This window comes from Agelaius tricolor, unplaced genomic scaffold (genome assembly GCF_023055355.1).
Source record: "Agelaius tricolor isolate 1412-34295 unplaced genomic scaffold, bAgeTri1.0.p SCAF_43, whole genome shotgun sequence".
Taxonomy (NCBI): Eukaryota; Metazoa; Chordata; class Aves; order Passeriformes; family Icteridae; genus Agelaius; species Agelaius tricolor.
Genome location: NW_027269303.1, coordinates 2,779,387 through 3,290,716, shown reverse-complemented (window position 1 = coordinate 3,290,716; position 511,330 = coordinate 2,779,387). Strand labels below are relative to the sequence as shown.

General features: G+C 52.8%; 17 protein-coding genes, 3 long non-coding RNA genes and 3 pseudogenes across 20 annotated transcripts; 12 read left to right on the top strand and 11 right to left on the bottom strand.

The window, feature by feature from the left end:
* The first annotated feature begins 6,834 nt into the window (after positions 1 to 6,834).
* On the top strand, positions 6,835 to 7,730 carry LOC139604080 (zinc finger protein 239-like; annotated as a pseudogene).
* Positions 7,731 to 20,576: 12,846 nt separating this feature from the next.
* On the top strand, positions 20,577 to 21,843 carry LOC139604004 (olfactory receptor 14A16-like). The gene has a single exon (XM_071455005.1). It carries the CDS (start codon positions 20,577 to 20,579, stop codon positions 21,507 to 21,509), a length of 933 nt encoding a protein of 310 aa, XP_071311106.1. The 3' UTR covers positions 21,510 to 21,843.
* An 11,246-nt stretch (positions 21,844 to 33,089) lies between these two features.
* LOC139603955 (olfactory receptor 14I1-like) lies at positions 33,090 to 34,079 on the bottom strand. The gene has a single exon (XM_071454952.1). It carries the CDS (start codon positions 34,062 to 34,064, stop codon positions 33,090 to 33,092), a length of 975 nt encoding a protein of 324 aa, XP_071311053.1. The 5' UTR covers positions 34,065 to 34,079.
* Positions 34,080 to 40,069: 5,990 nt separating this feature from the next.
* LOC139604079 (zinc finger protein 850-like) lies at positions 40,070 to 220,701 on the bottom strand (annotated as a pseudogene).
* Positions 93,285 to 94,267, bottom strand: LOC139604067 (olfactory receptor 14C36-like). The gene has a single exon (XM_071455055.1). The coding sequence runs from the start codon at positions 94,257 to 94,259 to the stop codon at positions 93,285 to 93,287; it is 975 nt and encodes a 324-aa protein (XP_071311156.1). The 5' UTR covers positions 94,260 to 94,267.
* Positions 118,583 to 147,058, top strand: LOC139604066 (TOG array regulator of axonemal microtubules protein 2-like). The gene is made up of 18 exons (XM_071455054.1): positions 118,583 to 118,638; positions 123,571 to 123,617; positions 123,820 to 124,022; positions 125,571 to 125,731; positions 126,196 to 126,239; positions 130,070 to 130,158; positions 131,095 to 131,272; positions 132,383 to 132,544; positions 133,167 to 133,299; positions 134,963 to 135,068; positions 135,807 to 136,042; positions 137,551 to 137,703; positions 138,896 to 139,013; positions 139,986 to 140,089; positions 141,895 to 142,099; positions 143,275 to 143,491; positions 144,571 to 144,657; positions 146,823 to 147,058. The coding sequence occupies exons 1-18, from the start codon at positions 118,583 to 118,585 to the stop codon at positions 147,056 to 147,058; spliced, it is 2,535 nt and encodes an 844-aa protein (XP_071311155.1).
* LOC139603961 (olfactory receptor 14J1-like) lies at positions 157,835 to 158,812 on the top strand. The gene has a single exon (XM_071454957.1). The coding sequence runs from the start codon at positions 157,835 to 157,837 to the stop codon at positions 158,801 to 158,803; it is 969 nt and encodes a 322-aa protein (XP_071311058.1). The 3' UTR covers positions 158,804 to 158,812.
* On the bottom strand, positions 168,743 to 171,238 carry LOC139604065 (serine/threonine-protein kinase pim-1-like; the record flags this gene model as incomplete). The annotated part of the gene is made up of 5 exons (XM_071455053.1): positions 168,743 to 168,849; positions 169,099 to 169,275; positions 169,904 to 170,270; positions 170,474 to 170,524; positions 170,642 to 171,238. Coding segments are annotated over 5 exons (1,299 nt in total), but the record flags the coding sequence as incomplete, so codon positions are not given.
* Positions 180,024 to 180,956, bottom strand: LOC139603974 (olfactory receptor 14J1-like). Its single transcript, XM_071454972.1, has one exon. The coding sequence runs from the start codon at positions 180,954 to 180,956 to the stop codon at positions 180,024 to 180,026; it is 933 nt and encodes a 310-aa protein (XP_071311073.1).
* Positions 206,937 to 207,869, top strand: LOC139604064 (olfactory receptor 14I1-like). Its single transcript, XM_071455052.1, has one exon. The coding sequence runs from the start codon at positions 206,937 to 206,939 to the stop codon at positions 207,867 to 207,869; it is 933 nt and encodes a 310-aa protein (XP_071311153.1).
* Positions 220,702 to 230,123: 9,422 nt separating the features above from the next.
* Positions 230,124 to 231,056, top strand: LOC139604078 (olfactory receptor 14A16-like). The gene has a single exon (XM_071455065.1). The coding sequence runs from the start codon at positions 230,124 to 230,126 to the stop codon at positions 231,054 to 231,056; it is 933 nt and encodes a 310-aa protein (XP_071311166.1).
* A 26,853-nt stretch (positions 231,057 to 257,909) lies between these two features.
* Positions 257,910 to 506,981, bottom strand: LOC139604077 (zinc finger protein 420-like). The gene is made up of 4 exons (XM_071455064.1): positions 506,552 to 506,981; positions 449,424 to 449,838; positions 448,779 to 449,348; positions 257,910 to 258,180 (listed from the first exon to the last, which is right to left on the bottom strand). The coding sequence occupies exons 1-4, from the start codon at positions 506,979 to 506,981 to the stop codon at positions 257,916 to 257,918; spliced, it is 1,680 nt and encodes a 559-aa protein (XP_071311165.1). The 3' UTR covers positions 257,910 to 257,915.
* Positions 295,028 to 295,699, top strand: LOC139604063 (olfactory receptor 14J1-like; the record flags this gene model as incomplete). Its single annotated transcript, XM_071455051.1, has 2 exons — positions 295,028 to 295,480; positions 295,676 to 295,699. Coding segments are annotated over 2 exons (477 nt in total), but the record flags the coding sequence as incomplete, so codon positions are not given.
* LOC139604062 (olfactory receptor 14A16-like) lies at positions 315,153 to 316,085 on the bottom strand. Its single transcript, XM_071455049.1, has one exon. It carries the CDS (start codon positions 316,083 to 316,085, stop codon positions 315,153 to 315,155), a length of 933 nt encoding a protein of 310 aa, XP_071311150.1.
* On the bottom strand, positions 339,171 to 340,034 carry LOC139604061 (olfactory receptor 14J1-like). The gene has a single exon (XM_071455048.1). The coding sequence runs from the start codon at positions 340,032 to 340,034 to the stop codon at positions 339,171 to 339,173; it is 864 nt and encodes a 287-aa protein (XP_071311149.1).
* Positions 347,548 to 351,045, top strand: LOC139604060 (serine/threonine-protein kinase pim-1-like). The gene is made up of 6 exons (XM_071455047.1): positions 347,548 to 347,623; positions 348,398 to 349,140; positions 349,248 to 349,298; positions 349,502 to 349,868; positions 350,514 to 350,690; positions 350,939 to 351,045. Exons 1-6 carry the CDS (start codon positions 347,548 to 347,550, stop codon positions 351,043 to 351,045), a joined length of 1,521 nt encoding a protein of 506 aa, XP_071311148.1.
* Positions 361,189 to 362,436, bottom strand: LOC139604008 (uncharacterized). Its single transcript, XR_011683872.1, has 2 exons — positions 362,295 to 362,436; positions 361,189 to 361,890 (listed from the first exon to the last, which is right to left on the bottom strand). It is a non-coding gene; the product is annotated as an uncharacterized lncRNA (long non-coding RNA).
* LOC139604009 (uncharacterized) lies at positions 366,073 to 367,979 on the top strand. The gene is made up of 2 exons (XR_011683873.1): positions 366,073 to 366,982; positions 367,476 to 367,979. It is a non-coding gene; the product is annotated as an uncharacterized lncRNA (long non-coding RNA).
* Positions 376,191 to 379,830, bottom strand: LOC139604059 (serine/threonine-protein kinase pim-1-like). Its single transcript, XM_071455046.1, has 6 exons — positions 379,790 to 379,830; positions 378,283 to 379,039; positions 378,100 to 378,150; positions 377,529 to 377,895; positions 376,739 to 376,915; positions 376,191 to 376,496 (listed from the first exon to the last, which is right to left on the bottom strand). The coding sequence occupies exons 1-6, from the start codon at positions 379,828 to 379,830 to the stop codon at positions 376,390 to 376,392; spliced, it is 1,500 nt and encodes a 499-aa protein (XP_071311147.1). The 3' UTR covers positions 376,191 to 376,389.
* Positions 388,154 to 389,086, top strand: LOC139604058 (olfactory receptor 14J1-like). Its single transcript, XM_071455045.1, has one exon. The coding sequence runs from the start codon at positions 388,154 to 388,156 to the stop codon at positions 389,084 to 389,086; it is 933 nt and encodes a 310-aa protein (XP_071311146.1).
* LOC139604010 (uncharacterized) lies at positions 462,460 to 463,170 on the top strand. The gene is made up of 2 exons (XR_011683874.1): positions 462,460 to 462,868; positions 463,096 to 463,170. It is a non-coding gene; the product is annotated as an uncharacterized lncRNA (long non-coding RNA).
* Positions 479,791 to 483,083, top strand: LOC139604057 (serine/threonine-protein kinase pim-1-like; annotated as a pseudogene).
* LOC139604056 (olfactory receptor 14A16-like) lies at positions 498,905 to 499,837 on the bottom strand. The gene has a single exon (XM_071455043.1). It carries the CDS (start codon positions 499,835 to 499,837, stop codon positions 498,905 to 498,907), a length of 933 nt encoding a protein of 310 aa, XP_071311144.1.
* Positions 506,982 to 511,330: the final 4,349 nt, after the last annotated feature.

Here is a 511,330-nt window from a genome sequence, read left to right as displayed (position 1 = left end):
TGTCCATCTCAGCCTGGCTGAGCGTGCAGGGACAGGGCTCAGGCCAGGCCTTGTGGGGCAGGGCCAGCGCCTGTGCAAGGCATTGCAAACAGGCAAGTGGCCCAGAGAGGAGGCTGCTCTGTGCCCTTGGTGGCATGGACAGAGCAGGGAGGGGGCCCAGGACATTTGTCAGCGCCAGCCTCTGTGCCCATGCGTTGGCAGCCCTGGCTGCTGAGCCCAGCTTTGGCCTGGGCTGAGTTTGGCTGTAGCCCAGCTCCATCCTCCTGCGGGGCTCAGGGCCTGTTCCCGGCCATGGCCAGCCCTGGCTGCCTCTCTGCTGGCCCAGAGGCCGGCAGAGCCTGGGGCAGGGCTGTCTGTGCAGCCCCACAGGTGCCAGGGGCTCTGCAGGAGCTGGCAGAGGCTGCCCAGCAGGGAGGCCATGGGGCACAGAGCCCCAAGGCTGCTGTGGGCACCACGGCACAGGGGCCGTTCCCAGCCGCAATGCTCCTGGCCTGGGCTGGGCCTGCACAGGGGCTGGGCCAGCACAGGGCCACAAAGGGGCCACGCAGCCGCTGCCAGGGCTGACAGCAAGGCCAGGCACACACAAGCAATTGCTGAGCATGGCCTGCGCTGGCCAGGCCTGACTGTGCCAAAGGCAGAGCTCAGCTGACCTTGGGGGCTGCAGCAACACTCCAGAGACCAAAGAGCCTCCATGGCTGGGCTGGAGACCAAGGCTGCAGGAGGGAAATGCAGGGCTGCTGCAGGATGGGGAGGCCATTGAATTCCAGCACACGCCTCAGCTCTCTGATGGTCCCAGTACCATGCTGGTCCCTGTTTCAGACTGGAGCAGAGCAGATGTTGATGGGACAGGAGCCCTGCGGGCCTGGCAGGGACCTGCAGCTTGCAAGGTGCTCTGCTTTCCCTCAGGTGCTCTGGAAGAGATCCAATCCCAGCTGGGCACCTCAGGGCACAAGTGGCACTGCCTGTTCATGGGGACACAATTGATGTCTGCCTGGAAAGGGGCACAGGTTTTAATACCTGTTAGTTTCATAATTATACAAGCAAATCTTTTTTATATGGGTCACTTGTGTACCCTTGTGATATGGCAATATTTTCCCACCAGGAACACGAATTTCCTGGATCTACTGGATTCTTCTGCTGATGGCAGGACAAGAAAAACTGATCTTCTCCTCTACCTTTCCCACCAACATTTAGTCTAATATTTCATGACCCTCTTCCTTCATGTGTTTTCAGCTGTCCTGTTTAAATGGCCGGTGTCTAGGGACATCTCTGCATTTAGAGCTGCTGGATCTTTGTCCTTTCCTTTGCTCCCAGACTTCCTCCAGCAGCTCTTCTCAGGTCCTTCCAATGCATCTCCCTTGACTGGCTTCATGCTTTGAGCTTCAGGGAGTTTTCCAATCTTTCAGAAGTTAAAATAATACCTTAATCAGCATCTTAGTTGTATTTTTATCTTTTAGAACACCTCTTCTTATGTCTCTGTCTAAAATCTTTTCTGTATGGCAATCCCTTGAGGGTGGTGAACATGTCAGATGTTGCTGTGATATCACAGGGAGCTGAGGGAAGGGTTTTGAGGTTTCTTAAATGTTATCATGTTCACATTTTTTATGCTGGCCATGAAGAGAAAACTTTCTGTGCCTCTGAGTCTCACCAGTTCCTGCTCCCTCAAAGGACACAAACCTGATGAGTTGTGGTTCCCACTCCAGTGGTGGCACTTGCACCTCCCTCCATAGCCAGAAAGTCCCTGGAAATGCAGGGACAAAGGAAACAGAACAGGCTGTGGGGATCAGGTGCAGGGCAGAGCCAGGGAGAAGGATGACTTTGGCAATTGATGGAGCTGTGCCTTCCCTTGGCTTTGTTGGCTGACAAGAAATGAACATCCCTCTGTGTCTCGGGCAGCTCCTTCTCCAAGGAAAGCAGGTGGGAGTTGGAGCCAAGGAGCTGAAAGCTGCAGGTGCAGCCTGGGCTGGAGGGAGCTCAGATTTGCACAAGGCTGCTCTGAGTGCCAGGGCTTGGATGGGGGAAATGGTGGGCTGGGGGTAGGGACAGAGTCTGATTGATTGTCAGCCGTGAAGGGTCTTGATTTTCATATCTATTCAAACTGCATGAGGAGGTACTTGGATTCAGTGTCAATTGGAGATCGCACATGTCAATGAATTCACAGGAATAAAAAGTTAAACAGGACCAAAAAATGTTTTCTTATTGTCTTTTTAAAAAGAACATATTTAGTTTGAACACACTACTGAAATCTGTCTAATGAATCACAAAAGATTTGAAAATTAAAATCAAATGATTCCCAGAGACTTGGCTTGTTAAGGATTTCTGAATGTTCATGAGCCCTGGGACACTGAATTCTTCCTGCACTGAAGAGCTGAAGGCTGAACAAGCCTCTGGAGCAGGGAAATTCAGCAGCAGCCTCCAAGTTGCTGAGGATGTCAGCAGCCCCCAGTGAAGCCATCCCTGCCCAGAGACCGTGGGGGAATGGGCAGACAAGGAGAGCATCCCTGGGGCTGGGGCAGCACAACTCAGAGGCACCAGCGGCTCCAGCTGGGCAATGGAGTGTGGAATGTGGCTGGGAAAGCCCTGCCTGGGCTGGGCCAAGCAGGACACACAAGCCCTGACTCCCATCCCTCAAACAATTCTCTCAAGGAGACATTTAAAAGGAATTACAATTGTTTCTGTACCGTGAGTTGGACACACTGGGGAAATACTGACAAGAAATCCTCAGGAGCTCAAAACAACAAAACAGCCTTTACTGGCAACTTTAGAAAATTAGAGAAACTTTGGCAAATGGTTTAATGTCACATTCAATCAACAAAAACACTTCTCAAAGCATTACCTTGGCCCATTCAACTACATGAACTCTGAAGCCTGTTCAATTTTATGTTACTCAAAATTTGCACGAGGACAGAAATAGAAGAAGACCCAGGAAGAGAGCTAAAGACAAAAAAGATTCAGAGAAGCACACACACAGCTTCCAACTCCTGGATTCCAGCACTGTTCAGATGGAAATTCCAAGAGGAGGTAGGGCCAAGATGAGTGCTTGCCTTGTGGTCAGCCTTCAATACCCCTTGGTCTTCCTGGGCCTTTCCCCAGGTGGGGCTTGGGCTCATTTGGTCCCTCAGGAGCTGGGCTGGGGGCTGCAGAGGTGGCTGTGGAGCATTTCCTGTGCCGTGCCAGGGACTGGCAGCCACTGCTGGGCTGGGATAGAGGCTCTGGGGGGATTGGGGTTCCAGGGCAGGGCAGGGCTGGGCTTCCAGGGCAGGGCAAGGCTGGACCTTCCTCCCCCACACACAAAATCCTTTGAGCCACAATCTCCTTCTGTCTGTCACAACAGGCAGTGTTGGAGGTGAAATTCGAATTCTGCCATGGGCACCTGGCCAAGAAGGGCAGTTCTTTTCCACAGGAAGGAAAGCACAGAGCCCCAGTGTTTCAATAGCAGATGAGAAGAGACCCTCAACATTCCAGGGCCATTTGGACCAGTCAGGCAGTCAACGGGAGGCCAGACCAGCCAGACCTGTTCCGTGTTCCCTTGCTTTTGTGAGGTCCTGCAGTATCACCATGGTCCCCTTGGTTACATGGGGCCCCTCAGTGTCCCAGTGGTGCTTTGATTCAATGGGGTCCAGCAGTGTCACACTGGACCCTTGGTTCAATGGGGTCCCAGAGTGTCACAATGACTCCTAGGTTCCAGAAGGCCCTGCAGTGTCACAGCGGTCCCAAGGATTCCATGAGGCCTTGCAGTGTCACAATGGCCTCCGTGGTTCCATAGGACCCACAATGTCACGGGACTCCTCTGTTCCATGAGCCCTGCAATGTCACAATGGACCTTTGGACCCTGCGGGTTTGCAGTGTCACAAGGTCTCCTCTGGCTCCACAGTGTCACAATGGACCATCGATGACAGGAGGCCCCTCTGTATCTCCCTGGAGCTTTGGTTCCATGCAGCCCTGCAGTGTCACAATGAACCTTTTGTTGAATGGGGTTCCAAAATGTCACCATGGCCCCTCGGTTCTATGCAGCCCTGCAGTATCACAATGGCCTCCTTTGGCTCCACAGTGTCACAATGGACCACTGATGACATGAGGCCCTGCAATGTCACCCTGGAGCTTTGGTTCCATGAGGCCCTGCAGTGTCACAAAGGCCTCTTGGTTTCACCAGACCCCACAGTATCACAATGATCCTCTTGGTTGTGTGGGGACCCCAGGGTCACAATGGTCTCACTGGTTTCATGAGGCCTCACAGTGTCACAATGGTCTCGTTGGTTCCATGTGGCTGTAAATTGTCCTGATGGTGTCTCCATGGTCCCATGAGGCGTTGCAATGTCACAATAGACCTTTGGCACCATTGTGAGACCATGGGGTCTCACAGTGTCACAATGGCCCCTTGGTTCCATGACCCCCAAAGTGTCACAATTGTCTCCACTGTTCCATGAGGCCCCACGGTGTCACAATGGACTCTTGGTTTGATGGGGCCTCTCAGTGTCATAATGATCCCTACAATTCCATGGAGCCCTACAGCATCAGTATGGCCCCCTTGGTTCCATGAGGCCCAGCAATGTCACAGTGCTCTCCATGATTCCATGAGGCCCCTCAGTGTCACAATGGTCCCTTGGTCTCACAGGGCCCCACAGTGTCACAATGCTCCCTTGGTTCCATGGGCCCTGTGCTGCTGCATTCCCCCCTCCCCTTCTCAGGCCACCCTGCCAGATGAGAAATGCTCCTTGGGGCTCAGCCTTGGCCAACAGCCGCTGGGCTCAGCTCCTCTGCAGCTCATCACAAACACTGTCTGCTCCAGGCACTGCTGCTGCCCAACCAGCTCCTGCTTTCTGGAGGAGCAGCCCTGGGAACTGCTTTTGTTCCCTCAGTGGCACAACATCCCTGTTCTCACCCTGCCAAAGAAAGCTGTTGGTGCCAAGTGCGGCCAGGATGAACCATTGCTGGGACTGAAGCCCCTCTCTTGGGGCCCTGCAAACAGCGCTCCAAAAGGAGCCCTTGGAGCTCTCCTGGGCCAGCGACTCCCTCTGAGTGGGGCCTCTCCCAGCCGGGAACTCTCCCGTTTGCTGCACTCGGGGATCCCTAACAGCGACGGAGCCTGGGCCGATCCCCCCACTCCTCCAGGCTCAACCCTTCACCCGCTGGGGAGATGCCAAAGGATCCACAGGGAGCATTTCCTGCCCTCAGGGGAATTTCTCCCAGGTGCCTTGCACTGACTCTTTGTGTCGGTGTGCACACAGGAGTGCCTGTGCTGGGGAAATGTGGCAGAAATGCTGCTCTCTGAGGGCTTTGAGTGCCTTGAATAGCTGAGACAGTCAGGCCTGTAAGTGAGGTTAAGTCATGAGGTCTAAGTGAGGTTAAATGATGCTAAGAGTTGTTCTTTTGCTAAGTTATTTAATATAAGTTATAAGCGGAGTTAAATACAGTTAAATGTTATTCCTCTGTTAAAGTGCAAATTCATAGGTTAAAAGTTAGTTTAAATACTGTTAAGTGCTGTTCTTTTGCTAAATTGTCAAGTTGAAGGTATCAGTTAAGGTTATGTTAAGTCCTATTAGGTTTGAGCTCTGTTAAGCTTTTGGGCCAGATTTCTTTTACGCTCACTGTCCTTGTGTCTCACACGTACACACAGGGACAGCTCTAGGTTCATTTCTGGTTTCACTGCCTGGATTTTGATTGGTTTTGTTGTTGCTTTGTTTCCTTGGTGTGCCTGAAGTGTCCAGTCAGGAGCAGAATGACTCTTGCCCAGGAATTTTGTGCTGCTGTTGCTTAATATTCAATCTGGTTTTTGCTGCTCCCTTGCTGGGGATTTTTTCAGCGCTCTCAAGGCCTCGTTGGTAGCAGGGTGAAGGAGCCCTGGCCCAGGCTCTGGCCCTGGGGGACACGGGGACACTGCCGGGGGTCCCTGTCCCCCTGTGCCACCCCCAGGGCCCCGGCCGCCCGTCCCCGTGTCAGGCTCTGGGGTTGATCTCGTGGAACATCCTCTGGGGGAGGCTGCGGGGCCGGGGGCGGGGGGACCCAGGGGGACAGGGGACCCCGCTGTGCACGAGCAGGGTTGGACTGCTCTGGGGGGAACTGTGAGAGGGGCCGGGGCAGAGTGACCTCCCCAGTGACGTCACACAGCCCCTGTGATGTCACACAGCCCCTGTGATGTCACACAGCCAACTCTAAGATGTCACACAGCCTCTTGTGATGTCACAGAGCCAATTCTATGTCACCCTGTTATGTCATACAGCAGTGCTGTGATGTCACAAAGTCACCATGTGATGTCACTGTGTGTTCTGTGACATCACAGCCTGCTCTATGATGTTACACAGCCACCCAGTGATGTCACAACCCACTCTGATGTCACAGAGCACCCCTCTATGATGGCAGGATCTGCTCTATGGCCTCCCACCCTACTCTATGATGTCACAGCCAGATCTTTGATGTCACAACCCACTCTCTGATGTCACAAAACCCTCTCTGTGATGTCATACTGCCACTCTGTAATGTCACAGCACACACTTTGACCTCACAGCCCCCTCCATGATGTCATACAACCATGCCATGATGTCACAGCCTACTACTCTGTGATATCATAGCTGTCTAGGTTTGGAAAGGCAGGTGTCTGATAAGGAAGGCAGGAGCCTCCCCTGAAATGGAAAATGTAAAACCCCCCTATCAAATTGCTCTACATTTTAAATTCAGGGGCTCTCAGGCAAAAAAATATGGGAGCAGGGAATAACAGTTCTTTAATAGGGAAGAAAATATAAAATAAACTATGCAGTAAAGTAAATCGACACTGACAGAGTCAGAACACAACCTGACACCCTGTTGGTCAGGCTGTTGGTAGCAGTCTAATTGGAAATGTGGCTGCAGTCCTCCTGGAGCATCAGGTGTGTTTCTGCTGGAGCAGGGATCCTGTAGAAAAGGGTGTGGTCTTCCTTTGAAGATCCAATGGAAGAAGAGAGCAGCTGTTCCTCTGGGAAATCCAGTGGAGAAGCCGTGCTGATGTTCCAGAATTTCCAGATTATATATGGGTAGAATGCTTGGCTCTTCCCTCTGGGCGGAGCATCTCCCAATGGGATGCCGTAGTTCTTATCAATCATGCAGTGACATTCAATAGCCTGTTATCAGCAGATGTCTCCCAGGAGGGAGGAGTGGTTGTGGAAGAGGTAAGGAAAACTGCCCACTTAACAGAAGACAACTGCCATACAGATGGCAAATAGAATACAATTTGCTTGACAATCCAGACAGGAGGAGAGACCCACCCTGTGCCAGGAAGGTGGGCAGAGCTTCAGCCAGAACTCAGAGCTGTTCATCCATGAGCAGTTTCATGATGGGGAGAAGCCCTATAAGTGCTTGGAGAGTGTGAAGAGCTTCGGCTGCAGCAGTACCCTGATGTGCTACAGATGATCCACACTGGGGAATGGCCCTATGAGTGTGGGGAGTGTGGGAAGGGCTTCAGCAGCAGATCCACCCTCTTTACCCATCAACGCATCCACACTGGGGAGAGGTCCCACGAGTGTCCTGAGTGTCAGAGGAGGTTTCAGACCAGCTCTGATCTCCTCCAACACCAGCAGATTCACACGGATGAGAGGCCCTTCCACTGCCCCGACTGCGAGAAGAGCTTCAAGCAAAACTTCAGTCTTGTCAGGCACAAGCACATCCACACTGGAGAGAGGCCCTACAAGTGTCCCCAGTGTGGCAAGAGCTTCACCCAGAGCTCTCACTTGACCAGACACCAATGGAGGCACCGGTAAGGGAAGCCCTGTGAGTGCCCCAACTGTAGGAAAAGCTTAGTGCACTGCCCCAGCTCCATCCCTATGGGAGGACCCATGTTGGTCAGAGCCCTGGTGATCCATGTTCCCAGTGATCCCTGCTGAGGAGACACCTGGCTGCCTATCCATGTCCTCCTGGATCCCTTGGATGAACACAGGAGCAGGAACATCCCTCAGGACTCTGATCTAAACTGGAAATTGATTGGGAAGAAGTGATTTGTTGAATTTACACCCCAAAAAATCTCACCTGCTCTGTTCAATTGTTTCTTCTGGTGGCATCAAGCAGTGCTGCATGATCTTGGAGGTCTTTTCCATGGAAATAATTTCCATTTTCACCCTCTCGAAACAACCAAATCTGGGGTGAAAATAAAGAAATTAAACAAAGAGATCTAAAGCTGCACCATTTACTGGGATTTGGAGGTGAATTTGGGCTTGGTTCAATGGAATATTTGAGAGGATTTGGGTGTTCTGAGGCTGTCAAAACCAGGGGACATAGCCACAACCTCATAGGTGTGTCGGCAGAATGTGTTCACCTGACTCCATCTGTTCTCCAGGAATTCTGGTTGTCTGTCCCAGTTCCTGGCCTGGGTCCCCCCATTTGGGGTGTTCCCTCAAAGTGCCCAAATCACTGCCGAAGTGCCAAGCTGCTCCTGGCTGGGGATGTTCCTGTCCACCAACCTCTCCTGCTCAGTGCCATGGGAGGTGGGAGGGGTTTTAGGGACTCCTGTGGGGACTGAGAGAGGCTCTTGTGGCTCTTGGGAGAATTTGTCTTGCTGGGAGCGGGTTTGGGGGCCTTCTGGGAGGGTTGTGGGGATTTGTGTGTGTTGGCAGGGCTGTGTGTTATGGAGAGAATTTGGGTGGGACTTAGGGGAGATGGGAAGGGGTTTTGTGGTTTTTGGGGACATTTATGTTGCAGGGAGTGGTTGGGGGTGTCCTGGCCAGGAGCTGTGGGGTGGTGCGAGTGGACTGGGAGTAGCTGTAGGGTTGGGAGGGGGTTTTTGGGTGGTCGTGACCCCCCAGACCCCCAAAGCAGCCACCAGACCCCACCCCATGAGATACTGCCAGGGGTCAGGGGCTCCATGTTGGGGTTCATCCTCCTGGTGCTGCAGGAGAGGTGAGGGGGGGTCCTCAGGGACTGTGTGTGACTCCCCCTAGAGCATGTGTGACCCTCCAATCCTGGTGTCACCTCCTTGTTCCTCCCCACAGGGCTCCTGCCCCAGCTCCTGCTCCCCCAGAGGGAATTTGGGGAGGGGGCAGAGGGGGTGCACAGCTCCCACTGGGGGATGACCCCAGCCCAGCCCCTTTGTTCAGCATCAAGCTGGGCTCGGGGCTGCAGGAGGAAGAGCCGATGGGAAGCAGATCCTGCAGCTGGGACAGTGCTTGGGATCAGGGCAAGGTCCTGCCCTGCACACCTGGCTCAGGTGTGACCCTGCCCCGGCAAGGGAGCGGGACATTCCCATGCCCACGGATCAGGGCTGGGAGCAGCACTTGGAGCACGGACATGGAAATACTGGGAGCAACTGGGAGCACACTGAGGGCTACTGGGAGCAACTGGGAATGATGGGTGCGTGCTGGGGGCAACTTGGATATACTGGGAATGAGTGAGATCGGCCTGTGGGCAACTGGAACCATGCTGGGGCAACTGGGGTGGCTGGGAATGAGCATGCTGGGGGCAACTGGGATATACTGGGAGTGTCTGGACCCATACTGGAGGGGACAACACTGGGAACAATTGGGACTGTGTTGAGAGGAACCTGGGAGCAACTGGGAGTGACAGTGTTTATACCTGGGGCCAGTGAGATCATACTGGCAGTGACTGGGACTGTATTGGGGCAAATGGGTGCAACTGGGATCATACTGGGAGGAATTTGGGAGCAACTGGAACCATGTGGAAGCAACTGGAACAATACAGATGGGGACTGGGATCCCACTGGGAGCGACCAGGAGCATGCTGAGGGCAGTTTAGACCATGTTGGGGATTCCTGGGATACACTGGGAGCAACTGGAACCGCACTGAGGCTGACTGGCAATCATGCTGGAATCAACTGGGAGGAAGTGGGAGTGACTGGGAGCATGCAGGGATCAACTGGGATATACTGGGAGAGACTGGGGGTCACTGGGATCATACTGGGAGTCACTGGAACCAGGGCAATGGCCTGGGCTGGGTGATGTGAGGCCTCAGGGAGCACAGGGAGCACTGTGACACTGCAGGGCCTGATGGAACCAGGGGGACATTGTGACACTCTGGGCCCGCCCTGGCCATGGGGTGTTTCAGGAGCCCCGGGGTGCCCAGGGCAGCAGAGCAGAGCCCCTGCCTCAGGGGCAGCAGCTCCCTGGGACACCCTGGGCGGGCAGCAGGGGATGCCCAGGGAGAAGAGGAAGCCAAGGCCCAGCGCCCCAAGGGCAGCACTGCCTGAGGGACAGGGCAGGAGGGAGATGCCAAGGCTGGGACAGTGCCGGGGCTGCCCAGCACTGAGCCAAGGTTGTGTGACATCACAGGGGGCTGTGTGACATCAAAGTGTTGGCTTGTGAAATCACAGGGGTTGTGTGACATGATAGAGTTGGCTGTGTGACAAGCCACAGCTGGCTGTGCGACATCACAGACTAGGCAGAGACATCAACTGGGCTGTGTGTCATCATAGAGTTAGTTGTGTGACATCACAGGGAGCCTGTGTGACATCACAGGGGTGTGTGGCTGTTTTGAGAGGCTCCATGGCACAGGAATCCAAGGGAGAAGAAAAGCTACAGAGATCCCACAGGAGGAGGGGCTGCAAACCCAGCCCAGGGTGCTCTGAGGAGGAAAGACCCACCCTGAGCCAGGAAGGTGGACAGAGCTTCAGCCAGAGCTCAGAGCTGGTGGTCCATGAGCAGCTGCACAATGGGGAGAAGCCCCACAAGTGCTTGGAGTGTGGGCAGAGCTTCAAGCAGAGCAGCACCCTGATCAGCCACCAGATGATCCACACTGGGGAATGGCCCTGTGAGTGTGGGGAGTGTGGGAAGGGCTTCAGCTGCAGCTCAGAGCTCATCAGGCACCAGCGCGTCCACACTGGGGAGAGGCACTACGAGTGTCTCCAGTGTGGGAAGAGCTTCACCAGCAGCTCTCACTTAACAGGACACCAATGGAGGCACCGGTAAGAGAAACGCTGCAAATGCCCCAAATGCATGGAAGAGCTTCATGCACCGCTCCATCTTCATTCCCCATTGGAGACCCCACGTTGGGAAGAGCCCTGGGGATCCATTTTCCCTGTGATCCTTGCTGGGAAGACACCTGTACCTTTTGTTGCCCCTGCCAATGACAAGATGTGGGAATGGAGAACATGAGGGTCTGGCCATGGCCCTGTCATTACATTCACTCCCACCTCAGGTCATTGCCAGGGCAGGGAAGGGACTCTCTCTCTCTCTCTCTCACCAGGGAGAAGGGTGTCCTTTCCAGACAGGATGAAATACGTTGCCAGGAAGAGCCAGTTGTTGATGTTGTAGTTTTCTCTGTAAATAGTTTTATTTATCCCTTCTGTTATCAATATTGTTTCTGTTCCTGTTTGTTCCTTATCCCGTTGCTGTTCCAAATAAATTGTTCTTATCCCAGCCCAGGATCTTTGCCTTTTGTATTTTCCATGGGAGGCGGGAGGGCAGCGAGGGCAGCGCGATTTTAGTGGGAGCAGGAAATTGGGGAATCCCATTCCTTAAACCCGGCCCGTGGAAACCGAGCATCCCAGCTGGTGGCAGCCCTGGTGGCCATGGCAGCAGCCTTGGGAGCGGGTCCCTGGCTGGGGCTGTGGGAACCTCTTCCCTCTGGTGCCCAGGGACAGGAGTGGAGGGAGCGGCTGCAGCTGAGTTGGAGCAGGCTCAGGTTGGATGTCAGGAAAAGGTTTTTGGCCAGAGGCTGCTGGGGCCCTGGCCAGGCTCCCCAGGGCAGGGTCCCAGTTCCAGGGCTCTCTGAGCTGCAGCAGCGTTTGGCCAGCGCTGCCAGGCCCAGGCTGGCATTGTTGGGGTGTCCTGTGCAGGGCCAGCAGTTGGACTGGAGGATCCTGATGGGTCCCTCCCAGCTCAGCCAATTCTGTGCTTCTGGGATCCCATCAGCCTGGGGATGGGGCTGCCAATGGTTGCCATGGCAACGGGCTCTGGCTGCAGGCCAGAGCTGGTGTCCATGGCAACCACCCCATCATGGGGTCTCCATGGAGCTTCCAAGGGACTGAGCATAGCAACAGGGGGCTGGTGATGGTTGCCATGGAAACTGACCATAGCAACAGGGGTCTGGTGATGGTTGCCATGGAAACTGACCATAGCAACAGGGTCCTGGTGATGGTTGCCTGCTAAGGATCAGATTTGTCACAGGCCCTCAGAGGGGCTCCATGGGGATTTCCAAGAGTCTCCAGGCTATTCCAGAGCTGGAATGTCACACACAGAGACAGGGGCTCCACAGAGACCTCCCAGGGGTTTCTGGGATGGTAAAGAGCCCTGTGGTCAGAGGCAGTCACAGCCATTCCATGGTGACATCCCAGGGCACCTTGGGCTGCAAAGGCACAGATCTGTCACAGGCACTCACGGGGGCTCCACGGTGACATCCCAGGAGTGCCCAGGCTGCCAAAGAGCCGGGATGTCCCAGACACTCACAGGGGTTCCTGTCATGGCCACAGTGGGAGCTTCAGGCAAAGTTTATTAGAGAAGCTCCTGTTGGGTCACGAGGTGCAGAAAGGATCCCCAGCAGCCCCCACAGATCCCGAAATGTCACCGTTGAATCAGAGATTACACAGACTCAGATCAGAAAGCTAAGGGCTAAAAGCCACCTGTTTTCTCAATCCTCTTCTTTTATATCTTGGTTTGCTACAGGTGGACCTCATTGGTCATTTAATCAACACATTTCACATGATTGGCTGATTAAGAAAACACCCTTCAGTAAACAACTTAATGGAAAAAAGCCAACTTATTTCAAACAGCCTTGGGGCACCAGTTATTGACGTTTAAGTTGGGCCTTCCTGGGGGCTCCCTGGGTGGGACAAACCCTCCTGCAGCAGTTCTGTGCCAGGTAAAAGGAGATGCATAGGACTTTTTTGGTCTTCAGCTTCTTGTTTATTGATCTCTTATCTAAAGTTTTGCACACTGTTCACACCAGGCTCAGCACACTGGAAAAGCACTGCAAAACATCTCTGAAATGGACAGTTTCAAGGTCTTGTAAAGTTTTTCTCATCCAATTAACTCTTAAAACATACATTATTTCTATTTATCTACCAATAACTCTGCACTGTGCTTGCCTTGACCAATCACCCTGTGCCACCAACACTGCAAAAAATGGAGTAGATGACGTAGACAGGGACTACACCCAAATTCCTGCAACTTGCTTCCTATCTACACCATACTAAAAGTCCCAAAACCTAGATTTCTCACCCTAGTGACATAGTATACTACCCTCTCATCTATTTCAAAGTTTGGTAAATTCTAATCTGTCTCAAAGTTCTGGAAGTCCTCTCCATGGGTGAAGTTTAAATGCAGTGTTTCTCTGGGGCTCAGGATGCCTCAGAGCAGACAGAGAAATATTCCCTGTGCCCTGGATTTCCACACATTTAACCTAAAATCCTTTAACCTTTAAGATTTTAAATTACCCAGAAATGATCCAGGTAAGTAGAATAAGAAGGAGAAGAAATAGAGAACAACAGAAAGACTGAAGATCCATAGAAACACACACACATGGGTACCAACTGCTGGGGTTCCAGCATCACCAACAGAGGAACCCCAGCAGACAGCAGGATCCAGACCCTGGGTGGGCCTCGTGCTCCGGCTTTTAACCCCCTGGGCCTTCTTGGCCCCGCCCCTGGGGTGGGACTGCCAGTTGCTTGTCCAATCAGAGCCAGGGTAGCACCAGCTGCTGCTGTGTGATTGATTGACAGCTGGGCCAATCAGAGCTGGGTTAGCACTGCCCCTGCTGTGTGATTGACAGCTCTGCCAGGCCAGGGCTGGGGGCGGGGCTCTGTCCCACCACAAACCAAGGCCTGACCCGGCCCTGGCCCCACACGGGCATTCCGAGCATCCCAAGGTGTCTCGGGACATGGATCTCATCCAGCCTCTGACAGCGACCACGGTGACACTACGGAACCTCATGGAGCCATGGCTCAGTTGTGACAATGGAGATCCACGGAAACAATGGTGAGACTGTGCAATCCAGGAATCATGGAATCAAGGAGACCATTGTGCAAATCATGGGCCCTATGGAAGCAAGGATCAATGATCAAACTGTGGTTTGATTGTGATTGATTTAAAATAGAAACAAGGAGCCATTGTTTGACAGCGGGGCTGCGTGGGGCCAATGGACCCTTGTGACTCTGTTGGGGCTCATGAAACCAAGAAGCCATTGTGACATTGCCAGACCTCATGGAATCAAGGAGACCATTGTGACAGTGTTAGGACCCATGAAATTCATGGAACATGGAACAGGTCTGCCTGGTTTGGCCTCCTGGGGGCTGTGTGACAGGTCCCACTGAATTTGGCATGTCAAGGGCCACTTCCCATCTGACCGTGAAGCACTGGGGCTCCGTGCTTTCATTCCTATGGGAAAGAACTGTCTTTCTTGTCTAGGCACCCATGGCCAAAATTGGGATTCTGCATCTAAAATTCCCTATATCCAAGGGTTAGTCTGAGACAAAATCTGCCAATACAGTCAAGTCTGGCCAGCCTTGGCCTCTGGTGGCTGCCTCTCATTGCCCCTGCACCACTGGGGCTCACTTGTTTCCTTCCTATGGAGACCATTGTGACACTGCGGGGCATTGTGGAACCAATGGGCCATGGTGACCCTGCAGACCCCTGTGGAACCTGTTACACTGTAGGAACTTGTGGAACCAAGGGGATCATTGTGATCCTGCAGGGCACCATGGATCCATGGAGAGCATTGTGGCATTGCAAGGCCCCATGGAATCATGGAGACCATTGTGACCCTGCAGGGCCTCATGGAAGGGAGGGGCCATTGTGACACTATGGGAACTTGTGGAACCAAGGGAATTATTGTTGCACTACTGGACCCCAATGGAACCAAGGGGCCATTGGACACAGCCAGGCTTCATGGAACCAATAGACCATTAGGACACTGTGGGGCCTTGTGGAACCATGGAGACCATTAGGATCCTTAAGGACTTGTGTAACCAAGGGGCCATTATGACACTTGAGGGCATCATGGGAGCAAGGAGCCATTGTGACACTGCAGGGCCCTGTGGAACCAAGGGAACATGAAATAGGTGTTGCTGCCTTGGCCTCCCAGGGGTCACCTGACAGGCCTGGCTGACCTTGGAATGTGGAAGGCCACTCTCATCTGCCCCTGAAACACTGGGGCTCTGGGCTCTTCTTTTTATCGAAAAGAACTGTCCATTTTTTCCAGGCATCCATGGCCAAAATTAGGATTCCACCTCCAAATTTTTGTGTGCTAAAGGATCGCTCCCAGACAAAAGTTGCCAGGACTGACAAGTCTAGCTGGTCTTTGACTCCTGAGGAGCAGCACTCACCTGTTTTCCAAACACTGGAAATGGCTCTGTGCTTTTCTTTTTGTGGAAAAAATGATCGTTCTCCAGGCACAAATGTCTTAAATTAGGACTCCGCATTCATAATTTCAAATATCCAAGGGTTGCTCCAAGCAAACCTGCCAGGACAGACAGGTCAGGCTTGCCTTGGCCTCTGGTGCCTGCCATTCATCAGCTCCTGAAACATGGGAGCTCCGTGGTTTCCTTCCTATGGAGACCAATGTGACACTTGGGAGCCTTGTGAAATGAAGGGGCCATTGTGACACTGCAGAGCACCATGGATCCAAGGGACCATTGTGACACTGTGGGGCCTCATGGAACCAAGGACATCATTGTGGCTCTGTTGGGCCACCTGGTCTGAAGGGGCCAGTGCAAAGCAGCGGTGTGGGAGTTAGCCCAGCTATAACTCAGAGTCAACCAGATTTTACCCCAAAAGAGCTGGGCATGAGTTTCAAGCCCTGGGAATCATTTGTTTAACTTAGGGTGAGTTTGAGAGTTCCCCCATAAGCCTTTAGTGTTGTTATGCTAAGTTGTCCAAGTTCTCCTCCCCTATTGGTTACTTGTTTCCCCTATAGGGTTATTGTTCTAGAGTGTTCTACCCTCAAGTGTATATATTGTTGCTTTGCCTTTATCTCAGGTCTTTGAATCCTACCCCTTGTACTGTGCTCGACTTCTCCCTGTTTATTGTTTTTCACCCTGTTACTAAAGTTCTTTTTGGCAACTCCATTGATCCTGCTTGTAGGAGTGTCGGGGGGTAGGATGGTTGGGACGGATGGAGACGAGAGATCTCTGAATTCAAGTCTTGGAACTTGTGGTTTATTGCAAAGGGTGTGGGTGCAGGGGCCTTGTTTGGAGCTGCCAGCCACAGCTCGGAGCAGGCCCGAGAGAGGAGCTCGAAAGAGGCACCCAAAATGGATGCTGGAAAGAGGAGGGGAGTTCCCATTACAGTACAATAAATCTTCTTCTGTGCTGCATATTCTAATTTTCACTGACCAATCTAGTACAAGATACAAATATTATAGCATTTACATACAGCCTATAAGAATCATTACTATACCATACTGTGTTACATTTTAAACCCTAAAAACTACTCTTTGGACCCCTTCTGCCAAGCTACTAGGGTCTGCTCTGACCCTTGGACCTGTCTGCAAGCAGAGGGTTTTGTTTCATCAAAAGATTACCTTCAGCCGGCCATATCATTGTTTTCCAGTTGTTCAGTAACTAAGGCTTGGTATCTCAAAGCTTGCTTTCATTTAAATCTCACTTATAGTTTCCATATTCTCAAAATCTTTTGCCAAGCAATCATATTTATAAGGCTTTCCTGTTTCATCTTCCCAAGCATCTGCTCCTTTTCATTTTCACCACCCTTGCTCTGAAGTTGCGGAACCAGAAAGGTTTGTCACAGCCACCCTCATTGCGACCTTTGGTGCCCGAACAGGGACCCTGACATTCAGTCACGTCAGCTGGGGTTAGCTGATGGATAGGCCAGCGCTCCCCGGGATTGTGGATTGTGCCGGGCCGACAGATTCATCATTGCTTCGAGGGACCTCGGCCAGGATCCACAGGGACAACGACAGTTTCACCTGCATAGGATTGCAGGTGGGTTTGGGGAAACACAGGACAATTATTGCCCATTTTGCCACTGTGTTTTTACAATATGCATCCACATCCCATAACTGATTTGGGGTGTTCCAGTGGCTGTTCCACCTAAGGCGGAGAAAGAGAAAAATGGGCAGCCGGATGTCCAAAGTAGAAAGGTGTGTATATGGATGCTTTAAGTAAATTCTCACTGATCATGACCAAATATCTTCAAAGAACAAATTAAAATCAGTCATGAAGTAGATCATTAAAAATTTTCCAGACGCCCCTGAGCCTGACCATCCTCCCTCCATCTTGGCTCCTCTACTTCCTGCTACCACAGCCTTCTCTTCCACCCTGAATGAACCTCCAGACTCCACCCCCACAACTGCGAGTCACACCCCCACTGTCAATCATTCCACCTCCACCCTGGGCCATGCCCCAGAAGGCCAGCCTGGAAGTCCGTCATCCTAAATCAAGGCCCTTCCTCCCCAACACCTGACAAAATGGCTGTGCCCTTTGCCTCACCCTCCAGCAACAATTTAACCCTATGGTCAAAGATACTAAGCCCAACTGTCACACTATTTCTAATCCAAATGTTTCTCCCCCAAGTTATGTGTCCTCCCCAGAAGACAGTTTGGGTTCCCCAGAGCAACCTCGCCCCTCAGCCCCAGAAGATCCCTAGGAAAGGATCTGGAAAGAAGCAGTTAAGGAAGGAGACTGGCAAACAGTCTCGAAACTCCTCATTGCCCCTGTATGTTATGAAAGAAGGGGGCAGAATCCCAGGTGTCAGCCCCTGGTTTACGGGGAAATCAAGGATCTGTGTAGGGCAGCTAAAGAACATAGGAAGGACTTACCTTGTTTTAATGGCCTAATGAGGGCCATGTTTACAGCACATGTCTTAACCCCCTATGATTTAAAATATATTATGACCATGTTGTTGTCACCTACAGAATACACCCTGTGGGAAGGGGGATGGAAGTGTTTACTAAATCAATTAATAGCAGACTATGCTAATAATGAGGCAAGGGCGGAATTGACAATCAACCATCGAGCTGGAGAAGGACAACACAGCCTACCAGATGATCAAGCAGCAGGTATCCCCAGAGAAGGATTGGATGATATCAAAGAGATGGCTTTGAAAGCTTTAATCCAGGTATTGGATGGTAGCACCCCCAATTTGGACTACCTTGGGTGGCTGCAGCTAAAGCTTTAGGGCAATCAGACCATCCTGGGTGCCTGTTAAGTAAGCAAACCAATGCTGCCTCCCTCACACTGAGTGGCTGCTCTCAGACACAGAGAACATGAGACACGCCACCCTGCAGAACAGCGATAGAGTTTTGACTCTGGGCACATGGGCATGGCTGTGTAGACTCTGAGGGCATGTGCTGCATGAACCTCTCCAGCCACAGCGAGTCAATCCACAAGAGCATTCAGGTACTGAAGGAAGGGTTCAAGAAGCTTCAAGTGGAAAACAAAGACTGGGTCAATAAACTCTTCCAATCCAACGTGACTAAAGGGTTGGATGATGTCGAGCTGAAACAGAACTTATAATTCTCTTATTAGTTGTTGTTGTATTGTTAATTGTATCATGTTTGTTTGCATGCTTTTAGAAAGTCTTACAAAATTCTTTCAGTTCCATCTTTGTTGTAAAACAGAAAGGGGGAAGATACCCAACACAGGATCCTCATGGACTCCTTGGAGGAGAGAATTGGAGGCCAGGATGGCCCAAAAACCTCCCAGAGACTCAGGGTGGGAAGGAAAATCCTTAAAAGTACCTAAAAGTATTCTTAAATCCATAAAGTACCTTAAAAACCTTGAGTATCTCAAGGCATTAATGAGCACCACTGAGTGTCAGTACAAAGCTCTCCAGGGACTCATTAAAGCAGATAATTGGGGCCATGATTGCACAAACCTCTCACAGAGTCTGTATCAAAAGGGAAACACCAAGTACCTTCAAATAACTGAAGGACCCTGAAGCATTAATGAGCCCCACTGAGTGTTGTTACTGACAAAGCCTCTCCAGGGACTAATTACAGCAGATAATTGGAGGCCATGATTGCACAAACCTCTCAGAGCCTCCAAGGCAAAAGCCAAAGCCAAAGTCCTTTGAAAAACCTGCAGTCCCTGCAGGGAGCATTCAGGAGCCCCCAGGGCCATTGCTGAGCAAGGCTCCCCAGGGACTCCTTGCAGCAGATCCTTGAGGCCACTGGGATGTGGGCTTGGGGGGGATGCTGAGGGCAGCACAAGGGGCTGACAGTGCCCAGCCTGGCTGGGGCTGTGCCAGGAGGCCCCAGGGCCTCAGGACAAGGTGTCTCCTCCCAGCCCTTGCTGGCACAGACCCTGCTGAGCCCCAGGGCACCAAGACTTGGCTTCTCTTTGTCCCCACCTGTCATCACTGCCTGCAGTTCTCTGCTCTGCCTGGGGCCTGGGGACACTTGCTCAGTCGTGTCCCTCTCTGGGACCCATTAGAAGTCCAAGAAACTTTGGAGTTGGATTCTGACATGGAGTTCTGGAGAGGTTTCTTCAGCTCCCTCTCAGGGCCTGATGTTCAGGGCCTGAGCACAAAGGCCCAGAGGCTGATTAAAGTCCTTGTGCTGTGTCTGTGCTGCTGAGCTGGGCTGGGCTCCTGGCACAGAGGCAGCTCCTGGTCACCAAGAAGAGCTTCAAAAGCACATTTCTCTGGATGAGCAGCTCTTGTGCCAGCCCAGCAGGGCTGGGGCACTGCCTGCAGCCAGCCCGGGCACAGCCCAGAGGCACAGAGAGCTTCAATCAGTCAGGGCTGGGAAGGGGCTGAGAAGTGCCTGGGGCACAATCACTGCCAGCCCTTGGTACAGGAACCTCTGGCTGCAGGACAATGCAGCTGCAGCTCCTGGAGCCATCTCCTCAAGCTGGAACATGCCAATGCCTGCAGAGCCTGTGAGTGCATTCTCTGCTTGTCTCTTGTGCAGAGCAGCCAGGGGTGCCCAGGGCTGTCCTGCAGAGCAGGGTCCTGCAGCCCAGGGCGCTGTGCTGGGGCAGGGACTCTGCTGCCTGCCAGGGACAGCTCTCAGCCAGCCCTGGCAGCTGCTCCCAGCACTGGGGGACAAGATCTGGCTGGGAGGAGACAGCTGGTGAGGCTTGGGAGTGTTCTCCTTGTGTGGGGAGGATGCTGCATTGTTCAGGACTGCTCCCAGCATGGCATTGAACTGCAGAACATTTCCAAATAGATCATTCAGGGAGCACAGCAAGACAGGGGTTGCATAGAAGGGAAAATCTGCTTTTTAAATGTACTGCTCTGAGTTGCCTGGATGGGAAATTGCACATAAATATTAATCTCTCATTTCAGGCTGAGAAAAATGAAAAATTTTCTCTCAGATCTAAATAAAAAAGGCAGTGACAGAAATCAGCAGAGGGCCCCTTACAGGGGGCCTCAGTGTCGCTTTTCCAGCCTCCTCAGGGTTGCTCTGAAGTTGCCATCAGAGCCTGCAGAGGCAGAGCTGCCCCTGGGCAGTGCCTGAGCTGGGAGGGCTCTGCAGGGCAGAGCTGAGCCCCCAGGGCTGGGCTGGGCTCTGGCAGCACTGGCAGGGCCCAGCCCTGGGCACAGGGAAGCAGCTGCTGGCAGGGACAGCTCCAGGCAGCAGAGCCCTGGGCAGGCAGTGGGGGGAAAGTGCCCCCAGGCTGTGCTGGGATATTTCAAGTCCTCTCCAAACCCAACTATTCCATGATTACTTTTCTTACAGATCCCCATGCCAAGGCACCACAGCAAATGTCCAACAGCAGCTGCATCAGGCACTTCCTCCTGCTGGCATTGGCAGACACGCGGCAGCTGCAGCTCCTGCACTTCTGCCTCTTGCTGGGCATCTCCCTGGCTGCCCTCCTGGGCAACGGCCTCATCATCAGCGCCGTAGCCTGCGGCCACCACCTGCACACGCCCATGTTCTTCTTCCTGCTCAACCTGGCCCTCGCTGACCTGGGCTCCATCTGCACCACTGTCCCCAAAGCCATGCACAATTCCCTCTGGGACACCAGCAACATCTCCTACACTGGATGTGCTGCACAAGTCTTTTTCTTTCTCTTCTTTATTGCAAGAGAGTATTTCCTCCTGACCATCATGTGCTACGACCGCTACGTGTCCATCTGCAAACCCCTGCACTATGGGACCCTCCTGGGCAGCAGAGCTTGTGCCCACATGGCAGCAGCTGCCTGGGCCTGTGCCTTTCTCAATGCTCTCATGCACACGGCCAATACATTTTCCCTGCCCCTGTGCCATGGCAATGCCCTGGGCCAGTTCTTCTGTGAAATTCCACAGATCCTCAAGCTCTCCTGCTCAGACTCAAACCTCAGGGAACATGGGCTAGTTGCAATTAGTTCCTTCTTGCTATTTGGCTGTTTTGTGTTCATTGTTTTCTCCTATGTGCAGATCTTCAGGGCTGTGCTGAGGATCCCCTCTGAGCAGGGACGGCACAAAGCCTTTTCCACCTGCCTCCCTCACCTGGCTGTGGTCTCTCTGTTTGTCACCACAGGCACATTTGCCTACCTGAAGCCACCCTCCATCTCCTCCCCATCCCTGGATCTGGCCCTGTCAGTTCTGTACTCCGTGGTGCCTCCAGCCCTGAACACTCTCATCTACAGCCTGAGGAACCAGGAGCTCAAGGCTGCAGTGTGGAGACTGATGACTGGATGCTTTCAGGGACATTAAACTGCTGGCCAATTTACGCCAATTAATTGTTATATAGGGAATCTTTGATACTTCCTGTTGGTTTGGTTGTGGGTTTTTTTTCTTTTCTTTTACTTTTTTCATATTTTCCACAAATAAATGCCAGTGTTTGTGCCATTTCTCATTTTGTTTCTCTCCATCTTCCCCGTGCCCACAGACTGTCTCAATGAGGGGCTGCACTCTTGGTGGCTTTAAAGGAACTAAAGGATCTCCCAGCAGAGTTTTCTGCAGAGATGCCCTTTTGTTGCCTTCTCTGGAGCTGCAGCAGCAATGTCTGTGTGCAGAGCTGGGGCCGATCAGTGCTGGGCCAGCAGCTGTGCCCAGCAGCAGCAGCAGCAGCAGCACTTGGTGTTGCCAGTGCTGCTGCCGTGGCCCTGCCCCGCTGCCCTGGTGGCCCTGGTGTTGCTGCAGGGCCTGAGTGCTCTCGGGGCCGGGCACAGCCCTGGGGGTGGCAGTGCCGGGGCTGCAGCAGGGAAAGGCCATGAAATATAAATCACTTCTGATAATTCTTTTGGGTTTGGTTGTGGGTTTGTTCTTTTTTTCCATGTTTCAGTTTTTCAATATTGTCCTAAAGAAAAGCCATTGGTTTTGCCATTTATCATTTTGTTTCTCTCCACCTTCCCTGTGGCCACAGATTGTGTTGGTGAGGGGCTGCACTCCATGTGGCTTTAAAGAAACTAAAGGATCTCCCAGCAAAGTTTTTTCCAGAGATGCCCTTGTGTTCCCTTCTCTGGAGCTTCAGCAGCAATGTCTGTGTGCAGAGCTGGGGGCAGATCAGTGCTGGCACACCAGCCCTGCTCCTGCTGGCCACACCATTCCTGATCCAGGCCAGGAGCCATTGGCCTTCTTGGCCACCAGGGCACATTGCTGCCTCATGTCCAGCCTGCTTTCCATCAGTCCCTGCAGGTCCCTTTCTGCCTGGCTGCTCTCCAGCCACTCTGTCCCCAGCCTGTAGCACTGGGGCCAAATATGAGGGTCTGGCCCTTGGATTTGTTAAACCTCGCCTTGTTGGATTTGGGCCCTGGATCCAGCCCGTCCAAGTCACTGTGCAGAGCCCTCCTACCCTCCAGCAGATCAACACTCACACCCAGCTTGGTGACATTTGCGACAATGTCCATGGGGTTCCATTGGTTCCATGGGGCCCCTCAGTGTCACAATGGCCTCTTGGTTACACCAGGCCCTGCACTGTCACACTGGTCTCCTTGGTTCCATGGGGCCTCAAAATGTGACAATGGTCCCCTTGGTTCCATGGGGCCCAGAGTGTCACAATGGCCTCATGGCCACATGAGGTCCCACACTGTCACCATGGTCTCTGTGGTTCCACAAGTCCCCTCAGTGTCACAATGGACTCCTTGTTTCCACAAGGCCACACAGTGTCACAGCGTTCTTCCAGATCCCTTGAGGCCCCGTCGTGTCACAGTGGCCCCTTGGTTACACAGGATCCTGCAGTGTCACAATGTCCCCTTGGTGCCATGAGGCCCTGCAGTGTCAGAACGGCCCCTTGGTTCCACTGGGCCCTGCAGTCTTCAAATGGTCTCCTTGGTTTTGCAGTGTCAAAATGGTGAAACCCCTTGGTTACAAGAGGCCCTGCAGTGTCACAATGGCCTCTGTGGTTCCATGAGGACCCAGAGTGTCACGGGGCACTCCCTGGGTCCATTTGGCCCCACAGCACCACAATGGACCCCTGGTTCTATGGGGCTGCACGGTGTCACCATGGTCCTCTTAGTTCCAGGAGGCCCTGCAGTGTCACAATGGCCCCAGAGTGACCCAATCATCACAGAATGACAGAATCAAATAGGCTGGAAAAGACCTTTGAGATCATCAATTCCAACCATTGCCCTAATACTGCCTTGTCACCCAGACCATGCCACTGAGCGCCACTGGAGAGGGACAGTGACTCTGCCACCTCCCCCCTGGCCAGCCCATTCCAGTTCCCACTCACCCTTTCTGTGAAGAACTCCTTCCTATTGTCCAGCCTGAACCTCCCTTGGTGCAGCTTAAGGCTGGGTCTTCTTGTCCTGCCCTCCAGCAGATCCACACTCACACCCAGCTTGGTGGCATCTGCAATTTGTGAATGCTGGACTCGATCCCCTCACCCAGACCATCAGCGAAGATATTAAACAGGACTGGGCCCAGCACAGATCCCTGGGGACAGCACCAGTGCCTGGACACCAGCTGGGTGCAGCACCATCCCCACCACTCTCTGGGCCCAGCCTCCAGCCAGCTCTTAAATCTCCCAGCCAGGAGGGAACCTGCCCAAGCCGTGGGCTGCAGCTTTTCCAGGGAATGCTGTCAGAGACAGAGTCAAAGGCTCTGCTGGAATTCCAGGCACACAACATCCACAGCCTTTCCCCCATCCACAGGTGGGTCACCTGGGCATAAAAGGAGACCAGGTTGGTCAGGCAGGACCTGCCAGCCCTGAATCCACGCTGGCTGGCTCTGATCCCTGGGCCATCCTGTGGGTGCCCTGTGATGGCACTCAAGGTGATCTGTTCCATAACCTTGCCGGGCACCCAGGTCAGGCTGACAGGCCTGGAGTTCCCCAGCTCCTCCTTCCAGCCCTTCCTGGGGATGGGCTCACACTGGCACCTCCAGTGCTCTGGGCCCTCCCTGCTGAGCCAGGACTGATGGTAAATGATGGAGAGCAGCTTGGGGCGCTCATCCACAGCTCCCTCATCCCCCTAGGATGGATCCCATCTGATCCCACACACCTGTGAGCATCTGAGTGACTCAGCACGTCCCCAGCTGCTTCCTCCTGGATTCCAGGGGGCTGTTCTGCTCCCTGTGCCCATCCAGCAGCTCAGGAGAACACTTGTCCTTAGGACAACCTGTCCTAATATTGAAAATTGAGACAAACAAGGTGTTAAGTAGCTCAGCCTTTTCCTTATTTTTACTTACTATATTCTCTACTGCATCCAATAAATAGTAGAGGTTCTTCTTCTCCCTACTTTTTGCTATAATTTTTTTTATAAAACCCTTTTTTTTTTCAGATGCCACCAGGTTAAGTTCTAATTGAGCTTTCACATCTCAACTTTTCATTCTGAATAACCCATCAAAATCCTTAAATGCTTCCTGAGTTGCCAGTCCTTTTATCCCCCGAGTTCCCACAAAAGCTCCATGTGCAGCAAGGCCAATCATTTTCCTCACCAGCTCATCTTTTGCCACACTGGGACAGGCTGCTCCTTCCCCCTTAAATTACCATCTTGAAATGTGTGTCTTTCATGGACCCCTTTGTTTTTAAGGGCTGTTTCCCTTAAAATAAATCAGGACCTGATTCAGTACTCCCCAAATCAGCATCCTCAATAGACCAAAGTCTGCCCTTCCTAATTCCAGTGTGGAAGTTTTATTGCTGCCCCTCCTCCTTTCACAGAACATTGAAAACTTGATTATTTCATGGTCACTGTGTCCCAGGCAGCCTCTGAGACCCACATCTGCCACCAGGATTTTCTGTTTGCGAACAGCAGCAGACAGAGCTTTCCTTGGCATTTGGAGTGATACCAAAAATTCAGTGAAACAGAAAACTCTTTACCCCCAGTGTAGCATTAAGAAGCAGCATTCTTTATTCAGCTGGATGCATGGGGGAGAGCTCCTCTCAAAGCTGTGCATTCTGAGTACTGGAAAGTTTGTGTTTATATTCTGTATTTTGCACACATATTCATTGATTGTCCTGGACTAAACATACATATGATAATCATTTCCCCAAAATCATTAGCATATTTCCCCTCCCCTTTACCCATGTGTTCTTCTGTCCTGGGGGTCTCTCTGGTGGTCCCTGGTGGTCGTGGACCCCAATGTTCCAGTGGGCCTGGCTGAGCTGGCAGGACCCTGAGGCTGCTGAACTTCCAGTTCCCCTTCTCACACAATGGGCCTTGTGTGGTTTCCACAGGCCTGGGGTTGTGGAGAACAAGCTCCAGGTGTCAGCTCACCTGGTGTAGACAATTGATCATCTGGTAACATGAGGTCACAGAGTGGGCTATGACATCACAGAGTTGGTCATGTGAGGTCATTGATCAGCTATGACATCACAGACTGCCTCTGTGATATCCCAGAGCCAGCTGTGACATCACAGGGCAGATGTTTGACATCACAGAGCAGACTATGACATCACTGAGTTGGCTGTGACATCAGAGACCAGCTGTGTGACATTAGAGAATGGGCTGTGACATCACAGAGCAGGCTATGACATCCCAGAGGGGCTGTGTGACATCCCAGAGGGGCTGTGTGACATCCCAGCAGGGCTGTGTCAGGTCACTGGGTTGGTCACTCTGCCCCAGCTCCCCCTCACAGTTTCTCCCAACAAGTCCAATGCTGTCCATGCCCAGCGGGGTCCCTGTCCCCCGGGATCCCCCCGGCCCACCTGGAGCCACAGCCTCCACCAAAGGATGTTCCACAGGATCCACCCCAGAGCCTGACATGGGGACAAGGGGCCAGGGCTGTGTGACCAGGATATCAAGGAAATGGATTATCCAGGTCACTGTGGCCTGGGTTGGGTTGCCCAGGGCAGGAAAGATGTCTGGCAGCTGGAGCAGGGTCTGGGAAGGGCCTCCAAGGTGGGGCTGGAGCCCCTGGGCTGTGAGCAGAGGCTGAGGGAGCTGGGCTTGTCCAGCCCAGAGCAGGGAAGGCTGAGGGGCTCCTCATCCCAGCCTGGCAGTGCCAGCGAGGAGGGGATGGAGAACACAGAGCCAGGCTCTTCACCGGGGGCCTGGTGGGAGACAAAAGCCAATGGGTGGAAGGGGAAAGAGGGGAGATCAGCCAGGACAGGAGGAGATGAAATGAGTCAGGCTGGTTTCAGCATTTCCTCAGCACCAAGAGCAGCCTGATCTCCCTTCTCCATCCACCACTGACAGCTTTGCAAATCAGGAATTGTTAGAGCTGTTTTGCACCAACTCTAGGATGAGTATCCTGATACAAGAACTTAATTGTGTTTATATCGATCACAGAACCACATTTGTGTGATGTGACTGTGGTCACAAGGGTTTTCAGGATGAAGAAGAGATGAGAATGTTGACTCCATGATCAGAAGGCTTGATTTATTATTTTATGATATATGTTACATTAAGACTATACTAAAAAGCAATAGAAAGGAAAGGTTTCTTGAGAAGCTAGCTAAGCTAAGAATAGACAAGAATGAATAACAAAGATCTGTGTCTCAGACAGAGAGCAAGAGCCAGCTATGCCATGAGTGGTCAAGAAATCCAAACATCCTCAGGAGACCAATCACGGGTCTACCTGTTGCATTCCACAGCAGCAGATAACAATTGTTTACTTTAGTTGCTGAAAACTGCAGCTTCTCACAAGGAAAAATCCTAAGAAAGGATTTTTCATGAAAGATGTCTGCGACATGTCACCTTTTTTTATTTAGTTAAATTAAAAGGAAAAAGTGTTTGTAATTTTCTCTGCTGTACTCATGCCAAAGAAAAAGACAAACACTTGACAGGTTATCTGTTGCCAATCAAACTCCACTCAAGTGCTCCTGTGGAATGCACTGGGAATTTCTTCACCTGTAGAACATAAAATTCTATCATATCACTAAAACAATTTTACAATATAAGAAAATGCTAAAACAATGCAAAGAAAATTCAAGTCCAAGCAGCTGAGTTTCAGGAAAAGTCCATGGTCTGAAGATGTTCCTCTTTGCCATATCTGAAATTTCTTTTGGTCCTGAAACAGGCTTGCTATAGAAAAGTCCATCAATAGTTATCAAATGTCCATTGACAGTCTTCAAAGAATTTCGAGAAAATTTCTGAAATGTCTAAATGTCTTGCCACAGCCCTTTATTGAACAACTTGGGCTGAAGCCAATCCCTGGCTCCTCAATGCCTCTGAGCTCTTTCACCCTTTTTTATTCAATTTAATTTTTTTTTTTTTTTTTTTTTGTCTTGTTGGAAAGAGCAGCAGCAGCAGAGGAGCCAGAGAGAGGCCCTGGGGGGCCCTGGCCCATGTGGAAGGATCAGGAACCCCAGACCTGGCCCACAGAAAGGTGGCCCAGGACCAGAAGGGGGAAGCAAAGCCCCCAAACCCAGCAGGAGGCCGGGAGGTGGCCCTGGCCCAAGCAACCAAGCCAGACAGCCCAGGCCCAGCCCCCGAGGCAGGCTCTGCATTGGCACAGACCTGCACCCTGCTGCCAGTACAATGGCAGAAGGGGTGACCAAACGCTTCCTTTCCCCAAAATCACCGAGGCATGCCGGCAATGGGAAGACAGAAGCTGTCCCGAGAAACTTCGTCTCGGGTCTGGGGATGTCCTTTCCCCACAGCAGACAAGCGATGCTCGCTTCCTGCTGTGCCCTCTGCCTCTGCGATGCAAATTCACCAGGTGTTCCCCCCATCTGCCTCACGGCACCACCTCCACCCCCTCTGGGCTGGGGACCAGGGGCAGAACTTTCGGGACCCAGCTCCCCCTCGCTGCTGGGGCGCGCGAGGGGCGGCAGAGAGATTCGCATCCCCCAGGGGGAAACCCCGGACCAAACACCTCCCAACCTGCCAAAAATGCTGATCTTGAAAACAGGCAGCTGGGCTGCACCCACAGCCAGCTGTCGGGCCATGCCTCCTCCACGGAAGGACAGGCTGACGCCCTCTTCCCCTGTCCCAGCTCCCCCTGTAGGGGCAGCCCCGGGCCAACCCGAAAAACTCGGGGAGGAAGTCACGCTGGATGCAGGAGACGCCGCTGCAGCTGCCGCCGGCTCCAGGGCAGCCTCTGACGCAGACACGGAGGACGAAGTCCCCGCAGGCGGCAGAACTGCCGGGGCGGGGAGCGGAGCCGCCTGGGGAGGAGGCGGGGGCGGCACGGGGTCGGCAGCATCTGCTGCACCGGACATCGGCCGCGGAAGCGCAGCCACAGAAGGCAGCGGGACGGCCGGGGGGAGCGGTGGATCACTGGTGCCCAGCAACATCGGCGCAGCCGCGGGAAGCGGTGTCTCTGAGGCCTCAGACACAGGCAGGGAAGCCGGCGGAACCGCGGCCGGAGCGCCTACAGGCTCCCCCGGAGGGGCGGCCGCGAGAGGGGCCGCGTGGGGAACCGCCCGCACCCGCGGGGCGGGCTGGGGCGGCGCTCGCGGCGCTGGCCGGGGCGGTGCTCCTGGCGCTGGCCGGGGTGGCACCGCCCACTCCCATCCCTCCTAAAAGCAACGGGAGGGGGGAAAAAACGGCTCCGTCTGAGCATTCTCCGAAGACGCAGTAAAAAAAACTTCGGCTGCGGGCGAAATTTTGCCCCCCCACTGCGGTTCAGGGGGGCTGGAAAGCAGCAGAGCGTCCCCCTCCAAAGGGTCTTCCCCCGGAATTGGGAGGAACGGGGCTTTGCCCTTGCAGTTAGCAATCCAGTGAAAAACAGCTGCTCTCCGTTTCAAGACTAGAAAGAGCTTCAAAAAGGTTGGATAAATTGAGGGGCATCCGAACCCATGGTATAAAAAGAATTGGAAAATGGAGTCTATACACTCCCAGACGAACACGTCGAGGACATATAGCACATTCGTAAAAAACCCAAAGAGCTTTGCCCATTGAAAAAACTCATAGAAATCTGTCTCCAACAGGAGAATTCCGTCCTCTTCACCCCATTTTTGCCAGAGGGCAATAAGTTTCTCCTCTGAAGGGGAGAATGGAACCTAATCCTCTAGGGGAGAAGTCCTCCAGATGAGCAGCCACAAACTGCGAATGGCCTCATCTTTAGGAGGAGAAAAACCAACAGTACCTTGTGACAGTGTCCAGGACTCTGGCTATCTGCACAGTGCTGCTGAGCTTTCTGAACATCTTCCTGGAGGCTTTTCAGAAGGTTCTCTTTGTGGTCAGCCTTGCTGTGAACTCTGTCCAAATTTGGATCTTCAGTTCTTCAGCTCCTGGCTAGAATCCACTTCTGTGGTCACTTGTGAAGCAACCATCAATGCCACACATTCGGGGATTACCCAGTGCAGCAATGCTCCTCTGGGGGTCTCACCAAGTGATGATTGTCCTCCTCAGTCGAGGGTCACCAATTGTGACTGTGGTCACAAGGGTTTTCAGGATGAAGAAGAGACGAGAATGTTGACTCCATGATCAGAAGGCTTAATTTATTATTTTATGGTATATGTTACATTAGACTATACTAAAAAGCAATAGAAAGGAAAAGGTTTCTTCAGCAGCTAGCTAAGCTAAGAATAGAAAAGAATCAATAACAAGGATCTGTGTCTCAGACAGAGCAAGAGCCAGCTCTGCCATGAGTGGTCAAGAAATCCAAACATCCTCAGGAGACCAATCACGGGTCTACCTGTTGCATTCCACAGCAGCAGATAACCATTGTTTACTTTGGTTGCTGAAACTGCAACTTCTCACAAGGAAATATCCTAAGAAAGGATTTTTCATGAAAGATGTCTCCGACAGTGAGCTGACACCTGGAGCTTGTTCTCCACATCCCCAGGCCTATGGAAACCACACAAGGCCCATTTTGTGAGAAGGGGAACTGGAAGTTCAGCAGCCTCACGGTCCTGCCAGCTCAGCCAGGCCCACTGGAACATTGGGGTCCACGACCACCAGGGACCACCAGAGAGACCCCAGGAGAGAAGAACACATGGGTAAAGGGGAGGGGAAATATGCTAATGATTTTGGGGAAATGATTATCATATATATGTTTAGTCCAGGACAATCAATGAATATGTGTGCAAAATACAGAAAATAAACAGAAACTTTCCTGTACTCAGCAAAAAAAACTTCTACACAAGAATTAGGAAGGGGAGACTTTGGCCTGTTCTGGATACAGATTTGGGGAGTACCAAATCAGGTACTGATTTTTTTAAGGGAAACAGCCCTTAAAAACAAATGGAGTCCAGGAAGGATGGACACATTTCAAGAAAGTAATCTTAAGGGGGAAGGAGCAGCCTGTCCCAGTGTGGCAAAAGATGAGCTGGTGAGGAAAATGACTGGCCTGGCTGCCCATGGAGCTTTTGTGGGAACTCAAGGAAAAAGGGCCAGCAACTCAGGAAGTGTTTAAGGATGTTGTTAGGTTATGCAGAAAGAAAAGTTGAGAGGTGAAAGCTCAATTAGAACTTAACCTGGCGGTTTCTGTAAAAAGAATAAAACATGTTTTTATAAAAAAGTTTATAGCAAAAGGAGGGAGAAGGAGAACCTCTACTCTTTTTTATTGATTGCAGTTGAGAATAGAGTAACTGAAGATAAGTAAAGGACTAAGCTACTTAAAATCTTGTTGTCAATTTTCAGTACTAGGACAGGTTGTCCTCAGGACAAGTGTTCTCCTGAGCTGGTAGATGGGAACAGGGAGCAGAACAGCCCCCTGGAATCCAGGAGGATGCAGCTGGAGATGTGCTGAGCCACTCAGATGCTCACAGGTGTGTGGGATCAGATGGGATCCATCCTAGGGGGATGAGGGAGCTGTGGATGAGCTCCCCAAGCTGCTCTCCATCATTTACCATCAGTCCTGGCTCAGCAGGGAGGGCCCAGAGCACTGGAGGTGCCAGTGTGAGCCCATCCCCAGGAAGGGCTGGAAGGAGGAGCTGGGGAACTCCAGGCCTGTCAGCCTGACCTGGGTGCCCGGCAAGGTTATGGAACAGATCACCTTGAGTGCCATCACAGGGCACCCACAGGATGGCCCAGGGATCAGAGCCAGCCAGCGTGGATTCAGGGCTGGCAGGTCCTGCCTCACCAACCTGGTCTCTTTTTATGCCCAGGTGACCCACCTGTGGATGGGGGAAAGGCTGTGGATGTTGTGTGCCTGGAATTCCAGCAGAGCCTTTGACTCTGTCTCTGACAGCATTCCCTGGAAAAGCTGCAGCCCACGGCTTGGGCAGGTTCCCTCCTGGCTGGGAGATTTAAGAGCTGGCTGGAGGCTGGGCCCAGAGAGTGGTGGGGATGGTGCTGCACCCAGCTGGTGTCCAGGCACTGGTGCTGTCCCCAGGGATCTGTGCTGGGCCCAGTCCTGTTTAATATCTTCGCTGATGGTCTGGGTGAGGGGATCGAGTCCAGCATTCACAAACTGCAGATGCCACCAAGCTGGGTGTGAGTGTGGATCTGCTGGAGGGCAGGACAAGAAGACCCAGCCTTAAGCTGCACCAAGGGAGGTTCAGGCTGGACAATAGGAAGGAGTTCTTCACAGAAAGGGTGAGTGGGAACTGGAATGGGCTGGCCAGGGGGGAGGTGGCAGAGTCACTGTCCCTCTCCAGTGGCGCTCAGTGGCATGGTCTGGGTGACAAGGCAGTATTAGGGCATTGGTTGGACTTGATGATCCCAAAGGTCTTTTCCAGCCTATTTGATTCTGTCATTCTGTGATGATTGGGACACTCTGGGGCCATTGTGACACTGCAGGGCCTCATGGAACTAAGAGGACCATGGTGACACCGTGTAGCCCCACAGAACCAGGGGTCCATTGTGGTGCTGTGGGGCCAAATGGACCCAGGGAGTGCCCCGTGACTCTCTGGGCACTCGTGGATCCACAGAGGCCATTGTGACACTGCAGGGCCTCTTGTAACCAAGGGGTTTCACCATTTTGACACTGCAAAACCAAGGAGACCATTGGGAGACTGCAGGGCCCAGTGGAACCAAGGGGCCGTTCTGACACTGCGGGGCCTCATGGCACCAAGGGGACATTGTGACACTGCAGGATCCTGTGTAACCAAGGGGCCACTGTGACACAACGGGGCCTCAAGGGATCTGGAAGAACGTTGTGACACTGTGTGGCCTTGTGGAAACAAGGAGTCCATTGTGACACTGAGGGGACTTGTGGAACCACAGAGACCATGGTGACAGTGTGGGACCTCATGTGGCCATGGGGACATTGTGACACCCTGGGCCCCATGGAACCAAGGGGACCATTGTCACATTTTGAGACCCCATGGAACCAAGGAGACCAGTGTGACAGTGCAGGGCCTGGTGTAACCAAGAGGCCATTGTGAGACTGAGGGGCCCCATGGAACCAATGGAACCCCATGGACATTGTCGCAAATGTCACCAAGCTGGGTGTGAGTGTTGATCTGCTGGAGGGTAGGAGGGCTCTGCACAGTGACTTGGACGGGCTGGATCCAGGGCCCAAATCCAACAAGGCGAGGTTTAACAAATCCAAGGGCCAGACCCTCATATTTGGCCCCAGTGCTACAGGCTGGGGACAGAGTGGCTGGAGAGCAGCCAGGCAGAAAGGGACCTGCAGGGACTGATGGACAGCAGGCTGGACATGAGGCAGCAGTGTGCCCAGTTGGCCAAGAAGGCCAATGGCTCCTGGCCTGGATCAGGAATGGTGTGGCCAGCAGGAGCAGAGCTGCTGTGCCAGCATTGATCTGCCCCAGCTCTGCACACAGACATTGCTGCTGAAGCTCCAGAGAAGGGAACACAAGGGCATCTCTGCAGAAAACTCTGCTGGGACATCCTTTAGTTCCTTTAACGCTACCAAAAGCACAGCCCCTCATTGGCACAGTCTGTGGCCACAGGGAAGGTGGAGAAAAACAAAATGAGAAATGGCTCAAACAATGACATTTATTTGTGGGCAGTAGTAAAAAACCATTAAACAAAAGAAAAAGACCCACAACCAAACCAACAAGAAGTATCAAAGATTCCCTATATAACAAGTAATTGGCGTAAATTGGCCAGCAGTTTAATGTTTCTGAAAGCATCTGGTCATCAGTCTCCACACTGCAGCCTTGAGCTCCTGGTTCCTCAGGCTGTAGATGAGGGGGTTCAGGGCTGGAGGCACCACCGAGTACAGAACTGACAGGGCCAGATCCAGGGATGGGGAGGATATGGAGGAGGGCTTCAGGTGAGCAAACACTGCAGTGCTGATAAACAGAGAGACCACAGCCAGGTGAGGGAGGCAGGTGGAAAAGGCTTTGTGCCGTCCCTGCTCAGAGGGGATCCTCAGCACAGCCCTGAAGATCTGCACATAGGAGAAAACAATGAACACAAAACATCCAAGTCCTAAACATGAACCCACACCAAGAAGCCCAAGTTCCTTGAGGTAGGATTTGGAGCAGGAGAGCTTGAGGATCTGTGGGATTTCACAGAAGAATTGGCCCAGGGCATTGCCATGGCACAGGGGCAGGGAAAATGTATTGGCCATGTGCATGAGAGCACTGAGAAAGGCACAGGCCCAGGCAGCTGCTGCCATGTGGGCACAAGCTCTGCTGCCCAGGAGGGTCCCATAGTGCAGGGGTTTGCAGATGGACACGTAGCGGTCGTAGCACATGATGGTCAGGAGGAAAAACTCTGCAGAGATGAAGAACATAAAGAAAAAGAGCTGAGCAGCACATCCAGTGTAGGAGATGTTGCTGGTGTCCCAGAGGGAATTGTGCATGGCTTTGGGGACAGTGGTGCAGATGGAGCCCAGGTCGCTGAGGGCCAGGTTGAGCAGGAAGAAGAACATGGGCGTGTGCAGGTGGTGGCCGCAGGCTACGGCGCTGATGATGAGGCCGTTGCCCAGGAGGGCAGCCAGGGAGATGCCCAGCAAGAGGCAGAAGTGCAGGAGCTGCAGCTGCCGCGTGTCTGCCAATGCCAGCAGGAGGAAGTACCTGATGGAGCTGCTGTTGGACATTTGCTGTGCCTTGGCATGGGGATCTGTAAGAAAAGTAATCATGGAATAGTTGGGTTTGGAGAGGACTTGAAATATCCCAGCACAGCCTGGGGGCGCTTTCCCCCCACTGCCTGCCCAGGGCTCTGCTGCCTGGAGCTGTCCCTGCCAGCAGCTGCTTCCCTGTGCCCAGGGCTGGGCCCTGCCAGTGCTGCCAGAGCCCAGCCCAGCCCTGGGGGCTCAGCTCTGCCCTGCAGAGCCCTCCCAGCTCAGGCACTGCCCAGGGGCAGCTCTGCCTCTGCAGGCTCTGATGGCAACGTCAGAGCAACCCTGAGGAGGCTGGAAAAGTGACACTGATGCTGCATGTGAGGGGTTCTGTGCTGAATTCTGCACTGCCTGGTTAATTCGAATCTGGGTCATTTTGTTTGTTTGGGTTTTTTTAATACCATCCTGAACAAAGATATGAATATTTATGTGCAATTTCCCATCAAGGCAACCCAGAGCAATAGGCTAAAAAAGCAGGATTTTCCCTTTTCTCTGGCCTGGGCGTTGCTGTGCACCCTGTATAACCTATTTGGAAATGTTCTGCAGTGAAATGCCATGCTGGGAGCAGTCCTGAACAATGCAGCATCCTCCCCACACAAGGAGAACACTCCCAAGCCTCACCAGCTGTCTCCTCCCAGCCAGATCTTGTCCCCCAGTGCTGGGAGCAGCTGCCAGGGCTGGCTGAGAGCTGTCCCTGGCAGGCAGCAGAGTCCCTGCCCCAGCACAGCGCCCTGGGCTGCAGGACCCTGCTCTGCAGGACAGCCCTGGGCACCCCTGGCTGCTCTGCACAAGAGACAAGCAGAGAATGTACTCACAGGCCCTGCAGGCATTGGCATGTTCCAGCTTGAGGAGATGGCTCCAGGGGCTGCAGCTGCATTGTCCTGCAGCCAGAGATTCCTGTGCCAAGGGCTGGCAGTGATTGTGCCCCAGGCACTTCTCAGCCCCTTCCCAGCCCTGACTGATTGAAGCTCTCTGTGCCTCTGGGCTGTGCCCGGGCTGGCTGCAGGCAGTGCCCCAGCCCTGCTGGGCTGGCACAAGAGCTGCTCATCCAGAGAAATGTGCTTTTGAAGCTCTTCTTGGTGACCAGGAGCTGCCTCTGGGCCAGGAGCCCAGCCCAGCTCAGCAGCACAGACACAGCACAAGGACTTTAATCAGCCTCTGGGCCTTTGTGCTCAGGCCCTGAACATCAGGCCCTGAGAGGGAGCTGAAGAAACCTCTCCAGAACTCCATGTCAGAATCCAACTCCAAACTTTCTTGGACTTCTAATGGGTCCCAGAGAGGGACACGACTGAGCAAGTGTCCCCAGGCCCCAGGCAGAGCAGAGAACTGCAGGCAGTGATGACAGGTGGGGACAAAGAGAAGCCAAGTCTTGGTGCCCTGGGGCTCAGCAGGGTCTGTGCCAGCAAGGGCTGGGAGGAGACACCTTGTCCTGAGGCCCTGGGGCCTCCTGGCACAGCCCCAGCCAGGCTGGGCACTGTCAGCCCCTTGTGCTGCCCTCAGCATCCCCCCCTAGCCCACATCCCAGTGGCCTCAAGGATCTGCTGCAAGGAGTCCCTGGGGAGCCTTGCTCAGCAATGGCCCTGGGGGCTCCTGAATGCTCCCTGCAGGGACTGCAGGTTTTTCAAAGGACTTTGGCTTTGGCTTTTGCCTTGGAGGCTCTGAGAGGTTTGTGCAATCATGGCCTCCAATTATCTGCTGTAATTAGTCCCTGGAGAGGCTTTGTCAGTAACAACACTCAGTGGGGCTCATTAATACTTCAGGGTCCTTCAGTTATTTGAAGGTACTTGGTGTTTCCCTTTTGATACAGACTCTGTGAGAGGTTTGTGCAATCATGGCCCCAATTATCTGCTTTAATGAGTCCCTGGAGAGCTTTGTACTGACACTCAGTGGTGCTCAGTAATGCTTAGAGCTTCTCAAAATTTTTAAGGTAGTTTGGAATTTCCTTTCCACACTGAGACTCTGAGAAGTTTTTGGTCAATCCTGGCCTCCAGTTTTCTCCTCCAAGGAGTCCATGAGGAGCCTGTGTTGGGGATGAACCTCACTGAGACCCATTCATGCTTTGAGACACTTTGGGGTTTTCCTCTGGCTTTGACTCCTGGAAAGGTTTGTGCAACCTCCTCTCTGGCCCTGAGCTTCAAGGGCTCAGCTCCAAATGCACCACAGGGCTCATCAGGATGCAGCAAGTCCTGACAAACCATGGCTCTGCCTTGATTTCCCTCTGCTCTAATGCAGTTTATCAGGAATGTATCTGGAGTGATTTTGGTTTGCTAATTTGAGATTTCTCAGCCAATGCATCTATTAGTGCAGTGGGATCAGTGTTGGCTAATTACCATTGCACTCCCTGGAATATATTTACTCATTTCCTGCTGTGAGATAGGATTAGGAGAAAGGCAAAGTAGGCTCAAAATTTTAAAAGGGTCTATGGAAAAGTTTATTACCAGTAAATAGAAGAAAGAGTAATAAGAACCTGAACACTTCTCCTGTCCCTACAACCTTTTCTTTCTTACTGACAATGCATGGAGACAAAACCTGAAAGTTTCAGTCAGTTTACACCATCTAGAACAGTCTTTCTTCAGTTCACTTAGGGAGAGGAGTCTCGCTTTCATGCTATGGAGACTTCTCCATAAGAAAAAAGTTTGCTCATCGCTCTCAATTCCCATGAATAGTAGGTGCCCAGAAAATCTGCAATCGTGAAGTCCCTCCCAGTTTTTCATAGCTTTTCCCACAGATGTCAACTTATGGGGTATGAGTTTAAAGATGAGCTGTTCTAGAGCAAAGATTCTCTTCATCTATTTCTGAAATCATCTTCATCTCTGAAAACAAAGATCTTCTTCCTCTCTCCCTGAGGCCACAGGATCTCACCACTCTTCTCTTTTTCTCTGTACAAACTTCTCATGGGATCACAGCTACTTCAACATTTGCTTACTTTAGCATGGAGGCCTTTGCTGAAAAAGTCATCTCCCCATACTTTTCAATGATTTATCAGGAAAAAGAGAGTCTGATATATCAATTACATCCTTCTCCATAGCTTTATGAGAGTATTTTAGCCCCAAGATCAAGGCATCTCCTCATCCCTAACCTCAACTTCCTCTTCACTGACCTCAGTGTCTTCATGTTGCTCCTCTGTGTGCCTGCACTCTGTCCTTTTCTCTCACTGGAGGGAGGATGGAAGCACTGAAAGAGTTCATATCTCACCCGGGGCCTGCAGATGGTTCCGTGCCCCCGGCCAGGCTCGGTGCTTGCGGCCGGAGCTGTTTTACGATGGAGGTTTCTGCAGCGGCTGCGCTGGGGCTGTGCCAGGATGGGCCGCGCTGGGGCAGGGCCAGGATCTCAGCAGCCAGGCCAGAGCACAGCAGCAGCACGGCCGGGGGCCGATGGCTTCTCCTGCCCCTGCCCGGGGCTTGCAGCTGAAGCCCAAGGGTGGCAGAATCTTGGCAGAGCCGGCCCGGCCCGGGGCTGCTCCTGGGGCCCGGCGGATCCTGGCTGGGCCCGGGCTGGCGGCGGGGCAGGGCTCAGCAGGGCCCAGATGTTCCCAACTGCAGCCATGGCCCGGCCCGGCCTCGGCCCCGCGGCCTCCCCGGCCCTGCCCGGCAGCCGATGGGGCCTGGCGGGGTCCCTGGGAAGGGGCCCGGCCCCACGGCAGGAGCCGCCCGGCCCGGCCTGGCTGAGACGGGGCCGGGTCAGCCTTGTTACCTCTGTGCCAGCCAGAAGGGAAAGAGACCCTCCCAGGCTTTCCCATCTTTAACATGTGTCTTCACAGAGACGTGTACAGTTTCCTTAGCGGTTTAACAGATTGTCAATTCTCAAAGCTGATTACTGATTGGTTTTTTAGTCAGACACGGAGGAAACTGCTAGGAGCTTCTCTTAGAACATCACTTCCATGATGCCATACCCTCACAACAGCACAGAGCACAGAGTTCCTTTGTCCATATGTAGTAGTCATGTGCCCAAGTCCTCAAAAGCTCTTCTTGGGAGATGTCTCGGCCCTTTCCAAGGTTTTTTCAACTGAAAGCATTCAGCTCAGAGTCTAAGAAAATCACGAGAAGACATGGCCAGCCTGACCTGTCTGTCCTTGCTACTTTTGTCTGGGAGCAATCTTTGGATATATGGAATTTGGGAGGACAAATTCTAATTTTGGCCCTGGACCTTGGACATGAAGGTTGGTTCTTTTCCGTAGGAAGGAAGGAACAGAGCCCCAGTGTTTGCCAGGCAGATGAGAGTGACCACCAGAGGACAAGGCCAGCCAGAAGTGGCAGGTTTTTTTCTGAGAGAAACCCTTGCATATAGGAAAATTTTTAGAGAGAATACCAATTTTGGCAATGGACATTTACAAAGAGGGAGGGTTCTTTTCTATAGCAAGGAAAGCACAGAGCCCCAGTGCTCCAGGAGCTGATGAGAGGCAGCCCTTGACATCCCCACATCAGCCAGACCTGTCAGGTGGCCCTGGGAGGCCAAACTAGCCAGGCCTGTTCCATGTTCCCTAAGTTCCATGGGGCCCCACAGTGTCCCAATGGTCCCTTCCTTCCCTGAGCCCCTGAGGTGCCATAATGCCCCCTTGGTGACACCCAGCCCTGAAGGGTCCCAATGGTCTCCATGGTTCCATCAGGCCCCACAGAGCCAGAATGGTCTCTGGGTTCCATGAAGCCCCACTGTGTCACCATGGCCCCTTGGTTCCATGGGCTCCAGTGGTGCCACAAGGATCCCCTTGGTTCCATGAGGTTCCCACAGTGTCCCAGTGATCTCCATGGGAAGGGAAGGACCCAGCCCCAGTGTTGCAGGGGCAGCCACCAGAGGCCAAGGCCAGCCAGGCTTGATGTACTGGCAGATTGTGCCTGGGAGTAACCTTTGGATATCCAGAAATTTGGAGGTGGAATCCCAATTTCAGACATGGACACCTGGAGGATAAGGATGCTTGTTTTCCATTGGAAAGAAACCATGGAACACTGATTCAACAGTGACATTTGGGGACCTATGGGGAGCATTGGGGATCGTTTCTGGACCTTGTGACCCAACAGGAGCTCCTCTAATAAATGTTGCCTGAAGCTCCCACTGTGCCCATGCCAGGAACCCATGTGAGTGTCTGGGACATCCCAGCTCTCTGGAAGCCTGGGGACTCCTGGGATGTCACCATGGAATGGCTGTGACTGCCTCTGACCCCAGGGCTCTTTACCATCCTAGAAACCCCTCGGAGGTCTCCATGGAGCCCCTGTCTCTGCGTGTGACATTCCAGCTCTGGAACAGCCTGGAGATTCTTGGAAAGTCCCCATGGAACCCTTCTGAGGGCCTGTGACAAATCTGATCCTTAGTAGGCAACCATCACCAGTCCACTGTTGCTATGGGCAGTTTCCATAGCAACCATCACCAGCCCCCTGTTGCTATGCTCAGTCCCTTGGCAGCTCCATGGAGACCCCATGCCAGGGGTGGTTGCCATGGCCACCAGGGCTGGCACCAGCTGGGATGCTCGGTTTCCACGGGCTGGGCTTCAGCAATGGGATTCCCCAATTTCCTGCTTCCGCTAAAACTGCGCTGCCCTCGCTGCCCTCCCGCCCCCCTGTGGAAAGCACAAAAGGCAAAGATCCCGGGCTGGGATAAGAACAATTTATTGGGAACTGCAATGAGATAAAGAACAAACAGGAACAAAAACAATATTGATAACAGAAGGGATAAGTAAAACTATTTACAGAGAAAACTACAACATCAACAACTAGTTCTTCCTGGCAATGTATTTCCTCCTGTCTGGAAAGGACACCCTTCTCCTCAGGGAGAGAGAGAGTCCCTTTCCTGCCCCTGGCAATGACCTGAGGTGGGAGTGAATGTAATGACAGGGCCATGGCCAGACCCTCATGTTCTCCAATCCCACATCATGTCATTGGCAGGGGCAGGAAAAGGGACAGGTGTCTTCCCAGCATGGATCACAGGGAAGATGGATCACCAGGGCTCTTCCCAACGTGGGGTCTCCAATGGGGGATAAAGCTGGAGCAGTGCATTAAACTCTTCCTGCAGTTGGGGCATGTGCAGGGCTTCTTTTACTGGTGCCTCCGTTGGTGTTTTGTCAAGTGAGAGCTGCTGGTGAAGCTCTTCCCACACTGGGGACACTCGTAGGGCCTCTCCCCAGTGTGGATGCGCTGGTGGGTGACGAGGGTGGAGTTGTGCTTGAAGCCCTTCCCGCAGTCAGGGCAGAGGAAGGGCCTCTCATCCGTGTGAATGCGCTGGTGCTGGAGGAGCTGAGAGCTGGTGTGAAACCGCTTCCCACACTGGGGGAACTGGTAGGGCCTCTCCCCTGTGTGGATCATTTGGTGGATGATCATTTGGGTCTTCCTACTAAAGGTCATCCCACATTCCCCGCAGTTGTATGGCCTTTCCCCAGTGTGGATCCTCTGGTGGCAGATCAAGAGAGACTTCTGCCTAAAGCTCTTCCCACATTCCCCACACTCATAGGGCAATTCCCTGGTGTGGGTCTTCTGGTGGGAGATCAGGTTAGAGTTCTGGCTGAAGCTCATCCCACATTCCCCACACTCGTAGGGCTTCTCCCCGGTGTGGATCCGCTGGTGCCTGATGAGGTGGGAGTTGCGCTTGAAGCCCATCCCACAGTCAGGGCAGCGGAAGGGCCTCTCATCCGTGTGAATCTGCTCATGCAGGAGGAGATCAGAGCTGGTGTAAAACCTCTTCTGACACTGGGGACACTCATAGGGCCTCTCCCTCTCCCCAGCGTGGATGCGCTGGTGTGTGATGAGGGTGGAGTTGCGCTTGAAGCCCTTCCCACAGTCAGGGCAGCGGAAGGGCCTCTCCTCAGTGTGAATCTGCTGGTGCTGGAGGAGACTGAAGCTGGTGTGAAACCTCTTCTGACACTGGGACACTCATAGGGCCTCTCCCCAGTGTGGATGCGTTGGTGGATGATGAGGGCAGAGCTGCAGCTGAAGCCCTTCCCACACTCCCCACACTCGTAGGGCCATTCCCCAGTGTGGATCATCTGGTGGCTGATCAGGGTGCTGCTCTGCCTGAAGCTCTTCCCACACTCCAAGCACTTGTGGGCCTTCTCCCCATCATGAAGTTGCCCATGGACCACCAGCTCTGAGCTCTGGCTGAAGCTCTGTCCACCTTCCTGGCTCAGGGTGGGTCTTTCCTCCTCAGAGCACCCTGGGCTGGGTTTGGAGCCCCTCCTCCTGTGGGATCTCTGGGGATTTTCCTCCCCATTGGATTCCTGTGCCCTGGAGTCACTCAAAATGGCCTCATCCATGAGTTTCTGCTGTGGGGATTTCTCCTCTCTGGTCTCCATGCTCAGATCCTTCCCGGGGGGAGGAAGGACAAGGGGAGGATGGGATTTGCCTCCGTGCCAGAGGGAAGGGGAAGGAGATCCCCCCAGTGCATCCCCAGCAGGACGGGGTTGGCAGCAGGGTTGTCCTGCAGCCGGGGGGTGTGCTGGGCTGGGAGATGGAGCAGGAGAGAGGGAGAAAGGGGCATTGACTTCCTCCTCACCTTCCTGCATGTCCCGGGGCTCCTTCCTCTTCCTTGCAGCCTCTTCCTCCATCTGGCAAAGGTTTGGGGATGTGAAATCCTGTTCTGGGAGGAAAGCAAGGGATGAGCGCATTGAATTTTTTACTGGTTTCAAGGCAAACCTGGGGGAGAGTCTAAACCAGAATTACAATTTCATAAGAAAAGAAGATCAAGGCAATGCTACAGAAACACTGCCTTAAACTGACAGAGTCAGGATATAACCTGACACCCTGTTGCTGGTCAGGGTGGTGGCAGCAGTCCCATTAAATGGTGGCTGCAGTCCTGTTGCAGTGATGAATGTGATTCTGTCCAAGCAGTGATCCTGTAGAAGGGTCTGGTCTTCCTCTGAAGGTCCAGTGGTGGTTCTGGAGCTCTTGTTCTCTGGGAATCCAGTAGGCAAGCTGCTCCTGGTGTTGCAAGGCTCAGCTTACATCCAGGTAGGAATGCTTGGATCCTCCCCCTGGGCGGAGCATCCCACAATGGGATGATGGAATTTTATCAGTCCTGCAGTGACACTCAATGGCCCATTCACAGAAGATATCTCCCCTGGAGGGCGTTATCAGGGCTGAGTCATGGAAGAGATCAAGAACACTGCCCCACCTGTTGATAGCAGTTGATGAAGATGGGGATTGAAAACATGCATTTGGTTCCATCTTACACTGCAGCCTGAAACAGTGGGGGAATCCCTGCTCAGGGGGTGAACACCACCCCCCTTACCCAAACTGGCTCAGGTGTAAAACCCCCACCCTGGGAAGGCCACACACACAGGGGACAATGTCACACTTGCCCTGCTCCAAGGCAAATGGCATCTCTCTAATATTTTCTTAACCAGATTGCAAAATTATTTTGGCACAGTGAGTTCAGGGCACTGTTCTTTGACCCCAGTTGCCTTTGACTACAGCATGGTTCCTTCCTCTGAGGAGGTTGTGGTTCTGTCTGGAGGAACTCTTGGAAACCCTGATGCAGCTTCGTCTGAGCGACCTATGGGAGAACTGATGAGGAAAATGGCTGTTGTGGGACTGGAGTGTAAAGAAAATATTTTGTTGTCCCTCCTTGAAAAGTTTGTTAAAATCGCTGGAGGAAATGGAGCAAATGATACCAGCAAGACTGACAAGGTTCATTCACCACATGGTGAGGAACATAAGGCTGCTAAAAGTCCCACAAGAAGCCCAGCTCAAGTAGCTAAATTCCCAAATAACTACTGGATTCCCAGGCTTGGGTTTTTTCCAAATGTGAGAATCATTATTCTCTTCATCCCTGTCACCTTTGTGACAGCTACACAGAGCTTTCCCTTCCTTTTAATAATATCTGTATTGGGCCAAATTTGCACTTTTCTTTAATTGTAACCTGCCAGCAGCTGAGCTGGAGCTGTGCAGGAACCAAGGAAACTTGGAATTGCCACAGAATTGCTTCTATTGTCAGCTGGTGCTGCGGCGGCCGTGGGGCAGAGGGGTGGGAAAGGGGGCTCCGGGGTGGCAGTGGAGGAAATGCCGGGCCCGGGGGCTGAGCACAGGGCTGAGCACGCAGAGATGGTTTTGTTCTTGCTGAGCTCGCACTGAACCAAGGCCTGTCCTGCCCCTCATTCGGCCACGCTGGGGAGGGGCTGAGGGTGTGGGGGAGCTTGGGAGGGGACACAGCCAGGACAGGAGATCCCAGCTGACACCAGGGATAGCCCAGACCATAGGACATCATGATCAGTGCATGAAGTGTGGGGAACAAGGAGGAAGGGGGCACATTTGCAGTGAGGGTTTTGTCTCCCCAGGTAACACTTAGGCAGGATTGGGCCCTGTTTCACCAGTGGGCAGAGCCCGCACCAAAGACACAGACACCAACTTAACTTAAGGAACAGTGTAATTTAGATAATGCAAATTTGCAAAAAATTACAAAAATATTAGGTAGGCAAAGCAAATAATCATTAGTAAATAATTCCAAAAGAGAAGATGTTGAAATGAGTATCACACAACTGTCCATTTCTGGCTGCAGGCTCTGGAGATTCTATCTCTGCCTTCAATCAGGGTTGCATTCCCTAAAGAATCCTGGTACCAAATCCTGCTTTCCAAGGCTGGAACAGTGTCTCAGGTTTAGCTGGGTGTGTATTCAATTACCCTCTGTCAAAGTTGGGGCAATTATCATCTGTTAATTGAGCAGTTTACTTTATCTCTTCCACATGAATCCTCCCTCCAGGGAGATATCTTCTGTTAATGGGCCATTGAGTGTCACTGATAAAAATTCCATCATCCCATTGTGAGAAGATCTGCCCAGAGGGAGGAGCCAAGCATTCCTACCTGGATATAATCTGAGAATGTGAACAACAGAGTCAGCCTTCTCCCACAAGATTCCCAGAAGAGCAGCTTTCAGCTCCACTGGATCCCAGAGGAAGACCAGGCCAATCAACACCACAACTGGACCTTCAGAGGAAAACTCCACCCTTCTACAGGATCACTGCTCCAACAGAACCACACCTGTCCCTGCAGGAGCACTGCAGCCACCATTTAACAGGAGTGCTACCAACACTCTGACCCACAGGGTGTCAGGTCATATTCTTACTCTGTAAGTGGTTTTTAGTACTACTGCATGTGTATTTTTAATTTTCCTTCTGAAGAATTGTTATTCCTATTCCCATAGACTTTGCTTGACAGCCTCTTGTTTTGAAAATTATAATTCCAAGTGAAGGGATTAACATTTTCCATTTCAAGGGAGTCTTCTGCCTTCCTTAGCAGACACCTATCTTTTCAAACTGACACAATGCCCTGGGACATGCAGGCAGTTGAGGAGGAAGTCAGTGCCCCTTTCCCCCTCTCTCCTGCTCCATCTCCCAGCCCAGCACAGCCCCCGGCTCCAGGACAACCCTGCTGCCAACCCCATCCTGCTGGGGATGCACTGGGGGGATCTCCTTCCCCTTCCCTCTGGCATGGAGGCAAATCCCATCCTCTCCTTGGCCTTCCTCCCCCAGGGAAGAAGCTGAGGATGGAGATCAGGGAGGACAAATCCCCACAGCAGAACCTCATGGAGGAGGCCATTTTGAATGGCTCCACGGTGCAGAATTCCAATGTAGAGGAAAATCCCCAGAGATCTCACAGGAGGAGCGGCTGCAAACCCAGCCCAGGGTGCTCTGAGGAGGAAAGACCCACCCTGAGCCAGGAAGGTGGACAGAGCTCAGAGCTGGTGGCCCTTGAGCAGCTTCACAATGGGGAGAAGGCCCACAAGTGCTTGGAGTGTGGGAAGAGCTTCAGGCAGAGCAGCACCCTGATCAGCCACCAGATGATCCACACTGGGGAATGGCCCTACGAGTGTGGGGAGTGTGGGAAGGGCTTCAGCTGCAGCTCCGCCCTTATCATCCACCAACGCATCCACACTGGGGAGAGGCCCTACGAGTGTCCCAGTGTCAGAAGAGGTTTCGGAGAAGCTCCCATCTCCTCAAGCCCATTCAGCAAATTCACTCAGAGGAGAGGCCCTTCTGCTGTCCTGACTGTGGGAAGGGCTTCAAGTGGAAATCCCACCTCATCAGGCACCAGCGGCGCATCCACACTGGGGAGAGGCCCTACGAGTGTCCCCAGTGTGGGAAGAGCTTCACCAGCAGCTCTCACTTGACCAGACACAAACAGAGTCATGGGTAAGAGAAGCCCTGCAAATGCCCCAGTTTAACGAGGAGCTTCGTTCACTGCTCCAAATTCATCCTCCATTGGAGGTCCCACATTGGGAAGAGCCCTGGTGATCCATCTTCCCTGTGATCCATGCTGGGAAGACACCTGTCCCTTTTCCTGCCCCTCCCAGTGACATGATGTGGCATTGAAACACATGAGGGTCTGGCCATGGTCCTGTCATTACATTCACTCCCACCTCAGGTCATTGCCAGGAGTAGGAAAGGAACTCTCTCTCTCTCTCACCCCTGAGGAGAAGGGTGTCCTTTCCAGGAGGGGGAAATTGTGGCCAGGCAGACCCAGTGAGTTGTGTTTTAATTTTCCCTGTAAACAGTTATATTTATCTCTTCTGTTATCAGTATTGTTTCTCTTCCATTTGTTCCTTATCTTGTTGCTGTTCCCAATAAATTGTTCTTATCCCAGCCTGGGATCTTTGCCTTTTGTGCCTTCCATGGGAGGCGAGAGGGCAGCGAGGGCAGCGCGGTTTTAGCGGGAGCAGGAAATTGGGGAATCCCATTCCTGAAGCCCGGCCCATGGAAACCAAGCATCCCAGCTGGTGCCAGCCCTGGTGGCCATGGCAGCAGCCTTGGGAGCGGGTCCCTGGCTGGGGCTGTGGGAACCTCTTCCCTCTGGTGCCCAGGGACAGGAGAGGAGGGAGCGGCTGCAGCTGAGTCGGGGCAGGCTCAGGTTGGATGTCAGGAAAAGGTTTTTGGCCAGAGGCTGCTGGGGCCCTGGCCAGGCTCCCCAGGGAAGGGTCCCAGCTCCAGGGCTCTCTGAGCTGCAGCAGCGTTTGGCCAGCGCTGCCAGGCCCAGGCTGGCATTGTTGGGGTGTCCTGTGCAGGGCCAGCAGTTGGACTGGAGGATCCTGATGGGTCCCTCCCAGCTCAGCCAATTCTGTGCTTCTGGGATCCCATCAGCCTGGGGATGGGGCTGTCAATGGTTGCCATGGCAACGGGCTCTGGCTGCAGGCCTGAGCTGGTGTCCATGGCAACCACCCCTGGCATGGGGTCTCCATGGAGCTGCCGAGGGACTGAGCATAGCAACAGGGGGCTGGTGATGGTTGCCATGGAAACTGACCATAGCAACAGGGGGCTGGTGATGGTTGCCATGGAAACTGACCATAGCAACAGGGGGCTGGTGATGGTTGCCTGCTAAGGATCAGATCTGTCACAGGCCCTCAGAGGGGCTCGATGGAGATTTCCAAGAGTCTCCAGGCTGTTCCAGAGCTGGAAAGTCACAGGCACAGACAGGGGCTCCATGGAGACCTCCCAGGGGTTTCTGGGATGGTAAAGAGCCCTGTGGTCAGAGGCAGTCACAGCCATTCCATGGTGACATCCCAGGGCACCTTGGGCTGCAAAGGCACCGATCTGTCACAGGCACTCACGGGGGCTCCACGGTGACATCCCAGGAGTGCCCAGGCTGCCAAAGAACCGGGATGTCCCAGACACTCACAGGGGTTCCTGTGATGGGCACAGTGGGAGCTTCAGGCAAAGTTTATTAGAGAAGCTCCTGTTGGGTCACAAGGTGCAGAAAGGATTCCCAATAGCACCCACTGATCCCCAAATGTCCCCGTTGAATCAGAGATGACACAGACCCAGATCAGAAGGCTAAGGGCTAAAAGTCACCCATTTTTTTCAATCCTCTTCTTTTATGTCTTGGTTTTCTACAGGTGGACCTCATTGGTCATTTAATCAACACATTTCACATGATTGGCCAAGTAAGACAACACCCTTCTGTAAACAACTTAATGGAAAAAAGCCAACCTATTACAAACATTGTTGGGGCACCAGTCGTTGAGGTTTGTTTTATGTTGGGCCTTTCTGGGGGCTCCATGGATGAGGGAAACCCTCCAGTAGCAGTTCTGTGCCAGATATAAGGACACGCACGGGACTTTTTCAGACTTCAGCTTCTTGTTTATGGTTATCTTATCAAAAGTTCCTCATTGCTGTCCACACCAGGCTCAGCACGCTGGGGAAACACCTCAAAATGGCCCTAAAATGTACAGTTTCAAGATCTTTTAAAGTTTTCTCATCCAATTAATTCTTAAAACCTACATTATTTCTACTTATCGACCAATAACTCATCCCTTGACTGTCCACATAACCTCTGCACTGTGCTTTCCTTGACCAATGACCCTGTCCCACCAACACTGCAAAAAATGGAGTAGGTCAAGAAGACAGGGACTACACCCCAATTCCTGCATCTTGCTTCCTATCTAGACCATACTAAAATATCGAAAACCTAAATTTCTCACCCAAGGGACATAGTATAGTACTCTGTATTACCTATTTTACACTTTGGTAAATTCTAATCTGTCTCAAAGTCCAGGAAGTCCTCTCCATGGGTGAAGGTTAAAGGCATTGTTTCTCTGGGGGTCAAGATGCCTGAGAGCAGACAGAGAAATATTCCTGTGCCCTGGATTCCCACACATTTAACCTAAAATCCTTTAACCCTTAACATGTCAAGTTACCCAAAAATGTTCCAGGTAATTAGGATTAGAAGGAGAAGAAATAGGGAACAAGAGAAAGACAGAAGATCCATAGAAAGACACACACAGGGGTACCAACTGCTGGGGCTCCAGCATCACCAACAGAGGAACCCCAGCAGAAGGCAGGATCCAGACCCTGGGCTGGCCTCGTGCTCCGGCTTTTAACCCCCTGGGCCTTCATGGCCCCGCCCCTGGGGTGGGACTGCCAGTTGCCTGTCCAATCAGAGACAGGGTTAGCACCAGCTGCTGGTGTGTGATTGATTGATTGACAGCTGGGCCAATCAGAGCTGGGTCAGCACCGCCCCTGCTGTGTGATTGGCAGCTCTTCTGGGCCAGGGCTGGGGACGGGGCTCTGTCCCACCACAAACCAAGGCCTGACCCGGCCCTGGCCCCACACGGGCATTCCGAGCATCCCAAGGTGTCTCGGGACATGGATCTCATCCAGCCTCTGACGGTGACCACGGTGACACTGCGGAACCTCATGGAGCCATGGCTCAGTTGTGACAATGGAGGTCCAAGGAAATGATGGTGAGACTGTGGAATCCAGGAATCATGGAATCAAGGAGACCATTGTGCAAATCATGGGCCCTATGGAAGCAAGGATCAATGATCAAACTGTGGTTTGATTGTGATTGATTTAAAATAGAAACAAGGAGCCATTGTTTCACAGCGGGGCTGCGTGGGGCCAATGGACCCTTGTGACTCTGTTGGGGCTCATGAAACCAAGAAGCCATTGTGACATTGCCAGACCTCATGGAATCAAGGAGACCATTGTGACAGTGTGGGCACCCATGAAGTGAATGAAACATGGAACAGGTGTGCATGTTTTGGCCTCCTGGGGGCTGTCTGACAGGTCCCACTGAATTTGACATGTCAAGGGCCACTTCCCATCTGGCCGTGAAGCACTGGGGCTCTGTGCTTTTATTCCTATGGGAAAGAACTGTCTTTCTTGTCTCGGCTCACGTGGCCAAAATTGGGATTCTGTGTCTAAAATTCCCTATATCCAAGGGTTATTCCCAGAAAGAATCTGCCAATACAGTCAAGTCTGGCCAGGCTTGGCCTCTGGTGACTGCCTCTCATCTGCCCCTGCACCACTGGGGCTCACTTGTTTCCTTCCTATGGAGACCATTGTGACACTGCGGAGCATTGTGGAACCAAAGGGCCATGGTGACACTGCAGGCCCTTGTGGAACCAAGGGGAACATTGTGACCCTGCAGGGTACCATGGATCCAAGGGACCACTGTGACACTTTGGGGCCTCGTGGAACCAAGGACATCACTGTGGCTCTGTTGGGCCGCATGGTCCCAAGGGGCCAGTGTGAAGCAGCAGGGCTTTGTGGAACCAAGAGGCCATTGCTGCATTTCAGGGCCTCGTGGAGCCAAAGGGCCGCTGTGATCCTGAAGGGCACCGTGGATCCATGGAGAGCATTGTGACACTGTGGGGCCTCCTGGAAGGAAGGGGCCATTGTGACACTATGGGAACTTGTGGAACCAAGGGAATCATTGTTCCACTACTGGGCCCCAATCGAATCAAGGGGCCATTGGACACAGCGAGGCTTCATGGAACCAATAGACCATCATGACACTGTGGGGCCTTGTGGAACCATGGAGACCATTAAGATCCTTAAGGACTTGTGTAACCAAGGGGCCATTATGACCCCTGAGGGCATCATGGAAGAAAGGAGCCATTGTGACACTGCAGGGCCCTGTGGAACCAAGGGACCATTGTGACACTGTGGAGCCTCATGGAACCAAGGACAACATTGTGGCTCTGCTGGGCCACATGGTCCCAAGGGGCCAGAGCAAAGCAGTGTGGGAGTTAGCCCAGCTGTAACTCAGAGTCAGACAGATTTTACCCCAGAAGTACTGGGCATGAGTTTCAAGCCCTGGGAATCATTTGTTTAACTTAGGGTGAGCTTGAGAGTTCCCCCATAAGCCTTTAGTGTTGCTATGCTAACTTGTCCAAGTTCTACTCCCCTATTGGTTACTTGTTTCCCCTCTATGGCTATTGTTCTAGAGTGTTCTACCCCCAAGTGTACATATTGTTGCTTCCCCTTTGTCTCGGTTCTTTGGATCCTGTCCCTCATACTGTTCTCGACTTCTCCATGTTTATTGCTTTTCACCCTGTTTTTAAAGTTCCTTTTAAACAACTCCCTTGATCCTGCTCCTTTTCATTTTTGCCACTCTTGCCCTGAAGTCAGGGAACCAGAGAGGTTTGTCACAGCCACCCTCATTGTGACATTTGGCACCCAAAAAGGGACCATGTCACTCAGGGCTCCCTGTGTCAGTCACGTCAGCTGGGGTTAGCTGATGGATAGGCCAGGGCTCCCCGGGATTTTGGATTGTGCCGGGCCCAGTGGATTCATCGTTGCTTTGAGGGACCTTGCCCAGGATCAGCAGGGACAACGAAGGTTTCACCTGCATAGGATTGCAGGTGGGTTTGGGGAAATGCAAGACATTTATTGCCCATTTTGCCACTGTGTTTGTACAATAAGCACCCATGTCCCATAATTGATTTGGGGTGTTCCGTAGGATCTTCCCCATAAGGCAGAGAAAGAGAAAAATGGGCAGCCAGATGTCCAAAGTAGAAAGAAGTGTATATGGATGCTTTAAGTAATTCTCACTGATCATGACAAAATATTTTCAAAGAAGAAATTAAAATCAATCATGAGGTGGATCATTAAAAATTTTCCAGAGGCCTTTCCTGATGAAATCCATACCACTGAATTTTGGGACTCATGAGAGTTAAACTGTGCAACTTTCAATCAAAAGGGACCCCATTGCACCCTGCATGCTCCTCATCTTCCACACCATCCTCGACCAGCAAGCAGTGTCTCAAAAACTCAGTCCATTGGTCACTCCCAACCTGGGACCACCCCTCAAACCTGCCTTTCTCAGACCTTCCACGATGGTCCAAGATGGCAATGGCCACGCAGTCTTGGAGCATCATGCCCTGGAGACTCAAGACGGAAGGAGCCCGAATGTGGCTCGGGAGCCTGACCATCCTCCCTCCATCTTGGCTCCTCCACTTCCTGCTACCACAGCCTTCTCTTCTGCCCTGAACGAACCTCCAGACTCCACCACAACAACTGCAGGTGACGCCCCCACTGTCAATCATTCCACCTCCACCCTGGGCCATGCCTCCAGTTAAGGAAGGAGACTGGCAAATAGCCTCGAAACTCCTCATTGCCCCGGTATGTTATGAAAGAAGGGGGCAGAATCCCAGGTATCAGCCATTGGTTTATGGGGAAATCAAGGATCTGTGTAGGGCAGCTAAAGACCATTGGAAGGACTTAGCTTGTTTTAATGGCCTAATGAGAGCCATGTTTACAGCACATGTCTTAAAACCCTATGATTTAAAATATATTATGACCATGTTGTTGTCACCTACAGAATACACCCTGTGGGAAGGAGAATGGAAGTGTTTATTAAATCAATCAATAGCAGACTATGCTAATAATGAGGCAAGGGTGGAATTGACAATCAACCATCTAGCTGAAGAAGGACAACACAGCCTGCCAGATGATCAAGCAGCAGGTACCCCCAGAGAAGTATTGGATGATATCAAAGAGATGGCTTTGCAAGCTTTAATCCAGGTATTGGATGGTAGCACCCCCAATTTGGACTACCTTGGGTGGCTGCAGCTAAAGCTTTAGGACAATCAGACCATCCTGGGTTCCTGTTAAGTAAGCAAACCAATGCTGCCTCCCTCACATTGAGTGGCTGCTCTCAGAAACAGAGACCATCAGACACGCCACCTTGCAGAACAGCGATAGAGTTTTGACTCTGGGCACATGGGCATGGCTGTGTAGACTCTGAGGGCATGTGCTGCATGAACCTCTCCAGCCACAGCGAGTCAATCCACAAGAGCATTCAGGTACTGAAGGAAGGGTTCAAGAAGCTTCAAGTGGAAAACAAAGACTGGGTCAATAAACTCTTCCAATCCAATGCGACTAAAGGGTTGGATGATGTCGAGCTGAAACAGAACTTATAATTCTCTTATTGGTTGTTGTTGTATTGTTAATTGTATCATGTTTGTTTGCATGCTTTTAGAAAGTCTTAAAAAATTCTTTCAGTTCCATCTTTGTTGTAAAACAGAAAGGGGGAAGATACCCAACACAGGATCCTCATGGACTCCTTGGAGGAGAGAATTGGAGGCCAGGATGGCCCAAAAACCTCCCAGAGACTCAGGGTGGGAAGGAAAATCCTTAAAAGTACCTAAAAGTATTCTTAAATCCATAAAGTACCTTAAAAACCTTGAGTATCTCAAGGCATTAATGAGCCCCACTGAGTGTCAGTACAAAGCTCTCCAGGGACTCGTTAAAGCAGATAATTGGGGCCATGATTGCACAAACCTCTCACAGAGTCTGGATCAAAAGGGAAACACCAAGTACCTTCAAATAACTGAAGGACCCTGAAGTATTAATGAGCCCCACTGAGTGTTGTTCCTGACAAAGCCTCTCCAGGGACTAATTACAGCAGATAATTGGAGGCCATGATTGCACAAACCACTCAGAGACTCCAAGGCAAAAGCCAAAGCCAAAGTCCTTTGAAAAACCTGCAGTCCCTGCAGGGAGCATTCAGGAGCCCCCAGGGCCATTGCTGAGCAAGGCTCCCCAGGGACTCCTTGCAGCAGATCCTTGAGGCCACTGGGATGTGGGCTAGGGGGGGATGCTGAGGGCAGCACAAGGGGCTGACAGTGCCCAGCCTGGCTGGGGCTGTGCCAGGAGGCCCCAGGGCCTCAGGACAAGGTGTCTCCTCCCAGCCCTTGCTGGCACAGACCCTGCTGAGCCCCAGGGCACCAAGACTTGGCTTCTCTTTGTCCCCACCTGTCATCACTGCCTGCAGTTCTCTGCTCTGCCTGGGGCCTGGGGACACTTGCACAGTCGTGTCCCTCTCTGGGACCCATTAGAAGTCCAAGAAACTTTGGAGTTGGATTCTGACGTGGAGTTCTGGAGAGGTTTCTTCAGCTCCCTCTCAGGGCCTGATGTTCAGGGCCTGAGCACAAAGGCCCAGAGGCTGATTAAAGTCCTTGTGCTGTGTCTGTGCTGCTGAGCTGGGCTGGGCTCCTGGCACAGAGGCAGCTCCTGGTCACCAAGAAGAGCTTCAAAAGCACATTTCTCTTGATGAGCAGCTCTTCTGCCAGCCCAGCAGGGCTGGGGCACTGCCTGCAGCCAGCGCGGGCACAGCCCAGAGGCACAGAGAGTTTCAATCAGTCAGGGCTGGGAAGGGGCTGAGAAGTGCCTGGGGCACAATCACTGCCAGCCCTTGGCACAGGAATCTCTGGCTGCAGGACAATGCAGCTGCAGCTCCTGGAGCCATCTCCTGCAGCTGGAACATGCCAATGCCTGCAGAGCCTGTGAGTAGATTCTCTGCTTGTCTCTTGTGCAGAGCAGCCAGGGGTGCCCAGGGCTGTCCTGCAGAGCAGGGTCCTGCAGCCCAGGGCGCTGTGCTGGGGCAGGGACTCTGCTGCCTGCCAGGGACAGCTCTCAGCCAGCCCTGGCAGCTGCTCCCAGCGCTGGGGGACAAGATCTGGCTGGGAGGAGACAGCTGGTGAGGCTTGGGAGTGTTCTCCTTGTGTGGGGAGGATGCTGCATTGTTCAGGACTGCTCCCAGCATGGCATTTCACTGCAGAACATTTCCAAATAGATTATACAGTGAGCACAGCAAAGCAGAGGCTGTATAAAAGGGAAAATCCTGCTTTATTTATCTACTGCTCCGGGTTGCCTGGATGGGAAATTGCACACAGATATTCATTCCTCACTTCAGGTGGAAAAAAAAAAAATTCTCTCAGATGTGAATAAACCAGGCAGTGACAGAAATCAGCAGAGGGCCCCTTTAGAGGCTGCATCAGTGTCGCTTTTCCAGCCTCCTCAGGGTTGCTCTGACGTTGCCATCAGAGCCTGCAGAGGCAGAGCTGCCCCTGGGCAGTGCCTGAGCTGGGAGGGCTCTGCAGGGCAGAGCTGAGCCCCCAGGGCTGGGCTGGGCTCTGGCAGCACTGGCAGGGCCCAGCCCTGGGCACAGGGAAGCAGCTGCTGGCAGGGACAGCTCCAGGCAGCAGAGCCCTGGGCAGGCAGTGGGGGGAAAGCGCCCCCAGGCTGTGCTGGGATATTTCAAGTCCTCTCCAAACCCAACTATTCCATGATTACTTTTCTTACAGATCCCCATGTGCAGCCCCAGCAAATGTCCAACAGCAGCTCCATCAGGCACTTGCTGCTGCTGGCTTTGGCAGACACGCGGCAGCTGCAGCTCCTGCACTTCTGCCTCTTGCTGGGCATCTCCCTGGCTGCCCTCCTGGGCAACGGCCTCATCATCAGCGCCGTAGCCTGCGGCCACCACCTGCACACGCCCATGTTCTTCTTCCTGCTCAACCTGGCCCTCGCTGACCTGGGCTCCATCTGCACCACTGTCCCCAAAGCCATGCACAATTCCCTCTGGGACACCAGCAACATCTCCTACACTGGATGTGCTGCACAGCTCTTTGGTTTTGTGCTGCAACAGAGTTTTCCCTCCTGACCATCATGTGCTACGACTGCTACGTGTCCATCTGCAAACCCCTGCACTACGGGACCCTCCTGGGCAGCAGAGCTTGTGCCCACATGGCAGCAGCTGCCTGGGCCAGTGCCTTTCTCACTGCTCTCATGCACATGGCCAATACATTTTCCCTGCCCCTGTGCCACGGCAATGCCCTGGGCCAGTTCTTCTGTGAAATCCCACAGATCCTCAAGCTCTCATGCTCCAAATCCTATCTCAGGGAACTGGGGCTCATTGCTGTTACTATCTGTTTAGCACTTGGCTGTTTTGTGTTCATTGTTTTCTCCTATGTGCAGATCTTCAGGGTTGTGCTGAGGATCCCCTCTGAGCAGGGACGGCACAAAGCCTTTTCCACCTGTCTCCCTCACCTGGCCGTGCTCTCTCTGTTCCTCAGCACTGGTATATTTTCCGACTTTAAACCCCTCTCCATGTTCTCCCCATCCCTGGATCTGGCCCTGTCAGTTCTGTACTCGGTGGTGCCTCCAGCCCTGAACCCCCTCATCTACAGCCTGAGGAACCAGGAGCTCAAGGCTGCAGTGTGGAGACTGATGACCAGATGCTTTCAGAAACATTAATCTGCTGGCCAATTTCTGCAAATTACTTTTAATAAAATACATCTTTGATACTTCTTGTTGATTTCATTTTGCAGGCTCTTTTTCTTTGTTTTACTTTTTTCATATTGTCCAAAAATAAATGTCATTGTTTGTGCCATTTCTCATTTTGTTTCCCTCCACTTACCCTGTGGCCACAGACTGTGTCAATGAGGGGCTGTGCTCTCAGTGGCTTTAAGTGAACTAAAGGAGCTCCCAGAAAAGTTTACCCTTTCCTCTCTGGCCCCACTCCCCATTGCAGTTCCTGACTTGGCCCCAAGGGAACGTCCCTTGGGCAGCAGGATCATCCTACAAGTGCTGCAGGAATTGTCTGCAGGCTCCTGCAGTGCCTGCTGCTGCTCCCTTGCCAGAGGCACCCCAGGCCAGGGGGGCACATCTGGGCTGCTGTGTCTGCCTCTGGGGCTCCCTGTTCTGGGCAATGAGGAGGAGCTGCAGAGGCTCTGCAGGACTGACAGGATGGGCTTTGGTGCTGCCAGGAGAAGCTGAGGGACCTGGGCTGCTGGAGCTGCTGAAGAGGAGGCCCAGGGCTCATCCTGCAACTGCTCCAAGGGTGGTTCCAGAGAATCCCAGAATCAGCAAGGTTGGAAAAGGCCTTGGAGATCATCAAGTCCAACCTGTGCCCTGACACTGCCTTGTCTCCCCTGAGCCTCCTCTTCTCCAGGATAAACAACCCCAGCAGCTCCCTCAGCCGCTCTTCACAGGACTTGTGCTCCAGACGCCTCCCCAGCCTTGTTGCCCTTCTCTGGACACGCTCCAGCCCCTCTATGTCCTTCCTGAATTGGAGGGCCCAGAACTGGACACAGCACTCGAGGTGCTGCCCAAGTGCTGAGCACAGGGGAAGAATCCCTGCCCTGCTCCTGCTGGCCACACCATTCCTGATCCAGGCCAGGAGCCATTGGCCTTCTTGGCCACCTGGGCACACTGCTGCCTCGTGTCCAGCCTGCTGTCCATCAGTCCCTGCAGGTCCCTTTCTGCCTGGCTGCTCTCCAGCCACTCTGTCCCCAGCCTGTAGAGCTGCAGGGGTTGTTGTGGCCAAAGTGCAGGACCCGGCACTGGGACTTGTTAAACCTCACCTTGTTGGATTTGGGCCCTGGATCCAGCCTGTCCAGGTTCCTCTGCAGAGCCCTCCTACCCTCCAGGAGATCCACTCTCACACCCAGCTTGGTGTCATCTGCAAATTTGCTGATGATGGACTCAATCCCCTCACCCAGACCATCAATGCAGATATTGAAATCCACGCAGGCTGGCTCTGATCCCTGGGCCATCCTGTGGGTCCCCTGTGATGGCACTCAAGGTGATCTGTTCCATAACCTTGCCAGGCACCCAGGTCAGGCTGACAGGCCTGGAGTTCCCCAGCTCCTCCTTCCAGCCCTTCCTGGGGATGGGCTCACACTGGCACCTCCAGTGCTCTGGGACCTCCCTGCTTAGCCAGGACTGATGGTAAATGATGGAGAGCAGCTTGGGGAGCTCATCCCCCTGGGATGGATCCCATCTGATCCCACACACCTGTGAGCATCTGAGTGGCTCAGCAGGTCCCCAGCTGCTTCCTCCTGGATTCCAGGGGGCTGTTCTGCTCCCTGTGCCCATCCAGCAGCTCAGGAGAACACTTGTCCTGAGGACAGCCTGTCCTAATATTGACAATTGAGAAAAACAAGGTCTTAAGTAGCTCAGCCTTTTCCTTTTCTTAAGTTACAGTTTTCCCCACTTTATCCAATAAAGAGTAGAGGTTCTCCTTCTCCCTACTTTTTGCTATTAAATTTTATATAAAAACTACTTAACATTTTTTTTACAGACGCTGCCAGGTTAATTTCTAACTCAGCTTTCACCTCTCAACTTTTTTTTCTTTATAACCTAACAACATCCTTAAACACTTGCTGAGTTGCTGGCCCTTTTTCCCTGAGTTCCCACAAAAGCTCCATGGGCAGCCAGGCCAGTCATTTTCCTCACCAGCTCATCTTTTGCCACACTGGGACAGGCTGCTCCTTCCCCCTTAAGATTACTTTCTTGAAATGTGTCCATCCTTCCTGGACTCCATTTGTTTTTAAGGGCTGTTTCCCTTAAAAAAATCAGTACCTGATTTGGTACTCCCCAAATCTGCATCCTGAACAGGCCAAAGTCTGCCCTTCCTAATTCCAGTAGAAGTTTTGTTACTGCCACACTTTCTTACCCAGAATATTGAAAACTTGAAAACCCCAATGTTCCAGTGGGCCTGGCTGAGCTGGCAGGACACTAAGGCTGCTGAACCTCCAGTTCCCCCTTCTCACACAATGGGCCTTATGTGGTTTCCATAGGCCTGGGGTTGTGGAGAACAAGCTCCAGGTGTGAGCTCACCTGGTAGAGACAATTGATCATCTGGTAACATGAGGTCACAGAGTGGGCTATGACATCGCAGAATGGGTAATGTGAGGGCATAGAGAAGCTATGACATCACAGACTGCCTCTGTGACATCACAGAGCCAGCTGTGACACCACAGGGCAGAGGTCTGACATCACAGAGCAGACTATGACATCACAGAGTTGGCTGTGACATCAGAGACCAGCTGTGTGACATTAGAGAAGGGGCTGTGAGCTCACAGAGCAGGCTGTGACATCCCAGAGGGGCTGTGTGACATCCCAGCAGGGCTGTGTCAGGTCACTGGGTTGGTCACTCGGCCCCAGCTCCCCCTCACAGTTTCTCCCAACAAGTCCAATGCTGTCCATGCCCAGCGGGGTCCCTGTCCCCCGGGATCCCCCCGGCCCACCTGGAGCCACAGCCTCCACCAAAGGATGTTCCACAGGATCCACCCCAGAGCCTGACATGGGGACAAGGGGCCAGGCCTGTGTGACCAGGACATCAAGGACGGGGATTATCCAGGTCACTGTGGCCTGGGTTGGGTTGCCCAGGGCAGGAAAGATGTCTGGCAGCTGGATCAGGAACTGGGAAGGGCCTCCAAGGTGGGGCTGGAGCCCCTGGGCTGTGAGCAAAGGCTGAGGGAGCTGGGCTTGTCCAGCCCGGAGCAGGGAAGGCTGAGGGGCTCCTCATCCCAGCCTGGCAGTGCCAGCAAGGAGGGGATGGAGAACACAGAGCCAGGCTCTTCACTGGGGGCCTGGTGGGAGACAAAAGCCAATGGGTGGAAGGGGAAAGAGGGGAGATCAGCCAGGACAGGAGGAGATGAAATGAGTCAGGCTGGTTTCAGCATTTCCTCAACACCAAGAGCAGCCTGACCTCCCTTCTCCATCCACCACTGACAGCTTTGCAAATCAGGAATTGTTGGAGCTGTTTTGTCCCCACTCCAGGATGAGCATCCTGATACAAGAACTTAATTGTGTTTATATCTGTCACAGAACCACATTTGTGTGAAATTAATGTTAGACTGGAAATGTGGATGGTGGACTCATCAGACGCTGCTGGGACTTTGCACATAGCTCAGGGAAGAGTGAGATTGTTATTAAATTGTGTCCTGTTCAACCATGGTCCGTGTGCCATGAGGAGAAACTTTCTGTGCTTCTGAGTCTCACCAGTTCCTGCTCACCAAAGGACACAAACCTGATGAGTTGTGGTTCCCACTCCAGTGGCTGCACTTGCACCTCCCTCAATCTCCAGAGCAGAGCTCCCTTGTCCCAGAGAGTCCCTGGCAATGCAGGGATGAAGGAAATAGGACAGGCTGTGGGGATCAGGGCCAGGGCATGGCCAGGGATTTGGGGTGGTTGTGAGCCCAGGGCAGGACCTGGCCCTTGGCCTTGGTGAATCTCATCCAGTTGTCCAGGGCCCTTGGCTCCAGCCTGTCCAGATCCCTCTGCAGAGCTTCCTGCCCTCCAGCACAGCCACAGTCCCGCCCAGCTTGGGCTCACCTGGGAACTGACTGAGGGTGCCCTTGATGGCCTCGTCCAGATCAGTAATAAAGAGATTGAACTGACCTAGCCCCAATCCTGAGCCCTGAGGACACCCCTGGATGTGATTCCATTCCTCAGCTTCTCTGAGTGCCAGGGGTTGGATGAGGGAAGTGGTGGAGTGTGGGTAGGGACAAAGTGTGATTGTCTGCCATGACGGGTCTTGATTTTCAAATCTGTTGAAACTACATTAGGAGGTGCTGGTGGTCACTATCAAGTGGACATTGCGGATATCTATCTATAAACAGGAAAAGAAAACTTAAACGGGCAAAACAATTCTCCCTGCATTGTTTTCAGTATAGTATATTCACTTTTAATACACTTCCGAAATATGTCTAATTAACCAGAGAAGAATTGAAAACTTAGATTATTCCCATGGGATTTTCTTGTTTGAGGTTTTTGAACAAATGTTTATGAGCTTTCCTCACTGAATTCCTGAATTGAAGAATTCAAGAAAGAGGAGGCCTCTGGAGTAGCAAAATTCATCAGCAGCCTCCAAGTGGCTGAGGATCCATCCCCATCAGAGCAGCAATGAACAGAAATGGGCACAGCTTTGTGGCTGCCCCAGCTTTGGCATGGGCCCTGGGCCTGGAGCAGGAGCAGCTCTTGAGGGCCCCAAGGCTGGGGCTCTTGTGCTGCCCTGGGTAGATGGGATGGCAGCAGGGGCTGCAGAGCTCTATGCACCTCAGCCCGGGGGGAGCAGGGCAGCCAGGGGGCCTCCTTTGGCCTTGGCCAAGCACCTTCCCCCATGGCTGGGGCTGAGTCCTGTGGCAGCTGCAGCTGCTGCTGTGGCCTTGGCAGGGGCTGAGGCCGTGGGCCCAGTGCCCAGAGCAGCCTGGCCTGAGCAGAGCTGTGGGGCCAGAGCCGGCTGGGCTGGGTTGGGCTCAGAGAGGCCCTTGGTGCTGCCCAGAGCTCAGGGCAGCTGGCAGAGCTTGCAGGGAGCTGGGCTGGGCTCAGAGAGCCTGGCCCAGAAACCATCAGTGTCCATCTCAGCCTGGCTGAGCGTGCAGGGACAGGGCTCAGGCCAGGCCTTGTGGGGCAGGGCCAGCGCCTGTGCAAGGCATTGCAAACAGGCAAGTGGCCCAGAGAGGAGGCTGCTCTGTGCCCTTGGTGGCATGGACAGAGCAGGGAGGGGGCCCAGGACATTTGTCAGCGCCAGCCTCTGTGCCCATGTGTTGGCAGCCCTGGCTGCTGAGCCCAGCTTTGGCCTGGGCTGAGTTTGGCTGTGGCCCAGCTCCATCCTCCTGTGGGGCTCAGGGCCTGTTCCCGGCCATGGCCAGCCCTGGCTGCCTCTCTGCTGGCCCAGAGGCCGGCAGAGCCCGGGGCAGGGCTGTCTGTGCAGCCCCACAGGTGCCAGGGGCTCTGCAGGAGCTGGCAGAGGCTGCCCAGCAGGGAGGCCATGGGGCACAGAGCCCCAAGGCTGCTGTGGGCACCACGGCACAGGGGCCGTTCCCAGCCGCAATGCTCCTGGCCTGGGCTGGGCCTGCACAGGGGCTGGGCCACCATGGCTGGGCCAGCACAGGGCCACAAAGGGGCCACGCAGCTGCTGCCGGGACTGACAGGAAGGCCAGGCACACACAAGCAATTGCTGAGCATGGCCTGCGCTGGCCAGGCCTGACTGTGCCAAAGGCAGAGCTCAGCTGCCCTTGGCGGCTTCAGCAACACTCCAGAGCCCAAAGAGCCTCCATGGCTGGGCTGGAGACCAAGGCTGCAGGAGGGAAATGCAGGGCTGCTGCGGGATAGGGAGGCCATTGAATTCCAGCACACACCTCAGCTCTCTGATGATCCCGGCACCATGCTGGGCCCTGCTTCAGACTGGAGCAGAGCAGATGTTGATGAGACAGGAGCCCTGCGGGCCTGGCAGGGCCCTGCAGCTTGCAAGGTGCTCTGCTCTCCCTCAGGTGCTCTGGGAGAGATCCAATCCCAGCTGGGCACCTCAGGGCACAAGTGGCACTGCCTGTTCATGGGCACACAGCTGATGTCTTCCTGGAAAGGGGCACAGGTTTTAATAAGTGTTAATTTCATAATATACAAGCAAATCATTATTATCTGGGTCACTTGAGTACTTTTAAGAAATGACAAACTTTTCCCAGCAGGAACAGGAATTTCCTGGATCTACTGGATTTTTCTACTGATGGCAGGAGAAGAAATACTCATCTTCCCCTCTACCTTTGCCACTGACATTCACTCTAGTATTTAATGACCCCACCTACTTCATGTGTTTCTTTCTCTCCTGTTTAAATGTCCATGTCTAAGAATATCTCTTCATTTAGAGCAACTATGTTCTTTCCATCGCTCCCAGATTTTCTCATCCAGTTGCTCTCTGGTCATTCAAGTGCCTCTCAAATGACTGGTTTCATGCTTTGAGCTTCAGCTAGTTGCCAATCTTTCTGAAGTTCAAATATATACCACTAATGTGGTATATTACATATTACACATATTACACATATTACATATACAACTCCACATTACATATAAACATCCTAATTGTGTTTATATATATCACAGAATTACCTTTGCTTATGTCTCTGTCTAAAACTGTTCCTGGAAGAAATCCCTTGGGGATGGTGGACATGTCAGAAGCTGCTGGGACATCCCAGAGAGCTGAGAGAAGAGCTGTGATGGTTATTAAACTGTTCAAATGTTCAACTTGTGTTTGTTGGCAAGAAACCTTTCTGTGCCTCTGAGTGTCACCAGGCCCTGAGCCCAAAGGACACAAACCTGATGAGTTGTGGCTCCCACTGCAGGGGCCGCACTTGGACCTTGGCTCTGCACAGGAGAGCTCTTCATCCCCTTTCTCTCTTTTCCTCCCTCTGGACATGGAGGGAGCTCCTGACTTCAGCCTGTGACTCGTGTGTGCAAAGAGCAAATCTGGGCAGAATCGCGGCAGGGAGGGTTTGGGGGACCTTGGGATCTGTGCTGGGCACAGAAGGTGTTTTCCATTGCTCTGAGACTGTCTGCTGTGGAAAGTGGATTTAATATCCAGCAGAGGAATGACTTTTGCATTTGATGGAGCTGTGCCCTCCCTTGGCTTTGTTGGCTGACAAGAAATGAACATCCCTCTGTGTCTCGGGCAGCTCCTTCTGCAAGGAAAGCAGGTGGGAGTGGGAGCCAAGGAGCTGAAAGCTGCAGGTGCAGCTTGGGCTGGAGGGAGCTCAGATTTGCACAAGGCTGCTCTGAGTGCCAGGGCTTGGATGGGGGAAATGGTGGGCTGGGGGTAGGGACAGAGTCTGATTGATTGTCAGCCATGAAGGGTCTTGATTTGCATATCCATTCAAACTGCATGAGGAGGTACTTGGATTCAGTATCAATTGGAGATTGCACATATCGATTTATGAATAGGAAATAATCCTTAACAGGACCTAAAAAATGTTTTCTCACTGTCTTTTTAAATATAATGCATTCACTTTGAACACGCAACTGAAGTCTGTCAAATTAACCACAAAAGATTTGAACACTTAAATTATTCCCAGAGGCTTGGCTTGTTAAGATGTTCTGAATGTTCATGAGCCCTGGGACACTGAATTCCTGCACTGAAGAGCTGAAGGCTGAACAAGCCTCTGGAGCAGGGAAATTCAGCAGCAGCCTCCAAGTTGCTGAGGATGTCAGCAGCCCCCAGTGAGGCCATCCCTGCCCAGAGACCGTGGGGGAATGGGCAGACAAGGAGAGCATCCCTGGGGCTGGGGCAGCACAACTCAGAGGCACCAGCGGCTCCAGCTGGGCAATGGAGTGTGGAATGTGGCTGGGAAAGCCCTGCCTGGGCTGTGCCAAGCAGGACACACAAGCCCTCATCCAAATCCACTAAAAAACTCTCTCAATGAGACATTTAAGAGGAATTACAATCGTTTGTGTCCTCTGAATTGGACTCCCTGGAGAAATACCAACAAGAGATTCTCAGGAGCTCAAAAGAACTAAACAGCCTTTACTGGTGACTTTAGAAAATCAGAGAAATTTTGGCAAAAGGTTTTTTATGACATTGTAGTGGTTTTGGTTTGTTAATTTAAGATTTTTCTAATGTTGAGATTTCTTAATTAATGTATTGATGCATGTGGTGGGTTTTAGTGTCGGTTAAGTATTTATGTATTTTTTTGTGTCATGAGATAGGATTAGCAGAAAGGTAAAGTAGGCTTAAAAGTCCAAAAGGGTATAAAGAAAATTTTATTAAAAGTAACTTAAATAAAAAAACGTAGTAAGAATTAAAATAAACTCTTTAGAACACTTTATTTTTCTTTACAACTTTTTCTTTTTATGACAATGTAAAGAAACTAAATCTAAAATTTCTAGTTAGTTTACAATTTCTAGAATTGTCTTTTTTTAGTTGATTTAGGGAGAGAAGTTTTTCTTGTTAAGGTTATGGAGATTTTTTTACAAGAGGAAAAAATAGGAATTTTTGGTTCTTAATTTTGTCATGGATCACAGTTGTCTGGGGAACTTTGTTCTTCTGAAGTTGGTTTTTGTGCTACAAGCTGTTTTACAGCTTGTTGATGGGCCATGTCGACTTATGGGGTATTGTTTTAAAGATGAATTCTTTAAAGGTAAAAGTTTTTATTATTTACTTTACAAATTATTTTTATCTCTGGGAATAGAGATCTTCTCTAGGGGGTAGTGGATTACTTTTTTTTTTAATGGTCAAACTTTTGATGAAAGTACAGTTTTTTAAAATTTGTTTATTTTAGTATGCAGGTTTTTGTTTGATATTATTTTGAATATTTTTATTTTTTTATAGTTTTATGTGTTATAAAGAAAAAGAGTTTTTTCTTTATAGTTTATAAGAGGATTTTATTTTTAAAATTAAGATATTTTCCTTCTTTTTAAATTAGGATTTAGATTCTTCTTTACTGACGTTGATGGTTTTATGGGTATTTATATGCTTATATTTTGGTTTTTTCTTTTACTCGAGGGAGGATTGAAGTATTGCAAGGGTTAACACCTGACCCGCTGGTAGCCTGTGGTGGAATTTGTGGTCGGGTTGTGTAAAATTGGTTTTATGGCTGGTTTGGGGGGTTTTGTGTTTAATTTTATTTGTAGGGTTATTTTGTGTGTGGTGTAGGTTGTAGGGGATTTTGGTTTGATTTGTGTTGGGGGCGGGGACTTGATGGTGAGATTTTAATAGCTGTACCTGGCTTTGTTCTGGTTGGGGTTTTGTAGCCTCTTTTGTTTTCCTGTTTGGGAGTTGTTGGGGTTTGGTTTGGTCAGAATGGGGCCGATGGGGGTGGGGGGGGGCAGCCTGGGGAGGGGGGAAGGGGCTCAGCCCATGGCAGGGTTGCTTGGTTTGGTTTGGTTTGGTTGAGATGGGGGCCGGGGCCAGGGCCTGCTGCTTCTTTGTTGACTGGAAAAGAAAGAGGAGGTTTCTGGGTTTTTTCATCTTTAACATATGTGGTTCACAGAGGCGTGTTCAGAATCTAAGTGGTTTAACAGATTGTCAGTTACACAAAAAGTTTTACATTACTTTTAAAAATTCTTGTCATGTATTACGACAGATATTCAATCAACAAAAAACACTTCTGAAAGCATTGACTTGGCCCATTCAACTTCACAAACTCGTAGTTTGTTCAATTTTCAGTTAATCAAAATTTGCAAGAGGACAGAAATAGAAGAAGACCCAGGAAGAGAGAAAAATGTGTTTTAGAGAAGCACAAACACAGCTACCAACTCCTGGATTCCAGCAGTGTTCAGATGGAAATTCCAAGAGGATGCAGGATCAAGATGTGTGCTTGCCTTGTGGTCAGCCTTCAATGCCCCTTGGTCTCCCTGGGCCCTTCCCCCAGGTGGGGCTTGGGCTCATTTGGTCCCTCAGGAGCTGGGCTGGGGCTGCAGAGGTGGCTGTGGAGCATTGCCTGTGCTGTGCCAGGGACTGGCAGCCACTTCTGGGCTGGGATAGAGGCTCTGGGGGGATTGGGGTTCCAGGGCAGGGCAGGGCAAGGCTGGACCTGCCCCTTCCTCCCCCACACACAAAATGTTTTGAGCCAACAATCTTCTCCAGTTTTTCACAACAGGGAATGTTGCAGGTGAAATCCCAATTCTGGCCGTGGGTGCCTAGAGGAGAAGGACAGTTCTTTTCCATAGGAAAGAAAGCAGAGAACCCAATGTTTGAAAGGCAGGTGAGAGCCTCAGTAGGCCAAGGCCAGCCAGACTTGTCAGGAATGGCAGATTTTGTCTGGGAGCAGTCTTTGGATATAGGGAATTTTGGAGGTGGAAGCCAAATCTTGGCCATAGGCTCCTGGAGAAGCAGCACAGTTCTTTTCCATAGGAAGGAAAGCATGGAGCCTTCCCCAGTGGTTTGGGGACATATGGGAAGTGACCCTTGTAAAATCACTGCAAGACAGACTTGTCCTGGCAATATTCCTATGGGAACAATCACTGGATATAAGGAAATTTGGAGGTGAAATCCCAGTTCTGGCCATGGGTACCTGGAAATGAAAATCTTTCCCATAGGAAGGAAAGTACAGAGCCCCATTGTTTTATTAGCAAAAGAGAAGAGACCCTCAACATGATAAGGTAAGCTGGACCAATCAGGTGGCCCCTGGGAGGCCAAGCCAGACCTATTCTGAGTTTTCTTGCTTTTATGGGGCTCTGCAGTGTCACAATGGCCCCTAGGTTCCATAAGGCCCCACAGTGTCACAATGGTCCCAAGAATTCCATGAGGCCTTGCAGTGTCACAATGGTCTCCGTGGTTCCCCAGGCACCACAATGTCATGTAACTTCTCTGTTCCATGAGCCCTGCAATGTCACAATGGACCTTTGGACCCTGCGGGTTTGCAGTGTCACAATGGTCTCCTTTGGCTCCACAGTGTCACAATGGACCAATGATGACAGGAGGCCCCTCTGTGTCACCCCGGAGCTTTGCTTCCATGCAACCCTGCAGTCTCAAAATGAACCCTTGGTTCTATGGGGTTCCACAATGTCACCATTGCCCCTAGGTTCCATGCAGCCCTGCAGTGTCACAATGGTCTCCTTTGGCTCCACAGTGTCACTGTGTTCCACTGATGACATGAGACCCCACAATGTCACCCTCAACCTTTGGTTCCATGCAGCCCTGCAGTGTCACAAAGGCTTCTTGTTTTCATGAGGCCCCACAGTATCACAATGGTCCTCTTGGTTGTGTGGGGACCCCAGGGTCACAATGGTCTCACTGGTTCCATGAGGGCTCAGAGTGTTAAAATGCTTTGCTTATTCCATTGGGCCTCACAGTGTCACAATGGTCTCCTTGGTTCATGGTGCCCCACAGTGTCCCTATGGCCCCTTGGTTGTTCCGTGAGGCTGTGAAGTATCTTAATGGTCTCTCTATGGTTCCATGAGGCCTTGCAATGTCACAATGGACCTTTGGCTCCATGAGGCCCCGTTGTGTAGCAATTGACCCTTGGTTTGATGCGGCCTCTCAGTATCTCAATGATCCCTGCATTCTATGGAGCCACACAGCGTCAGTAACGTGCCCTTGGTTCCATGAGGTCCAGACATGTCACAGTGCTCTCCATGATTCAATTAGGCCCCACAGTGTCCCATGGAGCCACACAGCGTCAGTAACGTGCCCTTGGTTCCATGAGGTCCAGACATGTCACAGTGCTCTCCATGATTCAATTAGGCCCCACAGTGTCACAATGGTCCCTTGGTGTCACAGGGCCCCGCAGTGTCACAATGGTCCCTTGGTCTCACAGGGCCCCACAGTGTCACCATGGTCCCGTGGTCTCACAGGGCCCCACAGTGTCACAATGGTCCCTTGGTTCCATGGGCCCTGTGCTGCTGCATTCCCCCCTCTCCATCTCAGGCCGTCCTGCCAGCTGAGAAATGCTCCTTGGGGCTCGGCCTTGGCCAACAGCCGCTGGGCTCAGCTCCTCTGCAGCTCATCACAAACACTGTCTGCTCCAGGCACTGCTGCTGCCCAACCAGCTCCTGCTTTCTGGAGGAGCAGCCCTGGGAACTGCTTTTGTTCCCTCAGTGGCACAACATCCCTGTTCTCACCCTGCCAAAGAAAGCTGTTGGTGCCAAGTGCGGCCAGGATGAACCATTGCTGGGACTGAAGCCCCTCTCTTGGGGCCCTGCAAACAGCGCTCCAAAAGGAGCCCTTGGAGCTCTCCTGGGCCAGCGACTCCCTCTGAGTGGGGCCTCTCCCAGCCGGGAACTCTCCCGTTTGCTGCACTCGGGGATCCCTAACAGCGACGGAGCCTGGGCCGATCCCCCCACTCCTCCAGGCTCAACCCTTCACCCGCTGGGGAGATGCCAAAGGATCCACAGGGACATTTCTTGCCCTGAGGGGAATTTCTCCCAGGTGCCTTGCACTGACTCTTTGTGTCGGTGTGCACACAGGAGTGCCTGTGCTGGGGAAATGTGGCAGAAATGCTGCTCTCTGAGGGGTTTGAGAGCCTTGGATAGCTGAGTCAGTCAGGCCTGTAAGAGATGTTCAGTCATGAGGTCTAAGCTAAGTTAAATGCTGGTAAGAGTTGTTCTTTTGCTAAGTTGTTATTTTAATGTAAGTTATTAGGCTGAGTTAAATACTGTTAAGTGTTATTCCTCTGTTAAATTGCAAAGTCATAGGTTATAAGTTAGGTTAAATACTGTTAGCTGCTCTTTTTGCCTAAATTGTGACATTTAAGCTATCAGTTATGGTTAAGTCCTGTTAAGTTTGAGCTCTGTTAAACCTTTGGGCTGTATTCCTTTTATCCTTACCCTCACTGTCCTTTTGTCACACACACACACACAGGGACAGTTCTCGGTTCATTTCTGGTTTGATTGCCTGGATTTTCTTTGGTTTAGTTGTTGCTTTGTTTCCTTGCTGGGCTTGAAGTGTCCAGTCAGGAGCAGAGTGACTCTTGCCAAGGAATTTTGTGCTGCTGTCCCTTAATATTCAATCTGGTTTTTGCTGCTGCCTTGCTGGGGATTTTTTCAGCGCTCTCAAGGCCTCGTTGGTAGCAGGGTGAAGGAGCCCTGGCCCAGGCTCTGGCCCTGGGGGACACGGGGACGCTGCCGGGGGGTCCCTGTCCCCCTGTGCCACCCCCAGGGCCCCGGCCCCCCGTCCCCGTGTCAGGCTCTGGGGTTGATCTCGTGGAACATCCTCTGGGGGAGGCTGCGGGGCCGGGGGCGGGGGGACCCGGGGGGACAGGGGACCCCGCTGTGCACGAGCAGGGTTGGACTGCTCTGGGGGGAACTGTGAGGGGGCCGGGGCAGAGTGACCTCCCCAGTGACGTCACACAGCCCCTGTGATGTCACACAGACTTCCTGTGTTGTCACACATCGCCTGTGATGTCACAGCTCACTCTGGGACATCACACAGCACCCTTGTGATGTCACGGAGCAAACTCTGGTATTTCACCCTGGAATGTCATGCAGCTGCACTGTTCTCGCAAAAGACCCAGGGATGTCAGAAAGCCACCATTTGATGTCAGAATCTGCTCTGTGATGTTTCACAGCCACCTGGTGATGTCACAACCCACTCCCTCATGTCACAGAGCCACCCTCTATGATGGCAAGGTCTGCTCTATGGCCACACACCCTACTCTATGATGTCACAGACAGCTCTGTGATGTCACAACCCCCCCAGTGATGCCACAAAACCCTCTCTGTGATGTCATACTGCCACTCTGGAATGTCACAGCACACACTTTGACCTCACAGCCTGCTCTATGATGTCATACAGCCATGCCTTGATGTAACAATCTGCTCTGAGATGTCACGCAGTCCCCTCTATGATGCTCAGTCACCACAATGACCTCACAAAACAAACACAGTGATGTCACAGCCCAATCTGTGACCTCACACAGCCTACTCTGTGCTGCCATACAGCCCCTTGCAGACATCACAGCTTCTCTGTGCCTCCATGACACAGCCACAGAGGAGCTGCTGTGACACAACCCCCTCTGGGATATACCACAGTCCCTGCCAGTGCTGAGCCCCTGGGAGCTCTGTCTGTGCCCTGCTGGTGTCCCTGAAGGGCCCTGGCAGTGCCCCAGCCCTGCTGGGCTGTGCACAGGAGCTGCTCCTGGCCAGAGCTGTCTCTCTGCAGCTCTGCTGCCCTTGCCAGGAGCTGCCTCTGGGGCCAGGAGCCCGGCCCAACTCAGCAGCACAGACACAGCACAAGGACTGTAATGACCCTCTGGGGCTTTGGTGCTCTTTGTGCATCAGACTCAGTCCCTCACAGTGGGCTCAAAGAACTCCTCAGGGACTCAAAAATAGGGTGAAACAATGAAGTTTCTCATACTTTAAATAGATCCTTCTGAGGGACAGGACTGAGAAAGTGTCCCCAGGTTCCAGGCAGAGCAGAACACTGGTGGCAGTGATGACAGGTGGGGACAAGCAAGGCAAAGGTGTCTCTGGTGCTGAGCAAACCTGCGCCTCTGTCCCTGCAGGCTGTGGACATCCCCCGGCTGCCCCACCTGGCTGGCCCCTTCCTTTGCTGACAGCTCAGCCTCCTGCCTGCCTCTGCCTGCCCACACAAAGCCTTGGGCTGCTCCAGGCTCCTGCTGGGGGATGGGCACCACAGCCCTGCCCTGGCAGGGAAATTCCTTTCTCCTGGTGTGCACTCTGGGCCTCCCCAGCTGCCCTTGGTGCTATTATGGCTTCTTCAGGCTCATTCCCACTAGGAAGAAAAGCTCCAGCCTCTCAGAAACCACCCTTCCATCCCTCCAAGGCTATTCCTGTTCTGTCCTAATTCTCCACATCACGGAGCCCAGAGCCCTCAGCCTCTACCTGCTGGTTTTGTGATGAGGCCTCCAAACCCCATCTTGGGAGATTTCTGGGTCCTCTCCAAGGTCTGTGAAAATGGAAAAATAGCGATCAAAGTTATTTTCTCCTAAATCTTGCAGTGACAGAACAAGGGTCAGTATCTCTAAACTGAATGAGGGTGGATTTACATTTGTTAGAAAAGGAAATATTTTGCAATTATGAAAGTGACATGAAACTGCAACTGATTTTCCAGAGAATTGGATGCCCCATCCCAGGAACTGTCCAAGAGCAGGAGCATTGTGCAACCTGACCCAGTTAAACCCCCTGCCCTCCCCCAGTGACAGAATTCCTGTAGTGTGGGTTCTCTGATGTGCTGGATGCCCTCATAACGCTTCTGGTCAGAATGTCTGCTGAGGGCAGCCAGGCTGCTGCAGGGGCAGTGCCCTGACAGCCATCACCATGGCAGCCCTGTCCTTTCCTCTGCCCCTGCCTTGGCTCTGCTGGCATGAAGAGTTTTGTCATTGATATCTTGTCCCCGAGGTGCTGGGGCCAATGGCTTCCCAGTCAGGCTCCTGGAGCAGAAGTGGCTTTTCAGAGCCCAGCCAGGAATGAGCCCTGAGGCAGCAGCTCTGCAGTGGTGGCCACCAGGCCGCGCTGCCAAGGGAGGCTTCTGGCCATGGCCTGCAAGCAGCTGCTGCTGCCAAGGTGCCTTTGGTGCCTCAGGCTCTCCCTGGCACAGCTCCCAGCATGGCACTCCCCCCTTGTGCCCGAGGCCTTCCCTGTGCTGGGGCTGGCCTGGGGCTTTTCCTGCAGCGGGACCTGCCCTGCTGATGGCAGGAAAGGCAGTTCCTGCTGGAGCAGGAGGCTCTGCCTGCAATGGCCTCCAACAACTCCAGCAAGGCCCTGTTTGCAAAGGCCCCAGTAGGAAATGAAGGAGAGGGGGGTCACGCTGATTTTGGGGTGAATATTGCAGAAACAAGTCTGACTCATCCATCCCAAAGTTCAACATCCTCAGCAGGAGCTGAAGCTGTGACAGCACTGGAAAATCCCCAGAGAAAGGAACAACCAAGTGACGCCACTGAGAGCTTCTGCACAGCTGCTGAGCTGGCCCAGCCTGGGCACACCTGACTGACAGAGCAGCACCTCAGACTAGAAAAGCCCCATCCCAAATTTTAATGGCAGCATCTCCTGATATTTTCTTTCTTGGGCATGCAGAGATTCCTCCCTGCAGTGGGGACACCCCTTAAGGTCACTGCTTCAGGCTGAGACAAAGGGATATGCCCACGGTCATTGGTCTGCGGGAGTGACATCAATCTCTACTCAATTATAGATTTGGCTTTAATACAGTTGCTTGGAAATAATTTCCTAGTGCTCTATATAATATATTTTACATCTCTTACATCATGGCGCAAATATTTCTGATTTAGGCAATTTTGTTTAATCATTACCATAATAGATAATAGATATTTATATACATATATCTGGTTTGCCATCCCCAATCCCGTGGGTCAAAAAATATAAAGGTTTATTTCTAACTTTATAATTCTTTACACACAAACTCTTGAAAAGTCTGGAGCTAGGATTGGAATCAGCTGCTCCAAGGCTCCTCTACCAGGAGGAGTTTTGAAAGCCTGGAGGTCCTTGGGGGTATTTTGGTATCTGTGGGAGCTATTGCGGATCCTTTCTGTACCTTGTGATCCAACAGGAACTTAACTAATAAACTTAGCCTGAAGCTCCCACTGTGCCCATGACAGGAGCCCCTGTGAGTGCCTGTGACAGATCGGTGCCTTTGCAGCCCAAGGTGCCCTGGGATGTCACCATGGAATGGCTGTGACTGCCTCTGACCACAGGGCTCTTTACCATCCCCAGAAAGCCCTGGGAGGTCTCCATGGAGCCCCTGTCTGTGAGTGTGACATTCCAGCTCTGGAACAGCCTGGAGACTCTTGGAAAGTCCCCATGGAACCCCTCTGAGGGCCTGTGACAAATCTGATCCTTAGCAGGCAACCATCACCAGCCCCCTGTTGCTATGGTCAGTTTCCATGGCAACCATCACCAGCCCCCTGTTGCTATGCTCAGTCCCTCGGCAGCTCCATGGAGACCCCATGCCAGGGGTGGTTGCCATGGACACCAGCTCAGGCCTGCAGCCAGGGCCCGTTGCCATGGCAACCATATCCAGTCCCATCCCCAGGCTGATGGGATCCCAGAAGCACAGAATTGGCTGAGCTGGGAGGGACCCATCAGGATCCTCCAGTCCAACTGCTGGCCCTGCACAGGACACCCCAACAATGCCAGCCTGGGCCTGGCAGCGCTGGCCAAACGCTGCTGCAGCTCAGAGAGCCCTGGAACTGGGACCCTGCCCTGGGGAGCCTGGCCAGGGCCCCAGCAGCCTCTGGGCAAAAACCTTTTCCTGACATCCAACCTGAGCCTGCCCCGACTCAGCTGCAGCCGCTCCCTCCACTCCTGTCCCTGGGCACCAGAGGGAAGAGGTTCCCACAGCCCCAGCCAGGGACCCGCTCCCAAGGCTGCTGCCATGGCCACCAGGGCTGGCACCAGCTGGGATGCTCGGTTTCCACAGGCCAGGCTTCAGCAATGGGATTCCCCAATTTCCTGCTCCCGCTAAAACCGCGCTGCCCTCGCTGCCCTCCCGCCCATGGAAAGCACAAAAGGCAAAGATCCCGGGCTGGGATAGGAACAATTTATTGGGAACAGCAACGGGATAAGGAACAAACAGAACAAAAACAATATTGATAAGAGAAGGGATAAATAAAACTGTTGACAGGGAAAACTACAACACAACTTACTGGGTCTGCCTGGCCACAATTTCTCCGGTCTGGAAACGACACCGTTCTCCTCAGGGAGAGAGAAAGAGAGAGACACAGACAGTCCCTTTCTTGCCCCTGGCAGTGTTCTGAGGTGGGAGTGAATGTAATGACAGGGCCATGGCCAGACCCTCATGTTCTTCCATCCTACATCATGTCACTGGGAGGGGCAGGAAAAGGGACAGGTGTCTTCCCCACATGGATCACAAGAAACATGGATAACCGAGGCTCTTCCCAACGTGGGACCTCCAATAGAGGATGAATTTGGAGCAGTGAACGAAGCTCCTCCTGAAATTGGGGCATTTGCAGGGCTTCTTTTACCGGTGCCTCCGTTGGTGTCTGGTCAAGTGAGAGCTGCTGGTGAAGCTCTTCTGACACTGGGGACGCTCGTAGGGCCTCTCCCCAGTGTGGATGCGCTGGTGCCTGATGAGGTGGGATTTGTGCTTGATGCCCTTCCCGCAGTCAGGGCAGTGGAAGGGCCTCTCTTCTGAGTGAATTAGCTCATGCAGGTGGAGATTGGAGCTGGTCTGAAACCTCTTCTGGCACTGGGGACACTCATAGGGCCTCTCCCCAGTGTGGATGCGTTGGTGGATGATGAGGGCAGAGCTGCAGCTGAAGCCCTTCCCACACTCCCCACACTCGTAGGGCCATTCCCCAGTGTGGATCATCTGGTGGCTGATCAGGTAGTTGCTCTTGCTGAAGCTCTTCCCACACTCCAAGCACTTGTGGGGCTTCTCCCCATTGTGAAGCTGCCCATGGACCACCAGCTCTGAGCTCTGGCTGAAGCTCTGTCCACCTCCCTGGCTCAGGGTGGGTCTTTCCTCCTCAGAGCACCCTGGGCTGGGTTTGGAGCCCCTCCTTCTGTGGGATCTCTGCAGCTTTTCCTCCACGTTGGAATTCTGCACCATGGAGCCACTTAAAACAGCCTCTTCCACGAGATTCTGCTGTGGGGATTTCTCCTCCCTGGTCTCCATCCTCAGCTTCTTCTCTGGGGGTGGAAGGACAAGGATAGGATGGGATTTGCCTCCGTGCCATAGGGAAGGGGAAGGAGATCCCCCCAGTGCATCCCCGGCAGGATGGGGTTGGCAGCAGGGTTGTCCTGCAGCCGGGGGCTGTGCTGGGCTGGGAGATGGAGCAGGAGAGAGGGGGAAAGGGGCACTGACTTCCTCCTCACCTGCCTGGGGATCCTGGGCCATCGTCCTCTTCCTCGCAGTCTCCTGCTCCATCTGGCCAAGGTGTGGGAAATCCGGGTTTGGGGAAAAACAAGGGATCAGCATGTTGGGTTTAATGGTCCCGCTGCCCAAGTGCAGCTGGAGAAGTCACTGTTCCCTCCAGCCTCGGGGGGCCCGGACCCTGCTCATCCCCAGCCTCCCCCATCCCTCGGATCTGGGATCCCCCGGCTCTGGGACCGCCCTCTGCGCTCTCCCCACTCCAGGGCTCCCACGTTCCCCCCAGCTCTCCCGGGGATCCCCATACCCAACATCACTCCTCTTCCTGCCGGTACCAGGCATTTGCCACGTGGGACACCCCAAGATCCCTCCAGGGCCATTTCCGGGCTGGCTTTGGGGTCCTGCAAGATCCCTGCCCTGCCAAACCACCCTGCCGGAGACCGCCCGATGGATCTGGGGCGAGCTCCCCGCTCACCTGCGGTTCCGGGGGGGCGATGCCGGGGGAGCCCGGCCCGAGCGGGGGAACCGCGTGGGGTTGGTGCTGCTCCTCCTCCTGCTCCTCCTCTGTCCCTTCTCTTCCTACTCCTCCTCCTCCTGCTCCTCCTTTCCTCTCGATCCTCCCTTTCCCTTTCCTTTTCCCCCTCCTCTCTCCCTCCTCTCCCTCCCGCTCTACCTCCGCTCCCAGCCCGGCCCGGGCAGTGCCGGCACCCAAAAGCAGCCGCGCTCTGCCCTGGGGGGGTTCCAAAGCGGCCCCGCCATGCCCGGCACTGGGAGCGATACTGGGAGCACTGGAAACGATGGTGGGAGCACCGGGAAGGAATTAGGAGCGCTCTCCCTGCCGGTGATGCTCTTACTGGGAGCGCTGGGAACGATGGTGAGAGCACCGGGCAGGAACTGGGAGCGCTCTCCCTGCCAGTACCGCTCTTACTGGGAACGCTGGGAATGATGGTGAGAGCACCGGGAAGGAATTGGGAGCGCTCTCCCTGCCGGTCCCGCTCTTACTGGGAGCATTGGGAGGGAACTGGGAGCAAACAGCGCCCGGACGCGGCTGCAGCCGGCGGGGGGGCGGGGCCAGGCCAAAGGGCGTGGTTATGCAAATACGGGAGCGATCGCGCGCTGGGATTGGTGGGTGGGAGCAGCGCGGGGTTTCCTCAGTCACGTGAGGGCCGGGGGGGCCGGAGCGATGTTGGCGGCGTCCGATGAGAGGGGACCGGGAATGGGGACAGGGAATGGGAATGGGGACCGGGAATGGGAATGGGGATGGGAATGGGGACAGGGACCGGGAATGGGGATAGGGAATGGGGATCGGGAATGGGGACAGCGGATGGGAATGGGGACCTGGAATGGGGAATGGGGACAGGGACCGGGAATGGGAACAGGGAATGAGGACAGGGAATGGGAATGGGGACAGGGATCCGGAATGGGAACAGGGAATGGGGACAGGGACCGGGATTGCAGACAGGGTCTGGGAATGGGGACAGGGCCAGGGACCTGGAATGGCACTGGAAATACGGTACAGGGATCAGGAATACAGGACAGGGACAGGGAATGGGATCCGGACTGGGATGGGAGCAGGACGGGAACGGGAGAGGGGGGACATGGGAACGGGCTGGGGAAAGGGGAGTGACTGTGGGAATGAGGCAGCCGCTACAGGGGACGCGAGGCGTTGGGATGGGGGCACATGGGGACAGTTCCGGGGCAGGGGGTCCTTGATCAGCTGTCCCAGAACCTCCTCCAGGGTCTCCCAGTGCAACCAGAGCCACTCAGCCTGGTGTCCCCAAAGCCCTGAGCAAGCCCCAAGTCTCTCCCAGGAACCCTCAAATCCCTCACACCCAGCATCCCCCACATCCCCTGCAAGACCCCCCGTGTCCCCATCCTTGTCTTAGCTCAATGTCTTTATTTTTACCCTGCTTTTCAGTGGTTTGGAAGGGCAAAGAGAAATGAAAAGAAAATCCAGGCCATGGGGTGGGAAGCCAGGAGGATATGGAGCCCCCAGCCAGGTGTCTTCTCAACAGGGATCACCAGCACCACAGATCACCAGGGCTCTGCCCACCGGGGTCAGTGGGGATCATCCAGCGCGGATCCTCCCGTGGGGGATGGAGCTGGAGCAGCGCATGGAGCTCTTCCCACACTGGGGGCACTCCCGGGGCTGCCCTTGGTGGTGCCTCCGTTGGTGTTGGGTCAAGGCTGAGCCATTTGAGGAGTTCGTCCCACACCTGGGACGCTCATAGGGCCCAGGACATCCCCAGCAGCAGGGCTGGGATGGGCTCTGGTGCCTGGGACATCACCAGGAGCAGGGCTGGGATGGGCTCTGGTGCCTGGGACATGCCCAGCAGCAGCAGGGCTGGCTGTGATGCTCTCCAGTGCCTGGGCCATGCCCAGGGGTGCTGCTGGCTGGGGTTGGGTTGGTGCCTGTGCAGTGCCCAGGGCAGGGTCACAGCAGGGCAGCTCTCAGTGTCCCCAGCAGGTCACGCTGTCCAGGGCAGCCGTGCCAGCGCTCACTGCGCACTCGGGGCAGGCTGGGCTGGACGGGGCTCGGGGCACAAACGCCGCCCCCGGGGCTGGGCTCTGCCCCTGCCTCTGGGGCCAAGCCCCTGCTGGCAGCGCCTTGGGCAGGGCACGGGGCTGCTGCTGGCCCAGAGGGACAGGCCTTGCCCCCTGCCAGCTGCTCGGGCCCCTCGGGTGCCCGTGCCACAGCCCTGTGCCTCCTGTCACCACTACTCCCCGCCACCTCCACTCCCTCCATCAAAGCCCCATTCAACCTCTGCACTGTGACCTCTGGAAGGAAAGAAAGAATGAAGGAAAGGAAGTGTTGTCTCTTCACCCTGCCTGGATGCCAGGCACCCACCATGGCTGCTCTCTCATTCCTCTCCAGAGATGGGCAGGAGAGAGAAAAATAGAAAATAGAATGAAGGCTTCATGGCTTAAGGACTGGGACAGATCACTCAGCAAATGCCATCATGGGCAAAACATTTTTGAAATTGCAGATATTAATTGAATTTATTTCTATCCAGATCAGGGCAGGATAGTGAGAAGTAAAATAAAGCTTCAAAAACACCTTCTGCCCATCCCTGCCTCCTCCCCCAGTGGTGCAGGGAGACAGGCACTGGGGGCTCTGCTCAGTTCATCACCCCTTGTTTCTCCTGCTGCTCAGGGAGAGGAGTCGTTCCCCTGCTGCACCATGGGGTCCCTCCCCGAAACACTTCTCCATGAACTTCTCCAGGGTGAGTTCATCTCATGGACAGCAGCTCTTCACAAACTGCTGCAGCTGCCTCACTCTCCCATGGGCTCACAAGTCCTGCCAGGACCCTGCTCCAGCGTGGGCTCCTCTCTCCACGGGTTTGCAGGTCCCTGCCAGGTCCCTGCTCCAGCACAGGTTTCTCATGGGGTCCCAGCCCCTGCTCAGGCACCCCCTGCTCCAGCACGGGCTCCTCCAGACGCTGCAGGTGCGTCTCTGCTCTCCGGGCCCTCCATGGGCTGCAGGGGCCCAGCTGCCTCCCCAGGGGCTGCCCCAGGGAATCTCAGGGCAATCAGCTCCAGCCCCTGGAGCAGCTCCTGCCCCTCGTCCTGCCTTGCCCTGCCCTGCCCTGGGGTGTGCAGAGTTGTTCCTCTCATGTGTTCTCACCCTGCTCTTCCCTGCCTCACAGTTACAACTACACAATCACCCATTTTCTTAAATCTCTTTTCCCAAAGGTGTTACCACCATTTCTAACTGGGCCAGCCTTGGCCGGCAGCTGGTCCATCCTGGAGCTGGCTGGATTTGACTCTGTGGGACATAGAGGAGCAGCTGCTTCCAGCAGCCTCTCACAGAAGGTGCTCCTAAAGCCCCTCACCAAAACCTGGCCATGCAAACCTAGTATAAGTATGGCAGGGATTTTATTAATTCTTATTATTTCCACTATCTCTTTTTTTTTTTTTTGCTATTAATAGTACAGTTCTTATTATTACTAGTATTTTTAGTCTTTTTGACTCTATATTAATAGTGGCTAGAGTAGAACTGGACACAAAGGTTCTTCATTGCAAGTAGAAGTTATAATTTTGGCAGCCTCTAGCCTTGCCCTGTTCTGTGTCCCTGCTGTGTGTGAAGCTGCTGCTGCCAGGGCTCCCTGTTTCCCTGGTTTGGGAAATTCCATGGCATTGCTCACATGTCAGAAAGAGAGGGCTCCTTCCATTCAAATGGATTGCCTGAGCTCTTCTAGTCCCAGTGCTGGAAGCTTGTTTTCTATCGTTGACTTTCTCAGCTTCTGTTAACATTTGGGATTTTATAACAAAATGTTCTCGGATGTGACTTTGCACGATTCTCTAATCAGATTTCAGCTTTGCTCTTGGATTTCTTAATGGTGTGTGAGAGCTGAAGGCAGCATTTTGGGTGGGAAGCCTTCAGTGGGAGCTAGGATTGCCTCAGCAGCAGCTGGCTGTGCCCATGTGAGCAGAGACACCAGAGATGCCATGAGTGGAATGTTGTGCCCGGCTGGAGGGAGCTGCGCTGGGAGCTGGGTTGTGCCGGGTCCGGGCAGTGGCCTGTGGGAACTCAGCACATCAGTCCGGATGTCCAGAGTTGCCGAGAGAACCCTTGGGGGTCTCGGAAATCCTGGAATGTTGCCAAGAGTGTTTGGTGGCTTGATTTTGATCCATCCACAGAAGTGACAGCAGTTTGAGGACATGAGAATCACTTTAGAGTGAAGGGTGTAAAAGGGACACATTTATAGGGTGGAATATAAACTATAAGGTTTTTGGTACAGGGGGGTTATGGAGACAAGATGGAGGGATCAGGGCATGTCTTGTCCTTCTTCTTTCTTCTTCTTGTCTTCCATCTCCTGTGGTGATGTTGGCACTTGGGGATTGGTTTATGGTGAAGGTGTACTTGCCAACATGGGTGAAAAGTATTGGAAAATAAAAGTAAATATCATGTATGTAGATTTTAGTATAAAAAGACACGACCGCCCCGTGGTCTGCCTTGCAGATCAGACCTCTGTTGGGCAGACAGAAAATTTTGTAGATAAGAAACAATAAACAATCTGAAGATCGAAAAGCTGAAGAGTCCAGACTCGTCCTTTGAATTGCATGCCACCCAAGAACCACCCTACCCGTGTCGGGGCAGAGACAGACAGCTGAACCCGACATTTGGCGTCCCTGGGTGGGCACCCGGTGGGCAACCTGAGGGGCTACCCGGCGGCGACCAACGACCCAGCAGCATCCGGCGAGCACTTGCTGAGCCACGGTGAGCTCTGGTGTGCACCTCTTGCACAGGGGCAGCCTTGAAGTGCCGAGTGGGCAGCTCCCGAGCTGGACTCATTCCCAGGAGAGCACTGATAACTCCTTGAGAAAACAGCCAGAACGCAGCCAGGAGAATCTGAAGACACAGCAGCCACAGAGAACATTGCGCCGCACTTCGGCCGAAGAAAGTTCGTAGCAGGACAGCCCAAATCGGAATCGGAAAGGCGCCTCCGGATCCATCTCCTGTGACCTGTGGGCCAGAGACCAGGACCCTTCGGACTGCTCTGACGACAAAATTCGGTGAGAAGGTCAAGAATTAAGAACATGGGGGGTACACTTTCCCAGGAACAAATAGAGATTCTGTCCGACCTACAGGGCGTGGCAGACACACACACTAAGGGGATCCCAAAGAAAAAACTTAGAGAGTTATTGTTGTGGGTGTGGTGTAATTACCTGTACTCAGAGACACGTTTGTTATTTGAAGTAGGTTTTTGGCAAGAAGTTAATAGACACCTATATTTTTTAGCCACCAATGATGATAAGATAGCCTTGAAATTGCTGTCTTCAGCAAGAATTATGTTAGAGGGGACCTCGACTCAATTTAGAGGGTCAGCCAGGCAACAACTTGTTGCGAGTCCCACAGGGGCAGAGGGAGCAGAGCAAGGCTCGAAACAGAGATTGGCTCTGATCCCGATTGGCCCAGGGGAAAAAGTGCCCGAGAAAGGGGAACAAGGAAAAATGTCATTGCCTTCAGTCCCACCATCCCGAAGACCCAAGGCAACCCTAATGCGTTCTGAGACCCCAGAGAGTGCAGGGGCTTCAGACTCTGACTCAGACACAGATGATACCATTCCACTCCCTGATGAAATGAGGTTTACTCCCAGCGATATCGAGGAGGCAGGTCACTCTTTAGGAGCGTACCGCCCCGATTCGCAGGAGTCAGCGGGACAGGAGGTGGAAAAAGTGGCGGAGTCGGGGAGGGGGGTTCAAAGGGAACAAGTGGGGAGGGGGGATGCACTCTCTCGCGGCAGGCGCGGCGGTGGCAGCGGCTGGCAGGGGGGCCGTGGAGGTGATGGGAGACATGGGTTCTGGTGCGGCTTTTGCGAGCGCAACGCCGAGAGTGGCGGCAGCCTCGGCTGGCGCGGTGCCAAAAGTGCGCGCGAGGGGCAAGGCTCCCGGGACAGCCGGGGAGGGCTTTCAAACCAACGTGGCAGCGTCAGACATGGGCAGCAAGGGTGGAGCAGCTGCAGGGCTCCAGTAGGCTACCAAGGGGGGACGCAGGGGACGTGCGGTGGTGATGTCAGACCCGGAGGTCTGGATGCGGAGATCGCCTTGGATCGCGGTGCGAAAGGGGATACTGCCAGGGGGAGGGCCGCATTCTTCGGCGGGGGGTGTGGATACAGTGTCAGAGGAGGAGGAGAGAGGGACAGGAACAGACAATAGGGAGGAGATTTCGGAGGTGGAGCAGGACGGAGACAGTGATGTCAGTACAGGGGAGGCAGGGGGCATTCCTGAAGGCGCGCGTCCGCGGGAGGTGCAGACAGAGCGTGGACGGGGGTGCGTCCGATCCCCTGTGACGTCTCGGGCAAAGAGGAGGGGCCACGTTCGGGGTTCGACATCCCGGGGCTCCACCCCCTCTCCGGTCCCGATGCCTTTAGCCTCAATCCCTATGGTTCGAACCTCTTCCACTCTAAAGAAACATTCAAGTATTCAACCCTCAATGCCAGCTCAGTTAACAGCCATGCAAACTCGGTCTCAAACACGATTGCAAGCGTTGCAGTCTGCTAAGCAGGAACCGATCGAGTTCGTGTCGGCATCACAGTTGTCCAGGCAGGCGACAGCGCCACCTCGTGGAGGGACGACTGCACTGCAGGACATGTTGGACCTGCTCGACAGCGCCACCACATCACCTGCTGGCCAAACTGCAACAATGCAACAATTTTTTCCAACGATTACAAAAAGAAAACCACATTAAAGAAAACAAAAACAACAACAACAACACAACAAAAGGATAATTTTCCATCAACTTCAGGATCATATGAAGTTGAAGACAGTTCAGATGAAGCACAGCCTCAAGGAGAAGAAATGATACACATTACAGCAAGAGAGGGAATTCCAGCATGGATGCTTTCAGCAGCAGAAGCAGCAAGAAATCTTCTGCAGTCTTTTGATGCAGCAAAAAGAACGCGTTCAAGAGAACCTCAAGATTCTTTTTCAGATTTAGGAGCAAGACCGAAGACCTCAAGTCAAAGAACATGGAGTGAAGGATCACCAAGAGCCTCCACGATTCCATTGTGCAGGCAATGGCCAATGGAGTTTCCAGAGGAGGAAGAAACTCAAGTTGTGAGCAACGACTCAGAAGAGGGACAAAAAGAATAAAAACTTTGGGGGTTTTTCCTTTGTGGCTTTTAGTGAGAGCATGACAATGATTTTTCATAAGGATGAAGTCATGGGCTTCATGATGCTCATGCTTTCATCTGTTGCTTTAAGCAATGGAGCAAATCTACCCATCAATCAACGAAAACAAAATGTTTGGGAAACTTTAGCCCAGGCAGCAAATTTAGAAAGTATCTCCCTGACACATTCGAAACCAGGGAAACCATTCACAGCATGCATGGTTGGGTTGCCAGTGAACGAATGGCCAATTCCAGGGCATTCTCCAATGGAGATTTTGCAGGTCATCAAAGATCCTGTGAATGAATGGTGTGCTTGGACACATCTTTTACCTGTGGCTTCTACCGAACCGCAGGAATTGGAAATTTTCGGGTCCACAACAATGGAACTATGCATGAAATTCGAAATTTCGAATGTGTCAAGGACAAACAAAAGCGTTGATGTCACTCCAAATCACGAGTTTTATAGAAACGCATCAGCTTGGTGCAATCACACCGAGACGACAGCCAAAGGATCAATCCAGGTCCCAGTGCAATTGCCACATGGGTTGTTTTTAATTTGTGGGGACAGAATTTGGCACGGCATTCCTGCAAATGCCAAGGGAGGTCCAGCATTGGGAGGATTTCAATGTTATCACCAGATTTGAACGTATTGAGAGAGCAAAAACATAAAGAGAAAAGGTCCTTGCAACATTACAGTGCAAACTGTGATGATGAAGTATACACCTGGGACAAGGCAAGGAGAATTGCGGCAGCAATTTTCTCACCTCAGACAGTGTCGGGGGTGGCCTTGACTCAACTGGACCACATGGGTTGTTGGTTGAGCAAGCATGCTCAATCAGTCTCTCTCGCTTTGAGTGAGATGTTAAAAGACATAAGTAGTGTGAGAGAGGCAACTCTTCAAAATAGAGCAGCGATCGATTATCTATTGCTCGCTCATGGACATGGGTGTGAAGAGTTTGAGGGAATGTGCTGCATGAATCTCTCGGATCATTCAAGATTAATTCATGAAAGTATTCAAAAAATGAAAGACAGTATAAAAAAACTCGGCGAAATCACTGGATCATGGATTGATGATGTGGCGGGATTTTTTGATCTTTCTACCTTATGAAGAGGGTTTTTAAAAATGGGATTTTATATTCTAATAATACTCTTAGTCCTCATGCTCATCGTCCCATGCATCTTTTTATGTGTGTGACGTGTCATGAGTCAAGTTGCCAAAGAAGTATTCTTGGTGCAAACAGAATGGGGAGATGTGGGAACTCAGCACATCACTCCCGATGTCCAGAGTTACCGAGAGAACCCTTGGGGGTCTCGGAAATCCTGGAATGTTGCCAAGAGTGTTTGGTGGCTTGATTTTGATCCATCCACAGAAGTGACAGCAGTTTGAGGACATGAGAATCACTTTAGAGTGAAGGGTGTAAAAGGGACACATTTAGAGGGTGAAATATAAACTATAAGGTTTTTGGTACAGGGGGGTTATGGAGACAAGATGGAGGGATCAGGGCATGTCTCGTCCTTCTTCTTTCTTCTTCTTGTCTTCCATCTCCTGTGGTGATGTTGGCACTTGGGGATTGGTTTATGGTGAAGGTGTACTTGCCAACATGGGTGAAAAGTATTGGAAAATAAAAGTAAATATCATGTATGTAGATTTTAGTATAAAAAGACATGACTGCCTCGTGGGTGGTAAGAGTGCCCTTAGCTGCCTTGCAGATCAGACCTCTGTTGAGCAGACAGAAAATTTTGTAGATAAGAAACAATAAACAATCTGAAGATCGAAAAGCTGAAGAGTCCAGACTCGTCCTTTGAAACGCGGGCCACCCAAGAACCACCCTACCCGTGTCGGGGCAGAGACAGACAGCCGAACCGGACAGGGGATCCCTGAGTGCAGCAAACGGGAGAGTTCCCGGCTGGGAGAGGCCCCACTCAGAGGGAGTCGCTGGCCCAGGAGAGCTCCAAGGGCTCCTTTTGGAGCGCTGTTTGCAGGGCCCCAAGAGAGGGGCTTCAGTCCCAGCAATGGTTCATCCTGGCCGCACTTGGCACCAACAGCTTTCTCTGGCAGGGTGAGAACAGGGATGTTGTGCCACGGAGGGAACAAAACCAGCTCCCAGGGCTGCTCCTCCAGAAAGCAGGAGCTGGTTGGGCAGCAGCAGTGCCTGGAGCAGACAGTGTTTGTGATGAGCTACAGAGGAGCTGAGCCCAGGGGCTGTTGGCCAAGGCCGAGCCCCAAGGAGCATTTCTCAGCTGGCAGGGCGGCCTGAGAAGGGGAGGGGGGAATGCAGCAGCACAGGGCCCATGGAACCAAGGGACCATTGTGACACTGTGGGGCCTTGTGAGACTAAGGGACCATTGTGACACTGTGGGGCCCTGTGAGACCAAGGGACCATTGTGACACTGTGGGGCCTCATGGAACCAGTGAGACCATTGTGACCCTGGGGGTCCCCACAGAACCAAGAGGACCATTGTGATTGTGTGGGTCCTCATGAAACCAAAATGCCTTTGTGACACTGCAGGGCTGCATGGAACCAAAGCTCCAGGGAGACACAGAGGGGCCTCCTGGCATCAGTGGTCCATTGTGACACTGTGGAGCCAAAGGAAACCATTGTGACATTGCAAACCTCCAGGGTCAAATGTCCATTTTGACCTTGCAGGGCTCATGAAACGGAGGAGTCATGTGACACTGTGGGGCCTGGGGAACCATGGAGACCATTGTGACACTGCTGGACCACATGGAATCAAGGCACCATTATGATACTGCAGGGCCCCATAAAACCAAGAGAACATGGAAATGGTCTGTCTTGGCCTCCCAGAGGCCACCTGACTGGTCCAGCTGACCTTGGCTTGTTGAGGGTCTCTTCTGCTAATGAAACACTGTGGCTCTGTACTTTCCTTCCTATGGAAAAGAACTCTCCTTCTCCTCCAGGCACCCATGACCAGAATTAGGATTTCTCCTCCAAATTTCCTTATATCCAGGGATTGTTCCCACAGGAATATTTCCAGGACAAGGCTGTCTTGCAGTGGTTTTACAAGGGTCACCTGTCAGCTATCCCCAAAACACTGGGAAAGGCTCTGTGCTTTCCTTCCTATGGGAAAGAATTGTCCTGCTTCTCCTGGTGCCCATGGCTGAGTTTGGGCTTCCACCTAAAAAATTCCCTAAATCCAAGGACTGCTCCCAGACAAAATATGCCATTCCTGACAAGTCTGGCTGGCCTTGGCCTGGTGAGGCTCTCCAAACATTGGGGGTCCATACTTTCCTTCCTATGGAAAAGAACTGCCCTTCTCAGCCAAGTGCCCATGGCCAGAAATGGGATTCCCACCTCCAACATTCCCTGTTGTGACAGACTGGAGGAGATTGTTGGCTCAAAATATTTCATGCGTGGGGGAGGAAGGGTCAGGTCCTGTCGTGAACGGCGGGAGAAATGCGACACACCATATGCGATGAATAGCAAATCCCGAAGTTTATTGAAAACCCACACATATTTATATTGGTGTTAATGAAGCTTATACATATTGCAAAAGCTGAGCTCATTATTGGTTAAAGCACACTTAGATCAACCACACCTACTTCTATCTTCTAACAATTATTTTGCTTCTATGTTTGCATTCTTCTAACTTTTCTACCTAAGATAACTACATTTTCTGGCAAGCAATTTTCTCCCCCGTCTTCCCGTTTCAGAGAAGGTCACTGTGACCTTTGTCAGTAATTGGACACTGGTTGCTCAGTTCCCAGCTTGTTTCCCCTATCCTTATCCATTGGTATCACATCGAAATGTCCTTTCTCAGCTAACCAATTATCCAAAAAGCTCTCTACAAGGTCCAGCCTTGCCCTGCCCTGGAACCCCAATCCCCCCAGAGCCTCTATCCCAGCCCAGCAGTGGCTGCCAGTCCCTGGCACAGCACAGGCAATGCTCCACAGCCACCTCTGCAGCCCCCAGCCCAGCTCCTGAGGGACCAAATGAGCCCAAGCCCCACCTGGGGGAAGGGCCCAGGGAGACCAAGGGGTATTGAAGGCTGACCACAAGGCAAGCACACATCTTGACCCTGCATCCTCTTGGAATTTCCATCTGAACAGTGCTGGAATGCAGGAGTTGGTAGCTGTGTGTGTGCTTCTCTGTATCTTTTTTGTCTTTCTCTCTTTCTGTGTATTCTTATTCTGTTTCTGTGCTCCTGCAAATTTTGATTAATATTAAATTGAACAAGCTTAGAGTTTGTGAAGTTGAATGGGCCAAGTCAATGCTTTGAGAAATGTTTTTTGTTGATTGAATGTCTGTCGTAGTTTGACATGAGAAGAATTTTTGAAAAGTAATAGAATATTTTTGTGTAACTGACAATCTGTTAAACCACTTAGATTCTGAATATGCCTCTGTGAAACACATATGTTAAATATGAAAAAACCCAGGAGCCTCCTCTTTCTTTCCCAGTCAACAAAGAAGCAGCAGGCCCTGGCCCTGGCCCCCATCTCAACCAAACCAAACCAAACCAAACCAAACCAAACCAAACCAAACCAAACCAAGCAACCCTGCCATGGGCTGAGCCCCTTCCCCCCTCCCCAGGCCGTGCCCCTCCCACCCCCATTGGCCCCATTCTGACCAAACCAAACCCCAACAACTCCCAAACAGGAAAACAAAAGAGGCTACAAAACCCCAACCAGAACAAAGCCAGCCACAACTATTAAAATCTCACCATCAAGTCCCCTCCCCCCAACACAACTAAAACCAAAACCCCCTAAAACTTACAACCCATAGAAAATAACCCTACTACTAAAATTAAACAAAAAGCCCCCAAAAATGAACCATAAAACCAATCCTAACACAACCCAACCATAACTTCCACCACAAGTTACTGGCAAGTCAGGTGCCAACCCTTTCAATACTTCAATCAATCCTCCCTCAAAAAAAAAGGGAAAAACAAAATACAAACATAAAAGAATTATAAAACCATCAAAGTCAGTAAAGAAGACATGAAATCCCAAACAAAAAAAAGGAAAAGTACCTAAATCTTAAAAATAAAATCCTCTTGTAAACTATAAAGAAAAAAACTCTTTTTTATAGCACATAAAATTATAAAAAATAAAAATATTCAAATTATTATCAAACAAAACACCTGCATACTAAAACAAACCAAATGTTAAAATAACTGTAATTTCATAAAAAGTTTAAACAGGAAAAGATAAAAACATAATCCAGTACCCCCAAGAGAAGATCTCTATTCCCAGAGATAAAAATAATTTCAAAAGTAAATAATAAAAGCTTTTACCTTTAAATGAGTCATCTTTAAAACAATACCCCATAAGTTGGCAAGGCCCATCAAAAAGCTGTGGAAAAGCTTCTGGCAATAAAAACAACTTAACAATACCAAAGTTCCACAGAACTGATATCCATGACAAAATTAAGAACACAAAAACCTTATTTTTTCATTTTGTAGAAAAATCTCCATAACCTTAACAATAAAAACTTCTCTCCCTAAGTAAAATAAAAAAGACTATTCTAGAAATAGTAACCTAACTAGAAATTAAAATTTTACTTTCTTTAAATTGTCAGTAAAAAGAAAAAGTTGTAAAGAAAAATAAAGTGTCCAAAGAATTTAATTCTTACTCCTTTTTTCTTTCTTAATTTACTTTTAATAAAAATTTCTTTATACACTTTTGAAATTTTAAGCCCACTTTACCTTTCTCGTAATCCAATCTCACAACAAAATAAATACATAAATAATTAACCAACACTAAAACCCACCATACTCATCAAATCGTTAGTTAAGAAATCTCAAGATTAGAAAAATCTTAAATTAACAAACCAAAACCACTACAATGTCATAATAAACCTTTTGCCAAAGTTTCCCTGATTTTCTAAAGTTCCCAGTAAAGGCTGATTTATAGTTTGGAGCTCCTGAGAACCTCTTGTTGGCATTTCTCCAGGGAGTCCAACTCAGAGGACAGAAACAACTGTAAATTCCTTTTAAATGTCTCTTTGAGAGAGTTATTTTAGGGATGGGAGTCAGGGCTTGTCTGTGCTGCTTGGCCCAGCCCAGGCAGGGCTTTCCCAGCCACATTCCACACTCCATTGCCCAGCTGGAGCCACTGGTGCCTCTGAGTTGTGCTGCCCCAGCCCCAGGGATGCTCTCCTTGTCTGCCCATTCCCCCACGGTCTCTGGGCAGGGATGGCTTCAGTGGGGGCTGCTGACATCCTCAGCAACTTGGAGGCTGCTGCTGAATTTCCCTGCTCCAGAGGCTTGTTCAGCCTTCAGCTCTTCAGTGCAGGAATTCAGTGTCCCAGGGCTCATTAACATTCAGAACACCTGAACAAGTCAAGCCTCAGGGAATCATTTGATTTTAATTTTCAAATCATTTGTGGTTAATTAGACAGATCTCAGTAGTATATCTGCAGTGAATGCAATATATTTAAAAAGACAGTGAGGAAAGATTTTTCAGGTCCTGTTTAGCTTTTTTCCCCCTGTTAATTCATTGACACGTGATATCTCCAACTGACACTGAATCCAAGTACCTCCTCCTGTTTGAATAGATATGCAAATCAAGACCCTTCATGGCTGACAATCAATCAGACTCTGTCCCTACCCCCACCCCACCATTTCCCCCATCCAAGCCCTGGCACTCAGAGCAGCCTTGTGCAAATCTGAGCTCCCTCCAGCCCAGGCTGCACCTGCAGCTTTCAGCTCCTTGGCTCCAACTCCCACCTGCTTTCCTTGGAGAAGGAGCTGCCTGGGACACAGAGGGATGTTCATTTCTTGCTAGCCAGCAAAGCCAAGGGAAGGCACAGCTCCATCAAATGCAAAAGTCATTCCTCTGCTGGATATTAAATCCACTTTGCACAGCAGACAGTCTCAGAGCAATGGAAAACACCTTCTGTACCCAGCACAGATCCCAAGGTCCCCCCAAACCCTCCCTGCCCCAATTCTGCCCAGATTTGCTCTTTGCACACATGAGTCACACACTGAAGTCAGGAGTTCCCTCCATGCCCAGAGGGAGGAAAAGAGAGAAAGGGGATGAAGAGCTTTCCTATGCCAAGGTCCAAGTGCAGCCCCTGCGGTGGGAACCACAACTCATCAGGTTTGTGTCCTTTGGGCTCAGGGCCTGGTGACACTCAGAGGCACAGAAAGGTTTCTTTCCAGCAGACAGAACCTGATCATTTGAACAGTTTAATAACATCACAGCTCTTCCCTCAGCTCTCTGTGATGTCCCAGCAGCATCTGACATGTCTCCCATCCCCAAGAGATGTCCATACAGGAACAACTTCAGACAAAGACATAGGAAAAAGTAATTCTGTATAAGATGGAAACGTAAATAGGATATTGACTAATATAATTTTTTTGAACATCAGAAAGACTGGGCAATTTCCTGTTGCTCAAAGCATGAAACCAGTTGGTTGAGAAGCATATGAATTACCACAGAGCACCTGGAGAAGGAAATCAGAGAGCAGTAGGAAGCACATAGATCCACCTACTCTAAATGAAGAGATGTCCTTTGAAATGATCATTTAAACAAGAGAGCTGTAAATACCTGAAGGAAGAGGGAAACAATGAATAGAATATTGGTGACACCAGTAGAAGGCAAGATCAGTATTTCTCCTCTTGCCATCAGTAACCTCCAGGAAATTCCTGTTCCTTGTGGGAAAACATTGCCATTTCTTAAAAAGCCATGAAATGATCCAGATAATAAAGATTTGCTTGTATATTATCAAACCAACAATTATTAACACCTGTGCCCCTTTCCAGGAAGACATCAGCTGTGTGCCCATGAACAGGCAGTGCCTCTTGTGCCCTGAGGTGCCCAGCTGGGATTGGATCTCTCCCAGAGCACCTGAGGGCACCTTGCAAGCTGCAGATCCCTGACAGCCCCGCAGGGCTCCTGTGCCATCAACATCTGCTCTGCTCCAGTCTGAAACAGGGCCCAGTATGGTGCTGGGATCATCAGAGAGCTGAGGTGTGTGCTGGAATTCAATGGCCTCCCCATCCCGCAGCAGCCCTGCATTTCCCTGCTGCAGCCTTGGTCTCCAGCCCAGCCATGGAGGCTCTTTGGGCTCTGGAGTGTTGCTGCAGCCGCCAAGGGCAGCTGAGCTCTGCCTTTGGCCCAGTCAGGCCTGGGCAGCGCAGGCCATGCTCAGCAATTGCTTGTGTGTGCCTGGCCTTGCTGTCAGCCCCGGCAGCGGCTGCGTGGCCCCTTTGTGGCCCTGTGCTGGCCCAGCCATGGTGGCCCAGCCCCTGTGCAGGCCCAGCCCAGGCCAGGAGCATTGCGGCTGGGAACGGCCCCTGTGCCGTGGTGCCCACAGCAGCCTTGGGGCTCTGTGCCCCATGGCCTCCCTGCTGGGCAGCCTCTGCCAGCTCCTGCAGAGCCCCTGGCACCTGTGGGGCTGCACAGACAGCCCTGCCTCGGGCTCTGCCGGCCTCTGGGCCAGCAGAGAGGCAGCCAGGGCTGACCATGGCCGGGAACAGGCCCTGAGCCCCACAGGAGGATGGAGCTGGGCCACAGCCAAACTCAGCCCAGGCCAAAGCTGGGCTCAGCAGCCAGGGCTGCCAACGCTTGGGCACAGAGGCTGGACACAGATAAATGTCCTGGGCCCGCTCCCTGCTCTGTCCATGCCACCAAGGGCACAGAGCAGCCTCCTCTCTGGGCCACTTGCCTGTTTGCAATGCCTTGCACAGGTGCTGGCCCTGCCCAACAAGGCCTGGCCTGAGTCCTGCCCCTGCACACTCAGCCAGGCTGAGATGGACACTGATGGTTTCTGGGCCGGCTCTTGGAGCCCAGCCCAGCTCCTTGCAAGCTCGGCCAGCTGCCCTGAGCTCTGGGCTGCACCAAGGGCCTCTCTGAGCCCAGCCCAGCCCAGCCGGCTCTGGCCCCACAGCTCTGCTCAGGCCAGGCTGCTCTGGGCACTGGGCCCACGGCCTCAGCCCCTGCCAAGGCCACAGCAGCAGCTGCAGCTGCCACAGGACTCAGCCCCAGCCATGGGGGAAGGTGCTTGGCCAAGGCCAAAGGAGGCCCCCTGGCTGCCCTGCTCCCCCCGGGCTGAGGTGCATAGAGCTCTGCAGCCCCTGCTGCCATCCCATCTACCCAGGGCAGCACAAGAGCCCCAGCCTTGGGGCCCTCAAGAGCTGCTCCTGCTCCAGGCCCAGGGCCCATGCCAAAGCTGGGGCAGCCACAAAGCTGTGCCCATTTCTGTTCATTGCTACTCTCATGGGGATGGATCCTCAGCCACTTGGAGGTTGCTGATGAATTGTATTACTCCAGAGGCCTCTTCTTTCTTGAGCTCCTCAGTTCAGGAATTCAGTTAGAAGAGCTCATAAACATTTGCTCAAAACACCTGAGAAAAAAAGTATTTCGGATTAAATTAAGTTTTCAATTCTTCTGTGGTTAAATAGACAGATTTCAATAATTTGTTGAAAGTGAATATAATGTGATGAAAACATTTCAAAGAGGACTGTTTTGTCCAGTTTTCTTTTCCTTTTTATAGATTGATATCATCAATCCAATATATAAACATCCAATTGATATTGACCCCTAGCAACTTCTAATGCAGTGTGGAGAGATATGAAAATCAAGACCCTTTATGGCTGACAATCAATCACAGTTTGTCCCCACCCCCTCCCCACCATTTCCCTCATCCAACCCCTGGCACTCCTATGGATCAGGAATGGTTTGACCCGCAGAACCAGGGCAGTGATTCTTCCCCTGTGCTCAGCACTGGTTGGGCAGCACCTCAAGTGCTGTGTCCAGTTCTGGGCCCCCCAATTTAGGAAGGACACAGAGGGCTGGAGTGTGTCCACAGAAGGGAAACAAGGCTTGTCAGGGGTCTGGAACACAAGTCCTGTGAGGAGCAGCTGAGGGAGCTGGGGTTGTTTATCCTGGAGAAGAGGAGGCTCAGGGGAGACCTCATCACTCTCTACAACTCCCTGACAGGAGGGTGCAGCCAGGTGGGGGTCGGGCTCTTTTCCCAGGGAACAGCGACAGGACAAGAGGACACAGCCTTCAGCTGCACCAGGGGACATTTAGGCTGGACATTGGAAATATTCTTCACACAAAGGGTGATTGGGCATTGGAATGGGCTGCCCAGGGAGGTGGGTGAGTCACCATCCCTGGAAGTGTTTAAGGAAAGACTGGATGTGGCACTCATTGCCATTGTCTGGGTGACAAGGTGGTGTTGGGTCCCAGGTTGGACTTGATGCTCTCCAAGGTCTTTTCCAGCCCGGTTGATTCTCTGATGATTGTGACCCTGAAGAGCCCTGGGGAAGCAAGGGGCCATTGTGACACTGCGGGGCCTGGTGGCACTAAGAGGACCATGGTGACACTGTGTATGACATGGCAGCACAGAGCCATGGGGCCATTGTGACACTGTGGGGCTGAATGGAAGCAAGGAGTCCATGGTGACAGTCTGGGTCCTGGTGGCACCACAGAGGCCACTGTGACCCTGCAGGGCCTTGTGGAACCATGCAGAGCATTGTGACAGAGCAGGACCTGGTTTCATGATGGGGCCATTGTGACACTGCAGGACCCCATGGAACCAAGGGGCCAGGGCTGCTCCTCAGGGACTCCTGGAATGAAGGAAACATGTTTGACACTGTGGTGGCCCTTGGGACCAGGAGGCCATTGTGACACTGTGGAACCAAGGAGAGCATGGCTGCAGTGCCAGACCTCATGGAACCCAGGATCCATTGTGACACTGCAGGGCCCAAGGATCCAAGGGACTTTCTGACACCAAGGTTTCCCATGGAACCAAAGGGACATTGTGACACTGGGAGGCCCCATGGAGTCATGGAGACCATTGAAACACTCAGGGGCCTCATTGAACCATGGTGACACCAAGTTGTCTGGGAGTGTGGTTCTTCTGGAGGGTAGGAGGGCTCTGCACAGGGCCCTGGACAGGCTGGATCCAGGGCTCAAATACAACAAGGTGAGGTTTAACAAGTCCAAGTACCGGGTCCTGCATTTTGGCCACAAGAACCCCTGAAGCACTACAGGCTGGGGACAGTGGCTGCAGAGCAGCCAGGCAGAAAGGGACCTGCAGGGACTGATGGACAGCAGGCTGGACATGAGGCAGCAGTGTGCCCAGGTGGCCAAGAAGGCCAATGGCTCCTGGCCTGGATCAGGAATGGTGTAGCCAGCAGAAGAAGGGAAGAGATGGGCTGTTTGCAGTGAAGGGAACAGGGGTGGGCAATGGGAAGAAATTTGTAGCAGGAAGAGTAAAGAAAGCAAAGGTGAAGCCAAGGAAATGCTCAGGGCAGTTTGGGGGTGGCTGCCAGGCAGCCCTGGCTCTGAGCAACAGCGTCTGCAGTGGCACAGGAAACTCCCAGCTGATGGGAACAAACTTTCTGGCTGAGTGCAGAGGCCAGGACAAAGCTGAGTGGTTTCCCTGGTGTCCCCCAGGCCTTGCTGGCCCCAGGGGCTGATGGCATTTGTGCTCCCTCAGGTTCATGTCCCCATAGCAACAGCATGGGCGTGCTCCTGCCTGCTGTGTGCAATGCAAACAGGGGCTGCTGAGGCAGTGCTGCCGTGTCTGTGCCTGCAAGGATGGGGCACCTGTGTGAGCTGGGGGAGAGGCCAGGGCTGCAGAGGGGGGATGTTGTTAGCAGCTGCATGAGGACGCTCTGGGACACTGCCCTGGGCTGTGCAGCACACTGGGCATGGATCAGCCCCTGCTCTGCTGCTCCTTCCCGTCTGCCCCAGGGCCCTTGCAGAGCCCCAGCCATGCTGTTTGTCCCTAGCCTGCCCACGGCCAGCCTGGGGCTGCTCACGGGGGTTTCTGTGCTGAGCATTGGCCTAGCCGTGTTCTTGAGAGAGCCTGGGCAAGGAGCCTGGAGCCCCCAGGGCCTGGCCTGAGGCGTCAGCGCTGCCCCAGCAGTGCCCATGGCCTGTCCCTGCTGCAGCCCCGGCACTGCCACCCCCAGGGCTGTGCCCGGCCCCGAGAGCACTCAGGCCCTGCAGCAACACCAGGGCCACCAGGGCAGCGGGGCAGGGCCACGGCAGCAGCACTGGCAACACCAAGTGCTGCTGCTGCTGCTGCTGGGCACAGCTGCTGGGCCAGCACTGATCTGCCCCAGCTCTGCACACAGACATTGCTGCTGCAGCTCCAGAGAAGGCAACAGAAGGGCATCTCTGCAGAAAACTCTGCTGGCAGATCCTTTAGTTCCTTTAAAGCCACAGAGAACACAGCCCCTCATTGACACAGTCTGTAGCCACAGGGAAGGTGGAAAGAAACAAAATGAGAAATGGCATAAGGAATGGCTTTTCGTTGTGGACCATATGAAAAAAATAAAACAAAGGAAAGAAATCTCCAAAATGAAAGCAACAAGAAGTATCAAAAATGAGTATTATTATAAGTGATTTGCAGAAATTCTCCAGCAGATTAATGTTTCTGAAAGCATCCAGTCATCAGTCTCCACACTGCAACCTTGAGCTCCTGGTTCCTCAGGCTGTAGATGAGGGGGTTCAGGTCTGGAGGCACCACGGAGTACAGAACTGACAGGGACAGATCCAGGGATGGGGAGGACATGGAGGGGGGCTTCAGGTAGGCAAATGAGGCGGGAAAGAAGAACAGAGAGACTACGGCCAGGTGAGGGAGGCAGGTGGAAAAGGCTTTGTGCCGTCCCTGCTCAGAGGGGATCCTCAGCACAGCCCTGAAGATCTGCACATAGGAGAAAACAATGAACACAAAACAGCCAAATGCTAAACACACACTAACAGCCATAAGCCCGATTTCCCTGAGGTAGGATTTGGAGCAGGAGAGCTTGAGGACTGGGGGGATTTCACAGAAGAACTGGCCCAGGGCATTGCCATGGCACAGGGGCAGGGAAAATGTATTGGCCGTGTGCAGCAGTGAATAGAGAAAGGCACAGGCCCAGGCAGCTGCTGCCATGTGGGCACAAGCTCTGCTGCCCAGGAGGGTCCCGTAGTGCAGGGGTTTGCAGATGGACACGTAGCGGTCGTAGCACATGATGGTCAGCAGGGAAAATTCTGCTGAGATGAAGAACATAAGGAAAAAGAGCTGAGCAGCACATCCAGTGTAGGAGATGATCCTGGTGTCCCAGAGGGAATTGTGCATGGCTTTGGGGACAGTGGTGCAGATGGAGCCCAGGTCAGCGAGGGCCAGGTTGAGCAGGAAGAAGAACATGGGCGTGTGCAGGTGGTGGCCGCAGGCTACGGCGCTGATGATGAGGCCGTTGCCCAGGAGGGCAGCCAGGGAGATGCCCAGCAAGAGGCAGAAGTGCAGGAGCTGCAGCTGCCGCGTGTCTGCCAATGCCAGCAGGAGGAAGTGCCTGATGGAGCTGCTGTTGGACATTTGCTGTGCCTTGGCATGGGGATCTGTAAGAAAAGTAATCATGGAATAGTTGGGTTTGGAGAGGACTTGAAATATCCCAGCACAGCCTGGGGGCACTTTCCCCCCACTGCCTGCCCAGGGCTCTGCTGCCTGGAGCTGTCCCTGCCAGCAGCTGCTTCCCTGTGCCCAGGGCTGGGCCCTGCCAGTGCTGCCAGAGCCCAGCCCAGCCCTGGGGGCTCAGCTCTGCCCTGCAGAGCCCTCCCAGCTCAGGCACTGCCCAGGGGCAGCTCTGCCTCTGCAGGCTCTGATGGCAACGTCAGAGCAACCCTGAGGAGGCTGGAAAAGCGACACTGATGCTGCCTCAAAGGACTGATTTCTTTCACTGCATGGTTTATTCAGATCTCAGATAATTTATTATCTTTCCTCAGCCTTACCTGAGGGATGAATATCTATGTACAATTTCCCATCCAGGCAACACAGAGAAGTAGAATGAAAAGCAGGATTTCCCCTTTTATGCAGCCCCTGCCTTGCTGTGCTCACTGTATAATCTAAATTCTGCAGTTCAATGACATGCTGGGAGCAGTCCTGAACAATGCAGCATCCTCCCCACACAAGGAGAACACTCCCAAGCCTCACCAGCTGTCTCCTCCCAGCCAGATCTTGTCCCCCAGTGCTGGGAGCAGCTGCCAGGGCTGGCTGAGAGCTGTCCCTGGCAGGCAGCAGAGTCCCTGCCCCAGCACAGCGCCCTGGGCTGCAGGACCCTGCTCTGCAGGACAGCCCTGGGCACCCCTGGCTGCTCTGCACAAGAGACAAGCAGAGAATGTACTCACAGGCTCTGCAGGCATTGGCATGTTCCAGCTTGAGGAGATGGCTCCAGGAGCTGCAGCTGCATTGTCCTGCAGCCAGAGGTTCCTGTGCCAAGGGCTGGCAGTGATTGTGCCCCAGGCACTTCTCAGCCCCTTCCCAGCCCTGACTGATTGAAGCTCTCTGTGCCTCTGGGCTGTGCCCGGGCTGGCTGCAGGCAGTGCCCCAGCCCTGCTGGGCTGGCACAAGAGATGCTCATCCAGAGAAATGTGCTTTTGAAGCTCTTCTTGGTGACCAGGAGCTGCCTCTGTGCCAGGAGCCCAGCCCAGCTCAGCAGCACAGACACAGCACAAGGACTTTAATCAGCCTCTGGGCCTTTGTGCTCAGGCCCTGGACATCAGTTCCCTGAGAGGCAGCTGAAGAAACCTCTCCAGAACTCCACGTCAGAATCCAACTCCAAACTTTCTTGGACTTTTAATGGGTCCCAGAGAGGGACACGACTGAGAAAGTGTCCCCAGGCCCCAGGCAGAGCAGAGAACTGCAGGCAGTGATGACAGGTGGGGACAAAGAGAAGCCAAGTCTTGGTGCCCTGGGGCTCAGCAGGGTCTGTGCCAGCAAGGGCTGGGAGGAGACACTTTGTCCTGAGGCCCTGGGGCCTCCTGGCACAGCCCCAGCCAGGCTGGGCACTGTCAGCCCCTTGTGCTGCCCTCAGCATCCCCCCCTTGCCCACATCCCAGTGGCCTCAAGGATCTGCTGCAAGGAGTCCCTGGGGAGCCTTGCTCAGCAATGGCCCTGGGGGCTCCTGAATGCTCCCTGCAGGGACTGCAGGCTTTTCAAAGGACTTTGGCTTTTGCCTTGGAGTCTCTGAGAGGTTTCTGCAATCATGGCCTCCAATTATCTGCTGTAATTAGTCCCTGGAGAGGCTTTGTCAGTAACAACACTCAGTGGGGCTCATTAATACTTCAGGGTACTTCAATTTTTTAAGCTACTTGGTGCTTACCTTTTGCCACAGACTCTATGAGAAAGATTGTGCAGTCACAGCATCCAATTATCTGCTTTAATGAGTCACTTGAGAGCCTTAATCAGTAATGACAATCATTGAGGTCATTAATGCTTCAAGATACTTCAGTTATTTTAAGGTATTTGGTTTTTTCCTTTTGATCCAGACTCTGTGAGAGGTTTGTGCAATCATGGCCCCAATTATCTGCTTTAACGAGTCCCTTGAGAGCTTTGTACTGACACTCAGTGGGGCTCATTAATGCCTTGAGATACTCAAGGTTTTTAAGGTACTCTGGATGTTCCTTTCCACTCTGAGTCTTTGAGAGGTTTTTGTGCCATCCTGGCCTCCAATTCTCTCCTCCAAGGAGTCCATGAGGAGCCTGTGTTGACCTCAGTTTGACCCATTCATGCTTTGAGACACTTTGGGTTTTTCGACTGACTTTGACTCCTGGAAAGGTTTCTGCAATCTCCTCTCAGGCCCTGAGGTTCAAGGGCTCAGCTCCAAATGCACCACGGGGCTCATTAGGATCAAGCAAGTCCTGACAAACCATGGCTCTGCCTTGATTTCCCTCTGCTCTGGAGCAGTTCATCAGGAAGATTTCCTTTTACAGTTATGGAAAAATATTTCAAAGAGCTTCTAGGAAATATGTATTCCTTTCTTAAATGGTGCCTTTATTGCTGTTTTTATTATACAAGAGGTGATTGCAGCATTCTGTGATTGATCTTGATCCAGGGTCTCTCCCGAGGAGGTCTGGCCAGGTCAGTGAAGTTGTACCTTGAGAGCTGACCCAGTGTGGACAACCTTGCCTCACATTCCCCAACCCCAAGTGAGAAACAATTTTCACTTTCAAAAGTTTAAATGCTTTATTAAGACCTTATCAAAATACAACAGAAGACTGAATTAAGAAAAGAATACAGCACCAGGAGCAAAGGATTCAGTCACTGTGTGCTCATCTACAAAATGGATGTTCTGTCTTTTACACCTCCAGCCCCTCCCAATGTCTTGTCAATCGACTCCTTCTTCACTGTCCAGTGGTGGAGATCACTGTCTCACACCTTGATTGGAGGTCAGGTGCTGCCATAGTAACAAGCCAACCCTCCCAAATGCCCCAACTACTGAGGCCATCCTGTGATAGCAATGCAAGGGAGAGGGGAAGGATAACTATACATCTACAAAACTTCTCCAAACATATATTTAATATTCACCCCTTAATTGTGAGAGCCAACTGTAGGATTACACATCCATTATAAGCCCCTCTTTTCTTTTTCTAGAAGTCACTTTGTTGGATCGGCGGAAGAAATGCAGCATTCAATATGAGTGATCAGCAAGTCTCAAACTTTATTGATAGTTCACACATATTTATATTGGTGTTAATGAAGCTTATACATATTGCAAAGCAGAGCTCATTATTGGCTAATTACTTATCAGTCAACCACACCTACTTCTATATTCTTATAATTATCTTGTTACTACTTCTACATTCTTGCGGTTATTCTGCTGAAACTATCCGCATATTTTTGGCAAAAGATGCTCTCCTCTATCCTGTTGTTGCACCAAGGGCACAATGTCCTTGTCAGTGGTTGGACACTGACTGCTGAATCCTAGACTTGCCTTCCTTTAACTTAACCAACAGTATCATGTCGACGTGACCTTTCTCAGCTAGCCAACTGTCCACAAAGCTCTCCACATCACTTGTTTGAAAAATTAAGTAAAAAAATTTTCCTGTCTCTTGAATGAGTCATACCAGCATCTGTTGATGTGGGCAAGGACAGTGGGAACAGGAGAAAAAATCTCAGGTTTTCCTTAGACACACTCATTTGGAATGGACAAAAGGGCATCCCAGAGGTCCAGTGTGGCTTTGACTCCCATCTACTGTGCCTATGTGGCTGCTGCCCATAGTTGGTGTATCTTAGGGGTGAGTACAGAGGCCAACTCAGTCCTGCCCTCCAGTCCCTGTTGAATTAAAAGACAACTGAGGAATTACAGAGGTCTGGTCTGGCCTTTTGTCCCTACCTTACCATGCCTACAGGGATGCTACCCACAGCAGGGCCATGGAGCCTTCTTGGTAGCGAACAAAGGGGTCAACCCGGCCTTGCCCTCCTTCCTTTGTCTTATTTTCTTGAAGAAGCTGCCCCATTACCTTTTACAGTCCCTTGTGCACTTCTCCTCAACAGATGCTGGTAATTATCACCCATGAAAACAGGAAGACAGTTGTTGAGCTGGTTGGTGGAAACTTGGCTCCACTTTTTTAGCATCTAGGTGTTTTTCTGGCTGTCTTTCAATCTCTGCTTGAGAATAAATCTTTTTTCACCCAGCCTGGATGTTATAGTCCACTCTTTGGGTTCTTCTCCTGGGCCTTTGACTCTGTTGCCATGAGTCCATCCCCGCTCTGCAGCTTGCACGGCCGATTCGGTGGTGAGCAGTGCCTGAAAGGGACCTTCCCACTGAGGAGTTAGAGGCTGATCTCTCCATGGCTTAATCATCACCCAATCCCCAGGATTAATATTATGGATTCTGAAATCCAGAGTGGTAGTTTGAGGAATTGCCCCTTTATGTCTTAGCCCTTTTAAAGTTTGTGCTGTAGACATCACTTATTTCTTGGCATTGGCTTCCCCTTCCTCATAGGTGGCAGCCTTCTGGGGCAAGGTCAGGAAGGGAAACCCAAACATCATTTCATAGGGTGACACCCCCAGATCTGACTGGGGTTGGGTTCTCATTCTTAATAAATCCAAAAGGGAGACATTTTATCCATGACCTTTGGGTTTCAAACATTAGCTTAACTAGAGCTCTTTTAAGAGTTTCATTTATTCTCTCAACCCAACCAGAACTCTGTGGATGCCATGGAGTGTGTAATTCCCATTTTACTCCCAGGGCCTGAACAATTTTCTGCAATATCTTTGATGTGAAATGAGTTCCCCAGTCGGAATCAATCCTGTTTACCATCCCATATCAGGGAATGAATGATTCTAGAAGTGTTTTACTCACAACACTGGCATTGGCTTTCACAGTGGGCACCATCTCTACCCAATGAGTCACATGATCTATCACTGGCAAAAACTTCCACCATTGTACCTGGGGAAGCTCAGTAAAGTCTACTTGGATGTTTTTGAAGGGCCTTAAGGCCAGTTCTCGCCCTCCTCATGGGTGTTTTCCTCATGATTTTCTTATTCACTTGTTGACATATCACACACCATTCAGTTCGTTGCTTAGCTATTCTGAAAATTCCTGTGCATCCCCAATCCCTTAGAAACTGATCACTTAACAACTGTGTACCCCAATGTGTTGTCCCATGTATGTGTTCTAGCATTTTCTTGGCAAGGGGTTTATTCAACATTTGCCTCCCCTCTGCTAATCTCCACTTCAGTTCATTATCTTTCTTGGTTCCTATTTTAAGGAGTTCTTCCTCTTCTGTCCCACTGAACACAGGGACTTTTTGCATTTCTCTCATGGATGTTGATACTATTATTAGTTTTTCTGTCCCTGATTCAGTTGCATTTTTAGCTTCTAAATTGGCTAAATTGTTCCCTCGCACCTCCTGAGTCAGCCCTTTTTGATGTCCTTCAACATACACCACTGCTACTTCCTCTGGTAATTGTAAGGTTTCTAACTCTTCTAAAAGAAATTTTTCATGAATCAGTCACTTTCCTTTTGAATTGAATAGCCCCCTCTCTTCCCAAATTTTTCCAAAAGCATGCACTACTCCAAAAGCATATTTTCAGTCTGTATATGTTGTTCCCCTTTTCTGTGCTAATATTCCAGAGCTCACTTTAGGGCATACAACTCACACCTTGGGCTGACCAGTTGGAAGGTAACTTTCTCTTTTCTATGGCCACCAACCCTTCATGCACTATAGCGTACCCCGATACTCTGTGCCCCTTTATTACCCATGAAGATCCATCGATGTACAATCGTTTTCCACCTTGGAGTGGTTGATCTGTTAGGTCCTCTCTTCCTTTAGTTTGATAGTTTATAACCTCTAGGGAATTATGTATTAGTTCCTCATGTGGTTCTCCATATAAAAACTGGGCAGGGTTGAGTTGGTTGCTCAGAATTAGCTCTAAATCATTAGCTATTAAGATCGCTTCATAATTTAACATACAGGAATCAGTGAGCCATTTCTCAGCCTTTTGGCTTAGGATACTTCTAACTGAGTGTGGGGTATATATTTTCAATTTTCCCGTAAAAGTTAATGTCTTGGTTTGAAAAGACAAGTGTCCACTAAGGAAGGCAGGAGCTTCCCTTGAAATGGAAAATGTAAACCCCCTCCCTCTGAATTATTATAATTTTGAAATTAAGAGGCTCTCAGGCAAAGATATTGGCATAGGAATAACAGTTCTTTACTAGGAAAACTAAAAATACAAATGTAATAGTACAAACAAAAAAATAACAACCTACTGACAGAGTCAGAATACGTGTTGCTCGGGTGTTGGCAGCAGTCCCATTCAATGGTGGCTGCAGTGCTCCTGCAGTGACAGGTGTGGTTCTGTTGGAGCAGGGATCCTGCAGAAGGGTGGAGTTTTCCTCTGAAGGTCGAGTGGTGGTGTAGATGAGCCTGATCTTCCTCTGGGAATCCAGTGGGGAAGAAAGCTGCTCCTCTGGGAATCCGGTGGGGAAAAGGCTGTACTGGTGTCCCAAAATCTCAGATTATATCCAGGTAGGAATGCTTGGCTCCTCCCTCTGGGTGGAGCATCTCACAATGTGATGATGTAATTTTTATCAGTCATGCAGTGACACTCAATGGCCCATTAACAGAAGATGTCTCCCCAGAGGGAGGATTGGTTGAGGGAAAGATAAACTGCCCAATTAACAGAAGATAACTGCCTCACCTCTTACAGACAGGAATTGAATACAACCCCAGCTACGTCTTTCAACTTAAGACATTTACAAAAGTTGCCATTTTAAGTTCTAACTGAGTTTGGCCTCCCTATTTTTTTTTCCTACATACTCTAGCCACCCCCTTAAATACTTCCTGAGAGACCTGACCCTCCTTCCAAAGATGATACATCCTCTTTTTATTCTTAAGTTCCTCCAAAACTTCCTTGCCCATCTAGGCTGGGCATTTGCCTCATCGACTTGTCTTTCAGCACACAGGGACAGTCTGTTCCTGTATCCTCAAGGTCTCTGTTTTGAAGCACACCCACCCTTCCTGAACTCCTTTGTTTTTAAGGAACTCTCTGAATAAGTCTCCTAAACAGGCCAAAGTCTGTCCTCTGGAAATCCAATGTAAAAGTCTTATTGATGTTCCTCCTGACTTCACTGAATATTGAGAACTATAATTTCACGATCACTGTTCCCCAAGTGGCCTCCAACCACCACATCTCCCACCAGCCCATCTCTACTTGCAAACAACAGATCTAACACAGTCCCTCCCCTGATGGGCTTACCCATCTGCTGCCACAAAAAGTTGTCCTCCACACACTCTAAAAATTTCCTGGACTGCCTTTTTTCAGCTGTTTTAACTTCCCAGCAAATGTCTGGCAGGTTGAAATCACCAACAAGAACAAGAACTGATGATCCAGAAACATTCTCTAGCTGTTTATAGAATGAATTGTCCATCTCTTCTTCCTGGTTGGGTGGACAATAACAGACTCCCAGTAGGATGTCAGCCTTGTTGGCCTTCCCCCTAATTCTCACCCACAGGCATTCAACTTCATCATCATTAGTTTCAATACCTATGGTGTCCAAAGCCTCCCTAATCTAAAGGGCCACCCCTCCACCTCTTCTCCCTTTCCTGTCTCTCCTGAAGAGCTTGTAGCCATCCAGTGCAGCGCTCCAGCCATGTGAGTCATCCCACCACGTTTTCCTGATGCCAATTACATCACAGCTTTGCTGCTGCACCATGGCCTCCAGCACTTCTTGTTTGTTACCCATGCTGCATGCACTGGTATACATGCACCTCAGCTGATTTCAGCCCTAACTCAAGCTTGCCACCCTTGGGCCTGCTTCCAGACAGCCAGATGCATCCCCTTCCCCCTTCAAACCTAATTTAAAGCCCTCTCAATGAGTTCTGCCAGTTCATGAGCAAAAAATCTTCTGCCCTTAACAGAGAGATGTATCCCATCTGGTTCCAGTAGAGCAGGTGCTGGAAAAGTTGCCCCGTGATCAATGAATCCAAAATTCTGCTGACGACACCAACCATTGAGCCACTTGTTAATAATGTGAGCTCTCCTATTCCTTTCACCGTTTTTCTCAGCCACCAAAGGGCCTGAGGAAAAGGCTACCTGTGTCCCTGTCCTATCAACCACTTGTCCCAGTGCCCTAAAGTCCCTTTTAATTGTCCTCACATTCCTCTTTTCAATCTCATGACTGCCAGCCTGGAATATCAGCAGTGGGTAATAATCAGAGGGCTGAATCACCCCAGGCAGTCTCTCAGTAATATCCCATAACCAGGCCCCAGGGAGGCAGCAGACCTCTCTGTGGGGTGGGTCTGGTCAACATATGGGGCCCTCTGTTCCCCTCAGAAGGGAGTCACCCACCATGATTACCCTTCTTTCCTTTTGGATGTTAGAGGTGGCAATCCCTCTCACAGAGCAATCATAATTGGGATGCTCACTGGGCAGATAATTTTCTTCTAAATCATTTGGCTGATGCTCCAGATCCAGGGCTCGTACCTATTCTGAAGTGGACATGGCTAGGGGATGGGGGTTTGGAGGAGTTTTTATTAATACTTATTGATAAAAGAGTTTTTTGTTAATACTATAATTATTAAGGGCCCCTTTCCTCATGCAGGGACCCAGTTCCAGTCCCCTTCATCTACCAAGCATTCTTCTATTGCCTGACAGTGGAAGGCAGAGGAGTCCTCTGACCCTTGCTGGGCCTCCCTCAAGGCTGGAAGGGCAATCCACTGATCTATTTCCCTTTCACTTTCCCTGATACTCCTTATTCTTTCAACTTCCTCTCTACGGTCAGCCACCAATGTGAGAAGATCATCCACCTATTCACACCTCAGGCAAGTTCCATCCTCAGCCCCCCTGAAACCACAGAGAAGCTCAAACACTCCGCACAGGAATGAGTCTGTGCAGACACATCCTTTTTGGAGGGTTCCATTTGGTTACACAGATTTGCACTAACTAGGGGTTTTGATCATGTGAGGACCATTACTAACAGAAACCCTGGAACCAAACAACAAAAACACCAACAGCAACACACAGCAAACCTTTTGAACAGGGGACTCCTGGAAACCTGCAACCCTGCCGGTGTGAACTGCTGCGCAAATACCATGCCACGCCATCAGAGCTGTGCCACGCCCCTGTTTGCCCACAAACTGCTGTGCCACACCCTCAGAGCCGTGCCAGGCCCCTGTTTGCCCACAAACTGCCCTACCACGCCCCTGTTTGCCCACTCTGGGTCACCCTGCTCTCCAGAGGCCTCTTTTAAAGGCCCCATCTCATGCTGCAGCCAAGAAAAACCCCTCTGAGCACCTGTGTGGACTAACAAGCACAACACAACCCACCTGCTAAGTGACACTATGGGGGTGCAGCCCCATCCTGCCTCCAGGGAGGGGGGTTTAGGAGCTTAGAAATGCTCCTTGGGCCTCAGCATTGCAGGTAAGTGAGGGCAAACCCATTCCCTCTTCACATGGCAAAGAGGAAAACGGTTCCCTGGATACCCACAACATGGACCAGAGAAAGATGTTAACCCCAGGTGAATGACCTTGTTTCCCCACCTCCACAAGAACCACGGGGACCCCATTGCAGAGAAGCCCAGGGTCACCAAGGGCAGATGGGACACTGCTAGAGCCAAGAGTCTTGTACTCTGTTTGATCTCTTCCCCACCCCAGTCCTGATCTTCCCCACACCTGTGCACCCCTACTCTTTCCTTCCCTACCCCATCCTCCATCTTCCCCTTTTTCCTTCTCACTCTCCTGTTTCCTATCCCTTTCTGTCTACTGCCCATTTATTGTTCAGTAAATTCCTCGTTGTTGACCTTTTACATGATCTCCTGGATTGCTCATTGTTCTCAAAGGAGAACCCAAAATACACATCGACCACAGCTTGAATCACATGCTGAAGAGCCTCACTTTATTTATGCCAACTGATAAGCATAAATCATAATAAATAGAACTTTAGTTAAATTCTACACCATGCACCACATGTCCTCCTCAGATGTGGTTGCAATCTGCTGTAATAGCAATTAAAAGGAAAGGCAATGAGGGCACCTTGACCATTGATAAACAAAAGGTAATTTGGGATTATGACACTCTCTTTGAAAGTGTTTCCAATCTTGGTGACATCTTGTTAATGACACTTATTATCCCATTGATGGTAAAGCCACAGCTTTTCTTTTAACAATACTCTATGCCTTATACGCAATTATAGTGCTGATTAAATCCCAATGGAACTGTCCTCTATCTGTTAGAACATACAAGTGTGAGCCCCAAATGGGAGCAAATGGCCAACTGTGGATGTTGATGCCTGATGGACAGGAACAGCATGGATTTAGTTGTGAAAATAATACTATTAACAATTAAGACATTTGCCTTGACTTTTAAGAAAATGCCAATATCCTGTTGAAACCCTAGTGACTGTACTTTCATATGCTGGAAATGGATGTATCTGTATGAGAACTTGGTGTGATTCTATGTTTACAGAAAACACCACCTGAGAGACATCTGATCGCTCTAATAGCGATATCTGTAGTTTTAGCAAAATGATGGGATGCAGCTTGAACAATTCAGCTCCCTTGCAACTCACCAGTTGCTACAATCCAAGTGCACACTGTGTAAAGTTTCATTGCCTGTCACTGCTGGAGTGAATCTGGCATTGGCAAGAAACTGTTGCAATGTGATGATCTGAGTCCATGCTGAAATGGACAAGAGCACAAGATACAAAGAACCCGCATTACCACCCATCGTCAGGCAGAGAAGATGCACCATGTCCTGGAAAGAGGGAAGAAAGATAGAGAGCATTGCTGGTGGGAAACTATTTTTGGATGGCCACCTAGAGCAACTGGAATTTTGAACTTAATGTTGTATCCAATTTTAGTTTTGTTAGTATTGGCTTTATTGTGTTCACTGCTTATAATCATCCTGTATACCCTGACAGAAGATAAACCAAATTATATCCATCAAACATGTAAACCACCTACAATGAACTTGGTGCATGAAATGTTAAATAATTTCACTATTTCTGACCCATAAATAAGAAAACCTATCAATTGTACCCTTACCTCTTATCTGCAATATGCCATATAGTTATGACAAAGACACAAGAGTTTCTTACCACTCAAGGAGATGGTAATGTTTATTAAATGTAGGCACAGGGTAAAGAGACTCAAAGCTGGGCACAGGATATGAGGCGTGACTTCACCACTGCCCAGCACAGAGGGACAATCAGAGCCCTGGTCCTGCTGGCCACACCATGGCTGACACAGAACACCAGGATGCCCCTGGCATATGCCTGACCATAATTCCATCCTTCCCCACCCACCCTATGAAATAATGAATGGACATTTTCCTTGGCCCTCCTTTGTTATTAATATTTTTTTAAAAACCACACTTTCTATAGTCTTTTCTTCTATAGTACCATCCAGTTTCCTTTCCTTTCCATAGTACCCTCCAGATTAAGTTCAAATGGAGCTTTTGCCTTCCTGATGGTCTTTCTACAGGATGTCAGGGCTGAGGGCTGGGACCCAGGCTGGGACCCAGGGCTGGGACCCAGGGTGGGAAAAGCCCTTTGGCACTTTGGCTCAGGGCTTCCTTGGGGATGTTTAGGGGAGGAACACAAGGTGGAACAAGAGAGAGCTGCAGAAAATTGAGAGAGGAACAAGAGCAGGCAAAGTTGAGGGGCAAAGGCATTAAAAAGGCCTTTGTGCCCAGGGGCATCAGCATGGAAACCGCCAGGCCTCTGGGAGAAAGGGCGGCCATGCCCACCAGGCCTTTGTGACCTGCGGTGACATCGGGCCCAGAGGCCATTGTGACCCGGGTGCATGTCATGGGCCTTGGGGCTGCCAATCCCTGCAGTGGCCACTCCCAGGAGAGCAGCTCTCTGAGGAGGCAGCAGCTTCTCTGGAGGCAGCAGCTCCCCTGGGCGGTTGTGGCCAGTGTTCACCACAATGTGGAAGAAGGAGGAGGTGAATGCCCACGGCCAGCCCCGTGAGGGGCAGCCACTGCTGTACCGGCGGCGACAGGTGAGGGACAGGGATGGAGGGACAGCCTGCAGTGGGACCTGGGGGAAGCCCTGGGGCAGAGACAGCCAGGCCTGGCACCAGGCCATGCTCTGCGGAGGGGACAGCACTGGGATGGCCCAGGCACAGCAATGCCCAGAGGCAGCGAGCCCAGCTGGGAACCCGGCCCGGCCTGGCTGCTGTGGCCAGCACCTGCCTTGGGGCCAGGCCTGGGCTTGATGAGGGACACTGTGCCCACACAGCCAGCTCCATCCTGTGCCTCCTCCTGCTTCCCACAGGTGACCCACAGGCAGCCACAGGCGGCACCTCAGGTCACCTGGATGACCATCACGCCCATCTCGGGGGACAGGCCCACTCTGTTCCCCAAACCCATCCGGTCACTGAGCCCCACCTGGTCCTGCACACGCAGGGGCAGCCAGGAGGGCGGGCACTCAGTGCCCCACAGCCGTGTCACAGGGCCACAGAGATTGTCCGTGTCGGACTTGCCACCTCTCCATGGCCCTAAGGTGACACTGGCACCTCCAGGCCAGCTCAGTGGTCAAATGTCCAGCGTGTCCACTGACAGTGCCAAGCTGCCCCCTCTGCCAGCAGCACCTGCAGCAGCAGCCTCTGGATCCTCTCCCATAGGCACAGCCCATGCTGTGGGCCCCATGGCCCGGGCCCAGCCAGAGCATGTGCCACCTTCTCCATGGGGCACTCTGGCTGCAGGCAGAGCCCAGGGAACGCCTTCCCTGGGGAGCAGAATGGAAGGGCTCTGGCAGGGGTCAGCGGCAAGGCAGGGCCACCGCCTGCCCCCCGTGACACCTGCACGTGGCGCGCCGCTCCGCACTGGGGCCCGGCCGGCCTGGAAGCACCTGGGGCGCTCTGGGCAAGAGGGGGGCATTGAGGTGCAGGAAGGGCATGGTGGCCACACCTACAAAGACTTTTTTGGAGGCCTCAGCCCACACCTGTCAGAAGACAAGTCCATCATGTCCACCTGCAGTCACAAACAGTCAAGCGCCCACCAAGAGGTGGATGCAGAGCCCCAGGAGCTGCCCAGTGCTTCCAGCTCAACCAAAGGCTCCACAGAAGAGGCAGCAAAGTGCTCTGAGCTCCCTTCCTCTGCCCAGTTGGCAGAGCAGAGCTCTGTCTCTGGAAACTCACAGCCCTGGGACACTCCTGTGAAGGGGCTGGAGGAAAAGCGAGAGGAGGAAGAGCTCCCAGAAGCACAGGCAGCAGGACAGTGGGACAGCGACCTGCAGAGTTTGTGGCTGGCCCTGTTCTTGAAGGAGAATGAGGTAGAGGCAGAAGCTTCTGCCCTGGCTGGAGATCCCTGTGACAAGGGCCACAGCAAGCTCTTCCTCACATCAGAGCCTGAGGAAAGCTCAGGCTTCTCAGCTTCTCCTTTCTCTGGAGACCCCTGTGAGCAAAGGGCAACTGGTCGGCCAGCCAAGCATGCTGCACTTCACAAGCAGCTGTGCATGGGGCCTGAGGATTTGCTACAACTTAGAGAAAAGAGAGAGGAGCTGGAGAAGCTGGAGGAAGAGAAAATGCATGCAGAGCTCTTTGGAGACATCTCCTCCTCCATGAGCAATGAAGAAAGCCCCATGACGTCCAGCTATGACCTCAGGGATCCATCAGGTGCCACCCTGGAACCAGCTGCAGACCCCTTGGTGCCACTCAGCTCTTGCTGTGTGACCAGAGATGTCACAGCAGAGACACAAAACTCAGAGCTTGTGTCTCCTGAGCTGTTTGCAGACTTGGGCTCTGACTCTGAGGACTCACCGTGCCTGGAAATTCTGCTGAACGAGCTCCTGGAGAAGGGGGAGCAAGAAGTGGCAAGAGAGAGGGCCAGAGAGGTAGAGAGCCCATTGTCACTCCCACCGCGAGACCGAGAGTTAGAGCCAGTGCCTACATCTCCAGACAGTGACCTCAGCGACCAGGGGCACGGCGAGCCTCTCCGCAGGCTTTGCTCAAAGACCCAAATGTGTCTGTGGGTTGTGCCCTGCCTGCTGACCCTGCGGACGAGGCAGAAGCAGCAGGCATGGAGGCTGGCCGTGCCCAGGCCGCCCCTCCCCAGGCAAAGCCCTGCGGGCAGGAGCCGCTGGCAGGAGCTTGCCCGGAGCCTGCCCAGCCCCTGGCACGCAGCGTTCCTGCCCGCCCCGCTGGCAGCGCAGCCGCCCCGCAGCCCCCGGCCCCGCGGCCACGGCGCTCCATGGCCAGGACGGCCCGGCGGGCGCTGCGCCGCCTTTTCTCCTTCAGCTGCCTCAGGGGGCAGCCAGAGCAGTGAGCCCGGGGCCCGCACCAGGACCATGCCCAGAGACGCCGGCTCCCCTGAGCACGCCCAGTTCCCGGGGGCAGCGGCCGGTCCCAGAGCCGCCGGCAGCAGGGACAGACCAACCCCGGGCACACACCCATGGATGGGTGGGTGGTGGCCAAGGCAAACACTTGCCAGAGGTAGGTCCTGCTGCCGGCCCCAGCCCCTCAGCCCCAAGCCAACAGCAAGGCAGCCTGGTCAGGCAGAGCCGGCTGAGGAAGGATGACAGCGCTGCCTCGTGCACTCCACAGAAGCTGACTTTAGGCCCGGGCTGCATTGTGGGGGTGCATCCCCACCCTGCCCCCAGGGAGGGGGGTTTGGGAGCTGAGAAATGCTCCTTGGGCCTCAGCATTGCAGGTAAATGAAGGCAAATCCATTCTCCTTTCACAGGGCAACTAGGAAAGTGCATCTCTGGATGCCCTTAAAATAGAGTGGAGAAAGGTGTAAAGCCTGGATGGATGGCCTGGGGTCCTCACCTCCACAAGAACCACCAGGACCCCAGTGCAGAGAAGCACAGGGCGAGGAGGGACTGATGGGACACTGCTGGAGACAAGTCTTGTACTGCCCACTGTTTGATCTCTTCCCCAATCCACCCCACCCTCACTTTTCCCTCTCACTCTCCTGTTTCCAATCTGCTTCAATTTCTCTACCTAACATTTATTGTTAAATAAAATCCCTGTTGCTGACTTTGGTAGATGATCTCCTTGGCACCTTAATTCAATCAGAGCTGTCTCTCCATAAGCACATCTTCAATGCTGGTGCAGAGTGGAAGAGTCTGGACTTTAGGCTGAACCTGGAATGCAGTCTGATCTAGTGTGTGTGGATTTATATTTTGTGCTGCATGTCATGACAGATTTTAGTTCCTTAGGGAAACGCCCCTACCTAAAATATTCCCTCTTGGAGCCATGCTCAAAGCCATTTGGAAGACAGCTGGAGATAGAATTGTCTTTAGAGATCATGTGGCAACCCCCAAATGTGAGAGGATCTGCTCTTCCTGTGCTCCACTCTCCTCATTAGGCAGTTTCTCCTGGAGGTGCACAGCTGCATTTTTGGTGTCTGTGGCTCCTGCCAATTCTCCTCCAGAAGATGGCAGGCGGCTGGATTTGCTCTGCAATGTCTTTTGGCACTGACAGCAAGCTGGGGATGGTATTTACAGAGGTTTATTGTGGCAGTGCAGGGAGGGCTGAGGGACATTTGCCTGTGAATAGCAGCAAAATTTAAGACTCTGCTGTGTTTTATTTATGGCGTGTTTCCAGATGCTGGGCACAGAAATAATTTGCTTAATAAATAATACAAATAAACAGACATCCAACGCCTCGTGCTTGCAGCCCAGACAGCCACACACAGAGCCACAGCCTGCCAGGGAGCTGGAGGCTTTGCAGCAGTTCTGCTTTCATGGAACCCTTCAGGTTGGAAAAGACCTTCAAGATCATCAGGTCCAATTTTTGAATGAATCCCACCACATCCACCAACCCAAGTGCAATGCCTACTCATTTTTGAGCACTTGAGGGATGATATGTCCACCATTTCCCTGGGCAGTCCATTCCAATGCTTAACCATCCTTTCAGTGAAGAATTCTTTCATACTATCCAACCTGGACCTGCTGTGTCACAGCTTGAGGCCCTTTCTCCATGTGCTTTTCTTTCCTGGGAGAAGAAACCAACCCTGACCTCACTCACCTCCTTTCAGTGGTTGTAGAGAGCAATAAGGTCTCCCCTGAGCCTCATTTTCTCCTTTTTAAGGTCTTCCTCAAGCCATTACTGTAATGAGTGACCAAGGGCTGGACAATTCCTTTTCCAGCTGTTTTCCTCTCTTTCCAGAGCCCCATCAAGTATCCCAGGGCACAGTGAACAGCTCATGACCCCCAGTGCTGGATGATGTGATTTCAGTATCTTTAGGCACCAGAGTTACCTTGGGAAAATTATTCTGAGCACTAAAATCTGGGAATTTAAATTTACATTATCAGGCATTGGAACAGGCTTCCCAGAGTAGTGGTGGAGTCACCATCCCTGGAAGTGTTCAGAGGGGGTGTGGATGAGGACAGGGTTTAATGGTGTTGACAGTTGGACTGGATGAACTTGGAGCCCTTTTCCAACCTTTGCAATTCTGCAATTCCATGATTTGGGTGATCTCCCAGGTCCCTCCGCCCCGGCTGCAGAAGTGATGTGTGGAGTCACCTCGTTGGCCTGGTCTTTGGTTCCTATTTTAGGTGTCCCAAAGTGTCCAATGGGCTGTAGGAGGGAATGGGGCTCCTCTTGGCTCCCTGTCCTGTTGACCAGCAATATGTAAATGCATAGATTGGTTGACTAAAATTTCAATAAATTCAATGCCAAGGCAGCGGGATCACACTCGGGCTGTAGAGAACTGGATGATCTTGAAGGGTTTTTCCAACCCAACCCATTCTGTGATTTATTTCACCCTAAACCAGACATGCACTTTGTCAAGTGATTCACACTCTAAACTCTATTCAGTTTGTTGATTAGATTGTCTTTAATTGATGATAATTAAATCAAGATGAATAAATTACAGACACCCCAAATTATGCAGATAAATCCCAGCCTTCTCCTGTGCCTCAGTTTCTCCACAGGAAGAATTTAATTAATTTTTATCTTGTAAGGCTAAATAAAAATATCAGCATATCCAACAGTAGAGAAAATGAGGTCAATATTCCTCTCTTATGTCTTCATGGTTTGAAATGACTGGTTGGGAGAAGACACCAGGCCTGGCTAAGATTGGACAGATAAAAAACATATTTCAGGCATTTTTTCCTCCTCATAGGCACATTCTGGCTGGAGTTCCAGAGCAGTTTTTATTCCCTCCTATCCCTTGGAGAGAGCACATTTTCTCCATCCATAAGGATGAAGAAAGAATCGTGTCAAGAGCAGAGTGACAGTGGTAAATGGATTATAAATATTTTTACATGAACTGTTCCAGCTATGGCTAGGGTGAAATCATTCCAGGAGACAGCAGGAACAGCACAAAGTAATTTGGAATCTTCAGGAGTGCATGTCCTGGGATACCCAAACCCAAAACACATGTTACACCAGGACAGGAAACTTCAAATGCTGCTGTTTAAAGTTTAAAGGCATGTTGGATAGAAAAATGAGACAGAGGGTGCTGAGAAATTCCTAGGAAAATGAAGAATAGTAAAGAGAAAGTATGGAGACTGGAGAAACAGAGAAAAAGAGAATTATTCCTTTTTTAAACATTTGGTGTCTATTCTGGAGCCTTTCTTCTTCTATTTGAGGTAAATATTTAAAAAGATCTAAAAAATGGAGGAATATTCAGCATTGCCACGGGCTGGCACAGGAGGGAGAGATTTCCCCCTGGAGAGAGGCTCCTATTGCAGGCAGCTGCAGATCCCTCAGCTTTGGCTGCCCAGCAGCTGGAAATGCAAATCCAGGAACTCTGTCCATGGCCAGCCCCAGCAGGTGACAGCAAGGACAGGGCCCTGGCAGCTCCAGGACATTTGCAGGGAGCGCCTTCAGCAAGTGCTGGGGGCTGGGACTGGGTGCAGAAAAGGCCCTGGGGGTCTCTGCAGCCAGGCTAAAGGAACAAAGTTTTGTTATGAATAAGAAGCTTGACTAGCCCAATGTTCGAGCAGCAATCAATTTATTATTTAATATGGTAAAGTATGAGCAATACAGCGCTGGGTACAGTGGGGGAAGTTTTCCCTCCAACTGCACACCGATAATTGAGGGTTACAGGTATTTATAGGGGTACTCATCAGCTTTTTTCAGCAGTTTCTATTTCCAATTTTTTTACTCATCAGTAATTTTTATTCCAAATTGTTACATCACAATTCTATACACCATTGTGATCTTAGTTTCTCAGGATGTATCTCAAAAGGAGGATCCCAGATGGTGGCAGTCCAGTTTCCGAAAGAAGAAAGAGAATCCCATCTGGTGGAGTCCAGCTCCCCAGATGTGGGTCCACCTTTTAATTGCAGAGACTATAAATCTAACAACAGTGATGTCCAGCTTCCCTTTGGTTGAAACCGTAAATCCTTGAGGTGATGGTCATCTTCCTTTCTCAAGCTGTTTTTCTCTGCTTCAATAAGGTGTGTGATAAGCATATTTCCTTTATATATATTCCAAAGCTATAGTTTCAAGGATACAAGTAATATTCTAAAATTATACTTCAAAAGGTTATTATTGCAGAGTTCTTTATGGATTAAATGCAAGCAAAAAGCAACATCCTTAACACCTTAATTCCAATGCTCCTAAATCAACCAGGGTTAATTGCAAACAAAAGATAGGTTCAAAGGCCTTTTTCCATGCTTTATTTTCATCAGCTATTATTAGAATTCACAACTATCCCATTGTCGATGTCCACACATTTCGCATTCACAAGTACACACTTCGCCTGTTTGTACCTGACACGAAACACAGCTTTGCATCTCACAATGGTAGCAGCCAAAGAGGATCCACTCTGCTGGGCTGTACTCCAGTGTTCCTATGGGACACGGGTGCAGCTCATCAGGCCCATGCTGCTCCCTCCCTCCCAGCCAGCTCCCGTTGCACAACAGCCAGCCCCTGCCCTGCCAAAAAGCAACTTGGCTGCAGCTGGCTGAAGAAGGATTCCCCCTCCCTCCTTCCCTCCCTCTTGCCCCTCTGCCAGCCAAAAGGGGAACCTCTGCTGCCTGTCTGGGTGCCAGCTTCGGGCTCACCTGACATCCGGGTGTAGAATGTGTCCTGGAGGATCGTGCCGCACCCGAAGTCGATGAGCTTCGCCTCGCCTGTGGCCAGGTTGACGAGGACGTTCTTGGCCTTGATGTAGCTGTGCAGGACGCCGCGGCTGCTGCAGTGCCACACGGCCTCCAGCACCTGGCGGAACAGCCCCCGCGCCACGGGCTCCGTCAGGAACCGCCACTCGTGCAGGAAGTACCAGAGGTCCTGACAGCGCTGCGGATGCTCCGTGACCAGCACGAAGCTCTCGGGCACTGCGAACCAGTCCAGGAGCTGCACGACGCCGCAGAAGCCAGGCCGTGACACCATCCACAGCAGCGCCAGCTCCAGGGGCACAAGGGCGCCGTTGCGCTGCAGAGGGACTGCGATGCCGTCAGTGGGGCCGATGTTGCGCCATGCCTCGGGCAGCCCCTGCCCGGCCCTGCCATGGCTCGCCATGGCCCAGGGTGCTGCGCGGCCCCCGCTCACTCCACGCTCGCTCCCCTCGCAGCGTTCCGGCTGCCGCCCTGCCAGGCCTTGCCTCAGTCCTGCCTGGCATGCCCCGCCAGCTCCTCCCGCTGGCCCACTCACTCACCAGCCACGCCCACTCCGAGATGCGCTCCCGGGATACTCGCTTGCTGGCTGCCTGCAAGCCAAGGCCAGCGGCGGGCTGAGCTCGTCGCCCACCGCCCGCCGCCACTCTCTGACCCGGCCCCGTCTCTTACCGGGGTGCCATCGGCGAGCCGAGTCCCGGAGTAAATGCTGCCCAGCAGCGGGCCCTCCTGGTAGAGCTGCTCTAGGGGAGGCCTCTCTGCCCATGCAGGTGGCACCGCGCTGCTGCTCTTCTGCCCGGGGCACCTGCCCGCCCGGCGCGCTGCTGCTTGCTGAGCTGCCCCGGGCTGCGGTGGCTCGGGGCCGGCGGCTGAGCTGGCGAGCGGCAGAGCTCGGAGCAGGGAAGCTGCCGGCCACGCTGTCAGCCACGGGGCAGGAGCTGGGCGGCAGAGGGGAGGCTGCGGGCAGAACCGCAGCAGGGGCTTCGTTCGGGGCCAGGGCCTCGGCCGGGGCTGGGCCAGAGCCCACGCCAGGCCCAGCCAAAAGACCGCGCTGCTCCACCAGCACCAGAGCGAGCGGCTCTTCCAGCAGCGCCACAGCCAGGACGGGGAGACCCCAGCTGAGGCGGAACCACAGCGGCCCGGGCAGGGGCAGGCACGGGGCAGCCCCACTGAGGGGTGCCTTGCAGGACGCGGCATCAGCCGGGCTGGGAGAGGCAGAACACGGGATGGCCCGGGACAGGAGTAGAGTGAGTGTGAGAGGGAGAAGGGGATGGGGAGCGATTGAAAAGTCGAGAGGAAAATCGATCGAGAGAAGCACTGCTGCTGCTGCTGCTGCTGAGGAGCTGCCGGAGCTCGCGGCTGTTCCTCCGTTGCCCCCACAAACCCGACGGAGGAGCCGCCACGCACCCCGAGGAACAAGAGAGAGAAACAAACAAATCACACCCCAAAGTCATTCCTATTAGAAAGGTAACCAAATAAAACAATGTAGCAATAAAGAAGAGTGTTGGCTTGTGGCTTCTTTCTTCTTTGCATGAGACGAAGCATTTCATGGGGAAGAATTTCCTCTTCTGACAATTTTGCCAGAGTGGACAGGAGCAGAGCATTTAATTTTCAAGTAGAAAAGGGAAATCGTGTCAGTAATGTCATCTCTTTTCATCCTCTGTTGACACAGTTGCAGGCTGCCAAAAGACATGGTCTGCAGTGTGGAACTTGGGGCCAAGTTTCTTTTTCTGCCAGAGGATGAGGAGGGGAAGAATTCCAGAATCAGGGAGTTGTGGCATGGTTTGGCTTGGAAGGGATCTGAAAAATCCCATGGCTGCAACCCTCCTGCTGTGGCTGGGGACCCCTTGCACTAGACCGACTTGTCTAGAGCTCCATGCAGCCTGGCCTTGAACACTGTCAGGGACAGGACACGCACACCTTCTCTGGGCAACCTGTTCCAGGAGAGTCTTTTTTCTGAATCCCTTACCTGAACCTAATCTCTCTCCATTTGAGTCCATTCTCCCTTGTCCTGTCTTTGCCTGCCCTCGTACAAAGTCCCTGTCCAGCTTTCTTGTAGGTTGCCCTCAGGTACTGGAAGGCCACAGCTTGATCAAGTCTAAATCTCTTTCCCAGGCTGAAGAAGCCAAGCTGTGTCAGCCTTTCCTTGCAGGAGAGGAGCTGCAGCCCCGGCACCATCTGGGTGTCCCTGCTGGGCCCCTGCTGCAGCGTGTCCACGTCCTTGCTGTCCGTGCCGGGGAGCCCGGCAGAGGCGGAGGCAGCGCTGCAGGTGCAGGGTCAGCGGCGGGGAGGAGACCCGGCCCTGGCAGCGGCTCCGGGAGCAGCGATGGGCGCTGGGCCGCCCGCACTGCAGAGAGCCGGGGCCCTTGTGCCTGCCCTTGTGCCCAGGGCGCCTTTCCCCGCCGCCCGCCCGCCCGCCCGCTCGGGGGAAATGCCCCCCGTGCCGCCCCTCAGGGTCGCCCCTCGCCGCTGCCCCGGGCGCTCCCGGCGCCGCCTGGAGGGGCCCAGGCCTCAGCCTCACCCTGCTCAGCCCAAGGCCTGGAAAAGCAGATTCAAACACCCACCCAGAAAGTGCCCCAGGATGCCAAGGTCAATCTTTTCTCTACAGCACGGGTTTGCTATCAGAGTCTGCACGGGATTATAAAATCACCAGGAGAAAAGAGCATGAACGAGTTCTGTTTTGGCAGTACCTCAGGGCTTTGAGGGAGAGGGTTTGTGGTGCTTACTCACTCACAGGGACACACAGAAAGTATGAAATGGTAAAAATAGTCCAAATCCCTTAGAACTTGGAAGGAAAACCTGAGGCACTGGCAGCTAGCACCTCAGAAACACCTGGCTTTTGCTCCTCTCTTGCACCTGAGATCTTCCTGGGCAGGGGCAATTCTTCCAATTGCATCAGCATAGCCATGGCTAGAAAAGGCAGCGAGCAGATGGATTTAGCTTCTCCTGCCAGCCCTGGAATGCCAGTTGTCATTTGTGTGCACTGAGGATTCCGTTTCAGACTCTGAACTGGCGCAGCTGCTCCTTGGGCACTGCTCGCACGCAGGCACAGCGGTGCTGCAGCAGCTGTCCTGCACAAAGGGAGGGCTCTGGAGCCTCCCCGGGGCCACCAAGGAGCGCAGGAGGGAACGTGCCCGGGATCTGGTGCAGAACCGTGGGGTTGGGGGGATCCTTCGGTCTCTTTGATGGGGGAGGGAGCGGGGCAGATGGAATCAAGAAGAGACAGGGATCAGACAACCCAACACCAGGCGGCGTTTTCTCCTCTGACAGCCCCTCTGAGCTGAGCGAGCTGGTGAAGCCTGTGGAGCAAATGAGATCGGGAGTGAGGGAAAGGCTGGCTGGGAAGGAATCAGATAAAGCCTGTGTGGGCATTTCTCTTTCCTAGGGGCTCCTGGGGAGACAAAGGAGACAAGAAGGATGTCCCATCCCACAACATTTCCTGGGATATGCTTTGGTGGTGACCTTGGCAGTGTTAATGTTCTCAGGTTACTGGGAGGACTCTATGATATTGAAGGTCTTTTCCAGTGGAAACAGTTCTGCAATTCTAAACTTCCATTCCTGCTTTTGAAGGATGCACTCCCAAATAGACCCACATTTGTGTTTTTAAGGAATTTAGCATCTACCTTTCCTTGAAAGTAATAGGAATCAGGCTTTAAATGCTCTTGAAACGCTTGAATTCCTTATCTTAAGCTCTGTGTTTGAATTGAGGTGCTTTTGTACAGAAAGGTCTGATCATGGGATAAATGCAGGCAATTCAGCCACAATGGCACTTGTTTTATCTGCTTTTCTTCTTCCTTTCCCCATGGGTGGCCGATTTGGGAGTATTTGTCTTGTACTTTGAGTTCCTGCTCAGACTTGCTCCTGCATGTGCTGTAAAGTCTTATCTACCCCTTTCTGCTGAAACATGCTTGCAGACTGGTGGAATTGCTAGAGACAAAGTATTGGAATATTATCCCAATATTACCAGGTGGAATGTGCCTGGGCTCGTCTGACCCTGGCTGCTGGGCCAAAGGTGGCAGCTGTGGTATTTCACCTCAGAGACACCTTTGGCTGGCTGCAAGTTGCAGTCAGGCACTCAGAACAAGTCCAGGCATGGTAGAAACTCAGTTTACCTCTGATGGAAAGGCTCCAGGCTAGGTGAAGAGGAAAAGGAGATGGATTCTGCAGAGGTTTTAATCCAGAGTTTTATTCCAGGATCACAGATGTCTGAATCTTGGTAACAGCTCTACAGAATCCCGACCGCATGGTCCTGTCTCTTTTTAAGCCTGGGGAAAGGGGGAGGGGAAGGGGTAGGTGAGCCACCAACCAGGCAGGAGGGGGGGAAGGCTCAGGGGACAATGACACTTGGACGAGCCAATGACCCAGGGCTGAGGGGCATCTTTTGAACTGCACCAACCAGACAACGGCCTTGCTGGAATGTTAAGATCGACTGACAGCACTTAGCAAGGAGGCAAGGGGGAGGGGAAGGGAGAAGGTATTGCCACACCTGGGAGCTGAAACAGGAAATGGCATCACACTGCAACAACAAAGCTTACAAACCAGGCCCCAGTATGATTAGCCCAGTGTCCCTGCCTAAATCCAGGTATGCTTGTATTAAAAAGGAGCAAACTATTCTAACTCACTTGCCTCCTCACTTGCGCTGCCATGGGGGAGCAAAGGGAGTGAGGGGCTCTTTGCAGATGAGGGTCTCCTCCATGTGCTCCTCTTTTTTTTTTTTTTTTGGTAACTCATGGGGAATCCTGTGTGCCATTCCAACTCTTTGTTATCAAATGTGTGAAGGCATGGTGCTGCTGTAGCAGCAGCCTGAGTTCAGTGGGAACATGTCCAAAGCACTGGGTCCCACAGCAGTGGGCACAGTGAGAGACTTGCCTCTGCTGCCATGGCCATCCAGCCTGGGGAGAGCAGCTGCTGGGGCTTCCCCCATTCTGCCAACAGCAGTCTGCCTCCAGCATGTGGCCTGTATGGCCACGATTTTGCCAGAGTGTGGAAAATGCGTTGTTTGAATGTGTTTTGATGGTGTCTGACAACACCTGACTGGAGCAGTTTGGTGGGCAGGACGCCCTGAGGGCAGGGCCATGGCAGGGATGGGTGGCTGGCACTGGCACTGGCACTGGCAGTGTTATTTTCCCAGGCAGGCTCCTGGTACAGCTGTGGGGGAGGGCAGCAGCAGCTGTATCAGCCCAGCGAGCAGCAGCACATGGAGGAGACCCTCATCTGCAAAGAGCCCCTCACCCCCTTTGCTCCCCCATGGCAGCGCAAGATGATTCCCCACAGGGGAAGGGCTGCTGCAGGCTGGAGACTCCTGCAGCCAGGCCTTGTTGCAATCTCCTTGCTGCAGCTGTGCCTGGAGGATGTTGGCCTGCAGCAGCTCTGCTGATGCCCGGGAATGCTGCTGGGCTCAGAGAGGCAGAGTGTGTACAAAAGCTGCATTCAAAGCGCTGATGGCGAGACCCCGGAGCCACTGGCAAGGGCAGCAGCTCTTCTTCATTCCGTGCAGGTGAGAGCCCAGCCTTGGAGCCTGTCCCTGGGGACAGGGAAACGCTCTGAGCGTAGGTTTGAATTTTCAGGGACAGTCCAAATGAGAATTGCTTTGAGGCAGGTGTTGTAATGTTGGTTTTGGGTCTGTCTGCAGGAAAGAAAGCAGGAAAAAAACCCTTGAGCAACAAAGGAGAACTTTTCATGGCAAATTTACATCCTACAGATACACTGATCATATCAGCCCACTGAATACTGGGGGCATCTAATGCAGAGTGCAAAGCTTCTTTGAATAGATAGGAGAGATAAGACTTGAAGAAATGATTTTGCAGATGCAGAAAAGGGGATCAGACCCACGGGTCCCATGGCTCAGGCTTAGTTCTGCCAAATCAAGCATGATTAGTTTTATCTTTTCTGTTGGAGTGTATTTCAGAATGACCTGCCTATTGTGATATTACTGCTAAGAAATTTGGAATTGTCAGGAACCGCCAAGATCAGAAATATTTTGAAGCAGATCATGTCTATGTTGGGCTTGGGTGTCTCTGCAATAAAGAAAGCAGGGAATAAAGCCATGGAACAATGAAGCAGAGCAAAAGTGGAACGTTTGGATGGTCAATTTGTTCCCTACAGCTATTGGCCAGCTGAATTACGGGGTCATCTACTGGGAAGTGCAAAGCTTCTTTAACTTCCACCTCCTGGTGCCATTGTTTGTGTCCCAGCACTTGGTTTGATGTGAAGACAAATAAACAAAATCCCACACCAACAAGCTGCAACCCAGAACTGAGTGGGAATTACAGAAATAAAGGCCTTGAAAAGTAGCTTTGGAAAGGGTCTATATCCTAGACAGTGTGAAAGCCTCAGGCCTGGCCAGGCTGGGCTTAGGGCTGGCTGCCCTTGGCAAGGGAATGGAAGGGGATGGAGTCGGGGTGGGGTTTTGCAGCCATGGAAACGAGAGAACCATGGTGAGCGTGTCACAAAGGGGCAGCCCCAGGCTGGGCTGGTGCAGGTTGTGCTTGGCACGGCCCCAGTGGCAGCAGACGCGTCTGGCTCTGCCTCTCTGTGCCGAGCGCTGGCGATTGGAGTCACCCGGCCTTGTTCAAAGGCTGGGCCCAAGCTCCTGGCGCTGACTGCTCTGAGAGCGTTCCCAAATTCCAACCCAGGCACTTCTGCCAGGCAGAGGCACGGGTTCAAACATGGATTTCACTGGAAAAGGAAAGACCCCTGAAGGAAAAGGTGAGGATAGAAAGGAGCTGAAAGGCTGAAGCCAAATGGAAAACAAATCCCACCAGATTTCAGAGAAAACTGGTCTGTGGTGGTCAGTGCTGTCTCTGTGTTAGAGTAGGTGGCTGACAGCTACAGATGATCCTGCAAGGATGCCCTGAGGCATCACAACATTCTGTCATTAGTTTACTCTGCTTTCTCCTTTTTGACAGTGGCCAAATCACTCATACTGTCAGCCAGGACAGGGATTGTGGCCACAGCTGACCACAGATTGGACAAGGTCATGAGATGCAAGTCCTGTTGCTTTCTTTGCCATCAACGTTAGGTCTCACTACAGATAAATTTCCTGTTCTTCCTCTGCTTGCTAGTTGGGCCCAACCCTGAGGATGGTATTATGGTGCACTAGAAACACCAATAAGGCCTGCCTGCTTGTGGGAAGGTTTTTCTGGTTTGCAGAACTAGCAGTCACAGCTAGTGTGGGTTTTTCCAGTGGATTCACAGGCCAGCCTTAAGAAAGAATCTTTTTTCCCCTCTTATCATTGGAGCCTTCCACCTTTACCTTCAGACTTGCTAACTCAATACTCTTCAGAAAAATTAAATGCAGGCCAGTTCCATGAGAAATAAAACCAAATAAATTTTCTCAATAATTAGAAAGTATTCCCGTTGAGTGCCACACCCATTAGATTTGCTGATGATAAAGGTGGGAGTTCACCTAACTCACTTCTTCCCTTGTGAGTATGGCTCAGCCTCACACAGAGGGGAGGGGGGAGCTGGGCCACTCTCTGTTGGGAGGAAGGGTCTTGTGGCAGTGCAGAGAGGCTGTGCACATTGCCAGGGAATAGCTGTGCCCTGCATGTGCCCCTGCAAGGAGCTGTGCTGCTGCCAGTGCCCCTGGAGCTGCAGGGCTGCTGAGCTGTGGGGCAGGCAGAGGAGCAGGAGGGTGCAGGTGCAGCTGAGCCATTCCTGGAGAGCTCTGGGCTCCCTGCTGTCCCAGGGCAGCCCAGAGGCCAGGCTGTGCCTGTGCTAGCTCTGGGCAAGTGGCTCAGGGTTTTGCCCTGGCCTGCCTCAAGTGTCTGCCAGCAGGAGCATGTTTCCCTGTGCAGCTGTTTAGAAGTTTGCAGGAAATGTGTCCCATGAAATATGGAGCTTCAGCTGCTTTAGGTTTGCATGGTGGCCTCTGTTCTATTTTGTGTGTCCATTTTGCAGGCCTGACTGGTTACCCTCTTGCCAAGAGGTTTTCCCTGGCAAGTCCCTCCATGCTCCTTCCCTCCAAGCCATTGCCTCCCATCCAGAAGAGCTCTCCTTCTACCAAGCCAGGCCCAACATGCAGCGGAGAGCAGGAGAATGGGGAAAATGGCACTGGCTGGGATGAGTCCAGGGTAAAAAAACAGGAGCTGATTTCAGAGGGAAAAGGATGTAAGGTAAGGAGACCAAAGTAAGTGCAGTGTGGTAAATGTTCAGGTGATGTGCTGTGGGCAGAGCTCTGAGACCTTTTCCCTGACAGGAACTGACCCCCTCACTGAAGTTTGAACAGGTCCTGCTTTGGCTCTTTAGCTGGGCCAGAAATGATGGGATATGAAGGAAGGGTGTGCACCTGCCCCTGCTGCCCCCAGCCCCATTCCTGGCCATGGCATGGGGGCCCTGGAGCAATGTGGGCAGGCAGAGAGCTTGCAGAGAGCAGCAGGGCAGGGAGCTCTGCTGAACTTCCTCAGTGCCAGGGAGCCTGAGATGATGGATGTGTGGGAGCTGGAGAGCAGCCAGCATCCCGAGAGCTCAGCAGCATCTGGGCTCAAAGGCTGCTGGGGAAGTGTAGGAGGGAAGGGCAGCAGCAGGAGAAATGAGGGGCTTGAGAAAACCAGGTTTTGGCATCCTGCAGAATGGTTTTGTGGGGACGTGGCTGGAGATCAGCAGTGGCTGTGAGACACCTCAGGGGCAGGGAGAGAACAGTGATCTAAAGCCACTGCCATGCCATCCAAAAGGGCAGTGGAGGCAGGGGCACCTCAGAGCATCTTGATGTCAAACATGTGAATGCCAGCTGGGAATGTAGCCACACTTGGAGAAACCTGAGCAGAAGGGGAGAGGTGGCAAATGTGTGACATGGGCTGACCCTCACCTCCTCCCTTTACTAGGTCACCTTTCCCCATCCTGGGCCAAGCTGCTTCATAAGTTTGACTTTTCCTGCCAGGTCCCATCTAAATATCTTGAGGCATAAATGTGGGCAAGGCTGGATGCTTGACCTGAGCACTGTGTTCTACTCTTTCCAGGCTTCCTTGCTCTATTCCAGTGGTGGGGATATGAAGAAGGGGTCACTGGCACCACCTTTGATCCCCCCCATAGGCAAGGCAGTGAGTCCCCCTGTGGGCAGCACTGCAGGGTCTCTGCCAAGCTCTCCCCAGCTGGAATTCCAGGAGTCCCAGGAGATGAGGTGAGCCAAGGTGTCTGCTGCTGCAGTGTGCTGTTCAGCTCTCTCTTCCCATCTCGTGTGGTTATTTTGCCCAGTCAGGTATCCCATGTACTTAGGCAAACATCTGTGTATTCACCCTTATGCCCATCTATGATGATCCAGCACAATGTCAAAGGCAACAGCAATGTCCCAAGAGCAGAGGTGGTGGTGGGGGAAGAGGAGGCAGGGCTTCAAAGCACCTCCTGATGGGTCCTCTGCTGGACTTGGCTATTGATTCCCTCTGCAATGTTTGTGGTGTCATTTGGGAACTGAATTGCATGGGTCTGGATCCTGCAGATCATTGAACACTGTGATCCTTGACTGTCAACTTCTGCACCCATGAGATTATCTATAGGCAAATATTGGCTACTGGAGAGGTGTCTGCAAATTCAGGTGCTGCTTCTGGAAACGTCAGTTGTAACTTCACTGTGCCTGGGCCTCTGCTGTGAAATGAGATTCCGGATATGTTTTGGGGTATAATTGTATAATCCAATCGATGTTTATTATTTTGATCGGGGCTTAAGATCAAAGAGGGCAAGGTGCTAGAGAAGAAGCATAGGACTGTACCTGATGGAAAAATATTGGCTTGGATATGCGTAAGAAAATGTAGCTGTCAAGCTTATCTGAGTGATAACAATAAGGAAGGAGATACAGAAGTATCATTCCAATTGAAAATCTTCGGTGGGGCTTTTAAAGTGCAATCTGAATATCCTCCCCTAGCAGCTGAGTTGGAAACAGCCTCTTTGTTCTTGAAAGAGCCAGCAGGTGTAATATCATTCTCAGGAGACAGCAGTGCTCTGATCCCATGTAGCACGAGGCTGTCACCAGGGTAAGGCACAAGCAGGCCAAGTCAAGCTTTGGCAGCTGTACAAAAGTAGCTGCCCTCCATACGGACTCGTGTCTCAGCTCAGCAGCTCTTGCTGCTTCAGAGAGGCTGTAGGAGCCTCTTGGCTCCAAAAGGAGAGACAGCAGAACTGGGGAGTTCTGATGCATGTTGAAGAATGACTGCTGGTGGTGGGGAAGAGGAGGAGGGCTTCAAAGCACCTCCAGATGGGTCCTCTGCTGGACTTGGCCATTATTTCATCCAGAGCTTGGCCAGCTCTCTGTGACTCCAGAAATGGAAAGCTTAAGGACAGTGAATTAGCTTTGCATCCTATTGGTTTATGGGTTGCATTTCCTCCTTCATCAGAGTGACCATGCTAAGAAGGTTTGCCTCCTTTCATGGTACACCCATTCCCTCCCTTCTCTTTCTACCTCCTCACATGTTCTTTTGTCCTCCATTTTCTCCAGGCCAGGATCCAGCAGCATAAACAAAGAGAAGAACTCTGAACTTTCAGGTAGGTACAGGGCATGTCTGTCCTAAAATGACCATTGTAGTCTTGACTCAGAGGTGACAGTTGGAAAGCTTGGGTAAATCTTATTCTTTTAAAAAATTCTTTAAATTCATTTTAATTCTTTGATGGGCTCAGTGGACTCTCCCAGAGCCCAGTCCCTGGGAGTGTTCTCTGGTGGTGCAGTGAGAATTCCTCCACTTTGCAGGTGTGACTAGGTTCATTTTCTCCAAGTCTTTCCGGCCTTGGCTCCTTCCCTCAAAGCCGTTGCCGCCCATCCGGATCAGCTCTCCTTCTTCTAACAATAATAAAATGGACAGCGTGGAAGGAGAGAACAAGGAAGCAGGCACTGGCTATGATAATGACAGTAGAGAATACCAGGAGCAGAGTTCAGAAGGAAAAAATTCTAAGGTAAGGAGACCAAACTAAGTTCTGTGTGGTAGATTTTCAGTTTATGTGCTGGAGGCAGAGCTTGGAGAGCTTTTCCTGTGCTGTGAGCCCAGGGAAGCAGCTGAGCCAAAGAAGAGCTCAGCTGGACACTGTGCTTCAGGCTGTCTCTGCAATGGGTGTGTAGTGCAGCCTTCACGTCCTCAGTGTGTATCAATAACAGGAGAGGTCCTACAATGGTTTCTGGGCTCTGCCGTGGTTCTTCCTCTGTCTTATGGCTGAGAAAACACCAACAAGCAGTCAGAGCAGCTAAAGTTGTCCACTCTGGACAGGCTGTTCTCCTAGATTTAGTAAACAATGGGTTTCTTTGAACCGTCTCTGTGTCTTGGTGGTGGTTTCTGTCAGCTGTGTCTGTTTAGGATGGAAAAAGGTGTTTGCTGGAACAGGCAGTCCTGCAAAGGCAGTTCGAGGTTGTCTCAGCTTTTGACTTGTACAGCCATGCCCTCTGCACAGTTGTCCCTGCTGCTATTTCAGGACTTCATCAGCTTCTGGGCAGCTGTGTGCTCTGGCATGGCTTTGTGCAGAGGGAAGGGATGGGAGGTGGCCATGGGGAGAGCAGCCCAGAGCCCAGCCCCACAATTGCCTTTGCAGCAGGGCCAGGACCTGCAGTTGTTTTGGGTTTGCCATGGGGTGCAGCAGGAGGCAGATGAACAACAGCTTTGGCAGACAGAATGTGCAATCAAGGACTCTGGTAGTTGATTTCAGCCTTGCAGAGAAAGGGCCCAGTGTATCCCTGACAGGAACTGACCCTCTCACTGAAGTTTGAACAGTTCCTGGTTTGGCTCTTTAGCTGGGCCAGAAATGATGGGATATGAAGGAAGGGTGTGCACCTGCCCCTGCTGCCCCCAGCCCCATTCCTGGCCATGGCATGGGGGCCCTGGAGCAATGTGGGCAGGCAGAGAGCTTGCAGAGAGCAGCAGGGCAGGGAGCTCTGCTGAACTTCCTCAGTGCCAGGGAGCCTGAGATGATGGATGTGTGGGAGCTGGAGAGCAGCCAGCATCCCGAGAGCTCAGCAGCATCTGGGCTCAAAGGCTGCTGGGGAAGTGTAGGAGGGAAGGGCAGCAGCAGGAGAAATGAGGGGCTTGAGAAAACCAGGTTTTGGCATCCTGCAGAATGGTTTTGTGGGGACGTGGCTGGAGATCAGCAGTGGCTGTGAGACACCTCAGGGGCAGGGAGAGAACAGTGATCTAAAGCCACTGCCATGCCATCCAAAAGGGCAGTGGAGGCAGGGGCACCTCAGAGCATCTTGATGTCAAACATGTGAATGCCAGCTGGGAATGTAGCCACACTTGGAGAAACCTGAGCAGAAGGGGAGAGGTGGCAAATGTGTGACATGGGCTGACCCTCACCTCCTCCCTTTACTAGGTCACCCTTCCTCATCCTGGGCCAAGCTGCTTCATCAGTTTGGCTTTTCCTGCCAGGTCCCAGTTAAATGCATGGCTAAATGTCTTGAAGCATGAATGTGGGCAAGGCTGGATGCTTGACCTGAGCACTGTGTTCTACTCTTTCCAGGCTTCCTTGCTCTATTCCAGTGGTGGGGATATGAAGAAGGGGTCACTGGCACCACCTTTGATCCCCCCCATAGGCAAGGCAGTGAGTCCCCCTGTGGGCAATGCTGCAGGGTCTCTGCCAAGCTCTCCCCAGCTGGAATTCCAGGAGTCCCAGGAGATGAGGTGAGCCAAGGTGTCTGCTGCTGCAGTGTGCTGTTCAGCTCTCTCTTCCCATCTCGTGTGGTTATTTTGCCCAGTCAGGTATCCCATGTACTTAGGCAAACATCTGTGTATTCACCCTTATGCCCATCTATGATGATCCAGCACAATGTCAAAGGCAACAGCAATGTCCCAAGAGCAGAGGTGGTGGTGGGGGAAGAGGAGGCAGGGCTTCAAAGCACCTCCTGATGGGTCCTCTGCTGGACTTGGCTATTGTTTCACACAGAACGTGGTCAACTCTGTGTGACTTCAGCATTTGAAAGCTTAAGGACAATGAATCAGCTCTGCATCCTGTTGGTTTATGGGTTGCATTTCCTCCTTCATCAGAGTGACCATGCTAAGAAGGTTTGCCTCCTTTCATGGTACCCACATTCCCTCCCTTCTCTTTCTAACTCCTCACATGTTCTTTTGTCCTCCATTTTCTCCAGGCCAAGACCCAGCAGCATAAACAAAGAGAACTTTGAACTTTCAGGTAGGTACAGGGCATGTCTGTCCTAAAATGACCATTGTAGTCTTGACTCAGAGGTGATATTTGGAAAGCTTGGTTAAAACCCATTGTTTTAAAAATTTCTTTAAATTCATTTCAATTCCTTGATGGGCTCAGTGGACTCTCCCAGAGCCCAGTCCCTGGGACTGTGCTCCAGTGGTGCAGTGAAAATTCCTCCAGTTTGAAGTGTTGAGTGGCAGGAGCTGGAGTGGTGCCTTGGGGCCCTGGAGATGCAGTGCAGGGCAAGGAAACATTCCTTTCCATCCTGCACATGCCTTTTATCTCCTGCAGCCTTTCTAGTGTCACAATTAGGGAAAAAGAAGGCATTTATCATGAAATGAGAGATGTTCCCACTCCTTCCTCCTGCTTTTGAAGAAGAAAACCTTTCCTTGGGGCAGTTTCTGAGCCGAACCCTTTGAGATCTGAAGAGGATTCATGGACATTGTCTGGTTTTGCACTGGCAGAAATCTGGAAATTTCCTATGATAGAAAGTCCTGTTGAATTTTCCAATGAAGGAGAAGGTGGCTTCCAAATGGATGCAGCCTAGGCAGGGTGTGAGTTTGTCATGCTGTGACAGCACAAGCCCACAGCCACCCATGGCAGGTTCACAGTGACAAATCTCTTGCCCAGCTCTCTCTGCCTGTGTCAGTGTTGCAGGCTGAGGCTGGGGCAGGAGATGCCTTCTGCCTTGTCCCTGTCCCTGCCTTGCCTGATCCCTGACAAGTGGAATTGTGCCAGACAAAATGCAGTCCCTGCTGCATCTGGGTCAGGCAATGCTTTCAAGTTGAAAGCCCCAATGACACTGTTGTTGTTCCTGTGTCATCTCTGGGTGTGTAATGATAGGAGAGATGAGACTTGGAGAAATAATTCTGCTGATGCAGAAAAAGGGATGAGATCCCCTGGTCCCTTTGGGGATCAGGGTTAGTTCTGCCAAATCCTGGCTGTGGCCCCTTTGGAATGACTCTTTACTCACTCATATGCAGCTGGAATGCTTAATGCTCAGTAAGTAAGGTGACATTTTTGCTGGATCAATTTTGAACTAGAAATGACCTCTCATTAAACCTTACCTGTCTCACTTTTATTACTGACCACAGCATTCTACAGGTTGAAAGAATCCTGGTTTAAGACACTCATCCTCCTTGGCTGCCATATGATTTTATTCTCTGTGCAGCCATGTAAAGAACTAGTTCTCTTAATTCTAACTGCTCTGTTGGAGAGTATTTCAAAATGACCTACCCTCTGCTATTTCCATTAGGAATATTTTGAATTGAAAGTATTAGCCAAGATCAGAAATGTTTTGAGGCAGGTCATGTTTATGTTGTGTTTGGGTGTCTCTGCTGAAAAGACAGCAGGGGATAATAAATGCCTGGAACAAGTAAGTAGAGCAAAAATGGAACTTTGGGATGAACACTTTGTTCCCTACAAAGCCAGGCTCACAGAATACTGGGCACATCTAATGGAGAAAGCAAAGCTTCTTTTGCATTTAAAACGTGGTGCCATTGTGTGTGTCCCAGCACTTCTTTTGTTGTAAAGAGTAATATAAAATCCCAAAAATGCAAAACCCAACCTGGAATTGAGTGGGACCTTTTGAAAACAATTACTTCCTTGCCAGTGTCAGACTCTAGAGAGCACTGTGAATTTCCAACTGTTTGGAAGGAAAGGGATCCTGTAGTAGTGGGGAGGCAAGGGGCACCACATGAACTAGTAGAGCCCTTCTCTCTTGGCTTGCCAACTCCATATTGTTCAGAGAAATTAAACTAATGCTCATTTCACGAAAAATAAAAAAAACAAGCAATCTTTTCAGTAACCAAAATATGCTTTGAATTCCTCACCCATTAGATGGGTTGATTGTAAAGGCATGAGTTCAATTAACTCACTTCTTCTCTTGTACCTGAATGTCAGCTTCTTCTGAGCCTACAGCAAACACCCAGAGGAAGAAGGGAAAGAGCTCTTGGTGCAAGATAGGAGCTGGGATGGCTCTGTTCCCAAGGGAACTGGCTGACCTGTTGGGCTTGGAGCCTCCTGTGCCGGAGCCCAGCCTTGGGAATGGAGGTTGGGGCTCCGGGGCGGCTCAGGGGCCTGGGCCCAGGAGCCCCGGCAGAGGCCGCGGAGCAGCGCAGGCCCCAGGGGCACTGCCAGGGAGGACAAGGACAGAGGGGAGGGGGGAGCTGGGCTGCTTGCTGGCAGCAGGAAGGGTCTTGTGGCAGCGCAGAGAGGCTGTGCACATTGCCAGGGAATAGCTGTGCCCTGCATGTGCCCCTGCAAGGAGCTGTGCTGCTGCCAGTGCCCCTGGAGCTGCAGGGCTGCTGAGCTGTGGGGCAGGCAGAGGAGCAGGAGGGTGCAGGTGCAGCTGAGCCATTCCTGGAGAGCACAGGGCTCTGGGCTCCCTGCTGTCCCAGGGCAGCCCAGAGGCCAGGCTGTGCCTGTGCTAGCTCTGGGCAAGTGGCTCAGGGTTTTGCCCTGGCCTGCCTCAAGTGTCTGCCAGCAGGAGCATGTTTCCCTGTGCAGCTGTTTAGAAGTTTGCAGGAAATGTGTCCCATGAAATATGGAGCTTCAAATGCTTTAGATTGCATTGTCGCCTCTGTTATATTTTGTGTGTCCATTTTGCTGGCCTGACTGACAGCAGTGGTCCCAAGGAGGTTACCTTGGGATCTGTAGTTTCCCTGCCAATATTCCAAATGCTTTTACCTTCCAAGGCCCTCCTTTTAAAGAGCTGCTATCTAAGTCTCCTTTTTTTTTGTTATGCTGACCATTCTGCAGGGGCAAAAAGTCCTGATTTAAGACAATGCTTTTTTTCTACTGCGTTGCCACTTAATTTATCCTCTGTGAAGCTGTTGTATAGAATTGCAACTAGAAAATTATGACAGTGTTCACAGGGGACTCAGGTTGAGGGAAGAGACGAGGATTTGACTCCATATTTCAGAAGGCTTGATTTATTATTTAATGATATATATTACATTAAAACTATACTAAAAGAATAGAAGAAAAACTATACTAAAAGAATAGAAGAAAGGATTTCCTCAGAAGGATTTCCTCTGTGTCCGAGCCAGCTGACTGTGATTGGCCATTAATTAGAAACAACCAACATGGACCCATCACAGATCCACCTGTTGCATTCCACAGCAGCAGATAACCATTGTTTACATTTTGTTCCTGAGGCCTCTCAGCTTCTCAGGAGGAAAAATCCTAAGGAAAGGATTTTTCATAAAAGATGTCTGTGACAGAAAATCAGCCTTTAGTCAGGCTGGCCCAAAAGTGGCCCAAGCTCATACAGTTTAGAATGAAAATCCTTGGGGAAAATGAAATATCTAGTGTCAAGAACACAGTTCACATTTGGGTAACACTCCTGCAATGCTCAGATTTTCTTTGAATGTCCTCTAAAATATTCCAACAAAAAGAAGACAATGTTGATCTAAATGCATGCAGGTATTAGAACCTGGGGCTCCTTTCAGGAACAGGAAAGATGATGTTTACTAAAATCAGTGTGAAAAAGGGCAGAAAAGAATCTCTGTCAAGAGCAATCTCCGTCTCTCCCCTTCTCTATCAGACACAGAGGCTCTCCAGCATGCAGGGGCTGAGACCTTCATCATGCAGCAGGTTTCAGTCTGCTGGCCAACAGAGCCATGTCATGTCTGCTGCCAGTAGCCCTTCCCTTGGGAGAGGGTCCAGGCATTGTACCTTGCTGCTCTCAGTCACAATCTCTGTGTCTTGAGAGCTCTGCACTCTGGAACCTGTCTTGCCTGTTGCCCAGCATTGCATTTTTGGGGGCTTGAAGTCTGCTAGAGATTGACACAAAGCTTTGCTTCCATTCCCAGGCCTCCCACTGAGCCAGGCCAAGGAGACAGATCATCCCACCAGTCCTGGTCTAACGAGGGACAATGAGCTGAGGGATGGCTTTGGAAAGGTAAGAGATAAGGACAGGGATGAGCAGACTTCCTTTCCAGTGGCTGTTTGGTGCTTGGCCCAAAATGTCACTGAAAATCATCATCTGCCACTCTTGGGGGATGGGGATTCCCTTGGGAATATATTGGACAGCTACAGAACCATTGCTTGGCTATTTCCAGTGGTGCCAAGGTCCCTGGTTTGGAGATGGTGCTAAGGTCATGCCTGAAGCATTCTTTATGTGCAAAGGCTGTTTTAGAGAAGTTCTGAATGGCAGAACAAGCTACACATCAGTGCACATGGGCAAAGTGCACCCTTGGAAGCAGAGAAGCAAAGATTCTAATGTTGGGTGTAAGCAAGGCTGCAAAAGAAAATGGGAGAGATTGATTTTTCCTGGTTACCTTTGTGGCTGTATCTCACAGCCCTCTCATTCTCAAGTTTTCTGCTCATTATCATCAGTGTTTCTGCAACTTCTTTTCACATGACTCCTCCTTTTGGTCTCCTGGTCTGAGAGACCAAGTCCTTCAGAGCCCTTCAGAGCTGACTTGTTCAGAAGCCAGGAAGTGAGAAACAGCTGCAATTCCTGGCCATGAGTGTTAAGCAACAGCTCATTAGCCCTCCTTGCTGGGTATTGCACATGGTTTTTATTCTCCTGCCATGGCCTGTAGGAACTGAACTGCCTGCTCACTGGCCATGTCAGCTCTTCCTCTGTCTTGGAGCACTCCTATGACTTTGATGCTTCAAGCAGGGCTTCCTGACATAGGTTGCAGTTGCAGCAGTGGAAGGTTGTGGCACTGAAGTGTTCCCCCTCACTGTGTGTAATTGCCAAGGTGAGGACAGGAGACATTCCTCTGAAACTATTGGAATGTGGCTGGAGCTGCATTGAAGCCTATGGCACTGTGTGGACTCTGTGCTCCTGATGAGATGTTGTGTGTGGTTTGTGTGTCTCTGCTTGCAGCCTATGATGTATTTCCATTGCACCCAGATCCGTGCTGCTTTGTGCATGTTGGCTCAAAAGAACTTGGAGCAGAAGGATGCAGAGCTTTTCAAGAGAGAGATGAAGAATAGGAGACAAAGGAAAACATCCTTGCAGCCTATTCCTGAGACAGTCGAGCCTGGGGATGCAGCTAAAGCAAGTAAGTGGTGGCTACACTTGTGGTGGTCCTTTTTGACCCTTTGCACAGTGTTGCAATCAGACTGGGGAGCTGTTCTGCTTGCATCTGAGTGGAAGCTTGCTTGGGATTGAATTCTGTTTCTCAAAGAAAAATACAGAGGCATGAAGTGTCTTGCCCATGGCCTCACTGAGTCAGTAACAGAATATCAGCTTCCTCCCTTGACCTCTGAAGTCTTTTAGAGTAGAGAAAACTGTCTTGCAAAGTACACTGGGGCTTCAGACTCTCTCCTGGAGAGCAGCCTCCAGGGAAGGGGAGTCCAAAAGAATGCTTTTCAACCGGGGTGCAGCCTGGAAGAAACAAAATTCAGCTCCTTGTAATGAAGGCACCAGAGTTCCTTCTCCTGCCACTCCCTGCTGAGGAGCTGGCGCTGTAGAGCTGTGCTGAAGCCCCAGCCAGGGCTTCTGCTGTAGCCCCAGGAGGCAGCAGCGTTCCCGACTGAATCCCGGCTGAGGGGCTCTGCCTGCAGGGCTGTGAGCGCTGCCCGAGGGCGGCAGCGGGGCCCTGAGGAGGCAGCACTCAGCCCCAGGCCAGCACCCAAGGTTATCTGCACGTTGCTTTGGCAACTGCCCCTGCCAGCCTCTGCAACAGGAGAACAAAGGCAAAGCCATGCTGGGTTTCCTTGTTTCTTAGGGAAAGCATCACTGCAGTTTGGCTTTAAGCTAGAATAGGGTAGATTTAGATTAGACATAAGGGAGAATTTTTTTTATAATGAAGGGAATGAAAAGCTGGAAGGGTTTTCCCAGAGAAGCTGTTGTTGGTCCATACTTGAAGGTGTTCTAGGCCATTTTACATGGGGCTCTGAGGAACCAGCTCAGGATGAAGATGTCCCTGCTCACAGGGGTTGGACTAGATAGTGCTTAAAGGTGCCTTCCAACCCAAAATCTTCTAGGACTCTGTGCTCATTGTCCCATGTTAGTGTTATACTTGGTATAAAGTGGTATTTCATTGTTATACTTGAAGTTCTTTGGGATAACAAAGAGATGTTACGCAGCTCCGGCAAGTTTTCTGGCCCTTTCCATCATCACCCCGTGCAGCACTATCCACTTACAAGCTCCTCTTTGGTCCCTGCAGCCTTTAGCCTACCACCTGTTGATGGCACAGCTTCTAGAGTGCAGAGAACACACCCTGGTGGTGCCTTGAAGAAGGAGGTCGTGAGGAAGCAGGACAACATTCCCTTACTGCCCAATACACCCATCATCCATGGGGATGGCAGCTTCCCACACAGCTCCTCAGGTAAGCCTGCTCCGTGGCAGCTTTTTCCACACGGGTTTTTCCTTGCACAAGGAGCACAAACTGCCTCCTGCCTCAGCCAGCACTGCTGGGATCTTGGCTCCATAGTCTGTCCTGAGAGTGAACAGCAAATCTACTTTTGAGTGACTCCAGCTTGGAAGTACTGGAGCAGTTGGTTCTTAGAGATCCATTGGAAAGTTGAGCTGAATAAAGTAGTGGTAAAGGCCTAAGCTCTGGCTTTTGCCCATCCTGACAGTCCAAACTACAGCACTGGTGCCAGGAGGCAGCTGGGACTGCAGGGATGAGCTGCAGGGCAGTCTGCCAGGCTGTGCTCACTGTGCTTGTATGAGAACCACCACGATCAGTTGTTCACTCACCATCTGGGCACCTGTGGCACTTGGGAGCTGGTGCTGCGGGGGCAATTGTCAGCTTCAGCCTGGAGCTGGGCCCAGCTAGGGGAGGCTGGGAGCAAGCAAGGAGCCCCAGGAGCCAGACAGCAGGGAAGCCTCTGAGCCAGCGCCAGTTTGTAGCACACGGAGCCCTGGCTGGGAGATGGGGCTGAGGCCGCTCCATGGCGGGGCCTTGCCCGGGGCTGCAGCGCCCATGGCCGACCCTCTCCTCACAGTGACCTCGCAGACGGCCCCTGGTGCCAAGCGCCGAGAGGAGCCGCTCCGTGGGCGTGGGCAGAAGGACAGAGCCTCTTCAGACCCACAGCAGTCCTTGCAGGAGGCACTCTCCTTGCTGGGCAGCGATGTCTGGTAAGAAAGGCCCCGTTCCCTCTGTGTCCCTCTCGGCGTTAAGGTTGGTCAGAAGCGTGTCTTGCTTGTGCCTCGGAGCCCCGAGAGCCCAGAGGGCCAAAGGGCACTGGTGAAACCCCTGCAGAGCAGGGAGAGGATGAAGATTGGAGAGCAGCCTTTTCTTGGCCTTGCTCTGCAGCAGTGCTGCAGCTGCAGCAGGCCCGTGCTGTTTCCTCACTTTGCCTGCTGCTCCATGGAGCTGCAAAGGAAACCTTGAGGGAAGAGAGAAAGCTCTGGAAGGAGATGATTTGCTGGCTGAAGGCAGAAGCAGGATGGCAGCAGTTTTGAGTGTAAAGATTTCGGTGCCTTGGGCCACTGGCCCAGTGGGACTGAGTAAGATTCCTCTCTGCTCCCACTGCTGACAGCAATGGCAGGTGACAGGGTCTCCCTGTGACCTTCTGCATGGGAGTCCCAGAAGCAGCTCCAGGGAGTTCCTTTTTCTGAGAAATGGACTGAGTTGTGCTTTCAAGTCCCTCAGCCTGCCATTACTCCTGAAGGTCTCATGGCAGAAGAGAAGGAAAAAGAAAGAAAACCCTCTAGGAATCTTGCACTTTTGGAATTCAACTTTTTCCCTCTTACTGCTTCATATGGACCTGAGATGTTTTGCCAATACTCCCAATGTGTCCCAAAATTATACACAGGCAGAAGGAGGCCCAGAGGTGATAACCCTACAAATTTTAGCTGATACTGGTTTTCTTTTTGATGTCTTTTTGATCACTCCCTGGCAGATGTTTCATTCACACAGGGGTAAGGACTCCATTCACACCGGGATAAGCATGAAAAATCTGCCATGATGCATCTCCTTGTGGAGTCACCATTGTTTTGCCCTTTCACTTCTGCTTTCTCTTCCCCATTTCTCTTTGGTGCCCTGTGAGGTGCAGAGAGCTTCTGCAGGTGTGGGGGGTCTGGATGACACTCAGGGGTGCCTGTGGGATCGGTCACCAGCCCTGGGCTGCAGCCCTGATGCCTCACAGACCTTTCTGTAGCTGAGGGCCTGCATAAAGCAAGTGCTCAGAGACAGAGTTGTTTGCACCTTTTAAATAACTTGTTGCTGTTGTGGGGGTTGTTTTAGGTAGAGGGTTTTGGGAAAAGCCAGAGTTTCAACAGTTCTTGCCCAGGGGTGGAATCTCCTGGGTCATCCTGCTGCTTTTTTGGGGAATGTGTGAGGTGGAGTGGAGGGGGTGACAGAGAGGCCTAGATTGTAGAGTGGAAACTGAGCTCCAGAGTGGCAGTGCAGACTCTCCTTGCTGAATGCCTGCTGGGGCTGACAAAGAAGGAAAATGCCCCAATAACAGCCCGGTGGCCTCAGGGACAGGTACAGGGAGGTGACAAGAAACAGCAGCATGGCCCGGTCTCACAGCTTCTAGGAAGCAGTGACAGAGGGGCCTCATGTGCCAGAGATTTCAGAAAGGCTGTCTTCTTAAATGGCCACTCTGAAACCCCTCTCTTTGCCTCTTGGGTTTGTGAATGCTTTTGACACCCACAGCATCCTGGGGCAACGCGTTCCACAATTTCATTAAGCATTCCTTGAAAAGCACCTCCCATTGTTCAACTGAGCTGCCAGCCTGGTCATTTCAGAGGGTGCTGCCTTGGTGGAGAGAAAAATCAATCTTCTGCCTTTCAGGGAGCTGAAGGAGAAGGGACTCTTCACCATCAAACACCTGGCTGGGTCCCATTCAGAGGTCCTGCTTTGTAGACTTCGTGACATTTGCTTGGCAGTTACCAGAGAGGTGAGAACATTGTTCTGAATTGTCCCCCATACTTCATACACAGTGTGTAGAGTAGGTATGTGCTTGCTCATCTCCATGTGTGCTCAGGGTCTGCCTTCATTTCTGGTTTTAGACCTGATATTTCTAATGTCTGTCAGCTATCTGTAGGATCCGTGGGTACATGCAGCTGTATCTACTGGCAGGTCAGGTATCTGACACTCATCTTTGATTGTGGTGCCTTTATAATGCAATGTGCAAAGGCAGAAACTGAGACACTAATGACATTATTTTCCAGAGTCCCAATCCCTGCCCAAGCTGTAATTCAACACTGCAAATCATTCTGTAGACCAGAGCCTGTGTTTTCTGTTTCCTGGCTGAGTGCTTCAGCTGCTGGTGTTGCTTTTTTGAACAGGAGCACCTGACTCTTTTATCTTTATCACTTGTGCCTTTATGATTTGAAAGCAGCACTTGCTTTAATTTTCTAATAAAAGCACCTAAAATCAAAGCTGTGGACATTTTAGAAGGGTTAAGTAGAACACTTTGGTGAAATTTTGTTTTTAGGCCTGCAGTGAGCAGGTCTGAGGCCAGAAATTGGTGCCAGGGTAAGTGCCTTTCTGTGCTTGTGCTCTCCTGCTCTTCTTGTACTTTTATGTTCCTCTGGACACAGTGGGATGTGTTGTCATTTCCTGGGACTTCTGTTGAAGGCAACTGGTTTTCTTTTCAAGGTGATTCTTATACTTCCCCTCATGACTTTCCCAGGTGACCAACCTCCGTTCCAAGGTGTCCTACTCTGCCATTGTCACTCTGGGAGAGCTCTTTGTGACCTTGAAGAAGGACATGGACTCTGAGGTGGATGAGGTTGCTCGGGTCCTTCTCCAGATGGTGTCCAACTCGCCAGAATTTGTCCAGAAAGCAGCCAGTCAGACCCTGGGGATCATGGTGGAGAATGTGACTCCTGCACGAGCAATGGCTGCTCTCATGGACGTGGGAGTCAAGTAGGTTCTTCTTATTTTAGTGATGATCTTCACCTTCGTGTGTGTGGGAGAGAGAAGGGATGAGACAGAGATGGGAATGGTGGGAGGGAAAGGTCCTGTATCCTGCATCTTCTGTGGACTCAGTGACTTGATTCTCCGACCACCCTCACTTCTTTCCTCTTGTCACCTATTTCTGCCCTCCTGCAGCCTATTATTAGTTCTCAGAATCACAGAACTGTAGAATATGGGGAGTTGGAAGGGGCCCATCAGGACCATCAAGTCCAGCTCCTGGCCTTGCACAGAACAGCCCAAGGGTCACACCAAGTGCCTGAGATTGTTGTCCAAATGCTTCTTCAACCCTGTCACCACTGTGACCACTGCCCTGGGGAGCCTGTTCCAGTGCCCAACCACCCTCTGGTGAAAAACCCTTTTTCCTGATATCCAAACTAAAGCTCCTCTGACTCAGCTTCCTGCTGCTTCCTGGAGTTCTCCCAGTCTGTCAGATTTTCCTAGATATGGTGACTGGTGGGGAAGGGAAAGTGCCTGCAAGGGCCAAGGATAGAGCCTTGTGCTTTTGTGGGAAGAGGGACAATTGCAATTGCAGCTGTGAGCAGTGTTTGGTATTTCACAGCACTAACCACAGAGGCCCTGGGGAAAACCACGCATCCTCATGATGCCATTAACTTGAGAAATGAGGAGGGTCCTTGCTGGGGCATGGAGCACATGGGGGACAATCTGCTGGGTGTGGCACAGCCTGCACAGCAGGGGCAGCTCCTGCCAAAGGAGTCTTGTATGACTGTCCTGGCCTCAGAGCTCTACTTTCTATTCAAACTGATGTTTCGTGTTAGCCTTGAGATGATGAATCACTCTAAAGGCACCTTCACAGGCCGAGTGCCATGGGACAGTTGAAGCAAATGCTGCCTTAAATGTTGGTACTAGTTCCCAAGAGACACTCTCTAGAACAGGACAGCCTGGCTAAACTGCCTGCCACCCTTTCCCCAGCTTTGGAATAGGGTAAAACATTCAGGTGGATCCATTGCCAAGCCTCACAGAAGAAACAGGCTGCATTGCTGGATATTCTGCAACTTCACAGCCCACAATGTGTTTTCCCTGCATTTGTTGTTTTCCGAAGTTCTGCAGATTTGGGGATAAATGGGTGGAAAGAGCCTCAATCCTGCTGCAGCTCTGTGTACTGGGTGCCCTTTGATGGGTCAGCATCAATTGTCCTTAATTTCTAAATTATTCATACATCATCTATTTCTTTAATCTTTCTCAGAATAAATACTGAGAAAGAATTGAGTATCAGACAGTGCAGGGAGACTGAATTCCTCCCTCTTCCATGCAGGCAGGCCTTGTGTGCAATGCTAACTTTGTGTTTACCTGAGGACAGAACCTTCTGCAGGTGTCTGAAGGTGCAGGGAGAGCCCAGGCTCCTTCCCCCAGCAAGGGCAGGGAGCAGGCTCTGGCCAAGGCCTGTGCTGCTGCTGCTCCTGGTCCCTGTGGCCCAGGGTTTGCTCTCTCCTCCCCAGCAGCCGCCACGCCCCGGTGCGGAAGCGTGCGGCCCAACTCCTCCTGTCCCTGATGCAGAGAATTGGAGCCACCAAGCTCGCAGGCACCCCCAGGGCTGAGAGGCTGGCACACGTGGCAGGGAAGCTTGCTCAGGACTGTCACAAGGACACAAGGTAATGATCTTCATTTCACCTCCTAAAACAGCAAAACCGTTTTGTGTCTGGCTATAAAGGTGAAACCACACAAGAGTGGAAACTACAGGGATTATGAAGTTACCTCATGATGTGAATCATGGAATATGCTGAGTTGGAAGGGACCCTGATGGGGTCAAGTCCAGCTCCTGGCCATGTGCAATGACCCCAAGAGTCACTCCATGTGCTTGAGAGCATTGTCCAAACACTTCTTGAGCTCTGTCAGCCTTGGCACTGTGACCACTGCTCTGGGTTGCCTGGGCAAATGGCTGTACTGGGAAACCTGAGGTTGGCCAGCAAAAAGGAGCATTGCCAACTTTTTCCTGTGGCTTGAAGGATTCTTTACTGAGATCAAAAGAGCTCAGATCAGCCAGTCCAACAGTTTTGTTTGGCCTTAGGTGCACAACACAAAGCCAAACTGTTGGCTAATGTTCATCACTGAAGGATCGCAAACATCCATTTCTCATTAACTTCAGACTTTCCTAGAAATATTTCAGAGGTCTTCAGCCAACATATTCAGTCTTTCTAAACCTGTTCTGCAGATTTCTAGAATGCTGTTATCTGTGGCTCAGTGAACTCCACATTTCTTCTTGAAGAAAACTGTGGCAAAATCAACCCAAACCACCAAAATCCCCTTCCTTTGATGATGAAATTCCCATGAATAGCTGCCAAGAACACCAGAGCAACTAGCTGCCCCTGTGCAAACACATAGTATAGAATAATGGATAGGATGCATGAGGTGTTTTGTTCTGGCTTCCCTGCCAGTTAAAGAAAGGCAAAATATTGTGCAATGGCAGCAAGACACTGCTAATAGGCTCTGACAACAAAGCAGATGTGTTTTGCTTGTTCTCTGAGATCCTTTGATGCCACAGAAGCACACCCACAGTTTCAGAGTGAAATGGTATTTTTCTGTTGCCCCACATTCTTCTCTTGCCTCTTGTGTTCAGCTGACAGCACTGTGCAGTGTCAAGTGAGGTAAATCTCCCTCTTTGCTGAGCAGGTAATGCCTTCTTGTGCAAGGATTGCACCTGATGAGTTTAAGGTATCAGCCTTTTCTGTTAACACTCTTCCTGTGTTTGTTCACTTTTCTTTTGTTTCCTTTCTTCCTTCATGCCTTCCTGCCTTCCTTTTTGCCTCCTTCCTTCCTTTCTTCTTTCCTTCCTTCCTTCCTTAGGCATTATGGACAGGAGATGGTGAAGATGTTGCTCAATCATCAACAATTTAAAAAGCTTTTGGAACAATCTCTTTCCACCCGTGACCTGGAAGATATTCTGACAAGAATTAAGAAGAAAGTAAGTGCTTGGCAGGAGAAATGTCTCCTTTGTGCAAGTATCGCCACTGCTAATATGAGATCAAAACATACCCAATCTGTCTTTAGCTCATTCCTCTTCTGCTGAATCATTTTGCTCCTGGGAATGAGCTGTTAATCCTCAGCCTGTTCATCTGCAGATCACAAAGGAATTGATATTATTAGGGAAAAAGTGGGGTTTTGAATATTTTCAATATCGGTCACAAAGAGGAAAGGGAAAGAGGAGAAAATGGGTTTACATTTAAGCGTAAGCCCCCACCATGCTCTCCCTACTCTGCCCCTGTAAAGGAATTAAGTGAGAATTGTGCTTCTGAACATAACAGAGTCTTTGCAAAGGACACTGGAAGTAGTAGTACCAAGAAAATTTGCAAATATACAAAAGATGTCCAAGTCAATCCTAGCTACTACAATGACTGTCTGTCTTTTGGGAATGCTGCCCTGCTGTCAAGCCCTGTGGAGCTGGAAGAAGCTTGGTGAATTCAGCAGCATCCAGTGGAAAATCCTTTGTTTGTTTGAGGGGGGGGATTTTATTTTTCTATCGACATTATAGAAGGGAGCCTGCCTTTGTGCAGGCACAGGGAGAGTGAGTGTTGAACCAAATTGACTTCCAACACAATGGGCCAACCCCCAAAGAGTCCAGTTTGTTCTGCTGCTTCCTTCACCAACACTCATTGCCTGCCAGTTTGCATTATTCCCATTTATTCCCATTTATGCTCAAGACTAAAGAATTTGGGATTTTATATTGCTGCTCAGTGTGGTAGCACCCATAACCTGCCTTGGGCTACTGAAAACAAAGAGTTGGCATCACTGAATCTCTGGTCTGTTTCCATCTGTAAGTTAGGAAATGTTTCCCTAAGCCTTGGTAGCAGTGATCCTGGTTCTAACTTGTGTTTTCAACAGGGAATTTCCAATTTTATACTCCAAAGATGGATGGGGTTTCTCTATGTCTTTGTAGGGGATGGCAAACCAGAAGGCTGAAGGCCCATCTGTCAAGGAGCCGGTGAAGGAGAGGAACGGTGGCTCAAAGAAGCCCCAGGCCACATTGTCTTCTAGCAAACGGTACTGAGCACTTTTGTCAGATGAGACAAAGCACATGACAAGCTTTACATGTCTCTTCCTCAGGAAAAACTTTCTGGCAGAGATGACCAATGCCACAGATTGTTACCTTTCCCTACAAATGCTCTAGGATAAAAAATGTCTACTTCTGCATTGTGCTGAACACAACTTCTCTGGAGGGGTTTCTGCAAAAATGGAGAGACAAAAAGACACCCATTGGTTGCAGCTCACATGATGCAGTGCAGTGGCAAGGGCAGTGTTGTGGAGGCTGGGAGAGGGCCAAGTTTCTGCTGCCTGACTTGGGACAAGTACATTCCAACAGGGCTTTTTTTTTCATCTGAGTGGAGTCTTTTTCAGATGGGTGTTTTGATGAGAAATCTCAGTCTGGAAGCAAGATGCCATTCCACAAAGATGCAGTTCTCATCCATGTGGTTTGGCCTGGCTGAATCATGGTTTTCTTACCCTCAAACAGTATCAAGTTTGAGTAGTAAGGAGCAAGGCAATTCCTGAACAACTTCAGTCAACAGGTGTCTCAATGTGGACTTTTTGTCTTGATATTCCTGTCCTTCATGTAATTTGCTTGATGGACAGCATGTTTGGTTTATTTCCCCCTGTGCTGCAATCAGCATTTAAGACAGGAATTGCTCCTTGCTGTCTCTTCATGCCACTGGCAGAGCTGCTTGTACCTGTTCTCCTCTGAAAACAGAATTTAGCTTTGTCTTGCTCAGCAGTGGCAGGAAAGTGACCACATGCCTCAGTAGCACAGCTAGCATCTTCCCGTGCTCATGGAAGAGACAGGTTGATCCAGGAGAATTGTTCCCAGTGGGTTTGTTAACCTGTGCATCTAGGCTCTAGGGAAGCAAATGAAATGTGAGCATAGTTCTGGGATGTCTGGCTTCCATTTTTATCTCTCTTACTGATTTTCTGAATCCTTCAAATATAGCCCTGTTTATTGGTTCAGATGCATCTGAGCTACTTTTCCAGATTGTCATGCCTGGTGTAGAGACACTTCTCCAGAGTGATGAGTTTCCTTATTCTAAGACACACACGTCCTTTATGAGGAGGCATTTAGACTTGGAAGCAGTGTCTCTCTTTCTCCACAAAGCAATGTGACCTGTGTGCCCTGGCAGCCATCTGAAGATAGATCAGATGCATCTCATCCTTGGTTTTCCTCAGTGAGCTCTGGCAAGAATGTCACTTGCAGATTGTCTCCGGTAATCATTGTCATGAGGTCCACATTGTTCTTCAGACCCTCATGACTTCCCAGCTTGAAATCATATAATAGGAAAGCTGCTCAAGATGTTTTGCTCACAATTAACTGAAGGTATTGTCTGTGGCTGCAGCTCTCTCCATAGAGAGCAGCAGGCACAACTTTCCCAGGCATTGTCCTGGGGAAGGCTGTGAGAAGATCAGAGAAAAGAATCAGAAACAATTCTTATCTGCCCTTGCTGCGCCTGTTGTTGTGAACATGTGGAATGTGTTATAGAGATTTGTTTACTAAAGGGTAATTTCTTAATTGGCTACTGGTGATGGTGTTTTGGATTCAATTGACTAATCTGGTCTGTCTGTGTCTGACTGTCTGTAAGGGTGATGAGTTTCTGTATAGTATAGTATAGTATAGTATAGTATAGTATAGTATAGTATAGTGTAGTGTAGTGTAGTGTAGTGTAGTGTAGTGTAGTGTAATAAAGTGATTGATCAGCCTCAGCTTTCTGGAATCATGGAGTCAATGCTAATTATTTCCTTGACGGGGATGCCATGCTACAATAATTATCACCAACAGGTCCTCATTTGGTTTTATTTTCCAGGGTGAAATCTACCTCTGATGGACACCTCCTACACTGTGCAAAAGCCCAGGTCACGTCACCTCCAGCTGTGGAAGAAACGGAGCTGCTGCAGAAGCTTTACCATCTCCTGGAAGCCAAGGGGTTTCAGACAAGGATGGAAGGAGTGGAGCTCCTCCAAGACCTGTGCAAAACCAGCCCCCAGCTCATCTCCACTAACATTGTCCAAGTATGTAGGGTATCTTCACTGCTCCTTTCCTTTAGCTCCTTTCCTAAGCCTGTAGCAGTAAAGTTAATTCAGTGTGTCTTGGCACTCCATCCTGGCTGTTTGGGACACGCTGGTCCCTCTTACCCAGACAAATGTAATTCAGGTCCAGTCTTCAGGACAAGTTATTTCAGTCCAGCTGTATTTGTCTGGCAGGTGCCTATTGATGCTGTTCATCAGATGATGGCAGAATTTTCTGCTGGTGTAATTGCTGCTGTCTCCTACTCCCAGTTGGGTTAAGTGAAGGAAATCCAGCCCCTGAAAGCATGGCAATTGTTCTCTAGACCAAAAATGGGTTTGCATAGGGAAGAGAAGTATCAGGCTGGGTTGGTTTAAACCCATTTGGTTTTTCAAAAACAACACTTCTATATACTCCATCTTGTCTTACACAGGCACAACTCTGGCTACTCATTTCCATCCTTGTTCCTATTCCTCTTGGTAAAGACAGTGCTCACCCTTCTTGGGGGGTCTTTTTTTCTCTTTGGAAAAGGACGGAAACAGCTAAGGACTCATCTCTGCCTTCTCCTCCCAGTAGCTGCTTTTTCCCTTTTTCCAGGAAAAGGTGCCTGATAATGTGGCTGTCAAGGGACTGAACGTGCTCTAATGAGAGCGGTACAGCACATTCCATTTCAGAAGTCTACCTGTTACTTAGAGAAATGGTCTGGATCCTGGAAGAGTTGATCAGAGCCCTGCACTTCTCCAGACACTGGCTCTGAGACAAACAAAATAAAACTTAGATCTTCTCCAGCCATAGTTTTGGCAAAATCATAACTGCCCTCAGTACTTGAGGCAACTGTATAGAAAACCAGGCATTGTACACATCTGCTTCCATTCAAAGCAAAGGTACTCTTTAGCATTAATAAATGGAATTGATTTAATGATTTATAGATGGAGAGAAATACCATAGGGGCTACTCTGTCCCCAGCCCAACCTCTTAAAAACAGAAGAAAATCTTTCAACCATCATGAGGTTGCGCCACTATTCCAGTGAGTGGCCCACAGGAAAACAGTGAAATTGTGCAAGCAAGTGCTGACCTGACAGAAAGGATCACTTTCATCTTTGACATTGCTGACTGCTACAGCCACTCTTCAGACAAGGACATTTGAATCCACCTTTCATGTTGCTTGTTCTCTTCACAGATTTTTGATTATTTTGTCCTGAGGATATCTGACAGCCACAAGAAAGTGAAGCAGAGGGCGCTGGACGTGCTGGCTGAAATCACAGGAGTCCTGAAAGATGCCTTGAACCCAGTGATCATTAGTTTGGTGGAAGGAATAACAAAGAACCTGAACTCAAAGGATCCCAGGGTTCGTGCTGCAGCTGTGAAAGCACTGGAAGAATCCATTGCTCATTTGGGTAAGGCTGAGCCCTGGCAGGGACTCTCCTCAACTGCATCTCTGTCTCTCCTGCACAAGAGAGCGCTGAGTGCCATGACAGCTGCTCTTGTCTGTGGAACACTCCAGCTGACACCCACCAGAAGCTGTGCATCTGCAGTCCTTATGCACCATCCCCAACAGGCTGGAGTGTGCAGCAGCATTTCCCAACAGTCCCAGGAGCCCTTGGCTCTCTGCTGCTTGTCTGAAGAGCAAGTCCTGGGCTACACTTTGCTACAGTTCAGAGGCAAAGGGGGTTTGGAGTGTGCTTGGGCCCTGTCTGACTTCCCAAATGAACAGCTTTGCTGTTGGCATGAAGGGACACTGGCCCATCAGAGCTTCTGCAGAGCAGCCACCTGCAAGGCTCTACATTAGAGGCATCAGCTGCCTATTTTCCACTTTTCTTCTTTGTCTTCCATGTTCAAAGGGGAACTTATGATTCACCAAGTTCATTTCTTTAGAACAAACAGGTATAAACCCAGCTGTCAATGATGCCTTGTTCCACAGGTTGTTTTGCATGGGGCAAGATGGCCACAGCAATTAACTACATAGGCAAGGGCTGCTCTAAATTCCTCTGCCACACACATTTATGTCAGCTCTGAGAATGTTCACTGGGGGAATATGCCTGGAAAAAGGAGTGTTGAAGAGGCAGGTCTTCAAGGGGAGTTTGCACTTTCTCCTCCCCAGTTGCTCTGTGAACTCAGGAACTGCCTGACTCAGTGCCTTCCTGTGACCCAAGTATGGGCTTCTTCCTTTTTGCTCTGGGATGCAAAACCTTTTCACTGCTTCCATGTCACTGAACTCTTGAGGTCCCTGATGTGAAGTGTTTTAACATAGCTCCTGCTACAGCAGACAAGTTTGGATTTACAAATGTGAAAGGAGAGCTTTTCTTTTGGAATTTTAAACCCTGCCAAGCAGGCTGGAGGAAAGAAGAAAAGGATTCAAAAATCCACAGAAATGTACTTTATTTTATAAATGGGGTTGGCCCTGCCCTTTCCCTCCTCACTGTCCTTTCTCCTATGACCTGAGAAAAGTGAGCAGAACCATGTGTTTCCCTTGTAGATCAAGTGTCACTGCTGAAAGAGTTCAGCTACCAATGGAATCACCTGAGTGGCCAAGCTCTGCTGGATGTCACCGAGCGTATCACAGGTATGGCCTCCCCTTCTGAGCCAAGAGCTCTGCCCAGGGAGTATTGACAGGGAATGCCTGTGAACAGACAGCAGAGCAGCTCCTCCTCATCAGGAGGTGCTGAGCTTGTTGTCCCTGCTGCCCAATAGCCCAGGCAGGTGGATTTGGCAGGATTTCCCTGGCTGCTGCAGAGCTGGGCAGCATCTGAGATGAGGGCAGCGCTCAGCCTGGGGGCTGAGCTCTCACTGGGGCATCTCAGAACCACCTCCAGCAAAGGGAGGGGCTGAAAATACCCCAGCTGGCTCCTCTCTGGGAAGCTCAGGGACATCTGTGATCTTTGAGGGGAAATGGTGGCAAATGCTGTTTCAGGGCATCAGTTTGTTTTGTCCTCACAGAATTCTTGTTTTTCTTTTGGAAAATTTTGAGGCTGAACCGTGCAGAGCCTGGGGGTCACAGCTCAGGTCAAAACTCAACAGAGGCATCAGAGGCACAGGTTCAGTGCAAGGCAGCCCCTGGGGCACAGGGACAGAAGCAGAGGGCTGAGGCTCCCTGCCTGTGCTGTCAAAGTGGCTTGGACTGAGCCTTTCAGGGTGTGCAAACAGTGTCTGCCTGTGCCAGCGCTGTCCAAAATGCTACAAATGCAGCTGATAATTGATTCCTCAGAGGAGCTTGCTATGTCAGCAAGAGCCAAGGAATGGAAAAAGGATGATCTTGATATATGGTAGAGAAGATGATTGATTGCCTTGCTTTAACTGGGGCTAAATCCACTGCTAATTATGCCAGCATCTTTGAATGCAAGGTTTAATACACTTTGTGTCTCCATTAGGAATCTCAAAAGGGCACGTTCGGCGATTGGGAATGTCAAAGGCCCTTTAAAGAGCAATTGAATAAAGTAGATCTCCAGCAATAGGGAATTTAGTTTAGCAGTTCTTTTGATCTCTTTTTCAAATAAAGGAATTAACCATAAATTAGGATTGCTTTAGAAAGAGCAGATGTTGTCTCTGAGATTTAGTAGGAACAGAGCTGTTCCTCACGTTCAGTAGTCACCGATGTCTTTAACTGCATTTAAACTCAAATTAATTCCCATTTTAAAATGGGTACCATAACCCTTTCCTGCTTAGCAGAATTGGTTTTGGGTACTTGCAGGAGCTCTTTCAATGTTGATGACTGCTGGTGGATTAACAGCACAGAGAAAATGAAGTCTCTTCCACCACAGAATATTAAATAGCTGCCAGATAACATTTTGTCTGATCAGAAAATAAGAATGGTCTCCAGAGCATTTCAGGTTTTGGTCTCTCAGCCAAATCTGCCATGCAAGAAGCCTGTTGGTAGTAAATTTTTGTCTGTGTTTGATATAGTTCGGTTCAGAAAATGGGCAGAGAGCACATTTCAGAGACAAAATGAGAAAACATTCGTGTTTTGGTTACATTTCAGTCCCCTGTGTAGCATTTTTCTTTCTCTATGCCCCTATTTCAGTGGACATTAAAAGAAAAAATGCCATTAACATTGGGAGGGGAAGTGGCAATAAAATGTGGAGATGCTCAAATGCCACACCAATGGGGTCTGGGTAATTATCTAAGACACCCTGAGGTTTGAAACAGCTGTTTCTTGGAAGCCCCAAAAGCATTCTGCCAAAGACACCAGCTGGTCACTGATGTTTCCAATCCAGCTGTCAAGGAGCAGCCATCTCTGCTGGGCTGGAGTTTTGAGGTGTGTTCTAATCCTGCCCTTTGCTGTGTGCCACTGAGCACAGGGAAGAGCCAGATTAGACATTTGGAACTTGACATCAAAGTTACAAAAATGGAATCATCCCTTTATTAGAAATCTCTCCATTTCCTCTCTATGGTGCATTTCCAAATCTTCAGTGTGGATTTAGACAAGTTCTTAATGGAAATAAAAGGCAGTTGGACATTTCGTTCATTGTTCATGCAGAAAGAGATTGTGAAATAATTTAATAAATGTGCGAAGTCTGCCACAGGGACAAGGCTCTGGTTGGAGCAATTAGTCCTGAGGGGTTGATGGCTCTGTTTCCAGGATGATCAGCTGCTTTGCCCGTTTCTGGATCAAGGGGCTCTGTGTGCCATTTTGCTGACCTTGGCCAGAGAGGCTTGCCAGAAGCAAAAGCAGAGGTAGATGCTTGTTTGCATTGAGGTTGTGGCTAAGGAGCTGTGTCTCTGTCCCGGCAGTGCTTGTGCAGTGGGTCCATGCCAGGAGCCCTGCAGTCGTCCAGCGCGACGCCCTGCCCGTGCTCTGGTCCTTCCTGGAGAACAAGGCGCTGCCCGTGCGGAGCGCCAATGTCCGCACCGTGGCCACCAAGCTCGCCTCTGCCCTCTACAAGGTGATGGGCACCCAGCTGAAGAAATGTGCTGCCAGCAAGCCTCCACACGTGCGGGAAAACCTCTCCAAAATGCTGGGCTGGTGAGGCGAGATGTTCTCCAGAAGGCTGAGGAAGCGCTGAGTTGGACACCCTGGATTTGCCTTTTTAGCTGTGCCAAAAAAGATGAAATCCAAAGGAAGGGTTTGCATCTGCCCCTGCTCTCTCCATTGCCCTTCCTGGTCATGGCATGGGGGGCCTGAAGCAGCTCCAGATGGAGGACAAGGTGAAGGGAATCATGGCTCAGCCTCACACAGAGGGGAGGGGGGAGCTGGGCCACTCTCTGTTGGGAGGAAGGGTCTTGTGGCAGCGCAGAGAGGCTGTGCACATTGCCAGGGAACAGCTGTGCCCTGCATGTGCCCCTGCAAGGAGCTGTGCTGCTGCCAGTGCCCCTGGAGCTGCAGGGCTGCTGAGCTGTGGGGCAGGCAGAGGAGCAGGAGGGTGCAGGTGCAGCTGAGCCATCCCTGGAGAGCACAGGGCTCTGGGCTCCCTGCTGTCCCAGGGCAGCCCAGAGGCCAGGCTGTGCCTGTGCTAGCTCTGGGCAAGTGGCTCAGGGTTTTGCCCTGGCCTGCCTCAAGTGTCTGCCAGCAGGAGCATGTTTCCCTGTACAGCTGTTTAGAAGTTTGCAGGAAATGTGTCCCATGAAATATGGAGCTTCAGCTGCTTTAGGTTTGCATGGTGGCCACTGTTAAACTTTGTGTCTCCATTTTGCAGATCTGGCTGGTTACAGTCTTACCGAGAAATTTTCTCCAGACACTTCCGATGTTCCCTCACCCACAAAGTCCTTGCCTCCCGTCCAGAAGAGCTCTCTTTCCTCCAAGCTCAGGAAGAAGCTGCTGCCTGCATGAAGAGTCTTTGAAGAATAGGATTGATGCATTAGGCTTCATAGTTACAGCTGTACATATGTTCTGATCTTTAGATGTAGTTTTGAATTAATGTGTTTTGATTGTATCTTTAGAATTTTTGATGTATTTTAAACTATATATAGTTTTGATGATGATGTATTTTTAACTATATATATTTTTGATGATGAAAAAAGTAAATAAACAAATAAAACTTAAATAAACCAAGAGGAGAATGTGAGACCAGGACCTGCTAGCCTAGAGATTATGGGAGTGCAGCTCAATGTGCCAATGTCTCACCACATCCTTTCCTCCTCGGGCCTCTCCTCTTCCTCTTTGGCCGTGTTTTCTTTGTGTCATTTGTGCTGCTCTTTGTTACTTGGCATTACAACGGGGCCACCATTGACCTGTTTGGGGGACAATGGATCCAAAAGATCCTGTCTAGTCAAAGGTTTTCTACCTAGGTGTGTTCTGTGCTCACCAAAGGCCTGAGCAAAGAAACAAAGAGAAGTGTGCCCAAATCCCAAAGCTTTGCTCCTTTGCAACCTCCCACAGATCTGGCTCACAGGGAAGTCACCTGTATGTATATTTACCCGGGACAGCAGTCCAGCTGTGTTGTTTGCACCTTGTTTGCAGAAGGATGAGTGCACTGGGAGGCCAATAACAAGTGACAAGGGTTCCTCCAATCTGTACTGCAGCCTGGGTGCCATTGAGCCCAGAGCTAGGGCATCATTTGTTCCCATGGACCAGTGCTTGCCAGTGTAATGAATTCCTGCACAGCTGGAAGAAGCAATTCTGGATTCAGCTCCAGCTCTTGGTGGGCTGCATGATCATTGACAATGCTGCCCTTCCAGAAATTATTCTGCAGTTTCCTTTCATAATCATTTGAAGTTTGAAACTTCACATTTCAATTTGCTTTGTCTTAGGGAAAAACACTTCTGGCCCCAGTGCAAACTGTACTCTTTTGACAGCAAAGTCCTCATGGTTGCCAGCTTCTGATGTCACACAATGTCACCTGGCTGCATGTGTTTGCTGAGCTCTGGGTCTAGTCCTGGCCTAGTAAAGCCCAGGCAGGGTGGCACATTGCAGGGAAAACGGGTCCATGAGCTTATGGCGTTGCCATCAGCAGCAGAGTGAATGTGCCCTTTGGGGATTTCTCTGGAGACAAAATTAGGGACCTACTCCATGCCACAATATTCTCTTAGATCTTTCTGAAATATCCTAGAAAACGCTGTGAAACTTCACATCTCCTTGCACACCCACTGTTTGAGGAGGGGCATTTTTGTCCCTCCTCAAAGCCATTGCTCTTGCACATCAGAAACATGACCATCCACCAACAGGAATGATGCATGGTCCTCCTGCTGCTGCTTCAGAGGACTGGGAAGTGCAGACCTGGGTATTACCAATATGAGCACTTAATTAGCATTTCATGCTCCTTCGAGCTGTCCAGATCTCAGGGCTTTCTGCTTCAAAGCAGCCACTGCACCATCTCTAGGGAAAAACAGGAAATGGGAAACTGACTGCCAGCCCTGCAGGGGTGTGGGGGAAAACCTGAAGTGTCTGCATCAAAAGATGAATGGGAAGAGTGTAATTGCCAAAGCCATCCTTCATTAGGATAGCAGGACCAGTTCTTTACTGCATGCTTGCATGAAAATCCTTTGGGATCTCCTTTGTGTATCTCATGCAGAAAAGGAGCTCTTAATAATACCACGCTACTTAAACCAGATTGGGATGTGGCTCTGTAGTGGTTCACAATGAAGCAGACTGCCTGCTTTGTCACTCTCAGCCCTGGGAGCCTGCGAGGGACTGTAGTGTATCCCATGCCTGTTTTGCCTCCAAGCAAAGCTTGGTTTTCCTTATTAGTGTAGAGTAAATACAAGAATAATAAAATGGACAATTAAACTGGCCACTTTGGAGGATATGCTCATGCTTTCACATGTCAGTCCTGTACCTCATGCTCCCAAGGCTTGTTACTCATCATGAAATATTTTAACAAAAAACCTCAGCTCTCATGTTACATCTGAATTAAATTGCACAAGATCATCAAGAATTCTGCTGTCAGGAGCAAGACAAGAGCCTTCCGACACTCACTTGCAGCTGTCCTGGATTTCTGCAGCCCTTTGTGAAAAGCTGCTGCAGACAGAGTGTTTGGAGTTGGTTTGGGCCTTTATGAGGGAACAGTGGAGCAGTGTGCAGGGCTCTCCTGGCAGAAAACTGTTTGTCCAAGCCCAGGGACATGGTGCCAGCAGAAGCGGAGCGGCCCCGCTCCCAGCCCGAGAGTCTGTGAGCTGAGCCATGCCAGGGAGGAAAGACAGCGAGGGGCTCCAGCCCAGCTGCTTCCCCTGCCCTGACCGTTCCATGGAGCTCTGCCATGGGAGAAAGCCGACGCCGGACGAGCCACCGAGCTTCCATCAGCTGCTGGAACTGCTCCGTGACAGCTCCTGTTCTTCCCGAGAGAGAACCCGGCACCTTCTTGGAACGCGTGTCATGGGGGGATTCTGTTTGTTAATAAACTGTTGGGGTTTTTCCACTTTCATCTATTTGTAATAATTTTCTATTGCTGGAAAGGGATTGTTGGAACACTATTGCGGAGATGACTTATTGCACAATATCCTGTTTTAAGTTGTCTCAAACTGTGTGAGACAGATGGCTTCACATAGGAGCATCCCCAAGGCTGCTGAGGGGAAGGCACAGAGGAAGACAAACCCAGTATTTCTGAGGGAAACTCCTTGACACCAAACCAACCTGAGCTGTCAAACACCAGACCTGATGTTTCAAGGCACAGGCCAAAGGGGAAAACTTTCAGTGTGTTTGGTGCAGGCTGGGTTATGCTCAAGGCAAAGGTGTGTCAGTGTGTTGGATAATACTCTTTTCAGGACCTAGAAATGGGACAACTGAGAGGTGTTTTAAAAACTTTTATTCCATTTTCAGTCTCATGAGAAGGGTGAGACAATACAGATCTTATAATTCACACCATCACAATCAGAAGCTGACTATTTCCTAATTATAATACCTTTTAAGTGTTTCTTGGTCTATCTGCTTTTTTTCCACACCATGTTGTAGATGCCTTAAAGCCAATTATTTCAAACTACCCCTTGTGGGTCCCACTACAATGCATCTTTCATAGCTTTATTTTTCCAAAGTCTTATTTGCAAGGCCATCTTTCGAAATTTTTTTCTAGCTCCATTTCTCTCTCAACAATATCTGTCCTATTCCATGGCATTTTTAAGTCAGCATTTCTTGTCTCAAGATTTATATACAGATTCATACTGTGTGGGCCTTCTATTAGGCTCTAAAAACTTTTTACATATCCTTTTTCCACATCAGTGCACTTGGCTCCTTCTCTCCTCATTGTGCATGGCAAGCACAGGGGCCCAAAGCTCCTGCAGAACCCATCACAGCACTCAGTGGGAGCAAACTTGTGTCCAGTCCTCACCTGGAGCTGTGGTGCCCAGCATTCCACCACGTTGGAATGAGGAACTGTTCCTGCTCTTTCAGAAGGAGCTAAGGAGATTTGGCCATCAGATCAGCTCCTTCCCAGCTCTTGATTTGCTGCCCTGGGGGAGCTGCTGCTTGTGGCAGCACTTGTTTCACAGCTGACAGCCCTGCTCTGCTGGCCAGCAGCCATTGCAGGAGCTTTTGCTGGTGACATTGAACGTTTCAGATCTTCTTAAGGAAAGCTCAGGGCAGAACTTGTCAAAAGAGCATTGTCTGGATGATGCTTTTAACATTGGATCTTTCCTCCACCAGTGTTCATGTCCAGGGGCCTGTGACCCCGAGTGGGTGCTGCCTCCTGAAATCCCGAACAGCGCAGGGTGTCTCCCAGAGGCAACCTGCCACCACCTCCAACTCAGGCTGCCCTGGCAGTGCCAAGTGCCTCCTGCAAACTGACATCAGGAAACTGGATTGGTGAGTTTTGATTCCCATGAAAAGGGTTGGCATTCGTGTCCAGGGGCCCGTGGCCCCAACTGCGCTGCCGCCTCCTGAAATTCCGAATGGCGCACAGCATCTCCCAGACTCAAGCTGCCAGCACCTCCAACTTGGGCTGCCCTGGCAGTGCCAAGCTCCTTCTGCAAAATGACATCAGGAAACTGGGGTGGTGAGTTTTGTTTCCAATGGAGAAAGGCCTGCATTCAGCCCAGGGGCCTGTGGCCCCAGTTGGGCTGCCGCCTCCTGAAATCCCAAACGGCAAAGGGTGTCTCCCAGATCCAACCTGCCACCACCTCCAACTCGGGCTGCCCTGGCAGTGCCAAGCGCCTCCTGCAAACTGACATCAGGAAACTGGAGCGATGAGTTTTGTTTCCAATGGAGAAAGGCCTGTGTTCAGCCCAGGGGCCTGTGGTGTAACAACTCCCCCAGGCCCCGGAGTCTCAGACTTCATGCAGCCACCGGTGACCAACAGGGACAGGAAGGCAACAGGACGGGTCTGGGTTTAGCAAAACCCAGGATCCTTTATTGTGCCAGGGACCAAGACAAGAAACGGGCGGAGCGTCATGGATTTTACATGACAGGGTAGGGGTGGAGTTTAGGGTTGGGGTCCAATAGCAGGAGGAGCAGGGGACTGCAAAGGGGTGGATCAAAGAAAAAACGAAGGAAAAAAAATCAATGGAAAAAACTAAGGTGGGGACATTGCAGTAGAATTTGAACTAATGGGAGTACAGGAAAAGAAGAACATTCTGGGGCCATTCCTTATTTGACAAAATGGAGTGGAGTGTTTCTTCCTGGGCTTCCGGGGTCACAGCCCACAGGATGGAGGGGTGGAATCTTCTTTAAATCACACCCCTCGCCTGATGCTCTCTGTCTGGGTAGAATCCCCACCTCCTGGGGCGGGGGAACCCCACACCTCCCCCTTTACTTTCTTTTAGAAACAGGGGAATAATTTAAGTTATGGCCCTTAAATTAGTTAATACTTATGGGGTAACTTACAGAGGGATTATGACAACTCATAAAGGGATTCCCAGGGACATAATAATGAACAGTAAAACACTATTAACATGACAATAACAATTATAAAACTGATAATTTTAGCTAAACTTGAGACAATAAACAATCTTAATGAAAAGACTAAAAGACTAAACATGAAGGGGGTATACACGAGAAGATTAAAAGGTATAGGTAAGAAAGTAAGTTTAATGTAATAATTAAAGTAACACTTAACTAAAGCCTTTTCTTTCATTTCTTTGCTCTCAACTTAATACCCTTATTCTTAGTAAATTAGTCCTTCTCTTTTTTGCTCACTCTCTTACTTTCTCTTTTTCCTTTTTTCCTCTTTCCCCTTTTTCTCTTCCCTTTAAACATCTTTCAAGTATTCTATACTATCACTTCTTGACTTACAATCAAACAGCTTACGCACACCTTCTTTTCACTTGCTTTTCACTCTAATTAAAACTTCTGTTACTTTTCTGCTAACAAAAATTGTCATTTGCAACATCAAGTACGAAAGTAAAACACATAATTTATAAAAACACAAAATGAAACTCATCATTTGTAAAAAAACTTTTTAAACCAGTGAAAAATCAAGCATCAATTAGACTTACACATTTATCATGAGATATTGTTTTTCTGGGGGTTCCTTGCATAAAGGATAATAGGGTATAAAGAGTCTATTCTGGAAACTTGATTTTTCCAATTGACTAAAATAAAGGGATTTAAAAACTTAACATGAGTAATGGGAGTTAGGACTGTTTGTGTCATATTAACTTCTTGTAATATTAGTTGAGAACTATTTACATTTATGTATATATTAAAATGAAAAGAGATAATAATAGTCTGTAAAAACTAAATTAACATTAACAAATGAAATAATAATTCTGGTATTTAATAGCTTACATCACTTAAATTAGTACTATTAAATCAAGCTACTCCTTTTTAATGAAGACTGGGGGGTTGGAAAAGGTTAATCAAACAAACATATCTTTTGTGATATAAACATGATCTAGAACTCGCTTAAAATTAAAATGATCTAAATACAACTGAAAATATATTTACCAGGAAAGGGGAATAAAAAGGGAAGTGTTAGGGTTTCTACAGAAAACTTGCGCAGTTACATTAATTTGCTGTCTGGAGCAGGCTTGGTGATGATTTCTCCTCCTCCACCAGCTGTGCTTGGGAGCTCTGGGTGTCAAACTTTGTTGAGTGCAGTTTGCCATGGCGTGCTGGAGGTGCCTGCTGCTGCAATCCATGGCGGTGGGCACTGGCACAGGCACAATTTGGTTGAACACAAAGTTTCTCTGGGGAGTCCGGATGGCAGTGGCCGCATTCAAAGGAGGCTCTCGATGCTGAAACACAGGTCCCAAACTGATGGACTGGCCTGGCTTTGGAGGGGCCCTATGGTGCCAGCAGAGGCAACGAAGTGGGAGATCCTCTGGGGAGAAGGCGTGGAAGCCCTGATGTTTGTGCTGCGTAACTGCAGCAAGTTGTCTGGGGCTCTGCTAGGAGGGTTATGGGCATCACCATTTTGGGGGAGTAAACAAAAGGAGGTTTCTGCAGTGGGGTTTCTGGTTCCATCTTCCCTGGAATAGATGTGTACTGTGATGGAGTGGTCACAGCCTCCAGAGGTGGAGCCAGAGGCGAGATCAGGGCCGGGAAGAGAAGGTGAAGAGCGGGAGAACAGGTTCCAAGTGGCACGGCCATCACCATCTTGGAAAGGAGGGTCCAGGGTGGCACGGCCAATGCTACTCCAGAGCAGGGCCTGGGGAGGGTGTGGGAAAATCAGAGGGGAAGAGAATAAGGTGTGGAGGAATGGCTACGTGACAACTGCCACATTCTGGACCAAGAATCGGGAGGATGCAGCTAATCTGGGTCCCTGCACCTGCAAAACACTGTGTCCTTGAGCATGGCTGTAGTACAGTAACAAGCAGTGAGAGAGACATGAGAAAAGAAAGATGTAACCCCTAAGGTATGAGGAAGAGCTGATATCGTATTATAGCCAATAGATTGCTTAGCTTGCAGAATATGTATGAGCTTATTGCTTGTTGTGCATAAAAGTCTGATGCTCTCTTCAATAAACGAAGCTTGCTAAACACTCATATTGAGTGTCCAAGTTTCCCTCACCACGACAAAACCCAAAGTATCTCAAGGCATGAATGGGTCCCACTGAGGTCCATCCCCAACACAGGATCCTCATGGACTCCTTGGAGGAGAGAATTGGAGGCCAGGATGACCCAAAACCTCTCAGAGACTCGGTGTGGAAAGAAAAATCCAAAGTACCTTAAAAACCTTGAGTATCTCAAGGCATTAATGAGCCCCACTGAGTGTCAGTACAAAGCTCTCAAGGGACTCATTAAAGCAGATAATTGGAGGCCATGATTGCACAAACCTCTCAGAGACTCCAAGGCAAAAGCCAAACCCAAAGTCCTTTGAAAAACCTGCAGAGAGGCTGCTGGCACAGAGGCAGCTCCTGGCAAGGGCAGCAGAGCTGCAGAGAGACAGCTCTGGGCAGGAGCAGCTCCTGTGCACAGCCCAGCAGGGCTGGGGCACTGCCTGCAGCCACCCCGGGCACAGCACAGAGGCACAGAGGGGTTAAACTCAGCCTGGGCTGGGAGCACAGGGCAGAGCTCACTCAGGGCTCACTAGAGCAGAAATCAGCCCAGGTTTGAAACAGTCATTCCCTGGCTGTGGGAAGAGAAGCCGCAGTTCCTGCAGGGATCCCCTGGAGCTCGCACATCCCAGAGCTTCTAGGACCTTTCAGGAGGACTCTCAGGGCTGCTCCAGGGCAGGGCTGTGGCCCTAGGGCAGGGCTGGCTTTCCCTGCTGCCCCAGCCCAGGCACAGCCCAAGGCAGCTCCTGTTGCCAGGCTCTGCTGCAGGGCTGAGCAGCCAGGGCTGCAGCCAGGGGTGCCCAGGGCTGTCCTGCAGAGCAGGGTCCTGCAGCCCAGGGCGCTGTGCTGGGGCAGGGACTCTGCTGCCTGCCAGAGACAGCTCTCAGCCAGCCCTGGCAGCTGCTCCCAGCGCTGGGGAGAAGCTCTGGGGGGAAGGAGCCGCCCTGAGCAGGGCAGGGGCTGCTGCTGAGAGGGGCTGGGTGGGGCAGGGCTGCTCCCAGCTCCAGACCAGCCTGGGCACAGCTGCGGAGGGCACTTCCCAAAGAAGGTAAGTCTGGGATTGCTGGAAAGATCAGGAGCTTTCCTGAGAGTGTTTTCCATTTCCTGCTTGAAGAAGGATGGGGAAGTTGGGGTGATGACGAAAAGATTTTTGCATTTTACACATTTTTCATATATTCATAGCTCTGTAACTTACTATTATATAGTTATAAATCTACAATCCTTACTTAACACTATAAATTCCTAATTAACTATAATAAACTAATATTACATACTTATATAATTATAATAATTAACTCTAGTACATTTCCTAAACTTTCTCTTAGATTTTAGAACAATAAGCTCACTGTCTAAATACCTTCCTGAAATACTGTCTTATTATCAGGAAGAGAACCTACAAAACCATTTTTTTAATTGACCAGAATGTGAGCAGTCATAACAAAAAATTTTGGCAAAGAAGCCTTTGGACCTATTCCAACAGGTTGAGCAGGGGGTGTGTAACACAATGGCCCTGTAACCAGGGCAACTGAATCTCCTATTGGATGTTCCTGTTAAATATCCTAATTAATCAACCTTAATAAATTGTTGAAATCAGGGACCGAGTGTGCCCCATCCCCATTGGGACACCTGGAAGCTTCCAATTAATATCTGGTTTTTACTTTACTGTTCTAACACTGTTGCAAGGGGTTTTTTTCTCTTTGGATTATAGACAGCAGGGGGATAAGAGAAGCAGAACAGGAATTGTAATCCCAGAATCCCAGAACATTCTAAATTGAAAGGGACACAGAGGATCACCAAAGGAATGTTTGAACATTTACAGAGATTCCAGAACTGTAACTTTGGGTGGTCAGTGTCTCTGCTGGGAGCCTCCCAAAGGGCCCTCAGCCACTCCTCAGCCCTGCACAGCAGCAGCATCACCTTTGCAGGGCCCAGCAGGGCTCTCCTGAGCTGCCCTTGCCCAGCTGCACACAGAGCCTGCCCCAGCCAGGGCCCTGCACACAGGCAGGTTTCTGTAGGGCCCCAGCCAGGGCACACAGGCTGGCATGGGCTCTGTGAGCGCTGGCAGGGACAAGGCTCCTCTCAGGAGGGAATGTCCAGGCCCAGGGAGATGCTCAGGGAAGGAGAGGGGGCTGAAGAGAGCAGGGCTGGGGCAGGAGGGCACTGTTGGTGTGTGGGAGGTGCCGGGCACAGCTGGGCACGGGAACACTGTCCTGAGTGCCCGGCTGTCTCTGCCCTGCCCTCTCAGGCACAGCACCACAACATCTGCTCTTGCTTCTGCCCTGCCCTGACATTGGCACTGTAATCTGCTGCTCTCAGGGAGGCTCTGGCATCTGCAGCAGCTGAGTCAGGCACTGCCCTTGGCATTCCTGCCAGGCAGGGCTGTCCATGGGAATGGGGTGTCCAAGCTTCCCTGGCACCTGTGGGGCTGTGGGCAAAGCAGTCCATGGCAAAGGGGAATGAGCTGAGCCCCCTCCCTGAGATCCCATCATGGGCACAGCCAGGGATCTCCTTGCTGTGCCCTGCCAGGCTCTGAGCTGCCCTCCTGGGTGCAGATCTGTGCCCGAGCCTCTGGGAGTTCCCCGAATGTCCCACGGGGAAGGGCAGAGCTGCCACAGCTGAGGAAATGCTGCTGGGTTTGCCCAGGGAGCCGTGAGTGTCCTTGGCACAAGGGGGTGCTGAGACCTTGCCCAGAGACCTTGAGAGAGGGTGAGACCTTCAGGGATCCCTCTGCTCTGGGCAGGGTCTGGTTTATCCCAGGGTACCCGGGGAGTGTGATTGGGCTCTGATTGCAGCCAAAGGCTTTCCCACAGAAGCTAGAAGGGCGGTGTGTCCCAAATGTAGGGACAGTCTACAGGGAATGGCCCAGGTTTGGCTCCAAGCAGCCTCTCCTGACTTGTCACTGTCCTTTCTCCATGAACAGGTGCCCATGTGCAGCCCCAGCAAATGTCCAACAGCAGCTCCATCAGGCACTTCCTCCTGCTGGCATTGGCAGACACGCGGCAGCTGCAGCTCCTGCACTTCTGCCTCTTGCTGGGCATCTCCCTGGCTGCCCTCCTGGGCAACGGCCTCATCATCAGCGCCGTAGCCTGCGGCCACCACCTGCACACGCCCATGTTCTTCTTCCTGCTCAACCTGGCCCTTGCTGACCTGGGCTCCATCTGCACCACTGTCCCCAAAGCCATGCACAATTCCCTCTGGGACACCAGCAACATCTCCTACACTGCATGTGCTGCACAGCTCTTTTTCTTTGTTTTTTTTATTTCAGCAGAGCTTTCCCTCCTGACCATCACGTGCTACGACTGCTACGTGTCCATCTGCAAACCCCTGCACTACGGGACCCTCCTGGGCAGCAGAGCTTGTGCCCACATGGCAGCAGCTGCCTGGGCCAGTGCCTTTCTCAATGTTCTCATGCACACGGCCAATACATTTTCCCTGCCCCTGTGCCATGGCAATGCCGTGGGCCAGTTCTTCTGTGAAATCCCACAGATCCTCAAGCTCTCCGGCTCAGACACATACCTGAGGGAATTTGGGCTTCTTGCTTTTAGTGTTTTTCTTTTTTTGGGTTGTTTTGTGTTCATTGTTTTCTCCTATATGCAGATCTTCAGGGCTGTGCTGAGGATCCCCTCTGAGCAGGGACGGCACAAAGCCTTTTCCACCTGCCTCCCTCACCTGGCCGTGGTCACCCTGTTCCTCAGCACTGGCATGTTTGCCTACCTGAAGCCCTCCTCCATCTCGTCCCCATCCCTGGATCTGTCCCTGTCAGTTCTGTACTCGGTGGTGCCTCCAGCCCTGAACCCCCTCATCTACAGCCTGAGGAACCAGGAGCTCAAGGATGCCCTGAGGAAAATGATTACTTTATCTTTAAGAAACAATAAACTCTCTCTTTTCTGCTTCAGAACCTTCAGAATGTAACTCTTTACAATCTCTCGGCCATTTTTTCCTATTTGTCCATTTTTTCATTGGGACTTTTTCTTATTATTTTTCCAGTGTTATAATGTTTTTTATAAAATGCTGTAATACTACACTGAGCATTTCTACATGAACATCTACTTTTTTTTTGAAACAGAAGGACTTTCTGGAGTCTTGTTCCCTGTTCATTTCAATAAAATCCAGTGTCTGCCCTGCCTTGTGTGTCCAAGGCATTTCCTCAGCCTTTCTCTGGCTCTGCAGGGGCAGTGCCTGTGAGCAGAGGCTGAGGGAAGGGGCTCCCAGCACAGCAGCACGGCCAGGGACAATGGCCCTGCCTCTTTGCACATCTGCTCCCCCCAGCTCCACACTCCCCTCCCCAGCCCTGCTGTGGGTGCAAGGCCAGAGTGCTCTGGCAGCTTGGTCCCTGTCCTGCTGCGTGTCCCTGCTGTGACCCCAGGCAGGGACAGGCCATGGGCACTGCTGGGACACAGCTGGGCTCCAGCACAGCAGCTCCATCAGCAAAGGGCATCTCCTGAGGGCAGGGCAGGGAGGCTTTGCTCCCCTCCAGAGTCACTCTCAGGCCTCTCAAGAGGCTCCTTGTGTTCCTTGCTCTCCCAGGGCTCGGTGGGATGAGATCAGGGTCTCACTGGGGCCTTCAGGGGACTCAGGTCTGGGTCAGGTTTTGCTGGTTGGTGGCCAGTGCCCATCAGATGCTGAATGGTCTGTGCTGAACCTTCCTGGGGCTCTGCAGCTTGTGCCAGGGATGATGGCAGGGGAATGTTTGTCTGGAGGGCCTTGGGAGCTGCAGGAGAGCACAGGGGACCTGCAGGGACAGAGTGTGCCAGGGACCAGCAGGGAGTGGAGCTCACTGGGCACAGGCCTGGCCAGGGTGGGGTCACCCTGAGATCAGGGCCTGAATGTCTGCTGTGAGCCAGGAGAGCTCTGCAGCCCAGGGACACAGCAGGCACAGGGAAAGGAGTCCGGGCACTGACTCCTCTGCCCCTCAGGGATCTCCCCCGGGAGGATCCAGGCAGCCCCGAGCCCCTCTGGCAGCCCTGGAACAAGGCAGGCACCTCTGAGCCCCTCCATGGCCCCGCAGAGCCCGTGTGGGAGGGGGTCAGGGCAGGAGCACCCTCAGCTGCCTCTGTGTCCCAGGCTGAGCAGCAGAGCCCAGCAGAGGCAGCCCAGGGCCCCGGGCAGCACAGCCCCCGTGCTCTGCAGAGCAGCAGCCCCAGCTCGGGGCTCTGGGCAGCAGGGCAGGGCTGCAGCAATGGCTGCTCGGGCCAGCACAGACGTGTTCCCCTGGGAAAGGCTCTGGGGGCAGCTGGCATGGGCCAGGAGCAGGGCAGGAGCCCGTGGGGGTGCAGAGGAGCCTGGCAAGAGGCTGCCCTGTTCCTGGGCCAGCAGGAGCTGCCTGAGGAGCCCCGGGGCCAACTCTGCTGCTGGGCTGGGCAGCGGGGCTGGCCCTGGGGCTGCAGGAGCTGCCCGAGCTGAGCATCTGCTGAGCATCCCAGACACAGAGTGGCTGTCCCTGACCTCCAGGGCCTCCAGTTCCTGCTGCAGGGCCTGACCTGACTCTGCTGCTCTGCTGGGCTGGGGCAGGGGCACGGAGGGGAAAACAACGGAGCCTTGTCCCCATGAGTCCCCACAGAGTCAGAATGGTATCTGTGGTTTCATGAGCCCCACGGTATCACAATGGCCCCTTGGTTCCATTAGGCCCCATAGGGTCACCACGGTCCCCTGGTTACAAGAGGCCCTTCAGTGTCACAAGGGCCCCCTTGGTTCTGTGGAGCCCACAGGGTCAGTTTTGCCAGTGGGCAGGGTCAGAACCAAAGACACAGACACCAACTGAAGGAATTGTGTAATTTATATAATGTATGTCTGCAAAAAATTACAAAAGCATAAGCTCAGCAAAACACATACTAATTAGAAAATAAGTACAAAAGCAGAAGCTCAGCAATGCACCCAACCATCCCCAGGAAAGATTGCCTGCAGTGATTGAGAAAGATCCAGCCCCAGTTACCCTCAGCCTTTACCATCCCCCAGACCCACACAGCAGCTGGGGAAGCTGTCACAGCCAAGGGCTGCAGAGCCACTCCTGGGCACTGGCAATTCCTGCAGGTGCCTCCAGCCCCAGGTGAGGCTCCAACCCCGCTGGGAGAGGGCCCAGCTCTGACAGTGCTGAATGGACAAACTGACAGCACTGCTAGTGTGGCAACATCTGGTTTCATCCTCCTCTTGGCTCGCTCCCAAAGCCTGGCCAGGGCCCCAGAAGGAACCAAGGGAGGTGACTTTGACCATTCAGCCCCAAACAAGGCTAGATGGGGCCTTGTCTGGCTTCCAAATACAGAAAAGTAAATCCATATTTCACCAATGAACATGTACAGAGCTTATATTGCTAATAATGATTCATTAATGAGTGGATACAAAAATTTCATTTGGTTGGAAGGTTCATCTGGAGCTCAGCTTTGCCTCAGGGCCTGTTGTTCAGGCCTCAGTCAGGGCCTGGTGAGGCCTCAGTGCTTCAATCAGTGCTTTGACCTACAGATGAACTGCAACTTTCATAACAACTCTTTCAATAACACAGTTTAGATTTAGGTATTAGGCATAAAGGCATCTCCTCTTGTTCTTCAATTAAGTGCTGTTCAAGTTCATAATCGAGAGCTTTAATTCACATTCCTTTTAAAATAGGTCTAATTAGTTGCTATTCTCTGTTATTTTATCAAATGTTCCTTTTTTCTTGAGACTGTGTCTCATTTTAGACAAGTCTCAATACTCCATTTCCAGCACAAAGTGTCACAGCAACTCTAACATGGAATCATAACACACCAAGTGCTCACACTGCAATGATGACAGACACTGCCATGAATGCATTTCACAGCAGCTCCAATTTGGCAGCCATGAAGCCAATCCCACCAAGAAGAATTTTCTTCTTGCTGCCACTCCTGTACTGCTTTTTCTGTCAAGGTGATTCCTGACTGTTGGACCTCTAACCCAGCACTGATCGACATTCCTGCAACATTCCTGTCCTGGAATAGCCCAGGTTCCTCCCTGGCCAGCAAGCAGACAATCCAAGGCCATGTGGGTCTGTGGAGTCCCCATTCCATCCCATTGGAGCTCCTGGCATGTGCTATTGGATATTATAACAGGATCATTTGCTATTTCTTCTAATAATCAATTTATCTCATTACTGTAAGCTCCACAGGACGAGGCAGTGCCCATGGGGCACAGGGTGAACCAGAATCTTTGGCTTTCTGAAACCCAAGGCACTCCTTGAGGGGAAAATGTTCTCTGGGCCCCAACTCTTCCTTGTGGTTGTTGCTGAAGGACCCGAAATGGTGGTCCTGCAGCCAAGAGTGCTGTGACACTGACACTGACCAGCTCCAGCACCCCAAATTCTACTGACATTGGCAGTGATGGTGAAGCACAGAAATCCTCTCACACTGTGGCCTCTGGAACTAGAACAGGGTTTGGTTTCTCCTGAAGGCAAATCTTAGTGAAGCCTGTCCAACTGATCATTGCATTACTGTGTTCCACAGCACAGTTTTCTGTACCTGTCCCTGCACTGACAGTGACGAGGCAGAACCCATGGACAGAGTTCTGGCCACCCCACAGGGTGGGCCCTCCAAGGGAGCCCCATTCCTCCCAAGTCCAGCTGAGAACACACCCAGCAATTGGTGACATGCAGTACTTTGCCTACCCTGATCTTTACATTTTCATAACTAATCATTATATTTTGATGACTAACCCCTTGGTGAAACTCTAGAGGTGTTTGTGGCAGACAAAGATTCTGGCTGACTATCAAGGTACACCTTACAGACACCAGTAGTACTTTAGTGACACCGTTCTTCATTCATTTTTCTCAACCTCATTTGGGATAAGAACAACAATCCTGTTGTCCATGGAGCTGGCACCATGTTAATTCCAGAATAATGCCCCCAGGCCCTTTGCTGTTCAGCTTTACCATGCTGTCTGTGGCTAACAAGGCCTGGGGGGGCCCTTTCCCCTCTGGCTGGAAGGGGCCGGGTCCCAGTCCCTGAGGGGCACCCGGGCTCCTGGATGCAATTCCTGTGCAAGTCCCTCAGTGTCACAGCAGCCTTCACATGGAGCCCTGTGGATCAGAGCATTTCCCAAAGGGGCCCTTGGGGCAAACAGGGAGATTTGGTCTGGCAGGATGTGTAAAACAATATCCTGTCAGATCTACTTGTTCTCACACAGAACACTTGGCTGCAGGGACACATTCCCATTGTTCCTGCCCAGGTTTCAGGACTCAGAGTTGTCTTTCCCAGGAGCTGCTCCTTCAGCTGCCTCGGGAGGGCCATTTGGCCTCTGGACCCACACTCTGGCTCCATTATTAGGGTTGCTGGATCCAAACCCTTTATCTCCACAAACGGTGGTGATTGCAGGTGGATCTCCTTTTTTCACAATCCTTCTTAAAATTGCAATATTGATAATTGTGCTACCCTGTCACGGGGTTGAATAATCCCATCTTGTTCACTATTGTTTAACACAATTCCTTTAATTTCTCCTTGATATTCTGCATCAGTTCCTCTTCCCATGACATGAACACTTTGCAAGGCCAAGCTCCAAGGGAGCAGTTACCAAACCAAAGTGTCCTGGAGGAATCTGAATTCCTGTTTCAGTATTGATAGCTCTCATTTGCTTTGAATTTATCCAAACTAATTCCAGTGCATGAAGGCCCAGCCTGGCAGCCACTGGGCTGGCCCTGCCAGGGGCCATCACAGCCAGAACAATTTCCCAGGCAGCCCAAGTCTCACTGCCCATGGTTGGATTTGCAAATTGGGGGCAGCCGTGCACAGCCAGGGGGTTTCCATTTCCCCAGTGGGCCATTGTTAAGGGCATGGAGCACATCTGGGAGATGGGTTCTCCATGGGCAAAGGTTCCCATCTCCTCATTTTTTCAACTGCTCTTTTAACAACCCCTTCGCCCGTGCAACCAATCCTGCAGCTTGTGCATAGTCTGGTACATGAAAAACCCTGCAGGCTTAATCACTGAATTTTTCACAGCAACAGACAAAGTACTCTGCATCACAGTATCAGCAAACCCTGGGAAAACAGCCAATTTCCTCCCTTCCTCCTTTTTTCATTGTATACAATCTCACATAGTTGACCACTGACAGTAGGGCCCTGGCCAGTCCTGTTCTGTAGGGTATTTAGTGTTACATCCCTGAGCAGCCAAAGCTACCAAATTAGTATTGTCAGCAATATTTCACATTATTATTATTTCATATGTAGATATACATATTGATATACATATAGACAGATAGATACAGACATATATATAATATATATATATATAAATATACAAATATATATCTATATATTAAGGTCTTATTATACAATAAATACATATAGTTATTTAGTATATTGATATTTCACTGGCACAAATGCAGCTGAGCTCAAGATTAAAACCTTCTTCTCTTGCTCCATGTGGGAGCATTCCAACAATAATTGTTCCTTCTGAAGCTGCTGTTTCCAATGGACTCTTAACAAATTCATCTTTGTCTGCCCAGACCCACAAGGTCTTTTCCTTTTCCATGTGCAATTTTTGGATGCAATTAAAGCCATCCAGGGGTTCAGCCTCTTTTACCCGACTGCCCCACTGCTCCAACGGGGCTCCAACCTCAGCCCACTCCAGAGCCAGGGAACTCCAGGGAAGGGCTTCCCATCTGGGAATTTCTGATGGCACTGATTCCTCACAGTTACATTGAACAAGTGACATTTTGTTGGGATCTGGCCAGACTGGGCCAGTTTTGTTTTGCCAGTGGGCAGGGTCAGCACCAAAGACACAGACTCCAACTGGAGGAATCAGTGTCATTTCCTGCAGCTCAAAGCAGCAAAGAATCACAACAGGAGCAGCTCAGCAATGCACCCAACCATTACCACCAAAGATTGCCTGCAGTGATTGAGAAAGATCCAGCCCCAGTTACCCTCAGCCTTTCCCATCCCCCAGACCCACACAGCAGCTGGGGAAGCTGTCACAGCCAAGGGCTGCAGAGCCACTCCTGGGCACTGGCAATTCCTGCAGGTGCCTCCAGCCCCAGGTGAGGCTCCAACCCCGCTGGGAGAGGGCCCAGCTCTGACAGTGCTGAATGGACAAACTGACAGCACTGCTAGTGTGGCAACATCTGGTTTCATCCTCTCTTGGGTCCCTCCCAAAGCCTGGCCAGGGCCCCAGAAGGAACCAAGGGAGCTGACTTTGACCATTCAGCCCCAAACAAGGCCAGATGTCAGATTTCATGGCCTGGTCTGGCTTCTAAATACATAAAGGTCAATACATGTTTCACTAATGAGTGGCTACATCTATCACAGTGCTAATGACCATGCATATTTCATCAGGGAGCAGATACAAAGATAACCTTTGGTTGGAAGGTTCATCCAGAGGCCACCTTGGGCTCAGGGCCTGCTGTTCAGGCCTCACTCAGGGATGGTGTCCAGGCCTTGGCACTTCAGGGACTTCAGGCACTTCAGTGCTTTATTGCTGGGCTTGGCACTGCTGGGTGACCGGCTGCACTGGGTGAGCTCAGAGGGCTTTTCCAACAGAAAGGATTCTGTGATTCCATGATTCTATCCACTGCATTCAGCTGGGTCCATGTTAGCAGCATTAATTGCTCAGAAAGTCTCCTCTTGCCCAGCTCCTGTGGCCTGAGGCTTCAGCTCCTTCAGCTCCTGGTGCTGAGCTGCTCATGCTGAACGAGACGACTCGGAGAGAAGAGCACAGTCCATGCAATTCCTTCTGGGACACGGAGAGGGGAGGCTGTGCAAACAGGAGCATTGTTTGCTGTGGCCTCCTCTCTGCCCTTCACGCCTTTCAGCGCTTGGAACCAGCCAAGAGCTTTCTCCAAGAGTGCAATGGAGCAGCTGTTCCTGCTCCTGGCTCTGGCTCTCTCCAGTCTCTGCCCTTGCCTGCTTCTGTCCCTCGTGCTGTGCCCTCTGTTCCCCCAGGGCTGGCTGGCTGCTGCCCAGGACTGTGGCACTGGCACAGATCCAGTGCTCCAGAGCCTCCTTTCTGTGCCCTTGGAGCTGCCTGGGCACAGCAGCCTTTTCCATCTTGCAGCTCCCCATGGACAGGGAGTGCCCAGCTCCGTTCCTTGCACAGCCTCCAGGAGCCCAGGGCTGCCATCTCAAGTCCCTGCTGGCTCTGGGGGCTCCCAGGTGCCTCAGGCTGCTGTGACACCGCTGCACACGGGAGGGAACAGGGGCAGGGGCTGTGCTGAAAGTCAGCTCCATCTGCTGCTGCTGCTGCTGCTGCTGCTGCTGTGGGGTCATTTGTGCAGCCCTGGCCCAGAGTCAGGGATCAGATCCTGCCAGTCTCTTCCAGCCCTGGCTGCTCAGAGGTTGGGCCTTGGAGCCTCAGGTGGCCAAAGGCAGCTGCTGCTGGTCCCTCTGTGTGCCCGTGTTCAGCAGTGCTGCTCCATCAGTCTGTGCCCAGCAACAGGGAAAAGCCTCAGCCCTGCAGGGCCAGGAGCTGCCGGGCTCTGCCTGAGCAGCTCAGCCAGCAGGAAGGGAGCTGCTCCACACAGGAACCAGGAGCAGAGGACATTCCTTTTATAGGACATGTTTTCTATTTAAAGGAAAAAAAAGGAAAAAGGAAAAAAATAGGTAAATTGTAAAAGATAAAGAATAAAGTCCAAGTGTTAGTGAAAAAACATAACATAATGTTAGTGAAAAAAAACAAAACATAAATGCAAAGTTACATTCTTTGCATTAAGAGCTAAATGATCTTTTTAAAAAGAGAAATCAGTTATTTACATTGTAAATGTACTGATGGCATGGATCCATCTTACTGACCTCAGCAGCCTTTTAAAAGATTTTGGGCTTTTTTTCCAACATTGGTATTTGAAATAGTGGTTGAAGCAAGAGGAAATTGCTTTGCGTTCTGCTTCCAGCTCCAAGCAGGACTGGGAATGAAAACTCTGTCAAAGCCCAAATCCTTTAGAAGATGCCCTTCCTTCTCAGCCTGCAAATGAGCTGCACATTCCCTTTGAAACTGTCAGGGATTTCTTAAAGACACAAAGTCCCACTTGCAGCTTTTTGCTCTGGTTTGGCAGTGCAGAAGGGCAATTCTCCATCCACCAGCTCCAGACTGCACTGCCTCAGGAGCACGGCCCACTCGCCAGCTTTGGCCCACTCGTGGCACTGCTAGAGGAGGAAGAAAGTGCAACTGCACAATTCCAGCCAATCAAGAAGGAAGAATGGGACAGACAAACAGCCTGTGCAGATGCAGGTGTTCAGCTGGGACTGTGGAGAGTTTGGGTCCTTGCCAATTGGATGTGTGTCCCCAGCTGCAATCTCTGGGCCTGCAGCAGAGTCTCACTCACCTGCCAAAGCAGAAAGCTCAGGCGCTGTGCTCGCAACGGGCTCGTCTGATGCAGAGCTGTCAGAGCAATGTGAGGGCAGAGCCAGCCCAGCTGGGCCCAGGGCTGAGCCCAGCAGAGCCCTGGCAGAGCCCAGAGCAGCCTCAGCAGCCGCAGAGCCCGGCTGCAAGGAGAGAAAGCAGAAACCGCCCGTCAGCTGAGGGCTCCTGTGCCCTTGTGCCAAGGCCTGCGGTGCCCAGGCCATGCTGGCTGTGCCCAGAGCTGTGCCCAGAGCTGCCCAGCCCTGCTGCCTTTGGCAGCAGAGCAGGAGGACAGGACATGTGCCCAGCCTGCAGCCAGCCACGGCACATCCAGCCCTCAGCAGCTGCCCAGAGCAGGATGCTCCTGTGCTCGCTGCCATCTCCCAAAAGCTCTGATCCCACCCTGCCAAGCACACAGGGACCCACCTCACGCCAGCCACGGCTGCAAGAAAAGCTGCTCCCAAACCATGGCCTCAGCCTTCTCCAAGGGCACGGCCCATCCACGCCACAGCTGCTCCCAAGCACTTCCCCATCCACACTGGACCACCTAGAACGCTTCCTCTGGAAAAACAAACAACACATCATTGAAAAGAGATTAGATGCAAAAAGGGAAAACAAGAAAAACGGTAAAAACTCTTATCTCTGTCAGGGCCTTGAGGGAGGCCCAACTCCTACATGGTAGGGAAAAACCCAGCCATGGCTGAGGGAAGCCCACACTTTCTCTCTTCCCCCCTGCACTGCCCCCCAAAATCACAGTGATCCCAAAGCAAACAAGGGCAGTGAGGCAGCCCAAGCCCTTCCTTGCCTGCACAGCAAAGCAGTCCCTGCACAGGTTCTGGAGTCCCACCTCTGCTTCCACCATGGGGCTTTGTTTGTGTCGGGCTGGCTGCCCCAGCCCCAGCCCCAGCCCCAGCCCGGGGCACGGTGGCTGCTGGGGGCTGTTGGCAGGGCCAGGAGCCCACTCCCATTTCGTACCCAGCCCAGCCCATCCCCCCAGCCCTGCCAAAAAGCAGCTGGGCAGCGACTGAAGGATGAGTTGCATCTGCCCCAGCAAAGGGGAAACCTTTGCTTCCCAGCCAGGCTGGGCCATGCCCAAATCTGGCAGCATTTCCCTGGGTGTGGACTCATCTGCAAATTCCCTGTGGAGTTTGGCTTTGAAGAAGGTGCCAGAATCAAAGTCCATTACCTTCAGCCTCCAGTGGCCAGGCTGAGGAAGAGCTTGTCACCCTTGATGTCATCCTGGCTGTCTCCAGCAGCAGCAGCAGCACCCCCACCCGGCACAGCTTCTCCAGGGGCTCCTGCTCCTTCCCTGGGGGGAGACCAGGCTCTCAGGGCTCTGCCCAGGGCCCCAGCTGTCAGGGAACCAGCACAAGCAAAACCAGCTTGGATGGCGGCCACCAGTGCTGGGCAGAGCAGCTCAGCTCCAGCACAAGGGCTGCGTGTGCCCATCCCATGACCCCGGTGCAGTGACACAGGCAGCACAAAAAGGTCTGGGTTCCTTTGCTTCTGATTGCCACGGCATGTGTGGAGCTGCAACTTACCAGGGCCCTGGATCAAAGTGTGCCTGTGGCTCTCTCCCTTCTTCTATGGCAAAGGAATATCCTGCACCCAAGGATCACAGAACAGGTCTTCTAATGTGGGTCTGTCCAAGGAGTTCACGGATAAACACCACCTGATCAGATCTTTGCACTCTGGCGAGAGAAAGCAGAAACTGCCGGTCAGCCAGAGAAGGCTCCTGTCTGCTTTGCCCCACTATTCCCATGGCCAGGCCATTCTGGATGCGCTCAGGCTTGGGCCTAAACTTTCCCATCAATTCCCTGTTTTGGAGGAGAGCAGGACCTGTGCCACCTCCTCAGCAGCTGCTAGAGTGGGATGCTCACGAGCCCACTGCTGGCTCCCAGCACTGGGATTCCCCCCCGTGCCCAGAGAAGAGGATCCACCTTGAGAGAGCCCTTGTGGCAGCGGGAGCTGGCCCCAGCTGAGGTTCCGGCCCCTCCTGAACGGGTGCTCCCCGCAGACCATCTGGTGCAGCAGGATGCCCAGGGACCAGATCGTTGCTGCCTCGCCATGGTACCAGCCAAAGTCGTTCCATTCCGGGGGGCTGTAGGACAGTGTTCCTATGGAATACAGATGGAGTTCAGCAGGGGGATGCTGCTGCTCCCAGAGCCTGGCCCCAGCATCCCTGGGCCTGCGGGGGCTGCATCAGTGGCACACAGGGTGACCACTGCCCTCTCGCCAGCACCCGGGACTTGTGCACAAACTTAGGCTTGGAAAAGAAGCCACTGGTGTCAGAAGAGGGCAGAGGAAGCCCTGGCTAAGCCTGACCATGACCTGCAAAAGAAAAACCCTCTCCATGCTGGGGAAAACATGCCCTTATCCTCCCTGCCTGCATTGCCCCAAAAATATTAGGGAGAGTGGAGCGGTCCAAGCCCTTCCTCTCACCTGCACACCAAACTGGCTGGGGCACAGGTTCCGCCCCCATCTCTGCTACCCCCACCCATGGGGGTTTTGGTCGGGCTGGCTGCCCCAGCCCAGCCCCAGTCCTGGGCAGAGTGGCTGGCAAAGGCTGCCAGCAGGGCTGGAAGATGGCTCCCCACCCAGCCCCGGTCTAAGGCAACTCAGCTGAACACTCAGTCCCCTGACTGGCAGCAAAAGGGAGAATCCCCTCTGCCACAGCCAGCTTGGGCTGGGAGATGTTGGGCCATGAGATCCCGGGACCAGGAGTACACCCTTACGTGGGCTCACCTGCAAAGTGGGTGTAGGCTGTCTCTTGCAGGTAGGTGCCACAGCCAAAGTCGATCAGTTTGGCCTTCCCACTGGCCAGGTCAAGCAGGATGTTCTCTGGCTTGATGTCGCGGTGCAGGACCCCGCAGCTGGTGCAGTGCCGCACGGCCTCCAGCACCTGGCGGAACAGCGCCCGCGCCACCTCCTCGGGCAGGAACCGCCGTGCCCCAATGAAACGCTGCAGGTCCTGACACCGCTCTGGCCGCTCCAGCACCATCACGATGTGGTTGGGCAGCTCAAGCCACTCCAGCAGCTGCACCACACCAGGGAAGCCAGTGGACACCTTGGCCTGCAGCACGACCTCCAGAGGGGCCCTGCTGCCGTCGGGCTGCGGGAGGAGCACGATGCCCTCAGTGGGGCCGATGCCGTGCCGGGGCTCGGGGAGCCCTCAGCCAGCCCGGGATGCTCTGCGCCCTGCGCTGCACCCACGCCCGCTCTCCCTCGAGGCGTCCTGGCGGCTTCCACCGTGCCGGGCCTCGGCTCATCCCCGCCCGGCAGCCCCGGCTGCTGCCGCTGGCCCCGCTCACTCACCAGCTCGCCCCAGTGCCGGACGCGGTTCCGTGGCACTCTTTTGATGGCCACCTGCAAGCCAAGGACAGCAGCGGGCTCAGCTCGCCGCCCGCCCTGCCCAGCCCCATCCTCCCTCCTCCTCCTCCTCCGCCCCCTCCTCCTGCGCCCGCCGCCGGCCCCGCCGCTCACCGGGGCGCCGTCCGAGAGCCGCGTGGCCGCGAAGACGCTGCCGAATCCTCCGCGCCCCAGCAGCGAACCCACTCGGTAGCGCTCCTGCAGGGCGTCGTGCGCCTTCCCTGCGGGCGGGACGCGGCTGTCAGAGCTCGGCCCGGGGCCAGCAACGGCCCCCGAGCGCCCCTCAGCCGCCCCGGGCCGGCCATGCCCAGGCGTTCTCTCCTCGGAACGCGGCACGGGAGGCTCGGGGCCGGCGGCCGCGCTGCCGAGCGGCGGAGCTCGGGCCGGGGAAGCCGCAGCGGAGGCGGCGGGAGCGGCCGCGCCGCCTGTGTCCTCCGCGGGCCCCGGGAGGAGCCGGGGCCGGGGCCGGGGCCGGGGCCGGGGCCGGGACTGAACCCTGCGTCGGGTCCGGGGCCGGGCTCGGCCCAGGCGGAGCCGAAGGGCGGCGAGGCCGCCCCCGCACCAGGTACTGATGCCCGCCCAGCAGCGCCACCGCCAGCACGGCCAGAGCCGGGCGGAGGCGAGAGCGCGGCGGGACGGCCGGGGCCGGGCACGGGGCAGCCCCGCCCGGGGCCGGGGGCGGGCCGGGGGCATGGCCCGGCCCGGCAGGGGAGAGGGAGGCGGGGAGAGGAGAGGGACGCCGGGCAAGGGACCCCGAGAGAAGGGTGCCCGACCGAGGGAAAGGGAGAAAAAGAAAAACAGAAGGAAAAACAGAGAAGGAAAAAGAAAGAGAAAGAAAGAAAGAATGCTCTAAAATATCTGTTTTGCTGCTGCTGTCGCTGCTGCTGCCGCCGCTGCCGCCGCTGCCGCCGCTGCAACTGAAGCACCGGGGCCGTTCGTCCCCGTGTCCGTTCCCCGCTCGCCCCACGAGCCCCACGTTCGAGCCCCGCGCGCCCCGGGCACAGCCCCTGAGTCTGTCCAAACACGGGAACTTTGCAGCGGTGAGCCCAGATGCAGAGCCCTGACTCCTGCACACTGGCACAGCAATCCCCTCGCTTGCTGCTCTGCATTGGCCTGGCTGAGGCTCAAACACTGTCGGGCCACCTTCCCTTGCTGTAGGATTCCTACCTGACCCAAGCACTGCACTTACATCTCCAGTGTTGCTTTCCAGTAAAACCAGGGGAAGGAAAACTCTGTGTGGCTCATGGTATTTTTGAGTGTCTAAAAATCACTGAGTCACCGATCTTAGAAGTGAGGTGCATCTGGAATTCCTGGGATGGAGAAGTAGTGCAACATGGAAAAGGGGAGCATAGAAATAAATAGAGGAAAAGATCTTGGATTGTTTCTTTCATTTTCATTTCCCTTCTGGAAGGCTGTTTCATTTTTCCAGGAATCTTCTTCTCCTGTCTCTCTTCCCAGGAATGTCTCATGGAGAACAAGGTCAAGCTTCTGTCACAAGATTTGCCAGCAGGAAATTATGCCACTGGTGAAATTTTCATTGTGACTGTTTGTGCTGGCTTAGGGCAAATTTGGGGAGGAAATCTCCAAAAGTGATCCTTCTAGAAAGCACGTTCAAGCAGCCCCTCCCCCTACTAGTTCAGGAAAAGACTTCCCTCGAGAAAAGTGAAAAAACCCCAGTTTATTTAACAAGTAAAGTATTCACAAGCATGAAAAATGAATAATATTGAATAAAACCTCTGACAGTGCTGAAGAGATGGCAAATTCAGAAAGTCCTTTTTGTGGGGTGTAGTTGGCTCACTCGGTCTCTTCTAAGTCCCTCTGGTGCTGGAATGCAGCGTCCCAGAGCTCAGTGGGCCACAGGTGTGAGCTGCCGGTGTTTTTCTGGGTTTTCAGTCCAGAGCAGGTTTAAACAGTTCCAAGAAAAAGGAAAGTCACAGTCACAGGAACTTCTCTGCCTAAGCTAGCTAAAACCAAATTGCTGGACCTGGGCTGTGAAGGCATTGGGAAATTTCCAAATCTGGGCACTGGCGGTCCCAGCAAACACCAGATCTGGATGGTGCTGGAGCCAGAACCTGGTAAATGTCCAAATTTTGGCTTTCTGTGCCAGCAAATCACTGGACTTGGGCTGTGCCAGCACCAGGAAATTTTCAGATCTGGCGCTGGCACTGCCAGCAAACACCAGATCTGGGTGGTGTCGTTGCCAGTGACAGAAATCTGCTGGATTTGGGCTCTGCTGGCACCGGGAAATTTCCAAATCTGGGCACTGGCGCAGCAAACACAAGATGTGGGCGGTGCCAGAGCCAGTAGCAGAAAGTTGCCCGGTTTTGGATTTCTGTGCCAGCAAATTGCTGCTGCACTTGGGCTGTGTCAGAATAGGGAAATTTCCAGCTCTGGGCACTGGCAGTGCCAGCAAACACCAGTGAAATCTTCTGGCCCTCGTCCGGACCGTTGACCAGTGGTTTCCCTGAGAACCAGCTCTGGCCACTTTACAGACAGAGACTGCTTTCATCTGGTGCTCTGGAAACAGAACTTTAATGAAGGCAAACACAACAAACAGGACGGTGTGCACAGTAGAGAGAGCAAAGCAGAAAAAAGCCTGGGTCCAGGGTCTAGCAGGGATATTTATCCATTTATTTATGGGGAGGGGTTAAGGTGGGATCTGAGGGAAAGATCCAAGGGGAAGGAAGGATTAAGAATATTACAATTTTTGCAGTATAAAGTAACCAAGGGTAGCAAAGAGAACTCAGAACTTTCTAGTAACAATCTGCAAACCTGAACAAGAGGATTATGGGCGGGAGCTCCTGCTGACCCTGACTAAAGAGGGTTTTCTCACAGCCTTAAGCCAAGGTCTCCCTCTTCTTTTAAACTAACCCCAACACACCAGATCTGGGCAGTGCCGTGTTGTGGCTTTCTTTGCCAGAAAATTGCTGGACTTGGCTCTGCCAGAACAGGGAAATATCCAGATCTGGGCACTGGCAGTGGCAGAAAACACCAGGTGTGGGCGCCTGTATTGGCATCAGGAAATTGCCGGATTTTGGCTTTCTGTGCCAGGAAGTTGCTGGACTTGGGCTGTGCCAGCCCTGGGAAATTTCCGGATCGGGGCACTTGCGCAGCAAACAGATCTGGGTGGTGTGTTGTAGTGTGTTTTTATACTTTGTAATACTTTGTAATAGTTTTGTTTTTGAATCCCCGTATTTTTCCCAAATGGTTCATCCCAGATGGTACCCCCCTCCCTTTACCTGTGTAATCCCTTTCCCTTGCTGAGATCATCCCCAAATCCCCACCCTGGCTCTCTGTCAATCACTCAGCATCCCATCCCCTCCATCCAGAAGCTTCGGTCCAGGATGTCGAGTGATGAGACAGAGGCCAGGGGTCAGCCCCCCAAGCCCTGCCCCATATGCTGTCCTAAATGTCCATCCCCCAGTACCCATCCCTTAGGGTCACTTCTTGGTTAGTCAAATGTTATCTACTTTGGGTTTCCACCTCCCTTTAAATGTAACCTTGGCACATCTCCCGGGGCTGTGGGCAGGAGGCCCCTGAAGTGTAGGGGCTCCTTTGGGACTCCTAGAATAAAACCTTGGATTAACCCCTGCTAAGAGTCGGCCCTTTATCTTCTACCGATGTCTCTGGTGTCTCTTGTGCTGCACAGGCGCCCAGCCCAGGTGCCCTCAGTACCCTCGGGGCACAGAGAGTGTCTCCCCGCTGTCGGCCGTGTCGGGGCTGCCCCCGGTGTCTGCCGACTCGGGACTGGCCGAGGGTTCCTGAGAGGCTCCCAGAGGGACAGAGACAGCGCCCGTATAGGTAAACTGGATCGCCCTGGGATTTTGGAGGTAATTACAAATGGGCCCGAAGGTGAGAATTTTGGTGTCACAGATGAAGAACAAGAACCAGTGACACGGGCTGAAGAGGCTCCTCCATATAACCAACTGCCCCCAGAGGAAACACGCTACTCTCTTTTCACTGACGGTTCCTGTCACATTGTAGGGATGAACCAGAAGTGGAAAGCAGCCGTATGGAGCCCCACACGACAGGTCGCTGAGGCCACTGAAGAAGGTGGATCAAGCCAACTTGCTGAACTCAAAGCCGTTCAGCTGGCCCTGGACATTGCAGAAAGAGAGAAGTGGCCAAAGCTCTACCTCTACACTGATTCATGGATGGTAGCCAATGCTCTGTGGGGATGGCTGGAGAGGTGGAATGAGTCCAACTGGCAGCATAGAGGAAAACCAATTTGGGCTGCTGATGAGTGGAAAGACATTGCTACCAGGGTAGGGAGGCTACCTGTGAAGGTCCGCCATGTAGATGCTCATGACCCCAAGAGTTGGGCTAATGAGGAACACCAAAACAACAAACAGGTAGATCAGGTAGCAAAAATAGAGGTGTTGAAGATAGACTTAGATTGGCAACAGAAGGGGGAGTTGTTCCTAGCTTGATGGGCCCATGATGCCTCAGGCCATCAGGGCAGAGATGCCACCTATAAGTGGGCATGAGACTGAGGGGTGGATTTAACCATGGACAGTATTTCTCAGGTTATCCATGACTGTGAGACGTGTGCTGCCATCAAGCAGGCCAAGCGAGTGAAGCCCCTATGGCAATGGTGGGCAGGGGTTCAAGTACAAGTATGGGGAGGCCTGGCAGATTGACTCCATCACACTGCCCCAGACACGCCAGGGCAAGCACCATGTGCTGACCATGGTGGAAGCCACCGCTGGACGGTTGGAAACTTACCCTGTGCCTCATGCTATTGCCCAGAACACCACCCTGGGCCTTGAAAAGCAAATCCTGTGGAGACATGGAACCCCTGAGAGGATTGAGTCAGACAATGGGACTCATTTCAAGGAGAGCCTTATCAACACCTGGGCTAGGGAACATGGCATTGAGTGGGTGTACCATATCCCCTACCATGCACCAGCTGCAGGCAAAGTGGAGAGGTACAATGGACTACTAAAAACCCAGCTGAAAGCTTTGGGTGGGGGATCTTTCAAAAATTGGGAGCAGCATTTAGCAAAGGCCACCTGTTAGTTAACACCTGAGGTTCCACCAACCATACAGGTCCTGCCCAGTCTGAGCCCCTGAATATAACAGATGGAGATAAAGTCCCAGTGGTGCATGTCAGAGGTTTGTTGGGGAAGAATGTGTGGATCAATTCTGCCTCGAGTACAGACAAACCCATTTGTGGGGTTGTCTTTGCTCAGGGACCAGGTTGCACATGGTGGATAATGCAAAGAGATGGAACAACACGATGTGTACCTCAGGGAGATCTGATTGTGGGGTGAGAATGATATGCAATATCACTGTTCATTGGATGTTACTGCCATTGTCGTTACATTACACCATACAGACATAAGACAGAAGGAAATGTGTAAGTGCTGAAGGTCTGGGCAAGTGAAAGATTGAGAAGGAAACATGCAAGTGTCAAAGGTCTGAGCAAGTGAAAGATGGAGCTTTGAGTGAGTAAAGTGAAAGGGGGGAATCCTGCAGCTCTGTAGTATAGGGCCTGGATTCAGTGGTCCAGTGTGGGGATGTGATGAGGGCATGATGGGTATTGCTTGTAAATTTTGGGGGAGCAGATGGAAATTTTGTGTGAATTAATGCATGATGTGTGGTAGTATGTTGATGATATGGGGAAAAGGGGTGGAATGTCCCAGGGTGACGTTATGATGCTTGTATCCCCATTCATGTGTTCTGTTAATGTTGGATATTATGTTCTGTACCTTTAAGACCGGCTCTGAAGAGGGAAAGTTTTGGTTTGGTTTTCTTATCAGCCTGGTGGGACACAGAGACTGCAGCTTTTGTTTTTTCTGCTTTTGCTTTGCTTTGCTCTCTCGCTCTTGCTTGCTTCGCTTCTGCTTGATTTTGCTCATTAGCTAGTTCAGCTAAACTGTCCAATTTCTTCCTGGACTATTTCTCCTTTCCTTTTTCTGACCATTTTGAACCTGCTGCGGACTGGGACCTGGGAAACACCAAGATCCTGCACCTTGTGGCCTGCAGCAGCTGCCCCAGCACCGGAGGGACTGAGAACAGAGTGACCACCCCCCAAGAGAGACTTTCTGAATTTGTCATCTTTTTTCAGAGCGGTGTCATCCAGAATTGTTCATTTTGTGTGCTGGGGGTGCTGTGCCTATTAAATAAACAGGTTCTTTCCACTCCTCTCCGAGGAATCCTTCCCAAACCGGTTGGGGAGAGGGGCCGTGTGGGTTTGCTTACTGGAGGGGCCCTAATTTGGAAATTCTCCTCCAAATTTGCCCTAAACCATGACATCTGCCCATTCCCCCAAAGTCTCTGGGCAGGGATGGCCTCAATGGGGGCTGCTGACATCCTCAGCAACTTGGAGGCCGTTGCTGAATTTTCCTGCTCCAGAGGCTTGTTCAGCCTTCAGCTCTTCAGTGCAGGAATTCAGTGTCCCAGGCCCTTAACAAGCCAAGACTCTGGGAATCATTTGATTTTAATTTTCAAATCCTTTGTGGTTAATTTGACAGATTTCAGTAGTGTATTCAAACTGAATAAATTCTATTTAAAAAGACACCGAGAAAAGAATTTTTAGGTCCTATTTAGGTTTTCTTTTCCTGTTGATATATTAATATGTGCAATCTCCAGTTGGCATTGAATCCAGGAACCTCCTTGTGCAGTTTGAATAGATAGGAAAATCAAGACCCTTCATGGCTGACAATCAATCAGACTCTGTCTCTACGCCCTCCCCACCATTTCCCTCGTCCAACCCCTGGCACTCCTATGGATCAGGAATGGTGTGGCCAGCAGGAGCAGGGCAGGGATTCTTCCCCTGTGCTCAGCACTGGTTGGGCAGCACCTCGAGTGCTGTGTCCAGTTCTGGGCCCCCCAATTTAGGAAGGACATGGAGGGGCTGGAGCGTGTCCACAGAAGGGCAACAAGGCTGGGGAGGGGTCTGGAACACAAGTCCTGTGAGGAGCAGCTGAGGGAGCTGGGGTTGTTTATCCTGGAGAAGAGGAGGCTCAGGGGAGACCTCATCACTCTCTACAACTCCCTGACAGGAGGGTGCAGCCAGGTGGGGGTCGGGCTCTTCTCCCAGGGAACAGTGACAGGACAAGAGAACACAGCCTTCAGCTGCACCAGGGGAAGTTTAGGCTGGACAATAGGGAATATTCTTAAAACAAAGGGTGATTGGGCATTGCAATGGGCTGCCCAGGAAGGTGGGTGAGTCACCATCCCTGGAAGTGTTTATAAGGAAAGACTGGATGTGGCACTCAGTGCCATGGTCTGGGTGACAAGGTGTTGTTGGGTGCCAGGTTGGACTTGATGCTCTCCATATCATTTCCAGCCTGATGATTGTGACACTGCAGGGTCCTGGGGAAGCAAGGGGCCATTGTGACACTGCGGGGCCTGGTGGCACTAAGAGGACCATGGTGACACTGTGTACGACATGGCAGCCCAGAGCCAAGGGGCCATGGTGACACTTGTGTCACCAGGGCTCTATTGTGACACTGCAGCACCAAGGAATTCATTGTGGCACTCTGAGGCCTAATGGAGCCAAGAGGCCACTGTGATACTGCAGAGCCTTGTGGAACCATGCAGAGCATTGTGACAGAGCAGGACCTGGTTTCATGATGGGGCCATTGTGACACTGCAGGACCCCATGGAACCAAGGGGCCAGGGCTGCTCCTCAGGGACTCCTGGAGTGAAGGAAAGATGTTTGACACCGTGGTGGCCCTTGGGATCAGGAGGCCATTGTGACACTGTGGAACCAAGGAGAGCATTGCTGCACTGCCAGACCTCATGGAACCAAGGATCCACTGTGACACTGCAGGGCCTGAGGGGACCACGGTGCCATTGTGACACTGCAGGGCCCAAGGATCCAAAGGACTTTGTGACACCAAGGGATCCCATGGAATCAAAGGGACATTGTGACACTGGGAGGCCTCGTGGAGTCATGGAGACCATTATGACACTCTGGGGTCTCATGGAACCATGGTGACACCAAGTTGTCTGGGAGTGTGGATCTGCTGGAGGGTAGGAGGGCTCTGAACAGGGCCCTGGACAGGCTGGATCCAGGGCTCAAATACAACAAGGTGAGGTTTAACAAGTCCAAGTACCAGGTCCTGCATTTTGGCCACAAGAACCCCTGAAGCACTACAGGCTGGGGACAGAGTGGCTGGAGAGCAGCCAGGCAGAAAGGGACCTGCAGGGACTGATGGACAGCAGGCTGGACATGAGGCAGCAGCGTGCCCAGGTGGCCAAGAAGGCCAATGGCTCCTGGCCTGGCTCAGGAATGGTGTGGCCAGCAGGAGCAGGAGAGAGATGGGCTGATTGCAGGGGAGGGAGCAGGGGTGGGCAATGGGAAGAAATTTGTACCAGGGAAGAGTAAAGAAAGCAAAGGTGGCACACAGGAAATGCTCAGGGCAGTTTGGGGGTGGCTGCCAGGCAGCCCTGGCTCTGAGCAACAGCGTCTGCAGTGGCACAGGAAACTCCCAGCTGATGGGAACAAACTTTCTGGCTGAGTGCAGAGGCCAGGACAAAGCTGAGTGGTTTCCCTGGTGTCCCGCAGCCCTTGCTGGCCCCAGGGGCTGATGGCATTTGTGCTCCCTCAGGTTCATGTCCCCACAGCAACAGCATGGGGATGCTGGCCCTGCTGTGTGCAATGCAAACAGGGGCTGCTGAGGCAGTGCTGCCGTGTCTGTGCCTGCAAGGATGGGGCACCTGTGTGAGCTGGGGGAGAGGCCAGGGCTGCAGAGGGGGGATGTTGTTGGCAGCTGCATGAGGACGCTCTGGGACGCTGCCCTGGGCTGTGCAGCGCACTGGGCATGGATCAGCCCCTGCTCTGCTGCTCCTTCCCGTCTGCCCCAGGGCCCTTGCAGAGCCCCAGCCATGCTGTTTACCCCCAGCCTGCCCACGGCCAGCCTGGGGCTGCTCACGGGGGTTTCTGTGCTGAGCATTGGCCTGGCCATGTTCTTGAGAGAGCCTGGGCAAGGAGCCTGCAGCCCCCAGGGCCTGGCCTGAGGCGTCAGCGCTGCCCCAGCAGTGCCCATGGCCTGTCCCTGCTGCAGCCCCGGCACTGCCACCCCCAGGGCTGTGCCCGGCCCCGAGAGCACTCAGGCCCTGCAGCAACACCAGGGCCACCAGGGCAGCGGGGCAGGGCCACGGCAGCAGCACTGGCAACACCAAGTGCTGCTGCTGCTGCTGCTGGGCACAGCTGCTGGGCCAGCACTGATCTGCCCCAGCTCTGCACACAGACATTGCTGCTGCAGCTCCAGAGAGGGGAACACAAGGGCATCTCTGCAGAAAACTCTGCTGGGACATCCTTTAGTTCCTTTAAAGCCATTGAGAGTGCAGCCCCTCATTGACACAGTCTGTGGCCAAGGGAAGTTGGAGAGAAACAAAATGAGAAATGGCACAAACAATGACATTTATGTGTGGACAATATTGAAAAAAATAAAACAAAGAAAAAGAACCTCCACTGTGGAACCAACAAGAAGTATCAAAGATTACTTTTATTACAAGTGATTTGCAGGAATTGGCCAGCAGTTTAATGTTTCTGAAAGCATGCAGTCATCAGTGTCCACACTGCAGCCTTGAGCTCCTGGTTCCTCAGGCTGTAGATGAGGGGGTTCAGAGCTGGAGGCACCACCGAGTACAGAACTGACACTGATAGATCCAGGGATGGGGACGAGATGGAGGGGGGCTTCAGGTGAGCAAATGTGCCAGTGCTGAGGTACAGGGAAACCACAGCCAGGTGAGGGAGGCAGGTGGAAAAGGCTTTGTGCCGTCCCTGCTCAGAGGGGATCCTCAGCACAGCCCTGAAGATCTGCACATAGGAGAAAACAATGAACACAAAACAGCCAAATGCTAAACAGGCACTAACTGCAATGAGCCCAAGTTCCTTGAGGTGGGATTTAGAGCAGGAGAGTTTGAGGATCTGGGGGATTTCACAGAAGAACTGGACCACGGCATTGCCATGGCACAGGGGCAGGGAAAATGTATTGGCCGTGTGCATGAGAGCATTGAGAAAGGCACTGGCCCAGGCAGCTGCTGCCATGTGGGCACAAGCTCTGCTGCCCAGGAGGGTCCCGTAGTGCAGGGGTTTGCAGATGGACACGTAGCAGTCGTAGCACATGATGGTCAGGAGGGAAAACTCTGCTGACAGGTAGAACAGATAGAAGAAGAGCTGAGCAGCACATCCGGTGTAGGAGATGTTGCTGGTGTCCCAGAGGGAATTGTGCATGGCTTTGGGGACAGTGGTGCAGATGGAGCCCAGGTCGCTGAGGGCCAGGTTGAGCAGGAAGAAGAACATGGGCGTGTGCAGGTGGTGGCCGCAGGCTACGGCGCTGATGATGAGGCCGTTGCCCAGGAGGGCAGCCAGGGAGATGCCCAGCAAGAGGCAGAAGTGCAGGAGCTGCAGCTGCCGTGTGTCTGCCAATGCCAGCAGGAGGAAGTGCCTGATGGAGCTGCTGTTGGACATTTGCTGGGGCTGCACATGGATGAAAGGACAGAGAAGGTTTAGACAAGATACTGGTAACCAAAATCAAAGCCATTCCCCATACACCCTCCTCTGTAACACTCAGACATGGTCTTTAGTGTTTCAGAGTTCTGAGGTTTTCTTTATCAACTCCCCCCATGTCTCTGCCGGTAGTTTTGGATATCAAACCTTCAGCATTTCTGCTGCCCTCAGGGAGAAGAGTGATTTCCCTGGGGCAAGATGATGAGTGGAGACAGAGGGGAGATGGTCTGTTATTCTGACCTGTTCAGAGATTCTTTGGGCTTTAACCTTTCTCAGGTGGAGGGTGATCACCTTCCCATGCTTCCCCTAAAATGTCACCAGGTACTCCTGAGAACAAATGGATCCACCAGAGCCCAGTTCCACATTTGTAGCCAACGACTCACATTGCTCATGTCACCAACCCAGCAGCATTTTCAGTGTCACAACACCTCTGCCTTTCCCCATCAATCTCATAACTCAGAGATGCTCTGGGACAGGTTTGCACTCTGGATTGAAGCTCCCAGCTTGGACTGAAATCTCAGGGAGACTTCCAAGTGTCCTTCTGATGGCATTGGATTGTGGGAGATGCAGCTCCTTCCCTGGCTGCACTGACAGCATTGCCCAGAGCCGGGCCCTGGGGACAGCGTCACCCTGAGCCAGCTGTGCCCCCTGCCAGAGCCCCCAGGGCCGGGCAGCTGCTCCCAGCCCTGTGCTCTGCAGAGGGAACTGGGCCCGGGGCTGCAGAGCTGCCCCACGGCTCTGCTGCAGCTCTGCCTGCACAGGAGGGGCTGCACGCCTTGGAGCCCCGGCCCTGAGGGCAGAGGCTTGGCTGGGCCACAGGAGGGAGGGGGCTTCTTCAGAGGGAGGGGCTGCACTGCAGGGGCTCCTGTGGGCATCTCCAAACTCTCCCTGCCACAGCATTGCTGGGGTTTGTTTTCTCTCATTCCCTGATCTTCTCTCTGCTTCCTGCAGATTTCCCTCCTGCAGGTGTTTCCCTCTGCCTGATCTCTCCCTGCCAGCACTCACAGAGCCCAAAGCTCTGTGCACTCTCCTTGGCCCTACAGAACCCTGCCTGTTTGCAGGGCACTGGCTGGGGGCAGGTTCTGTTTGCAGCTTGGAGAAAGGACAGCTCAGACTGAGCCTGATGGCTCCAGCAAAGGTGATGCTGCTGCTGTGCATGGGCAGAGTGGCTGAAAGCACATTAGGGATCTCCCGTGAACCTACTGATCACTGAGAGGAACAGTTCAGATGTCTTAGACACTTGTAAAATATCATAACTAACAATTCATCATTAATCTTTAATAATAATCCCCCCACTCCCTGCCACGCTCCAATATTAGGAAACTGAATACAAAGTCTTTGGAAATGTCCTCATTTTTAATGAAATCCTTGTCTTGGAAATATTCCACGACTGATCAGCATCCTACAACATGTCAGAGATTCATGAGCATTTCACCTCCCCTGCACCAGAAATACCCAGAGTTGTACTCACAGGCTCTGCAGGCATTGGCATGTTCCAGCTTGAGGAGATGGCTCCAGGAGCTGCAGCTGCATTGTCCTGCAGCCAGAGGTTCCTGTGCCAAGGGCTGGCAGTGATTGTGCCCCAGGCACTTCTCAGCCCCTTCCCAGCCCTGACTGATTGAAGCTCTCTGTGCCTCTGGGCTGTGCCCGCGCTGGCTGCAGGCAGTGCCCCAGCCCTGCTGGGCTGGCACAAGAGCTGCTCATCCAGAGAAATGTGCTTTTGAAGCTCTTCTTGGTGACCAGGAGCTGCCTCTGGGCCAGGAGCCCAGCCCAGCTCAGCAGCACAGACACAGCACAAGGACTTTAATCAGCCTCTGGGCCTTTGTGCTCAGGCCCTGAACATCAGTCCCTGAGAGGGAGCTGAAGAAACCTCTCCAGAACTCCACGTCAGAATCCAACTCCAAACTTTCTTGAACTTTTAATGGGTCCCACTGAGGGACATGACTGAGCAAGTGTCCCCAGGCCCCAGGCAGAGCAGAGAACTGCAGGCAGTGATGACAGGTGGGGACAAAGAGAAGCCAAGTCTTGGTGCCCTGGGGCACAGCAGGGTCTGTGCCAGCAAGGGCTGGGAGGAGACACCTTGTCCTGAGGCCCTGGGGCCTCCTGGCACAGCCCCAGCCAGGCTGGGCACTGGCAGCCCCTTGTGCTGCCCTCAGCATCCCCCCCTAGCCCACATCCCAGTGGCCTCAAGGATCTGCTGCAAGGAGTCCCTGGGGAGCCTTGCTCAGCAATGGCCCTGGGGGCTCCTGAATGCTCCCTGCAGGGACTGCAGGTTTTTCAAAGGACTTTGGCTTTTGCCTTGGAGTCTCTGAGAGGTTTGTGCAATCATGGCCTCCAATTATCTGCTGTAATTAGTCCCTGGAGAGGCTTTGTCAGTAACAACACTCAGTGGGGCTCATTAATACTTCAAGGTACTCCGGTTATTTGAAGGCACTTGGTGTTTCCCTTTTGATACAGACTCTGTGAGAGGTTTGTGCAATCATGGCTCCAATTATCTGCTTTAATGAGTCCCTGGAGAGCTTTGTACTGACACTCAGTGGGGCTCATTAATGCTTTTAGCTTCTCACATTTTTTAAGGTAGTTTGGAATTTTCTTTTCCACACTGAGTCTCTGAGAGGTTTTTGCGCCATCCTGGCCTGCAATTGTCTCGTCCAAGGAGTCCATGAGGAGCCTGTGTTGGGGGTGGACCTCACTGAGACCCATTCATGCTTTGAGACACTTTGGGGTTTTCTTCTGACTTTGACTCCTGGAAAGGTTTGTGCAATCTCCTCTCAGGCCCTGAGGTTCCAGGGCTCAGCTCCAAATGCACCACAGGGCTCATCAGGATGCAGCAAGTATTGACAAACCATGGCTCTGCCTTGATTTCCCTCTGCTCTAATGCAGTTTATCAGGAATGTATCTCGAGTAATTTTTGGTTTGCTAATTTGAGATTTCTCAGCCAATGCATCTATTAGTGCAGTGGGATCAGTGTTGGCTAATTACCATTGCACTCACTGGAATATATTTACTCATTTCCTGCTCTGAGATAGGATTAGGAGAAAGGCAAAGTAGGCTCAAAATTTTAAAAGAGTATATGGAAAAGTTTATTACCAGTAAATAGAAAAAAGAGTAATAAGGATCTGAACACTTCTCCTTTCCCTACAGCCTTTTCTTTCTTACTGACAACGCAAGGAGACAAAACCTGAAAGTTTCAGTCAGTTTACACCACCTAGAACAGTCTTTCTTCAGTTCACTTAGGCAGAGGAGTCTCTCTTTCATGCTATGGAGACTTCTCCATAAGAAAAACGTTTGCTCGTGGCTCTCAATTCCCACAAATAGCAGCTGCCCAGAAAATCTGCAATTGTGAAGTCCCTCCCATTTTTCATAGCTTTTCCCACAGCTGTTTTTATGGGCCATGTCAGCTTATGGGGTATGAGTTTAAAGATGAGCTGTTGAAGAGCAAAGATTCTCTTCATCTATTTCTGAAATCATCTTCATCTCTGAAAACAGAGATCTTCTTCTTCACTCCCTGAGGACACAGGATCTCACTGATCTTCTCTCTTTCTCTGTTTAAACTTCTCATAGGATCACAGCTACTTCAACAATTGCTTACTTTAGCATGGAGGTTTTTGCTGAACAAGTCATCTCCCCATATTTTCAATTAGTTATAGGGAAAAAGAGAGTCTGATATATTAATTACATCCTTCCCCATAGCTTTACAAGAGGATTTCAGTCCCAAGATCAAGGCATCTCCTCATCCCTCACATCTGGGACTCAACTTTCCCTTCACTGAACTCGGTGTCTTCATGTTGCTCCTCTGTGTGCCTGCAGTTTGTCCTTTTCTCTCACTGGAGGGAGGATGGAAGCACTGAAAGAGTTCATATCTCACCGGGGCCTGCAGATGGTTCCGTGCCCCCGGCCGGGCTCGGTGCTTGCGGCCGGAGCTGTTTTACGATGGAGGTTTCTGCAGCGGCTGCGCTGGGGCTGTATCAGGATGGGCCGCGCTGGGGCAGGGCCAGGATCTCAGCAGCCAGGCCAGAGCACAGCAGCAGCACGGCCGGGGCCGATGGCTTCTCCTGCCCCTGCCCGGGGCTTGCGGCTGAAGCCCAAGGGCGGCAGAATCTTGGCCGAGCCGGCCCGGCCCGGGGCTGCTCCTGGGGCCCGGCGGATCCTGGCTGGGCCCGGGCTGGCGGCGGGGCAGGGCTCAGCAGGGCCCAGATGTTCCCAACTGCAGCCATGGCCCGGCCCGGCCTCGGCCCCGCGGCCTCCCCTGCCCTGCCCGGCAGCCGATGGGGCCTGGCGGGGTCCCTGGGAAGGGGCCCGGCCCCACGGCAGGAGCCGCCCGGCCCGGCCTGGCTGAGACGGGGCCGGGTCAGCCTTGTTACCTCTGTGCCAGCCAGAAGGGAAAGAGACCCTCCCAGGCTTTCCCATCTTTAACATGTGTCTTCACAGAGACGTGTACAGTTTCCTTAGTGGTTTAACAGTTTGTCAGTTCTCAAAGATAATTACTGATTGTTTTTTTGGTCAGACATGGAGGAAACTGCTAGCAGCTTCTCTTAGAACATCACTTTCGTGATGCAAAACCACCACAACTGCACGGAGCACAGAGCTCCTTTGTCCATATATAGTGCTCATGTGCCCGAGGTTTCAAAATACCTCCCTGGGAGATCTCTGGGCCCTCTCCAAGGTGTTTTCAAATGAAAACATTCAGCTCAGAGTCTAAGAAAATCACCAGAGGACAGGGCCAGCCTGACCTGTCTGTCCTGGCTACTTTTGTCTGAGATCAGTCCTTGGATAAACAGAATTGAGAGGCCAAATTCTAATTTTGGCCATGGTCCCTGGACCTGAAAGCCGGTTCTTTTCCATAGGAAGGAAGGAACAGAGCCCCAGTGTTTCAGGGGCAGATGAGAAATGGCCACCAGAGGCCAAGGCCAGCCAGAGCAAGCAGGATTTTGTTCTGAGTGATATCCTTGCATATAGGAATTGCTTTAGGGAGAGTTTCAATTTTGGCAATGGGCATCTGAAAAGGGGGGTGGTTCTTTTCCATAGCAAGAAAAGCACAGAGCCCCAGTTTTCCAGGAGCTGATGAGAGGCGGCCCTTGACATTGCAACATCAGCCAGACCTGTCAGGGGACCCCTGGGAAGCCAAACCAGCCAGGCCTGTTCCATGTCCCTCAGTTCCATGGGGCCCCACAGTGTCCCAATGGTCCCTTGCTTCCATGTATCCCTGAGGAGTCATAATGCCCCCTTGGTGACACCAGGCCCTGAAGGGTCCCAATGGTCTCCATGGTTCCATCAGGCCCCACAGAGCCATAATGGTCTCTGGGTTCCATTAGGGAAGCCCCGCTGTGTCACCATGGCCCCTTGGTTCCATGGGCTCCAGTGGTGCCACAAGGATCCCCTTGGTTCCATGAGGTCCCCACAGTGTCCCAGGGATCTCCATGGGAAGGGAAGGACCCAGCCCCAGTGTTGCAGGGGCAGCCACCAGAGGCCAAGGCCAGCCAGGCTTGATGGTACTGGCAGATTGTGCCTGGGAGTAACCTTTGGATATCCAGAATTTTGGAGGTGGAATCCAATTTCAGACATGGACACCTGGAGGATAAGGATGGTTGTTTTCCATTGGAAAGAAACCATGGAACACTGATTACACAGTGACATTTGGGGATCTATGGGGAGCATTGGGGATTGTTTCTGCACCTCATGACCCAACAGGAGCTTTTCTAATAAATGTTGCCTGACGCTCCCACTGTGCCCATGACAGGAACCCATGTGAGTGTCTGGGACATCCCAGCTCTTTGGCAGCCTGGGGACTCCTGGGATGTCACCATGGAATGGCTGTGACTGCCTCTGACCACAGGGCTCTTTACCATCCTAGAAACCCCTCGGAGGTCTCCATGGAGCCCCTGCCCCTGCCTGTGACATTCCAGCTCTTGAACAGCCTGGAGACTCTTGGAAAGATCCCATGGAACTCCTCTGAGGGCCTGTGACAAATCTGATCTTTAGTAGGCAACCATCACCAGTCCACTGTTGCTATGGGCAGTTTACATAGCAACCATCACCAGCCCCCTTTTGCTATGCTCAGTCCCTTGGCAGCTCCATGGAGACCCCATGCCAGGGGTGGTTGCCATGGCCACCAGGGCTGGCACCAGCTGGGATGCTCGGTTTCCACGGGCCGGGCTTCAGGAATGGGATTCCCCAATTTCCTGCTCCTGCTAAAACCGCTCTGCCGTTGCTGCCCTCCCGCCTCCCATGGAAAGCACAAAAGGCAAAGATCCCGGGCTGGGATAAGAACAATTTATTGGGAACAGCAACAAGTTAAGGAGCAAAAGGAACAGAATCAATATTGATAACAGAAGGGATAAGTAAAACTATTTACAGAGAAAACTACAACATCAACAACTAGTTCTTCCTGGCAATGTATTTCCTCCTGTCTGGAAAGGACACCCTTCTCCTCAGGGAGAGAGAGAGAGAGAGAGTCCCTTTCCTGCCCCTGGCAATGACCTGAGGTGGGAGTGAATGTAATGACAGGGCCATGGCCAGACCCTCATGTTCTCCAATCCCACATAAAGTCATTGGCAGGGCAACCAAAGGGACAGGTGTCTTCCCAGCATGGATCACAGGGAAGATGGATCACCAGGGCTCTGACAACCCTGGTGTCTCCAATGGGGGATGAAGCTGGAGCAGTGCAGGAAGCTCTTCCTGCAGTTGAGGCATATGCAGGGCTTCTTTTACTGGTGCCTCCGTTGGTGTTTTGTCAAGTGAGAGCTGCTGGTGAAGCTCTTCCCACACTGGGGACACTCGTAGGGCCTCTCCCCAGTGTGGATGCGCTGGTGCCTGATGAGGGTGGAATTGTGCTTGAAGCTCTTCCCACAGTCAGGGCAGTAGAAGGGCCTCTCCTCTGAGTGAATCCGCTCATGCAGGAGGAGATTTGAGCTGGTCCGAAACCTCTTCCCACACTCGGGGCACTGGTAGGGCCGCTCCCCTGTGTGGATCATTTGGTGGATGATCATTTGGGTCTTCCTACTAAAGGTCATTCCACATTCCCCACAGTTGTATGGCCTTTCCCCAGTGTGGATCCTCTGGTGGCAGATCAAGAGAGACTTCTGCCTAAAGCTCTTCCCACATTCCCCACATTCATAGGGTTGTTCCCTGGTGTGGGTCTTGTGGTGGGAGATCAGGTTAGAGTTCTGGCTGAAGCTCATCCCACATTCCCCACACTCGTAGGGCCTCTCCCCGGTGTGGATCTGCTGGTGCCTGATGAGGTGGGAGTTGCGCTTGAAGCCCATCCCACAGTCAGGGCAGCGGAAGGGCCTCTCATCCATGTGAATCTGCTCATCCAGGAGGAGATCGGAGTTGGTGTAAAACCTCTTCTGACACTGGGGACACTCGTAGGGCCTCTCCCTCTCCCCAGCATGGATGCGCTGGTGGGTGATGAGGGTGGAGTTGCGCTTGAAGTCCCTCCCACAGTCAGGGCAGCGGAAGGGCCTCTCATCCGTGTGAATCTGCTGGTGCTGGAGGAGACTGGAGCTGGTGTGAAACCTCTTCTGGCACTGGGGACACTCGTAGGGCCTCTCCCCAGTGTGGATCATCTGGTGGCTGATCAGGGTGCTGCTCTGCCTGAAGCTCTTCCCACACTCCAAGCACTTGTGGGGCTTCTCCCCATCATGAAGCTGCTCATGGGCCACCAGCTCTGAGCTCTGGCTGAAGCTCTGTCCACCTTCCTGGCTCAGGGTGGGTCTTTCCTCCTCAGAGCACCCTGGGCTGGGTTTGGAGCCCCTCCTCCTGTGGGATCTCTGGGGCTTTTCCTCCCTGTTGGATTCCTGTGCCCTGGAGTCACTCAAAATGGCCTCATCCATGAGTTTCTGCTGTGGGGATTTCTCCTCTCTGGTCTCCATCCTCAGTTTCTTCCCTGGGGGAGGAATGCCAAGGAGAGGATGGGATTTGCCTCCGTGCCAGAGGGAAAGGGAAGGAGATTCCCCGAGTGCATCCCCAGCAGGACGGGGTTGGCAGCAGGGTTGTCCTGCAGCCGGGGGCTGTGCTGGGCTGGGAGATGGAGCAGGAGAGAGGGGGAAAGGGGCACTGACTTCCTCCTCACCTGCCTGGGTGTCCCAGGGCTCCTTCCTCTTCCTCACAGCCTCCTCCTCCATCTGGCCAAGTTTATGGGATGGAAAATCCTTTTTTGAGAAGAAAACAAGGGATAAGTACATTGAATTTTGTACTTGTTTGAAGGCAAACCTGGGGAGGGTCTAAACCAGGATTACAATTTAATAAGAAAATGAAGGTCGAGGCAATGATGCAGAAACACTGCCTTAAACTGACAGAGTCAGGATATAACCTGACACCCTGTTGCTGGTCAGGGTGGTGGCAGCAGTCCCATTAAATGGTGGCTGCAGTCCTGTTGCAGTGATGAACGTGATTCTGTCCAAGCAGTGATCCTGTAGAAGGGTCTGGTCTTCCTCTGAAGGTCCAGTGGTGGTTCTGGATCTCTTGTCCTCTGGGAATCCAGTAGGCAAGCTGCTCCTGGTGTTGCAAGGCTCAGCTTATATCCAGGTAGGAATGCTTGGATCCTCCCCCTGGGCGGAGCATCCCACAATGGGAGGATGGAATTTGATCAGTCCTGCAGTGACACTCAATGGCCCATTCACAGAAGATATCTCCCCTGGAGGGCGTTATCAGGGCTGAGTCATGGAAGAGATCAAGAACACTGCCCCACCTGTTGATAGCAGTTGATGAAGATGGGGATTGAAAACATGCATTTGGTTCCATCTTACATTGCAGCCTGAAACAGTGGGGGAATCCCTGCTCAGGGGGTGAACACCACCCCCTTACCCAAACTGGCTCAGGTGTAAAACCCCCACCCTGGGAAGGCCACACACACAAGGGACAATGTCACACTTGCCATGCTCCAGGGCAAATGGCATCTCTCTAATATTTTCTTAACCAGATTGCAAAATTATTTTGGCACAGTGAGTTCAGGGCACTGTTCTCTGAGCCCAAGTGCCTTTGACAACAGCATGGTTCCCTCCTCTGAGGAGGTTGTGGTTCTCTCTGGAGGAACTCTTGGAAACTTGGATGCAGCTTCATCTGAGCGACCTATGGGAGATCTGACGAGGAAAATGGCTGTTGTTGGTGGCCAGTGTAAAGAAAATATTCTGTTGTCTTTCCTTGAAAAGTTTGTTAAAATCACTGGAGGAAAGGGAGCAAATGTTACCAGCGAGACTGACAAGTTTCATTCACTCCAAGGTGAGGAACACAGGGCTGCTGAAAGAAGCCCAGCTCAAGTAGCTAAATTCCCAAATAACTCCTCAATTCCCAGGCTTGGGTTCTTTGCCAAATGTGAGAATCATTATTCTCTTCATCCCTGTCACCTTTGCTATAGCTACACAGAGCTTTCCCTTCCTTTTCATAATCAGTATTTGGCCAAATTTCCAATTTGGTTTTATTGGAACCTGCCAGCAGCTGACCTGGAGCTGTGCAGGGACAGATAAAACCAGGAACTGCCACAGAATTGCTTCTATTGTCAGTTTATTCATGTTTTTGATTTGTTTGTGTTTTCATCTCATGTGACTTGTGGAAAAATCAAATATTCATCAAAGTGATTTATGCAGAGTAAAGTTTGATTTCTGCCAAGTTTATTTTGTCCAGTGCCCAGGGGATGCTCAAGGGGTCACTGAGCCTCTCACACTGGGGGATGCTTGGGAGGGACTTGGGAGGGTTGTCCCTGTCCCTGTCACCCCAGGCCATTCCCCAGGGGTGTCCCTGTCCCTCTCACCCCAGGCCATTCCCCAGGGGTGTCCCTGTCCCTGTCACCCCAGGCCATTCCCCAGGGGTCTCCATCATTCTCACCCCAGGGAATGCCTGGAGGGTCTCCCTCCCTCTCTCCCCTGTGCCAGGGTGTGCTCGGGGCAGTCTCTGTCCCTCTCAGCCCAGGGGATGCTCGGGGCTCTCTGTCCCCTGGCCCTGGGGGATGCTCGGGGGGTCTCCATCCCTCTGGCCTCAGGCAATGCCTGTGCAGGGCTGGGCACCAGGGGCTCTGTGTCCCTCTCACCGCTGAGGCTGCTCGGGGCTGGGGGGGCTCTGCCACCTTCTCACCCCTGGGGAGGCCGGGGGGGTCTCTGTCCCTCTCAGCCCTGCTCATCCTTCCTCAGGAAAAAGAGGGGGGAAATCTCTCATCCTGTCTGCAGCTGCTCCCACAGGGATGTGAGGGCTGATCCCAGAGCCCCAAGGGTCACAGTCAGGGCTGCCCTCAGGGAATGCTCACCTGGTATTGAGGGGCAGCGTGGGAGCACACGGATCTTGGGGCACCCAGCTGTCCCCCATGTTTGGAGGTGCCTGAGGAGGGCTGGGACAATGCCAGGGACATCCTGCAGTGACATCCCCCCTGTCCTGCTCTGGGTGAGCTCAGTCCCAAACCTGGCCCTGACCCTGGTCTCAATGCCACTCCATGTTCAGACACACTCACAGTTCTGTATTTAATCTCATCCCAGTCCCAGACTCATCTAGCCCCAGACCCAATCCCAACCCCAGCCCTAAAGCCAATCCCATGTCTAGCCTTAACCCCAATCCCAGCTCTAATCCAAATCTCAGCCCCAACTCCAAGCCCAGCCCCAATTCCAGACCCTTCCTAAATCCTCAGCCCCAAACCAAATCCCAGGCTCAGCCCTTCTGAGGGTTTGGGGGTGTCTCTGTCCCTGTGACCCCGATGATGTTTGGGTGGGGTCCCAGCAGGGCTGAGAGGGACAGAGACCCCCCCGGCCTCCCCAGGGGTGAGAAGGTGGCAGAGCCCCCCCAGCCCCGAGCAGCCTCAGCGGTGAGAGGGACACAGAGCCCCTGGTGCCCAGCCCTGCACAGGCATTGCCTGAGGCCAGAGGGATGGAGACCCCCCCCGAGCATCCCCCAGGGCCAGGGGACAGAGAGCCCCGAGCATCCCCTGGGCTGAGAGGGACAGAGACTGCCCCAAGCACCCCCTGGCACAGGGGAGAGAGGGAGGGAGACCCCCCAGGCATTCCCTGGGGTGAGAATGATGGAGACGCCTGGGGAACGGCCTGGGGTGACAAGGACAGGGACACCCCTGGGGAATGGCCTGGGGTGACAGGGACAGAGACACCCCTGGGGAATGGCCTGGGGTGACAGGGACAGGGACAACCCTGGGGAATGGCGTGGGGTTACAGGGACAGGGACAACCCTCCCAAGTCCCTCCCAAGCATCCCCCAGTGTGAGAGGCTCAGTGACCCCTTGAGCATTCCCTGGGCACTGAATAAAGTAAAGTTGTTTCTTGACAAAAATCAAACTTAACCCTACAGAAAATGCCTTGAATTTGGTCTTCCCATAAGTCATTTGTGGTGAAAACCCAAACAAATCCCAAAATTTAATAAACTGACAGTAGAAGCAATTTTGTGGCAATTCCAAAATCCATTGGTCCTGCACAGCTCCAGCTCAGCTGCTGGCACATTCTGGTAAAAGAAAAGTGGAAATTCGGCCCAATGCATTGCAATTCCTATTTTATGAAAAGATTATGAAAAGGAAGGGAAAGCTCTGTGTAGATGTCACAAAAGTGACAGTGACAAAGAAAAAAATTATTCTTAGATTTGGCAAAGCCCCCAGCCTGTGAAAGAGAAAAGGGGGGACAGCCACAGAGTGACAGGGACAGAGACCTCCCCTGGGGCAGGGCAAGTGTGACATTGTCCCCTGTGTGTGTGGCCTTCCCGGGGTGGGGGTTTTACACCTGAGCCAGTTTGGGTAAGGGGGTGGTGTTCACCCCCTGAGCAGGGATTCCCCCACTGTTTCAGGCTGCAGTGTAAGATGGAACCAAATGCATGTTTTCAATCCCCATCTTCATCAACTGCTATCAACAGGTGGGGCAGTGTTCTTGATCTCTTCCATGACTCAGCCCTGATAACGCCCTCCAGGGGAGATATCTTCTGGGAATGGGCCATTGAGTGTCACTGCAGGACTGATAAAATTCCATCATCCCATTGTGGGATGCTCCGCCCAGGGGGAGGATCCAAGCATTCCTACCTGGATATAAGCTGAGCCTTGCAACACCAGGAGCAGCTTGCCTACTGGATTCCCAGAGGACAAGAGATCCAGAACCACCACTGGACCTTCAGAGGAAGACCAGACCCTTCTACAGGATCACTGCTTGGACAGAATCACGTTCATCACTGCAACAGGACTGCAGCCACCATTTAATGGGACTGCTGCCACCACCCTGACCAGCAGGGTGTCAGGTTATATCCTGACTCTGTCAGTTTAAGGCAGTGTTTCTGCATCATTGCCTCGACCTTCATTTTCTTATTAAATTGTAATCCTGGTTTAGACCCTCCCCAGGTTTGCCTTCAAACAAGTACAAAATTCAATGTACTTATCCCTTGTTTTCTTCTCAAAAAAGGATTTTCCATCCCATAAACTTGGCCAGATGGAGGAGGAGGCTGTGAGGAAGAGGAAGGAGCCCTGGGACACCCAGGCAGGTGAGGAGGAAGTCAGTGCCCCTTTCCCCCTCTCTCCTGCTCCATCTCCCAGCCCAGCACAGCCCCCGGCTGCAGGACAACCCTGCTGCCAACCCCGTCCTGCCGGGGATGCACTGGGGGGATCTCCTTCCCCTTCCCTCTGGCACGGAGGCAAATCCCATCCTCTCCTTGGCCTTCCTCCCCCAGAAAAGGAGCTGAGGATGGAGACCAGGGAGGAGGAATCCCTGTGGCAGAACCTCATGGAAGAGGCCATTTTGAGTGGCTCCACAGTGCAGAATTCTAACGTGGAGGACAAGTCCCAGAGATCCCACAGGAGAAGGGGCTCCAAACCCAGCCCAGGGTGCTCTGAGGAGGAAAGACCCACCCTGAGCCAGGAAGGTGGACAGAGCTTCAGCCAGAGCTCAGAGCTGGTGGTCCATGAGCAGCTTCATGATGGGGAGAAGCCCCACAAGTGCTTGGAGTGTGGGAAGAGCTTCAGGCAGAGCAGCACCCTGATCAGCCACCAGATGATCCACACCGGGGAATGGCCCTACGAGTGTGGGGAGTGTGGGAAGGGCTTCAGCTGCAGCTCCACCCTTTTGACCCACCAGTGCATCCACACTGGGGAGAGGCCCTACGAGTGCCGCACGTGTGGGAAGAGGTTTCGGACCAGCTCAAATCTCCTCCTGCATGAGCGGATTCACTCAGAGGAGAGGCCCTTCTACTGCCCTGACTGTGGGAAGAGCTTCAAGCACAATTCCACCCTCATCAGGCACCAGCGCATCCACACTGGGGAGAGGCCCTACGAGTGTCCCCAGTGTGGGAAGAGCTTCACCAGTAGCTCTCATTTGACAAGACACCAACGGAGCCACCAGTAAATGAGGCCCTGCAAGTGCCTCGATTGCAGGAACAGCTTCATGCACCACTCCAGCTTCATCCCCCATGGGAGAAGCCAGATTGGAAAGAGCCCTGGTGATCCATGTTCCCTGTGATCCATGCTGGGAAGACACCTGTACTTTTTCCTGCCCTTTGCCAATGACCTGATTGGCATTGAAAAACATGAGGGTCTGGCCATGGCCCTGTCATTACATTCAGTCCCACCTCAGATCATTGCCAGGGACAGGAAAGGGACTCTCTCTCTCTCCCTGAGGAGAAGGGTGTCCTTTCCAGGCAAGAAATATTGTAGCCAGGCAGACCCTGTGAGTTGTGTTGTAGTTTTCCCTGTAAACAGTTTTATTTATCCCTTCTGGTATCAATATTGTTTCTGTTCCTGTTTGTTCTTTATCTCGTTGCTGTTCCCATTAAATTGTTCTTAACCCAGTCCGGCATCTTTGCCTTTTGTGCTTTCCATGGGAGGCGGGAGGGCAGCGAGGGCAGCGCGGTTTTAGCGGGAGCAGGAAATTGGGGAATCCCATTCCTTAAGCCCGGCCCGTGGAAACCAAGCATCCCAGCTGGTGCCAGCCCTGGTGGCCAAGGCAGCAGCCTTGGGAGCGGGTCCCTGGCTGGGGCTGTGGGAACCTCTTCCCTCTGGTGCCCAGGGACAGGAGTGGAGGGAGCGGCTGCAGCTGAGTCGGGGCAGGCTCAGGTTGGATGTCAGGAAAAGGTTTTTGGCCAGAGGCTGCTGGGGCCCTGGCCAGGCTCCCCAGGGCAGGGTCCCAGCTCCAGGGCTCTCTGAGCTGCAGCAGCGTTTGGCCAGCGCTGCCAGGCCCAGGCTGGCATTGTTGGGGTGTCCTGTGCAGGGCCAGCAGTTGGACTGGAGGATCCTGATGGGTCCCTCCCAGCTCAGCCAATTCTGTGCTTCTGGGATCCCATCAGCCTGGGGATGGGGCTGCCAATGGTTGCCATGGCAACGGGCTCTGGCTGCAGGCCTGAGCTGGTATCCATGGCAACCACCCCTGGCATGGGGTCTCCATGGAGCTGCCAAGGGACTGAGCATAGCAACAGGGGGCTGGTGATGGTTGCCATGGAAACTGACCATAGCAACAGGGTCTGGTGATGGTTGCCATGGAAATTGACCATAGCAACAGGGGCCTGGTGATGGTTGCCTGCTAAGGATCAGATTTGTCACAGGCCCTCAGAGGGGCTCCATGGAGACTTTCCAAGAGTCTCCAGGCTGTTCCAGAGCTGGAATGACCCACACAGAGGCAGGGGCTCCATGGAGACCTCCCAGGGCTTTCTGGGGATGGTAAAGAGCCCTGTGGTCAGAGGCAGTCACAGCCATTCCATGGTGACATCCCAGGGCACCTTGGGCTGCAAAGGCACCCATCTGTAACAGGCACTCACGGGGGCTCCATGGTGACATCCCAGGAGTCCCCAGGCTGCCAAAGAGCCGGGATGTCCCAGACACTCACAGGGGTTCCTGTCATGGGCACAGTGGGAGCTTCAGGCAGCGTTTATTAGAGAAGCTCCTGTTGGGTCACGAGGTGCAGAAACGAGCCCCAATAGCCCCCACAGATCCCCAAATGGTACCACTGAATCAGAGATGACATAGATCAGAAGGCTAAGGGCTAAAAGTCACCTGTTCCTTCAATCCTCTTCTTTTATAGCTTGGTTTTCTACAGGTGGACTTCATTGGTCATTTAATCAACACATTTCACTTAATTGGCCAATTAAGACAACACCCTTCAGTAAACAACTTTATGGAAAAATGCCAACTTACTACAAACCCTGTCAGAGCACCAGTCATTGAGGTTTGTTTTATGTTGGGCCTTTCTGGGGCCTCCCTGGATGCGAGAAACCCTCCTGTAGCAGTTCTGGGCCCGCTATAAGGACATGCATGGGACTTTTTCAGTCTTCAGCTTCTTGTTTATGGCTATCTTATCTAAAGTTTTGCCTGTTGTACACACCAGGCTCAGCAGGCTGGGGAAACACCTCAAAATGGCTCTAAAATGCACAGTTTCAAGGTCTTTTAAAGTTTTCTCATGCAATTAATTCTTAAAACCTACATTATTTCTACTTATCAACCAATAACTCATCCCTTGCCTGTCCACATAACCTCTGCACTGTGCTTTCCTTGACCAATGACCCTGAGCCACAAACACTACAGAAAATGGAGTAGATGAAGAAGAAGACAGGGACTACAGCCCAATTCCTCCATCTTGCTTCCTATCTACACTGTACTAAAAATCCCAAAACCTAAATTTCTCACCCAAGGGACATAGTATGCTACTCTCTATTACCTATTTCACACTTTGGTAAATTCTAATCTGTCTCAAAGTCCTGGAAGCTCTCTCCATGGGCAAAGGTTAAAGGCAGTGTTTCTCTGGGGGTCAGGACCCCTCAGAGCAGACAGAGAAATATTCCCTGTGCCCTGGATGCCCACACATTTAATCTAAAATCTTTTAACCCTTAACATGCGAAGTTACCCAAAAATGTTCCAGGTAAGTTAGATTAGAAGGAGAAGAAATAGAGAACAAGAGAAAGACAGAAGATCCATAGAAAGACACACACATGGGTACCAACTGCTGGGGTTCCAGCATCACCAACAGAGGAACCCCAGCAGAAGGCAGGATCCAGACCCTGGGCTGGCCTCGTGCTCCAGCTTTTAACCCCCTGGGCCTTCATGGGCCCGCCCCTGGGGTGGGACTGCCAGTTGCTTGTCCAATCAGAGTCAGGGTAGCACCAGCTGCTGGTGTGTGATTGATTGATTGACAGCTGGGCCAATCAGAGCTGGGTTAGCACCACCCCCTGCTGTGTGATTGACAGCTCTGCCAGGCCAGGGCTGGGGGCGGGGCTCTGTCCCACCACAAACCAAGGCCTGACCCGGCCCTGGCCCCACACGGGCATTCCGAGCATCCCAAGGTGTCTCGGGACATGGATCTCATCCAGCCTCTGACAGCGACCACGGTGACACTACGGAACCTCATGGAGCCATGGCTCAGTTGTGACAATGGAGATCCAAGGAAACGATGGTGAGACTGTGGAATCCAGGAATCATGGAATCAAGGAGACCATTGTGCAAATCATGGGCCCTATGGAAGCAAGGATCAATGATCAAACTGCGGTTATTTTGTGATTGATTTAAAACAAGGAGCCATTGTTTCACAGCGGGGCTGCGTGGGGCCAATGGACCCTTGTGACTCTGTTGGGGCTCATGAAACCAAGAAGCCATTGTGACATTGCCAGACCTCATGGAATCAAGGAGACCATTGTGACAGTGTTAGGACCCATGAAGTCCATGGATCATGGAACAGGTCTGCCTGGTTTGGCCTCCTGGGGGCTGTCTGACAGGTCCCACTGAATTTGACATGTCAAGGGCCACTTCCCATCTGAGCGTGAAGCACTGGGGCTCTGTGCTTTTATTCCTATGGGAAAGAACTGCCTTTCTTGTCTAGGCACCCATGGCCAAAAATGGGATTCTGCGTCTAAAATTCCCTATATCCAAGGGTTACTCCCAGACAAAATCTGCCCATAGAGTCAAGTCTGGCCAACCTTGGCCTCTGGTGACTGCCTCTCATCTGCCCTTGCACCACTGGGGCTCACTTGTTTCCTTCCTATGGAGACCACTGTGACACTGTGGGGTGTTGTGGAACCAAGGGGCCATGGTGACACTGCAGGCCCTTGTGGAACCTGTGACACTGTAGGAACTTGTGGAACCAAGGGGATCATTGTGACACTGTGGGTACCATGGATCCATGCAGCCATTGTGGCACTCTTGGGCCTTGAGGAACCATGGAGACCATTGTGACACTTTGGGGCCAGTGAAATGCAGGGCATAATAGTGACCCTGCAGGGCACCATGGATCCAAGGAGCCACTGTGACACTGTGGAGCCTCATGGAACCAAGAACATCTTTCTGTTCTCGTTAAACCAAGGACATCTTTGTGGCACCATTGGGCCGCATCGTCCCAAGGGGCCAGTGTGAAGCAGCAGGGCTTTGTGGAACCAAGAGGCCATTGCTGCATTTCAGGGCCTCGTGGAGCCAAAGGGCTGTTGTGATCCTGCAGGGCACCGTGGATCCATGGAGTGCATTGTGGCATTGCAAGGCCCCATGGAATCATGGAGACCGTTTTGACCCTGCAGGGCCTCATAGAAGGAAGGGGCCAGTGTGATACTATGGGAACTTGTGGAACCAAGGGAATCATTGTTGCACTACTGGGTCCCAATGGAACCAAGGGGCCATTGGACACAGCCAGGCTTCATGGAACCAATAGATCATTATGACTCTATGGGGCCTTGTGGAACCATGGAGACCATTAAGATCCTTAAGGACTTGGGTAACCAAGGAGCCATTGTGACACTGCAAGGCCTCATGGAAGCAAGGAGCCATTGTGACACTGCAGGGCCCTGTGGAACCAAGGGAACATGAAACAGGTGTGGCTGCCTTGGCCACGCAGGGGTCACCTGACAGGTCTGGCTGATCTTGGAATGTGGAAGGCCACTCCCATCTGCCCCTGAAACACTGGGACTCTGGGCTTTCCTTTGTATGGAAAAGAACTCTCCATTTTTTCCAGGCATCCATGGCCAAAATTAGGATTCCACCTCCAAATTTCTGTGTATCCAAGGATTGCTTCCAGAGAAAATCTGCCATAACAGACAGGTCTGGCTGGTCTTTGACTCCTGAGTGCCAGCACTCACCTATTTTCCAAACACTGGAAAGGGCTCTGTGCTTTTCTTTTTATGAAAAAAACCCCATCCCTCTTCTCCAGGCACAAATGTTTTAAATTAAGATTCCACATTCATAATTTCAAATATCCAAGGGTTGCTCCAAGCAAACCTGCCAGGACAGACAGGTCAGGCTTGCCTTGGCCTCTGGTGGTTGCTGTTCATCAGCTCCTGAAACATCGGGGCTCCGTGGTTTCCTTCCTATGGAGACCAATGTGACACTTGGGAGCCTTGTGAAATGAAGGGGCCATTGTGACACTGCAGAGCACCATGGATCCAAGGGACCATTGTGACACTGTGGGGCCTCGTGGAACCAAGGACATCATTGTGGCTCTGTTGGGCTGCATGGTCCCAAGGGGCCAGAGCAAAGCAGCGGTGTGGGAATTAGCCCAGCTGTAACTCAGAGTCAGCCAGATTTTACCCCAGAAGTTCCAGGGCTTGAAAGAGAGTTTCAAGCCCTGGAAATAATTTGTTTAACTTAGGGTGAGTTTGAGAGTTCCCTCACACGCCTTTAGTGTTGTTATGCTAAGTTGTCCAAGTTCTCCTCCCCTATTGGTTACTTGTTTCCCCTATAGGGTTATTGTTCCAGAGTGTTCTATCCTCAAGTGTATATATTGTTGCTTCGCCTTTATCTCAGGTCTTTGAATCCCACCCCTCCTACTGTGCTCAACTTCTCCATGTTTATTGTTTTTAACCCTGTTACTAAAGTTCTTTTTGGGCAACTCCATTGATCCTGCTTGTAGGAGCATCGGGGGGGTAGGATGGTTGGGATGGATGGAGATGAGAGATCTCTGAAGCCAGGTCTTGGAACTTGTGGTTTATTGCAAAGGGTGTGGGTTCAGGGGCCTTGTTTGGAGCTGCCAGCCACAGCTCGGAGAGGCCGAGAGAGGAGCTCGAAAGAGGCGCCCAAAATGGATGCCTGAGAGAGGAGGGGAGTTCCCATTACAATACAAGAAATCTTCTTCTGTGCTGCATATTCTAATTTTCACTAACCAATCTAGTACATGATACAAATCTTATAGCATTTACATACAGCCTAGAAGAATCATTACATTACCATACTGTGTTACATTTTAAACCCTAAAAACTCCTCTTTGGACCCCTTCTGCCAAGCTAGTAGGGTCTGCTCTGACCCTTGGACCTGTCTGCAAGCAGAGGGTGTTGTTTCATCAAAAGAAGATTACCTTCAGCTGGCCATACCATTGTTTTCCAGTTGTTCAGTAACTAAGGCTTGGTATCTCAAAGCTTGCTTTCATTTCAATCTCACTTATAGTTTCCATATTCTCAAAATCTTTTGCCAGGCAATCGTATTTATAAGGCTTTCCTGTTTCATCTTCCCCAGCATCTGCTCCTTTTCATTTTCACCACCCTTGCTCTGAAGTTGGGGAACCAGAAAGGTTTGTCACAGCCACCCTCATTGCGACCTTTGGCCCCTGAACAGGGGCCCTGACATTCAGTCACGTCAGCTGGGGTTAGCTGATGGATAGGCCAGCGCTCCCCAGGATTGTGGATTGTGCCGGGCCGACAGATTCATCATTGCTGCGAGGGACCTCGGCCAGGATCCACAGGGACAGCGACAGTTTCACCTGCATAGGATTGCAGGTGGGATGGGGAAACGCAGGACAACTATTGCCCATTCTGCCACTGTGTTTTTACAATACGCATGCACATCCCATAACTGATTTGGGGTGTTCCAGTGGCTGCTCCACCTAAGGTGGAGAAAGAGAAAAATGGGCAGCCAGATGTCCAAAGTAGAAAGGTGTGTATATGGATGCTTTAAGTTAATTCTCACTGATCATGACCAAGTACCTTCAAAGAACAAATAAAAATAAATTCTGAAGTGTATCATGTAAAATTTTCCAGATGCCCCTGAGCCCGACCATCCTGCCTCCATCTTGGCTCCTCCACTTCCTGCTACCACAGCCTTCTCTTCCGCCCTGAATGAACCTCCAGACTCCACCCCCAAAACTGCGGGTCACGCCCCCACTGTCAATCATCCTCTCCACCCTGGGCCATGCCTCCAGTTAAGGAAGGAGACTGGCAAATAACCTTGAAACTCCTCATTGTCCCTGTATGTTATGAAAGAAGGGGGCAGAATCCCAGGTATCAGCCATTGGTTTACAGGGAAATCAAGGATCTGTGTAGGGCAGATAAAGACCATGGAAAGGACTCATCTTATTTTAATGGCCTAATGAGGGCCAGGTTTACAGCACATCTTAACCCCCTATGATTTAAAATATATTATGACCATGTTGTTGTCACCTACAAAATACACCCTGTGGGAAGGAGGATGGAAATGTGTACTAAATCAATTAATAGCAGATTATGCTAATAATGAGGAAAGGGCAGAATTGACAATCAACCATCGAGCTGGAGAAGGACAACACAGCCTGCCAGATGATCAAGCAGCAGGTATCCCCAGAGAAGTATTGGATGATATCAAAGAGATGGCTTTGCAAGCTTTAATCTAGGTATCAGATGGTAGCACCCCCAATTTGGACTATGTAAACATAAGACAAGAACATGGAGAGCCCTACATGAAATTTATTTATCACCTTAAACAGGCACTAGAGTAACAAGTCCAGAATAAAAAGCTCAAAATGAATTACCAAAATCATTGGGAGTTGCCAATGCCAACCTGGAATGTAAGAAAGTGCTGTCTGCCCTTCCATTAGAGGCAGAACCCACACTCCTGCAGATGACTGAGGCCTGTAATCGCCTCAGAACAACAGAACACAGAGCAGCTGTACAAGCCCAGGCATCAGGCAAGGAGTTGTAGAACCCCTAGGGGCCATGCAATTCCCCTTTAAGGGGCCCCAGTAACATCTACAGGGCCCAAAAATATGATTCCAGTGTGGTCAACAAGGACATTTTAGAAAAGATTGTCTCCAGAGGGGAAGGGACTATCCAGTCCCTAACGGAAATCAACATCAAATTAAGTGGAATTTCTCAAAAGGTAACTACATCAAGCAGCCATTAAAGAAACTACCCCCGGAGTGCAAGGCAGCCTCACACTCTGACACAAATGTTCAAGCCAAAGATGCCTACAACTGACGAAGGTTAAGTAGCACAAACACCTATTACAGACCATGGAGCACTGAACTCCAGCACCTCGTCTCCCAGGTGCCAAACACCACCAGGGGCAAAATTTGTCTCGGGGTCTTGGTGAGTGTGAAGTCTGTTGTTTTAGCTGACTATTTTGCCCATGCAATATTGACAGGACAGCTGGGGCCTGAAGATTGGCCCTGTGAACTATTAATCTTAGGAAACTGCCCATCGAGGACTGAAGGATTTTTCGTATTGCCATCCGTACTATCAGTGGCCTCACAAAAAGAAATTACAGTGCTGGCCCTGTCTCCCAACCCAACTTGTTTTATACCCTAAGAACTAACAATTGCCCAAGCCATAATACTCCCCAAACAGGATGCCAATGACACTTCACTAGGGATGTGGACCCAGGTGATAAATCACGATCAACCAAAAATCACCTGCACTCTGGAACTTAACAATGAAAATATTGTTTTTACAGGGCTTGTGGACATGGGAGCAGATGTGACAGGTATCTCACGTTCCAAGTGGGCTCCTAACTGGGTGTTCACAGCTACTGCAGGAATATTGTCAGAGATCAGAGGTGACAGTGACAGTCTCCAAAGTGCAGAACTTCATAACATCAAAGGACCTGAAGACCAAATTGCCACAATGAGACCATTTGTGATAAAGGACCTTGGTGTATCCCAGATAAGAACATAAAGCCCTACCTGCAGCTACTGAGCAAGGATTCATCAAAGGAGCCCTCAAGTCTACCCCAAGTCAAAACCCACAGGACAGCGATCCTAACACCTGACAGACTAGACAATTGTCAGACCAGGCAATTCTTTCAAAGATGACACATGAAAAGCTTCTACCCACATTCCTCAGCCTGTTTGCAACCATGCTCCTTGCGAGTGGATGGGTAGCCCTCAAAAACACAAAGCACAGTGGATGGATAACTCTAGCAAAAGCCATGAAACAAGACACCCTGTGCCTGTTTGTCACTAGCCCTGACAACCCCTTCTCCGCCTGCCTACTGGGATTGCCTACAGATGTCTGGCCAATAACTGAGAGTGCCATTTGCAGTATGCCAGGTAACAATCCTGATGGCAAATAGAAGTGCAACCCTGTTGGTGCTTGGGACTACTGGACCCAGAAGCTTCTGCATGCACTGCTCGAACTCAGGGGGTAGAAATTCTCAGTTCTGTAAAAATGGACTTTTGTGTAAGGTTTTATTACTGTCTGAGATGGGAAGATGGTGAAACACACAAAATTACAAGAAAAAAAGAAACTATCAGGAGAGACATCTCCCCATACCATCCCACTTACAAAAACCACACCTGATGGTGTAATTACACCTCTTCCATAATTTCTTGGTCCAGTAGCTACCCACTGCAGTTGCTGCAGGGTGTGTTTCTTATTTGCAAGGACAGAGCATGGCCTGGTGTCCCTTCAGACATCAAAGGCAGATCTTGTAGCTTGGGGAGGCTTACCTTGCTGGCACCCAAGACAAAAATGACTAATGACCAGAGAAACAGACCAAAAAGATCTACACACTACTTTGAATCTGATTGCAAAAATAATGTCATCTATTGGAGTCAAAACAAAAGAATGGCAGCCTCCATGTTACTACCTTGGGTGGCTGCAGCTAAAGCTTTAGGACAATCAGAACATCCTGGGTGCCTGTTGAGTAAGCAAACCAATGCTGCCTCCCTCACACTGAGTGGCTGCTCTCAGACACAGAGACCATCAGACACGCCACCTTGCAGAACAGCGATAGAGTTTTGACTCTGGGCACATGGGCATGGCTGTGTAGACTCTGAGGGCATGTGCTGCATGAACCTCTCCAGCCACAGCGAGTCAATGCACAAGAGCATTCAGGTACTGAAGGAAGGGTTCAAGAAGCTTCAAGTGGAAAACAAAGATTGGGTCAAAAAACTTTTCCAAACATGGGGACTAAAGAGCTTAGACGAGGTCTGGCTAAAAGAGGACTATAATTACTCTAACCGGTTGTTGTTGTATTGTTAATTGTCCCATGTTTGTTTGGATGCTTTCAGAAAGTCATACAAAATTCTTTCAGTTCCATCTTTCTTGTAAAAGAGAAAGGGGGAAGATACCCAACACAGGATCCTCATAGACTCCTTGGAGGAGAGAATTGGAGGCCAGGATAGCACAAAAACCTCTCAGAGACTCAGTGTGGGAAGGAAAATCCTTGAAAGTACCTAAAAGTATTCTTAAATCCATAAAGTACCTTAAAAATTTTGAGTATCTCAAAGCATTAATGAGCCTCTTTGAGTGTCTGTACAAAGCTCTCAAGGGACTCGTTAAAGTAGAGAAGTGGGGCCATGACTGCACAAACCTCTCACAGAGTCTGGATCAAAAGGGAAACACCAAGTACCTTCAAATAACTGAAGTACCTTCAAGCGTTAATGAGCCCCACTGAGTGTTGTTACTGACAAAGCCTCTCCAGGAACTAATTACAGCAGATAATTGGAGGCCATGATTGCACAAACCTCTCAGAGACTCCAAGGCAAAAGCCAAGCCCAAAGTCCTTTGAAAAACCTGCAGTCCCTGCAGGGAGCATTCAGGAGCCCCCAGGGCCATTGCTGAGCAAGGCTCCCCAGGGACTCCTTGCAGCAGATCCTTGAGGCCACTGGGATGTGGGCTAGGGGGGGATGCTGAGGGCAGCACAAGGGGCTGACAGTGCCCAGCCTGGCTGGGGCTGTGCCAGGAGGCCCCAGGGCCTCAGGACAAGGTGTCTCCTCCCAGCCCTTGCTGGCACAGACCCTGCTGTGCCCCAGGGCACCAAGACTTGGCTTCTCTTTGTCCCCACCTGTCATCACTGCCTGCAGTTCTCTGCTCTGCCTGGGGCCTGGGGACACTTGCTCAGTCCTGTCCCTCAGTGGGACCCATTAAAAGTCCAAGAAAGTTTGGAGTTGGATTCTGACGTGGAGTTCTGGAGAGGTTTCTTCAGCTGCCTCTCAGGGACTGATGTTCAGGGCCTGAGCACAAAGCCCTAGAGGCTGATTAAAGTCCTTGTGCTGTGTCTGTGCTGCTGAGCTGGGCTGGGCTCCTGGCCCAGAGGCAGCTCCTGGTGACCAAGAAGAGCTTCAAAAGCACATTTCTCTTGATGAGCAGCTCTTGTGCCAGCCCAGCAGGGCTGGGGCACTGCCTGCAGCCAGCGCGGGCACAGCCCAGAGGCACAGAGAGCTTCAATCAGTCAGGGCTGGGAAGGGGCTGAGAAGTGCCTGGGGCACAATCACTGCCAGCCCTTGGCACAGGAACCTCTGGCTGCAGGACAATGCAGCTGCAGCTCCTGGAGCCATCTCCTGAAGCTGGAACATGCCAATGCCTGCAGAGCCTGTGAGTACAACTCTGAGTATTTCTGGTGCAGGGGAGGTGAAATGCTCATGAAGCTCTGACATGCTGAGGGGTTCTGAACAGTCATAGACTATTTCCAAGACAAGGACTTTGTAAAAATTGAGGAAATATCCAAAGTCTTTGCATTGAGTTTCCTACTATTGAACAATGGCAGAGAGGGGGAGATAAATATTAAATGTTTATTATGAATTATTTCTTATAAATTTTGACATGTCCCTGAGACATCCAAAGTGCTTCTTTTTAGTGATCAGTAGGAGATCACTAATGTGCTTTCAGCCACTCTGCCCATGCACAGCAGCAGCATCACCTTTGCTGGAGCCATCAGGCTCAGTCTGAGCTGTCCTTTCTCCAAGCTGCAAACAGAACCTGCCCCCAGCCAGTGCCCTGCAAACAGGCAGGGTTCTGTCAGGCCAAGGAGAGTGCACAGAGCTTTGGGCTCTGTGAGTGCTGGCAGGGAGAGATCAGGCAGAGGGAAACACCTGCAGGAGGGAAATCTGCAGGAAGCAGAGAGAAGATCAGGGAATGAGAGAAAACAAACCCCAGCAATGCTGTGGCAGGGAGAGTTTGGAGATGCCCACAGGAGCCCCTGCAGTGCAGCCCCTCCCTCTGAAGAAGCCCCCTCCCTCCTGTGCCCCAGCCAAGCCTCTGCCCTCAGGGCCGGGGCTCCAAGGCGTGCAGCCCCTCCTGTGCAGGCAGAGCTGCAGCAGAGCCGTGGGGCAGCTCTGCAGCCCCGGGCCCAGTTCCCTCTGCAGAGCACAGGGCTGGGAGCAGCTGCCCGGCCCTGGGGGCTCTGGCAGGGGGCACAGCTGGCTCAGGGTGACGCTGTCCCCAGGGCCCGGCTCTGGGCAATGCTGTCAGTGCAGCCAGGGAAGGAGCTGCATCTCCCACAATCCAATGCCATCAGAAGGACACTTGGAAGTCTCCCTGAGATTTCAGTCCAAGCTGGGAGCTTCAATCCAGAGTGCAAACCTGTTCTAGAGCATCTCTGAGTTATGAGATTGATGGGGAGAGGCAGAGGTGTTGTGACACTGAAAATGCTGCTGAGTTGGTGAAATGAGCAATGTGAGTCCTTGGCAACAAAAGTGGAGCTGGGCTGTGGTGGATCCATGTGATCTCAGCAGCACCTGGCTGTTTTTAAGAGAAACATGGGAGCGTGAACATAGTCCATTTGTGAAAAATGAAAGCCCAGGGAAACTCCAAACAGAATGAAGGGACAGACCATCTCCCCCCAGTCTCCACTCATCATCTTGCCTCAGGGAACTCACTCTATTCTACCAAAGTGCAGGAGAAATGCCATGGGTTTGATATCCAAGAATACCAGAACAGATACGGGGGCAGCTTAAAAAGAAAACCCCAGAAGTCTTAATCACAGAAGTGTGTCTGTGTGTGATACAGAGGAGGGTGTGTGGGAAAAGGCTTTGATTTTGGTTACAGGTATCTCCTCTATCTCTTCACTCTCTTTTCTCCATGAACAGGTGCCCATGTGCAGCCCCAGCAAATGTCCAACAGCAGCTCCATCAGGCACTTCCTGCTGCTGGCATTGGCAGACACGCGGCAGCTGCAGCTCCTGCACTTCTGCCTCTTGCTGGGCATCTCCCTGGCTGCCCTCCTGGGCAACGGCCTCATCATCAGCGCCGTAGCCTGCGGCCACCACCTGCACACGCCCATGTTCTTCTTCCTGCTCAACCTGGCCCTCGCTGACCTGGGCTCCATCTGCACCACTGTCCCCAAAGCCATGCACAATTCCCTCTGGGACACCAGCAACATCTCCTACACTGGATGCGCTGCACAGGTCTTTTTCTTTATGTTCTTCATCTCAGCAGAGTATTTCCTCCTGACCGTGATGTGCTACGACCGCTACGTGTCCATCTGCAAACCCCTGCACTACGGGACCCTCCTGGGCAGCAGAGCTTGTGCCCACATGGCAGCAGCTGCCTGGGCCTGTGCCTTTCTCTATTCACTGCTGCACACGGCCAATACATTTTCCCTGCCCCTGTGCCATGGCAATGCCGTGGGCCAGTTCTTCTGTGAAATCCCACAGATCCTCAAGCTCTCCTGCTCCAAATCCTACCTCAAGGAACTTGGGCTTCTTGGTGTGGGTTCTTGTTTAGGACTCGGATGTTTTGTGTTCATTGTTTTCTCCTATGTGCAGATCTTCAAGGCTGTGCTGAGGATCGCCTCTGAGCAGGGACGGCACAAAGCCTTTTCCACCTGCCTCCCTCACCTGGCTGTGCTCTCTCTGTTTATCAGCACTGCAGTGTTTGCTCACCTGAAGCCCCCCTCCATCTCGTCCCCATCCCTGGATCTATCAGTGTCAGTTCTGTACTCGGTGGTGCCTCCAGCCCTGAACCCCCTCATCTACAGCCTGAGGAATCAGGAGCTGAAGGCTGCAGTTTGGAGACTGATGACTGGATGGTTTCGGAAACATTAATCTGCTGGCCAATTCCTGCAAATCACTTGTAATAAAAATAATCTTTCATACTTCTTGTTGGTTTGGTTGTGGGTCTTTTTCTTTGCTTACTGTTTTTTTACTACTGCCCACAAATAAATGTCATTGTTTGAGCCATTTCTCATTTATTTTTTCTCCAACTTCCCTGTGGCCACAGACTGTGCCAATGAGGGGCTGTGCTTTCGGTGGCGTTAAAGGAACTAAAGGATCCCCCAGTAGGGTTTTCTGCAGAGATGCCCTTTTGTTGCCTTCTCTGGAGCTGCAGCAGCAATGTCTGTGTGCAGAGCTGGGGCAGATCAGTGCTGGCACTGCAGCTCTGCTCCAGCTGGCCACACCATTCCTGATCCAGGCCAGGAGCCATTGGCCTTCTTGGCCACCTGGGCACACTGCTGCCTCATGTCCAGCCTGCTGTCCATCAGTCCCTGCAGGTCCCTTTCTGCCTCGCTGCTCTCCAGCCACTCTGTCTGCAGCCTGTAACACTGGGGCCAAATATCAGGGCCTGGCACTTGGATTTGTTAAATCTCACCTTGTTGGATTTGGGCCCTGGATCCAGCCTGTCCAAGTCACTGTACAGAGCCCTCCCACCCTCCAGCAGATCAACACTCACACCCAGCTTGGTGACATTTGCGATGATGTCCATGGGGTTCCATTGGTTCCATGGGGCCCCTCAGTGTCACAATGGCCTTTGATTACACCAGGCCCTGCACTGTCACACTGGTCTCCTTGGTTCCATGGGGCCTCAAAATGTGACAATGGTCCCCTTGGTTCCATGGGCCCCAGGGTGTCACAATGGCCCCATGGTCACAGGAGGTCCCACACTGTCACCATGGTCTCTGTGGTTCCACAAGTCCCCTCAGTGTCACAATGGACTCCTTGTTTCCACAAGGCCGCACAGTGTCACAATGTTCTTCCAGATTCCTTGAGGCCCCATCGTGTCACAGTGGCTCCTTGGTTACACAGGATCCTGCAGTGTCACAATGTCCCCTTGGTGCCATGAGGCCCCGCAGTGTCAGAATGGCCCCTTGGTTCCACTGGGCCCTGCAGTCTCCCAATGGTCTCCTTGGTTTTGCAGTGTCAAAATGGTGAAACCCCTTGGTTCCACGAGGCCCAGCAGTGTCACAATGGCCTCTGTGGTTCCACGAGGGCCCAGAGTGTCACAGGGCACTCCCTGGTTCCATTTGGCCCCACAGCACCACAATGGACCCCTGGTGCTGTGGGGATGCACGGTGTCACCATGGTCCTCTTAGTTCCAGGAGGCCCTGCAGTGTCACAATGGCCCCAGAGTGTCCCAGTCATCACAGAATGACAGAATCAAATTGGCTGGAAAAGACCTTTGGGATTATCAAGTTCAACCAATGCCCCAATACTGCCTTGTCACCCAGACCATGCCACTGAGTGCCACTGGAGAGGGACAGTGACTCTGCCACCTCCCCCCTGGCCAGCCCATTCCAGTTCCCACTCACCCTTTCTGTGAAGAACTCCTTCCTATTGTCCAGCCTGAGCCTCCCCTGGTGCAGCTTAAGGCTGGGTCTTCTTGTCCTGCCCTCCAGCAGATCCACACTCACACCCAGCTTGGTGCCATCTGCAGTTTGTGAATGCTGCACTCGATCCCCTCACCCAGGTCATCAGTGAAGATATTAAACAGGACTGGGCCCAGCACAGATCCCTGGGGACAGCACCAGTGCCTGGACACCAGATGGGTGCAGCACCATCCCCACCACTCTCTGGGCCCAGCCTCCAGCCAGCTCTTAAATCTCCCAGCCAGGAGGGAACCTGCCCAAGCCGTGGGCTGCAGCTTTTCCAGGGAATGCTGTCAGAGACAGAGTCAAAGGCTCTGCTGGAGTCCAGGAACACAACATCCACAGCCTTTCCCACATCCACAGGTGGGTCACTTGGGCATAAAAGGAGACCAGCTTGGTCAGGCAGGACCTGCCAGCCCTAAATCCACTGAGCTGGCTGGCTCTGATCCCTGGGCCATCCTGTGGGTGCCCTGTGATGGCACTCAAGGTGATCTGTTCCATAACCTTGCCGGGCACCCAGGTCAGGCTGACAGGCCTGGAGTTCCCCAGCTCCTCCTTCCAGCCCTTCCTGGGGATGGGCTCACACTGGCACCTCCAGTGCTCTGGGCCCTCCCTGCTGAGCCAGGACTGATGGTAAATGATGGAGAGCAGCTTGGGGAGCTCATCCACAGCTCCCTCATCCCCCTGGGATGGATCCCATCTGATCCCATACACCTGTGAGCATCTGAGTGGCTCAGCAGGTCCCCAGCTGCTTCCTCCTGGATTCCAGGGGGCTGTTCTGCTCCCTGTGCCCATCTACCAGCTCAGGAGAACACTTGTCCTGAGGGAAACCTGTCCTAATACTGAAAATTGACAACAAGATATTAAGTAGCTTAGTCTTTTACTTATCTTCAGTTACTCTATTCTCAACTGCAATCAATAAAAAAGAGTAGAGGTTCTCCTTCTCCCTCCTTTTGCTATAAACATTTTTATAAAAACATGTTTTATTCTTTTTACAGAAACCACCAGGTTAAGTTCTAATTGCGCTTTCACCTCTCAACTTTTCTTTCTGCATAACCTAACAACATCCATAAACACTTGCTGAGTTGCTGGCCCTTCTTCCCTGAGTTCCCACAAAAGCTCCATGGGCAGCCAGGCCAGTCATTTTCATCACCAGCTCATCTTTTGCCACACTGGGACAGGCTGCTCCTTCCCCCTCTAGATTACTTTCTTGAAATGTGTCCATCCTTCCTGGACCCCATTTGTTTTTAAGGGCTCTTTCCCTTAAAAAATCAGTACCTGATTTGGTACTCCCCAAATCTGCATCCTGAACAGGCCAAAGTCTACCCTTCCTAATTCCTGTCTACAAGTTTTGTTACTGCCTCTCTTTCTTACCCAGAATATTGAAAACTTGAAAACCCCAATGTTCCAGTGGGCCTGGCTGAGCTGGCAGGACCCTGAGGCTGCTGAACTTCCAGTTCCCCTTCTCACACAGTGGGCCTTTTGTGGTTTTCATAGGTCTGGGGATGTGGAGAACAAGCTCCAGGTGTGAGCTCACCTGGTAGAGACAATTGATCATCTGGTAACATGAGGTCACAGAGTGGGCTATGACATCACAGAGTGGGTTATGTGAGGTCATTGAGAAGCTATGACATCATAGACTGCCTCTGTGACATCACAGAGCCAGATGTGACATCACAGGGCAGATGTTTGACATCATAGAGAAGACTATGACATCACAGAGCAGGCTGTGACATCCCAGAGCAGGCTGTGACATCCCAGAGGGGCTGTGTGCCATCCCAGAGGGGCTGTGTCAGGTCACTGGGTTGGTCACTCCGCCCCAGCTCCCCCTCACAGTTTCTCCCAACAAGTCCAATGCTGTCCATGCCCAGTGGGGTCCCTGTCCCCCGGGATCCCCCCGGCCCACCTGGAGCCACAGCCTCCACCAAAGGATGTTCCACAGGATCCACCCCAGAGCCTGACATGGGGACAAGGGGCCAGGTCTGTGTGACCAGGACATCAAGGACGGGGATTATCCAGGTCACTGTGGCCTGGGTTGGGTTGCCCAGGGCAGGAAAGATGTCTGGCAGCTGGAGCAGGGTCTGGGAAGGGCCTCCAAGGTGGGGCTGGAGCCCTTGGGCTGTGAACATCTCTCTGTGTCTCGGGCAGCTCCTTCTCCAAGGAAAGCAGGTGGGAGTTGGAGCCAAGGAGCTGAAAGCTGCAGGTGCAGCCTGGGCTGGAGGGAGCTCAGATTTGCACAAGGCTGCTCTGAGTGCCAGGGCTTGGATGGGGGAAATGGTGGGCTGGGGGTAGGGACAGAGTCTGATTGATTGTCAGCCATGAAGGGTCTTGATTTTCATATCCATTCAAACTGCATGAGGAGGTACTTGGATTCAGTGTCAATTGGAGATTGCTATTAACAGGGGAAAAAGAAACAAACCTAAACAGTACCTAAAACTGTTTTCTCACTGTCTTTTTAAATAAAACATATTCAGCTGAATGCACTTCTGAAATCTCTCTTATTAACCACTCAAGATTTGGAAACTGAAATCTAATTATTCCCAGAGGCTTAGCTTGTTCAGGTGTTCTGAGTGTTCATGAGCCCTGGGACACTGAATTCCTGCACTGAAGAGCTGAAGGCTGAACAAGCCTCTGGAGCAGTGAAATTCAGCTGCAGCCTCCAAGTTGCTGAGGATGTCAGCAGCCCCCACTGAGGCCATCCCTGCCCAGAGACCATGGGGGAATGGGCAGACAAGGAGAGCGTCCCTGGGGCTGGGGCAGCACAACTCAGAGGCACCAGCGGCTCCAGCTGGGCAATGGAGTGTGGAATGTGGCTGGGAAAGCCCTGCCTGGGCTGGGCCAAGCAGCACACACAAGCCCTGACTCCCATCCCTAAAACAACTCTCTCAATGAGACATTTAAAAGGAATTACAATTGTTTGTGTCCTCTGAGTGGGACGCACTGGAGAAATCCTGACAAGAAATCCTCAGGAAGTCAAAACAACCAAACAGTCTTTGCTGGAAACTTCACAAAACCAGAGAAACTTTGGCAAATGGTTTAATGCGACATGCATTCAGCAGAAAACACTTCTGAAAGCATTACCTTGGCCCATTCAATTTCATAAACTCTTAGCTTGTTCAATTTTAAGTTACTCAAAATTTGCAAGAGGATAGAAATAGAAGAAGACACAGAGAGAGTGAAAGACAGAAAAGATTCAGAGAAGCACACACACAGCTACCAACTCCTGGATTCCAGCACTGTTCAGATGGAAATTCCAAGAGGAGGTAGGGTCAAGATGTGTGCTTGCCTTGTGGTCAGCCTTCAATACCCCTTGGTCTTGCTGGGCCCTTCCCCCAGGTGGGGCTTGGGCTCATTTGGTCCCTCAGGAGCTGGGCTGGGGCTGCAGAGGTGGCTGTGGAGCATTGCCTGTGCTGTGCCAGGGCCTGGCAGCCACTGCTGGGCTGGGATAGAGGCTCTGGGGGGATTGGGGTTCCAGGGCAGGGCAGGGCTGGGCTTCCAGGGCGGGGCAAGGCTAAACGTGCCCCTTCCTCCCTCACACATGAAATGTTTCGAGCCAACAATCTCCTTCAGTCTCTCACAGTAAGGCAATGTTGGAGGTGGAATTCCATTCTGGTCATGGGCACCTGGCCAAGAAGGACAGTTCTTTTCCATAGGAAGGAAAGCACAGAGCCCCAGTGTTTGGAAGGCAGGTGAGAGCCTCACTTTGCCACGGCGAGGCAGACTTCTGAAGAATTGCAGATTTTGTCTGGGATCAGTCTTTCAGTTAAGGGAATTTCGATGGTGGAACCCCAATCTCAGCCATGGGCACCTGGAGAAGCAGGACAATTCTTTCCCATAGGAAGGAAAGCACGGAGCCTTCCCCAGGGTTTTGGGGACAGATGAGAGGTGACCATTGTGAAACTGTTGCCACCCAGACCTGTCCTGGCAATATTCCTATTGGAATAGTCTCTGGATATAAGGTAATTTGGAAGTGAAATCCCAAATCTGGCCAGGGTGCCAGGAGAAGAAGGATAGTTCTTTTCCATAGGAAGGAAAGCATGGAGCCCCACTGCTTCAACAGCAGATGAGAAGTACCCCTCAACATGCCAAGGTCAGCTGGACCGGTCAGGCAGCCCCTGGGAGGCCAAAACAGCCAAACCTGTTCTGTGCTCCCTTGGTTTTGGGGGCCCCACAGTGCCACAATAGTTACTGGTTTCTATGGGGTCCAGCAGTGTCACAATGGCAAAGTCCTGCAGTATCACAATGGACCCTTGGTTTGATGGGGTCCCACAATGTCACAGTGGCCCCTGGGTTCCAGAAGGCCCTGCAGTGTCACAACGGTCCCACTAATTCCATGAGGCCTTGCAGTGTCACAATGGTCTCCATGGTTCCACAGGCCCCACAGTGTCACGGGACTCCTCTGTTCCATGAGCCCTGCTATGTCACAATGGACCTTTGGACCCTGGGGTTTTGCGGTGTCACAATGGTCTCCTTTGGCTCCACAGTGTCACAAAGGACCACTAATGACAGGAGCCCCCTCTGTGTCACCCTGGAGCTTTGGTTCCATGCAGCCCTGCAGTGTCACAAAGGCATTTTGGTTTCATGAGGCCCCACAGTATCACAATGATCCTCTTGGTTCCATGAGGACCCCCAGGGTCACAAAGGTCTCACTGGGCCTTCCATGAGGCCTCATGGAAGAAAGCTGTTGGTGCCAAGTGTGGCCAGGATGAACCATTGCTGGCACTGAAGCCCCTCTCTTGGGGCCCTGCAAACAGCGCTCCAAAAGGAGCCCTTGGAGCTCTCCTGGGCCAGCGACTCCCTCTGAGTGGGGCCTCTCCCAGCTGGGAACTCTCCCGTTTGCTGCACTCGGGGATCCCCAACAACGACGGAGCCTGGGCCGATCCCCCCACTCCTCCAGGCTCAACCCTTCACCCTCTGGGGAGATGCCAAAGGATCCTCAGGGAGCATTTCCTGCCCTCAGGGGAATTTCTCCCAGGTGCCTTGCACTGACTCTTTGTGTCTGTGTGCACACAGGAGTGCCTGTTCTGGGGAAATGTGGCAGAAATGCTGCTCTCTGAGGGGTCTGAGAGCCTTGGATAGCTGAGTCAGTCAGATATCCAGATATCAGTAAGGTAAAGTCACAAGGTCTAAACTAAGTTAAATGCTCCCAAGAGTTGTTCTTTTACTAAGTTGTTATGTTTATGTTATTAGCTAAGTTAAATATTGTTAAGTGTTATTCCTCTGTTAAATTGCAAAGTCATAGATTATAAGTTAGGTTAAATACTGTTAAGTGCTCTCTTTTTGCTAAATTGTGAAGTTGAAGGTATCAGTTAAGGTTGAGGTATAAGTTTAGTCCTGTTAAGTTTGAGCTCTGTTAACCTATTGGGCCGTATTCCTTTTATCCTTGCCCTCACTGTCCTTTTGTCACACATACAAAGGGACAGTTCTCGGTTAATTTCTGGTTTGATTGCCAGAATTTGATTTGTTTTTGTTGTTGCTTTGTTTCCTAGGTGTGCCTGAAGTGTCCAGTCAGGAGCAGAGTGACTCTTGCCAAGGAACTTTGTGCTGCTGTCCCTTAATATTCAATCTGGTTTTGCTGATCCCTTGCTGGGGATTTTTTCAGCGCTCTCAAGGCCTCGTTGGTACCAGAGTGAAGGAGCCCTGGCCCAGGCTCTGGCCCTGGGGGACACGGGGACGCTGCCGGGGGCTCCCTGTCCCCCTGTGCCACCCCCAGGGCCCCAGCCCCCCGTCCCCGTGTCAGGCTCTGGGGTCGATCTCGTGGAACATCCTCTGGGGGAGGCTGCGGCGCCGGGGGCGGGGGGACCCGGGGGGACAGGGGATCCCGCTGTGCACGAGCAGGGTTGGACTGCTCTGGGGGGAACTGTGAGGGGGGCCGGGGCAGAGTGACCTCCCGAGTGACCTCACACAGCCCCTGGGATGTCACACAGCCCCCGTGATGTCACACAGCCCTTGTGATGTCACACAGCCTCCGGTGATGTCACACAGCGGCCCTGTGATGTCACACAGCCAACTATAAGATGTCACCCTATGATGTGGTACAGCTGCTGTGTGATGTCACAGAAGTCTTTGTGATGTTACAGGCTGCTCTATGATGTTACACAGCAACCCAGTGATGTCACAAACCACTCTCTGATGTCACTGAGCCACCCTCTATGATGGCAAGATCTGCTCTATGGCCTCACAGTATGATGTCACAGACAGCTTTTTGATGTCACAACCCCCTCAGTCAAGCCACAAAACCCTCTCTGTGATGTCATACTGCCACTCTGTAATGTCACAGCACACACTTTGACCTCACAGCCTGCTCTATGATGTCATGATGTCACAGCCTGCCCTGTGGTGTCACACAGTTCCCTCTATGATGCCATAGCTCCTCAATGACTTCACACAATGAGCTCTGTGATGTCATAGCCCAATCTGTGACCTCACACAGCCCACTCTGTGCTGTCACACAGCCCCTTGCTGACATCACTGCTGCTCTGTGCCTCCTTGACACAGCCACCGAGGAGCTGCTGGGACACAGGCCCCTCTGGGACATGCCACAGCCCCTGCCAGTGCTGAGCCCCTGGGAGCTCTGTCTGTGCCCTTCTGGTGTCCCTGAGGGGCCCTGGCAGTGCCCCAGCCCTGCTGGGCTGTGCACAGGAGCTGCTCCTGGCCAGAGCTGTCTCTCTGCAGCTCTGCTGCCCTTGCCAGGAGCTGCCTCTGGGCCAGGAGCCCGGCCCAGCTCAGCAGCACAGACACAGCACAAGGGCTTTAATGACCCTCTGGGGCTTTGGTGCTCTTTGCATCAGACTCAGTCCCTAAGAGTGTGCTCAAAGAACTTCTCAAGAACTCAAAGTGAGGTTTCTCATGCATAAAATTGATCCTTCTAAGGGACAGGACTGAGAAAGTGTCCCCAGATTCCAGGTAGAGCAGAACACTGGTGGCAGTGATGACAGGTGGGGACAAGCAAGGCAAAGGTGTCTCTGGTGCTGAGCAAACCTGCGCCTCTGTCCCTGCAGGTTGTGGGCATCCCCCAGCTGCCCCACCTGGCTGGCCCCTTCCTTTGCTGACAGCTCTGCCTCCTGCCTGCCTCCTGCCTGCCCACACAAAGCCTTGGGCTGCTCCAGGCTCCTGCTGGGGGACGTGCTGCACCACAGCCCTGCCCTGGCAGGGAAATTGCTTTCTCCTTGTGTCCACTCTGGGCCTCCCCAGCTGCCCTTGGTGCTATTATGTCTTCTTCAGGCTCATTCCCACTAGGAAGAAAAGCTCCAGCCTCTCTGAAACTACCCTCCAATCCCTCCCAGGCTATTCCTGTTCTGTCCTCAGTCTCCACCGCACTGACCCCAGAGCCCTCAGCCTCTTCCTTCTGGTTTTGTGATGGCACCTCCAAACCCCATCTTGGGAGATTTCTGGGTCCTCTCCAAGGTCTGTGAAAATGGAAAAATAGTGATCAAAGTTACTTTCTTCCAAATCTTCCCATGCCAGAAAAACGGTCAATATCTCTAAACTGAATGAGGGTGCATTTACATTAGTTAGAAGAGGAAATATTTTACAATTATGAAAGTGGCATGAAAGTGCAACTGTTTTTCCGGAGAAGTGGATGCCCCATCCCAGGAATTGTCCAAGAGCAGGAGCTTTGTGCAACCTGACCCAGTGAAATCCCCTTCCCTCCCCAAGGACAGAATTCCTGTAGTGTGGGTTCTCTGATGTGCTGGGTGCCCTCACAACGATTCTGGCCAGAATGTCTGCTGAGGGCAGCCAGGCTGCTGCAGGGGCAGTGACCTCACAGCCATCACCATGGCAGCCCTGTCCCCTGGGCCTGGCTCTGCCCTTTCCTCTGCCCCTGCCTTGGCTCTGCTGGCATGAAGAGTTTTGTCATTGATATCTTGTCCCCAAGGTGCTGGGGCCAATGGCTTCCCAGTCAGGCTCCTGGAGCAGAAGTGGCTTTTCAGAGCCCAGCCAGGAATGAGCCCTGAGGCAGCAGCTCTGCAGTGGTGGCCACCAGGCCGGGCTGCCAAGGGAGGCTTCTGGCCATGGCCTGCAAGCAGCTGCTGCTGCCAAGGTGCCTTTGGTGCCTCAGGCTCTCCCTGGCACAGCTCCCAGCACGGCACTCTGCCCTTGTGCCCGAGGCCTTCCCTGTGCTGGGGCTGGCCTGGGGCTTTTCCTGCAGCGGGACCTGCCCTGCTGATGGCACAGGAAAGGCAGTTCCTGCTGGAGTAGGAGGCTCTGCCTGCAATGGCCTCCAACAACTCCAGCAAGGCCCTGTTTGCAAAGCCCCCAGTGGGAAATGAAGGAGGGGGCGGTCACGCTGCTTTTGGGGTGAATATTGCAGAAACAAGTCTGACTCCTCCATCCCAAAGTTCAACATCCTCAGAGGGAGCTGAAGCTGTGACAGTGCTGGAAAATCCCCAGAGTAAGGAACAACCAAGTGACACCAGTGAGAGCTTCTGCAGAGCTGCTGAGCTGGCCCAGCCTGGGCACACCTGACTGACAGGGCAGCACCTCAGACTAGAAAAGCCCCATCTCAAATTTTAAAGGCAGCATCCCCTGACATTTCCCTTCCTGGGGGGTGTGGAGATTCCTCCCGTCGGGACACCCTTCAAGGTCACTGCTCCAGGCTGAGCCAAAGGGATTTGCCCATGGTCATTGGTCTGCAGGAGTGACATCAATCTCTCCTTAAAAACAGCTTCTTTTCCTTTAATAAAATTGCTTTGAAATCCCTTCTGAGTGCTTTCTATAAATTAATATAATATAATATAATATAATATAATATAATATAATATGTTACAGCTCTTATTCCTTGGACTAAATATTTCTGATTAAGATAATTCTGTCTAATTTTTATCATAATAGATAATAGAAATTTTTTATAAATCTATATGCTTTGTCATCCTTAATCCTGTAGGACAAATGCTAAAGGTTAAATTTCACCTTGATAATTCTTTACCCATGAACTCTGTAAAAGTCTGAGGCTGGGATTGGAGCTAGCTGCTCCAAGGCTCCTCTCACAGAAGGAGATTACAAAGCCTGGAGGTCCTTGGGGGTATTTTTCTGTGGATATGAGAGTCTGGTCAGAGACAGAGAAAGCAAGAGAGTTTTCCCATTAATTAGATTGGGAACCATTAGGAAGCTGGAGAGAAAGAATTGTAAATTATTGACAGGTGGTGTCTGTAATAGGTTGTTTTTTCCATAAAGTTGTTTACTGAAGGGGGTTGTATTTATCAGGCAATCATGTGAAATGTGTTGATTAAATGACCAAAGAGATCCACCTGTAGAAAATCAAGGTCAAAAGGAAGAGGATTGAATAAATGGGTGGCTTTTAGCCCTTAGCCTTCTGATCTGAGTCTGTGTCATCTCTGACTCAATGGAGACATTTGGGGATCTGTGGGGGCTATTGGGGCTCGTTTCTGCACCTCGTGACCCAACAGGAGCTTCTCTAATAAACGCTGCCTGAAGCTCCCACTGTGCCCATGAGAGGAACCCCTGTGAGTGTCTGGGACATCCCGGCTCTTTGGCAGCCTGGGGACTCCTGGAATGTCACGGTGGAGCCCCCGTGAGTGCCTGTGACAGATGGGCGCCCTTGCAGCCCAAGGTGCCCTGGGATGTCACCATGGAATGGCTGTGACTGCCTCTGACCACAGGGCTCTTTACCATCCCAGAAAGCCCTGGGAGGTCTCCATGGAGGCCCTGTCCATGCCTGTGGCATTCCAGCTCTTGAACAGCCTGGAGACTCTTGGAAAGATCCCATGGAACTCCTCTGAGGGCCTGTGACAAATCTGATCCTTAGCAGGCGACCATGACCAGGACCCTGTTGCTGTAGTCAGTTTCCATGGAAACCATCACCAGCCCCCTGTTGCTATGCTCAGTCCCTTGGCAGCTCCATGGAGACCCCATGCCAGGGGTGGTTGCTGCCATGGCCACCAGGGCTGGCACCAGCTGGGATGCTCGGTTTCCACGGGCCGGGCTTAAGGAATGGGATTCCCCAATTTCCTGCTCCCGCTAAAACCGCGCTGCCCTCGCTGCCCTCCCGCCTCCCATGGAAAGCACAAAAGGCAAAGATCCCGGGCTGGGATAAGAACAATTTATTGGGAACAGCAATGAGATAAGGAAAAAATGGAATGGAAACAGTATTGATAACAGAAGGGATAAATTAAACTTTGACAGGGAAAACTAAACACAACTAACTGTCTCTTCCCAGCCGCAATTTCCCCTGTCTGGAAAGGACACCCATCTCCTCAGGGAGAGAGAGAGAGAGTCCCTTTCCTGCCCCTGGCAATGACCTGAGGTGGGAGTGAATGTAATGACAGGGCCATGGCCAGACCCTCATGTTCTTCCATTCACACATCATGTCACGGGCAGGAAAAGGGACAGGTGTCTTCCCAGCATGGATCACAGGGAACATGGATCACCAGGGCTCTTTCCAATCTGGCTTCTCCCATGGGGGATGAAGCTGGAGTGGTGCATGAAGCAGTTCCTGCAATCGAGGCACTTGCAGGGCTTCATTTACTGGTGACTCCGTTGGTGTCTTGTCAAATGAGAGCTGCTGGTGAAGCTCTTCCCACACTGGGGACACTCGTAGGGCCTCTCCCCAGTGTGGATGCGCCGGTGGGTGATGAGGGTGGAGCTGTGCTTGAAGCCCTTTCTGCAGTCTGGGCAGAGGAATGGCCTCTCATCTGTGTGAATCCGCTGGTGTTGGAGGAGCTGAGAGCTGGTGGGAAACCTCTTCTGACACTCAGGACACTCGTAGGGCCTCTCCCCAGTGTGGATGAGGTGGGATTTCTGCTTGAAGCCCTTCCCACAGTCAGGGCAGTGGAAGGGCCTCTCCACTGAGTGAATTCACTGGTGGCAGAGGAGATGGGAGCTGGTGTGAAGCCTCTTCTGAAACTGGGGACACTCGTAGGGCCTCTCCCCAGTGTGGATGCATTGGTGGGTGATGAGGGCAGAGCTGCAGCTGAAGCCCTTCCCACACTCCCCACACTCACAGAGCCATTCCCCAGTGTGGATCATCTGGCGGCTGATCAGGGTGCTGCTCTGCCTGAAGCTCTTCCCACACTCCAAGCACTTGTGGGGCTTCTCCCCATTGTGAAGCTGCTCATGGACCACCAGCTCTGAGCTCTGGCTGAAGCTCTGTCCACCTTCCTGGCTCAGGGTGGGTCTTTCCTCCTCAGAACACCCTGGGCTGGGTTTCAGCCCCTCCTCCTGTGGGATCTCTGGGGCTTTTCCTCCCTGTTGGAATTCTTCACCGTGGAGCCACTCAAAATGGCCTCTTCCATGTGGTTCTGCTGTGGGGATTTGTCCTCCCTGGTCTCCATCCTCAGCTCCTTCCCTGAGGGAGGAAGGCCAAGGAGAGGATGGGATTTGCCTCCATGCCAGAGGGAAGGGGAAGGAGATCCCCCCAGTGCATCCCCGGCAGGATGGGGTTGGCAGCAGGGTTGTCCTGGAGCCGGGGGCTGTGCTGGGCTGGGAGATGGAGCAGGAGAGAGGGGAAAGGGGCACTGACTTCCTCCTCACCTGCCTGGCTGTTCCAGGGCATTGTGTCAGTTTGAAAAGACAGGTGTCTTCTAAGGACGGCAGGAGACTCCCTTGAAATGGAAAATGTTAATCCCTTCCCTTGGAATTATAATTTTCAAAACAAGGGGCTGTCAAGCAAAGTCTTTGGGAATAGGAATAACAGTTCTTCAGAAGGAAAATTAAAAATACAAATGCAGTAGTACTAAAAACTACTTACAGATTAAGAATACGACCTGACACCCTGTGGGTCAGAGTGTTGGTAGCACTCCTGTTAAATGGTGGCTGCAGTGCTCCTGCAGGGACAGGTGTGGTTCTGTTGGAGCAGTGATCCTGTAGAAGGGTGGAGTTTTCCTCTGAAGGTCCAGTTGTGGCGTCGATTGGCCTGGTCTTCTTCTGGGATCCAGTGGAGCTGAAAGCTGCTCTTCTGGGAATCTTGTGGGAGAAGGCTGACTCTGTTGTTCACATTCTCAGATTATATCCAGGTAGGAATGCTTGGCTCCTCCCTCTGGGCAGATCTTCTCACAATGGGATGATGGAATTTTTATCAGTGACACTCAATGGCCCATTAACAGAAGATATCTCCCTGGAGGGAGGATTCATGTGGAAGAGATAAAGTAAACTGCTCAATTAACAGATGATAATTGCCCCACCTTTAACAGAGGGTAATTGAATACACACCCAGCTAAACCTGAGACACTGTTCCAGCCTTGGAAAGCAGGATTTGGTACCAGGATTCTTTAGGGAATGCAACCCTGATTGAAGGCAGAGATAGAATCTCCAGAGCCTGCAGCCAGAAATGGACAGTTGTGTGATACTCATTTCAACATCTTCTCTTTTGGAATTATTGACTAATGATTATTTGCTTTGCCTACCTAATATCTTTGTAATTTTTTGCAAATTTGCATTATCTAAATTACACTGTTCCTTAAGTTAAGTTGGTGTCTGTGTCTTTGGTGCGGGCCCTGCCCACTGGCGAAACAGGGCCCAATCCTGCCTAAGTGTTACCTGGAAAGACAAAACCCTCACTGCAAATGTGCCCCCTTCCTCCTTATTCCCCCCACTTCATGCACTGATCATGATGTCCTATGGTCTGGGGTATCCCTGGTGTCAGCTGGGATCTCCTGTCCTGGCTGTGTCCCCTCCCAAGCTCCCCCACACCCTCAGCCGCTCCCCAGCGTGGCCGAATGAGGGGCAGGACAGGCCTTGGTTCAGTGCGAGCTCAGCAAGAACAAAACCATCTCTGCGTGCTCAGCCCTGTGCTCAGCCCCCGGGCCCGGCATTTCCTCCACTGCCACCCCGGAGCCCCCTTTCCCACCCCTCTGCCCCACGGCCGCCGCAGCACCGGCTGACAATAGAAGCAATTCTGTGGCAATTCCAAGTTTCCTTGGTTCCTGCACAGCTCCAGCTCAGCTGCTGGCAGGTTACAATTAAAGAAAAGTGCAAATTTGGCCCAATACAGATATTATTAAAAGGAAGGGAAAGCTCTGTGTAGCTGTCACAAAGGTGACAGGGATGAAGAGAATAATGATTCTCACATTTGGAAAAAACCCAAGCCTGGGAATTCAGTAGTTATTCGGGAATTTAGCTACTTGAGGGCTTCTTGTGGGACTTTTAGCAGCCTTGTGTTCCTCACCATGTGGTGAATGAACCTTGTCAGTCTTGCTGGTATTATTTGCTCCATTTCCTCCAGTGATTTTAACAAACTTTTCAAGGAGGGACAACAAAGTATTTTCTTTACACTCCAGTCCCACAACAGCCATTTTCCTCGTCAGATCTCCCATAGGTCGCTCAGACGAAGCTGCATCCAAGTTTCCAAGAGTTCCTCCAGAGAGACCCACAACCTCCTCAGAGGAAGGAACCATGCTGTAGTCAAAGGCAACTGGGGTCAAAGAACAGTGCCCTGAACTCACTGTGCCAAAATAATTTTGCAATCTGGTTAAGAAAATATTAGAGAGATGCCATTTGCCCTGGAGCAGGGCAAGTGTGACATTGTCCCCTGTGTGTGTGGCCTTCCCAGGCTGGGGGTTTTACACCTGAGCCAGTTTGGGTAAGGGGGGTGGTGTTCACCCCCTGAGCAGGGATTCCCCCACTGTTTCAGGCTGCAGTGTAAGATGGAACCAAATGCATGTTTTCAATCCCCATCTTCATCAACTGCTATCAACAGGTGGGGCAATGTTCTTGATCTCTTCCATGACTCAGCCCTGATAACGCCCTCCAGGGGAGATATCTTCTGTGAATGGGCCATTGAGTGTCACTGCAGGACTGATCAAATTCCATCCTCCCATTGTGGGATGCTCCGCCCAGGGGGAGGATCCAAGCATTCCTCCCTGCATATAAGCTGAGCCTTGCAACATCAGGAGCAGCTTGCCTACTGGATTCCCAGAGGACAAGAGCTCCAGAACCACCACTGGACCTTCAGAGGAAGACCAGACCCTTCTACAGGATCACTGCTTGGACAGAATCACGTTCATCACTCCAACAGGACTGAAGCCACCATTTAATGGGACTGCTGCCACCACCCTGACCAGCAACAGGGTGTCAGGTTATATCCTGACTCTGTCCGTTTAAGGCAGTGTTTCTGTATCATTGACTTGAACTTCATTTTCTTATTAAATTGTAATTCTGGCTTAGACTCTCCCCCAGGTTTCCTTTAAATCCTGTAAAAAGACAATGTGTGCACCCTTTGTTTGGTTCCCAAAACAGGATTTCCCATTCCCAAACCATGACTCAAAAGAGGAGGAGGCTGTGAGAAACAGGAAGGAGCCCTGGGACAAGCAGGCAGGTGAGGAGGAAGTCAGTGCCCCTTTCCCCCTCTCTCCTGCTCCATCTCCCAGCCCAGCACAGCCCCTGGCTGCAGGACAACCCTGCTGCCAACCCCGTCCTGCCGGGGATGCACTGGGGGGATCTCCTTCCCCTTCCCTCTGGCATGGAGGCCAATCCCATCCTCCACCCGGAAAAGGAGCTGAGGATGGAGACCAGGGAGGACAAATCCCCAAAGCAGAACCTCGTGGAAGAGGCCATTTTGAGTGGCTCCACAGTGCAGAATTCCGACATAGAGGAAAAGCCCCAGAGATCCCACAGGAGGAGGGGCTCCAAACCCAGCCCAGGGTGCTCTGAGGAGGAAAGACCCACCCTGTGCCAGGAAGGTGGACAGAGCTTCAGCCAGAGCTCAGAGCTGGTGGTCCATGAGCAGCTTCACAATGGGGAGAAGCCCCACAAGTGCTTGGAGTGTGGGAAGAGCTTCAGGCAGAGCAGCACCTTGATCAGCCACCAGTGAACCACACTAGGGAATGGCCCTGTGAGTGTGGGGAGTGTGGGAAGGGCTTCAGCTGCAGCTCTGCCCTCATCACCCACCAATGCATCCACACTGGGGAGAGGCCCTACGAGTGTCCTGAGTGCCAGAAGAGGTTTCAGACCAGCTCCAGTCTCCACCTGCATGAGCGAATTCAGTCAGAGGAGAGGCCCTTCCACTGTCCTGACTGTGGGGAGGGCTTCAAGCAGAAGTCCAACCTCATCAGGCACCAGCGCATCCACACTGGGGAGAGGCCTTACGAGTGTCCCCAGTGTGGGAAGAGCTTCACCCAGAGCTCTAGCTTGACCAGACACCAATGGAGTCACCGGTAAAGAAAGTCTTGCCAATGCCCTGATTGCAGGAACAGCTTCATGCACCACTCCAATTTCAACCCACATTGGAAAGAGCCCTGGTGATCCATGTTCCCTGTGATCCCTGCTGGGAAGACACCTGTTTCTTTTCCTGCCCTTGCAAATGACCTGATGTGGCATTGAAAAACATGAGGGTTTGGCCATGGCCCTGTCATTCCATTCAGTCCCACTACAGATCATTGCCTGGGACAGGAAAGGGACTCTCCCTCTCTCTCTCTCTCTCCCTGAGGAGAAGGGTGTCCTTTCCAGGCAGGAAATATGGTAGCCAGGCAGACCCTGTGAGTTGTGTTGTAGTTTTCCCTTGAAACAGAGTTATTTATCCCTTCTGGTATCAATATTGTTTCTGTTCCTGTTTGTTCTTTATCTCGTTGCTGTTCCCAATAAATTGTTCTTATCCCAGTCCGGGATCTTTGCCTTTTGTGCTTTCCATGGGAGGCGGGAGGGCAGCGAGGGCAGCGCGGTTTTAGCGGGAGCAGGAAATTGGGGAATCCCATTCCTTAAGCCCGGCCCGTGGAAACCGAGCATCCCAGCTGGTGCCAGCCCTGGTGGCCATGGCAGCAGCCTTGGGAGCGGGTCCCTGGCTGGGGCTGTGGGAACCTCTTCCCTCTGGTGCCCAGGGACAGGAGTGGAGGGAGCGGCTGCAGCTGAGTCGGGGCAGGCTCAGGTTGGATGTCAGGAAAAGGTTTTTGCCCAGAGGCTGCTGGGGCCCTGGCCAGGCTCCCCAGGGCAGGGTCCCAGCTCCAGGGCTCTCTGAGCTGCAGCAGCGTTTGGCCAGCGCTGCCAGGCCCAGGCTGGCATTGTTGGGGTGTCCTGTGCAGGGCCAGCAGTTGGACTGGAGGATCCTGATGGGTCCCTCCCAGCTCAGCCAATTCTGTGCTTCTGGGATCCCATCAGCCTGGGGATGGGGGCTGCCAATGGTTGCCATGGCAACGGGCTCTGGCTGCAGGCCTGAGCTGGTGTCCATGGCAACCACCCCTGGCATGGGGTCTCCCTGGAGCTGCCAAGGGACTGAGCGTAGCAACAGGGTCCTGGTGATGGTTGCCATGGGAACTGACCATAGCAACAGGGGCTGGTGATGGTTGCCATGGAAACTGACCATAGCAACGGGGGGCTGGGGATGGTTGCCATGGAAACTGACCATAGCAACAGGGGGCTGGTGATGGTTTCCTGCTAAGGATCAGATTTGTCACAGGCCCTCAGAGGGGTTCCATGGGGACTTTCCAAGAGACTCCAGGCTGTTCCAGAGCTGGAATGTCACAGGCAGAGACAGGGGCTCCATGGACACCTCCCAGGGCTTTCTGGGGATGGTAAAGAGCCCTATGGTCAGAGTCTGTCACAGCCATTCCATGGTGACATCCCAGGGCACTTTGGGCTGCAAAGGCACCCATCTGTCACAGGCACTCACGGGGGCTCCACGGTGACATCCCAGGAGTCCCCAGGCTGCCAAAGAGCTGGGATGTCCCAGACACTCACAGGGGTTCCTGTCATGGGCACAGTGGGAGCTTCAGGCAAAGTTGATTAGAGAAGCTCCTCTTGGGTCATGAGGTGCAACAAGGATCCTCAATACCCCCCACGGATCCCCAAATGTCACTCTTGAATCAGTTTTCCTTGCTTTCTTTCCAATGGAAAAGAACCATCCTTCTCTTCCAGGTGTCCATATCTGAAATTGGATTCCACCTCTAAAATTCTGTATATCCAAGGGTTTCTCCCAGGCACAATCTGCCAGTACCATCAAGCCTGGGTGGCCTTGGCCTCTGGTGGCTGCCCCTGCAACACTGGGTCTGCGTTCTTCCCTTCCCATGGAGATCCCTGGGACACTGTGGGGACCTCATGGAACCAAGCGGATTCTTGTGGCACCACTGGAGCCCATGGAACCAAGGGGCCATGGTGACCCAGCAGGGCTTCATGTAACCCAGAGACCATTATGGCTCTGTGGGGCCTGATGGAACCATCAGGACCCTTAAAACTCTTCAGGGTCTGCAAGCCCCGGGCAGGGGCAGGAGAAGCCATCGGCCCCGGCCGTGCTGCTGCTGTGCTCTGGCCTGGCTGCTGAGATCCTGGCCCTGCCCCAGCGCCGCCCATCCTGACACAGCCCCAGCGCAGCCACTGCAGAATCGTCCATTGTAAAACAGCTCCAGCCGCAAGCACCGAGCCCGGCCGGGGGCACGGAACCATCTGCAGGCCCCGGTGAGATATGAACTCTTTCAGTGCTTCCATCCTCCCTCCAGTGAGAGAAAAGGACAGAGTGCAGGCACACAGAGGAGTAACATGAAGACACCGAAGTCACTGAAGGGGATGTTGAGTCCCAGATGTGAGGAATGAGGAGATGCCTTGATCTTGGGGCTGAAATCCTCTTGTAAAGCTATGGGGAAGGATGTAATTGATACATCAGACTCTCTTTTTCCCTATGACTAATTGAAAATATGGGGAGATGACTTGTTCAGCAAAAACCTCCATGCTAAAGTAAGCAAATGTTGAAGTAGCTCTGATCCCATGAGAAGTTTAAACAGAGAAAGAGAGAAGAGTAATGAGATCCTGTGCCCTCAGGGAGTGAAGAAGAAGATCTCTGTTCTCAGAGATGAAGATGATTTCAGAAATAGATGAAGAGAATCTTTGCTCTTCAACAGCTCATCTTTAAACTCATACCCCATAAGCTGACATGGCCCATAAAAACAGCTGTGGGAAAAGCTATGAAAAATGGAAGGGACTTCACAATTGCAGATTTTCTGGGCAGCTGCTCTTCGTGGGAATTGAGAGCCACGAGCAAATGTTTCTCTTATGGAGAAGTCTCCATAGCATGAAAGCGAGACTCCTCTCCCTAAGTGAACTGAAGAAAGACTGTTCTAGATGGTGTAAACTGACTGAAACTTTCAGGTTTTGTCTCCTTACATTGTCAGTAAGAAAGAAAAGGCTGTAGGGAGAGGAGAAGTGTTCAGATTCTTATTACTCTTTCTTCTATTTACTGGTAATAAACTTTTCTATATACCCTTTTAAAATTTTGAGCCTACTTTGCCTTTCTCCTAATCCTGTCTCACAGCAGGAAATGAGTAAATATATTCCAGGGAGTGCAATGGTAATTAGCCAACACTGATCCCACTGCACTGATAGGTGCATTGGCTGAGAAATCCCAAATTAGCAAACCAAAAATCACTCCAGATACATCCTTGATAAACTGCATACGAGCAGAGGGAAATCAAGGCAGAGCCGTGGTTTGTCAGGACTTGCTGCATCCTGATGAGCCCTGTGGTGCATTTGGAGCTGAGCCCTGGAACCTCAGGGCCTGAGAGGAGATTGCACAAACCTTCCCAGGAGTCAAAGTCAGAAGAAAACCCCAAAGTGTCTCAAAGCATGAATGGGTCTCAGTGAGGTCCATCCCCAACACAGGCTCCTCATGGACTCCTTGGAGGAGAGAATTGGAGGCCAGGATGGACCAAAAACATCTCAGAGACTCAGAGTGGAAAGGAAATTCCAAACTACCTTAAAATTTTTGAGAAGCTCAAAGCATTACTGAGCACCACTGAGTGTCAGTACAGAGCTCTCAAGGGACTCATTAAAGCAGATAACTGGGGCCATGATTGCACAAACCTCTCACAGAGTCTCTATAAAAGGGAAACACCAAGAACCTTAAAATAACTAAAGTACCTTGAAGCATTAATAAGCCCACTGAATGTTGTTACTGATAACGGCTCTCCAGAGACTCATTAAGCAGATAATTGGAGCCTGTAAATGCACAATCTTTCTTATAGAGTCTGTATCCAAAGGGAAAGGGGAAGTAGCTTAAAAAACTTAAGTACCCTGAAGTATTAATGAGTCCCAATCAATGCTGCAACCGGCAGAGAATCTCCAGGGACTAATTACAGCAGATAATTGGAGGCCATGATTGCACAAACCTCTCAGAGACTCCAAGGCAAAAGCCAAAGTCCTTTGAAAAGCCTGCAGCCCCTGCAGGGAGCATTCAGGAGCCCCCAGGGCCATTGCTGAGCAAGGCTCCCCAGGGACTCCTTGCAGCAGATCCTTGAGGCCACTGGGATGTGGGCTAGGGGGGGATGCTGAGGGCAGCACAAGGGGCTGACAGTGCCCAGCCTGGCTGGGGCTGTGCCAGGAGGCCCCAGGGCCTCAGGACAAGGTGTCTCCTCCCAGCCCTTGCTGGCACAGACCCTGCTGTGGCCCAGGGCACCAAGACTTGGCTTCTCTTTGTCCCCACCTGTCATCACTGCCTGCAGTTCTCTGCTCTGCCTGGGGCCTGGGGACACTTGCTCAGTCGTGTCCCTCAGTGGGACCCATTAAAAGTCCAAGAAACTTTGGAGTTGGATTCTGCCTTGGAGTTCCTGAGAGGTTTCTTCATCTCCCTCTCAGGGACTGATGTTCAGGGCCTGAGCACAAAGCCCCAGAGGCTGATTAAAGTCCTTGTGCTGTGTCTGTGCTGCTGAGCTGGGCTGGGCTCCTGGCACAGAGGCAGCTCCTGGTGACCAAGAAGAGCTTCAAAAGCACATTTCTCTTGATGAGCAGCTCTTGTGCCAGCCCAGCAGGGCTGGGGCACTGCCTGCAGCCAGCCCGGGCACAGCCCAGAGGCACAGAGAGCTTCAATCAGTCAGGGCTGGGAAGGGGCTGAGAAGTGCCTGGGGCCCAATCACTGCCAGCCCTTGGCACAGGAACCTCTGGCTGCAGGACAATGCAGCTGCAGCTCCTGGAGCCATCTCCTCAAGCTGGAACATGCCAATGCCTGCAGAGCCTGTGAGTACATTCTCTGCTGGTCTCTTGTGTAGAGCAGCCAGGGGTGCCCAGGGCTGTCCTGCAGAGCAGGGTCCTGCAGCCCAGGGCGCTGTGCTGGGGCAGGGACTCTGCTGCCTGCCAGGGACAGCTCTCAGCCAGCCCTGGCAGCTGCTCCCAGCACTGGGGCACAAGATCTGGCTGGGAGGAGACAGCTGGTGAGGCTTGGGAGTGTTCTCCTTGTGTGGGGAGGATGCTGCATTGTTCAGGACTGCTCCCAGCATGGCATTTAACTGCAGAACATTTCCAAGTAGATAATACAGGGAGCACAGCAAGGCAGGGGCTGCATAAAAGGGGAAATCCTGCTTTTCATTCTACTGCTCTGTGTTGCCTGGATGTGAAATAGCACATAGATATTCATCTCTGATTTCAGGCAGTAAAAAATAAAAAACATTTCTATTACATCTGAATAAACTGGGCAGTTACTGAGATGAGCACAGGGTCCCTTAGGGCAGAATCAGTGTTGCTTTTCCAGCCTCCTCAGGGTTGCTCTGAAGTTGCCATCAGAGCCTGCAGAGCCAGAGCTGCCCCTGGGCAGTGCCTGAGCTGGGAGGGCTCTGCAGGGCAGAGCTGAGCCCCCAGGGCTGGGCTGGGCTCTGGCAGCACTGGCAGGGCCCAGCCCTGGGCACAGGGAAGCAGCTGCTGGCAGGGACAGCTCCAGGCTGCAGAGCCCTGGGCAGGCAGTGGAGGGAAAGTGCCCCCAGGCTGTGCTGGGATACTTAAAGTTCTCTCCAAACTCAACTATTCCATGATTACTTTTTTTACAGATCCCTATGTGCAGCCCCAGCAAATGTCCAACAGCAGCTGCATCAGGCACTTCCTGCTGCTGGCATTGGCAGACACGCGGCAGCTGCAGCTCCTGCACTTCTGCCTCTTGCTGGGCATCTCCCTGGCTGCCCTCCTGGGCAACGGCCTCATCATCAGCGCCGTAGCCTGCGGCCACCACCTGCACACGCCCATGTTCTTCTTCCTGCTCAACCTGGCCCTCGCTGACCTGGGCTCCATCTGCACCACTGTCCCCAAAGCCATGCACAATTCCCTCTGGGACACCAGCAACATCTCCTACACTGGATGTGCTGCTCAGCTTTTTTTCTTTCTCTTCTTCAGTGGAGCAGCCTACTATCTCCTGACCGTGATGTGCTACGACCGCTACGTGTCCATCTGCAAACCCCTGCACTACGGGACCCTCCTGGGCAGCAGAGCTTGTGCCCACATGGCAGCAGCTGCCTGGGCCATTGCCTTTCTCCATGCTCTCATGCACACGGCCAATACATTTTCCCTGCCCCTGGGCCATGGCAATGCCCTGGGCCAGTTCTTCTGTGAAATCCCCCAGATCCTCAAACTCTCCTGCTCTAAATCCCACCTCAGGGAACTTGGGTTTCTTGTAGTTACTGCTAGTTTATCATTTGGCTGTTTTGTGTTCATTGTTTTCTCCTATGTGCAGATCTTCAGGGCTGTGCTGAGGATCCCCTCTGAGCAGGGACGGCACAAAGCCTTTTCCACCTGCCTCCCTCACCTGGCTGTGATCTCCCTGTTCCTGAGCACTATCATATTTGCTCACTTGAAGCCCCCCTCCATGTCCTCCCCATCCCTGGATCTGGCAGTGTCAGTTCTGTACTCGGTGGTGCCTCCAGCCCTGAACCCCCTCATCTACAGCCTGAGGAACCAGGAGCTCAAGCCTGCAGTGTGGAGACTGATGACTAGATGCTTTCAGAAACATTAAACTGCTGGCCAATTTCTATAAACCACTTGTAATAAAAGTAATTTTTCATATTTCTTGTTGGTTTGGATGTAGGGTCTTTTTTCCTTTGTTTTAGTTTTTCATACTGTCTACAAAGAAATGTCATTATTTGTGCCATTTCTCATGTTATTTCTCTCCACCTTCCCTGTGGCCACAGACTGTGTCAATGAGAGGCTGCGCTCTTGGTGGCTTTAAATGAACTCAAGGATCTCCCAGCAGAGTTTTCTGCAGAGATGCCCTTTTGTTGCCATGTCTGGAGCTGCAGCAGCAATGTCTGTGTGCAGAGCTGGGGCAGATCATTGCTGGCCCAGCAGCAGCAGCAGCAGCACTTGGTGTTGCCAGTGCTGCTGCCGTGGCCCTGCCCCGCTGCCCTGGTGGCCCTGGTGTTGCTGCAGGGCCTGAGTGCTCTTGGGGCCGGGCACAGCCCTGGGGGTGGCAGTGCCGGGGCTGCAGCAGGGACAGGCCATGGGCACTGCTGGGGCAGCGCTGACGCCTCAGGCCAGGCCCTGGGGGCTCCAGGCTCCTTGCCCAGGCTCTCTCAAGAACACGGCCAGGCCAATGCTCAGCACAGAAACCCCCGTCAGCAGCCCCAGGCTGGCCGTGGGCAGGCTGGGGGCAAACAGCATGGCTGGGGCTCTGCAAGGGCCCTGGGGCAGACGGGAAGGAGCAGCAGAGCAGGGGCTGATCCATGCCCAGTGCGCTGCACAGCCCAGGGCAGCGTCCCAGAGCGTCCTCATGCAGCTGCCAACAACATCCCCCCTCTGCAGCCCTGGCCTCTCCCCCAACTCATACAGGTGCCCCATCCTTGCAGGCACAGACACGGCAGCACTGCCTCAGCAGCCCCTGTTTGCATTGCACACAGCAGGGCCAGCACCCCCATGCTGTTGCTGTGGGGACATGAACCTGAGCGAGCACAAATGCCATCAGCCCCTGGGGCCAGCAAGGCCTGGGGGACACCAGGGAAATCACTCAGCTTTGTCCTGGCCTCTGCACTCAGCCAGAAAGTTTGTTCCCATCAGCTGGGAGTTTCCTGTGCCACTGCAGACGCTGTTGCTCAGAGCCAGGGCTGCCTGGCAGCCACCCCCAAACTGCCCTGAGCATTTCCTTTCCTTCACCTTTGCTTTCTTTACTCCTCCTGCTACAAATTTCTTCCTCTTGCCCACGCCAGGGGGCCCAGAGATGGACACAGCACTGAGGTGCGGCCCAACCAGTGCCTCCGAGCACAGGGGAGGAATCCCTGCCCTGCTCCTGCTGGCCACACCATTCCTGATCCAGGCCAGGAGCCATTGGCCTTCTTGGCCACCTGGGCACACTGTTGCCTCATGTCCAGCCTGCTGTCCATCAGTCCCTGCAGGTCCCTTTCTGCCTGGCTGCTCTCCAGCCACTCTGTCCCCAGCCTGTAGTGCTGCAGGGGTTGTTGTGGCCAAAGTGCAGGACCTGGTACTTGGACTTGTTAAACCTCACTTTGTTGGATTTGGGCCCTGGATCCAGCCTTTCCAGGGCCCTGTTCAGAGCCCTCCTACCCTCCAGCAGATCCACACTCCCAGACAACTTGGTGTCACCATGGTTCCATGAGACCCCAGAGTGTCATAATGGTCTCCATGACTCCACGAGGCCTCCCAGTGTCACAATGTCCCTTTGATTCCATGGGATCCCTTGGTGTCACAAAGTCCTTTGGATCCTTGGGCCCTGCAGTGTCACAATGGCACCGTGGTCCCCTCAGGCCCTGCAGTGTCACAGTGGATCCTTGGTTCCATGAGGTCTGGCAGTGCAGCAATGCTCTCCTTGGTTCCACAGTGTCACAATGGCCTCCTGATCCCAAGGGCCACCACGGTGTCAAACATCTTTCCTTCACTCCAGGAGTCCCTGAGGAGCAGCCCTGGCCCCTTGGTTCCATGGGGTCCTGCAGTGTCACAATGGCCCCATCATGAAACCAGGTCCTGCTCTGTCACAATGCTCTGCATGGTTCCACAAGGCTCTGCAGTATCACAGTGGCCTCTTGGCTCCATTAGGCCTCAGAGTGCCACAATGAATTCCTTGGTGCTGCAGTGTCACAATAGAGCCCTGGTGACACAAGTGTCACCATGGCCCCTTGGCTCTGGGCTGCCATGTCGTACACAGTGTCACCATGGTCCTCTTAGTGCCACCAGGCCCCGCAGTGTCACAATGGCCCCTTGCTTCCCCAGGACCCTGCAGTGTCACAATCATCAGGCTGGAAATGATATGGAGAGCATCAAGTCCAACCTGGCACCCAACAACACCTTGTCACCCAGACCATGGCACTGAGTGCCACATCCAGTCTTTCCTTAAACACCTCCAGGGATGGTGACTCACCCACCTTCCTGGGCAGCCCATTGCAATGCCCAATCACCCTTTGTGTGGAGAATATTTCCAATGTCCAGCCTAAACTTCCCCTGGTGCAGCTGAAGGCTGTGTTCTCTTGTCCTGTCACTGTTCCCTGGGAGAAGAGCCCGACCCCCACCAGGCTGCACCCTCCTGTCAGGGAGTTGTAGAGAGTGATGAGGTCTCCCCCGAGCCTCCTCTTCTCCAGGATAAACAACCCCAGCTCCCTCAGCTGCTCCTCACAGGACTTGTGTTCCAGACCCCTCCCCAGCCTTGTTGCCCTTCTGTGGACACGCTCCAGCCCCTCCATGTCCTTCCTAAATTGGGGGCCCAGAACTGGACACAGCACTCGAGGTGCTGCCCAACCAGTGCCCAGCACAGGGGAAGAATCCCTGCCCTGCCCCTGCTGGCCACACCATTCCTGATCCATAGGAGTGCCAGGGGTTGGATGAGGGAAGTGGTGGGGAAGGGGTGGGGATAAAGTGTTATTGATTGTCAGCCATGAAGGGTCTTGATTTTTATATCTCTCCACATAGCATTAGGAGGTTCTGGGGGTCAATATCAATTGGACATTGATTATACCAAACTATAAACAGGAAAAGAATACTGGATAAAATAGTTCTCTTCCTTTTTTTTTTCAATACAGCAGATTCACATTTAAAACACTTCTGAAATTTGTCTAATTAACCACAGAAGAATTGAAAACTTTGATTATTCCTCTGGGCTGTTCTTCTTCAGGTGTTTTAAACAAATGTTTATGAGCCTTTTTCACTGAATTCCTGAACTGAAGAGCTCAAGAAAGAAGAGGCATCTCGAGTAATAAAATTCATCATCAACCTCCAAATGGCTGAGGATCCATCCCGTGCAGAGCAGCAATGAACAGAAATTGGCACAGCTTTGTGGCTGCCCCAGCTTTGGCATGGGCCCTGGGCCTGGAGCAGGAGCAGCTCTTGAGGGCCCCAAGGCCGGGGCTCTGGTGCTGCCTTGGGCAGATGGGATGGCAGCAGGGGCTGCAGAGCTCTCAGCACCTCAGGCCGAGGGGAGCTGGGCAGCCAGGGAGCCTCCTGTGGCCTTGGCCAAGCACCTTCCCCCATGGCTGGGGCTGAGTCCTGTGGCAGCTGCAGCTGCTGCTGTGCCCTTGGCAGGGGCTGAGGCCGTGGGGCCAGTGCCCAGAGCAGCCTGGCCTGAGCAGAGCTGTGGGGCCAGAGCCGGCTGGGCTGGGCTGGGCTCAGAGAGGCCCTTGGTGCTGCCCAGAGCTCAGGGCAGCTGGCAGAGCTTGCAGGGAGCTGGGCAGGGCTCCAAGAGCCTGGCCCAGAAACCATCAGTGTCCATCTCAGCCTGGCTGAGCGTGCAGGGGCAGGATTCAGGCCAGGCCTTGTGGGGCAGGGCCAGCGCCTGTGCAAGGCATTGCAAACAGGCAAGTGGCCCAGAGAGGAGGCTGCTCTGTGCCCTTGGTGGCATGGACAGAGCAGGGAGGGGGCCCAGGAAATTTGTCAGCGCCAGCCTCTGTGCCCATGTGTTGGCAGCCCTGGCTGCTGAGCCCAGCTTTGGCCTGGGCTGAGTTTGGCTGTGGCCCAGCTCCATCCTCCTGTGGGGCTCAGGGCCTGTTCCCGGCCATGGCCAGCCCTGGCTGCCTCTCTGCTGGCCCAGAGGCCGGCAGAGTCTGGGGCAGGGCTGTCTCTGCAGCCCCACAGGTGCCACAGGCTCTGCAGGAGCTGGCAGAGGCTGCCCAGCAGGGAGGCCATGGGGCACAGAGCCCCAAGGCTGCTGTGGGCACCACGGCACAGGGGCTGTTCCCAGCCGCAATGCTCCTGGCCTGGGCTGGGCCTGCACAGGGGCTGGGCCACCATGGCTGGGCCAGCACAGGGCCACAAAGGGGCCACGCAGCCGCTGCCGGGGCTGACAGCAAGGCCAGGCACACACAAGCAATTGCTGAGCATGGCCTGCGCTGGCCAGGCCTGACTGTGCCAAAGGCAGAGCTCAGCTGCCCTTGGCGGCTGCAGCAACACTCCAGAGCCCAAAGAGCCTCCATGGCTGGGCTGGAGACCAAGGCTGCAGCAGGGAAATGCAGGGCTGCTGCGGGATGGGGAGGCCATTGAATTCCAGCACACACCTCAGCTCTCTGATGGTCCCAGCACCATGCTGGGCCCTGTTTCAGACTGGAGCAGAGCCGATGTTGATGGGACAGGAGCCCTGTGGGGCTGTCAGGGCCCTGCAGCTTGCAAGGTGCTCTGCTCTCCCTCAGGTGCTCTCGGAGAGATCCAATCCCAGCTGGGCACCTCAGGGTACAAGTGGCACTGCCTGTTCATGGGGACACAGCTGATGTCTGCTTTGAAAGGGCACAGGTGTTAATACCTGTTAGTTTCATAAGATACAAGCAAATCTTTATTATCTGGCTCATTCGAGTCCTTTTAAGAAATGGCAATGTTTTCCCATCAGGAACAGGAATTTCCTGGATCTACTGGATTCTTCTAATAATGGCAAAAGAAGAAATACTGATCCTCCCCTCTACTTGTGTAGATATTCACCAATATTCAGTCTAATATTTCCTCTCGCTCTTCCTTCATGTGTTTGCAGCTCTCTTGTTTAAATGGCCATGTCTAAGGGCATCTCTTCACTAGGCTCTCTGGAACTTTATTCTTCCCATTCCTTCCAGATTTTCTCCACCAGATGCTCTCTGGTCATTCAAGTGCCTCTCAACTGACTGGTTTCATGCTTTGAGCATCAGGGAGTTGTCCGGTCTTTCTGAAGTTCAAATAAATACCACACTAGTCAACATCTTAATTGTGTTTTTATCTATCACAGAATTACCATTTCTTATGTCTTTGTCTAAAACTGTGCCTGGAAGAAATCCCTTGGGGATGGTGGACATGTCAGATGCTGCTGGGACATCCCAGAGAGCTGAGGGAAGAGCTGTGATGGTTATTAAACTCTTCAAATGTTCAACTTGTGTTTGTTGGCAAGAAACCTTTCTGTGCCTCTGAGTGTCACCAGTCCCTGAGCCCAAAGGACACAAACCTGATGAGTTGTGGTTCCCTCTGCAGGGGCTGCACTTGGACCTTGGCTCTGCACAGGAGAGCTCTTCATCCCCTTTCTCTCTTTTCCTCCCTCTGGGCATGGAGGGAGCTCCTGACTTCAGCCTGTGACTCGTGTGTGCAAAGAGCAAGTCTTGGCAGAATCAGGGCAGGGAGGGCTTGGGGACACCTTGGGATCTGTGCTGGGCACAAAAGGTGTTTTCCACTCCTCTGAGATGGTCTGCTGTGGAAAGTGGATTTAATATCCAGCAGAGGAATGACTTTGGCATTTGATGGAGCTGTGCCTTCCCTTGGCTTTGTTGGCTGACAAGAAATTAACATCCCTCTGTGTCCCGGGCAGCTCCTTCTCCAAGGAAAGCAGGTGGGAGTTGGAGCCAAGGAGCTGAAAGCTGCAGGTGCAGCCTGGGCTGGAGGGAGCTCAGATTTGCACAAGGCTGCTCTGAGTGCCAGGGCTTGGATGGGGGAAATGGTGGGCTGGGAGTAGGGACAGAGTCTGATTGATTGTCAGCCGTGAAGGGTCTTGATTTTCATATCCATTCAAACTGCATGAGGAGGTACTTGGATTCAGTGTCAATTGGAGATTGCACATATCAATGAATTAACGGGAAAACAAAACTAAACAGGACCTAAAATATCTTTTCTCGCTGTCTTTTTAAATATTATGTATTCAGTTTGAATACACAACTGAGATCTACTTAACCACAAAGGATTTGAAAATTAAAATCAAATGATTCCCAGAGGCTTAGCTTGTTCAGGTGCTCTGAGTGTTCATGAGCCCTGGGACACTGAATTCCTGCACTGAAGAGCTGAAGGCTGAACAAGCCTCTGGAGCAGTGAAATTCAGCAGCAGCCTCCAAGTTGCTGAGGATGTCAGCAGCCCCCACTGAGGCCATCCCTGCCCAGAGACCGTGGGGGAATGGGCAGACAAGGAGAGCGTCCCTGGGGCTGGGGCAGCACAACTCAGAGGCACCAGTGGCTCCAGCTGGGCAATGGAGTGTGGAATGTGGCTGGGAAAGCCCTGCCTGGGCTGGGCCAAGCAGGACACACAAGCCCTGACTCCCATCCCCCAAACAACTCTCTCAATGAGACATTTAAAAGGAATTACAATTGTTTGTGTACTCTGAGTTGACTCCCTGGAGAAATACTGACAAGAGATTCTGAGGCGCTCAAAAGAACCAAACAGCCTTTACTGGCAGCTTTAGAAAATCAGAGAAACTTTGGCAAAATGTCTATGATTACATTGTTGTGGTTTTCGTTTGTTAATTTAAGATTGTTTTAATTTTGAGATTTCCTAATTAATTTATTGATGAATGTGATGAGTTTTAGTTTAAGTTAATTATTTATGTATTTATTTTATTGTGAGATTGGATTACGAGAAAGGTAAAGTATGCTGAAAATTTTAAACGGGCAAAAAGAACAATTTTATCAAAAAGAAATTAAAAAGAGAAAGGTAGTAAGAATTAAAATAACCTTTTTAGATCACTTTTTTTTCCTCTACCACATTTTCTATTTACTGACAATCTAAATAAAGTAAACTTACATTTTCTAGTTAGCTTACTATTTCTAGAGTAATCTTTTTTTAGTTTACTTAGGGAGAGAAGTTTTTCTTATTAAGGTTATGGAGATTTTTTTTCCAAGACGAAAAAAAAGGTTTTTTGTGGTTCTTAATTTTGTCACGGATATCAGTTATCTGGGGAAATTTGTTATTATGAAATTGTTTTTATTGCTACAAGCTTTTTTACAGCTTATTGATTGGCCATGTCAACTTATGAGGTATTGTTTTAAAGATGACTTCTTTAAAAGTTTTTATTATTTACTTTTAAAATTATTTTTATCTCTGGGAATAGAGATCTTCTCTTGGGGGTACCGAATTATTTATTTTCTTTTCCCCCGTTTAAACTTTTGATGAAATTACAGTTATTTTAACATTTGTTTATTTTCGTTTGGAGGTTTTTGTTTGATATTATTTTGATTATTTTTTAAGAGTATTGTTGTGTTATAAAGAAAAAGAGATTTTCTTTATACCTTATAAGAGGATTTTAGTTTTAAGATTAAGGTTATTTTTTGTCTTTTTTTATTTGGGATTTAATTTCTCTTTTACTGGCTTTGATGGTTTTCTGGGTTTTAATAGGCTTGCATTTTGTTTTTCTTTTACTTGAGGGACGTTTGAAGTATTGAAAGGGTTAACACCTGACGCGCTGGTAACTTGTGGTGGAAGTTGTGGTTGAGTTGTGTTAGGATTGGTTTTATGGTTGGTTTTGGGGGATTTTGGGGTTTAATTTTAGTTGTAGGGTTATTTTGTGTGGGTTTAGGTTGTAGGGGTTTTTGGTTTTAGTTCTGTTGTGGGGAGGGGACTTCATGGTAAGATTTTAATAGCTGTGGCTGGCTTTGTTCTGGTTGGGGTTTTGTAGCCTCTTTTGTTTTCCTGTTTGGGAGTTGTTGGGGTTTGGTTTGGTCAGAATGGGGCCGATGGGGAGGGGGCGGCCTGGGGAGGGGGGAAGGGGCTCAGCCCATGGCAGGGTTGCTTGGTTTGGTTTGGTTTGGTTTGGTTTGGTTTGGTTTGGTTTGGTTTGGTTTGGTTTGGTTTGGTTGAGATGGGGGCCAGGGCCGGGGCCCGCTGCTTCTTTGTTGACTGGAAAAGAAAGAGGAGGTTCCTGGGTTTTTCATCTTTAGCATTTGTATTTCACAGAGGCGTGTTCAGTATCTCAGTGGTTTAACAGATTGTCAGTGACACAAAAAGTTTTGTATTACTTTTTAAAATTCTTCCAATGTCAAATATGGACAGATATTCAATCAACAAAAAACACTTCTCAAAGCATTGACTTGGCCCATTCAACTTCACAAACTCTAAGCCTGTTCAATTTAATGTTAATAAGAATTTACAGGAGCACAGAAACAGAAGAAGATGCAGAAAGAGAGAAAGACAAAAAAGATGCAGAGAGGCATAAACACAGAGCTATCAACTCCTGGATTCCAGCACTGTTCAGATGGAAATTCCAAGAGGATCCAGGGTCAAGATGTGTGCTTGCCTTGTGGTCAGCCTTCAATACCCCTTGGTCTCCCTGGGCCCTTCCCCCAGGTGGGGCTTGGGCTCATTTGGTCCCTCAGGAGCTGGGCTGGGGGCTGCAGAGGTGGCTGTGGAGCATTGCCTGTGCTGTGCCAGGGCCTGGCAGCCACTGCTGGGCTGGGATAGAGGCTCTGGGGGGATTGGGGTTCCAGGGCAGGGCAGGGCTGGGGTTTCAGGGCAGGGCAGGGCTGGACCTGCCCCTTCCTCCCCCACACATGAAATGTTTTGAGCCAACAATCTCCTCCAGTCTGTCAGAACAGGGAATGTTGGAGGTGAAATACCAATTCTAGCCATGGACACCTGGAGAAGCAGGACAGTTCTTTCCCATAGGAAGGAGAGCATGGAGCCTTCCCCAGTGTTTTGGGGACAGATGAGTGGTGACCCTTGTGAAACAATTGCCAGACAGACTTGTCCTGGCAATATTCCTATTGGAACAATCCCTGGATATAAGGAAATTTGGAGGTGATATCCCAATATTGGCCATGGGTCCTTTGAGGAGGAGAGTTCTTCTTCTGTAGGAAGGAAAGCACGGAGCCCCAGTGTTTAATTAGCAGAAGAGACAACTGAGTTCTTGAGGGTCTTGGCACCAGGGGGCACCCCATTCCATGGGGTCCAGCAGTGTCACACTGGTCCCAATGATTCCATGAGGCCTTGCAGTGTCACAATGGTCTCCATGGTTCCCCAGGCCCCACAATGTCACTTGACTCCTCTATTCCACGAGCCCTGCAATGTCACAATGGACCTTTGGACCCTGGGGGTTTGCAGTTTCACAAAGGTCTTGTTTGGTTCCCACTGTCACAATGGACCACTGATGACATGAGGCCCTGCAATGTCACAATGGGCATTTGGCTCCATGGGGCCCCTTGGTTCCATGACACCCCAAAGTGTCACAATGGTCTCCACTGTTCCATGAGGCCCCGTGGTGTCACAATGGACCTGGACCCTTGGTTTGATGGGGCCTCTCAGTGTCACAATGATCCCTACATTCCATGGGGCCACTCAGCTGGCATTCCACACATGGAATAGAGGTGTGTGGTTCCATGGAATGTAGGGATCATTGCAACACTGGCGGGGGGAGCCGGGGGGACAGGGGACCCCACTGTGCACAATCAGGGTTGGATTTCTCTGGGGTAAACTGTGAGGGGGGGGGCTGGGGAGGATTGACCTCCTCAGTGACCTCACACCACTACTTTGATGTCACACTGCCCCTGTTATGTCATACATCACCTGTGATGTCACACAGCTCCTGTGATGTCACAGAGCTAACTCTATTATGTTACCCTGTAATGTCATACAGCAGTGCTGTGATGTCATAAAAGACTGTGATGTGACAAAGTGGCCCTGTGATGTCACTCTCTGTTCTGTGATGTCACAACCCTCTCTATGATGCCACAGAGCCACCCTCTATGATGGCAGAGTCTGCTCTATGGCCTCACATCCTACTATGTGATGTCACAGACAGCTCTGTGATGTCACAACTCCCTCAGTGATGTCACAAAGCCCTCAAGAACTCAGTTACATTGAAACATTGAAGTCTCTTGGACTTTGAAGAGATCCCTGTGGGGAACACAAGTGAGAAAGTGTCCCCAGGTTTCAGTCAGAGCAGAACACTGGAGGCAGTGATGGCAGCTGGGGACAAGCAAGGCAAAGGTGTCTCTGGTGCTGAGCAAACCTGGGTGTGTTTCAGGAATACAAAGGGCCAAGGCCTGAGCCCCAGCCCCTGGCCAGGCAGATCCTGTCCCTCCCTCAGTGCTCAGGGCTCTTCCCGGGATGGGCACTGGAATGTGGGGATGGGCAATGCCAAGGGCAGGAGCATGGGGTGGCCCCTGCCAGGCTGCTGAGCAGGGACAAGGAGGCAATGAGGCCCCAGGCCTGCAAGAGTCACTTGTCCCCTCATGGCCTCAGGCCCAGGGCCAGCAGCCATGGCCAAAGTGCTGCCCAAGTTGGCTCTGTCAGGGCTGTCTTGCAGCTGCTGCCCATCCCTGTGCCCTGTGCAGCCCAGGCTGTCCTATGGTGTCCCTGCCCTGCGCCTCTGTCCCTGCAGGCTGTCGGCATCCCCCAGCTGCCCCACCTGGCTGGGCCCTTCCTTTGCTGACAGCTCTGCCTCCTGCCTGCCTCTGCCTGCCCACACAAAGCCTTGGCCTTGATACCAAAGGGGTTCATTTAATTTTTACTGTGCCTATGAACTTTTAGCACTGGATCAAGGCATGCAGGGGCTGCTTTCCCAGCAAGGATGGTTGGAAGAGAAGAAGACATCTGGTTTGAGAATGCCATGATAGAAAAAGCAAGGACTGAAACTGGGAACTTGGGCTGGGTTTTATGGAAGTGGGTAAATTTTAATACCCATGTAATGACTGTATATAAGCAATACACTTGTAGAATCATGTGTCCATGTAAGGTTAGGTGTTATTTGCTGCTGGATTTCAGGCCTGAATAAATGATGCTCTCTTAAACACGAAATTCGTGTTAAGGAGTCTTATTCTGATATTTTGGGCATTTGGTGACAGCAGAGGCTCACAGAAACAAGGATCCAGCTGTGACACTTGGAACCTCATTGAACAAAGGGTCCATTGTGATGCAGTGGAACCCCATGGAAGCAAAAGTCCATTGTATCAGAGCAAGGCCTCGTGGAACCCAGGAGACCATTGCTGACAGTGTGGAAGCTCCTGGAGCCATGGGGTCATTGTGAGAGTTTGGGGCTACATGGAACCAAGGGTCCATTGTGACACTGCAGAACCTTCTGGAATCAAGGCGGTCATGCTATGCTATGGAATCTCATTGAACAAAGAATCCATGGTGACACTGTGGAACTCAGACTATTGTTGACAGTGCAAAAGCTCATGGAACCAAGCGTCCATTGTGGCTCTGCAGGGCTTCACCGAACCAAGGAGACCGTTTTGACACTGTGAGGCCTCATGGAACCACCTGGCACTGTGACACATCAAGGCCACATGGAGCCAAGGGGCCACTGAGACACTGAGGAACCTCATGGAACCAAAGTCTATTGTGATGCAGTGGAACCTCATGGAACCAAAGGTCCATTGTTACACTGTGGGGCCCTGTGGAATCAGCGGGATCATGGTGACACCATAGTCCTCCATGGAACCAATGGGACCATGGTGACACCATAGTGCTCCATGGAACCAAGGGGCCATTCTGATTCTTCTTTGCCTCATGGAACCAAGGGGCCACTATGACACTGCAGGGCCTCTTTGAACTAAGGCAGCCTTGTGACACTGCGAGGCCCTCTTGGAACCAAGGATCCATTGAGATATTGCAGGGCCTCATGGAACCACGGAGAACATTATGGCCCTTTGGAACCCATTGTAACCAAGGGGCCATTGTAGCATGGCAGGGCCTCATAGAGATACTGTGAGGCTCCATGGGACGAAGGGGCCATTCTGACACCATGGAACCAAGGAGGCCATTGTGACACATGGGGCCACGTGGAACCAAAGGACCATTGTGGCACTGCAGGGCCTCATGGAACCAAGGGCACAACAGTGACACCTTGGGGCTCCGAGGGACCAAAGGGGCATTCTTAAAGTGCAGAACCAAGGAAGCTGTTGTGACACTCTGGGGCATCATGGAGTCAAGGATCCATTATGAAACAGCACAGCCTTGGGAAACCATGGAGGCCATTTTTACACTTTGAAGCCTTGTGAAACCAAAGGTTCATCACGGCACTTTGCGTCCCCATGGAACCAAGGAGTCCATTGTGACATTATGAGGCCCTGTTGGGCCAAAGGGCAATTGTGGCACTGTGTGGCACCCTGGAACCAAGGAGACAATTGTGACACTACAGGGGCCCATGGAACAAAGGATTCATGGAACAATGTGGGACTCATGGAACCGAAGGTTCATCGTGACATTGCAGGACTTCATGGAATACTGGAGCCCATTGTGACACTTCAAGGCCTCATTGAACCAAGGGGCTCTGCAGGACCTTGTGGAACCAAGGAGAGCATTTGAACACTGCAGGGTCCCACTGAACCAAGGGTCCATTGTGATGCTGTGGGACGAAGGAGACCCCTGTGACACTGCAAGGTCTCATGGGAACAAGGGGCCAGTGTGACACAGCGGGGCCTCGTGGTACCAAGGATACAATTTAACACCATCAGGGTGACACTGTGTGGCCTTAGGGATCCAAGGGAACAGGTAACAGGTCTGGTTGGCTTGGCCTGACTGGCTCAACTGGCCTCGCCATGTTGAGGATCACTGTTCTCATGTGCCCCTGAAACACTGGGGCTCAGTGCTTTCCCCTCTATGGAAAAGAACCATCTCCCCTGCCCAGGCACCCATGGCCAAAATTGGTACTTCTCCAAAATTCCCTGTACGCAAGGGTTTCTCCCACACAAAAGCTGCCAGGACAGACAGGCCTGGCTCACCTCGGCCTCTGGTGGTCACCTCTACTCTGCCCTGGAAACACTGGATCTCTGTGTTTTCCTTCCTATGAAAAAGAACTGGCTGTCTCATCCAGGCACTCATGGGCTGAAATTGGGATTGTGCCCCCAGAATTCTGTATATCCTAAATACAGAGTCCAAGATATTTATTCCATTGCTCCCAGATAAAAACTACAAGGACAGACAGATCTGGCATGGTCCCGAGGGGCCAGTGTGAAGCAGTCGGGCTTTGTGGAACCCAGAGGCCATTGCTGCATTTCAGGGCCTCATGGAGCCAAAGGGCCGCTGTGATCCTGCAGGGCACCGTGGATCCATGGAGAGCATTGTGGCATTGCAAGGCCCCATGGAATCATGGAGACCATTGTGACACTGTGGGGCCACACGGAACCAAAGGGCCACTGTGACCCTGCAGGGCCTCATGGAAACACGGGGCCATTGTGACACTGCAGAAGCAAGGAGAACACTGTGACACTGCAGAGTGCCATGAAACCAAGGGAACATGGAACAGGTCTGGCCGGCTTTGCTTCCCAGAGGCCACTTGACAGGTCCAGCTGATCTTGGAACGTTGAGGGCTGCCTCTCATCAGCCCCTGGAACACTGGGACTCCATGCTTTCCTTCCTAAGAAAAAAAACAGTCCATCTTTCCAGGTGCCCACAGCCAAAATTCATACTCCACTGGAAAAATTCTCTATATGCAAGGGTTCTCCCACAAAAAGCTGCCAGGACAGAGAGCTCTGGCTGGCCTTGGCCTCTGGTGGTCACCTTGCATCTCAAGAAAACTCTGAGGAAAGTGTTTGAACAGGTTTGCTAAAGGAACATCAATGAGTCTTTCATCCTCTGAAAAACTCAGATGCTCTTATTGTGTATTATGAATGCAACATTATTTTCAGCTAAAAAATATTATTCTTATCACTCTAGCACATCTGACACAAAACACCTCCTCTACATAAGGATCCAGACCACCTGTATAAGCAAACATAATAAAGAATCCAGCAGGAATTATTTGTGTCTGCTCCCATCTGTCATATCTTCTCTGGAGCTGGAGGTGCAGCCCCAGCACTTGGGAGGGCTCAAGGGGTCACAAGCTCAGCTCCCACAGAGAGAACTTGCAGACCCTGGGCTGCTCTTCTTGGCCCTGCACGCTCAGCCAGGCTGAGATGGACACTGATGGTTTCTGGGCCAGGCTCTCGGAGCCCAGCCCAGCTCCCTGCAAGCTCTGCCAGCTGCCCTGAGCTCTGGACAGCACCAAGGGCCTCTCTGAGCCCAGCCCAGCCCAGCCGGCTCTGGCCCCACAGCTCTGCTCAGGCCAGGCTGCTCTGGGCACTGGCCCCACAGCCTCAGCCCCTGCCAAGGCCACAGCAGCAGCTGCAGCTGCCACAGGACTCAGCCCCAACCATGGGGGAAGGTGCTTGGCCAAGGCCAAAGGAGGCCCCCTGGCTGCCCAGCTCCCCTCAGGCTGAGGTGCTGAGAGCTCTGCAGCCCCTGCTGCCATCCCATCTGCCCAGGGCAGCACAAGAGCCCCGGCCTTGGGGCCCTCAAGAGCTTCTCCTGCTCCAGGCCCAGGGCCCATGCCAAAGCTGGGGCAGCCACAAAGCTGTGCCCATTTCTGTTCATTGCTGCTCCCATGGGGATGGATCCTTAACCACTTGGAGGGTGATGATGAATTTTACTACTGCAGAGGCCTCTTCTTTCTTGAGCTCTTCAGTTCAGGAATTAAGTTAGAAAAGCTCATCAACATTTGTTCGAAATACCCAAACAAGAGAAGCCCCTGGGAATAGTTCAAGTTTTTAATTATTCTGTGGTTAATTAATCAGATTTCAGAACTGTATTTAAAATGAATATACTATATTGAAAACAATGAAGAGAGAACTGTTTTGTCCTGTTAAGTTTTCTTTTCCAGTTTAGGTTAATATCAGCAATGTCGAATTTACATTGACCCCCAACACCTTCTAATGCATTTTGAACAGATATGAAAATCAAGACCCTTCATGGCTGACAATCAATCACATTTTGTCCCTACCCCTCCCCAACACTTCCCTCATCCAACTCCTGGCACTCAGAGTAGCTGAGGAATGGAGTCACATCCGGGGTGTCCCCCGGGCTCAGGACTGGGGACAGATCAATTCAATCTCTTTATTGCTGATCTGGATGAGGCCATCGAGGGCACCCTCAGTCAGTTCCCAGGTGAGCCCAAGCTGGGTGGAGTGTGGCTGTGCTTGAGGGCAGGAAGCTCTGCAGAGGGATCTGGACAGGCTGGAGCCATGGGCCCAGGACAACTGGATGAGGTTCACCAAGGCCAAGGGCCAGGTCCTGCCCTGGGCTCACAACCTCCCCAAATCCCTGGCCATGTCCTGCCCCTGATCCCCTTAGCCTGTCCTGTTTCCTTCATCTCTACATTGCCAGGGACTCTCTGGTACAAGGGAGCACTGCTCTGGCTATGGAGGAATGCCCAAGTGCCACCACTGGAGTGGGAACCACAACTCATCAGGTTTGTGTCCTTTGGGAGTCAGGTACTGCTGAGACTCAGGGGCACAGAAAGTTTTTCCTCATGGCCAACAGACCATGGTTGAACAGGACACAATTTATTAACCATCTCGCTCTTCCCTGAGCTATGTGCAATGTCCCAGCATCATCTGAGGAGTCCACCATTGACAAGTGATTTCCATACTAAAATTAATTTCAGACAAAAGTGATTCTGTGATAGATATAAACACAATTAAGTTCTTGTATCAGGATGCTCATCCTGGAGTGGGGGCAAAACAGCTCCAACAATTCCTGATTTGCAAAGCTGTCAGTGGTGGATGGAGAAGGGAGGTCAGGCTGCTCTTGGTGTTGAGGAAATGCTGAAACCAGCCTGACTCATTTCATCTCCTCCTGTCCTGGCTGATCTCCCCTCTTTCCCCTCCCACCCATTGGCTTTTGTCTCCCGCCAGGCCCCCGGTGAAGAGCCTGGCTCTGTGTTCTCCATCCCCTCCTCGCTGGCACTGCCAGGCTGGGATGAGGAGCCCCTCAGCCTTCCCTGCTCTGGGCTGGACAAGCCCAGCTCCCTCAGCCTCTGCTCACAGCCCAAGGGCTCCAGCCCCACCTTGGAGGCCCTTCCCAGACCCTGCTCCAGCTGCCAGACATCTTTCCTGCCCTGGGCAACCCAACCCAGGCCACAGTGACCTGGATAATCCCCGTCCTTGATGTCCTGGTCACACAGACCTGGCCCCTTGTCCCCATGTCAGGCTCTGGGGTGGATCCTGTGGAACATCCTTTGGTGGAGGCTGTGGCTCCAGGTGGGCCGGGGGGATCCCAGGGGACAGGGACCCCGCTGGGCATGGACAGCATTGGACTTGTTGGGAGAAACTGTGAGGGGGAGCTGGGGCAGAGTGACCAACCCAGTGACCTGACACAGCCCTGCTGGGATGTCACACAGCCCCTCTGGGATGTCACACAGCCCCTCTGGGATGTCACAGCCCAATCTCTAATGTCACACAGCTGGTCTCTGATGTCACAGCCAACTCTGTGATGTCATAGCCTGCTCTGTGATGTCAGAATTCTGCCATGTGGTGTCACAGATATGGCCTATGATGTCATAGCTTTTCCATGACCTCACATAACCCACTCTGTGATGTCATATCCCACTCTGTGACCTCATGTTACCAGATGATCAATTGCCTACACCAGGTGAGCTCACACCTGGAGCTTGTTCTCCACATCCCCAGGCCTATGGAAACCACACAAGGCCCATTGTGTGAGAACGGGAACTGGAAGTTCAGCAGCCTCAGGGTCCTGCCAGCTCAGCCAGGCCCACTGGAACATTGGGGTCCACGACCACCAGGGACCACCAGAGAGACCCCCAGGACAGAAGAACACATGGGTAAAGGGGAGGGGGAATATGTCAATGATTTTGGGGAAATGATTATCATATGTGTGTTAAGTCCAGGAGAATCAATGAATATTTGAGCAAAATACAGAAAATAAACAGAAACTTTCCTGTGCTCAGCCTGCATGGCTTTGGGAGGAGCTCTCCCCCGTGCATCCAGCTGAATAAAGAATGCTGCTTCTTAATGCTACACTGGGGTTAAAAGGAGTTTTCTGTTTTACTGAATTTTGGTAACACTCCCACTGCCAAGGAAAGCTCTGTCTGCTGCTGTTCACAAACAGAGAAGGGCTGGGGGCAGATGTGGGGCTCAGAGGCTGCCTGGGGCACAGTGACCAAGAAATAATCAAGTTTTCAATCTTCTGTGAAAGAAGGAGGGGCAGCAACAAAACTTCTGCACTGGAATTAGGAAGGGCAGACTTTGGCCTGTTTAGGATGCAGATTTGGGGAGTACCAAATCAGGTACTGATTATTTTAAAGAGAAAGAGCCCTTAAAAACAAAGGGGTCCAGGAAGGATGGACACATTTCAAGAAAGTAATCTTAAGGGGGAAGGAGCAGCCTGTCCCAGTGTGGCAAAAGATGAGCTGGTGAGGAAAAGGACTGGTCTAGCTGCCCATGGAGCTTTTGTGGGAACTCAGGAAAGAAAAGGATGCATGAACTTTTGACAGAAGGTCAGGCAACTTAGGAAGTGTTTAAGGATGTTGTTAGGTTATGCAGAAAGAAAAGTTGAGATGTGAAAGCTCAATTAGAGCTTAACCTGGCCGCTTCTGTGAAAAACAATAGAAAATATTTCTATACATAAATTAATATCAAATGATAAGGTATGAAGAACCTCTACTCTTTTTTGAGTGCAGTGGGGAATACAGTAACTAAAGATAAGGAAAAGGCTAAGCTACTTTACACTTTTTTGTCACAATTTTCAATATAGGACAGATTTCCGTCAGGACAAGTGTTCTCCTGAGCTGGTAGATGGGCACAGGGAGCAGAACAGCCCCCTGGAATCCAGGAGGAAGCAGCTGGGGACCTGCTGAGCCACTCAGATGCTCACAGGTGTATGGGATCAGATGGGATCCATCCCAGGGGGATGAGGGAGCTGTGGATGAGCTCCCCAAGCTGCTCTCCATCATTTACCATCAGTCCTGGCTCAGCAGGGAGGGCCCAGAGCACTGGAGGTGCCAGTGTGAGCCCATCCCCAGGAAGGGCTGGAAGGAGGAGCTGGGGAACTCCAGGCCTGTCAGCCTGACCTGGGTGCCAGGCAAGGTTATGGAACAGATCACCTTGAGTGCCATCACAGGGCACCCACAGGATGGCCCAGGGATCAGAGCCAGCCAGCTCAGTGGATTTAGGGGTGGCAGGTCCTGCCTGACCAACCTGGTCTCCTTTTATGCCCAGGGGACCCATCTGTGGATGTGGGAAAGGCTGTGGATGTTGTGTGCCTGGACTCCAGCAGAGCCTTTGACTCTGTCTCTGACAGCGTTCCCTGGAAAAGCTGCAGCCCATGGCTTGGGCAGGTTCCCTCCTGGCTGGGAGATTTAAGAGCTGGCTGGAGGCTGGGCCCAGAGAGTGGTGGGGATGGGGCTGCACCCAGCTGGTGTCCAGGCACTGGTGCTGTCCCCAGGGATCTGTGCTGGGCCCAATCCTGTTTGATATCTTCACTGATGCTCTGGGTGAGGGGATCGAGTGCAGCATTCACAAACTGCAGATGGCACCAAGCTGGGTGTGAGTGTGGATCTGCTGGAGGGCAGGACAAGAAGACCCAGCCTTAAGCTGCACCGGGGGGGCTCAGGCTGGACAATAGGAAGGAGTTCTTCACAGAAAGGGTGAGTGGGAACTGGAATGGGCTGGCCAGGGGGGAGGTGGCAGAGTCACTGTCCCTCTCCAGTGGCACTCAGTGGCATGGTCTGGGTGACAAGGCAGTATTGGGGCATTGGTTGGACTTGATGATCCCAAAGGTCTTTTCCAGCCTATTTGATTCTGTCATTCTGTGATGACTGGGACACTCTGGGGCCATTGTGACACTGCAGGGCCTCCTGGAACTAAGAGGACCATGGTGACACCGTGCAGCCCCACAGAACCAGGGCTCCATGGTGGTGCTGTGGGGCCAAATGGAACCAGGGAGTGCCCCGTGACTCTCTGGGTCCTCGTGGAACCACAGAGGCCATTGTGACACTGCAGGGCCTCGTGGAACCAAGGGGTTTCACCATTTTGACACTGCAAAACCAAGGAGACCATTGGTAGACTGCAGGGCCCAGTGGAACCAAGGGGCCGTTCTGACACTGCGGGGCCTCATGGCACCAAGGGGACATTGTGACACTGCAGGATCCTGTGTAACCAAGGGGCCACTGTGACACGATGGGGCCTCAAGGGATCTGGAAGAACATTGTGACACTGTGTGGCCTGGTGGAAACAGGGAGTCCATTGTGACACTGAGGGGCCCCATGGAACCAAGGACATCTTTGCAGATGACAGCAAGCTGGGTGTGAGTGTGGATCTACTGGAGGGTAGGAGGGCTCTGCAAAGAGATCTGGACAGGCTAGATCCAGGGGATGAATCCAACAAGGTGAGGTTTAACAAATCCAAGTGCCAGGCCCTGCTATTTGGCCCCAGTGCTGCAGGCTGTGGACAGAGTGGCTGGAGAGCAGCCAGGCAGAAAGGGACCTGCAGGGACTGATGGACAGCAGGCTGGACATGAGGCAGCAGTGTGCCCAGGTGGCCAAGAAGGCCAATGGTTCCTGGCCTGGATCAGGAATGGTGTGGCCAGCAGGAGCAGGGCTGCTGGGCCAGCAATGATCTGCCCCAGCTCTGCACACAGACATTGCTGCTGCAGCTCCAGAGAAGGCAACAAAAGGGCATCTCTGCAGAAAACTTTGCTGGGAGATCCTTTAGTTCCTTTAAAGGCACCAAGAGCGCAGCCCCTCATTGACACAGTCTGTGGCCACAAGGAATGTGGAGAGAATAAAAATGAGAAATGGCACAAACATTAACATTTCATTTTGGACAATCTGAAAAATGTAAAAAAAAGAAAAAATCTCCAAGATGAAACCAACAAGAAGTATCAAAGATGACTCTTATTACAAGTAGTTTTCAGAAATTGGCCAGCAGTTTAATGTTTCTGAAAGCATCCAGTCATCAGTCTCCACACTGCAGCCTTGAGCTCCTGGTTCCTCAGGCTGTAGATGAGGGGGTTCAGGACTGGAGGCACCACCGAGTACAGAACTGACAGGGCCAGATCCAGGGATGGGGAGGACAGGGAGGGGGGCTTCAGGTGAGCAAAGATAACACTGCTGAGGAACAGGGAGACGACAGCCAGGTGAGGGAGGCAGGTGGAAAAGGCTTTGTGCCGTCCCTGCTCAGAGGGGATCCTCAGCACAGCCCTGAAGATCTGCACATAGGAGAAAACAATGAACACAAAACAGCCAAATGATAAACAGGAGCTAACAGCAATGAGCTCCACTTCCCTGAGGTTTGAGTGTGAGCAGGAGAGCTTGAGGATCTGTGGGATTTCACAGAAGAACTGGCCCAGGGCATTGCCATGGCACAGGGGCAGGGAAAATGTATTGGCCGTGTGCATGAGAGCATGGAGAAAGGCACAGGCCCAGGCAGCTGCTGCCATGTGGGCACAAGCTCTGCTGCCCAGGAGGGTCCCGTAGTGCAGGGGTTTGCAGATGGACACGTAGCGGTCGTAGCACATGATGGTCAGGAGGAAATACTCTGCTGAAATTAAAAAAGCAAAGAAAAAGAGCTGTGCAGCACATCCAGTGTAGGAGATGTTGCTGGTGTCCCAGAGGGAATTGTGCATGGCTTTGGGGACAGTGGTGCAGATGGAGCCCAGGTCAGCGAGGGCCAGGTTGAGCAGGAAGAAGAACATGGGCGTGTGCAGGTGGTGGCCGCAGGCTACGGCGCTGATGATGAGGCCGTTGCCCAGGAGGGCAGCCAGGGAGATGCCCAGCAAGAGGCAGAAGTGCAGGAGCTGCAGCTGCCGCGTGTCTGCCAATGCCAGCAGCAGGAAGTGCCTGATGGAGCTGCTGTTCGACATTTGCTGGGGCTGCACATGGGGATCTGTAAGAAAAGTAATCATGGAATAGTTGGGTTTGGAGAGGACTTGAAATATCCCAGCACAGCCTGGGGGCACTTTCCCCCCACTGCCTGCCCAGGGCTCTGCTGCCTGGAGCTGTCCCTGCCAGCAGCTGCTTCCCTGTGCCCAGGGCTGGGCCCTGCCAGTGCTGCCAGAGCCCAGCCCAGCCCTGGGGGCTCAGCTCTGCCCTGCAGAGCCCTCCCAGCTCAGGCACTGCCCAGGGGCAGCTCTGGCTCTGCAGGCTCTGATGGCAATGTCAGGGCAACCCTGAGGAGGTTGGAAAAGCGACACTGATGCTGCCTCAAAAGACTGATTTCTTTCACTGCATGGTTTATTCAGATCTCAGATAATTTATTTTATTTCCTCAGCCTTACCTGAGGGATGAATATCTATGTACAATTTCTCATCCAGGCAACACAGAGCAGTAGATTAAAAAAGCAGGATTTCCCTTTTTATGCAGCCCCTACCTTGCTATGCTCCCTGTATAATCTAAATTCTGCAGTGAAATGCCAGGCTGGGAGCAGTCCTGAACAATGCAGCATCCTCCCCACACAAGGAGAACACTCCCAAGCCTCACCAGCTGTCTCCTCCCAGCCAGATCTTGTGCCCCAGTGCTGGGAGCAGCTGCCGGGGCTGGCTGAGAGCTGTCCCTGGCAGGCAGCAGAGTCCCTGCCCCAGCACAGCGCCCTGGGCTGCAGGACCCTGCTCTGCAGGACAGCCCTGGGCACCCCTGGCTGCTCTACACAAGAGACCAGCAGAGAATGTACTCACAGGCTCTGCAGGCATTGGCATGTTCCAGCTGCAGGAGATGGCTCCAGGAGCTGCAGCTGCATTGTCCTGCAGCCAGAGGTTCCTGTGCCAAGGGCTGGCAGTGATTGTGCCCCAGGCACTTCTCAGCCCCTTCCCAGCCCTGACTGATTGAAGCTCTCTGTGCCTCTGGGCTGTGCCCGCGCTGGCTGCAGGCAGTGCCCCAGCCCTGCTGGGCTGGCAGAAGAGCTGCTCATCCAGAGAAATGTGCTTTTGAAGCTCTTCTTGGTGACCAGGAGCTGCCTCTGTGCCAGGAGCCCAGCCCAGCTCAGCAGCACAGACACAGCACAAGGACTTTAATCAGCCTCTGGGCCTTTGTGCTCAGGCCCTGAACATCAGTCCCTGAGAGGGAGATGAAGAAAACTCTCAGGAACTCCAAGTAAGAATCCAACTCCAAAGTTTCTTGGACTGTTAATGGGTCCCAGTGAGGGACATGACTGAGCAAGTGTCCCCAGGCCCCAGGCAGAGCAGAGAACTGCAGGCAGTGATGACAGGTGGGGACAAAGAGAAGCAGAGTCTTGGTGCTCAGGGGCAAAGCAGGGTCTGTGCCAGCAAGGGCTGGGAGGAGACACCTTGTGCTGAGGCCCTGGGGCCTCCTGGCACAGCCCCAGCCAGGCTGGGCACTGTCAGCCCCTTGTGCTGCCCTCAGCATCCCCCCCTAGCCCACATCCCAGTGGCCTCAAGGATCTGCTGCAAGGAGTCCCTGGGGAGCCTTGCTCAGCAATGGCCCTGGGGGCTCCTTCATGCTCCCTGCAGGGACTGCAAGTTTTTCAAAGGACTTTGGCTTTGGCTTTTGCCTTGGAGTCTCTGAGAGGTTTGTGCAATCATGGCCTCCAATTATCTGCTGTAATTAGTCCCTGGAGAGGCTTTGTCAGTAACAACACTCAGTGGGGCTCATTAATACTTCAGGGTCCTTCAGTTATTTGAAGGTACTTGGTGTTTCCCTTTTGATACAGACTCTGTGAGAGGTTTGTGCAATCATGGCCCCAATTATCTGCTTTAAGGAGTCCCTTGAGAGCTTTGTACTGACACTCAGTGGGGCTCATTAATGCCTTGAGATACTCAAATTTTTTAAGGTAGTTTGGAATTTCCTTCCCACACTGAGTCTCTGAGAAGTTTTTGGTCCATCCTGGCCTCCAATTCTCTCCTCCAAGGAGTCCATGAGGAGCCTGTGTTTGGGATGGACCTCACTTGGACCCATTCATGCTTTGAGACACTTTGGGGTTTTCTTCTGGCTTTGACTCCTGGAAAGGTTTGTGCAATCTCCTCTCAGGCCCTGAGGTTCCAGTGCTCAGCTCCAAATGCACCACAGGGCTCATCAGGATGCAGCAAGTCCTGACAAACCATGGCTCTGCCTTGATTTCCCTCTGCTTGAATGCAGTTTATCAGGAATGTATCTGGAGTGATTTTTGGTTTGCTAATTTGAGATTTCTCAGCCAATGCATCTATTAGTGCAGTGGGATCAGTGTTGGCTAATTACCATTGCACTCCCTGGAATATATTTACTCATTTCCTGCTGTGAGAAAGGATTAGGAGAAAGGCAAAGTAGGCTCAAAATTTTAAAAGGGTACATAGAAAAGTTCATTACCAGTAAATAGAAGAAAGAGTAATAAGAATCTGAACACTTCTCCTCTCCCTACAACATTTTCTTTGTTACTGACAGTGCAAGGAGACAAAACCTGAAAGTTTCAGTCAGTTTACACCATCTAGAACAGTCTTTCTTCAGTTCACTTAGGGAGAGGAGTCTCTCTTTCATGCTATGGAGACTTCTCCATAAGAAAAAAGTTCTCTCATGGCTCTCAATTCCGACGAAGAGCAGCTGCCCAGAAAATCTGCAATTGTGAAGTCCCTTCCATTTTTCATAGCTTTTCCCACAGCTGTTTTTATGGGCCATGTCAGCTTATGGGGTATGAGTTTAAAGATGAGCTGTTGAAGAGCAAAGATTCTCTTCATCTATTTCTGAAATCATCTTCATCTCTGACAACAGAGATCTTCTTCTTCTCTCCCTGAGGGCACAGGATCTCACCACTCTTCTCTCTTTCTCTGTTTAAACTTCTGATGGGATCACAGCTCCTTCAACATTTGCTTACTTTAGCATGGAGGTTTTTGCAGAACAAGTCATCTCCCCATATTTTCAATTAGTTATAGGGAAAAAGACATATTAATTACATCCTTCTCCATAGCTTTACAAGAGGATTTCAGCCCCACTATCAAGGTATCTCCTCATCCCTCCCATCTGGGACTCAACTTCCCATTCATTGACCTGGGTGTCTTGATGTTGCTCCTCTGTGTGCCTGCACTTTGTCCTTTTCTCTCACTGGAGGGAGGATGGAAGCACTGAAAGAGTTCATATCTCACCCGGGGCCTGCAGATGGTTCTGTGCCCCCGGCCGGGCTCGGTGCTTGCGGCCGGAGCTGTTTTACGATGGAGGTTTCTGCAGCAGCTGCGCTGGGGCTGTGTCAGGATGGGCCACGCTGGGGCAGGGCCAGGATCTCAGCAGCCAGGCCAGAGCACAGCAGCAGCACGGCCGGGGGCCGATGGCTTCTCCTGCCCCTGCCCGGGGCTTGCGGCTGAAGCCCAAGGGTGGCAGAATCTTGGCCGAGCCGGCCCGGCCCGGGGCTGCTCCTGGGGCCCGGCAGATCCTGGCTGGGCCCGGGCTGGCGGCGGGGCAGGGCTCAGCAGGGCCCAGATGTTCCCAACTGCAGCCATGGCCCGGCCCGGCCTCGGCCCCGCGGCCTCCCCTGCCCTGCCCGGCAGCCGATGGGGCCTGGCGGGGTCCCTGGGAAGGGGCCCGGCCCCACGGCAGGAGCCGCCCGGCCCGGCCTGGCTGAGACGGGACCGGGTCAGCCTTGTTACCTCTGGGCCAGCCAGAAGGGAAAGAGACCCTCCCAGGCTTTCCCATCTTTAACATGTGTCTTCACAGAGACGTGTACAGTTTCCTTAGTGGTTTAACAGATTGTCAGTTCTCAAAGATAATTACTGATTGATGTTTTTGTCAGACATGGAGGAAACAGCTAGCAGCTTCTCTTAGAACATCACTTCTGTGATGCAAAACCACCACAACTGCACAGAGCACAGAGCTCCTTTGTCCATATGTAGTGGTCGTGTGCCTGAGGCCTCAAAATACCTCCTTGGGAGATCTCTGGGCCCTCTCCAAGGTGTTTTGAAATGAAAACATTCAGCTCAGAGTGTAAGAAAAATCACCAGAAGACATGGCCAGCCTGACCTGTCTGTCCTTGCTACTTTTGTCTGGGAGCAATCTTTGGATATATGGAATTTGGGAGGTCAAATTCTAATTTTGGCCATGGACCATGGACATGAAGGTTGGTTCTTTTCCGTAGGAAGGAAGGAACAGAGCCCCAGTGTTTGCCAGGCAGAAGAGAGGTGACCACCAGAGGACAAGGCCAGCCAGAATTGGCAGGATTTTTTTCTGAGAGAAACCCTTGCATATAGGAAAATTTTTTGAGAGAATACCAATTTTGGCAATGGACATTTAAAAAGAGGGACGGTTGTTTTCCATAGCAAGGAAAGCAAGGAGCCCCAGTTTTCCGAGAGCTGATGAGAGGCAGCCCTTGACATCACAACATCAGCCAGAGCTGTCAGGTGGCCCCTGGGAGGCCAAGCCAGCCAGGCCTGTTCCATGTTCCCTCAGTTCCATGGGGCCCCACAGTGTCCCAATGGTCCCTTGCTTCCCTGAGGCCCTGAGGTGCCATAATGCCCCTTTGGTGACAGCAGGCCCTGAAGGGTCCCAATGGTCTCCATGGTTCCATCAGGCCCCACAGAGCCAGAATGGTCTCTGGGTTCCATTAGGGAACCCCCGCTGTGTCACCATGGCCCCTTGGTTCCATGGGCTCCAGTGGTGCCACAGGGATCCCCTTGGTTCCATGGGGTCCCCACAGTGTCCCAGTGGTCTCCATGGGAAGGGAAGGACCCAGCCCCAGTGTTGCAGGGGCAGCCACCAGAGGTCAAGGCCAGCCAGGCTTGATGGTACTGGCAGATTGTGCCTGGGAGTAACCTTTGGATATCCAGAATTTTGGAGGTGGAATCCCAATTTCAGACATGGACACCTGGAGGATAAGGATGGTTGTTTTCCATTGGAAAGAAAGCACGGAACACTGATTCAACAGTGGCATTTGGGGATCTATGGGGAGCATTGGAGATCGTTTCTGCACCTCGTGACCCAACAGGAGCTTCTCTAATAAATGTTGCCTGAAGCTCACACTGTGCCCATGACAGGAACCCATGTGAGTGTCTGGGACATCCCAGCTCTTTGGCAGCCTGGGGACTCCTGGGATGTCACCATGGAATGGCTGTGACTGCCTCTGACCACAGGGCTCTTTACCATCCCCAGAAACCCCTGGGAGGTCTCCATGGAGCCCCTGTCTCTGCCTGTGACGTTGCAGCTCTGGAACAGCCTGGAGATTCTTGGAATGTCCCCATGGAACCCCTCTGAGGGCCTGTGACAAATCTGATCCTTAGTAGGCAACTATCACCAGCCCCCTGTTGCTATGGTCAGTTTCCATGGCAACCATCACCAGCCCCCTGTTGCTATGGGCAGTTTCCATGGCAACCATCACCAGCCCCCTGTTGCTATGCTCAGTCCCTTGGCAGCTCCATGGAGACCCCATCCCAGGGGTGGTTTCCATGGCCACCAGGGCTGCCACCAGCTGGGATGCTCGGTTTCCACGGGCTGGGCTTCAGCAATGGGATTCCCCAATTTCCTGCTCCCGCTAAAACCGCGCTGCCCTCGCTGCCCTCCCGCCTCCCATGGAAAGCACAAAAGGCAAAGATCCCAGGCTGGGATAAGAACAATTTATTGGGAACAGCAACGAGATAAAGAACAAACAGGAACAAAAACAATATTGATAACAGAAGGGATAAGTAAAACTATTTACAGAAAAAACTACAACATCAACAACTAGTTCTTCCTGGCAATGTATTTCCTCCTGTCTGGAAAGGACACCCATCTCCTCAGGGAGAGAGGGAGAGAGTCCCTTTCCTGCCCCTGGCAATGACCTGAGGTGGGAGTGAATGTAATGACAGGGCCATGGCCAGACCCTCATGTTCTCCAATCCCACATCATGTCATTGGCAGGGGCAACAAAAGGTACAGGTGTCTTCCCAGCATGGATCACAGGGAACATGGATCACCAGGGCTCTGACCAACGTGGGGTCTCCAATGGGGGATAGAGCTGGAGCAGTGCATGAAGCTGTTCCTGCAGTTGGGGCATGTGCAGGGCTTCTTTTACTGGTGCCTCCGTTGGTGTCTGGTCAAGTGAGAGCTGCTGGTGAAGCTCTTCCCACACTGGGGACACTCGTAGGGCCTCTCCCCAGTGTGGATGCGCTGGTGGATGACGAGGGTGGAGCTGTGCTTGAAGCCCTTCCCGCAGTCAGGGCAGAGGAAGGGCCTCTCATCTGTGTGAATCCGCTGGTGCTGGAGGAGCTGAGAGCTGGTGTGAAACCTCTTCCCACACTCGGGGCACTTGTAGGGCCGCTCCCCTGTGTGGATCATTTGGTGGATGTTCATTTGTGTCTTCCTACTAAAGGTCATCCCACATTCCCCACAGTTGTATGGTGTAGAGAGCTTTTTGGATAACTGGTTAGCTGAGAAAGGCCATTTCGATGTGATACCGATGGATAAGGATAGGGGAAACAAGCTGGGAATTATGTAACCCGTGTCCAATCACTGACAAAGGTCATAGTGACCTTCGCTGAAACGGGAAGACAGGGGAGAAAATCACTTGCCAGAAAATGTAGATATCCTAGGTAGAGAAGCTAGAAGAATGCAAACATAGAAACAAAATAATCATTAGAGCATAGAAGTAGGTGTGGTTGATCTAAGTGTGCTTTAACCAATAATGAGCTCAGCTTTTGCAATATGTATAAGCTTCATTAACACCAATATAAATATGTGTGGGGTTTCAATAAACTTTGGGATTTGCCATCCACGCATATCGTGTGAGGCATTTCTTCCGCCGTTCACGACAAATGGCGACCCCGGACGTCTTTCAACGGTAGCCATGGTCGAGCGGCGTAAGGAGTTCGGGTCCTATCGCAGCTGAGGACGGCAAAAGCACCGCTGAAAAAGGGAAAGTGCAGTGCCCAGGTGACCTCAACGGAGAGCCCAGCCGATATGTTCTGCCGGAGTCTGCAAGGGCTGCAAGAAGCGCACTGTTATCTTTAACATGGATAAAGAAAGGCAAGCAGCATATGATTTATTTACTGACTTTTTACGAGGGCGTCAGGTTAAGGGTATAGATTTGCAGAAAGAGCTTCCTGGGTTGTTAGCTTATGGGTGTGCACAGGGGCTTTTTCGTAATCCGCACACGGTGCATGAATTGTCGGAGTGGCGTATATTTGGGGATAAGTTGTGGCAGGCAGTCGTAGATGATGATAAGACCGCGAGAAAGTTGGGAAAGTTATGGCGAGTCGTGCATGATGAATTGCTGAAATACCAGGCAGAGGAAAGAGCTGCCCAGCAGGCTAGTGCAGCTCATGAAAGGAACAGGAGTTATGGGGACTGGTTTGGTTCCCCGCTGCCTCCTGTTACGCCCACAGTCAATCTGCCGCCGGCATCGCCTTCTACTCTAAACGGCAGTTCCCCACCCCCATCGGCACCTGCTCTAAGCAGCATGGCCCCACCAGCTTCGGCGCCTGTTTTAAGTGGCACCCCCTCGCCGACTTCGGTTCCTGCCTTATACGGTGGTCCCCTGCCGGCACCAGCATCTACATTAAGCGGCGGCTCCCTGCCGACCCTAGTTCCCGCTCCAGACAACAGCTCCCCGCCGCTATCAGTTCCTGCCTCGGCCAGCCGCCCCCCCCCCCCCCCCCCCGCCGTGCCGTCCGCGCCGCCTGTCCCGGTGTCAAGCCCTACACCTCCTCCGCCTAGTAATGCGCTCATCCCCGGGTCGGAGAGTGACCTTGCAAGGGCCATTGCACAGCAGCGAAGGGAGGCATGGGCCGCAGTAGCTAAAGATCTCATGGACACGGGGGATGATGAGGCGATATCAGCTGCTATGGAAATTGCCTGCCCAGTGGTTTATTCTCCCCTGGCGGGGGGAGGGTTTCAAGCTACAATAACTGCTTTGGATTGGAAACTGTTATCGCAGTTACGATCCACGGTTAGTCAATTTGGAGTAACCAGTGAACCCACAAGACAAATGCTGGATTACATCTGGGGCACTCAGGTTTTGCTGCCAGCAGATTGCAGGGCGTTAATACGGCTCATTTTTACTCAGCACCAACAGCTTCTGTTCAACGCACATTGGCACGCGATCTGTCAGCAATGTGTCGCAGTAGTACGGCAACCAGGGGACCCATTATATGGGGTGACCCTGGAGGAGTTAATGGGGTTCGGGCCTTTTCTTAGAACGGAAGCACAAGCATTAATTGGTCCCAAAAAGTGCAGGGAGGCTATGCGGTTGGCACGTTTAGCTATCAATAGAATTAAGGATCCGGGAGGAATTCCTTCTTACATGGGGATGAAGCAAGGTAAAGAAGAGTCATTCGGAGCTTTTATAGATAGGGTAGCCAACGCTATTGAATGGGCAGGAGTCCCTGAATTCATGAAAGGGACCTTGCTAAAGCAATGCGCACTTCAAAACAGCAATCAGCCTACCAAGAATGTGTTAAATACCCTGGGAGCTAATTGGTCTATAGAGGAAGCTTTAGAACGATTAGCAAATGTTCCGCTGGGATCACAAGCAATGTTAGTAGATGCTATTAAAGAGCTAGGGGTCGGGTTACAGAAGCAGGCAGAGTCTTCTCAGAACCAAATGCTGGCGGCCCTCACCCTGCTCCTGGCAGCAGCAATAGATGCTCCACGAGCTCCATCGACTGGCCGATTCAAATGCTACCGATGTGGAGGAATGGGACATATGCGACGGGACTGTCCCGCAATCAGTGTTTGGTGTCACAATTGTCGCTTGGATACCCACAACACCGGAGCCTGCAGATGCCGCTCGGGAAACGGCAGAGCCAGCGCGCCCACCAGCTGCCGTGCCCGGACACAAGTAGCAGCTGTCACCACTTCGGCTCAACCTGCCTCCAGCCCACCACCACCGGGAACCTTGGATTAGACCTCGAAGCCGCAGCAACAGTGATTTTGATGACCACTCACCCAGAAAAGGTTCCAACTGGGGTGAAGGGACCACTCATTATTGATGGATTACCTATGGGAGCTCTGCTTTTAGGGCGTTCCCCGGCTACAATGATGGGATTATTTGTTTTATCTGGAGTAATAGACGCTGATTATACAGGGGAAATTTCCATTATGGTGCATACTCTTTTTCCACCGATGCGGATCGAAAAAGGACAAAGGATAGCTCAATTAATTCCTTTGCAACAGTTTGCTAAAACTGTACCCCCTCGTCAGGCACAGCCCAGAGGAGAGCATGGATTCGGATCAACTGGAGGCCTTGCTCTTTTGACAATGAACTTAAATGAACGGCCAAAGAGCACTGTAATTTTGGATTATCAGGGCGAAAGGCAAACCTTGGTAGGACTGTTAGATACTGGCGCAGACTCCAGCATTGTGAGTCCGGATTTCTGGCCCCACAATTGGCCATTGCAGTCAACCATGATGTTAGTAACCGGAGTTGGAGGCCTGACACTTGCAAGGAAAACACCCATGCTATCTGTGACTATTGAGGATAAAACTGTGCGGGGTGTTTTGTCAGTTGTACCTTTGCCTCCTACTGTGCAGTGCCTTATTGGTCGGGACATTTTGGCTCAGATGGGTGTAGTACTGACAAATGAACACCCTTTAGGCTAAAGGCCATTGCATGGACTTTCCCAATCCCATTAACCTGGACCACGGATGTTCCGGTATGGGTTAAGCAGTGGCCTTTAAAAAGGGAAAGTCTTGAGCAGGTTCACATGCTGGTATACGAACAATATAAACAAGGACATTTACAGCTGTCAACAAGTCCATGGAACATGCCCATCTTTGTGATTAAAAAGAAGTCGGGAAAGTATCGCTTAATACATGATTTGCGAGCTGTGAATGAACAGATGGAGCCTATGGGAGCCTTGCAACCCAGATTACCTAACCCGGCTATGCTACCAAGGGACTGGCCACTTATTGATCTGAAGGACTGCTTCTTTACTATTGCTCTGCATCCTTGAGACACTCGGAGGTTTGCATTCACTCTGCCGGCTTTAAACAGAGCGGAGCCGGACAAGAGATTCGAATGGGTTTCTCTTCCCCAGGGAATGCGCAACAGCGCCACCTTGTGTCAACTGTATGTCGATGCAGCTCTACAACCCTTGCGACATGCCTGGCCTGGCACAATCATTTACCATTATATGGATGATATTTTATTTGCACAACCAGAACCTTTTGCACGTCAACAAATTCAGGCAATACACGATGCTTTGAAGCTCCATGGACTGACTGTGGCTTCTGAGAAAATTCAGTTATCTGCACCGTGGAAATATTTGGGGTGGACACTTACTGATCAAATTGTTACCCCTCAGAAGTTGCAATTAAACATTAAATTACATACATTGCATGATGTTCAGAAATTACTGGGGGACCTACAGTGGCTACGCCCCATTGTTGGTATCCCTAATGAACTCTTAGATGAACTTCGACCTTTACTGAAGGGGACTGATCCGGCACAGCCTGTTCGTATAACCCCTGAACAGGTTAAGACACTGCAGCAGATATTGGACTGTGTTACACAAGGCAGTGTTCGGAGACGTGATCTCGATCTTCCTATACAGCTGACGGTTTGGTGTGGACCAAAATTTTTACTGGGTGCACTTACTCAGCATAACAGAAAAACGGGGGAGACATGGGCCTTGGAATGGATATCTCCTCCACTTCAACAACATAAAACCCTTCTTCAGAAAATTGAAAGTTTAGCTGATCTGCTCAAAAAGGGTCGTGAACGGACAATACAGATTATGGGAAAGGAACCTGATCAGATACAGATACCAATGAAAAAGGATACATTGACATGGTACCTGACAAACAGTATGGAGTTACAAGAGGCCCTGTTGGGAGCTGGTAGCGTGACTGCCACTGATGATATTCCCAATGTACCATTGAATTGGGTAGGACAGTGGGGTTGGATTCAATGCCCAAAAAGATCACTAAAGCCCTTATCGGATGCTATAACTGTCTACACAGATGCAGGAAGAAAATCCAAAACTGCTGCAGTGACCTGGCGAGAAAAGGGACAATGGCATCATCACATACTCTGAGCTACTGAGGTGGACACTTTGCAAACGATGGAGCTATTGCAGTTGTATGGGCCATGACGCATTTCTCTGGACCTCTTAATATTGTAACAGATTCTTTGTATGTTGCAGGTGTGTGTGAGCGAATAGAGGATGCCTTTACAAAAAAGGTTCAAAACAGGAGGTTACATGAGCTGTTTATGCAGTTGCAGAGAGCAAATGGTACTTTAAAAAGATATCTGAGTAAATATATGGATACCAGAGAGCCACAAGAAAGATTGTTAAAGTGTTTGTGTGTTTTGAACCACTTGTGTGTTTTTGGGGAAAATAAGGTTCCTGCTGTGATTCGTCACTATGTACAAGAAACAGATGATGTAAGGAAAGATGTATAGGATCTCTGTGAGTACCTGCTAAATGGACCCGAGCAGCTGTGTCTGATGGAAACTTTATGTTATTGCTTTATTAATTTTTGCTTCTTTTGGGAACAGTGTAGACCATCAGGCATGGGCCCCACCGCAGCCCAAAACTAACATATGGGTCACCCTGGCAAACTTAACCAAACAAGAGACTATTTGCCTGTCATTGTCTTCTCCTGGCAATCCTTTCACAACTTGTTTGGTTGGATTACCAGCAGATCCCTGGCCGTGCCCTTTACATGTGCCAACTTGTAAGGTCAGCAATGCTAGGATGAGTGTGAACAATTAGAATCAGTGGATTTCCCGCTTTCCTATAGCACCACAGGAGCCCCAAGAGTTGGAGTTGTTAGGGTCAGTGATGGCAGATGCATGCATTCATTTTAACCATAGAAGCCTGCTGTCAGTCAAGAACCACTCTAATGTTGTAACTTCCAGCATGGCTGTCTACTGAAATGCATTGGCCTGGTGCAATTATACAACAAAGAGAGTGTCAGTCTCATCAAATGACCCTATTCAATTGCCAGCAGGATATTTCCTGATATGTGGAGACTGTGCTTGGGCCGGTATCCCATCAATGCTGCACGGGGGACCATGTACACTTGGACGGCTGTCTCTACTTACACCTAACATGTCCACGATACTGAACATGAGCCGTCGCCATCGTAGAGGCAGACGAATGGCTCATGCATTTGCAGCTGACTGCCGGGATGATGTAAAGTTTTGGTCCCCAGCGGCCATAGTTGCAGCATCTTTTTTAACTCCAGGGGTATCGGCAGCAGGTGCTCATGCTATTTTAAATAAGTTAGGGTGTTGGCTTGCTAAACAAACAAATGCAACTTCTTTAGCAATTTCCAGTCTTTTGCTTGATGTTGATTCTATTCGCCATGCGACACTTCAAAATAGAGCTGCAATTGATTTTCTCTTAGTTGCACAAGGCCATGGCTGTGATGAATTTGAAGGCATGTGTTGCATGAATCTCTCTGATCATGCACAATGTGTACACTCACAGCTCTCTGAGTTACGGAGGTTAACTGGGAACTTACAGGTAGAATCAGGCCTTGGTATTGATGGATGGCTCAAATCTTTAAACTTAGGATCATGGTTACGTTCTATTGTTAAGGTTAGCATTGTAGTGGCTATTGTAGCTTTGTTGTTAGTATTAGTTTTGCCTTGTTTTTGTATATGCTTGCAAAATATGGTGCGAAAGATGATAACTACTGCATTTAACCAAACCATGCTTGTTCAACAGAAAAACGGGGGAAATGTAGAGAGCTTTTTGGATAATTGGTTAGCTGAGAAAGGACATTCCGATGTGATACCGATGGATAAGGGTAAGAGAAACAAGCTGGGAACTGAGCAACCAGTGTCCAATCACTGACAAAGGTCACAGTGACCTTCTCTGAAACGGGAAGACGGGGGAGAAAATTGCTTGCCAGAAAATGTAGTTATCTTAGGTAGAGAAGTTAGAAGAATGCAAACATAGAAGCAAAATAATTGTTAGAAGATAGAAGTAGGTGTGGTTGATCTAAGTGTGCTTTAACCAATAATGAGCTCAGCTTTTGCAATATGTATAAGCTTCATTAACACCAATATAAATATGTGTGGGTTTTCAATAAACTTCGGGATTTGCTATTCACGCATATGGTGTGTCGCATTTCTCCCGCCGTTCACGACACCCTGACACTGCTAATCTACTTCTTTTTGCTGAGTCTCATAGACCCTCAGATCCTTTTCCTTCTGGGGGCAATTCCTTCTAATATTCCCACTCTCTTTACAGTAAAAGCAGACTGGTCCTAAGTTCCCCTGTTTCCCAAACTCTCCTTTTTCTGCCCAGTCCCAAGGAGATGCATCTCCCCTCTATCTTCCCATACTTGGAATCCCCCTCCCTTACCTGGGTTGTTCTTTGCATGCTGGTTCCCTTCCCTAATGGCAGTTGCCATTACCTTGGCTTTTGTCTTAGCCTTCTCTTCATCCCTTTTTACATGCACCTTCTGTGCTTCCCTTAAGAGATCTTCCAACCTCTTTTCTAGCCAACCATCTAACTTCTCTAATTTTCTCCATATATCTGGCCAGGCATGAATGACAAAATTTATCTGTCCAGTAAGATCAGTCCAGTCACTGTGTCAGGGTCAACTCCTGAATATTGCCTTATATTTTTCCTCAGCTTTTCTAACCACTCTGTTGGGGTTTCTTCCCTCTTTTGCTGCTCATTGAAAGCCTTACAGGCATTTTGGTTACATGGAGCTGCTTCTTTGATGGCTTTTGTAATCAATGTTCTCTATTCTTCCATGTCTTGCCTTCCCCCAGTGCTGTTGTGGTCCTGGTGGGGTGCACTATGGGCATTTTCAGATCCCCAGGAGGTCCTTGCACATGCTCCCTTTCCCATATCCATATCTCAGCTGCTCGGATCATCTGTCCTTCTTCTGGTGTGAACAACATAATCATTAATGATTGCATCTCTTCCCACATATCAATATTGGGCCCCAGAAATTGATCTAACTGTTCCACTAATCCAGTGAGGTCCTCTAGTAATCCTTTCAATTATTTCTTGAACATTCTCATGTCAGAAGAACTGAGAGGTACAGTTACAAATCCAATTTGTCCCCGTATCCCCCCAGGGCTTCCTCCCTCAGGGGGTACAGTCCCAATGCTTGGCTCCCATCCTCTGATCTGCTTTCCTCTCTTTGTGCTACCCTGCTCATGGTGTTCTGGTTAGGCCCACCAGGGGGTAGGGGAGTTGGGACTGCTGGAAGTGGGAGGGGGAACAGGTCTAACGGGTCCCACTCTGTATGTTCTGCTACCTTAAACATGCTCACCTTCGAGGGGGAGGTTTCCCCTTCCCAGCAAGCAGCACAGTCACTCTCCTCCTGATTGAATGGTTCCTTAGCTCTTACATCATGTTTAATGCTCGGCATATCCATCCTTTGTCTGATCCATATCTCGGCCAGTAGACATGATCTCTCCTGATTTCCCTTCTGGTCCATTCCAATACGCAGTACTGAACCATTTTGCTCTCGTCCTTATCTTTGGTGTTGGGGTCATATTTCCACCGGGCTAGCTTCCTTCCTAGTGGGCTGTCTGGAGGGATGCCCACTGGTTCCTCTTCAATCTCTGCGTCTTCCTTTGGGGATTCGCTACTCACCCATGATCCCATCATGACCAGCCTATCACAGGTCTGCCCCCGACAGAGCCTGCCTTTCCAAGCACAGGCCCTCCCAACTGAGCCCAGCTCCCTAAGAAGGGAAAGGGGAAAAAAAAGGAAACCTGGAAAGGAGGAAGGAGAAGGAAAGGGAAGAGAGAGAGGAAAAAGGGGAGAGAGGAAGAAAAGGGGAAGAGAGAGAAAAAACTAGAAAAAAGCTTTACCTCTCCTCCGAAAAAAACTCTGTGGTCCAGGGGCTTCCGTCCCCAGCCCACCCTGGCTCGGCAGCTCCGCCCCGACTCGCCATGGCATGTGAAGTGTTACGCCTACTACAGGGTAACCCCACCTCAGCAAACCTCTCGGCCGTTGTCCTGTTTCCAGCCCGATCTCAGCTGGCTCCGGGAACCCTGGAGCTGGTTTTGCCCAAGAGCCATCCCCACCGAGCTCGGCCACTGCCAGTGCCACCAGTGCCCGGCCGCTGGCGCTTCCCCCAAAACTGCCGCCGGCTATCGCTGCTCAGCCAGCCTGGGATACCACAGCCCTGGCCGTGCCTCCCCCAACACCGCCGCTGGCTCGGTGCTGCAAAACCCTACACAAACCCATCTCACGTGTCCCACTGGCCACGGGGGAAAATCCCCACTTTCCTCTCCACCACGTGTGCTGCCATTCCCTACCAGAATAGCCCAGCGCTGGCTGTGCCTCCCTGAGACCACCACTGGCTTGGTGCCACAAAACCCTTCTCAAACTTCTCTGTCCTACGTGTCCCGCCGTCCACAGAGGAAAAACACCTCTGCTTTCCTCTTTATAATGATTCCTGCCATTTCCTCCAACTGCCCAGCATCCTAAAACTCCAATGGACCAGGACCGGTCTGGTATGAAGTACTGGCTGGAGTTTGCTTTCCTATACTGGAATTACAGAATAATTATCTGGCTAAAAAATAGTGCTCACCCCTTTTCTCTTTTCTTCATCCAGCCTCCTGCTGTCTCTGAGCTTCAGCCTGCAACCACCGGTGGCCCCAGGAGTATCTGAAGACTCCACCAAATTTGTGGCGTGGGTGCACTTCTTTTTGCAAACTCCTAGCACCACCGGGGAGAGGTGTCTATCCCAGGAGAGCCCCCAGAAATTGTGAGAAATAGCTACTCACTTTCCATGGTTTAGGAAGGTTGATTAAACCTTATCAAAAATACAACAGAAGACTGAATGAAGAAAAAAGGTTATGGCGCTGGGAGCAAAAGATTTTCGCTGCTATGTGCTCAGCCCCCTCACATTGGAGGTTTTACCCTTTTTAACCCTTTAACCCCTCCCAAAGTTGTGTCCATCAACCTCTTCTTCGCTGTCCAGTGGTGGAAATCTCTTCCTCAAATCCTGATTGGAGGTCAGATGTCGCCATAGTGACAAGCCAGCCCTCCCAGATGTCCCAACTCCCATTGTCCCTTGATAACCACAAGAGGGGGTACAACTACAAATCTATAAAACTTTTCTTATATATACATTATATATAATATAATATAATATAATATAATATAATATAATATAATATAATATTATATTATATTATATTATATTATATTATATTATATTATATTTACATATACACATTATATTAGTCCATTAATTGTGAGAGACAATCATCATATTACTCATCTATCACAGACACAAAGGAAGTTCTAATATAAACATTAATCCAAACTTGGCTGAAGGCAGAATTAGACTAGCTCCTGAAGGACAGACGAACTTTGAACTCCTTGCAGCTCAAAGCACCAAGCGGGTGGCTGGGAGGTGTGTGAGTGACCCAAGAGTGAGGGAAGGGAAATGCAGAGATCCCTGCAAGTGTTTCTGTGCAAACAGGCTGTGGGAAGGGCACTTGCAGACCTGCTCTGGGCCAGCTGTGAGGGTGGATCATCATCCCAACCTGCACTGGGCCATTGCAAGGGACTGTTGCCATGGACATTGCAGGGACCCCACTGCTGGCTTTGGGTGCCATGGCAACCCCCATCCGTTCAGGTTTCCTTGGAAACCAGCCCAAGGAGCCATTTCTGCAGCCAGGTTCCATGGCCCCCTGCCTGCAGAGCTGTTGCTGCCCTGGGCTGCCATGGCAACCCTGAGGACAAAGCGGTGCCAGGGCTGTTCCAGGTACAATTGCAGTGACACTCGTTGGTGCCACCAGGTGCCATGGCAATGGACACAGGGACCCGTTCCTTGGTTTGGTGCCATGACAACCAATGCCCGGAGCTGTTGTGGTGGTTGGTGGCCATGGAAAGCTGCCCTGGGCCCCTTGCTCAGGGCTGGTGTCAGTGCCCAGAGCCAGAGGGGATCCCTTGCTGGGGGCTGTGCCATGGCCACCTGCCCTGTGCCGCGCTGGCCGCTCGGGCACCAGGAACCAGCAGCCAAGGGCACTGCCAGGGCCAAAGGCCAGGTCAGCCAGACAGAAAGGGGCAGCACTGGGCACTGTTTCCATGGCAACCGGCACTGGGGGGGACACCTGGGTCACCTGGCCTGGCAGTTGCCATGGAAAGCCCTGGCAGGCACTGGGGGCACAGCCCCTGGCACTGAGACACTGCTGGGCCGGGTGCTGGGCACAGCGCTGAGCACGCAGAGATGGTTTTGTTCTTGCTGAGCTGCAGCACAGCCAAGGCCTGTCCTGCCCCTCGTCCAGCCACGCTGGGGAGGGGCTGGGGCTGCGGGGGAGCTGGGCAGGGGACACAGCCAGGACAGGTGACCCCAACTGACCCCGGGCACAGCCCAGACCAGAGCACATCATGCTCAGGGCATGAAGGGGGGAACAAGGAGGAAGGGGGAATTTTGGAGGGAGGGTTTCTGCCTTCCCAGGTAACACTCAGGCAAGAGGGGGCCCTGTTTCTCCAGTGGGCAGGGTCACTACCAAAGACACAGACACCAACTGAAGGAATTGTGTCATTTATATCATGCACAGCTGCAAAGAATTACAAAAGGATAAGCTCAGCAAAGCACATCATCATTAGCAAAGAATTACAAAAGAAGCTCAGCAATCCATCAGAACTCATCATTACATTTTGATGACTAACCCTTTGGTGAAACTCTAGAGGTGTTTGTGGCAGACAAAGATTCTGGCTGACTATCAAGGTACAACTTACAGACACCAGTAGTACTTTTGTGACACCATTCTTCATTCATTTTTCTCAATCTCATTCGAGTTAGGAACAAGAATTCTGTTGTCCATGGAGCTGGTGCCTTTTTAATTCCAGAATAATGCCCCCAGGCCCTTTGCTGTTCAGCTTTACCATGCTGTCTGTGGCTAACAAGGCCTGGGGGGCCCTTTCCCCTCTGGCTGGAAGGGGCCGGGTCCCAGTCCCTGAGGGGCACCCGGGCTCCTGGATGCAATTCCTGTGCAAGTCCCTCAGTGTCACAGCAGCCTTCCCATGGAGCCCCGTGGATCAGAGCATTTCCCAAAGGGGCCCTTGGGGCAAACAGGGAGATTTGGTCTGGCAGCATGTGTAAAACAATATCCTGTCAGATCTACTTGTTCTCACACAGAACACTTGGCTGCAGGGACACATTCCCATTGTTCCTGCCCAGGTTTCAGGACTCAGAGTTGTCTTTGCCAGGAGCTGCTCCTTCAGCTGCCTCGGGAGGGCCATTTGGCCTCTGGACCCACACTCTGGCTCCATTATTAGGGCTGCTGGATCCAAACCCTTTATCTCCACAAACGGTGGTGATTGCAGGTGGATCTCCTTTTTTCACAATCCTTCTTAAAATTGCAATATTGGTAATTGTGCTACCCTGTCATGGGGTTGACTAATCCAATCCTGGTCACTATTGTTTAACACAATTCCTTTAATTTCTCCTTGATATCTGCAACAATAATTCCTCCTCTCATGACATGACCACTTTCAAAGCCAAGCTCCAAGGGAGCAGTTACCAAAGCAAAGTGTCCTGGAGGAATCTGAATTCCTGTTTCAGTATTGATAGCTCTCATTTGCTTTGAATTTATCCAAACTAATTCCAGTGCATGAAGGCCCAGCCCTGCAGCCTCTGGGCTGGCCCTGCCAGGGGCCATCACAGCCAGAACAATTTCCCAGGCAGCCCAAGTGTCACTGCCCATGTTTGGATTTGCAAATTGGGGGCAGCCGTGCACAGCCAGGGGGTTTCCATTTCCCCAGTGGGCCATTGTTAAGGGCATGGAGCACATCTGGGAGATGGGTTCTCCATGGGCAAAGGTTCCATCTCCTCATTTTTTCAACTGCTTTTTAAACAACCCCTTCGCCCGTGCAACCAATCCTGCAGCTTGTGGATAGTCTGGTACATGAAAAACCCTGCAGGCTTCATCACTGAATTTTTCACAGCAACAGACAAAGCACTCTGCATCACAGTATCAGCAAACCCTGGGAAAACAGCCAATTTCCTCCCTTCCTCCTTTTTTCATTGTATACAATCTCACATAGTTGACCACTGACAGTAGGGCCCTGGCCAGTCCTGTTCTGTAGGGTATTTAGAGTGACATCCCTGAGCAGCCAAAGCTACCAAATTAGTATTGTCAGCACTATTTCACATTATTATTATTTCATATGTAGATATACATATTGATATACATATAGACAGATAGATACAGACATATATATATAATATATATATAAAAATATACAAATATATATATATATTAAGGTCTTATTATACAATAAATACATATAGTTATTTATTATATTGATATTTCACTGGCACAAATGCAGCTGAGCTCAAGATTAAAACCTTCTTCTCTTGCTCCATGTGGGAGCATTCCAACAATAATTGTTCCTTCTGAAGGTGCTGTTTCCAATGCACTCTTAACAAATTCATCTTTGTCTGCCCAAACCCACAAGTTCTTTTCCTTTTCCATGTGCAGTTTTTGGATGCATTTGAAGCCATCCAGGGGTGCAGCCTCTTTTACCCGACTGCCCCACTGCTCCCACGGGGCTCCGACCTCAGCCCACTCCAGAGCCAGGGAACTCCAGGGAAGGGCTTCCCATCTGGGAATTTCTGATGGCACTGATTCCTCACATTGACACTGAACAAGTGACATTTTGTTGGGATCTGGCCAGACGGGGCCAGTTTTGTTTTACCAGTGGGCAGGGTCGGCACCAAAGACACAGACTCCAACTGAAGGAATCAGTGTCATTTCCTGCAGCTCAAAGCAGCAAAGAATCACAACAGGAGCAGCTCAGCAATGCACCCAACCATCCCCACCAAAGATTGCCTGCAGTGATTGAGAAAGATCCAGCCCCAGTTACCCTCAGCCTTTACCATCCCCCAGACCCACACAGCAGCTGGGGAAGCTGTCACAGCCAAGGGCTGCAGAGCCACTCCTGGGCACTGGCAATTCCTGCAGGTGCCTCCAGCCCCAGCTGAGGCTCCAACCCCGCTGGGAGAGGGCCCAGCTCTGACAGTGCTGAATGAACAAACTGACAGCACTGCTAGTGTGGCAACATCTGGTTTCATCCTCTCTTGGGTCCCTCCCAAAGACTGGCCAGGGCCCCAGGAGGAACCAAGGGAGGTGACTTTGACCATTCAGCCCCAAACAAGGCCAGATGTCAGATTTCATGGCCTCTAAATACAGAAAGGTCAACACATGTTTCACTAATGAGTGGCTAAATCTATCACAGTGCTAATGACCATGCATATTTCATCAGGGAGCAGATACAAAGATAACCTTTGGTTGGAAGGTTCATCCAGAGGCCACCTTTGGCTCAGGGCCTGCTGTTCAGGCCTCACTCAGGGCTGCTGTCCAGGCCTTGGCACTTCAGGGACGTGGTTTAGTGCTGGGCTTGGCACTGCTGGGTGAGCGGCTGCCCTGGGTGAGCTCAGAGGGCTTTTCCAACAGAAAGGATTCTGTGATTCCATGATTCTATCCACTGCATTCAGCTGGGTCCATGTTAGCAGCATTCATTTGCTCAGAAAGTCTCCTCTTGCCCAGCTCCTGTGGCCTGAGGCTTCAGCTCCTTCAGCTCCTGGTGCTGAGCTGCTCATGCTGAACGAGACGACTCGGAGAGAAGAGCACAGTCCATGCAATTCCTTCTGGGACATGGAGAGGGGAGGCTGTGCAAACAGGAGCATTGTTTGCTGTGGCCTCCTCTCTGCCCTTCACGCCTTTCAGCGCTTGGAACCAGCCAAGAGCTTTCTCCAAGAGTGCAATGGAGCAGCTGTTCCTGCTCCTGGCTCTGGCTCTCTCCAGTCTCTGCCCTTGCCTGCTTCTGTCCCTCATGCTGTGCCCTCTGTTCCCCAGGACTGGCTGGCTGCTGCCCAGGACTGTGGCACTGGCACAGATCCAGTGCTCCAGAGCCTCCTTTCTGTGCCCTTGGAGCTGCCTGGGCACAGCAGCCTTTTCCATCTGCAAGCTCCCCATGGACAGGGAGTGCCCAGCTCCGTTCCTTGCACAGCCTCCAGGAGCCCAGGGCTGCCATCTCAAGTCCCTGCTGGCACTGGGGGCTCCCAGGTGCCTCAGGCTGCTGTGACACCGCTGCACACAGGAGGGAACAGGGGCAGGGGCTGTGCTGAAAGTCAGCTCCATCTGCTGCTGCTGCTGCTGCTGCTGCTGTGGGGTCATTTGTGCAGCCCTGGCCCAGAGTCAGGGATCACATCCTGCCAGTCTCTTCCAGCCCTGGCTGCTCAGAGTTTGGGCCCTGGAGCCTCAGGTGGCCAAAGGCAGCTGCTCCTGGTCCCTCTGTGTGCCTGTGTTCAGCAGTGCTGCTCCATCAGTCTGTGCCCAGCAACGGGGAAAAGCCTCAGCCCTGCAGGGCCAGGAGCTGCCGGGCTCTGCCTGAGGAGCTCAGCCAGCAGGAAGGGAGCTGCTCCACACGGGAACCAGGAGCAAAGGACATTCCTTTCATAGGACAGGTTTTCTATTTAAAGGAAAAAAAAGGAAAAAGGAAAGAAATGGGTAAATTGTAAAAGATAAGAAGAAAATCCAAGTGTTAGAGAAAAAACATAACATAATGTTAGTGAAAAAAACAAAACATAAATGCAAAGTTACATTCTTTGCATTAAGAGGTACATGATCTTTTGAAAAAGAGAACTCAGTTATTTACATTGTAAATGTGCTGATGCCATGGATCCATCTTACTGATCTCAACAGCCTTTTAAAAGATTTTGGGCTTTGTTTCCAACATTGGTATTTGAAATTGTGATCAAAGCAAGAAGAAATTGCTTTGTGCCCTTCCAGCTGCAAGCAGGACTGGGAATGGAAACTCTGTCAAAGCCCAAATCCTTTAGAAGATGCCCTTCCTTCTCAGCCTGGGAAGGAGCTGCACATTCCTGTTGAAACTGTCAGGGATTTCTTAAAGACACAAGTCCCACTTAGGGCTTTTTGCTCTGGTTTGGCAGTGCAGAAGGGCAATTCTCCATCCACCAGCTCCAGACTGCACTGCCTCCGGAGCACGGCCCACTCGCCAGCTTTGGCCCACTCGTGGCACTGCTAGAGGAGGAAGAAAGTGCAACTGCACAATTCCAGCCAATCAAGAAGGAAGAATGGGACAGACAAAACAGCCTGTGCAGATCCAGGCGTTCAGCTGGGACTGTGGAGAGTTTGGGTCCTTGCCAATTGGATGTGTGTCCCCAGCTGCAATCTCTGGGCCTGCAGCAGAGTCTCCCTCACCTGCCAAAGCAGAAAGCTCAGGCGCTGTGCTCGCAAGGGGCTCGTCTGATGCAGAGCTGTCAGAGCAATGTGAGGGCAGAGCCAGCCCAGCTGGGCCCAGGGCTGAGCCCAGCAGAGCCCTGGCAGAGCCCAGAGCAGCCTCAGCAGCCGCAGAGCCCGGCTGCAAGGAGAGAAAGCAGAAACCGCCCGTCAGCTGAGGGCTCCTGGGCCCTTGTGCCAAGGCCTGCGGTGCCCAGGCCGTGCTGGCTGTGCCCAGAGCTGTGCCCAGAGCTGCCCAGCCCTGCTGCCTTTGGCAGCAGAGCAGGAGGGCAGGACATGTGCCCAGCCTGCAGCCAGCCACGGCACATCCAGCCCTCAGCAGCTGCCCAGAGCAGGATGCTCCTGTGCTCGCTGCCATCTCCCAAAAGCTCTGATCCCACCCTGCCAAGCACACAGGGACCCACCTCACGCCAGCCACGGCTGCAAGAAAAGCTGCTCCCAAAAACCATGTCCTCAGCCTTCTCCAAGGGCACGGCCCATCCACGCCACAGCTGCTCCCAAGCACTTCCCCATCCACACTGGACCACCTAGAACGCTTCCTCTGGAAAAACAAACAACACATCATTGAAAAGAGATTAGATGCAAAAAGGGAAAACAAGAAAAATGGTAAAAACTCTTATCTCTGTCAGGGCCTTGAGGGAGGCCCAACTCCTACATGGTAGGGAAAAACCCAGCCATGGCTGAGGGAAGCCCACACTTTCTCTCTTCCCCCCTGCACTGCCCCCCAAAATCACTGTGATCCCAAAGCAAACAAGGGCAGCTGAGCAGCCCAAGCCCTTCCTTGCCTGCAGAGCAAAGCAGCCCCTGCACAGGTTCTGGAGTCCCACCTCTGCTCCCACCATGGGGCTTTGTTTGTGTCGGGCTGGCTGCCCCAGCCCCAGCCCCAGCCCCAGCCCGGGGCACGGTGGCTGCTGGGGGCTGTTGGCAGGGCCAGGAGCCCACTCCCATTTCGTACCCAGCCCAGCCCATCCCCCCAGCCCTGCCAAAAAGCAGCTGGGCAGCGACTGAAGGATGAGTTGCATCTGCCCCAGCAAAGGGGGAGCCTTTGGTTCCCAGCCAGGCTGGGCCATGCCCAAATCTGGCAGCATTTCCCTGGGTGTGGACTCATCTGCAAATTCCCTGTGGAGTTTGGCTTTGAAGAAGGTGCCAGAATCAAAGTCCATCACCTTCAGCCTCCAGTGGCCAGGCTGAGGAAGAGCTTGTCATCCTTGATGCCATCCTGGCTGTCTCCAGCAGCAGCAGCAGCAGCAGCAGCAGCAGCAGCATCCCCACCCGGTACAGCTTCTCCAGGGGCTCCTGCTCCTTCCCTGGGGGGAGACCAGGGCTCTCAGGGCTCTGCCCAGGGCCCCAGCTGTCAGGGAACCAGCACAAGCAAAACCAGCTTGGATGGCGGCCACCAGTGCTGGGCAGAGCAGCTCAGCTCCAGCACAAGGGCTGCGTGTGCCCATCCCATGGCCCCGGTGCAGTGACACAGGCAGCACAAAAAGGTCTGGCTTCCTCTGCTTCTCATTGCCAAGGCATGTGTGGAGCTGCAACTTACCAGGGCCCTGGATACTCCAGGGACCTGGAGAACCATTCCCAACAATTGGGAAAATCCTAGCTGCTCCATCCACCCATAGATGAGGTCTCCAAATTTGCCCCAAAATTGGGTCCAGCTATTAGAGGCCAAAAAGAGCAAGTCCAAGTGACTTGATGATATTTTTAGCCCAGAAAGTCCTGCAGCTGATGGCACACTTCACAATCAGCAGGGGACACAGCTAGGCCAAAGCCCAGACCTCTGCTGGGAGCCTTTCTCCTCAAATACCCTTCAAACAAACCTCCATGCAAGTCAGTTGGGAAAGTTTCTTCAAATGATCCATTTCTGGCACATAACTACACAGGCTTATGTGAAAGATCCTAAAGCAGCTGCTCGGGAGTCAAAGAGGCAGCACTAAGAGTCCTTGTCATCTGTTTGTAGCTAAATCCCACTTTGGGGGAGTTGAAGGAGTTTGGAATGAGCTAGAGAGTAGAGCTCTGAGTTTTTTAGAAGATGCCATTGCTTTTTCTTCTCTTCTACATAGACAGGGAGGGTAAGTTTGGCTGACATCTCCACCGCATGGCTCACAAGGCTGCAAACTTGGAGTTACAAGAGCTTTGAAGGATTTCTTGGCCAAGAAGACACTGCCAACAAGGATATTTGTGTTTTGGAGCCAATCCTTCAATCTTTCCTCTTATGGACTCATGCTACACTGTAAGCTTCCTTAGCCAATCATCTTATGACACACAAACCTACAGCACTGCATCCTAAACTTCTTGTTTACCATTGTAACTACTTTCACTTTTTCTACATCTTGAACTCTAAAACTCTAAACTTTTCTCCACTTCAATTTTCCTCCCCGTGTCTCTGCTAGAAACTAGAAATCCACATTCTCGCTTCTAGCACCTAAGTTTGGAAGCCCTTTCCAAGGTCCCAGATCAAATCCTGTGTTTAATTCTAAGCTTTGCTGACAAGACCAAAGGTCTGGGATTTCCCTGCATTTGGGTTTCCAACAACACCGATGCTGTTAGTTCCACAGTGCCCAGGATCCCTCTTGCAAGTCAACTCTGGCAGGAACAAGGCGGCTGCCGGGGGCTGCTTGTGGCCTCTGACAGCCCCATTGCTCAGGGCTTGCCAGCGCCCCAGCCCCTCAGGCCCTGCCCCAGCCCGGCCAAGCTGCCCGGCAGCAGCGCCGCAGCCCCACAGCAGCTCCAGAGCAGCCCCAGCCAGAGGCACCTGGGAGCCCTCAGCAAGGCAGGCAGCAGCACACGGGCAGGAGGGCACGGATGGTGCTTCCTGCCTGGCACAGGGCTTGTGGCCATCTCCAGGCACCGCTCTGGCAGGGATCCCCGCAGCTCCGGCCCCTGCCCGGCCGCTCTGTGGGCAGCACAAAGGCTTCAGCAGAACCACCACAGGCCAAGGGGCTTCTGGCCATTTCCCCTTGCCCACTGCATACCCGGGCAGCTGGCTGAGCACAAGCACCCTTTTCCCCCTTCAGGGCCTCAGGACCCCTCAGCCTGCTGTGCTGCTGAGCACAAGCTCCCTTCTCACCCTTTCCTGCCTCTTGCCCTGCAGACCCTGGGCAGCAAAGAAAAGCTCCTGGTAGTCTGTGTATCATAACACATTCTAGAATTATTTACAGTAATCTATAATCTATAATAATATATATAATTCTATATACTCTATATGTTATTTATTTACAATATAGATAAAAAATAGAAAAGAAGAAAAATCTTAAAGAAAATTACCTCTGGCTCAGGTTGCCCCAGCACAGACAGCCTCCCAGATCAGCTCTCCTCCTAAGTCATCCGGCAGTGCAGGCAGCCGAACCCCGACAGGCGAGGCCGAGTCCTCCATGCCCTGTGCAGCTGATCTTGCAGCCTCTGGATGGTGGAATATCGCCCACGCTCTATTGCCCGGAGGACATGCAGTGTTTCAAGTGCCAGCTGTGACACGGCACTGCTCACGTCCTCCATCAGGCGTTCCAGGGCTGCAAGAGAGAGGAACAGAGCCACGGTCAGAGCCGGATCTGCGGGGAGCCCAGGAGAGCCCCCTGCCAGGGCCATCCCAGCCGGCTCTGGCCATGGCCAGGAGGGAGCAGGGAGCAAGGGGATCAGCCCGAAGCTGCTGGCCACCAATGGCCCACGTGGCCCTGAAAGCTCCGTGTGCTCTGGCCACGGGAGCAGAGCCCCCCGCAGCCGGGGCAGGGCTTGCAGCTCTCCCCCCGGCAGCCCCCGCTGCCAGCCCGCTGCCCTCACTCACCAGTGCAGATCAGCTGCAGCTCTCGCTGCTGCCCCCTCAGGCGCCGCCCGGCCATGCCTGTGAACACAGAGCCTGTCACGGCCCCAGCGGCACAGCTCCCTGCCGGCGGCGCTGCCGGCGCTGTGGCCACACGGGCTGCTGGCCCGGCAGGGCTCAGCCCGGCCCTTGGCGCACGCTGCCGCCCCAGGGCACGGCTGCCAGAGGGCGGCAGCAGCAATGCCCAGCCCAGGCGGGGCTCCACGGCGCCGGGCCCGGCTGGCGCTGCCGGGGCAGCAGGCGGGGCCGGGGCCGAGCTGCGGCGGGCCGGGGAGGGAGCCCGGGCTCGTGGCTCACCCGTGAACCTGATGGCCGCCTCTCGCAGGGGCTCCTGTGGGCTCTGCAGGTAGCGCAGGGCCCGGCGCAGGTGCTCGGCCGCTCGGCTCCTGTCCTCTGCCAGCTGCAGAGAGAGGCAGGAGGGAAGGGTTGGCGCGGGCTCAGCCCCTGGGCCGGGCGCTGCCTGCACCCAGCCCCGGCCTCCCCTGCCCGCACAGCCCTGAGGCGCGGCCAGCAGCCGCTGGCCAAGGGCCCCCGAGGGCAGGGGGCAGAGGGCCGGCTGCTGCCCGGGGAGCCGCGGTGCCGGCCCGCAGCCCCGCCGGGCCGGGCTCCATGGGCACCCGGCTCGGGCCCACGGGAGCCTGGAGAAGAGCCCGCGTGGCCTCTGGCTGCAGCAGCGGGCAGGGGCACAGCTGCCAGCCCCGCACACTGAGCACCGCCCTCAGGGGCCTTCTCCAGCCTGAGGCTGGGGCTTGCAGGCCCTCCTTACCAGGAGCTCAGCGAACTTCCAGAGTTTCTCTTTCTTCACAGTGTTTTCAAGATCTTTCCTTTTCAGGAACTTGACCGCACAAAGCAGCGTTTCCCGAGAAGTCTGGAGAGCAGCAGAGACGCGGAGATGGCCCCAGAGCCCAGGGCACAGGAGCCGCAGCCTGGAGGAGGCTGCAGTCCAGCAGGCGCAGGGCAGGAGGCAGCCGAGCCCCCTGCCAGGGGGACAGCAGCAGCCCACGAGTCCTCACCTGTGCCACACGCAGATTCTCATCGTGGCAGTGGAAGAGCAGTGGGAGCAGGCTCTGCCACACTTGTGTCATCAGGGCCTTCTTTCCTTCTTCTTCTACAGCAGACATCAAGGTGTGAAAGACAATCATGGAGAGCTGCTGCACCTGGCTATCACCCTGTAGAACAGGAAGGCAGCAAGAGCTCAGCATCAGCTGATTCTGGCCCACACTGGTGCAGGCCTGCATCTCCACAGGGCACCAAGTGTCCGGGCAGCAGCCAGTGGCCATGGCTGGGGACACAGAGCCTTACGTAGTCAAAGAGTGGCAGGAACACGTTAGCCAAATGCAGGGCGATGGGGCTGGGTATGCGGGCACCATTATCCAGGAACAGATAGCCCAGTAGCATGGTGGTCATCCTGACCCGCAGGAGCTCCACGAGCCTTTCCGTCAGGCTCCACATTCTTTCGGCCTGTGCGGAAGGCAAGTTTGTTAAAGGCCACCCTGCTGCCGCAGGGCCCAGAGGCCAAAGGCCTGTCCTGAAGCACTCGGGCAGCTGAAGTGGGAGGCAGGAGAGCTGGGAGCAGCTGCCCCAGCGCCCAATGGCCAGGCAAGGCCAAGCGACTGCGTTGCCCAGCCCCACGCTGCCTGCAGGGCTTCAGCCACTGCCCCCTTCTCACCAGCGGGGAATGGTCCCTGAGCGGGAGGAGGGCCCTGAGAAGCTGGCTGCCAATGTCTGCGCGCTCCCTCCGCAGGTGCCATGACAAGACAAGATCCATGATGCTGTCCCTGCATTCCCTCAAGTCCAGGCACTCGAGGAGCTGAAAGGCACAGGCCAGTGACGGGGGAGCCGGCCGGCAGGAGCCCGGAGCCACACAGGGCTGGGCCCAGGCAGCAGCACAGGGCACGGGCACCGTCCCAGGCGGCTGCAGCGACGAGAGGTCAGAGAGCTGGGAGGCAGCTCAGCCAGGTCATGCTGGCCTTCAGGCTCACCTCCACAAGGAATGCCAGGGCAGGGAAATCCCAGTATGGCATCTCTTTGCTGAGCATCTCAAGGAGGCAGCATAAGATCCTTTTACACAAGGGCCTGGATGCATGGCGCATCTCCCTGGAAGGTGGAAAATGGCACTAAGACCCTGAGCCGGGGGGGGAAGGAAGCCTCTCCCAGCACTGACTCACACGGTTCTTGTCTTTCCCCACCACCCTGCCAGGGGACCTGGGCCCTTTGTGATGTGGCCGCTCCTGGGCACCCTCCTTTCCCAGCCTTACCCAGTCCGCTTGGCTGTCCCTCGTCCCTTTGGCCCACAGCCACGGGGACCATGTGGGACAGCCCGGGCACAGGGCACAAATGCCAGGAGCAATGGGGACAAGGGGGGTCTCACCTGGCCAGCAGAGCCACGGCATAGTGGTGGGTATCAACGCAGAGCAGCGTGTCCCAGCCATGCTTGCCTTCCATTGACACCACCACGTGCTCACACTGGACAAGGCAGAGCAGGGACTTCAGGGTCTGCACTGCAAACCTGTGTGCACAGCAAAGCCCAGGTCACACTGGCAGCACTGGCTCCTTGGCAGGCCATGTGGCAGGGACAGGTGGACTGGGATGGACCACCTGTTGGGGCTGGTGGCAAGGCCGTGCTCTTCCTGGCATCCTTGCCAGAAGGCATCGACCTCCTCTGGCATCTCTTCTGTGCTGAAGAACACTTGGAAGAGCAGATGCAAAAATAGGCGGGGGAAATACGGAGCCACTACACGTGGGACAGGGGGCTCCTGGAGGATCTTCCACATCACCATGGTTGCCTGCAAGGGACAAAGCCCCCAGAGACAGCGCTCAGTGCCGAGGTGTCCGTGTGGCAGGGCCCGAGCTTGGCAGGGAGAGGCCCGCAGAGACCTTGGCAGGGGGAGCACGGGGCCTGGTGGGCCTAAAGCTGCCCCTGGGCCGGGTTTCAGGCCAGTGCCTGAGGCAGGGAGATGCAGTGGGCGAAGGGGAATGGAGAGCTGCTGGAGAGGCGGCCTTGGGGCCAGCAAAGGCCACTTGCAGAAACTCACAGCCAGGCCAAAGACACCCGTTTTGTCCCCATCAGAGGTGCACGTGCTGTGCTTGGGCCAGCTCTCCAGCACATCCAGGAGTATCAGCTGCACTGGCTCCGCAGTCCTGAGCGAGCCCATGATGGTCTTCCACATGGAGATGGCAGCTCTGCGGGGTTAGAGCTCTGTCTCAGGGGGGTCTCAGACACGGCACCGTGGCCTGGGCATCCCTAGGGGCCCAGGCTGATTGCCGGCTCTGCCTCTGCCCACTGGCCCTCGCCAGCAGCAGCCAGGCAGCCCAGCCCTGTGGGGACAGAGCCCTGAGGGGCGGCAAGGGAGCATGGCAGCAGGCTTGGGGGCTGACGTGCCAGGGCTGGAAAAGGCAGCAGCCAGAGGGCCCTGGAACTCTCTGTTGGTCAGACACCTGGGCCAGGCTGTACAGTCTGATGGGCTGGGGAGGACTGAGCCCTCTGGGCAGGTGGGCCCCATACCTGTCACAGGACGGGGCCACACGCAGCAGCGTCACGACTGCATCACCCGGGTGTGCTTTGGTGAGAGTCAGCAGGGCCTCGTCCAGCCTGTGCTCAGCAGAATCATTGGCCATGAGCCATCGGTGAATGTACGTCACCATGGTGGGCACCTGGAGAAGGCATGGGGAGACTTGGAAAGCTGCCAGAGGGAGCAATGTCCCCAGGGTCCCCAGAGAATGCTTCCCTTGCCAGCGCACTGCCATGGTCTCAAAGGCTCCCAGGGACCAGCAGGCCTGGCTGGGGAAGCCACGGGACTCATGGGGGAATTGAAGCCTGGCCCCAGGCTGCTCACTTGTTCTGGCCTGGCAGCCCCCTTCTCCAGGAGCAAATCCAGCAGGGCGGCACTGGTCTCATGACTGAGGAGCTCGGAGTGAGCTCTGAGCCCAGTGCCCATGGTGCTGATCTCTTCCTGCCGAATGTTCCGGATGAAGTTGCAAACGAGCTGTAGGAGAAGGGCAGGAAGCCGGGGATGTTGCATGGAGTGCTGCACACACGGTGCTGGGCTGAGCAGGGACAGCAGGCCCAGCCCAGGTGGGGGTGGCTGCAGGTACCTGTGCTGTGCTGCGGAAGCGGCCACGGCTGGATTCCTGCTCTTGTGTGCGCTCCAGGGCTGCATCTGGCAAAGAGCGAGCACAGCCAGAGCTGAGGGGCTGAGGGAGAGGCCGGAGAACACAGCCCAGCCCTGCGCTGCCCAGGCAGGGAGAGCCCCGGGATGCTCCAGGGGGATGGAGCACGGCCACTGCGGGGTGTCTGCCCGGCCCCTCTTCCGTCCTGTCCCTGGGCATTTCCCCAGGGGATGGGATGGGATGGGATGGGATGGGATGGGATGGGATGGGATGGGATGGGATGGGATGGGATGGGATGGGATGGGATGGGATGGGATGGGATGGGATGGGATGGGGCCAAGTTGGCTGCAGGCTCCAGCCCTGCAGCCCAGCTCTGCCACTCACCCTCCTGCAGTGGATGGACGGGCACCGCCTCGGTCCCCTGTGCTGGGGCAGCTCCAGGGCCTTCGTCCTCCTCCTCCTGATCCAGCCAGACCACCTTGCGCACTCTCGGCGCTCTCTGCTCCATGTTTGAGACTGGAGCGCGGCCCAGCAGCGAACCCAGCCGGTGCCGCTCCTGCAGGGCGTCGTGCGCCTTCCCTGCGGGCGGGACGCGGCTGTCAGAGCTCGGCCCGGGGCCAGCAACGGCCCCCGAGCGCCCCTCAGCCGCCCCGGGCCGGCCATGCCCAGGCGTTCGTTCTTTGGAACGCGGCACGGGAGGCTCGGGGCCGGCGGCCGCGCTGCCGAGCGGCGGAGCTCGGGCCGGGGAAGCCGCAGCGGAGGCGGCGGGAGCGGCCGCGCCGCCTGTGTCCTCCGCGGGCCCCGGGAGGAGCCGGGGCCGGGGCCGGGGCCGGGGCCGGGCTCGGGACTGGACCCTGCGTCGGGTCCGGGGCCGGGGCCGGGCTCGGGCCAGGCGGAGCCGAAGAGCGGCGATGCCGCCCCCGCACCAGGAACTGACGCCCGCCCAGCAGCGCCACCGCCAGTACGGCCAGAGCCGGGCGGAGGCGAGAGCGCGGCGGGACGGCCGGGGCCGGGCACGGGGCAGCCCCGCCCGGGGCCGGGGGCGGGCCGGGGGCATGGCCCGGCCCGGCAGGGGAGAGGGAGGCGGGGAGAGGAGAGGGACGCCGGGCAAGGGACCCCGAGAGAAGGGCGCCCGACCGCGGGAAAGGGAGAGAAAGAAACAAAGGGAGAGAAAGAGAAAGAGAAAGAGAAAGAGAAAGAGAAAGAGAAAGAGAAAGAGAAAGAGAAAGAGAAAGAAAGAAAGCAAGCAAGAAAGAAAGAAAGCAAGAAAGAAAGCAAGAAAGAAAGCAAGAAAGCAAGAAAGCAAGAAAGGAAGAAAGAAGTGATCTAAAATATCTGTTTTTCTGCTGTCGCTGCTGCTGCTGCTGCTGTCGCTGCTGCTGCTGCTGCTGCTGCTGCCGCCGCTGCCGCCGCTGCAACTGAAGCACCGGGGCCGTTCGTCCCCGTGTCCGTTCCCCGCTCGCCCCACGAGCCCCACGTTCGAGCCCCGCGCGCCCCGGGCACAGCCCCTGAGTCTGTCCAAACACGGGAACTTTGCAGCGGTGAGCCCAGATGCAGAGCCCTGACTCCTGCACACTGGCACAGCAATCCCCTCGCTTGCTGCTCTGCATTGGCCTGGCTGAGGCTCAAACACTGTCGGGACACCTTCCCTTGCTGTAGGATTCCTACCTGATCCAAGCACTGCACTTACATCTCCAGTCTTGCCTTCCAGTAAAACCAGGGGAAGGAAAACTCTGTGTGGCTCATGGTATTTTCAAGTGTCTAAAAATCACTAAGTCACCGATCTTAGAGGTGCGGTGCATCTGGAATTCCTGGGATGGAGAAGTAGTGCAACATGGAAAAGGGGAGCATAGAAATAAATAGAGGAAAAGATCTTGGATTGTTTCTTTCATTTTCATTTCCCTTCTGGAAAGCTGTTTCAGTTTTCCAGGAATCTTCTCCTGTCTGCTCTTCCCAAGAATGTCTCATGGAGAACAAGGTCAAGCTTCTGTCACAAGATTTGCCAGCAGGAAATTATGCCACTGGTGAAATCTTCATGATGACTGTTTGTGCTGGCTTAGGGAAAATTTTGGGAGGAAATCTCCAAAAGGGGTCTGTTTTGCAGAGATAGCCAAAACCTCCACAACGTTGTGTAAGTTGTAAAGCCGGTATGTTTATTATTACAGCGCTGGCTGCATGCAGAGATTACTCTCCTTAAAAGACATGCGTACCTCTGGGAACTTCAGGTCCCTTTTTATCCTCCTCTCAAATACATATCCATACAATTTCACAATAGGTTCATACATATTCATTTTTACAAATTTTGTGTGACATTTGCCACTAGTTCTTCTTTATCAGAAAGAATTCTTAGGTGAGGTTGACCTGCTTTCACATCAGTCTCTCTGTCTCTCTTTATCACCCTCTGTCCTGCCCCCCCCCCCCTTATCTCTGTCCTTCACTGAATCAGTTTCCCTGAGCCTAGGCTTTGCAGTCAGGCTACATAGCTATGTTTTCTAACCACAGACTCAAAGATGTACATTTCACCTAAATCAAAATGGATTTCTACTCTGGAGAATTTCTACTCTGTCTCAGAAGCACTCCTCCCTCTGTCCCTCACACCCTGGCCCTGCCTGGCGTTCCTCATCCCTTTCCCCACCGCTCTCCTGCCCTTCCCCTCTGCTAGAAGGCGGACAAAGCTGCCTTGGACAGCAAAGTCGATTGCAGCCAGTGTGAAGAGAAGATGGAGGAGCTGGATGAGAGGATGCAGGAGTTGCAGAGCCAGATTTCAGGCCAGGAGCAGCACTGGAACAGTACCCAGCAGCAGTTCAGCGATGCAATTGAAGACAAGGTGAGGGGTACCTCGTCCCCACCACGAGGAACTGGCACCTTTGGGACTTGACAGCCTGAGGCAGCATCCCTCTGAGGATCCCCCTCCAGGCTTTTCCCTGGAGAGCTCCACGTCACATCCTGGAGCAGCTGGCTGAGGCTGTGCACCTGTTCACAGCTGGATCGCCTGGAGCTGAAGACTTTCCGTAAACACCTGGAGGACTCCTGGAACAGGAATATGGAGGAACTTGAGGATAGGCTGTTGCGTGAAAATGCTGCTGGGATTAAGAAGTGAGTGCAATGGAGATTCTGATGGCTTTGGGGACAGCGATGGCAACTGCTCCTGCCAGGCAGGGCTGTCACACCCCATGCCCTGAGCTGGGTCGTGCCCTGCCCTCCTGGCCGTGCACACGGGGGAGCTTTGGTGCCAGAGAGGGGCTGAAAGCGCTGCAGGGGCTGCTTGGGATGGTGGCATGGGTGCCTGTGCCCTTCACCTGGCATCAGCCAGCACCTTGGGGATGGGGAGAAACAGGCTCAAGAGCCCACGGTCACCCTGCAATGGCTGTGACCCTGTGCAGTGAGCTGCCCAGCAGCTGGCTGCTGCAGGGAGCTGCTGCCTGTGTGCTGCAGGGCTGTGGCCCCAGGAGCTCAGCCAGCCCTCTTCCCTCCCCCTCCTTAGGCAGCTGCCAGTCCCTTTCTCGTGCCTGTCCTGTGACCGCATGCTCAGCGTGCAGGTTCCTGGCCAGTGAGTAGCACCAGTGCCTCGGGGGCAGCGGGGCTGGCATGGGGGGAGATGGGTGCCAGCAGTGACCCGCTGTGCTGGCACAGGGGGACAGTGTCTGCTTGGGAGGGGCTGATGTGGGGAGCCCCCTCGGCAGCCCTGCCCATCAGCAGGGGCTGTGGGGGCTCATCCCAAGGGCTACAGGCTACAGGATGCCATGGGCTGCAATCCCATGGCTTTGGGGGGGCTGCCTCCAACAGGAATAGGTTCTTTGTCCCCTGTCACACACCTGTGACTCCTGCCCTCCCCAGGTACCCCGAGACACTCCCGTATTTGCAGCCCATGCCCCCCAGCAAGGAGCCACCACCCAGCCAAAGGTGAGGGCCCTGAGGACACATCCCCAGCGCCTGGGGTGCAGAGCAGCCCTGACACAGCAAGGAGGGCTCTGCACCTGGGCTGGGGCAGAGCAGCCTGGGGGGACGGGGCAGGGCAGGGGAGCAGAGGGCAGCTGTGGAGGGCCAGTGCTTGCCCCAGGGCTGGGGGCTTTTGCATTCCTTGCCTTGCACTGCCCTGTCTGGCCATCTCTCTGTCCCAAGGCTGCTGAAAGCACATCTGATGAGCTGCGTCTGTTTGCAGTCTGAGCTCAGGCTTGGAGGGCTGTTGGGGAAGATGAAACAGGAAAGCCTTATAAATATGATTGCCTGGCAAAAGATTTTGAGAATATGGAAACTATAAGCGAGATTGAAATAAAAGCAAGCTTCAAGATCCCTTAGTTACTGAACAACGGGAATACAACGGTGTGGCCAGCTGAAGGTAATCCCCTTTTGATGAAACAAGACCCTCTGCTTGCAGGAAGGTCCAAGGGTCCCAGCAGACCCTGCCAGCTTGGCAGAAGGGGTCCAAAGAGTAGTTTTTAGGGTTTAAAATGTAGCACAGTATGGTAATGTAGTGATTCTTATAGGCTGTATGGAAATGCTATAGGATTTGTATCTTGTACTAGATTGGTTAAGTGAGAATCAGAATACTCAACACAGAAGATGATTTATTGTATTGTAACGGGAACTTGGCTCTTACTTTTCTATGCTCTTAGCTCTTACCTCTTACTCTTACCTCTTGTCTCTTAGCTCTTGCCTTTTATCCTCATACCCCTTTTACTCTCTTATGCTTTTACTCTCTTACGCTCTCATCCTCTCTACCCCTCTCTTCTCTCAGGCCTGCTCCGAGCTGTGGCTGGCAGCTCCAAGCAGGGCCCTGCACCCACGCCCTTTGCAATAAACCGTCCATGACCTGGCTTCGGAGATCTCTCGTCTCCGTTCATCCCGACTTTGCTACCCCCGTCAATCCTACAGACGGGGATTGGGTGCCTCCTGTGAAAGGAGTTCCCATAACCAATCCCTGCAGCTGGGACAGCCCAGCTCCTGCCAGTTGGTGTCCTGTGCACAGGGACCTGCCTGGTGCCATGGCCAGCACACCTGGCCGTGGGGACAGAGCCAGCAGATCCAGCCTGGTGGGATGGGCTTGGGGCTCCTGCAGCAGGTGGACAGGAGCTGGCAGGGACATGCCCCTGCAGGCAGCACTGCCAGTGCCCTCCCTGGCACAGCAGGGTGGTGCCCTGCATGCCACAGGGCTGGGCACTGAGTGTCCTCTGCCCCATCCCACAGGAGGCCGCTGGTCCGTGCCAGTGTCCCCGTGTGCCGCAGAGCTCTGGGGACCATCAGAGCAGCAGCTCCACCATGCAGAACATCAAGGCTTCCCCACATACAAGTGCACAGCTGCAGCATCTCCTGGTAAACAACAAGGTAGGTGTGATGAAGGTGGGGACACAGAATGGTGACTGAGGCTTGATGGCATTGCTGACTATCCAGGGGGAATCTGTGCCTTCAGTCTCCAGGGAGACCTGAGTTGGATTATTGGGGTGTGCTGGATTGGGCCCTGCATTGCAGCCAGCTGCCCTCTCCTCCTCAGCCCAGTGTGACCCTGCTGCACGGTGATGGACACATCTCGAGGGGCCGTAATGACCAGCATCGTACGGCGATCAGGACACAGGATGCGTCAGGTATGGCCCTGTCAGGGCAAGGGGGTCAATGATAAGAGGGGCTGATTATCTGCAGGGTGCCAGCTGGGGGATGAGCAGGGCTCTGTGTACAGAGCTGGGTAATGTAGCGTGGGTATTTTGTGTCTGGGGTAAGAAGGAAGGGGCAGAATGGAGCAGGAGGACTGGCACATGGGGCAACTGAGCTTGGAGCTGGAGTAACATGGGAGAATGGCCATGCCCAGTGTGGGACAAGAGCTTGAGTCCTGGTGCGCTGGGGCCAGCACCTGTGGCGGCTCACCCTTGCCCTTCACGCCCAGGCCCTGCTGCCTCAGGAGAGCACGGCCAGGCACAGCTCCTCGACAGGTCTCATGGGCCCCAGGGCTCGAGCAGCCTCTGCAGCCCCGCCAGACATCAACAGCCCCCGGCCAGCTGGAAAGGACTCAGCGCCCAATGCTCGACCTGGGACATCTTGTCCAAAGCGAGAAACGCCTGTGACAATTGTCATAAGAAACTTGACTTTTTACTTGTATATAGTTATTAAGTTAGTTGTATATAGTTATTAGGTTAATAAAACCTGTTAAAATTATAGGCAGAGCCTTGTCTCACAGCCTGTCTCTCCCCGGGCTCCCTGGTGCTCCTTCAGCTCCTTTCCCCCTGCTGTGGCTCTGCCCCCGGGCTGAGCAGATGGAGCCCCGGGCCGGGCCCTGAGGCCGCTGCTGCTGCCGCGGCGCCTGCGGGGCAGCCCTGAGGCTCCGGGCCGGCTGTGGGAGCAGGAGCGGCGCTGCAGAGCCCGCAGCCCTCCGGGCTGCGAAGGCACGGGCAGATGGCCGTGGGGCCCGGCTGGCACTGCCGGCGCTGCTGCTCTGGGCTGCCGCCTGCAATCCTTACAGGCAGCCCTTAGGCCGGCTCAGGAGCCGCTTGGAGCCCTGCCCGAGGGCTGGCCCCGACCCCCGGCCCCCAAGGGCACTTGTCCCTTCATCTCTGCACTGCCACATTCCGAGCTCATTTGTCAGCTTCCTCCTGCCCTTCCTTCCTGCGGGGCAGCGTTAGGGGCTGGCCCAGCGGCTTTCCTCCCGCACGGCTGCAGCCCCTTGCCCACAGCTCCCTGGCGGGAGCCAGAGCTGCTTTGCAGCCGGGCACCCCCGCCGTGTCCCGCAGCCCGGGCCGGCTCCTGCCCGCTGCCGGCGAGGCCCCGCGGCTGGGCCCGGCCATCCCGGGCCAGAGCAGCTCCCTGCCCGGGGGAACACAGGGGGACACGGGGGGGATGTGAAATACAAAGCTGTGTGTCGTGTCAGGTACACACAGGCAATGTCTGTATTTGTGATTGCAATATGTGTGGAGACCGACAATGGGAGAGCTGTGAATTCTAATAATAACTGAGGAAAGTAAAGCATGGAAGAAGTCCTTTGAACCCATCTTTTGTTTGCAATTGACCTTGGTTGATTTAGGAGCATTGGCATTAAAGCATTAAGGATGTTGCTTCTTGCTTGTAGTTAATCCTTAAAGAGTTCTGCAATAATAACCTTTTGAAATATAATTTTAGAACATTGCTCATGTCCTTGAAACTATAGCTTTGGAATATATATAAAGGAAACATGCTTATCTCACGCCTTATTGAAGCAGAGAAAATCAGCTTGAGAAAGGAAGATGAACACCACCTCAAGGATTTATAGTTTCAACCAAGGGAAGCTTCACATCACTGTTGTTAGATTTATAGTCTTTGCAATTAAAAGGAGGACCTACATCTGGAGAGCTGGACCTCACCAGATGGGATTCGTCTTTCTTCTTTTGGAAACCAGACCACCACCATCTGGGGATACTCCTTTTGGGATACATCCTGAGAAAAACTAAATCACAATAGTACATAGAATTGTGATGTAAAAATTGGGAATAGAAACTGCTGATCAGTAAGAATTGGAATAGAAACTGCTGAGAAAGCTGATGAGTACCCCTATAAATACCTGTAAGCCTCAACTATGGGTGTGCAGTTGGAGGGAAAACTTCCCTGACTGTACCCAGCGCTGTATTGCTCATACTTTACCATATTACTTAATAAATTGATTGCTGCTTGAATATTGGCCTAGTCAAGCTTCTTATTTATACCATCCATAACTGTAAAAGGAAAACTTCCTGCTGAACTGAACAAGACTAGAGGGAAATCAAGGCAGGGCTATGGTATGTCAGGACTTGCTGCATCCTAATGAGCCTGTGGTGCTTTTGGAGCTGAGCCCTTGAACCTCAGGACCTGAGAGGAGATTGCACAAACCTTTCCAGGAGTCAAAGTCAGAAGAAAACCCCAAAGTGTCTCAAAGCATGAATGGGTCCAAGTGAGGTCCATCCCAAACACAGGATCCTCATGGACTCCTTGGAGAACAGATTGGAGGCCAGGATGGCACAAAAAACCTCTCAGAGATTCAGAGTGGAAAAGAAAATCCAAACTACCTTAAAAACTTTGAGTATCTCAAAGCATTTCTGAGCATGACTGTCAGTACAAAGCTCTCCAGGGACTCATTAAAGCAGATAATTGAGCAATGATTGCACAAACCTCTCACAGAGTCTGTATCAAAAGGGAAACACCAAGTACCTTCAAATAACTCAAGTACCCTGAAGCATTAATGAGCCCCACTGAGTGTTGTTACTGACAAAGCCTCTCCAGGGACTAATTACAGCAGATAATTGGAGGCCATGATTGCACAAACCTCTCAGAGACTCCAAGGCAAAAGTCAAAGCCAAAGTCCTTTGAAAAACCTGCAGTCCCTGCAGGGAGCATGAAGGAGCCCCCAGGGCCATTGCTGAGCAAGGCTCCCCAGGGACTCCTTGCAGCAGATCCTTGAGGCCACTGGGATGTGGGCTAGGGGGGGATGCTGAGGGCAGCACAAGGGGCTGCCAGTGCCCAGCCTGGCTGGGGCTGTGCCAGGAGGCCCCAGGGCCTCAGGACAAGGTGTCTCCTCCCAGCCCTTGCTGGCACAGACCCTGCTGTGGCCCAGGGCACCAAGACTTGGCTTCTCTTTGTCCCCACCTGTCATCACTGCCTGCAGTTCTCTGCTCTGCCTGGGGCCTGGGGACACTTGCTCAGTCGTGTCCCTCTCTGGGACCCATTAAAAGTCCAAGAAAGTTTGGAGTTGGATTCTGCCTTGGAGTTCTGCAGAGGTTTCTTCAGCTCCCTCTCAGGGACTGATGTTCAGGGCCTGAGCACAAAGGCCCAGAGGCTGATTAAAGTCCTTGTGCTGTGTCTGTGCTGCTGAGCTGGGCTGGGCTCCTGGCCCAGAGGCAGCTCCTGGTCACCAAGAAGAGCTTCAAAAGCACATTTCTCTGGATGAGCAGCTCTTGTGCCAGCCCAGCAGGGCTGGGGCACTGCCTGCAGCCAGCGCGGGCACAGCCCAGAGGCACAGAGAGCTTCAATCAGTCAGGGCTGGGAAGGGGCTGAGAAGTGCCTGGGGCACAATCACAGCCAGCCCTTGGCACAGGAACCTCTGGCTGCAGGACAATGCAGCTGCAGCTCCTGGAGCCATCTCCTCAAGCTGGAACATCCCAATGCCTGCAGAGCCTGTGAGTGCATTCTCTGCTTGTCTCTTGTGCAGAGTAGCCAGGGGTGCCCAGGGCTGTCCTGCAGAGCAGGGTCCTGCAGCCCAGGGCGCTGTGCTGGGGCAGGGACTCTGCTGCCTGCCAGGGACAGCTCTCAGCCAGCCCTGGCAGCTGCTCCCAGCGCTGGGGAGAAGCTCTGGGGGGAAGGAGCCGCCCTGAGCAGGGCAGGGGCTGCTGCTGAGAGGGGCTGGGTGGGGCAGGGCTGCTCCCAGCTCCAGACCAGCCTGGGCACAGCTCCGCAGGGCACTTCCCAAAGAAGGTGAGCCTGGGATTGCTGTAAAGATCAGGAGCTTTCCTGAGAGTGTTTTCCCTTACCTACTTGGAGAAGGATGGGAATGTTGCAGTGATGACCATAGGATTTTTGCTTTTTAAATATTTTTATATATTCATTGCTCTGTTAATTACTATTATATAGTTATAAAACTATAATCCTTACTTAAGTTTATTAAACTCTTAACTAACTCTATTAAAGTACTATTATATACATTTATAACTTTAATCCTTAATTTAGTCTAGCATGTTTCCTTAACTCCCTGTTAGATTTTAGAACAATAACCTGACTGTCCAAATACATTCCTGAAATACTGTATGGTCTTATTCTCTTAAATAGTCCTGAAATACTGTATAGTCTTATAGGAAGAGGACCTATAGCAACATTTTGTTTTTTTAACCAGAATATGAGCAGTCATTATAAAAAGTGAAGGCAGAGAGGCCCTTGGACCTACTCCAAAGGTTTGAGCCAGGGGTGTGTAACTGGGGCAACTGAATCTCCTATTGGATGTTCCTGTTAAATTTCCTAATTAATCAACCTTAATAAATTGCTGAAATCAGGGCCGGGTGTGCCTCATCCCCATTGGGACACCTGGAAGCTTCCAATTAATATCTGGTTTTTACTTTACTGTTCTAACACTGTTGAAAGGGTTTTTTTTTCTCTTTGGATTATAGACAACAGGGGGATGAGAGAAGCAGAACAGGAATTGTAATCTGTGGTGGTTTGACAGGAAATGTGTTTTTTGGGATGCTGTGTTTTTGGCCAATGGATATTCAGACTTTAATATTGGCATTTAACCTGGCCATTGGGACATGGACACGCCTCTGAGAACACGGGGTTAAAAGCAGGGCTCTCTCCTGAGAGGGTCCTCTTGGGTTTCCGGCGGGAAAGAGTTTGGGTCTCTCCCCCGGCCCAGCTGCTGGCTGGGCAGGGGGAGGGGAAAAGCCATGTGGCCGGGAGAGGTAGGCCTGAGCCCGGGGGTGGAAGGGTGGAAGAGAGAGAGAGAGAGACACCGGGAGCCATCGGGCAGCCCCTCTTGAGAGACAGAGAGAGAGACAGAGAAAGAGCCGCTGCCTGAGACTGTGACCTTGAAGCTTGATAAACATGGGCCTGTGCCGGCAGCACGGCTGGGACGGAGAAGAGGGGGGGGTTCAGCCGGCCACTTGTAGGAGCTTTTAACCCCTTTTTGGAAAATGAGAACTTTACAGAACATTGACCTTTCCTAGAAGATAGAGTGGAAGATGAAAAAGGAAATGGGCCAGTGTGAGAGAGGTCTGGGCGAGTGAGAGATAGTAGAAGAGTAGAGAAGAATCCTAGTGGGAAGAGATGATGGAGTGGCTTTTGCTGGACTCTTTTTGTATAGCCATGGACAGAACCATGTTCCTTGTGATACAGAGACTGCATTCTAGGGGGAGGCAATGGCCTCAGAGCCAAGAGGGTTCAGTGTTGATGCCCCTCGGCCCCAGGGAGTGAAAAAATATGGGGGGCACAGGTGTCCCAAAGGAGAGATTGTGGGGACAGGTGTCCCAAAGGAGAGACTGCCTTTTTTGGATCGGGACAGAGCATCCTTAAAAGACAACCCTAGAAGCAGCTCTGGTCCGTGTTCAGTGGTGAGAGCACTGGACATGAAAGGAAGAGGTCACGACGGCAGATGTACTCCGGGCGGTGCCACGAGTGACATGGAAACACACGAGGCTTCAGCTGTGTTTCCAGGGGAAGCCCATGGCACAAGAAGGACTCCTCTCCTCTTGATGAACTGAGGATTGATTGTTTGAAGGGTGCTGCTGGACCGAGAGTTGGTGATTTGAGGAACAAATGTATTGTGTTAGAAATTTGGTGGGGGGAGGAGGAAATGCATTTGTGAGGTTTTCATTTTCCCTATGTGTGTGTTTTATTTTATCTGTAGTTGTAGAGTAGTTAATAAAGTTCTGGTTCTTTTTTTCCCTAAGTAGGAGCCTGCTTTGCTTATTCTTGGTCACATCTCACAGCAGAAACCAGGGAGAAGGTATTTTCATGGGGGCACTGGCATTGTGCCAGTGTTAAACCATGACATAATCCCAGAATGACAGAATATTCTGAGTTGAAAGGGACACACAGGATCATCAAAGGAATGTTTGAACTTTTACAGGGACTGCAGAACTGTAAATTAAGTTGATCAGTGTCTCTGCTGGGAGCCTCCCAAAGGGCCCTCAGCCACTCCTCAGCCCTGCACAGCAGCAGCATCACCTTTGCAGGGCCCAGCAGGGCTCTCCTGAGCTGCCCTTGCCCAGCTGCACACAGAGCCTGCCCCAGCCAGGGCTCTGCACACAGGCAGGTTTCTGTAGGGCCCCAGCCAGGGCACACAGGCTGGCATGGGCTCTGTGAGCGCTGGCAGGGACAAGGCTCCTCTCAGGAGGGAATGTCCAGGCCCAGGGAGGTGCTCAGGGAAGGAGAGGGGGCTGAAGAGAGCAGGGCTGGGGCAGGAGGGCACTGTTGGTGTGTGGGAGGTGCCGGGCACAGCTGGGCATGGGAACACTGTCCTGAGTGCCCGGCGGTCTCTGCCCTGCCCTCTCAGGCACAGCACCACAACATCTGCTCTTGCTTCTGCCCTGCCCTGACATTGGCACTGTTTTCTGCTGCTCTCAGGGAGCCTCTGGCATCTGCAGCAGCTGAGTCAGGCACTGCCCTTGGCATTCCTGCCAGGCAGGGCTGTCCATGGGAATGGGGTGTCCAAGCTTCCCTGGCACCTGTGGGGCTGAGGGCAAAGCAGTCCATGGGAAAGGGGAATGAGCTGAGCCCCCTCACTGAGATCCCATCATGGGCACAGCCAGGGATCTCCTTGCTGTGCCCTGCCAGGCTCTGAGCTGCCCTCCTGGGTGCAGATCTGTGCCAGAGCCTCTGGGAGTTCCCTGAATGTCCCACGGGGAAGGGCAGAGCTGCCACAGCTGAGGAAATGCTGCTGGGTTTGCCCAGGGAGCCGTGAGTGTCCTTGGCACAAGGGGGTGCTGAGACCTTGCCCAGAGACCTTGAGAGAGGGTGAGACACTCAGGGATCCCTCTGCTCTGGGCAGGGTCTGGTTTATCCCAGGGTACCCGGGGAGTGTGATTCTGCTCTGATTGCAGCCAAAGGCTTTCCCACAGAAGCTAGAAGGGCGGTGTGTCCCAAATGTAGGGACAGTCTACAGGGAATGGCCCAGGTTTGGCTCCAAGCAGCCTCTCCTGACTTGTCATTGTCCTTTCTCCATGAACAGGTGCCAATGTGCAGCCCCAGCAAATGTCCAACAGCAGCTCCATCAGGCACTTCCTCCTGCTGGCATTGGCAGACACGCGGCAGCTGCAGCTCCTGCACTTCTGCCTCTTGCTGGGCATCTCCCTGGCTGCCCTCCTGGGCAACGGCCTCATCATCAGCGCCGTAGCCTGCGGCCACCACCTGCACACGCCCATGTTCTTCTTCCTGCTCAACCTGGCCCTCGCTGACCTGGGCTCCATCTGCACCACTGTCCCCAAAGCCATGCACAATTCCCTCTGAGACACCAGCAACATCTCCTACACTGGATGTGCTGCTCAGCTCTTTTTCTTTGTGATCTTCATCTCAGCAGAGTTTTCTCTCCTGACCATCATGTGCTACGACCGCTACATGTCCATCTGCAAACCCCTGCACTACGGGACCCTCCTGGGCAGCAGAGCTTGTACCCACATGGCAGCAGCTGCCAGGGCCAGTGCCTTTCTCAATGCTCTCATGCACACAGCCAATACATTTTCCCTGCCCCTGTGCCATGGCAATGCCCTGGGCCAGTTCTTCTGTGAAATCCCACAGATCCTCAAGCTCTCCTGCTCAGAATCCCACCTCAGGGAACTTGGGCTACTTGCTGTTGGTGTCTGTTTAGGACTTGGTTGTTTTGTGTTCATTGTTTTCTCCTATGTGCAGATCTTCAGGGCTGTGCTGAGGATCCCCTCTGAGCAGGGACGGCACAAAGCCTTTTCCACCTGCCTCCCTCACCTGGCTGTGGCCTCTCTCTTAGTCAGTACTAGCATATTTACCCACCTGAAGCCCCCCTCCATGTCCTCCCCATCCCTGGATCTGGCCCTGTCAGTTCTGTACTCAGTGGTGCCTCCAGCCCTGAACCCCCTCATCTACAGCCTGAGGAACCAGGAGCTCAAGGCTGCAGTGTGGAGACTGATGACTGGATGCTTTCAGGAACAATAAAATGCTGGCCAATTTCTGCAAATAACTTGTAATAAAAGTCGTCTTTGATACTCCTTGTTGGCTTCATTTTGGAGGTTCTTTCTCTTTTTATTATAGGTTTTTAATCTTGTCCACAAATAAATGTCATTGCTTGTGCCATTTCTCATTTTGTTTCCCTCCACCTATCCTGTGGCCACAGACTGTGTCAATGAGGGGCTGCACATTCGGTGGCTTTAAAGGAACTAAAGGATGTCCCAGCAGAGTTTTCTGCATAGTTGCCCTTTTGTTGCCTTCTCTGGAGCTGCAGCAGCAATGTCTGTGTGCAGAGCTGGGGCAGATCAGTGCTGGCCCAGCAGCTGTGCCCAGCAGCAGCAGCAGCAGCACTTGGTGTTGCCAGTGCTGCTGCCGTGGCCCTGCCCCACTGCCCTGGTGGCCCTGGTGTTGCTGCAGGGCCTGAGTGCTCTCGGGGCCGGGCACAGCCCTGGGGGTGGCAGTGCCGGGGCTGCAGCAGGGACAGGCCATGGGCACTGCTGGGGCAGCGCTGACGCCTCAGGCCAGGCTCTGGGGGCTGCAGGCTCCTTGCCCAGGCTCTCAAGAACACGGCCAGGCCAATGCTCAGCACAGAAAACCCCTGTGGGCAGCCCCAGGATGTGGGCATGGGGAGATGAACCTGAGGGAGCACAAATGCCATCAGCCCCTGGGGCCAGCAAGGCCTGCAGGACACCAGGGAAACCACTCAGCTTTGTCCTGGCCTCTGCACTCAGCCAGAAAGTTTGTTCCCATCAGCTGGGAGTTTCCTGTGCCACTGCAGACGCTGTTGCTCAGAGCCAGGGCTGCCTGGCAGCCACCCCCAAACTGCCCTCAGCATTTCCTTGGCTTCACTTTTGCTTTCTTTACTCTTCCCTGGTACAAATTTCTTCCCATTGCCCACCCCTGTTCCCTTCACTGCAAAAAGCCCATCTCTTCCCTGCGCCTGCTGGCCACACCATTCCTGATCCAGGCCAGGAGCCATTGGCCTTCTTGGCCACCTGGGCACACTGCTGCCTCATGTCCAGCCTGCTGTCCATCAGTCCCTGCAGGTCCCTTTCTGCCTGGCTGCTCTCCAGCCACTCTGTCCCCAGCCTGCTACAGGGGTTGTTGTGGCCAAAATGCAGGACCCGGTTCTTGGACTTGTTAAACCTCACCTTGTTGTATTTGGGCCCTGGATCCAGCCTGTCCAGGGCCCTGTGCAGAGCCCTCCTACCCTCCAGAAGAACCACACTCCCAGACAAATTGGTGTCACCATGGTTCCATGAGGCCCCAGAGTGTTTCAATGGTCTCCATAACTCCATGGGGCCTCCCAGTGTCACAATGTCCCTTTGGTTCCATGGGAAACCTTGGTGTCAGAAAGTCCCTTGGATCCTTGGGCCCCGCAGTGTCACAATGGATCCTTGGTTCCATGAGGTCTGGCAGTGCAGCCATGCTCTCCTTGGTTCCACAGTGTCACAATGGCCTCTTGGTCCCAAGGGCCACCACGGTTTCAAACATGTTTCTTTCATTCCAGCAGTCCCTGAGGAGAAGCCCTGGCCCCTTGGTTCCATGGGGCCCTGCAGTGTCACCATGGCCCCATCGTGACACCAGGTCCTGCTCTGTCACAATGCTCTGCATGGTTCCACAAGGCCCTGCAGGGTCACAGTGGCCTCTGTGGTTCCAGCAGGACCCAGACTGTCACCATGGACTCCTTGCTTCCATTCAGCCCCACAGTGTCACTCCCTTGGCTCTGTGGTGCCATGTCGTACACAGTGTCCCCATGGTCCTCTTGGTGCCACCAGGCCCCGCAGTGTCACAATGGCCCCTTGCTTCCCCAGGGCCCTGCAGTGTCACAATCATCAGAGAATCAACCAGGCTGGAAAAGACCTTGGAGAGCATCAAGTCCAGCCTGGGACCCAACACCACCTTGTCACCCAGACCATGGCATTGAGTGCCACATCCCGTCTTGCCTGAAACACTTCCAGAGATGGTAACTCACCAACCTCCCTGGACAGCCCATTCCAATGCCCAATAACCCTTTGTGTGAAGAATATTTCCAATGTCCAGCCTAAATGTCCCCTGGTGCACATTAAGGCTGTGTCCTCTTGTCCTGTCACTGTTCCCTGTGAAAAGAGCCTGACCCCCACCTGTCTGCACCCTCCTGCCAGGGAGTTGTAGAGAGTGATGAGGTCTCCCCTGAGCCTCCTCTTCTCCAGGATAAACAACCCCAGCTCCCTCAGCCACTCCTCACAGGACTTGTGTTCCAGACCCCTCCCCAGCCTTGTTTCCCTTCTCTGGACACACTCCAGCCCCTCCGTGTCCTTCCTAAATTGGGGCGCCCAGAACTGGACACAGCACTTGAGGTGCTGCCCAACCAGTGCTGAGCACAGGGGAAGAATCACTGCCCTGGTTCTGCTGGCCACACCATTCCTGATCCATAGGAGTGCCAGGGGTTGGATGAGGGAAATGGTGGGGAGGGGGTGGGGACAAAGTGTGATTGATTGTCAGCCATAAAGGGTCTTGATTTTCATATCTCTCCACACTGCATTAGTAGTTTCTAGGGGTCAATATCAATTGGATGTTGATATATTGGATTGATGATATCAATCTATAAAAAGGAAAAGAAAACTGGAGAAAACAGTCCTCTTTGAAATGTTTTCATCACATTATATTCACTTTGAACAAATTATTGAAATCTGTCTATTTAACCACAGAAGGATTGAAAACTTAAGTTAATCCCAAGGACTTTTTTTCTCAGGTGTTTTGAGCAAATGTTTATGAGCTTTTCTAACTGAATTCCTGAACTGAGGAGCTCAAGAAAGAAGAGGCCTCTGGAGTAATAAAATTCATCAGCAACTCCAAGTGGCTGAGGATCCATCCCCATGAGAACAGCAATGAACAGAAATGGGCACAGCTTTGTGGCTGCTGTCCCAGCTTTGGCATGGGCCCTGGGCCTGGAGCAGGAGCAGCTCTTGAGGCCCCAAGGCTGGGGCTCTTGTGCTGCCCTGGGCAGATGGGATGGCAGCAGGGGCTGCAGAGCTCTCAGCACCTCAGGCCGAGGGGAGCAGGGCAGCCAGGGAGCCTCCTTTGGCCTTGGCCAAGCACCTTCCCCCATGGCTGGGGCTGAGTCCTGTGGCAGCTGCAGCTGCTGCTGTGGCCTTGGCAGGGGCTGAGGCCGTGGGGCCAGGGCCCAGAGCAGCCTGGCCTGAGCAGAGCTGTGGGGCCAGAGCCGGCTGGGCTGGGCTGGGCTCAGAGAGGCCCTTGGTGCTGCCCAGAGCTCAGGGCAGCTGGCAGAGCTTGCAGGGAGCTGGGCTGGGCTCCGAGAGCCTGGCCCAGAAACCATCAGTGTCCATCTCAGCCTGGCTGAGCGTGCAGGGGCAGGACTCAGGCCAGGCCTTGTGGGGCAGGGCCAGCACCTGTGCAAGGCATTGCAAACAGGCAAGTGGCCAGAGAGGAGGCTGCTCTGTGCCCTTGGTGGCACGGACAGAGCAGGGAGGGGGCCCAGGACATTTGTCAGCACCAGCCTCTGTGCCCAGCCCTGGCTGCTGAGCCCAGGTTTGCCCTGGGCTGAGTTTGGCTGTGGCCCAGCTCCATCCTGGTGCGGGGCTCAGGGCCTGTTCCCGGCCATGGCCAGCCCTGGCTGCCTCTCTGCTGGCCCAGAGGCCGGCAGAGCCCGGGGCAGGGCTGTCTGTGCAGCCCCACAGGTGCCACAGGCTCTGCAGGAGCTGGCAGAGGCTGCCCAGCAGGGAGGCCATGGGGCACAGAGCCCCAAGGCTGCTGTGGGCACCACGGCACAGGGGCTGTTCCCAGCCGCAATGCTCCTGGCCTGGGCTGGGCCTGCACAGGGGCTGGGCCACCATGGCTGGGCCAGCACAGGGCCTCAAAGGGGCCACGCAGCCGCTGCCGGGGCTGACAGCAAGGCCAGGCACACACAAGCAATTGCTGAGCATGGCCTGCGCTGCCCAGGCCTGACTGTGCCAAAGGCAGAGCTCAGCTGCCCTTGGGGGCTGCAGTAACACTCCAGAGCCCAAAGAGCCTCCATGGCTGGGCTGGAGACCAAGGCTGCAGCAGGGAAATGCAGGGCTGCTGCAGGATGGGGAGGCCATTGGATTCCAGCACACACCTCAGCTCTCTGATGATCCCAGCACCATGCTGGGCCCTGTTTCAGACTGGAGCAGAGCAGATGTTGATGGCACAGGAGCCCTGTGGGGCTGTCAGGGACCTGCAGCTTGCAAGGTGCTCTGCTCTCCCTCAGGTGCTCTGGGAGAGATCCAATCCCAGCTGGGCACCTCAGGGCACAAGTGGCACTGCCTGTCCTTGGGCACACAATTGATGTCTGCCAGGAAAGGGGCACAGGTTTTAATACTTGTAAATTTCATAATATGCAAGCACATTTTCATTATCTGGGTCATTTGAGTACTCTTAAGACATGGCAAAATTTTTCCATCAGGAACAGCAACTTCCTGGAAGTGTACTGATGGCAGGAGAAGAACTACTGATCTTCCCCTCTGCTTGAGTCTCCAATAATCTGTGTATTATATCATCTCCCTTTTCCTTCAGGTGTTACCAGCTCTCCTCTTTAAATGGGCGTCTCTCTGTATATCTCTTCACTAGACAAACTGGATCCTTGTCCTTCCCATTGCTTCCAGATTTCCTCCGCCAGATGCTCTCTAGTCATTTAAGTGCCTCTCAACTGACTGGGTTCCTGCTTTGAGATTCAGGCAGCTTCCCAATCTTTCCAATATTCAAATAAATATCACATTAGTCAACATCCTAAATGTCTTTACATCTATCATAGAATTTTCTTTGTCTTTATCTAAACCTTTTCATTGTCTTTATCTAAAGCTGTTCCAGTACAGAAATCCCTTGGGGATGGTGGACATGTCAGATGCTGCTGGGACATCCCAGAGAGCTGAGGGAAGAGCTGTGATGGTTATTAAACTGTCCAAATGTTCATCTTGTGTTTGTTGGCAAGAAACCTTTCTGTGCCTCTGAGTGTCACCAGGCCCTGAGCCCAAAGGACACAAACCTGATGAGTTGTGGTTCCCACCGCAGGGGCTGCACTTGGACCTTGGCTCTGCACAGGAGAGCTCTTCATCCCCTTTCTCTCTTTTCCTCCCTCTGGGCATGGAGGGAGCTCCTGACTTCAGTGTGTGACTCATGTGTGCAAAGAGCAAATCTGGGCAGAATTGGGGCAGGGAGGGTTTGGGGGGACCTTGGGATCTGTGCTGGGCACAGAAGGTGTTTTCCATTGCTCTGAGACTGTCTGCTGTGCAAAGTGGATTTAATATCCAGCAGAGGAATGACTTTGGCATTTGATGGAGCTGTGCCTTCCCTTGGCTTTGTTGGCTGACAAGAAATGAACATCCCTCTGTGTCTCGGGCAGCTCCTTCTCCAAGGAAAGCAGGTGGGAGTTGGAGCCAAGGAGCTGAAAGCTGCAGGTGCAGCCTGGGCTGGAGGGAGCTCAGATTTGCACAAGGCTGCTCTGAGTGCCAGGGCTTGGATGGGGGAAATGGTGGGCTGGGGGTAGGGACAGAGTCTGATTGATTGTCAGTCATGAAGGGTCTTGATTTTCATATCCATTCAAACTGCATTAGGAGGTACTTGGATTCAGTGTCAATTGGAGATTGCGCGTATCAATTTATGGACAGGGAAAAAAACCCTAAACAGGACCTAAAAAATGTTTTCTATATTTTTAAATAGAATAGATTCAATTTGAATACACTACTGAAATCTAATTAGCCACAAGTGATTTGAAAATTAAAATCAAATTATTCCCAGAGGCTTGGCTTGTTCAGGTGTTCTGAATGTTCATGAGCCCTGGGACACTGAATTCCTGCACTGAAGAGCTGAAGGCTGAACAAGCCTCTGGAGCAGTGAAATTCAGCAGCAGCCTCCAAGTTGCTGAGGATGTCAGCAGCTCCCAGTGAGGCCATCCCTGCCCAGAGACCGTGGGGGAATGGGCAGACAAGGAGAGCGTCCCTGGGGCTGGGGCAGCACAACTCAGAGGCACCAGCGGCTCCAGCTGGGCAATGGAGTGTGGAATGTGGCTGGGAAAGCCCTGCCTGGGCTGGGCCAAGCAGCACAGACAAGGCCTGACCCACATCCCCCAAACAACTCTCTCAAGGGGACATTTAAAAGCAATTACAATTGTTTGTGTCCTCTGAGTTGGACGCACTGGAGAAATACTGACAAGAAATCCTCAAGAGGTCAAAACAACAAAACAGTCTTTACTGGGAACTTTAGAAAATCAGGGGAAATTTGGCAAAATGTTTATTATGACATTGTAGTGGTTTTGGTTTGTTAATTTAAGATTTTTCGAATCTTGAGATTTCTTAACTAATGATTTGATGAGTATGGTGGGTTTTAGTGTTGGTTAATTATTTATGTATTTATTTTGTTGTGAGATTGGATTACGAGAAAGGTAAAGTGGGCTTAAAATTTTAAAAGTGTATAAAGAAATTTTTATTAAAATTAAATTAAGAAAGAAAAAAGAAGTAAGAATTAAATTCTTTCTAACACTTTATTTTTCTTTACAACTTTTTCTTTTTACTGACAATATAAATAAAGTAAAATTTCAATTTCTAGTTACGTTACTATTTCTAGAATAGATTTTATATTTTACTTAGGGAGAGAAGTTTTTATTGATAAGGTTATGGAGATTTTTTTAGAAAGGGAAAAAATAGGGTTTTTGTGGTTCTTAATTTTGTCATGGATATCAGTTCTGTGGAACTTTGGTATTGTTAAGTTGTTTTTATTGCCAGAAGCTTTTCTACAGCTTGTTGATGGGACATGTCAACTTATGGGGTATTGTTTTAAAGATGAGTCATTTAAAGGTAAAAGCTTTTATTATTTACTTTTGAAATTATTTTTATCTCTGGGAATAGATATCTTCTCTTGGGGGTACTGGATTATGTTTTTATCTTTTCCTGTTTAAACTTTTTATGAAATTACAGTTATTTTAACATTTGGGTTTTTTTAGTATGCAGGTTTTTTGTTTGATAATAATTTGAATATTTTTATTTTTTTATAATTTTATGTGCTATAAAAAAGAGTTTTTTTTCTTTATAGTTTATAAGGGGATTTTATTTTTAAGATTTAGGTACTTTTTATTGTTTGGGATTTCATGTCTTCTTTACTGACTTTGATGGTTTTATAATTTTTTTATGTTTGTATTTTGTTTTTCCCTTTTTTTTTGAGGGAGGATTAAAGTATTGAAAGGGTTGGCACCTGACCTGCCAGTAACTTGTGGTGGAAGTTATGGTTGGGTTGTGTTAGGATTGGTTTTATGGCTCATTTTTTGGGGCTTTTTATTTAATTTTAGTTGTAGGGTTATTTTGTATGGGTTGTATGTTTTAGGGGGTTTTGGTTTTAGTTGTGTAGAGGGAGGGGACTTGATGGTGAGATTTTAACAGCTGTGGCTGGCTTTGTTCTGGTTGGGATTTTGTAGCCTCTTTTGTTTCCCTGTTTGGGAGTTGTTGGGGTTTGGTTTGGTCAGAATGGGGCCGATGGGGGGGGGCAGCCTGGGGAGGGGGGAAGGGGCTCAGCCCATGGCAGGGTTGCTTGGTTTGGTTTGGTTTGGTTTGGTTTGGTTTGGTTTGGTTTGGTTTGGTTTGGTTGAGATGGGGGCCGGGGCCAGGGCCGCTGCTTCTTTGTTGACTGGAAAAGAAAGAGGAGGTTCCTGGGTTTTTTTGTCTTTTACATATGTGTTTCACAGAGGCGTGTTCAGTATCTCAGTGGTTTAACAGATTGTCAGTTGCACAAAAAATTTTGTGTAACTTTTTAAAAATCTTCTCATGTCAAACTGCAAAACATTCAATCAACAAAAAACATTTCTCAAAGCATTGACTTGGCCCATTCAAGTTCCCAAACTCTAAGCCTGTTCAATGTAATGTTAATCAAAATTTACAGGAGCACAGAAATAGAAGAAGACACAGAAAGAGAGAAAGACAAAAAAGAGACAGAGAAGCACACACACAGCTACCAACTCCTGGATTCCAGCATTGTTCAGATGGAAATTCCAAGAGGATGCAGGGTCAAGATGTGTGCTTGCCTTGTGGTCAGCCTTCAATACCCCTTGGTCTCCCTGGGCCCTTCTCCCAGGTGGGGCTTGGGCTCATTTGGTCCCTCAGGAGCTGGGCTGGGGCTGCAGAGGTGTCTGTGGAGCATTGCCTGTGCTGGGCCAGGGACTGGCAGCCACTGCTGGGCTGGGATAGAGGCTCTGGGGGGATTGGGGTTCCAGGGCAGGGCAGGGCTGGGCTTCCAGGGCAGGGCAAGGCTGGATCTGCCCCTTCCTCCTGCCACACATGAAATGTTTTGAGCCAACAATCTCCGCCAGGCTGTCACAATAGGGAATGTTGGAGGTGGAACCCCAATTCTGGCCATGGGCACCTGACCGAGAAGGACAGTTCTTTTCCATAGGAAGGAAAGCACAGAGCCCCAGTGTTTCAGCAGCACATGAGAAGAGACCCTCAACATGCCAAGGTCAGCTGGACCAGTAAGGTGGACCCTGGGGGGCCAAACCATCCAAACCTGTTCCGTGTTCCATTGGTTTTGTGGTGCCCCATAGTGTCACAATGATGCCTCTGGCCCTGGGGGACACGAGGACGCTGCCGGGGGGTCCCTGTCCCCCTGTGCCACCCCCAGGGCCCCGGCCCCCGTCCCCGTGTCAGGCTCTGGGGTCGATCTCGTGGAACATCCTCTGGGGGAGGCTGTGGCGCCTGGGGCGGGGGGACCCGGGGGGACAGGGGACCCTGCTGTGCACGAGCAGGGCTGGACTGCTCTGGGGGGAACTGTGAGGGGGCCGGGGCAGAGTGACCTCCCCAGTGACCTCACACAGCCCCTGTGATGTCACACAGCCCCAGAGATGTCACACAGCCCCTGTGATGTCACACAGGCTCCCTGTGATGTCACACAGCCATCTCTGTGATGTCACACAGACCCTGTGATGTCACACAGCACACTTGTGATGTCACAGAGCCAACTCTGGGATGTCACCCCCGAATGACGTGCAGCTGCACTGTGATGTCACAGAAGACGCTGCGATGTCAGCCCCCATGTGATGTCACTGTCTGGTCTGTGATGTCACAGCCTGCTCTATGATGTTCCACAGCCACCCAGTGATGTCACAACCCACTCACTGATGTCACAGAGCCACCCTCTATGATGGCAGAATCTAGGCTATGGTCCCACACCCTACTCTATGACGTCACAGACAGCTGTGTGATGTCACAAAACCCTCTCTGTGATGTCATACTGCCACTCTGTAATGTCACAGCACACACTTTGACCTCACTTCCTGCTCTATGATGTCATACAGCCATGCTGTGATGTCACAGCCTGCACTGTGATGTGCACAGAGGGGTCCCCTGTCCCCCCGGGTCCCCCCGCCCCCGGCGCCGCAGCCTCCCCCAGAGGATGTTCCACGAGATCGACCCCAGAGCCTGACACGGGCACGGGGGGCCGGGGCCCTGGGGGTGGCACAGAGGGACAGGGACCCCCCGGCAGCGTCCCCATGTCCCCCAGGGCCAGAGCCTGGGCCAGGGCTCCTTCACCCTGCTACCAACGAGGCCTTGAGAGCGCTGAAAAAATCCCCAGCAAAGGAACAGGAAAAACCAGATTGAATATTAAGGGACAGCAGCACAAAGTTCCTTGGCAAGAGTCACTCTGCTCCTGACTGGACACTTCAGGCACACCAAGGAAACAAAGCAACAACAAAACCAAACAGAATCCAGGCAATCGAACCAGAAATGAGCCGAGAACTGTCCCTGTGTGTGTGTTTGACAAAAGGACAGTGAGGCTTAAAAGAGCTCAAACTCAACAGGACTTAACTTATACCTTAACCTTAACTGATACCTTCAACTTCACAATTTAGCAAATGAACAGCACTTAACAGTACGTAACCTAACTCACAACCTATGACTTAATGATTTAATGGTGGAATAAAAATGAAACAATATTCAACTTAGATTATAACATATTAAACTTTACTTAGCAAAAAAAAGCTCTTAACACCATTTAACTTATTCCTCGTGATGTAACCTCACTTACAGGCCTGACTGACTCAGCTATCCAAGGCACTCAAACCCCTCAGAGAGCAGCATTTCTGCCACATTTCCCTAGCACAGGCACTCCTGTGTGCACACAGACACAAAGAGTCAGTGCAAGGCACCTGGGAGAAATTCCCCTGGGGGCAGGAAATGCTCCCTGTGGATCCTTTGGCATCTCCCCAGTGGGTGAAGGGTTGAGCCTGGAGGAGTGGGGGGATCGGCCCAGGCTCCGTCGTTGTTGGGGATCCCCGAGTGCAGCAAACGGGAGAGTTCCCGGCTGGGAGAGGCCCCACTCAGAGGGAGTCGCTGGCCCAGGAGAGCTCCAAGGGCTCCTTTTGGAGCGCTGTTTGCAGGGCCCCAAGAGAAGGGCTTCAGTCCCAGCAATGGTTCATCCTGGCCACACTTGGCACCAACAGCTTTCTTTGGCAGGGTGAGAACAGGGATGTTGTGCCACGGAGGGAACAAAAGCAGTTCCCAGGGCTACTCCTCCAGAAAGCAGGAGCTGGTTGGGCAGCAGCAGTGCCTGGAGCAGACAGTGTTTGTGATGAGCTGCAGAGGAGCTGAGCCCAGGGGCTGTTGACCAAGGCCGAGCCCCAAGGAGCATTTCTCAGCTGGCAGGGCGGCCTGAGAAGGAGAGGGGGGAATGCAGCAGCACAGGGCCCGTGGAACCAAGGGACCATTGTGACACTGTGGGGCCCTGTGACACCAAGGGACAATTGTGACACTGTGGGGCCCTGTGACACCAAGGGACCATTCTGACACTGTGGGGCCTCATGGAATCATGGAGAGCACTGTGACATTGCTGGGCCTCATGGAACCAAGGGGGACCGTACTGACACTGTGTGACTTCATAAAAATGTAGGGACTGTAGTGTCACTGAGAGGCCCCATCAAACTAAGGGTCCACTGTGACACCGCAGGGCCTCATGGAAAAAGGTCCATTTTGATATTGCAGGGCCTCATATAACAATGGAGACACCATTAAGAGATGGCAGCCTCATGGAACCACGGGGCCATTGTGATACTGTGGGGCACCATGGAACCAAGGAGACCATAGTGACACTGAGGGGACTCATGGAATCATGGAGACCATTGTGACACTATGAGGCCCCAGGGATTAAGCAAAGCATTGTGACACTGTAAAGCCTCATGGAACCAGTGAGACCATTGTGACCCTGAGGATCCCCATAAATCCAAGAGGATCATTGTGATTCTGCGGGGCCTCGTGAAACCAAGAGGCCTTTGTGACACTGCAGGGCTCCATGGAACCAAAGCTCCAGGGTGACACAGAGGGGGCTCCTGTCATTAGTGGTCCATTGTGACACTGTGGAGCCAAAGGAGACCACTGTGACACAGCAAAACCCCAGGGTCCAAAGGTCCATTGTGACATAGCAGGGTCATGGAACAGAGGCATCACGTGACACTGTGGGGCCTGGGGAACCACGGAGACCATTGTGACACTGCAAGGCCTCATGGAATCATTGGGACCATGATAACATTGAGGGGCCCCATGAAATTGTTGGGGCCATTGTGAAAATATTGGGCCCCATAAAAGCAAGGGAACACAGAACAGCTCTGGCTGGTTTGGCCTCCCAGGGGCCACATGACTGGTCCAGCTGACCTTGGCATGTTGAGGGTCTCTTCTCATCTGCTTCTGAAACACTGAGGCTCCGTGCTTTCCTTCATATGGAAAAGAATTGCCCTTCTCCTCCAGGCACGCGTGGCCACAATTGGAGTTTCACCTCCAAATTTCCTTATATCCAAGGATTGTTCACATAGGAATATTGCCAGGACAAGAGTGGCTGGCAGTGGTTTCACAAGGGTCACCTCTCATCTGTCCCCAAAACACTGGGGAAGGCTCCGTGTTTTCCTTTCTATAGGAAAGAACTGTCCTGCTTCTCCAGGTTCCCATGGCCGAGATTGGGTTTCCACCTCCAAATTCCCTTAATCCAAACACTGCTCCCAGACAAAATCTGCCATTCCTGACAAGTCTGGCTGGCCTTGGCCTAGTGAGGCTCTCACCTGCCTTCCAAACACTGGAGCTCTGGGCTTTCCTTCCCATGGAAAAGAACTGTCCTTCTCAGCCAGGTGTCCATGGCCAGAAATGGGGTTCCACATCCAACATTGCCTGTTGTGACAGCCTGGAGGAGACTGTTGGCTGGAAACATTTCATGCGTGGGAGAGGAAGGTGCAGGTCCAGCCTTGCCCTGCCCTGGAAGCCCAGCCCTGCCCTGCCCTGGAACCCCAATCCCCCCAGAGCCTCTATCCCAGCCCAGCAGTGGCTGCCAGTCCCTGGCCCAGCACAGGCAATGCTCCACAGACACCTCTGCAGCCCCAGCCCAGCTCCTGAGGGACCAAATGAGCCCAAGCCCCACCTGGGGGAAGGGCCCAGGGAGACCAAGGGGTATTGAAGGCTGACCACAAGGCAAGCACACATCTTGACCCTGCATCCTCTTGGAATTTCCATCTGAAAAGTGCTGGAATCCAGGAGTTGGTAGCTGTGTGTGTGCTTCTCTGTATCTTTTCTGTCTTTCGCTCTCTCTGTGTCTTCTTCTATTTCTGTCCTCTTGCAAATTTTGAATAACTTAAAATTGAACAGGCTTAGAGTTTATGAAATTGAATGGGCCAAGGTAATGCTTTGAGAGGTGTTTTCTGCTGATTGAATGTGGCATTAAACCATTTGCCAAGTTTCTCTAATTTTCTGAAGTTGCCAGTAAAGACTGTTTTGTTGTTTTGACCTCTTGAGGATTTCATGTCAGTATTTCTCCAGTGCGTCCAACTCTGAGGACACAAACAATTGCAATTCCTTTTAAATGTGTCCGTTAGAGAGCTGTTTGGGGGATGGGGTCAGGGTTTGTCTGTGCTGCTTGGCCCAGCCCAGGCAGGGCTTTCCCAGCCACATTCCACACTCCATTGCCCAGCTGGAGCCGCTGGTGCCTCTGAGTTGTGCTGCCCCAGCCCCAGGGACGCTCTTCTTGTCTGCCCATTCCCCCACGGTCTCTGGGCAGGGATGGCCTCACTGGGGGCTGCTGACATCCTCAGCAACTTGGAGGCTGCTGCTGAATTTCACTGCTCCAGAGGCTTGTTCAGCCTTCAGCTCTTCAGTGCAGGAATTCAGTGGCCCAGGGCTCATTAACATTCAGAACACCTGAACAAGCCAAGCCTCTGGGAATCATTTGATTTTAATTTTCAAATCCTTTGTGGTTAAATAGATCTCAGTAGTGTATTCAAACTGAATACATGATATTTAAAAGGACAGTCAGAAAAGATTTTTTAGGTCCTGTTTAGTTTTGTTTTCCTGTTAATTTATTGATATGTTCAATCTCCAATTGATACTGAATCCAAGTGCCTCCTCATGCAGTTTGAATAGATATGAAAATCAAGACCCTTCCTGGCTGACAATCAATCAGACTCTGTCCCTACCCCCACCCCACCATTTCCCCCATCCAAGCCCTGGCACTCAGAGCAGCCTTGTGCAAATCTGAGCTCCCTCCAGCCCAGGCTGCACCTGCAGCTTTTAGCTCCTGGCTCCAACTCCCACCTGCTTTCCTTGGAGAAGGAGCTGCCCGAGACACAGAGGGATGTTCATTTCTTGTCAGCCAACAAAGCCAAGAGAAGGCACAGCTCCATCAAATGCGAAAGTCATTCCTCTGCTGGATATTTAATCCACCTTGCACAGCAGACAGTCTCAGAGCAATGGAAAACACCTTCTGTTCCCAGCACAGATCCCAAGGTCCTCCCAAACCCTCCCTGCCCCGATTCTGCCCAGATTTGCTCTTTGCACACACGAGTCACAGGCTGAAGTCAGGAGCTCCCTCCATGCCCAGAGGGAGGAAAAGAGAGAAAGGGGATGAAGAGCTCTCCTGTGCAGAGCCAAGGTCCAAGTGCAGCCCCTGCAGTGGGAACCACAACTCATCAAGTTTGTGTCCTTTGGGCTCAGGGCCTGGTGACACTCAGAGGCACAGAAAGGTTTCTTGCCAACAAACACAAGTTGAACATTTGAAGAGTTTAATAACCATCACAGCTCTTCCCTCAGCTCTCTGGGATGTCCCAGCAGCATCTGACATGTCCAGATCCCCAAGGGATTTCTGAAAAGGAACAGTTCTAGACAAGGACATAAGAAAACACACTTTTGTGACAGATATAACACAATTAAGATGTTGACTAATATGGTATTTATTTTAACATCAGAAAGATTGGGCAACTTCCTGGAGCTTAAAGCATGAAACCGTTTGTTGAGAGGCACTTGAATGGCAGAGAGCATCTGGAGGACGAAATCTGGGAGCAATGGAAAGGACATAGATCCTGATAGTCTAGTGAAAAGATGGCCACTTAGACATGGCCATTTCAACAGGAGAGCTAAAAACACCTGATGAAAAAAACAATTAAATAATAGACTGAATATTGGTGACACAAGTAGATGGAAAGATCAGCATTTCTTCTCCTGCCATTAGTAGAACAATCCAGTAGATCCAGAAAATTCCTGTTCCTGATGGGAAAACTTTGCCATTTCTCAAAAGAACTCAGATTACCTAGAAAATAACGATTTTCTTGTATATTAGGAACCTAACAAGTATTAAAACCTGTGCCCCTTTCCAGGCAGACATCAGCTGTGTGCCCATGAACAGGCAGCGCCACTTGTGCCCTGAGGTGCCCAGCTGGGATTGGATCTCTCCCAGAGCACCTGAGGGAGAGCAGAGCACCTTGCAAACTGCAGGTCCCTGATAGCCCCACAGGGCTCCTGCCCCATCAACATCTGCTCTGCTCCAGTCTGAAACAGGGCCCAGCATGGTGCCGGGACCATCAGAGAGCTGAGGTGTGTGCTGGAATTCAATGGCCTCCCCAGCCCACAGCAGCCCTGCATTTCCCTCCTGCAGCCTTGGTCTCCAGCCCAGCCATGGAGGCTCTTTGGGCTCTGGAGTGTTGCTGCAGCCCCCAAGGGCAGCTGAGCTCTGCCTTTGGCACAGTCAGGCCTGGGCAGCGCAGGCCATGCTCAGCAATTGCTTGTGTGTGCCTGGCCTTGCTGTCAGCCCCAGCAGCGGCTGCGTGGCCCCTTTGAGGCCCTGTGCTGGCCCAGCCATGGTGGCCCAGCCCCTGTGCAGGCCCAGCCCAGGCCAGGAGCATTGCGGCTGGGAACGGCCCCTGTGCCGTGGTGCCCACGGCAGCTTTGGGGCTCTGTGCCCCATGGCCTCCCTGCTGGGCAGCCTCTGCCAGCTCCTGCAGAGCCTGTGGCACCTGTGGGGCTGCACAGACAGCCCTGCCCCGGGCTCTGCCGGCCTCTGGGCCAGCAGAGAGGCAGCCAGGGCTGGCCATGGCCGGGAACAGGCCCTGAGCCCAGCAGGAGGATAGAGCTGGGCCACAGCCAAACTCAGCCCAGGCCAAAGCTGGGCTCAGCAGCCAGGGCTGCCAACGCATGGACACAGAGCCTGGCGCTGACAAATGTCCTGGGCCCCCTCCCTGCTCTGTCCGTGCCACCAAGGGCACAGAGCAGCCTCCTCTCTGGCCACTTGCCTGTTTGCAATGCCTTGCACAGGCGCTGGCCCTGCCCCACAAGGCCTGGCCTGAGTCCTGCCCCTGCACGCTCAGCCAGGCTGAGATGGACACTGATGGTTTCTGGGCCAGGCTCTCGGAGCCCAGCCCAGCTCCCTGCAAGCTCTGCCAGCTGCCCTGAGCTCTGGGCAGCACCAAGGGCCTCTCTGAGCCCAGCCCAGCCCAGCCGGCTCTGGCCCCACAGCTCTGCTCAGGCCAGGCTGCTCTGGGCCCTGGCCCCACGGCCTCAGCCCCTGCCAAGGCCACAGCAGCAGCTGCAGCTGCCACAGGACTCAGCCCCAGCCATGGGGGAAGGTGCTTGGCCAAGGCCAAAGGAGGCTCCCTGGCTGCCCTGCTCCCCTTGGCCTGAGGTGCTGAGAGCTCTGCAGCCCCTGCTGCCATCCCATCTGCCCAGGGCAGCACCAGAGCCCTGGCCTTGGGGCCCTCAAGAGCTGCTCCTGCTCCAGGCCCAGGGCCCATGCCAAAGCTGGGACAGCCACAAAGCTGTGCCCATTTCTGTTCATTGCTGCTCTGATGGGGATGGATCCTCAGCCACTTGGAGGATGATCATGAATTTTACTGCTCCGGAGACTTCTTCTTTCTTCAGCTCTTCAGTTCAGGAATTCAGTGAGAAGAGCTCATTAAAATGTGTTCAGAATACCTGAACAAGAAAAGGCCCTGGGGAATATTTCAAGTTTTCAGTTCTTAATATGGTTAATTCGAGAGATGACAGAAGTGTCCTCAAACTGAATATACAATTGTATAAAACAATGCCGAGAATACAGTTTTGTTCTGTTAAGTTTTTTTTTCCTGTGTTATAGATTGATCTCAGCAATGTCCAATTGATATTGATCCCCAGCAGCTTTTAATGCAGTTTGAACAGATATGAAAATCAAGACCCTTCATGGCTGACAATCAATCAGAATTTTTCCCCACGCCCTCCCCATCATTTCCCTCATCCAGCCCTGGCACTCCTATGGATCAGGAATGGTGTGGCCAGGAGGAGCAGGGCAGTGATTCTTCCCCTGTGCTGGGCACTGGTTGGGCAGCACCTCGAGTGCTGTGTCCCGTTCTGGGCCCCCAATTTATCAAGGACATGGAGGAGCTGGAGTGTGTCCAGAGAAGGGCAACAAGGCTGGTCAGGGTACTAAAAGTCTTGTGAGGAGCAGTGGCTGAAGGAGCTGGTATTGTTTATCCTGGAGAAGAGGAGGCTCAGGGGAGACCTCATCACACTCTACAACTCCCTGGCAGGAGGGTGCAGCCAGGTGGGGTCAGGCTTTTTTCCCAAGGAACAGTGACAGCACAAGAGGACACAGCCTTCAGCTGCACCAGGGGAAGTGTAGGCTGGACATTGGAAATATTCTTCACACAAAGGGTGATTGGGCATTGGAATGGGCTGTCCAGGGAGGTGGGTGAGACACCATCCCAGGAAGTGTTTAAGGAAAGACTGGATGTGGCACTCAATGCCATGATCTGGGTGACAGGGTGGTGTTGGGTCCCAGGCTGGACTTGATGCTCTCCAAGGTCTTTTCCAGCCTGGTTGATTCTCTGATGATTGTGACCCTGCAGGGCCCTGGGGAAGCAAGGGGCCATTGTGACACTGGGGGCCTGGTGGCACTAAGAGGACCATGGTGACACTTTGTACGACATGGCAGCACAGCGCCAAGGGGCCATGGTGACACTGTGGGGCTGAATGGAAGCAAGGAGTCCATGGTGACAGGCTGGGTCCTCCTGGAACCACAGAGGCCACTGTGACACTGCGGGGCCTTGTGGAACCAAGGGGCCATTGTGACACTGCAGAACCAAGGAGATCCTTGGGAGAGCCTGGGGACAATGCAATCAAGGGGCCATTGCTCCATTGCAAGGACTCTGGGGACTGAGGGAACAATTGTAACACTGTGGTGCCCCATGGAACCAAGGGTCCCTGGTGACACTGCAGGATCTTGTGTCACCAGGGCTCCATTGTGACACTGCAGCACCAGGGAATTCATTGTGGCACTCTGAGGCCCCCTGGAACCAAGAGGCCACTGTGACCCTGCAGGGCCTTGTGGAACCATGCAGAGCATTGTGACAGAGCAGGACCTGGTGTCACGATGGGGCCATTGTGACACTGCAGGGCCCCATGGAACCAAGGGGCCAGGGCTGCTCCTCAGGGATTCATGGAATGAAGGAAACATGTTTGACACCGTGGTGGCCCTTGGGACCAAGAGGCCATTGTGACACTGTGGAACCAAGGAGAGCATGGCTGCACTGCCAGACCTCATGGAACCAAGGATCCATTGTGACACTGCAGGGCCTGAGGGGTCCACGGTGCCATTGTGACACTGCAGGGCCCAAGGATCCAAGCGACTTTGTGACACCAAGGTTTCCCATGGAACCAAAGGGACATTGTGACACTGGGAGGCCTCATGGAATCACGGGGACATTTGGGACACTCTGGGGCCTCATGAAACCATGGTGACACCAAGTCAGCTGGGAGTGTGGATCTGCTGGAGAGTAGGAGGGCTCTGCACAGGGCCTTGGACAGGCTGGATCCAGGGCCCAAATCCAACAAGGTGAGGTTTAACAAGTCCCAGTGCCGGGTCCTGCACTTTGGCCACTACAACCCCTGAAGCACTACAGGCTGGGGACAGAGTGGCTGGAGAGCAGCCAGGCAGAAAGGGACCTGCAGGGACTGATGGACAGCAGGCTGGACATGAGGCAGCAGTGTGCCCAGGTGGCCAAGAAGGCCAATGGCTCCTGGCCTGGATCAGGAATGGTGTGGCCAGCAGGCGCAGGGGGTAGATGGGTTCTTTGCAGGGGAGGGAACAGGGGTGGGCTATAGGAAGAAATTTGTATCAAGAAAGAGGAAAGAAAGCAAAGGTGAAGCAGAGGAAATGCTGAGGGCAGTTTGGGGGTGGCTGCCAGGCAGCCCTGGCTCTGAGCAACAGCGTCTGCAGTGGCACAGGAAACTCCCAGCTGATGGGAACAAACTTTCTGGCTGACTGCAGAGGCCAGGACAAAGCTGAGTGGTTTCCCTGGTGTCCCGCAGGCCTTGCTGGCCCCAGGGGCTGATGGCATTTGTGCTCCCTCAGGTTCATGTCCCCACAGCAACAGCATGGGGGTGCTGGCCCTGCTGTGTGCAATGCAAACAGGGGCTGCTGAGGCAGTGCTGCCGTGTCTGTGCCTGCAAGGATGGGGCACCTGTGTGAGCTGGGGGAGAGGCCAGGGCTGCAGAGGGGGGATGTTGTTGGCAGCTGCATGAGGACGCTCTGGGACGCTGCCCTGGGCTGTGCAGCGCACTGGGCATGGATCAGCCCCTGCTCTGCTGCTCCTTCCCGTCTGCCCCAGGGCCCTTGCAGAGCCCCAGCCATGCTGTTTGCCCCCAGCCTGCCCACGGCCAGCCTGGGGCTGCTGACGGGGGTTTCTGTGCTGAGCATTGGCCTGGCCGTGTTCTTGAGAGAGCCTGGGCAAGGAGCCTGCAGCCCCCAGGGCCTGGCCTGAGGCGTCAGCGCTGCCCCAGCAGTGCCCATGGCCTGTCCCTGCTGCAGCCCCGGCACTGCCACCCCCAGGGCTGTGCCCGGCCCCGAGAGCACTCAGGCCCTGCAGCAACACCAGGGCCACCAGGGCAGCGGGGCAGGGCCACGGCAGCAGCACTGGCAACACCAAGTGCTGCTGCTGCTGCTGCTGGGCACAGCGGCTGGGCCAGCACTGATCTGCCCCAGCTCTGCACACAGACATTGCTGCTGCAGCTCCAGAGAAGGCAACACAAGGGCATCTCTGCAGAAAACTCTGCTGGGAGATCCTTTAGTTCCTTTAAAGCCACCAAGAGCACAGCCCCTCATTGACAATGTCTGTGGCCACAGGGAAGGTGGAGAGAAATCAAATGAAAAATGGTACAAACAGTTGCTTTTTTTTCTGGACAATATGAATAACTAAAACAAAGGAAAAAATACCCTATAACCAAACCAACAAGAAACATCAAAGAAAACTTTTATTACAAGTGATTTGCAGAAATTGGCTAGCAGTTTAATGTCCCTGAAACCATCCAGTCATCAGTCTCCACACTGCAGCCTTGAGCTCCTGGTTCCTCAGGCTGTAGATGAGGGGGTTCAGGACTGGAGGCACCACCGAGTACAGAACTGACAGGGCCAGATCTAGGGATGGGGAGGACATGGAGGGGGGCTTCAGGTAGTAAAATATACCGGTGCTGATGAACAGAGAGACCACAGCCAGGTGAGGGAGGCAGGTGGAAAAGGCTTTGTGCCGTCCCTGCTCAGAGGGGATCCTCAGCACAGCCCTGAAGATCTGCACATAGGAGAAAACAATAAATACAAAGCAACCAAGCCCTAAACAGACACCAACAGCAAGTAGCCCAAGTTCCCTGAGATAGGATTTTGAGCAGGAGAGCTTGAGGATCTGTGGGATTTCACAGAAGAACTGGCCCAGGGCATTGCCATGGCACAGGGGCAGGGAAAATGTATTGGCCGTGTGCATGAGAGCATGGAGAAAGGCACAGGCCCAGGCAGCTGCTGCCATGTGGGCACAAGCTCTGCTGCCCAGGAGGGTCCCGTAGTGCAGGGGTTTGCAGATGGACACGTAGCGGTCGTAGCACATGATGGTCAGGAGGCAAAACTCTGTAGTTGCGCAGAAAACAAAAGAAAAGAGCTGAGCAGCACATCCAGTGTAGGAGATGTTGCTGGTGTCCCAGAGGGAATTGTGCATGGCTTTGGGGACAGTGGTGCAGATGGAGCCCAGGTCAGCGAGGGCCAGGTTGAGCAGGAAGAAGAACATGGGCGTGTGCAGGTGGTGGCCGCAGGCTACGGCGCTGATGATGAGGCCGTTGCCCAGGAGGGCAGCCAGGGAGATGCCCAGCAAGAGGCAGAAGTGCAGGAGCTGCAGCTGCCGCGTGTCTGCCAATGCCAGCAGGAGGAAGTGCCTGATGGAGCTGCTGTTGGACATTTGCTGGGGCTGCACATGGGCACCTGTTCATGGAGAAAAGGACAGTGAAGAGTTAGAGGAGATACCTGTAACCAAAATCAAAGCCATTTCCCATACACCTACCCTGGAGCGCACACAGATACACTTCTGTTTTTAAGAATTCTGGTGTTTTCTTTAAAGCTTCCCCATACCTCTGCTGGAGTACTTGAGTATCAGAAACCCTCAGCATTTCTACTGCCCTTAGGGAATAGAGAACACATACTGAGAGGCAAAGTGATACGTGGAGAGCTAGTGGACATTGTCTGTCATTCAGAATTTTGCTGTTCAGAATTTTGCTGGGCTTTAACCTTTTTCAGTTGGAGGGTGATCACCTCCCCATGTTTTCTCTAAAATGTCACCAGGCACTGCTGAGAGCAGATGGATCCACCACAGGCCAGCTCCACTTTTTTTAGCCAAGGACTCACTCTGCTCATTTCACCAACCCAGCAGCATTTTCAGTGTCACAACACCTCTGCCTCTCCCCATCAATCTCATAACTCAGAGCTGCTCTAGGACAGGTTTGCACCCTGGATTGAAGCTCCCAGCTTGGACTGAAATCTCAGGAAGACTTCCAAGTGTCCTTCTGATGGCACTGGATGAAGGGAGATGCAGCTCCTTCTCTGGCTGCACTGACAGCATTGCCCAGAGCCAGGCCCTGGGGACAGCGTCACCCTGAGCCAGCTGTGCCTCCTGCCAGAGCCCCCAGGGCCGGGCAGCTGCTCCCAGCCCTGTGCTCTGCAGAGGGAACTGGGCCCGGGGCTGCAGAGCTGCCCCATGGCTCTGCTGCAGCTCTGCCTGCACAGGAGGGGCTGCACGCCTTGGAGCCCCGGCCCTGAGGGCAGAGGCTTGGCTGGGCCACAGGAGGGAGGGGGCTTGTTCAGAGGGAGGGGCTGCACTGCCGGGGCTCCTGTGGGCATCTCTAAACTCTCCCTGCCACAGCATTGCTGGGCTTTGTTTTCTCTCATTGCCTGATCTTCTCTCTGCTTCCTGCAGATTTCCCTCCTGCAGGTGTTTCCCTGTGCCTGATCTCTCCCTGCCAGCACTCACAGACCCCAAATCTCTGTGCACTCTCCTTGGCCCTACAGAACCCTGCCTGTTTGCAGGGCACTGGCTGGGGGCAGGTTCTGTTTGCAGCTTGGAGAAAGGACAGCTCAGGCTGAGCCTGATGGCTCCAGCAAAGGTGATGCTGCTGCTGTCCATGGGCAGAGGGGCTGAAAGCACAATAGGGATCTCCTGTGAACCTACTGATCACTAAAAAACCAGTTTGGATGTCTCAGGCACTTTTCAAAGTTCATAATTAATATTTCATATTTAGATTTTAATATTTAACACCCCTCTGTAGTAAAATCAAGACAACCCCGACAAAGGGAAGAATGACAAGGGGACTCTATTGATATCAGAAGGCAAATTAATTACTTTATTATAATACATTCTTCTACTGTATAATACACTTTATTACACTGAATCTGTACAAGCACTCCACTCTACTGAATAGCATCTCGTGACTGTCAGCCAACAGTGCAAACAGACACATGTGAATTCAATTGGTCAATGAATCAAAACACTCACACCAGAATCTAATACCAATTCCATTCAGGTAAACTATCTTCCAAAATGCATTCCACTTGTGCACAACAAGAGGAACATCAATTGATATAAGCATTGACTTTCCTTTCTCTGAGGTTCCTCACTTCAGTTCCCAAAAAATATCCTCAAGAAGCTGTGCCTTGCTTTTCTCTGTGAAGAGAAATGCAGCCACACCCCTCCCTGCCATTCTCCAGTAGTAGGAAACTGAATACAAAGTCTTAGGATATTTCCTCATTTTTATAAAATTCTTGTCTTGGAAATATTATATGACTGACCAGAACCCCTCAGCATGTCAGAGCTTCATGAGCATTTCAACTCCCCTGCACCAGAAATACCCAGAGTTGTACTCACAGGCTCTGCAGGCATTGGCATGTTCCAGCTGCAGGAGATGGCTCCAGGAGCTGCAGCTGCATTGTCCTGCAGCCAGAGGTTCCTGTGCCAAGGGCTGGCAGTGATTGTGCCCCAGGCACTTCTCAGCCCCTTCCCAGCCCTGACTGATTGAAGCTCTCTGTGCCTCTGTGCTGTGCCCAGGCTGGCTGCAGGCAGTGCCCCAGCCCTGCTGGGCTGGCAGAAGAGCTGCTCATCCAGAGAAATGTGCTTTTGAAGCTCTTCTTGGTGACCAGGAGCTGCCTCTGTGCCAGGAGCCCAGTCCAGCTCAGCAGCACAGACACAGCACCAGGACTTTAATCAGCCTCCGGGGCTTTGTGCTCAGGCCCTGAACATCAGTCCCTGAGAGGGAGCTGAGGAAACCTCTCCAGAACTCCAAGGCAGAATCCAACTCCAAAGTTTCTTGGACTTTTAATGGGTCCCAGAGAGGGACACGACTGAGCAAGTGTCCCCAGGCCCCAGGCAGAGCAGAGAACTGCAGGCAGTGATGACAGGTGGGGACAAAGAGAAGCCAAGTCTTGGTGCCCTGGGGCACAGCAGGGTCTGTGCCAGCAAGGGCTGGGAGGAGACACCTTGTCCTGAGGCCCTGGGGCCTCCTGGCACAGCCCCAGCCAGGCTGGGCACTGGCAGCCCCTTGTGCTGCCCTCAGCATCCCCCCCTAGCCCACATCCCAGTGGCCTCAAGGATCTGCTGCAAGGAGTCCCTGGGGAGCCTTGCTCAGCAATGGCCCTGGGGGCTCCTTCATGCTCCCTGCAGGGACTGCAGGTTTTTCAAAGGACTTTGGCTTTGGCTTTTGCCTTGGAGTCTCTGAGAGGTTTCTGCAATCATGGCCTCCAATTATCTGCTGTAATTAGTCTCTGGAGAGGCTTTATCAGTAACAACACTCAGTGGGGATCATTAATGCTTCGGGGTACTTGAGTTATTTGAAGGTACTTGGTGTTTCCATTTTGATAGAGACTCTGTGAGAGGTTTGTGTAATCATGGTCTCAATTATCTGCTTTAATGAGTCCCTTGAGAGCTTTGTACTGACACTCAGTGGGGCTCATTAATGTCTTGAGATACTCAAGGTTTTTAAGGTACTTTGGATGTTCCTTTTGACTCTGAATCTCTGAGAGGTGTTTTTTCCAATTCTGGCCTCCAGTTCTCCCCTCCCAGGAGTCCATGAGGAGCCTGTGTTGGGGATGGACCTCAGTGGGACCCATTCATGCTTTGAGGCACTCTGAGTTTTTCCTCTGACTTTGACTCCTGGAAAGGTTTGTGCAATCTCAGGTCCTGAGGTTTCAGGGCTCAGCTCCAAATGCACCACGGGGCTCATTAGGGTCAAGCAAGTCCTGACACACCATGGCTCTGCCTTGATTTCCCTCGGCTCTGGAGCATTTATTAGGCAGATTTCCTTTTACAGTTGTGAAGAAATATTTCAATGAGCTTCTAAGAAATAAGTAATCCTATTTTCAAGAGTGTATTTTATTACTGTTCTCTTCAGAGAAGAGCTGATTGCAGCTTTCTGTGATTTATATTGATGTAGGGCCACTCCTGAGGAGGTCTCACCAGGTCAGAGACGTTTTACATTGAGAGTTGACCCAGTGTGGACAACCTTGCCCCACATTCCCCAACCTCATGTGAGAAACTATTTTCACTTTCAAAAATTTAAAATATTAAAATCTTATCAAAATACAACAGAAGACTGAATAAAGAAAATAACACAGTGCCAGGAGCAAAGGATTCAGTCAGCGTGTGCTCATCTACAAAATGGATGTTCTGTCTTTTATACCTCTGGCCCCTCCCAAAGTCTTGTCAGTCAACTCCTTCTTCTCTGTCCACTGATGGAGATCACTGTCTCACCTTGATTGGAGGTCAGGTGCTGCCATAGTAACAAGCCAACCCTCCCAAATGCCCCAGCTACTGAGGCATTCCTATGATAACAATCCAAGGGGGAGGGGAAGGATAACTACACATCCACAAAACTTCTCTTAACATATATTTAATATTCATCCCTTAATTGTGAGAGTCATCCATAGGATTACTCATCTATAATAAACCCCCCCCCCCCTTTTCTTTTTCTATAGGTTATTTTGCTTGAAAAATTAAGTAAAAAACTTTCTCTCTCTCTTGAATGAGTCATACCAGCATCTGTTGATATGGGCAAGGAGAGTGGGAACAGGAGAAAAAATCTCAGGTTTTCCTTAGACACACTTATTTGGAATGGACAAAAGGGCATCCCAGAGGTCCAGTGTGGCTTTGACTCCCATCTACCGTGCCTATGTGGCTGCTACCCATAGTTGGTGCATCTTAGGGGTGAGTACAGAGGCCAGCTTGGTCCTGCCCTGCAGTCCCTGTTGAATTAAAAGACAACTGAGGAATTACAGAGGTCTGGAATGGCCTTTTGTCCCTACCTTACCATGCCTACGGGGTTGCTACCCACAGCAGGGCTATGGAGCCTTCTTGGTAGCAAACAAAGGGGCCAGCCAGGCCTTGCCTTCCTTCCTTTGTCTTATTTTCTTAAAGAAGCTGTCCCATTACCTTTTACAGTCCCTTGTGTGTTTCCCCTCAACAGATGCTGGTAATTCTCACCCATGAAAACAGGAAGACAGTTCTCAAGCTGGTTGGTGGAAGCTTGACTCTGCTTTTTGGGCATCTTGGTGTTTTTCTGGTTGTCTCTCAGTCTCTGCTTGAGAGTCAATCTTGTTTCACCCAGCCTGGATGTTACAGTCCACTCTTTGGGTTCTTCTCCTGGGCCTTTGACTCTGTTGCCATGAGTCCATCCCCGCTCTGCAGCTCGCACGGCCGATTCGGTGGTGAGCAGTGCCTGAAAGGGACCTTCCCACTGAGGAGTTAGAGGCTGATCTCTCCATGGCTTAATCATCACCCAATCCCCAGGATTAATATTATGGATTCTGAAATCCAGGGTGGTAGTTTGAGGAATTTCCCCTTTATCTCTTAGCCCTCCTAAGGTTTGTGCTATAGACATCACTTATTTCTTGGCATTGGCTTCCCCTTCCTCATAGGTGGCAGCCTTCTGGGGTGAGGTCAGGAAGGGAAACCCAAACATCATTTCATAGGGTGACACCCCTAGATCTGACTGGGGTTGGGTTCTAATTCTTAATAAATCCAAAAGGGAGACATTTTATCCATGACATTTGGGTTTCAATCATTAGCTAACTAGAGCTCTTTTAAGAGTTTGATTCATTCTCTCAACCTGACCGGAACTCTGTGGATGCCACGGAGTGTGTAATTCCCATTTTACTCCCAGGGCCTGAACAACTTTCTGCAATATCTTTGATGTGAAATGAGTTCCCTGGTCTGAATCAATCCTGTTTGCCATCTCATATCAGGGAATGATTGATTCTAGAAGTGTTTTACTCACAACACTGGCATTGGCTTTCACAGTGGGTACCACCTCTACCCAATGAGTCAAGTTGTGGAGGGATAGAACATAAGAAAATAAAGATAGTGCAGATTATCTCACCCCTGAGGAGTTGCAGATGTACTAATTAGCAGAGATTAGGAACAGGCCTGCCCTTAACAGGCCACAGCTGGGTCCAATGAGGATGAATGCTACAAAAGAGGGAGTTAGCTGCTTGAGGAAAGAGCAGGCATTTGTTGGCTGTGCTGTGAAGGGAGTGGGAGTTTGTTGGCTGTACTGTGGAGAGAGAAATGGAGTTTTTTTGTCTGTACTGAGAAGAAGAAGGAGTCAGTGCTGCAAGGAGATGCCCATGAGAAATCACTGAGAAGGTATGGAACTTTTGCAAGTTGATGACGTCAATTGGTGACCCCGACATGATTCTGACATCATCCTGTGGTGGTTTGGGAAAAAGGACTTAAATATTAAACTGATGTGATCCTGTGGTGATTTGGGCAGAGAACTGGTGAGAGAGCAGTACGGAGGTGATCCTGTGGTGGTTTGGGAAAAAGGGCTTAAATAATAAGCAGTGAGATCCCAAGGTGATTCAGGAAGATGACTGTATAAGAGAAATAAGATGGTGGAGTCAGGCAGACCAAGAGCCTGAGAGCCTAAAAATCCAGATGAGCTATAACCAGGCAGACCTGGGAGCCTAGAAGTCTGGCCAATGTATGAGACACCACCCCCAAGAAGAAGAGTGTTGGACATGAGGAGCAGATGCTACATGCTTTGCTTATTTGGTGCATTGGAGCAAGCCCCATGCCCCTGCCAAGGTATGGCCACAGTCCAGAGGGGGCCCAGGACGGTGCCAGGTGCCCCCTGAATGGCAGCGTATGCCACAGGACACAGGAGTGGCACGATAGTAGTAGCAAATGGCATGGCCACAGCAGCAGCCAGTGCGTCAGCAATAGCATGGCCCCTGAGGAGTAGGAGGGGAGGTTTGCTACACGAGCACTGGAACAAAAGCAACATGGAGCTCTGAGAGGCAGAGTCAGAGCTGCACAGACAACATGTAAGAGAAGCCTTCTAAAACTGTGTAGTGGCTATCTCACCCAATGTGATTTGGGATTGGGCTGTAGGGCGAGGTGTAGCTGGAGATGGAGCCCAGCATAGCCTTGAGAGCAGCAGGGGAGGCTGCCTGCTCTGGACCTGATAGAGTTTGACACCTGGAGCACAGGTGAGCCGCTGGAGACACAATGGAAAATGACATATCAAGTGAAGAACAAATTGTTTCATCTGCATGGAAAACAGAGTAGAGCAAGAGAGGCTTGCAGTGGCCAACTAATACAACAAAGAACTGTAAAAGGAAGAAGAGGATTATTAAAACAGCAGGCGGGAGCTGGGGACAGAGTAGCTCTATCATTCAGTATAGTGTATTTGATTGCTGATGAAACATGTGCATTTTGTTTGTGAATTGCAGCTATTAATCTTTGATTAGGCATAAGTGTAAAAGTTTATATTCCATAAGCACAAGTACACTCGACAAATACTGGATCAATGTTGTTCAAGTTGTATAGCAATTGATGAAATTATGCAACTGTTGAGTTGTTACTATCCTAATACATAACCTTTAAATTGTTCTTGTGAATTGCTGTAAAAGTTGTACAGCTATTGATATTGTCAATATTCTAGAAGTTTAGGTATAAGAGTTTCTGATAGTATGTAATCTAAATTTGAGTAATGAATCGAGGTCAGTGCACAGATACATTGTGAAGTTAAATGGAAATTATACAAAAGATGATTGTACTGAGTTTACTATCTTTTGCAAAGGGCCCTGCAGATGATAGTGAACACTACATTAGTTTATGACAAGTCTTAGGTTGATGTTCTAGACTTAAAAGCAAAACTAAATCAGAACTTAGAAACATATGTTCCTACTGTGATGCGCTGCCTGAACATTGGTATAGAGTTAGTCCTAAGTGAGATATGTGAATATGTTATAATAGCAATTTACTCAAACATATCTTTCCAGAGATGTTACAACTTTGTAATTAAAAGAAAAGGAGGAATTGTGAAGGGCTAGAATGTAAGAAAATAGTGCAGAAGGTAGTCTCACACCTGAGGAGTTGCAGCTGTACTAATTGCCAAAGATTAGGAACAGGCCTGCCATTAATAGGCCACAGCTGTGTCCAGTAAGAAGATGAGTGCTACAACAGAGTGGGCTAGCTGGGTGAGGAGAGAGTTGGAGTTTGTTGGCTGTGATGTGAAGAACAATAAGTCAGTGCTGTGAGGAGATGCCCATGAGAAATCAACAAGAGGGTGTGGAACTTTTTCAATAGGCTGATAACATAATGTGACTCCTCTGTTCCATGAGGCCTGCAATATCACAATGGACCTTTGGACCCTGGGGGTTTGCAGTGTCACAATGGTCTCCTTTGGCTCCACAGTGTCACAGTGGTCCACTGATGACATGAGACCCCTCTGTGTTACCCTGGAGCTTTGGTTCCATGCAGCCCTGCAGTGTCACAAAGGCCTCTCGGTTTCACCAGGCCCCACAGTGTCACAATGGTCCTCTTGGTTCTGTGGGGACCCCCAGGGTCACAATGGTCTCACTGGTTCCATGAGGCCTCACAGTGTCACAATGGTCTCCTTTGTTCTATGAGGCTGTGAAGTGTCATAATGGTGTCTCCATGATTCCATGAGACCCCAAATTGCAAGATCACAATGGACCTTTGGCTCCATGGGGTCTCGCAGTGTCACAATGACCCCTTGGTTCCATGACCCCCCAAAGTGTCACAATGGTCTCCACAGTGCCATGAGGCCCTGTGTTGTCACAATGGACCCCTGGTTTGATGGGGCCTCTCAGTGACACAATGATCCTTACATTCCATTGAGCCACACCGCGCCAGTATGGTCGCCTTCATTCCATGAGTCCTTGCAATGTCACAGTGCTCTCCATAATTCAATGAGGCCCCACAGTGTCACAATGGTCCCTTGGTTCCATGGGCCCTGTGCTGCTGCATTCCCCCCTCCCCTTCTCAGGCCGCCCTGCCAGCTGAGAAATGCTCCTTGGGACTCGGCCTTGGCCAACAGCCCCTGGGCTCAGCTCCTCTGCAGCTCATCACAAACACTGTCTGCTCCAGGCACTGCTGCCACCCAACCAGCTCCTGCTTTCTGGAGGAGCAGCCCTGGGAACTGCTTTTGTTCCCTCAGTGGCACAACATCCCTGTTCTCACCCTGCCAAAGAAAGCTGTTGGTGCCAAGTGCGGCCAGGATGAACCATTGCTGGGACTGAAGCCCTTCTCTTGGGGCCCTGCAAACAGCGCTCCAAAAGGAGCCCTTGGAGCTCTCCTGGGCCAGCGACTCCCTCTGAGTGGGGCCTCTCCCAGCCGGGAACTCTCCCGTTTGCTGCACTCGGGGATCCCCAACAGCGACGGAGCCTGGGCCGATCCCCCCACTCTCCAGGCTCAACCCTTCACCCACTGGAGAGATACCAAAGGATCCACAGGGAGCATTTCCTGCCCTCAGGGGAATTTCTCCCAGGTGCCTTGCACTGACTCTTTGTGTCTGTGTGCACACTGGAGCGCCTGTGCTAGGGAAATGTGGCAGAAATGCTGCTCTCTGAGGGGCTTGAGAGCCTTGGAAAGCTGAATCAGTGAGGCCTCTAAGTGAGGTTACATCACGAGGAATAAGTTAAATGGTGTTAAGAGCTTTTTTGCTAAGTAAAGTTTAATATGTTATAATCTAAGTTGAATATTGTTTCATTTTTATTCCACCATTAAATCATTAAGTCATAGGTTGTGAGTTAGGTTACGTACTGTTAAGTGCTGTTCATTTGCTAAATTGTGAAGTTGAAGGTATCGGTTAAGGTTAAGGTCTGAGTTAAGTCCTGTTAAGTGTGAGGCCTGTTAAGCTTTTTAGCCGTATTCCTTTTATCCTTGCCCTCACCGTCCTCGTGTCTCATACACACACACAGGGACAGTTCTCGGCTCATTTCTGGTTTGATTGCCTGGATTTGGTTTGGTTTTGTTGTTGCTTTGTTTCCTTGGTGTGCCTGAAGTGTCCACTCAGGAGCAGAGTGACTCTTGCCAAGGACCTTTGTGCTGCTGTCCCTTAATATTCAATCTGGTTTTTGCTGCTGCCTTGCTGGGGATTTTTTCAGCGCTCTCAAGGCCTCGTTGGTAGCAGGGTGAAGGAGCCCTGGCCCAGGCTCTGGCCCTGGGGGACACGGGGACGCTGCCGGGGGGTCCCTGTCCCCCTGTGCCACCCCCAGGGCCCCGGCCCCCCGTGCCCGTGTCAGGCTCTGGGGTCGATCTCGTGGAACATCCTCTGGGGGAGGCTGCGGCGCCGGGGGCTGGGGGCCCAAGGGGACAGGGGACCCCGCTGTGCACGAGCAGGGTTGGACTGCTCTGGGGGGAACTGTGAGGGGGGCCGGGGCAGAGTGACCTCCCCAGTGACCTCACACAGTCCCCTGTGATGTCACAGATCCCCTGTGATGTCATAGAACCAACTCTATGGTCATGATGTCATATAGCAGTGCTGTGATGTCACAGAAGACTCATGTCACAAAGTCACCCTGTGATGCCTGTGATGTCACAGCCTGCTCTATAATGTTACATAGCCACCAGGTGGTGTCACAACCCACTCTCTGATGCCACAGAGCCACCCTCTATGATGGCAGACTCTGCTCCGTGGCCTCACATCCTACTCTGGGATGTCACCACCCCCTCAGTGATATCACAAAAACCTCAAGAACTCAATTACTTTGAAACACTGAAGTTTCTTGTATTTTGAAGAGATCCCTGTCAGGGGAACAACTGAGAAAGTGTCCCCAGGTTCCAGATAGAGCAGAACACTGGAGGCAGTGATGACAGCTGGGGACAAGCAAGGCAAAGGTGTCTCTGCTGCTGAGCAAACCTGGATGTGTTTCAGGAATGCAAAGGGCCAAGGCCTGAGCCCCAGCCCCTGGCCAGGCAGATCCTGTCCCTCCCTCATTGCTCAGGGCTCTTCCTGGGATGGGCACTGGCATGTGGGGATGGGCAATGCCAAGGGCAGGAGCATGGGGCGGCCCCTGCCAGGCTGCTGAGCAGGGACAAGGAGGCAATGAGGCCCCAGGCCTGCAAGGGTCACTTGTCCGCTCGTGGCCTCAGGCCCAGGGCCAGCAGCCATGGCCAAAGTGCTGCCCAAGTTGGCTCTGTCAGGGCTGTCTTGCAGCTGCTGCCCATCCCTGTGCCCTGTGCAGCCCAGGCTGTCCTATGGTGTCCCTGTCCTGCGCCTCTGTCCCTGCAGGCTGTGGGCATCCCCCGGCTGCCCCACCTGGCTGGGCCCTTCCTTTGCTGACAGCTCTGCCTCCTGCCTGCCTCTGCCTGCCCACACAAAGCCTGGGGCTGATACCAAACGGGTTAATTCAATTTTTCCCCTGCCTGTGAACTTTTAGTACAGGAATAAGGCATGCAGGGGCTACTTTCTCACCAAGGATGGTTGGAAAACAAGAAGAAGATATTTGGCTCAAGATTGCAGTGACAGAAAATCGAAGGACTGAATCTGGGAACTTGAGGTGGGTTTTATGGTAATGGGTAAATTGTAATATGCATGTAGTGATGCTGGTAGAATTACATGTCCACAAAAGGTTATGAGTTATCCCTCACTAGACCTCAGACCCAAATAAATGATATCCTCTGAAATAGGAAATTACTGTTAAGGAGTCTTATTTTGATATTTTGGATATTTGGTGGTGGCAGGGCCTCACAGAACAAGGAGCCATCTGTGACACTGAGCAAAGTCAGGGCACAAAGGGTCCTTTGTGAGTCTTCAGAACCCCATGGAACCAAAATCCATTTTGCTATACCAGGGCCACATTGAACCAATGGTCCATTGTGACCCTGCAGAACCAAGGAGACCATTGTGACCCTGAGAAACCTCTTGGAACCAGGTGGCCATTGTGACACAGCAAGGCCTGGTGGAACCATGAGTCCATTGTGACCCTGCAGAACCAAGGAGATTGCTTTTGGCTGTGTGAAAGCTCATGGAACCAGAAATCCATTATGACACAGCAAAGCCTCGTAGAACCAAGGGTCCGTTGTTAAACTGTGTGGCCTCATGGAACCATGAATCCATTGTGACACAGTGTGGCCACATGGAGCCAAGGGGCTACTGTGACACTGTGGATCCAAGGAGACCATTGTGACTTAGGAACCTCATGGAACCAGGAGTCCATTGTTCCACTGTGGGGCCCTGTGGAACCAAGGGGACCACAGTGACTTTGTAGGGCCTCATGGAACAATGGAGACTGTTCTGAAATTTGGGACCCAATGGAACCAAGGGGCCATTACAGCATGGCAGGGCCTCGTGGAACCAGGGGGACTCCAGTGAACACTTTCGGTCTTCATGGGATGAAGGTCCAATGGAGCCAAGGATACCATTGTGACACTCTGGGATATCAGGGAACCAAAGGTCCATTATGACCCAGCAGGGCCTCATGGAACCTTGCAGGCCATTTTTACACTTTGAGCCTTGTGGAGCCAAGGGGACCACAGTGACACTGTGGGGCTCAGTGAAACCAAAGGTCTGTTGTGACACTGCAAGGCCTTATGGGATCATAGAGATTAATGTGATACCAAAGGCCTCATTGAAACAACGGGCCACTGTGACACTACAAGGCCTTATGGAAGCAAGGGACCATTGTGACACATCCAGGCCTAGTGGAACCAATGGGCCATTGTGGCATTCTCAGTCCCATGGAAACAAGGAAACCATTTTGACACTGCAAGGCCTCATGGAAGCAAGGGGCCATTGTGCCACTGTGGAGCCAAGGAGACCATTGTTATATCACTGGGCCTCATGGAAACAAACATCTGTTGTGATCCTACAGGATCTCATGGAACCAAGGGGCAATTGTGATGCTGCAGGACCCCAAGGATCCAAGAACATGGAACAGGTCTGGCTGGCTGGGCCTGCTGGGGGCTGCCTGACTGGTCCAGCTGACCTTGGCATATTGAGGGTTGCTTCTCATCAGCCCCTGAAACCCTGGAGTTGTGTGCTTTCCTTCCTGTGGGAAAGAACTGTCCTTCTCCTCCAGGGGTTCATGGCTGAAATTGGCATCCCTCCTCCAAATTTGATTATATCCAAGGATTATTCCCATATGTCACCTGTCAGGACAGACAGCTCTGGCTGGCCTTGGCCTCTTGGGGGCCACCTCTCATCTGCCTTCAAAGCACCGGGGGCCTGTGCTTTTCTTCTCATGGGAAAAGACCTCTTTCAAGTCCAGGCATCCATGGCCAAAACTGAGAATTCGCCTCCAGAATTTCTTAAATCCAAGGACAGCTCCAGACAAAAGCTTCCAGGACTATCTAGGTTGCCTCAGCTTGCTAAGGGCCAGCTCACATCTCCCTTTGAAGCACTGGGGTTCTGCACTTTCCTTCCTATGGAAAAGAACTGGCCTTCTTGTCCAAAGCCCAATAGACAAAAGTAGGGTTTGGCCTCCCAAATTCTGTCTATCCAAGGATTCTTCCCTGACAACAGATCTGGCTGCCTTGGCCTCCTTGGGGCTGCCTCTAATCAGCCTTTGGAACACTGGGGCTCTGCCCTTTCCTTCCTATAGAGAACTGTCATTCCAGTCCAGGAACCTGTGGCTGAAATGGAATTCCACACCCAAAACTCCCCATATATCCAAAGGCTGCTTTCAGACAAAAGCTGCAAGGACAGACAGGTCTCGCTGGCCTTGGCCTCTGGTGACTGCTTCTCATCTGCCTTCAAACCCTGGGGTTCTGTGGTTTCCTTCCTATAGAAAAGAACTGTCCCTCTTGTCCAGGTGCTCTTGGCCTCAAGCACTTGACCACTCTATAGGGACACAGGAGCTCTGTGCTCACTGGGGTGGAGACTGAGGATATCAGAGGAGAGCCCTGGGAGGGATGGAAGGGTGGTTTCAGATGAGGTGGATCCTTTTGACATAGTAGAAAACAGCCAGAGAAAGAAAGAATTAATTCCAAAGGCACCTGCGGAGGTCCAGACTGGACACCAGGAGAAAGGAATTTCCCTGCCAGGGCAGGGCTGTGGTGCAGCACGTCCCCCAGCAGGAGCCTGGAGCAGCCCAAGGCTTTGTGTGGGCAGGCAGAGGCAGGCAGGAGGCAGAGCTGTCAGCAAAGGAAGGGCCCAGCCAGGTGGGGCAGCCGGGGGATGCCCACAGCCTGCAGGGACAGAGGCGCAGGACAGGGACACCGTAGGACAGCCTGGGCTGCACAGGGCACAGGGATGGGCAGCAGCTGCAAGGCAGCCCTGACAGAGCCAACTTGGGCAGCACTTTGGCCATGGCTGCTGGCCCTGGGCCTGAGGCCACGAGCGGACAAGTGACCCTTGCAGGCCTGGGGCCTCATTGCCTCCTTGTCCCTGCTCAGCAGCCTGGCAGGGGCCGCCCCATGCTCCTGCCCTTGGCATTGCACATCCCCACATGCCAGTGCCCATCCCGGGAAGAGCCCTGAGCACTGAGGGAGGGACAGGATCTGCCTGGCCAGGGGCTGGGGCTCAGGCCTTGGCCCTTTGCATTCCTGAAACACATCCAGGTTTGCTCAGCAGCAGAGACACCTTTGCCTTGCTTGTCCCCAGCTGCCATCACTGCCTCCAGTGTTCTGCTCTGCTTGGAACTGGGGACACTTTGTCACTCTTGTGCCTCACAGGAATCTATCTAAAGTACAAGAAACTTCAGTGTTTCAATTTAATTTGGAGTTCCTGACAAATTTTTGAGCCCTCTCTGGGGACTGACTCTGATGAAAAGAGCACCAAAGCCTGAGGGGGCACCTCTGTGGCTGTGTCATGGAGGCACAGAGCAGCTGTGATGTCAGCAAGGGGCTGTGTGACAGCACAGAGTGGGCTGTGTGAGGTCACAGCTTGGGCTATGGCATCACAGAGTTTGTTGTGTGAGGTCACTGAGCAGCTACAGCATCATAGAGGGGCTTGTGTGACATCACAGAGCAGGCTGTGACATCATGGCATGGCTGTATGAATCACAGAGCAGGCTGTGATGTGAATGTGTGTGCTGTGACATTATAGAGTGACAGTGTGACATCATAGAGAGGGTTTTATGACATCACAGAGCTGTCTGTGACATCATAGAGTAGGGTATGTGGCCATAGAGCAGATCTTGCCATCATAGAGGGTGTCTCTGTGGCATCAGAGAGTGGTTGTGACATCCCTGGGTGGCTGTGTAACACCATAGAGCAGGCTGTGACATCACAGAAAAGACTCTGGCATCACAGAGTGACTTTTTGACATCAGAGTCTTCTGTGATATCACAGAGCAGCTGTGTGACATCACAACATGCTGTGTGACATCACAGGGGCTGTGTGACATCACAGGGGCTGTGTGAGGTCACTGGGGAGGTCACTCTGCCCCGGCCCCCCTCACAGTTCCCCCCAGAGCAGTCCAACCCTGCTCGTGCACAGCGGGGTCCCCTGTCCCCCCGGGTCCCCCCGCCCCCGGCGCCGCAGCCTCCCCCAGAGGATGTTCCATGAGATCGACCCCAGAGCCTGACACGGGGACGGGGGGCCGGGGCCCTGGGGGTGGCACAGGGGGACAGGGACCCCCGGCAGCGTCCCCGTGTCCCCCAGGGCCAGAGCCTGGGGCAGGGCTCCTTCACCCTGCTACCAACGAGGCCTTGAGAGCGCTGAAAAAATCCCCAGCAAGGCAGCAGCAAAAACCAGATTGAATATTAAGGGACAGCAGCACAAAGGTCCTTGGCAAGAGTCACTCTGCTCCTGACTGGACACTTCAGGCACACCAAGGAAACAAAGCAACAACAAAACCAAACCAAATCCAGGCAATCAAACCAGAAATGAGCCGAGAACTGTCCCTGTGTGTGTGTGTTACAAAAGCGCAGTGACGGCAAGGATAAAAGGAATATCGCCCAAAAGCTTAATGCAGCTTAAACCTAACAGGACTTAACTTACACCTAAGCCTTAACTGATACCTTCAATTTCACAATTTAACAAAAGAACAGAGCTTAACAGTATTTAACCTAACTTAAAATATATGACTTAGCAATTTAACAGAGGAATAACATTTAATATTCAACTTAGCTAATAAAGTAAATTAAACTTAATACCTTAGGAAAAGAACAACTCTTAGTAGCATTTAACTTTACTTAGACCTTGTGATTTAACCTTACCTACAGGCCTGACTGACTCAGCTATCAGAGAGCAGCATTTCTGCCACATTTCCCCAGAACAGGCACTCCTGTGTGCACACAGACACAAAGAGTCAGTGCAAGGCACCTGGGAGAAATTCCCCTGAGGGCAGGAAATGCTCCCTGTGCATCCTTTGGCATCTCCCCAGCGGGTGAAGGGTTGAGCCTGGAGGAGTGGGGGGATCGGCCCAGGCTCCATCGTTGTTGGGGATCCCCGAGTGCAGCAAACGGGAGAGTTCCCGGCTGGGAGAGGCCCCACTCAGAGGGAGTCGCTGGCCCAGGAGAGCTCCAAGGGCTCCTTTTGGAGCGCTGTTTGCAGGGCCCCAAGAGAAGGGCTTCAGTCCCAGCAATGGTTCATCCTGGCCACACTTGGCACCAACAGCTTTCTTTGGCAGGGTGAGAACAGGGATGTTGTGCCACGGAGGGAACAAAAGCAGTTCCCAGGGCTGCTCCTCCAGAAAGCAGGAGCTGGTTGGGCAGCAGCAGTGCCTGGAGCAGACAGTGTTTGTGATGAGCTGCAGAGGAGCTGAGCCCAGGGGCTGTTGGCCAAGGCCGAGTCCCAAGGAGCATTTCTCAGCTGGCAGGGCGGCCTGAGAAGGGGAGGGGGGAATGCAGCAGCACAGGGCCCATGGAACCAAGGGACCATTGTGACACTGTGGGGCCTCATTGAATTATGGAGAGCACTGTGACATTGCAAGGACTCATGGAATGAAGGCGACCATACTGGCGCGGTGTGGCTCAATGGAATGTAAGGATCATTGTGTCACTGAGAGGCCCCATCAAACCAGGGGTCCATTGTGACAACACAGGGCCTCATGGCACTGTGGAGACCATTGTGACACTTTGGGGGGTCATGGAACCAAGGAGCCATTATGACACTGCGAGACCCCATGGAGCCAAAGGTCCATTGTGACATTGCAAGGCCTCATGGAATCATGGAGACACCATTAAGACACTTAATGGCCTCATGGAGCATGGGGCCATTGTCACACTGTGGGGCACCATGGAACCAAGGAGACCATTGTGACACTATGAGGCCCCATGAAATAAGCAAAGCATTGTGACCCTCTGAGGCCTCATGGAACCAAGAGGCCTTTTTGTACTATGGGGCACCATGGAATCATGAGACCATTGTGACACTGGGGGGACCCATGGGATCATGGAGACCATTGTGATGCTATGAGGGCCCATGGAATAAGCAAAGCATTGTGACACTGTGAGGCTTCATGGAACCAGTGAGACCATGGTGACCCCTGGGGGTCCCCAAGACGATCATTGTGATGCTGTGGGGCCTCATGAAACCAAGAGGCCTTTGTGACACTGCAGGGCTGCATAGAACCAAAGCTCCAGGGTGACACAGAGGGGCCTCCTGTTATCAATTGTGACACTGCAGAGCCAAAGGAGACCATTGTGACACTGCAAACCCCCAGGGTCCAAAGGTCCATTGTGACATTGAGGGGCTTATGGAACAGAGGAGTCCCATGACATTGTGGGGCCTGTGGAACCACGGAGATCATTGTGACACTGCAAGGCCTCATGGAATAAGTGGGACCATGGTGACACTGCAGGGCCTTATGGAACCTAGGGGCCACTGTGACATTGTGGGACCCCATCAAACCAAGGGTCCATTGTGATACTGCAGGACTTTGCCATTGTGACACTGCTGGACCCCATAGAAACCAGGAAACCAGTAACCATTATGGCACTGTGGGGCCTCAGAGATCCAAGGCACCATTGTGACACTGTGGGGCCCCCAAAACCAAGGGAGCACAGAACAGGTGTGGCTGCTTTGGCCTCCCATGGGCTGCCTGATTGGTCCAGCTGACCCTGGCATGTTGAGGGGCACTTCTCTTCTGCTATTAATGCACTGGGGCTCCGTGCTTTCCTTCCTATGGAAAAGAACTGTCCTTCTTCTGCAGGCACCCTGGCCAGATTTGGGATTTCACTTCCAAATTTCCTTATATCCAGGGATTATTCCAATAGGAATATTGTCATGACAGGTCTGACTGGCAACGGTTTCACAATGGTCACCTCTCATCTGTCCCCAAAACCCTGGGGAAGGCTCCGTGCTCCCCTTCCTATGGGAAAGAATTGTCCTACTTCTCCAGGTGCCCATGGCTGAGACTGGGTTTCCACCTTCAAAATTCCCTTAATTGAAAGACTGATCCCAGACAAAATCTGCAATTCTTGAGAAGTCTGTCTGGCCGTGGCCTACTTAGGCTCTCACCTGCCTTCCAAACACTGGGGCTCTGTGCTTTCCTTCCCATGGAAAAGAACTGTCCTTCTCAGCCAGGTGTCCATGGCCAGAAATGGGGTTCCACATCCAACATTGCCTGTTGTGACAGCCTGGAGGAGACTGTTGGCTGGAAACATTTCATGCGTGGGAGAGGAAGGTGCAGGTCCAGCCTTGCCCTGCCCTGGAAGCCCAGCCCTGCCCTGCCCTGGAACCCCAATCCCCCCAGAGCCTCTATCCCAGCCCAGCAGTGGCTGCCAGTCCCTGGCACAGCACAGGCAATGCTCCACAGCCACCTCTGCAGCCCCAGCCCAGCTCCTGAGGGACCAAATGAGCCCAAGCCCCACCTGGGGGAAGGGCCCAGGGAGACCAAGGGGTATTGAAGGCTGACCACAAGGCAAGCACACATCTTGACCCTGCATCCTCTTGGAATTTCCATCTGAACTGCGCTGGAATCCAGGAGTTGGAAGCTCTGTGTGTGCTTATCTAAATCTTATTTGTCTTTTTCTTATTCCCTCTTTCTGCAAAATTTGAGTAACTTAAAATGGAACAGGCTTAGAGTTTGTGAAGTTGAATGAGCAAAGTTAAGGTTATGAGAAGTGCTTCTTGTTGATTGACTGTTGTATTAAACCTTTGGCCAAAGTTTCTCTGATATTCTAAAGTTGCCAGTAAAGTTCTTTTTTTGTTGTTTAGAGCTCCTGAGAATCTCTTGCTGACATTTCTCCAGTGCGTCCAACTCAGAGGACACAAACAATTGTAATTCCTTTTAAATGTCTCCTTGAGAGAGTTTTTTAGTGGATGGGGGTCAGGGCTTGTGTGTCCTGCTTGGCCCAGCCCAGGCAGGGCTTTCCCAGCCACATTCCACACTCCATTGCCCAGCTGGAGCCGCTGGTGCCTCTGAGTTGTGCTGCCCCAGCCCCAGGGACGCTCTCCTTGTCTGCCCATTCCCCCACGGTCTCTGGGCAGGGATGGCCTCACTGGGAGCTGCTGACATCCTCAGCAACTTGGAGGCTGCTGCTGAATTTCACTGCTCCAGAGGCTTGTTCAGCCTTCAGCTCTTCAGTGCAGGAATTCAGTGTCCCAGGGCTCATTAACATTCAGAACATCCTAACCAGTGAAGCCTCTGGGAATAATTTGATTTCAATTTTTAAATAATTTGTGGTTAATTCAACAGATTTCAGTAGTGTATTCAAAGTGAATGTATTATATTTGCAGAGACAGTGAGAAAAAAATTTTAGGTCGTGTTTAGGATTTTTTTCCTGTTAATACCTTGATATGTGCAATCTCCAATTGACACTGAATCCAAGTACCTCCTCATGCAGTTTGAATGGATATGAAAATCAAGACCCTTCATGGCTGACAATCAATCAGACTCTGTCCCTACCCCCAGCCCACCATTTCCCCCATCCAAGCCCTGGCACTCAGAGCAGCCTTGTGCAAATCTGAGCTCCCTCCAGCCCAGGCTGCACCTGCAGCTTTCAGCTCCTTGGCTCCAACTCCCACCTGCTTTCCTTGGAGAAGGAGCTGCCCGAGACACAGAGAGATGTTCACAGCCCAAGGGCTCCAGCCCCACCTTGGAGGCCCTTCCCAGACCCTGCTCCAGCTGCCAGACATCTTTCCTGCCCTGGGCAACCCAACTCAGGCCACAGTGACCTGGATAATCCCCGTCCTTGATGTCCTGGTCACACAGCCCTGGCCCCTTGTCCCCATGTCAGGCTCTGGGGTGGATCCTGTGGAACATCCTTTGGTGGAGGCTGTGGCTCCAGGTGGGCCGGGGGGATCCCGGGGGACAGGGACCCCGCTGGGCATGGACAGCATTGGACTTGTTGGGAGAAACTGTGAGGGGGAGCTGGGGCGGAGTGACCAACCCAGTGATCTGACACAGCCCTGCTGGGATGTCACACAGCCCCTCTGGGATGTCACACCTGCTCTGTGAGCTCACAGCCCCTTCTCTAATGTCACTCAGCTGGTCTCTGATGTCACGGCTCTGTGATGTCATAGTCTGCTCTGTGATGTCAGACCTCTGGCTAATGATGTCACAGAGGCAGTCTATGATGTCATATCTGATCAATGACCTCACATAACCCACTCTGTGATGTCATAGCCCACTCTGTGACCTCATGTTACCAGATGATCAATTGCCTACACCAGCTGAGCTGACACCTGGAGCTTGTTCTCCACATCCCCAGGCCTATGGAAACCACACAAGGCCCATTGTGTGAGACGGGGAACTGGAAGTTCAGCAGCCTCAGGGTCCTGCCAGCTCAGCCAGGCCCACTGGAACATTGGGGTTTTCAAGTTTTCAATATTCTGGGTAAGAAAGAGAGGCAGTAACAAAACGTCTACACAGGAATTAGGAAGGGCAGACTGGCCTGTTCAGAATGCAGATTTGGGGAGTACCAAATTGGGTACTGATTTTTTAAGGGAAACAGCCCTTAAAAACAAAGAGGGCTGGGAAGGATGAACACATTTCAAGAAAGTAATCTTAAGGGGGAAAGAGCTGCCTGTCCCAGTGTGGCAAAAGATGAGCTGGTGAGGAAAATGACTGGCCTGGCAGGGCATGGAGCTTTTCTGGGATGTCAAGGGGAAAATGGACTGACAACTCAGGAAGTGTTAAAGGATGTCATTAGGTTATGCAGAAAGAAAAGTTGAGAGTTGAAAACTCAATCAGAACTTAACCTATCAGCTTGTGTAAAAAAATAAAAATGTTTCTATAAAAAAATTTATAGCAAAAGGTGGGAGAAGGAGAACCTCTACTCTTCATTGGATGCAGTGGGTAATACAGTAACTAAAGATAAAGAAAAGGATGAGCTACTTAACACCTTTTTTGTCTCAATTTTCAATATTAGGACAGGTTGTCCTCAGGACAAGTGTTCTCCTGAGCTGGTAGATTGGCACAGGGAGCAGAACAGCCCCCTGGAATCCAGGAGGAAGCAGCTGGGGACCTGCTGAGCCACTCAGATGCTCACAGGTGTATGGGATCAGATGGGATCCATCCCAGGGGGATGAGGGAGCTGTGGATGAGCTCCCCAAGCTGCTCTCCATCATTTACCATCAGTCCTGGCTCAGCAGGGAGGGCCCAGAGCACTGGAGGTGCCAGTGTGAGCCCATCCCCAGGAAGGGCTGGAAGGAGGAGCTGGGGAACTCCAGGCCTGTCAGCCTGACCCGGGTGCCTGGCAAGGTTATGGAACAGATCACCTTGAGTGCCATCACAGGGCACCCACAGGATGGCCCAGGGATCAGAGCCAGCCAGCGTGGATTTAGGGCTGGCAGGTCCTGCCTGACCAAGCTGGTCTCCTTTTATGCCCAGGTGACCCACCTGTGGATGGGGGAAAGGCTGTGGATGCTGTGTGCCTGGACTCCAGCAGAGCCTTTGACTCTGTCTCTGACAGCATTCCCTGGAAAAGCTGCAGCCCACGGCTTGGGCAGGTTCCCTCCTGGCTGGGAGATTTAAGAGCTGGCTGGAGGCTGGGCCCAGAGAGTGGTGGGGATGGTGCTGCACCCAGCTGGTGCCCAGGCACTGGTGCTGTCCCCAGGGATCTGTGCTGGGCCCAGTCCTGTTTAATATCTTCACTGATGCTCTGGGTGAGGGGATCGAGTCCAGCATTCACAAACTGCAGATGGCACCAAGCTGGGTGTGAGTGTGGATCTGCTGGAGGGCAGGACAAGAAGACCCAGCCTTAAGCTGCACCAGGGGAGGCTCAGGCTGGACAATAGGAAGGAGTTCCTCACAGAAAGGGTGAGTGGCAACTGGAATGGGCTGGCCAGGGGGGAGGTGGCAGAGTCACTGTCCCTCTCCAGTGGCACTCAGTGGCATGGTCTGGGTGACAAGGCAGTATTGGGGCATTGGTTGGACTTGATGATCCCAAAGGTCTTTTCCAGCCTATTTGATTCTGTCATTCTGTGATGATTGGGACACTCTGGGGCCATTGTGACACCCTGGGGCCCCGTGGAACCAAGGGGCCACTGTGGAACTGCAGCACCAGCGAGAACATTGTGACACTGTGAAGCCCCATGGAACCGAGGAGTCCATTGTCATGGTTTGGGGACCCATGGAACCAAGGAGACCAGTGTGACAGTGCAGGACTTGATGTGACCATAAGGCCATTGTGACACTGAGGGGCTCCGTGGAACCAAGGACACCTTTGCAGATGTCACCAAGCTGGATGTGAGTGTGGATCTGAGGGAACATAGGAGTGGTCTGCACAGGAACCTTGGTAGGATGAATCCAACACGGTGAGGTTTAACAAGTCCAAGTGCCGGGTTCTGCACTTTGACAACAACAACCCCTGCAGCACTACAGGCTGGGGACAGAGTGGCTGGAGAGCAGCCAGGCAGAAAGGGACCTGCAGGACTGATGGACAGCAGGCTGGACATGAGGCAGCAGTGTGCCCAGCTGGCCAAGAAGGCCAATGGCTCCTGGCCTGGATCAGGAATGGTGTGGCCAGCAGGAGCAGAACTGCTGTGCCAGCACTGATCTGCCCCCAGCTCTGCACACAGACATTGCTGCTGCAGCTCCAGAGAAGGCAAGACAAGGGGATCTCTGGAAAAAACTTTGCTGGGAGATCCTTTTGTTCCTTTAAAGCCACACGGAGTGCAGCCCCTCACTGGCACAGTCTGTGGCCATGGGGAAGATGGAGAGAAACAAAATGAGAAATGGCAAAACCAATGGCTTTTCTTTGTGGACAATATTAAAAAACTTAAACATGGGGAAAAAAAGAACAAACCCACAACCAAACCCAAAAGAATTATCAAAGGTGATTTATATTACATGGCCTGTCCCTGCTGCAGCCCCGGCACTGCCACCCCCAGGGCTGTGCCCGGCCCCGAGAGCACTCAGGCCCTGCAGCAACACCAGGGCCACCAGGGCAGCGGGGCAGGGCCATGGCAGCAGCACTGGCAACACCAAGTGCTGCTGCTGCTGCTGCTGCTGCTGCTGGGCACAGCTGCTGGGCCAGCACTGATCTGCCCCAGCTCTGCACACAGACATTGCTGCTGCAGCTCCAGAGAAGGCAACACAAGGGCATCTCTGCAGAAAACTCTGCTGGGACATCCTTTAGTTCCTTTAAAGGCACCGAGAGTGCAGCCCCTCATTGACACAGTCTGTGGCCACAGGGAAGGTGGAGGGAAACAAAATGAGAAATAGCACAATAAATAACATTTATTTGTGGAAAAGATTAAAAACCTAAAATAAAAATAGAACGAACGTCCAAAATGAAAGCTACATGTACTATCAAAGATGACTTTTATTACAAGGGATTTGCAGAAATTGGCCAGCAGATTAATGTTTTTGTAACCATCCAGTCATCAGTGTCCACACTGCAGCCTTGAGCTCCTGGTTCCTCAGGCTGTAGATGAGGGGGTTGGAGGCACCACCAAGTACAGAATTGACAGGGCCAGATCCAGGGATGGGGAGGACATGGAGGGGGGCTTCAGGTAGGTAAATATGCCAGTACTGACAAAGAGAGAGATCACAGCCAGGTGAGGGAGGCAGGTGGAAAAGGCTTTGTGCTGTCCCTGCTCAGAGGGGATCCTCAGCACAGCCCTGAAGATCTGCACATAGGAGAAAACAATGAACACAAAACAGCCCAAACCTAAAGAGGCACTGACAGCAATGAGCCCCAGTTCCCTGAGTTTTGAGTGTGAGCAAGAGAGCTTGAGGATCTGTGGGATTTCACAGAAGAACTGGCCCAGGGCATTGCCATAGCACAGGGGAAGGGAAAATGTATTGGCCGTGTGCATGAGAGCATTGAGGAAGCCACTGGCCCAGGCAGCTGCTGCCATGTGGGCACAAGCTCTGCTGCCCAGGAGGGTCCCATAGTGCAGGGGTTTGCAGATGGACACGTAGCGGTCGTAGCACATCACGGTCAGGAGGGAAAGCTCTGCTGAGATGAAGAACATAAAGAGAAAGACCTGTACAGCACATCCAGTGTAGGAGATGTTGCTGGTGTCCCAGAGGGAATTGTGCATGGCTTTGGGGACAGTGGTGCAGATGGAGCCCAGGTCAGCGAGGGCCAGGTTGAGCAGGAAGAAGAACATGGGTGTGTGCAGGTGGTGGCCGCAGGCTACGGCGCTGATGATGAGGCCGTTGCCCAGGAGGGCAGCCAGGGAGATGCCCAGCAAGAGGCAGAAGTGCAGGAGCTGCAGCTGCCGCGTGTCTGCCAATGCCAGCAGCAGGAAGTGCCTGATGGAGCTGCTGTTGGACATTTGCTGGTGCCTTGGCATGGGGATCTGTAAGAAAAGTAATCATGGAATAGTTGGGTGTGGAGAGGACTTGAAATATCCCAGCAGAGGCTGGGGGCACTTTCCCCCCACTGCCTGCCCAGGGCTCTGCTGCCTGGAGCTGTCCCTGCCAGCAGCTGCTTCCCTGTGCCCAGGGCTGGGCCCTGCCAGTGCTGCCAGAGCCCAGCCCAGCCCTGGGGGCTCAGCTCTGCCCTGCACAGCCCTCCCAGCTCAGGCACTGCCCAGGGGCAGCTCTGGCTCTGCAGGCTCTGATGGCAACGTCAGAGCAACCCTGAGGAGGCTGGAAAAGCGACACTGATGCTGCCTCTAAGGGGCCCTGTGCTGATTTCTGTCACTCCCTGGTTTACGCAGATCTCAGGGAAAATTTATTTTATTCTACCTGAATTTAGAGATGGAAATATACATGCAGATTCTCATCCAGGCAACCCAGAGCAGAAGATTTAAAAGACGGATTTTATGCAGCCCCTGTCTTGCTGTGCTCCCTGAATGATCTAATTGGAAATGTTCTGCAGTTCAATGCCATGCTGGGAGCAGTCCTGAACAATGCAGCATCCTCCCCACACAAGGAGAACACTTCCAAGCCTCACTAGCTGTCTCCTGCCACCCAGATCTTGTGCCCCAGTGCTGGGAGCAGCTGCCAGGGCTGGCTGAGAGCTGTCCCTGGCAGGCAGCAGAGTCCCTGCCCCAGCACAGCGCCCTGGGCTGCAGGACCCTGCTCTGCAGGACAGCCCTGGGCACCCCTGGCTGCTCTGCACAAGAGACAAGCAGAGAATGCACTCACAGGCTCTGCAGGCATTGGCATGTTCCAGCTTGAGGAGATGGCTCCAGGAGCTGCAGCTGCACTGTCCTGCAGCCAGAGGTTCCTGTGCCAAGGGCTGGCTGTGATTGTGCCCCAGGCACTTCTCAGCCCCTTCCCAGCCCTGACTGATTGAAGCTCTCTGTGCCTCTGGGCTGTGCCCGGGCTGGCTGCAGGCAGTGCCCCAGCCCTGCTGGGCTGGCAGAAGAGCTGCTCATCCAGAGAAATGTGCTTTTGAAGCTCTTCTTGGTCACCAGGAGCTGCCTCTGGGCCAGGAGCCCAGCCCAGCTCAGCAGCACAGACACAGCACAAGGACTTTAATCAGCCTCTGGGGCTTTGTGCTCAGGCCATGAACATCAGGCCCTGAGAGGGAGCTGAAGAAACCTCTCCAGAACTCCAAGGCAGAATCCAACTCCAAACTTTCTTGGACTTTTAATGGGTCCCACTGAGGGACACGACTGAGCAAGTGTCCCCAGGCCCCAGGCAGAGCAGAGAACTGCAGGCAGTGATGACAGGTGGGGACAAAGAGAAGCCAAGTCTTGGTGCCCTGGGCCACAGCAGGGTCTGTGCCAGCAAGGGCCGGGAGGAGACACTTTGTCCTGAGGCCCTGGGGCCTCCTGGCACAGCCCCAGCCAGGCTGGGCACTGTCAGCCCCTTGTGCTGCCCTCAGCATCCCCCCCCTAGCCCACATCCCAGTGGCCTCAAGGATCTGCTGCAAGGAGTCCCTGGGGAGCCTTGCTCAGCAATGGCCCTGGGGGCTCCTTCATGCTCCCTGCAGGGACTGCAGGTTTTTCAAAGGACTTTGGCTTTGGCTTTTGCCTTGGAGTCTCTGAGAGGTTTCTGCAATCATGGCCTCCAATTATCTGCTTTAAGGAGTCCCTTGAGAGCTTTGCACTGACACTCAGTGTGGCTCATTAATTCTTTGAGACACTCAAGGTTTTTTAAGGTGTTTTGGATTCTCCTTTCCACACTGAGACTCTGAGAGGTTTTTGTGCCATCCTGGCCTCCAGTTCTCTCCTCCAAGGAGTCCATGAGCAGCCTGTTTTGGGAACGGACCTCAGTGAGACCCATTCATGCTTTGAGACACTTTGGGGTTTTCTTCTGACTTTGACTCCTGGAAAGGTTTGTGCAATCTCCTCTCAGGCCCTGAGGTTCAAGGGCTCAGCTCCAAATGCACCACAGGGCTCATCAGGATCAAGCAAGTCCTGACAAACCATGGCTCTGCCTTGATTTCCCTCTAGTCTTATTCAGTTCAGCAGGAAGATTTGCTTTTACAGTTATGGATGGTATAAATAAGAAGCTTGACTAGGCCAATATTCAAGCAGCAATCAATTTATTAATTAATATGGTAAAGTATGAGCAATACAGCGCTGGGTACAGTCAGGGAAGTTTTCCCTCCAACTGCACACCGATAGTTGAGGCTTACAGGTATTTATAGGGGTACTCATAAGCTTTCACAGCAATTTCTATTCCAATTCTTACTCATCAGCAGTTTCTATTCCCAATTTTTATGTCACAATTCTACACACTATTGTGATTTAGTTTTTCTCAGGATGTATCCCAAAAGGAGTATCCCCAGATGGTGGTGGTCTGGTTTCCAAAAGGACAAAGATGAATCCCATCTGGTGAGGTCCAGCTCTCCAGATGTGGGTCCATCTTTTGATTGCAAAGACTATAAATCTAACAACAGTGATGTCCAGCTTCCCTTGGTTGAAACTATAAATCCTTGAGGTGGTGTTCATCTTCCTTTCTCAAGCTGTTTTTCTCTCCTTTATTAAGGCGTGAGATAAGCATGTTTCCTTTATATATATTCCAAAGCTATAGTTTCGAGGATACAAGCAATGTTCTAAACTTATACTTCAAAAGGTTATTATTGCAGAACTCTTAAAGGATTAACTACAAGGAAAAAGCAACATCCTTAATGCTTTAATGCCAATGCTCCTAAATCAACCAAGGTTAATTGCAAACAAAAGATGGGTTCAAAGGACTTTTTCCATGCTTTACTTTCCTCAGTTATTATTAGAATTCACAACTGTCCCATTGTCGGTCTCCACACATATCGCAATCACAAATACACACATTGCCTGTGTGTACCTGACACGACACACAGCTTTGTATTTCACATCCCCCGTGTCCCCCTGTGTTCCCCCGGGCAGGGAGCTGCTCTGGCCCGGGATGGCCGGGCCCAGCCGCGGGGCCTCGCCGGCAGCGGGCAGGAGCCGGCCCGGGCTGCGGGACACGGCGGGGGTGCCCGGCTGCAAAGCAGCTCTGGCTCCCGCCAGGGAGCTGTGGGCAAGGGGCTGCAGCCGTGCGGGAGGAAAGCCGCTGGGCCAGCCCCTAACGCTGCCCCGCAGAAAGGAAGGGCAGGAGGAAGCTGACAAATGAGCTTGGAATGTGGCAGTGCAGAGATGAAGGGACAAGTGCCCTTGGGGGCCGGGGGTCGGGGCCAGCCCTCGGGCACGGCTCCGAGCGGCTCCTGAGCCGGCCTAAGGGCTGCCTGTAAGGATTGCAGGCGGCAGCCCAGAGCAGCAGCGCCGGCAGTGCCAGCCGGGCCCCACGGCCATCTGCCCGTGCCTTCGCAGCCCGTGAGGGCTGCGGGCTCTGCAGCGCCGCTCCTGCTCCCACAGCCGGCCCGGAGCCTCAGGGCTGCCCCGCAGGCGCCGCGGCAGCAGCAGCGGCCTCAGGGCCCGGCCTGGGGCTCCATCTGCTCAGCCCGGGGGCAGAGCCACAGCAGGGGGGAAGGAGCTGAAGGAGCACCAGGGAGCCCGGGGAGAGACAGGCTGTGAGACAAGGCTCTGCCTATAATTTTAACAGTTTTTATTAGCCTAAAACTATATACAACTAACTTAATAACTATATACAAGTAAAAAGTCAAGTTTCTTATGACAATTGTCACAGGCGTTTCTCGCTTTGGACAAGATGTCCCAGGTCGAGCATTGGGCGCTGAGTCCTTTCCAGCTGGCCGGGGGCTGTTGATGTCTGGCGGGGCTGCAGAGGCTGCTCGAGCCCTGGGGCCCATGAGACCTGTCGAGGAGCTGTGCCTGGCCGTGCTCTCCTGAGGCGGCAGGGCCTGGGCGTGAAGGGCAAGGGTGAGCCGCCACAGGTGCTGGCCCCAGCGCACCAGGACTCAAGCTCTTGTCCCACACTGGGCATGGCCATTCTCCCATGTTACTCCAGCTCCAAGCTCAGTTGCCCCATGTGCCAGTCCTCCTGCTCCATTCTGCCCCTTTCTTCTTACCCCAGATGCAAAATACCCACGCCACATTACCCAGCTCTGTACACAGAGCCCTACTCATCCCCCAGCTGGCACCCTGCAGATAATCAGCCCCTGTCATCATTGACCCCCTTGCCCTGACAGGGCCATACCTGACGCATCCTGCGTCCTGATCGCCATACGATGCTGGTCATTACGGCCCCTCGAGATGTGTCCATCACCGTGCAGCAGGGTCACACTGGGCTGAGGAGGAGAGGGCAGCTGGCTGCAATGCAGGGCCCAATCCAGCACACCCCAATAATCCAACTCAGGTCCCTCTGGAGACTGAAGGCACAGATTCCCCCTGGACAGTCAGCAATGCCATCAAGCCTCAGTCACCATTCTGTGTCCCCACCTTCATCACACCTACCTTGTTGTGTACCAGGAGACGCTGCAGCTGTGCACTTGTATGTGGGGAAGCCTTGATGTTCTGCATCGTGGAGCTGCTGCTCTGATGGTCTCCAGAGCTCTGCAGCACTCGGGGACACTGGCACGGACCAGCGGCCTCCTGTGGGATGGGGCACAGGACACTCAGTGCCCAGCCCTGTGGCATGCAGGGCACCACCCTGCTGTGCCAGGGAGGGCACTGGCAGTGCTGCCTGCAGGGGCATGTCCCTGCCAGCTCCTGTCCACCTGCTGCAGGAGCCCCAAGCCCATCCCACCAGGCTGCATCTGCTGGCTCTGTCCCCATGGCCACGTGTGCTGGCCATGGCACCAGGCAGGTCCCTGTGCACAGGACACCAACTGGCAGGAGCTGGGCTGTCCCAGCTGCAGGGATTGGTTTTGGGAACTCCTTTCACAGGAGGCACCCAATCCCCGTCTGTAGGATTGACGGGGGTAGCACGGTCAGGACGAACGGAGACGAGAGATCTCTGAAGCCAGGTCATGGACGGTTTATTGCAAAGGGCGTGGGTGCAGGGCCCTGCTTGGAGCTGCCAGCCACAGCTCGGAGCAGGCCTGAGAGAAGAGAGGGGTAGAGAGGATGAGAGCGTAAGAGAGTAAAAGCATAAGAGAGTAAAAGGGGTATGAGGATAAAAGGCAAGAGCTAAGAGACAAGAGGTAAGAGTAAGAGGTAAGAGCTAAGAGCATAGAAAAGTAAGAGCCAAGTTCCCGTTACAATACAATAAATCATCTTCTGTGTTGAGTATTCTGATTCTCACTTAACCAATCTAGTACAAGATACAAATCCTATAGCATTTCCATACAGCCTATAAGAATCACTACATTACCATACTGTGCTACATTTTAAACCCTAAAAACTACTCTTTGGACCCCTTCTGCCAAGCTGGCAGGGTCTGCTGGGACCCTTGGACCTTCCTGCAAGCAGAGGGTCTTGTTTCATCAAAAGGGGATTACCTTCAGCCGGCCACACCGTTGTATTCCCGTTGTTCAGTAACTAAGGGATCTTGAAGCTTGCTTTTATTTCAATCTCGCTTATAGTTTCCATATTCTCAAAATCTTTTGCCAGGCAATCATATTTATAAGGCTTTCCTGTTTCATCTTCCCCAACAGCCCTCCAAGCCTGAGCTCAGACTGCAAACAGACACAGCTCATCAGATGTGCTTTCAGCAGCCTTGGGACAGAGAGATGGCCAGACAGGGCAGTGCAAGGCAAGGAATGCAAAAGCCCCCAGCCCTGGGGCAAGCACTGGCCCTCCACAGCTGCCCTCTGCTCCCCTGCCCTGCCCCGTCCCCCCAGGCTGCTCTGCCCCAGCCCAGGTGCAGAGCCCTCCTTGCTGTGTCAGGGCTGCTCTGCACCCCAGGCGCTGGGGATGTGTCCTCAGGGCCCTCACCTTTGGCTGGGCGGTGGCTCCTTGCTGGGGGGCATGGGCTGCAAATACGGGAGTGTCTCGGGGTACCTGGGGAGGGCAGGAGTCACAGGTGTGTGACAGGGGACAAAGAACCTGTTCCTGTTGGAGGCAGCCCCCCCAAAGCCATGGGATTGCAGCCCATGGCATCCCGCTGCCTGTAGCCCTTGGGATGAGCCCCCACAGCCCCTGCTGATGGGCAGGGCTGCAGAGGGGGCTCCCCACATCAGCCCCTCCCAAGCAGACACTGTCCCCCTGTGCCAGCACAGCGGGTCACTGCTGGCACCCATCTCCCCCCATGCCAGCCCCGCTGCCCCCGAGGCACTGGTGCTACTCACTGGCCAGGAACCTGCACGCTGAGCATGCGGTCACAGGACAGGCACGAGAAAGGGACTGGCAGCTGCCTAAGGAGGGTGAGGGAAGAGGGCTGGCTGAGCTCCTGGGCCCACAGCCCTGCAGCACACAGGCAGCAGCTCCCTGCAGCAGCCAGCTGCTGGGCAGCTCACTGCACAGGGTCACGGCCATTGCAGGGTGAACCGTGGGCTCTTGAGCCTGTTTCTCCCCATCCCCAAGGTGCTGGCTGATGCCAGGTGAAGGGCACAGGCACCCATGCCACCATCCCAAGCAGCCCCTGCAGCGCTTTCAGCCCCTCTCTGGCACCAAAGCTCCCCCGTGTGCACGGCCAGGAGGGCAGGGCACGACCCAGCTCAGGGCATGGGGTGTGACAGCCCTGCCTGGCAGGAGCAGTTGCCATCGCTGTCCCCAAAGCCATCAGAATCTCCATTGCACTCACTTCTTAATCCCAGCAGCATTTTCACGCAACAGCCTATCCTCGAGTTCCTCCATGTTCCTGTTCCAGGAGTCCTCCCGGTGTTTACGGAAAGTCTTCAGCTCCAGGCGATCCAGCTGTGAACAGGTGCACAGCCTCAGCCAGCTGCTCCAGGATGTGACACGGAGCTCTCCAGGGAAAAGCCTGGAGGGGGATCCTCAGAGGGATGCTGCCTCAGGCTGTCAAGTCCCAAAGGTGCCAGTTCCTCGTGGTGGGGACGAGGTACCCCTCACCTTGTCTTCAATTGCATCGCTGAACTGCTGCTGGGTACTGTTCCAGTGCTGCTCCTGGCCTGAAATCTGGCTCTGCAACTCCTGCATCCTCTCATCCAGCTCCTCCATCTTCTCTTCACACTGGCTGCAATCGACTTTGCTGTCCAAGGCAGCTTTGTCCATCTTCTAGCAGAGGGGAAGGGCAGGAGAGCGGTGGGGAAAGGGATGAGGAACGCCAGGCAGGGCCAGCGTGTGAGGAGCAGAGGGAGGAGTGCTTCTGAGACAGAGTAGAAATTCTCCAGAGTAGAAATCCATTTTGATTTAGGTGAAATGTACATCTTTGAGTCTGTGGTTAGAAAACATAGCTATGTAGCCTGACTGCAAAGCCTAGGCTCAGGGAAACTGATTCAGTGAAGGACAGAGATAAGGGGGGGATGGGACAGAGGGTGATAAAGAGACACAGAGAGACTGCTGTGAAAGCAGGTCAACCTCACCTAAGAATTCTTTCTGATAAAGAAGAACTAGTGGCAAATGTCACGTGAAATTTGTAAAAATGAATATGTATGAACCTACTGTGAAAATGTATGGATATGTATTTGAGAGGAGGATAAAAAGGGACCTGAAGTTCCCAGAGATACGCATGTCTTTTAAGGAGAGTAATCTCTGCATGCATCCCGCGCTGTAATAATAAACATACCGGCTTTACAACTTACACAACGTTGTGGAGGTTTTGGCTATCTCTGCAAAACAGACTCCTTTTGGAGGTTTCCTCCCAAAATTTGCCCTAAGCCAGCACAAACAGTCATCATGAAGATTTCACCAGTGGCATAATTTCTGCTGGCAAATCTTGGGACAGAAGCTTGACCTTGTTCTCCATGAGACATTCTTGGGAAGAGCAGACAGGAGAAGATTCCTGGAAAACTGAAACAGCTTTCCAGAAGGGAAATGAAAATGAAAGAAACAATCCAAGATCTTTTCCTCTATTTATTTCTATGCTCCCTTTTCCATGTTGCATTACTTCTCCATCCCAGGAATTCCAGATGCACCGCACCTCTAAGATTGGTGACTTAGTGATTTTTAGACACTCGAAAATACCATGAGCCACACAGAGTTTTCCTTCTCCTGGTTTTACTGGAAGGCAACACTGGAGATGTAAGTGCAGTGCTGGGGTCCGGTAGGAATCCTACAGCAAGGGAAGGTGTCCCGACAGTGTTTGACCCTCAGCCAGGCCAATGCAGAGCAGCAAGCGAGGGGATTGCTGTGCCAGTGTGCAGGAGTCAGGGCTCTGCATCTGGGCTCACCGCTGCAAAGTTCCCGTGTTTGGACAGACTCAGGGGCTGTGCCCGGGGCGCGCGGGGCTCGAACGTGGGGCTCGTGGGGCGAGCGGGGAACGGACACGGGGACGAACGGCCCCGGTGCTTCAGTTGCAGCGGCGGCAGCGGCGGCAGCAGCGGCGGCAGCAGCACCGACAGCAGAAAAACAGATATTTTATAACACTCTTTCACTCTTTCTCTTTATCTTTTTCTTTCTCTGTCTCTCCCTTTCCCGCGGTCGGGCACCCTTCTCTCGGGGTCCCTTGCCCGGCGTCCCTCTCCTCTCCCCGCCTCCCTCTCCCCTGCCGGGCCGGGCCATGCCCCCGGCCCGCCCCCGGCCCCGGGCGGGGCTGCCCCGTGCCCGGCCCCCGCCGTCCCGCCGCGCTCTCGCCTCCGCCCGGCTCTGGCCGTACTGGCGGTGGCGCTGCTGGGCGGGCGTCAGTGCCTGGTGCGGGGGCGGCATCGCCGCTCTTCGGCTCCGCCTGGCCCGAGCCCGGTCCCGGCCCCGGCCCCGGCCCCGGCTCCTCCCGGGGCCCACAGAGGACACAGGCGGCGCGGCCGCTCCCGCCGCCTCCGCTGGGGCTTCCCCGGCCCGAGCTCCGCCGCTCGGCAGCGCGGCCGCCGGCCCCGAGCCTCCCGTGCCGCGTTCCAAAGAGCGAACGCCTGGGCATGGCCGGCCCGGGGCGGCTGAGGGGCGCTCGGGGGCCGTTGCTGGCCCCGGGCCGAGCGCTGACAGCCGCGTCCCGCCCGCAGGGAAGGCGCACGAGGCCCTGCAGGAGCGGTACCGAGTGGGTTCGCTGCTGGGGCGCGGAGGATTCGTCAGCGTCTTCGCGGCCACGCGGCTCTCGGACGGCGCCCCGGTGAGCGGCGGGGCCGGCGGCGGGCGCAGGAGGAGGGGACGGAGGAGGAGGATGCGGCTGGGCAGGGCGGGCGGCGAGCTGAGCCCGCTGCTGTCCTTGGCTTGCAGGTGGCCATCAAAAGGGTACCACGGAACCGCGTCCGGCACTGGGGCGAGCTGGTGAGTGAGCGACGCCAGCGGCAGCAGCCGGGGCTGCCGGGCGGGGATGAGCCGGGGCCCGGCACGGTGGAAGCCGCCAGGACGCCTCGAGGGAGAGCGGGTGTGGGTCCAGCGCAGGGCGCAGAGCATCCCGGGCTGGCTGAGGGCTCCCCGAGCCCCGGCACGGCATCGGCCCCACTGAGGGCATCGTGCTCCTCCCGCAGCCCGACGGCAGCAGGGCCCCTCTGGAGGTCGTGCTGCAGGCCAAGGTGTCCACTGGCTTCCCTGGTGTGGTGCAGCTGCTGGAGTGGCTCGAGCTCCCCGAACACATCGTGATGGTGCTGGAGCGGCCAGAGCGGTGTCAGGACCTGCAGCGTTTCATTGGGGCACGGCGGTTCCTGCCCGAGGAGGAGGCGCGGGAGCTGTTCCGCCAGGTGCTGGAGGCCGTGCGGCACTGCACCAGCTGCGGGGTCCTGCACCGCGACATCAAGCCAGAGAACATCCTGCTTGACCTGCACACCGGGAAGGCCAAACTGATCGACTTTGGCTGTGGCACCTACCTGCAAGACACAGCCTACACCCACTTTGCAGGTGAGCCTACACAGGTCTGTGCTCCTGCTGCTGGCATCTCATGGCCCAACATCTCCCAGCCCAAGCTGGCTGTGGCAGCGAGGATTCTCCCTTTTGCTGCCAGTCAGGGGACTGAGTCTTCAGCTGAGTTGCTTTAGAGTAGGGCTGGGTGGGGAGCCATCTTCCAGCCCTGCTGGCAGCCTTTGCCAGCCACTCTGCCCAGGACTGGGGCTGGGCTGGGGCAGCCAGCCCGACCAAAACCCCCGTGGGTGGGGGTAGCAGAGAGGTGGGCAGAACCTGTGCCCCAGCCAGTTTGGTGTGCAGGCGAGAGGAAGGGCTTGGACTGCTCCACTCTCCCTGTTTGCCTTGGCTTCCTAATATTTTTGGGGCAATGCAGGCAGGGAGGATAAGGGCATGTTTTCCCCAGCACGGAGAGGGTTTTTCCTTTGCAGGTCAGGGTCAGGCTTAGCCAGGGCTTCCTCTGCCCTCTTCTGACACCAGTGGCTTCTTTTCCAAGCCTAAGTTTGTGCACAAGTCCCAGGTGCTGGCGAGAGGGCAGTGGTCACCCTGTGTGCCACTGATGCAGCCCCCGCAGGCCCAGGGATGCTGGGGCCAGGCTCTGGGAGCAGCAGCATCCCCCTGCTGAACTCCATCTGTATTCCATAGGAACACTGTCCTACAGCCCCCCGGAATGGAACGACTTTGGCTGGTACCATGGCGAGGCAGCAACGATCTGGTCCCTGGGCATCCTGCTGCACCAGATGGTCTGCGGGGAGCACCCGTTCAGGAGGGGCCGGAACCTCAGCTGGGGCCAGCTCCCACTGCCACAAGGGCTCTCTCAAGGTGGATCCTCTTCTCTGGGCACGGGGGGAATCCCAGTGCTGGGAGCCAGCAGTGGGCTCGTGAGCATCCCGCTCTGGCAGCTGCTGAGGAGGTGGCACATGTCCTGCTCTCCTCCAAAACAGGGAATTGATGGGAAAGTTTAGGCCCAACCCTGAGCGCATCCAGAATGGCCTGGCCATGGGAATAGTGGGGCAAAGCAGACAGGAGCCTTCTCTGGCTGACCGGCAGTTTCTGCTTTCTCTCGCCAGAGTGCAAAGATCTGATCAGGTGGTGTTTATCCGTGAACTCCTTGGACAGACCCACATTAGAAGACCTGTTCTGTGATCCTTGGGTGCAGGATATTCCTTTGCCATAGAAGAAGGGAGAGAGCCACAGGCACACTTTGATCCAGGGCCCTGGTAAGTTGCAGCTCCACACATGCCGTGGCAATGAGAAGCAGAGGAAGCCAGACCTTTTTGTGCTGCCTGTGTCACTGCACCAGGGCCATGGGATGGGCACACGCAGCCCTTGTGCTGGAGCTGAGCTGCTCTGCCCAGCACTGGTGGCCGCCATCCAAGCTGGTTTTGCTTGTGCTGGTTCCCTGACAGCTGGGGCCCTGGGCAGAGCCCTGAGAGCCTGGTCTCCCCCCAGGGAAGGAGCAGGAGCCCCTGGAGAAGCTGTGCCGGGTGGGGGTGCTGCTGCTGCTGCTGCTGGTGCTGCTGCTGGTGCTGCTGCTGCTGCTGCTGCTGGAGACAGCCAGGATGACAGCAAGGAGGACAAGCTCTTCCTCAGCCTGGCCACTGGAGGCTGAAGGTAATGGACTTTGATTCTGGCACCTTCTTCAAAGGCAAACTCCACAGAGAATTTACAGATGAGTCCCCAGCCGGGGAAATTCTGCCAGATTTGGGCATGGCCCAGCCTGGCTGGGAAGCAAAGGTTCCCCCTTTGCTGGGGCAGATGCAACTCATCCTTCAGTCGCTGCCCAGCTGCTTTTTGGCATGGCTGGGGGGCTGGGCTGGGCTGGGTACAAAATGGGAGTGGGCTCCTGGCCCTGCCAACAGCCCCCAGCAGCCACCGTGCCCCGGGCTGGGGCTGGGGCTGGGGCTGGGGCAGCCAGCCCGACACAAACAAAGCCCCATGGTGGGAGCAGAGGTGGGACTCCAGAACCTGTGCAGGGGCTGCTTTGCTCTGCAGGCAAGGAAGGGCTTGGGCTGCCTCACTGCCCTCGTTTGCTTTGGGATCACGGTGATTTTGGGGGGCAGTGCAGGGGGGAAGAGAGAAAGTGTGGGCTTCCCTCAGCCATGGCTGGGTTTTTCCCTACCATGGAGGAGTTGGGCCTTCCTCAAGGCCCTGACAAAGACAGGAGTTTTTACCGTTTTTCTTGTTTTCCCATTTTGTATCTAATCTCTTTTCAAGAATGTGTTGTTTGTTTTTCCAGAGGAAGCGTTCTAGGTGGTCCAGTGTGGATGGGGAAGTGCTTGGGAGCAGCTGTGGCGTGGATGGGCCGTGCCCTTGGAGAAGGCTGAGGCCATGGTTTGGGAGCAGCTTTTCTTCCAGCCATGGATGACGTGAGGTGGGTCCCTGTGTGCTTGGCAGGGTGGGATCAGAGCTTTTGGGAGATGGCAGCGAGCACAGGAGCATCCTGCTCTGGGCAGCTGCTGAGGGCTGGATGTGCCGTGGCTGGCTGCAGGCTGGGCACATGTCCTGCCCTCCTGCTCTGCTGCCAAAGGCAGCAGGGATGGGCAGCTCTGGGCACAGCTCTGGGCACAGCCAGCACGGCCTGGGCACTGCAGGCCTTGGCACAAGGGCCCAGGAGCCCTCAGCTGACGGGCGGTTTCTGCTTTCTCTCCTTGCAGCCGGGCTCTGCGGCTGCTGAGGCTGCTCTGGGCTCTGCCAGGGCTCTGCTGGGCTCAGCCCTGGGCCCAGCTGGGCTGGCTCTGCCCTCACATTGCTCTGACAGCTTTGCATCAGACGAGCCCCTTGCGAGCACAGCGCCTGAGCTTTCTGCTTTGGCAGTGAGTGAGACTCTGCTGCAGGCCCAGAGATTGCAGCTGGGGACACACATCCAATTGGCAAGGACCCAAACTCTCCACAGTCCCAGCTGAACGCCTGGATCTGCACAGGCTGTTTTGTCTTTCCCACTCTTCCTTCTTGATTGGCTGGAATTGTGCAGTTGCACTTTCTTCCTCCTCTAGCAGTGCCACGAGTGGGCCAAAGCTGGCGAGTGGGCCGTGCTCCTGAGGCAGTGCAGTCTGGAGCTGGTGGATGGAGAATTGCCCTTCTGCACTTCAAACCAGAGCAAAAAGCTGCAAGTGGGACTTTGTGTCTTTAAGAAATCCCTGACAGTTTCAACAGGAATGTGCAGCTCATTTCCAGGCTGAGAAGGAAGGGCATCTTCTGAAGGATTTGGGCTTTGACAGAGTTTCCATTCCCAGTCCTGCTTGCAGCTGGAAGGGCACAAAGTAATTTCCTCTTGCTTCGACCACAATTTCAAATGGCAATGTTGGAAACAAAGCCCAAAATCTTTTAAAAGGCTGCTGAGGTCAGTAAGATGGATCCATGGCATCAGCACATTTACAATGTAAATAACTCAGTTCTCTTTTTAAAAAGATCATTTACCTCTTAATGCAAAGAATGTAACTTTGCATTTATGTTTTGTTTTTTTCACTAACATGTTATGTTTTTTCACTAACACTTGGATTTTATTCTTATCTTCTACAATTTACCTATTTTTTTCCTTTTTTCCTTTTTCTTCCTTTAAATAGAAAACATGTCCTATAAAAGGAATGTCCTCTGCTCCTGGTTCCTGTGTGGAGCAGCTCCCTTCCTGCTGGCTGAGCTGCTCAGGCAGAGCCCGGCAGCTCCTGGCCCTGCAGGGCTGAGGCTTTTCCCTGTTGCTGGGCACAGACTGATGGAGCAGCACTGCTGAACACGGGCACACAGAGGGACCAGGAGCAGCTGCCTTTGCCCACCTGAGGCTCCAAGGCCCAACCTCTGAGCAGCCAGGGCTGGAAGAGACTGGCAGGATCTGATCCCTGACTCTGGGCCAGGGCTGCACAAATGACCCCACAGCAGCAGCAGCAGCAGCAGCAGCAGCAGATGGAGCTGACTTTCAGCACAGCCCCTGCCCCTGTTCCCTCCCGTGTGCAGCGGTGTCACAGCAGCCTGAGGCACCTGGGAGCCCCCAGTGCCAGCAGGGACTTGAGATGGCAGCCCTGGGCTCCTGGAGGCTGTGCAAGGAACGGAGCTGGGCACTCCCTGTCCATGGGCAGCTTGCAGATGGAAAAGGCTGCTGTGCCCAGGCAGCTCCAAGGGCACAGAAAGGAGGCTCTGGAGCACTGGATCTGTGCCAGTGCCACAGTCCTGGGCAGCAGCCAGCCAGCCCTGGGGGAACAGAGGGCACAGCAAGAGGGACAGAAGCAGGCAAGGGCAGAGACTGGAGAGAGCCAGAGCCAGAAGCAGGAGCAGCTGCTCCATTGCACTCTTGGAGAAAGCTCTTGGCTGGTTCCAAGTGCTGAAAGGCGTGAAGGGCAGAGAGGAGCCACAGCAAACAATGCTCCTGTTTGCACAGCCTCCCCTCTCCGTGTCCCAGAAGGAATTGCATGGACTGTGCTCTTCTCCCCGAGTCGTCTCGTTCAGCATGAGCAGCTCAGCACCAGGAGCTGAAGGAGCTGAAGCCTCAGGCCACAGGAGCTGGGCAAGAGGAGACTTTCTGAGCAAATGAATGCTGCTAACATGGACCCAGCTGAATGCAGTGGATAGAATCATGGAATCACAGAATCCTTTCTGTTGGAAAAGCCCTCTGAGCTCACCCAGGGCAGCCGCTCACCCAGCAGTGCCAAGCCCAGCACTAAAGCACGTCCCTGAAGTGCCAAGGCCTGGACAGCAGCCCTGAGTGAGGCCTGAACAGCAGGCCCTGAGCCAAAGGTGGCCTCTGGATGAACCTTCCAAGCAAAGGTTATCTTTGTATCTGCTCCCTGATGAAATATGCATGGTCATTAGCACTGTGATAGATGTAGCCACTCATTAGTGAAACATGTATTGACCTTTGTGTATTTAGAAGCCAGACCAGGCCATGAAATCTGACATCTGGCCTTGTTTGGGGCTGAATGGTCAAAGTCAGCTCCCTTGGTTCCTCCTGGGGCCCTGGCCAGGCTTTGGGAGGGAGCCAAGAGGAGGATGAAACCAGATGTTGCCACACTAGCAGTGCTGTCAGTTTGTCCATTCAGCACTGTCAGAGCTGGGCCCTCTCCCAGCGGGGTTGGAGCCTCAGCTGTGGCTGGAGGCACCTGCAGGAATTGCCAGTGCCCAGGAGTGGCTCTGCAGCCCTTGGCTGTGACAGCTTCCCCAGCTGCTGTGTGGGTCTGGGGGATGGGAAAGGCTGAGGGTAACTGGGGCTGGATCTTTCTCAATCACTGCAGGCAATCTTTGGTGGGGATGGTTGGGTGCATTGCTGAGCTGCTCCTGTTGTGATTCTTTGCTGCTTTGAGCTGCAGGAAATGACACTGATTCCTTCAGTTGGAGTCTGTGTCTTTGGTGCCGACCCTGCCCACTGGCAAAACAAAACTGGCCCAGTCTGGCCAGATCCCAACAAAATGTCACTTGTTCAGTGTAAATGTGAGGAATCAGTGCCATCAGAAATTCCCAGATGGGAAGCCCTTCCCTGGAGTTCCCTGGCTCTGGAGTGGGCTGAGGTCGGAGCCCCGTGGGAGCAGTGGGGCAGTTGGGTAAAAGAGGCTGCACCCCTGGATGGCTTCAAATGCATCCAAAAATTGCACATGGAAAAGGAAAAGAACTTGTGGGTTTGGGCAGACAAAGATGAATGTGTTAAGAGTCCATTGGAAACAGCAGCTTCAGAAGGAACAATTATTGTTGGAATGCTCCCACATGGAGCGAGAGAAGAAGGTTTTAATCTTGAGCTCAGCTGCATTTGTGCCAGTGAAATATCAATATAATAAATAACTATATGCATTTATTGTATAATAAGACCTTAATATATATATATATTTGTATATTTTTATATATATATATATTATATATATGTCTGTATCTATCTGTCTATATGTATATCAATATGTATATCTACATATGAAATAATAATAATGTGAAGTATTGCTGACAATACTAATTTGGTAGCTTTGGCTGCTCAGGGATGTAACTCTAAATACCCTACAGAACAGGACTGGCCAGGGCCCTACTGTCAGTGGTCAACTATGTGAGATTGTATACAATGAAACAAAGGAGGAAGGGAGGAAATTGGCTGTTTTCCCAGGGTTTTCTGATACTGTGATGCAGAGTGCTTTGTCTGTTCCTGTGAAAAATGCAGTGATTGAGCCTGCAAGGTTTTTCATATCCCAGACTATCCACAAGCTGCAGGATTGGTTGAATGGGTGAAGGGGTTGTTAAAAGAGCAGCTGAAAAAATGAGGAGATGGGAACCTGTCCCCATGGAGAACCCATCTCCCAGATGTGCTCCATGCCCTTAACAATGGCCCACTGGGGAAATGGAAACCCCTGGCTGTGCATGGCTGCACCCAATTTACATTAATGAACTAAAATCAATTATTAGAAGAAGTAAGAAGTGATGCTGTTAAAATATCCAACAGCACATCCTGCGAGCTCCAACAAACACAAATGGGGCTCTGCAGAACTGCACGGCCTTGGATTATCTGCTTGCTGGCCAGGGAGGTTCCTGGGCTATTCCAGGACAGGAATGTTGCAGGAATGTCTATCAGTGCTGGGTTTGAGGTCCAACAATCAGGAATCACCTCAATAGAAAGATCAGTAGAAGAGAGGCAGCAAGAAGAAAATTCCTCATGGTGGGATTGGCTCCCAAATTGGAGGCTACTGTGAAGTGCATTCGTGGCAGTCACTGCAATCATTGCAGTGTGAGCACTTGGTGTGTTACGATTCCATGTTAGAGTTGTTGTGACACCTTGTGCTGGAAATGGAGTACTGGGACTTGTCTAAAAAGAGACACAGTCTCAAGGAAAAAAAGGGGCATTTGATAAAGGACAGAGAATAGCAACTAATTAGGCATGTTTTAAAAGGAATTAAAATTATAGCTCTGAGTAATGAACTTGAGCAGCACTTAATTGAAGAACAAGAGGTGATGCCTTTGTGCCTAATACCTAAATTTAAACTGTGTTATTGCAATTGTTCTGAAGGTTGCAGTTCATCTGTAGGTCAAAGCACTGATTGAAGCACTGAGGCCTCACCAGGCCCTGAGTGAGGCCTGAACAACAGGCCCTGAGGCAAAGCTGAGCTCCAGATGAACCTTCCAACCAAAGGTAATATTTGTATCCACTCATCAATGAATCATTATTTGCAATATGATCTCTGTATGTGTTCATTGGTGAAATATGGATTTACATTCCTGTATTTAGAAAGCAGGCCAGATCCCATCTGGCTTTGTTTGAGGCTGTGGGATCAAAGTCACCTCCCTTGGTTCCTCCTTGAGCCCTGGCCAGGCTTTGGGAGAAGCCAATCAGGAGAATGAAACCAGATGTTCCCACACTAGCAGTGGTGTCAGCTTGTTTGTTTAACAGTGTAAAAGCTGGGCCCTCTCACAGTGAGGTTGGAGCCTCATTGTCTGCAAAGGTGGGTGCACCTGCAGGAATTCCCAGTGTCCAGGAGTGGCTCTCCAGTCCTTGGCTGTGAAAGGGTTAAAAGCACTGTGCCCAAGCATATCTGGGCAAGAATAAGAGACACTGCACCCAATATGGAAGCTTGCAAAGATTCAGCCACAAGCTCAAGACACAGGATGAAAGTTGGCAAGAAACAGGGAACAAAACTGGCAGAAATGAAGGGCAGAGCTTGCTAAAACCAGTGAGGAAATTGCTGAAACAGCCAACAAGAGACTGTGCATGCCTAGAGGAGAAAGGTCAAAGGGCACGGTGATGAAGACGTCCAGCCTTCATCAGGAGACCCCCCGAGGAAGACGTGGAGCCTTCTTCAGTGCCAGCACCAGTGCGCGCTGCGCCTGCGCCTGGCGCATGCTAATGATGGTAATGAGTGCTGAGAGATCGTTTGCATAACCACACCTTTTCTAAGGAAAACCATGAATGTGCATAGAGTGTAACCATCCATTGTAATCTCTGTGTGCTGTGTGCTGTCAGGAGGAGATATCCCCGCACACCCGGCGCTGAATAAAGCAAATCCCCCTCCCTGGGCTTTGTCTGGGAAGAGTCTCTGGGCCCCGTTTGGGGCCATCCACGTCCATGGGGTTCTGTCAAGTCCCAGAGGAACCTTGGTGCCACGTTGTTCCCCAGCCTCACAGTGCTCTCCTGCTGCCATGAGGTCCCTCCCTCTGTGACACCCTGCAGCCCTGACTCCATCAGGGTCTCTGGGGTTCCTTGGTGCATGCCTTTCTCCCATCTGAGCCTTGCTCCCATGGGTTCCATGGACTGACAGTGGCCCTCTGCACTCCATGGGCCCAGCTAGATCACAGCAGAGCCTGGCTTTCATCAGGTTCTGATACCTGTTCTGCCAGCTGACAGGGCTGATTTAAAGAACACAGAAACCAATGGGAAGAATGGTCTTATTTTACTGTGAGTGTTAAGGCAACACAAAATTAAAATTATACATTCAATACAACTACATGCTTGGCTTTAGCAACAAGCAAAAAGAAGCAAGGTAATGCACCTAATCATTATTATAGGAGAGAAAGGATAGGGACTGAGAAAGACACATCCCCAATTGCCTAAACACTTTACCATCATCCAGAGTCTGCAGGCACTGGGGAGCCCCATTTCACAGCGAGGACCTGGAGAACTCTTGCAAGCACTTGGGAAAATCCCACGTGGTGCATCCACCCGTAGGTGAGGTCTCCCAATTTGCTCCAAAAGTGGGTTCAGCTTTCATAGGCCCAAATGAGCAAGTCAAAGGAACTGGATTGTATTTTTAGCCCATGAACTCCTGGGTCTCCTGGCACTTTTGCTGACCAGGAGGACCCAGGGCTTGGCCAGAGCCCAGTCCCTGGCTTGGAGGGTTTCCCCTAAAATATCCTACAAGCCTCTATTCATGTCAGTTGGGAAAATTTCTTAGAGTGACACATTTCTTGCAGGTAACTACACAAGATTATGTGAAAGTCTCCAAAGCAGCTGGCTTGGTGTTAAACAGCTGCAGAATCACCTTGGTCATCTATTTTTAGCTAACTAAAACTGATGGTGTTAGTCACATAATGCCCAGGGTTTGTCCTGTAAGCCAGCTCTGGCTGAGGGCTGCCCCTCAGGCCTGAGCACATCAGCAGCTGAAGTGACCATGACTGGGAATGGCAAAAACACCCCCTGGGACTGGCCCAGAGGCCCTGGGACTCCCTGGCATGGATCACCTCAGGAGACAGGATTTCAGGGAGCCCAAAGGACTTTTGGGAGAGCTGCTGTGGACACAGAGGGAATGGCACAGCTGGATCCCTTGCCTGGGCTCCCAGAGGACCCTTCTGCTGTGGGGCTGCTGAGGGTGGAGGAGCAGCAGGTACCCATGGCCACCCCAAAGCAGGGCCCCGTTGGCAACACGGCCCCGACCGGGGCTGCGGGACCCCATCCCTGGGATGAGTCAGGAGCTGCAGAGCTGGGAGTGCTCAGCCAGAGCCGCTGAGCCTTCAGCAGCCCCACACGGCCAGAGCGTGAGCCCAGTGGGGAGTGGGCACTGACGGGGACTGTGGGGCCTGAACCAAGGCCCAGCCCCACTGAGAGCGGCTGTGCCGGACACGCTGCAGCTCCAGGAGCAGCTGGAGCCCCAGGCAGCCAAGGGGAGCCACCATGGATGTTCCTTTCTTCCCCTCAGAAAAGACACTGGGAAGCTGGGGAAGTGTCAGTGAAAGGAGCAGGGATGGTGGGAGCTGTGGAACAGCACTGACACGAGAAACCCAATCTCTCCTGAGAAAGGAGGGCAGAAATCCCCAGTGTCCAGCATCCTGCCAGAGAAACCCATTCCCAGAATTACCAACATAAAGCCATCCTCCAATTCTCTGGATTGTGCTGCTCCCAACCCACTAACACCTTCCCCCCAGAGTGAAGCTCTGAAGTGGGATTGATGGAGGAAAGCTGAGCCCTGAGCCAGGCCAGGGTCAGTGCCAGGAGCATCCCCTGGCGCTGTTTGACAGCGGCTCTGCAGGAGCTGGGGATGCACACAGGGCAAACCTGAGCATCTCCCACCATCAGATACCTCAGAGCTCACACAGCAACACGGCCGTGGCTCTCCCAAACTGGATTTAGGAATGGCACACCTACTGCAGCCATTGGATCCAGATCAGCCCAGATCCCTTTGGGACTGTTATAAATGAGAAACTTGACTGGGCCAATATTCAAGCACAAACCGGTGCCAGCAGTGAGCGGGGCCCGTTGTTTCAGGACTGGTTCCTATGGGAAACATCCCGCTTCCCATGGCAGACATCCCGCTCCAGTCAGGCCAGCACCCCTGGGTTAGAATTTGAAGGGTCTCAGTCTCAGTCCTTGGGGAGGGCTTCAAGCTCCATCCTTGACAGCACTTGTGAGGCATGTTATGAAAAGGAAGCTTGACTAGGCCAATATTCACGCAGCAATCAATTTATTATTTAATATGGTAAAGTATGAGCAATACAGCGCTGGGTACAGCGGGGGAAGTTTTCCCTCCAACTGCACCCCGATAATTGAGCGTTACAGGTATTTATAGGGGTACTCATCAGTTTTTTTCAACAGTTTCTATTTCCAATTTTTACTCATCAGCAATTTTTATTCCAAATGATTACATCACAATTCTATACACTATTGTGATTTTAATTTCTCAGGATGTATTTTCAAAGGAGTATCCCCAGATTGTGATGGTCCAGTTTCCAAAAGAAGAAAGACGAATCCCATCTGGTGGAGTCCAGCTCCCCAGATGTGTCCACCTTTTAATTGCAGAGACTCTAAATCTCATAACAGTGATGTCCAGCTTCCCTTTGGTCAAAACCATAAATCCTCGATGTGATGTTCATCTTCCTTTCACAAACTGTTTTTCTCTGCTTCAATAAGGCGTGAGATAAGCATGTTTCCTATATATATGATCCAAAGCTATAGTTTCAAGGATACAAGTAATATTCTAAATTTATACTTCAAAAGGTTATTATTGCAGAGCTCTTTTATGGATTAAATAGAAGCAAAAAGCAACATCTTTAACACCTTAATTCCAATGCTCCTAAATCAACCAGGGTTAATTGCAAACAAAAGATAGGTTCAAAGGCCTTTTTCCGTGCTTTATTTTCCTCAGTTATTATTAGAATTCGCAACTATCCCATTGTCGATGTCCACACATTTCTCATTCGCAAGTACACACTTCGCCTGTTTGTACCTGACACGAAACACAGCTTTGCATCTCACAGGCAGATGAGGGATCTTTGGACCGTCTCTTACAGACTGACATCCCAAAGCATAAAACTAATCATGGATTTCCCCTTAAAAATAAAATTTACTGAATTAATAACATTAAAATTACTCTTCTTATTTGTAAAAGTTATATTTGTATTACCAAATTTGAATGTTTATATTAAAAATTCAGCCTTTTTAGCAAGCAAAAAATTTATTGGTCATTGGTTCTAAGGAACACAATTCCTTTCATTAATTCATTGACCAGTGTGGCTATTGATTTCTCCTTCTTTATGCTAATTAGTCCCATTTTAAATCTTTTTGTCATCTTTTTTATCATTTTCACAGACAGGATAAAAGGGGCCACTTTGGGGTCCAGGGAGAACTTTCTGGGGCACATTTGGGGCAGTTCTGGGTCTGGGGAGGGAATTCAGAGAGAACTTGGGGGTCTGGAGGACACTTGGGGGAGCCGGGTGGGCACTTGGAGGGGCACTCAGGGATTCCGAGGGACAGTTCAGGGTCCGGGGCAGCACTTGGGGGTCCAGGGGGGCCCTTGGAAGTCAGGGAGGGGAATGTGGGGCACTTCGGGGTCCAGGTGGGCCCTTGGGGGCTCTGATTGGGCGCTCTGGGGCGCGGGGGGTGATGGGAGTTGTAGGCGCGGGTCTAATACAGTTAAACGGGGCCGGGGAGCATCACGGGAGTTCAAAGGGCAGCTGCAATGGCTCTCGGTGGAAGCGCGGGGCATGACGGGAGATAAAGTCCCGGCTGGAAAAGCTCTGGACGTGCGCCGCGGAGCATGATGGGAGCCGTAGTCCCGGAAGTGGTTCGAACACTTTGTTTAGGGGTCTGGGAAGGCACTTGGGGGACACTTTTGCGTCCGAGCCGCGACTTGAGATCCTCGTGGTAACGTAAACGGTTCAGGAGAACTTGCGGGGATCTCAGGGAGCTCTACCCAGGCTCTTTAGGGCAGGAGTTTTCGGCGCTGGACTGTGTTATGAGGGGCTCTGGGGCCGCGGAGGATGAGAGGAGATGAATTCCCAGAAGTGGCTGTACCGGGCATCTGTGGAGTTGGGAGCACTGGGGGGTCCGGGGACGCTTCTGGGGGGTGCCGAATGGGCGCTGAAGGGGGACTGAGGGATCCTGGAGGGTCTGAGGGACACTTAAGGGATAGAGGGGTTGCTGATCCCGGGGGTTATGTGGAGCGCGGGGCATGACGGGCGTTGTAGTGCCGGCTCCAATGGGGCTCAATAGGCCCGCGGGGCATGACGGGAGTTGTAATCAAAGGAAAATATGTTGCCCACCCTAGGCACCGCCCCCGAGTCCCCGATCCCGGCGCTGATTGGCTGCGGCTGGTGATGGGCGGAAGCCTCGGCAAATGGGATGCGGTGGAGGCGGGAACAGCCCATTCACCTCTCCAGTCCCTCCCAGTACAGCCCAGTTCATCCTCAGTACAGACCTTCTGATCCCAAGTAGAACCCAGTACAATCCCAGTGCCCCTCCAATCCCTCCCAGGACAGCCAAGTCCCTCCCAAGACACCTGAGTTTATTCCCAGTCCCTTCCAGTTCCACCCAGTGTCATCCACAGGATGCCCCAGTGTCTCCCAGTCTGCTCCGCAATGGCCCCAGTGTCCCCAGTTTGTCCCAGTATCTCCCAGTATCACTCCCAGTATGTCCTGGTATGTCCCAGTCTGTCTCAGTGCACCCCCACAGTCCATCCCAGTCTACACAGATTACCCTTCAGCATTCCTCATGTTCCCAGGTTGTCCCAGTCCTCCCCAGGGTCACTCCCAGTATGTCCCAGTGTCTCCCACAGCGTTCCCAGTGTTCCCAGTATCTCCCAGTCCTCCCCAGTGTTTCCAAGGACAGTTTCATTTCTCACGGTGCCCGTGGCAGCCAAACCCAGCAGTGGGGTCAGTGCAGTGCCCATGGCCACAGCCCCTTGCAGTGGCCCAGTGCAGCTTGGGCTGATGATCCACCCTCACAGCTGGCCCAGGGCAGCTCTGCAGTGGCTTTGGTGGCACCTGGGGCTGGCACACACCTGAGCAGTGTGTCTGTTTGCAGTGGGGAAACTCAGGAGTTTGAGATTGCTGCAAAAAGCACAAAAAGGGAAAACCCCTCTTAGGCTGGGTGCAGCCAGCTCTCCAAGCACAGCAGCTCCCAGGGCAGTGAGGACAGACAGGATGGGGCTGGGCAATGTGGAGCAAGGTTGTCCACGCTGGGTCAGAGCTCCAGGCACAGCTTCTGTGAGCAGGCCAGAGCTGCTGAGGAGAGACCCTGGGTCAATATCAATCACAGAATGCTGCAATCACCTCTGCTCTAAAGAGAAATTAAATAAAAGACACCCTTTAAAATAGGAATGTGTATTTCTTACAAGTTCTTTGAAATCTATCTCTATAACTGGACTAGGAAAACTTTAATGACCCTCTCAGGGCTTTGGTGTTGTTTACATCAGACTCAGTCCTTGAGAGTGTCTTGAAAAAACTTGTCAAAAACTCCAAGTCACCTTCAAACTCCAAATTTTCTTAAAGTTTTAATGGGTCCCACTGAGGGACACAACTGGGAAAATGTCCCCAAGTTCCACTCTGAGCAGAACACGGGAGGCAGTGATGACCAGTGGGGACAAGCAAGGCAAAGGTGTCTCTGATAGTGGAGCCCTGGAAAATGTTAAAAATAGTCTTTGAAAATATTGGGCTTTGTGTTTTCTCAGATCACTGCACCTGCGTAGGCAGTATGATAAAAGATGTAATTGTTAGATGTGGTGATTGTTTAGTAATTAAATATAATTATTATATAACCATAAGAAGAATCGTGAGAAACTATGTTGGAAATTTAAAGGGGGCTACGTTTAGCTGAAATCTGCGTATACAAAAGAACAATATAAGTTTAATAATTAACATGAAAGTTATGTAATGATAGAGTATAAAACATGTTCACCTTGAATGTATGGTCGGAATCAGATTTGGGTGGAAACTACCCCGATTCCCAGAGCTCTTGAATAAAAAGCACCGCATATAATCGCTGATGTGATTATGTGTTTTTGAATGCTAACATCTCTGGTGCTGAGCAAACCTGGATGTGTTTCAGGAATGCAAAGGGCCAAGGCCTGAGCCCCAGCCCTTGGCCAGGCAGATCCTGTCCCTCCCTCCTTGCTCAGGGCTCTTCCCAGGATGGGCACTGGCATGTGGGGATGTGCAATGCCAAGGGCAGGAGCATGGGGCGGCCCCTGCCAGGCTGCTGAGCAGGGACAAGGAGGCAATGAGGCCCCAGGCCTGCAAGGGTCACTTGTCCCCTCGTGGCCTCAGGCCCAGGCCCAGCAGCCATGGCCAAAGTGCTGCCCAAGTTGGCTCTGTCAGGGCTGTCTTGCAGCTGCTGCCCATCCCTGTGCCCTGTGCAGCCCAGGCTGTCCTACGGTGTCCCTGCCCTGCGCCTCTGTCCCTGCAGGCTGTCGGCCCTGAGCACTGAGGGAGGGACAGGATCTGCCTGGCCAGGGGCTGGGGCTCAGGCCTTGGCCCTTTGCATTCCTGAAACACATCCAGGTTTGCTCAGCACCAGAGACACCTTTGCCTTGCTTGTCCCCAGCTGCCATCACTGCCTCCCGTGTTCTGCTCAGAGTGGAACCTGGGGACACTTTCCCAGTCGTGTCCCTCAGTGGGACCCATTAAAACTTCAAGAAAATTTGGAGTCTAAATTTAAGTTCTTGAGAAGTTTTTTCAAGACACTCTCAGTCTGAGTCTGTAAACAACACCAAAGCCCTGAGAGGGTCATTAAAGTTTTCCTAGTCCAGTTATGGAAAAAGATTTCAAAGAACTTGTAAGAAATACACATTCCTATTTTAAAGGGTGTCTTTTATTTAATTTCTCTTTAGAGCAGAGGTGATTGCAGCATTCTGTGATTGATATTGACCCAGGGTCTCTCCTCAGCAGCTCTGGCCTGCTCACAGAAGCTGTGCCTGGAGCTCTGACCCAGCGTGGACAACCTTGCTCCACATTGCCCAGCCCCATCCTGTCTGTCCTCACTACCCTGGGAGCTGCTGTGCTTGGAGAGCTGGCTGCACCCAGCCTAAGAGGGGTTTTCCCTTTTTGTGCTTTTTGCAGCAATCTCAAACTCCTGAGTTTCCCCACTGCAAACAGACACATGCTCAGGTGTGTGCCAGCCCCAGGTGCCACCAAAGCCACTGCAGAGCTGCCCTGAGCCAGCTGTGAGGGTGGATCATCAGCCCAAGCTGCACTGGGCCACTGCAAGGGGCTGTGGCCATGGGCACTGCACTGACCCCACTGCTGGGTTTGGCTGCCACGGGCACCGTGAGAAATGAAACTGTCCTTGGAAACACTGGGGAGGACTGGGACATACTGGGGAACACCGGGAAGGCTGTGGGAGACACTGGGACATACTGGGAGTGACACTGGGGGGACACTGGGACATACTGGGGAACACTGGGAACGCTGTGGGACACACTGGGACATACTGGGAGTGACACTGGGGAGGACTTGGACATACTGGGGACACTGGGAACATTGGGGGAAGACTGGGAGACACTGGGGCATCCTGTGGATGACACTGAGTGGGAACTGGAAGGGACTGGGAATGTACACTCAGGTGTATTGGGAGGGACTTGGCTGTACTGAAGGGACTGGGGAGGAACTGGGGTTTTACTGGGCTGTCCTGGGAGGGATTGGAGGGGCACTGGGGTTGTACTGAGGTAGTACTGGGGATGAACTGAGCTGTACTTGGGATGAACTGCGCTGTACTGGGACTGGAGAGGTTGAATGGGCTGCTCCCGCTTACACCGCATCCCATTTGCCGAGGCTTCGGCCCATCAGCACCCACAGCCAATCAGCGCCCGGAAAGGGGCCTCGAAGGCAGTCCTCGGCTGGGCGCCATCTTTTCTTTTTGCCTACACTCCCGTCATGCCCCGCGGGCCGATTGAGGCCCATTGGAGCCGGGACTACAACGCCCGTCATGCCCCGCGCTCCACATAACCCCCGGGATCCGCAACCTCTCTCTGTCCCTTAAGTGTCCCTCAGACCCTCCAGGATCCCTCAGTGCCCACTCAGCACCCACTGGGGACCCCCCAGAAGCGTCCCCGGACCCCCCAGAGCTCCCAACCCCACAGATGCCCGGTACAGCCACTTCTGGGAATTCATCTCCTCTCATCCTCCGCGGCCCCAGAGCCCCTCAGAACAGTCCCGCGCCGAAAGCTCCTGCTGTACCCCGCACCCTAAAGAGCCCGGTTAGAGCTCCCCGAGATCCCCGCAAGTTCTCCCGAACCGTTTACGTTACCACGAGGATCTCAAGTCGCGGCTCGGACGCAAAAGTGTCCCCCAAGTGCCTTCCCAGACCCCTAAACAAAGTGTTCGAACCACTTCCGGGACTACGGCTCCCATCATGCTCCGCGGCGCACGTCCAGAGCTTTTCCAGCCGGGACTTTATCTCCCGTCATGCCCCGCGCTTCCACCGAGAGCCATTGCAGCTGCCCTTTGAACTCCCGTGATGCTCCCCGGCCCCGTTTAACTGTATTAGACCCGCGCCTACAACTCCCATCACCCCCCGCGCCCCAGAGCGCCCAATCAGAGCCCCCAAGGGCCCACCTGGACCCCGAAGTGCCCCACATTCCCCTCCCTGACTTCCAAGGGCCCCCCTGGACCCCCAAGTGCTGCCCCGGACCCTGAACTGTCCCTCGGAATCCCTGAGTGCCCCTCCAAGTGCCCACCCGGCTCCCCCAAGTGTCCTCCAGACCCTCAAGTTTTCTCTGAATTCCCTCCCCAGACCCAGAACTGCCCCAAATGTGCCCCAGAAAGTTCTCCCTGGACCCCAAAGTGGCCCCTTTTATCCTGTCTGTGAAAATGATAAAAAAGATGACAAAAAGATTTAAAATGGGACTAATTAGCATAAAGAAGGAGAAATCAATAGCCACACTGGTCAATGAATTAATGAAAGGAATTGTGTTCCTTAGAACCAATGACCAATAAATTTTTTGCTTGCTAAAAAGGTATGGATTTTTTATATAAATATTCAAATTTGGTAATACAAATATAGAATAATTCTTTTATAAATAAGAAAAATAATTATAATTTTATTAATTCAGTAAATTTTATTTTTAAGGGGAAATCCATGATTAGTTTTATGCTTTGGGATGTCAGTCTGTAAGAGACGGTCCAAAGATCCCTCATCTGCCTGTGAGATGCAAAGCTGTGTTTCGTGTCAGGTACAAACAGGCGAAGTGTGTACTTGCGAATGAGAAATGTGTGGACATCGACAATGGGATAGTTGCGAATTCTAATAATAACTGAGGAAAATAAAGCACGGAAAAAGGCCTTTGAACCTATCTTTTGTTTGCAATTAACCCTGGTTGATTTAGGAGCATTGGAATTAAGGTGTTAAAGATGTTGCTTTTTGCTTCTATTTAATCCATAAAAGAGCTCTGCAATAATAACCTTTTGAAGTATAAATTTAGAATATTACTTGTATCCTTGAAACTATAGCTTTGGATCATATATATAGGAAATATACTTATCTCACGCCTTATTGAAGCAGAGAAAAACAGTTTGAGAAAGGAAGATGAACATCACATCGAGGATTTATGGTTTTGACCAAAGGGAAGCTGGACATCACTGTTATGAGATTTAGAGTCTCTGCAATTAAAAGGTGGACCCACATCTGGGGAGCTGGACTCCACCAGATGGGATTCGTCTTTCTTCTTTCGGAAACCGGACCATCACCATCTGGGGATACTCCTTTGAAAATACATCCTGAGAAATTAAAATCACAATAGTGTATAGAATTGTGATGTAATCATTTGGAATAAAAATTGCTGATGAGTAAAAATTGGAAATAGAAACTGTTGAAAAAAACTGATGAGTACCCCTATAAATACCTGTAACCCTCAATTATCGGGGTGCAGTTGGAGGGAAAACTTCCCTGACTGTACCCAGCACTGTATTGCTCATACTTTACCATATTAATTAATAAATTGATTGCTGCTTGAATACTGGCCTAGTCAAGCTTCTTATTCATAACATGCCTCACAGCCGCTGACAAGGATGGAGCTTGAAGCCCTCCCCAAGGACTGAGACTGAGACCCTTCAAATTCTAACCCAGGGGTGCTGGCCTGACTGGAGCGGGATGTCTGCCATGGGAAGCGGGATGTTTCCCATAGGAACCAGTCCTGAAACAACGGGCCCCGCTCACTGCTGGCACCGGTTTGTGCTTGAATATTGGCCCAGTCAAGTTTCTCATTTATAACAGTCCCAAAGGGATCTGGGCTGATCTGGATCCAATGGCTGCAGTAGGTGTGCCATTCCTAAATCCAGTTTGGGAGAGCCACGGCCGTGTTGCTGTGTGAGCTCTGAGGTATCTGATGGTGGAAGATGCTCAGGTTTGCCCTGTGTGCATCCCCAGCTCCTGCAGAGCCGCTGTCAAACAGCGCCAGGGGATGCTCCTGGCACTGACCCTGGCCTGGCTCAGGGCTCAGCTTTCCTCCATCAATCCCACTTCAGAGCTTCACTCTGGGGGGAAGGTGTTAGTGGGTTGGGAGCAGCACAATCCAGAGAATTGGAGGATGGCTTTATGTTGGTAATTCTGGGAATGGGTTTCTCTGGCAGGATGCTGGACACTGGGGATTTCTGCCCTCCTTTCTCAGGAGAGATTGGGTTTCTCGTGTCAGTGCTGTTCCACAGCTCCCACCATCCCTGCTCCTTTCACTGACACTTCTCCAGCTTCCCAGTGTCTTTTCTGAGGGGAAGAAAGGAACATCCATGGTGGCACCCCTTGGCTGCCTGGGGCTCCAGCTGCTCCTGGAGCTGCAGCGTGTCCGGCACAGCCGCTCTCAGTGGGGCTGGGCCTTGGTTCAGGCCCCACAGTCCCCGTCAGTGCCCACTCCCCACTGGGCTCACGCTCTTGCCGTGTGGGGCTGCTGAAGGCTCAGCGGCTCTGGCTGAGCACTCCCAGCTCTGCAGCTCCTGACTCATCCCAGGGATGGGGTCCCGCAGCCCCGGTCGGGGCTGTGTTGCCAACGGGGCCCTGCTTTGGGGTGGCCATGGGTACCTGCTGCTCCTCCACTCTCAGCAGCCCCACAGCAGAAGGGTCCTCTGGGAGCCCAGGCAAGGGATCCAGCTGTGCCATTCCCTCTGTGTCCACAGCAGCTCTCCCAAAAGTCCTTTGGGCTCCCTGAAATCCTGTCTCCTGAGGTGATCCATGCCAGGGAGTCCCAGGGCCTCTGGGCCAGTCCCAGGGGGTGTTTTTGCCATTCCCAGTCATGGTCACTTCAGCTGCTGATGTGCTCAGGCCTGAGGGGCAGCCCTCAGCCAGAGCTGGCTTACAGGACAAACCCTGGGCATTATGTGACTAACACCATCAGTTTTAGTTAGCTAAAAATAGATGACCAAGGTGATTCTGCAGCTGTTTAACACCAAAGCCAGCTGCTTTGGAGACTTTCACATAATCTTGTGTAGTTACCTGCAAGAAATGTAACACTCCAAGAAATTTTCCCAACTGACATGAATAGAGGCTTGTAGGATATTTTAGGGGAAACCCTCCAAGCCAAGGGACTGGGCTCTGGCCAAGCCCTGGGCCCTCCTGGTCAGCAAAAGTGCCAGGAGACCCAGGAGTTCATGGGCTAAAAATACAATCCAGTTCCTTTGACTTGCTCATTTGGGCCTATGAAAGCTGAACCCACTTTTGGAGCAAATTGGGAGACCTCACCTACGGGTGGATGCACCACGTGGGATTTTCCCAAGTGCTTGCAAGAGTTCTCCAGGTCCTCGCTGTGAAATGGGGCTCCCCAGTGCCTGCAGACTCTGGATGATGGTAAAGTGTTTAGGCAATTGGGGATGTGTCTTTCTCAGTCCCTATCCTTTCTCTCCTATAATAATGATTAGGTGCATTACCTTGCTTCTTTTTGCTTGTTGCTAAAGCCAAGCATGTAGTTGTATTGAATGTATAATTTTAATTTTGTGTTGCCTTAACACTCACAGTAAAATAAGACCATTCTTCCCATTGGTTTCTGTGTTCTTTAAATCAGCCCTGTCAGCTGGCAGAACAGGTATCAGAACCTGATGAAAGCCAGGCTCTGCTGTGATCTAGCTGGGCCCATGGAGTGCAGAGGGCCACTGTCAGTCCATGGAACCCATGGGAGCAAGGCTCAGATGGGAGAAAGGCATGCACCAAGGAACCCCAGAGACCCTGATGGAGTCAGGGCTGCAGGGTGTCACAGAGGGAGGGACCTCATGGCAGCAGGAGAGCACTGTGAGGCTGGGGAACAACGTGGCACCAAGGTTCCTCTGGGACTTGACAGAACCCCATGGACGTGGATGGCCCCAAACGGGGCCCAGAGACTCTTCCCAGACAAAGCCCAGGGAGGGGGATTTGCTTTATTCAGCGCCGGGTGTGCGGGGATATCTCCTCCTGACAGCACACAGCACACAGAGATTACAATGGATGGTTACACTCTATGCACATTCATGGTTTTCCTTAGAAAAGGTGTGGTTATGCAAACGATCTCTCAGCACTCATTACCATCATTAGCATGCGCCAGGCGCAGGCGCAGCGCGCACTGGTGCTGGCACTGAGGAAGGCTCCGCGTCTTCCTCGGGGGTCTCCTGATGAAGGCTGGACGTCTTCATCGCCGTGCCCTTTGCACCTTTCTCCTCCAGGCATGCACAGTCTCTTGTTGGCTGTTGCAGCAATTTCCTCACTGGTTTTAGCAGGCTCTGCCCTTCATTTATGCCAGTTTTGTTCCCTGTTTCTTGCCAACTTTCATCCTGTGTCCTGAGCTTGTGGCTAAATATTTGCAAGCTTCCATATTGGGTGCAGTGTCTCTTATTCTTGCCCAGGTATGCTTGGGCACAGTGCTTTTAACCCTTTCACAGCCAAGGACTGGAGAGCCACTCCTGGACACTGGGAATTCCTGCAGGTGCACCCACCTTTGCAGACAATGAGGCTCCAACCTCACTGTGAGAGGGCCCAGCTTTTACACTGTTAAACAAACAAGCTGACACCACTGCTAGTGTGGGAACATCTGGTTTCATTCTCCTGATTGGCTTCTCCCAAAGCCTGGCCAGGGCTCAAGGTGGAACCAAGGGAGGTGACTTTGATCCCACAGCCTCAAACAAAGCCAGATGGGATCTGGCCTGCTTTCTAAATACAGGAATGTAAATCCATATTTCACCAATGAACACATACAGAGATCATATTGCTAATAATGATTCATTGATGAGTGGATACAAATATAACCTTTGGTTGGAAGGTTCATCTGGAGCTCAGCTTTGCCTCAGGGCCTGTTGTTCAGGCCTCACTCAGGGCCTGGTGAGGCCTCAGTGCTTCACTCAGTGCTTTGACCTACAGATGAACTGCAACCTCCAGAACAATTGCAATAACAAAGTTTAAATTTAGGTATTAGGCACAAAGGCATCACCTCTTGTTCTTCAATTAAGTGCTGCTCAAGTTCATTACTCAGAGCTATAATTTTAATTCCTTTTAAAACATGCCTAATTAGTTGCTATTCTCTGTCCTTTATCAAATGCCCCTTTTTTCCTTGAGACTGTGTCTCTTTATGGACAAGTCCCAGTACTCCATTTCCAGCACAAGGTGTCACAACAACTCCAACATGGAATCATAACACACCAAGTGCTCACACTGCAATGATTGCAGTGACTGCCACGAATGCACTTCACAGCAGCCTCCAATTTGGGAGCCAATCCCACCATGAGGAATTTTCTTCTTTCTGCCTCTCTTCTCCTGATCTTTCTATTGAGGTGATTCCTGATTGTTGGACCTCAAACCCAGCACTGATAGACATTCCTGCAACATTCCTGTCCTGGAATAGCCCAGGAACCTCCCTGGCCAGCAAGCAGATAATCCAAGGCCCTGCAGTTCTGCAGAGCCCCATTGGTGTTTGTTGGAGCTCGCAGGATGTGCGGTTGGATATTTTAACAGCATCACTTCTTTCTTCTTCTAATAATTGATTTAGTTCATTAATGTAAATTTGGTGCAGCCATGCACAGCCAGGAGTTTCCATTTCCCCATGGGCCATTGTTAAGGGCATGGAGCACATCTGGGAGATGGGTTCTCCATGGGGACAGGTTCCCATCTCCTCATTTTTTCAGCTGCTCTTTTAACAACCCCTTCACCCTTTCAACCAATCCTGCAGCTTGTGGATTGTCTGGGATATGAAAAACCCTGCAGGCTCAATCACTGCATTTTTCACAGTAACAGACAAAGCATTCCACATCACAGTATCAGCAAATCCTGTAAAAACAGCCAATTTCCTCCCTTCCTCCCTTTATTCCTTGTATACAATTCACAAAGTTTACTACAGACATTTGGGTCTTGGCCAGTCCTTTTCTGTAGGGTATTTAGTGTCACAGTGAGCAGCCAAAGCTGACATATTAGTACTGTCAGCATTATTTCACATTATCAATTTTTAATTACATAGATAAAAATATAAATTATTGTGTTATATTACATTAAAGTATTACATATTATAATTATAATTATTATTATTATTATTATTTCTTCACTTGTATAGATGAACCTGAGCTCAAGATTAAAACCTTCTTCTGTCACCCCATGTGGGAGTGTTCCCACAACAGCTTTTCCTTATGTTGGTGCTGTTTCCAAAGTGTCATTTACAAAATTCACCCTCGTCTTCCCAAACCCACAAGTTCTTTTCCTTTTCCATGTGCAATTTTTGGATGCATTTGAAGCCATCCAGGGGTGCAGCCTCTTTTACCCAACTGCCCCACTGCTCCCACGGGGCTCCGACCTCAGCCCACTCCAGAGCCAGGGAACTCCAGGGAAGGGCTTCCCATCTGGGAATTTCTGATGGCACTGATTCCTCACATTTACATTGAACAAGTGACATTTTGTTGGGATCTGGCCAGACTGTGCCAGTTTTGTTTTACCAGTGGGCAGGGTCAGCACCAAAGACACAGACTCCAACTGAAGGAATCAGTGTCATTTCCTGCAGCTCAAAGCAGCAAAGAATCACAACAGGAGCAGCTCAGCAATGCACCCAACCATCCCCACCAAAGAATGCCTGCAGTGATTGAGAAAGATCCAGCCCCAGTTACCCTCAGCCTTTCCCATCCCCCAGACCCACACAGCAGCTGGGGAAGCTGTCACAGCCAAGGGCTGCAGAGCCACTCCTGGGCACTGGCAATTCCTGCAGGTGCCTCCAGCCACAGCTGAGGCTCCAACCCCGCTGGGAGAGGGCCCAGCTCTGACAGTGCTGAATGGACAAACTGACAGCACTGCTAGTGTGGCAACATCTGGTTTCATCCTCCTCTTGGCTCCCTCCCAAAGCCTGGCCAGGGCCCCAGGAGGAACCAAGGGAGCTGACTTTGACCATTCAGCCCCAACAAGGCCAGATGTCAGATTTCATGGCCTGGTCTGGCTTCTAAATACACAAAGGTCAACACATGTTTCACTAATGAGTGGCTACATCTATCACAGTGCTAATGACCATGCATATTTCATCAGGGAGCAGATACAAAGATAACCTTTGCTTGGAAGGTTCATCCAGAGGCCACCTTTGGCTCAGGGCCTGCTGTTCAGGCCTCACTCAGGGCTGCTGTCCAGGCCTTGGCACTTCAGGGACGTGCTTTAGTGCTGGGCTTGGCACTGCTGGCTGAGCGGCTGCACTGGGTGAGCTCAGAGGGCTTTTCCAAGAGAAAGGATTCTGTGATTCCATTATTCCATCTGCTGCATTCAGCTGGGTCTATTTTAGCAGCATTCATTTGCTCAGAAAGTCTCCTCTTGCCCAGCTCCTGTGGCCTGAGGCTTCAGCTCCTTCAGCTCCTGGTGCTGAGCTGCTCATGCTGAACGAGACGACTCGGAGAGAAGAGCACAGTCCATGCAATTCCTTCTGGGACACAGAGAGGGGAGGCTGTGCAAACAGGAGCATTGTTTGCTGTGGCCTCCTCTCTGCCCTTCACGCCTTTCAGCGCTTGGAACCAGCCAAGAGCTTTCTCCAGGAGTGCAATGGAGCAGCTGTTCCTGCTCCTGCCTCTGGCTCTCTCCAGTCTCTGCCCTTGCCTGCTTCTGTCCCTCGTGCTGTGCCCTCTGTTCCCCCAGGGCTGGCTGGCTGCTGCCCAGGACTGTGGCACTGGCACAGATCCAGTGCTCCAGAGCCTCCTTTCTGTGCCCTTGGAGCTGCCTGGGCACAGCAGCCTTTTCCATCTGCAAGCTGCCCATGGACAGGGAGTGCCCAGCTCCGTTCCTTGCACAGCCTCCAGGAGCCCAGGGCTGCCATCTCAAGTCCCTGCTGGCACTGGGGGCTCCCAGGTGCCTCAGGCTGCTGTGACACCGCTGCACACGGGAGGGAACAGGGGCAGGGGCTGTGCTGAAAGTCAGCTCCATCTGCTGCTGCTGCTGCTGCTGCTGCTGCTGCTGCTGTGGGGTCATTTGTGCAGCCCTGGCCCAGAGTCAGGGATCAGATCCTGCCAGTCTCTTCCAGCCCTGGCTGCTCAGAGTTTGGGCCCTGGAGCCTCAGGTGGGCAAAGGCAGCTGCTCCTGGTCCCTCTGTGTGCCCGTGTTCAGCAGTGCTGCTCCATCAGTCTGTGCCCAGCAACGGGGAAAAGCCTCAGCCGTGCAGGGCCAGGAGCTGCCGGGCTCTGCCTGAGCAGCTCAGCCAGCAGGAAGGGAGCTGCTCCACACAGGAACCAGGAGCAAAGGACATTCCTTCGATAGGACATGTTTTCTATTTAAAAGAAAAAAAAAGAAAAAGGGAAAAAAATAGGTAAATTGTAAAAGATAAGAATAAAATCCAAGTGTTAGTGAAAAAACATAACATAATGTTAGTGAAAAAAACAAAACATAAATGCAAAGTTACATTCTTTGCATTAAGAGGTAAATGATCTTTTGAAAAAGAGAACTGAGTTATTTACATTGTAAATGTGCTGATGGCATGGATCCATCTTACTGACCTCAGCAGCCTTTTAAAAGATTTTGGGCTTTGTTTCCAACATTGGTATTTGAAATAGTGGTTGAAGCAAGAGGAAATTGCTTTGTGCCCTTCCAGCTCTAAGCAGGACTGGGAATGGAAACTCTGTCAAAGCCCAAATCCTTTAGAAGATGCCCTTCCTTCTCAGCATGGAAATGAGCTGCACATTCCCTTTGAAACTGTCAGGGATTTCTTAGAGACACAAAGTCCCACTTAGGGCTTTTTGCTCTGGTTTGGCAGTGCAGAAGGGAAATTCTCCATCCACCAGCTCCAGACTGCACTGCCTCAGGAGCACGGCCCACTCGCCAGCTTTGGCCCACTCGTGGCACTGCTAGAGGAGGAAGAAAGTGCAACTGCACAATTCCAACCAATCAAGAAGGAAGAATGGGACAGACAGAACATCCTGGGGAGATCCAGGCGTTCAGCTGGGACTGTGGAGAGTTTGGGTCCTTGCCAATTGGATGTGTGTCCCCAGCTGCAATCTCTGGGCCTGCAGCAGAGTCTCACTCACCTGCCAAAGCAGAAAGCTCAGGCGCTGTGCTCGCAACGGGCTCGTCTGATGCAGAGCTGTCAGAGCAATGTGAGGGCAGAGCCAGCCCAGCTGGGCCCAGGGCTGAGCCCAGCAGAGCCCTGGAAGAGCCCAGAGCAGCCTCAGCAGCTGCAGAGCCCGGCTGCAAGGAGAGAAAGCAGAAACCGCCCGTCAGCTGAGGGCTCCTGTGCCCTTGTGCCAAGGCCTGCGGTGCCCAGGCCATGCTGGCTGTGCCCAGAGCTGTGCCCAGAGCTGCCCATCCCTGCTGCCTTTGGCAGCAGAGCAGGAGGGCAGGACATGTGCCCAGCCTGCAGCCAGCCACGGCACATCCAGCCCTCAGCAGCTGCCCAGAGCCAAAAAGCAGCTGGGCAGCGACTGAAGAATTCATTGCATCTGCCCCAGCAAAGGGGGAACCTTTGGTGCCCGGCCAGGCCATGCCAGGCCCAGATCTGGGAGCATCCCCCTGCCTGTGGACTCACCTGCAAATTGGGCCTGGAGCCTGGCTTTGAAGAAGGTGCCAGAATCCAAGTCCATCATCTTCAGCTGGCCAGGCCAAGGAAGAGATTGTCACCCTTGAGGTTTTCCTTGGTGTCTCCAGCAGCAGCCCCACCTGGTACAGCTTCTCCAGGGGCTCCTTCTCCTTCCCTGGGGCCAGACCAGGCTGTCAGGGCTCTGCCCAGGGCCCCAGCCATCCATGAACCAGACAAACCAAACCAGGGGGGATGGTGGCCACCAGTGCTTGCCACACCAGGTCTCCAGCTCAGCTCCAGCCCAAGAGCTGCATGTTCCCTTCTGCTGACCCCTGCTCAGAGCTACAGGCAGCACAAAACCAGCCTGGTTTGCTTTGCCACTGAGTGCCAAGAGATGTGTGGAGCTGGTACCTGCCAGGCCCCTGGATCCAACTGTGCACGTGGATCTCTCCCATCTTCTAGGGCAGAGGAACACCCTGCACCCAAGGATGACAGAAAAGCTCTTCTAAGGATGGCCTGTCCAAGGGTTGCATGGACAAACACCTCTTAATGATATCCTGGCACTCTGGGGAGAGAAACCAGAAATCACCAGTCAGCTGGAGAAGTTGCCCCCCTGTTCCCGTGCCCAGGCCATGCTGGGTGTGCCCAGAGCTGGGCCTAAACTTCCCCATGGATGCTCTGTTTGGAGGAGAGCAGGAGAGCAGGACCTGTGCCACCTCCTCAGCAGCTGCCAGAGCGGGATGCCCACGAGCCCGCTGCTGTCTCCCAGCACTGGGATTCCCCCCGTGCCCAGAGATGAGGATCCACCTTGAGAGAGCCATCGTGGGAACAAGATCTGCCCCCGGATGATCTCCTGGCCCCTCCTGAACGGGTGCTTGCCCATGACCAGGTGGCACAGCAGGAGGCCCAGGGACCAGATCGTCGCTGCCTCGCCGTGGTAGCGTTGGTGCTGGATCCACTCTGGTGGGCTGTAGGACAGGGTTCCTGTGGAACACAGACACAGCTCAGCAGGGGGATGCTGCTGCTCCCAGAGCCCGGCCCCAGCATCCCTGGCCATGTGGGGGCTGCCCCACAGCACACGGGGTGAGCGCTGCCCTCTCACCAGCACCTGGGACTTGTGTACAAACTCGGGGCTGGAAAAGAAGCCACTGGTGCTGGAAGAGGGCAGCAGAAACCCTGGGAAGGCCCAACCATGACACACAAAGGAGAAACCCACCCAGTGGTGGAGAAAACCCACTCTCCTCCCCACCTGCATGGCCCCCAAAAATGTTAATAAGCCAAGGCAAACAAGGGGAGCAGAGCAGTCCAAGCCCTTCCTCACCTGCACACCAAACCATCTGGGGCACGGGGTCAGACCCCCCTCTCTGCTACCCCGATGGGGGTTTGTGTCGGGCTGGCTGCCCCAGCTCCAGCCCCAGCCCAGGCCACAGTGGGTGCTGAAGGCTGTCGGCAGGGCTGGCAGCTGGCCCCCCTCACACCCCACCCAAATCAACTCGGCTCCAGCATCAATCCCATCCCGGCTGCAATAGGGGGAAGCCCCAGTGCTGCACCCAGGCTGAGCCATGAGATGCCCAGGAGCATCCCCTGGAGGGCTCACCTGCAAACTGGGTGTAGGCTGTGTCTTGGAGGAAGGCGCCACAGCCAAAGTCGATGAGTTTCAGCTGCCCGCTGGCCAGGTCGAGCAGGATGTTCTCGGGCTTGATGTCCCTGTGCAGGACCCCGCAGGCGGTGCAGTGCCGCACGGCCTCCAGCACCTGGCGGAACAGCGCCCGCGCCTCCTCCTCGGGCAGGAACCCCCGCTCCGCCAGGAAACCCGAGAGCTCCTGGCACCGCTCCGGACGCTCCAGCACCAGCACGAAGCTGTCGGGGAGCTCGAGCCACTCCAGGAGCTGAATGACAGCGGCACAGCCACGGGACACCTTGGCCAGCAGCACGATCTCCAGCGGCGCGCTGCTGCCTTCGGGCTGCGGGAGGAGCGTGGTGCCGTCAGTGGGGCTGAGGCCGTGCCGGGGCTCTGGGAGCCCTCAGCCAGCCCGGAATGCTCTGCACGCCCCGCTCGGCCCACGCCCGCTCTCCCCGCAGGGCTCCCGGCGGCTCCCACCCTGCCAGGCCCCGGCTCCTCGCCGCCCGGCCCGACCCGGCTGCTGCCGCTGGCCCCGCTCACTCACCAGCTCGCCCCAGTGCCAGATGCGATCCCGCGGCACGCGTTTGATGGCCACCTGCGAGCGAGGGAGAGCAGCGGGTGAGCTCGGCGCCCTGCCCGCCGCGCTCCGACCTTCTCCTCCTTGTCCACCGATTCTCCTCCTCCTCCTCCTCCTCCCCCTCCGCCCGCCGCCGGCCCCGCCGCTCACCGGGGCGCCGTCCGAGAGCCGCGTGGCCGCGAAGACGCTGCCGAAGCCGCCGCGCCCTAGCAGCGAACCCAGGCGGTACCGCTCCTGCAGGGCCTCCTGCGCCTTCCCTGCGGGCGAGACGCGGCTGTCAGCGCTCGGCCCGGGGCCAGCAACGGCCCCCGGGCGCCCCCCGAGCGGCCCGGGCCGGGCATCCCCACCCGCCCCGGGCCCCGGCGGCTCGGGGCCGGCGGCCGCGCTGCCGAGCGGCGGAGCTCGGGCCGGGGAAGCCCCAGCGGAGGCGGCGGGAGCGGCCGCGCCGCCTGTGTCCTCCGCGGGCCCCGGGAGGAGCCGGGGCCGGGGACGGGGACGGGGCCGAGGCCGGGATCGGGACGGGACTTCACGTCGGGTCCGGGGCCGGGCTCGGGCTAGGCGGAGCCGAAGGGCGGCGATGCCGCTCCCGCACCAGGAACTGATGCCCGCCCAGCAGCGCCACCGCCAGTACGGCCAGAGCCGGGCGGAGGCGAGAGCGCGGCGGGACGGCCGGGGCCGGGCACGGGGCAGCCCCGCCCGGGGCCGGGGGCGGGCCGGGGGCATGGCCCGGCCCGGCAGGGGAGAGGGAGGCGGGGAGAGGAGAGGGACGCCGGGCAAGGGACCCCGAGAGAAGGGTGCCCGACCGCGGGAAAGGGAGAGAAAGAGAAACAAAAACAGAAAGAAAAAGAGAAGGAATGTTGAAGCGTCTCTGCTTTTGCTGCCGCTGCTGCTGCCGCCGCTGCCGCCGCTGCAACTGAAGCACCGGGGCCGTTCGTCCCCGTGTCCGTTCCCCGCTCGCCCCACGAGCCCCACGTTCGAGCCCCGCGCGCCCCGGGCACAGCCCCTGAGTCTGTCCAAACACGGGAACTTTGCAGCGGTGAGCCCAGATGCAGAGCCCTGACTCCTGCACACCGGCACAGCAATCCCCTCGCTTGCTGCTCTGCATTGGCCTGGCTGAGGGTCAAACACTGTCGGGCCACCTTCCCTTGCTGTAGGATTCCTACCTGACCCAAGCACTGCACTTACATCTCCAGTGTTGCCTTCCAGTAAAACCAGGGGAAGGAAAATGTGTGTGGCTCATGGTATTTTCGAGTGTCTAAAAATCACTAAGTCACTGATCTTAGAGGTGCGGTGCATCTGGAATTCCTGGGATGGAGAAGTAGTGCAACATGGAAAAGGGGAGCATAGAAATAAATAGAGGAAAACATCTTGGATTGTTTCTTTCATTTTCATTTCCCTTCTGGAAAGCTGTTTCAGTTTTCCAGGAATCTTCTCCTGTCTGCTCTTCCCAAGAATGTCTCATGGAGAACAAGGTCAAGCTTCTGTCCCAAGATTTGCCAGCAGGAAATTATGCCACTGGTGAAATTTTCATGATGACTGTTTGTGCTGGCTTAGGGCAAATTTTGGGAGGAAACCTCCAAAAGGAGTCTGTTTTGCAGAGATAGCCAAAAACTCCACAACTTTGTGTAAGTTGTAAACCCGGCATATTTATTATTACAGCGCGGGATGCATGCAGAGATTACTCTCCTTAAAAGGCATGCGTACCTCTGGGAACTTCAGGTCCCTTTTTATCCTCCTCTCAAATACATATCCATACAATTTCACAATAGGTTCATACATATTCATTTTTACAAATTTTGCGTGACATTTGCCACTAGTTCTTCTTTATCAGAAAGAATTCTTAGGTCAGGTTGACCTGCTTTCACAGCAGTCTCTCTGTGTCTCTTTATCACCCTCTGTCCCGTCCCCCCCCTTATCTCTGTCCTTCACTGAATCAGTTTCCCTGAGCCTAGGCTTTGCAGTCAGGCTACATAGCTATGTTTTCTAACCACAGACTCAAAGATGTACATTTCACCTAAATCAAAATGGATTTCTACTCTGGAGAATTTCTACTCTGTCTCAGAAGCACTCCTCCCTCTGCCCCTCACACGCTGGCCCTGCCTGGCGTTCCTCATCCCTTTCCCCTTTGGCGTTTCTCCTGCCCTTCCCCTCTGCTAGAAGGCGGACAAAGCTGCCTTGGACAGCAAAGTCGATTGCAGCCAGTGTGAAGAGAACATGGAGGAGCTGGATGAGAGGATGCAGGAGTTGCAGAGCCAGATTTCAGGCCAGGAGCAGCACTGGAACAATACCCAGCAGCAGTTCAGCGATGCAATTGAAGACAAGGTGAGGGGTACCTCGTCCCCACCATGAGGAACTGGCACATTTGGGACTTGACAGCCTGAGGCAGCATCCCTCTGAGGATCCCCCTCCAGGCTTTTCCCTGGAGAGCTCCATGTCACATCCTGGAGCAGCTGGCTGAGGCTGTGCCCCTGTTCACAGCTGGATTGCCTGGAGCTGAAGACTTTCTGTAAACACCGGGAGGACTCCTGGAACAGGAACATGGAGGAACTTGAGGATAGGCTGTTGCGTGAAAACGCCGCTGGGATTAAGAAGTGAGTGCAATGGAGATTCTGATGGCTTTGGGGACAGCGATGGCAACTGCTCCTGCCAGGCAGGGCTGTCACACACCATGCCCTGAGCCGGGTCGTGCCCTGCCCTCCTGGCCGTGCACACGGGGGAGCTTTGGTGCCAGAGAGGGGCTGAAAGCGCTGCAGGGGCTGCTTGGGATGGTGGCATGGGTGCCTGTGCCCTTCACTTGGCATCAGCCAGCACCTTGGGGATGGGGAGAAAAGGCTCAAGAGCCCACAGTTCACCCTGCAATGGCCGTGCCCCTGTGCAGTGAGCTGCCCAGCAGCTGGCTGCTGCAGGGAGCTGCTGCCTGTGTGCTGCAGGGCTGTGGGCCCAGGAGCTCAGCCAGCCCTCTTCCCTCCCCCTCCTTAGGCAGCTGCCAGTCCCTTTCTCGTGCCTGTCCTGTGACCGCATGCTCAGCGTGCAGGTTCCTGGCCAGTGAGTAGCACCAGTGCCTCAGGGGCAGCGGGGCTGGCATGGGGGGAGATGGGTGCCAGCAGTGACCCGCTGTGCTGGCACAGGGGGACAGTGTCTGCTTGGGAGGGGCTGATGTGGGGAGCCCCCTCTGCAGCCCTGCCCATCAGCAGGGGCTGTGGGGGCTCATCCCAAGGGCTACAGGCAGCGGGATGCCATGGGCTACAATCCCATGGCTTTGGGGGTGCTGCCTCCAACAGGAACAGGTTCTTTGTCCCCTGTCACACACCTGTGACTCCTGCCCTCCCCAGGTACCCCGAGACACTCCCATATTAGCAGCCCATGCCCCCCAGCAAGGAGCCACCACCCAGCCAAAGGTGAGGGCCCTGAGGACACATCCCCAGCGCCTGGGGTGCAGAGCAGCCCTGACACAGCAAGGAGGGCTCTGCACCTGGGCTGGGGCAGAGCAGCCAGGGGGGACGGGGCAGGGCAGGGGAGCAGAGGGCAGCTGTGGAGGGCCAGTGCTTGCCCCAGGGCTGGGGGCTTTTGCATTCCTTGCCTTGCACTGCACTGTCTGGCCCATCTCTCTGTTCCAAGGCTGCTGAAAGCACATCTGATGAGCTGCATCTGTTTGCAGTCTGAGCTCAGGCTTGAAGGGCTGTTGGGGAAGATGAAACAGGAAAGCCTTATAAATATGATTGCCTGGCAAAAGATTTTGAGAATATGGAAACTATAAGCGAGATTGAAATGAAAGCAAGCTTCGAGATCCCTTAGTTACTGAACAACGGGAAAACAACGGTGTGGCTGGCTGAAGGTAATCCCCTTTTGATGAAACAAGACCCTCTGCTTGCAGGCAAGTCCAAGGGTCCGAGCAGACCCTGCCAGCTTGGCAGAAGGGGTCCAAAGAGGAGTTTTTAGGGTTTAAAATGTAGCACAGTATGGTAATGTAGTGATTCTTATAGGCTGTATGGAAATGCTATAGGATTTGTATGTTGTACTAGATTGGTTAAGTGAGAATCAGAATATTCAACACAGAAGATGATTTATTGTATTGTAACGGGAACTTAGCTCTTACTTTTCTATGCTCTTAGCTCTTAGTTCTTAGTCTTACTTCTTGTCTTTTAGCTCTTGCCTTTTATCCTCATACCCCTTTTACTCTCTTATGCTTTTACTCTCTTACGCTCTCATCCTCTCTACCCCTCTCTTCTCTCAGGCCTGTTCTGAGCTGCAGCTGGCAGTTCCAAGCAGGGCCCTGCACCCACGCCCTTTGCAATAAACCGTCCATGACCTGGCTTCAGAGATCTCTCCTCTCCATTCGTCCCGACCGTGCTACCCCCGTCAATCCTACAGACGGGGATTGGGTGCCTCCTGTGAAAGGAGTTCCCAAAACCAATCCCTGCAGCTGGGACAGCCCAGCTCCTGCCAGTTGGTATCCTGTGCACAGGGACCTGCCTGGTGCCATGGCCAGCACACGTGGCCATGGGGACAGAGCCAGCAGATGCAGCCTGGTGGGATGGGCTTGGGGCTCCTGCAGCAGGTGGACAGGAGCTGGCAGGGACATGCCCCTGCAGGCAGCACTGCCAGTGCCCTCCCTGGCACAGCAGGGTGATGCCCTGCATGCCACAGGCCTGGGCACTGAGTGTCCTCTGCCCCATCCCACAGGAGGCCGCTGGTCCGTGCCAGTGTCCCCGTGTGCCGCAGAGCTCTGGGGACCATCAGAGCAGCAGCTCCACCATGCAGAACATCAAGGCTTCCCCACATACAAGTGCACAGCTGCAGTGTCTCCTGGTACACAACAAGGTAGGTGTGATGAAGGTGGGGACACAGAATGGTGACTGAGGCTTGATGGCATTGCTGACTATCCAGGGGGAATCTGTGCCTTCAGTCTCCAGAGAGACCTGAGTTGGATTATTGCGGTGTGCTGGATTGGGCCCTGCATTGCAGCCAGCTGCCCTCTCCTCCTCAGCCCAGTGTGACCCTGCTGCACGGTGATGGACACATCTCGAGGGGCCGTAATGACCAGCATCATACGGCGATCAGGACACAGGATGCGTCAGGTATGGGCCTGTCAGGGCAAGGGGGTCAATGACGACAGGGGCTGATTATCTGCAGGGTGCCAGCTGGGGGATGAGTAGGGCTCTGTGTACAGAGCTGGGTAATGTGGCGTGGGTATTTTGCATCTGGGGTAAGAAGAAAGGGGCAGAATGGAGCAGGAGGACTGGCACATGGGGCAACTGAGCTTGGAGCTGGAGTAATGTGGGAGAATGGCCATGCCCAGCGTGGGACAAGAGCTTGAGTCCTGGTGCGCTGGGGCCAGCACCTGTGGCGGCTCACCCTTGCCCTTCACGCCCAGGCCCTGCCGCCTCAGGAGAGCACGGCCAGGCACAGCTCCTCGACAGGTCTCATGGGCCCCAGGGCTCGAGCAGCCTCTGCAGCCCCGCCAGACATCAACAGCCCCCGGCCAGCTGGAAAGGACTCAGCGCCCAATGCTCGACCTGGGACATATTGTCCAAAGCAAGAAACGCCTGTGACAATTGTCATAAAAAGCTTGACTTTTTACTTGTATATAGTTATTAAGTTAGTTGTAGATAGTTATTAGGTTAATAAAAACTGTTAAAATTATAGGCAGAGCCTTGTCTCCCAGCCTGTCTCTCCCCGGGCTCCCTGGTGCTCCTTCAGCTCCTTCCCCCCTGTTGTGGCTCTGCCCCCAGGCTGAGCAGATGGAGCCCCGGGCCGGGCCGTGAGGCCGCTGCTGCTGCCGCGGCGCCTGCGGGGCAGCCCTGAGGCTCCGGGCCGGCCGTGGGAGCAGGAGCGGCGCTGCAGAGCCCGCGGCCCTCACGGGCTGCGAAGGCACGGGCAGATGGCCGTGGGGCCCGGCCGGCACTGCCGGCGCTGCTGCTCTGGGCTGCCGCCTGCAATCCTTACAGGCAGCCCTTAGGCCGGCTCAGGAGCCGCTCGGAGCCGTGCCCGAGGGCTGGCCCCGACCCCTGGCCCGCAAGGGCACTTGTCCCTTCATCTCTGCACTGCCACATTCCAAGCTCATTTGTCAGCTTCCTCCTGTCCTTCCTTCCTGCGGGGCAGCGTTAGGGGCTGGCCCAGCGGCTTTCCTCCCACACGGCTGCAGCCCCTTGCCCACAGCTCCCTGGCGGGAGCCAGAGCTGCTTTGCAGCCGGGCACCCCCGCCGTGTCCCGCAGCCCGGGCCGGCTCCTGCCCGCTGCCGGCGAGGCCCCGCGGCTGGGCCCGGCCATCCCGGGCCAGAGCAGCTCCCTGCCCGGGGGAACACAGGGGGACACGGGGGGATGTGAAATACAAAGCTGTGTGTCGTGTCAGGTACACACAGGCAAGGTGTGTATTTGTGATTGCGATATGTGTGGAGACCGACAATGGGACAGTTGTGAATTCTAGTAATAACTGAGGAAAGTAAAGCATGGAAGAAGTCCTTTGAACCCATCTTTTGTTTACAATTAACCTTGGTTGATTTAGGAGCATTGGCATTAAAGCATTAGGGATGTTGCTTTTTCCTTGTAGTTAATCCTTTAAGAGTTCTGCAATAATAACCTTTTGAAGTATAATTTTAGAACATTGCTTGTATCCTCGAAACTATAGCTTTGGAATATATATAAAGGAAACAAGCTTATCTCACGCCTTAATAAAGCAGAGAAAAACAGCTTGAGAAAGGAAGATGAACGAACACCACCTCAAGGATTTATAGTTTCAACCAAGGGAAGCTGGACATCACTGTTGTTAGATTTATAGTCTTTGCAATCAAAAGATGGACCCACATCTGGAGAGCTGGACCTCACCAGATGGGATTCATCTTTGTTCTTTTGGAAACCAGACCACCACCATCTGGGGATACTCCTTTTGGGATACATCCTGAGAAAAACTAAATCACAATAGTGTGTAGAATTGTGACATAAAAATTGGGAATAGAAACTGCTGATGAGTAAGAATTGGAATAGAAATTGCTGTGAAAGCTTATGAGTACCCCTATAAATACCTGTAAGCCTCAACTATCGGTGTGCAGTTGGAGGGAAAACTTCCCTGACTGTACCCAGCGCTGTATTGCTCATACTTTACCATATTAATTAATAAATTGATTGCTGCTTGAATATTGGCCTAGTCAAGCTTCTTATTTATACCATCCATAACTGTAAAAGCAAATCTTCCTGCTGAACTGAATAAGACTAGAGGGAAATCAAGGCAGAGCCATGGTTTGTCAGGACTTGCTTGATCCTGATGAGCCCTGTGGTGCATTTGGAGCTGAGCCCTTGAACCTCAGGGCCTGAGAGGAGATTGCACAAACCTTTCCAGGAGTCAAAGTCAGAAGAAAACCCCAAAGTGTCTCAAAGCATGAATGGGTCTCACTGAGGTCCGTTCCCAAAACAGGCTGCTCATGGACTCCTTGGAGGAGAGAACTGGAGGCCAGGATGGCACAAAAACCTCTCAGAGTCTCAGTGTGGAAAGGAGAATCCAAAACACCTTAAAAAACCTTGAGTGTCTCAAAGAATTAATGAGCCACACTGAGTGTCAGTGCAAAGCTCTCAAGGGACTCCTTAAAGCAGATAACTGGGGCCATGATTGCACAAACCTCTCAGAGACTCCAAGGCAAAAGCCAAAGACAAAGTCCTTTGAAAAAGCTGCAGTCCCTGCAGGGAGCATGAAGGAGCCCCCAGGGCCATTGCTGAGCAAGGCTCCCCAGGGACTCCTTGCAGCAGATCCTTGAGGCCACTGGGATGTGGGCTAGGGGGGGATGCTGAGGGCAGCACAAGGGGCTGACAGTGCCCAGCCTGGCTGGGGCTGTGCCAGGAGGCCCCAGGGCCTCAGGACAAGGTGTCTCCTCCCAGCCCTTGCTGGCACAGACCCTGCTGTGCCCCAGGGCACCAAGACTTGGCTTCTCTTTGTCCCCACCTGTCATCACTGCCTGCAGTTCTCTGCCCTGCCTGGGGCCTGGGGACACTTGCTCAGTCGTGTCCCTCAGTGGGACCCATTAAAAGTCCAAGAAACTTTGGAGTTGGATTCTGCCTTGGAGTTCTGGAGAGGTTTCTTCAGCTGCCTCTTAGGGACTGATGTTCAGGACCTGAGCACAAAGCCCCAGAGGCTGATTAAAGTCCTTGTGCTGTGTCTGTGCTGCTGAGCTGGGCTGGGCTCCTGGCACAGAGGCAGCTCCTGCTCACCAAGAAGAGCTTCAAAAGCACATTTCTCTGGATGAGCAGCTCTTGTGCCAGCCCAGCAGGGCTGGGGCACTGCCTGCAGCCAGCCCGGGCACAGCCCAGAGGCACAGAGAGCTTCAATCAGTCAGGGCTGGGAAGGGGCTGAGAAGTGCCTGGGGCACAATCACTGCCAGCCCTTGGCACAGGAACCTCTGGCTGCAGGACAATGCAGCTGCAGCTCCTGGAGCCATCTCCTCAAGCTGGAACATCCCAATGCCTGCAGAGCCTGTGAGTACAACTCTGAGTATTTCTGGGGCAGGGGAGGTGAAAGGTTCATGAAGCTCTGACATGCTCAAGGGTTCTGGTCAGTCATAGAATATTTCCAAGTCTAGGATTTTGATAAAATATAAGAAATTTCTTAAGACTTTGTATTCAGTTTCCTACTATTGAAGAATGGTAGGGAGGTGGTGATAAATATTAAAGGATGATTATAAATTTTGACAGTTGCCTGTAATATCTGACCTGGTAAATTTTGCTTATGAATTATTATTTATGAAATTTTGAAAGTTCCCAAGACATCTGAACTGTTGCTTTTAGTGACCAATAGGTTCACAGGAGATCCCTAAAGTGCTTTCAGCCACTCTGCCCATGGACAGCAGCAGCATCACCTTTGCTGGAGCCATCAGGCTCAGTCTGAGCTGTCCTTTCTCCAGGCTGCAAACAGAACCTGCCCCCCGCCAGTGCCCTGCAAACAGGCAGGGTTCTGTAGGGCCAAGGAGAGTGCACAGAGATTTGGGCTCTGTGAGTGCTGTCAGGGAGAGATCAGGCACAGGGAAACACCTGCAGGAGGAAAATCTGCAGGAAGCAGAGAGAAGATCAGGCAATGAGAGAAAACAAAGCCCAGCAATGCTGTGGCAGGGAGAGTTTAGAGATGCCCACAGGAGCCCCTGCAGTGCAGCCCCTCCCTCTGCAGAAGCCCCCTCCCTCCTGTGGCCCAGCCAAGCCTCTGCCCTCAGGGCCGGGGCTCCAAGGCGTGCAGCCCCTCCTGTGCAGGCAGAGCTGCAGCAGAGCCGTGGGGCAGCTCTGCAGCCCCGGGCCCAGTTCCCTCTGCAGAGCACAGGGCTGGGAGCAGCTGCCCGGCCCTGGGGGCTCTGGCAGGGGGCACAGCTGGCTCAGGGTGACGCTGTCCCCAGGGCCTGGCTCTGGGCAATGCTGTCAGTGCAGCCAGGGAAGGAGCTGCATCTCCCACAATCCAATGCCATCAGAAGGACACTTGGAAGTCTCCCTGAGATTTCAGTCCAAGCTGGGAGCTTCAATCCAGGGTTCAAACCTGTCCTAGAGCATCTCTGAGTTATGAGATTGAGGGCGAAAGGGAGAGGTGTTGTGACACTGAAAATGCTGCTGGGCTGGTAAAATGAGAAACGTGAGTCCTTGGCTACAAATGTGGAGCTGGGCTCTGGTGGATCCATCTTCTCTAACCAGTACGTGGTGACATTTCAGGGGAAGCATAGGAAGGTGATCACCCTCCACCTGAGAAAGGTTAAAGCCCAATGAATCTCTGAACAAGTCAGAATGACAGACCATCTCCCCTCCGTCTCCACTCATCATCTTGCCCCAGGGGAAATCACTCTTCTCCCTGAGGGCAGCAGAAATGCTGAAGGTTTGATACCCAAAACTACCAGCAGAGACATGGGGGGAGCTTATAAAGAAAACCTCAGAACTCTGAAACACTAAAGACCATGTCTGAGTGTTACAGAGGAGGATGTATGGGGAATGGCTTTGATTTTGTTTACAGGTATCTCATCTAAATCTTCACCGTCCTTTCATCCATGGGCAGCCCCAGCAAATGTCCAACAGCAGCTCCATCAGGCACTTCCTCCTGCTGGCATTGGCAGACACGCGGCAGCTGCAGCTCCTGCACTTCTGCCTCTTGCTGGGCATCTCCCTGGCTGCCCTCCTGGGCAACGGCCTCATCATCAGTGCCGTAGCCTGCGGCCACCACCTGCACACGCCCATGTTCTTCTTCCTGCTCAACCTGGCCCTCGCTGACCTGGGCTCCATCTGCACCACTGTCCCCAAAGCCATGCACAATTCCCTCTGGGACACCAGCAACATCTCCTACACTGGATGTGCTGCTCAGCTCTTTTTTTTTGTTTTCTATGCTATAACAGAATTTTATCTCCTGACTGTGATGTGCTACGACCGCTACATGTCCATCTGCAAACCCCTGCACTACGGGACCCTCCTGGGCAGCAGAGCTTGTGCCCACATGGCAGCAGCTGCCTGGGCCAGTGGCTTCCTCAATGCTCTGCTGCAAACAGCCAATACATTTTCACTGCCCTTGTGCCATGGCAATGCACTTGGACAGTTCTTCTGTGAAATCCCACAGATCCTCAAGCTCTCCTGTTCAAAATCCTACCTCAGGGAATTTGGGCTTATTGCTGTAAGTGTGTGTTCAGCATTGTGTTGTTTTGTGTTCATTGTTTTCTCCTATGTGCAGATCTTCAGGGCTGTGCTGAGGATCCCCTCTGAGCAGGGACTGCACAAAGCCTTTTCCACCTGCCTCCCTCACCTGGCTGTGGTCACCCTGTTCCTCAGCACTGCAGTCTTTGCCTACCTAAAACCCCCCTCCATCTCCTCCCCATCCCTGGATCTGGCCCTGTCAGTTCTGTACTCGGTGGTGCCTCCAGTCCTGAACCCCCTCATATACAGCCTGAGGAACCAGGAGCTCAAGGCTGCAGTGTGGAGACTGATGACTGGATGCGTTCAGGAACATTAAACTGCTGGCCAATTTCTGCAGCTCACTAGTAATAAAAGTCATCTTTGATACATCTTGTTGAACTCATTCTGGAGGTTCTTTTTCTGTGATTTACTTTTTTGACATTGTCCACATAGAAATATCATTGTTTGTGCCATTTCTCATTTTGTTTCTCTCCACCTTCCCTGTGGCCACAGACTGTGTCAGTGAGGGGCTGCGCTCTTGGTGCCTTTAAAGGAACTAAAGGATGTCCCAGCAGAGTTTTCTGCAGAGATGCCCTTTTGTTGCCTTCTCTGGAGCTGCAGCAGCAATGTCTGTGTGCAGAGCTGGGGCAGATCAGTGCTGGCCCAGCAGCTGTGCCCAGCAGCAGCAGCAGCAGCAGCACTTGGTGTTGCCAGTGCTGCTGCCGTGGCCCTGCCCCGCTGCCCTGGTGGCCCTGGTGTTGCTGCAGGGCCTGAGTGCTCTCGGGGCCGGGCACAGCCCTGGGGGTGGCAGTGCCGGGGCTGCAGCAGGGACAGGCCATGGGCACTGCTGGGGCAGCGCTGACGCCTCAGGCCAGGCCCTGGGGGCTGCAGGCTCCTTGCCCAGGCTCTCTCCAGAACACGGCCAGGCCAATGCTCAGCACAGAAACCCCCATGAGCAGCCCCAGGCTGGCCGTGGGCAGGCTGGGGGCAAACAGCATGGCTGGGGCTCTGCAAGGGCCCTGGGCCAGACGGGAAGGAGCAGCAGAGCAGGGGCTGATCCATGCCCAGGGCGCTGCACAGCCCAGGGCAGCGTCCCAGAGCGTCCTCATGCAGCTGCCAACAACATCCCCCCTCTGCAGCCCTGGCCTCTCCCCCAGCTCACACAGGTGCCCCATCCTTGCAGGCACAGACACGGCAGCACTGCCTCAGCAGCCCCTGGTTGCATTGCACACAGCAGGGCCAGCACCCCCATGCTGTTGCTGTGGGGACATGAACCTGAGGGAGCACAAATGCCATCAGCCCCTGGGGCCAGCAAGGCCTGCAGGACACCAGGGAAACCACTCAGCTTTGTCCTGGCCTCTGCACTCAGCCAGAAAGTTTGTTCCCATCAGCTGGGAGTTTCCTGTGCCTCTGCAGACGCTGTTGCTCAGAGCCAGGGCTGCCTGGCAGCCACCCCCAAACTGCCCTCAGCATTTCCTTGGCTGCACCTTTGCTTTCTTTACTCTTCCTGCTACAAATCTCTTCCTATTGCCCAGCCCTGTTCCCTGCCCTGCAAACAGCCCATCCCTGTTTGGCCTTTCCTCTCTGGCCCCACTCCCCATTGCAGTTCCTGGCTTGGCACCATGGGAACGTCCCTTGGGCAGCAGGATCATCCTACAAGTGCCGCAGGAATTGTCTGCAGGCTCCTGCAGTGCCTGCTGCTGCTCTCTTGCCAGAGGCACCCCAGGCCAGGGGGGCACATCTGGGCTGCTGTGTCTGCCTCTGGGGCTCCCTGTTCTGGGCAGTGAGGAGGAGCTGCAGAGGCTCTGCAGGACTGACAGGATGGGCTTTGGGGCTGCCAGGAGAAGCTGAGGGACCTGGGCTGCTGGAGCTTCTGAGAGGAGGCCCAGGGCTCATCCTGCACCTACTCCAAGGGTGGTTTCAGAGAATCCCAGAATCAGCAAGGCTGGAAAAGACCTTGGAGATCATCATGTCCAACCTGTGCCCTAACACTGCCTTTTCCCCCCTGAGCCTCCTCTTCTCCAGGATAAACAACCCCAGCTCTCTCAGCCGCTCCTCTCAGGTCTTGTGTTCCAGACCCCTCTCCAGCCTTGTTGCCCTTCTCTGGACACACTCCAGCCCCTCCATGTCCTTCCTAAATTGGGGAGCCCAGAACTGGACACAGCACTCGAGGTGCTGCCCAACCAGTCAGTGCCCAGCACAGGGGAAGAATCCCTGCCCTGCTCCTGCTGGCCACACCATTCCTGATCCAGGCCTGGAGCCATTGGCCTTCTTGGCCACCTGGGCACACTGCTGCCTCATGTCCAGCCTGCTGTCCATCAGTCCCTGCAGGTCCCTTTCTGCCTGGCTGCTCTCCAGCCACTCTGTCCCCAGCCTGTAGAGCTGCAGGGGTTGTTGTGGCCAAAGTGCAGTGCACTTGGACTTGTTAAACCTCACCTTGTTGGATTTGGGCCCTGGATCCAGCCTGTCCAGGGCCCTGTGCAGAGCCCTCCTACCCTCCAGCAGATCCACACTCCCAGACAACTTGATGTCACCATGGTTCCATGTGTCCCCAGTGTGTCACAATGGTCTCCATGATTCCATGAGGCCTCCCAGTGTCACAATGTCCCTTTGATTCCCTGGGACCCCTTGGAGTCACCAAGTCCCTTGGATCCTTGGGCCCTGCAGTGTCACACTGGTGCCGTGGTCCCCAAGGCCCTGCAGTGTCACAGTGGATCCTTGGCTCCATGAGGTCTGGCAGTGCAGCTATGCTCTCCTTGGTTCCACAGTGTCACAATGGCCTCTTGGTCCCAAGGGCCACCACGGTGTCAAACATGTTTCCTTCATTCCAGGAGTCCCTGAGGAGCAGCCCTGGCCCCTTGGTTCCATGGGGCTCTGCAGTGTCACCATGGCCCCATCGTGACACCAGGTCCTGCTCTGTCACAATGCTCTGCATGGTTCCACAAGGCCCTGCAGGATCACAGTGGCCTCTGTGGTGCCACCAGGACCCAGACTGTCACCATGGACTCCCTGCTTCCATTCAGCCCCACAGTGTCACAATGGCCCCTTGGCTCTGTGCTGCCATGTCGTACACAGTGTCACCATGGTCCTCTTAGTGCCACCAGGCCCTTTAGTATCAAAATGGCCCCTTGCTTCCCCAGGCCCTGCAGTGTCACAATCATCAGAGAATCAACCAGGCTGGAAAAGACCTTGGAGAGCATCAAGTCCAACCTGGCACCCAACACCACCTTGTCACCCAGACAATGGCAATGAGTGCCACATCCAGTCTTTCCTTAAACACCACCACAGCTGGTGACTCACCCACCTTCCTGGGCAGCCCATTCCAATGCCCAATCACCCTTTGTGTGAAGAATATTTCCTAATGTCCAGCCTAAACTTTACCTGGTGCAGCTGAAGGCTGTGTCCTCTTGTCCTGTCACTGTTCCCTGGGAGAAGAGCCCGACCCCCACCTGGCTGCACCCTCCTGTCAGGGAGTTGTAGAGAATGATGAGGCCTCCCCTGAGCCTCCTCTTCTCCAGGATAAACAACCCCAGCTCCCTCAGCCGCTGCTCCTCACAAGACTTTCTTCCAGACCCCTGACCAGCCTTGTTTCCCTTCTCTGGACACACTCCAGCCCCTCCATGTCCTTCCTAAATTGGGGGCCCAGAACTAGATACAGCACTCGAGGTGCTGCCCAACCAGTGCCCAGCACAGGGGAAGAATCACTGCCCTGCTCCTGCTGGCCACACCATTCCTGATCCATAGGAGTGCCAGGGGTTGGATGAGGGAAATGGTGGGGAGGGGGTGGGGAAAAATTCTGATTGATTGTCAGCCATGAAGGGTCTTGATTTTCATATCTGTTCAAACTGCATTAAAAGCTGCTGGGGATCAATATCAATTGGAAATTGCTGAGATCAATCTATAAACAGGAAAATAAAACCTAACAGAACAAAACTGTACTCTCAGCATTGTTTTGTACTATTGTATATTCACTTTGAGTAGACTTCTGTCATCTGTCTAATTAACCACATTAAGAACTGAAAACTTGAAATATTCCCCAGGGCCTTTTCTTGATCAGGTATTCTGAACAAATATTTATGACCTCTTCTCATTGAATTCCTGAACTGAACAGCTGAAGAAAGAAGAAGTCTCCGGAGCAGTAAAATTGATCAGCAACCTCCAAGTGGCTGAGGATCCATCCCCACCAGCGCAGCAATGAACAGAAATGGGCACAGCTTTGTGGCTGTCCCAGCTCTGGGGTGGGCCCTGGGTCTGGAGCAGAAGCAGCTCTTGAGGGCCCCAAGGCCGGGGCTCTTGTGCTGCCCTGGGCAGATGGGATGGCAGCAGGGGCTGCAGAGCTCTCAGCACCTCAGGCCGAGGGGAGCAGGGCAGCCAGGGAGCCTCCTTTGGCCTTGGCCAAGCACCTTCCCCCATGGCTGGGGCTGAGTCCTGTGGCAGCTGCAGCTGCTGCTGTGCCCTTGGCAGGGGCTGAGGCCGTGGGGCCAGTGGCCAGAGCAGCCTGGCCTGAGCAGAGCTGTGGGGCCAGAGCCGGCTGGGCTGGGCTGGGCTCAGAGAGGCCCTTGGTGCTGCCCAAAGCTCAGGGCAGCTGGCAGAGCTTGCAGGGAGCTGGGCTGGGCTCCGAGAGCCTGGCCCAGAAACCATCAGTGTCCATCTCAGCCTGGCTGAGCGTGCAGGGGCAGGACTCAGGCCAGGCCTTGTGGGGCAGGGCCAGCACCTGCGCAAGGCATTGCAAACAGGCAAGTGGCCCAGAGAGGAGGCTGCTCTGTGCCCTTGGTGGCACGGACAGAGCAGGGAGGGGCCCAGGACATTTGTCAGTGCCAGCCTCTGTGCCCATGCGTTGGCAGCCCTGGCTGCTGAGCCCAGCTTTGGCCTGGGCTGAGTTTGGCTGTGGCCCAGCTCCATCCTCCTGCGGGGCTCAGGGCCTGTTCCCGGCCATGGCCAGCCCTGGCTGCCTCTCTGCTGGCCCAGAGGCCGGCAGAGCCCGGGGCAGGGCTGTCTGTGCAGCCCCACAGGTGCCACAGGCTCTGCAGGAGCTGGCAGGGGCTGCCCAGCAGGGAGGCCATGAGGCCCAGAGCCCCAAGGCTGCTGTGGGCACCACGGCACAGGGGCCGTTCCCAGCCGCAATGCTCCTGGCCTGGGCTGGGCCTGCACAGGGGCTGGGCCACCATGGCTGGGCCAGCACAGGGCCACAAAGGGGCCACGCAGCCGCTGCAGGGGCTGACAGCAAGGCCAGGCACACACAAGCAATTGCTGAGCATGGCCTGCGCTGGCCAGGCCTGACTGTGCCAAAGGCAGAGCTCAGCTGCCCTTGGGGGCTGCAGCAACACTCCAGAGCCCAAAGAGCCTCCATGGCTGGGCTGGAGACCAAGGCTGCAGCAGGGAAATGCAGGGCTGCTGCGGGATGGGGAGGCCATTGAATTCCAGCACACACCTCAGCTCTCTGATGATCCCGGCACCATGCTGGGCCCTGTTTCAGACTGGAGCAGAGCAGATGTTGATGGGACAGGAGCCCTGTGGGGCTGTCAGGGACCTGCAGCTTGCAAGGTGCTCTGCTCTCCCTCAGGTGCTCTGGGAGAGATCCAATCCCAGCTGGGCACCTCAGGGCACAAGTGGCACTGCCTGTCCATGGGCACACAGCTAATGTCTTCCTAGGAAGGGACACAGGTTTTAATACCTGTTAGTTTAATGATATAGGAGCAAATCTTTATTATCTGGGTCACTTGAGTACTTTTAAGAAACGGCAAACTTTTCCCACCAGGAACAGGAATTTCCTGGATCTACTGGATTCTTCTGCTGATGGCAGAAGAAGAAATACTCATCTTCCCCTCTACCTTTGCCACTGACATTCACTCTAATATTTAATGACCACACCTCCTTCAGGTGTTTCTTGCTCTCCTGTTGAAATGTCCATGTCTAAGAACATCTCTTAATTTAGAGCAACTGGATGTATGTCCTTTCCATCGCTCCCAGATTTTATCATCCAGATGTTCTCTGGTCATTCAAGTGCCTATCAAATGACTGCTTTCATGATTTGAGCTTCAGCTAGTTGCCAATCTTTCTGAAGTTCAAATATATGCCACATCAGTGGTATATATTTGAACTTCACATATTACATATACAACTCCACATTACATATAAACATCCTAATTGCATCACAGAATTACCTTTGCTTATGTCTCTGTCTAAAACTGTTCCTGCAAGAAATCCCTTGGGGATGGTGGACATGTCAGATGCAGCTGGGACATCCCAGAGAGCTGAGGGAAGAGAGAGATGGTTCAAATGTTCATCTTCTATTTGTTGGCAAGAAACCTTTCTGTGCCGCTGAGTGTCACCAGTCCCTGAGCCCAAAGGACACAAACCTGATGAGTTGTGGCTCCCACTGCAGGGGCTGCACTTGTACCTTGGCTCTGCACAGGAGAGCTCTTCATCCCCTTTCTCTCTTTTCCTCCCTCTGGGCATGGAGGGAGCTCCTGGCTTCAGCCTGTGACTCGTGTGTGCAAAGAGCAAATCTGGGCAGAATCGGGGCAGGGAGGGTTTGGGGGGACCTTGGGATCTGTGCTGGGCACAGAAGGTGTTTTCCATTGCTCCGAGACTGTCTGCTCTGGAAAGTGGATTTAATATCCAGCAGAGGAATGACTTTGGCATCAGATGGAGCTGTGCCTTCCCTTGTCTTTGTTGGCTGACAAGAAATGAACATCCCTCTGTGTCTCGGGCAGCTCCTTCTCCAAGGAAAGCAGGTGGGAGTGGGAGCCAAGGAGCTGAAAGCTGCAGGTGCAGCCTGGGCTGGAGGGAGCTGAGATTTGCACAAGGCTGCTCTGAGTGCCAGGGCTTGGATGGGGGAAATGGTGGGGTGGGGGTAGGGACAGAGTCTGATTGATTGTCAGCCATGGAGGGTCTTGATTTTCATATCTATTCAAACTGCATGAGGAGGTACCTGGATTCAATTTCAATTGGAGATTGTGCATATCATTGTAGTAACAGGGAAAAAAAACCTTAACAGGACCTAGAAAATGTTTTCTCGCTGTCTTTTTAAATATCATGTATTCAGTTTCAATACACTACTGAGATCTACTTAACCACAAAGGATTTGAAAATTAAAATCAAATGATTCCCAGAGGCTTGGCTTGTTCAGGTGTTATAAATGTTAATGAGCCCTGGGACACTGAATTCCTGCACTGAAGAGCTGAACTGAACAAGTGATTTGGAAATTAAATCTAATTATTCCCAGAGGCTTGGCTTGTTCAGGTGTTCTGAATGTTCATGAGCCCTGGGCCACTGAATTCCTGCACTGAAGAGCTGAAGGCTGAACAAGCCTCTGGAGCAGTGAAATTCAGCAGCAGCCTCCAAGTTGCTGAGGATCTCAGCAGCTCCCAGTGAGGCCATCCCTGCCCAGAGACCGTGGGGGAATGGGCAGACAAGGAGAGCGTCCCTGGGGCTGAGGCAGCACAACTCAGAGGCACCAGTGGCTCCAGCTGGGCAATGGAGTGTGGAATGTGGCTGGGAAAGCCCTGCCTGGGCTGGGCCAAGCAGGACACACAAGCCCTGACTCCCATCTCCCAAACAATTCTCTCAAGGAGACATTTAAAAGTAATTACAATTATTTGTGTCCTCTGAGTTGTACGTACTGGAGAAATACCAACAGGAGATTCTCAGAAGCTGAAAACAACCAAACAGCCTTTACTGGCAACTTTAGAAAATCAGAGAAACTTTGACAAAAGGTTTAATATGATATTCAATCAAAAGAAAACACTTCTCAAAGCATTAATTTGTGTCATTCAACTTCACAAACTCTAAGTCTGTTCAATTTTAAGTTGCTCAAAATTTTACAAGAAGTGGGAATAGGAAAGACATAGGGAATCACACACAGAGCTACCATCTCCTGGATTCCAGCACTGTTCAGATTGAAATTCCAAGAGGATGCAGGGTCAAGATGTGTGCTTGCCTTGTGGTCAGCCTTCAATACCCCTTGCTCTCCCTGGGCCCTTTCCCCAGGTGGGGCTTGGGCTCATTTGGTCCCTCAGGAGCTGGGCTGGGGGCTGCAGAGGTGGCTGTGGAGCATTGCCTGTGCTGTGCCAGGGCCTGGCAGCCACTGCTGGGCTGGGATAGAGGCTCTGGGGGGATTGGGGTTCCAGGGCAGGGCAGGGCTGGGGTTCCAGGGCAGGGCAAGGCTGGACCTGCCCTTTCATACCCCATACATGAAATGTTTTGAGCCAAGAATCTCCTCAAGTCTGTCACAACAGGGAATGTTGGAGGTGGAACCCAAATTTGGCCATGGGCATCTGGCCGAAAAGGACACTTTTTTTCCATAGGAAGGAAAGCATTGAGCCCCAGTGTTTCAGCAGCAGATGAGAAGAGACCCTCACTATGTCATGGATAGCTGGATCCGTAAGGGAGCCCAGGAGGCCAAAGCAGCCAGACCTGTTCCATGTTCCCTTAATTTTATGGTTCCCTATAGTGTCAAAATGACACCTTGGTTTAATGAGACCTTGCAGTGTCACAATGGTCTCTGTGGTTCCACAGGCCCCACAATGTCACAGGACTCTTCTGTTCTATGAGCCCTGCAAGGTCAAAATGGACCTTTGGACCCTGGGGGTTTGCTGTATCACAATGGTCTCCTTTGGCTCCACAGTGTCACAATGGACCACTGATGACATCAGGCCCTGCAATGTAACAATGGGCTTTTGGTTCCATGCAGCCCTGCAGTGTCACAAAGGCCTCTTGGTTTCACCAGGCCCCACAGTATCACAATGGTCCTCTTGGTTGTGTGGGGACTCCCAGGGTCACTGTGGTCTCACTGGTTCCATGAAGCCTCAGAGTGTCACAATGCTTTCCCTATTCCATTAGCCCACATAGCATCACAATGGTCTCCTTGATTCCATGAGTCCCCTCAGTGTCACAATGGTCTCCTTGGTTCCATGGTACCCCACAGTGTCACAATGGCCCCTTGGCTTCATGAGGCCATGAAGTGTCTTAATGGTGTCCCCTTGGTTCCATGAGGCCTTGCAATGTCACAATGAACCTTTGGCTCCATGGGGTCTCGCAGTGTCACAATGGCCCCTTGGTCCCATGACACCCCAAAGTGTCACAATGGTCTCCACGGTACCATGAGGCCCCGTGGTGTCACAATGGACCCTTGGTCTCATGGGTCCTCTCAGTGTCACAATGATCCCAACATTCCATGAAGCCACACAGCATCAGAACTGTCCCCTTGTTTCCATGAGGCCCAGCAATGTCACAGTGTTCTCCATGATTCCATAAGGCCCCACAGTGTCACAATGGTCCCTTGGTCTCACAGGGCCCCACAGTGTCACAATGCTCCCTTGGTTCCATGGGCCCTGTGCTGCTGCATTCCCCCCTCCCCTTCTCAGGCCACCCTGCCAGCTGAGAAATGCTCCTTGGGGCTCGGCCTTGGCCAACAGCCCCTGGGCTCAGCTCCTCTGCAGCTCATCACAAACACTGTCTGCTCCAGGCACTGCTGCTGCCCAACCAGCTCCTGCTTTCTGGAGGAGCAGCCCTGGGAACTGCTTTTGTTCCCTCAGTGGCACAACATCCCTGTTCTCACCCTGCCAAAGAAAGCTGTTGATGCCAAGTGTGGCCAGGATGAACCATTGCTGGGACTGAAGCCCCTCTCTTGGGGCCCTACAAACAGCGCTCCAAAAGGAGCCCTTGGAGCTCTCCTGGGCCAGCGACTCCCTCTGAGTGGGGCCTCTCCCAGCCGGGAACTCTCCCGTTTGCTGCACTCGGGGATCCCCAACAACGACGGAGCCTGGGCTGATCCCCCCACTCCTCCAGGCTCGACCCTTCACCCGCTGGGGAGATGCCAAAGGATGCAGAGAGAGCATTTCCTGCCCTCAGGGGAATTTCTCCCAGGTGCCTTGCACTGACTCTTTGTGTCTGTGTGCACACAGGAGTGCCCGTGCTGGGGCAATGTGGCAGAAATGCTGCTCTCTGAGGGGTTTGAGAGCCTTGGATAGCTGAGTCAGTCAGATATCCAAACATCAGTAAGTAAGGTTAAATCAAAAGGTCTAAACTAAGTTAAATGCTCCTAAGAGTTGTTCTTTTTCTAAGGTGTTAAGTTTAATTTAAATTATTGTTAAGTTTAATTATTAGATTTGTTAAATTGCAATGTCATAGGTTATAAGTTAGGTTAAATACTCTTAAGTGCTGTTCTTTTGCTAAATTGTGAAATTGATGGTATCAGTTAAAGTTAAGGTGTAAGTTAAGTCCTGTTTAGTTTGAGCTCTTTGAACCTTTAGGCCATATTCCTTTTATCGTTGCTCTCACTGTCCTTGTGTCACACACACACACACACACAGGGACAGTTCTCAGTTCATTTCTGTTTTCCTTGCCTGGATTTGGTTTGGTTTTGTTGTTGCTTTGTTTCCTTGGTGTGCCTGAAGTCTCCAGTCAGGAGCAGAGTGACTCTTGCCAAGGAACTTTGTGCCGCTGTTGCTTAAAATTAAATCTGGTTTTTGCTGATCCCTTGCTGGGGATTTTTCAGCGCTCTCAAGGCCTCGTTGGTACCAGGGTGAAGGAGCCCTGGCCCAGGCTCTGGCCCTGGGGGACACGGGGATGCTGCCAGGGGGTCCCTGTCCCTCTGTGCCACCCCCAGGGCCCCGGCCCCCCGTCCCCGTGTCAGGCTCTGGGGTCGATCTCGTGGAACATCCTCTGGGGGAGGCTGCGGCGCCGGGGGCGGGGGGACCCGGGGGGACAGGGGACCCCGCTGTGCACGAGCAGGGTTGGACTGCTCTGGGGGGAACTGTGAGGGGGGCCGGGGCAGAGTGACCTCCCCAGGGACCTCACACAGCCCCTGTGATGTCACACAGTCCCCTGTGATGTTACACAGCTGTTCTGTGTTGTCACAGATGATTCTGATGCCAGAGTCACACTGTGATGTCACAGTTTTTTCTGTGATGTCACAGCCTGCTCTATGATGTTACACAGCCACCTGGTGATGTCACAACCCACTCCTTCATGTCACAGAGCCACCCTCTATGATGGCAAGATCTGCTCTATGGCCTCACACTATGATGTCACAGACAGCTGTGTGATGTCACAACCCCCTCAGTGATATCTCAAAACCCTCTCTGTGATGTCATATTGCCACTTTGTATGGTCACAGTACACACTTTTGTTGCAGTGTGATTCCCCCAAGGTGTGCCAGCCTTTCCCCTCTCCCTTTTGCCCTCCTGCTAAGAGCTGTCCATCAATCTTAACATTCCAGCAAGGGCATCCTTTGGTTGGCAGAAGTTCAAAAGATGCCCCTTAGGTCCGGGTTCATTGGCCTGTCCAAGCATCTACATCCCTTGACCCTTCCCCTCCTCACACCTGGTTGGCTCTCACCTGTCCCTTCCCCTCCCCCTGTCCCCGGGGCTTAAAAGGACACGAGACCATGCGGTCGGGATTCTATTGGGAGCTGTTACCACATTCAGAGGTCTACCACCCTAAAATAAAACTCTGGATTAAGACTCTACAATAGAATCCGTTCTTTTCTCTTCACTGTTGCCTGAACCTTTTCCACCAGAGGTAAACTGAGTTCCTACTTTGCCTGGATTTGTTCCGAGTGCCTAGCTGCAGCATCCAGCCGGCCAAAGGTATCTCTGAGGTGAAAACGCCACAGCTGCAGCCTTTGGTCCAGCAGCAAGGGCCAGACGAAGCCCGGCAGGACACACCCGGAAACATCGGGATTAATATTCTATAGCTCTCGAGGCTTTGGGCAGAGTTTGAGCTTCCCCCCCACATGCCCAGGTGCCCAAGGGCAGATGGTCAGAGCAGCACAGGTGAGTGCTCAGCCTGACAGAAGGAGTTCCTGTGGCAAAGGGAAAGGGACAGAACACATGCTCAGGGCTTCATCTGTACATTGGTTTCACTTGGCTCTGCTGGCACAGCCAGGCAAGGCACAACTGACGCATCCCACAGTGTTCCCTACTGCACCAGGACAGCCCCAGAGCAGGAGCAGGCACAAAGGGCTGGGGAGGGGCTCTGCAGCTTCACAGCACTGCTGGACAACAGGGGCAGGGAGAGCAGGGACACCAGGGCACTGCCAGCCTGAACACTGCCCCAGGGGCTACTCACAGTATCAGGCTTCAGTCCTTCCCTGGACAAAAGACGAAGTGTTGGTGTCTTCTTTGGCAATCCTGATGCCATTTCCTAGGGAGGATGTCGCAGATGAGCAACAATGCCTCAACAAAACTGGAATGAGCAACAATAGAACTCTGAAAATCCAGCACCCAATTCATGGCAGATTCTAGGGATATACTGGTGCTAAAAATGTTATATTATTTGAAAGTAGCTAAGTGCTTGTTTGGTCTAAGTAGCTAGTATAGTTAGGCCTCTAGTAGGACTTTATTTGAACTATATGGCTGCCTTGTGCAATTCAAAGATGGATCGTACTGAAACCTGGAGCTCAAAATCTGAACATTAAAAATAGTTGGAACAGACAAAGCTGTAGCTTAAATATTACTTAAAGATAGCTAGAGTGGGCCTCCTCTTCTTTAGGCTAAAGCACCCCTGCTCTCTCAGCTGTTCCTCACAGCTGAGACACTCGTGAGAGACTGGAATGTTATGGCTAATGGCTTAAATATCATCATAAAGGACTTTCTGCCCATTGGGACAAAACTGTATAAAGAAGCTGCAACCACCGAAGTCCACCCCTCCCTGAAAATGCCTCCTGACTGGAACTTGGCACTGTGAGTTAAGCTGCCTAAGGGAACTTGAGACAAGACAAAGGTGACACTATTGTCCCATTAGCTCAGGTCTGGGGAGAAGTAAATAAGGCTGCAGAGAAAAACCTATCCACAACAAAGCCAAACCCAGCAGCTGTCCTGAAAATCAGCTCTGTCTGACTTCAAGGTGGGCAAGTCATAGCCACAGACTCGTCTGCTGAGGCCAGGTTTGCACACAAACCTCCCATCAAAGACCTCCACAGTGCCCCCAGACCCATTCCTGAGGCCTTGCACCAGACGACTGCAGGGCACGCAAAGTAACACAACAGATCTGGAAATCCAGAAGCCAATTCATGGTAGACTCAAAGGACAGACAGATGCTAAAGATTTGATATTATTTGAAAGTAGCAATAGACAGAGTCCAACTTGCCCCACCCCAGGGAGGCACCTGGGAGGTCCCACCCTGCCCAAATCTGCATGAATCCATTGGAGTCTTACATTTTGCGAGACCTCACCACAGAGAGGACCAGAAGAGGATTTAATGGTATGCCAATGGGATCCATGGAATGGTGATGTTTTTCACTTCATCTGTCTCTGTCACTCTCTTTCTTCCCTTTCTTCCCAACCCCCCATCCCCATCCCCTCCCCCCCCCCCCCTTCTTTTTCGTTTCCTTTCTCTCTCTCTCTTCCTCCTATTTACTGTTAAATAAAATCCAGACTATTGATTTTGGCATATGGTCTCGTTTGCACCTAAATTCACAGGCCTCTCCAGAATAATTTTAATAACCAGATGATAACAACCCACTGAAACTTGAACAGACCTTGTTCACCTTTAAGCAGTTTAAGCAACCACTATACGGGAAAAAAAGTATAGACCAGTACATTTAGAAAATGTTGCATTCCTTCAGTGCAAAAAAAAAGCACATTCAGTAGAGCATATATTGTTCATCCACTCAGCCGTGCGTTGTGGTGGTGTTCACAGGGGTCTTAGGATGAGGGAAGAGATGAGGATCTGACTCTTGATTTATTATTTTATGATATATATTCTATTAAAATTATACTAAAAGAATAGAAGAAAGGATTTCATCAGAAGGCTAGCTAAGAATAGAAAAAGAAAGAATGAATAACAAAAGCTTGTGTCTCAGACAGAGAGTCTGAGCCAGCTGACTGTGATTGGCCATGAATAAGAAATAACACTATGAGACCAATCACAGATGCACCTGTTGCATTCCACAGCAGCAGATAATCATTGTTTACATTTTGTTCCTGAGGCCTCTCAGCTTCTCAAAAAAAGAAAACCCAAAGGATTTTTCATAAAACATGTCTGTGACAGTGCAGACCACTGAACTGCTGCACCAGAAGATGGGCATTATCCCATCCTGTATTTCCCTTTGGCATTCTCTCTCAGAGTGCAGATGAGACAAAACCAAAAAGTTCAACTTGAGTCAATCTTTACCTTCAAAGGAAATTCAGGAACTTTCTGCAGAGGCCAATGCTCTGCACGCTGATGAACTCCTTGCAGAGGCCAATGCTCTGCACGTTCAGGAACTTTGCAGAGGCCAATGCTCTGCGAACAATTCCCCTGGCGAATCGCCCAGCGAAGCCGCCTGCAGGAGCCCAGGCTGCGCACAAGCAGCCAGGGCCGCGTTCTCAGGCAACTGAGGCCGCGCCGCTGTCACAGACGCTGCCGCCGCCTTCGTGGTTTCCAGGCACCCGCGGAACCCGGCAGCCGCCGCCCTTTCCCGGATCCTGCCCCTCCCGGCCCCGCACGCCCCCCAAGATGCTGCCGGGGCTCGGGGGCTTCGTCTGCCTGGGCTGGGGCTCGGCCTCCCCTGCGGGACAAGGTGAGGGGGGGTCCCCGGGGGTCGTGTCCCCCCGGGAGCGTGTGTGAGTCCCCCATGTCCCCCCCAAGCCGGGGTCACCCCCTTTTCTCTGCCCAGAGCTCCTGAGCCAGCTCCTCCTGCCCCCTGGGAGGGGCTTTGGGGAGCCCTCCGGGGACCCCCTTGAATGCCCATTCCTGGGCACTGGGACACTTCGCATCTCCTTCCCCAGCTGCAGGACCCCCTGCACCCCCTTATCCTGCCCCGTCACCCCCTGCACCCCCTTTCCCGGGTATCCTCCTCTCCCAGCCCCTGGATCCCCCGTTTCCATGAGCCCGGGGACCCCCGGACCCCATTCCCGGCCAGCCCAGGGCACCTCAGCCCCAGGCCTTCCTTTGCCCGGCGAGCGGTGACGTCACTGCCGACTCGGGCCGCCATTGGCGAGCAGCAAAGAGCGGCGCCAATGGCGGGGCCGGAGGCGGCTCAGGGGCCGTGAAGAGCCTTGAGCTGTGAGGGGCCATGAAGGGTCGTGAGGTGTCACTCTTGCGCCGAGAATGACACAGGAACAGGCAGGAGGCAGTATTGCAGAAAGACTAAAAGAAGGTTTTATTCAAGAGAACCGTGCGGTTTTTATAGAGTGATACGATATATTCTATTTGATTAGCGAGTTAACAAAAAACATTCTTTATACACCGTCCTTGAGAAGAAGAGAAAGACGAAGTAGAAGAACACCACCTGCAGATTGTTTATACTTAAGTTCTCACATTCTTACAACTTGCTAATAATTCTCACAAGCTGCTGTGAGAAACACTTGCTGTTTCTCTCTCTCTCTGTCCCATGGCATCCACAGTGAGGGGCTGTGAGGGGTCTTGGGCAACTGTGAGGGAGCCATGAGGGGTCATGAGGGGCTGTGAGGGGCCATAAGGGTCTGTGAGGATCCATGAAGTGCTGTGAGGGGCTGTGAGGGGTCTTGGGGAACTGTGAGGGGGCATGGGGAGCCTGTGAGGGACCATGTGGAACTGTGAGGGAGCTGTGAGGGGCTGTGAGGGGCCATGAAGGGCAATGGGGAACTGTGAGGGAGCCATGAGAGGCTGTGAGGGGTCATGAGGGGCCATGAGCTATGAGGGGCCATGGAGAACTGTGAGGGAGCCATGAGGGGCTGTGAAGGGCCATGAAGGGCCATAAGAGTCTGTGAGGGGCTGTGGGAGGCCAGGCACCCCATGGAACCAAGGGTCCATTGTGACTCTGTGGAACCAAGGAGATCATTGTTGACAGGATGGAAGCTCTTGGAACCAAGGGGCCATTGTGGCCCAGCAGGGCCTTGTGGAACCAAAGGGACCATGGTGACACTATGGAACCTCATGGTACCACAGGTCCATTGTTACACGGCAGCCACAGCAGGGCTGCAGAACCAAGGAGATCATTGTGACACTACACAACCTCATGGAATTAGGGCGTCCATGTTACACCAATGAACCTCATGGAGCAAAGGGTTTGTTGTGACACTGTGGAACCAAGGAGACTGTTGTTGGCAGCCTTACAAATTTATTGGTATTAGTTAGGGTGAGTTTAGGGTTATCTAGTGCTAATTTGGAATTGGAGAATACTACAGCAAATAGCAGTGTTGACCTCCTTATCAAATGTACATGGCAAAGCATTAAGGGACACCTATTATCGTAGAAATTTGTACTAAGTAAAATAATTTACTTGTTTCTAGAAAAGGGAGGAATGAAGCAGGGGATTGGAAATTTAACTCAGGGTAGAAACCAATTTTTTACTTTTTTGTTTAGTCTTTTAACTTGCATGCTCGCCAAAAGGCCTGCAGAGAGAGAACAAAGGAGACTCAAGGCAACTCAGAAAATATTGTATTTGATTTGCAGGGTGCCCAGATGAAGAAAGGAATGATGAATCTGCCTCCATGTCCTCAGAAGGCTAATTTATTATTTTAAGATACTATATTATATTCAAGAATAGTATAGGAAACTATACTAAAGAATACAGAAAGGATACTTACAGAAGGCTAAAAAGATAATAATGAAAACTCATGACTCTTTCCAGAGCTCCAACACAGCTTGACCCTGATTGGTCAATAAGTCAAAACAAATCACATGAAACCAATGAAACAGTCACCTGTTGGATAAACAATCTCCAAACACATTCCAAAGCAGCAAAATACAGGAGAAGCAAATCAGATAATTATTGTTTTCCTTTTCCTCTGAGGCTTCTCAGCTTCCCGGGAGAAAAATCCTGGGCGAAGGGATTTTTCAGAAAATGTGAATGTGGCAAGAAAGTAATGCTGGAGATAAGAAGAGGCTCCCTGCTGATCTTGAGACTGAAGCAAACAGAAAAACTGAATCTGGGTTATAAACACCACATTACAACTACATGACTGAAGAACTGCACAGGCTCATAAAATTGATAAGTTGAATACATAGGCATATTTTTAATGCAAATGCACAGATTAGGGGATAAAGTAGACTCGGGAATTTTCAGGGGTGCTCATGTCCTTGGGGAGCATGTCCAGCAATGAAATAAATCATACCAGCTTTACATCTTTTACAAGTTGAGGAGTTTTTTCCCACAAATCACCCGCCACTCCCCACTGGGTTGCTTTGAGCCAATCTTCTGCTCCTCTGGTCAGCTACACCACTTAGACCAATTCAGGCAGTGAGAGAATTCAACCAGTTTAACTAGATAAACCAATTAAACTCGTTCAATTAGATGAACCAGTTAAACCGGTTGAACCAGTTATAAACTTATTGTGGAACCATTTACATAATTTAAAGCATTTAAACCAGCTGAGTTAGATCTGGTAAAATAGATTAGATTAAATTACTTAAATTAGAGAAATCAATTAAACAAGTTACATTAGACAATTCAGCCAGTTAAACCAGTTACACCAGCTGAAGGTGCCAGGCCCTGGAGGACTTTGCTCCGGACTCACCACCAGGAAGTTGGTTCCATTTTATCACCAGGAAGTTGTAATTTAGGATTTTTCCAGCCAGGGGAGGGATTTCCCTGCCCCAGGACATTCCCAACACCAGCGGAGACCCAGAAGGTGCTCAGAGGGGGAGACCACAGGGGAGGTCAGGGGCTGGGGTGGAGATTCTGGATCCAGGATCTCCCTGAATCCAAGGAGTGCTAAGGAGAGCCCGGGACTGAGGAAACCCCAGAGCTGAGGAGAAGATTTCAGTGCTGAGGAGACCCTGGATCCAAAGAGACACTGAATCTGAGGAGATTCCAGATCTGAAGAGATTCCAGATTCAAGAATTTCCCAGAGACAGGAACAAGATTCCAGAGCTGAGAAGATTCTGAATCCAAGGAGACCCCAGAGCTGTGGAAAAGATCCTGGATTCAGGAAGAAGATTCTGGAACAGAGAGAATCTGGAGCTGAGGAGGAGACCTTGGAGTGAGAAGATTACGGATTCAAGGAGACCCCAGAGCTGAGAAAATTCTGTCTCCAAGGTCACGATCCCAGATCTGAGGAAACCCCAGACTGGAGGAGCAGATTCTGTCCCCCTGGAGCAGCCAATCGCGTGCCAAGATGTGGAATTTCCTGGAGAGGGCTGTGGAGATCCAGATATCCAACAGCACCCGGAATGTCACCCTGGAAAACCCCAGGTGAGGGGAAGGCACGGGAGGACCCCTGGGTATGTGGTGGTTTTAGTTTGAAATTGGGTGGAAAAGCTAATTGTGTGTTGTGGTTTAGGTTTGCTAATTAAGGATTTTTTTAATTTGAAGTTTTTTTGGCTGATGTACTAAAGAATGTGGTAGGTTTGGTGTTGGCCAATTACTGATACATTTAGTTTTTGTTGTGAGATAGGATTAGGAGAAAGATAAAGTAGGTTTAAAACTTTAAGAAGGTATAAAGCAAATTTTATTAGAAGTAATTAGAAGCAAAAAAGTAGTAAGAATTAAAACAAGCCTTTTAGAGCACTTTGCTTCTCACAACTTTTCTTCCTCACTGATAATGTAAAGAAATTACACTTAAGATTTTTAGTTAGTTTACAACTTTTAAAATAGTTTACTGAGGGAGAGAAGTCTTTTCTTTTAAGGTTATGGAGACTTTTTTATAAGAGGAAAGGAAACAGGGTTTTTTGTGGTTCTTAATTGGTTACGAACAACAGTTCTTTGTGGAATTTTGCTATGATGAAATTTTTCTTATTGTTATAAGCACTTTCATAGCTTATTGATGGGTTATATTGATTTATGATGATTGTTTTAAAGATGAGTTGTTTAAAAGCAAAAATTCTCTTTATTGTCTATTTTTAAAATTACTTTTATTTTTGAGAATAGAGATTTTCTTTTTTTTTTTTTGGAAGCATAGGACTACTCTTTTTTTCTGTTTAAACTTTTTATGGAATTACAGCTATTTTAACATTTGTTTATTTTAGTATGGAGGCTTTTGTTTGATATTAATTTGAACACATCTCTTTATAGTTTTATGGGCTATAAGGAAAAAGAGTCTTTTCTCTATAGCTTATAAGAGGATTTTAGCTCCATAAACATTTGTTTATTTTAGTATGGAGGCTTTTGTTTGATATCAATTTGATACACTTTTATCTCTTTATAGTTTTATGTGCTACAAGGAAAAAGAGCATTTTCTCTATTGCTTATTAGAGGATTTTAGCTCTAAAAAACAAGGCATTTCTTTTTCTTTCTTATTTGGGATTTCTTCTACACTGACTTTGATGACTTTATGCTGTTCTTTTACATGTTTGTATTTTGGGGGTTTTTCTCATTTGAGGGAGGATTGAGGCACTGAAAGGGTTAACATTACACTTGAATTTGACTCCATGTCCTCAGAAGGCTGATTTATTATTTTATGATATTATATTATCTCAGAATCTCTGCTGGTCACAGTGACCCTGAGATGTGTTAGAAAGTCTCTTTTCCCAGCCCTGTAGTTGAAGAAGGAGTCAGAACTCTTCTATTCTTGTTCTTAACGTTGTTTATTTTTTTTTTTTATCTATAAAATTCTTTTTTTGCCTTGCTGAGCTCTGTCTGGCAGGTCGGGCTGAGGCACCCTGCCCGTCCTTGGGGCAGTGTTATCTTTTTATACAAAAACTACGTGTACACTATTTACAATAACTTCTCAATACTTATCACCTATGTTAGACAGTGAGTTTTTACTCTAAACTAATCTAAAAATGCCAACATCACTTAAAAGATGGAGGAAGAAGGAAAGGAAGGAAGGAAGAAGAAGGAAAAGGGACAAGGCACACTTAAATTCTTCTATCTTTGGACTTCAAGCCCCCATTCTAAAAATCTCAAAAATCTATTTTTCACCCCGTGATAAACTATTATTCTACTTAAACTTTCTTGACTTGTGATTCTTCATATAAAGGTTGGAAATTGTTTTTTCCAAGGGCTAAATCAAAGGCACAGGGGTCTTGGGCTCTGTGCCAAGGTCTCTGAGCCCCTGGGCAGGGGCTGGAGCCCTCCAGGGCAGCCAGAGGAATGTCCTGGGTTCCCTCAATATTATATTAAAAGAAATTATATACTAATACTACAGTAAAGAAAGAGAAAGGATACATCAGAAGGCTGGAAAAGAATGAATAATAAAAACCTGTGACTGACCAGAGTCCTGACACAGCTGGACTGGGATTGGTCATTAAATTAAAACAATTCCCATGCTGGGTAAGCAATCCTCCAAATCACATTCCAAAGCAGCAAAACAGGGAGAAGCTGAAGCTTCCCAGCTTCCCAGGAGAAGAAATCCTGGTGAAGGAATTTTCCATAAAATATCACAGTGACACTGTTTGGCTTGGTTTGGTTGAGATGGGGGTTGAGGTTGGGGTTTGCTGCTTTTTTGTTGATTGGAAAGGAAAGAGAGAGATTTTGGGGTTTTTGGTTTTTAACGTGTGTGTTTCACAGAGTTGTGTCCAGCTTCTCAGTGGTTCAGCAGCCTGTCAGTTACACAAAAAGCTTTGCATCACTTCCCTGAATTTTCCTCCCATTCCAAACCAGGACAGGGTGGTGTTGCAGACATATTTAATGAAAAATCTTTTCCTTAAGATTTTTTCTCTTGAGAAGTTGAGAGACTTCAAAAACAAAATGTAAACAATGATTATTTGCTGCTGTAGAATGCAACAAGTGCATCTTTGATTGGTCTCATGTAATTGTTTTTAATTAATAATTAATCACAGTCCAGCTGTCTCAGACTCTCTGGTCAGTCACCAGATTTTATTATCATTCTATTCTTTTCTATTCTTTGCTAGCTTTCTGATGAAATCTTCTCTTCGTTTAGTAAGTTTTAATATATCATTTTCTTTAAATGTAATCTATATCATAAAATAATAAATCTGCCTTCTAAAACATAAAGTCAACATTCTCATTTCTTGCCTCATCCTGAGACCCCTGTGAACACCACCCCAGGGTGGGGTCATCATCCCACGGTGGGAGCATCTCCTAGGGCTTGGTCAATCTCCTACTTGTCTCCCAGTGCTCCCAGCACCTCCCAGCAGTGCCCCCAGCACCTCCCAGTGCTCCCAGCACCTCCCAGTGGTGCTGAGACTGTCTCCTGCTGGTTCCACCACCTACCACTTGCTCCACGACCATCTCCCGGTGTGTGACCGTGTTTAGAGGGGTCTTAGCATGAGGGAAGAGACGAGGATCTGACTCCATGGTTCAGAAGGCTTGATTTATTATTTTATGATATATATTATATTAAAACTATACTAAAAGAATAGAAGAAAATATTTCATCAGAAGGCTAGCTACGAATAGAAAAAGAAAGAATGAATAACAAAAGCTTGTGTCTCAGACAGAGAGTCTGAGCCAGCTGACTGTGATTGGCCGTGAATAAGAAATAACACTATGAGACCAATCACAGATGCACCTGTTGCATTCCACAGCAGCAGATAATCATTGTTTACATTTTGTTCCTGAGGCCTCTCAGCTTCTCAGGAGGAAAAATCCCAAGGAAAGGATTTTTCATAAAAGATGTCTGTGACACTGGTGGTCTCACCATCCTCCCCTGATGGCACACCCCCGTTTCTCCTCCCCAGGACCTACTTCTACAGCGGGCACAGCTCCATCCCCCCCAGCCCCTCCGTGCCCCCAGGCTCCTCTGACACCTGCCAGTTCTCCAGCCCCCTGTTCCGTGGCTGTTGTGGAGTCCTGGTCTATGAGGCCACCACCTTCACCATGGCCATCTTCTTCTCCAACCCCCTGGACTACAACCGCTTTGCCATGGAGCTGGGCCTGGAGCTGTCCCTGCTCAGAGCTCACCTGGGCAGGTTGGAGGACACCTACCACCGCATGTCCCAGATGAGGACGTCCTTCACCACCAGCGGGACCACTGCATGCTGCCACGTCACCCTGGACACCTGCCAGGAGCCCGTCCAGGTGAGTGTTGGCCACGTCAAGGTGACAGCCACCATGTCCAACACACGGATGTCCATTATCAGGGTGGTTCTGCAGGAGCAGGAGGGCTCAGGGAAGGAAGCTGGAGAGAGGTTTCCGTGCTATGTGACAGCAAAGGAATTAATTTAGTTTTTACTGGGCCTGTGAACTTCCAGCAGAGAAACAAGGCACACAAAAACTGCTTTTCCCAGCAAGAACAGTTGGAAGAGAAGAAGAAGGACATCCGGCTCAAGAATGTAGGAATAGACAAAACAAGGACTGAATCTGGGCTTGATGGTAATGGGTAAATTGTAATATGTAAATTGCTTACTTGTAAAATCATGTGTGCACGAATGGTTAGGAGTATCCTTTGTGTGACCTCAGGCCTGAATAAATTATGCCCTCTTTAAACCAAATTAGTGTTAAGGGGTCTTGTTCCAGTATTTTGGAGATTTTGTGGCAGTAAATTGGAGAGCCAGCCAAAAGATCAGCCTAGAGCTTCAATGAATCCACAGATCTCCAGCCAGCACTGAGGAATTTTCAGGGAGAACCTCAACTTTAGACCTTTAGGGACTTGAGGCAAGATCCCTGGCCTAAGTGAAGGCATCATTTAAATTGTTTTCCTTTGGGTTATTGACAAGGGATGCAAATCCCCACACAGAGTTACTGGTGTCAGAACCCAGGAAATTCCTCTGGCTGCCCTGGAGGGCTCTAGCCCCTGCCCAGGGGGCTCAGAAACCCTGGCACAGAGCCTATGACCCCTGTAACTTGGATTTTGACCCATGGAAAAAAAAATTACCAACCTTTATATGAAGATCTGCAAGCCACAAAATTCTAAGTAGAATACTAGTTAGTCATGGGGTGAAAAATAGATTTTTGGGAGTTTTCAGAATGGGGATTCAGGAGGCAAGATGGAAGAATCTGGGTGTTGTCCAGTCTTTCTCCTTCTTCTTCTTGGTCTCTGTCCTGGTTTAGGGCAAATTTGGAGGAGAATTTCCAAATTAGGGCCCCTCCAGTAAGCAAACCCACACAGCCCCTCCCCCCAACCGGTTTGGGAAGGATTCCTCGGAGAGGAGTGGAAAGAACCTGTTTATTTAACAAGCACAGCACCCCCCAGCACACAAAATGAACAATACCGGATAGCACCACTCTGAAAAAAGATTACAAATTCAGAAAGTCTCTCTTGGGGGGTGGCCACTCTGTTCTCAGTCCCTCCAGCGCTGGGGCAGCTGCTGCAGGCCACAAGGTGCAGACTCTTGGTGTTTCCCAGGTCCCAGTCCGGAGCAGGTTTGAAATGGTCAGAAAAAGGAAAGGAGAAACAGTCCAGGAAGAAATTGGACAGTTTAGCTGAACTAGCTAAAGAGCAAAAGCAAAAAAGCAAAAGCAGCAAAAGCAAAAGCTGCAGTCTCTGTGTCCCACCAGGCTGATAAGAAAACCCAAACAAAACTTTCCCTCTTCAGAGCCGGTCTTAAAGGTACAGAACATAATATCCAACATTAACAGAACACATGAATGGGGATACAAGCATCATAACGTCACCCTAGGACATTCCACCCCTTCTCCCCATATCATCAACATACTACCACACATCATGCATTTATTCACACAAAATTTCCATCTGCTCCCCCAAAAATTACAAGCAATACCCATCATGCCCTCATCACATCCCCACACTGGACCACTGAATCCATGCCCTATACTACAGAGCTGCAGGATTCCCCCCTTTCACTTTACTCACTCAAAGCTCCATCTATCACTTGCTCAGACCTTCGACACTTGCATATTTCCTTCTCCATCTCCCACTTGCCCAGACCTGCAACACTTACACATTTCCTTCTGTCTCATGTCTGTATGGTGTAATGTACAGACAATGGCAGTAACATCCAACAAACAGTGATATTGCATATCATTCTCACCCCACAATCAGATCTCCCTGTGGTACACATGGTGTTGTTCCATCTCTTTGCATTATCCACCATGTGCAACCTGCTCCCTGGGCAAAGACAACCCCACAAATGGGTTTGTCTGTACTCGAGGCAGAATTGATCCACACAGTCTTCCCTAACAAACCTCTGACATGCACCACTGGGATTTTATCTCCATCTGTTACATTCAGGGACTCAGACTGGGCAAGACCTGCTCGGTTGGTGGAACCTTGGCTGTTAACTGACCAGGTGGCCTTTGCTAAATGCTGCTCCCACTTTTTGAAAGATCCTCCACCCAAAGCTTTTAGCTGGGTTTTAGTAGTCCATTGTACCTCTCCACTTTGCCTGCAGCTGGTGCATGGTAGGGGATATGGTTCACCCACTCAATGCCATGTTCGCTAGCCCGGGTGTTGATAAGGCTGTCCTTGAAATGAGTCCCATTGTCTGACTCAATCCTCTCAGGGGTGCCATGTCTCCACAGGATTTGCTTTTCAAGGCCCAGGATGGTGTTCTGAGCAGTAGCATGAGACACAGGGTAGGTTTGCCACCATCCAGTGGTGGCTTCCACCATGGTCAGCACGTAGCGCTTGCCCTGGCATGTCTGGGGCAGTGTGATGGAGTCAATCTGCCAGGCCTCCCCATACTTGTACTTGGACCACTGCCCACTGTACCATAGGGGCTTCACTCACTTGGCCTGCTTGATGGCAGCACACGTCTCACAGTCATGGATAACCTGAGAAATACTGTCCATGGTTAAATCCACCCCTCGGTCTCTTGCCCACTTCTAGGTGGCATCTCTGCCCTGATGGCCTGAGGTATCATGGGCCCATCAAGCTAGGAACAACTCCCCCTTCTGTTGTCAATCTAAGTCTATCTTCAACACCTCTATTTTTGCTACCTGATCTGTTTGTTGTTTTGGTGTTCCTCATTAGCCCAACTCTTGGGGACATGAGCATCTACATGGTGCACCTTCACAGGTAGCCTCCCTACCCTGGTAGCAATGTCTTTCCACTCTTCAGCAGCCCAAATTGGTTTTCCTCTACGCTGCCAGTTGGACTCATTCCACCTCTCCAGCCATCCCCACAGAGCATTGGCTACCATCCATGAATCAGTGTAGAGGTAGAGCTTCGGCCACTTCTCTCTTTCTACAATGTCCAGGGCCAGCTGAACGGCTTTGAGTTCTGCAAGTTGGCTTGATCCACCTTCTCCTTCGGTAGCTTGTGCGACCTGTCGTGTGGGGCTCCATACGGCTGCTTTCCACTTCTGGTTCATCCCTAAGATGTGACAGGAACCATCAGTGAAAAGAGCGTAGTGCGTTTCCTCTAGGGGCAGTTGGTTATATGGAGGAGCTTCTTCAGCCTGTGTTGCTGGTTTTGTTCTTCATCTGTGACATCAAAATTCACACCTTCGGGCCAATTTGTAATTACCTCCAAAATCCCAGGGTGATTCAGTTTACCTATACGGGCGCTGTCTCTGTCCCTCTGGGAGCCTCTCAGGAACCCTGGGCCAGTCCCGAGTCGGCAGACACCGGGGGCAGCCCCGACACGGCCGACAGCGGGGAGACACTCTCTGTGCCCCGAGGGTACTGAGGGCACCTGGGCTGGTCGCCTGTGCAGCACAAGAGACACCAGAGACATCGGTAGAAGATAAAGGGCTGACTCTTAGCAGGGCTTAATCCAAGGTTTTATTCTAGGAGTCCCAAAGGAGCCCCTACACCTCAGGGGCCTGCTGCCCACAGCCCCGGGAGATGTGCCAAGGTTACATTTAAAGGGAGGTGGAAACCCAAAGTAGATAACATTTTACTAACCAAGAAGTGACCCTAAGGGATGGGTACTGGGGGATAGACATTTAGGACAGCGTATGGGGCAGGGCTTGGGGGGCTGACCCCTGGCCTCTGGCTGATCACTCGACATCCTGGAACGAAGCTTCTGGATGGAGGGGATGGGATGCTGAGTGATTGACAGAGAGCCAGGGTGGGGGTTTGGGGATGATCTCAGCAAGGGAACGGGAGTACACAAGTAAAGGGAGGGGGGTACCATCTGGGATGAACCATTTGGGAAAAATACGGGGATTCAAACAAAACTATTACAAAGTATTACAAAGTATAAAAACACACTACAACACACCACCCAGATCTGGTGTTTGCTGTGCAAGTGCCCAGATCCGGAAATTTCCCAGGGCTGACACAGCCCAAGTTCAGCAATTTGCTGGCACAGAAAGCCAAAATCCGGCAATTTCCTGATGCCAATACAGGCGCCCAGACCTGGTGTTTGCTGTCACTGCCAGTGCTCAGATCTGGGTATTTCCCTGTTCTGGCAGAGCCAAGTCCAGCAATTTTCTGGCAAAGAAAGCCAAAATCTGGCAATTCCCTGCTACTGTCATTGGCAATGCCAAGATCCGGTGTTTGCTGGCACCACCAGTGCCCAGATGCAGGAATTTCCTGATGCCGGCACAGCCCCAGTCGAGTAATTTTCTGGCAAAGAAAGCCAAAACCTTGCAAATACCTGGTGCTGGCCCCACCCAGATCTGGTGTTTGCTGGCACTGCCAGTGCTCAGATCCAGCAGTTTCCCAGTGGCAGCACAGCCCAAGTCCAGCAGTTTCCTGGCACAGAAAGACAAAACCCGGCAATTTTCTGGTGATAGCACCGGCACCACCCAGATCTGCGGTTAGCTGGCACCGCCAGTGCCCAGATCTGGCAATTTCCCTGTGCCACCACAACCCAAATGCAGCAATTGTCTGGCAAGGAAAGCCAAAACCCAGCACTGCCCAGATCTGGTGTGTTGGGGTTGGTTTAAAAGAAGAGGGAGACCTCGGCTTAAGGCCATGGGAAAACCCTCTTTAGTCAGGGTCAGCAGGAGCTCCCGCCCATAATCCTCTTGTTCAGTTATGCAGATTGTTACTAGAAAGTTCTGAGTTCTCTTTGCTACCATTGGTTACATTTTACTGCAAAAATTGTAATATTCATAATCCTTCCTTCCTCTTGGATCCTTCCCTCAGATCCCACCTTAACCCCTCCCCATAAATAAATGGATAAATATCCCTGCTAGACCCTGGACCCAGGCTTTTTTCTGCTTTGCTCTCTCTACCGTGCATGCCATCCTGTTTGTTGTGTTTGCCTTCATTAAAGTTCTGTTTCCAGAGCACCAGATGGAAGCAGTCTCTGTCTGTAAAGTGGCCAGAGCTGGTTCTCAGGGAAACCACTGGTCAATGGTCTGGACAAGGACCAGAAGGTTTCACTGGTGTTTGCTGGCACTGCCAGTGCCCACATCTGGAAATTTCCCTATTCTGACACAGCCCAAGTGCAGCAGCAATTTACTGGCACAGAAATCCAAAACCCGGCAACTTTCTGCTACTGGCTCTGGCACCGCCCACATCTTGTGTTTGCTGCGCCAGTGCCCAGATTTGGAAATTTCCCGGTGCCAGCAGAGCCCAAATCCAGCAGATTTCTGTCACTGGCAACGACACCACCCAGATCTGGTGTTTGCTGGCAGCGCCAGTGCCCAGATCTGAAAACTTCCTGGTGCTGGCACAGCCCAAATCCAGTGATTTGCTGGCACAGAAAGCCAAAATTTGGAAATCTGCAGGTTCTGGCTCCAGCACCATCCAGATCTGGTGTTTGCTGCGACCGCCAGTGCCCAGATTTGGAAATTTCCCGATGCCTTCACAGCCCAGATCTAGCAATTTGGTTTTAGCTAGCTTAGGCAGAGAAGTTCCTGGGACTGTGACTTTCCTTTTTCTTGGAACTGTTTAAACCTGCTCTGGACTGAAAACCCAGAAAAACACCTGCAGCTCACACCTGTGGCCCACCGAGCTCTGGGACGCTGCATTCCAGCACCAGAGGGACTTAGAAGAGACCGAGTGAGCCAACTACAACCCACAAAAAGGACTTTCTGAATTTGCCATCTCTTCAGCACTGTCAGAGGTTTCATTTAATATTATTCATTTTTCATGCTTGTGAATACTTTACTTGTTAAATAAACTGGGGTTTTTTCACTTTTCTCGAGGGAAGTCTTTTCCTGAACTAGTAGGGGGAGGGGCTGCTTGAACTTGCTTTCTAGACGGATCCCTTTTGGAGGTTTCCTCCCCAAATTTGCCCTAAACCAGCACAAACAGTCACAATGGAAACTTGACCAGTGGCATAATTTCCTGCTGGCAAATCTTGTGACAGAAGCTTGACCTTGTTCTCCATGAGACATTCTTGGGAAGAGAGACAGGAGAAGATTCCTGGAAAACTGAAACAGCTTTCCAGAAGGGAAATGAAAATGAAAGAAACAATCCAAGATGTTTTCCTCTATTTATTTCTATGCTCCCCTTTTCCATGTTGCACTACTTCTCCATCCCAGGAATTCCAGATGCACTTCACCTCTAGGATCGGTGTCTTAGTGATTTTTAGACACTCAAAAAAACCATGAACCACACAGAGTTTTCCTTCCCCTGGTTTTACTGGAAAGCAACACTGGAGATGTAAGTGCAGTGCTGGGGTCAGGTAGGAATCCTACCGCAAGGGAAGGTGGCCCGACAGTGTTTGAGCCTCAGCCAGGCCAATGCAGAGCAGCAAGCGAGGGGATTGCTGTGCCAGTGTGCAGGAGTCAGGGCTCTGCATCTGGGCTCACCGCTGCAAAGTTCCCGTGTTTGGACAGACTCAGGGGCTGTGCCCGGGGCGCGCGGGGCTCGAACGTGGGGCTCGTGGGGCGAGCGGGGAACGGACACGGGGACGAACGGCCCCGGTGCTTCAGTTGCAGCGGCGGCAGCGGCGGCAGCAGCAGCAGCGGCAGCAGCAGCAGCGACAGCAGCAAAACAGATATTTTAGAGCACTCTTTCTTTTTTTCTCTTTATCTTTCTCTTTCTCTCCCTTTCCCGCGGTCGGGCACCCTTCTCTCGGGGTCCCTTGCCCGGCGTCCCTCTCCTCTCCCCGCCTCCCTCTCCCCTGCCGGGCCGGGCCATGCCCCCGGCCCGCCCCCGGCCCCGGGCGGGGCTGCCCCGTGCCCGGCCCCCGCCGTCCCGCCGCGCTCTCGCCTCCGCCCGGCTCTGGCCGTACTGGCGGTGGCGCTGCTGGGCGGGTGTCAGTGCCTTGTACGGGGGCGGCATCGCCGCCCTTCGGCTCCGCCTGGCCCGAGCCCGGCCCCGGACCCGACGCAGAGTCCAGTCCCGGCCCCGGCCCCGGCTCCTCCCGGGGCCCGCGGAGGACACAGGCGGGGCGGCCGCTCCCGCCGCCTCCGCTGGGGCTTCCCCGGCCCGAGCTCCGCCGCTCGACAGCGCGGCCGCCGGCCCCGAGCGTCCCGTGCCGCGTTCCAAAGAGCGAACGCCTGGGCATGGCCGGCCCGGGGCGGCTGAGGGGCGCTCGGGGGCCGTTGCTGGCCCCGGACCGAGCTCTGACAGCCGCGTCCCGCCCACAGGGACGGCGCAGGAGGCCCTGCAGGAGCGGCACCGGCGGGGTTCGCTGCTGGGTCGCTCTCCAGACACAGACATGGAGCACAGAGCCCCGAGAGTGCGCAAGGTGGTCTGGCTGGATCAGGAGGAGGAGGAGGAAGAAGGCCCTGGAGCTGGCCCAGCACAGGAGACCAATGCGGCGGTGCCGTTCCATCCACCGCAGGAGGGTGAGTGGCAGAGCTGGGCTGCAGGGCTGGAGCCTGCAGCCAACTTGGCCCCGTCCCATCCCATCCCATCCCATCCCATCCCATCCCATCCCATCCCATCCCATCCCATCCCATCGCATCCCATCCCATCCCATCCCCTGGGGAAATGCCCACGGACAGGACGGAAGAGGGGCCGGGCAGACACTCGGCAGTGGCCGTGCTCCATCTCCCTGGAGCATCCCGGGGCTCTCCCTGCCTGGGCAGCGCAGGGCTGGGCTGTGTTCTCCGGCCTCTCCCGCAGCCCCTCAGCTCTGGCTGTGCTCGCTCTTTGCCAGATGCAGCCCTGGAGCGCACACAAGAGCAGGAATCCAGCCGTGGCCGCTTCCGCAGCACAGCACAGGTACCTGCAGCCACCCCCACCTGGGCTGGGCCTGCTGTCCCTGCTCAGCCCAGCACCGTGTGTGCAGCACTCCATGCAACATCCCTGGCTTCTTGCCCTTCTCCTACAGCTCGTTTGCAACTTCATCCAGAGCATTCGGCAGGAAGAGATCAGCACCATGGGCACTGGGCTCAGAGCTCACTCCCAGCTCCTCAATCATGAGACCAGTACCGCCCTGCTGGATTTGCTCCTGGAGAAGGGTGCTGCCAGGCCAGAACAAGTGAGCAGCCTGGGGCCAGGCTTCAATTCCCCCATGAGTCCTGTGGCTTCTCCTGCCAGGCCTGCTGGTCCCTGGGAGCCTTTGAGGCCATGGCAGTGTGCTGGCAAGGGAAACATTCTGTGGGGACCCTGGGGACATTGCTCCCTCTGGCAGCTTTCCAAGTCTCCCCGTGCCTTCTCCAGGTGCCCGCCATGGTCAGGTACATTCACCGATGGCTCCTGGCCAATGATTCTGCCCAGCACAGGCTGGATGAGGCCCTGCTGACTCTCACCAAAGCACACCCGGGTGATGCAGTCGTGACGCTGCTGCGTGTGGCCCCGTCCTGTGACAGGTATGGGGCCCACCTGCGCAGAGGGCTCAGGCCTCCCCAGCCCATCACCCTGTACTGCCTGGCCAAGGTGTCTGACCAACAGAGAGTTCCAGGGCCCTCTGGCTGCTGCCTTTTCCAGCCCTGGCACGTCAGCCCCCAAGCCTGCTGCCATGCTCCCTTGCCGCCCCTCAGGGCTCTGTCCCCACAGGGCTGGGCTGCCTGGCTGCTGCTGGCGAGGGCCAGTGGGCAGAGGCAGAGCCGGCAATCAGCCCGGGCCCCTAGGGATGCCCAGGCCACGGTGCCGTGTCTGAGACCCCCCTGAGACAGAGCTCTAACCCCGCAGAGCTGCCATCACCATGTGGAAGACCATCATGGGCTCGCTCAGGACTGCGGAGCCAGTGCAGCTGATACTCCTGGATGTGCTGGGGAGCTGGCCCAAGCACAACACGTGCACCTCCAATGGGGACAAAACGGGTGTCTTTGGCCTGGCTGTGAGTTTCTGCAAGTGGCCTTTGCTGGCCCCAAGGCTGCCTCTCCAGCAGCTCTCCATCCTCCTTCCCCCACTGCATCTCCCTGCCTCAGGCAGGGCCCAGGGGCAGCTTCAGGCCCACCAGGCCCCGTGCTCCCCCTGCCAAGGTCTCTCTGGGCCTCTCCCTGCCAAGCTTGGGCCCTGCCACACGGACACCTCAGCACTGAGCGCTGTCTCGGGGGGCTTTGTCCCTTGCAGGCAACCGTGGTGATGTGGAAGATCCTCCAGGAGCCCCCTGTCCCACGTGTAGTGGCTCCGTATTTCCCCCGCCTATTTTTGCATCTGCTCTTCCAAGTGTTCTTCAGCACAGAAGAGATGCCAGAGGAGGTCGATGCCTTCTGGAAGGGATGCCAGGAAGAGCACGGCCTTGCCACCAGCCCCAACAGGTGCTCCATCCCAGTCCTCCTGTCCCTGCCACGTGGCCTGCCAAGGAGCCAGTGCTGCCAGTGTGACCTGGCCTTTGCTGTGCACACAGGTTTGCAGTGCAGACCCTGAAGTCCCTGCTCTGCCTTGTCCAGTGTGAGCACGTGGTGGTGTCAATGGAAGGCAAGCGTGGCTGGGACACGCTGCTCTGCGTTGATACCCACCACTATGCCGTGGCTCTGCTGGCCAGGTGGGACCCCCTTTGTCCCCATTGCTCCTGGCATTTGTGCCCTGAGCCCGGGCTGTCCCACATGGTCCCCATGGCTGTGGGCCAAAGGGACGAGGGACAGCCAAGCAGACTGGGAAAGGCTGGGAAAGGAGGGTGCCCAGGAGCGGCCACATCTCAAAGGGCCCAGGTCCCCTGGCAGGGTGGTGGGGAAAGACAAGAACCGTGTGAGTCAGTGCTGGGAGAGGCTTCCCTCCCTCCCCCGGCTCAGGGTCTGAGTGCCATTTTCCACCTTCCAGGGAGATTCGCCATGCATCCAGGCCCTTGTGTAAAAGGATCTTATGCTGCCTCCTTGAGATGCTCAGCAAAGAGATGCCATACTGGGATTTCCCTGCCCTGGCATTCCTTGTGGAGGTGAGCCCAAAGGCCAGCATGACCTGGCTGAGCTGCCTCCCAGCTCTCTGACCTCTCGTCGCTGCAGCCGCCTGGGACGGTGCCCGTGCCCTGTGCTGCTGCCTGGGCCCAGCCCTGTGCGGCTCCGGGCTCCTGCCGGCCAGCTCCCCCGTCACTGGCCTGTGCCTTTCAGCTCCTCGAGTGCCTGGACTTGAGGGAATGCAGGGACAGCATCATGGATCTTGTCTTGTCATGGCACCTGCAGAGGGAGCGCGCAGACATTGGCAGCCAGCTTCTCAGGGCCCTCCTCCCGCTCAGGGACCATTCCCCGCTGGTGAGAAGGGGGCAGTGGCTGAAGCCCTGCAGGCAGCGTGGGGCTGGGCAATGCAGTTGCTTGGCCTTGCCTGGCCTTTGGGCGCTGGGGCAGCTGCTCCCAGCTCTCCTGCCTCCCGCTTCAGCTGCCCGAGTGCTTCGGGACAAGCCTTTGGCCTCTGGGCCCCGCGGCAGCAGGGTGGCCTTTCACAAACTTGCCTTCCGCACAGGCTGAAAGAATGTGGAGCCTGACCGAAAGGCTCGTGGAGCTCCTGCGGGTAAGGATGACCACCATGCTACTGGGCTATCTGTTCCTGGATAATGGTGCCCGCATACCCAGCCCCATCGCCCTGCATTTGGCTAACGTGTTCCTGCCACTCTTTGGCTACGTAAGGCTCTGTGTCCCCAGCCACGGCCACTGGCTGCTGCCCGGACACTTGGTGCCCTGTGGAGATGCAGGCCTGCACCAGTGTGGGCCAGAATCAGCTGATGCTGAGCTCTTGCTGCCTTCCTGTTCTACAGGGTGATAGCCAGGTGCAGCAGCTCTCCATGATTGTCTTTCACACCTTGATGTCTGCTGTAGAAGAAGAAGGAAAGAAGCCCCTGATGACACAAGTGTGGCAGAGCCTGCTCCCACTGCTCTTCCACTGCCACGATGAGAATCTGCGTGTGGCACAGGTGAGGACTCGTGGGCTGCTGCTGTCCCCCTGGCAGGGGGCTCGGCTGCCTCCTGCCCTGCGCCTGCTGGACCGCAGCCTCCTCCAGGCTGCGGCTCCTGTGCCCTGGGCTCTGGGGCCATCTCCGCGTCTCTGCTGCTCTCCAGACTTCTCGGGAAACGCTGCTTTGTGCGGTCAAGTTTCTGAAAAAGAAAGATCTTGAGAAAAGTGTGAAGAAAGAGAAACTCTCCAAGTTCGCTGAGCTCCTGGTAAGGAGGGCTTGCAAGCCCCAGCCTCAGGCTGGAGAAGGCCCCTGAGGGCGGTGCTCAGTGTGCGGGGCTGGCAGCTGTGCCCCTGCCCGCTGCTGCAGCCAGAGGCCGTGCGGGCTCTTCTCCAGGCTCCCGTGGGCCCGAGCCGGGTGCCCATGGAACCCCGGCCCGGCGGGGCTGCGGGCCGGCACCGCGGCTCCCCGGGCAGCAGCCGGCCCTCTGCCCCCTGCCCTCGGGGGCCCTTGGCCAGCGGCTGCTGGCCCCGCCTCAGGGCTGTGCGGGCAGGGGAGGCCGGGGCTGGGCACAGGCAGCGCCCGGCCCAGGGGCTGAGCCCGCGCCAACCCTTCCCTCCTGCCGCTCTCTGCAGCTGGCAGAGGACAGGAGCCGAGCGGCCGAGCACCTGCGCCGGGCCCTGCGCTACCTGCAGAGCCCACAGGAGCCCCTGCGAGAGGCGGCCATCAGGTTCACGGGTGAGCCACGAGCCCGGGCTCCCTCCCCGGCCCGCCGCAGCTCGGCCCCGGCCCCGCCTGCTGCCCTGGCAGCGCCAGCCAGGCCCGGCGCCGTGGAGCCCCGCCTGGGCTGGGCATTGCTGCTGCCGCCCTCTGGCAGCCGTGCCCTGGGGCGGCAGCGTGCGCCAAGGGCCGGGCTGAGCCCTGCCGGGCCAGCAGCCCGTGTGGCCACAGCGCCGGCAGCGCCGCCGGCAGGGAGCTGTGCCGCTGGGGCCGTGACAGGCTCTGTGTTCACAGGCATGGCCGGGCGGTGCCTGAGGGGGCAGCAGCAAGAGCTGCAGCTGATCTGCACTGGTGAGTGAGGGCAGCGGGCTGACAGCGGGGGCTGCCGGGGGGAGAGCTGCAAGCCCTGCCCCGGCTGCGGAGGGCTCTGCTCCCGTGGCCAGAGCACACGGAGCTTTCAGGCCCCCGTGGGCCATTGGAGGCCAGCAGCTTCGGGCTGATCCCCTTGCTCCCTGCTCCCTCCTGGCCATGGCCAGAGCCAGCTGGGATGGCCCTGGCAGGGGGCTCTCCTGGGCTCCCCGCAGATCCGGCTCTGACCGTGCCTCTGTTCCTCTCTCTTGCAGCCCTGGAACGCCTGACGGAGGACGTGAGCAGTGCCGTGTCACAGCTGGCACTTGAAACACTGCATGTCCTCCGGGCAATAGAGCGTGGGCGATATTCCACCATCCAGAGGCTGCAAGATCAGCTGCGCAGGGCATGGAGGACTCGGCCTCGCCTGTCGGGGTTTGGCTGCCTGCACTGCCGGATGACTTAGGAGGAGAGCTGATCTGGGAGGCTGTCTTTGCTGGGGCAACCTGAGCCAGAGGTAATTTCCTTTAAGATTTTTCTTCTTTTCTATTTTTTATCTATATTGTAAAGAAATAAATTATAGAGTATATAGAATTATATATATTATTATAGATTATAGATTACTGTAAATAATTCTAGAATGTGTTATGATACACAGACTGCCAGGAGCTTTTCTTTGCTGCCCAGGGTCTGCAGGGCAAGAGGCAGGAAAGGGTGAGAAGGGAGCTTGTGCTCAGCAGCACAGCAGGCTGAGGGGTCCTAAGGCCCTGAAGGGGGAAAAGGGTGCTTGTGCTCAGCCAGCTGCCCGGGCGTGCAGCGGGCAAGGGGAAATGGCCAGAAGCCCCTTGGCCTGTGGTGGTTCTGCTGAAGCCTTTGTGCTGCCCACAGAGCGGCCGGGCAGGGGCCGGAGCTGCGGGGATCCCTGCCAGAGCGGTGCCTGGAGATGGCCACAAGGCCTGTGCCAGGCAGGAAGCGCCATCCGTGCCCTCCTGCCCGTGTGCTGCTGGCTGCCTTGCTGAGGGCTCCCAGGTGCCTCTGGCTGGGGCTGCTCTGGAGCTGCTGTGGGGCTGCGGCGCTGCTGCCGGGCAGCTTGGCCGGGCTGGGGCAGGGCCTGAGGGGCTGGGGCGCTGGCAAGCCCTGAGCAATGGGGCTGTCAGAGGCCACAAGCAGCCCCCTGGCAGCCGCCTTGTTCCTGCCAGAGTTGACTTGCAAGAGGGATCCTGGGCACTGTGGAACTAACAGCATCGGTGTTGTAGGAAACTCAAATGCAGGGAAATCCCAGACCTTTGGTCTTGTCAGCAAAGCTTAGAATTAAACACAGGATTTGATCTGAGACCTTGAAAAGGGCTTCCAAACTTAGGTGCTAGAAGCGAGAATGCAGATTTCTAGTTTGTAGCAGAGACACGGGAGGAAAGTTGAAATGGAGGAAAGTTTAGAGTTTTAGAGTTCAAGATGTAGAAAAAGTAAAAGTAGTTACAATGGTAAACAAGAAGTTTAGGATGCAGTGCTGTAGGTTTGTGTGTCATAACATGATTGGCTAAGGAAGCTTCCACTGTAGCATGAGTCCATAAGACGAAATATTGAAGGATTGGCTCCAAAACACAAATATCCTTGTTGGCAGTGTCTTCTTGGCCAAGAAATCCTTCAAAGCTCTTGTAACTACAAGTCTTGTGGCCTTGGGAGCCATGCAGTGCAGATGGGAGCCAAACTCACCCTTCCTGTCTATGTAGAAGAGAAGAAAAAGCAATGGCATCATCTAAAAAACTCCGAGGTCCGCTCTCTAGCTCATTCCAAACTCCTTCAACTCCCCCAAAGTGGGATTTAGCTACAAACAGATGACAAGGACTCTTAGTGCTGGCTCTTTGACTCCAGAGCAGCTGCTTTAGGATCTTTCCCATAAGCCTGTGTAGTTATGTGCCAGAAATGTATCATTTGAAGAAACTTTCCCAACTGACTTGCATGGAGGTTTGTTTGAAGGGTATTTGAGGAGAAAGGCTCCCAGCAGAGGTCTGGGCTTTGGCCTAGTTGTGTCCCCTGCTGATTGTGAAGTGTGCCATCGGCTGCAGGACTTTCTGGGCTAAAAATATCATCAAGTCACTTGGACTTGCTCTTTTTGGCCTCTAAGAGCTGGACCCAATTTTGGGGCAAATTTGGAGACCTCACCTATGGGTGGATGGAGCACCTAGGATTTTCCCAATTGCTGGGAATGGTTCTCCAGGTCCCTGGAGTATCCAGGGCCCTGGTAAGTTCCAGCTCCACACATGCCTTGGCAATGAGAAGCAGAGGAAGCCAGACCTTTTTGTGCTGCCTGTGTCACTGCACCGGGGCCATGGGATGGGCACACGCAGCCCTTGTGCTGGAGCTGAGCTGCTCTGCCCAGCACTGGTGGCCGCCATCCAAGCTGGTTTTGCTTGTGCTGGTTCCCTGACAGCTGGGGCCCTGGGCAGAGCCCTGAGAGCCTGGTCTCCCCCCAGGGAAGGAGCAGGAGCCCCTGGAGAAGCTGTACCGGGTGGGGATGCTGCTGCTGCTGCTGCTGCTGCTGCTGCTGCTGCTGCTGCTGCTGCTGCTGCTGCTGGAGACAGCCAGGATGACATCAAGGATGACAAGCTCTTCCTCAGCCTGGCCACTGGAGGCTGAAGGTGATGGACTTTGATTCTGGCACCTTCTTCAAAGCCAAACTTCACAGGGAATTTACAGATGAGTCCCCAGCCGGGGAAATTCTGCCAGATTTGGGCATGGCCCAGCCTGGCTGGGAAGCAAAGGTTCCCCCTTTGCTGGAGCAGATGCAACTCATCCTTCAGTCGCTGCCCACCTGCTTTTGGCAGGGCTGGGGGAATGGGCTGGGCTGGGTACGAAATGGGAGTGGGCTCCTGGCCCTGCCAACAGCCCCCAGCAGCCACCGTGCCCCGGGCTGGGGCTGGGGCTGGGGCTGGGGCAGCCAGCCCGACACAAACAAAGCCCCATGGTGGGAGCAGAGGTGGGACTCCAGAACCTGTGCAGGGGCTGCTTTGCTCTGCAGGCAAGGAAGGGCTTGGGCTGCCCCACTGCCTCGTTTGCTTTGGGATCACCGTGATTTTGGGGGGCAGTGCAGGGGGGAAGAGAGAAAGTGTGGGCTTCCCTCAGCCATGTCTGGGTTTTTCCCTACCATGGAGTAGTTGGGCCTTCCTGAAGGCCCTGACAGAGAGAAGAGTTTTTACCATTTTTCTTGTTTTCCCTTTTTGCATCTAATCTCTTTTCAAGAATGTGTTGTTTGTTTTTCCAGAGGAAGCATTCTAGGTGGTCCAGTGTGCATGGGGAAGTGCTTGGGAGCAGCTGTGGCATGGATGGGCCGTGCCCTTGGAGAAGGCTGAGGCCATGGTTTGGGAGCAGCTTTTCTTGCAGCCGTGGGTGGCGTGAGGTGGGTCCCTGTGTGCTTGGCAGGGTGGGATCAGAGCTTTTGGGAGATGGCAGCGAGCACAGGAGCATCCTGCTCTGGGCAGCTGCTGAGGGCTGGATGTGCCGTGGCCGGCTGCAGGCTGGGCACATGTCCTGCCCTCCTGCTCTGCTGCCAAAGGCAGCAGGGATGGGCAGCTCTGGGCACAGCTCTGGGCACAGCCAGCATGGCCTGGGCACCGCAGGCCTTGGCACAAGGGCACAGGAGCCCTCAGCTGACGGGCGGTTTCTGCTTTCTCTCCTTGCAGCCCGGCTCTGCGGCTGCTGAGGCTGCTCTGGGCTCTGCCAGGGCTCTGCTGGGCTCAGCCCTGGGCCCAGCTGGGCTGGCTCTGCCCTCACATTGCTCTGACAGCTCTGCATCAGACGAGCCCGTTGCGAGCACAGCGCCTGAGCTTTCTGCTTTGGCAGTGAGTGAGACTCTGCTGCAGGCCCAGAGAATGCAGCTGGGGACACACATCCAATTGGCAAGGACCCAAACTCTCCACAGTCCCAGCTGAACGCCTGGATCTCCCCAGGATGTTTTGTCTGTCCCATTCTTCCTTCTTGATTGGCTGGAATTGTGCAGTTGCACTTTCTTCCTCCTCTAGCAGTGCCACGAGTGGGCCAAAGCTGGTGAGTGGGCCGTGCTCCTGAGGCAGTGCAGTCTGGAGCTGGTGGATGGAGAATTTCCCTTCTGCACTGCCAAACCAGAGCAAAAAGCCCTAAGTGAGACTTTGTGTCTTTAAGAAATCCCTGACAGTTTTAAAGGGAATGTGCAGCTCATTCACAGGGTGAAAAGGAAGGGCATCTTCTAAAAGATTTGGGCTTTGACAGAGTTTCCATTCCCAGTCCTGCTTGGAGCTGGCAGGGCACAAAGCAATTTCCCATTGCTTCACCCACAATTTAACAATGTTGGAAACAACCTCAAAAACTTTTCAAAAAAGGGTGCTGAGGTCAGTAAGATGGATCCATGGCATCAGCACATTTACAATGTAAATAACTGAGTTCTCTTTTTCAAAAGATCATTTACCTCTTAATGCAAAGAATGTAACTTTGCATTTATGTTTTGTTTTTTTTCACTAACATTATGTATGTTTTTTCACTAACACTTGGATTTTATTCTTATCTTTTACAATTTAGCTATTTTTTCCCTTTTTCCTTTTTTTTCTTTTAAATAGAAAACATGTCCTATGAAAGGAATGTCCTTTGCTCCTGGTTCCCGTGTGGAGCAGCTCCCTTCCTGCTGGCTGAGCTGCTCAGGCAGAGCCCGGCAGCTCCTGGCCCTGCAGGGCTGAGGCTTTTCCCCGTTGCTGGGCACAGACTGATGGAGCAGCACTGCTGAACACGGGCACACAGAGGGACCAGGAGCAGCTGCCTTTGGCCACCTGAGGCTCCAGGGCCCAAACTCTGAGCAGCCAGGGCTGGAAGAGACTGGCAGGATCTGACCCCTGACTCTGGGCCAGGGCTGCACAAATGACCCCACAGCAGCAGCAGCAGCAGCAGCAGCAGCAGCAGCAGCAGCAGCAGATGGAGCTGACTTTCAGCACAGCCCTGCCCCTGTTCCCTCCCATGTGCAGCGGTGTCACAGCAGCCTGAGGCACCTGGGAGCCCCCAGTGCCAGCAGGGACTTGAGATGGCAGCCCTGGGCTCCTGGAGGCTGTGCAAGGAACGGAGCTGGGCACTCCCTGTCCATGGGGAGCTTGCAGATGGAAAAGGCTGCTGTGCCCAGGCAGCTCCAAGGGCACAGAAAGGAGGCTCTGGAGCACTGGATCTGTGCCAGTGCCACAGTCCTGGGCAGCAGCCAGCCAGCCCTGGGGGAACAGAGAGCACAGCACGAGGGACAGAAGCAGGCAAGGACAGAGACTGGAGAGAGCCAGAGCCAGGAGCAGGAGCAGCTGCTCCATTGCACTCCTGGAGAAAGCTCTTGGCTGGTTCCAAGCACTGAAAGGCGTGAAGGGCAGAGAGGAGGCCACAGCAAACAATGCTCCTGTTTGCACAGCCTCCCCTCTCCATGTCCCAGAAGGAATTGCATGGACTGTGCTCTTCTCTCCGAGTCGTCTCGTTCAGCATGAGCAGCTCAGCACCAGGAGCTGGAGGAGCTGAAGCCTCAGGCCACAGGAGCTGGGCAAGAGGAGACTTTCTGAGCAAATGAATGCTGCTAACATGGACCCAGCTGAATGCAGTGGATAGAATCATGGAATCACAGAATCCTTTCTCTTGGAAAAGCCCTCTGAGCTCCCCCAGTGCAGCCGCTCAGCCAGCAGTGCCAAGCCCAGCACTAAAGCACGTCCTGAAGTGCCAAGGCCTGGACACCAGCCCTGAGTGAGGCCTGAACAGCAAGCCCTGAGCCAAAGGTGGCCTCTGGATGCACCTTCCAAGCAAAGGTTATCTTTGTATCTGCTCCCTGATGAGATATGCATGGTCATTAGCACTGTGATAGATGTAGCCACTCCTTAGTGAAACATGTGTTGACCTTTGTGTATTTAGAAGCCAGACCAGGCCATGAAATCTGACATCTGGCCTTGTTTGGGGCTGAATGGTCAAAGTCACCTCCCTTGGTTCCTCCTGGGGCCCTGGCCAGGCTTTGGGAGGGAGTCAAGAGGAGGATGAAGCCAGATGTTGCCACACTAGAAGTGCTGTCAGTTTGTTCATTCAGCACTGTCAGAGCTGGGCCCTCTCCCAGCGGGGTTGGAGCCTCAGCTGTGGCTGGAGGCACCTGCAGGAATTGCCAGTGCCCAGGAGTGGCTCTGCAGCCCTTGGCTGTGACAGCTTCCCCAGCTGCTGTGTGGGTCTGGGGGATGGGAAAGGCTGAGGGTAACTGGGGCTGGATCTTTCTCAATCACTGCAGGCATTCTTTGGTGGGGATGGTTGGGTGCATTGCTGAGCTGCTCCTGTTGTGATTCTTTGCTGCTTTGAGCTGCAGGAAATGACACTGATTCCTTCAGTTGGAGTCTGTGTCTTTGGTGCTGACCCTGCCCACTGGCAAAACAAAACTGGCCCAGTCTGGCCAGATCCCAACAAAATGTCACTTGTTCAGTGTAAATGTGAGGAATCAGTGCCATCAGAAATTCCCAGATGGGAAGCCCTTCCCTGGAGTTCCCTGGCTCTGGAGTGGGCTGAGGTCAGAACCCCGTGGGAGCAGTGGGGCAGTTGGGTAAAAGAGGCTGAAAACCTGGATGGCTTCAAATGCATCCAAAAATTGCACATGGAACAGGAAAAGAACTTGTGGGGTTGGGCAGACAAGGATGAATTTGTTAAGAGTACATTGGAAAGAGGAGCAACAGAAGGAAAACCTGTTGTTGGAACGCTCCCACATAGAGCAAGAGAAGAACGTTTTAATCCTGAGCTCAGATGCATTTGTGCAAGTGAAATATCAATATAATAAGTAACTGTATATGTGTTTATAGTACAATAGGGCCTTCATATATATATTTTTATATATTTTTATATGTATGTCTAAGTCTGTCTATCTATATCAATATGTTTATCTACATATAAAATTATAATAATGTGAAGTAGTGCTGACAATACTAATTTGGTAGCTTTGACTGCTCAGGGATGTAACTCTAAATACCCTACAGAACAGGATTGGCCAGGACCCTAATGTCAGTGGTCAACTTTTTGAGATTGTATACCATGAAAAAAGGAGGAAGGGAGGATATTGGCTGTTTTTACAGGGTTTGCTGATACTGTGATGCAGAGTGCTTTGTCTGTTCCTGTGAAAAATTCAGTGATTAAGCCTGCAGGGTTTTTCATGTACCAGACTATGCACAAGCTGCAGAATTGGTTGCACGGGTGAAGGGGTTGTTAAAAGAGCAGTTGAAAAAATGAGGAGATGGGAACCTTTGCCCATGGAGAACCCATCTCCCAGATGTGCTCCATGCCCTTAACAATGGCCCACTGGGGAAATGGAAACCCCCTGGCTGTGCACGGCTGCCCCCAGTTTGCAAATCCAACCATGGGCAGTGAGACTTGGGCTGGCTGGGAAATTGTTCTGGCTGTGATGGCCCCTGGCAGGGCCAGCCCAGAGGCTGCAGGGCTGGGCCTTCATGCACTGGAATTAGTTTGGATAAATTCAAAGCAAATGAGAGCTATCAATACTGAAACAGGAATTCAGATTCCTCCAGGACACTTTGCTTTGGTAACTGCTCACCCGAGCTTGGCCTTGCAAAGAGGTCATGTCATGGCAGGAGGAATTGATGCAGAATATGCAGGAGAAATTAAAGGAATTGTGTTAAACAATAGTGACCAGGATTGGATTAGTCAACCCCATGACAGGGTAGCACAATTATCAATATTGCAATTTTAAGAAGGATTGTGAAAAAAGGAGATCCACCTGCAATCACCACCGTTTGTGGAGATAAAGGGTTTGGATCCAGCAGCCCTAATAATGGAGCCAGAGTGTGGGTCTGGAGGCCAAATGGCCCTCCCGAGGCAGCTGAAGGAGCAGCTCCTGGGAAAGACAACTCTGAGTCCTGAAACCTGGGCAGGAACAATGGGAATGTGTCCCTGCAGCCAAGTGTTCTGTGTGAGAACAAGGAGATCTGACAGGATATTGTTTTACACATCCTGCCAGACCAAATCTCCCTGTTTGCCCCAAGGGCCCCTTTGGGAAATGCTCTGATCCACGGGGCTCCATGGGAAGGCTGCTGTGACACTGAGGGACTTGCACAGGAATTGCATCCAGGAGCCCGGGTGCCCCTCAGGGACTGGGACCCGGCCCCTTCCAGCCAGAGGGGAAAGGGCCCCCCCAGGCCTTGTTAGCCACAGACAGCATGGTAAAGCTGAACAGCAAAGGGCCTGGGGGCATTATTCTGGAATTAACATGGTGCCAGCTCCATGGACAAGAGAATTGTTGTTCCCAACTCAAATGAGATTGAGGAAAATGAATGAAGAATGGTGTCACCAAAGTACTACTGGTGTCTGTAAGGTGTATCTTGATAGTCAGCCAGAATCTTTGCCACAAACACCTCTAGTGTTTCACCAAGGGGTTAGTCATCAAAATGTAATGATGAGTTATGATGGATTGCTGAGCTTCTTTTGTAATTCTTTGCTAATGATGATGTGCTTTGCTGAGCTTTTCCTTTTGTAATTCTTTGCAGCTGTGCATGATATAAATGACACAATTCCTTCAGTTGGTGTCTGTGTCTTTGGTAGTGACCCTGCCCACTGGAGAAACAGGGCCCCCTCTTGCCTGAGTGTTACCTGGGAAGGCAGAAACCCTCCCTCCAAAATTCCCCCTTCCTCCTTGTTCCCCCCTTCATACCCTGAGCATGATGTGCTCTGGTCTGGGCTGTGCCCGGGGTCAGTTGGGGTCACCTGTCCTGGCTGTGTCCCCTGCCCAGCTCCCCCGCAGCCCCAGCCCCTCCCCAGCGTGGCTGGACGAGGGGCAGGACAGGCCTTGGCTGTGCTGCAGCTCAGCAAGAACAAAACCATCTCTGTGTGCTCAGCCCTGTGCTCAGCACCCGGCCCAGCAGTGTCTCAGTGCCAGGGGCTGTGCCCTCAGTGCCTGCCAGGGCTTTCCATGGCAACTGCCAGGCCAGGTGACCCAGGTGTCCCCCCAGTGCCGGTTGCCATGGAAACAGTGCCCAGTGCTGCCCCTTTCTGTCTGGCTGACCTGGCCTTTGGCCCTGGCAGTGCCCTTGGCTGCTGGTTCCTGGTGCCCGAGCGGCCAGCACGGCACAGGGCAGGTGGCCATGGCACAGCCCCCAGCAAGGGATCCCCTCTGGCTCTGGGCACTGACACCAGCCCTGAGCAAGGGGCCCAGGGCAGCTTTCCATGGCCACCAACCACCACAACAGCTCCGGGCATTGGTTGCCATGGCACCAAACCAAGGAACGGGTCCCTGTGGCCATTGCCATGGCACCTGGTGGCACCAACGAGTGTCACTGCAATTGTACCTGGAACAGCCCTGGCACCGCTTTGTCCTCAGGGTTGCCATGGGAGCCGAGGGCAGCAACAGCTCTGCAGGCAAGGGGCCATGGAACCTGGCTGCAGAAATGGCTCCCTGGGCTGGTTTCCAAGGAAACCTGAACTGATGGGGGTTGCCATGGCACCCAAAGCCAGCAGTGGGGTCCCTGCAGTGTCCATGGCAACAGTCCCTTACAATGGCCCAGTGCAGGTTGGGATGATGATCCACCCTCACAGCTGGCCCAGGCAGGTCTGGAGTGCTCTTGGTGGCAGCTTGGGCTTGGCACACACTTGAGGAGGATTTCTGTTTGCAATGGGGAAACTCAGGAGCTTTAGATTGCTTCAAAAAATTAAAAAGTCAAAATCCCTCTTTGGCTGTTTGCAGCCAGTTCTCCAAGCAAAGCAGGTCCCAGGTGAATGAGGGGAGACAGGATGGGGTTCACAGGTGTGTTTGCAGTATGCTACACTGAACCCAATGAAAGGAAGAAGGGGGCACTGTGCCCTTTTTGCAACAATAGCCTTGGAAGTTGTCCCACCTCTCGGCCTGGCTGGACTTCTCCTGAGTTTTGGGTGGTCCCTCACAGAAGATCCCTCACTTGTCTTACAACCACTGTGACAGACAGACTGAGGTGTAAGAAGCCTCTCCATCAAAGACCAGGACATGAAATCCCTATGGGAAAAGGCCCCCCCACACTCTTTCCAAGGACTGGGACTGAGACCCCCAACCTGGGGGAGGTGTGTGGGGGAGGCAAGCTGACCAAGGCAAGATGGATGTTGCAGGTGTGAGCAGTGGACCAAGAAGACAATGGCTCTCGCCCACTGCAGAGAACATGGACTGTGTGTACCCTTCTCTAAATACCATTCTTTCCCCCAAAGATACAATAGACTACCTTTGATTTGGTTTCAAGTTTTACCCCTTCCCCCATCAAGAAAAAGAGTATAATAAGAGTTTGGATGAACTGCAACCCTGAGACCTCCCCAGACGTGACCTGGTGAACTCCATTGGCTGGATATTGAAAGACTTCGCCCATTCTACGTTTGGTAGCTCTACACCTTCCTTTCTCTTCCTCCCTCTTTTTCCCTTTCCCCCAGTTCCTCCCCAAAGCATTTTGTTGTGGTTATTCAATAAAGGTACATTTTTTTTTACTATCACTGCAACCCCCTGTACCATGTTGGTGTTTTTTGCACTCTGAGATCAACCCACAAACCATCACGAAACCTGTTCATAAGGATGGATTGTGACACTTGTATACATCCTATAGAAACCTTCTATTAAACCTTAAAAATTCTCTACAAATTCATGTCCAACATTACTGGGTCTGGCACTGCCCAGATCTGCTGTTTGCTGCCACCACCAGTGCCCAGATCTGGAAATTCCCTTGTTTTGGCAGAGCCAAGTCCAGCAATTTTCTGGTAAAGAAAGCCAAAATCTGGCAATTTCCACTGCCGGCACCGGCAATGCCAAGATCTGGTGTTTGCTGCCACTGCCCCTACCCCAATCTGGACATTTCTCAGTTCCAACACAGCCCAAGTACAGCAATTTTTTGGAAAAAGATGACAAAATGCAGCAATTTCCTGGTGCCAAGACTGTCACTGCCCAGACCTGGTGTTTGATGGCACCGCCCATGCCCAGATCTGGACATTTCCCTGTGCCACCACAGCCCAAGTGCAGCAATTTGCTGGCAAAGAAAGCCATAACCAGGCAAATACCTGGTGCCTACACTACTCCGATCTCATTTTGCTGACACCGCCAGTGCCCAGATCCGGAATTTTTCAGATGCCTGCACAGCATAATTCCAGCAGTTTGCTGGCACAGAAAGTTCACATTTGGCAATTTCCCAGTGCCAGAACATTCCCCACCAAGATCTGCTGTGCGCTGGCACTGCCAGTGCCCACATCTGGATATTTCCCAGTGCTGGCACAACCCAAATGCAGCAATTTTCTGGCAAGAAAAGCCAAACCCCAGCAGCTTCCTGGTGCTGCCACCAGCACCACTGTCTCTGTCCCTCTGGGAGCCTCTCAGGAACCCTGGGCCAGTCCCGAGTCGGCAGACACCGGGGGCAGCCCCGACACGGCCGACAGTGGGGAGACACTCTCTGTGCCCCGAGGGTACTGAGGGCACCTGGGCTGGGCGCCTGGGCAGCACAAGAGACACCAGAGACATCGGTAGAAGAGAAAGGGCTGACTCTTAGCAGGGGTTAATGTGACCGTGGTCACAGGGGTTTTCAGGGGAAGTAAGAGACGAGAATGTTGACTCCATGATCAGAAGGCTTGATTTATTATTTTATGATATATTTATTACATTATAACTATGCTAAAAGGAAATAGGAAAGGAAAAGGTTTCCTCAGAAACTAGCTAAGCTAAGAATAGAAAAGAAAAGAATGATAACAAAAGCAGCTCTCTCGGACTGTGTCTGAGATAGCTCGGTCCTTGATTGGCCATTAATTATAAACATCCAAGATGGGCCAGTCACAGGTGGACCTGTTGCATTCCACAGCAGCAGATAACCATTGTTTACATTCTGTCCCTGAGGCCTCTTAGCTTCTCAGAAGGAAAAATCCTAAAGAAAGGATTTTTAGTGAAAAGATGTCTGTGACATGTCACCTTTTTTTATTTAGTTAAATTAAAAAGAAAAGTGTTTGTAATTTTCTCTGCTGGGCACATTCAGAGGAAATAACAAACACTTGACAGGTTATCTGTTGCCAATCAAAACTTGGGTCAAGTGCTCCTGTGGAATGAACAGGGAATTTCTTCACATAAAATTCTATCACATCACTAAAACAATTTACAATATAAGAAAATGCAAAAACAATGCAAAGAAAGTTCAAGTCCAAGCAGCTGAGTTTCAGGAAAAGTCCATGGACTGAAGATGTTCCTCTTTGCCATCTCTGAAAGTTCCTTTTGGTCCTGAAACAGGCTTGCTACAGAAAAATCCATCAATAGTTATCAAAAGTCCATTGATCGTCATCAAACAATTTCAAACAATTTTGAGAAGATTTCTGGAATGTCTTGGCCACAGCCCTTTATTGAACCACTTGATCTGAAGCTAATTTTAGGCACTGAGCTGCTGCCAGCTATTTCAACTCTTTTAATTTAATTTTTTTTTTAATTTTTTTTTTTTTTTCCATCAGAAAGAGCAGCAGCAGAGGAGCCAGAGAGGTGAGAGGCCCTGGGGGGCCCTGGCCCTTGTGGAAGGATCAGGAACCCCAGACCTGGCCCGCAAAATGGTGGCCCAGGACCTGAAGGGGGAAGCAAAGCCCCCAAACCCAGCAGGAGGCCAGGAGGTGGCCCTGGTCCAGGGACCCGAGCCCAACAGCCCAGGCCCGGTCCCGTGGCAGGCTCTGCATTGGCACAGACCCGCACCCTGCTGCCAGTACAATGGCAGAACAGGTGACCAAACGCTTCCTCCCCCAAAATCACCGAGGCATGCCGGCAATGGGGGGACAGAAGCTGCCCCGAGGATCTTCATCTCGGGTCTGGGAATGTTTGTTCCCCATAGCAAACAAGCGATGCACTCGCACACAAACATATCAAGGGCATAGAGTACATTCATAAAAAACACAGAGCTTTGCCCATCAAAAAAACTCATAGAAATGTGTCTCCTACAGGAGAATTCTGTCCTCTTCACCCCATTTGTGCTAGAGGGCAATATGTCTCTCCTCTGAAGGGGAGAAAGGAACTTCTGCCTCTGTGGGAGGGTTCCTCCACATTTGCAGCCACAAACTGTGAAGGGCAGCATTTTCAGGAGGGGAAAAGCTAACAGAACCTTGTGACAGTGTCCAGCACTCTCTGGCCACCTGCTTGGTGCTGCTGAGCTTTCCGGACATCTTCCTGGAGGCTTTTCAGAAGGTTCTCTTTGTGGTCTGCCTTGCTGTGAACTCTGTCCAAATCAGGATCTCCAGTTCTTCAGCTCCTGGCTGGAATCCACTTCTGTGGTCACTTACGAGGTGACCAGCAATGCCACACACTCAGGGTTTACCCAGTGCAGCAGCTCCTCTGGGGGTCTCACCAAGTGATGATTTTCCTCTTCAGTCACTCGGGGTCACCAACTGTGACCGTGTTCACAGGGGTTCTTGGATGAGGGAAGAGACGAGAATGTTGACTCCATGTTCAGAAAGCTTGATTTATTATTTTATGATATATATATATATATTACAATATAACTATACTAAAAAGAAATAGGAAAGGAAAAGGTTTCCTCAGACGATAACTAAGCTAAGAATAGAAAAGAAGAGAATGATAACAAAGGCAGCTCTCTCGGACTCTGTCCGATATAGTTCAGTCCTTGATTGGCCATTAATTATAATCATCCAAGATGGTCCAATCACAGGTGGACCTGTTGCATTCCACAGCAGCAGATAACCATTGTTTACATTCTGTCTCTGAGGCCTCTTAGCTTCTCAGAAGGAAAAATCCTAAAGAAAGGATTTTTAGTGAAAAGATGTCTGTGACAGTGCCCAGCCCAGGCCAGGAGCATTGCGGCTGGGAACGGCCCCTGTGCCGTGGTGCCCACAGCAGCCTTGGGGCTCTGTGCCCCATGGCCTCCCTGCTGGGCAGCCTCTGCCAGCTCCTGCAGAGCCCATGGCACCTGTGGGGCTGCACAGACAGCCCTGCCCCGGGCTCTGCCGGCCTCTGGGCCAGCAGAGAGGCAGCCAGGGCTGGCCATGGCCGGGAACAGGCCCTGAGCCCCGCAGGAGGATGGAGCTGGGCCACAGCCAAACTCAGCCCAGGCCAAAGCTGGGCTCAGCAGCCAGGGCTGCCAACACATGGGCACAGAGGCTGGCACTGACAAATGTCCTGGGCCCCCTCCCTGCTCTGTCCATGCCACCAAGGGCACAGAGCAGCCTCCTCTCTGGGCCACTTGCCTGTTTGCAATGCCTTGCACAGGCGCTGGCCCTGCCCCACAAGGCCTGGCCTGAGTCCTGCCCCTGCACGCTCAGCCAGGCTGAGATGGACACTGATGGTTTCTGGGCCAGGCTCTCGGAGCCCAGCCCAGCTCCCTGCAAGCTCTGCCAGCTGCCCTGAGCTCTGGGCAGCACCAAGGGCCTCTCTGAGCCCAGCCCAGCCCAGCCGGCTCTGGCCCCACAGCTCTGCTCAGGCCAGGCTGCTCTGGGCACTGGCCCCACGGCCTCAGCCCCTGCCAAGGGCACAGCAGCAGCTGCAGCTGCCACAGGACTCAGCCCCAGCCATGGGGGAAGGTGCTGGGCCAAGGCCAAAGGAGGCTCCCTGGCTGCCCTGCTCCCCTCTTGGGCTGAGGTGCTGAGAGCTCTGCAGCCCCTGCTGCCATCCCATCTGCCCAGGGCAGCACAAGAGCCCCGGCCTTGGGGCCCTCAAGAGCTGCTCCTGCTCCAGGCCCAGGGCCCATTGCAAAGCTGGGGCAGCAGCCACAAAGCTGTGCCCATTTCTGTTCGTTACTGCTCTGATGGAGGTGGATCTTCAGCCACTTGGAGTTGATGATGAATTTTGCTACTCCAGAGGCCTCTTCTTTCTTGAGCTCTTCAGTTGAAGAATTCAGTGAGAAAAGCTCATAAATATTTGTTTGAAACACCTTAACAAGAAAAGCCCCTGGGAAAAATTGAAGTTTTCAATTATTCTCTGGTTAGTTAGACAAATTTCAGAAATGCATTCTAATGTCCAAATAATATTGACCCCCAGCACCTTCTAATGCAGTCTGAACAGATATTAAAATCAAGACCCTTCATGGCTGACATTTAATCAGACTTTGTCCCCACTCCCTCTCCACCATTTGCCTCATCCAACCCCTGGCACTCCTGTGGATCAGGAATAGTGGGGCCAGCAGGATCAGGGCAGCGATTCTTGTCCTGTGCTCAGCCCTGGTTGGGCAGCACCTCGAGTGCTGTGTCCAGTTCTGGGCCCCCCAATTTAGGAAGGACCTGGAGGGGCTGGAGCGTGTCCAGAGAAGGGCAACAAGGCTGGTCAGGGGTCTGGAGCACAAGTCCTGTGAGGAGCAGCTGAGGGAGCTGGGTTGTTTATCCTGGAGAAGAGGAGGCTCAGGGGAGACCTCATCACTCTCTACAACTCCCTGACAGGAGGGTGCCGCCAGGTGGGGTTTGGAATCTTTTCCCAGGGAACAGTGACAGGACAAGAGGACACAGCCTTCAGCTGCACCAGGGGACATTTAGGCTGGACATTGGAAATATTCTTCACACAAAGGGTGATTGGGCATTGGAATGGGCTGCCCAGGGGGGTGGGTGAGTCACCATCCCTGGAAGTGATTAAGGAAAGACTGGATGTGGCACTCATTGCCATTGTCTGGGTGACAAGGTGTTGTTGGGTCCCAGGTTGGACTTGATGCTCTCCAAGGTCTTTTCCAGCCTGGTTGATTCTCTGATGATTGTGACCCTGCAGGGCCCTGGGGAAGCAAGGGGCCATTGTGACACTGCAGGGCCTGATGGCGCCAAGAGGACCATGGTGACACTGTGTACGACATGGCAGCACAGAGCCAAGGGGCCATGGTGACACTGTGGGGCTGAATGGAAGCAAGGAGTCCATGGTGACAGTCTGGGTCCTGGTGGCACCGCAGAGGCCACTGTGACCCTGCAGGGCCTTGTGGAACCATGCAGAGCACTGTGACAGAGCAGGACCTGGTGTCACGATGGGGCCATTGTGACACTGCAGGGCCCCATGGAACCAAGGGGCCAGGGCTGCTCCTCAGGGACTCCTGGAATGAAGGAAACATGTTTGACACTGTGGGGGCCCTTGGGACCAAGAGGCCATTGTGCCACTGTGGAACCAAGGAAAGCATTGCTGCACTGCCAGACCTCATGGAACCAAGGATCCATTGTGACACTGCAGGCCTTGGGAGACCAAGGATCCATTGTGACACTGCAGGGCCCAAGGATCCAAGGGACTTTGTGACACCAAGGCTCCCCATGGAACCAAAGGGACATTGTGACACTGGGAGGCCTCATGGAATCATGGAGACCATTGGGACACTCTGGGGCCTCCTGGAACCCTGGTGACACCAAGTTGGCTGGGTGTGAGTGGATCTGCTGGAGGGTAGGAGGGCTCTGCACAAATCCAACAAGGTGAGGTTTAACAAGTCCCAGTGCCGGGCCCTGTACTTTGGCCACAACAACCCCTGCAGCTCTACAGGCTGGGGACAGAGTGGCTGGAGAGCAGCCAGGCAGAAAGGGACCTGCAGGGACTGATGGACAGCAGGCTGGACATGAGGCAGCAGTGTGCCCAGGGGGCCAAGAAGGCCAAAGGCTCCTGGCCTGGCTCAGGAATGGTGTGGCCAGCAGGAGCAGGGCAGGGATTCTTCTCCTGTGCTCGGCACTGGTTGGGCAGCACCTCGAGTGCTGTGTCCAGTTCTGAGCCCCCAATTTAGGAAGGCCATGGAGGGGCTGGAGCGTGTCCAGAGAAGGGCAACAAGGCTGGAGAGGGATCTGGAACACAAGTCCTGTGAGGAGTGGCTGAGAGAGCTGGGGTTGTTTATCCTGGAGAAGAGGAGGCTCAGGGGAGACAAGGCAGTGTCAGGGCACAGGTTGGACTTGATGATCTCCAAGGTCTTTTCCAACCTTTCTGATTCTGGGATTCTCTGAAAGAACCCTTGGAGCACTTGCAGGATGAGCTTTGGGCCTCCTCTTCAGCAGCTCCAGCAGCCCAGGTCCCTCAGCTTCTCCTGGCAGCCCCAAAGCCCATCTTGTCAGTCCTGCAGAGCCTCTGCAGCTCCTCCTCATTGCCCAGAACAGGGAGCCCCAGAGCCAGACACAGCAGCCCAGATGTGCCCCCCTGGCCTGGGGTGCCTCTGGCAAGGGAGCGGCACCAGGCACTGCAGGAGCCTGCAGACAATTCCCGCAGCACTTGTAGGATGATCCTGCTGCCCAAGGGACGTTCCCATGGGGCCAAGTCAGGAACTGCAATGGGAGTGGGGCCAGAGAGGAAAGGGCAAACAGGGATGGGCTGTTTCAGGGGAGGGAACAGGGCTGGGCATTGGGTAGAAATTTCTACCATGAAGTGTAAAGAAAGCAAAGGTGAAGCAGAGGAAATGGTCAGGGCAGTTTGGGGGTGGCTGCCAGGCAGCCCTGGCTCTGAGCAACAGCGTCTGCAGTGGCACAGGAAACTCCCAGCTGATGGGAACAAACTTTCTGGCTGACTGCAGAGGCCAGGACAAAGCTGAGTGGTTTCCCTGGTGTCCCGCAGGCCTTGCTGGCCCCAGGGGCTGATGGCATTTGTGCTCCCTCAGGTTCATGTCCCCACAGCAACAGCATGGGGGTGCTGGCCCTGCTGTGTGCAATGCAACCAGGGGCTGCTGAGGCAGTGCTGCCGTGTCTGTGCCTGCAAGGATGGGGCACCTGTGTGAGCTGGGGGAGAGGCCAGGGCTGCAGAGGGGGGATGTTGTTGGCAGCTGCATGAGGACACTCTGGGACGCTGCCCTGGGCTGTGCAGCACACTGGGCATGGATCAGCCCCTGCTCTGCTGCTCCTTCCCGTCTGGCCCAGGGCCCTTGCAGAGCCCCAGCCATGCTGTTTGCCCCCAGCCTGCCCACGGCCAGCCTGGGGCTGCTGACGGGGGTTTCTGTGCTGAGCATTGGCCTGGCCGTGTTCTTGAGAGAGCCTGGGCAAGGAGCCTGGAGCCCCCAGGGCCTGGCCTGAGGTGTCAGCGCTGCCCCAGCAGTGCCCATGGCCTGTCCCTGCTGCAGCCCCGGCACTGCCACCCCCAGGGCTGTGCCCGGCCCCGAGAGCACTCAGGCCCTGCAGCAACACCAGGGCCACCAGGGCAGCGGGGCAGGGCCACGGCAGCAGCACTGGCAACACCAAGTGCTGCTGCTGCTGCTGCTGGGCACAGCTGCTGGGCCAGCACTGATCTGCCCCAGCTCTGCACACAGACATTGCTGCTGCAGCTCCAGAGAAGGCAACAAAAGGGCATCTCTGCAGAAAACTCTGCTAGGAGATCCTAGAGTTCTTTTAAAGCCCCCAAGACTGCAGCCCCTCATTGACACAGTCTGTGGGCAGAGGAAAGGTGGAGAGAAACAAAATGAGAAATGGCACAATAAATGACATTTCTTTGTGGGCAATAGTAAAAAAAAATAACAAAAGAAAAAGACCCACAACCAAACCAACAAGAAGTATGAAAGAGTATTTTTATTGCAAGTGATTTGCAGAAATTGGCCAGCAGATTAATGTTCCTGAAACCATCCAGTCATCAGTCTCCACACTGCAGCCTTGAGCTCCTGGTTCCTCAGGCTGTAGATGAGGGGGTTCAGGGCTGGAGGCACCACCAAGTACAGAACTGACAGGGCCAGATCCAGGGATGGGGATGACATTGAAAGTGGTTTCAGGTAGGAAAAAAATGAGGTGCTGATAAACAGTGAGACCACAGCCAGGTGAGGGAGGCAGGTGGAAAAGACTTTGTGCTGTCCCTGCTCAGAGGGGATCCTCAGCACAGCCCTGAAGATCTGCACATAGGAGAAAACAATGAACACAAAACAGCCAAAGAACAGGAAAGCACTACCCATAGGGGGACCAAGTTTCCTGAGATAGGAATTTGAGCAGGAGAGCTTGAGGATCTGTGGGATTTCACAGAAGAACTGGCCCAGGGCATTGCCATGGCACAGGGGCAGGGAAAATGTATTGGCCGTGTGCATGAGAGCATGGAGAAAGGCACAGGCCCAGGCAGCTGCTGCCATGTGGGCACAAGCTCTGCTGCCCAGGAGGGTCCCGTAGTGCAGGGGTTTGCAGATGGACACGTAGCGGTCGTAGCACATCACGGTCAGGAGGAAATACTCTGCTGAGATGAAGAAGAGAAAGAAAAAGACCTGAGCAGCACATCCAGTGTAGGAGATGTTGCTGGTGTCCCAGAGGGAATTGTGCATGGCTTTGGGGACAGTGGTGCAGATGGAGCCCAGGTCAGCGAGGGCCAGGTTGAGCAGGAAGAAGAACATGGGCGTGTGCAGGTGGTGGCCGCAGGCTACGGTGCTGATGATGAGGCCGTTGCCCAGGAGGGCAGCCAGGGAGATGCCCAGCAAGAGGCAGAAGTGCAGGAGCTGCAGCTGCCGCGTGTCTGCCAATGCCAGCAGGAGGAAGTGCCTGATGGAGCTGCTGTTGGACATTTGCTGGGGCTGCACATGGGCACCTGTTCATGGAGAATGGGACAATGAAGTGTTAGAGGAGATACCTGTAACCAAAATCAAAGCCATTTCCCATACACCCTCCTCTGTAACATACATGGATTAATTTGATTTTAAATTAAATGCTTCGGTGTTTAAGAGTTCTGAGGTTTTCTTTTTACGCTCCCCCCATGTGTCTCCTGGTATTCTTGAATATGAGAAACCCTCAACATTCTTTCTGCACTCAGGGAGAACAGAGCAAGTTCTGTGAGGCAAAGTGATTAGAAGATGTGGAGGGGAGTTTGTCTGTCATTCTGACTTGTTCAGAGTTTATCTGGGTTTTAAACTCTCTCAGGTGGAGGATGATCACCTTCCCATGTTTTCCCCTAAATTCCACGAGGCACTGCTGAGAGCAAATGGATCCACCACAGCCCAGCTCCACATTTGTAGCCAAGGACTCACGTTGCTCATTTCACCAACCCAGCAGCATTTTCAGTGTCACAACACCTCTTCCTTTCCCCATCAATCTCATAACTCAGAGATGCTCTAGGACAGGTTTGCACCCTGGATTGAAGCTCCCAGCTTGGACTGAAATCTCAGGGAGACTTCCAAGTGTCCTTCTGATGGCATTGGATTGAGGGAGATGCAGCTCCTTCCCTGGCTGCCCTGACAGCATTGCCCAGAGCCGGGCCCTGGGGACAGCGTCACCCTGAGCCAGCTGTGCCCCTCCAGAGCCCCCAGGGCCGGGCAGCTGCTCCCAGCCCTGTGCTCTGCAGAGGGAACTGGGCCCGGGGCTGCAGAGCTGCCCCATGGCTCTGCTGCAGCTCTGCCTGCACAGGAGGGGCTGCACGCCTTGGAGCCCCGGCCCTGAGGGCAGAGGCTTGGCTGGGGCACAGGAGGGAGGGGGCTTCTTCAGAGGGAGGGGCTGCACTGCAGGGGCTCCTGTGGGCATCTCTAAACTCTCCCTGCCACAGCATTGCTGGGCTTTGTTTTCTCTCATTGCCTGATCTTCTCTCTGCTTCCTGCAGATTTTCCTCCTGCAGGTGTTTCCCTGTGCCTGATCTCTCCCTGCCAGCACTCACAGACCCCAAATCTCTGTGCACTCTCCTTGGCCCTACAGAACCCTGCCTGTTTGCAGGGCAATGGCTGGGGGCAGGTTCTGTTTGCAGCTTGGAGAAAGGACAGCTCAGGCTGAGCCTGATAGCTCCAGCAAAGGTGATGCTGCTGCTGTCCATGGGCAGAGTGGCTGAAAGCACATTAGGGATCTCCTGTGAACCTATTGGTCACTAAAAGTAACAGTTCAGATGTCTCAGGTACTTGACAAAATTAATAACTAACACTTCATACTACCTTTAATATTTAATCCTCCCTTTCTGACATCCTCCAATAGTAGGAAACTGAACACAAAGTCCTAGGAAATTTCCTCATTTTTATCAAAATCCTTGACTTGGAAATATTCTATGACTGACCAGAACCCCTCAGCATGTCAGATCTTCAAGAGCATTTCACCTCCCCTGCACCAGAAATACTCAGAGTTGTACTCACAGGCTCTGCAGGCATTGGGATGTTCCAGCTTGAGGAGATGGCTCCAGGAGCTGCAGCTGCATTGTCCTGCAGCCAGAGGTTCCTGTGCCAAGGGCTGGCAGTGATTGTGCCCCAGGCACTTCTCAGCCCCTTCCCAGCCCTGACTGATTGAAGCTCTCTGTGCCTCTGGGCTGTGCCCGGGCTGGCTGCAGGCAGTGCCCCAGCCCTGCTGGGCTGGCACAAGAGCTGCTCATCAAGAGAAATGTGCTTTTGAAGCTCTTCTTGGTGACCAGGAGCTGCCTCTGTGCCAGGAGCCCAGCCCAGCTCAGCAGCACAGACACAGCACCAGGACTTTAATCAGCCTCTGGGGCTTTGTGCTCAGGCCCTGGACATCAGTCCCTGAGAGGCAGCTGAAGAAACCTCTCCAGAACTCCAAGGCAGAATCCAACTCCAAAGTTTCTTGGACTTTTAATGGGTCCCACTGAGGGACAAATCTGAGCAAGTGTCCCCAGGCCCCAGGCAGAGCAGAGAACTGCAGGCAGTGATGACAGGTGGGGACAAAGAAAGCCAAGTCTTGGTGCCCTGGGGCACAGCAGGGTCTGTGCCAGCAAGGGCTGGGAGGAGACACCTTGTCCTGAGGCCCTGGGGCCTCCTGGCACAGCCCCAGCCAGGCTGGGCACTGTCAGCCCCTTGTGCTGCCCTCAGCATCCCCTCCTAGCCCACATCCCAGTGGCCTCAAGGATCTGCTGCAAGGAGTCCCTGGGGAGCCTTGCTCAGCAATGGCCCTGGGGGCTCCTTCATGCTCCCTGCAGGGACTGCAGCTTTTTCAAAGGACTTTGGCTTTGGCTTTTGCCTTGGAGTCTCTGAGAGGTTTGTGCAATCATGGCCTCCAATTATCTGCTGTAATTAGTCCCTGGAGAGGCTTTGTCAGTAACAACACTCAGTGGGGCTCATTAATGCTTCAGGGTACTCCAGTTATTTGAAGGTACTTGGTGTTTCCCTTTTGATACAAATTCTATGAGAGGTTTGTGCAATCATGGCCCCAATTATCTGCTTTAATGAGTCCCTGGAGAGCTTTGTACTGACACTCAGTGGGGCTCATTAATGCTTTGAGATTCACAAATTTTTTAAGGTAGTTTGGAATTTCCTTTCCACACTGAGACTCTGAGAAGTTTTTCGTTAATCCTGTCCTCCAATTGTCTCCTCCAAGGAGTCCATGAGGAGCCTGTGTTGGGGATGGACCTCACTGAGACCCATTCATGCTTTGAGACACTTTGGGGTTTTCTTCTGGCTTTCACTCCTGGAAAGGTTTGTGAAATCTCCTCTCTGGCCCTGAGGTTCAAGGGCTGAGCTCCAAATGCACCACAGGGCTCATCAGGCTGAAGCAAGTCCTGACAAACCATGGCTCTGCCTTGATTTCCCTCTGCTCTTATGCAGTTTATCAGGAATGTATCTGGAGTGATTTTTGGTTTGCTAATTTGAGATTTCTCAGCCAATGCATCTATTAGTGCAGTGGGATCAGTGTTGGCTAATTACCATTGCACTCACTGGAATATATTTACTCATTTCCTGCTGTGAGATAGGATTAGGAGAAAGGCAAAGTAGGCTCAAAATTTTAAAAGGGTACACAGAAAAGTTTATTACCAGTAAATAGAAGAAAGAGTAATAAGAATCGGAACACTTCTCCTCTCCCTACAACCTTTTCTTTCTTACTGACAATGCAAGGAGACAAAACCTGAAAGTTTCAGTCAGTTTACACCATCTAGAACAGTCTTTCTTCAGTTCACTTAAGGAGAGGAGTCTCTCTTTCATGCTATGGAGACTTCTCCATAAGAAAATAGTTCGCTTGTGGCTTTCAATTCCCACGAAGAGCAGCTGCCCAGAAAATCTGCAACTGTGAAGTCCCTCCCATTTTTCATAGCTTTTCCCACAGCTGTGTTTTTGGCCATGTCAGCTTATGGGGTATGAGTTCAAAGATGAGCTGTTCAAGAGCAAAGATTCTCTTCATCTATTTCTGAAATCATCTTCATCTCTGAGAACAGAGATCTTCTTCTTCTCTCCCTGAGGACACAGGGTCTCACCACTCTTCTCTTTCTCTTTTTAAACCTCTGATGGGATCACAGCTACTTCAACATTTGCTTACTTTAGCATGGAGGCCTTTGCTGAACAAGTCATCTCCCCATATTTTCAATTAGTTATAGGGAAAAAGAGAGTCTGATATATTAATTACCTCCTTCCCCATAGCTTTACAAGAGGATTTCAGCCCCAAGATCAAGGCATCTCCTCATCCCTCCCATCTGGGGCTCAACTTCCCCTTCAGTGACCTTGGTGTCTTCATGTTGCTCCTCTGTGTGCCTGCACTTTTTCCTTTTCTCTCACTGGAGGGAGGATGGAAGCACTGAAAGAGTTCATATCTCACCCGGGGCCTGCAGATGGTTCCGTGCCCCCGGCCGGGCTCGGTGCTTGCGGCCGGAGCTGTTTTACGATGGAGGTTTCTGCAGCGGCTGCGCTGGGGCTGTGTCAGGATGGGCCGTGCTGGGGCAGGGCCAGGATCTCAGCAGCCAGGCCAGAGCACAGCAGCAGCACGGCCGGGGGCCGATGGCTTCTCCTGCCCCTGCCCGGGGCTTGCGGCTGAAGCCCAAGGGTGGCAGAATCTTGGCCGAGCCGGCCCGGCCCGGGGCTGCTCCTGGGGCCCGGCGGATCCTGGCTGGGCCCGGGCTGGCGGCGGGGCAGGGCTCAGCAGGGCCCAGATGTTCCCAACTGCAGCCATGGCCCGGCCCGGCCTCGGCCCCGCGGCCTCCCCTGCCCTGCCCGGCAGCCGATGGGGCCTGGCGGGGTCCCTGGGAAGGGGCCCGGCCCCACGGCAGGAGCCGCCCGGCCCGGCCTGGCTGAGACGGGGCCGGGTCAGCCTTGTTACCTCTGTGCCAGCCAGAAGGGAAAGAGACCCTCCCAGGCTTTCCCATCTTTAACATGTGTCTTCACAGAGGCGTGTACAGTTTCCTTAGTGGTTTAACAGATCTCAAAGCTGATTACTGATTGGTTTTTTTGTCAGACACAGATGAAACTGCTAGAAGCTTCTCTTAGGATATCACTTCCATGATGCAAAATCACCACTACAGAACAGAGCCCAGAGCTCCTTTGTCCATATGTATCGGTCATGTGCCCAAGTCCTCAAAAACCCTTCTTGGGAGATCTCTGGCCCCTTTCCAAGGTTTTTTCAACTGAAAGCATTCAACTCAGAGTCTAAGAAAATCACCAGCAGACATGGCCAGCCTGACCTGTCTGTCCTTACTACTTTTGTCTGGGAGCAATCTTTGGATATATGGAATTTGGGAAGCCAAATTCTAATTTTGGCCATGGACCCTGGACATGAAGGTTGGTTCTTTTCCGTAGGAAGGAAGGAACAGAGCCCCAGTGTTTGCCAGGCAGAAGAGAGGTGACCACCAGAGGACAAGGCCAGGTAGAGCTGGCAGGTTTTTTTCTGAGAGAAACCCTTGCATATAGGAAAATTTTTAGAGAGAATACCAATTTTGGCAATGGACATTTAAAAAGAGGGATGGTTCTTTTCTATAGCAAGGAAAGCATGGAGCCCCAGTGTTCCAGGAGCTGATGAGAGGCATTCCTTGACATCACAACATCAGCCAGAGCTGTCAGGTGGCCCCTGGGAGGCCAAGCCAGCCAGGCCTGTTCCATGTTCCCTCAGTTCCATGGGGCCCCACAGTGTCCCAATGGTCCCTTGCTTCCCTGAGGCCCTGAGGTGTCATAATGCCCCCTTGGTGACACCAGGCCCTGAAGGTTCCCAATGGTCTCCATGGTTCCATCAGGCCCCACAGAGCCATAATGGTCTCTGGGTTCCATGAAGCCCCACTGGGTCACCATGGCCCCTTGGTTCCATGGGCTCCAGTGGTGCCACAATGATCCCCTTGGTTCCATGAGGTCTCCACAGTGCCCCAGTGTTCTCCATGGGAAGGAAAGAACCCAGCCCCAGTGTTGCAGGGGCAGTCACCAGAGGTCAAGGCCAGCCAGGCTTGATGGTACTGGCAGATTGTGCCTGGGAGTAACCCTTGGATATCCAGAATTTTGGAGGTGGAATCCCAATTTCAGACATGGACACCTGGAGGATAAGGATGGTTGTTTTCCATTGGAAAGAAACCATGGAGCACTGATTACACAGTGACATTTGGGGATCTATGGGGAGCATTGGGAATCGTTTCTGGACCTTGTGACCCAACAGGAGCTTCTCTAATAAATGTTGCCTGAAGCTCCCACTGTGCCCATGACAGGAACCCATGTGAGTGTCTGGGACATCCCAGCTCTCTGGCAGCCTGGGGACTCCTGGGATGTCACCATGGAATGGCTGTGACTGCCTCTGACCACAGGGCTCTTTACCATCCTAGAAACCCCTCGGAGGTCTCCATGGAGCCCCTGCCCCTGCCTGTGACATTCCAGCTCTGGAACAGCCTGGAGATTCTTGGAAAGTCCCCATGGAACCCTTCTGAGGGCCTGTGACAAATCTGATCCTTAGTAGGCAACCATCACCAGTCCACTGTTGCTATGGTCAGTTTCCATGGCAACCATCACCAGCCCCCTGTTGCTATGCTCAGTCCCTTGGCAGCTCCATGGAGACCCCATGCCAGGGGTGGTTGCCATGAACACCAGGGCTGGCACCAGCTGGGATGCTCGGTTTCCACGGGCTGGGCTTCAGCAATGGGATTCCCCAATTTCCTGCTCCTGCTAAAACCGCGCTGCCCTCGCTGCCCTCCCACCTCCCATGGAAAGCACAAAAGGCAAAGATCCCGGGCTGGGATGAGAACAATTTATTGGGAACTGCAACGAGATAAAGAACAAAAAGGAACAAAAACAATATTGATAACAGAAGGGATAAGTAAAACTATTTACAGAGAAAACTACAACATCAACAACTAGTTCTTCCTGGCAATGTATTTCCTCCTCTCTGGAAAGGACACCCTTCTCCTCAGGGAGAGTGAGAGAGAGTCCCTTTCCTGCCCCTGGCAATGACCTGAGGTGGGAGTGAATGTAATGACAGGGCCATGGCCAGACCCTCATGTTCTCCAATCCCACATCATGTCATTGGCAGGGGCAGGAAAAGGGACAGGTGTCTTCCCAGCATGGATCACAGGGAACATGGATCACCAGGGCTCTTCCCAACGTGGGGTCTCCAATGGGGGATAAAGCTTGAGCAGTGCAGGAAGCTCTTCCTGCAGTTGGGGCATGTGCAAGGCTTCTTTTACTGGTGCCTCTGTTGGTGTCTGCTCAAGTGAGAGCTGCTGGTGAAGCTCTTCCCACACTGGGGACACTCGTAGGGCCTCTCCCCAGTGTGGATGCGCCGGTGGGTGACGAGGGTGGAGTTGTGCTTGAAGCCCTTCCCACAGTCGGGGCAGAGGAAGGGCCTCTCATCCGTGTGAATGCGCTGGTGCTGGAGGAGCTGAGAGCTGGTGTGAAACCTCTTCCCACACTCGGGACACTCGTAGGACCTCTCCCCTGTGTGGATCATTTGGTGGATGATCATTTGGGTCTTCCTACTAAAGGTCATCCCACATTCCCCGCAGTTGTATGGCCTTTCCCCAGTGTGGATCTTCTGGTGGCAGATCAAGAGAGACTTCTGCCTAAATCTCTTCCCACATTCCCCACATTCATAGGGCCGTTCCCTGGTGTGGGTCTTCTGGTGGGAGATCAGGTTAGAGTTCTGGCTGAAGCTCATCCCACATTCCCCACACTTGTAGGGCTTCTCCCCGGTGTGGATCCGCTGGTGCCTGATGAGGTGGGAGTTGCGCTTGAAGCCCATCCCACAGTCAGGGCAGCAGAAGAGCCTCTCATCCATGTGAATCTGCTCATGCAGGAGGAGATCAGAGCTGGTGTAAAACCTCTTCTGACATTGGGGACACTCGTAGGGCCTCTCCCTCTCCCCAGCGTGGATGCGCTGGTGGGTGATGAGGGTGGAGTTGCGCTTGAAGCCCTTCCCACAGTCAGGGCAGCGGAAGGGCCTCTCCTCTGAGTGAATCTGCTGGTGCTGGAGGAGACTGGAGCTGGTGTGAAACCTCTTCTGACACTGGGGACACTCATAGGGCCTCTCCCCAGTGTGGATGCATTGGTGGATGATGAGGGCAGAGCTGCAGCTGAAGCCCTTCCCACACTCCCCACACTCATAGGGCCATTCCCCAGTGTGGATCATCTGGTGGCTGATCAGGCTGCTGCTCTGCCTGAAGCTCTTCCCACACTCCAAGCATTTGGGGGGCTTCTCCCCAGTGTGAAGCTGCTCATGGACCACCAGCTCTGAGCTCTGGCTGAAGCTCTGTCCACCTTCCAGGCTCAGGGTGGGTCTTTCCTCCTCAGAGCACCCTGGGCTGGGTTTTGAGCCACTCCTCCTGTGGGATCTCTGGGGATTTTCCTCCCCATTGGATTCCTGTGCCCTGGAGTCACTCAAAATGGCCTCATCCATGAGTTTCTGCTGTGGGGATTTCTCCTCTCTGGTCTCCATGCTCAGCTCCTTCCCGGGGGGAGGAAGGACAAGGGGAGGATGGGATTTGCCTCCGTGCCAGAGGGAAGGGGAAGGAGATCCCCCCAGTGCATCCCCAGCAGGACGGGGTTGGCAGCAGGGTTGTCCTGCAGCCGGGGGCCGTGCTGGGCTGGGAGATGGAGCAGGAGAGAAAGGGGCACTGACTTCCTCCTCACCTGCCTGCGTGTCGTGGGGCTCCTTCCTCTTCCTTGCAGCCTCCTCCTCCATCTGGCAAAGGTTTGGGGATGTGAAATCCTGTTTTGGAAGGAAAGAAAGGAATGAGCACATTGAATTTTGTACTGGTTTCAAGGCAAACATGGGGAGGGTCTAGGCGATAATTACAATTTAAAAAGAAAAGAAGATTATGGCAATGGTACAGAAACACTGCCGTAAACTGACAGAGTCAGGATATAACCTGACACCCTGTTGCTGCTCAGGGTGGTGGCAGCAGTCCCATTAAATGGTGGCTGCAGTCCTGTGGGAGTGATGAACGTGATTCTGTCCAAGCAGTGATCCTGTAGAAGGGTCTGGTCTTCCTCTGAAGGTCCAGGGGTGGTTCTGGAGCTCTTGTCCTCTGGGAATCCAGTAGGCAAGCTGCTCCTGGTGTTGCAAGGCTCAGCTTATATCCAGGCAGGAATGCTTGGATCCTCTCCCTGGGCGGAGCATCCCACAATGGGATGATGGAATTTGATCAGTCCTGCAGTGACACTCAATGGCCCATTCCCAGAAGATATCTCCCCTGGAGGGCGTTATCAGGGCTGAGTCATGGAAGAGATCAAGAACACTGCCCCACCTGTTTAGAGCAGTTGATGAAGATGGGCATTGAAAACATGCATTTGGTTCCATCTTACACTGCAGCCTGAAACAGTGGGGGAATCCCTGCTCAGGGGGTGAACACCACCCCCCTTACCCAAACTGGCTCAGGTGTAAAACCCCCACCCCGGGAAGGCCACACACACAGGGGACAATGGCACACTTGCCCTGCTCCAAAGCAAATGGCATCTCTCTAATATTTTCTTAACTAGATTGCAAAATTATTTTGGCACAGTGAGTTCAGGGCACTGTTCTTTGACCCCAGTTGCCTTTGACAACAGCATGGTTCCTTCCTCTGAGGAGGTTGTGGGTCTCTCTGGAGGAAGTCTTGGAAACTTGGATGCAGCTTTGTCTGAGCGACCTATGGGAGAACTGATGAGGAAAATGGCTGTTGTGGGACTGGAGTGTAAAGAAAATATTTTGTTGTCCCTCCTTGAAAAGTTTGTTAAAATCGCTGGAGGAAATGGAGCAAATGATACCAGCAAGACTGACAAGGTTCATTCACCACATGGTGAGGAACAAAAGGCCGCTAAAAGTCCCACAAGAAGCCCAGCTCAAGTAGCTAAATTCCCAAATAACTACTGGATTCCCAGGCTTGGGTTTTTTCCAAATGTGAGAATCATTATTCTCTTCATCCCTGTCACCTTTGTGACAGCTACACAGAGCTTTCCCATCCTTTTAATAATATCTGTATTGGGCCGAATTATTGTAACCTGCCAGCAGCTGAGCTGGAGCTGTGCAGGAACCAAGGAAACTTGGAATTGCCCCAGAATTGCTTCTATTGTCAGCCGGTGCTGCGGCGGCCGTGGGGCAGAGGGGTGGGAAAGGGGCTCCGGTGTGGCAGTGGAGGAAATGCCGGGCCCGGGGGCTGAGCACAGGGCTGAGCACGCAGAGATGGTTTTGTTCTTGCTGAGCTCGCACTGAGCCAAGGCCTGTCCTGCCCCTCATTCGGCCACGCTGGGGAGGGGCTGAGGGTGTGGGGGAGCTTGGGAGGGGACACAGCCAGGACAGGAGATCCCAGCTGACCCCAGGGATACCCCAGACCATAGGACATCATGATCAGTGCATGAAGTGTGGGGAACAAGGAGGAAGGGGGCACATTTGCAGTGAGGGTTTTGTCTCCCCAGGTAACACTTAGGCAGGATTGGGCCCTGTTTCGCCAGTGGGCAGGGCCCTCACCAAAGACACAGACACCAACTTAACTTAAGGAACAGTGTAATTTAGATAATGCAAATTTGCAAAAAATTACAAAAATATTAGGTAGGCAAAGCAAATAATCATTAGTCAATAATTCCAAAAGAGAAGATGTTGAAATGAGTATCACACAACTGTCCATTTCTGGCTGCAGGCTCTGGAGATTCTATCTCTGCCTTCAATCAGGGTTGCATTCCCTAAAGAATCCTGGTACCAAATCCTGCTTTCCAAGGCTGGAACAGTGTCTCAGGTTTAGCTGGGTGTGTATTCAATTACCCTCTGTCAAAGTTGGGGCAATTATCATCTGTTAATTGAGCAGTTTACTTTATCTCTTCCACATGAATCCTCCCTCCAGGGAGATATCTTCTGTTAATGGGCCATTGAGTGTCACTGATAAAAATTCCATCATCCCATTGTGAGAAGCTCCGCCCAGAGGGAGGAGCCAAGCATTCCTACCTGGAGATAATCTGAGAATGTGAACAACAGAGTCAGCCTTCTCCCATAGGATTCCCAGAAGAGCAGCTTTCAGCTCCACTGGATTCCAGAGGAAGACCAGGCCAATCGACGCCACAACTGGACCTTCAGAGGAAAACTCCACCCTTCTACAGGATCACAGCTCCAACAGAACCACACCTGTCCCTGCAGGAGCACTGCAGCCACCATTTAACAGGAGTGCTACCAACACTCTGACCCACAGGGTGTCAGGTCATATTCTTACTCTGTAAGTAGTTTTTAGTACTACTGCATTTGTATTTTTAATTTTCCTTCTGAAGAACTGTTATTCCTATTCCCATAGACTTTGCTTGACAGCCTCTTGTTTTGAAAATTATAATTCCAAGTGAAGGGATTAACATTTTCCATTTCAAGGGAGTCTCCTGCCTTCCTTAGCCGACACCTATCTTTTCAAACTGACACAATGCCCTGGGACAGCCAGGCAGGTGAGGAGAAAGTCAGTGCCCCTTTCCCCCTCTCTCCTGCTCCATCTCCCAGCCCAGCACGGCCCCTGGCTGCAGGACAACCCTGCTGCCAACCCCATCCTGCCAGGGATGCACTGGGGGGATCTCCTTCCCCTTCCCTGTGGCACGGAGGCAAATCCCATCCTCTCCTTGGCCTTCCTCCCCCTGGGAAGGAGCTGAGGATGAAGACATGGCAGGGCAAATCCCTGTGGCAGAACCTCATGGAAGAGGCTGTTTTGAGCGTCTCCACACTGCAGAATTCCAGTGTAGAGGAAAAGCCCCAGAGATCCCACAGGAGGAGCGGCTGCAAACCCAGCCCAGTGTGCTCTGAGGAGGAAAGACCCACCCTGAGCCAGGAAGGTGGAAAGAGCTCAGAGCTGGTGGTCCATGAGCAGCTTCATGATGGGGAGAAGCCCCACAAGTGCTTGGAGTGTGGGAAGAGCTTCAGGCAGAGCAGCACCCTGATCAGCCACCAGATGATCCACACCAGGGAATGGCCCTACGAGTGTGGGGAGTTTGGGAAGGGCTTCAGCTGCAGCTCTGCCCTCATCATCCACCAACGCATCCACACTGGGGAGAGGCCCTACGAGTGTCCTGAGTGCCAGAAGAGGTTTCGGAGAAGCTCCCATCTCCTCTGCCACCAGCAAATTCACTCAGAGGAGAGGCCCTTCTTCTGCCCTGACTGTGGTAAGGGCTTCAAGTGGAAATCCCACCTCATCAGGCACCAGCAGCGCATCCACACTGGGGAGAGGCCCTACGAGTGTCCCCAGTGTGGGAAGAGCTTCACCAGCAGCTCTCACTTGACCAGACACAAACAGAGTCACGGGTAAGAGAAGCCCTGCAAATGCCCCAGTTTCAGGAGGAGCTTCGTTCACTGCTCCAAATTCATCCTCCATTGGAGGTCCCACATTGGGAAGAGCCCTGGTGATCCATGTTCCCTGTGATCCATGTGAGGAAGACACCTGTCCCTTTTCCTGCCCCTCCCAGTGACATGATGTGGCATTGAAAAACATGATGGTCTGGCCAAGGCCCTGTCATTACATTCAGTCCCACCTCAGGTCATTGCCAGGAGTAGGAAAGGGACTCTCTCTCTCTCTCTCTCACCCCTGAGGAGAAGGGTGTCCTTTCGAGGAGGGGGAAATTGTGGCCAGGCAGACCCAGTGAGTTGTGTTTTAATTTTCCCTGTAAACAGTTATATTTATCTCTTCTGTTGTCAATATTGTTTGTCTTCCATTTGTTCCTTATCTTGTTGCTGTTCCCAATAAATTGTTCTTATCCCAGCCTGGGATCTTTGCCTTTTGTGTTTTCCATGGGAAGCGGGAGGGCAGCAAGGGCAGCGAGGGCAGCGCGGTTTTAGCGGGAGCAGGAAATTGGGGAATCCCATTGCTGAAGCCCGGCCCGTGGAAACCGAGCATCCCAGCTGGTGGTAGCCCTGGTGGCCATGGCAGCAGCCTTGGGAGCGGGTCCCTGGCTGGGGCTGTGGGAACCTCTTCCCTCTGGTGCCCAGGGACAGGAGTGGAGGGAGCGGCTGCAGCTGAGTTGGGGCAGGCTCAGGTTGGATGTCAGGAAAAGGTTTTTGCCCAGAGGCTGCTGGGGCCCTGGCCAGGCTCCCCAGGGAAGGGTCCCAGCTCCAGGGCTCTCTGAGCTGCAGCAGCGTTTGGCCAGCACTGCCAGGCCCAGGCTGGCATTGTTGGGGTGTCCTGTGCAGGGCCAGCAGTTGGACTGGAGGATCCTGATGGGTCCCTCCCAGCTCAGCCAATTCTGTGCTTCTGGGATCCCATCAGCCTGGGGATGGGGCTGCCAATGGTTGCCATGGCAACGGGCTCTGGCTGCAGGCCTGAGCTGGTGTCCATGGCAACCACCCCTGGCATGGGGTCTCCATGGAGCTGCCAAAGGACAGAGCATAGCAACAGGGGGCTGGTGATGGTTGCCATGGAAACTGACCATAGCAACAGGGTGGCTGGTGATGGTTGCCTGCTAAGGATCAGATTTGTCACAGGCCCTCAGAGGGGTTCCATGGGACCTTTCCAAGAGTCTCCAGGCTGTTCCAGAGCTGGAAAGTCACAGGCAGGGACTGGGGCTCCATGGAGACCTCCGAGGGCTTTCTGGGGATGGTAAAGAGCCCTGTGGTTAGAGGCAGTCACAGCCATTCCATGGTGACATCCCAGAGCACCTTGGGCTGCAAAGGCACCCATCTGTCACAGGCACTCACGGGGGCTCCACGGGGACATCCCAGGAGTCCCCAGGCTCCCAAAGAGCCGGGATGTCCCAGCCACTCACAGGGGTTCCTGTCATGGGCACAGTGGGAGCTTCAGGCGAAAGTTTTATTTCTTTATTGGAGAAACTCCTTCTGAGGCATGATGTGGCGAAATGACACTCAACAGGCACCATGGATCCTCAGACCCTTGAAGGACCCTTAGACTTCTAAAATTCCTTCTAAGAGAGGAGACTGGGAGCAGCTGGATTACATTCCTGCCCCAGACTTTGTCAATGGTGTAAAGGATTGGACAGGTGGAATTGAACTTTAATGTAGCTTGTCCCACAGGATTAATGATGGGATACCACATAGATTTATGTAAATATGACTCTGATTTTGATCATGATTAGAAGAAAGAACTTACCCACAATAATTTAGTCCAGAGTTCAGGAGCTATAATAATTAATTGAACAAAGTGCTCTAGGCAGCAATTTTGAAGTCAACAGGGCCTTGCTGGAGTTGTTGGAGGCCATTGCAGGCAGAGCCTCCTGCTCCAGCAGGAACTGCCTTTCCTGTGCCATCAGCAGGGCAGGTCCCACTGCAGGAAAAGCCGCAGGCCAGCCCCAGCACAGGGAAGGCCTCGGGCACAAGGGCAGAGTGCCATGCTGGGAGCTGTGCCAGGGAGAGCCTGAGGCACCAAAGGCACCTTGGCAGCAGCAGCTGCTTGCAGGCCATGGCCAGAAGCCTCCCTTGGCAGCCCGGCCTGGAGGCCACCACTGCAGAGCTGCTGCCTCAGGGCTCATTCCTGGCTGGCCTCTGAAAAGCCACTTCTGCTCCAGGAGCCTGACTGGGAAGCCATTGGCCCAGCACCTCGGGAACAAGATATCAATGACAAAACTCTTCATGCCAGCAGAGACAAGGCAGGGGCAGAGAAAAGGGCAGAGCCAGGCCCAGGGGACAGGGCTGCCATGGTGATGGCTGTGAGGGCACTGCCCCTGCAGCAGCCTGGCTGCCCTCAGCAGACATTCTGGCCAGAAGCATTGTGAGGGCACCCAGCACATCAGAGAACCCACACTACAGGAATTCTGTCCTTGGGGATGAGAGGGTTTCACTGGGTTAAGGTGCAGAAATCTTCTGACCTTGGGCAATTCCTGGAATGGGGAATCCACTTCTCTGGAAAAACAGCTGTAGTTTCATGCCACTCTCATCCTTGAAAAATATTTTCTCTTCAAACAAATGTTAATTTGCCCTCATTCAGTTTAAAGATATTGACTCTTTTATCACTGCAAGATTTGGGAGAAAATAACTTTGATCTCTTATTTTCCATTTTCACAGACCTTGGAGAGGACTCAGAAATCTCGCAATATGAGGTTTGGAGGCCTCATCACAAAATCAGCACGGAGAGTCTGCAGGCTCTGGGCTCTGGTGTGGAGCCTGAGGACAGAACAGGACTAGCCTGGGAGGGATTGAAGGGTGGTTCCAGAGAGGCTGGAGCTTTTCTCCATAGTGGGAATGAGCCTGAAGAAGACATAATAGCACCAAGGGCAGCTGCGGAGGCCCAGAGTGGACACCAGGAGAAAGGAATTTCCCTGCCAGGACAGGGCTGTGGTGCAGCACGTCCCCCAGCAGGAGCCTGGAGCAGCCCAAGGCTTTGTGTGGGCAGGCAGAGGCAGGCAGGAGGCAGAGCTGTCCGCAAAGGAAGGGGCCAGCCAGGTGGGGCAGCCGGGGGATGCCCACAGCCTGCAGGGACAGAGGCGCAGGTTTGCTCAGCACCAGAGACACCTTTGCCTTGCTTGTCCCCACCTGTCATCACTGCCACCAGTGTTCTGCTCTACCTGGAACCTGGGGACACTTTCTCAGTCCTGTCCTTCAGAAGGATCTATTTAAAGTATGAGAAACATAGGTGTTTCACCCTCTTTTTGAGTCCCTGAGAAGTCCTTTGAGCACACTCTGAGGGACTGAGTCTGTTGCAAAGGGCACGAAAGCCCCAGAGGGTCATTACAGCCCTTGTGCTGTGTCTGTGCTGCTGAGCTGGGCCGGGCTCCTGGCCCAGAGGCAGCTCCTGGCAAGGGCAGCAGAGCTGCAGAGAGACAGCTCTGGCCAGGAGCAGCTCCTGTGCACAGCCCAGCAGCGCTGGGGCACTACCAGGGCCCCTCAGGGACACCAGCAGGGCACAGACAGAGCTCCCAGGGGCTCAGCACTGGCAGGGGCTGTGGCATGTCCCAGAGGGGGCTGTGTCACAGCAGCACCTCATTGGCCATGTCATGGAGGCACAGAGCAGCTGTGATGTCAGCAAGGGGCTGTGTGACAGCACAGAGTTCTTTGTGTGAAGTCACTGAACAGCTACAGCACCATGGAGGGAACTGTGTGACATCACAGGGCAGGCTGTGACATCATGGCATGGCTGTATGATATCATAGAGGGGGCTGTGAGGTCAAAGTGTATGCTGTGACATTACAGAGTGGCAGTATGACATCACAGAAAGGGTTTTGTGACATCTCTGAGGGGATTGTTACATCACCCAGCTGTCTGTGACATCATAGTGTAAGCCCATATAGCAGATTTGCTATCATAGAGTGTGGCTCTGTGACATGAGGGAGTAGGTTGTGACATCACCAGGTGGCTGTGTAACAGCATAGGGCAGGCTGTGACATCACAGAACAGACAGTGACATCACAGGGTATCCTTCTGACATCACAGTGACATCACATCACTGTGACATCACAGTGCAGCTGCATGACATTTCAGGGTGACATCCCTGAGTCAGCTCTGCGACATCACAGGGGTGCTGTATGAGATCCCAGAGTGGGCTGTGACATCACATTCACAGGCAGGGGAGAAATGGAAGGAACCCTTTTGGTATCAGGCCCAAGGCTTTGTGTGGGCAGGCAGAGGCAGGCAGGAGGCAGAGCTGTCCGCAAAGGAAGGGGCCAGCCAGGTGGGGCAGCCGGGGGATGCCCACAGCCTGCAGGGACAGAGGCGCAGGGCAGGGACACCGTAGGACAGCCTGGGCTGCACAGGGCACAGGGATGGGCAGCAGCTGCAAGACAGCCCTGACAGAGCCAACTTGGGCAGCACTTTGGCCATGGCTGCTGGCCCTGGGCCTGAGGCCACGAGCAGACAAGTGACCCTTGCAGGCCTGGGGCGTCATTGCCTCCTTGTCCCTACTCAGCAGCCTGGCAGGGGCCGCCCCATGCTCCTGCCCTTGGCATTGCCCATCCCCACATGCCAGTGCCCATCCCGGGAAGAGCCCTGAGCAAGGAGGGAGGGACAGGATCTGCCTGGCCAGGGGCTGGGGCTCAGGCCTTGGCCCTTTGCATTCCTGAAACACATCCAGGTTTGCTCGGCATCAGAAACACCTTTGCCTTGCTTGTCCCCACCTGCCATCACTGCCTCCAGAGTTCTGCTCTGACTGGAACCGGGGGACACTTTCTCAGTTGTGTCCCATGACAAGGATCTCTTCAAAATACAAGAAACTTCAGTGTTTCAATGTAACTGAGTTCTTGAGGGCTTTGTGACATCACTGAGGTGATTGTGACATCAAAGAGCTGGCTGTGACATCCCAGAGTAGGATATGAGGCCATAGAGCAGAGTCTGCCATCATAGAGGGTGGCTCTGTGGCATCAAAGAGTGAGCTGTGACACCACCTGGTGGCTGTGAAACATCATAGAGTGGCCTGTGACATCACAGGCATCACAGAGTGACTTTGTGACATCAGTGTTCTGTGACATCACAGCACTGCTATATGACATTACAATCATAGAGTTGGCTGTGTGACATCACAGGGGCAGTGTGACATCACAGGGGCAGTGTGACATCACAGAATGCTGTGTGACATCACAGGGCCTGTGTGACATCACAGAGATGGCTGTGTGACATCACAGGGGGTTGTGTGACATCCCAGGGGCAGTGTCACATCACAGGGGCTGTGTGAGGTCACTGGGGAGGTCACTCTGCCCCGGCCCCCCTCACAGTTCCCCCCAGAGCAGTCCAACCCTGCTTGTGCACAGCGGGGTCCCCTGTCCCCCCGGGTCCCTGCGCCCCCGGCGCCGCAGCCTCCCCCAGAGGATGTTCCACGAGATCGACCCCAGAGCCTGACACGGGGACGGGGGGCAGGGGCCCTGGGGGTGGCACAGGGGGACAGGGACCCCCCGGCAGCGTCCCCGTGTCCCCCAGGGCCAGAGCCTGGGCCAGGGCTCCTTCACCCTGGTACAAACGAGGCCTTGAGAGCGCTGAAAAAATCCCCAGCAAGGGATCAGCAAAAACCAGATTGAATATTAAGGGACAGCCGCACAAAGTTCCTTGGCAAGAGTCACTCTGCTCCTGACTGGAAACTTCAGGCACAGCAAGAAAACAAAGCAACAACAAAACCAAAGAAAATCCAGGCAATCAAATCAGAAATAAGCCATGTGTATGTGTGTGACACAGTGAGGGGAAGGATAAAAGGAATATGGCCAAAAAGATTACAGAGGTCAAACCTAACAGGACTTAAGTTACACCTTAACCTTAACTGATACCTTCATCTTGACAATTTAGGAAAAGAACAGCACCCAACAGTATTTAACCTAACTTAAAAGCTATGACTTAGCAATTTAACATAGGAATAATATTTAACAATATTTAACTTCGCTTATAACTTAGATTAAATGTAAAAATTTAGTGATAGAACAACTCTTAGGAGCATTTAACTTAGCTTAAACCTTGTGATTTAGCCTGATCTACAGGCCTGACTGACTGAGCTATCCAAGGCACTCAAACCCCTCAGAGAGCAGCATTTCTGCCACCTTTCCCCAGCACAGGCACTCCTGTGTGCACACAGACACAAAGAGTCAGTGCAAGGCACCTGGGAGAAATTCCCCTGAGGGCAGGAAATGCTCCCTGTGGATCCTTTGGCATCTCCCCAGCGGGTGAAGGGTTGAGCCTGCAGGAGTGTGGCGATCGGCCCAGGCTCCGTCGTTGTTGGGGATCCCCGAGTGCAGCAAACGGGAGAGTTCCCGGCTGGGAGAGGCCCCACTCAGAGGGAGTCGCTGGCCCAGGAGAGCTCCAAGGGCTCCTTTTGGAGCGCTGTTTGCAGGGCCCCAAGAGAGGGGCTTCAGTCCCAGCAATGGTTCATCCTGGCCACACTTGGCACCAACAGCTTTCTTTGGCAGTGTGAGAACAGGGATGTTGTGCCACTGAGGGAACAGAACCAGTTCCCAGGGCTGCTCCTCCAGAAAGTAGGAGCTGGTTGGGCAGCAGCAGTGCCTGGAGCAGACAGTGTTTGTGATGAGCTGCAGAGGAGCTGAGCCCAGGGGCTGTTGGCCAAGGCCGAGCCCCAAGGAGCATTTCTCAGCTGGCAGGGCGGCCTGAGAAGGGGAGGGGGGAATGCAGCAGCACAGGGCCCATGGAACCAAGGGACCATTGTGACCCTGTGGGGCCCTGTGAGACCAAGGGACCATTGTGACCCTGTGGGGCCCTGTGAGACCAAGGGACCATGGTGACGCTGTGGGGCCTCATGGAATCAAAGAGACCACAGTGACATTGTTGGGCCTCATGGAACCATGGAGAGATCATTAAGACACTTCACTGCCTCCTGGAACCAAGGAGACCATTGTTATACTGTGGGGCACTATTGAATCATGGAGACCATTGTGACACTATGAGGCCTAAGGGAATAAGCAAAGCACTGTGACACTGTGAGGCCTCATGGAACCAGTGAGACCATTGTGACCCATGGAGTCCCCAAAGAACCAAGGGGACCATTGTGATCTCTGGGGCCTGGTGAAACCAAGAGGCCTTTGTGACATTGCAGGGCTGCATGGAACCAAAGCTCCAGGGTGACACAGAGGGGCCTCCTGTCATCAATGGTCCATTGTGACACTGTGGAGCCCAAGGAGACCATTGTGACACTGCAAACCCCCAGGGTCCAAAGGTCCATTGTGACACTGCAAGGCCTCATGGAATCATTGGGACCATTGTGACACTGTGGGGTCTTCTGGAACCCAGGGGCCATTGTGACATTGCTGGACCCCATGGAAACAAGGGTCCATCGTGACACTGCTGGACCCCCTGGGATCAAGCCACCATTATGGCACGGCGGGGCCCCATGGATCCAAGGCACGATTGTGGCACTGTAGGACCCCACAAACCAAGGGGACACAGAACAGATCTGGCTGGTTTGGCCTCCGAGGGGCTTCCTGACTTGTCCAGCTGACCCTGGCATGTTGAGGGTCTCATCTCATCTGCTGCTGAAGCACTGCAGCTCCGTGTTTTTCTTCCTATGGAAAAGAACTGTCCTCTTCCTCCAGGCACCTGTGGCCAGAACTGGGATTTCACCTCCAAATTTCCTTATATCCAGCGATTGTTCCAATAGGGATATTGCCAGGACAAGTCTGTCTTGCAGTGGTTTTACAAGGGTCACTTTGCATCGGTCTCAAAAAACACTGGGGAAGGCTCTGTGATTTCCTTCCTATGGAAAAGAACTATCCTGCTTCTCCAGGTGCCCATGGCTGAGATTGGGGTTCCACCTCTAATATTCCCTATATCCAAAGTCTGGTCCCAGACAAAATCTTCCATTCCTGACAAGTCTGGCTGGCCTTGGTCTAGTGAGGCTCTCCAAACACTGAGGCTCTGTGCTTTTCTTCTATGGAAAACAACTGTCCTTCTAGTCCAGATGCCCATGGCCAGAATTTGGGTTCCACCTTGAATATTGCCTGTTGTGACAAATTGGAGGAGACTATTGGCTGGAAACATTTCATATGTGGGGGGAGGAAGGTGCAGGTCCAGCCTTGCCCTGCCCTGGAAGCCCAGCCCTGCCCTGCCCTGGAACCCCAATCCCCCCAGAGCCTCTATCCCAGCCCAGCAGTGGCTGCCAGTCCCTGGCACAGCACAGGCAATGCTCCACAGCCACCTCTGCAGCCCCCAGCCCAGCTCCTGAGGGACCAAATGAGCCCAAGCCCCCCCTGGGGGAAGAGCCCAGGGAGACCAAGGGGTATTGAAGGCTGACCACAAGGCAAGCACACATCTTGACCCTGCATCCTCTTGGAATTTCCATCGGAACAGTGCTGGAATCCAGGAGTTGGTAGCTGTGTGTGTGCTTCTCTGTATCTTTTTTGAGTTTTTCTCTTTCTGCATCTTCTTCTTCTGTTTCTGTGCTCCTGCAAATGTTGATTAACTTTAAATTGAACAGGCTTAGAGTTTGTGAAGTTGAATGGGCCAAGTCAATGCTTTCAGAAGTGTTTTTTGTTGATTGAATATCTGTTGTAATACATGACAAGAATTTTTAAAAGTAATGTAAAACTTTTTGTGTCACTGACAATCTGTTAAACCACTGAGATACTGAACACGCCTCTGTGAAACACAAATGTTAATTATGAAAAAACCCAGGAACCTCCTCTTTTGTTTCCAGTCAACAAAGAAGCAGCGGGCCCTGGCCCTGGCCCCCATCTCAACCAAACCAAACCAAACCAAACCAAACCAAACCAAACCAAACCAAACCAAACCAAACCAAACCAAACCAAACCAAGCAACCCTGCCATGGGCTGAGCCCCTTCCCCCCTCTCCAGGCTGCCCCCCCCCCATTGGCCTCATTCTGACCAAACCAAACCCCAACAACTCCCAAACAGGAAAACAAAAGAGGCTACAAAACCCCAACCAGAACAAAGCCAGCCACAGCTATTAAAATCTCACCATGAAGTCCCCTCTCCCCAATACAACTCAAACCAAAAACCCCTACAACCTACCACCCGTACAAAATAACCCTGCAACTAAAATTAAACACAAAGAAAAACCCAAAACCAACCATAAAACCAATCCTAACGCAACCCAACCACAACTTCCACCACAAGTTACTGGCAGGTCAGGTGTTAATCCTTTCAATACTTCATTGCTCCATCGAGTAAAAGAAAAAAACAAAATACCAGCATATAAAAAATATATAAAACCATCAAAGTCAGTAAAGGAGAAATTAAATCCCAAATAAAAAAGAAGAAAAAATACCTTAATCTTAAAACTAAAATTCTCTTGTAAACTATAATGAAAAAACTCTTTTTCTTTATAACACAAAAAACTTTTTAAAAAAATTACAATTAATATTAAAAAACCCCTCCATAATAAAATAAACAAATTTTAAAATAACTGTAATTTCATAAAAAGTTTAAACAGAAGGGAAAAAAATCCAAGTAATCCAGTATCCCCAAGAGAAGATCTCTATTCCCAGAGATAAAAATAATTTTAAAAGTAAATAATAAAAACATATACATTTAAAGAACTCATCTTTGAAACAATACCCCATAAGTTGACATGGCCCATCTACAAGCTGTGAAAAAGCTTGTAGCAATAAAAACAACTTCACAAGAACAAAGTTCCCCAGACAACTGTTATCCATGATGGAATTAAGAACCAAAAAATTCTTCTTGTAAAAAAATATCCATAACCTTAACAAGAAAAACTTCTCTCCCCAAGTAAACTAAAAAAAGACTACTCTTGAAATAGTAAACCAACTAGAAATTTTAAGTTTACTTTACACTGTCACTAAAAAGAAAAAGTTATAAAGAAAAAAAAGTGTTCTAAAGGGTTTATTATAATTCTTACTACTTTTTTCTTTTTAAATTTACTTTTAATAAAAATTTCTTTAAACCCTTTTAAAATGTTAGGCCTACTTGACCTTTCCATTAATCCTATCTCACAATAAAATAAATAAATAAATAAATAATTAACCGACACGAAAACTCACTACACTCATCAATTAAGAAATCTCAATATTAGAAAAATCTTAAATTAACAAACTAAAACCACTACAATGTCATAATAAACCATTTGCAAAAGTTTCTCTGATTTTCTAAAGCTCCCAGTAGTGACTGTTTTCTTCTTTTCAGCTCCTGAGAATCTTTGTTGGTATTACTCCAGGGAGTCCAACTCAGAGAACACAAACAATTGTAATTCCTTTTAAATGTCTCCTTGAGAGAGTTGTTTGGGGAATGGGAGTCAGGGCTTGTCTGTGCTGCTTGGCCCAGCCCAGGCAGGGCTTTCCCAGCCACATCCCACACTCCATTGCCCAGCTGGAGCCGCTGGTGCCTCTGAGTTGTGCTGCCCCAGCCCCAGGGACGCTCTCCTTGTCTGCCCATTCCCCCACGGTCTCTGGGCAGGGATGGCCTCACTGGGGGCTGCTGACATCCTCAGCAACTTGGAGGCTGCTGCTGAATTTCACTGCTCCAGAGGCTTGTTCAGCCTTCAGCTCTTCAGTGCAGGAATTCAGTGTCCCAGGGCTCATGAACATTCAGAACACCTGAACAAGCCAAGCCTCTGGGAATCATTTGATTTAAGTTTCCAAATCTTCTGTGGTTAATTTGACAGATTTCAGTAGTGTATTCAAAGTGAATGTATTTTATTTACAACAACAGTAAGAAAAGATTTTTTTAGGTGCTGTTTAGTGTTTTTTTTTCCTGTTAATACATTGAAATGTGCAATCTCCAATTGACACTGAATCCAAGTAACTCCTCAAGCAGTTAAATAGATATGAAAATCGATCAGACTCTGTCCCTACCCCCACCCCACCATTTCCCCCATCCAAGCCCTGGCACTCAGAGCAGCCTTGTGCAAATCTCAGCTCCCTCCAGCCCAGGCTGCACCTGCAGCTTTCAGCTCCTTGGCTCCCACTCCCACCTGCTTTCCTTGGAGAAGGAGCTGCCCGAGACACAGAAGGATGTTCATTTCTTGTCAGCCAACAAAGCCAAGGGAAGGCACAGCTCCATCAAATGCAAAAGTCATTCCTCAGCCGGATATTAAATCCACTTTGCACAGCAGACAGTCTCAGAGCAATGGAAAACACCTTCTGTTCCCAGCACAGATTCCAAGGTCCCCCCCAAACCCTCCCTGCCCCGATTCTGCCCAGATTTGCTCTTTGCACACACGAGTCACAGGCTGAAGTCTGGAGCTCCCTCCATGCCCAGAGGGAGGAAAAGAGAGAAAGGGGATGAAGAGCTCTCCTGTGCAGAGCCAAGGTCCAAGTGCAGCCCCTGCAGTGAGAACCACAATTCATCAGGTTTGTGTCCTTTGGGCTCAGGGCCTGGTGACACTCAGAGGCACAGAAAGGTTTCTCGCCAACAAACACGAGTTGAACATTTGGACAGTGTAATAACCATCAAGCTCTTCCTTCAGCTCTCTGGGATGTCCCAGCCGCATCTGACATGTCCCCCATCCTCAAGGGATTTCTGTACTGGAACAGTTTTAGATAAAGACATAAGAAAAGGTAATTCTGTGATAGATATAAACACAATTAGGATGTTGACTAAGGTGATATTTATTGAATATCAGAAAGATTGGGAAACTCCCTGAAGTTCAAAGCAGGAATCCAGTCAGTTGAGAGGCACTTGAATGACCAGGGAGCATCTGGAGGAAGAAATCTGGAAGCAGTGGGAATGACAAAGATCCAGTGTGTCTAGTGAAGAGACATACACAGAGACGGCCATTTAAACAGCACAGGTAACACCCGTGAGGAAAAGGGAGATGATATAATACACAGATTATTGGAGACTCAAGCAGAGGGGAAGATCAGTATTTCTTCTCCTGCCATCAGTATACTTCCAGGAAATTGCTGTTCCTGGTGAGAAAATTTTGCCATGTCTAAAGAGTACTCAAATGACCCAGATAATGAAAATGTGCTTGCATATTATAAAATTTACAAGTATTAAAACCTGTGCCCCTTTCCAGGTAGAAATGAGTTGTGTGCCCATGGACAGGCAGTGCCACTTGTGCCCTGAGGTGCCCAGCTGGGATTGGATCTCTCCGAGAACACCTGAGGGAGAGCAGAGCACCTTGCAAGCTGCAGGTCCCTGCCAAACCTGCAGGACTCCTGTCCCATCAACATCTGCTCTGCTCTGTTAAAATATGAAACAGGGCCCAGCATGGTGCCGGGATCATCAGAGAGCTGAGGTGTGTGCTGGAATTCAATGGCCTCCCCATCCCGCAGCAGCCCTGCATTTCCCTGCTGCAGCCTTGGTCTCCAGCCCAGCCATGGAGGCTCTTTGGGCTCTGGAGTGTTGCTGCAGCCCCCAAGGGCAGCTGAGCTGTGCCTTTGGCACAGTCAGGCCTGGCCAGTGCAGGCCACGCTCAGCAATTGCTTGTGTGTGCCTGGCCTTGCTGTCAGCCCCGGCAGCGGCTGCGTGGCCCCTTTGTGGCCCTGTGCTGGCCTAGCCATGGTGGCCCAGCCCCTGTGCAGGCCCAGCCCAGGCCAGGAGCATTGCGGCTGGGAACGGCCCCTGTGCCGTGGTGCCCACAGCAGCCTTGGGGCTCTGTGCCCCATGGCCTCCCTGCTGGGCAGCCTCTGCCAGCTCCTGCAGAGCCCCTGGCACCTGTGGGGCTGCACAGACAGCCCTGCCCCGGGCTCTGCCGGCCTCTGGGCCAGCAGAGAGGCAGCCAGGGCTGGCCATGGCCGGGAACAGGCCCTGAGCCCCGCAGGAGGATGGAGCTGGGCCACAGCCAAACTCAGCCCAGGCCAAAGCTGGGCTCAGCAGCCAGGGCTGCCAACACATGGGCACAGAGGCTGGCACTGACAAATGTCCTGGGCCCCCTCCCTGCTCTGTCCATGCCACCAAGGGCACAGAGCAGCCTCCTCTCTGGGCCACTTGCCTGTTTGCAATGCCTTGCACAGGCGCTGGCCCTGCCCCACAAGGCCTGGCCTGAGTCCTGCCCCTGCACGCTCAGCCAGGCTGAGATGGACACTGATGGTTTCTGGGCCAGGCTCTCGGAGCCCAGCCCAGCTCCCTGCAAGCTCTGCCAGCTGCCCTGAGCTCTGGGCAGCACCAAGGGCCTCTCTGAGCCCAGCCCAGCCCAGCCGGCTCTGGCCCCACAGCTCTGCTCAGGCCAGGCTGCTCTGGGCCCTGGCCCCACGGCCTCAGCCCCTGCCAAGGGCACAGCAGCAGCTGCAGCTGCCACAGGACTCAGCCCCAGCCATGGGGGAAGGTGCTTGGCCAAGGCCAAAGGAGGCTCCCTGGCTGCCCTGCTCCCCTCGGCCTGAGGTGCTGAGAGCTCTGCAGCCCCTGCTGCCATCCCATCTGCCCAGGGCAGCACAAGAGCCCCGGCCTTGGGACCCTCAAGAGCTGCTCCTGCTCCAGGCCCAGGGCCCGTCCCAGAGCTGGGGCAGCCTCAAAGCTGTGCCCATTTCTGTTCATTGCTGCTCTGTATGGGATGGATCCTCAGCCACTTGGAGTTGATGATGAATTTTATTACTCCAGAGGCCTCTTCTTTCTTGAGCTCTTCACTTCAGGAATTCACTGAAAAAGGCTGACAAACATATTTGCAAATCACCCAAACAAGACAATCCCCTGGGAATAATTGAAGTTTTCACTTTTTCTGTGGTTAATTAGTCTGATTTCAGAAGTGTATTTAAAGTGAATTTGCAATATTGAAAAGAATGAAGAGAGAACTATTTTGTCCTGTTAAGTTTTCTTTTCCTGTGTATAGATTGATATCAGCAATGTCCAGTTGGTATTGAACCCCAGCATTTTGTAATATGGTCTGAACAGAAATTAAAAGCAAGACTTTTCATTGCTGCCAATCAATCACAATTTATCCCTGCCCTCTCACCACCATTTCCATCATCCAGCCCTGGCACTCAGAGCAGCTGAGGAATGGAGTCACATCCAGGGGTGTCCCAGGGCTCAGGATTTGGGCCAGGTCAGTTCAATCTCTTTCTTGCTGATCTGGACGAGGCCATTGAGGGCACCCTCAGTCAGTTCCCAGGTTAGCCCAGGCTGGGTGGGAGTGTGGCTGTGCTGGAGGGCAGGAAGCTCTGCAGAGGGATCTGGACAGGCTGGAGCCATGGGCCCAGGACAATGGGATGAGGTTCACCAAGGCCAAGGGCCGGGTCCTGCTCTGGGCTCACAACCACCCCAAATCCCTGGCTGTGCCTTGCCCCTGATCCCCCCAGCCTGTCCTGTTTCCTTCATCCCTCCTTTGCCACGGACTCTCTGGGACAAGGGAGCTCTGCTCTGGGGATGGAGGGAGGTGCAAGTGCCACCACTGGATTGGGAACCACAACTCATCAGGTTTGTGTCCTTTGGGGGTCAGGAACTGCTGAGACTCAGAGGCACAGAAAGTTTCTCCTCATGGCCTGGAGACCCCTGTTGAACAGGACACCATTTAATAACAATCACGCTCTTCTCTGAGCTATGTTCAAAGTTCCAGCAGTGTCTGAGGAGTCCACCATCCACAAGTGATTTCCATACTAAAATTAATTTCAGACAAATGTGGTTCTGTGACAGATATAAAAACAATGAAGTTCTTGTATCAGGATGCTCGTCCTGGAGTGGGGGAAAAACAGCTCCTGATTTGCAAAGCTGTCAGTGGTGGGTGGAGAAGGGAGGTCAGGCTGCTCTTGGTGTTGAGGAAATGCTGAAACCAGCCTGACTCATTTCATCTCCTCCTGTCCTGGCTGATCTCCCCTCTTTCCCCTTCCACCCATTGGCTTTTGTCTCCCACCAGGCCCCCGGTGAAGAGCCTGGCTCTGTGTTCTCCATCCCCTCCTCGCTGGCACTGCCAGGCTGGGATGAAGAGCCCCTCAGCCTTCCCTGCTCTGGGCTGGACAAGCCCAGCTCCCTCAGCCTCTGCTCACAGCCCAAGGGCTCCAGCCCCACCTTGGAGGCCCTTCCCAGACCCTGCTCCAGCTGCCAGACATCTTTCCTGCCCTGGGCAAACCAACCCAGGCCACAGTGACCTGGATAATCCCCGTCCTTGATGTCCTGGTCACACAGCCCTGGCCCCTTGTGCCCATGTCAGGCTCTGGGGTGGATCCTGTGGAACATCCTTTGGTGGAGGCTGTGGCTCCAGGTGGGCCGGGGGGATCCCGGGGGACAGGGACCCCGCTGGGCATGGACAGCATTGGACTTGTTGGGAGAAACTGTGAGGGGGAGCTGGGGCAGAGTGACCAACCCAGTGACCTGACACAGCCCCTCTGGGATATCACACAGCCCCTCTGGGATGTCACAGCCTGCTCTGTGAGCTCACAGCCCCTTCTCTAATGTCACACAGCTGGTCTCTGATGTCACAGCCAACTCAACGATGTCATAGACTGCCTCTGTGATGTCAGACATCTGCCATGTGATGTCACAGCTGGCTCTGTGATTTCGCAGAGGGAGTCTGTGATGCTGTAGCTTCTCCATGACCTCACAATACCCACTCTGTGATGTAATAGCCCACTCTGTGACCTCATATTACCAGATTATCAATTGCCTACACCAGGTGAGCTCACACCTGGAGCTTGTTCTCCACATCCCCAGGCCTATGGAAACCACACAGTGCCCATTGTGTGAGAAGGGGAACTGGAAGTTCAGCAGCCTCAGGGTCCTGCCAGCTCAGCCAGGCCCACTGGAACATTGGGGTCCACGACCACCAGGGACCACCAGAGAGACCCCCAGGACAGAAGAACACATGGGTAAAGGGGAGGGGAAATATGCTAATGATTTTGGGGAAATGATTATCATACGTGTGTTTAGTCCAGGACAATCAATGAATATGTGAGCAAAATACAGAAAATAAACAGAAACTTTCCTGTACTCAGCATTCACAGCTTTGGGAGGAGCTCTCCCCCGTGCATCCAGCTGAGTGAAGAATGCTGCTTCTTAATGCTACACTGGGGTTAAGGAGTTTTCTGTTTCACTGAATTTTTGGTAACACTCCCACTCCCAGGGAAAGCTCTGTCTGCTGTTGTTCACAGAAAGAGAAGGGTTGGGGGCAGATGTGGGGCTCAGAGGCTGCCTGGGGCACAGTGACCATGAAATAATCAAGTTTTCAATGTTCTGTGAAAGAAGGAGGGGCAGCAACAAAACTTCTGCACTGGAATTAGGAAGGGCAGACTTTGGCCTGTTTAGGACGCAGATTTGGGGAGTACCGAATCAGGTACTGATATTTTTAAAAAGAAACAGCCCTTAAAAACAAAGGGGTCCAGGAAGGGTGACACATTTCAAGAAAGTAATCTTAAGGGGGAAGAGCAGCCTGTCCCAGTGTGGCAAAAGATGAGCTGGTGAGGAAAATGACTGTCCTGGCTCCACATGGAGCTTTTGTGGGAACTCGGGAATGAAAAGGGTACATGAACTTTTGACAGAAGGTCAGGAAACTTAGGAAGTGTTTAAGAATGTTGTTAGGTTATGCAGAAAGAAAAGTTCAGATGTGAAAGCTCAATTAGAGCTTAACCTGGCCACTTCTGTGAAAAATAATAGAAAATGTTTCTATAAATAAATTATTATCTAACGATAAGATAAGGAGAACCTCTACTCTTTTTTGAGTCCAGTGGGGAATACAGTAACTAAAAATAAGGAAAAGGCTGAGCTACTTTAAACTTGTTTCTCTCAATTTTCAGTGTTAGGACAGGTTTCCCTCAGGACAAGTGTTCTCCTGAGCTGGTAGATGGGCACAGGGGGCAGAACAGCCCCCTGGAATCCAGGAGGAAGCAGCTGCTGACCTGCTGAGCCACTCAGATGCTCATAGGTGTGTGGGATCAGATGGGATCCATCCCAGGGGGATGAGGGAGCTGTGGATGAGCTCCCCAAGCTGCTCTCCATCATTTACCATCAGTCCTGGCTCAGCAGGGAGGGCCCAGAGCACTGGAGGTGCCAGTGTGAGCCCATCCCCAGGAAGGGCTGGAAGGAGGAGCTGGGGAACTCCAGGCCTGTCAGCCTGACCTGGGTGCCCGGCAAGGTTATGGAACAGATCACCTTGAGTGCCATCACAGGGCACCCACAGGATGGCCCAGGGATCAGAGCCAGCCAGTGTGGATTTCAATATCTGCATTGATGGTCTGGGTGAGGGGATTGGGTCCAGCATCAGCAAATTAGCAGATGACACCAAGCTGGGTGTGAGTGTGAATCTGCTGGAGGGTAGGAGGCCTCTGCACAGGGCCCTGGACAGGCTGGATCCAGGGCCCAAATCCAACAAGGTGAGGTTTAACAAGTCCCAGTGCCAGGTCCTGCACTTTGGCCACAACAAGCCCTGAAGCCCTACAGGCTGGGGACAGAGTGGCTGGAGAGCAGCCAGGCAGAAAGGGACCTGCAGGGACTGATGGACAGCAGGCTGGACATGAGGCAGCAGTGTGCCCAGGTGGCCTAGAAGGCCAATGGCTCCTGGCCTGCATCAGGAATGGTGTGGCCAGCAGGAGCAGGGCAGGGATTCTTCCCCTGTGCTCAGCACTGCTTGGGCAGCACCTTGAGTGTTGTGTCCAGTTCTGGGCCCCCTAGGGTGGGCAAGAGGAAGAAATTTGTGCAAGGAAAGAGTAAAGAAAGCAAAGGTTCATCCAAGGAAATGCTCAGGGCAGTTTGGGGGTGGCTGCCAGGCAGCCCTGGCTCTGAGCAACAGCGTCTGCAGTGGCACAGGAAACTCCCAGCTGATGGGAACAAACTTTCTGGCTGAGTGCAGAGGCCAGGACAAAGCTGAGTGGTTTCCCTGGTGTCCCCCAGGCCTTGCTGGCCCCAGGGGTTGATGGCATTTGTGCTCCCTCAGGTTCATGTCCCCACAGCAACAGCATGGGGGTGCTGCCCCTGCTGTGTGCAATGCAACCAGGGGCTGCTGAGGCAGTGCTGCCGTGTCTGTGCCTGCAAGGATGGGGCACCTGTGTGAGCTGGGGGAGAGGCCAGGGCTGCAGAGGGGGGATGTTGTTGGCAGCTGCATGAGGACGCTCTGGGACGCTGCCCTGGGCTGTGCAGCACACTGGGCATGGATCAGCTCCTGCTCTGCTGCTCCTTCCCGTCTGCCCCAGGGCCCTTGCAGAGCCCCAGCCATGCTGTTTGCCCCCAGCCTGCCCACGGCCAGCCTGGGGCTGCTGACGGGGGTTTCTGTGCTGAGCATTGGCCTGGCCGTGTTCTTGAGAGAGCCTGGGCAAGGAGCCTGGAGCCCCCAGGGCCTGGCCTGAGGCATCAGCGCTGCCCCAGCAGTGCCCATGGCCTGTCCCTGCTGCAGCCCCGGCACTGCCACCCCCAGGGCTGTGCCCGGCCCCGAGAGCACTCAGGCCCTGCAGCAACACCAGGGCCACCAGGGCAGCGGGGCAGGGCCACGGCAGCAGCACTGGCAACACCAAGTGCTGCTGCTGCTGGGCACAGCTGCTGGGCCAGCACTGATCTGCCCCAGCTCTGCACACAGACATTGCTGCTGCAGCTCCAGACATGGCAACAAAAGGGCATCTCTGCAGAAAACTCTGCTGGGAGATCCTTTAGTTCCTTTAAAGCCACCAAGAGCGCAGCCCCTGATTGACACAGTCTGTGGCCACAGGGAAGGTGGAGAGAAACAAAATGAGAAATGGCACAAACACTGACATTCCTGGTGGACAACATTTAAAAAAAAGTAAAATAAAGAAAAAGAACCTCCAAAATGAAGCCGAGAAGAAGTATCCAAGATGCCTTTTATTACAAGTGATTTACAGAAATTGGCCAGCAGTTTAATGTTTCTGAAACCATCCAGTCATCAGACTCCATACTGCAGCCTTGAGCTCCTGGTTCCTCAGGCTGTAGATGAGGGGGTTCAGGGCTGGAGGCACCACTGAGTACAGAACTGACAGGGCCAGATCCAGGGATGGGGAGGACATGGAGGGGGGCTTCAGGTGAGCAAATGTACCAGTGCTGAGGAACAGGGAGAGCACAGCCAGGTGAGGGAGGCAGGTGGAAAAGGCTTTGTGCCCCCCCTGCTCAGAGGGGATCCTCAGCACAGCCCTGAAGATCTGCACATAGGAGAAAACAATGAACAAAAAACAACCAATTGCTAAACACACACTAACAGCAATAAGCCAGATTTTCCTGAGGTGGAATTTGGAGCAGGAGAGCTTGAGGATGTGTGGGATTTCACAGAAGAACTGGCCCAGGGCATTGCCATGGCACAGGGGCAGGGAAAATGTATTGGCCGTGTGCAGCAGTGAATAGAGAAAGGCACTGGCCCAGGCAGCTGTTGCCATGTGGGCACAAGCTCTGCTGCCCAGGAGGGTCCCGTAGTGCAGGGGTTTGCAGATGGACACGTAGCGGTCGTAGCACATGATGGTCAGGACAGCAAACTCTGTTGTGATAAAGAATAGAAAGAAAAAGAGCTGAGCAGCACATGCAGTGTAGGAGATGTTGCTGGTGTCCCAGAGGGAATTGTGCATGGCTTTGGGGACAGTGGTGCAGATGGAGCCCAGGTCAGCGAGGGCCAGGTTGAGCAGGAAGAAGAACATGGGCGTGTGCAGGTGGTGGCCGCAGGCTACGGCGCTGATGATGAGGCCGTTGCCCAGGAGGGCAGCCAGGGAGATGCCCAGCAAGAGGCAGAAGTGCAGGAGCTGCAGCTGCCGCGTGTCTGCCAATGCCAGCAGGAGGAAGTGCCTGATGGAGCTGCTGTTGGACATTTGATATGCCTTGGCATGGGGAGCTGTAAGAAAAGTAATCATGGAATAGTTGGGTTTGGAGAGGGCTTGAAATATCCCAGCACAGCCTGGGGGCACTTTCCCCCCACTGCCTGCCCAGGGCTCTGCTGCCTGGAGCTGTCCCTGCCAGCAGCTGCTTCCCTGTGCCCAGGGCTGGGCCCTGCCAGTGCTGCCAGAGCCCAGCCCAGCCCTGGGGGCTCAGCTCTGCCCTGCAGAGCCCTCCCAGCTCAGGCACTGCCCAGGGGCTGCTCTGGCTCTGCAGGCTCTGATGGCAACATCAGAGCAACCCTGAGGAGGCTGGAAAAGCAACACTGATGCTGCCTCTAAGGGGCCCTGTGCTGATTTCTGTCACTGCCTGGTTTATTCAGATCAGAGAGAATTTTTTTTATTTTTCTCAGCCTCAACGGAAAGATTAATATCTATGTGCCATTTCCAACCCAGAGCAGTAGTGTATAAAAACAGGATATCCACTTTTATGTAGCCCCTGCCTTGCTGTGCTCCCTGTATAATCTACTTGGAAATGTTCTGCAGTTCAATGCCATGCTGGGAACAGCCCTGAACAATGCAGCATCCTCCCCACACAAGGAGAACACTTCCAAGCCTCACCAGCTGTCTCCTGCCACCCAGATCTTGTCCCGCAGTGCTGGGAGCAGCTGCCAGGGCTGGCTGAGAGCTGTCCCTGGCAGGCAGCAGAGTCCCTGCCCCAGCACAGCGCCCTGGGCTGCAGGACCCTGCTCTGCAGGACAGCCCTGGGCACCCCTGGCTGCTCTGCACAAGAGACAAGCAGAGAATGCACTCACAGGCTCTGCAGGCATTGGCATGTTCCAGCTTGAGGAGATGGCTCCAGGAGCTGCAGCTGCATTGTCCTGCAGCCAGAGGTTCCTGTGCCAAGGGCTGGCAGTGATTGTGCCCCAGGCACTTCTCAGCCCCTTCCCAGCCCTGACTGATTGAAGCTCTCTGTGCCTCTGGGCTGTGCCCGGGCTGGCTGCAGGCAGTGCCCCAGCCCTGCTGGGCTGGCACAAGAGCTGCTCATCAAGAGAAATGTGCTTTTGAAGCTCTTCTTGGTCACCAGGAGCTGCCTCTGTGCCAGGAGCCCAGCCCAGCTCAGCAGCACAGACACAGCACAAGGACTTTAATCAGCCTCTGGGGCTTTGTGCTCAGGCCATGAACATCAGTCCCTGAGAGGGAGATGAAGAAACCTCTCCAGAGCTCCAAGGCAGAATCCAACTCCAAAGTTTCTTGGACTTCTAATGGGTCCCACTGAGGGACACGACTGAGCAAGTGTCCCCAGGCCCCAGGCAGAGCAGAGAACTGCAGGCAGTGATGACAGGTGGGGACAAAGAGAAGCCAAGTCTTGGTGCCCTGGGGCACAGCAGGGTCTGTGCCAGCAAGGGCTGGGAGGAGACACCTTGTCCTGAGGCCCTGGGGCCTCCTGGCACAGCCCCAGCCAGGCTGGGCACTGTCAGCCCCTTGTGCTGCCCTCAGCATCCCCCCCTAGCCCACATCCCAGTGGCCTCAAGGATCTGCTGCAAGGAGTCCCTGGGGAGCCTTGCTCAGCAATGGCCCTGGGGGCTCCTGAATGCTCCCTGCAGGGACTGCAGCTTTTTCAAAGGACTTTGGCTTTGGCTTTGGCCTTGGAGTCTCTGAGAGGTTTGTGCAATCATGGCCTCCAATTATCTGCTTTAACAAGTCCCTTGAGAGCTCTGTACTGACACTCAATAGGACTCATTATTGAGCTTGAGATACTCAAGGTTTTTTAAGGTGTTTTGGATTCTCCTTTGCACACTGAGTCTCTGAGAAGTATTTTGTGCCATCCTGGCCTCCAATTCTCTCTTCCTTGGAGTCCATGAGGAGCCTGTGTTGGGATGGACTTCAGTTGAACCCATTCATGCTTTGAGACACTTTGGGGTTTTCTTCTGACTTTGATTCCTGGAAAAGTTTGTGCAATCTCCTCTCAGGCCCTGAGGTTCAAGGGCTCAGCTCCAAATTCACCACAGGGCTCATGAGGATCAAGCAAGTCCTGACAAACCATGGCTCTGCCTTGATTTTCCTCTTGTCTAGTCCAGTTCAGCAGGAAGGTTTCCTTTTACAGTTATGGATGGTATAAATAAGAGGCTTGACTAAGCCAATGTTCAAGCAGCAATCAATTGATTAATTAATATGGTAAAGTATGAGCAATACAGCTCTGGGTACAGTCGGGGAAGTTTTCCCTCCAACTGCACACCCATAGTTGAGGCTTACGGGTATTTATAGGGGTACTCATCAGCTTTCTAAGAAGTTTCTATTCCAATTCTTACTCATCAGCAGTTTCTATTCCCAATTTTTAGATCACAATTCTATGTACTATTGTGATTTAGCTTTTCTCAGGATGTATCCCAAAAGGAGTATTCCCAGATGGTGGTGGTCCGGTTTCCAAAAGAAGAAAGATGAATCCCATCTGGTGAGGTCCAGCTCTCCAGATGTGGGTCCATGTTTTGATTGCAAAGACTATAAATCTAACAACAATCTGGTGATGTCCAGCTTCCCTTGGTTGAAACTATAAATCCTTGAGGTGGTGTTCATCTTCCTTTCTCAAGCTGTTTTTCTCTGCTTTATTAAGGCGTGAGATAAGCTTGTTTCCTTTATATATATTCCAAAGCTATAGTTTCAAGGATACAAGCAATGTTCCAAAATTATACTTCAAAAGGTTATTATTGCAGAACTCTTTAAGGATTAACTACAAGCAAGAAGCAACATTCTTAATGCTTTAATGCCAATGCTCCTAAATCAACCAAGGTTAATTGCAAGCAAAAGATGGGTTCAAAGGACTTCTTCCTTGCTTTACTTTCCTCAGTTATTATTAGAATTCACAGCTCTCCCATTGTCGGTCTCCACACATATCGCAATCACAAATACACACGTTGCCTGTGTGTACCTGACACGACACACAGCTTTGTATTTCACATCCCCCGTGTCCCCCTGTGTTCCCCCGGGCAGGGAGCTGCTCTGGCCCGGGATGGCCGGGCCCAGCCGCGGGGCCTCGCCGGCAGCGGGCAGGAGCCGGCCCGGGCTGCGGGACACGGCGGGGGTACCCGGCTGCAAAGCAGCTCTGGCTCCCGCCAGGGAGCTGTGGGCAAGGGGCTGCAGCCGTGCGGGAGGAAAGCCGCTGGGCCAGCCCCTAACGCTGCCCCGCAGAAAGGAAGGGCAGGAGGAAGCTGACAAATGAGCTCGGAATGTGGCAGTGCAGAGATGAAGGGACAAGTGCCCTTGGGGGCCGGGGGTCGGGGCCAGCCCTCGGGCACGGCTCCGAGCGGCTCCTGAGCCGGCCTAAGGGCTGCCTGTAAGGATTGCAGGCGGCAGCCCAGAGCAGCAGCGCCGGCAGTGCCGGCCGGGCCCCACGGCCATCTGCCCGTGCCTTCGCAGCCCGTGAGGGCCGCGGGCTCTGCAGCGCCGCTCCTGCTCCCACAGCCAGCCCGGAGCCTCAGGGCTGCCCCGCAGGCGCCGCGGCAGCAGCAGCGGCCTCAGGGCCCGGCCCGGGGCTCGATCTGCTCAGCCCGGGGGCAGAGCCACAGCAGGGGGGAAGGAGCTGAAGGAGCACCAGGGAGCCCGGGGAGAGACAGGCTGGGAGACAAGGCTCTGCCTATAATTTTAACAGTTTTTATTAGCCTAAAACTATATACAACTAACTTAATAACTATATACAAGTAAAAAGTCAAGTTTCTTATGACAATTGTCACAGGCGTTTCTCGCTTTGGACAAGATGTCCCAGGTCGAGCATTGGCGCTGAGTCCTTTCCAGCTGGCCGGGGGCTGTTGATGTCTGGCGGGGCTGCAGAGGCTGCTCGAGCCCTGGGGCCCATGAGACCTGTCGAGGAGCTGTGCCTGGCTGTGCTCTCCTGAGGCGGCAGGGCCTGGGCGTGAAGGGCAAGGGTGAGCCGCCACAGGTGCTGGCCCCAGCGCACCAGGACTCAAGCTCTTGTCCCACACTGGGCATGGCCATTCTCCCACGTTACTCCAGCTCCAAGCTCAGTTGCCCCATGTGCCAGTCCTCCTGCTCCATTCTGCCCCTTCCTTCTTACCCCAGACACAAAATACCCACGCTACATTACCCAGCTCTGTACACAGAGCCCTGCTCATCCCCCAGCTGCCACCCTGCAGATAATCAGCCCCCTGTCATCATTGACCCCCTTGCCCTGACAGGGCCATACCTGACGCATCCTGTGTCCTGATCGCCGTACGATGCTGGTCATTACGGCCCCTCGAGATGTGTCCATCACCGTGCAGCAGGGTCACACTGGGCTGAGGAGGAGAGGGCAGCTGGCTGCAATGCAGGGCCCAATCCAGCACACCCCAATAATCCTACTCAGGTCCCTCTGGAGACTGAAGGCACAGATTCCCCCTGGACAGTCAGCAATGCCATCAAGCCTCAGTCACCATTCTGTGTCCCCACCTTCATCACACCTACCTTGTTGTGTACCAGGAGACGCTGCAGCTGTGCACTTGTATGTGGGGAAGCCTTGATGTTCTGCATCGTGGAGCTGCTGCTCTGATGGTCCCCAGAGCTCTGTGGCACACGGGGACACTGGCACGGACCAGCGGCCTCCTGTGGGATGGGGCAGAGGACACTCAGTGCCCAGCCCTGTGGCATGCAGGGCATCACCCTGCTGTGCCAGGGAGGGCACTGGCAGTGCTGCCTGCAGGGGCATGTCCCTGCCAGCTCCTGTCCACCTGCTGCAGGAGCCCCAAGCCCATCCCACCAGGCTGCATCTGCTGGCTCTGTCCCCATGGCCACGTGTGCTGGCCATGGCACCAGGCAGGTCCCTGTGCACAGGACACCAACTGGCAGGAGCTGGGCTGTCCCAGCTGCAGGGATTGGTTTTGGAAACTCCTTTCACAGGAGGCACCCAATCCCCGTCTGTAGGATTGACGGGGGTAGCACGGTCAGGACGAATGGAGACGAGAGATCTCCGAAGCCAGGTCGTGGACGGTTTATTGCAAAGGGCATGGATGCAGGGCCCTGCTTGGAGCTGCCAGCCACAGCTCAGAGCAGGCCTGAGAGAAGAGAGGGGTAGAGAGGATGAGAGCGTAAGAGAGCAAAAGCATAAGAGAGTAAAAGGGGTATGAGGATAAAAGGCAAGAGCTAAGAGACAAGAGGTAAGAGGTAAGAGCTAAGAGCTAAGAGCATAGAAAAGTAAGAGCCAAGTTCCCGTTACAATACAATAAATCATCTTCTGTGTTGAATATTCTGATTCTCACTTAACCAATCTAGTACAACATACAAATCCTATAGCATTTCCATACAGCCTATAAGAATCACTACATTACCATACTGTGCTACATTTTAAACCCTAAAAACTACTCTTTGGACCCCTTCTGCCAAGCTGGCAAGGTCTGCTGGGACCCTTGGACCTGCCTGCAAGCAGAGGGTCTTGTTTCATCAAAAGGGGATTACCTTCAGCCGGCCACACCGTTGTATTCCCGTTGTTCAGTAACTAAGGGATCTTGAAGCTTGCTTTCATTTCAATCTCGCTTATAGTTTCCATATTCTCAAAATCTTTTGCCAGGCAATCATATTTATAAGGCTTTCCTGTTTCATCTTCCCCAACTGCCCTCCAAGCCTGAGCTCAGACTGCAAACAGATGCAGCTCATCAGATGTGCTTTCAGCAGCCTTGGGACAGAGAGATGGGCCAGACAGGGCAGTGCAAGGAAATGAATGCAAAAGCCCCCAGCCCTGGGGCAAGCACTGGCCCTCCACAGCTGCCCTCTGCTCCCCTGCCCTGCCCCGTCCCCCCAGGCTGCTCTGCCCCAGCCCAGGTGCAGAGCCCTCCTTGCTGTGTCAGGGCTGCTCTGCACCCCAGGCACTGGGGATGTGTCCTCAGGGCCCTCACCTTTGGCTGGGCGGTGGCTCCTTGCTGGGGGGCATCGGCTGCAAATACGGGAGTGTCTCGGGGTACCTGGGGAGGGCAGGAGTCACAGGGGTGTGACAGGGGACAAAGAACCTGTTCCTGTTGGAGGCAGCCCCCCCAAAGCCATGGGATTGTAGCCCATGGCATCCCGCTGCCTGTAGCCCTTGGGATGAGCCCCACAGTCCCTGCTGATGGGCAGGGCTGCAGAGGGGGCTCCCCACATCAGCCCCTCCCAAGCAGACACTGTCCCCCTGTGCCCAGCACAGCGGGTCACTGCTGGCACCCATCTCCCCCCATGCCAGCCCCGCTGCCCCCGAGGCACTGGTGCTACTCACTGGCCAGGAACCTGCACGCTGAGCATGCGGTCACAGGACAGGCACGAGAAAGGGACTGGCAGCTGCCTAAGGAGGGTGAGGGAAGAGGGCTGGCTGAGATCCTGGGGCCACAGCCCAGCAGCACACAGGCAGCAGCTCCCTGCAGCAGCCAGCTGCTGGGCAGCTCACTGCACAGGGGCACGGCCATTGCAGGGTGAACCGTGGGCTCTTGAGCCTGTTTCTCCCCATCCCCAAGGTGCTGGCTGATGCCAGGTGAAGGGCACAGGCACCCATGCCACCATCCCAAGCAGCCCCTGCAGCGCTTTCAGCCCCTCTCTGGCACCAAAGCTCCCCCGTGTGCACGGCCAGGAGGGCAGGGCACGACCCAGCCCAGGGCATGGTGTGTGACAGCCCTGCCTGTTGCCATCGCTGTCCCCAAAGCCATCAGAATCTCCATTGCACTCACTTCTTAATCCCAGCAGCGTTTTCACGCAACAGCCTGTGTGCAGGAGTCAGGGCTCTGCATCTGGGCTCACCGCTGCAAAGTTCCCGTGTTTGGACAGACTCAGAGGCTGTGCCCGGGGCGCGCGGGGCTCGAACGTGGGGCTCGTGGGGCGAGCGGGGAACGGACACGGGGACGAACGGCCCCGGTGCTTCAGTTGCAGCGGCGGCAGCGGCGGCAGCAGCAGCGGCAGCAAAAGCAGAGACGCTTCAACATTCCTTCTCTTTTTCTTTCTGTTTTTGTTTCTCTTTCTCTCCCTTTCCCGCGGTCGGGCACCCTTCTCTCGGGGTCCCTTGCCTTGCGTCCCTCTCCTCTCCCCGCCTCCCTCTCCCCTGCCGGGCCGGGCCATGCCCCCGGCCCGCCCCCGGCCCCGGGCGGGGCTGCCCCGTGCCCGGCCCCGGCCGTCCCGCAGCGCTCTCGCCTCCGCCTAGCTCTGGCCGTACTGGCGGTGGAGCTGCTGGGCGGGCGTCAGTGCCTGGTGCGGGGGCGGCATCGTCGCCCTTCGGCTCCGCCTGGCCCGAGCCCGGCCCCGGACCCGACGCAGGGTCCAGTCCCGGCCCCGGCCCCGGCCCCGTCCCCGGCTCCTCCCGGGGCCCGCGGAGGACACAGGCGGGGCAGCCGCTCCCGCCGCCTCCGCTGGGGCTTCCCCGGCCCGAGCTCCGCCGCTCGGCAGCGCGGCCGCCGGCCCCGAGCCTCCCGTGCCGCGTTCCAAAGAGCGAACGCCCGGGCATGGCCGGCCCGGGGCGGCTGAGGGGCGCTCGGGGGCCGTTGCTGGCCCCGGGCCGAGCGCTGACAGCCGCGTCCCGCCCGCAGGGAAGGCGCACGAGGCCCTGCAGGAGCGCTACCGCCTGGGTTCGCTGCTGGGGCGCGGAGGATTCGGCAGCGTCTTCGCGGCCACGCGGCTCTCGGACGGCGCCCCGGTGAGCGGCGGGGCCGGCGGCGGGCGCAGGAGGAGGGGACGGAGGAGGAGGAGGAGGAGGATGGGGCTGGGCAGGGCGGGCGGCGAGCTGAGCCCGCTGCTGTCCTTGGCTTGCAGGTGGCCATCAAGAGGGTGCCACGGAACCGCGTCCGGCACTGGGGCGAGCTGGTGAGTGAGCGGGGCCAGCGGCAGCAGCCGGGGCTGCCGGGCGGGGATGAGCCGGGGCCCGGCACGGTGGAAGCCGCCAGGACGCCTCGAGGGAGAGCGGGCGTGGGTCCAGCGCAGGGCGCAGAGCATCCCGGGCTGGCTGAGGGCTCCCCAAGCCCCGGCACGGCATCGGCCCCACTGAGGGCATCGTGCTCCTCCCGCAGCCCGACGGCAGCAGGGCCCCGCTGGAGATCGTGCTGCAGGCCAAGGTGTCCACTGGCTTCCCTGGTGTGGTGCAGCTGCTGGAGTGGCTTGAGCTGCCCAACCACATCGTGATGGTGCTGGAGCGGCCAGAGCGGTGTCAGGACCTGCAGCGTTTCATTGGGGCACGGAGGTTCCTGCCCGAGGAGGAGGCGCAGGCGCTGTTCCGCCAGGTGCTGGAGGCCGTGCGGCACTGCACCAGCTGCGGGGTCCTGCACCGTGACATCAAGCCCGAGAACATCCTGCTTGACCTGCACACCGGGAAGGCCAAACTGATCGACTTTGGCTGTGGCACCTACCTGCAAGACACAGCCTACACCCACTTTGCAGGTGAGCCCATGTAAGGGTGTACTCCTGGTCCCGGGATCTCATGGCCCAACATCTCCCAGCCCAAGCTGGCTGTGGCAGAGGGGATTCTCCCTTTTGCTGCCAGTCAGGGGACTGAGTCTTCAGCTGAGTTGCTTTAGAGCAGGGCTGGGTGGGGAGCCATCTTCCAGCCCTGCTGGCAGCCTTTGCCAGCCACTCTGCCCAGGACTGGGGCTGAGCTGGGGCAGCCAGCCCGACCAAAACCCCCGTGGGTGGGGGTAGCAGAGATGGGGGCGGAACCTGTGCCCCAGCCAGTTTGGTGTGCAGGCAAGAGGAAGGGCTTGGACTGATCCACTCTCCCTGTTTGCCTTGGCTTCCTAATATTTTTGGGGCAATGCAGGCAGGGAGGATAAGGGCATGTTTTTTCCCCAGCATGGAGAGGGTTTTTCCTTTACAGGTCAGGGTCAGGCTTAGCTAGGGCTTCCTCTGCCCTCTTCTGACACCAGTGGCTTCTTTTCCAAGCCTAAGTTTGTGCACAAGTCCCGGGTGCTGGCGAGAGGGCAGTGGTCACCCTGTGTGCCACTGCTGCAGGCCCCGCAGGCCCAGGGATGCTGGGGCCAGGCTGTGGGAGCAGCAGCATCCCCCTGCTGAACTCCATCTGTATTCCATAGGAACACTGTCCTACAGCCCCCCGGAATGGAACGACTTTGGCTGGTACCATGGCGAGGCAGCAACGATCTGGTCCCTGGGCATCCTGCTGCACCAGATGGTCTGCGGGGAGCACCCGTTCAGGAGGGGCCGGAACCTCAGCTGGGGCCAGCTCCCGCTGCCACAAGGGCTCTCTCAAGGTGGATCCTCTTCTCTGGGCACGGGGGGAATCCCAGTGGTGGGAGCCAGCAGCGGGCTCGTGAGCATCCCGCTCTGGCAGCTGCTGAGGAGGTGGCACATGTCCTGCTCTCCTCCAAAACAGGGAATTGATGGGAAAGTTTAGGCCCAACCCTGAGCGCATCCAGAATGGCCTGGCCATGGGAATAGTGGGACAAAGCAGACAGGAGCCTTCTCTGGCTGACCGGCAGTTTCTGCTTTCTCTTGCCAGAGTGCAAAGATCTGATCAGGTGGTGTTTATCCGTGAACTCCTTGGACAGACCCACATTAGAAGACCTGGTCTGTGATCCTTGGGTGCAGGATATTCCTCTGCCATAGAAGAAGGGAGAGAGCCACAGGCACACTTTGATCCAGGGCCCTGGTAAGTTGCAGCTCCACACATGCCGTGGCAATGAGAAGCAGAGGAAGCCAGACCTTTTTGTGCTGCCTGTGTCACTGCACCGGGGCCATGGGATGGGCACACGCAGCCCTTGTGCTGGAGCTGAGCTGCTCTGCCCAGCACTGGTGGCCGCCATCCAAGCTGGTTTTGCTTGTGCTGGTTCCCTGACAGCTGGGGCCCTGGGCAGAGCCCTGAGAGCCTGGTCCCCCCCCAGGGAAGGAGCAGGAGCCCCTGGAGAAGCTGTACCGGGTGGGGATGCTGCTGCTGCTGCTGCTGGTGCTGCTGCTGCTGCTGGTGCTGCTGCTGCTGCTGCTGCTGCTGCTGGAGACAGCCAGGATGACATCAAGGATGACAAGCTCTTCCTCAGCCTGGCCACTGGAGGCTGAAGGTGATGGACTTTGATTCTGGCACCTTCTTCAAAGCCAAACTCCACAGGGAATTTGCAGATGAGTCCCCAGCTGGGTGAATTTTTCCAGATTTGGGCACGGCCCAGCCTGGCTGGGAAGCAAAGGTTCCCCCTTTGCTGGGGCAGATGCAACTCATCCTTCAGTCGCTGCCCAGCTGCTTTTTGGCAGGGCTGGGGGGATGGGCTGGGCTGGGTACAAAATGGGAGTGGGCTCCTGGCCCTGCCAACAGCCCCCAGCAGCCACCGTGCCCCGGGCTGGGGCTGGGGCTGGGGCTGGGGCAGCCAGCCCGACACAAACAAAGCCCCATGGTGGGAGCAGAGGTGGGACTCCAGAACCTGTGCAGGGGCTGCTTTGCTGTGCAGGCAAGGAAGGGCTTGGGCTGCTCCACTGCCTCGTTTGCTTTGGGATCACGGTGATTTTGGGGGGCAGTGCAGTGGGGAAGAGAGAAAGTGTGGGCTTCCCTCAGCCATGGCTGGGTTTTTCCCTACCATGGAGGAGTTGGGCCTTCCTCAAGGCCCTGACAGAGATAAGAGTTTTTCCCGTTTTTCTTGTTTTCCCTTTTTGCATCTAATCTCTTTTCAAGAATGTGTTGTTTGTTTTTCCAGAGGAAGCGTTCTAGGTGGTCCAGTGTGGATGGGGAAGTGCTTGGGAGCAGCTGTGGCGTGGATGGGCCGTGCCCTTGGAGAAGGCTGAGGCCATGGTTTGGGAGCAGCTTTTCTTGCAGCCGTGGCTGGCGTGAGGTGGGTCCCTGTGTGCTTGGCAGGGTGGGATCAGAGCTTTTGGGAGATGGCAGCGAGCACAGGAGCATCCTGCTCTGGGCAGCTGCTGAGGGCTGGATGTGCCGTGGCTGGCTGCAGGCTGGGCACATGTCCTGCCCTCCTGCTCTGCTGCCAAAGGCAGCAGGGATGGGCAGCTCTGGGCACAGCTCTGGGCACAGCCAGCACAGCCTGGGCCCCGCAGGCCTTGGCACAAGGGCACAGGAGCCCTCAGCTGACGGGCGGTTTCTGCTTTCTCTCCTTGCAGCCGGGCTCTGTGGCTGCTGAGGCTGCTCTGGGCTCTGCCAGGGCTCTGCTGGGCTCAGCCCTGGGCCCAGCTGGGCTGGCTCTGCCCTCACATTGCTCTGACAGCTCTGCATCAGACGAGCCCATTGCGAGCACAGCGCCTGAGCTTTCTGCTTTGGCAGTGAGTGAGACTCTGCTGCAGGCCCAGAGATTGCAGCTGGGGACACACATCCAATTGGCAAGGACCCAAACTCTCCACAGTCCCAGCTGAACGCCTGGATCTGCACAGGCTGTTTTGTCTGTCCCATTCTTCCTTCTTGATTGGCTGGAATTGTGCAGTTGCACTTTCTTCCTCCTCTAGCAGTGCCACGAGTGGGCCAAAGCTGGCGAGTGGGCCGTGCTCCTGAGGCAGTGCAGTCTGGAGCTGGTGGATGGAGAATTGCCCTTCTGCACTGCCAAACCAGAGCAAAAAGCCCTAAGTGGGACTTTGTGTCTTTAAGAAATCCCTGACAGTTTCAAAGGGAATGTGCAGCTCCTTCCCAGGCTGAGAAGGAAGGGCATCTTCTAAAGGATTTGGGGCTTGACAGAGTTTCCATTCCCAGTCCTGCTTGCAGCTGGAAGGGCACAAAGCAATTTCTTCTTGCTTTGATCACAATTTCAAATGGCAATGTTGGAAAAAAAAGCCCAAAATCTTTTAAAAGGCTGCTGAGATCAGTAAGATGGATCCATGGCATCAGCACATTTACAATGTAAATAACTGAGTTCTCTTTTTCAAAAGATCATTTACCTCTTAATGCAAAGAATGTAACTTTGCATTTATGTTTTGTTTTTTTCACTAATATTATGTTATGTTTTTTCTCTAACACTTGGATTTTATTCTTATCTTTTACAATTTACCTATTTTTTTCCTTTTTCCTTTTTTTTCCTTTAAATAGAAAACCTGTCCTATAAAAGGAATGTCCTTTGCTCCTGGTTCCTGTGTGGAGCAGCTCCCTTCCTGCTGGCTGAGCTGCTCAGGCAGAGCCCGGCAGCTCCTGGCCCTGCAGGGCTGAGGCTTTTCCCCGTTGCTGGGCACAGACTGATGGAGCAGCACTGCTGAACACGGGCACACAGAGGGACCAGGAGCAGCTGCCTTTGGCCACCTGAGGCTCCAGGGCCCAACCTCTGAGCAGCCAGGGCTGGAAGAGACTGGCAGGATCTGATCCCTGACTCTGGGCCAGGGCTGCACAAATGACCCCACAGCAGCAGCAGCAGCAGCAGCAGCAGATGGAGCTGACTTTCAGCACAGCCCCTGCCCCTGTTCCCTCCCGTGTGCAGCGGTGTCACAGCAGCCTGAGGCACCTGGGAGCCCCCAGTGCCAGCAGGGACTTGAGATGGCAGCCCTGGGCTCCTGGAGGCTGTGCAAGGAACGGAGCTGGGCACTCCCTGTCCATGGGGAGCTTGCAGATGGAAAAGGCTGCTGTGCCCAGGCAGCTCCAAGGGCACAGAAAGGAGGCTCTGGAGCACTGGATCTGTGCCAGTGCCACAGTCCTGGGCAGCAGCCAGCCAGCCCTGGGGGAACAGAGGGCACAGCACGAGGGACAGAAGCAGGCAAGGGCAGAGACTGGAGAGAGCCAGAGCCAGGAGCAGGAACAGCTGCTCCATTGCACTCTTGGAGAAAGCTCTTGGATGGTTCCAAGCGCTGAAAGGCGTGAAGGGCAGAGAGGAGGCCACAGCAAACAATGCTCCTGTTTGCACAGCCTCCCCTCTCTGTGTCCCAGAAGGAATTGCATGGACTGTGCTCTTCTCTCCGAGTCGTCTCGTTCAGCATGAGCAGCTCAGCACCAGGAGCTGAAGGAGCTGAAGCCTCAGGCCGCAGGAGCTGGGCAAGAGGAGACTTTCTGAGCAAATGAATGCTGCTAACATGGACCCAGCTGAATGCAGTGGATAGAATCATGGAATCACAGAATCCTTTCTCTTGGAAAAGCCCTCTGAGCTCCCCCAGTGCAGCCGCTCAGCCAGCAGTGCCAAGCCCAGCACTAAACCACGTCCCTGAAGTGCCAAGGCCTGGACAGCAGCCCTGAGTGAGGCCTGGACAGCAGGCCCTGAGCCCAAGGTGGCCTCTGGATGAACCTTCCAACCAAAGGTTATCTTTGTATCTGCTCCCTGATGAAATATGCATGGTCATTAGCACTGTGATAGATGTAGCCACTCATTAGTGAAACATGTATTGACCTTTGTGTATTTAGAAGCCAGACAAGGCCATGAAATCTGACATCTGGCCTTGTTTGGGGCTGAATGGTCAAAGTCACCTCCCTTGGTTCCTCCTGGGGCCCTGGCCAGGCTTTGGGAGGGACCCAAGAGGAGGATGAAAGCAGATGTTGCCACACTAGCAGTGCTGTCAGTTTGTCCATTCAGCACTGTCAGAGCTGGGCCCTCTCCCAGCAGGGTTGGAGCCTCAGCTGTGGCTGGAGGCACCTGCAGGAATTGCCAGTGCCCAGGAGTGGCTCTGCAGCCCTTGGCTGTGACAGCTTCCCCAGCTGCTGTGTGGATCTGGGGGATGGTAAAGGCTGAGGGTAACTGGGGCTGGATCGTTTTCAGTCACTGCAGGCAATCTTTGGTGGGAATGGTTGGGTGCATTGCTGAGCTGCTCCTGTTGTGATTCTTTGCTGCTTTGAGCTGCAGGAAATGACACTGATTCCTTCAGTTGGAGTCTGTGTCTTTGGTGCTGACCCTGCCCACTGGCAAAACAAAACTGGCCCAGTCTGGCCAGATCCCAACAAAATGTCACTTGTTCAGTGTAAATGTGAGGAATCAGTGCCATCAGAAATTCCCAGATGGGAAGCCCTTCCCTGGAGTTCCCTGGCTTTGGAGTGGGCTGAGGTCGGAGCCCCGTGGGAGCAGTGGGGCAGTCGGGTAAAAGAGGCTGCACCCCTGGATGGCTTTAATTGCATCCAAAAATTGCACATGGAAAAGAACTTGTGGGTTTGGGAAGACGAGGGTGAATTTTGTTAACAACACATTGGAAACAGCAGCCACAGAAGGAAAAACTGTTGTTGTAACACTCCCACATGGAGTGACAGAAGGTTTTAATCTTGAGCTCAGGTTCATTTGGACAAGTGAAATATTATTATTATTATTATTATTATTATTATTATTATCATTATTATTATTATTATTATTGTGATACTTATATGTAATATAACACAATAATTTATATTTTTATCTGTGTAATTAAAAATTGATAATGTGAAATAATGCTGACAATAATAATTTGTCAGCTTTGGCTGCTCACTGTGACACTAAATACCCTACAGAAAAGGACTGGCCAAGACCCAAATGTCAGTGGTAAACTTTGTGAATTGTATACAAGGAATAAATGAGGAAGGGATGAAATTGGCTATTTTTACAGGATTTGCTGATACTGTGATGCAGACTGCTTTGTCTGTTAATGTGAAAAATGCAGTGATTAAGACTGCTGGATTTTTCATATCCCAGACAATCCACAAGCTGCAGGATTGGTTGAAAGGGTGAAGGGGTTGTTAAAAGAGCAGTTGAAAAAATGAGGAGATGGGAACCTTTGCCCATGGAGAACCCATCTCCCAGATGTCCTCCCTGCCCTTAACAATGGCCCATGGGGAAATGGAAACCCCCTGGCTGTGCACGGCTGCCCCCAGTTTGCAAATCCAACCATGGGCAGTGAGACTTGGGCTGCCTGGGAAATTGTTCTGGCTGTGATGGCCCCTGGCAGGGCCAGCCCAGAGGCTGCAGGGCTGGGCCTTCATGCACTGGAATTAGTTTGGAGAAATTCAAAGCAAATGAGAGTTATCAGTACTGAAACAGGAATTCAGATTCCTCCAGGACACTTTGGTTTGATAACTGCTCACTCGAGCTTGGCCTTGCAAAGTGGTCATGTCATGAGAGGAGGAATTATTGTTGCAGATATCAAGGAGAAATTAAAGGAATTGTGTTAAAAAATAGTGACCAGGGTTGGATTAGTCAACCCCATGACAGGGTAGCACAATTATCAATATTGCAATGTTTAGAAGGATTGTGAAAAAAGGAGATCCACCTGCAATCACCACCGTTTGTGGAGATAAAGGGTTTGGATCCAGCAGCCCTAATAATGGAGCCAGAGTGTGGGTCCGGAGGCCAAATGGCCCTCCCGAGGCAGCTGAAGGAGCAGCTCCTGGGAAAGACAACTCTGAGTCCTGAAACCTGGGCAGGAACAATGGGAATGTGTCCCTGCAGCCAAGTGTTCTGTGTGAGAACAAGGAGATCTGACAGGATATTGTTTTACACATGCTGCCAGACCAAACCTCCCTGTTTGCCCCAAGGGCCCCTTTGGGAAATGCTCTGATCCACGGGGCTCCATGGGAAGGCTGCTGTGACACTGAGGGACTTGCACAGGAATTGCATCCAGGAGCCCGGGTGCCCCTCAGGGACTGGGACCCGGCCCCTTCCAGCCAGAGGGGAAAGGGCCCCCCCAGGCCTTGTTAGCCACAGACAGCATGGTAAAGCTGCACAGCAAAGGGCCTGGGGGCATTATTCTGGAATTAACATGGTGCCAGCTCCATGGACTACAGAATTCTTGTTCCTAACTCAAATGAGATTGAGAAAAATGAATGAAGAACAGTGTCACTGAAGTACTACAGGTGTCTGTAAGGTGTACCTTGATAGTCAGCCAGAATCTTTGTCTGCCACAAACACCTCTAGTGTTTGACCAAGGGGTTAGTCATCAAAATGTAATGATGAGTTCTGATGGACTGCTGAGCTTCTTTTGTAATTCTTTGCTAATGATGATGTGCTTTGCTGAGCTTTTCCTTTTGTAATTCTTTGCAGCTGTGCATGATATAAATGACACAATTCCTTCAGTTGGTGTCTGTGTCTTTGGTAGTGACCCTGCCCACTGGAGAAACAGGGCCCCCTCTTGCCTGAGTGTTACCTGGGAAGACAGAAACCCTCGCTCCAAAATTCCCCCTTCCTCCTTGTTCCCCCCTTCATACCCTGAGCATGATGTGCTCTGGTCTGGGCTGTGCCCGGGGTCAGCTGGGGTCACCTGTCCTGGCTGTGTCCCCTGCCAAGCTCCCCCGCAGCCCCAGCCCCTCCCCAGCGTGGCTGGACGAGGGGCAGGACAGGCCTTGGCTGTGCTGCAGCTCAGCAAGAACAAAACCATCTCTGCGTGCTCAGCGCTGTGCTCAGCACCCGGCCCAGCAGTGTCTCAGTGCCAGGGGCTGTGCCCTCAGTGCCTGCCAGGGCTTTCCATGGCAACTGCCAGGCCAGGTGACCCAGGTGTCCCCCCCAGTGCCGGTTGCCATGGAAACAGTGCCCAGCGCTGCCCCTTTCTGTCTGGCTGACCTGGCCTTTGGCCCTGGCAGTGCCCTTGGCTGCTGGTTCCTGGTGCCCGAGCGGCCAGCGCGGCACAGGGCAGGTGGCCATGGCACAGCCCCCAGCAAGGGATCCCCTCTGGCTCTGGGCACTGACACCAGCCCTGAGCAAGGGGCCCAGGGCAGCTTTCCATGGCCACCAACCACCACAATGGGTCTGGGCATTGGTTGCCATGGCACCAATCTAAGGAACGGGTCCCTGTGTCCATTGCCATGGCACCTGGTGGCACCAACGAGTGTCACTGCAATTGTACCTGGAACAGCCCTGGCACCGCTTTGTCCTCAGGGTTGCCATGGCAGCCCAGGGCAGCAACAGCTCTGCAGGCAGGGGGCCATGGAACCTGGCTGCAGAAATGGCTCCTTGGGCTGGTTTCCAAGGAAACCTGAACTGATGGGGGTTGCCATGGCACCCAAAGCCAGAAGTGGGGTCCCTGCAGTGTCCATGGCAACAGCCCCTTGCAATGGCGCAGTGCAGGTTGGGATGATGATCCACCCTCACAGCTGGCCCAGGCAGGTCTGGAATGCTCTTGGTGGCACCTTGGGCTTGGCACACACTTGAGGAGGATGTCTGTTTGCAATGGGGAAACTCAGGAGTTTTAGATTGCTTCAAAAAATTAAAAAGTCAAAATCCCTCTTTGGCTGTTTGCAGCCAGTTCTCCAAGCAAAGCAGGTCCCAGGTGAGTGAGGGGAGACAGGATGGGGTTCACAGGTGTGTTTGCAGTATGCTACACTGAACCCAATGAAAGGAAGAAGGGGGCACTGTGCCCTTTTTGCAACAATAGCCTTGGAAGTTGTCCCACCTCTCGGCCTGGCTGGACTTCTCCTGAGTTTTGGGTGGTCCCTCACAGAAGATCCCTCACTTGTCTTACAACCACTGTGACAGACAGACTGAGGTGTAAGAAGCCTCTCCATCAAAGACCAGGACATGAAATCCCTATGGGAAAAGGCCCCCCCACACTCTTTCCAAGGACTGGGACTGAGACACCCAACCTGGGGGAGGTGTGTGGGGGAGGCAAGCTGACCAAAGCAAGATGGATGTTGCAGGTGTGAGCAGTGGACCAAGAAGACAATGGCTCTCGCCCACTGCAGAGAACATGGACTGTGTGTACCCTTCTCTAAATACCATTCTTTGCCCCCAAAAATACAATAGACTACCTTTGATTCAGTTTCAAGTTTTACCCCTTCCCCCATCAAGAAAAAGTGTATAATTAGAGTTTGGATGAACTGCAACCCTGAGACCTCCCCAGACGTGACCTGGTGAACTCCGTTGGCTGGACACTGAAGGACTTTGCCATTTTACGTTTGGTAGCTCTACACCTTCCTTTCTCTTCCTCCCTCTTTTTCCCTTTCCCCCAGTTCCTCCCCAATGCATTTTGTTGTGGTTATTCAATAAAGGTACATTTGTTTGGATTATCACTGCAGCCCCCTGTACCATGTTGGTGCTTTTTGCACTCTGAGATCAACCCATGAACCATCACGAAACCTGTTCGTAAGGACAGATTGTGACACTTGTATACATCCTATAGAAACCTTCTATTAAACCTTAAAAATTCTCTACAAATTCATGTCCAACATTACTGGGTCTGGCACTGCCCAGATCTGCTGTTTGCTGCCACCACCAGTGCCCAGATCTGGAAATTCCCTTGTTTTGGCAGAGCCAAGTCCAGCAATTTTCTGGTAAAGAAAGCCAAAATCTGGCAATTTCCACTGCCGGCACCGGCAATGCTAAGATCTGGTGTTTGCTGCCACATCCCCTACCCCAATCTGGACATTTCTCAGTTCCAACACAGCCCAAGTACAGCAATTTTTTGGAAAAAGATGACAAAATGCAGCAATTTCCTGGTGCCAAGACTGTCACTGCCCAGACCTGGTGTTTGATGGCACCGCCCATGCCCAGATCTGGACATTTCCCTGTGCCACCACAGCCCAAGTGCAGCAATTTCTGGCAAAGAAAGCCAAAACCAGGCAAATACCTGGTGCCTACACTACTCCGATCTCGTGTTTGCTGACACCGCCAGTGCCCAGATCTGGAATTTTTCAGATGCCTGCACAGCATAATTCCAGCAGTTTGCTGGCACAGAAAGATCACATTTGGCAATTTCCCAGTGCCAGCACATTCCCCACCAAGATCTGCTGTGCGCTGGCACTGCCAGTGCCCACATCTGGCAATTTCCCAGTGCTGGCACAACCCAAATGCAGCAATGTTCTGGCAAAAAAAGCCAAACCCTGGCAGCTTCCTGGTGCTGCCACCAGCACCACTGTCTCTGTCCCTCTGGGCTCCTCTCAGGAACCCTGGGCCAGTCCCGAGTCGGCAGACACCGGGGGCAGCCCCGACACGGCCGACAGCGGGGAGACACTCTCTGTGCCCTGAGGGTACTGAGGGCACCTGGGCTGGGCGCCTGGGCAGCACAAGAGACACCAGAGACATCGGTAGAAGAGAAAGGGCCGGCTCTTAGCAGGGGTTAATGTGACCGTGGTCACAGGGGTTTTCAGGGGAAGTAAGAGACGAGAATGTTGACTCCATGATCAGAAGGCTTGATTTATTATTTTATGATATATATATTACATTATAACTATGCTAAAAAGAAATAGGAAAGGAAAAGGTTTCCTCAGAAACTAGCTAAGCTAAGAATAGAAAAGAAAAAAATTATAACAAAGGCAGCTCTCTCGGACTCTGTCCGAGATAGCTCGGTCCTTGATTGGCCATTAATTATAAACATCCAAGATGGGCCAATCACAGGTGGACCTGTTGCATTCCACAGCAGCAGATAACCATTGTTTACATTCTGTCCCTGAGGCCTCTTAGCTTCTCAGAAGGAAAAATCCTAAAGAAAGGATTTTTAGTGAAAAGATGTCTGTCACCTTTTTTATTTGGTTAAATTAAAAAGAAAAGTGTTTGTAATTTTCTCTGCTCAGCACATGCAGAGGAAAGAACAAACACTTGACAGGTTATCTGTTGCCAACAGAACTTGGGTCAAGTGCTCCTGTGGAATGAAAAGGGAATTTCTTCACCTGTAGAACATAAAATTCTATCACATCACTAAACCATTTACAATATAAGAAAATGCAAAAGCAATGCAAAGAAAATTCAAGTCCAAGCAGCTGAGTTTCAGGAAAAGTCCATGGACTGAAGATGTTCCTCTTTGCCATCTCTGAAAATTCCTTTTGGTCCTGAAACAGGCTTGCTACAGAAAAATCCATCAATAGTTATCAAATGTCCATTGACAGTCATCAAACAATTTCAAACAATTTTGAGAAGATTTCTGGAATGTCTTGGCCACAGCCCTTTATTGAACAACTTGGGCTGAAGCTATCTTTTGGCCCTTCAATGCTTCTGAGCTGCTGCCAGCTATTTCAACTCTTTTTATTTAATTTAATTTTTTTTCTTTTTTTTTTTAATTGGTCAGAAAGAGCAGCAGCAGCAGAGGAGCCTGAGAGAGGCCCTGGGGGGCCCTGGCCCATGTGGAAGGATCAGGAACCCCAGACCTGGCCCACATAACGGTGGCCCAGGACCTGAAGGGGGAAGCAAAGCCCCCAAACCCAGCAGGAGGCCAGGAGGTGGCCCTGGTCCAGGGACCCGAGCCCAACAGCCCAGGCCCGGTCCCGTGGCAGGCTCTGCATTGGCACAGACCCGCACCCTGCTGCCAGTACAATGGCAGAACAGGTGACCAAACGCTTCCTCCCCCAAAATCACCGAGGCATGCCGGCAATGGGGGGACAGAAGCTGCCCCGAGGATCTTCATCTCGGGTCTGGGAATGTTTGTTCCCCATAGCAAACAAGCGATGCACTCGCACACAAACATATCAAGGGCATAGAGTACATTCATAAAAAACACAGAGCTTTGCCCATCAAAAAAACTCATAGAAATGTGTCTCCTACAGGAGAATTCTGTCCTCTTCACCCCATTTGTGCTAGAGGGCAATACGTCTCTCCTCTGAAGGGGAGAAAGGAACCTCTGCCTCTGTGGGAGGGCTCCTCCACATTTGCAGCCACAAACTGTGAAGGGCAGCATTTTCAGGAGGGGAAAAGCTAACAGAACCTTGTGACAGTGTCCAGCACTCTCTGGCCACCTGCTTGGTGCTGCTGAGCTTTCCGGACATCTTCCTGGAGGCTTTTCAGAAGGTTCTCTTTGTGGTCTGCCTTGCTGTGAACTCTGTCCAAATCAGGATCTCCAGTTCTTCAGCTCCTGGCTGGAATCCACTTCTGTGGTCACTTACGAGGTGACCAGCAATGCCACACACTCAGGGTTTACCCAGTGCAGCAGCTCCTCTGGGGGTCTCACCAAGTGATGATTTTCCTCTTCAGTCACTCGGGGTCACCAACTGTGACCGTGTTCACAGGGGTTCTTGGATGAGGGAAGAGACGAGAATGTTGACTCCATGTTCAGAAAGCTTGATTTATTATTTTATGATATATATATATATATTACAATATAACTATACTAAAAAGAAATAGGAAAGGAAAAGGTTTCCTCAGACGATAACTAAGCTAAGAATAGAAAAGAAGAGAATGATAACAAAGGCAGCTCTCTCGGACTCTGTCCGATATAGTTCAGTCCTTGATTGGCCATTAATTATAATCATCCAAGATGGTCCAATCACAGGTGGACCTGTTGCATTCCACAGCAGCAGATAACCATTGTTTACATTCTGTCTCTGAGGCCTCTTAGCTTCTCAGAAGGAAAAATCCTAAAGAAAGGATTTTTAGTGAAAAGATGTCTGTGACAGTGCCCAGCCCAGGCCAGGAGCATTGCGGCTGGGAACGGCCCCTGTGCCGTGGTGCCCACAGCAGCCTTGGGGCTCTGTGCCCCATGGCCTCCCTGCTGGGCAGCCTCTGCCAGCTCCTGCAGAGCCCCTGGCACCTGTGGGGCTGCACAGACAGCCCTGCCCCGGGCTCTGCCGGCCTCTGGGCCAGCAGAGAGGCAGCCAGGGCTGGCCATGGCCGGGAACAGGCCCTGAGCCCCGCAGGAGGATGGAGCTGGGCCACAGCCAAACTCAGCCCAGGCCAAAGCTGGGCTCAGCAGCCAGGGCTGCCGAGGACTGGGCACAGAGGCTGGCGCTGACAAATGTCCTGGGCCCCCTCCCTGCTCTGTCCCCTGCCACCAAGGGCACGGAGCAGCCTCCTCTCTGGGCCACTTGCCTGTTTGCAATGCCTTGCACAGGCGCTGGCCCTGCCCCACAAGGCCTGGCCTGAGTCCTGCCCCTGCACGCTCAGCCAGGCTGAGATGGACACTGATGGTTTCTGGGCCAGGCTCTCGGAGCCCAGCCCAGCTCCCTGCAAGCTCTGCCAGCTGCCCTGAGCTCTGGGCAGCACCAAGGACCTCTCTGAGCCCAGCCCAGCCCAGCCGGCTCTGGCCCCACAGCTCTGCTCAGGCCAGGCTGCTCTGGGCACTGGCCCCACGGCCTCAGCCCCTGCCAAGGGCACAGCAGCAGCTGCAGCTGCCACAGGACTCAGCCCCAGCCATGGGGGAAGGTGCTTGGACAAGGCCAGAGGAGGCTCCCTGGCTGCCCTGCTCCCCTCGGCCTGAGGTGCTGAGAGCTCTGCAGCCCCTGCTGCCATCCCATCTGCCCAGGGCAGCACAAGAGCCCCGGCCTTGGGGCCCTCAAGAGCTGCTCCTGCTCCAGGCCCAGGGCCCGTCCCAGAGCTGGGGCAGCCACAAAGCTGTGCCCATTTCTGTTCATTGCTGCTCTGGTGGGGATGGATCCTCAGCCACTTGGAGGTTGCTGATGAGTTTTACTACACCAGATGCCTCTTCTTTCTTGAATTCTTCAGTTCAGGAATTCAGTGAGGAAAGCTCATAAACAATTGTGCAAGAACTCCAGAACAACCAAAGCCACAGGGAATATTCTACGTATTTATTTATTCTGTGAATAATTAGACAGATTTCAGAAGTGTATTCTAAGTGAATACACTGTATTGAAAACAATGCAGAAAGAAGTGTTTTGTCATGTTAAGTTATTTTTTCTTGTTTATGGTTTGGTATAATCAATGTCCAATTGATATTGACCCCCAGCACCTTCTAATCCAGTGTGAAGAGATATAAAAATCAAGACCCCTCCTGGCTGATAATCAATCAGACTTTGTCCCCACTCCCTCTCCACCATTTCCCTCATCCAGCCCCTGGAATTCCAATGGATCAGGAATGGTGTGGCCAGCAGGGGCAGGGCTGTGATTCTTCCTCTGTGCTTGGCATTGGTTCTGCAGCACCTCATGTGCTGTTTCCAGTTTTGGGCCCCCCAATTTAGGAACAACATGGAGGCGCTGGAGCGTGTCCAGAGAAGGGCAACAAGGCTGGTCAGGGGTCTGAAGCACAAGTCCTGTGAGTAGCAGCTGAGGGAGCTGGGGTTTTTTATCCTGGAGAAGAGGAGGCTCAGGGGAGACCTCATCACTCTCTACAACTCCCTGACAGGAGGGTGCAGCCAGGTGGGGGTCAGGCTCTTCTCCCAGGGAACAGTGACAGGACAAGAGGACACAGCCTTCAGCTGCACCAGGTAAGGTTTAGGCTGGACATTAGGAAATATTCTCCACACAAAGGGTGATTGGGCATTGGAATGGGCTGCCCAGGAAGGTGGGTGAGTCACCAGCTGTGGTGCTGTTTAAGGAAAGACTGGATGTGGCACTCAGCGCCATGGTCTGGGTGACAAGGTGGTGTTGGGTGCCAGGTTGGACTTGATGCTCTCCAAGGTCTTTTCCAGCCTGGTTGATTCTCTGATGATTGTGACACTGCAGGGCCTGGGGAAGCAAGGGGCCATTTTGATACTAAAGGGCCTGGTGGCACTAAGAGGACCATGGTGACACTGTGTACGACATGGCAGCACAGAGCCAAGGGGCCATTGTGACACTGTGGGGCTGAATGGAAGCAAGGAGTCCATGGTGACAGTCTGGGTCCTGGTGGCACCGCAGAGGCCACTGTGACCCTGCAGGGCCTTGTGGAACCATGCAGAGCATTGTGACAGAGCAGGACCTGGTGTCACGATGGGGCCATGGTGACACTGCCGAGCCCCATGGAACCAAGGGGCCAGGGCTGCTCCTCAGGGACTCCTGGAATGAAGGAAACATGTTTGACACTGTGGTGGCCCTTGGGACCAAGAGGCCATTGTGACACTGTGGAACCAGGGAGAGCATTGCTGCACTGCCAGACCTCATGGAATCCAGGATCCATTGTGACACTGCAGGGCCTTGGGGACCACGGCACCATTGTGACACTGCAGGGCCCAAGGATCCAAGGGACTTGGTGACTCCAAGGGGTCCCATGGAATCAAAGGGACATTGTGACACTGGGAGCCCTCATGGAATCATGGAGACCATTGGGACACTCTGGGGCCTCATGGAACCATGGTGACATCAAGTTGTCTGGGAGTGTGGATCTGCTGGAGGGTAGGAGGGCTCTGCACAGGGCCCTGGACAGGCTGGATCCAGGGCCCAAATCCAACAAGGTGAGGTTTAACAAGTCCCAGTGCCGGGTCCTGCACTTTGGCCACAACCCCTGCAGCGCTACAGGCTGGGGACAGAGTGGCTGGAGAGCAGCCAGGCAGAAAGGGACCTGCAGGGATTGATGGACAGCAGGCTGGACATGAGGCAGCAGTGTGCCCAGGTGGCCAAGAAGGCCAATGGCTCCAGGCCTGGATCAGGAATGGTGTGGCAAGCAGGAGCAGGGCAGGGATTCTTCTCCTGTGATCAGTACTGGTTGGGCAGCACTTCGAGTGCTGTGTCCTGTTCTGGGCCTCCAATTTAGGAAGGACATGGAGGGGCTGGAGGGTGTCCAGAGAAGGGCAACAAGGCTGGGGAGGGGTCTGGAGCACAAGTCCTATGAGGAGTGGCTGAGGGAGCTGGGGTTGTTTATCCTGGAGAAGAGGAGGCTCAGGGCAGACAAGGCAGTGTCAGGGCACAGGTTGGACTTGGTGATCTCCAAGGTTTTTTCCAGCCTTGATGATTCTGGGATTCTCTGAAACCACCCTTGGAGCAGTTGCAGGATGAGCCCTGGGCCTCCTCTTCAAGAGCTCCAGCAGCTCAGGTCCCTCAGCTTCTCCTGCCCCAAAGCCCATCCTGTCAGTCCTGCAGAGCCTCTGCAGCTCCTCCTCATTGCCCAGAACAGGGAGCCCCAGAGGCAGACACAGCAGCCCAGATGTGCCCCCCTGGCCTGGGGTGCCTCTGGCAAGGGAGCAGCAGCAGGCACTGTAGGAGCCTGCAGACAATTCCTGCAGCACTTGTAGGATGATCCTGCTGCCCAAGGGACGTTCCCATGGTGCCAAGTCAGGAACTGCAATGGGGAGTGGGGCCAGAGAGGAAAAGGCAAACAGGGATGGGCTGTTTGCAGGGGAGGGAACAGGGCTGGGCAACATGAAGAAATCTGTAGCAGCAAGAGTAAAGAAGGCAAAGAAGCAAAGGAAATGGTCAGGGCAGTTTGGGGGTGGCTGCCAGGCAGCCCTGGCTCTGAGCAACAGCGTCTGCAGTGGCACAGGAAACTCCCAGCTGATGGGAACAAACTTTCCGGCTGAGTGCAGAGGCCAGGACAAAGCTGAGTGGTTTCCCTGGTGTCCCCCAGGCCTTGCTGGCCCCAGGGGCTGATGGCATTTGTGCTCCCTCAGGTTCATGTCCCCACAGCAACAGCATGGGGGTGCTGGCCCTGCTGTGTGCAATGCAACCAGGGGCTGCTGAGGCAGTGCTGCCGTGTCTGTGCCTGCAAGGATGGGGCACCTGTGTGAGCTGGGGGAGAGGCCAGGGCTGCAGAGGGGGGATGTTGTTGGCAGCTGCATGAGGATGCTCTGAGACGCTGCCCTGGGCTGTGCAGCGCACTGGGCATGGATCAGCCCCTGCTCTGCTGCTCCTTCCCGTCTGCCCCAGGGCCCTTGCAGAGCCCCAGCCATGCTGTTTGCCCCCAGCCTGCCCATGGCCAGCCTGGGGCTGCTGACGGGGGTTTCTGTGCTGAGCATTGGCCTGGCCATGTTCTTTATTACAAGTGATTTGCAGAAATTGGCCAGCAGTTTAATGTTTCCGAAAGCATCCAGTCATCAGTCTCCACACTGCAGCCTTGAGCTCCTGGTTCCTCAGGCTGTAGATGAGGGGGTTCAGGGCTGGAGGCACCACCGAGTACAGAACTGACAGGGACAGATTCAGGGATGGGGAGGACATGGAGGGGGGCTTCAGGTAGGCAAACGCTGCAGTGCTGACGAACAGGGAGACCACAGCCAGGTGAGGGAGGCAGGTGGAAAAGGCTTTGTGCCGTCCCTGCTCAGAGGGGATCCTCAGCACAGCCCTGAAGATCTGCACATAGGAGAAAACAATGAACACAAAACACACAAAATTTAAACACACACTAGCAGCAATGAGCCCAAATTCCCTGAGGTAGGATTTGGAGCAAGAGAGCTTGAGGATCTGTGGAATTTCACAGAAGAACTGGCCCAGGGCATTGCCATGGCACAGGGGCAGGGAAAATGTATTGACCGTGTGCAGAAGTGAAAAGAGAAAGGCACTGGCCCAGGCAGCTGCTGCCATGTGGGCACAAGCTCTGCTGCCCAGGAGGGTCCCGTAGTGCAGGGGTTTGCAGATGGACACATAGCGGTCGTAGCACATCACGGTCAGCAGATAAAACTCTGTTGCTGCACAGAAAACAAAAAAAAACACTTGGGAAGCACATCCAGTGTAGGAGATGTTGCTGGTGTTCCAGAGGGAATTGTGCATGGCTTTGGGGACAGTGGTGCAGATGGAGCCCAGGTCAGCAAAGGCCAGGTTGAGCAGGAAGAAGAACATGGGCGTGTGCAGGTGGTGGCCGCAGGCTACGGCGCTGATGATGAGGCCGTTGCCCAGGAGGGCAGCCAGGGAGATGCCCAGCAAGAGGCAGAAGTGCAGGAGCTGCAGCTGCCGCGTGTCTGCCAATGCCAGCAGGAGGAAGTGCCTGATGGAGCTGCTGTTGGACATTTCTTCGGTCTTGGCAAGGGGACCTGTAGAAAAAGTAATCATGGAATATATGGGTTAGGAGAGGACTTGAAACATCCCAGCACAGCCTGGGGGCACTTTCCCCCCACTGCCTGCCCAGGGCTCTGCTGCCTGGAGCTGTCCCTGCCAGCAGCTGCTTCCCTGTGCCCAGGGCTGGGCCCTGCCAGTGCTGCCAGAGCCCAGCCCAGCCCTGGGGGCTCAGCTCTGCCCTGCAGAGCCCTCCCAGCTCAGGCACTGCCCAGGGGCAGCTCTGGCTCTGCAGGCTCTGAGGGCAACGTCACAGCAACCCTGAGGAGGCTGGAAAAGCGACACTGACGCTGAATGTGAGCGGCCCTGTTCTGATTTCTTTCACTGCCTTGTTTAATCAGATCAAAGAGAAAATTTTTTTTTTTATTTTTCACAGGCTGAACTGAGAGATGAAGATCTATGTGCAATTTCCAACCCAGAGCAGTTGATTAAAAAAGTAGGATATCCACTTTTATACAGCCCATGCCTTGCTGTGCTCCCTGTATCATCTAAATTCTGCAGTTAAATGCCATGCTAGGAGCAGTCCTGAACAATGCAGCATCCTCCCCACACAAGGAGAACACTCCCAAGCCTCACCAGCTGTCTCCTGCCACCCAGATCTTGTCCCCCAGCGCTGGGAGCAGCTGCCAGGGCTGGCTGAGAGCTGTCCCTGGCAGGCAGCAGAGTCCCTGCCCCAGCACAGCGCCCTGGGCTGCAGGACCCTGCTCTGCAGGACAGCCCTGGGCACCCCTGGCTGCTCTACACAAGAGACAAGCAGAGAATGTACTCACAGGCTCTGCAGGCATTGGCATGTTCCAGCTTGAGGAGATGGCTCCAGGAGCTGCAGCTGCATTGTCCTGCAGCCAGAGGTTCCTGTGCCAAGGGCTGGCAGTGATGGTGCCCCAGGCACTTCTCAGCCCCTTCCCAGCCCTGACTGATTGAAGCTCTCTGTGCCTCTGTGCTGTGCCCAGGCTGGCTGCAGGCAGTGCCCCAGCCCTGCTGGGCTGGCACAAGAGCTGCTCATCCAGAGAAATGTGCTTTTGAAGCTCTTCTTGGTGACCAGGAGCTGCCTCTGTGCCAGGAGCCCAGCCCAGCTCAGCAGCACAGACACAGCGCAAGGACTTTAATCAGCCTCTGGGGCTTTGTGCTCAGGCCCTGAAAATCAGTCCCTGAGAGGGAGCTGAAGAAACCTCTCCAGAACTCCAAGTCAGAATCCAACTCCAAAGGTTCTTGGACTTTTAATGGGTCCCAGTGAGGGACACGACTGAGCAAGTGTCCCCAGGCCCCAGGCAGAGCAGAGAACTGCAGGCAGTGATGACAGGTGGGGACAGAGAGAAGCCAAGTCTTGGTGCCCTGGGGCACAGCAGGGTCAGGGAGGGCTGCCAGCAAGGGCTGGAAGGAGACACCTTGTCCTGAGGCCCTGGGGCCTCCTGGCACAGCCCCAGCCAGGCTGGGCACTGTCAGCCCCTTGTGCTGCCCTCAGCATCCCCCCCTAGCCCACATCCCAGTGGCCTCAAGGATCTGCTGCAAGGAGTCCCTGGGGAGCCTTGCTCAGCAATGGCCCTGGGGGCTCCTGAATGCTCCCTGCAGGGACTGCAGGCTTTTTCAAAGGACTTTGGCTTTGGCTTTTGCCATGGAGTCTCTGAGAGGTTTGTGCAATCATGGCCTCCAATTATCTGCTGTAATTAGTCCCTGGAGATTCTCTGCCGGTTGCAGCATTGATTGGGACTCATTAATACTTCAGGGTACTTAAGTTTTTTAAGCTACTTCCTCTTTCCCTTTTGATACAGACTCTATGAGAAAGATTGTGCATTTACAGGTTCCAATTATCTGCCTAATGAGTCCCTGGAGAGCCGTTATCAGTAACAACATTCAGTGGGCTCATTAATGCTTCAAGGTACTTCAGTTATTTTAAGGTACTTGCTGTTTCCCTTTTGATACAGACTCTGTGAGAGGTTTGTGCAATCATGGCTCCAATTATCTGCTTTAATGAGTCCCTGGAGAGCTCTGTACTCACTGGTGCTCAGTAATGCTTTGAGCTTCTCAAAAATTTTAAGGTAGTTTGGAATTTCCTTTCCACTCTGAGTCTCTGAGATGTTTTTGGTCAATCCTGGCCTCCGATTCTCTCCTCCAAGGAGTCCATGAGGAGCCTGTGTTGGGGATGGACCTCACTGAGACCCATTCATGCTTTGAGACACTTTGGGGTTTTCTTCTGGCTTTGACTCCTGGAAAGGTTTGTGCAATCTCCACTCAGGCCCTGAGGTTCAAGGGCTCAGCTCCAAATGCACCACAGGGCTCACCAGGATGCAGCAAATCCTGACAAACCATGGCTCTGCATTGATTTCCCTCTGCTCTAATGCAGTTTATCAAGGATGTATCTGGAGTGATTTTTGGTTTGCTAATTTGAGATTTCTCACCAATGCACCTATCAGTGCAGTGGGATCAGTGTTGGCTAATTACCATTGCACTCACTGGAATATATTTACTCATTTCCTGCTGTGAGATAGGATTAGGAGAAAGGCAAAGTAGGCTCAAAATTTTAAAAGGGTACACAGAAAAGTTTATTACTAGTAAAAAGAAGAAAGAGTAATAAGGATCTGAACACTTCTCCTTTCCCTACAACATTTTCTTTCTTACTGACAATGTAAGGAGACAAAACCTGAAAGTTTCAGTCAGTTTACACCATCTAGAACAGTCTTTCTTCAGTTCACTTAGGGAGAGGAGTCTCTCTTTCATGCTATGGAGACTTCTCCATAAGAAAAACATTTGCTCGTGGCTCTCAATTCTCATGAAGAGCAGCTGCCCAGAAAATCTGCAACTGTGAAGTCCCTCCCATTTTTCATAGCTTTTCCCACAGCTGTTTTTATGGGCCATGTCAACTAATGGGGTATGAGTTTAAAGATGAGCTGTTCAAGAGCAAAGATTCTCTTCATCTATTTCTGAAATCATCTTCATCTCTGAGAACAGAGATCTTCTTCTCTCCCTGAGGGCACAGGATCTCACCACTCTTCTCTCTTTCTCTGTTTAAACTTCTCATAGGATCACAGCTACTTCAACATTTGCCTACTTTAGCATGGAGGTTTTTGCTGAACAAGTCATCTCCCCATATTTTCAATTAGTTATAGGGAAAAAGAGAGTCTGATATATTAATTACATCATTCTCCACAGCTTTACAAGAGGATTTCAGCCCCAAGATCAAGGCATCTCCTCATCCCTCCCATCTGGGACTCAACTTCCCCTTCATTGACCTCGGTGTCTTCATGTTGCTCTTCTCTGTGCCTGCAGTTTGTCCTTTTCTCTCACTGGAGGGAGGATGGAAGCACTGAAAGAGTTCATATCTCACCCGGGGCCTGCAGATGGTTCCGTGCCCCCGGCCGGGCTCGGTGCTTGCGGCCGGAGCTGTTTTACAATGGAGGTTTCTGCAGCGGCTGCGCTGGGGCTGTGTCAGGATGGGCCGCGCTGGGGCAGGGCCAGGATCTCAGCAGCCAGGCCAGAGCACAGCAGCAGCACGGCCGGGGGCCGATGGCTTCTCCTGCCCCTGCCCGGGGCTTGCGGCTGAAGCCCAAGGGCGGCAGAATCTTGGCCGAGCCGGCCCGGCCCGGGGCTGCTCCTGGGGCCCGGCGGATCCTGGCTGGGCCCGGGCTGGCGGCGGGGCAGGGCTCAGCAGGGCCCAGATGTTCCCAACTGCAGCCATGGCCCGGCCCGGCCTCGGCCCCGCGGCCTCCCCTGCCCTGCCCGGCAGCCGATGGGGCCTGGCGGGGTCCCTGGGAAGGGGCCCGGCCCCACGGCAGGAGCCGCCCGGCCCGGCCTGGCTGAGATGGGGCCGGGTCAGCCTTGTTACCTCTGTGCCAGCCAGAAGGGAAAGAGACCCTCCCAGGCTTTCCCATCTTTAACATGTGTCTTCACAGAGGCGTGTACAGTTTCCTTCATAGTTTAACAGATTGTCAATTCTCAAAGATAATTACTGATTGGTTTTTTTGTCAGACATGGAGGAAACTGCTAGCAGCTTCTCTTAGAACATCACTTTCGTGATGCAAAACCACCACAACTGCACAGAGCACAGAGCTCCTTTGTCCATATATAGTGCTCATGTGCCCGAGGTTTCAAAATACCTCCCTGGGAGATCTCTGGGCCCTCTCCAAGGTGTTTTCAAATGAAAACATTCAGCTCAGAGTCTAAGAAAATCACCAGAGGACAGGGCCAGCCTGACCTGTCTGTCCTGGCTACTTTTGTCTGAGATCAGTCCTTGGATAAACAGAATTGAGAGGCCAAATTCTAATTTTGGCCATGGTCCCTGGACCTGAAAGCCGGTTCTTTTCCATAGGAAGGAAGGAAGGAACAGAGCCCCAGTGTTTCAGGGGCAGATGAGAAATGGCCACCAGAGGCCAAGGCCAGCCAGAGCAAGCAGGATTTTGTTCTGAGTGATATCCTTGCATATAGGAATTGCTTTAGGGAGAGTTTCAATTTTGGCAATGGGCATCTGAAAAGGGGGGCGGTTCTTTCCCATAGCAAGAAAAGCACGGAGCCCCAGTTTTCCAGGAGCTGATGAGAGGTGGCCCTTGACATTGCAACATCAGCCAGACCTGTCAGGGGACCCCTGGGAGGCCAAGCCAGCCAGGCCTGTTCCATGTTCCCTCAGTTCCATGGGGCCCCACAGTGTCCCAATGGTCCCTTGCTTCCCTGAGGCCCTGAGGTGCCATAATGCCCCCTTGGTGACACCAGGCCCTGAAGGGTCCCAATGGTCTCCATGGTTCCATCAGGCCCCACAGAGCCATAATGGTCTCTGGGTTCCATGAAGCCCCGCTGGGTCACCATGGCCCCTTGGTTCCATGGGCTCCAGTTGTGCCACAATGATCCCCTTGGTTCCATGAGGTCCCCACAGTGTCCCAGTGATCTCCATGGGAAGGGAAGAACCCAGCCCCAGTGTTGCAGGGGCAGTCACCAGAGGTCAAGGCCAGCCAGGCTTGATGATACTGGCAGATTGTGCCTGGGAGCAACCCTTGGATATACAGAATTTTAGAGGTGGAATCCCAATTTCAGACATGGACACCTGGAGGATAAGGATGGTTGTTTTCCATTGGAAAGAAACCACAGAACACTGATACAACAGTGACATTTGGGGATCTATGGGGAGTATTGGGGATCGTTTCTGCACCTCGTGACCCAACAGGAGCTTCTCTAATGAAGTTAGCCTGAAGCTCCCACTGTGGTCATGACAGGAACCCATGTGAGTGTCTGGGACATCCCGGCACTTTGGCAGCCTGGGGACTCCTGGGATGTCACCATGGAATGGCTGTGACTGCCTCTGACCACAGGGCTCTTTACCATCCCAGAAACGCCTGGGAGGTCTCCATGGAGCCCCTGGTTCTGCCTGTGACATTCCAGCTCTGGAACAGCCTGGAGACTCTTGGAAAGTCCCCATGGAACCCCTCTGAGGGCCTGTGACAGATGTGATCCTTAGCAGGCAACCATCACCAGCCCCCTGTTGCTATGGTCAGTTTCCATGGCAACCATCACCAGCCCCCTGTTGCTATGGTCAGTTTCCATGGCAACCATCCCCAGCCCCCTGTTGCTATGCTCAGTCCTTTGGAAGCTCCATGGAGACCCCATGCCGGGGTGGTTGCCATGGACACCAGCTCAGGCCTGCAGCCAGAGCCCGTTGCCATGGCAACCATTGGCAGCCCCATCCCCAGGCTGATGGGATCCCAGAAGCACAGAATTGGCTGAGCTGGGAGGGACCCACCAGGATCCTCCAGTCCAACTGCTGGCCCTGCACAGGACACCCCAACAATGCCAGCCTGGGCCTGGCAGTGCTGGCCAAACGCTGCTGCAGCTCAGAGAGCCCTGGAGCTGGGACCCTGCCCTGGGGAGCCTGGCCAGGGCCCCAGCAGCCTCTGGGCAAAAACCTTTTCCTGACATCCAACCTGAGCCTGCCCCGACTCAGCTGCAGCCGCTCCCTCCACTCCTGTCCCTGGGCACCAGAGGGAAGAGGTTCCCACAGCCCCAGCCAGGGACCCGCTCCCAAGGCTGCTGCCATGGCCACCAGGGCTGGCACCAGCTGGGATGCTCGGTTTCCACGGGCCGGGCTTCAGGAATGGGATTCCCCAATTTCCTGCTCCCGCTAAAACCGCGCTGCCCTCGCTGCCCTCCCGCCTCCCATGGAAAGCACAAAAGGCAAAGATCCTGGGCTGGGATAAGAACAATTTATTGGGAACAGCAACGAGATAAGGAACTAATGGAACAGAAACAATATTGATAACAGAAGGGATAAATACAACTGTTTACAGGGAAAATAAAAACACAACTCACTGGGTCTGCCTGGCCATGATTTCTCCTGCCTGGAAAGGACACCCTTCTCCTCAGGGGGAGAGAGAGAGAGTCCCTTTCCTGTCCCTGGCAATGACCTGAGGTGGGAGTGAATGTAATGACAGGGCCATGGCCAGACCCTCATGTTCTTCCATTCCACAACATTTCACTGGGAGGGGCAGGAAAAGGGACAGGTGTCTTCCCAGCATGGATCACAGGGAACATGGATCACCAGGACTCTTCCCAATGTGGTTCTCCCATGGGGGATGAAGCTGGAGTGGTGCATGAAGCTGTTCCTGCAATCAAGGCATTTGCAGGGCTTTCCTTACTGGTGACTCCGTTGGTGTCTGGTCAAGTGAGAGCTGCTGGTGAAGCTCTTCCCACACTGGGGACACTCGTAGGGCCTCTCCCCAGTGTGGATGCGTTGGTGGATGATGAGGTGGGAGCTGCAGCTGAAGCCCTTCCCACACTCCCCACACTCATAGGGCCATTCCCCAGTGTGGATCATCTGGTGGCTGATCAGGGTGCTGCTCTGCCTGAAGCTCTTCCCACACTCCAAGCACTTGTGGGCCTTCTCCCCATTGTGAAACTGCCCATGGGCCACCAGCTCTGAGCTCTGGCTGAAGCTCTGTCCACCTTCCTGGCTCAGGGTGGGTCTTTCCTCCTCAGAGCACACTGGGCTGGGTTTGCAGCCCATTCTCATGGGGGATCTCTGGGGATTTTCCTCCCCATTGGAATTCTGCACCGTGGAGCCACTCAAAATGGCCTCTTCCACATGGTTCTGCTGTGGGGATTTGTCCTCCCTGGTCTCCATCCTCAGCTTCTTCCCTGGGGGAGGAAGGCCAAGGAGAGGATGGGATTTGCCTCTGTGCCACAGGGAAGGGGAAGGAGATCCCCCCAGTGCATCCCCAGCAGGACGGGGTTGGCAGCAGGGTTGTCCTGCAGCCAGGGGCTGTGCTGGGCTGGGAGATGGAGCAGGAGAGAGGGGGAAAGGGGCACTGACTTCCTCCTCACCTGCCTGGGTATCCCAGGGCTCCTTCCTCTTCCTCGCAACCTTTTCCTCCATCCAGTCAAGGTTTGGGAATAGGAAATCCTGTTCTGGGAACCAAACAAAGGGCGCAGACATCGTCTTTTTACAGGATTTAAGGGAAACCTGGGGGAGAGTCTAAATCAGAATTAGAGTTTAATAAGATAATGAAGATCAAGGCAATGATGCAGAAACACTGCCTTAAACTGACAGAGTCAGGATATAACCTGACACCCTGTTGCTGGTCAGGCTGGTGGCAGCAGTCCCATTAAATGGTGGCTGCAGTCCTGTGGGAGTGATGAACGTGATTCTGTCAGAGCAGTGATCCTGTAGAATGACCTGGTCTTCCTCTGGAGGTCCAGGGGTGGTTCTGGAGCTCTTGTCCTCTGGGAATCCAGTAGGCAAGCTGCTCCTGGTGTTGCAAGGCTCAGCTTATATCCAGGTAGGAATGCTTGGATCCTCCCCCTGGGCGGAGCATCCCACAATGGGATGATGGAATTTGATCAGTCCTGCAGTGACACTCAATGGCCCATTCCCAGAAGATATCTCCCCTGGAGGGCGTTATCAGGGCCGAGTCATGGAAGAGATCAAGAACACTGCCCCACCTGTTTATAGCAGTTGGTGAAGATGGGGATTGAAAACATGCATTTGGTTCCATCTTACACTGCAACCTGAAACAGTGGGGGAATCCCTGCTCAGGGGGTGAACACCACCCCCCTTACCCAAACTGGCTCAGGTGTAAAACCCCCACCCCGGGAAGGCCACACACACAGGGGACAATGTCACACTTGCCCTGCCCCAGGGGAGGTCTCTGTCCCTCTCACTACGTGGCTGTCCCCCCTTTTCTCTTTCACAGGCTGGGGGCTTTGCCAAATCTAAGAATAAGTTTTTTCTTTGTCCCTGTCACCTTTGTGACATCTACACAGAGCTTTCCCTTCCTTTTAATAATCTTTTCATAAAAGAGGTATTGCAATGTATTGGGCTGAATTTCCACTTTTCTTATATTGGAACCTGCCATCAGCTGAGCTGGAGCTGTGCAGGACCAATGGATTTTGGAATTGCCACAGAATCGCTTCTACTGTCAGTTTATTGAATTTTGGGATTTGTTTGCGTGTTCACCACAAGTGACTTGTGGGAAGAGCAAATTCAAGGCATTTTATGTAGGGTTAAGTTTGATTTTTGTCAAGAAACAACTTTACTTTGTCCAGTGGCCAGGGGATTCTCCAGGGGTCACTGACCCTCTTACACTGGGGGGTGCTTGGGAGGGGCTTGGGGGGGTTTTCCCTGTCCCTGTCACCCCAGGCCATTCCCCAGGGGTGTCCCTGTCCCTGTCACCCCAGGCCATTCCCCAGGGGTGTCCCTGTCCCTGTCACCTCAGGCCATTCCCCAGGGGTCTCCATCATTCTCACCCCAGGGAATGCCTGGGGGGTCTCCCTCCCTCTCTCCCCTGTGCCGGGGGTGCTCGGGGCAGTCTCTGTCCCTCTCAGCCCAGGGGATGCTCGGGGCTCTCTGTCCCCTGGCCCTGGGGGATGCTCGGGGGGGTCTCCATCCCTCTGGCCTCAGGCAATGCCTGTGCAGGGCTGGGCACCAGGGGCTCTGTGTCCCTCTCACCGCTGAGGCTGCTCGGGGCTGGGGGGGCTCTGCCACCTTCTCACCCCTGGCGAGGCCGGGGGGGTCTCTGTCCCTCTCAGCCCTGCTGGGACCCCACCCAAACATCATCGGGGTCACAGGGACAGAGACACCCCCAAAGCCCCAGAAGGGCTGAGCCTGGGATTTGGTTTGGGGCTGAAGATTTAGGAAGGGCCTGGAATTGGGGCTGGGCTTGGAGTTGGGGCCGAGATTTGGATTAGAGCTGGGATTGGGGTTAAGGCTAGACATGGGATTGGCTTTAGGGCTGGGGTTGGGATTGGGTCTGGGGCTAGATGAGTCTGGGACTAGGATGTGATTTAATACAGAACTGTGAGTGTGTCTAAACATGGAGTGAGATTGAGACCAGGATCAGGGTCAGGTTTGGGAGTGAGCTCACCCAGAGCAGGACAGGGGGGTTGTCACTGCAGGATGTCCCTGGCATTGTCCCAGCCCTCCCCAGGCACCTCCAAACATGGGGGGCAGCTGGGTGCCCCAAGATCCAGGCGCTCCCATGCTGCCCCTCAATACCAGGTGAGCATTCCCTGAGGGCAGCCCTAAATGTGACCCTTGGGGCTCTGGGATCAGCCCTCACATCCCTGTGGGAGCAGCTGCAGACATGATGAGAGATTTCCATCCCCCCTAATTCCTGCAGAACAGTGAAGCCCAGCTGCCCTTTTCTTGTGGTGCCTCCTCCTCTCCTCAGCTGAGGATGTCAAACTCCCCAGGAGCAGGAAAATCCCCATTCCCTGTTTGCTTCTGGCTGCAGCCTGGAATATCCACCCAGAATGAAAAACTTTCTGACAGCCCCGCTGAATGACAATGGCAAAAGGTTTGTGAGAAGGGGAAGAAATTGTATTTTGATAGGAAATAAATATGCAAAATTATTTCTTTCTCTCATATTCCTTTCAGTCAGTTCTGGTCTGTTTTCAGAGTGCCACCTTCTCAGCTGATTGTGTTTGTGTCCTCCTTTCTCTCCTGCTTCTCTTTGCCTGCTCTGTTTCTCTCTCAGTGTCTCCCTTGACCCAGGGCAGCTCCCACAAAAAGACCCTGCCCTGATTTCATTCCCAATCCAGGAGCTACAACAACCATGGCTGAAGTTATGAAGGCTGGCAGTGAAATGTCACTGTAGGATCTTGCTCCACTTGGCTTTTGGCTCCTTCTTGAGAGCTTTGCCTTCCAGGGCAGGAACATCTTTTCCTGGCTGGGAACTGGAATTCCAGCCCCTGGCAGTGTGTGCCATGGATCCCAGAGGGGCATTCCCGAGGCTGCCAGGGTGCTGCTCCTGCCGTGCCTCCCAAGGAGCTGTGCAGGGCCAGGGGACAAGGTCCAGCAGCTCTGTGGGCTCCCAGAGCACACAGCAAAGGTGGCTTTGCTGGACATTTCCCAGCACCTTCCCCGCTGGAAGCAGAGGGAGGGAGGAAATGGAAGCGAGTCCCCGACAAAATCTTGGAAGGATTGGGCTGGGAAAGGACCCTGCCCATGGGTTACGATTTCGCGAGGGAGAGACGCCTCTGCCCCAGGGAAGGTGCGAATGAGAGCGTGGGAACGCAACCTGTGGATCTGCTCGAACTTGGATTGAACTGAACAAGATATGGGGAAGAGAGAGGGAGAGAAAGAAATCGGGAAGAGATCTCAGAGAGAGAAAGAAATAGGAAAGAGTTCTCAGAGGGGGAGAAAGAAAGAGGAAAAGGCTTCGGCCCGGACTCCGCAGCTCCCGGGGACACCGCAGGGCGCAGCGCCTTTCACAATTCCAGCCAATCAGAGGAGGCGCTGAACAATTTCCAGCCAACCAGAGCTTTTCTCGCCGATGACTCACCGGTTGCCAGGCGGACCCGCAGAGCCCAGCGGCCCCGGAGCGGAGTTTGGGGCTCGGGCCGGGGTCACGGATCCGCCCCGGGGGGGTCCCCGAGCCCCCTGCCCAGCCCTGGGGCCGTTCGGGGGCTCCCCCACCCAGCAGCCGGGGCTGCGGGGCCGCGGGGCAGAGGGGTGGGAAAGGGGGGTCCGGGCTGGCAGCGGAGGAAATGCGGGAGGAAGAGGAGGGAGAGGAGGAGCAGGAGCGGGAGCGGGAGAATCCCGGCGCTCGCAGCGCCCGCACGCTGAGCCTGCAGCAGCCCCTGCCCCGGGAGCATCGCCCCCAGCCCCGAGCCGCAGGTGAGGGCGAGGCCGAGCTCGCCCCGGCCCCAGCCAGGGGTGTCCGGGAGGATTTTTTTGGAGCGTGTTCGGAGCCGGCAGATCCCGGACTCGAGCCCCGGGTATCTCCGGGCTCCCTAAGAGGAGCTTTTTCGGGGGCAGAGGAGCCGCGATCGCCCCTCGGGAGGGTCCCGGGGGTCCACGTGGGGATGGCCCGGTACCGATGGGGCGGGACATTGGTTTTGGGGATCCCCGTGAGAGCCGGGGCTGTGGAATGGGGGACCCCCGGGGCGGGGAGAGGGGAAGGGGCGATACCGGAGCTGGGGCACCCCCGGCAGCCCGGAGATGAGGCGGGGACGGGACCCCCTGACCCTGAC

What these genes read in the sequence shown, in the direction of transcription:
- LOC139604004 (XM_071455005.1), top strand. Translation starts at nt 20,577, where the DNA reads ATGTCCAACAGCAGCTGCATCAGGCACTTCCTCCTGCTGGCATTGGCA.
- LOC139603955 (XM_071454952.1), bottom strand. Translation starts at nt 34,064, where the DNA reads ATGATTACTTTTCTTACAGATCCCCATGCCAAGGCACAGCAAATGTCC.
- LOC139604067 (XM_071455055.1), bottom strand. Translation starts at nt 94,259, where the DNA reads ATGATTACTTTTCTTACAGATCCCCATGCCAAGGCACAGCAAATGTCC.
- LOC139604066 (XM_071455054.1), top strand. Translation starts at nt 118,583, where the DNA reads ATGGCGAGACCCCGGAGCCACTGGCAAGGGCAGCAGCTCTTCTTCATT. An exon ending in CAGGAGTCCCAGGAGATGAG is followed by an intron (nt 125,732 to 126,195) that starts GTGAGCCAAGGT and finishes CATTTTCTCCAG; the next exon opens with GCCAAGACCCAGCAGCATAA. An exon ending in CTTCCCACACAGCTCCTCAG is followed by an intron (nt 132,545 to 133,166) that starts GTAAGCCTGCTC and finishes CTCTCCTCACAG; the next exon opens with TGACCTCGCAGACGGCCCCT.
- LOC139603961 (XM_071454957.1), top strand. Translation starts at nt 157,835, where the DNA reads ATGTCCAACAGCAGCTCCATCAGGCACTTCCTCCTGCTGGCATTGGCA.
- LOC139603974 (XM_071454972.1), bottom strand. Translation starts at nt 180,956, where the DNA reads ATGTCCAACAGCAGCTCCATCAGGCACTTCCTCCTGCTGGCATTGGCA.
- LOC139604064 (XM_071455052.1), top strand. Translation starts at nt 206,937, where the DNA reads ATGTCCAACAGCAGCTCCATCAGGCACTTCCTGCTGCTGGCATTGGCA.
- LOC139604078 (XM_071455065.1), top strand. Translation starts at nt 230,124, where the DNA reads ATGTCCAACAGCAGCTGCATCAGGCACTTCCTGCTGCTGGCATTGGCA.
- LOC139604062 (XM_071455049.1), bottom strand. Translation starts at nt 316,085, where the DNA reads ATGTCCAACAGCAGCTCCATCAGGCACTTCCTCCTGCTGGCATTGGCA.
- LOC139604061 (XM_071455048.1), bottom strand. Translation starts at nt 340,034, where the DNA reads ATGTCCAACAGCAGCTCCATCAGGCACTTCCTGCTGCTGGCATTGGCA.
- LOC139604060 (XM_071455047.1), top strand. Translation starts at nt 347,548, where the DNA reads ATGTATGGATATGTATTTGAGAGGAGGATAAAAAGGGACCTGAAGTTC. An exon ending in ACGCATGTCTTTTAAGGAGA is followed by an intron (nt 347,624 to 348,397) that starts GTAATCTCTGCA and finishes CTTCAGTTGCAG; the next exon opens with CGGCGGCAGCGGCGGCAGCA. An exon ending in TCCGGCACTGGGGCGAGCTG is followed by an intron (nt 349,299 to 349,501) that starts GTGAGTGAGCGA and finishes CTCCTCCCGCAG; the next exon opens with CCCGACGGCAGCAGGGCCCC.
- LOC139604059 (XM_071455046.1), bottom strand. Translation starts at nt 379,830, where the DNA reads ATGCCTTTTAAGGAGAGTAATCTCTGCATGCATCCCGCGCT. An exon ending in GGCTCTCGGACGGCGCCCCG is followed by an intron (nt 378,151 to 378,282) that starts GTGAGCGGCGGG and finishes CCTCGCTCGCAG; the next exon opens with GTGGCCATCAAACGCGTGCC. An exon ending in AGCCTACACCCAGTTTGCAG is followed by an intron (nt 376,916 to 377,528) that starts GTGAGCCCTCCA and finishes TGTGTTCCACAG; the next exon opens with GAACCCTGTCCTACAGCCCA.
- LOC139604058 (XM_071455045.1), top strand. Translation starts at nt 388,154, where the DNA reads ATGTCCAACAGCAGCTCCATCAGGCACTTCCTCCTGCTGGCATTGGCA.
- LOC139604056 (XM_071455043.1), bottom strand. Translation starts at nt 499,837, where the DNA reads ATGTCCAACAGCAGCTCCATCAGGCACTTCCTCCTGCTGGCATTGGCA.
- LOC139604077 (XM_071455064.1), bottom strand. Translation starts at nt 506,981, where the DNA reads ATGGAGACCAGGGAGGACAAATCCCCACAGCAGAACCATGTGGAAGAG. An exon ending in GAGAGGGAGAGGCCCTACGA is followed by an intron (nt 449,349 to 449,423) that starts GTGTCCCCAATG and finishes CATGGATGAGAG; the next exon opens with GCTCTTCTGCTGCCCTGACT. An exon ending in CACTTGAGCAGACACCAACA is followed by an intron (nt 258,181 to 448,778) that starts GAGGCACCAGTA and finishes CATCCACCAAAT; the next exon opens with GATCCACACAGGGGAGCGGC.